Raw genomic sequence first — 576716 nt, 5'->3', positions numbered from 1 at the left:
AGTTTTGCACACCGTCCATTGTTGCTTTGATCAGTCTGAAAAGCCGTTCTCGTCCATGATTTTCCATAGCTCTGTGCGGTCGATACTGTCGTATGCCGCCTTAAAGTCGATGAACAAATGATACGTTGGGACCTGGTATTCACGGCATTTCTGGAGGATTTGCCGCACGGTGAAGATCTGGTCCGTTGTCGATCGGCCGTCCATGAAGCCGGCTTGATAACTTCCCACGAACTCGGTCATTTTATGTGATAGACGACGGAAGATGATCTGGGATAGCACTTTGTAGGCGGCATTCAAAATGGTGATCGCTCTGAAGTTCTCACATTCCACTCGGACGTAGATCAGCCACCCTTAACATGGGGAACAGACGCTGTTGTGAGCCGCTCCTCCTGGAGAACAGACGCTCAGGATTGCCTTCCCTGTCAGGCTATGCCAAATTTCGCACCGGGGTTGGTTACCCGATCTTCCCTAAGGTTGCTCACAGTTCCCGGCTGGTACCACGGGGAGGTAGGGATAGGAGTTGCTGGGAAGAGGCTAGTGATCTCAATGGGATCTGTATTGCGCATTACCCAGCATTTACCGATCACGGATATCTACTACCTTAAATCGTTGTACTGCTCCTTGTCTCGCTCCATATTATAATACTGCTCGGTTATCTGGACTCCTCGCTACAACAACGGTGTCAAAAGAGTTGAGTCTATTTAGCGACGGTTCCTGACAAGCGAGCTACGTGAACTGCCGTGGATTGATCCCTTCCGATTTCCTAGCTACGAAAGTTGTCCGAAGAGATACAGCAAGGGCATTGCTAATTGCGGATACTTTGCAAGGACGTACCGATTGCCCTGTTCTCTTTGAGCAAGTTGACATCAATGTTCAACCCCGAGCCCTACGGAATAATTCAATGCTGCGTCTGCCTATACAGCGAACTAATTATAGCATGCTCAGCGCAGTCGATGATTTACAGAGACTCTTCAATAATGTCTCCGCACTGTTTGACTTTGACCTAACTCGCCAATTGCTTCGCCGGAGGTTTAGTTCGTTTGTTTTTCAAGATCAGTTTAGTTTGTCTAGTAATGTTCCTTTTTTTACGAGATGACTATCTATGTACTTATTGATGTCTAGTTTTAGTACTTTTCATGTTTAGTTAAGGTTACATCATTGAGGCCAATGATGCCTGTTGATGTTTAATTATAAATAAATAAATGAGTAGTTGAATTCCCATGACAAAATCCAAACTGCTCATCTGCATATATTGAGATTGTATATCACTTTTAAGCATCATTCTATTCAATATTATTATTTCTATAAGTTTACTTATAAAATAAAGCAAAGTTATTGGCTTGAAAATTGGAAGAACTTTATCATTTTTCGCTTTTTTTTCCTTTGGTTTGTTTTCCGTCGATCTTGTTTTCCGTGCTGAGCACCAATGCTACCGACGCCAGGGAGGCAGCCTCCACACCTGGACCCTACATATCGACCCTATATATCGAGCTGGGGTACCTTCAACTTTGTAGTTAGGGGTGTTTCAATAAACACTTGTGTTTCGGATACTCTGAAAAACGTGATTTCATGGAAACATCGATGGGCTTTTTGAAAAAGTCCTATTTCCATAGCCATTTCCGATAAAACATACATCTATGTAATAAAATTTAGTGAAACTAATGCTATTTTTACAAATTTCTTTGAGTTCAAAAAAAGATAAGAGAAACTTGTCACGGTATGCTAGATGCGTCTTTTTTTTCGAGACTATTTAGGAAATTACAGGATATAATTAATGTTTGGCAATAAAAGCATTTATTGATAAAAAAGGGGTATCAAAACATGTCCCGAAATCGATTTATTTCCGGAAAAAGATAGAAAACTTTATGATGAACACATTTACTGAGAAGAGTACGTTTCTATCGTGGATGACTCATATGATTGAAGTACGTGTTTGTTTTTAATTAGACACCATCATGCATTTTGAGTTAGCTGTAAATTGCAATGAGTTTGATGTTAATATTGATAGCTAGATGCACCACCTATAATTTAAATACGAAAAATGCTAGAGAAAGTGTAACAATCGCTTTTGTTCTCTGGGTCGGCTTCTTTTCGCCAAGGTCTGCGAGATTAGAGGAAAAACCACAAGACAATTAATTTGATTATTGACGGCGATTTATTGAATTTTTGCCCTAACGGTCCCTAACAGCCCTATCTCTTCCTATCTGTAACTACTTACGGTTTCTTTTTGTGTGTGGTGTCATTGTCGGGCCCGTCGATGAATGCTCGCTGATTAGTTCCGCAACGGATTGCACGATGTCTCCGTGCCTAGTCGAATCCTTGGCCTCCTTCCTTGCCGTTCGCGCCGATCTGGCCTCCCCGATATCTGGTGATGATCGTTCGTGACAATCGTGCCGACGGCCCCGATTCCACCGTGTGCGTCGATTACGCTGATTGTACGGATCACACTGGTCTCGTTCTCTTGGATTCGCAGGTTTAAAGTCTCGCTTCGTCCACTTATGTCAGCTTACCGTTTTTTGTATGGCAGTGACGACTCTGGTGGTTTCGTAGAACCTTTCCACCGCTTTATGGAGAATAAATTCCTTCACCAACTTTTTCTTCGTGAGCTAACGTGTGGGCGCTTTCCTGGTGCTCAAACAAGTGACCGAGCCAATATATTTGCAATCCTCAGGAACGGGCGAATAGGCCTTTTTCTGTGGTTGTTGTAGGTAGCATCCACCCATTAGGCAGTACTGCTACCAAAAATACCAGCGTTTAGGGGTGTATTGTGGATGTGTCGTGTTGTTGAGGCTGCGTATAAAACCTTCACAGTGTGTTGTGTTTTTTTTTTTTAGTCGTTAGCCGTCTTTTGCCTCCTAGATTAATTTTGCATGATACCTAGTTTAATTTATTTCTTTGCATGAATTTTATTATTTATATAGCTTTTATATTTATTTTTTTAGTCTGAATTAGGTCCCTATCTAGCTAGTTAATATTTTTGATGATTTTTCCTCTATACACATAAACAAATCCCCATTTGTGGTAAGAAAACTATGGACTGAGTGCACGAACGGAATGACTTGTCACAAAAGCTATGATTTAAACTAGGCGGAGGTGACTCTGCGTGTAAATCAAATGAAGAGTCACCTCACTCGCTGTGACTATTGTCACCTCACTTGTGATAGCGAGTCACCTCACCCCACTCGCAGCGCAGAATAGACCTCATAGTTTCATCACGTTTCCCATACATTTTCAAGTCCTCCCGCAAATCCAGATCCAAATTTAACCAAATTTTGCACAGCTCCGAGCTGATTCCAGATTAGGTTTCAAACCGGCGATTGAAGTCATTGTTTACAAAAGCAGTTGCACCAAAATCTCAAATCCCTTTGGAGTTGTTTAGGACCTCAATGTAAATCGAAATAGCTGGTGTAACAGGGGGTTGTGAAAATGATCCACCCTAATAGTCAGTATTTCTAAAAACATACCAAATGTGTGAAGAAATGTTAATGTTAACAATAGGATACGGCAGCGAGAAGTATTTGAAATAATAGGTACTACTGGGATATCGGTATATCATTTATGGATGAATTATGATTTTATGATATCGTTGAAATCTGAGGATACGCATTCCGGAAAGGACGCATCAATTAATTAAACATACAGATCAGGGTAAAAGGGCAAAGAATCATTCTGTGTACCATTTTATTTACCATTCAAACTTTCTTTAACATCGCCAACGCCACAATCACCAAAACACTGGAAACTTTTACCAACGAAGCATTGCTGCAAAACTCCTCTCCCTGTTTCGTTACTCGGAGGGACTCTGGCTGCAAATAGGTGCTGACGATACTATCCACAAGTGTTTCTGCTGATTGGTCGAGCACAGGATTCCGGGATAGAACCCAAGCTGATTCTAAATGAAAAGTAAAGAGCTGTCATTAATACAATTTGTTGGCCAAAGTCACCAAAGCTGCATCACGAACCAGATGAATCATCTCCGTTTGGTCGACAGGACCAAACGACGGCATAGTGCTGATAATTGGTTCCCAGCACCCAATAGTCGGAATCGGGGACGTTTGCCGGAGTGCTATCAAATCGCACCTTCAATTTGGCTTCACCACTAGTGGCGCTGGCCAGCACTGCTCGACCTCGTGCTACCAGCGTTTGCTGACTGGGTAGCAGTTTCATCGTGTTTTCGACGGTCACTTCCATGACGGATGCGTTGAGCGTGTAACGGGCTGTGACACAGTCACCGTTTGGTTGGTCTGCGTTCTCGTAGCGCTTTATCTCGTACCAGGTGCCCATGTACTGGTTGGAGGCAAAAGGGAAAAACGATAGCATGAATGACCTGGGCCATGTCACTGACAATGGTTTGTTATTTATCAGTGCATGAAAAAGTGGCAATTCAAGAATTGAGACCTGCTGTCACTGCAGGAAGTGTATTGATAAATCAGTCATGAAATCGTATGTAGATGTCATTAGAGCTTTTCGATCATGCTTATCCTCTTATCACTTAAGTTATTATATGACATGTGCTGAGACAATTTGTTGGACTAAATTAGATTGATTGATAGCGTTGCAAGATGACTCAAGGGGAAGCTTACCACTTTGCTAAGAAATAATTAAGTTTAAAAAAAAAAAAAAATTGGAGAAGATACAAATCAGCCTTCATTATTTTATTTAGAGTTCATTTTTCTTAGATTAAAAAAATACGGGAAAAACTGATATTCTTGGATTTTTGATATATTTACTAATATGTTTAGCAAACTCAAAGCGTGTCAGAGAAAATATGTTTTTTTGGGCTGTAAGCTGGCCCTTCGGTATTGTTTTTTAAATAAAGGGTATCCACGATAAAAAATGGGCCTCACAAAATTATTCACCAAAAATAAAATATTGAATGTTTTAAATTTTTAGTGTTAGGAAATGAAGTTAGCATATTGGTAAATAAAGAAATCAAGAACAACATGTGAAAAGGGCATACAAACTTTTTGTAAACAAAACTTCTTATGCCTTTTTCTCGCCAATCATATGACACCAACGCAAACCATTAGCATTAGCGGGTAGAGTAAGCTTTCCCCTTCCCAATGATGTTGTTGGTTTGCGTGGGCGACCGTCGGTTGGCGAGAAAAGGGCCTACAAAGGTTTGTTTACAAAAAGCTTGTATGCCCTTTTTACATGTGGCTCTTGAAATGTATTGTTCATTTTCATTACAAGGTAAACGATAAGTGATGTCATGGTTAATATGAAACTGCCCGCAAACAAACCCTAAAGGGATCCGTGAACAACAGTTCACGGTGTACATTTCATATTAGACGTGGTCCATAAACGGCTCCTGTTTACTAATATGGGATCAGATTTTTTTCCGAATGGATACTAGAGATATGCGAACGCTCACGAGCTGCTTATCTGACCCAGTTCAGTCAAAAAAAGTGAACGAGCGACGGCTCTCAAGTGAACGTTGGTTTTCAAAATTGAATGGTGGCTCACTACACGGTAAGAAAAAAGTACCCAAGGCCAGTTGACTTTTACCTATTTTACTAGTTTGTCTCCTTTTCTCCTTCTAATGATGTCAAAAACGCGTTACTTTTGGGTAGAATGTTAGTGGAAAATTCCAGCCCAGTGGCAGGCGCGTAGGCAACTTGTTATACCGTGACCGCGGGCCCAGCACAAAAAAATAAACGATTTGAGACCAGGACATGCTGCCTACTGTCAAACGCTGCTTTTGGTATAGGCCTTGTCACTGGCCTGGAAAATTCAATACGAATTGCACAAATTAAATGAAAACTACTATGACCCGCTTTACCTACTTTTGGGTTCCTGCACTGTAGTGCCGACATGAGTGAAAAGAACTTACTTTTGGGAACTTTTTTCTTACCGTGCACCACTACGGAATGACGCATAAACATGAACCACGAACAGCTTCAGCAAATTAACTCACTGCTGCTGTCAAATTTTCGAATGTTTCCTGTTCATTAGCGTTCGCTCGTTCGCTCTTTTCTTCTCTCCCTTATGGGGTGTTTACACTTGTGCTGCTTCACCTATGTGTAAACTCATGCGCTTGTGCTCATATGGGAGACGACTTGCCTAAAGGGCAGACGAATTAGTTCCTTTACCTACTTTGAGCGCTGCTTATATGCCTTTAACCTTAACAGGCCTGATGATCACAAAGTTCATGGTTAGAGTCCCGGTCTGCAGCGTTTTTTGTTATTTTATAATTTTGCTCCGTGCACAAACCCATGTACAATAGACTCATGTGCAAACATCTGCAAATACACTTATGTACATCAAAACACCAAAGTGTATTGTATGAATTATACCTGTGTACAAAATAGCGTGTAAATTCAAGCTGAACATTAGCTTTGATTTTTGTGCATAAGCTCAAAATGGTACATGTTTTCGTGAAGACTGCTTCTGACATTACAATCACAGACAAACAGACATAACACTCGAAAGTTGTTCATCGAACAAGCATTTAACAGTCAATTTAAAAGTATCGTAGTTGGTAGTACCGCCACCTGTGGCGCACATAGTCAATTCCCTTGCGATTGACGTTTACACACTACCGCCATCTGTTCAGCGTACTACCCAGTGCTGAGTTGCATCACGGTACTGACAGCCTTTAGATTGACAAAAGAGATTCCTACGGTTAACAATCAAAACAACTGAGAACCTTCTCTTCGTAAAACTTCTCACCAGTATGACACAACAACCGTGATATATCGTTGTTTTGCTTTTCTCACTCATTCGCAATATCACTCATATCTGCCATGTGTTACCATCATATCACCGAGGAAATATAAACAGACATATAAATTGACCGTCATCTCATTTCGAGCATAAATACGGTTATGACGGTCATTCCCCTTCCAAAATCACGGATGAGGCGATAGCTGTGATGCATCAAGGAAAAAGTCTTATCCTGCGTTATACAATCGTATCATAACCAATCATTATTATTGTAAGAAATCATATCTGCATGAACACGTACTACCTGCAGTCACGAATGCTTATTCTGCACATTGTAGACGAAATATGCGTATCTGTCAATGATAAGCAAATAAGGTAGTGGAATTAAATGGAAATTACTAATCCTTCTCTCTCTCATTATACAGGTATTTCACTAAGACGCCCACATTCATCAGGTGTTATGTCTGTTTGTCTGTGTTTCAATGTTATAAAATGGCTCAAATAAACCGTACGTGCCGATTTATTTCAATGTTGCCAGTGCTGCAGCAACTCAACTTCAGTCATAACGCTCGATTGGGTAGCCAGTTAGCGTCAGACGGTGGGAATAAGAGCGAGATAGGTGCACGAAATAAGAAGGCCAGAACTGGCTTTGCGGGTATACTCAAATCTGTACTGTTATACGACAGCAAGACACTGCTCGTATCAGTAGAGAACACTCAAAAGCTGCAGGTGTTCATCAACCGTTGTTGTTTACGGTATATAATTCTCCCAAGCAACCTAAACTTCGGATATTACTTGAGTAACGAACTCAAAAGTTCACGTCTGGTTCAAATTTAGTTCCGTGGAACTTTCTTGCTGATTAACAAAGCACTACACGTACAAACAGAACTTAATGCTCTTTTAAGTACCGCCAATATTTATTGGAATCTTGAAAGTTCAACAGAAGTTTCTTGTTCCCGTTCATTTGAACTGTGAAGTTCACAAAAAGTGAATAAAGAACTTGTTTCGAACCTCTAACACAAAGTTCAATCTTAGTACTAACCGTACTTTTAAGCAACGCGTAAGTTCACAATTAATCTATGTTGAACTTCTTTCAGACTTTAAAGTACACGTAAAGTTCTAGATAAGTTCGTAGGAAGTTCGACTTGAACCTTGACTTGAACTTGTAAGCAACTTTAGAAATGTCAATTTCTAGCAGCTTTTTTCGTCACGGATCACTATTTGCGTTTGGGCAGAATAACATGTGTCCACTTTTTTATTTCCGCAGCCATTGATCTGGAAGGACCGAAAGCTTCTTACAGCCTCGAGCATGTTTCTACTACGGCGAATGGCATTTCTGTTAGTAAAACCCGAATTTATCCACCTATGGTGTGATCAGACCCTTCTTACTTATTCAAGTTTATTTATTTTATTGTCATTATCAGTGACCAAGCCCCCCACCCCCGTGTCATCCAGTGACGCTACGCCACTGCCTGGGGGTACCCGGAATATATCCGGGTGTAGTCTATTTGGTGAGGCTACCAATCACCTTATCATCGTATTTTAATGTGATTTAATGGGTTTTAATTCAATTCATATTCAAGCAACTTCCCCGGGGTACCCGGAACATGTCCAAGTGTGTCCAATGTGGTCTGAAACACTTAACACGACTTGCATTGATCTTATTTTTGAATTCTGTAGTAATTTGATGTGCCGCATGATGGTTTTAATACGTTTTCCGTTAAATCCAGGGTGAAGGCCCATATTCACCGGATCTTATTCCGGCCATTTCTCCGGAACCGGTTCACCGATTCCAAAACCGTTCAATAGCGTTCAATGGGACCCCAAGACCTATCATTTGGCGCCGAGTTTGTCCAAATCGGTTGAGCGGTTGCTGAGAAACGTGAGCGCATTCATTTCGTTACATACACACACACACACACACACACATACATGTTCCGATCTCGTCGAGCTGAGTCGAATGGTATATGACACTCGGCCCTCCGGGCCTCGGATCGATAGTCGGTTTTTCAAGTGATATCTATACCCTTCTTTGTAAGAAGGGTAAAAATACATTATATTTTCATAAATTTCATTGAGGTTTGCATTCCACTATCATACCTTGCTGATTATCTGAATAAAACAAGTCTCAAAACAGGTAAATTTACTTAAATTGTTTCGTACTTTTCGAGGTTACTGAAAACTTCTGCGGAAAACAAAAAAAAAATCTGTCAAATGTCAAACGTTGCAAGTTCACAGTAAGTTCCGTATGAACTTTTTAGCAACTTTCAAGTTCAGATAAGGTTCTACATGAACTAATCAGAGACTTTGAAGTTCAAAAATAGTTCTTACGGAACTTGAAAGCAGATTTGGCTACTCTGAAAATAATTTTTATGAATGAAATCAACACATCGAGTAAAATCATATGACATTCCAGTTCATTCACAAAGAGCAGTGGTATGCATCTCGGTTTCAAAGAGGAGGACTCGAGTTCGAGACTTGCGGTAAATAATTAAAAAAAACATGTAATTTAAATTAAATATTTGACCATATTTCAAACATTTATCTTTCAACGACGCAGCAGTTCATAATAAATTAGAAGAGAACGTGGTAAGCAGCAAAATGATAGATATATTTGTTTTCTATGTTGGTTTATTGATTTCATTCAAGTTTTCTTTTTGGGCTGAATAGCATTCCCTCCAACGGTTAAACGAACCTTTTGTGAACTTTTAAGTTCTTTTTAAAAGTGAAACAGCATTCTGTTAGAAGCTTAAACATCGAATGTGAACTTGTAAGTTCGGTTAATTACTTAAAAAGTAAGCTGAATAGAATTCTCTTCAAAATCCTTCGATTGGCTGATTAAGCCAAAAGAGGGCTTTTATCCGAACTTTTGGTTGCTTGGGATGGCTTCTCAACTGTATCTCACATGCTGAGATAAATGGGAATGGGAAATGACAGGTGGGCAGGAACTCACGGTCTCCCAGTGTTGGTGAGTTCTTTGCCGTTAATGTTCACGAAAAGTTCACTATTTTGCCATACAGAAATTCAAAACAAAAAATTTTATCTGCGGATTTGGACAGTTTTTTACCTGTTTCATACGACCGGAAGCTGTATGCTGGTCACAAATGCCGTGCCAAACTGATTTCCTACGCAATTAATCAATCTTTGATGTGAATTTCGCTCTTATAGCAAAACTCGCCATAACAAAATGGGTGGTTCATTTTAGTAAACAAAATAACACTTGTTCCGACTGTGTCACCTTTCTTACTCACCTAGGGGTTGACCACACACTACAGGGACTGCAATCTGCTAGCAAGCACTGGATTAGAACCCAGTAGGAGCTCATGAAAGCGGACCCTCAACAAGGAAATCAAACAAGTCGATTGGAATTTAATCTGCGCCTAGGTTAAAGCAAAAGCGAGCAGCTGCACAGGAATGATTCGTGTTGACGCTTTGCACCACATAAGTGAGAATGAGTTTGCTTGGTCGAAACATCGAAAGGCCTAGATCTGAATCACATTACCTATAACGACATTCAACAAGAACTGTGCAGCATCCTATATGTTATTCCATGAGTAGCCATGGGTAACCACCATGGCGGGACTGGATCGGACAGCTGACAGCACATAATCTTGGAGTTCCGGCAAGGATTCATGAAAAAGCACTCAACGATCTCCAACTTGATCGATCACTGGTAGCATCGAGAAGAATCAGTAAACAGACTTCGTGTGTACTTGTCTAAACATTTCAACAAAGTCCTTAACCATCTCGCTATCATAAAGCCGCCTTGGTCAAACACCGCGGTCCGTTCGCTGGTTAAAATAATATTTATCATCCATGAAGGAGCTGTAATTTTCGTTTTATTTATTAACCACGTATGTGATCACTTATATTTCTGTTTGGTAGTAGCCAAGATGCAGATTATTCGAACATTTACCATGTGATCAAAATGACCTGTGCACTTAAAACTGACATTGAGTTATATAGCCAAGACTTTCAAATGCAAATTCATTAACTTTACCCGTGGTCATTCACTGATCACCGATTCACAGATGAATCAAAAGAAAAGAATAAATCCGTTAAAAATCTTGAACTCATCTTAGATCGAAAATTAATGTTCAACCAGCACTTATCTTTGTTTATTGCTAAGGCAAATTCCATGCTTGGAATTTTGCGTCGCAATTTGACGATGTGCACGCCTCGAAAACGTTAGCTGTACTAGGCCTCATATCACACGTCGAAACGACAAACTGTTTCATACAAGCGTTCATACAAAAAAATGCTTCGTTTCGACATGCGTAATGAGGCCCCTGTTCTTTGGTGGTGTTCTGAATATTCAGTAAAGTTTTTGGCTCCGTAGGGGAAACGCTCCTATAGTTGCGGTACGTTAGAAGCGTTAGGTTCCTATAATTGTGTATGGAGACTCAATACACAACTATAGGAACCTAACGCTTCTAACGTACCGCAACTATAGGAGCGTTAACCCTAGTCCTTTTGAAAAAATCCAAAACCGAATTGTCAGTTTTGCATTACTGCGGCTTCCATGGACCAATCCCAATAATCTACCACCGTATAAGGTATAGGCACTTTTTATCTAATCATCATGTTTCCTCGGCAAATCATTCCTCCATAGCTCACTTACTTTTTACATCTTTTTTATAACTTATAAGAAATATGTGCAACTGCAAACCTACTCACCTCAGTTGCATTGAACTGGCCTTCCACAGGTAAGATTCTGCATGGCCCCGATACATCAAGGCACTCACTACCGCCAAACAAAATCGAACTAATCAAGAAGAAAGCTACAACCAAATTCGAGTTGACCGGCATGTTGAGTATCGTTTCAGTGAATGAGATCTCCAAATATAGGTTCTATAGCTCCCAAACGACCTTATCCTTATCAACGCAAACCAAATACTGACATCGTTCTGCAATTGTGGCCTAAAGATATATGCTGCCGAAGGTTGAGCTGGTGAGTCATGTCTGCTGATAAAGGAAGTACAAACAAGTGATGTCTTCTTCGGCGGCGATAGGGTTGAATTGCTCAGACATTTGGCTGCAGGTGGAGTACAATTAGACAGTCAAAATATGGATTTATGATCCATCGGATTGCGGTGAATCAACAGTAACAAGTTAAGTAATGCAAGTCTGGAATTTTAACTTTATGATCGAGCCAGTGGTGTCACGGTAAATTGAGAGCTGGTTACTCGCTGAATTATGTGTGCCACAACTACTTTAAATTCATGCGCCCCCTTTCACAAGAGCCCATTATTGTAATACATGTAAGCACAATTTAGTTCCCTCTAGACACTGAGGTATGGGTATAGTCATAAAACTTATAGGGAAGAGTGTCATGCATACAATCTAATCAATTCGTTTTGATAGCTATTGATTGTTGAGGCGTAAAAAAAATTCGTGAATCCAGATCCTATCCTTGATTAGCCCTCAAACACTGTTCAATCCCATGCCAATTGGTGAGAATTTTCCTAAAGTTTTCAAAACTTCCTGTAAGTTACCAAAATCTTCCAGATGTTCATGGATCGCACATAATGATCCCGTAATATTCCTGAAATTCTTGGAACTTCCCTGAACTTCACAAAGCTTCTGTAAAGATTTTTAAGCTTTTGTGAACTGGAAAATTCCCTGAAGTTCTCTGGACTTGCCAAAAATTCTCTGAGCAGAACTTCTTAAACTTTTTGTTTTTCATGATTTGTTTCCCGTCTATCTTGTTTTTCGTACTGAGCACCAATGCTACCGACACCGATCCACCCATCATTTCATGAACCGAGGATCAATGGCTCTACTGCTCAGAGATTTTATGCCTCAGAAATTCCCGGAGGCGCTGACTAGGATTGAATCCAGGCCCTTTGGGGAGAACTTCTCCGTTGCCGCGATTTTCGTAATATTCATGATTTTTTTTCTGACTCTTCCGTTATTTTTCATGAAGAGCTTCTCAGTAGGGTAGAGCGCTACTTGGTCGTAATCGCCCATTTCCGTTCTATCGATCAAAAAAGATCAATAATATCAATGACTACAACATGCACAAATCAATAATATGTTTGTTCCGATGCGTTAATTTATCTACAGCTACAACATAAATCCTATTAGAGCACATTGTATGAATATTTATGCGCATTGTTCTCAAAACAAAAGAAGCCCTTCTAGTGAATCCCCTTTTTCTACGTTTATCCGTAGGACGAAGAAAATCTAATGGCGTTTTAATGCATAAGGACGGAATTGAAACTCGTAGAACGAATTTAGAATCAAGAAGCTGTATTAGATTTTAAACAATATCTCAACAATTTGTGACTATTTATCAAATCTAACGGTACGTATGGAAAAGTGAATAAATTTAGAAGTAATGTTTGACAGAAATGTTCCATTTTTTGTTTAAACTCGTTCAGAAAAGCGAGTTGTGCTTAGTAGGACGGAAATTAGATCAAAAACCCAAGTTCCCGTAATTTTACTGGAATTCTCGTAGCATCTTTGAAGTTCGCTATACTGCTGTGATGTTCCCTAATCATCTTTGAAGTTTTCTTGACTTATTTGGAGTTCTTTAGGCTTCCTTGCAATAATCAGAACTTCTATAGGGTTAGTCTTCCTGAAATTCTCGGAGCTTCTCCGAACATCACGTAGCATCTGTAATGATTTTGAGGCCTTTGTAAATAACGATTTCCCTGAAGTTCTTTAAACTTCCCTGATGTTCTCTGCACTTCCCAGAAATTCTTTAGATTTTCAGAAATTCCTTGAACTTCCCTGAATTCCAAAATCTCCAAACTTCTGTGGATTTAAATGAAGTTTCACAAATATACAAGATATTTTCAGAACTTCTCCTAAGTTGGCGCAAATTTCCTAATACTCATGATTTTTTTCTGACACTCTCGTATTTTTCTGGAATTCTCTCTTCTTTCTCCTAATCTTTAATGAAGTGTTCTTAATTTATTTGAAAACCTTTGGACTCTTGTTAATTAGTATAGACTTGTCCATGCTCTTTGGATTTCTCTAAAGTTCTCTGCACTTTCCCGAAATTCTCTGGCCTTTCAAAAATTCTCTGGACTTCCCTGAACCCCACAGAATTTCTTAACAGTATCCACAGTTAACCTGAGGTTATGAATTCTCGAAACTTCGAAAGTTTATATAGCGTCTTTTGAGTTTTTTGGACTTCCCTAAAATAATCAGGACTTAACTATTTTCTCTGAGCTTTGATGAAGGCTGAAGTTATCGGAATTGCCTTAAAAATCTGTGAGCTTCCTTAAGCTCTTAAAACTTTCTGTTTTTAATGTTCCCTTCATGTTCTCTGGACTTCCGTGCAGTATTCCGTACTTCCTTAAAATCTCTAGATTATCTAGTTTTCAGAAGGTTTTGAAAGTTCCTACATCTTCTCTGCAGTTAATGAAGCCACCTGGAGCATTGCTACTCAAGTGCCTACAATATTGTGGTCAACGTCACCGATTTCAACCAAACTTTGCAAAAATGGCTTATTTTAATAGTTTTAGAGAAAGCCTTTTAGGATTTTGCTCGAAAGAAAGTTCCACAAGCTTCCATGATTTTTGAATATAGCATAAGTTTTCACAATCCTCCTGCTGTTGTTCTTGGAACTGTCCCTAAATGAATGGAATTATAATAAAGATTTCTGAAGCTCTCTGACTTCCGTGAATTTATTAAAACGTCTACGATGTTTTCGAAATTTTTATGAAGTTCTCTAAACTTTTCTAAACTCCTATAGGCTTTGCTGAAATTTTCTAGTCTTTCTGAAGGTTTTCTCTATTTTTATAAAATTAGTGGAACTGTCCCAAAAATTGTTGAATTTCCTTGGCCTCACCTAAATTTCTAGGAACTTCCTGCAATTTTCCTGAAGTTATTGGAATTTCCCCTACAACTCTTCTTAAGTGTCACAGGATGGCTGGACGTTTGTCAGTAGAAATGATAAGCCATAAAGCTTGAGTCATTTAATATCTGGACGCACTGTGTATTTTACTGCAGTGTTCCAAGTGGTCGGATCTGGAATGTTTTGACAACAGTTCGTTTTGCAGTGTGTCACGGTTCATTTTGTTTACAAGAAGTTACACTTGATGGAAGCTGCGAACAGAAAATTCATTGGAGAATCCGACATGGTCAGGTTCAAAAATCGCGAAGCCGTTGAAATTGACCACTTTGTCAAGCACAGGGTTGCTTCCACTCACTTGCTATAAAAAAATATTTTTCGGAATTATGCAATCATTAGATGTTATAATGATATGTTGTACTGGTAAGTAACAAGAAGAGGGTGTAAAGTATGTGTTTGACTGATAAAACCTATCAATTCCGCTTTCAGAGCGTCACATTACAAAACTATGGCGTACAAAGTAGTGTTTTTGTTGAGTTGTGCTGTGAAAATAAATTCATAATTTCGTGTGAAATAGTGGTGTGTGCCGCGAAAGGATTATTCCAACGCGTGCCCGTGGTGTTTTTCTAACAGGATAAGTAGAGGAAAGGTTGCCTAGCAACTAGTTTTTGTTTAATTTTGTATTTTTCCCCCGGCGCGCTATTGCTTTTGTATAGTAAGCTGTGGCGGTAAAATTTGATTTTGTGTTCTCCTCCCCTGTATATGTCTGCTGCTAACAGTGTTAGCGTTTAATTTGGTAGAATGGATGTGTGTAATGTATGCGAGCAGTCTATTGCTATGAGTGGGCTCCCAGTTACGTGTGTAGGTCCGTGCAATGGAACGTTCCATTTCGCTTGTGTGGCACTCACTAAGACTGCGGCCAGGCTTATAGCAGATAATGCAAATGTTCTGTTCAAGTGTGATAGTTGTCTATCAGATCAGAGTTGTGACGAGCAGAATGATCTGATCTCGCGCGTCAAAAGGATAGAGGAAGAGATGAAAAAGGTTTTTCAACTCTCGGACTCGATCACTGACATGCGAGATGACATTGCTGCTCAGGTGGACATCGCGGTTAAAAGCGGGATGGCAGATATTAGAATAAATGTAAATGGTCTTGAAAATTTGATTTGTGAGAAATTGGATAATATGAAAAGTTCATTTTTTAAAATTGATGCGGAAAACCAATTAGCTGTAAAGAATGATCAGTGCAGTTCATCTAGGACGATTCAGTCGGAATCGGACAAAAATACTAGACGCAAAAAACGTAAATTAGTAATTAGTAATAGTGATCATGATGATGATGTTGTTTTTCAAGAAAATGCGAGTTTTGCGGATGTTGTAAAAAGACATAGTCGTATTAGTCAAAGTAAAACTAATAGTAACAGTAATAGTAAAAGTAACAAACCAGAAAATCGTAAGACTCGTCCAGTCATTGTGATTAAACCGAAAGAGTCCAAACAACCTTGCGAAGATACTCGTGAGTTTTTGAAAAGTCAGTTGGATCCAAAAACACACAAAATCAGTAATTTTAGGAATGGTAAAGATGGCTCCATTATTGTTGAGTGTGCAACAGGAGCAAACGTAAGTGATGTGAAAAATGGTATTGAAAGCAATCTGGGTGAAAAATATAGTGCTGTTGTTCCCACTTCGGTGCCAAGATTGAAAATAGAGCATGGATTGCAAAAATTGTGATAGATGCTCTAGGTGCAGCCAACAACACAAAACGTCGGAGTGTACGTCAACTGTACTGAAATGTATTAATTGTTTGAAAATGAATAAAGAACGAAAAATGAACTTGGACGTCAACCATGCCGCATTTAGCTCGGAATGTTTGCTCTATAAAAGACTTTGTGATCAGAAGAAAAGCAGCTTGCGTTTCAATAAATAGCAGCCAAGTTCCAGGAATGTGAATCAATTCGATTTTTTATATTTGAATATTGCGGGGTTGTCAACAAACTACGTAGCATTACGTCAGATTGTTGAGGAAAAACGTCCTCTTTTAGTTTTATTATCTGAAACTCATATTGTAGAAACTGAAGCTTTTGATCAGTATAGTATTCCGGGATATATTGTTGCTGCTTGTTTATCACATTCTAGACACACTGGCGGTGTTGCTATTTATGTCAAAGAATCAGTTCAATTCAACCTTCGTACCAACGAAGTTATTGATGGCAACTGGTTCTTGGGCATTACAGTTGTACGTGGCATAAAGATGGGTAATTATGGTTTTTTGTATCATTCTCCCAGTTCTAGTGACCAGCGTTTTGTTGAAGTTTTAGAGATCTGGCTCGAGACATTCCTTGATTCTAGTAAATTAAATATATTGGCTGGTGATTTTAATATTAATTGGCGTGATAACCATAATTCGAATCATTTGAAGCGTTTAGCTGAGTTTTTTAATTTAAAGCAAACGGTAAATGAATATACGCGTATTTCCAGGCACAGTAGAACTTTAATTGACCACGTTTATTCCAATTTTGATTCCATTTGTTCAGTTACGGATACTGATTTGAAAATAACCGATCATGAGACTTTAGTGATTAATGTCTTAGACCATGTTAACGATAACGATAATTTTGTAAAATTGAAGTGCTGGAGGAAATATTCGATGCAAGCTGTTTCGAATCTTGTTGAGAGAAGCCTGGATTTTCCATTCGCGGCCGGTAACTTAGATGAATCTACAGCTATTCTTAATAACGCTTTGAAAACGTGTACCAATCAACTAGTTGAGCAAAAGTTTGTTTCTTTGAAAAACTCGAACAGCTGGTACAATTTGGATCTTTTGCGTCTTAAACGGAAAAGGGACAAATGGTACAAAAAGTTTTGTAGATCTAATAATGACAATCATTGAACTAGGTACACAATCGCGCGTAATAAGTATTCACAATCGATAAAGAAAACTCGTTGTGAATATGTTCAAAGGAAGATTGATCAGCATCAAAACAACAGCAAAAAGTTATGGAAAATTTTGAAATCTTTATTAAAACCTAGTAATTGCAAACCGCGGTCCATAACTTTTAATGGCACATTAGAACAGTCAGAACAAGTAATTGCAGCTAAGTTTAATGATTATTTCGTAGACAGCGTTTCATTGATTAATCAATCTATTGAATTGGTCGATGAACCTGACGAAATAAAACAGCCAGTTAATAGTAGTTGCAGATTTGAAGTTTTTCACCCAATTACATTAGATGAACTTAGAGTTATTTGTTTTTCATTAGGAAAATCGGCTGGAGTAGATAATGTTAATGCTAGAGTTATTCAAGATTGCTTTCATGTCATTGGCCACATCTTTCTGGACCTTATTAATGAATCATTGCAGAATGGACATGTGCCACAAATTTGGAAGGAATCCTTAGTGATTCCTATTCAAAAAGTTGCTGGAACGATTAAAGCCGAAGAGTTTCGTCCCATCAACATGTTGCACACTTTAGAGAAAATCTTAGAACTTGTTGTTAAAGGCCAGCTGTTGGAGTATTTGAATAGCAACTCTTTTTTGATACCAGAACAATCGGGATATTGGGAAGGTCATTCTTGTGAAACTGCATTGAATTTGGTGTTAGCAAAGTGGAAAGACAACTTGGAGCGTAAAGATACGATTGTTGCTGTTTTTTTTGGATCTGAAACGCGCTTTTGAAACAATTTCTAGGCCCTTACTGTTAAGTACAATCAAGCGCTTTGGAATTACGAGTACTGCATATAAATGGTTTGAAAGCTATTTGTCTGACAGAACTCAACGGACTGTTTTTAATGATTCTGTTTCCAGTCCCGTGGGGAACAACCTTGGAGTGCCCCAGGGAAGTGTATTAGGGCCCCTTTTATTTATTATGTATATTAATGACTTGCGACGTGTTTTACGGTTTTGCGACATTAACCTTTTTGCAGATGATACTGTGTTATTCATTGCAGCTAAGGATTTAGAAGTTGCCGTCTCACACTTGAATGAAGATTTGCAGTATCTAAGTAGATGGTTGAAGTGTAAGCAGTTAAAATTGAATACAAGTAAAACTAAATTTATGGTAATTTCGCGGAATCGATTAAATGAGAACGTCTCTGTTGTAATTGATGATGAGACTATTGATCGCGTTCAGGAGATTAAATATCTTGGCGTGATTATTGATGACAAACTTAAGTTCAACTCTCACATTGACAATGTCATCAAGAAAATTGCCAAGAAGTATGGAATTCTATGTCGATTGAAAAACGATTTAACTATTGCCAGTAAAATACAGCTATACAAATCAATCATCTCTCCTCATCTAGACTTTTGCCCTTCCATTTTATTTCTGTCCAATGCAACACAAATATCGAGATTACAGCGCTTGCAGAATAAAATAATGCGTTTGATTTTGAGATGTAATAGATTCACTTCCTCAACTTTGATGCTAGACGCCTTACAATGGTTGTCGGTGAAGCAAAGAATTGTATATTTGACTATGGTGTTCATTTTTAAAGTAGTTAACGGTTTGCTGCCTCGATATTTGTGTGATCGAATTGAAAGAGGAAGTGACTATCATAGATATAATACTAGAAACGCGGATGAAATAAGAACACCACATTTCTTGACTTGTGCTTCACAGAATTCATTATTTTTTAAAGGAATAAATGTTTTCAATTCGATGCCTAGACACATTAAACGTTCAACAACATTAGCAGAATTTAAGAGACATTGCATTTCACACGTTAAAACTGTCTTTTGAACGGTTATCCAGTGATTTTTTTTTATGAATTGACAAATTATGTATCTTGACGAAGTTATTTTTAACGGATTATTTTGTATGGATAGCTGTTATAACGACTTTTTAATCATTATTGTAGCACTGCAAAAACTATTTTGTTCGCCACGATGGTGATGATGGATTTTTGATATTTGATTTAATAGTAGTAGTAAAAAAAAAATAGTAGTTTACAAAAGTTTGAGCCTCGCGCGCGTATTACGGATATAGAGGACTGAATTTAACATTCGATAAAAAAAAATGCAATTTTGAAGCTTATTTGGAAGATACCTTGAGTTAGTAGTAAGTTTTCTGGCAAATGTTGGGGGTTCGTGAGCATTCCTGACATTGCTGAAAATTATGATAGCATCAGATTGCGGGGTTACTAGTGTAATAGGATGCTTTGTTGATTGTTCATATACTCTTGATTGCTTGTAATACTTATGAATATTTTAGGTGGACAAAAAGGCGAACTAAGAGGTGGACGCCTGAGCTTTTCCACATTTATATCGCTGTGAAGCAACTGTAAACTTTAGAGGGAATCTATATCTGTAACTGAAACCAGTTCGATTTTGTTTGCCAACCTGGTTAAAATGTCATATTTAATTATCTTAAAGATAAATCGTCCAGCTCAAACCTTTGTAGGGGTAAGAGGTGGGACCATCATCATCATCACAATCAGCAATCTTATGATTCGTGAGTGTTCACTCAGAGTGAGCGCTCACGAGTCGTAAAATCGCTGATTGTGACGCACTGAAAGCGATATTGACAGATTTTATGTGTCAAACATATACTTCATCACCTCTTCTTGTAACTTACAAGCACTAATTAGCATTAGTCTATTTCATGATTTCATAATTCCGAAAAACTTTTTTTTATAGCAAGTGAGTGGAAGTAACCCTGGTCAAGCAGTTTTGGCGTGACTTTCTACCAGCGATTTCACTAAACTTGGCCAAATAATTTATATTTTTTTATGAAACGCACAAATGTTGGCTACTTTTCTCGAGGTTCTAGAAGAAAAATCTCAAAACAATGTTTTATTTCAAAGTTCGAGTGGTAGTAAACGTCATTTTAAGTGCTCGAATAAAGTGGTTAATTGGCTAGATCAAGTACATGCAGTGTTCTAAAACGTTCCCGTGAGCGGCTCACTATCGATTGGCAGGATTATAGCAAGTGTGGTAGTGGAACTAAATATCGGAAGTTGCATTTGAAGGTGTTAGGAACGGTTAGAGCAAACCTTGGGCTGTCGGATTACGATATCGCCAAGAAATTTAATGCCAGCCAAAGCACCGCCAGCTGTAAAAGCCCAATTTAAAGAGATACGTTTCTGAATTTTTGGCTGCTGAATCATCATACATCATACATCATCAATAATTGGTACAGTATTGGGCTTGTCTGGTTACGTTTATTAAGGGGGGAGTACACTTCGATGCATGCTTAAAATGTTCCTTGGGATGTATACATTAATTTAGAAAAGACTTCAAGTCCGCCAGAATATTTCTTACCGCTTTACGAAGCGATTTTCTAAACATGTACCGGCGCGCTGAGAGAGCAATTTAATCTTTAAACGCGTTTATCTCGAAACGAGGTTTTTCAAACTGGCGTGGGAAATAACTCTAACCAGTTATCATCAAATTTGGATATCGCCTAGGTTTTCTTGTTCAGAATTAAATTCTGCTTAGAAATACGTATCCACATTTTCGATTTTGTCAAAAATGGATTTTTAATCCACGATTTTGTAAGCATTTTTAGGGTGAAAAAATGGACTTTTTTTTCCTAAGGCCACAACTTTTGAAAAAATTAACGGCGCCGGTGGTGTAGTGGTAAGCAGGCCTGGGTTCAATACCAGTCGGCGCCGCCAGGATGTTCTGAGGCATAACATCTCTGATCACGCCTTCCTTCGGATGGGAAGTAAAGCCGTTGGTCCCCGGTTCATGAGTTGATGGGTCGATAGGTAGGGTCCAGGTGTGGGAGCTACCTTCCTGGCACGTCGGTAGCATTGGTGCTCAGCACGGAAAACAAGATCGACGGAAAAAACAAACCAAAGGAAAAAAAAAAAAAAACTTTTGAAAAATTTAATTAAAAAAAATCGGAATACGTATTTCCAACCCAAATTTCATTACTAATCAGAATTTTTGTTCGATGTATGTTCCAGGATCACATGGAAAGGAGTATTTTCCCACGCCGTTTTCCGACTCCCGCGCGAGGACGCCCGCGCGACCTGGTGCACTGGCCACGGGGAGACGCCAATCGAGTTCAAAAAAATACAAATTGTAGTTCGAAGGATGACTAATAAATGGGTTATAACATATTTGCCCTCCCTGAGTGTTTTATTGCTTAAAAAATTAACGAAAATGCCTTACTTTTTGGACGTTCAAAGTGTACTACCCTCTAAGTAAGAGCTTTTTGAGAAAACCGCTTTTTTCTTGAAATACCTCAATATCTTGAAATGCAATGAAGTAAACTTTTTGAAATTTTGCTCATTTTTAGTAATGATAAAGATCATTAATATTTCACTAATTTTTTCTAAAATTCCTCCACTAGGTAAAAAGTTGAAAATCGAGTTTTTGACTTAAATAATTTTAACTTCATACAGGTTCTTCAAATTAAGTCCACAAATATAGCGAAAAATCAATAAATATCTGTTTAACCACCAGCCAAAATTAAAAAAAAAATATTTCTATTAACAATGTCTCAAAAAAAAAATCCATAAGGGTGTACGCTTAATTTAGCGATACACTGTAAATGTGGAAAAACTCAGACGTCCACCTCTTAGTTTGCCTTTTTGTCCACCTATAATATTCATAAGTACTTTCGTAAATCCAGATCCTATCCTTGATTAACCCTCAACTGTTCAATCCAATGCCAATTGGTGAGAATTTTCCTAAAGTTTTCAAAACTTCCCGAAAGTTCCCAAAATCTTCCAGATGTTCATGGATCGCACATAATGATCCCGTAATATTCCTGAAATTCTCGGAACTTCCCTGAACTTCACAAAGCTTCTGTAAAGATTTTTAAGCTTTTGTTAATTTACAAATGCCCTGAAGTTCTATGGACTTTCCAAAAATTCTCTGAGCAGAACTTTTTAAACTTTTTGATTTTCTTGATTTGTTTTCCGTCGATCTTGTTTTTCTGAGCACCAATGCTACCGACACCTGGTAAGCAGCTCTCACACCAGGGACCCTACCTATCGACCCATCATTTCATGAACCGGGGATCAATGGCTTTACTGCTCACAGATTTTATGAAATTCTATTAGAAATTTATTTCTATTTAAATTTTATTTTTTTCTTTAAATTTTAAAATTTCTATTTAAATTTTATTAGAAATTCCCGGAAGCGCTGACTGGGATTGAATCCAGGCCATTTGGGGAGAACTTCTCCGTTGCCGCGATTTTCCTAATGTTCATGATTTTTTTCCTGACGCTCCTGTTATTTTTCATGAATTATCAGAGCTTCTCAGTAGTTCCCGTAATTTTACTGTAATTCTCGTAACATCTTTGAAGTTCGCTATACTGCTGTGATGTTCCCTAATCATTTTTGAAGCTTTCTTGACTTATTTGGAGTTCTTTAGGCTTTCTTGAAATTATCAGCACTTCTATAAGGTTAATTCTCCTGAAATTCTCGGAGCTTCTCCGAACATCACGTAGCTTCTGTAATGATTTTGAGGCTTTTGTAAATTTGAATTTCCCTGAAGTTCTTTCAACTTCCCTGATGTTCTCTGCACTTCCCAGAAATTCTTTAACTTTCAGAAATTCCTTGAACTTCCCTGAATTCCACAGAGCTTTATAAAAGATCCCACAATTTTTCTGAGGTTAATTAAACTGTCCTTGAATTTTAATGGCTAAATTTCCCTTAAAATCTCCAAACTTCTGCGGATTGTAATGATGTTTCATAAATATACAAGATATTCTCAGAACTTCTCCTAGGTTGGCCCGAGTTTCCTAATATTCATGATTTTTTCTGACACTCCCGCGATTTTTCTGGAATTCTCGGAGGTTCTCTGTAGTTCCCGTAATTTTACTGGAATTATCAGAACTTGTTTGAAGTTCACTGGACTTCTGTGAAGTTCCCTAATATTTAATGAAGTGTTCTTAATTTATTTGACAATCTTTGGACTTCCCTGAAATTATCAAAACTTCACTATGGTTAATTTTACTGTAATTCTCGGAACATTCCATATCGTCACGCTGCTTCTGTAAAGATTTTTAGGCTTTTGTTAATTAGTATCGATCTGTCGATGCTCTTTGGATTTCTCTAAAGTTCTCTGCACTTCCCAGAAATTCTCTGGACTTCCCTGAACCCCATAGAATTTCTCAACAGTATCCACAGTTTTCCGGAGGTTAATTGAACTATCTTGAAGTTCCTTGATCTTCCCTGAAGTATGCTAACATAAATTCTCTTAAAATCTGCAATCTTCTTTGGATTTTCCTTAAGTTTCCATAATTCACTACATGCTATCAGAACTTCTCCAATAACTCGAAACTTCTGTGTATTTGGAGTTCTTTGAAATCCCTTAAAATTATCAGGACTTCACTAAGACTATTTTACCTGAAATTCTCGGAACTTCCCAGAACTTCACGTAGCTTCTGTAAAGATTTTAAAGCTTTTGTGAATGTTAAACGACTATTAGATGCTTTTTTGAATTTCCATGACATTTATTCAACTTCCCCGAAGTTCTCTGGATTTCCCAGAAATTATTTGGTCTTTTGGAAATTTGCTGGACTTTCCTGAGTTCCAAAGAACTTCTTAAAGGTACCCACATATTTCCTTGGGTTAAAAGAACTGTCTTGAAGTTCCTTGATCTTCCCTGAAGTATGTTCACAGAATTTCCCTTGAAATCTCCAAACTTCTTCGGATTTTTCTGAATATTCCAAAAATTTACAAGATGTTCTCTAATATTCATGAATATTTTCTGTCGTGCCCGTTATTTTTCGGGATTCAGAATTTGGAATTCTCGGAATTCCTTTGAAGTTCGCTGGTCTTCTGCAAAGATATCTAACATTTTTTAAGTTTCCTTAACTTACCTTATATTATCATGGCTTCTCTAAGGTTTCTTGTAGTTTTTATCCAAACAGGTTTCAAGATTGTCACTGAAGTTCTAAAAAATTCATTGAAATTCGTAGAACTACCCTGAATTTATAGGACCTGATTCAAGATATTTGAACTTCCTAAAAAAATAGATCTACAAAAAAATCGGAGCTTCCCTAAAGTTATTGTAGCTACACTAAAGATCTGAACCACTCTTCATTCTTCAAAATCTCGGAACTTCCCTTAATTTCTCTAAACTTGCCTAATGTCCCGGGAATCATCCTGGAATTTTATTAAAATTTGATTAAATCTTACAATTTTCGGGAATTTCTATAGCTCTTCGGATTTTTTTTTTGCAAGTTTCTGCATCCTGATGAATGTAGGCGTTTTATTGGACTACCTGTATAAAGAGAGAGAGAGAGAGAATGATTAGTAATTTTCATTTAATACCAAAACCTTATTTACTTATCCTTGACAGATAAGCGTAGTTCGTCTACAATGTGCAGGCTTCTTCAGTGTCTTGTACTGAAACTCGACTATCAGTACAAGACACTGAACAAGTCTGCACATTGAAGACAAAATACGCGTATCTGTCAAAGATTAGCAAATCAGGTAGTGAAATTAAATGGAAATTACTAAAGTTTCTGCATTTTTTTGAAATCACTGAAACTGCTATAAAATTATCTGATCTTCCCCAAAGTACTCTATTCTTTTCTAAGTAAGTAAGTAAGTAAAGGGTACAATACCTTAATTCATTGAACCTTCCTAGGAGTTGCCTGAACTACCCTCGGAACTTTTTGACATGTTCTCTGATCTTTGATGAAAACTTGCATTTTCTGCTTAAGTGTTCAAAATTTCTCTGAAGTTTACGGAACCTTTCTCAATATGTCCCCATATTCTCTTGATGTTCCGCTAATTTCCTGATGCCCTCTGCACTGTTTTTTTTCCTTGATTTGTTTTCCATCGATCTTGTTTTCCGTTCTGAGTACCAATGCTACCGACGCCAGAGAGGCAGCTCCCACACCTGGACCCTACCTATCGACCCATCGTCCCCGGTTTTACTTCCCTTACGATGGAAGACGTGATCAGAGATTTTACGCCTCAGAAAATCCTGATGGCGCCGACTAGGATTGAACCCAGGCCCTTTGGAGTGAGAGGCAATCACTCTTACCAATACACCAGCGCTACTGCCCTCGACATTTTGCCGAAGTTTTCGAAAATTTGTTGAGGTTCTCGTAGCTACTTTATATTTGTTTATGTTCAACTTCTATGAGCGCACAGTAATCTAGATGGGCGTCCAAAAATTCTGTTATGCATGTTGGTGCAGCCTGGATTAGAGTAGCGCATGTTGATCCAAATGACTGCACCTAAAAATCATTCTGCGTAGCTGGTTACTCATGGAGTAACCATGAGTAAGCACCATGACAGGTCTGGAACCAACTATGCGGAATACAGTGAAGGGTCTAACTTTGGATTTGTAACTTCAGATAGAGAGAACTGAAATCATTTTTACTGTTGCACAATCATGTCATCATACCAACATTAAACCTCCTAGAGACAATCTGATCCAAATTTCACCATCCGAGCTCAATATAAAAACCCTCAATCCATCCTTTATTAGCAGTTCTTAAACTTATTCCCTTTATATCGCACAAATTTAATGAAAATTTTACGAAAGTTATACGGTTCCTTTTTGCCAGCCATGGAAAATGGGAACGGATGAGTTCTTGTCTCCCGCCATCCTTCCGTCTTCGACCCGTCATCGAATCGTTCGAATCATCTCCATTCCCACTGAAACTTATCCACTCCTACGACAGGCGAACGAAACGCCTGCAGGCGAGTGATGTTTTTCTACTGCCGATGATGAGCTGCGGTGGTAAGTTTCTTCAACGAGTAAAACTTTTTCTGGTCAATTAAGACTAGTTCTGCTGCCCGGCGTCTACGTATTTGCATCTGACGGATAAAATTACAAGATGGTTGAATGAGGAGAAAAATCCAGAGAGTAGGAAAATTGAAGATATTTCATTTAAAATTAGTTTGTCGTATGCAATTTTGAAGAGGACTCACTTTGATTGGCTTTGCTCCGTCACTCGCATATCGGCTCGGAAGAGATATCGATCCACAAGTTGATCGACCTTGGCGAGAACCTCTGGGCGGATGCTTCGCTGTTTGGATAGTACCCAGGCAGCTTCGGCCGACTTATTCTCGGAGAGATTTTTGCACGAGTAGATGATGGCATAGTTGTCGTAGTCCGTATCCATGATCCAATAATTGGAATTTTTGGGAGCTTGAACGAAATCAGGTTGATTGTAAGTACCAAAATGAGTTTTTTTTTTCAGAGCTGGGCATACTTACGGCCTCCGAAAGTAACATTCAGTTTGCCTTCCAGGGGAATGGAGTCCGGAAAACTAACGACCGCTTTCCCGATGGAGCAGCTTATGTTAGTATTAGGCAGACGTTCGCAGCAGTTCTCTACCTTTAGGGTATTTTTTTTCTTGAGAGTGTAGGTAGCGTAGCCACAGTCGCAGTCTTTCTCGAAGTACTGATCGTAGCGTAGGATTTCGTACCATTTTCCATTGATGTACTGTGTTCCGGGAATAAAATGCATCAGTTGTAGAATTCAGTTAGTTTCTATATTGGTACTTTGTTTGTTCAATATCCATCAATATTTTCATGCCAATATTATCAACAATATTTTTGGGTGGGGGTCATCAATACGCTCCCCACTAGCATTGCTGTATCCAATGAAATATTCAGAGTCAAATTACCATTAATAATATTGACAATACTTTTGAGTATTAACAATATTTTGGATCGTGTGATGGCTGCTTTGAGAATAACTTAATTGTAATGATGTGTTTAATCTAACCTCCGGCATCGAGCTCTACCCGATTTGAAATTTATCAGTTGTTATAGCAAATATCTCTCGTCGCTCTTTAGAGACAAATAACAAAAGATTTATTTTTTTTTTTTTAATAATTCGTTTATTTTTCCAGGCTCATTACAACAAAAGATTTAGTAGCAAGTCAATTAATTTTTTTTTGTTGCATTTGTTGATCGATGTTGTTTTATGTAGTCTTGGTATAATAGTGTTCTGTTTTCATTTTCTAAAGCTGCAGTATTGTATTGTATTGTATTGTATTGTATTGAAATTGTCGATAGTCTGGTTATTCGATAGCAACTATTTGTTTATTTATTTATATCGTCCATCAGTCTAGACAACATATTAGAGCACCCGCACCAATGCGTTGCTATTCGGGCTGCTAGTTTGACAACTTTAGCCATTGCTATTTTAGTTAGCAACTTGTTTACGCACCGGTCGTTGCTATCACGATTGTGAATTTACGTTTCGGCTTTCGCACCGATAGTTGCTAAACTCATCGTCAAACTTCGAACTGAAATTGATCACAGAGTTTCGTGATTGTTTTTTTTTTTCGGCAATATTGATATACATAACCACAAAGACTGAAGATTGAAGGTTAAGATCCAACTACAGACCCAGGTACTCAAGATAGGTCCTCCGGAAGATCTGAATAGCCCAGCGATTCTTTAATCACTTTTTGTGATGCTACATGAATGAATTTGAATCTGGGGCAAACATGCGCACACTGGTGGTCAAGAAAGTGTTCTCTGGGAGATTCGGAATATCCATAAAAGCGGTCAATTCGTAAAATGATCGATATATGGATCTTCGTATGCTCATCTTATAAAAGTTGCACACCAAAAGGCATAAAGGCTAGGGGAAATTGATGTAATGTCGGCCTAAGTGTCCTTAATTTGGGCCCATACATAAATTCAGAAATCGACTAAATTTTCAATTGCCACAAAAAATAACCATTAGTACCGTGCCAATGACGCGTTCATCTAGATAAAATTGATAAATAGCAGATTTTTACCGATGGGCCCAATCTTAGATCCATAGGCCAACATTAGAGCCATTTCCGCTAGATTACATATTTTAGCTTGTGAATTTATCAAAAAGTGTTGAAACCTTTAAGAAGTTATGATTGATAGAAATGTGGGGAAGTTAAAAGATCTTTAAGTAAAACAATCTAATAGCTTTCAGGAAAATTTACTTCAGCGAACATCAAGAGCTTCAGGGCAATTCCTTTATATTCAGGAACATTTAAACTTAAAGACCTATGAGTATGTGACGTGAACTTCGGGTAAGTTCTGAAATAATTAGAGCAGTTCCATGAATATCAGGAAAACTGTGAGAACCTGACGGACGTTCCTAAAACTTTAGGTTCGTTTCGAGAACTTTATGTCAATTCAATTTATTTCAGTAAAATAAAGGAAACTATCAACAAGTTCCAAAAATTTAAGGATAATAAAAAAAAAATCAGAAAATGAACTTAAAAACATTAATAAAGCTACTCAGAAGATCCATGTTTAAAGGGAAGTTTAAAAATCTTCTGGGCAGTTCCATTGATTGCAGAACAATTCCAGGAACATCATCAGGAGAACATAAGGAAATTTCCGTAAACTTCAGGAAACAATAGAGATCTTCCGGAGCGTCTGAGAATTTCAGGAAGTTTTACAGGCAAACTGTGGGAACAAAAGGTAAGTTCCGAAAACTTTTTGAAATTTTGGTGAACTTTAGGCAAACTTTAGGATTTTCACAGTGGTTCCAAAAACATCTGAAAACTGCAGGAATAGTTAGACAATTTGATAAATTCAGGGATATCCAGAGAACTTTAAAGACGTCAAAATAATTTCAGAGATGTGGAGATAACTTGAGGAAAATTGACATTTTAAAAAACTTGCAAGTACTTCAAACAAGTTAGACTAGAGAGCTTTAGGGAATTTCAGAGATATTAACGGCACTTTCAATAACTTCATAACTTCATGAAATTCAAGAAATTCCAGACTTTCAGGGAAGTTCGAATGTTTGTATGGGTAAGGTCCGATAAATTCCGGTCAACTTCATCAACTTCAGAAAAACTTCGAGAATTTTTTTACAGTTCTATTTAGTTCAGGGTAATATCAAGAACTTCAATAGAATTGAGAGCACTACAGGAATGTGTCAAGAGCAGAAGGACTGATCAGATGGACTAAGAACAGTCAGCCCAGGCTGAAGTCTCCTTAATAAAGATATTATAAAAAAAAAAACTAAGAAGAGTTCAACTAATTTCAAGGAAATTGAAGAATTTTCAAGAAACTCAGGGAATTTCCGAATCTTCATCAAAGTACCAAGACCTTTACTTAAATTTCAGAAACATAAGAGATGTTACATGAGCATCAGGAAAATGTGAGATCATTTTAAGGGAGTTCCATGGTTTTCAGTGCAGTTTGAAGAACTGCAAAAAATGCAGGAACTTTAGCAACGATCAGATTATGTTCAAGAAAATCGCAAGATCTTTTAAAATGTTCAGAAGTCTTCAAGAACGTCTAGAGACCTTCAGAGAAGTATATAGATTTTTTGGTTACTTACCTTACCAATTAGGCTAAGGCCTTGTTGTCCTCTGCTGTCCGAAGAAGTCGTCTCCACTCTTCTCGATCCATGGCCACAGTTCGCCAGCCTCGTAGTCTGCGAAGGGTCCGCAGGTCACCTTCTACTTGGTCGATCCTCCTTGCCCGTTGCGCGCCTCTTCTTCTTGTTCCTGTTGGGTCGCTTTCTAGAACCATTTTCACTGGGTCGTCGTGCGGCATTCTTACGACGTGCCCAGCCCACCGTAGTCGCCCAATTTTTGCAATGTGGACGATGGATGGTTCTCCCAGCAGCTGGTTCAATTCGTGGTTCATTCGCCTCCTCCACGTTCCGTCATCCATCTGCACTCCACCGTAGATGGTACGCAGCACCTTCCGTTCGAAAACACCAAGGGCGCGTTGGTCCTCCACGAGCATAGTCCAGGTCTCGTGGCCGTAGAGGACCACCGGTCTATTCAGCGTCTTGTAGACAGTCAACTTCGTGCGGCGGCGAATTTTATTCGACCGGATCGTCCTCCGGAGTCCAAAGTAGGCACGATTCCCTGCCATAATGCGTCTTTGAATTTCTCTGTTGGTATCATTTTCGGCGGTCACCAGTGAGCCCAAATACATGAACTCATCGACCACCTCGATTTCCTCCCCGTCAATCTGAACTCGGGGTGGGAGGCTAACATTGTCTTCCCTAGAACCTCTTCCTTTCATGTATTTTGTCTTCGATGCGTTGATGGCAAGTCCAATCCGCCTAGCTTCAGCCTTTAGTCTGATGTACGTTTCCGCCATCATCTCAAAGTTCCGTGCCATAATGTCAATGTCATCGGAGAATCCAAGGAGCTGCATGGACTTCCTGAATATCGAGCCACTCGTGTCTATCCCAGCTCTTCTGATCACACCTTCTAACGCGATGTTGAACAGCAGACACGAAAGTCCATCACCTTGCCGTAACCCCCTTCGAGATTCAAAGGGACTCGAGAGTGTCCCCGATACTCGAATAACGCACATCACTCGATCCATCGTCGCCTTGACCAATCGCGTCAGTTTGTCCTGGGCAACTCCGGCGTCCCGTAGTTGCTCAATGTTGGGTCGCGGCGTTCGACTTCGACGTGTGTTATGCACCGTTGAGAGTTTTGAGCGCATGCATACTGCAACTAGGTAGTGGTCCGAATCTATGTTCGCACTGCGGTACGTGCGGACGTTGATAATGTCGGAGAAGAATTTCCCGTCGATTAGAACGTGATCGATTTGGTATTCTGTGTGTTGGTCAGGTGATCTCCAGGTGGCTTTGTGGATATCCTTGCGGGGGGAAAAGGTACTTCGAACTACCATACCCCGAGAGGCTGCAAAGTTCACGCATCGTTGGCCGTTGTCGTTCGATACGGCATGCAGGCTGTTTGGCCCGATTGCCGGTCTATACATTGCCTCCCGTCCTATCTGAGCGTTCATGTCGCCCATGACGATTTTGACGTCCCGTTGCGAACAGCCGTCGTACACCTGCTCCAGGTGCGCATAGATCGTCGGGTCTCCCTTCGTGTGGGCAGTGCACGTTGATGATACTGTAGTTGAAGAAACGGCCCTTAATCCTCAACTTGCACATCCTCGCGTTGATCAGCTGCCAACCAATCACGCGTTGGCGCATCTTACCCAGCACTAAAAAGCCGGTTCCCAGCTCGTTGGTGGTGCCACAGCTCTGGTAGAAAGTAGCCGCTCGATGCCCGCTTTTCCATACCTTTTGTCCCGTCCAGCAAAGTTCCTGCAGTGCTTCGACTTCGAAGTTGCGTGGTTGAAGTTCGTCATAGATTAACCTATCGCAACCCGGGAAGCCGAGCGATTTACAGTTCCATGTTCCGAGTTTCCAATCGTAGTCCTTATTTCGTCGCGTAGGTCTGTGCCGATTGTTCCGATCCGTATTTCTTTCTTCAGTATTTGCAATTTTGTTTTTTTTTCCAGGGCGGCTTGTTGGGCCTGCCCCAACCCCCTGTCTCGCTGGGGGACCATCGTGCACAGCTCTGTTTAGAGTCCCACGCTGGCACTAGGACGGTGATCAGCCGCTCCTAACACGGAGAACAGACGCCGTTTCGAGCCGCACCTCCATGATGAACAGACGCTCAGGTTTGGTGAAGCATTTCCTCTATCACCGTACTATGGTTACCGCGCCAGTGTTCACGTCGCACCTCTTCACTTTGCTATTGCCGGTCTGGAAACATTGCCCAGGCTACGCCACCCAGCTGTGTCCATGTTTCAGCTTGTAGTCTTTTGTTATCATATGACTCGAGGAGGCGTGAAGTAGGATCTAGTGAGGACCAGGGCTAGGTATTCCACTCCTTCCAGGTAGTCAACTCACCATTTTGTAGATTTTTTGGTGGGATCATTATATTTTGGGAAGTTCTCGGAACTTCGTAGATGATTAGAGATCTCCATATCAATTTCATTTATTTAAGGAAAATTGCAGGATATTTCAAGAATTTCATGAATTTTTCGATGTTGCAGAAAAAATGCGAGGTCTTAAGGAAATTTTATATATATGATTACAATTTCCGGAACAATAGAAAAATTAATGAACTCCAGGAAAGATACAAAACCTCACGAAAGTCCAAATAAAACTAGGATTTTTACGCGAATTATCTACTTTTGTGGATGTTCAAAATCTTCAAGAGAACCACACCGCTACCTGATTGCATATGCTAGTCCTACCCGCTACCTGATTGCAGAATAAGTGAATCGTGAAGCTTTTGAATCTTTTTTATGAATTGATCATTTTTACGCATGGTCCGGACCTCCCGAATCACCGGGTTGTGGCCAGCAGAGTTCGCATGCAGATCCAAATTCATTAATGTAGCATCAAAATAAGTGACTTAAAAAATACGGAGCTCTAGGATCTTTTCTATGAATTGGCCCCCTTTATATTTCGAAGGACCTTCAGAGTGCACATACTGGTTTCAAATCCAAATTCATTCATGCAGCATTACAACAAGTTGATTTAAAAATCTAGATCCTTTTTAACTAATTTTCCGCATTTATGGATGTTCCGAGACTTCCAGAGGAATGCTTTGCTGTCCCTTGGGTCCACATTTTTGTCCCAGATCCAAATTCATTTATATATCACAATGTTCAAATGAAAAACAAAACAAACATTTCATAGATAGCAACGCTTGGGCCGGTTGCTATCGTGCTGCTATATTTGTCAACCCGCTGTTCACCGAGAGACAGATTGTTATCTCCCACACTTGAATAGCAACCCCCAGTGCGGTTACTGCGTTATGGTGGAGGTTGCTAAAATAGCTTTAGCAACGCATTGGTGCGGGTGCTCTTAGGGTACCAATGAAATCAAGCTGAACATTGCATTAGGTCCTAAGTAACATTGATAGATTCTCTTCGTAGACTTTCTCTTTCGTTAATAACTTGAGCACATAAGCATTTCTTGTTGTGTATTAGATGCTAGATAAAATACCTGGAAATGTCTTTACATGGCCGTGGGAATACAAAGAAAAAGTCGACGAAGACCTAATGCAATGTTCAGCTTGAAATGTATGAGAAAAAATAAACCATCGTTTTTTAAACGACCCATGTACAACATGTTCACTGTCTCGAAAAAAGAGCTTATGCAAAATTTGGGCTCAGTGCGACATGATTTAGGGGTTAAGTTAAACCTTATTTCATCTGAAAAATATCCCAAGGTACATGACATTTCAGAAATCGAAAACTTTTTTTTTATGCCAAGTCTTGTATGAAATGTCAAGATCTAGTGTCAACTCGATTTTTTGTGCGTCTTTTGGCAACATATTAGGGAGTGCAATTAAAAAAAAAAGCAAAATCGACCGCGTTACGAAAATTTGTCAGATTTTGACCACTTATAACTCTGTCAATAGCGGATGGATTTTAATTTTAAACAAGCCAATCTATTGGGAAATTTTCTATGAATCTGCTGAAATGAACACTTTATCAATCACAAATCAATTTCGCAAATGTCCAACCGTTTCAATGGTGATCAAAATTATTGCCGATTGTCTGCAACAATTTCTTTCCCTAACACAGATTTCAAAATCGAATTCCATCCATTCTCGCAAAATAACATACAGCTCGCCAACCTCATACGTGTTGAACATCCTAATAGCTCAACATTACTCAACCATCACGACAAAACGGTCCTTTTCAGGGCCACCATAAATTGGTGTTGTTTAAAAGTTAATTTGCTTTGAACGCTCGCTTGCCTGGCTGCCAGCCACATCACCCCCAAAGCTCTTCAATAATGTACCCAGCAACAAAACGTTTTGTCACGCAGTGAGAGGTAGAGCCATGACAAACAACAATCACCAGTAATGGTCACTGCTCACATGCAAAACATAACACTCGCTGCTAGAGATGTAAAGCACAACGAAAATAGTGAAAACTTCCGCAGTACGATGATGAGAAAAAGCGAAAAACAGAAGAAAATAAAACAATGCCTACGCATTCCAAGTTCGTTTCGGCACGCGTGACTGTGTTAGTTACAAACAAAGCTGGAAAAATTAAACGGAAGCTCACCAACACACTCACATAAGACGACATTCACCAGTTGCTTTTTACTTCTTTCATGGTTATGGATGGTTATGGAGAGTGCTTCGACAAGCACATTGATAGGAATGTACCAAGCGTTACTACCATCAGCTGTTTGACGATTGTGATTATGATAGGTTGCAACTCTGATGTCTAGTAAATGTTGTACAGTCACAATTTTGAAATCAGCGGTAATGCAAGGGAATTTTTCGGTCATTGTAGCTGTTTAAGCTTGAAACAGAACCATTTTTTTTGCGTAATATTATAATTCAAAACATTGCACAGTTAATCAGAAATTTCGCTTCAGAAATTTGGTTCATTTTCCTAAACAAATCAAAACCTTTTTAAACAAATAAAAAATCATTCCTTTTACGCCAAACAAAATCAGTTTTTTTTTTCTGTCACACATTGAAGATTCATAATCAGTGAATAAATTGAACAAGAGGTTGATTAAATAAGTAAAAATAAACAAATTGTAGTTTTTTGCCTCTGTACACATTTTTAAGACAACATTTTGATTTCTTGATATCAAGTCAATGCTCATAATTAAATCATGCCATTTGTTTACTTATTTCAATTAAGATAAACCATCATTCTTGAAAATTGTATGTCATTTGGTATAATAGTTAAATAGTTACAGCTGTTTATGTGTGTGTCATTTTCCACGAATACACCCTTTAGAACAGCAGATTAACACGCAGATCAAATTGGAAGGTTTCCGAAGAAAAAGGGGCAGTCGATAATTGTCAAACTCATTTGAGAAGTTTGGAGCGTTGTAAAAATATTTTAGAACAGTTTTTGACAATTCTATCGATTGGAATGTGTAGAGCAGCATACACTGTATAAGTGTACATTGCAGCGAGAAAGGCTGCTAAAAATACTACAAATTCACTACTCAGGATTTCAATTTATATTAATCCTCTTTTTAATTCCGTGCATTTCGATATTTATGTTAACTCACATCCCGGGATCAATTCCACACTGTTGAGGATCAAATCTTCCCTAAGGTTTGATCAAATGATAGCAAATTCTGAAGCCTTCCCAAACTGAGTTTTCAAATTTAATTCAATATGAATATTAGTTCCATTCCACGTGAAGTGGCACGCGGATGTTTGGTTTGTGATTACTATTTTCGTTTAAAATTTGTAAAAAACATCTTAATATGGCAATGTTATGTGCATTATTTACTATGTTTCCCAATCAATAGTTGTGAATATAGTCACAAATAAATGTTACTAGAAGTAAAATACTTCGTTACGTGACAACGCGATCTACAAATAGCGAAGAACATCCATGAGTCAAATAAATTGTGGTAATTTGGTTATTATTTGGTTCTACACATAACAACTTGTTAAACATTTTCCTGCTGGTTAATGTAAAGTTCAAGATAGTAAAGACTGGTGGAAAAAAAACTGATATAAATGTAACTTTATGTTTATCATCAACCTAGGCGAATTTCCCATAAATTACCGATACAAAATCTTTCAGGTTTTTAAAGGTGATGCGTGGATTACCGTCGTTCGAGACGACTGCGGTGACATCCGAGCTGGAGCGGCTTGGGCTCAAGCCTGAGGCAGTGTACCCGATGAACCGGCGTTCCAACCACAACACCAGCTTCCGTGATCAGTTGTTCCTGGTGCATTTCACGAAGGGATCCACCAGTCGTGCAGCTCTGAGATCCAAAATCCGGGACCTGTTTCAGGTCATCGTCAGTTGGGAGCATTACAAACCCCAACAACTGCGTCCTGTGAGCAAGATGATGACATCAAGCCAACGTGTGTCAACTGCGGTGGAAACCACCAAGCCTCCAATCGCGGATGTCCAAAGCGAGTGCAGTTTATGAATATCCGTCAGAAGGCTACAATCAACAATCAGCCCGGTCACCTTCGTAATAATCGTTCGCCTCCTGTGCTCACCGAAGTCCAGTACCCAGCTCTCCAGCCCCGTCAACATGTTCCAAACCTAGCCCCGCTTCCGCTCAACAACCAACATGCCCATCCTGCGAGTATCCAAATAGTTTCCAACAGTCGGACAGTTCAGCATCGTCTCGCTGCTGCTGCTGCTGCTGCTGCTGCGGCCCAGCCAATTCCAGGTTCATCCACCGCCCCTGGTTTATCATACGCTGGTGCTGTCTCAGGTGACCTGTCGACGATTCCCCGTTCACCTCGGAGGAACTTGTGACGCTCGTGGCCAAGTACATCATTATCATGCGCACCTGCAAGACTCGATCTGAACAGCTACATGCTGCCCTGTCCCTTGTCACTAAGTATGGACCGTGAAGCCATCAAGATCGTAAATTGGAATGCTTGCTCCTTGAAGAGCAAAAGCATCGAGTTTGTTGACTTTCTCAACGAAAGGCACATCGACATAGCCGTCATCACCGAGACTCAGCCCGAGCTGAACGTCTTCCTTCCCGACTATCGGCTCGTAAGCTTCCAGCTGAAAACTATCGAAGCCATCGGAGTTGTGGTGAGCACATCGCTTGGTCCAATCACCATCATCGCGGTCTACTGCCCCAAGCTAACCAACATTAGAGACTAAAAACATGAAGGCTGCGGGTATGGATGGTGTAGTCAACCTCAAGTTGAAAAACTTGAGCATTGACTTCTTCAACCATCTTACCGTTATCTTCAACAAATGTTTGGAGCTTGGTTACTTCCCTGCATGCTGGAAGTTAGCCAAAGTGATTCCAATACGCAAGCCTGGTAAAGATCCGACCAGTGCCAAAATCTATCGCCCCATCAGCCTCTTGTCCTCCATCTCGAAGCTATTCGAAAAGTTGATACCTACTCAGCCGTCTGCTTGTGTTTTCTAATGATAATAACATCTTTCTCAAAGAGCAATTCGGGCTTAGGAAAGGCCACTCTACAATCCACCAACGCGCACGGGTTACTAACATCATCAAGCGGAACAAGTCCGTTTCCAATACATCTGCCATGGCATTGTTGGACGTCAAGAAGGCGTTCGACACTGTCTGACAAGCTGCATCGATACAACTTTCCGATCTACCTCGTGAAGATCACCAATAACTACTTGTCGGGAAGATCATTCCATGTCTACTTGAACAAAGTCCTCTCTGATACATTCAATGTTGATGCAGGGGTTCCTCAGGGTAGCCTGCTTGGGCATATCCTATTCAACATTTTCACGTCAGACGTTCCTCCCGGGTGGTGGTATCAACAATCAATACGAAACTAACGATTTTAAATTGGCTCACTACTTGACTAGCCTATTGGTCCCAAGAAAATCGATTAATGTACCCCATTCTAGTCAACATTCTAGTACTACACTAAGTTTGTTTTTTCATTCCGTCTCGCACGCTGAGCCGGTCAAGTCGCATCGGTCTCGTTGTACGACACTAGTATTTGAGTTTTTGAGTTTTTCCCCACGCGAGGGTTTTTTCTCGCCAAAGTTAGTTGGCATAGTGTTAAGACAACTAGTGCGCAAGTGAGGAAGCCGTTAATCATACGCCGAGCGCTTTGATTACGGTCCAGCTTTAACATCAACATCTGTAAAATCATCACCACTATCGGCTTATTGATAGCAACAACGAAAGCACGTTAAATTGCCTACCGTGGCGAAAGAGGCATACCAGCTGCAAGGTTATCGACCCAACAGCCGTTGGGGAATACAATAGCATCGCACCAGTCATCTGCCGCCTCAGTGCAATAGGTATACCGTGTCGCTTTGTTTTCACCAGTATCGCATCTCCCCGCATGGTCCAGTATTAGATTAGGTTGGGTCATAATTAGGGTGATCCAAAATCTTGTAAATAGTATATATCTATAATTTTTTTTTCTTGATTTTTTTCTTGATTTTTTTTTCTCGTTCTATTTTTAAATAGAGTATAGTTAGGGTGATCCATTTTTTTTTCAGTTTATTTTTTTTTCTTGATATTTTTTTTTTCTTTCGTATTACTTTTTAGTAGAGTAAAACTATATCAATTTATTTTTTTTGCATTTTTTTTTCTTCTATTTTTGATATTATTTGAAATTACTGTAATTATTTGTAAAATATTTATCAAAAACACCATTGCGGCGATATTTAACCGCAATGGATGAAAATGATAAAGGCGGGGGATGGCCGTTTTCCATCTCAGACGACGAAACTCTTAATTCCACCTCACACGAAAGTCTCGAGGAAGTTGTGGAAATGGAAACCCTTGACGTTCCAGTTGACTCGCTCTCCAGCAAAAATACTCGAGCATATCCCAAGAAAAGGTATCGCCCACAACCCTCTCCCCCACCATCTCCTCCTCGTCCACCTGCACCCCCCACACCATTGCCTCCAAAAACCTCTGCGCTCCCCCGCCTAAAAGCTTACCCAGAAGCCTCGAAAGGCCCATGGGTTGTTTTTTTCCGGCCCAAACAAAAACCTTTGAACATTCCGAGGATCTCTAAGGATCTAACAACACATTTTTCGGCCGTTACCGATTTTCTGGTATTGTGGATAGCTTCTTCAGTATATTTAATATCTCTGACTCAACGAGGAGCATTATTAATTTAGTGCTGCCAATGGTGAAAAATCTTTTGAAGCAACTAGCTTCTAGGTGGTCCTTTCTTGCATCGATCATATCCTTTGATGGATAATTCTCCAAATGAGGTCGGGGATATGATCTCTGTTCTTCAGTGGAACTGTAGAAGTCTTATGCCAAAACTTGATACATTTAAATTTTTAGTTAACAACTCACTTTCTGATGCATTTGCCCTTTGCGAAACATGGCTCTCTTCAGACAACGATCTTGCTTTCCACGATTTCAACATTATTCGCCTTGACCGCGCAGATACGTATGGAGGGGTGCTTCTGGGGATCAATAAGCTCCATTCCTTCTACAGAATCGATCTGCCTTCGGTGACAGGCATTGAAGTTGTTGCATGTCAGGTTAACATTCGAGGTAAATGCCTCAGTATTGCCTCAGTATATCACCCACCGAGAACTGCGATTTCTCGTCAAAGTTTCTCGGATATCTGCACGGCTATGCCGGAGCCACGGTTGATCTTGGGAGATTTTAACTCTCACGGTACAGGCTGGGGGGAACTGTACGACGACAACCGCTCAACCTTGATATATGACATGTGCGACTTCTTCAAAATGACAATTCTGAACACCGGGGAAGCAACACGAGTAGCCAAACCTCCAGCAAAAATAAGCAGATTAGACCTCTCACTTTGTTCGAGTTCACTATCGTTGGATTGCTCGTGGAAAGTAATTCAAGATCCCTACGGTAGTGACCATTTGCCAATCAAAATTTCTATTACCAATGGTTCATCTTCTACTATTGGGCTACAAAATGGTGAGTTGACAACCTGGAAGGAGCGCAATACCTAGCCCTGGTCCTCACAAGTTCCTACTTCACGCCTCCTCGAGTCATATGATAACAAAAGACTACCAGCTGAAACATGGACACAGCTGGTTGGCGTAGCCTGGGCAATGTTGCCAGTCCGGCAATAGCAAAGTGAAGAGGTGCGACGCGAACACTGGCGCGGTAACCATAGTACGGTGATAGAGGAAATGCTTCACCAAACCTGAGCGTCTGCTCACCATGGAGGTGCGGCTCAAAACGGCGTCTGTTCTCCATGTTAGGAGCGGCTGATCACCGTCCTAGTGCCAGCGTGGGACTTTAAACAGAGCTGTGCACGATGGTCCCCCGGCGAGACAGGGGGTTGGGGCAGGCCCAACAAGCCGCCCTGGAAAAAAACAAAGTTGCAAATACCGAAGAAAGAAATACGGATCGGAACAATCGGCACAGACCTACGCGACGAAATAAGGACTACGATTGGAAACTCGGAACATGGAACTGCAAATCGCTCGGCTTCCCGGGTTGCGATAGGTTAATCTATGACGAACTTCAACCACGCAACTTCGAAGTCGTAGCACTGCAGGAACTTTGCTGGACGGGACAAAAGGTATGGAAAAGCGGGCATCGAGCGGCTACTTTCTACCAGAGCTGTGGCACCACCAACGAGCTGGGAACCGGCTTTGTAGTGCTGGGTAAGATGCGCCAACGCGTGACTGGTTGGCAACCGATCAACGCGAGGATGTGCAAGTTGAGGATTAAGGGCCGTTTCTTCAACTACAGCATCATCAACGTGCACTGCCCACACGAAGGGAGACCCGACGACGAGAAAGAAGCGTTCTATGCGCAGCTGGAGCAGGTGTACGACGGCTGTTCGCAACGGGACGTCAAAATCGTCATCGGCGACATGAACGCTCAGGTAGGACGGGAGGCAATGTATAGACCGGCAATCGGGCCAAACAGCCTGCATGCCGTATCGAACGACAACGGCCAACGATGCGTGAACTTTGCAGCCTCCCGGGGTATGGTAGTTCGAAGTACCTTTTTCCCCCGCAAGGATATCCACAAAGCCACCTGGAGATCACCTGACCAACACACAGAAAACCAAATCGATCACGTTCTAATCGACGGGAAATTCTTCTCCGACATTATCAACGTCCGCACGTACCGCAGTGCGAACATAGATTCGGACCACTACCTAGTTGCAGTATGCATGCGCTCAAAACTCTCGACGGTGCATAACACACGTCGAAGTCGAACGCCACGACCCAACATTGAGCAACTACGGGACACCGGAGTTGCCCAGGACTACGCGCAGCAGCTGGAAGTTGCACTACCCACGGAAGAGCAGCTTGGCGCAGCTTCTCTTGAAGATGGCTGGAGGGACATCCGTTCAGCCATAGGTAGTACTGCTGTAGCGGCACTAGGTACTGCAATCCCGGACCGAAGAAATGACTGGTTTGACGGCGAATGCAAACTGTTAGTAGAGGAGAAGAATGCAGCACGGGCGAGAATGCTGCAACACCGCACGAGATTGAATGTGGAGCGATACAGACAAGCGCGGAACAGACAAAACTCGGTTTTCCGAAGGAAGAAGCGTCAGCAGGAAGATCGAGATCGCGAGGCGATGGAAAATCTGTACCGCGTAAACGACACACGGAAGTTCTACGAGAAGCTAAATAGTTCGCGCAAAGGCTACGTGCCGCAAGCCGATATGTGCAAGGACTTGGACGGTAACCTTCTCACGAACGAGTGTGAGGTGATTGAGAGGTGGAAGCAGTACTATGACGAGCACCTCAACGGTGAAGCAGCAGAAAACGAAGGTGGCACGGCAACAGACCTTGGAGCACGCGCAGAAGACGACAGGCTACCGGCCCCTGATCTTCAAGAAGTTGAGGAGGAGATCGGTCGGCTGAAGAACAACAAAGCAACTGGTGTAGATCAACTACCAAGTGAGCTATTGAAATACGGTGGTGAAGCACTGGCTAGAGCGCTGCACTGGGTAATTGCCAAGATTTGGGAGGAGGAGATATTACCGGAGGAGTGGATGGAAGGTGTCGTATGCCCAATCTACAAAAAGGGCGACAAGTTGGATTGCTGCAACTACCGCGCGATCACACTGCTGAGCGCCGCCTACAAGGTACTCTCCCAAATTCTATGCCGCCGTCTGTCACCATATGCAAGAGAGTTCGTGGGGCAATACCAGGCGGGATTCATGGGTGCCCGCGCTACCACGGACCAAATTTTCGCGATTCGGCAGGTTCAGCAGAAATGCCGCGAATACAACGTGCCCACACATCATTTGTTCATCGATTTCAAATCCGCATACGACACAATCGATCGAGATCAGCTATGGCAGATTATGCACGAGTACGGATTTCCGGATAAACTGACGCGATTGGTCAAGGCGACGATGGATCGAGTGACGTGCGTTGTTCGAGTATCGGGGACACTCTCGAGTCCCTTTGAATCTCGAAGGGGGTTACGGCAGGGTGATGGACTTTCGTGTCTGCTGTTCAACATCGCGTTAGAAGGTGTGATCAGAAGAGCTGGGATAGACACGAGTGGCACGATATTCAGGAAGTCCATCCAGCTCCTTGGTTTCGCCGATGACATTGACATTATGGCACGGAACTTTGAGATGATGGCGGAAACGTACATCAGACTGAAGGCTAAAGCTAGACGGATTGGACTTGCCATCAACGCATCAAAGACAAAATATATGAAAGCAAGAGGTTCTAGGGAAGACAATGTTAGCCTCCCACCCCGAGTTCAGATTGACGGTGACGAAATCGAGGTGGTCGATGAGTTCGTGTATTTGGGCTCACTGGTGACCGCCGAAAATGATACCAGCAGAGAAATTCAAAGACGCATTATGGCAGGGAATCGTGCCTACTTTGGACTCCGGAGGACGCTCCGGTCGAATAAAGGGTGATACGGTCAAAATTTGGTCAAGGGAAAACGCGTGTAAATCGGTGAAATCGTTTATTTAAAAAATCAAATTAAATTTCTTTTTCAAGTTCAATTAGTATAAAATTCAGGAAAAATATTCAGTTAGGCTTCCGCTTTTCCAAATCCGAATTGCCGGGCCTTACGCTTGACCCCTGCCATCAGATTTTGTACAGCCACCTTGTCCACCTTCTTCGCCGCAGAAAGCCAGTTTGCCTTGAACTGCTGCTCGCCCTTAGCAGTTTTGTTGGTCTTCTTATGGTTCCGCTTGACAATAGCCCAGTATTTCTCAATTGGGCGGAGCTCTGGCGTGTTGGGAGGGTTCTTGTCCTTGGGAACCACCTGCACGTTGTTGGTGGCGTACCACTCCATGGCCTTTTTACCGTAATGGCAAGATGCCAAATCCGGCCAAAACAGTACGGAACAACCGTGTTTCTTCAGGAAAGGCAGCAGACGTTTATTCAAACACTCTTTCACGTAAATTTCTTAGTTGACAGTCCCGGAAGCTACGAAAATGCTGCTTTTCAAGCCACAGGTACAGATGGCTTGCCAAACCAGATATTTCTTTGCGAACTTTGACAGTTTCATGTGCTTGAAAACATCTGCTACCTTTCCCCTTCCTTTTGCCGTATAAAACTCCTGTCCCGGAAGCTGCTTGTAGTCGGCTTTGACGTAGGTTTCGTCGTCCATTACCACGCAGTCAAACTTCGTCAGCATCGTCGTGTACAGCCTCCGGGATCGCGCTTTGGCCGTCGTATTTTGTTTATCATCGCGATTTGGAGTCACTACCTTCTTGTAAGTCGATAGTCCGGCTCGTTTTTTGGCTCGATGCACGGTTGTAGACGATACACCCAGCTTATTTGCGGCATCTCGGAGAGAGAGGTTAGGGTTTCGCTTGAAACTACCGGCAACTCTCTTTGTCGTCTCAGCGGCTTCCGGTTTTGATTTCCCCCCGATCCAGACTTCCTGGCTGTCGACAAACGTTCCCCAAACACTTTAATTACATTTGTAACGGTTGATTTGGCAACTTTTAGCGATTTTGCCAACTTTGCGTGCGAGTAGCTCGGATTTTCGCGATGCGCGAGCAAAATTTTGATACGCTGCTCTTCTTGCTTGGACGGCATTTTGACAACTGAAGAGTGAATTCCAAAATCAAAATAGGAGCAACATTCTACACACACACACCTTCAAAATGAGGGGTGTTCAGGTTTTTTAAATGCAAAATTGAAAGAAATACGTCAAGTTGATATTGACCAAATTTTGACCGTATCACCCTTTAAAATTCGCCGCCGCACGAAGTTGACTGTCTACAAGACGCTGATTAGACCGGTGGTCCTTTACGGCCACGAGACCTGGACTATGCTCGTGGAGGACCAACGCGCCCTTGGTGTTTTCGAACGGAAGGTGTTGCGTACCATCTACGGTGGAGTGCAGATGGATGACGGAACGTGGAGGAGGCGAATGAACCACGAATTGAACCAGCTGCTGGGAGAACCATCCATCGTCCACATTGCAAAAATTGGGCGACTACGGTGGGCTGGGCACGTCGTAAGAATGCCGCACGACGACCCAGTGAAAATGGTTCTAGAAAGCGACCCAACAGGAACAAGAAGAAGAGGCGCGCAGTGGGCAAGGTGGATCGACCAAGTAGAAGGTGACCTGCGGACCCTTCGCAGACTACGAGGCTGGCGAACTGTGGCCATGGATCGAGTAGAGTGGAGACGACTTCTTCGGACAGCAGAGGACGACAAGGCCTTAGCCTGATTGACAACGACAACTCATCTTCTACTCGCTCGGTCGACATCGCGTACGATCTTACGAAAAACATTGACTGGCAAAAATTCGCGACCGCGGTTACTGGCATCGGTTGACGTACTTCCTCCGCTGGACGAGTACTCCTTTCTCGCGCGTGTCATAATCGATTGTGCGCTGCAAGCACAGACGAAACGTGTTCCGGGTTTTTCTGTCCGCAAGCGACCTCCCACCCCGTGGTGGGATAAGGATTGCACCGACACGAACAGCGAGAAGTCCGCCGCGTTTAAACGCTTCCGCAAACACGGTAAGGTCAGGGATTTCGAGCGGTACACCGACCTCGAGAAAACCTTTAAGGACTTAATTAAAGCAAAAAAAAATGCGGATACTGGCGTCGGTTCGTCGATGGTTTGTCGCGAGAGACTTCCATGAGAACACTCTGGAATGTCGGCAGGAGAATGCGAAACGCGTCATCACCGATTAATGAAGACAAGGAGTACTCGGACAGATGGATTTTCAGCTTCGCGCGGAAAGTTTGCCCGGATTCGGTACCGGTTCAAACCAACGTTCGTGATCGTCCGTCGGGTAATAGCGAAATAGATTCCCCGTTTTCGATGGTGGAATTCTCACTTGCTCTCCTTTCATGTAACAACTCAGCTCCAGGAATGGATAGAATCAAGTTCAACTTGCTCAAAAAATTTCCCAGACGTCACGAAGAGACGCTTGTTGAACTTATTCAATCAAATTCTGGAGCACAACATTGTTCCGGATGATTGGAGGCAAGTAAGAGTTATCGCCATTCGAAAACCCGTTGAACCCGCGTCGGATTATAACTCGTACCGTCCCATCGCGATGCTGTCCTGTATACGGAAATTATTGGAGAAAATGATTCTTTTTCGTCTAGACAAATGGGTCGAGTCGAATGGTTTACTTTCAGATACGCAATTTGGATTTCGGAGAGGCAAAGGAACGAGCGACTGTCTTGCGTTGCTTTCAACTGAAATTCAACTGGCCTATGCGCAAAAACAGCAAATGGGTTCAGTTTTCTTGGACATTAAGGGGGCTTTTGATTCTGTTTGTATCGATGTCCTTTCGGATAAACTCCACGATAGTGGGCTTTCACAAATTATGAACAACTATTTGAGCAACTTGTTGTCTGAGAAATATATGAGCTTCTCTCATGGAAACTCGACAACTTCACGAATTAGTTACATGGGTCTCCCCCAGGGCTCATGTTTAAGCCCCCTTCTTTATAATTTTTATGTAAAAGACATTGATGGTTGTCTTGATGAAAATTGCTCGCTAAGGCAGCTTGCAGATGACGGGGTTGTGTCCGTTATAGGGCCAAGTGCACCGGACCTGCAAGGACCATTGCAAGATACCTTAGACAATTTGTCTACTTGGGCTATGAAGCTGGGTATCGAATTCTCTCCGGAGAAAACTGAGTTGGTTGTTTTTTCTAGGAAGCATCATCCTGCACAGTTACAGCTTCAACTAAAGGGTAGAACAATCACTCAAAGTATATCTTTCAAGTATTTAGGTGTCTGGTTCGATTCCAAAAGCACGTGGGGAAAACATATTGCGTATGTGAAACAAAAATGCCAACAAAGAACCAATTTTCTTCGTACAATTACCGGAACTTGGTGGGGAGCACACCCGGAAGATCTGATCAGGTTGTATCGAACAACCATCTTGTCGGTTCTAGAGTACGGTAGCTTCTGCTTTCAATCCGCGGCGAAAACACACATCTTGAAGCTGCAACGAGTTCAATACCGAATCGCGCTTGGCTGTATGCACTCGACGCATACGATGAGCCTCGAAGTACTCGCGGGTGTTCTCCCCCTGACAGATCGTTTCGTGGAACTGTCCTTTCGGTTTCTTATCCGTTGTGAAGTAATGAACCCATTGGTAATAGAAAATTTTGAGAAGCTACTCGACAGAAATCCTCAAACAAGATTCATGAGTCTCTATTACGAGTACATGACGCTGGAGATTGGCCCTTCTTCATTCAATTCCTCTCGTGTTTGCCTCCAAGACTTTTATAGTTCCTCTGTAAATTTTGATCTGACCATGTTGCAAGAAATCCGTGGAATACCAGATCACCATCGGTCGATGGTTGTTCCCTTAATTTTTGCAAACAAGTACCACCATGTCAGTAACAATAAGAGTTTTTTCACAGATGGGTCAACTATAAACGCTTCCACTGGATTTGGAGTATTCAACGAATTACATAGCGCCTCATATCAACTGCAAAAACCCTGTTCCGTATACGTTGCGGAACTAGCAGCCATATTTTACGCAGTAGAGCAAATTGCCTCACTACCATCTGATCACTATTTTATTTTTACTGATAGCCTTAGCTCGTTGGAGGCTATTCGATCAATGAGGCCGATGAAGCACTCCTCGTATTTCCTGACCGAAATCCGAGCTAAATTGAGTACTTTATCTAGCTGCTCTTATACTATCACCTTAGTTTGGGTCCCATCTCATTCCTCGATTCCGGGTAATGAGAAAGCGGACTCGCTAGCTGAGGTGGGCGCTATGGAAGGCGATATTTTTGATCGACAAATCGCCTTTGCAGAATTTTTTTCAATTACCCGTCAGCACGTCCTCACCAACTGGCAACAAAAATGGAATGAGAGTGATCTGGGAAGATGGTTACATTCTATTCTCCCACAGGTATCGAACAAGCCATGGTTCAAAGGATTGGACATGAGCCGTGACTTTATACGTGTAATATCAAGGCTCATGTCCAATCACTACTCGTTAGACTCGCATTTCTTCCGAATCGGGCTCGCAGGCAGCAATTTGTGCACTTGTGGTAGTGGCTATCACGATATCGACCACGTGCTTTGGTCATGCACCCTACATTGTGTTGCTAGATCCGAGTTATCCGCATCCCTCAGGGTCCGAGGAAAACAACCTATACGTCCCGTTAGAGACATCTTGGCGAGCCGAGATCTCGAATATTTTAATTTAATTTATGTGTTTTTAAAACGGATCGATCTGAGGATATAGTAGTTAGTGTCATCTTGTGTTCTCTCAAGTTGCTAGGTTTCCATCGGTGTACCCCCATGTTTGTCTTTTTCTCCAGTATGTCGCTTAGTTCTAGATCAAGAGCACATTGCTCTAAAAAACCTTGTGTTCTCAATCCCTACCCTGCCACCCGTTTGTTACAATTTGTTACCCCTAACCTCGAGAAAGCCGCGAGTAATCGGCCCCCGCTTTACTAACGTTAGTTTTAGGTAATTTTGTACCCAAACGATGAATATCGGCTCCGCAAAGCTACGGCAAATGAGCCTGGAAAAATAAAGGCATTTAAATAAAAAAAAAAAAAAAGTTTGTTTTGATTCGCTATGAAAGTTTGACAGATAAAATGAGGGGTTAGTGGATTTTCCTATGTTTCGAGGGGTGAATCGATTAGCTTGGGACCGAAGATAGTACCAGAGCTGAGCCTAAAAGTTGAGCACGTTTCTTCGGGACCTACTAGTCTTAGAGTTATCTCTATGGTGGTATCCTGTCTAGGTTCGCAGATGACACCTCCATCATCTATAAGGGTCGAGTGATCCGTGATCTGACGAGTAAACTACAAGCAGGCCTGGATGTTCTGTCCGACTATTTCAAGAGCTGGAAGATTTTTATCAATGCAGCTAAAACACAAACCATTCTGTTTTCACACTCGAATTCTCCTCGGCTTGTTCCGCCTGCTAACGTCATGATCCATCAAGTTATCTACCTTGGACTCACCATCGATAGCAAATTGCTATTCCGATCCCATGTGGACAAGACATCCACCAAGTGTAACATCTTGATCAGGTCGCTCTACAAACAAGCTTGCTGTCCACAAGCAGATCATTCTGCCGGCTATTGAGTATGGTATGCCAATCTGGGAGCGTTGTGCTAAGTGCCACCACCTAAAGCTTCAGAGGATCCAAAACAAGATCCTCAGAATGACCCTTAACAGTCCACCGCGAACTCGTAATTCTGAGATTCATCACCTGGTCGGTCTTCAAAAACACTCGAGGAGCGAAAGACGTCCACGCTGGAAAGGTTCAGAGTCGCCTGTCTGCGATCAAACCACCAGATCATTCGTGATTTGGCAACCTAGTTCAAGTAGTTAGGTAGGTTCCTGTGCTCAAGTAGGTAGGTTATCAAATTTTTAAATTCAAATGAAAACAAGCCCTTAAAAGGGTATCCTGTAAATTAGCGCTAAACGCAATCATCGCATTAGAAGAATTAATTAACTAGAACAAAGATGAAGAGCCAAAGGCTAACCAATTGAAATGTTAAACCAAATGTTTAAACTTAAAAAACCAGCAAATAAACGTAAATTTTACTACTGCTGAATTGCAGTAAAATAAAAATGATAAATTCCTCCATAAAAAAAAGTGAAATCAAAATTTAACCTGGCGTCACGAGAAAGCTGTCTAGTGATAATTGGTTAATCGGGTAAAGGGTGAGTAAGCACCTTTCAAGTTTACACACAACTAAACGGCAGGATAACAGCTGTATAGAAGCGTAAATAGATATGCAATAAGAGCTTGTCCCAACCGTCACAAAAGCCATAAGAAGCTGACTAAGTTCGCCAGATTTGCTTGAGGCTGAATAAATGAAATGAGTAAAGCGTTTACATTGCGAAAATTGTTAGTTGGTAGAGCTTCCTTAACTGTTTTGCTCTTACTGTTGGTATTCATTGCATTTCGTATAATGATTCCCCAACTAACATTTTTCGCAATGTAAACACTTTACGTATTTCATTTAAAGGGTGATACGGTCAAAATTTGGTCAAGGGAAAACGCGTGTAAATCGGTGAAATCGTTTATTTAAAAAATCAAATTAAATTTCTTTTTCAAGTTCAATTAGTATAAAATTCAGGAAAAATATTCAGTTAGGCTTCCGCTTTTCCAAATCCGAATTGCCGGGCCTTACGCTTGACTCCTGCCATCAGATTTTGTACAGCCACCTTGTCCACCTTCTTCGCCGCAGAAAGCCAGTTTGCCTTGAACTGCTGCTCGCCCTTAGCAGTTTTTTTGGTCTTCTTTAGGTTCCGCTTGACAATAGCCCAGTATTTCTCAATTGGGCGGAGCTCTGGCGTGTTGGGAGGGTTCTTGTCCTTGGGAACCACCTGCACGTTGTTGGCGGCGTACCACTCCATGGCCTTTTTACCGTAATGGCAAGATGCCAAATCCGGCCAAAACAGTACGGAACAACCGTGTTTCTTCAGGAAAGGCAGCAGACGTTTATTCAAACACTCTTTCACGTAAATTTCTTGGTTGACAGTCCCGGAAGCTATGAAAATGCTGCTTTTCAAGCCACAGGTACAGATGGCTTGCCAAACCAGATATTTCTTTGCGAACTTTGACAGTTTCATGTGCTTGAAAACATCTGCTACTTTTCCCCTTCCTTTTGCCGTATAAAACTCCTGTCCCGGAAGCTGCTTGTAGTCGGCTTTGACGTAAGTTTCGTCGTCCATTACCACGCAGTCAAACTTCGTCAGCATCGTCGTGTACAGCCTCCGGGATCGCGCTTTGGCCGTCGTATTTTGTTTATCATCGCGATTTGGAGTCACTACCTTCTTGTAAGTCGATAGTCCGGCTCGTTTTTTGGCTCGATGCACGGTTGTAGACGATACACCCAGCTTATTTGCGGCATCTCGGAGAGAGAGGTTAGGGTTTCGCTTGAAACTACCGGCAACTCTCTTTGTCGTCTCAGCGGCTTCCGGTTTTCGATTTCCCCCCGATCCAGACTTCCTGGCTGTCGACAAACGTTCCCCAAACACTTTAATTACATTTGTAACGGTTGATTTGGCAACTTTTAACGATTTTGCCAACTTTGCGTGCGAGTAGCTCGGATTTTCGCGATGCGCGAGCAAAATTTTGATACGCTGCTCTTCTTGCTTGGACGGCATTTTGACAACTGAAGAGTGAATTCCAAAATCAAAATAGGAGCAACATTCTACACGCACACACCTTCAAAATGAGGGGTGTTCAGGTTTTTTAAATGCAAAATTGAAAGAAATACGTCAAGTTGATATTGACCAAATTTTGACCGTACAGCTTCAAGCTGTATTCAAATGTTATACGATATGCGGAAACCTTTACTCAACCTCTATAAAAGCAAATCTGGCGAACTTAGTCAGCTACCTATGGCTGTTGGGAGTGTTGGGACAAGCTCTTATTGCATATCTAGCTACGCTTCTATACAGCTGTAATCCTGCTGTTTAGTTGTGTGTGAACTTGAAAGGTGCTTACTAGACTGATGCAAAATTTGAAATTTTCGCTCCACAGTGCTCAAACGGTTTCAAATCAGGTCCTGATTAGCATACCAAAATTTAAACTCATTTGGTAAGAAACTGACTTGGCACAAACTATTCGAAGTTTATATGGAAATTACTATGGGAAAACCAAACTTTTTGTTCATTGTCTACTACCCATTTTCCATATTGCTTTTTCGAAAAGTTCAATATTTATTCTTATGGGAATTTTTCTAAGCTACAACTTTGCGGAATATCGTTTTTCAGCCAAATGTCAAATTAAATAGTAATTAATTGTTTAAGATATTGATAATCTTATGGCATAATCAAGCAGCTGTTCTGTAAGCAACACTGTATTCTGCAGTGTGACATAGTAGCCATGATATTTGTGCTCTATTCTTCTCACCAGAAACACCAATGTTGCCTGCTGAACAGTTGAATGAGCATAATCATAAGACATCAGTGACTTGAATCATTAATAACTTTTGTTCCTTACATTTGATTGAAAAGTGGGTTTCAACAAAGTTGTAGCTGGGAAAATTTTCTAAAATCACTGCTATCATTTTCAAAAGCATAGTGATGTGGTGAATTGTTAGATACATATGAATAAATACATAAGTTTTCCCATAGTAATTCCCATATAAACTTGAAATGGTTTGTGCGAAGTCAGTTTCTTACTAAAGTAGTTCAAATTTTGGGAGGCTAAGCAGGACCCAATTTGGAACCGTTTAAGCACTGTGGAGCAAAAATTTCAAATTTTGCATCAGTCTAGTGCTTACTCAACCTTTACCCGATCATCTCTAAACAGCTCTCTATTGAAGCCAGGTTAAATATTGTTTGCGCTTTTTTTTTGTTGGAGGAATTTATCATGTTTATTTTACTGCAGATCAAGTCAATCGAAATTAGTTATAAGCAACACCACCAAATTTTATTTACAATGTACCGGAACCTGGAATTGAACTCTAGACGACCGCATTATTGGTGAACCTTGATACTACCAACTTTGTTACGCCAACACTTTGAACTGACGTTAACAAATTTACATGCCCTTCTACAACAAGATCGCTGCGTAGCGGCACATGAATCACTTTTCTCGACTAGTTAATTCAGCTTTGTAAAGAAGCAGAGTAAAAACTGTAAAACTGCACACGTCTAAAAATAAACCTAGTTGACTGTAAAATAGCTTCCAAAGTTGCGCAAACACAGTTTATTAGTTGAGTACAGGTTGTTTAGTTGTTGAAAAAGCACTTTTGATGTTTATGTTATTCAGCAAGAGTGGTTGGTTGTGTATAAGCCATCAAATAAGTAATATATTCGGTTTATTAGCTTTGTTTTGAAGCTAACAGTTTAAAGTTGATTAATATTTGCATAGAAGTTACATTAGCGTTTGTTGGGTGATGTTATTCAGTGCAAATGACAAATTGAATAATGGTTGTGAAAAAGTTGAGTAAACGCTCTTCAAAACTATTTTGCTAGCTTCTGCTCGTAGCTGTATCTGCAGCTTTATTTCAGCTACTTTACAGCGCAACGCTGGAAAAGTTGGCTTATAAAGCTGAACATTTTAGTTGGGTCGGTCCTTTTGCACACGACCGGCCACAATTTGCAATATTTAAAGAGTTTTAAGTTAATAAATTTTAATCAACTAAAACAACTAAGCGCAAAAACAATTGTACCGACCAACCGTGGTCCTACGTCAACCTTCCGTTCGTGCCCCTAGGCACAGATTCTTCTACTATTTTATAGCACATGCCTTAAGAGGTTTGATACAATCAAGTTTAAGGCTGTTTTATAAACTGTTGAATGTATTCCTAATTTTGTGGGTTTTTGAGTTATACATTCATTATTTCTCCACGGCACAGATTTGGCATCCTGGCGCAGATGACCAATTTTCGTGGAGCGGATTTTGTGGATTTGAAATAGGAGTTTCTATAACATCCCTGTAAATTATGATTCGACAACTTCTTCATGCATGGTAGCGATGTCACTTAAGATTACTTATCGATTTAAACTAAACTGAGATGAAAATTTACCATTTTATAATACCTGAACAGATACCCCTGATTAATTTTGACATTGGCGTATACCTACGTTATTTTTATGTCACAGTGCAAGGGTATTAACGTATATGTGATACCGACAACTCTTGCCGTATCCCATTCGATATTGCGTCGATTTAGGTTTCAAACTTACCCGCTCCAGATCAAAGTTGCTCACAACCGGTCGACTTTCCGGGTCAGGGCAGGGCTGTTGGATGATTCGCTGACTTACGATTCCCGTCGAGGTCGTCAACAGTATGGCAACAACCACCGTCAACAACGTCATCACGTTCATCTTTCCCTCCCACCAATCGTGTTCACCGTGACCACCAAATAAATCCTATACCGCAGTATAAGGGCGAATAGGCAGCGCTGATGGCACAAGATTACCGCTTGACTTGCACAATGCGAATGAGGTATCCGCGGATGACCACCAGAATCGGTCAAGTTCGGAATGATACTGAAACATCAACCGCGCACATTGCACCAGTTGAACTCACTCGTCGTCGTAACAGCCGGGCGGTTTGTTTATAGTTTTTTTTTTAATCAGATGAATTAATTTACATAACATTAACTTATCGCCTAGAGTGGTGCCCGTGATGAAGTGGTAAGCGTGACTGCCTCTCACTCCAAAGGGCCTGGGTTCAATCCCAGTCGGCGCCGTCGGGATTTTCTGAGGCATAAAACTCTGATCACCACGTCTTCCTTCAGAACGGAAGTAAAGCCGTTGGTCCCCGGTCCATGATGGGTCGATAGGTAGGGTCCAGGTGTGGGAGCTGCCTCCCTAGCGTCGGTAGTATTGGTACTCAGTAAGGAAAACAAATCAAAGGAAACAAAAAACTTATCGCCTAGGTATAATGTATGGATGTCGAAAGAAAAGAAGATTAAAGAGAATCACACTCAGTGGCCGGCCGGTTAGTCTTGTTGTTGAGTGGTTGAAAGTAAAAGTGTCGAAGATGGCTTGGTTAATACTGTGTGCTTATGATGGCACCACTGTCGATGTCTGAAATAGTCGACCGGATTTGACAAATTTGAGACGAAGGCAGTTAAATTTACGACCAATTTCATGGCAACGGTGGCAGAACGGTCTCTGCTGGAACCGGTGGTATTTCAGGCTCTTTTCGGCATCTGAAAGAAAATGGAGAGATGATGTCAAATTAAGAAGACTTATGTATGTTATATGACCAATTAAGAAACTTACAATGATTCGCTTTGGTTGGTAGCTCTGACGTGCGAAGGTACGAAATAATTCGTTTGTAGATATTGTAGCTTGTCCATTAGCTGCGGCTCTTCAGCGAGGGCTGGTGTTCGGGAGAGAAGCCAATATCCTTCGATGATGGATTCGGAATCGGCAATTGGTGTGCAGGAATAAACTACTGCATAGTTTACGTAGTCGGTGTCCACGATCCAATAGTTGGAAATTCCACTAGCTGATTGCAGTACATAGATAAGTTGTTTAAACATGTTGATCAATTTTGTTTCAAAGATATACCTCTGATCCCATAGCTAACGTTCAATTTTCCAACGGTAGGATTCGCCTGAGGATCGGACATTACAGCTATTCCGGCAAATGAAGCGTATGCATCCTTGGTTGCTAGGAATCCCTTGCTCTTGACATCTACCGATGCATCCTGGCTATTTCGGATGTACTCTGCCGTTACGCACTCCAGATTCCGCTGGTAGTCCTGTTCGTATCGTTCGATTTCATACCATTTGCCAAGATACTGGGGAAGAAATTGAAATTATCAATTTCACGCCAAATCATTCAAACTCGTTTCTCATCAACATTGCACCATTTAAAACATCATCAAGCTCGGATTGCATGACACATACATACATGTCTACTGTTTAACCCCCAGGCATTTCAGCGCACAAGCATTTTTGAGTTCATATTATGTCATTTCCTTTTCTCAAAACAAAACCCTAAAGACAACACGAAATGAAAACAAATCACCAAAAAAGCTTGGTTGACTTCCAAGTGATAAACATACACCGCATCCGTCCCTCCTTAGGTGGATAATTATGTAAGTTAAGACTTTTTGCTTTCGATTTCATCACATTTTGATGCCGTCTTGATATGAATTCGCCATTTGACTTAATTTGACTTAAATGCCAAGTTGATGAAATAAAATTTTTTCTCCATGCAATGACTTTTCTACTGATACTGATGATGCTTTTTACATCAAAGTCACTTAACTGTTGCGTCATATTATGGTAGCGCATTCAAAATCATTAGCATTTGAAAAGCTCTAAGGCTCCGCTGATTGCATCTCAGATGTTTATGATGCTGCTACTGATCCGGTCAAGGGCAATTTCAAAGTGATAGATTTACAAACCACCCTACCAACCTATCTGCCAAGATTTGTGACAGTGCAAGCGTGTGTGTTGTTGAACAACTAGTTAATACCTAGGAGCCTATTTGTATTAATGAACTTGTCGCTTGGAATTCTTCGCGATAGCGGCAGAGGAGACTAAATCGAATCGCATTGCTCACGGCTTTGTGCATGTTGCACATCTTGGCTGAATGTGTAATGCTAGCGGCTCCGGTGGTGTAGTGGTAAGCGTGAACGCCTCTTACTTGAAAGGGCCTGGGATCAATCCCAGTCGGCACCGTCGGGATTTTCTGAGGCAGGAAATCTCTGATCACGGGAACTAAACCGGTGTCCTCAAGTAGGTGTTCTTTCTCCTCTTTTATGGTCTTTAATAGTTGACGAACTTCTCAAAAACGCAAAGGGTTTCGAGATAATTGGCTGTGGTGCTGATGACATAGTCATAATAGTACGAGGAAAATTTGATAATGTCATTTCAAATAGAATGCAAACTGCTTTCAATTATGTTTCGTCGTGGTGCACTAAAGAAGGGTTGAATATAAACCTTTCTAAGACCACTATTGTACCGTTCACACGAAAAAGGAAATTTTCCATAAATAACTTAAAATTGAAAGAAATTTCTTTAGAACTTTCACGAACAGTCAAGTATCTGGGAGTCATTCTTGACTGTAAACTTAACTGGAATTCCCTTATAGAGTAGGTTGTTAATAAGGCAATAAATGCTCTTTGGATAAATAAGAAAACTTTTGGTAGGAAATGGGGCCTAAATGATCCACTGGATTTATTTGACGATTGTAAGACCCAGAATATTTAGCCTATGCATCATTGGTTTGGTGGCCGAAAACTAATGAAAAATCGGCTCAGAAGACTTGCTACTCTCTCAATAACTGGTGCAATGAACAGCACACCGAGTATGTCACTAGATGCTCTACTTTATCTGCGTCCTTTGCATAAATTTATCCAATTAGAAGCTGAAAGCAGTACGGAAAACAAGATCGACGGAAAACAAATCAAGAAAAAAAATGTGTAATGCCATAAAATAGACCGTGCTGGGGGCGAGGAGTTGGTTACTTTATTAGGGAGACTTTCAGTCAATGGCTGGTTCGTCTCTGGGGATCTCCGAAGGGGTCTCGGAAAGGAGGAATGGGGCTCCAGAAGGGGTCCCCCTAATACAGAGTTGTTTAAAACAGAGTGTTGTATGCTGTCTAGTTTGCTGTCAGGAAGGGTCAATGGTTCTTTGCGGGTGGGTTCTGGTTGTACCGTAGGTCTGTAGGGGTCAGTAGTCCGTTTGCTGCCGGCAGCGAGCACCGAAGTGGTAGTTGTCAAACTAGGTGGAGGAGTTCTGCCTCTTTAAGAAAACCTAGTAGGGTAGCGGTCCGGCTTGCATCATTGCCAGTGGTGTAAGCGGTCACCGTAGTCGACGTATTTTCTTCCGATATTTGCAAAACATGCTACAGTACCAAACATAAATGTCATACGACAGTCTCTGTCATACGACATGGTCGTCGAAGACCGGCATGTATTTGTGTATTTTAGTTTTTCTCATAATAAGAGCTGCTATTGTTGTACTTGTGTGAATTCTGAAATTAGCAAGCCGTGATGTTCTAGTAATAATATTTCTAATCAGAAATGGTTTAATTGCCATAAAATTGAGGAATTAGAACAAATTAACACATTGTCATATGGTCGTTATTTGATAATATTCATTTTGCTCGAATGTTGTCTACCGTTTGTGTTGTGTGAGAAAGACGACGGTAGAGCATGAATGTACGAATACAAAGAGACTGTCGCGCACGACAACGAAGTAGTAAAAAACGTCAACTGTTTCAACCCCTGGTTGGTGAGACGATTCCGTAGGTCAGCAGCAGGAACATGGAAATCGAAGATCTCAGATATTTCGTTGATTAACGGCACCGGTGGTGTAGTGGTAAGCGTGATTACCTCTCACCCCAGCAGGCCTGGGTTCAATCCTAGTCGGCGCCGCCGGGATGTTCTGAGGCATAACATCTCTGATCACGCCTTCCTTCGGATGGGAAGTAAAGCCGTTGGTCCCCGGTTCATGAAGTTGATGGGTCGATAGGTAGGTTCCAGGTGTGGGAGCTGCCTTCCTGGGACGTCGATAGCATTGGTGCTCAGCACGGAAAACAAGATCGACGGAAAACACAAACCAAAGGAAAAAAAAAGAAAAGATATTTCGTTGAACCGCGTGAAGCCATGAACCGTATCATAAATATCAGAAGTATCAACCTCGTTGGTCAGGACCATAGCGAAAACTGCTTGCTAGTTAGACCTACGTTTCTCCAGTATCTCAATAGCTAACAGCATACAGCGATGTTTGTATGGTGGCAAGCAGGCTTGCAATTGCTCAATACAGCTAAAATGCATTTTTTCGGTATTATGAAACAATGGGATACTATAATGACAATTTTTATTTGTAAGATGCAAGAAGAGGTGGTAAAGTTTGTATATGACATATAAAATTTGTCAATTTTTCTTTCAGAAGGTCATTTCCACGAAATCAAACTTCGTCAGCATCGTCGTGTATAGCTTTCAGGATCGCGTTTTGGCCAAATCATGGAACGTAAGCAAACATTTCATGTTAAATTAAGTGTTCTCAAACCGAAACATAAGCAACTCGACGAAGAAAACGTTTGATTGAATTGATTTTCTAGTTTCTTTCAACTGTTTCTTATGTCAAAGGGGCCGCTTGCATGTGTCGGTCTCAGGGAACCGAAATTTTCACGATTTTTTTTGTAGTGTGTAACTTTACGTTGCCCGTATTTCGCGTAAACCTTCTGAGAATATCGGCTGATGAGATGATAGCAGCTGTTAGAAGCACTAAAAACATAAAGGCCACGGGTATGGATGGTGTAGTCAACCTCGAGTTGAAAAACTTGAGTATTGACTTCTTCAACCGTTATCTTCAACAAATGTTTGGAGCTTGGCTACTTCCCTGCATGCTGGAAGTTAGCCAAAGTGATTCCAATACGCAAGCCTGGTAAAGATCCGACCAGTGCCAAAATCTATTGCCCCATCAGCCTCTTGTCCTCCATCTCGAAGCTATTCGAAAAGTTGATACTCAGCCGTCTACTTGTGTTTTCTAATGATAATAACATCTTTCTCAAAGAGCAATTCGGGCTTAGGAAAGGCCACTCTACAATCCACCAACGCGCACGGGTTACTAACATCATCAAGCGGAACAAGTCCGTTTCCAATACATCTGCCATGGCATTGTTGGACGTCGAGAAGGCCCCTCCAGAATTATATAGGCCCCCTCCAGAACTATCGAGGCCCCCTCCAAAATTATCTAGCTCCTCTCCAGAATTATCTAGGCCCCCTCCAGATAAATTGTCTACCTACGCCAGACATTCTAGCGAGGCAGATCATTCCAGGTCTACTTGAACAACGTCCCCTCTGATACGTTCAACGTTGATGCTGGGGTCTCTCAGGGTAGACTGCTTGGGCCTATCCTTTTCAACATTTTCACGTCAGACGCTCCTCCCCTGCCGGGTGGTGGTATCCTGTCAATGTTCGCATTTGAAACTTCCATAATCTATCTATAAGGGTCGAGTGATCCGTGCTCTACAATCAGGCCTGGATGTTCTGTCCGACTATTTCAAGAGCTGGAAGATTTGTATCAATGCAGCTAAAACACAAACCATTCTGTTTCCACACTCGAATTCACCTCGGCTTGTTCCGCCTGCTAACGTCATGATCCATCTTGATAGCACTCCCATTGAATGGTCGAGTGAAGTAGTCTACCTTGGTCTCACCCTCGATAGCAAATTGCTATTCCGATCCCATGTGGACAAGAGATCCACCAAGTGTAACATCTTGATTAGGTCACTCTACCCTCTGATAAACAGGAAGTCCAGCCTGTCCCTCAAAAACAAGCTTGCTGTTCACAAGCAGATCAATCTGCCGGCTATTGAGTATGGTATGCCAAACTGGGAGCGTTGTGCTAAGTGCCACCACCTAAAGATTCAGAGGATCCAAAACAAGATCCTCAGAATGACCCTTAACAGTCCACCGTGAACTCGTAATTCTGAGATTCACCACCTGGCCGGTCTTCAAACACTCGAGGAGCGAAAGACGTCCACGCTGGAAAGGTACAGGGTCACCTTTTGCGATCAAACCACCAGATCATTCGTGATTTGGCAACCTAGTTCAAGTAGTTAGGTAGGTTCCTGTGCTCAGGTAGGTAGGTTATCAAATTTTTAAATTCAAATGAAAACAAGCCCTTAAAAGGGTATCCTGTAAATTAGCGCTAAGCGCAATCATCACATTAGAATAAGTAATTAACTAGAACAAAGATGAAGAGCCATAGGCTAACCAATTGAAATGTAAAACCAAATGTTGAAACTTAAAAAATCTGAAAATAAACGTAAATTTTTCTACTTTCACTACGTAAACCTTCTGGACGTGTTCAGTGTAGCTGTCAGGAAGCAAAAAAAATCAACCAAAATTCACAATCTAAACTAATAGGGACAAAATTACACGATCTTTCGCAAAATTACGCGATGATGGTTTTTAATTGTACATGACTCGAAAAAAGCAGCATGTTAATTTCTGAACTCGTGTAAAATTTTGCTAAGGGCACGTTAATTTTATGTGCGCTATATAGCAAAAATTTGAATGTTTTTTTTTCTGGTCAAATATCAAAAATATATTGCTTTTTGAACGAATTTGCATAAAATTGAACTGATTGTCAAGTACGCGGAATTATCACCCACGCGGAAAAACCCGCCTTCACGGTACAGTACATACCCTACACTTCCACGACTGCATCAACACGATCAGTCAGGAGGAGAAAATTGGTGGGGTTGTGTACAAGACACGACCGCATGGTTGACGTAGACTACGTTAAGCTGTGTAATGAAATTCTCGTGCGTTTTTCTAGATATTGATTTAAAATACAGTAGAAGTAACCTATGATTTCGGTCCTATGTATTTATTTTGGATTTCCTACTTAGTAAAACTTGGTTAATTTCAGGACCTCATAAAAATGCGAATACATATTCTATTTCATTTGGTTCCTAAATTACAATCAGATATGAGAAAGGCTTTCTTCAGGTGATTCATTGAAGTGTCCAACAATGACCGTCATGATGTCTGATATTCTCTAGCACTTCAAGATTTCAAGGACACAAATCTTGGACGGTTGTGACATCGCTCATGAAATTGAAACTCCTTGTGTACTGGACTGCAACAAACGCGAAGTTCCAGTTTCTTTGTTATAAGTTTTGTGAGAACTGATATCTGTACTCTTGACATTTTTATGTGGCAATGAGATTGATCAGAAATAAGGTTTCCTCAGCGATTCAACTTCAAAACCCTAAACGGAGTGCACAATTTTGCACCAATGTTATGCAAAATTTCATAGTTGATCGGGAATCAATTAGCCATAAATCCCTCCAATAAGTTCTCGGTACATCTTTTATCTACCGATTGAAGAAATAAAAAAATACTAAGGCTGTGTTCCATTTGGAAAATCTTCACTTAGATTTGACACTTCGAAAATAAATTAAGATGTTCGAAAATCCCTGTTGTTGATCGCCGATTTTCGAGAAAGCGTAAACATTCACCAAATGGAACACAGTCTTAATAACTTGAGCACAGCATCGTTTCTTGTTGTGTTTGTTGTATTAGATGCGAGATAAAAACTTCATTTATCGATATGTGTGCTGAAAATACCTGGGCCGAGTGGATTCAAGGAGAAAGTCGACGAAGATAATCAGTCTTACTTAGCACCTAGTGCAATGTTCAAATTGAATTGTTTTGCTTAGCTGTAGCAATGTAAACAGAAAATCGATGAAGAGAATCGAACATTACAAGTAGGCCCTTTTGAACGCTCACTTTCGAATTTCAGAACCTAGCACTGAAAAAACTTGACGGTACCTCTATTTATGCTAAGAGATAAGCATTGCAAGTCCCTCCTACTTGAAGAATTGTGCAATCGAACGGCTGGCTATGCCTCGCCCCCATCAGCAAAAAAAAAAAACTGGGGTTGTATAAACCGTTCTCTAGCATAATTTTCCAAGAAGGAGGGACTTTCATAGCTAATCTAAAAGCATAAATAGAGGTACCGTCTGATAATTCCAGTGCTTGGAACAGAAAATTGCAATCTGTGTAGGAAAATCCTTCTTATCACCACAGAAACACCCCGTTGCCGTTTTCTTATGCAAAATAATGAATGTGCGTTCACAAAACGCACGAAATCTTAAAAAACCATATTAAGAATTTTTTAATTCAATCAATGGATTAAAGATGTACCGATAATTAAATGGAGGGATTTCAAGTTAAAATGTTCTGATCGCGAAATATTGATGATCAATACCGAAATTATCCAACCCGTTTTGTGTGGTGTGCTGCTGATTTTCAGTGTTGCTCAGTGGGAGCTTTCATGAATAACGTAGTAGTTGAGGGAAGAGAGGGGTTTCAGAAGTTGGGACCGGCCATGTATTAGGTGTATTGCAAAACACGCTCCGAGGGGGAAAGGGGGTTAATTGGTCAAACATATATACGTAATTTATGGATGGCCCTAATTTTACTTCCAAGGCTGTGTCGCAATGGGCGAGTTAAATTTATCTCGTGGTTAAAAGTGACAGATGAGTTATCGAATAACGAGCGTGGTTATTTCGGACTGAGTAGAAGTTAAATTTTGGTAACCGTGGCTGAGCTCTGTTTGAAAACTGATCAATTTCCGGCATTTTCAAACATTGAAAATAACTTTCGAAATGTCACGATAAAAAACTCGGCAATTGGTACACAGCCCACGAAGTATTTCTCGATTACTTTTTCGAAGGAATGTATCAGCTTGTTTAAACAACGCATTTGATCGTCGATTTGGCGTAACTGCACGGGAAAAAATCCGATCTCCGAAATGAGAAAAATGACTCATGATTTCATGAACAAAGCGTATTTTCATGTTATGAAAATACACCATGAATAATATTCATGATATCATGAGCAACTTTTGCGTAACGCAGCAAACATTCCCAAAATGATGAATCATCCGATTTCAAATCATGATCTAAAATTCATGGGTTTAACTTTTACCAAAAAAATGTAAAAAGAATAGAATAAAGCATCAGACTGGATTCGAACCAAAAACCTTGAGATAATTAAACCCATTCTTTGACCACTAGACTATCAGTACTTGTATAAGACGGAAGACAAAAGGCGTATAAGAGATACCTATGTAGTGCGGTTTATGAATACGGTTTGCCAAGTACGTGTAACGCTTGTAGCGGCCTTGATTCCACTGCATTATGAAATCATGAATTTCCATGACGAAATCATGAATCATTGTTATGATTTCATGGGATGGCAAGTTTTTCCATTTCATGATTTCTTATTCATGAAAATGGAATCGGATTTGTTTCCGTGTGGTAGCTCACCCACGCATGCTAACACTACCATGAGATAGAGGAAATTTTCCCCTACCTGATTTAGTGGTGTGCCAGTGATCTCGACGGGAACGACGCGCAAAGTTCGAGGTGCAAAACTCGAACGCTGCGCACTTGACAGGAACCGCCTTCCTGCTGCTGCTGCTGCTACCTGCTTACCCGCCGTCCGAAGCGAAAATGAGTTGAGGCATATTAGCAGCGCTGTTTTATAGCTTTTCAGATTCAAGGAGGACTGGTTTTGGTGAGAACGTTTATTTCATGAAACCAGTGATTAAATTATCACTTTTTATTTGTCCATTTTTAAAACAGCTTTTTTTTTATAAAAAAAAAATAATTGAAAAAGCGTTTATTGCAACCGCTTACGAAAGATGTTTCCTATCGATTGGTGTATTTGGATTTTAATTTCATCTATAAATGACAAAGTTATAAGTGTTCAAAATCTTACACCTTTACGTGGTTGTCGCAATTTTAGATTTTCGATTTACCCCTTGTACCTTCCCGTAAGACGTAGTCTACGTCAAAAAGGAACCACGAACGCATTTTTGAATGTTTTTCTTTTTTTTCCATTTCAATTTTTTTTCTGAACGAACTAAAAGTGATCTCGGTATGAAACCGCTTTAATCAATATTGTGTCTGTCATTATTTTTTTTTCCACTAAAAACGTGACTGATCGAATAATCGGTCCGTCCGCCGTATAAGCTTTCTCAATGTTTGTTGTTTATAGGTTTTATCGTTGAAAATTCGATGTTCTTCGATAAGTTTTTTCATCGTGTGGAGAAGAACACAATGCAGGAGAAAACTAATCGAATATACTTGTAGTTTTATGAGTTTTATCATGCTCTTTTAATGTGCATGATTTTTAATGTAAAATCAAATTAAAACGTAGTTTAAAACGATGTTATTTTAAAATGGTTTTGGTTTACATGTCATGTAAAATTCCTTCTCTTTGCTGTGATCGGCCAGGTACTTCACTAGTTTAAACATTCTAGTTTATAAAAACTATTATCCATTTTGTTCTAGGATTACCTCCGACTGCAAATCGTTTCCGCCCGCAAACCGCTTCACGCCGGGGATGCCATCACTTAGACGACTACAGCGCCACCTCCCTGCACATTTCAAGAATCAAAATGTGGGAACATTATATATAATATTTTCAACAAAATACTGAAAACCGCATTTTTTTAGAGTGTTTCTTTTCGCAAAAAAAAAATTACGATTGACCCTTTTTTTCGGCTTCTACACTGGTCTAACACCTTAAGAGTGTTCAATCTAGTTAGAAGAAAACGTTACTGAACTTCCGAAATACTTGCACACTTTCAAGTTTTTATTTTTATCAAGTGCAGTGATTGTATTGACAATTATTACTATTTACAAACTTTAAATATACTATCACTGAAACATTTTTTTGGCGATTGACTAACCTCAGTTACCAGATTGTTATAGCACATAAAACGACAATAATTGATAAAGTCTGCAATCAGAGAGGTTTGAGCAGCAATCGAACCCTCACTCTATGGCACACACAGTACGCTACACCGACGAGCGACGAGTGATGACGGTTAATCATATAGACACGAACCCCACACTTCGCTTTCTTGTTCCGTGATATAATACAAACCTTTTCCAGCTCAAAATTGGTCACCACAGGCATGCTACTGGAAACCAGAGAGCAATTTCCATCCTTGACGATGTATCCATAACCACTATTCACCAACAGCATCAGCACAACCACAACCAGCAGAACAACGTATCGAAACATCGTTTGTTGCGTTAAGATTATTTTTAGCACTGCAAATGTATTCCGAATATCGAACCGCACCGTACAAGCGATCACCTAAAACTGATCGCCGCAAGGGTGGATCTGCCGAAGATAAAGCCTATCCAGCTTCGCGAATGTGTTGTGGAAGCACGTGCAAGCAGCTTCTGTTGCTTACCATACCGCAGTGGCTCTCAACCTGGTGTACGAGTACCCCTCGTATTATTTTATTTTATTTTAATTGGATGAAATTTGCAGAAACGTTCTTTTGCCCAAGAAAGGAAAGACATCTTCAATTCACAATTTTGAATCACGCCTTATTTTTGAAAAGGGTCTATAGAAAACATTAAGTTTATCTTCGGAAACTGTTACTCGAAAATAGTTTGTCCGCTCGCTTTGATGCCTTAGACTATTTGACAAAAAAAAACAACACTTTAAAAAAAATTGCACCATTTTAAAATGAAAGTTAAAATATTGCACCATATTAAAATGAAATATTTTTTCTCAAAACTGATTTTTTATATATCTTTGTTTTAGGGGATAACAAATGCCGTCTTTTGCGCTAAAGGTCATGATGTAAAAATGATGGACAAAAAATTTACGATTTTTTGAAGAACTGAATGAAACTTGAATGAATATTATAATGTTCAAACAATTAGAGATCCACAGACCTTGATCAACCAAAAGTCTTGGAAAATTGTCCAGAGAACTTTACTAATATCTTCGTCTATATACAGAACTTTTGAATGTTTTCTTCTGTCAAGAAAGGTTGTCTGAAAGAATATCCTGTGACTCCTGCAACGTTTCTTCAAAGCCCCTTAAGTTTTACAAAATTTTCTCAACTTCTATGAAGTTCCATGAATTTATTCCGAATTCCATATTTTTTATAACTCTCTTAATTCTACGAAGACCTCTAAATTCCTTACATGTTTTTTGAACTTCTTAGGAGTCCATGAAGTTTTACGAAGGTCCCAGAAGTTAAAGAAAAATCTTTGGGCTCATGGGCAACTTGTGAAGCCTGAAGACATCTTGTTTTGCTGTCGATTAAGTATAGGTATAATATAATTTCTTTACACTGCGGGAAAGACACCTATCATCTACAAATATTCTTGAACATCTGGAAAATTCCTTGAAATTTAATGAAATTCACAAAACCTCTAAGAAGCTCAAGGAACTTTTTTTGAAGTAATATCCAGGGATGGAAAATCATTTACATTCATTTCGTGCATTAATTTACATTCATTTGCCTCTAACTTTTTTCATCAACAGAATACCGTTAAATAATGTATAAAGTTTTTGTAGCTTTTGATATTAACTACAACTTTTGTTTATAACTAAAATATGAATCTCTTATGCATGATGAAATAGAGCTGGCAGAACATGTTATTGTTTTTCAGTGAATGCAATTTACATTCACTGAAAAAACAATGGTGGATTCTAATCGCTCTGATTCATCATACATAAGAGATACAGATTTCAGTTACTTACAAAAAATGTAGTTAATATAAAAGCCTACAAAAGCTTCAAACACTATTTTACGGAATTTTGCTGATTAAAAAAGTTAGAGGCAAATGAATGTAAATGAATGCACGAAATGAATGTAAATGATTTTCCATCCCTGGTAATATCTCTGACAAACTGCAACGAAGTTCTCTAAAGTGAAGCGAGGATCCCTTAGCATTCTTAGAAGTTAATTGAACTGTTTTTAGATCCATATGCAGTCCGATGGAATCTTGAGAGTAGTAAGGATGATTGCCGCAACATCCTTTGAGGAACACGGAAGTTTAATTGTGAAAGCCACATCGTAATTAAAAAGTTTCGCTACAAATAATGCTTGTTGCATTTTTCTCCTGTGTTCCAATGTATCCAGGTTCAATAGCATGCATCGGTCTGCTAAGGTGGTAAATTCATTGGATCGCGCCACGGCAGGTTGCGGAAAGCCTTTGAGGTTGGCTTCCCGCAACCTGAACACGTTCTATTCGGAGATTCCACACTAGCTCATATGGAGACCAGACCACAGATGCATTCTCAAGTATGGGCCAAACTAAAGAGAAATATTGTGCCTTCAAGCAGTGAGGGTCTTTGAAAACTCGTGCAATCTCTGAAATAAATCCCAATTGACGATTCACCTTAGAAATGATCAAGGAAAAAATTAGCTCCTCAAACCGCTACGAAAAACTTCTACTTCTTCTGCATTTCTACGGTTCTAGTTGATTTTCCGCGAAGTTCCACGAACGAAATTTCTTGAAGTTGTACGTGATTTCCACAACTATTCCAAATCCATGAGGCTTGAAAAAGTGCTCTGAAATTATATAGAGTTTCCCGATCAATAATGAGGTTCCCTGAAATAAAATAATGTTCCCTTTACAAAGATGCTCAAACATAAATAAATTTTCCACTTCCACGCAGTTCCTTATGTCTACGAATTTTTCTGAAGATCTATGAAATTTCTAGAATTTCTGCTAAGTTTCCTCAATTTCAACGATGTTCTCTAAACTTCTCAGAAGTCCTTGAAGTTTTACGAAGGTCCCAGAAGTTAAAGAAAAATCCTTGGGTTCATGGCCAACTTGTGGAGCTAGAAGACGTCTTGTTTTGCCGTCGATTAAGTATCGTTATAATATAATTTCTAAAAATTGCTTATTATAGTTCAAAACATAAGAAAAATAGTCAACAAAGATTTAAAAAAATCTTTGTGTGTGGTCTAATTTTATTAATCGCTGTTAAATAGTAACATCGAACTTGACAAGCTTGATAAGATACCGTTGAGTCAAATAAACATCAAACATTCTGGGGGGCTGGATAGTTCTGGAGAGGGCCTGGCACCCTTGCACCCTCATTAGCTACGCCAATGCCCACTTGGGGGCAAATAAAGAACTACCCAATTAATCCGAACCAAGGCGAAATGAAGAGCTTTGAGTGTGTAGGTTTATTTTCATTTAATTCCGTTGTAATTACTTATCTTTGACAGATACGCGTATTTCGTCTACTACTTGCAAGTACTCAACACCACTGAAGAATGCACCTTTTATTAACGATTTATATACCAATCAATAGGTAAAGCCCGATTCAAAGTAAATTTGGACGCATTCAAGTGTCCATTACTCAAGAATTAAACAACATACACGGTTGATCAAAACGTCAAACAAAAGGGTATTTATTCAGCTTTCAAACGATACATAACAAGTTATTACATTTTACCGTTTCGAACGAACTGTCGCACTTTACTTGTGATCGATGCCATCTGCACAGACGCTGGTAACGCATTTGTTGTGCATTTGTCACTTCTTTATCGCGTCCTCGAAGTTTTTGCTTGACAATTGTCCAATATTTTTCGATCGGTCTGAACTCGGGGCAATTCGGAGGATTAATCTCTTTGGTGACGAAATTAAAATAGTTTGCAGCATACCATTCTAGTACCTTCTTAGAGTAGTTGCAGCTGGCTAGATCCGACCAAAACATAACGTTGGTCTTGTGTTGCCAAATGAAGGGTAAAATTCGCTTTTTCAGACACTCTTTAATGTAAACCTTCGACGTCATTGTGTGAGATGTGATGAAAACCTTGGTTTTGAGGTCACAACTGCAGATTCCTTGCCAAATCATTAGTTTCCGAGCAAGCTCATCAGCAAAAACAAATTTATACATGGAAGGGATTTCCTCACGACCAGCTGCCAGGTAAAATTTTCGTCCGGGGATTTGTTTATAATCCATTTTGACATATGTTTCGTCATCCATTAAAATACAGCCATCAAATTTCGTCAAAACTCGTTCGTATAGTAATCGTGCTCGCTTTTTGGCCACTAAATTTTGTTTCAGGGAGCGATTCGGATGTTTACTGGCACAAAAATACTTATATCGTTCTCTTGAAAGGATGTTACGCACAGTGGAAAAGTTCGAATCGTATTTCTTTGCCAAATCACGTATGGAGACACCTGGGTTGCTTTTTATGTACCTCAACACCTTTCTCCTCAGCTCTTTGTCCCCAGTGCCACTTTTATGATAGATGCGCTGTGCTCTATCCACTCTCAGAGCATCCTTGTAACGTTTGATCACAAGACTCACCGTTGACTTTGGGAATTTTAACACTTTTGCTATTTTTGAGGCAGACCACGAAGGGTTATCTAGATGTTTGTGCACAATTAATTTTCTTTTCTCAACTTCCATGATCCGTAATCTCGGGATGCGTCGATCAATTCACCAATTTCTTCGCCAATGAAACATTAACAAATGCCTGCCAAACGTTTTTTGTTCCAACCACAAGGGGCGCGGTGATGTATTAAACCGTGCGTCCAGATTTACTCTGAATCGAGCTTTACTAAAAATCAGCAGGTATCCAACTGCCATGTCATATTTACCTAAACAGGTACCTGCAGAATTTAATACAGTCTCCAAGGCGCAATATTCAGCTTCGGTTGGCTGAAGGTGAAAGGACGATGAAAGGGACGAAGAGAACATTCGGAGATCTGGAGAATGACGAGGATTTGGACCCAGAACCTCCTAATCTACACGTGCCCGAGATCGAACACCCATGCTCAGCTATAAGCGAGGTCCATCCGAGAGTTCTACCAACAAACAATACGAAACTAACGATTTTAAATTGGCTCACTACTTGACTAGCCTATTGGTCCCAAGCAAACGATTGACGTACCCCATTCTAGTCGAAATTCTAGTACTACGCAATGTTTGTTTTGATTCGCTATGAAAGTTTGACAGATAAAATGAGGGGTTAATGGATTTACCTATGTTTCGAGGGGTGAATCGATTAGCTTGGGACCGAAGATAGTACCAGAGCCGAGCCAAAAAGTTGAGCACGTTTCTTCGGAAACTACTAGAGTTACCTCTATGTTTGTACTTCCGACGTTGTCGAACGAATCACGCCTACGCCAATTTTGTACCAAGAAGGTCCAGTAGAAAGATAAAACTTAAAGAAGATTTTTTTTATTATGATTAGATACGTTTAGCAATTAACTGTGTTCGAGTTATGTACGTAATTGAAGTTTTGGCAAAATATCTTTGCTTTCGGATTGAAAGTTAAATTAATTGATTTAGATTTAACTGAAATTATGGGTATTCAAGATATTCGATTTTCAAAATGATAGAGTTCAGAACTCTTAAGGGATGATAAGTGTTATATCCGTTCTAAATGAATATTATAGTTTACCCTAAAGAGACTAAATTGGGTAAAGAGGTGACAGGTCTTCTGCTCGATTGGAATATTTCCAATGACTTTGACGGATAATCGATTGTTCCAATTTTGACATTTCATCTCTTTATAAATTTACCCAAGTGTAGTCGACATAGCATTAGTCGGTTGGTGACTTTTGGAAACGATAACAAACGACAGGTTGTCGTGTTCTCAGGTAGAGGTGTTGAGCAGCAATAAACTGAAGAGCTCTGTCTCTTTACTTTGTGACATCAAACGAATACGATGTGTGTGATTTTTACACCAAATCTAGTAATTCATTTTTGAAAACCAGTTCTGGTTAAAATTATACAGGGGTCACTCAAAATAACTAGGATAGGCAAATTTTTGGTCAACTTTGGAGTGTTGTATCTTCGTCAAATATGGTCCGATTTTAAATCTTCCAAGAGCATTTGACTGGAAAACTAATATTGTTCTACGGTGTAGCCACGAAAATATTCCTGGTCACCGGATACCGGAGATATTCCGAGTTTCCAGAGGGCTTGTCTAACTTGCTAAATTTTGGTGAAATTTTATATATGATGCTGGTTAAATATATATATTTTGAGTAAATACAACGAAAGAAGAACTATTTCTAAAGCGAATCATATGCCAAGAACTTAAATCGGCTTATAATCAACCGAGATATGGCCATTTCCCTGGAATCGGTTCTGGTGAAGGGTTCTGAATGCGGACAGATCATTTAATCACTCAGAACATGCCGTGCGACAGCTCTTTCTTCATCTTTCCCATCTTTCCCATCCCCGGGGGAACTTGGAGCAGGGGACAATTGCGTTTTTACACCAAAACATACCGTGCGACAGCTCATTCTTCATGGTTTTTTTTTTAAGAATAGGCTTTCCATAAACTTCAAATGAATCATTGACCACATTGGCTGCTCTTGGAATAACGGGATACCCCCGAGGGATCCTGTAGCAGCGGTCAATTGCGTTTTTACACCAATGCATGCCGTGCGACAGCTCTTTCTGCAAGCTTTTTCATGAATATTCTTTCTGTAGACTTAAAGTGATGCATTGGCGGCTCTCGGGACCTCCGGTATAGCCCCGGGGGAACCTGTAATAGGGGGTAATTGCTATTTTACTCAAAAACATGCCGTGCGACAGCTCTTTCTTCATGGATTTTCATGAATATGCTTTCTATAGAATTGAAGTGGATCATTGACCACATTGACCTTTCCAGAGTCACTGGAATGCCCTGGGGGGAACTTGTAGTAGGATGCAATCACATTTTTACACAAAACAATGCCATTGGGGAGCTCATTCTGGAACCAGCAGATGCCCCAGGATAACATGTAAAAAGAAAATTGTATCTTCACTTCACAATGCCGTTCGACAGCTCGAACCATCTGAAGTCTTGAAATGGACCATTGACTATTAGCAGTGGATAGGGAGATTATTCTTTAAACTCTGGTTGTAGACCAATAAAAGTCTCTCTCTTGTATTAATGTCAGGTGTAGCAACAACAACTCTTTAATGAACAAAATGACTGTCGACGTCAGCTATGGAGATGTTCGCCAGCACTTTTGTGCTCGCTAGTGATCATCAGTTAGTGCCATTTCCTGCATTTCAAATAAACAATAGTGACAGTACGAATAAAACATTCTTATTTGAAATGTTGCGCTTTTAATCTGGGTTCCAAAGCTATTTGCTATTTGCAAAGCTTTGTATTATTAATGAATTATTATTTATAATTTAAGAATGCAATTTAAAATTGTAGGAAAATGTTATAATGGAACCGTCTTATATGATGTTAGACCACCATTTGCTTAAATAACAGCTTGGATTTGTCTGGGAATTGATTTATAAAGTTTTTGGATGGCTTCTAGTGGAATGTTGTACCATTCTTGGATCAAAAGATGTTCAAGCGTTTTCAACGACGATGGAGGAGGAAAAAATCGAATACGAGCTTAAAACGAGCTCAATTATATTTAAATCCGGCGACTGTGCTGGCCATGGCAGGTGTGTAAAGTCCTCGTCGTGTTCCGCACTACAGTTTCCCCCCCAGAGCATTCCAGTCAATGTGGTCATCCTAGGAAAAGTCAATGTGGTCAATGATCCACTTAAATTCTATAGAAAGCATATTCATGAAAATCCATGAAGAAAGAGCTGTCACACGGCACGTTTTTGAGTTAAAACGAAATTGTCCCCTGCTACAGGTTCTATCGGGGCATCCCAGTGGTTCCGAGAGCGGCCAATGTGGCCATGAAAATCCATGAAGAAAGAGCTGTCGCACGGCATGTTTTTGAGTCAAAACGCAATTTCCCCCTACCACAGGATCTCTCGGGGGTATCCCGTGATTCCAAGAGCGGCCAATGTGGTCAATGATTCATTTGAAGTTTATGGAAAGCCTATTCTTGAAAAACCATGAAGAATGAGCTGTCACACGGCATGTTTTGGTGCAAAAATGCAATTGTCCCCTGCTCCAGGTTCCCCCGGGGGCATACTGGATGTTCCGAGAGTGGCCAATGTGGTCAATGATGCTTATCGAAAGTCTATTGACGAGAAACCATGAAGAAAGAGCTGTCGCACGGCATGTTTTGAGTGATTAAATGATCTGCCCGCATTCAGAACCCTTCACCAGAACCGATTCCAGGGAAATGGCCATATCTCGGTTGATTATAAGCCGATTTAAGTTCTTGGCATATGATTCGCTTTAGAAATACTTCTTTTTTCGTTGTATTTACTAAAAATATATATATTTAACCAGCATCATATATAAAATTTCACCAAAAATTGAGCAAGTTAGACAAAACCTCCGAAAACCCGGAATATCTCCGGTATCCGGTGACCAGGATTATTTTCGTGGCTACACCGTAGAACAATATTAGTTTTCCAGTCAAATGCTCTTGGAATATTTAAAATCGGATAATATTTGACGAAGTTACAACACTCCAAAGTTGACCAAAAATTTGCCTATCCTAGTTATTTTGAGTAACCCCTATCTTAATATAAAATAAATATATTTGATCGCGCACGGTAGGACCCGATTTTCTACGTTGTGTGATAATTAATTTAAAGAGACAGATTTATTGGCCATCCTGCTGCAATGGAGGCATTAAACTATATAGATTTATTGTTTGTTGTTACATACAAGATCAGCACATTGCAGTAGATAAATAAGAACAGTGACAATTAAAGATGGATAAGTGGTGACATCTATGGACTGGTTTAATAACTATGTTTTGCTTAGGGTAAAGGCGGTAATCGTCGCTTGCACGAACAATATTATATTTCACTATCATTGATGATCGTTGCTGTTGTCCTGTCTACACCTTTCTCAATCATCCCGTTCTTTGGGATAACCCTCCAGTAAAAAATAACCATACAATTACCATAAAATAAAATACAGTTGCAATGAAATCTTTTGTCAACAATCTATCTAATTGTACGTATATTGCACAAGAGATTTTAACATATTGTTATTATAATAGATGTACAATACGTCCCATATTGTAAGGATTTTTAATAATAGAACAACATTACAATTAACGGTAAATGGTTCAAGTTTGTTCGGGAAAAAGTGATTTTTCGTATGATTAAGATACATAACAACCCCCGTGTTCTATTGTAGATTTCCCCATTCCCCATAGATTCTCTTGTGGAAATAATAAATTCTATGGTTATTTTATTGTTGTAGACAGTACGATTTTTTGTGAATACAATAAATTCTATTGTATGGTTACAATACATTTCATTGCACCTCTATGGTTATTTTTTACGGATTGTTCTTTAAAAATTGATATTTGTGCTAACGTCCACTTGTGCACTTACTAGCTACAACAACAAGCAGGTGCTGGAATAAATGTACCGTCTTCTGTCTACAATACATCCCTATCCACAATCAATAAAAGCAATAGTTCGTATGCCTCCGCCATGGCAGGATGGCCATATTATCGGTCGTGGTTTATTTTCTTCATTTATCACACAACGAAGGAAAAGTTCTGCCGTGTGTGATCAATCTACCTTAAACATTTGGATGGTTCTTTACCAACGGGTACGCCACTTAAAAATGTTGAGAACCACTGCATGCACGGTAAGAAAAAAGTACCCAAAATTGAGTTCCTTTCACTCATCACGTGGCTTCCGTGGGGCTAGGTAAAATTAAGTTAAATAAGAAAACTCAATTTTGAGTAATCCTGAAGTTGACAAAAAACTAATAAAACGGAGCAGACTGGAACCGAACCATGGACGTTGAGATTACAGGGCCCGTGTGTTGACCACTCGTTTATCAACGCTTGTGAAAATGAAATGGTTAAAGTCGCATAAGAGCAACCTCAATTAAAATAAACTTATATTTGAGTTTATTTATTTTTACTCAATAGTTGAGTAAATTTTAACCAACGCCGCTTTTCTGATTTACTCAACGGCGGACCTCAAATGATAGAACCCAACGTTGAGTTTTTTTTAACTTAATTTTGAGTATTTTTTTCTTGCCGTGTGCACTGTTGACCGGATGGGTGAGCTCTTGAGAGGAGCGCCCAGTGCTTAAGGTACGCGTGTTGCCTAGCTAACGGGCTCAGAATGAAAGATTATAAGCGTGGCACATGGCTTCTCACCGAATAAACTTTATTTTCCACTCAGAAATCAGGACACCGCTCATCCAATTGATTCGTTATTCTAACCTGTCCCCGGTCGATATATTTTCTGATGAGATAGTTAACTTTTTCGTTGATTTGTTGATCATCGGTAAACTGCCGAGTTCTCGACAGCAGCCAATAGCTCTCCCGTGAGGTGTCTTCCGGCATCAGTTCGCACGACCACACTATCGAGTAGTTTTCGTAATCCGTATCAACTACCCAGTAGTTGGAACGATCGTTGGCTGAAATGTTACATAATTCTCAATAATCCTCGACGGAATAGAACTGACACTTCTTCAACTTACGAGCACCGAAGAACGACACATTCAGCTTCGCCTGTAGGATTTCATTCTCCGGGAACGACAACTTGGCGCTGCCGATTGCAACCACTGTGGTATCGTTATGCAGATTGTAAGCCGAATTCGTGACGGACACCGTTGATTCGTCTATCAAGCCATACTGGGCCTGAACGCAGTCGTAGTTGGTTTGAAAATCCTGCTCGTAGCGCTGCATTTCGAACCACCTGCCCAGGTATCGATCCAAACAGAAGCCCTCTACGACTTCTACATTCGTCCGGCAGGGCCTATCGTAGTAGATATCTGCAGAGACGGTCACCATCAAAATGGTGGCTAGACTGATGATTCGGAGCACTTTCAAACGATCCATCCTGGAGAGAAGACACATAAACTGACTGATGGTGGAGATGTAATGCAAAGGTAATTGAAAGATGATATTCTTTTTATAGAAGCAGCATCGAACCGTGGAAGATAAATTTTGAATCATTTTTAATGATAAGGCGGTGCACCACATGATGTGATTTGGTGGGGCAGATTGCGTGACAGTTCGTTGTGGACGCTATTGATGATATGCATATTTTCGGCATCTTGAACGTTCGGCAACAGAATGCTTTCAGAGTTGGCTAATCATTTAGGGTAGATGTACCAAATATGGCTATAGTTTGTCATCCGGAAATATGGTTATGTTTGGTTAAATCATTTGCGTGAATTCATAAGACTACATATATTAGACCAATTACTGAAATTTAAAGTCTCATTATTGAGATAAACTTATCAAATGTGAAGGATTGATGGATGAAACTGACTTATAATAAAGATAATTAGGCTTATTCAGGACACCCATTATAGCCATATGGTTCCTTTGTTCACCTCATGTGTATTCCTATTATGCTTAAACTGAGGTTGTTCATTGAAAATAGTTATACTGAATAGTAAACGAAGCTGATTTATTGCCAACACTTCGAATTCGTTTGTTTGTATGATAATTTGTATACATTTCATAAAAATTGGTGACTCATAGTCAAAATGCATTCCCTAATAAAAAATTTCCATAAACGAACGATAACCCAAATGATTGAATTATTACATAAATTGTTTGGATGATACCCCGAACACGTCGTTAAGCAAATGAACAATAACATTTTTATTAGGGTTTGAATATTGTTCTAAAGAATACCGAAAGTAGCAGTTTTAATCAATTAAATGTACACATCTTAAAATACAATATTGTTGTACTATAAACAAACAGTAATGACCCGATTTTGCCAACCACTAAAAGGAACTAGAGGTTGACAAAACAGCACATCTGTCTGAGCGGAATAGACCCGTCCAGCTCACTAAAGGGAAGTCGATTCTTCTGAGCAGCTCTTTAGCTCACATTAAAATTATAGAAATTCTGACACAAATTCTAAATCGTAAAAGAAATAAGTGGTTTTGAATACCCTTCACCAAAATTATATATAAATTATAAAAGTAGTCTAAATTAATAAATCCGAAGCTCTACTTCCAAAATGCGCGCAAAATGTGCCAACACCATTAGGGCCTAAGTAACATTGACAGATTCAGTTCGTTGACTTTCTCTTTGTAGCCCCACGGCCATGTAAAGACATTCCCAGGTATTGTCAGCACACATATCGATAAAAGAAGCTTTTATCTAGCATCTAATACGACAAACGCAACAAGAAACGGTTATGTCCTCAAGTTGTTAACGAAAAAGAATGTCGACGAAGAGAATCGATCAATGTCACTTAGGACCTAATGCATTGTTCAGCTTAATATGTCTCTCTTTCCCATACAGCCGCTTGGATGTTTGCTTTTACCGTTGATGCTATCGATCAGTAGGCACATGTTACGCGGGCAACTTGATTTACACGGTGGCTGTGCAATGTGTAAGCGGAGTAATGAGTCCTTTTTTGAAAATAAGTGACGGATTGAATGGTTTAGATGTGATATGTGATATCAGTGAGCTGATGAGCTGCGGTTCCTAAAAATGAACTGTGGGTCATCAGCTCACTTTAGTGAATCAGGTCTTTAGAACAGCTCGGGAGCGGATCACTCATCTCTATAAAGAACTGGTGCATACAAACACCTAAGCATGCCGATCGACAGCTCAAACATGAAACAAAATTAAATGTCTGCTAATAATAAATGGCTCCACAGAATTTCAAATCACTATAGTTCAAATTGAAGACATCACTGCCTATGTGATACGATGATTTGAATGGTTAGCAAACACAGGTACATAATTGCAATTTATTTGGAACGAAATGAGAAATGACTAACAACGATTTCGACTTAACTCTTATTCTTCTTCCTCGCTTTTCAAGCTTATTGCGTATGGCATATTAGCTTTTTGCGTGCTCTCAACTTAGTGTTCTAGATGCACTTCCACAGTTATTAATTGAGAGTTTTCGATGCCTGTACCATTTTTGCATTAGTATAATTGTGTGGCAAGTACAATCATACTCTATGCCCAGGGAAGTCGAGAAAATTTCCAACCCGAAAAATTCCTAGACCGAACCGGGAATCGAACCCAGCCACCTCCAGCATGGTTTTGCTTCGACTTAACTCCCAGTGTGTAAAATGCATGGTATTAATCATGTAACAAACCCGTATGCATGAGAATGAAAAGAGTGTTCTCAAAACGCTTGCTTTAAATGTGTTGTTAATCCTCTGATTTTATTTTCATTGCGAACAAATTAAGTTAACTATATAATTAACTCAATAAATAATTTTGTATATTGACATTTACCGATATCAACAACACTAAAAAAACGACGTTCATTACACGCGACGTCGGCTCATAACCTGATTTCCGCAGGTTGGATGGGTTTCCACTTCCGGTTCGATCGAGCAGCAACTGCGAATATACAAATCGTTAAGTCAACACTTATGTTCCTTTGCTAGCATAAACTGTACCATCCTAATACTCACAATTCATCATCCTGAATTGTCCTTCGTAGTTGCTCTTCGTCCAGGTACTTCTCGATCGATTCCTGAACTCGTCGCGTAACGTCCTCATTAAGCTTTGGCTCACGTGACAGAATCCATGCATTCTCGGCTCGCAAAGTGCTTCCGATCTGGAAGCAACCCCAGACGACGGCAAAGTTGTCATAGTCGGTATCCAGCACCCAGTAGTTTGCCGTGATTTCCGCCGGGGCTGCAATTTCAAACCCATACATACTCATCTAGTTGTTTCAAGAGTATGATCTTCAACCGTACTTACCACTGTCAAAGGTAACGTTAAGCTTCGCTTGCAGTGGGTTCTCGTCCGGGAAGGCAACAACAGCGCGTCCAATATCGGAGACCCGCTCCTGACTGGGTGGAACCATCATACTGTTGAACACACGAACGCTGCCGTCCTCGTTCACCGAATACTGTGCCGTTACACATTCTCCGCCAAGCTGGAACTGCTGTTCGTAGCGGCGATATTCGTACCAAAGCCCCAAATATCGCGGAACGTCAAAGTTCTGATGGACGGGATGCACTGGACATGTTCCGGGTGAGACAATTTGTGCTGTCGTCAGTTGTCCCATGCACAGGACTACAGCGATGGACGATACTATGGTGATGAGTTTCATTATTTGCGCCTGTTCGGTTCGAATCTAACTAATTTATGAATTTATCTTCCTAGCCAAACGATGTTTTATATGGTTTCGTTCAAACCCAGTCGGAAACCGATAGCTAATCAGTCATAATCCACGTGCTAATACGCATTCTTTTTATTGTCATGATACATCAAATTGCGGCGGGATTAACGGTCTTTTAGACAATTTAGACGATATTTTTCGTGAGGACTTATAACTGCATAGTCGCGCATTTTACAAGCTGTTGTTTAGGAAAAAGAAAAACTGCAGAAGGAATAGGCTTTTCGACAACGCAAACTACACATTGAATTTGTTTTTTTTTCTTGATTTATTTTCCGTCGATCTTGTTTTCCGTACCAATGCTAATGACGCCAGTGAGGCAGGTCCCACACGACTCATGGACCGGGGACCAACGGCTTTACTGCCCTTCCGAGGAATGCGTGCCTCAGAAAATCCCGGCGGGGCCAAGTGGGATTGAACCCAGGCCTTTTGGGTTGAGAGGCAATCACGCTTACCATTACATCACCGGCACCGTTACATTGAAGTTGTTGTGTTTGGTTCTTATCTACATGAGAAAAATAATACCATTCCATGACCACGACTGATGCGAATGGTAGGCACACGGGAATTTTAAATGTTTATATTTCTACAAAGTTAAAGTAAATACATATCGATAAGATATGAACTGTTAAGGTCATACGCGGGAAGGGATTGTCCCAAATGCAATAGCGAATTGCATTCAATCAAGTTAAAAATGTCTCAATCCGTAGAATGAGAATAGAGGAATTCAGTATCGATCACCTGTTGGTTACAGTCGGACGATTTTCATTTGCATGAGATTTATTCGTCTTATTATATTATATTAATTCTACCTTTTTTGTTCCATGCCCCTCTTTTCGAAAAATAATCGCCACCTTACCCTCTCCAACAAAACGTTAGATAGAAAAATTAGATTACAATACATATTTGCAAATCAATCAATCTACAAAGCCAACTCGTTCTCCAACACCTTAGGTGTTTAATGAAGTCTGGACTTCATGATGGCCCAAAACTTCTCAATCGGGCGAAGTTCCGACGAGTTCGGTAGGTTGACGTCTTTTGGTACAAAACTAACATTGTTGTCTCTGTACCAGTCTAACTCCGGTCGCGCGTACTGGCAGGATGCCAAATCCGGCCAAAACAGCGTCTCGCCTCCGTGAGACTCCTACCCCGGCAACTCCTTTGTGTCCGCCTTGATGTAAGTCTCGTCGGTACAGCTTCCTGGTGCGGGTTTTGGCCACCGTGTTTTATTTATCAAGAGCTCAGCCTTCAAGGAGCTCGTCGAAAAGTCTCTTGGTGAAGGGGCGAACGTAAGAGCTTTATCCCATGAGACAGTGGTCGAGTGCAGAGATCTGGACAAGACCACTACAGAAGAGGAGATAAGAAATGCGTTAAGCGTGCACTGCGATTTGGGAGATGTCCTGATTTCAATCAGGATAAGAGAGGCGTGCGGCGGCATGCAAACGGCGGTGATACGGCTTTCGTCAGTAGCAGCGAATAAGCTGTTGGAGACGGATAAGGTAAAGGTTGGGTGGTCAGTGTGCTCGCTGAAAGCCACTCCTCGGGCTACGAAGCAACAGGAGCGATGCTTCAAGTGCATGGGTTTCGGTCACCAGACGAGGAACGATCATATGACGGGAGGATTCTAATGCCTAGCATACAAAAAGGCGATGGCCGGCCAACAGTAATGGAGGTAACCCCAATAAACCTTAATCATTGCGACACTGCACAGCAACTGTTGTGACAGTCTACAACAGAAACAAAGATCGACGTTGCAATCATTGCGTGGATACCATACTGATACCATATTTTGCGCCAGTTGCTAATACTTGCACACTCGGTAAACTCTCGATTTTAGCAATATATATTTAAAACCATGGGACCATGGGAAGTACTGTTTGCAATAGTAACATTTAATAATATGATTTTGAAACATATTAGAATGTGACTGAGTGAACAGAGTTAGAAACCACGCAAAAGTACGTCCACTATGCACTGCACTGCGCTGTGTTAGTAGAGTAAGGTGGGGCAAGACCCTTAAACCACAGACAAACAGACGTAACTCTTCATTGTGTATCTTCGTTCATGCATTTAACGGTTGATTTGAATATTATCAGTTCCGCGAACTACTCGCAGCAGCGCTGGCATCGGATCACTTTGACGTTTCTATATATTCTATAGAAATTTTATGCAATATTGTTTACGAATTAGCGAGCAAGCTTGTTTTCCGCGAGAAGCCAGATAGATGTCGTTACTGAGGTTATATGTTTTGAGATACTATGTTTTCAAGAACAAGTTTTTCAAAGAGTTACGTCTGTTTGTCTGTGCTTAAACATTCACCTAGAAGATGAAAAGAAATGCTTTTTATTACGGTTATTTGAAACTAATGAAAGGCAAATATCTAATGCATCACAAAGATTTTGTTTCTTGTTATGGCGAGAAAGTATGTCAACTGACTATATCTACTAACATATCATACCTTATGATCCATTAAAGACTGACATTTTCTATCCACAGATTAGCGCATTTGTTGGTTATGTTCCGGTGAAAACATGCTCATTTAGAGATGCAAAATCATTCGTCAAAAACTTCGAGTTCGGTTTCGCTTATCGTGCAGAAAATAATCCCGAAAAGGGCGATATGCGGTACTATCGTTGCTCACGCATTAAATACAGATCACGGCCGCAGTGCGAGAGGAAAGTGTTGATATTCACTCCATACAGAGATGCGGAATCTACGGTTTGTGCCAAAGGGGAACACAGCTGCATAAACGCTCCACCGGAAAACCTGGCACGCCCGCAGCTTTCGGTAGAGCAAGTAGATATCATCCAAAAGCTACTCAAGTCTGGCGTACCGAAAAAGGATGTAAAAAATCACGCCAAGATGCTAGGAGCAAATGTTTCTAAACACCAGTTGGACTACGCCGTAAGGAATGTGTCAAAGCAACTTTACGGATCTGGCAGTTTATCTCTAGGTAAGGGCATTATGTTACCCATTTTTTTATTTCAAAGCATTAGAAAAGATACCAAATAAGGAACGTTTGAATGTGTTCCAGTTTTTCATCTATCTGTACTCTCTAAACCTTTAACTTCAAATAGAGTTACAAAGTAGGTAGCCTTTGAACATACCGAAAATAGAAAGATATTATAGGCAATAGCTTTCCCGATTCACGCGAACAAGTAAGTAGGGGTAAGTGGGACAGTTTGGCCACCCTAAGAAAATCATCACAAAGTACAAAAACACTCAAAAATTCGAGTGAGTTTCAATGAAATTTATATTTCCAAGCCTAATATGCATACATCATGTACATTTTGGGTTGTGTTGATGAGTTGGTATGGGATCACCATCCCCTACCACCTCATCTTCAGAAATAGTGTAATTTAGCATCGAATGGATCTGTGCTGTTTCTTGATTAAATTATTCAATTGTAGGAAATAATTTTCTTTCTTCTGGTGTCGATAAGCTAACTTTTCCCACGCTACCAGTAATACATTGTTTTTTTAGCCATATGGCTAGTTCATCCCTTAAATTGAAGTTGAACGAGTAATTTGGTATGACTGCAATCATTTTACGCTGAGTTTTGGGTAAAACTGTTCCCCTAGGTTGGTAGCCACATGCTGGTACAGTTCCGGTGAGACATTAGATTCTGCTTAGCGTAAGTTTACCTTTTCAAGGTGATTCGTCATCCACGATTGGGCGCTAGCACCAGTGGACTAAAAATGCTTCGCTCAGATGGCATAGTTCCGTTGACGAATAGAGCATTACCACTATGGTGTTCATGGTAAGCTAAGGTCAGTTATCTGACTGGTGGAGCACGGAGCTATATGGCAGTAATCATTTTGTAGCATCATACATCTGTATCAGTGGTCTGTGGCTCCCCTGGGGTTGAGCGGTACCTTTGCTCAAAGCTAGTAGTAGATGTTTGTAGCGCATACCAAATTTCATTCCATGATTTTATTAAATATTTTTCAATAACTACCATAACTACTACGCTACTTAAATAATGAAAATTTGTTTCTACTATTTTATTCAGGCCCTTGGGCTGCAAACATTTGAAATCAGACATATAGGGAAAATGGCTCTAATGTTGGCCTATGGATCTAATATTGGGCCCATCGCTAAACATCTGCTATTTATCAATTTTATCTAGATGAACGCGTCATTGGAACGGTATTTATGGATATTTTTTGTCACTATTGAAAATTTAGTTGATTGCTGAATTTATGTATGGGCCAAAATTATGTGCATTTAGGCCGACATTACATTAATTTCCCCTATGACTAATTTTGAGAATGGATGAAAATCATGTACGTTTCCAATCTATTTCCGGTGTAGAATACTATCATAGAGGTAACTCTAAGACTAGAAAGTCCCGAAGAAACGTGCTTAACTGTTTGGCTCAGCTCTGATACTATCCTCTTTCCCAAGCTAATCGATGCACCCCTCGAAAGATAGGAAAATCCCAACCCAACCCCTAATTTTATCTCTCAAACTTTCATAGCGAAGCAAAACAAACATAGTGTAATACTAGAATTTTGCCTAGAATGGGGTAAGTTAATCAATTTACTTGGGACGAATAGGCTAGTCAAGTAGTGATCCAATTTAAAATCGTAAGTTTCCACCGGTTGATACTATTGATTGTATTTTTTCCTACAGAAAAATGTTTATTACAAAAAAAAAGTAGCAAATTGAACCATATGGCATATAGTTTTATCCTCAAAGCAATCGTTTGGATGTCAATTCAAGCCTGTATTTTTTTTTTTCAATTATGCCTTGCATTTATTTGAGTCTTTGCAATAACATATTTTTTTAGCAAACCAATCTGAGGTCTGTGGAGCAGTTCAATTATTATAAATAAGCAATGCTTACATTTCCCTACATGTTACAAATTATTCTCAAATGTTGCAAACGATTATGTTGGTTCATTGGCCTTTCAAATTTTCGTCGAGAAAACCTCAGATTACCTGGTTGTAAAAACTATGCGTTTATAAGTTTTCTCTAGCTACTACAGGCTTCGTTGTAAAGTGTGTTATACAACTTCCCCGGAAGATGTTTCCAATTATTTCTTATATGTTTCACCGTCTCTTCCCAGAAAACGACTTGTCGATTTATTGGTTTAATAAAAAGCTTTCGTTCTAATTCTCACATAGGCGAGTTGGAACAATGGGCCGCGAGAAAAACAGCCATTCCATACGACGAAAGAGGAGCATTCGTCCTTAATAAAGATATTGACCATGAGAACAACAAATTTCGATTTATTGTATCTTCCAAACGGCTGCTCTCTGTGATTGGTAAGCTACGTATCTTGGCGGCGGATTGCACTTTTAAAACGACCCTAGAGGGCTACCCACTACTGGTCATCTGCATGGTGGACGAGATGCGCCACGCACACCCTGTGGCATTCGCTACTATCTCAAATCAAACCCACCATGATTATGCCTTCGCTTTCCAAGCATTGAAAGACACCTGCGTACGAATGGGTGTATCCATGCATATTGAGTACTTTATCAGTGATGGTGAGATAGCTCTAAAGTCGGCGGCAATATCGGTGTTCGCAACATGCACACCCATCAACTGTTACTTCCACTTGCGGGAAAACTTAAAAAAGAACTTGAGGAAGTCGTCGTTAGAAGAGTTTGAAAAGTCCTGTATCGAAAAGGAGATAAGCCAAATACAGGTTGCTCCTACTCAAGAGCATTATATGAAAGCTGTCGAGCTATTTTTCGAAAAGTACAGCAACAATAAGGAATTGCTAGTATTTTTCCGTAAGTACGTTGATAATTCTTACTTTTCCGGATGGCACGAGGCACATTCTCCAGGTGTACCGTCGACGAACAACGCTGTAGAAGCAATAAACAAGTCGATAAAGTACAACTATCTTCACCGAAAGAAGGAGCCACTCGGTACCTTCAAGGAGAAGATTTGTGATATAATAGAGGCATATGGCGATCCGGCGAGACAGATAAGTGAAGCCCGCATTTTCACGATTCAAGAGGAACGAAAAGCATTCCAATATATTAATAGCGGAGGAACCGTTCGAACTGTACAAGATGGATCAACGACATACGTATTTTTGCCGGGCAGAGGACGCACGGATCTGACCGCACAAGATATTGCTAGATTCTGCAATCCCAAATTCACGTCCATTGAGCAGTTTGCGAAAGAAATCGGAACAGTTTTCCGCGTTCAAATCACGGATGAAAGCCACCTAAAATGGAACTGCACATGCATCGAATTCTTCAAAGCAAACGTGTGCCACCATATATTGGTCGCTGCTGTGAAGCAAAGAGTCTACCACCTTCGGCCGGAGGCGAACACAACAATAGTCAGCTCTAAGAAACCAACGGGTCGTCCAAAATTCGTCTCAAAAGCACTGGTTAGAGATTGAACGAAGCAGGGTATGGTAATTTTTTAGATGTTACGTGAGTTAAGAGGTCTGCTTCAGGACTTGTTTTTTTTTACGTTTGCTGTAAATTGCTGTAAGAAAATCATGTATTGCAGCAGGGTTGCTTCAACTCACTTGCTAGAAACATTGTTTTTCGGAATAATGAAATCATTAGATAATATAATGGTATGTTGTACTTGTCGGTCAAGAAGAGGGTCTAAAGTATGTGTTTCACTCAGAAAACCTGTCAATTTTGGTTTCAGAGCATCATAATCAGCGATCCTATGATTCGTAAGCATTAACTCAGAGTGAGCGCTCACGAATCGTAAAATCGCTGATTGTGACGCACTGAAAGCAATATTGACAGATTGTATGTGTCAAACACATACTTCACGACCTGTTCTGGTAACTTACAAGTAATAATTATCATTATAACATCTAATGATTTCATCATTCTGAAAAACAATTTTTTATAGCAAGTGAGTGGAAGTAACCCTGTAATTACAGAAAACACAAGTGCAGACCTAATATTTAACAAGAAAATCTTAAATATTTGACATTCCTCCTTTTCTGAAAATCGTGTGACTCTTCTTCACTAAATGCGATGATAAAAGCTACGACATGTGACGTGTCTCTTCATTTTCATGAAGAAGAATGACTAGTGAAAGAGATTGGCTCGACGCGCAGAAAAGACAGGAGTATCTTGTGAGAAGAATATTTGTTCTAATGACTAAATTTACATTTCAGGTTTCCAATTTTCACTCCATCTTTTCCTTCGTTACTTAGGTATTGCACTCATACCAGTTATGGTATACGTTCCTATTAAGGTGTATTCTAGACACATACTATTATGTGGAAGTTTTATAGACCACACACCATAACAGCACATTCATTACTGGTGCGTCTATCCCGCTAAACTTCGGCGTGCTAATAAGTTCCATCGAAAATACAATCAAAAGTTGTTAATGTTTTTTTTTTGCTTTCTTCATATTGTTTAAATAAAAGCGCCAGAACTGGCACCCAGGCTGGTGAAACAACCAATACAACACATTTTTTGTTGGTCAGTTAAACACCATTTTTTATTATAAAATTACACCCTTTTTAATAGTCAATTAAATGAGTAAAAAAAAAAAAACCTTCACAATAGTCTCACCACAGATGAATGAAAGTATGTTCTCTTAGATGCATCGTAAAAAGCCATTTACACAATTTTAACTATATATATATATATACTATATATTGTTTATATTTTGTTTGGAAACACAAATTTTATAATGTCAGTCATTTTTTACTTAACTAAAAAATGTACATTTTGAACTCATCAACCGTAAGAACCACCTTAACCATATCACTGAACCTGTTTTCCATAGACACCACACGATTTGAACAGAAACAATTAATTCCATCTACACTTTGGCTTCTGAACTACTGTGCACGTGACTGAAATTCAATAATCTGTTATAATGTTACAATCTGCTAGACTACTTTGCAAAATGAATTTGTATCAAATCAACAGCGCAACATGGATTTAATCACATGATATATGCAGGTATAAATAAATTTTTAATTTTCAAACAGTTCAAACTTTGTCTTAATGTGAACACCGACATTTGTACAAGGGACCGTTAAATAATAACGTAGGCATATTTTTTACCCTCCCTTATAAGACAACGTTAGATTTTTTGATACTACCACACCCTACCCTGGAAGAGATATTTATTTGAATAGCTTCGTCCATAATAATTTCCCTAACGTACGAAATTTATGAAGGTATAAATAAATTATGCATTTTCAAACTATACAAACTTTGTCTTCTTTTGAACACCGATAGTGTATAAACAGTTATATTAAATAGAAAAACCAATCAGTTCCATGTATATTTTTGCAAATCGATCAATTGTAAACATCTTGTATTGGCTTTGTTCTCGTTATTTTATGTCTATGGAAGACATAATTGTAGCAGTGCTGTATTTTTAATTAAACAGTGCTACAACCATCGTTTTTAATTAAGTAAATCTTGTAACAAGCGATTGCATCAGGAAAAATATGAGCAAGCAAGAAGAACAATTCAATCGCTGCTACGAAACCCATGCACTTTTCTGTAGTATTATTGCCCATAAATATACCTTAATCATCCACCTCGAAGATGAATGAGAAAGATTTGGAATTACTGTTATGTGAATTTATTGAAATATAAAAGTCTGATGCGCAGAGGGGCTGACGAAATCGGGTCATTACTGTATTTGCATTGCTGAATTCCACTCATCGCTCTTAATTCTGGATGACCAGCCCATGTTAAAAAATAGCAAAGTTGCATTCTTCTTGGATTTAGGGAGCATTTCCCGTAAAAACAGCCACATAAAAATAGTGTACTTAGCTGAATTGATTGAGCCTTTCTAAAACATATTGGAGCATTTACGCTTTAAAATGGTAGAAAATGTGGCTGCTAGCTTTGAGTAATTAATGGAGCATTTGTATTTACAAGGGATAATGACTCTCTCTTTGGGTTGTATTTTTTTATTTTATGAAGGAGCATTTGCAGCACAATAGTGTGATTATTTGTTTTTGGTTGTTACAATTGATCGCGATTGAAAACGAATAGGGTGACCATTATCCACGATTTATTATGTTACCGAGGGGTGCATTGGTGGTAGCTTTTATTTGCATCCTTCATAGTCTTCCGAGTGATATAGTCTATTATTTCCAAAGGACAATATACAGCAAATAAGGAGCAATAACTTATCCTACATATGTTTTTTGCGGTCTTTTTAATTAGCCAGCATGTATTTTTACGGTGCACTGTCCTTGCCATATGGTGAAAATACCTACAGTTTAGGAAGCAATGTTTCTTCTTGTATGGAAATTTTACTTTAATATAGTGATTAGAGCTACATTTAAAAGGTATCATTCCTGAACAGAACATGACGAACATCACTTTTCTAATGGAGCATTTTCATGATTTAAAGTGTGCCTTATTTCAATATCTACGGAAATTTCTCATGCCTATATGAACATTTCTTACACATCGTGAAGATCACGGTATCAAATTTAATGGAGCGTTTATTTTATTTTGGGGGAACATTTGCGCTGCTTTATTGATGCAAAACATAGCTGCCGTTGAAGTATGGCCTTCATGATGGCCCAAAACTTCTCAATCAGGCGAATGTCCGGCGAGTTCAGTGGGTTGACGTCTTTTGGTACAAAACCAACATTGTTGTCTCTGTACCAGTCTAACACCGGCCGCGCGTACTGGCAGGATGTCAAATCCGAGCAAAACAGCGTTTCACCTCCGTAAGATCGCAGGAAGGGTAGGAGGTGCTTCTGGAGGCACTCGTCCCAAAAGATTTGCCCGTTGATGGTATTCGTCGTGACGTACGGCTGGCTCATCTCGCCGCACCCGCAGATGGCCTGCCAAAACAAAAACTCCAGCTTTTTCTCCTTTACCTCCTCAGGATCGGCCAACCGTGATGTGGCAACGTATAACTCCTACCCCGGCAACTCCTTTGTATCCGCCTTGATGTAAGTCTCGTCGGTACAGCTTCCTGGTGCGGGTTTTGGCCACCGTTTTTTTATTTATCAAGAGTTGAAGGCTGAGCTCGTCGAAAAGTCTCTTGGCGAAGGGACGAACTTAAGAGCTCTATCCCATGAGACAGTGGTCGAGTGCAGAGATCTGGAGGAGATCACTACAAAAGACGAGCTGAGAAGTGCGAAGAACGTGCACTGCGATTTGGGAGATGTCCTGATGGCAATCCGGATGAGGAAGGCGTTCGGCGGCATGCAAACGACAGTTGCAGAGACGACCAAGGTCAAGGTTGGGAGGCCAGTGTGCTCGCTGAACGCCACTCCTCGAGTTACCAAGCAACTGGAGCGATGCTTCAAGTGCATTGGTTTAAGAGGTGACATTTTAGTGCTACCATTTATTGAAAATGACAAAGATGCCATTTTGAAGAGAAAAATACAAGATCCAATTCGCCCGAATTTTTGCAAAAATGTCAATGCTTACCCATAACACTTAATTATGCAAAGTTTCAGGCAAATCGGAGGAGGTCGAGTCATAAATTTATATTTTCTCAGTTTAGTTTTTGTTTTGTTTCTATTTTAATACGAAGAACTTAAAATAACTAGAAACAATAAATAACTCCAAACATCGACAATGTCGTCAGTTGCAATATACGCAACTAGACATGACGTCCGCTCATCATATTCAACCCACAGGCAGGATGGGTTTGCACCTCCGGTTCGACCGAGCAGCAGCTGGAAATACAAATTGTTATGTCAGTTTACTCCTGCTAGGTAGCCTACCTATATCACCCAACTACTTACAAATCATCATCCTGAATCGTCCTTCGCAACAAATCTTCGTCCAGGTACTTCTCGATCGTTTCCTGAACTCGTCGCACAATGGTATCCTTTAGTTTAGGTTCACGTGACAGAATCCATGCACTCTCAGCACGGATGAGAGTTCCCGGCTGGAAACAACCCCACACGACGGCAAAGTTGTCATAGTCCGTATCCAGCACCCAATAGTCACCGAACACGTCTCCTGGTGCTGTATTTAAACATAATAGCCGTTCATAAATGCACTTTGCAAATTAAATGCTCAACACCACACTTACCACTTTCAAAGGTAACATTCAACTTCGCCTGCAGAGGATCCTCCTCCGGGAAGGCCACAATAGCGCGTCCAATGTCGACAACTCGCTCCTGGACGGGAGGAACCATCATGCTGTTGAACACCCGAACACTACCATCCTCGTTCAACGAATACTGGGCCGTTACGCATTCTCCGTCGCGTTGGAAGCGTTGTTCGTAGCGGCGATATTCGTACCACAGTCCCAGATACCGTGCAACGTCGAAGTTCTGATGAACGGGATGCACTGGGCATAGTCCCGTGGAGATAACTTGTCCTGCTGTTAGTTGTCCCAAGCAGAGGACTACAGCGATGCACAATGCTATGACGAGGAATTTCATGTTTGCTTCTGCTTTGTCTGGAGACTTACAAACTGATTAATTAATCCGCAAAGCAAACAGATCTTTTTATACGGCTTCGTTGTGACCCAATATCAACTGCTAATCAAGCGTTATCTACGGTTCCCATGCTAACATATTTCCCGGTGTTCCCAAGATATCACATGTGTTTAACAAAACACACAGATAGATTAACGCTCTTTCGGATTATTCGGCATTTTCGGATTTTTTTTAAATTTTTTGCAATAAAGGTGACTTCTTATCGTTAAATGTGCTCTATCATTATGTACCGCACGCGAATTGGCTGTTATCTACCGAAAAAGAATTGTCGTAACATCGTGACCACGAGTGTTACGAATGATATGTACACGAGAATGTGGAAATGACTTGACACCAATGTGGATGGTCCTGCACCCAGAAGGTGAAAGCTACCATCGATTAGATATGAGTTGTTTGTGGTTCTACGCAGTGGGTTGAAAGTGCGTGATGTAACTGTCGCTTGCACTCGAACAAGTCTCGATAGTGGAGGGGCAACATTTGTTTAAGCTTTATTATAGAGATTTTTAGCCGAAGGCTAGTTCATCTCTTAGGAGGGATAGCAGACAGCTGTGTTGTTTGAAATGTTCAAGGTATTTTTTTATCCATGAATTAACAGTTCCCCGCCCTTTTCAATTTGGACACTAAAAACTGAACAACAATAATAGAACAACATCTTTTGGTCAAAATTTTGAATTTTTTGTTATTACAATTTTTTTGAGAATTGTTGCACTGAAAACGATTTTGAAAGTCCAAATAATAGTTTTATGAGCAAAATGTGTATATGTGTCTGCATCGCAATTTGCCACCTAAAGATAACATCCATAACAGATTTGAAAGAATTGCGCATGCGTTGACGCAAGCTAAACATATTCCCGTTTTCTTGATCCGGCCGAATATTTGTCTCACTTCTGACATAGAAGGGATATGAAAATAGGGAATTGCAAAGTTGTTCGACAAAGTACACTCCATTTCGCCTTATTCTGGCACGTTCCGTGATTATAAAACAAACTTAGATACTTCATCATTTCTCTCGCGAAATGACACAAATCTGAGAGTGAAGATTTGAATTCCCATCCTAATTTGAGGATCTAAGGACTTGATTTAAGCAATTCGTTCTGGCCTGAGTGATCAAATTCTTAGTCTCACGCAGTGATTTTGGAGGCGAACCCCGTTTAATATGTAGTGCATTGAATGTAATGCTCACTATGGTTTGTTCTTCCTATTTTAGTTGAGCGTCAGCATTAGATAGTACAGCAGTTCCATTTCAAATGACGATTTTTTTTTTAAATTTAGCGATCGACCTTCTACGATTATGTTGAAACTTTGCACAGTTGTTTGTTATTGTCCAACAAGCTATTTCACATATTTGGTTCCCTAGTTTTGTACACGACTAACACTTGAAAAGGGCATATTTTCGAGATACTCGTAGGTTAAAATTCACTTGTCGCATAATTTGAACAATTTTCACTCTTTTGAGATGTTATTCGTGAGTGTTCAATCTCGAAAGTATTTTTAGCAAAAAGCCCAATTAATTTCCTTAAACTTTGCTCTTCACAGTATTTCAATCATACGCACGAGTTTAGATATAATTAATTATGAGTAAGAGACGGTATGGGAAAAGTTTTCTGTTTGGCCCCATATACGGCTAGCTAGTTTAGCTAATTAATTATATCTTAACTCATACGTATGATTAAAAAACTGTGAACAGCAAAGTTTAAGGAAATTAATTGGGCTTTTTATAAAAATAGTTATACTGAATTCCAGCAAAAACGTATTTTACTGAACCCATTTCAGCAATTTTTTTTTTGCTGAAACTCAAAATCGAAATTTGATGTGTAACATATCACTTGGAAACACCTCTACCTCACTAGACCGTCTTTCTCCCTGTTGGTCCATATTTATAAACCGTCTTCATAAAAGCCATCCATGACAGATTAATTGACAAGGAGAGAGTAGCAAAATCAGTCACTTACTAATCATCTCTGTTGGGCATTTATAAGTGGGAAGTGACAATAATGCTCCCTCATTTTCCTGTTCTTGTCAAAAGTTGTTAAGTTTATAACATACGAAACATTTGGAAGAAAACGTAACAAATAAATATGTGGGAGCTGTTACGTTACAATGTAGAAAAATATTCGTTTATCTTCAAAAATGCCATTTCTGAACATGCACATTAAAGCCACTTTCACTTTTTTTTTATGTTCCATCGGCAATATCAATTTTCTTTTACGTACGCGTCATTGTGTACGATGCTTAATAAATCTCAAAACTGACACAACTCACAATTGACAAACCCACGAGAATTTTATTGTCAAAACAAATATCTTCCCAGTTGGAGGCGAACCAGCCTAAGGCTGAAAGCCTCCTAAATAAAGCTAAATTAATTAATTAATATCTTCCCAACTAACAATTTTCGCAATGTAAACGCTTTACTCATTTCATTTATACAGCCTCAAGCTGTATTCAAATGTTTTACTTTTACTCAACCACTATTAAGCAGCAAATCTGGCGAACTTTGTCAGCTATGGCAAGTTGTGACGGTTGGGATAAGCTCTTATTGCATATCTATATACGCTTCTATACAGCTGTTATCCTGCTGTTTAGTTGTGTGTGAACTTGAAAGGCGCTTACTCAACCTTTACCCGATAATTCAATAAACACTACACAGCTTTCTCTTGACGCCAGGTTAAATATTGTTTACGTTTTTTTTTTGTTGTTGAAGGAATATCTTGTTTATTTTACTGCGAATCAAAGTAATCGAAATTAGTTATAAGCAACACCACCAAATTATTTACACTGTACCGGAACCTGGAATCGAACTCGAGACGGCCGCATTGGCGAACCTTAATACTATCAACTTCGCTACGCCAACACTTTGAACAGACGTAAACAAATTTACATGCCGTTCTACAACAAGATCGCTGAGTAGAGGTTTTATTATAGTGCACATGAATCACTTTTCTCGACTAATTAATTCAGCTTTGTAAAGAAGCAGAGTAAAAGCTGTAAAACTACACAAGTCCAAAAATAAACCTAGTTGACTGTAACATAGCTTCCAAAGTAGCTCTACAACAATTTATTAGTTGAATACAGGTTGTTTAGCTGTTGAAAAAGCACTTTTTATGTTTATGTTATTGAGCAAGAGTGGTTGGTTGTATAGAAGCCACCAAATGAGTAATATATTCACTTGATTAGCTTTGTTTTGCAGCTACAAGTTGAAAGTTGATTAATATTGACATTAGCGTTCATTGGGTGATGTTATCCAGTATTTTACGATCGCTTATAGCCAGATTGTGGCGGCCATAAGCGCTTGTAAAATGCTGGATTCAGTGCGACTGACAAATTGAATAATGGTTGTGAAAAAGTTGAGTAAACGCTCTCCAAAACTATTTTGCTAGCTTCTGCTTATAGCTGTATCTGCAGCTTTGTTTCAGCTACTTTACAGCAGAACGCTGGAAAAGTTGGCTTATAAAGCTGAAAATGTTAGTTGGCTTTTCAACGTGGTTTTGTCTGGGGGGGACGTGCTGTCAAATCAGCCTACTGATCATTCTTGTATGAAATTGGTTGCAAACGTAAACAAACCCTGTAGGTTTCTTATGGCTTGTTTACGTTTGGAGCCAGTTATGCAAGGTAGACGACGATTTTTCGTATTTGACAGCCCCTCCCCCCCTTAGGTTTTGTTTCGTGCAAAAAGTGTGAATTGCTCCGAAAAATTACAAGGACCAACTGCTGGACCTTCGACAAAATAAGTGCTAATCTAAATTTTTTGTCAGTGTGACCCTCAACCTGATATGCGTTTAAAGCAAATGAACAAACTGACGTTTGTCAGAAAACAAGCAGATCCAATCTTGATACCCGATCCAGGTTGGAACTGAATAATAAACGAATTCACTATTAATTTTAACGAAGATTTATTGAAATACACTGCGTTTCCTTACGGGCTTCCAAGTAACGATTTGAAGTTTTCTTTGTTGATGGATACCAATGGTTGCATTGATTGTTGAAACCTCATTTGAAGAAAATGTGTATTTATAATGCACCGTGCAATAATTCAAGACCAACAATTGCAAAGGCCTCAATTCCATTTTGTAAACAAACCTTGTAAAGCTAATTTGTCGCAAAATTAACAGGTCGGAGAAACTCTGCTCTTCCCGATTGTGTTTCAGCGAAGACAACAAATCAAAAAGACTGGTAACACTTCCATTTTCTCATACGAACGCTATGAGACAGGTACAATCGCGTCATCTGCCGCTCAAAGGTAAATGCTTCGAACAAATTTGATAGTAAAGATCTGAGTGGTGCGGAGAAACACGAAATGGTTGTCAAAAAGAATCCAACTGGTGCTGTCAAAAAGAATCCAACGATCTAGAGCTGCTAAAAGTGATACTTTTCTCATACAATCCCCGTCGGCAGATAAAGTATTGTGGTCAATGTTGAAAATATAGTCATTTCGGCATTTTTTTACTAATATTCTTCAACAAAAAAACTTGCTCAAATACTCGGATGTAAACAATGTAACGAACGAACAAACCTGTACGAACTGCTGAAGGAAGAATGCAAACAAACTTTATAAGAGTCATGTGGGTAGGTGCACTCCCAACACCATGTACACGTTATTTATGGAGCAAATGGTGAACTTTCGACAGCATGTATATGCAAATTGTGAGCAGTGCATTAGCAAAACAATTTGTGATATCGGAAAATTTTCAAGTTGTTTCCTGCTGACTTGCAAAACAAAAACGGTTGTGTTCGCAGTACCCAGGTAAAGATTACATCCACAGAAGAAAGGTTTATGTATTTGATCTTTTTTCGATGCATTGCTTCTACCTTCACTCAAGCGCAGCGACATTGTATCTGTTGCTTGGATTCTGGAAAAGTTGCCAGTCTTCTTGATATGATGTCTTTGGTTTCAGGCTAGGTTTCAGGTTTGTGAATGTAGGTTTCGATTCGCGAGAAAATGGCCTTACGTGGTTTGTTTGCAAAATGGAGTTGAGGCTTTCTCAATTATTGGTCTTGAATTGTGTAAGCATAAATTGAAAAATCCCGAGAAACAGCTTAAGTTATTGTATGACCCTTGTATTTCAAGCTTGTCAACTTTTTTTCCTGAACTAATCCTGAACTGTGGTAAAGCAAGCAAATATTGCATTGTGTTTAACCTAAAGATATATAATGACTTTTTCAACACTTCAATGTTTGATCACTCAACAATAACACCTCTAGCTACAATTCCAATATTATGAGGTTAATTCGTATTTATGCAAGGATTATTTATTGGTTTTACGTTTACGGATCCCTTGATACTTGGACTTCGGTAATGTAGATACGATATGCGGTCAGCTACCTTATTATTGGAGCTCAAGCGTCACGGTATCCGGAAAAATAAATAGCTACAAAATCTTCATGAATTCTCACAATAATAATTTCTGGTTAAATCAAGCTGAACATTGCATTAGGTCTTAAGTAACATTGATCGATTCTCTTCGTCGACTTTCTCTTTCGTTAATAACATGAGCACATAACCGTTTCTTGTTTTGTTTGTAATATTACACAAATAAAAATTCTGAATTTTAACAGTGATGTAAACATTCATTCAAGCAAACTTGTATTTCATTTCACGCAACCGAGCAACTTGTAAACAATGTTGTTTACAACAATGGGCTTTTTGCAAAAATTGCATGAAATGTCTCAGAACTTTACATTTTTTTTTTTCCTTTGGTTTGTTTTATCCGTCGATCTTGTTTTCCGTGCTGAGCACCAATGCTACCGACGTGCCAGGAAGGCAGCTCCCACACCTGGACCCTACCTATCGACCCATCAACTCATGAACCGGGGACCAACGGCTTTACTTCCCATCCGAAGGAAGGCGTGATCAGAGATGTTATGCCTCAGAACATCCCGGCGGCGCCGACTGGGATTGAACCCAGGCCTGCTGGGGTGAGAGGTAATCACGCTTACCACTACACCACCGGCGCCGTTTAGAACTTTACATGATATATAAGATAAACTTATATGATATGTGACGCTCCTTATATGTGCATCACATTGAACAGAAATTTATACTACTTTTTCGAACTGTGATGGTACCACATGACAGATGTTAGTGATATTGCGAATGAGTGAGAAAAGCAAAACAACGATATCTCACGGTTGTTGTGTCATACTGGTGAGAAGTTTTACGGAGAAAGGGGTTTTCAGTTGTTTTGATTGTTAACCGTAGGAATCTCTTCTGCCAATCTAAAGGCTGTCAGTACCGTGATGCAACTCAGCACTGGGTTTGTGGCCATCATCGCATTACACAACCAGATCGTTTATGACTCCACTTGTCGGCTACGGAAATTTCCCGGCACACCGGAAGAGGGCTTGCGCTCGTTAATTCCACACCCTGGCAGGGTTAGTAGCACGCGCTTCATCATCGTTGGCGCCAAAACCACACCAGTCATCGTTGTGCATCGTCGGACACGTTTTCGGCATGAAGACATTATCGCAGACGTTAACGGCATTAACGTAAGGGTTGATGCATATATTATGTCACGCTCTAAGGGGGGAGAGGGGTTCTAATATTTTGTGACAAGCAATGCATTAGGTATAGGAAAAACGTCACGATAGGGGGGAGGGGTAATTTTTTGCTCGATTTAGCGTGACATAATTAATGCATGGGCCCTAATTAACTGGCAAAACCCCAAGGCTGCAAACAGCGTGTCGATGCATGTCAGCATGGCTGGTTCTAGGCAATGCGTTATGATTCAAAAGGTATGACTTTTATTTAAACAGGTAGAAACCCGATTGGACTTGTGTTGGCCAGTCAGAACGAAAACACCCGGAAGAGTCCCGAACAAAATGCGTGTCGATTCAAGTTGACATTTGATTACCAACTTTTAAGATTCAGCCACTATTTGAAAGGTATGACTATCTACTTTCGAACGGAACAGACGGAAACGAATGGACCGGTAATTGGTCTGTCAGAACGGGAAAACCAGTGAGAGGTTGCTCTGCGAAAAATCACATTCACAGGGAAATAATCAATTCATGAAATTAGTCATAAAGATCCGCGATTTTGTTCTAAATTGCATATAATCATAAACATGCAGCTGGGTGGCTAGAAAATGGTCCTCTGGAGATCCGGAATCACCGGGAAAATGGTCAATTACTGAAAGTAGACCTGGAGATCCATAACCCAACTAACAATTTTCACAATGTAAACGCTTTACTCATTTCATTTATACAGTCTCAAGCTGTATTCAAACGTTATACGATATGAAGAAACCTTTACTCAACCTCTATACAAGCAAATCTGGCGAACTTACTCAGCTACTTATGGCTGTTGGAACGGTCGGGAGAAGCTCTTATTGCATATCCATTAACGCTTCTATACAGCTGTTATCCTGCTGTTTAGTTGTGTGTGAACTTGAAAGGCGCTTATTCAACCTTTTCCCGGTTATCCAATAATCACTACACAGCTTTCTCTTGAAGCCGGGTTAAATATTGTTTACGCTTTTTTATGAAGGAAGTTATTGAGTTTATTTTGCTGTAAATCAAATTAATCGAAATTAGTTACAAATCATCACCAAATTATTTACCCTGCACCGGAACCTGGAATCGAACTCGAGACGACCTCATTGGCAAACCTTGACACTACCAACTGTGCTACGCCAACACTTTGAACTTATGTAAACAAATCAACATTCCCTTCTACAACAAAATTGCTGAGTAGAGGCTTTATAATAGAGCACAAGAATCACTTTTCTCGACTAGTTATAATAGATCAGAGTAAAAGCTGTAAAACTGCACACGTCTAAAAATAAACCTAGTTAACTGTGAAAATGCTTCCGAAGTTGCTCTAACACAGCTTATAAGCTGAGTACAGGTTGTTTAGTGTCTAGAATAGTGTTCTAGTTGGTTCTAGAATAGTTGGCTGATGTTATTCAGTGCGACTGACAAATTGAATAATGGTTGTGAGAAAGTTGAGTAAACGCTCTCCAAAACTATTTTGCTAGCTTTTGCTTGTATCTGTATATGTAGCTTCTTTTCAGCTACTTTACAGCACAATGCTGGAAAAGTTGGCTTACTAAGCTGAAAATGTTAGTTGGGAAGTTTATCTAAACTGCATACGATCCTGAGCATAGATGAAAAATATGTCATCAATACATTCTACTACCGCTGGCCAGAAAACGGTCCTGTGGATATCCGGAAACAGCAGCAAAATGATCAATTCCTGAAATTAGTCCTAGAGATCCGCGATTTTTTTTTTAATTGCATACAATTTAGTTCAAGAAATATGAATCGTTGAATGAGTATATAATCAGAAGCATCATAAGCAATAAGAAGACAACATTAAATTTGTGATGGCTATTTCGGAGATACATATAATAAGTGATTGTTAGAGTGCCTTTATTTATTTTTTAAGATATTTGGAAAATATGTAACACATACTGAGAAATTACACCGAGAACCAATAGACGTTGCTTGGGACTAGCATTCATCCTCAATGTGTAAATACTGGTGATCTAAAATTACAAAGGAATGGGTAGGAATATGTCGACGTAATACTCGCTTTAATGAAAGCCGAGAATACCTCTGCACTTACACGAGAAATCAACGAGATGTTGGATAAAAGGGTTGCGGCAGGATTAGTTTTGGTAAACGATATGCTGAATTCATGTCCTAACGATTCAATAGCGCGAAAGAGCTTGGGTTTGAACCAGAATCGGTCACCACCAGTTTCCGTTCAATTTGTTGTTACTATGTTTATATTCCGGCGACGCCCTTACCGACGATGACAACAATTGCCCTTGAAAATAATTTCATATTGATTTCCAATCAACAGTTCTTTCCTAAAACTCAAATATTATTTTTTTTTACGTACCCGTCCTATTAACCGAATTCCATTACGGTCAATAGTTTCAGGTACTTGGGTCCTAACCCATGATCTTCTGCTCAGTAAACAAAAACGATCGCTCTTAAGCCACCGTGCCCTTTGCATCACAACAAGCTACGACCGACAATCGTTCATTATCGGTTACAAGAAGCTATTACAATGAAATGAAATCCCTTAAAGTAGCTAACAATGTCTTCCGAACCAGATCAGGCTTACGTCACTTTTGCCTAATTATAAATATTACTTTTCCTAATCATTAAACCGATTTATATGATTAACGATTTTCTACAATAGAGGCCTGCTTAGATCAACTCAGTAATGTAACGAGGTTTGGAATTTCACACATGATCTTTTAACCAATTAGGGCATCTTTAGCGGCGATCCAATTGGTTGGTTTGGTCTAAAATTTTGGAACAGACCCAGACCGAGCCTTTGAACTGGTGGTCTATATTTTGATTTAGGCTAGTTCTAAAATGTATTTTTTTAAGACAGTATAATTCTCGATCTATTTTGAACTGAATTTGGATCAAGGCAAGCACAGTTTGACAGCTGTCGCACTCGAGATTTTGTGTTGTTTTGTTTCGTTGTTGGGGTTTTTTTCTGCAAAATAAACCGATTTAGTTCCTCGATTTTCTAAGAAATGTGAGCGGAACCAATCGACTGCTGTTGACATTGGTGTAGTTCCAGCTAGAGCGATAGCTCGCGCTATCGGTGCTGCTGTTGCTGCCGGCCCTGTCGTCGCAGCTGCGAAAGGATCACAAAGGAAACATCCGGACGCTTCTGTTCTGCTGGATTTTTTATGTTGTTTTTGAAGGGTATATACCGCTTGGGAAACCAACTTTCGATCCGAGGCTCGGAGGGCCGAGTTTTTCATACCAATCGACTCAGCTCAACGACATCGGAAAATGTATATGTGTGTTCATGTGTGTAACGAAATGAATACGCCCATGCTTCTCAGCAACCGCTGCACAACAAGCGCCAAATGAAAGGTACTGTCAAAGATGAATACTAAAATGAAACAGTCGGAAGAAAAACTTTCGATTTTAGTGTCCTCTTTCACGGTCCCTTTCATCCAATGAATACCCCCCGTATTCAAGGTAATTTTGTGGTTTTGCTGCCCCCTCGGTAGAGATAAAATTTTGCGCTCATTTTGATCAAAACAATCACACCAAAATCAGAGATGTCCCATTTTTTAATTACTCGATTAACAACTAATCGATTATTTTTTGTTCACTGTGCTGCCATTTTTCCACCAATGAGAGTGCAGCACATGTTTGAACGATCAGTGATGATCCTCTGGAGATAGTTGAAGATGCTAATTTCAAATAACAGACTGTAGTGGTAATTTTTATACGATAGATGGAGTAGATGAAAGTATAGAGTTGATAGTTCCGTTAGAGTACGGCAGTGTGAAAATTGCATATAGATAGTAGAATAGCGAGCTAGGACATCTTTTAAGGAAGGTACAAATCGGTTTTTTCATCTCTCTTTACCAAACTCCCCCTTTGGAGAGGGGTGGTGAGGGGTGTCCCCCCCTCCCCGCCACCACTGGAGATGTTAATGCTTATATCGGCATGATATAACCGATTACAAATATTTTACTTTTCGGTTCGCTAATCGATTAATCGATTATTCGAATGAAAATCGGCTATCACCAGATGAATGTGAAACGTCATTTCAAATATAAGGACCGTACATAAATAATGATACAATTTGAAAGGGACTGGGCTAATCACAAATTACGTCCCCACGGTAACTGAAATAAACACGAGTGTTCACCGGTTGGTCCTGTGGTCCCATTGAACGCTATTGAATACTTTTGGATTCCGTCAACCGGTTCTGGAGGTTGCAAACCTATTATGCGACACATCAAATCACATGCGAATTCAAAAACAAAATCATTGGTAATCAAATAAAGTACCCAGGACCACCTTGGTCACTTCCGGGCATGTTCTGGAAACTCCCAGGGAAGTGGCCAATTTCTGGCTTGGTTCAAAACTCATCATGCGCCACATAGCAAATCACATTAGATTTCAAAACCAAGATCAATGGAAGTCAAATAATGTGGCCAGGATCACCTTTCTTACTTCCAGGCATCTTTCAGGAACCCCTAAGGAAGTGACTAGTTTCTGATATGGTCCAAACCCTGTTATTTGACACATAAAATATCACAGAAATTGAAAAACAAGATCAGTTTAAGTCAAATATAGTGCTTGGATCCACATTGGCCACATTCTGGTATGTTCCAGGTACCCCCCAGGGAATTGTCCAGTTTCTGACTTGGGCTAAAACCCAACACGCAACAACATACCAGACAAATTTCAATAAATACAGGTTTTTATTATTATTTCACTGGGAAGCACGAGGAGCAGGAGGACGAGCAGTTCAAGGTTTTTTGCTAAAGCCGCACATCAATCCCGGAGACAGCCATCGGAGGTCAATTGCACGGTAATTGCCGGATAAAAACCGTGTACGAATGCGCAGGAGATTAAAAAATGGCTCCCCACGAAATCAGGGTGTGAGTTGGTTTTGATTCGGGTTTTGACGTTTGAAATAGAACGGCCAAAAATATACCAACTGGTGCGTACGCACACAATTTGATCTATTTTGGCTTGATCTTTTTAATTTTAGCTGCTTCAAATGTGACATAAATTTGGATCTAGATCAGACCACCGCTAAAGATGCCCTAAGCAACAACGGTTGCTCTATAGCAGCGCTCACGTCCGGGTCACTCTGGATCTCAGCAATAATATCATTCTAGTCCAATTTTATTCATAATTATGAACTATAGCCCAGAATGAATGTGAAATAAACTAAATACAACTTGAAATGTGTTAATCGAGCATAGATACAGCCATTTAAAAAGCACGATTGGAAAGGTTGGACAGGCCTGCTCTATAGCCACCGTGCCTCTTACATTACCACAATCTACGACCGACTTAACAAAAAGCTATTCAAATGGAGCGACGCCCCCGAAAGCAGCCTACAATGTCTTTCAAACTGGATAACGCATACACCCTTTCCGAAATTCATGGTTTGAACAATTCAACTTTTGGTCATTAACTGCGCTTTATGCTCTCGGATTCCAGCGATGGTGGTTTATTCTGTTGTGGGAGAGCTTGGGATTAAACCTATGATATTCTGCTCATTTAGCAAAAACGATCCCTCCAAGGTCATCGAGCATTTTAAAATCACAACACTCCACGACAAAATATGGTTAAATTTTCGCTTGGTATGTAATGAACAACAGAAATACGTGATAATTCATATAGTTTCAGCGGTTGATGTTTAATTTTTATTATACGAATGGTTCAACCTACGTCGACTACAACGGCGAATATGACGACGACGGCAACAGCGGATTTGGAACTTACCATTTGTCTAGGATATAACACCTTTGCCCGGCACCTGTTTACAAAAATATCTAATAGCAATTACCTTCGTCGTAATACTTCCTTGAACAAAAACAAACTGTTTTGTATTACCATGGTCATCTGGGAGGAGGTTCGTGTCTAGTGCATCCTTCAGAGTGCTCGCAATCGCCGACACTGGCGAGAGACCAGCAACCGGGCACTTTCGCAAGCGGAAAACTTGCTGTTTTACGACAACGTCGGCCACCGAATCACCACCAAAACTCCGATTGTAGCCACACAATAATTAGATATGATATACGATACGATATAACATGTAATACCCTAAACAACAAAATGGATCCAATGCTTCCAATTGGTAAAAAGTGCAGAATGAAAATTTAATCATTATATTCTATTATCAAAGATACCCCGTTATACAGTACATATTTGTCAAAATCTGTACTCAGGCGAGGCAAAATCAAGTATTCATTCGACCAGTTGGGAAGGGCGCGAAAACAGTATATATTTGACGACTAGTGCTGTTTATTCAACATTTACGGTTTTTGATTGGCAAAACATTTGTATTGCTTTTTTAAATAGACTAGTTTAATTGCCAGTGGTTGGCTGCTTTTCAATATGTTGCTAAGCAAGTAATTTAAATCCACTTAACTGGAAGAGCCATTGATAACCCACGTATCTGCAGGTATAAAATTGGCCCTTTTGTGGTCCTTAGCCTATTGTCCAGTAACCTCCTCGCGGTGCATACCAAAAAATAAATTTTAATATTACATCCAAGAGGATGCACTTCAATCATGTCGAAAATCTCATGTATTTTTTATAACCACAAAAATAAACAAATGCAGTAAAAGCAGCGTAATGTCAGTTCATGCACTGTATTAATGATAATTTTGTCCTTTTTGGCAAGTCATATTACACCATATTTTTGACACGATTGAAGTGCATCCACTTTGGTGTGATATCAAAATTAATTTTTTGCTGTGACTGGCTGGATACGAGAACCATAGGAAAGATCGGGTAACCAACCCCGGTGGGACCTATGCTGACAAGGAAGGGGAGGGGGGTCTTCTCTCTCCGAGCGTAGCCTAACCGAGCGTCTGTTCTCCATGTTTGGGGCGGCTCAAAACGGTGTCTGTTCTCCACACAGCAAAACATTAATTTTTTTTTTGGTCGGAGGCGAACCAGCCTAAGGCTGAAAGCCTCCTAAATAAAGCTAAATTAATTAATTAATTAACATTAATTTTGATATCACATCAAAGTGGATGCACTTCAACCGTGTTAAAAATATTGTGTAATATTACTTTCAAAAAAGGACAAAATTATCATTAATACACAGCATGAACTGACATAACGCTGCTGTTACTGCAATTGTTAATTTTTGTGGCCATTAAAATTACAATGAGATTCTCGACATGATTGAAGTGCATCTTCTGGGATGTAATATTAAAATTAATTTTTTGCTGTGCATTTTAGGAGCGGCTAATCACCGTCCTAGTGACAGCTTAGGACTCTAAACAGAGCTGTGCACGATGGTCCTCCGGTGAGACAGGGGGTTGGTGCAGGCCCTACAAGCCAACCGTAAAGCTCAAAAAGCAAACAATGTAAATACAAACCGGAACAATTGAACACTCGGAATATGGAACTGTAAGTCTCTCAATTTCTTGGGAAGTAACCGCATTCTATCCGACTTATTGAGGGTCCACAAGTTCGACATTGTAGTGCTGCGGGAGGTTTGCTGGAAGGGATCATCGGTACATACGTATAAGGATGGTTACCAGAGCTGCGGCAACACACATAAGCTGGGTACAGCTTTTATCGTGATGGGTGAAATGCAAAAGCGCATGATTGGGTGGTAGCCAATCGACAACAGAATGTGCAAGTGTAGGATCAAAGGTCGTTTCTTCAATGTCATCGTAATCGACGTACATAGCCAACACCTAAGAAGTGACGATGATGATAAAGACGCTTTTTACGCGCAGCTGGAACGAGTATACGACAGCTGCCCAAACCATGTCGTCAACATCGTTATCGTAGATCTAAACGCTCGGGTTGGCCAGGAGGAAGAATTTAGACCGGCTGTCGGAATGTTCAGCGCTCACCAGTTTACGAACGACAACGGCCTCCAAGAATATGGCCTTACGTAGTACCTTTTAACAGCAAAGCCTCCCTCATTGGTACACCTAGAGATCACCACTACAGACAGAATCACAAACCGACCATTTTTGATTGATGGAAGGCACTACTCGGATATCAACGACGTCAGGACCTGCCGCGGTGCAAACATCGATTCGTACCTTGTAATGGTAAAAGTGCGCCAAAGACTTTCCGTTATCAACAACATTTGGTACCGACGCCCGCCACGGTACAATCTGGAACGACTCAAGTTACCCGAAGTCGCAACTCACTACGCGCAAAACCTTGAAACAGCGCTGCCGGATGAGGGAGAGCTGACCGAAGCCCCTCTTGAGGACTGCTGGGATAGTGTCAAAGCAGCCATCTACGAAACGATTGGTTTGACGAGGAGTTTCAGATGATTTTCAGACGAGAAGAATGCAGCGCGGGTGATGATGCTGCAGCAAGGTCAAAATGTGGAGCGATATAAACAGAAGCGAAGACAGCAAACTCCGGGATAAGAAGCGTCGCCTGGAAGAGGCAAAGCGCGAAGAAATGGAAAAGCTGTATCGTTCACAACAGACCCGCAAGTTCTACAAGAAACTCAACGGATCCCGGAAATGTGTCGGGAGGTATCTTGACGGACGACCGTGAGGTGATCGAAAGGTGGAAGCAGCACTACGATGAACACCTTAATAGCACATAGGCGGATAGCCAAGACAGCAGAGGAACCGGCTTCATCGGTGCGGCGGACGAAGTACAAGAAACAACTCCCACGATAAGTGAAGTTAAGGATGCTATCAACCAGCTAAAAAACAACAAGGCAGCTGGGAAGGATGGTACCGGAGCGGAACTTATCAAAATGGGCCAGGAGAAGTTGGCAACTTGTCTGCACCAACTGATAGTCAGGATCTGGGAAACAGAACAGCCACCGGAGGCAGTAGCGTGCACAGGAATCTTGTGAAGGAGGGACAATTGTTTTTTTCTATGGTGCATTTAATATGGGTATGGGGAGTACTCCAAAGTGCGTGGGAGATAGTTCTGTCCACCCACCACTGTTTCCCTACAGTTCAATTTTGCTAATTTTATTTATTTTTTACTCCGGTGGTGGTTCATGTTCTTCAATGGAAACTGCTTTCAGACAGCCAATGGAATTGGCAATTTAATCCCATCGACAATGTCGATGATGATCGGTTCGTCAAATGGTTGCAATAGTAGGGCTTTAACCAAAATGACACATTTGCTGCAATGTTGTTGCCTTGGTGGTTGGATTCAGCTGAAGTCACTTCAGATGGTGGTGATAGCACCGACAAACCGACATGAATGACCAATAAGAATCGCATTCTCCTTTCGCATGCACACTGCGTCGACAAGTACAAGGTTCAAACAGTGCGCATAGCAGTGAACAAACAGTATATTGCTCTTGATCAATCCAATCTTGATCAGTGGTGTTGAGTACTTGGCACTGATAAAATCTGCCAATAGTAGACGAAATACGCATATCTGTCAAAAGAAAATAAACCAACACACTCAAAGCTCTTCATAAAAGTATATTGCTGTTTTCGTCATTGCACTTGGCTTGTACTCCAGCAGTGCTGCCAGCCATTGGACTGGCACCGTCAAAATATACTGCCAACACCTGCTCCCAAGAAATCTGCATCTCTGTCAGGACCTCAGCAATAGTATCGAAGATGGTCGTGGCGTCTGTTTTCAACGCCCGTCTCACACCCACGAATGTTTCCGTCGGTCGATCATTATCAATATACCTGATGTATCAATGGCGTATCAATGCGTTAGGCTGAGTTTAGAATCCGTAGGCCGAGTTTCGGGGTCAAGAAGCAGTGTTAGACTTTTGACAATAACTCAACGATTGGTTTCTCTTTATCAAATCTTACCGTACCGTGCGGAAAGGTAAATAAATTTGGAAGCCATCAGTAATAATAACATTCCGTTTGGTGCTAAACTGCGCTAGATTAAGAAAGACTAAATGCGAAATTAGAATTCCTTGAAGAACCTCGAAATGTTTAGAACTCTATGAGCTTTTTTGAAATTCTTCTCAGAAGTCCTCTGGAATTATTTTTAGAACTCTTCTTGACTTCTACTCAGAACACCTTGGAACTAAAATTCAATTGGAGTTTCAGAAGAATTTCTTCAGTATTATCCAGAAGTTATTCTCGGAATGAGCTAGAAATTGGCGGTACTGTCTTGAAATTTTCCTCAAAATCCCTTCAGAATTTCACTCAAAATTTAATTTTCTCGCTATTCTTTTCGGAATTATGTTGGAACTATCTGCAGAATTCACTAGAAATTATTCGCAGAGTTTTCTTGGAATACTCCCCAGAAATGCTTTGGAAATGTCCTCAGAATTCAATATCCTTGAGTTTTTTTTTGCGGATTTTTGATATTCTTCTCAGAAGTCCACTGGAATTATGCTTAGAACTCTTCATGATTTTTTCATAAAACACCTTGGAACTCAAATTCCTTTAGAGTTTCACAATTTTTTAACGGAATGAACTACAAATTATCCTCGGAATTCGCTTGAAATTTTGTTTAAAATCCCTTTGGAGTTTCACTCAAAATCTGATTTTCTCGGTATTCTTTTCGAAATTATCTTGGAACTATTTGCAGGATGCACTAGAAATTATCCGTAGAATTTTATTGGAACTCTCCCCAGAAATATTTTGGAACAGGGCTAAGAATTCAATATCTTTGACGTTCTTCTCAGAATATTTTAGAACTTTTTATTTTCTCAGAACACTTTGGAACTGAAATTCCCCTAAAGTTTCAGAAGAATTTCTTCTGTATTCTCCAGAAATTCTTCCTAGAATTAGCTTGAAATTATCCTCGGAATTCCCTTGAAATTTTTCTGAACATCCCTTTGGAATTTCATTCAAAATTTGATTCTCTCGGTATTCTTTTCGAAATTATCTTGGAACTATCTGCAGGATTTACTAGAAATTATTCGCAGTATTTTCATGAAATCATCCCCAGAAATCTTTTCTTTTGGAACTGTCCTCAGAATTCAATACCCTTGAGGTTCTTCTCGGAAATCAAGTTTAATTTGTCCGTCCATTCACCAAAACGTTGTAGTTTTTCTACCAGAAATGTGCAATAAAGCTTGCCCCTCCATTAACCAGAACTGTGCAATTTTTAGATCAGGAATTTTCAATTCAGCTTGCCCCTCCATGCAGCAGAATGTTGCAAATCACACACCAGAAATTTTCAATACAAACTTGCCCCCAGAAAATTTAACACCAGAAAATTTGAATTGACCAGAACGATGCAAAAAATTTCCACCGTTAACCTTCAATTAAAATTGCTTCTCCAATCTTCTGAATGGTGCCGATTTCCTTTTTCCATTTTCCACTATTGTCCCTATTTTCATATTTTTCATCATACATTTTCAGTAAAGCAGCTTCCCTCCAATCATCAGAATGGTGCAAATTTTACACCAGAAATTATTATTAAAATTTGTTTCTCTATTCAGCAAATTTAAGACCAAAAATTTTCCGAAAGCTTGCCCATCCGTTCACCAGAACGGTGCAGATTTTCCACCAGAAATTTTAAATTTAGCTTAATTTTAAATAAATCTTGCGCCTTCATTTACCAGACTAGTGTAAGTGTTCCACCAGAAATTTTCTGTTCATTTCATTTATCAAAGCGATGCAAATTTCGCACCAGAAATTTTCAATAGAGCATGCTCCTCCATTCACCAGAACGGTGCACCAAAAATTGTGAGTGAAGTTTGTTTCACCATGCACCTTTGTGGTACAATTTTCAGGCTTTGCCTCTTCATGCAGAATGGTGCAAATTTTCCACCATAAATTTTCAATGAAGCTTGCAGTCATCAGAACGATGCAAATTATGCACCAGAAAAAGTAATAAACCTTGCTTTTACATTCACAACAGTGTTTCCACCAGAAATTTTCAGTTAAATGTGATTCACGATTCAATTTTAGAACTAGAGTTATTCATTTTGATAAGTCCCTCTTGATGATATTGTTACACCAGAAAAATTCAATAAAAAGATTTTTCTTCGATTTACCACCACGAAGGTGAATTTTTTAACCTTATATTTACCCTTTTCTTTTAACCCTCCATGAACAACCTTGAAAAAAAAATTACACCGGAAATGTTTTGTATTCACCAATGTGGTGCAATTTTTTGACCAAACAATTTAATTGAAGTTTGTCCCTTCATGCACCTTTGTGGTGCAATTTTCAGGCACCATCTCAAAGGAATTGGCGCAATTAAAGGGTTTCTATTTACCTGCAAATCAAGTTATCAAGAAATCTAGATATTTTTTATCCTTACTTTGTAAATGTGGAAATAACAACCTTATTTATAAAAGGTGGGGCAATTGTACCACCTTGCCCCACCCTGTGTACGCCAGTGCGGAGCTGTGGAAAGAGGGAGTAATATGTCTGGAGATTGTACGGAGATTAGTTCGAGGTGGTGGATGCATTTGTGTACCTTGGATCATTGGTGATGTCAAATAACAACTGCAGGATAGAAATTTGGAGACGAATTATCGCCGGAAGTCGTGCCTACTACGGACTCCACAAGACCCTAAGGTCGGGTAAACTTCAAGCATCTCCGCACTAAGTGTACCATGTACAAAACGCTGATAAGACCGGTAGTACTCTAGGGGCATGAAACATGGACGATGCTCGAGGAGTTTTCGAACGACGCGTGCTTAGGACCATCTTTGGCGGGGAATATGAAAACAGTGTTAGGAGTAGAAGAATGATCCACGAACTGGCGCAACTCTATGGTGAACCCAGTATCCAGAAAGCCGAATAATAATCCAGCAAAAATGGTGTTTACCTCAAATCCGGCTGGAACAAGACGCAGAGGAGCGCAACGTGCTAGGTGGTTGGACCAAGTACAGCAAGATCTAGGAGGTGTGGGACGCTCGAGGAATTGGAGACAAGCAGCCAGGGATCGAGTTGGTTGGCGCAACATTGTTATGCAGGTCAAATCCTGAGGGACGTCGGACCAGCAAAAGAAGGTAAGTTACAAAATAATACATTGATATACTTGTCAAAATGACGTCTATATTAATATCAAAACAAAACACTCTCATTGACGCTGGATGGTTAATGTTCAGATGAGTAATTGGATGAATTTCATTGAAGGCTACATGCATACTGTAAATTTAGGTACTCTGAGACCGATATATACGAGGGTCAAATTGAATCATAACAGACGCGATGGTCAGCTCAATCAAACGTACGTCGAGTAACGAACATTCCAGTCTCGGAGCACTTAATTTTACATGACATGTTTCTTTACGTCTTATTCTTTATATAATTGCTTTTGCTTCTATGAACTGGCAAATTCCAAACTCTGAGTGAGTGAGATTCATGAAGCTCGACCTAATGGCCAGTAAGGCCATCCCTGCAATCATCACCGGTTGTTGCCATCTTCAATAGGTGGAGAACACAATTGTAACGATATCTCCTAGATAAATTTCAAAAACCGTTCGGTGAATCCGTTTAATTTCCATTGATTTGCATTCCATCGATTTTGTTTTCCTAACTGAGTACCAACGCTACCGACACCAGGGAGGCAGCTCCCACACCTGGACCCTACCCATTAGACTGATGCAAAATATGAAATTTTCACTCCACAGTGTTCAAACTGTTTCAAATCAGCCTCCGATAGTTTAAACTCATTTGATAAGAAACTGACTTGGCACAAACCATTCGAAGTTTATATGGAAATTACTATGGAAAAGCAGAACTTTTTGTTCATTGTCTTTTATCCTTTTTACATATTGTACTGTTAACAATTCTAATGCTATTCTTATGGGAATTTTTATCAGCTACAACTTTGCAGAAAATCGTTTTTCAGCCAAACGTCAAATTAAATAGTTATTAATTGTTTAAGGGATTGAAAATCTTATGGCATGATTAAGCAACTGTATTGTGGGCAACACTGTATTCTGCAGTGTGACTTAGTAGCCATGATTTTTATCCTCTATTCTACGCGCCATAAACACCAATGTTGCCTGCTGAACAGTTGATTGAGCATAATCATAAGACATCAATGACTTGAATCATTAATAATTTTTGTTCCTTACATTTGATCGAAAAGTGGTCTTAAACAAAGTTGTAGCAGAAAAAAAATACAACAAGCTCAGCTATGATTTTCTAAAGTAGAGTGAACTGATGAATTTTAAGATAGATATGAACCGAAATTATGGTTTCTCCATAGTAATTCCCATATAAACTTCAATTGGTTTGTGCCAACCCAGTTTCTCACTAAATTAGTTTAAATTTTTGGAGGCTAATCAGGGCCCAATTTCAAATTTTGCATCAGTCTACTACCCATAGATTGATCAGCTCATGGACCGGGAACCAATGGCTTTACTTCCCATGATCAGAGATTTTATACCTCTGTAAAAAAAATTATCCAGATTGGAACCAGTTCCAACCCAGTGCGAAACCGAACTTTTTGTCAGTGCGAATCTCAACTTGAGGTAGGTTTTAAAAACAAACTGACGTTAGTCATAAAACAGGCATACCCGATCAAGGTTGTAATTGAATCAAATACAAATTCCGTAATTGTTTAGGACATCAGCTATGCATCCCATGAAAAACGCTCAATAACTGCGTTGTCACTCGGATTTACTGCCAGTATTTTTTTTTTTTTTAGAGGAAAGGAGCGGTGAGCAAACTTCTAGAATAAGCATCTGTTAGAAACTATGAAAACACGAGCAGGACAGTAAATCTGAGTAGCTACGCAGTATATATTTTGCGCTTTTCAGGTTTATGGAAAACTTCATGGTTTTAAGGGTATGATCACCATTTTCACGTTAACAACCACTGCATGGATGCAGTTCTCGGCTGTCAGTTACTCGATTTTGCTATCGATGGAGCTGTGTAAGCTCAGTAAAAAAATATTTTTTGCTGAACTAATCTGGCAATCAACCTCTAAAGGTGACGCTCAGCTTTACCAATTTAATTTTGATGCGGCCATGGTGAGTTATGAGATAAATCAATCAGCTTGTAGTAGAAAATGCCTTACGTTCCATTCATTTGTTGCTGTACCGATGAACCGTCCTGTTGCAATTTTGTCTATCGAGTAAACAAATGCGTGTTGACCTTCAGCCGAACAACACTCGTTAGTAATCGTGGCACTCATTATGCCGGCTAATTTCCTGAGCATTACAGGTGGGATAGGTTTGCACATCCCGTTCGATTGAACAACAGCTAAAAACAGAACATCATTGCTAGGCATTTCCATGCAAACGAACCACTTTCATATACTTACAACTTATCATCCTGCACCGTCTTTCGCAGGTGACTCTCTTTCAAGTATTTATCAATCGTTTCTTGAACTCTCGGTGCAACTCCCTCGTTCATCTTTGGCTGCCGCGACAGAATCCAAGCACCTTCTGTATGAATGATGCTACCTATCTGGAAACAGCTCCACACAACAGCAAAATTGTCGTAATCCGTGTCCAACACCCAATAGTTTGAAGCTACCGGTACTGAATTTAAGCACAAATCAAACACATACATTTTTTCATAACCTTACTTGCCCCTTGCGTCCAACTTACCACCATTGAAGGTAACTTGCAATTTTGCTGGCACGGCATCCTTATTCGGGTAGGACAGAACAGCACGGCCCACAATGGAAACGCGCTTCTGACGGGGAGGAACAATCATACTGTTGAATACCCGAACGGTTCCATCTTTGTTCAACGAGTACTGGGCTGTGGAGCATTCTCCACCGAGTTGAAAGGGCTGTTCGTAGCGGCTGATTTCGTACCACAACCCAACATATCGCGCAGCGTCAAAATTCTGCTGAACGGGCCGTTTCGGGCATCTTCCTGAGGCGATAATTAGTGCTACTGCAAGCCGCCCCAAACTGAGAACAACGATCACTGATGTTGCAATGTAGACGAATTTCATTGTTCTGTTATGAAACTTCAGGCGTGTGTACGATCCGAGTGTAGTAAACTTAATGATTCACCCTCCGGTTCTTCAAGATCATTTATACGCCTCACCGAGAAGGTGAGAAACCTTCTCGATTCTTTCAAGACAGCGCGTGTGTAGTGGAAAACCAGTGGAATGAGATTGAAGTTCTTTCGGAAAAGATTTTGTTTTTGCTACCACGATGACTCGTTATTTGCTCTCTCATTGCGTCGAGCGCGCGATGCTGGGGACGAACATGGCAATCTGTTTACGATTGTTATTTGCAAGAATGTTCAAACCATGACCACGACCGGTGGCGGTGTGCGGATGATACACGCGCAGGTAGAAATAATTATCCAATCATTTTGCTTGTATAGTTCAATGCTCAGAAAGTGAAAGCCGGCTAACGTCACTAACATTAACGTTGTATGCTTAAAAACATCCGGAATATTACAATTTCATGAACTCGTCACTGGCAACTGTTTTGACAAATGTTCATGACGTTACAACCGGGTCTCGAGAGTAACCGACCATAGAGTTGAACAATTTTCTTCATACTTTATCTATTTAATGAAGGGACTGGGAAAAGTCAGTTTGAAATACCGGCGTAACAACCCTGTTTAACAAAAATCAAAAACTATTTAGCACAAAAAAGTGAAGCAAACATTACAAAGTCCAAAATTTTCAAATATTGCAGAATCTCAGTTGAAGCATCAAGGTTGATCACATCATGTTAGGGAGGTTCCATAAATTATGTCACGCAAATTTGGCCCATTTTCAACTCCCCCCTTTGTCACATTTTTTGTATGAACATGAACCTTAATTTTTTTTTGTATGGCTCGTCACAGTTTTCAAGCCACCCCCCCCCCCTCCCCGCTAAATGTGTGACATAATTAATGGACGACCCCTTAGTAGATGATCTTAGGAGTGCTGATTGAACCAGCGAGCGAAGCGGATGTGTTTTATTTCTTCTCCTGTGTTATTGTAGACCGGTGATCGCATTTTGTTAGTTATAAATCCGGTGCACTATAATTGGATTTGATCGAAAAGGTTTTTGCAAATTATACTTTCTCGTATTGCTGATGCAAAAGTGCTTCGTGTGCTGTCGCGTTTTTCTCTGTTGCCCAGTATAACCTCTACCGCGCTGATCTATTTCTCTGTTGCTGCGATGAGCAATGCCTTTGTGTAAAATAAGCAAATTCGGAAAACGTTCGATCATACTGTGTTTGAGCTTGGCATTTGGCTGAGCGGAGTGAATGACCAAGTGTCATATGTAGCTAAAATCATTTACGCCACTGCTGTTGAGTATGTTTCGAATGTCAGTTATTGCATTTCTGGCTGCTTTCGCTAGAAATGTTAATTCCGAACTTGATAGAAAGTCTTCCTCTTCTATCAGTGTAGAGTCGATTTGATTATACAACGCATTTGCGTAGTTTAATTTAGCTTGGAGTGTTTCAAGTTTGAACCTTTGGTTTATATATTTTTTAAATTCTTTTGTAGCGTTAAAATGGAATACTTATAACGCTACAAAAGAATTAAAAAAAAATCTACAAGTAAAATTGAGGATTATATGTAAGAAAAGTAAATCATATCTAGTTATTGTGTGGCTGGAATCACTGAAGGAGGCTTTGCGGTGAATGATGGTCATGCATGTCAGTTTGTCGGTGAAAAAAGGTATGGAGGACAGACTGGCCTCCATTCGATGAGCGAAAAAATCGTCGTATTAACCAGCAAAAAATAGCTGACAAAGCGAAAAAACGGAGGAAGCTTAATAAGTCCAGAAATAATACCAACAACAACGATAGAAACAACAACAGTAATTACTCACATCCCAACTAACAATTTTCGCAATGTAAACGCTTTGCTCATTTCATTTATACAGCCTCAAGCTGTATTCAAATGTTATACGATATGAGGAAACCTTTACTCAACCTCTTAACAAGCAAATCTGTCGAACTTAGTCAGCTACTTATGGCTGTTGTGACGGTTGGGACAAGCTCTTATTGTATATCAATTTACGCTTCTATACAGCTGTTATCCTGCTGTTTAGTTGTGTGTGAACTTGAAAGGCGCTTACTCAACCTTTACCCGATTATCCAATAATAACTACACAGCTTTCTCTTGACGCCAGGTAAAATATTGTTTACGCTTTTGACGTAGGACTACGTCTTTCGGGACGATGGGAGTACACTTTATGAAAACCGACAAATGAAATTATGAAAGATTTTTAACGTTAATAACTTAGCTGCCCCTGAACCAATTTCAAATAAATTATCACCAATCGATCAGAAACATTTCTACGCAGCGATTACAATACTTTTGACTGTTATTTATCGAATTAAAACTATTGAAAAAGTAGTGAATTTCAAGCATTGTCCAAAAGCTTCGACATAACTAGCAAATCCACCAATTACGTACATGCATATGCTGCTTCCCCAACACAGTCATCAGAGAATGGTTCCTAGATGAAACAAATCGAAGTGACATTCGCCTCCGATCTTCGGGCGTGTACGAATAGCAAGGATGCCATTGCGGAACATTTTGCTGCCAATTCAGAACCACACGCCCCCAACGACCACTCTCCGTTTTTTTCCTTGTATTTGTTTTCCGTGCAGAGCACTAATGCTACCCACATGAACCCTACCTATCGACCCATCAACTCAAGAACCGAGGACCAACGGCTTTACTTCCCTTCCGAAGGAAGGCGTGATCAGAGATGTTATGCCTCAGAACATCCTGGTGGCGCCGACTGGGATTGAACCCAGGTAATTACGCTTACCTGAATGAGAGGTAATTACGCTTACCACTACACCACCGGCGCCGCTGCTCTCCAGAGTTGTAATTCTATAACCAAACTTGGAAGCAGGGGATACTCTATATAAATTCTATTCTAACTCTTTTCTGAAATGGCTTCTAACTTTTCAGGGCCACCAATGTTACGTTGGTGATAAGTTTTAACCTCCGAAACCATACAGAGTGGGCCCCTGTTGCTTCAGAGCGTAGACGACATCCATGGCCGTGGTGGTTTTGCGCTTGGCGTGTTCAGTACAGGTGACGGCATCACGGATCATTATTTTAAGGAACACCTTCAGAACACCTCGGGTTTCCTCGTAGATCAGACCGGAGATACGCTTGACACCACCACGACGACGGATGGGAGGCCCTGGATGTTATCACGCAGAATTTCCCAATATCGACAAAGCTGCATCATCATGACTGTATGTAGGAAGCGAGAAAATATGGTACCGGCAGAGCTGGTTGTCTATATAACTACGCTTTTAGCTAAGTTTCGATTCAACTGAACGTATTCCTTCCCGACTTCCGGCTCGTCAGACTTGATCGCACCTGCTCTGGAGGTGGAGGAGTGGCCATCGCTGCAAGACGGAACATCAGTTGCCGGCTGCTACCAAACTTCCAGCTGAAAACAATTGAAGCAATTGGAGTGGAGGTGAGCACATCACTTGGCCCAATCACCATTATCGCGGCCTATTGCCCCAAGCAAACCAACATCAGGGACGGGTCGTCAGTGGCCCTCCGCAAAGACATCATCAAACTCACCCGGAGGAGCGGGAACTTTATCATCGCTGGCGATCTGAACGCAAAACTTCAAGCTTGGGGCAACGGTCGGAGTAATAGAAACGGCATCATCCTCAATGAAGACCTGCAAGAGGGCCACTATACCATCTTGGCCCCGGACTCTCCCACCCGGTTGAGTTTGTCTGGGGTCCATGCGACCATCGACATCTTTGTAAGCAACATGGGACACAACGTCTCGCAACCTGTGGCATTCCAGGAGCTGAGCTCGGACCACTACCCGGTGGTGCCCGAAGTTGGATCCTTGGTAAACCGATTCGAAGCTTCCCGGCGCAACTACCATCGAGTCAACTGGGCGCAATATCAACACTGCGTCGACACAACCATCGACTACGATGTCCAACCGGGGACGTCGGAAGATGTTGACCGGTGTCTACAAACCATCGAGGAGGCGATTTCCCGGGCCAGGGAATAACACGTGCCAGTATCCAGACAGGTGAGTAACACCCTGAACCTTGACAGCCCTACCAAAGATCTCATTAGACTCCGTAACACCACTCGTAGGCAGTACCAGCGTACTGGCCTGCCTAACTTGAAGACCAATTGTAATCGATTAACAAAGATCATTCAGGCCAGGTTGGTGGATCTCAGAAATAACGATTTTGCTAGTAAGATCCGCTCTCTCCCAGATTGTGCTAAGCCCTTCTGGAAACTTACAAAAAAATTTAAAAACAAGCCTAGGCCCATTCCCCCCACTGACCCCACTGGATCGTCCTGGCAACCCAGTGGTTCATCTGATAACTCCTGAACAGAAGGCTGCCGCGATAGGTCAACACTTCGTCAGCTCCCATAATCTCGGACAAAACATCGTCAGCCCTCATGAATCTGAGGTTTCTGAAAATGCAACCAATCTTCTTCAGATTCCTAACATTTTTCCAGAGGAATCCAAGATTACGGCTGACAAACTGTTGGCCTATATCAAATCATCTAAAAACATGAAGGCCCCAGGTTTCGACAACATCCTGAATCTGGAACTCAAACACTTGAGTTCCAGATTCTACAACCATCTGGCACTAATTTTTAATCAGTGCCTCAGACTTGGCTACTTCCCCTCGTGTTGGAAGTCAGCTAAAGTCATACCCATCCGGAAACCTGGGAAGGATCCGTCCTCTCCTTCAAGTTATCGACCAATCATTATTATTTAGCTTTATTAAGGAGGCTTTCAGCCTTGGGCTGGTTCGCCTCCAATATATCGACCAATCAGCCTTCTCTCAGGGTTATCAAAACTGTTCGAAAGAGCACTGTACCACCGGCTCCTAACATCTGCCGATGAAAACAACTTGTTACTCGAGGAACAGTTTGGTTTTCGGAAAGGTCGTTCGACCACCAGCTGACTCGAGTAACAAACATTCTCAGACGGATCAAGTCTGTTTCGAAAACATCTGCCATGGCGTTGTTGGACGTTGAAAAAGCGTTCGACAATGTCTGGCATGATGGCCTGGTGTTCAAATTGCAGCAGTACGGTCTTCCAATCTTCCTAGTGAAGATCATAAACAACTATCTATCAGACAGGACGTTCCGAGTCTCTCTGAATGGCATCACATCGGATGCTTTCAACATCGGTGCCGGGGGTTCCACAAGGAAGCATCCTTGGCCCCATCCTATTCAACCTGTTCACCTCCGATATGCCGGCTCTCCCTGATGGTGGATCGTTGTCTCTGTTCGCAGATAACACATCCATTGTCTACAAGGGTAGGGTCATCGGAGCTATGACTGCCAAACTTCAGAGAGACCTGGACGTCCTGTCTGAATATTTCAACAACTGGAAGATCCGTATCAACGCCGCAAAGACCCAGGTCATTATCTTTCCACACTCTAAATCTCCTAGACTTGTTCCGTCGGAGAATAACAAGATCTGCCTGAACGGCACAGTGGTGGAATGGTCCAAAGAGGTCGTGTGCCTCGGGCTAACACTAGACAGCAAGCTTCTTTTCAGGGAGCACGTTGACAAAACGAAAACCAAGTGCAATATCTTGATAAGATCGTTGTATCCACTTATCAACAGGAAGTCAACCCTGTCCTTGAAAATTAAGCTTGCTGTCTACAAACAAATCATCCTTCCTGTAATCGAGTACGGTATGCCAATCTGGGAGAATGCCATCACCTTAAATTCCAAAGGATCCAGAACAAGATCCTTAGGATGGTCCTAAACAGTCCCCCGCGGACTAGAAATTCTGAGATCCACCTCCTGGCTGGAATTCAGACATTAGAAGAACGGAGAGTATTCATCCTGGAAAGGTTCAGATACACCTGTCTGAGATCAAATCATCAGATCATACGTGATCCAGCACGTTAGGTTAAGTTTACTCGTAGTTAGGTAGGTTATCCCTTTTTTCATTTCAAATAAAACTCATCTCCAAAGGGATATTCTGTAAACTAGTTGAAAAACGCAAATATTAAATAAGAATATCAAATTAAACAAAGATGAAGAGCCAAGTAGGCTAATCAATTAAAATGATAAATCAATGTACTACCATAATCAACAGAAATAAACATAATTTTACTACTACTAGTTTCGATTCACCCGTTCAAAGACAAACATCAAGCAGCAATGACTGGTCGTGGCAAGGGAGACAAAGCTTTTGGAAAAGAAGGCGCCAAGCGTCATCGGAAGGTTCTGCGTGATAACATCCAGGGTATTATCAAGCCTGCCATCCGTCGTCTGGCTCAACGTGGTGGTGTCAAGCGTATTTCCGGTCTGATCTACGAAGAAACCCGAGGTGTGCTGAAGGTGTTCCTAGAAAAATCCGTGATGCCGTCACCTACACTGAACACGCCAAGCGCAAAACCGTCACGGCCATGGATGTCGTCTACACTCTGAAGCGACAGGGACGCACTCTGTACGGGTTCGGAGGTTAAAACTTATCACCGACGTAACAAAACGGGCCTTTTCAGGGCCATCAAGTTGATTTCAGAAAAGAGTTAGAATAGAATTTATCTAGAGTAACCCATGCTTCACCTATTCAATTTGTCACTAAATACATCAAAATGATACAAAAATCAAATAGTTTGTTAGGGAAATAAATTATGTTCTATTTGTAGTCTTATCGGCGGGTTAAATTTATTCCGTTCCACTTTCAAAAACTGAAAAACCCTCATCGTATGCATTCTCCTTCTGCTCGACATCTTCGAAATCGTCCGAACCGAATAATAAAGAGTACAGAGAATATAGACTTAAAGTACAGAGAGTACAAAAGGAGAGGAGCCAGCGTCGCTACTTGATAGCAAACTACTTGATGATGGGAGGAGTCTGTGTACTTTACCGGCGTGTTCAAAAAGAAAGGCAATCAAAATTTCATTTGTTACATGCATGAGGCATGTAACAAAAAGTGTGTTGGTGAGTTCTTTGGCGTGAATGTTCCCGAAAAGTTCAGTATTTTGCTATAAGAAAATGCAAAACAAACAAATTTATTGACAGATTTGGGCAAATTTTGACCTGTTTCATGCTACTGGAAGGTATGCTGGCCACAAATGCCGTGCCAAACTGATTTCCTGCGCAAGTTATATGTATAAACGCGAATAAACACGAGGTCCAGTGATTACAGTAAAGCTTGCCATAAAGAAACCATCACAGTTCAGGGCCACCACAACTTTCTACAAAAGAGTTGAGTTATGAAATTCACTTAATTCCAAAATAATATCCAAAACAACAAACTAGAAAATCGAACAAATATTTCGTAGTCCTACGTCAACAATGCGGTCGTGTATTGTACACCACCCTCTAACTTTTTCGGTTATAATGGGAATTGAAACAAGTTGGAATGATTCCATTAAAAGTGATGAAATTTTTGGCAGTAATTATAATGTTTTCAGAGATAACCGCGATTTAGTTTTAACTCAAAGAATGTCAGGTGGTAGAGTTCTTATCGCAATCTCATCAACATTTAATTCGGAAATCATTGTGTCATCGAAATCTAAAGAATTTGAGCATGTGTGGGTGAAAACAAAAATAGCTGGGTAAAAGGTGCAGTTGGATATTCTTGATGAATTGAAGTACATTTCTGCTAATGTAGCACATTTTCATAACGGACCTTTGATTACGTAAGCTAACTCGTGCCCGAGCTTGGAAATCGAAACGAATGTTAGAAATTGACCTTGCAGGCTATGTAATGGTTTTTGGTCTTTTTTTCGTGTTCTATCTACGCTTTCGACTATACCAGTAAGCTTGTATAACGACGCACATTGCAGAACATTGAAGAACGACGCACACACTTGCCTCGAATCTCTCCAGCAGAAAAAGCATACGAAGTCGAATATGCGAGAAAATGAACGCTTCGTGTTTGCTTTTAGGCTATCCATATTAAGAAGCATGGAGAGAGCAGTGGTTTGAGTCCAGACGGCAACCTGGGTACTACTTTTTTCGCCATAATTAATTTCACTCACTAATACACTCTACATTTTTCGGTCTCAAATTTTCTTGCATTTGACCGCATCCTCGGTTCATTTGGTCTCCTCCACTAACATCCTCTGATGATGAATCCCACATAATTGTAAGCGAATCTTACATGCCCCGGTTGGGTGTGAAAATGTCGCTTTTTAGACCACACGTGCATATGGCCTGCCAGACGAGATATTTTTTCGGGAACTTCGATAGTTTGATGGTTTTGAATATTTAAGCCACCTTCCCTATTCCTGATGCGGTAAAAAACTCCTGTCCCGGAAGATGCTTGAAATCCGCCTTGACATAAGTTTCGTCGTCCATGACGACACAGTCGAACTTTGTGAGCAGATTCGTATACAGCTCTCGGGATTGCTGCTTGGCCGACGTGTTTTGTTTGTAATCTCGGTTCGCCACCTTCAAATCTTCTTAAACGTCGACAACCCGCCTCGTTTGTTGGCCCGCTGCACTGTAGTATGGGAGACATTAAGCTTGCCAGCGACGTCCCGGACGGAGAGGTTAGGATTCCGCTTATATTTCACCACCACCTATTTCGTCGTCGCTGCCACGTCCGGATTACGATTGCCGCCGATTCCAGGCTTCCTGGCGGTCGACAGACAGACATTTAAAACGTTTGTCACCGTCGATTTGGCCACATCCAGCCATTTTGCCAACTTGGCGTGTGAGAACGGCGGATTCTCTTGCTGCGCGAGCAAAATTTTGACACGCTGCTCCTCTTGCTGCAGAGTAAACGGTGAAAACTCATCATATCATCCATTGTATATACACTCAACTTCCAAATGCAGCATTTCAGGTTTTTTTATGCATTTTTAACAGAAATACACCAATTTGAAGTTGACCAATTTTTGCGCGATCCAGACTTTACATCAACAGACAGAATGAAAACAACCGTCTTCCTCACGATAGAGGCCTTCTTGCGGCAGCGAAAGATCGGTTTTCAAGGCCACCGTATAATTATGGGTCGATAAGTAGGGTCCAGGTGTGAGAGCTGCCTGAAAGTGCCAATAAAAGAATCATATGAATTGTTTTTTAGTATTGCTGATACTATTACTTCTAAATGTGAGCCTGAAGCAAATGTTCATATTTAAGGTGACTTTAATCAACGAGCAGCAAATTTTATTGTTGACGACGAAAATGAATCGATCTTTCGCTGCCGCAAGAAGGCCTCTATCGTGAGGAAGACGGTTGTTTTCATTCTGTCTGTTGATGTAAAGTCTGGATCGCGCAAAAATTGGTCAACTTCAAATTGGTGTATTTCTGTTAAAAATGACGATGATCTTCAGCTCTTGATCCGTCTTAAAAATGTCCGTAGGAGACAATTTCAAAGAACACGCGATCCTGCCATGAAAGTTATCTGGCGGGATTTGCAAAAACAAATTAAAAAGCGATTCTCTGCCCTGAGGAACAAAACTTTTGAAAATATTGTTTCTAAATTAGACCCGAGTTCCAAACCCTTTTGGAAACTCACAAAAATTTTGAAAAAACCTCAAAAGCCAATTCCAGCGCTTAAAGAAGGTGGTAAAATTTTAATCACAAATTTGGAAAAAGTTCAGAAACTTGCTAAGAAATTCGAGAGTTCCCATAATTTCAGTTTGGGTCTTACTAGTCCTATTGAGAATCAGGTTGCTCGGGATTTTCTGAATATTTTCTATCGGGAAAATATTTTTGATGATTCCTGGGGGACTGATTTGGACGAAGTAAGGTCTATAACTAAAAAGTTTTAAAATATGAAAGCTCCAGGTGATGATGGAATTTTCTATACCCTCATCAAAAAACTCTCAGAGAGTTTCCATTTGGCATACTTTCCTGATAAATGGAAAAATGCAAAAGTTTTTCCAATTTTGAAGCCGGATAAAAATCCAGCTGAAGCTTCTAGCTACCGCCCAATAAGTTTGTTTTCTTCAATAAGTAAACTTTTGAAAAGATAATTTGAATATAATGATGCTTCACATCAATGCGAACTCCATTTTTGCAGATGAGCAGTTTGGATTTCGCCATGGGCATTCAACTACTCATCAACTCTTAAGAGTTACCAATTTAATTCGTTCAAACAAATCTGAAGGCCACTCAACTGGAGTTGCTCTTCTAGACATAGAAAAAGCATTCGACAGTGTTTGGCATGAAGGTTTGATTGCTAAATTGAAAAAGTTTAATTTTCCACTTTATATTATGAAATTAGTTCAAAATTATTTAACTGACAGAACTCTGCAGGTAAATTATCAAAATTCCAAATCAAATCGACTACCTGTTAGAGCTGGAGTTCCTACGGGTAGCATTCTAGGGCCTATATTGTATAACATTTTTACTTCGGACCTCCCTGATTTGCCTCAGGGTTGCCACAAATCTTTGTTCGCTGATGACACAAGCATTTCCGCTAAAGGAAGAAGTCTTCGTGTTATTTGCAGCAGACTGCAGAAAAGTTTAGATATTTTCTCTTCTTATTTACAAAAATGGAAGATTTGTCCCAACTCTTCCAAAACTCAACTTATAATATTTCCACATAAGCCTAGAGCTTCGTTTTTGAAACTATGAACAGAGTTCCAATTTCCTGGTCAAACCAAGTGAAATATCTTGGATTAATACTTGACCAAAAATTAACTTTTAAAGATCACATTGAGGGCATTCAAGCCAAATGTAACAAATATATAAAATGTTTGTATCGTCTTATAAACAGGAAATTCAAACTTTGCCTGACGAATAAACTTCTAATATTTAAACAAGTTTTTAGACCGGCCATGCTTTACGCTGTGCCAATATGGTCTTGTTGTTGCACTACCAGGAAAAAAGCACTTCAAAGGATTCAGAACAAAGTTGTGAGATGATTTTGAAGTTGCCTCCCTGGTACAGTACTACCGAAGTTCATAGAATTTCGAATGTTGAGACTTTAGAACATATGTCCAACAAAATAATTAAGGCAAAAATCGTTGCAATCCTCAATTGCAACGATTAATTCTCTTTATACTTAGATAAGATTTAGTTTTAGTTTTTCGTTTTAAGATATCAATTGTTATACTGATATGCAGGTTTAGAAAACCTATTTAAAATACTGAATTGCCAAGACAGGAACAATGTAAAAACACTTAGCTATATATCATAACAATTAAGGCTGGTAAGTTACTGTAGTAACTGGAGCACCTAGGTTAAAATGAATTGTAATTTATTTTGAATTTGAAACAAATAAAGAGTTTAAAAAAAGCGCATACGAACGGTATAACACTCAGGTTGAAGACAACACTAAATCAGACCCACAATCATTTTTTAACTTTGTAAAAGACAAACAGAAGTCAAGTAATTATCCTTCGAAAATTTACCTAGACAACAAAACAGGAAAAACGACTAGCGTTATCAATAATTTATTTGCTGAGTTTTTTCAGGATATTTACACAAATCATCATTGGCGTAGCTAATGGGGGTGCCCCTCCAGAATTATCTAGGCCCCCTCCAGAATTATCTAGGCTCCCTCCAGAATTATCGCGGTCCCCCTCCAGAATTATCTAGGCCTCCTCCAGATAAATTGTCTAGCTACGCCAATGCAAATCATGATGACCAAGACCGGGATTACCCGTATTTCTCATACCTTCCTGAGCCAATGAAAGATATTGTAGTTAATAATGTTACCCTCAACGAAATCTTACATTCTCTAAATACATTGGATGCATCAAAGGGTGCAGGACCAGATGGATTTTCACCAGTATTCTTTAAATCAGTATCGCAGGAGATAGTAAAGCCATTGTTGTGGCTGTTCAACTCTTCTCTCGAATCCTATTTTCTATCAATTTGGAAGGAATCGTATTTGATTCCAATTTTCAAAAGTGGAAAAAAATCAGGCGCAAAAAATTACCGTGGAGTTGCTATATGGTCCTGCATTCCTAAACTCTTAGAATCAATAATAAATCAAACTGTTTTTGCACAAGTTAAACATTTAATTACAGGCCAACAGCATGGTTTTGTTAAATGACGTTCAACGGCTACTAATCTGTTGAATTTTGTAACATTTTTTATTAACGCATTGGATAAGGGACATCATGTTGAGGCATTATATACTGACTTCAGTAAAGCGTTTGATAGAGTTGATATCCCTCTTTTGTTATTCAAATTATCTAAGTCAGGTTTTAGTCAACATTTATTAAAGTGGATTCAGTCATACTTGACCGGTAGGACACAAAGAGTTAGATTTGAAGTAGATTTGTCGTCAGTAGTCAATGTAACATCTGGTGTTCATTGATGTTCACATCACAAGGTTCCCATCTTGGACCATTACTGTTTATTATATTTGTTAATGATGTAGAACACATATTGAATATTCTGAATGGCTCAATATATGCAGACGACATGAAACTTTTCCTGGAAATTCGTGAAACGTCTGACCTTGTAGAATTTCAACAAGAAATTGATAGCTTTTACACTTGGTGCACAAAAATTTTATTAAATGTAATTCCATTTCATTTACAAGAAAGAAAATTATTAGGCAAAAACATGTAACAATAGGACAAAACAGAGTTGAAAGGTGCAATCAAGTTAGAGATTTAGGTGCTAAACTAGATTCAAAATTAAGCTTTGTTGAACATTATAATAACATTATCTACAAAGCAAGCAACAAGCTAAGGTTTATTACAAGGTTTAGCTTTCATTTCAATGATCCATACACAATCAAAACATTAGACATTGAGTACTGTAGTATAGTCTGGGCTCCATATCAAGAGACTCATATAAACCGCATTAAATCAGCTCAAAAACGGTTTCTATTGCTCTAAGAAAGTTAGGCTAGACGAGTTTACCCTTATCATCTTATGAGTCTCAACGTATGTTGATCAATTTGGATGCACTTGACATACTTCAGCTTGAAATTTTTGATGATGCCTTGTTCAAAGGGTTGAATCAAATACGTGATCTTTGGTGGCATGTATAGAAGCATTATGGTGGGATTGCTTATGGTGGGCGGATGCAACGGAGCGTTATCAAGGAGCAGCAAAGCCTTGAAGCTAATGTTATTGGCTGCGCAAAACTTCTCCGTCGTCCCCTACACGCCATTTTCTTTCCGAAAATACCCATATTTTAGAGTATTTGACAGTTTTTCTCGAACCGATTGTTGCCATCTTGAATTACAAAATGGCGTCTGGTATCGATTTACAGTCTCTACACGTCATCCCCTATCCAGAAATACCGATATTGTAGAGTATTTGACAGTTTTTTTTGAACTGGTGGTCGACATCTTGGATTCCAAAATGCCGTCTGGCATCGATTTCTGGTCTCTACACGAAAATACGCATATTGTAGGGTATTTGACAGTTTTTCTTGAATCGATGACCGCCAGCTTGGATTTTAAAACGCCGTCCGAAACCGATTAACAGCCTCTTTATACGTCATCCCCCGTTCCGAAAATACCCATATTGTAAGGTATTTGACAGTTTTTCTTGAAGCGTTGGCCTCCATCTTGGATTTCAAAATGGCATTCGGCATCGATTTACGGCCTCTACACGTCGTCCCCTTTCGGGAAATACCCATATTGTATGATATTTGATAGTTTTTCTTGAACCGATGGCCACCATCTTGGATTCCAAAATGACATCTGGCATCGATTTCCAGCCTCTACACGTCATCCCTTTTCCGAAAATACCCAACTGATGGCCGCCATCTTGGATTCCAAAATGACATCTGGCATCGATTTCCAGCCTCTACACGTCGTTCCCTTTCCGAAAGTACCCATATTGTAGGGTATTTGACAGTTTTTCTTGAATCGATGACCACCATCTTGGATTTTGAAATGGCGTCTGAAATCGATTTACAGCCTCTCTACACGTCATACCTATTTCGTTTTGTGTCCTCGCATTGCACAGCAACATCTTATATGGACAAGGTTTCCAGAAATAACATATTAAGGAAGTTCATGCGCACACTAGCGCCGCGAAGTGAGGGAGTTCTGAACTAATATGGCCACCATTCGAAAGGACTTGGTCACTTGATGAACTTTTCTCAAGATAGCAACTTTCTATATGGCCAGGATCACGAAATATTGTATGTTGGACTTAAGATCCAGCACCCATCATAAGTAACATAAAAGTGAAGCGTCCCTAGCGGCGAAGTTCCCATTCAAACCTGAATCTAATGATCAGTACAACAACTTTGTTGAAGACAGTATAGCTCTATATATTGTAACAAATGAGATAATCCACCACAGCCCCCATTAGTGAAAATCCCGTAAGCTGTGGGTATCCTTATTCGCGGTTCCTTATTCACGCCCCCGTTACCCCGGCAATAAGGATTCCTGACTGTAATTTTTATTTACAAGATGCAAGATCAGAAGGTAAAGTGTGTGTATTACACATAAAACATGTCAATTTAGCTTTCAGAGGGTCACAATAGCGACCGGTGGTGTAGTGGTAAGCGTGACTGCTTTCTAACACCTCAATGGGTCTGGGTTCAATCCCAGCCGAGGTCGGTGGGACTATTAGACATAAAAATCTCTGGTCACGTCTACCTTCGGAAGGGAAGTAAAGCCGTTGGTCCCGGCCCATGTGTTTTGTTGAATGGGTGCGATATCCTACACAGGTGTGGAAGCTGCCTTCCTGCACATTCGATTGCCGTCAATGGATAGCAATCGATGTCCGTCGGTGATTGGCACTAGATTGCGGAACAGAGACCGACGTTAAATAAAGGAAAGAAGAAAACAATAGCGATTAGCTGTAACGATGAGCAACGCGATGAGCGAGCAATCAGCGATCATAAAATCGCTAGTTGTGACCTTCTGAAAGCAAAATTGACAAATTTTATATGTCATATACAAACTTTACCACCTCTTCTTGCATCTTACAAACAAAAATTATCATTATAGTATCCCATTGTTTCATAATACGGAAAAATAGCATTTTAGCTGTAATGAGCAATTGCATGCCTGGGTACAGGAGGGTCCACCAGAGCATCAGCAATGGATGGGAGAGTGGAAATGCCAACTCTCTGTCTATAACTTTCTAGAAAAGAGGTTGGGCTCTTCTCCCCACTCACTAGGACATCCTCCTGTTGGATGGCCTGTTTTTTGTCCGGTTGTATGATCGTGTTGTTGGAAGGAGATTCTCATTTATCCCGTGGAATTCGAATTTTTTGGTGCATGATGTGTTAAGCACGATTCAGGTTACTCCTAGTCTCGGGACCCATATTCACCGGAACATATCTACGGAACCAGTAGACTGATTCAAAAAAATATTCATTCTATACAACCAGAAAGTACCTTCAGTTTAGCGGTTGTTGCGTCCAATTTAGAGTGAAGGTTGTCGAGATACGAAACTCTTAAAAATTCCCAACACGCACACACACAAGTATTGTCCGATCTCGTTGAGCTGAGTCGAATGGTAAACGACAATCAGCCCTACGGGCCTCGGATCAAAGGTTAGTTTCCCCTACTATATATATTCTTTGTTAGATGATTCGATGAACCTCTATTTATACCACTGACCGTATGCGTTTGAACTCCCAGATACTGGGATGAAAAAATTGATAAAAACCATTTAGTGTGTACTGCATCGGCTTGAAAGTCTAACTCCCATCAATCAAGAATTCTAATCTTATCATCCATGATGCGGCGATGGTCAGTTATCTTTATTTCCGAAAAATCATTTTATAGCTTCCATAATCGCCAATCCGTCCCTACGGAACCATAATTCTATATAATAGACACATCACACGACCCGCCTTGGTTATTACATATTTGTGCACCTCGGAAGAATCAATTTCACAGGAAATGAAGTCAGCGTTAGTAGCCACCGCGGTGGCATTTGTGCTCTGTCTGAGTGTGGAAACTTCCTTTGCTCAGATCATCAACATCGGCCAATGTCCCGAAGATGTGGAAGTAGTGCAGAATTTCGACGTGGAAGCCTATCTAGGTCAATGGTACGAAATTTCCCGCTACGAACAAACCTTCCAACGCAACGGCGAGTGCACCCAAGCACACTACTCCGTGAACGATGACGGATCCGTTAGAGTGCAGAATCGTCAGCTGGTTCCGCCTAGTTCACTGTTTGAACAGGAAATTGGACGGGCTGTGATTTCGTTCCCAGATGAGGATCCTCTGCAGGCCAAGCTGAACGTTAGTTTCGGTGGAATGCGTAAGTGGTTTTTGAGGGGTGTTTAAGTTAATGATTAATTAAATTTATGACTATTTCAATAGCTCCAATCAGCTCCAACTATTGGGTTCTGGACACGGACTACACAGGATTCGCATTCGTGTTCAGCTGTTTCCCCGTCAGCGATAACATCAAAGGAGGTAAGGAACCTTCTAGATAATTGAAGGATTCAGAGTTCAATTTTCAAACCATTTTAGAAAACTACTGGTTGCTTTCGAGAACCACTGAATTGCCGGCAAATGCGCAGGATCGCGTTGAAGAGCTTACCGAAAAGTTCCTGATTCGGCGCCATATCAGAGTTACCAAGCATGATCTTTATTTGTAAGTACTGTTGAACTTTTTATCCGAAAATCCATCGAAAATTTATTAAAATCAACTTTTTTTCAACAGCTGCGTTAACGAAGGAAGTACGGAATCTACGGAAACTACGGAAACCACGGAAGCTCCTGAAACTACGGATGCTATGGAACCCGGAGAAAGTCCTAACTCACATGCCAAGGTCGAAGATAAGCGAAGCAAGCGGGTCTACCCTTAAACACTGCCACGGAAATTAAACCAAGCTCTGTTCAATGATCAATAAATGTATCTTGACCGAAATCCTCCAGCCAAGCCTTCATTATCCTGCACGACGCGTACCGATAATCAGCGCGACACCCGTGTCCTCTGTGTAATTTTCTCCCATTCGCTATGCTTTTCCAGGGGCTGAAGAAGGGGTATCGCAATTATCGAGTTCGTGACTGCGGCACCAATTTCAACTTTATCTTACACACACACACACACGTGTGCATTCACTTGCTATAACGAAAAAAGAGGATTTTCTCTTTGCAGCTACTGAAAACCAACTCACGGTGGGAGAATACGTATTTTTGCAGGCTATATTTAGATGAAAGATTTAAACAAAGACAAACAGACGTTACTCTTTAAATAAATTTCCCTTTAATATACCGCCACAGAACTCACTAACGGCATGGCTTGTCAAGTCTCAAACAATGTTGCATTCAAGTTCGATATATTGTATAGAAACGTCAAAGTGATCCGATTACAGCGCTGGGGTGGGGTAATTATATTAAGATTGATCGTTCGATGCGTGTACGACGATTGCGAAGAAAGTATTACGTCTGTTTGTATGTGATTAAAAAGTGGTTTTAATTAGCTCAAATAACGTCGTTCGTTTGCATTAATGTTTAACACAAGACCAACAATTAAAATGACTTAACCTTGTAAGGTCATTTTCTCGCAAACCGAATAATGAACAGGTAGGGGAAATTCTCCTCTAGCCGATTGTGGTTTAGGTTTGCGAATGAAGGTTTCGGTTCGCGAGAAAATAGCCTTACGAGGTTTGTTTGCGAAATGGAGTTAAGGCCATTTCAATTGTTGGTCTTGAATTAAGCAAATAAGAATTTGTAAAACAATCAGAAAGTATGTGACGATGTGATGTGCGTGGCGAACAACACGGTGAAGTAAAAGAATCAAAACATTCTTAACGCACATAAGCGTTATGACGCATTTCGCGCTAAATCGTATTCGGAGCTGGCAGCACCCACTCAGATTTCAATGAAACTTTCTGGATGTGTGGACCTTGACTAAATATGCCACTTTGCATACTTAGTTTTTCCAAAATCTAACTAGACTAACATTTGTGAAATTTCTGTGTGCCAGATATTGTCTTTGTGCTATTATATAGTTCTTCGAGTTCTTCTGACATTTCGATGTACTGTTCAGTGGATATGTACTCGAAACGTAGTTTTGTGATATTTTTATCTGTTTGTTCAACTGCCCAGTTATATAGTTCTCGTGGAGTTGTCATGGTGTTTTCATAATCTCGAGCAAGACTAGTTCTCTTTGCCATTAGCTTGAGAGTGCCACCAATGGCATCACAGGGACCTTTTGCATGAGACGTTGCAAAAAATGCCATTCTGCTTCTAATCCATGCTTTGACTAAACACACTGACACTGACTTGACACACTAGCAAAGTTTTTTTTTTTTTTTTTTTGGATTTTGATGCTGCCCCATCTGACATAAAAATAATTTTAGAAAAATCTATCGATTGTTTAATAAAATCTGTCATTTTTGAGATGAACAACTGAACTGCAACTGTATCGTGAGTCATTACTTCTGATATGATAATGAAGCTAACATTTTCAAGTTTATTGTCTTTCTTATAATAAACTTCAAATGGATGTATTGTTGCTTGAGAATTATTCCAGTGATACCCTTGAGCAGCGTTTTGGATAATGAATGAAAATTTTTCAGAAAAATCACAAATTGCTAGCATTTCGCCTTCTATTAATGATTCTTTTTAATTTCTTAGAAAAGATGACTGTTGTTTGTAAATAAAGTCATGAGTTATAAGTTTGTTAATTTTATCAATGAGATACGGAACAAATTCATCAACAGGCTTGATAATCGTTTGCAAATTACAACGATCAGTATTCAGCCACTATTGAAACACAACATCTTGTTTGTCATTTGATTCTAATAGCAAAGTAAGTTCCTCTTCAATATGTTCATTGGAAGCACACTTTTCGCAAGCACGGAAAAAGCAATCAGTTGTTCTAGTAGAAATATTACAAAGCATTTTTTCTATTATTGCATCTTGTGACATAATTCTTAAACTGTTGATCATTATCAATTATCAAAAATGATCAATTGAGCGGCAAAAAGGTATTCTCATTCAGAAGATGAACCAAAAATATTTAACTTGATTGGAAAAAGGGAAAAATAGCATGTATGAAAATAGGTTTAAAACATAGAAAATATATAAATAAATGATATATGAAAAATCTTGTCTTTTCTCTCTCACATATTATCAAATTTTGCATCAGTAGTAGACAACAGAATAAGGGAATGATATTTTTTTGACAGGGTCTACATGTCCAAATAGTTTTATTGAACTCTGAGAGGGTGCTGCCAATTCCAAATACGATTTGGCGAGAAATGCATCATGAGCCCTTTTCATATGAAATTCTCGATTAATCAAAGTGAACTTAAGTGCTGATTAGACAAAATTGAATCGCAAATTGAGCTTCATTGGATTCTGAGATGATTTTGAGGTTCAATGGTTTAGTTTTGTGTGAAAATGGCAAACCAAAAAAAAAATCAGTTCAGAAATGAAAATGTTTTTGTAAGAAAAACTTTTTTTCCTTAAAAGTGCCCATCTCGCGATTTATGGACGGATGGTAGTAAACATAATTACCTATCTTGAGGCAAAGTTTCATCCAAATCAAACATGGCCATGCATCCCACTGCGTCCTAGCAAGAACTACGGTCGACTTGTTTCGCGCTCCGTTGTTTTGGAAGTTTTCTCGGTATTCGCTTGATATAAATTATCATTTTTTTTCTCACTAAGTGACTCCTGGCATAGTTCCCGGTAAATTGATCGAAAAGTGAGTTTTTTTGTAGTAGAAAGTGTCATTTTCGGAACGATTAATCCGTGCTATTGGTAATTCGCAAACCAATTTGGGCATCATCGTTGCGTGGTCACGCATACGCGCTCACGCATACCCGCTTACGTATCATCATCATCGAGTGTGAGCACCCGTTTCTACATCTACATCGTTCATCAATCATCGTGCGCCTGTGTGCGCTGAGTACCGAGCCTCGATCAAGTGCACCACAACGAAGGTCATCCACGCTGCGCGTCTCTTCCAGCCATCTGTGTAAACGCCTACACATATAACGCTCGGTGGTAGTAATATAGAATTATCAGATAAGTTTTTGTTTTTTTTTTGTTTCTTTTCCTCCCCCATTAGTTAAATTTTCATTTTGTATTTCTGTGTTTGTAGTGTTTTCTGTGTATTGTGTCTGTGCGTTCAGTGGGAGAGCGTTTTGCGCTCCCACTAGTTGAACAAAATGGATGTTTTGTCAGAAGACGACATGGATGACCATTCATCTCAGAAAAATGATGATGTCATCCATGGTTCGTCGTCTCAGTCTGACAATGAGCAGGCTGAGAAAAGCTCCAGATTGCGGGCCTACCCGAATGACTCGACTGGCCCATGGGTTGTCTATTTTCAGCCCAAAAACAAACCCTTGAATGTTGTTCAGATATCTGATGATCTGACAAAGCGATTCTCTGCCGTGACCGAAATAACGAAGGTTAGGCACAACAAACTTCGTGTGACCGTCGCTAACCTGAAACAAGCCAAATGAAATTGCTGTTTCCCAGTTTTTCACACTGGAATATAGGGTGTACATTCCAGCCTCTGATGTGGAGATCGAAGGCGTGGTCACTGAGGCGAGTCTGAACCCCGAGATACTGGAGAAGCAAGCGGTTGGCCGATTCAAGAACCCCTTCCTTCCTCCGGTAAAGATACTGGCCGTTCATAGAATGAAGTCAGTATCGCTCAGCGAGGGTAAAAAGAGTTTTACCCCCACAGACTCGTTTCGGGTGACCTTTTCTGGATCTGCCCTTCCTCAATACATCGAGCTGGGAAAACTTCGTCTTCCTGTGTGGTTGTTTGTACCTCGGGTCATGAACTGCCAGCATTGTAAGCGGTTTGGACATACGGCCTCCCACTGCGGCAACAAGGCACGCTGCTCCAAATGCGGGGAGAAGCATGAGGATGGCGCCTGCGCAGCTACTGCACCAAAATGCGTGTACTGCAACGGAACTCCTCCTCATGCTCTCTCGTCGTGCCCGGCGTACAAACAGCTCGGGGACAAAATGAAACGCTCCCTTAAGGAACGTTCCAGGCGGTCTTTTGCAGAAATGCTTAAGACAGCCACGCCATCGACCAATGACAAAAATCCCTTTTCTCTTTTGTCAGATGACGAGACTGACTTTGACTTGGCTGAGGAGGGAACTTCTTTCAGTTTTCCGGAAGGTTCTGCACGGAAACGAAAGCGCATCCGTTCGCGGATTGTTGCAAATAAAGAACCCCAAATCAGCTTGCCTAAATCAAGGAGTGGTGGAAAAAAGGAGACTTCTACTCCTCCTGGATTCCGCAGAACTGACTATACCCAGGATTTTCCACCTCTTCCGGGGACATCCAAAACCCCTGATGCCCCAATTTTAAGAACAGAAACCCCTTCTTCATCTGGGCTGTTCTCATTTGATGACATTGTGGACGGTATTCTCAAATACCTCAACATTTCTGATCCTCTGAAAAGCATTGTCCTCACATTGCTTCCCACTGTGAAATCCTTCTTGAAGCAATTGACTTCAAAATGGCCCCTTCTTGCAGCTATCATCTCCTTCGATGGATAATTTTCCAAACGAGGTCGGGGATTTGATCACTGTTCTACAGTGGAATTGTCGAAGTCTTATTCCGAAATTAGATTCGTTCAAGTATTTAGTCCATAACAATAATTGCGATGCATTTGCCCTCTGTGAAACATGGCTCTCTTCAGAAATTGATCTCCCTTTTTTTGATTTTAACATTATTCGATTGGATCGTGAGGATTCACGTGGAGGAGGGGTTCTTTTGGGGATCAAAAAGTGCCATTCCTTCTATATAGTGAATCTTCCCGAATTCCCCGGTATTGAAGTTGTCGCATGTCAGGCTACCATTAAAGGTAAGAGCCTTTGTATTGCTTCTGTATATATTGCTCCTAGAGTCTCTGTTAATCGCAAACAACTTTTCGACATATGTGCGGTACTTCCCACTCCATGGTTGATCATGGGAGATTTTAACTCCCACGGTACAGGCTGGGGGGAGCTGTACGATGATAACCGTTCTACTTTGATTTATGATCTCTGCGACAACTTCAACATGACAATACTTAACAATGGAGAAGTAACACGTTTGGCTGGTCCATCCTCGAATGGTAGCAGATTAGACCTCACTTTTTGCTACAATTCACTATCGTTGGATTGCACTTGGCATGTAATCCAGGATCCGCACGCTAGTGATCATCTGCCGATCAAAATTTCGATTGCCAGTGGGTTCGACTCGTCAGAATCCGTTAATGTCGCGTATGATCTAACCCGTAACATCGATTGGACTAAGTTCCAATCCGCGATAGACGATTCAGTATCGTCAGTGGAAGAGCTTCCGCCGTTGGAGGAATATAATTTCCTCTCTAATCTCATCGTCGACAGCGCACTTCAAGCTCAAACACGACCGGTACCGCGATCGTCAATCCGTAAGAAAACACCATCGCTCTGGTGGGATCAACAATGCACGGAATTTTACCGTAAAAAGTCCGACGCGTTTAAACTTTTTCGGAAACGCGGAACACGCGAGCATTTCGACGCATACACATCTCTTGAACGTGAACTCAAGAGCCTCATCAAGGCCAAAAAACGGGGTTACTGGCGGCAGTTTGTAGACGGATTGTCGCGCGAAACGTCTATGAATACGCTTTGGAGTACGGCGCGAAGAATGCGTAACCGGTCTACTAAAAACGAAAGCGAGGAATGCTCGGATCAATGGATTCTTAAATTCGCGCGAAAAGTGTGTCCGGATTCCGTGCCGTCGCAGTTGATTCCTCGCGAAACCGCGAATTCGGTAGACGAAATCAGTCAGCCTTTTTCAATGGTCGAACTTTCACTCGCTCTCCTTTCGTGTGGCAATTCTGCCCCGGGATCTGATAGAATCAAGTTCAACTTGCTGAAAAACCTCCCAGACGTCGCTAAGAGGCGCATGTTGAACTTGTACAATCAGTTCTTGGAGCTCAATATTGTTCCCGACGATTGGAGACGAGTAAGGGTGATAGCCATTAAAAAGCCTGATAAACCCGCGTCGGATCACAATTCGTATCGGCCCATCGCGATGCTGTCGTGTATTCGGAAATTGATGGAGAAAATGATCCTTTTTCGCCTCGACAAATGGGTTGAGACGAACCACCTTCTTTCAGATACTCAATTTGGTTTCCGTAGGGGTAAGGGAACGAACGACTGTCTCGGGTTGCTTTCCTCGGAAATTCAGTTGGCTTTTGCTAAGAAAGAGCAAATGGCTTCTGTGTTCTTGGATATCAAGGGGGCTTTTGATTCAGTATCCGTTGAAGTTCTTTCAGAGAAACTCCACACGGAAACAAATCCGATTCCATTTTCATGAATAAGAAATCATGAAATGCAAAAACTTGCCATCCCATGAAATCATAACAATGATTCATGATTTCGTCATGGAAATTCATGATTTCATAATGCAGTGGAATCAAGGCCGCTACAAGCGTTACACGTACTTGGCAAACCGTGTTAATAAACCGCACTACATAGGTATCTCTAATACGCTAATACGATAATCTCAAGGTTCTTGGTTCGAATCCAGTCTGATGCTTTATTCTATTCTTTTTACATTTTTTTTTATAAAAGTTAAACCCATGAATTTTAGATCATGATTTCAAATCGGATGATTCATGATTTTGGGTATATTTGCTGCGTTACGCAAAAGTTGCTCATGATATCATGAATATTATTCATGGTGTATTTTCATAACATGAAAATACGCTTTGTTCATGAAATCATGAGTCATTTTCCTCATTTCGGAGATCGGATTTTTTCCCGTGCACGCTTGTGGATTGTCTCCATTAATGAATAATTTTTTGTACAATTTGCTGTCAGAAAAACATATGAGCTTTTCTCATGGAAATTCTACAGCTTTTCGATTTAGCTACATGGGTCTCCCCCAAGGCTCATGTTTAAGCCCCCTTTTGTACAATTTCTACGTCAGAGAAATTGATGTCTGTCTTAGTGACAATTGCACGTTGAGACAACTTGCAGATGACGGCGTAGTGTCTATCACAGGGCCAAAAGAGGTTGACCTGCAAGGACCCTTACAGGATACCTTGGACAATTTGTCTACTTGGGCTATTCAGCTAGGTATCGAATTCTCCACGGAGAAAACTGAGTTGGTCGTTTTTTCTAGGAAGCATAGCCCAGCACAACCGAAGCTTCAACTTTTGGGTAAACCGATCACTCATTCCATGTCTTTTAAATATCTCGGGGTCTGGTTCGATTCCAAATGCACCTGGAGATCCCACATTGAGTATCTGAGACGAAAATGCCAACTAAGGATCAATTTCCTTCGATCAATTACCGGAACGTGGTGGGGAGCCCATCCACAAGATCTTCTGACGTTGTACCGGACAACGATTTTATCGGTTTTAGAGTACGGTAGTTTTTGCTTCCAGTCGGCAGCTAAAACGCACATCATCAAGCTGGAACGGATCCAGTATCGTTGTCTTCGTATCGCGTTAGGATGCATGCACTCGACTCATACTATGAGTTTCGAAGTACTGGCGGGCATGTTGCCACTATCCGTCCGTTTTTCAGAGTTATCTCTGAGGCTCCTCACCCGTTGCGAAGTAATGAACCCACTGGTGATCGAAAACTTTGAGAAGCTTTTGGAGCTAAATCCTCAAACATGTTTTATGACTTTGTACTACCTATATTTAACACAGGATGTCAGCCCTTCAAGAAATAATTTCATGCTTTAGGATTAATTAAATAGTTGTATCGTAAACCACATTTCAAACCTCCTTCTTCCCTTTTCCCATCCAATAAATTGTAAATCTCCACTAACCTCGAGACAACCGCGAGTACTCGGTCCATTTCCTTTAACTTTAAATTCAAGACAGTAATAATGTATAACGCAAAGGATAACTCGGCTCTGTAAAGTTTATTCGATTGAGCCTGTACAAATAAAGTAATTATAAAAAAAAACATGGCCATTTTTTTTTCAAATCGACTTTAAATTTAAGAAATCGATTTTTTTCAGTGTGGGTCTCAAATGAAATTTTTTCCAGTATTTTTTTCGATAATTTGGTCAATTTTCTAAAAGTTATCCATACAACATATTTTTGTTGGAGTTGTCATTTTTCCATAATATTTTTTTGAAAAAAATCGGCAGAAATAGTTTGGCCCTTCTCAAATGTTAGTCTAGATAAATTTTGGAAAAACTTAGTATGCAAAAGTGCTTATTTAGTCAAAATCTACATATCCAGAAAATTTTATTGAAATCTGAGAGGTTGCTGCCAGCTTCGATTCGATTTGGCGCGAAATGCGTCTTATGTTGGTTGAAAGAATCCATATGGCCGTTTTTTTTCCTTGATTTTTTTGTTTTCCGTCGATCTTAATTTCCGTGCTGAGCACCAATGCTACCGACGCCAGGGAGGCAGCTCCCACATCTGGACCCTTCCTATCGACCCATCAACTCATAAACCGGGGACCAATGGCTTTACTTCCCTTCCGAAGGAATGCGTGATCAGAGATCTCAGAACATCCCGGCGGCGCCGACTGGGATTGAACCCAGGACTGCTGGGGTGCGAGGTTATCACGCTGATTTGTTTTGTCATTTGTGGATTCTATCAAGCTTGTGCTTAAGTAAGCGCTTAGTGTAAAATTTTACTAGAGAAACATAGCCACCAACTAATGGGATTGAACCCACAGTACCGTGCAAGCTTCGGCTGGTCCCGCGACGGAGTTGCCGTTGATGACACGGGCAAAGGACGAAAACTACCCAAACCGAGTCGAGCGCAAGAGTTTGGCAATTTGCAATGCCACACATTTGCTCGGTATGACTTGGGTGGGAAATTAAATTTTCATTAAACTCTACTCTTTGTGGGTGCGGCGAAGAAAAGTCGGCTTTTCAGGCAGGAGGTGATTTCATGTGGGTTTTACGATTGGCGGAGCACTTAACTCGGTGCTGGGTTTCTGCTTGGTTGCTTTTATAGGAGACGCGGGTGTGGGTGTGTTTCTGCACGTGAGGTTACAAATAAGATTCGTTTTTGATGGCACCTTGAACGGCGATGATTACGACTGTTTGCTGGGTGGATTTTATGTGCCGGAGGAGATGAGTATTTAAATACACATAAAGCTTTGCAAAACTTGACGCTTAATGGCATTTGCTGGAATTTTACTGGCTTATATTTGCTAAAGAAAAAGTTCTAAGATGTATTGAGGATGAGAATGAATTGGGTGTTGCATTTTCTTGTAAACATTCTCAATTTTCGTTCTCAGGAAACGAAGACATGAAAATACGTTTCTTGCATATTGGCTGCAAATGTTTCAATAGATTAAGGTTGGGAAAAAGTTCGACCATAATTGAAAAAAATCTAATTTCTCAAAACTCCAAGCATTTGCAATCAAAGTAACTCTATACACCGGATCCCTCATTCAAGGTATATAACTTTCTCTCACAGAACTTTGATGAGTTTTTAGTCCATTCGTAGCTAAGTATAACGTTTTTTTTTTCGGAAGAGTTTTCAGTGCACAGTGGGCAACAATTGACAAAGCCGCAACTTGTATCGGCTGACAAACGGTTTCAATCAACATGTTGTACATATTTTAAAAGAAAAATCTCTGCTGCATTGATTGGTGGTGATTTTTGCCTGCTGAGATAGAGGGCCGGTATCAAGCCGAGTTCCCGGTTAAATATGAAATGCCACTTTCTATCGACATATGTTTGCATCTTACTTTAGGTATATAACAGGAAATTGATAGTATTTACTAAGAATACATGGTGTAACGACACCATACATGCCCTCAGGGAACCTCTACTGATCAAACGGAGGATCCGGAACGGCCATTAAAGTGTCCACATTATTAAAATTTTCCTAGAACGTTGCAGTTTATTCGATACTAGCTGAGTGTGCCCGGTCTTGCTCGGGATTCAATATTAGCTTGAGTTTATGCGCCGATTTAAAAAAAAGCATGCTATATTGTACGTAGCCCCCCCCCCCTATTATCTAAGGGGCTACCCCCTATGATTATCTCCTTATACCCCTACACTCGCCCCCACATGCCTAATTTGGTTCCATTTGCTTGATTAGTTCTCGAGTTATGCAGAAGTTTCTGTTTCATTTGTATGGGAGCCCCCCCTTACAGAAGGGGGAGGGGTCTCAACCATCATAAGAACCTTCCACGGCCCCAAAAACCCCTGTATACAAATTTTCACGCCAATCGGTTCAGTAGTTTCCGAGTCTATAAGGGTCAGACAGACAGACAGACAGACAGAAATTCATTTTTATATATATAGAAGATAGATTGATCAGAATCACAAGATCAAAGCGTATTTCATACGTATATACGGATGTCGAAACTGCACACTTAGAAATAACTCATTTTACACGTGATGGAATCCATCTTTGACATAAAAGATGATACGTAAACAAACATGTCATGTAATATTAAGTGCTCCTAGACTGAAAAGTTCGCTGCACGACGAAAAGAACGTTTGATTAAGCTATATTTCACGTCTGTTATGACTCAAGTTTATTTCAAAATTGACGCTCGTATATGTCACTCTCAGAGCACCTAAATTCACATGAGTTTTTCTAAGTGTGTGGCACCGGAGATAAACATTTCAAATTTAATAATAAGATTATTAAGATGCAAAATTAACATATTGCATACCGTTTTATTATTCAGAAAGTTTTTAACATTGTATGCTATGATTTTCATCCAAAAATAAGTTAAAAGTACCCAACGGTGAAAACATTACGGTTGAGTACTTTTGACTGAAAATTTAGTTCTTTGTTACCTTGAATCGCGGCGTGTTTTAGTTAAATGAAATATATTGATAAATATTTCAAGGTATTCTTCGATATTTTTTATGCAAAACAATTTATAAACATGTAACTTTTAAACAAATACGATAGTGACATATATCACATTTTGAGTTTAACAATGATCAACAGAAAATTAACTTAAATTTTATGTCATCTATTAATATGATTGAACCAATACTGCTTTGCTGATTCAGTCAACGGTGGACCACACATGATAGAACCCAACGTTGAGTTTTTTTTTAACTTAATTTTGAGAATTTTTTCTGACCGCATTAATGGATGGATTACTGTATGTCACAGCATTCAGTATACCTAGGTTGGGAATTCCTATTTTCGCGTTCGGGTGTTCACTTGTACACAATATGACATCGTTTCTTGGCTTGTGCGCAACATGATGGAAAAACATGATTCGCCCGTATAGGTATGCAACCCGCGGAACGCGTATTTTCCAATAAGAAGTTGCGCATGCGTGGTGAAAATTAAATCAAGAATTTTGATGATAAGCAGCGTTGCGATGTAGGTCCAGATTTAACAGGATTTTCCAGATGTTGATCCTCCTTCCTGATAAAATGATAAAAGCCTCATTTAGCCTTTGATTTAGTCTGATTATCTCTCAAACCATTAGAAAAATCCTCAGTGCTCCCTCTGGGCGGAATAAACATATTTAATACAATTTGGTAGCAGAGTTTAGTATGTAAATTTTCTTGCAACCCTTGCCAGAAGGTAGGGTTTCGCATGTGTTTTCTATTCGATTCGATGTACGTACAACATGATAGTTGAGTGTATCGCAGTATTTTGCTAGCGCATTTTATTTAAACTTGTCGTTGGGGTTGCCCTTTGAAATCCATCTTTTGCCCGTAATATTTTTATATCTAATAATTTCATGAAAACCATCTTCAAGAGACTAACGTCACTCGATTGAATATACACGGCTATAAACGACCCAGAATTATATATGCCCTTGGTGGCGAAAAACTAAGGAAAAGTGTGCAATAAACAAACTAGAAAAGTTACAAAGACTGGCTACGGTATCTACAACAGGTGCGATGCGTAGCACGCCTACGAAAGCTTTAGATGCGATACTAAATCTTCTTCCACAACACTAATTTGTGCAATTAGATGCTGAAAAGAGCGCACTAAGCCTTAAACCACAGACAAACAGACGTAACACTTCATGGTGTATCTTGTTCACACATTTAACGGTTGATTTGAATATTATCAATTCCGCGAACTACTCACCGCAGCGCTGGCATCGGATCACTGTGACGTTTCTATACATTCTATAGAACTTTTATGCAGGCTTGCAATTGCTCATTACAGCTAAAATGCTATTTTTCGTAATTATGAAACTATGAGATATTATAAGGGTAATTTTTACTTGTAAGAAGCAAGAATAGGTGGCAAAGTTTGTGTATGAGCCTCGGTTGATCTTAGGAGATTTTAACTCCCACGGTACAGGCTGGGGGGAACTGTACGATGACAACCGCTCAACGCTGATATACGACCTTTGCGATAACTTCAATATGACAATTCTAAACACTGGGGAAGTAACACGATTGGCCAAACCTCCAGCAAGAGAAAGTAGATTAGACCTATCCTCAGTTCGAGTTCACTATCGTTGGATTGCTCTTGGAAAGTAATTCAAGATCCCTACGGTAGTGACCACTTGTCAATCAAAATTTCTATTACCAATGGTTCATCTTCCACTCGCTCGGTTGACATCGCGTACGACCTCACGAAAAACATCGACTGGCAAATATTTGCGGCCACGGTTCTCGGTGGTATTGAATCGGTTGAGATACTCTCTCCGCTGGATGAGTACTCTTTTTTATAGCGATTTATCGTTGACTGCGCTCTTCAAGCACAGACGAAACGCGTTCCGGGTGCTTCCATTCGCAAACGACCTCTCACTCCGTAGTGGGATAAGGACTGCACCGACGCGAACAGTGAGAAGTCCGCCGCGTTTAAACGCTTCCGCAAACACGGTAACGTCGGGGATTTCGAGCGGTACACCGACCTCGAGAAAACTTCGTGGGAGACTTCCACTCTGGACACTCTGGAATGTCGGCAGGAGAATGCGGAAGGCGTCATCACTGGTTTTTGGGCTACAAAATGGTGAGTGACAATCTGGAAGGAGCGATATACCTAGCTCCGGTCCTCACAAGTTCCTACCTCACGCCTCCACGAGTCATATGATCACAAAAGACTGCCAGCTGAAACATGGACACAGCTGGTTGGCGCAGCCTGGGCAATGTTGTCAATCCGACAATAGCAGAGTGAGGAGGTGCGACGCGAACACTAGCGCGGTAACCATAGCACGGTGATAGAGGAAATGCTTCGCCAACCCGAGCGTCTGTTCACCATGGAGGTGCGGCTCAAACAGCGTCTGACTGGCATCCAGCGGCTGAATAAGAAATGCTCTTCCCCGGAAGCTACACCTAAGATGGCAGCCCCATCACGGCGGATAGGAGACCTTAGGCCAACCACCTACTGTCTCTGAAACCTTTACAATTGTTACAGAAACCAACAGAGAAAGACATCGAACTGATTTAACGGCAACGACTTTTAGCGCAAAACAAAGGACACGAATTGGATCATGGAATGTATTGACGGTAGCCCAGCAGGGTAAACTGGCACAACTCGCCAACGAGGCGCGACGCATGAAGCTAGAAATCCTGGGACTGAGTGAAGTTCGTTGGCCAAACTGTGGAGAGCACAAACTGCCGTCGGGACAGGTACTACTATACTTTGGTATTCGAGGTGAAAACGCTCCCCGCCATCGTGGAGTTGGGCTCCTACTTAGCGTCCAGGCAAGTGCTGCGCTCATCAAGTGGGAACCTGTTAATGACAGGATAATCGTTGCCAGATTTAGAACAAGGGTTCGTAACCTTACCATAATCCAATGTTATGCGCCAACCGATGCTGCCGAGCTACAGGACAAGGAGAATTTTTACAGTCAACTGAATGCCGTCGTGGATAAGTTTCCAAAGGGTGACATCAAGATCTACACTGGCAACTTCAATGCGAAGATCGGCTCCGACAACACGGACTATGAGCGTGTCATGGGATGCCATGGTCTCGGCGAAATGAGCGAGAATGGTGAGATGTTTGCAGAATGTTGTGGCAATAACGACATGGTGATCGGGGGCTCGCTCTTCCCCCATCGGCCAGTGCACAAAGTCACGTGGGTTTCCCGTGATGGACATACCGAAAATCAGATATACCACATCTGCATCAGCCGAAAATGGAGACGGAGCCTTCTTGATGTCCGGAATAAACGCAGCGCCGACATCGCGTCTGACCATCACCTTCTAATCGGCGAAATCCGCCTACGCATGGCGCGGATCCAGCGACGGGAGGAGATACTCGGGCGGCGGTTCAACACACGCCGACTTGAAGATCCAGCGGTAAAAAGGTCTTTTGTTGAAGAACCTAAGACTCGAGCTGCGGACGTTCCAGAAGGTGGCAGCGTAGAAGAACAATGGACGGCCATCAAGAATGCCTCTAACGGCGCCGGTGGTGTAGTGGTAAGCGTGATTACCTCTCACCCCAGCAGGCCTGGGTTCAATCCCAGTCGGCGCCGCCGGGATGTTCTGAGGCATAACATCTCTGATCACGCCTTCCTTCGGATGGGAAGTAAAGCCGTTGGTTCCCGGTTCATGAGTTGATGGGTCGATAGGTAGGGTCCAGGTGTAGGAGCTGCGTACCTGCCACGTCGGTAGCATTGGTGCTCAGCACGGAAAACAAGATCGCCGGAAAAAACAAACCAAAGGAAAAAAAAATTAAGAATGCCTCTATAGAAACAAGCGAGAACAACTTGGGTGAGCTGCGCAACCAGAGGAAAGAGTGGATCACAGATGAAACCTGGCGGAAGATTGAGGAACGTAGAGAAGCAAAAGCCGCGATAGAGCGGGCGAGAACCAGAGGAGCCAAGAACGAAGCCCGTCAACGATACTCGGCTCTAGAGAAGGAAGTCAAGCCCTCTTGCAGACGGGACAAGCGAGCGTGGGTGAACTCCCTGGCCGACGAAGGGGAGAAAGCCGCAAACACTGGCGATATACGCCTCCTCTACGATATCTCACGACGCCTGAGTGGAGCAAGGATGAACCCGAGGATGCCAGGGAAGGACACGACTGGACAATTGCTTACCACTGACCAGCTGAAACGCTGGTTTGAGCACTTCGAACAACTTCTTCAAGTTTTGACGGCCAACAAGCCATCAACATCTCGGCATGATCCGCCTAGGGTGCGGCGCATCACTCGAGACCCCATCACTGCAGGAGATTGAAGCAGCTATCCGAAGCATGACATCCAACAAGGTTCCAGGCAGTGATGGAAAAGTTCGCAAAAAATCACTATGACTCGCGAACTTTTCCCTTGGTGAACTTCGTGAAATATCGCGAACTTTTCCAACACTGGTTCCAGGGGTCGATCGCATATCAGCAGAGATGCTCAAAGCTGACCCCATGCTATCCGCACAAATGTTGCATCAACTATTCTGTAATATCTGGGACACCGCGACTTTTCCGGCCGACTGGATGCAGGGCATCTTAGTGAAGGTCCCAAAGAAGGGGGATCTGACTGTGTGCGAGAATTGGCGAGGCATCATGTTACTGTGTATTGTTCTCAAAGTTCTGTGCAAAGTTATCCTGAATCGGATACAGGAGAAGATCGACGCGACTCTCCGACGGCAGCAGGCAGGATTCCGTGCCGGAAGATCTTGTGTGGACCATATTGTCACGCTCCGCATCATCCTGGAGCAGGTCAATGAATTCCAAGAGTCCCTTTATTTGGTATTCATTGACTACGAAAAAGCTTTCGACCGTCTCAATCACGAGAATCTGTGGGGCACCTTGAGACGCAAGGGAGTCCCGTATAAAATCGTTAACCTCATCGAAGCGCAGTATGAGGCTTTCACGTGCAGAGTTCTGCATAACGGAGCCTTGTCCGACCCTATTCGAGATCATGGTAGGTACAATAAACCGTGTACCGAACCGTGGGCTGCTTTGGCAGCCTATCACCATGGAGCGTCTCAACGACTTCAATTTGGCTGATGATGTTGCTCTACTAGCACAACGGCGCTCTGATATGCAGAGTAAGCTCAATGACCTAGCCGAACGCTCCTCTGCGGCGGGTCTCACCATCAACGTCAACAAGACCAAATCGTTGGATATCAACACGGGCAACCCTGTAACGAGGTTACAAAAGTATCCCACCTATCCTTTATATAATCTGGCATCACTTATTTTAAAAAACCGTTCTTGGTCACTGAGTTCACTTGCGGTTCGTAACTCACGGTAGATCTGTCAAACAGATTAAAAATGGGAGTTTGTTTAGCCCACCGGAAAAATACGTCCGAGTCCGAGCCGAACCAACGAATGCCCGGGTATTGTAGCTCCCTAGAGGGTAGAGCCATGATTGTTCCAGATGTGTTCTTGAAAAGCTTTCCAACCACGAGACAGTGAACAAGGTGAACATAGGACATAGTAGATCAATAGTAAGGTGGCAAGTAGGGAAGGTATAAGTTAACGAATAAAATTAACGGTCAGACAGTGAGACATACTCCAGGTAATAACAGTCAGTAAAAAACACATAATATGTAACACTAACACGCTAAAATTCGCTTGAAGGAAAATCCTTCAAACGAAGGTCCTACCCTTAGGCCGTAAAACCCTACCGTCTACCCTCGGTGGAAAGTTGTGTGTTGCACGTGTCGACTTCCGACGTGCAACCCCGCTCGACAGCGCTCTGTCGGCATAGCTGGTCGAATCCCGTCGTGCACGAGCCTAAAACCCTGCCACCTCGTTGTCACCGCGCCAAGTCGGCATATTTAGAAAAAAAGCTCCCCGCTACGAGCCATCCATCGACTAACATCAGTCTCGCCATCTTGTGCTATCCCACAAATAAAAGCAAGTTGAAAAGGTATTTGCTACACCTACCTGTCACCATCATCGCAGACACCAACCAACATGCAACAACGCGCGCAACGAACATCACCCAGCAACATTGAACAGTGCCATATCCAGTAAGTGAAGCCCACTAACCCTAGCTAGGAAGCAATAAATAAATGTTGAAACGAATTCGTTAATTTAAACTGCATGTCCTTAGTAAACCGCGGAATCTGTGTAGTGCGAGGCTGGATTTGAGACACATTTGGAACAAATAGTTTTTTTCCGTTAGTAGATCCCTGTAGGTAATGTGGGGAAAACCATCATAGGAAACCCCGCTTACCGATGATTTTGTCTTCTCCCTGTAGGTAATTTATTCGTTTGTTGGGTTCAGTGCAATTCTTGCCGCCATTTGTAGGATTTTTGATAAACCTGCCCTGAGGTCTCTAGCCGGAACGGGGTTCGGTTTCTGAGAACTTGCCCCTTCACGGTAACCTAGTGTTACCTGGCGCTTAAGTGAAGGCCGTGATTTTCCTCTTTCGCTAAAACACTCCCGACCCGTTACAACCCTTCCAACTTTACGGTAGCGGGGCAAGCAGTGGAGAAGGTCGAAAGTTTCCAATATCTTGGCAGCCAAATAGCGTCAGACGGCGGGACCAAGAGCGACATAGGTGCACGAATCTAGAAGGCTAGGACTGCCTTTGCTAGTTTACGAAACGTATGGAGATCCAACCAGATAAGTCAACGCACCAACATCCGAATTTTCAACTCTAACGTGAAATCTGTGTTGTTATACTTCAGCGAGACGTTAGCGGAGAACACTCAAAAGCTTCAGGTCTTCATCAATCGATGCCTGCGGTATATAATTCGTGCCTGGTGGCCTCACAACTGGATCTTGAATGCCGAGCTCCATCGTCGATGTCATCAGAAGCCGGTAGCAACAGAAATTCGAGAACGAAAGTGGAGGTGGGTCGGCCACACACTTCGACGGGGCGGAAACGAAATCTGCAAGCAAGCGCTGGATTGGAATCCGGCAGGACATCGCAGCAGAGGCAGACCCAGGGGCTCATGGCGGCGGAGCCTCAATAAAAAAGTTAAGCAAGTCGATAGGAATCTGACCTGGGCCCATGTCAAGGCAAAAGCGAGCAGCCGCCCAGGATGGAAGTCTTTCACGTTGGCCCTTTGCACCACTGGTGGTGCACAGGACCCTTAAGTAAGCAAGTAAGTCATCAATGGTTAACGAAGGCAAGGAGTACTCAGAAAGTTGGATTTTTAGCTTCGCGCGGAAAGTTTGGCCGGATTCGGTGTCGGTTCAAACCAACGTTCGTGGTCGTCCGGCGGGTAGTAACGAAATAGATTCCCCGTTTTCGATGGTGGAATTCTCACTTGCTCTCCTCTCATGTAACAACTCAGCATCAGAATCAAGTTCAACTTGTTAAAAAATCTCCCAGACGTCGCGAAAAGACGCTTGTTGATCTTATTTAATCAATTTCTGGAGCACAACATTGTTCTGGATGACTGGAGGCTAGTAAGAGTCATAGCCATTCGAAAACCCGGTAAACCCGGGTCGGATTGTAACTCGTACCGTCCCATCGCGATGCTGTCCTGTATACAGAAATTATTGGAGAAAATTATTATTTTTCGTCTAGACAAATGGGCCGAGTCGAATGGTTTACTTTCTGATACGGAATTTCGGATTTTGGAGAGGCAAAGAAACGAGCGACTGTCTTGTGTTGCTTTCAACTGAAATTCAACTGGCCTATGCACAAAAACAGCAAATGGGTTCAGTTTTCTTGGACATTAAGGGGGCTTTTGATTCTGTTTGCATCGATGTCCTTTCGGATAAACTCCACGATAGTGGGCTTTCACCAATTATGAACAACTATTTGAGCAACTTGTTGTCTGAGAAATATATGAGCTTTTCTCATGGAAACTCGACAACTTCACGAATTAGTTACATGGGTCTAACCCAGGGTTCATGTTCAAGCCCCCTTCTTTAAAATTTTTATGTAAAAGACATTGATGGTTGTTTTGATGAAAATTGCTCGCTAAGGCAGCTTGCAGATAACGGCGTTATGTCCGTTATAGGGCCAAGTGCACCGGACCTGCAAGGACCATTGCAAGATACCTTAGACAATTTGTCTACTTGGGCTATGAAGCTGGGTATAGAATTCTCTCCGGAGAAAACTGAGTTGGTTGTTTTTTCTAGGAAGCATCATCCTGCACAGTTACAGCTTCAACTAAAGGGTAGAACAATCACTCAAAGTATATCTTTCATGTATTTGGGTGTCTGGTTCGATTCCAAATGCACGTGGGGAAAACATATTGCGTATCTGAAACAAAAATGCCGGCAAAGGATTAATTTTCTTCGTAAAATTACCGGAACTTGGTGGGGAGCACACCCGGAAGATCTGATCAGGTTGTACCGAACAACCATCCTTTCGGTTTTAGAGTACGGCAGCTTTTGCTTCCAATCCGCAGCAAAAACACACATCCTTAAGCTGCAACGGATTCAATACCGTTGCCTTCGTATTGCGCTAGGCTGTATGCACTCGACTCATACGATGAGCCTCGAAGTACTCGCAGGTGTTCTCCCACTGACAGATCGTTTCGCTGAGCTGTCTTTCCGGTTTCTCATCCGTTGTGAAGTGGTGAATCCTTTGGTAATAGAACACTTTGAGAAGCTGTTCGACCGAAATCCTCAAACAAGATTCATGAGTTTGTACTATGAGTACATGACGCTGGAGATTGGTCCTTCTTCATTAGTCTCCAATCGTGATTGCTTTCCTACCTTCTATAGTTCCTCTGTAAATTTTGATCTGACCATGATGCAAGAAATCCATGGAATACCAGATCACCATCGGAATGGTTGTTCTCTCAATGTTTGCAATCAAGAACCACCATGTAAGTAACTTTAAAAGATTTTTCACAGATGGGTCAACCATAAATGCTTCCACTGGATTTGGTGTTTTTAATCAATTTCATAGCGTCTCCTTTAAACTGCAGACACCATGCTCCGTATACGTTGCGGAACTCGCAGCTATATTTTACGCAGTAGAGTGAATTGCCTCACTACCTTCTGACCATTATTTCATTTTTACGGATAGTTTTAGCTCATTGGAGGATATTCGTTCAATGAGGCCGATGAAGCACTCCTCGTATTTCCTACCTGAACCTAACTGCTCCTATACTATTACCTTAGCTTGGGTCCCATCTCATTGCTCAATTCCGGGTAATGAGGAAGCGGACTCGTTGGCTAAGGTGTCACTATCAGTTCAGACTGTTAAAATATCAATATCATTTGCCTCAATGTCAGTGCGCACATGACATTGACATCATAAAGGAACCGTTGATATTCAAAGTTCTACCTTAAATTGTTCTTATATACGCCAGCTAATCGAGTACCGATGTTTAGAAAACTCATCAGTAATATTAAAACAAAGCACCGGCTACACAAAAAAAGTTGATTTATTGAGATAAAAGTTATATTTTCAACTTTTCCCTAGTGATATTTATATTTATATTTGATGATATAATATTATCAAAGCCGTACTGCCTGATATCATGCCTACTAGAAATATCAGTGTCGGAAGTGAAATTCAGTGCTCGACCAATATCTTACGTCAATGGACATTGCTGTCAACAGCACTGACTATGGAAGGCGATATTTTTGAGCGACAAATCGCCTTCAACGAATTGTTCCCCATTGCTTGTCAGCAAGTCCTCATTATTTTTGCAATGGTGGCAGTGGTTATCACGATATCGAGCATGTTGTTTGGTCATGTACCTTACACCGTGTTGCCAGATCAGAGTCATCCACATCCCTCAGGGCCCGAGGAAAACAACCCGCGATAAGCGTTAGAGATATCTTGGTGAGCCGAGATCTCGACCATTTGAATTTAATTTATGTGTTTTTAAAACGGATAGATTTAAGGATTTAGTAGTTAGTGTCATCTTGTGTTCTCCCAAGTTGTTAGCTGCCCATCGGTGTACCCCCATGTTTGTCTTTTTCATCAGAGTGTCGCTTAGTTCGAGATCAAGAGCACATTGCTCTCCAAACCTTGTGTCCACAATCCCTACCCTGCCATCCATTTGTTACAATTTTTTACCCCTAACCTCGAGATAGCCGCGAGTAATCGGCCCCCGCTTTACTAATTTTAGTTTTAAGTAATTTTGTAATTTAAAAAATGAATATTGGCTCCGCAAAGCTACAGCAAATGAGCCTGGAAAAATAAACGCATTATAAAAAAAAAATTGATTGAATGGTTGTATTGGTTGTTCTTCAATCGAATGATATGAAAATTTACAGCACTACAGCCTGCAGATTTCATTATATTTTTGAGTTATTAATCATGAATTCTCAAACATTATGCTGTGAATAATTTTTATTCTTACACTTTGCTGATAAGTGAATGTTAGGGGAAGCGAGAATAGAATGTGCATACGGGGTAAAATAAATAATTGACGATTTTAAATGCATTTTTATTCAAATACCAATAAATAAAACGTACAGGTCTTTCATCCAATGTACATCCAATTAATTTACATTTATTTATTATTCTACTACTAAGAATAATAGAATTATAATTTTCAAGAGATTTCGTCATCCCAAATTCTTGAATTCAACGGAGATAAACAACATCGTCAATTGAAAAGTACAATGTTTCAACCTAATCAGACCTATAAACTTTTGTTTTGGATTGTCGGAGAGGCAGTTTGGATTCCGGAATCAACGATGGATGCAATTTGACAATGGTCGAGAGAGCCGAGAAGTCGTCTAAACAGAAGCGACGTGGAGATATTTAGCCGTGATAACGATCGACGTCAAGAATGGGTGCAACAGCGCAGCTGGAAAGCCATTGCCAAAGCGCTGCTTAGAATGTGTAACTAGCTGTTTAGTCAGGGGCCAGATGGGCCCCTGGGATGAAAGGCCACCGGTTGCTGGTCTAGCCACGGCAACCAACTGGGGTGTGCACGACAAAGGCCTCTTTTGCAGCTAGTTGCCCTGGCTATCAGGGTCTTATGGTGGTCCGTCGGAGAATTTCTTTAGGGGTTACTTTATTCCCTATTCACACTTGGTCACTGGGCGAAGTTCAACACAATTAATAGTTAAATGGAACAATGAAGGACAAAACCCAGTCAACAATTTGGTCCGTATAATTAAATATATACATATGTATATACAACATACTAAAATCGTAAATAATGCATAGAAAGCCTATTTGCCCACCAAAGTGGAGGCCATATACGTACTTAACGAAATAAGGTGCATTGAACTGATATGATACATGATGACTTGTGATGTCAAAGCACATGAATTACGATTTAGTTTGTGATTGTTTATTTTTTTATATGATACTATGTGACATCGCTGTGATATTATTTACGACTAATGGTGGCGTAGAAAATTAAAAAAAAAAAATGACGTTAATACTCATGAATGGGATGTACACTATGTTATGTTTGTGTAAGATGAAGTTTTATTATTTGTAGCATATGTGAAACTTTATTTTTAATGACATATTATATAGAGATTGCTGACGTTTGTCGTACGTAGTGTGCGTCACGTATACGTATACGCAAAATGTTTTCATCGGGAAAAAAAAACTTCATAGCGGAAAATTTTCCCGATGAATACAAATCACTTACACAATCATACTTTAGCAATCTCTATAGCTTGAACATGGATTTGAATCCTCACCGTCATGAGTGTTGGGTCCGCACAATAACACCGCACCAAATCTGAAAGATGTTCAGATTAAAATTTTATTCATAGATGTACATGATTTCACTAGTTCTAAAAATAGACCATGATTTTCCTTATACGACATTTACCATATTCCCTTCAGCGTGAAATACAATATATCGACACATCATCCACTCTAACTTGGCAAATAACACATTTGCAATCGTATTTCTTTTCAAAGTATCTCTTTACCAATAATCTGATTTTGTTCACACATCCCTACGATATAATGTGATTCAAATTAAACGTAATTATGAATGTGTGTTCCATAACTAACAGTGATGCCGATTTTCATATAAACATGTTCACAATGGTTTCTGTATATAATGTTAAATTTGTGATGATTTAATTACATTATGAAAGCAGAACTCTGAATTTATTCAAATATATAATAAGTTTTGTGAAATGCATAAATAAATGCCTCTACAATCGTAAGACACATCCATTTAAAATAATTGATAAATTTACTCAACTGGAAATTACCATAAATAATACTGGCAGCTCTGACAAATCGAAGTAAACAAATTAAGTTGAATCGGCGCCGTTTTTTGCAGCAATGTTTCATCCTTGTTTGTTTCTGAGTGTGTTTTAATTTGATCAATCCCGAGAAGGTAAGCATCATTATCGAATCGTGAAAAAGTATAAATTTAAATCATTTTAATTGATTTCAGATGTATTCTGTTGTCCAGTTCATCGAAAACCAAAAATTCAAAGTGATGGCTGTGCCATCTGGATGGGTGAAGAAAAGTTTTCTGTTTTGGTCAAAACTCCCGAATGTGAAGATTGAAGCCCTGCGTGTCAGCGGACAGGAGTATAATGGACCCACAAAAAAGATTGCTGTTATTGTTTACAAAACATTCAAAGAACATCACCTGGCGGAAGGAGCAGCTGAGGAGCTCTCGAAGCGGGAAATATCCGATGTAGATAGCAAGCGGAAGCGCCTCAAACCGACCAAAAAGCCGAAGCCAGTAACCTCAAAAGATTACAACATGATGGTGCAAGGTAAGCTAGACGTTTTTACAGGTTTTTGGTAGTGCAAATGAATAAAAACAAATCCAACCTTTCAGATTGTAGTCGTAAGAAGCGGAAAGTTCTTTCGGACGCTAATGAAAATTCAGCAAAACATGGAAAACCAGCACTGCATCCTCAGGCCACTATACTCGTGCATGATGATGACGTTCCTGATGAGAATTTGGACACTGCTGAACTCTTACAACTAAATGCTGCTTTTGCAAAGATTCCAAGCACCCTGGCTCCTGGGCATCCTGGTACCATGTCATCCAGGTATCAAAACGTTTCTCCGTATCAACTCCCAACTGCTGCTGCGATTATGCAACGAAATGCTGGTACTGCTTCTGCGCTTTCCAATGTTGCTACTGCTCCTGATACTGTTGCTGAGCTTATGTATTCGGCTGAAAACTTGAACGCTGCTGCTCTTCTACATTCGACTGCTGCTACTATGCAATCCGTTCAACCTAATCCTGCTCTCGTTATGCAGTCGAATATCGCCTCCGGCGTGCTGCCAATTTCAGTTCAGTCAGTGCAACAAGTGGGGTCAAGCAGTCATGTTCCAATGGACCAGCTACCTATCACAACTAAGATGTTGACGGGTATTTTATGAAGATATTAGTTGTAAATAAGGATTGGACATCTACTTTTTCTTTTTCTTTTTACAGGATCGTCTCCGACACATCCGGTAGAATATGATTCTGAGCCCCTATACGTAGATCAGGATGGTGTCATGTATTTTACGCCTTCAGTTGAGAACGCCAACATGGCCAACCTTCAAATAGCAGGTAAATGCAGGGGCAGGGGTGTGAATTATTGCAACAATAACAGTGGTTAATTATTTTTCTTAAATTTAATAGGATCGATGAGCTACGAACAGATGAAGGCTGACTTGAAGGTGTTCATCGAAGCGACTGTTGAGAAAGTGGTTGAAACAAGCTTTCAAATCAACTTTGCCCGCTTTGCTGCCTTGTTGGAAATTCAAAGAAAGGATGATTCCAAAAAACTGAAACCTGGTGATTCGGTGGAGAGGCATTCCCGTATCAACACTGAAGACGAGCTAATCAAGTGGAACATAAAGCTAAACAACGAAGAGTTGTGTCGAAAATATGTAAGTACGTTTCTCTTTGAAAACAAAAAAAATATGTAAACGCATTTACAAATTATTCTTTTCAGTTGGAATACTTTCCGAAGATTATCATCGCCGATGCCTACAACGACAAAGGAGGCAACGTTTGCTACACCGTAGTCGATTGCCTGTTCACACGTGAATTTTGGACAAAGATGACATGGACTGGAATCAGCGGCAGCAATAAAGCGAAAAGGGGTTTCCGTGAATATGGAAATGTGACCCAACTTCTTTGCAGTATTGTACAGATTGGAGATCCATCGTATACTGCAAATAAACTGGAAATGTTTTGTCGAAATCGCTTATTTCGCTATTGCAAATCCCGGTCCACCAATCGTCAGCTTCGTAAGTCAGCATGTAGACAACGACACGGCCACAAGTCTAACGCACCTACTCTCGACACAGCAAACGAGGAGATTTCACAAAACTCGAATGACACTGATGTTTCCGAAAACGTCAAACAGGATGCTGGTGATAGTTCGGATGGTGAAAGCGAAGAGGATGAAGTAGAGTCAAACAGCGGAGGAAGTGAAACCGGAAGTAGCACTGAAGATGAATGATTTTATGATTGATTGTTGAAAATATGAGGAGGGAACAGAAGATTATTTTTTTCAATCCATTGTTATCTGTAACATAAAACAAATAAATAAAAATGAACAAGCAAAAGACACAACAAATACATTTTTAAATACTTTATTTGATACCAACGATTTCACAATTGAATCTTCGTTACTGAATAGTATGGATTAAAGGAATAAATACCACCCCTTCGTTTCTGATGAGTGGCACTAATTTGCAAAAAGGTTATTGCTTTTATAATAACTTGTTTTAGATAAGTTTCCTGAATTAAGCTTCGTAATATAAATATGAAGAAACGATGATTTGAACGGTTTTTGGAATAAATCGCATTTAAACTTAACTTTCTGACCTTCAATGAGCAATTCTGTTTCTTTATGTATACTTCCTGAAAAGCCTACTAGTTCAAATTGTTTTGTTAAAAACCATTTGTCTTTGAAATCATTGCAAAGCGTGAAATTTGAAAATATTAATTTATTTTTTGGTCCTTTTTGTTCGACTGTTACATGAAATGGTTTCTGATTTGTTGAAAACTTTGCATTTTTGGAGCTAGCAGCAATCATTGACTCTGATATTCTAGCTGCAACTTGTGCCAATGGATTAGGCCCTGTTTGAACTAACTTTTTTAAGGAATGCATGTAGTTTTCGAATGGATACGCAGAGAGACATGGTAACGGTCCAAAATGTTCAACTTCATCGACTATGTGACATAGGTTATGAACATTGCTAGTTAGGTATTCAACAACCGTATAATGATTTATAGTTTTCAATGAAATCCAGCAGTAATGATCTAGCTACTGGAATAAGATTCCCGTATTTGTGAGCGTAACAAATTCGAACTGCACAAAAAAGGAAAATAAAGTGGTCATAGCATAGAGGTATCTCTAAGACCACTGGGTCCCGAAGAAAATCATTATTATTTTTGGCTCACTCAGTACCAGAACAACGGTCCCAAGCAGTCGCAAGCTATTTCACTCACCCCTGCATGTTCTGCATGAATCCACACACCCCTGATGTTATCTGTCAAACTTTCATAGCGAATCAAAACAAACATAGTGTAGTAATAGAATTTCAACTAGAATAGGGTACGTTAATCGTTTGCTTGGGACCAATAGGCTACTAAAGTGGTGAGCCAATTTAAAATCGTTAGTTTCGTATTGATTGTTGGTCATAGTTTTTCTCATGGAGGTAATCTTTCAGCAAAACTATGCCAACATAGTTCAAAAAATGTCGGTACTCCAGTCCTTTCCAAAGAGCGACATAGTCTAGTGACCGCATTTGGCGATGAATTTCGATAGGAAATTTAATATTAACTAGAATATTGGATATTTCCTTCTTCTGAGCACAACTCCACTTTGTGTTCCTGGACATCGAACCCGTACGCCAACTAGTAAGAAGTTTTTTCATCACACCTAGTTCTAGCAAATGCAATGAATCTCCTACAATGACATCTCTAATCATATCAATTGGTAATTTTACCAATGGTGTGCTATTTCGCTGATGGTTTGGATATGCCATCGAACGGAATTCTTCGTCAGTTCTTTTTGGTGCATCTAATTGTGGATATGTCATGGTCCTTGAAATGTGGCTGTATCGGCCTTTTGTAGTACATTTTATACAACCATATTTTCCCATTGAAGTTTATTACTCCTTTGATGAATGATCTGGCTGGGGTGTCGCATATGAAGCAACGAATGTTAACTGTCATTTTGTGTCCATTTATGGCGATTCCGGATTCCAACAGCGGAAGGAGTTCGTCAATAAAGGGATTTAAGAATTCATTACGACGATTGGCTGAATGCTAGGAAACTCGTGGATATTGCATAAGATTGGCCAGAAATTCTTCGTTGTGCTTTTGTAGATGGGTAAACCGTCGATGTTCACATTAACCGAAACAGACATAGGAGTTGTTATATCACAGAATATCCTCTTGAAGCACATCTCGAACCCTTGGTGCCAATATTGACCATGTTCGCCCATTGCACGAATTCGCAAGTTTCTTGGTGTCCTCATGATTGAACGCGGATCTTTTGGAAGATCTAGTCCTAGGTTAGTATTGAGTACATCTATGAGTGATTTCAATGCTAACTGTGAAATTTGATGATCAGTTGACCACTTTCGAATATCTGAAACGATATCTCTTTCGACTACAAATTCATATTAGAAAAGAAGTTACAACTATAAAAGCATATTGTACGTTTACCTTCATGGTCATGTTCATGAGTAAACATATTTTCATCGTGCGTATAAATGTCTTCTGTGAGATTTTGAACAATTTCTGGTACACTAGTCTGGTAAGTGGTATTCACGACACTATCCTGATCGTTGGTATTGGCGAAATTAGTATTTAAGAAAGCTTCCTTATAAAGATCACAATGTTTTCTTAGCAAGCGACTGTAAGTACCACGTTTTCTTATTTTCTTCAATTTGTTTTTCGTAATTATGTTAAACATGTTAACGCCTCGTAGTTGTAACAGTTATGACGGTTACTTCTCATATACACAAATGAAATCAGCAACAACAAGTGTTGCGGCTAATAGTGCACTTAATTGTAGATGAAACTTTAATTCGAATTATATATGATGACTTGTCAACTTAGTTAAGATTATCGCTGTATCATAATATGATCTTGAGCACTTATTGTCCTATGACTATATATCATTCATTAAACGATTGTTTTAAGATTTTCTGAGTACATGTGCGGATTTCAAGTATACTTCAAAACGGATCCATATATAAAGTCGTTTTAAAATCAGTTATGATCGTTAGATTGATTTTTTTATTACAACAAATGTACTTTGTTTCGAAGGATATACAATTCTGATTTAATGTTTATTCATTTACGATTTGAAATATGGATTCATATACGATATCTGGTTATCTGGGAAGACTTCTTTAACAATAATGAACACAACTTAGATTTGAACTTTTGACCTTACATTTTATTTTTTTTTTTCAAATTTTGGGGTTAGTACTGTTACTTGCGGTACCGCTGCGGCCGTGATTTGCAGCCGGGCTGGCTTCGATGAGGCTGGCGGGCTGCTGGGAGCTCTTACGGTAGCTGTTCGGACAACAAAATGGCAACTCGGCCGTGGTAGTGGATGGCCTGCGTTCACAGGACCGGTTCAAAGAAGGAACTCACTGCTACTAAGGGCTACAGCCGGGAATTTTTACGTTGAAGTGCTTCCGGCTGACCCTACACGATCGATCGTTCACTTTTGTCACGAGCTTGAAAAACTTCTTGAATACTTGGTCGCGCTTGGACTTGCGACGACGCTGCCTACGCGCACTCCTACCGACACCGATCACTGTTTTATTGATAATCCTCTTGCCAATGTCTGCCCCCAGCCTTATATGTGCTCCCAACCGCCATAGTTTCCAATTTCCTGCGCATGTATGCAATAGACTTACTAACACGGACGAACAGCAAGGATGACAGGAACAGACAGCATTTTATAACAAATATATATATACAGGTTGGTGTCTTGGATAAACAAATTCACATATAGTACCTCAAAATGTATACTGGATTTAAATTTATTTAATGACATAGACAAAATGAAAGAAAAACTACTTGACACCAACCGACGGCTATTAAACATGAACTAACGAGTCTCTCAAACGTACACCAACGGAAAATTGACACATTATTTCACATTTAGACATTTACTGACAATATATACATTTTATTTACAATATTATCAGTGAAATCAAGCTGGCCCATTGACCAAGTGGTAATGTAACCAAATCCGGTGGTTACATTCTTCCCGGAGTCGGGGAAAATGTTGTCAAAATCGGGTTAATACTGTATTTCATCTTAATCTTTGAATCCTTCCGAAAAACCTAAATGTCAAAATCGCTTTTTGGCGTCAGAATAAACACGCATATGTAGCCAATATTCCAATCTCCGAACATGAAGCGCAATCCCAAACTACCGTTTAGACTGATTAAAAGTTGCTATCAACCTGGTTCCCTAACTTTGGTTAGGAAATAAAACTACCTTTTACTTTTTCTCCCAGAACAATTCCATCGCCATATCAAATATGCGAAAAAAAAAAAATAATTCGATAACATCATCTGTTCACTCATATCAGAGCGCAGAGAACAGAATTAATATTGTAGGCGAATCACTCGTCACGCATTTAACACTCCCTCGCTACTCGGGAGCAAAACATCGCAAAATGACGCAGAATAACATCCCTACAAAAAAGTGGCTGCGTACGTTCAGCTTTTTAAGCTCGTACACACCCCTATCAAAACAATGTTTACAAAATTATCAGTCAAACGGAAAGCGCATCACGATCAAGGGGGGGAGGTGGCTGTCAAATACGAACAATCGTCGCCTACCTCGCATAACTGGTTCTAAACGTAAACAAGCCATAAGAAACCTACAGGGCGAGATGGGCCGACGTCGGCCTCAGCCTGTCATCAATGACAACGTCAAACAAAAAAAAAAAGAAACCTACAGCGTTTGTTTACGTTTGGAACCAGTTTCATACAAGATGATCAGTAGGCTGATTTGACAGCACGCCCCCCCCCCCCAGATCACGATAGTGAAAGTGAAATCGGCGATGGTGCGGATTGATTTTAATTTGTGTTTTTTTTTTGTGTGTGAATTGCTGATTCGAACCGGTAAACATGGTGTCGCGATCTTTAGCTTCTCCCCGACAGTGGAAAGTGCACGGTGCAACGGAACTAGACACCGTTTCGGAAAAAGCTGTCCTCGGAAGTGGATGCGGTTGGAGGAGGTGTTTCGTTGACTGCCACGTTGACTGCCACGTTGACTGGAACCATTAAATTTTACTGGAGTGACGTTTGCAAAAGCTGGACTGGTCGGACGGAAGCGGAGAATAAATTCCATCAGCCATTTGTGCTGGCAATTGGAGATGTGCCCTTGAAGGAGGAAACAGAATGTTCTGACCGACCGTACTGAAGAAACCCGTCACGGGTCCGAAGGGACGTTGGATTCCGATTGCAGGTGAGTGTTAAGAAAACTTGCTAATTTTTCTGTTTGTTTTAGGTTAGGTATCTGATTAACGACTACAATGCAATGACTCTAAGGATTGATTCGAGTCTGGAATAGGGTTACCAAATCAAAAACTTGAAAAGGAGGACACTTCATTTGAGGTTTGGAGATAAAGAAGGACAATGCTTGCATTTCTTAACATTATAGGATGACAATGAGTGTTTATCAAACGGGTTATTAATATGTGCGCTTTCACAAAATTCATGATCTTCAAAGGTTCAATTGAGATTGTTAATAGGTAGTAGTCGTTATAAATTCAATTCATCTTCTCGTTATACTTTTGAAATATGCATCAAAAGGAACTTATAAGCTACTTATTAATTTTACCATTCATTCAGCATAGAACATTAAACCAAAACTTAAAATACCAAAGAACCAGAATGTCGAAATCGAACACATGTTGGATTTAATCTGTGTTCCATTTGGTGAATTTTCACTTGCATTTTAAAGATAGGAAATTTTCAAATAACCCTGGTCTTGCAGCAGACTTATTTCTGACAGACAAGTAGTCCATTTGGATAAACACCTTCTCGAAAATCAACCAATAAATATATTTTTTTCCTTTGGTTTTGTTTTTTCCGTCGATCTTGTTTTCCGTGCTGAGCACCAATGCTACCGACGTGCCAAGAAGGCAGCTCCCACACCCATCAACTCATGAACCGGGGACCAACGGCTTTACTTCCCATCCGAAGGAAGGCGTGATCAGAGATGTTATGCCTCAGAACATCCCGGCGGCGCCGACTGGTATTGAACCCAGACCTGCTGGGGTGAGAGGTAATCACGCTTACCCAATAAATTTTCGAACTGTAAAAATTAAGTTTAAATTCTCCAATTGGATAGCAGTCTAAGGCTTTGTTCCATTAGGCGAAATTTCCCTTAAATTTGACTCTTCGAAAATAAATTATAATGTTCGAAAATCCCTCTGTTGTTGATCGTCCAATTTTCGAGAAATAGTTTGTCAAAATTGAATCCTAGTATGTCAGAAATAAGACTGCTAGAATGGGAAGTATATTTAAAAAAATTACATCTGTCAAATTTAAGAGAAAATTCACCAAATATGCCAAAGCCTATATGTAGGGCTGTTGACAGCTATAGTATACTGATAATCCCACTATCGAATGGCATTTGCTAGATAAGACGAGGTTGCGACATAATTAAACAAATATGCCCTACAACAACGCTCTTTGAAAACAATTTTATAAATATGTTACTGGAAAAAATGCAAGGACTAAAAAGGAGGACATTTTCAGGAAAAAGGAGGATGCAGAAAAAATATTGAAAAAGGAGGACATGTCCTCCTTTAGGATACCATATGGTAACCATAGTCTGGAAGGAAGAAGAACGTTCTCTACTCGACGAGATGCATCCGGATTTTTGAGGCTGTGTTTGTAAGTTGTATGGAAATAAAGCTAGTAGTTATAAGTACTCACTTAGTATGTAAGACTCGATGTAATGTACCCTACTAACATCAGTTTTGAAAGAAAATTGGGACGCAAAGTGCATAGGCACTTTCCCCCCATCCTTTAACATATCCTCTTATAGGTCGTTTCCGACGCCAGGGTACTAGGACTGTTAGGAATACACTTACACACACATACACTCGTTTGCTTTGGAAAGCGGTTGTATTCCGCCAACGTTTTTTCTTTTTATTTTTTTTTTTATTTTACCAGGTGACTGCTAATTTTTCTAATTGAAGTTCCTTTTCCTGAATAGTGTGTTGCCCATTTGCTCGATTGACTTGATTGTGCTCAACATCGTCCTCTTCAATGAGTGACTTCTGAGGCTTACAGCGATCAGCATCTGAGTATCCCCATGCTCAGATTCACGCTTCATGACTTCCCAAAGCTGGTACTCCTCATCAACGTCCGTAAACTCCGAGTTTCCGGATTGAAGATCATCGTCTAGGTGGCTTCCACCGTAGACTCTCTCCGACTTCTGGTCGAGGGGATCGCAATAGTGAGACAACAAACTAATCAAGAGAAATTTCCTTCAATAGAAGAAATTTCCTGCAATAGAAGAAATCAGCCGTTACCTGTATTCATCATTGGAGTAAGACTTCTTCTTCCAAGGAGGCCCCCAGTAAATTCTTGTTGTTGTGGGGGCGCAACTGTCTAACTAGACAGTGCTAAGTCTTACCCAATGACGAATCAATTTTTGATTGACTAGAGCAAAAGCATCATGGTTCATAGTCCTTCGCAACTGGAGCTAGGAGATACATAGCTTGATTTTGGTTGGGAGGAAAGGTTCCCTAATAACTGGCTCAACCTGGTTTCAGCAATGCTGCTGGCCAGACTCCTAAATTTTTCCCAGTTAAATCCTCGAGTTCATAAGACGACGATCCTTTCTTGAATTTAACTCGACACGGAAGGAACTGTGGACCATATTTTGCGTTATAGTTGATAGCAGCATTTGATAACTTCATGTTCCGGCGATATACCAGCTGACCTGGTGAAAATGACTTAGCAAATTGTCGGTGACGAAGATTGTACCTTTGTTGCGAAGACTCGTGCGCTTTTGCCAAGTTCTTACTAACCAGTTCGTAGATTTTTGAAAATAGTTTCTTCCGTTGATCTACCTTTTGTTCTTCAGTGAGATGATCATCATGACGAACCAATTTATGATCGGGTCCTATTTCCGACACCTCGTGGCCATGGGTTATAAAATATCGAGTATACCCAGTGGACGAGTGGATGCTCGAATTTAGTACCGCCTCAATTTCGGGTACTTTCGTATCCCATTGGCGCTGATCCTCCTTAACGTACGATAGCAGCATTGATTGTTCTATTTACTCTCTACAGGATTTGGCTGTGAGTGGTATCGTGAGTTCAACCAGTGTGTTATTTTGAAGCGATCCAATAAAGACTTAAATTATTTCGATAGAAAGCTACTGCCATTGTCGGAAATGATTACCTCCGGCACAGAGTTTCGCAAGAACCATTGATCTTTTAGAATAGTACACAAAGATGAACTACTGATACTTCTCACAGGGTGGATCTGCACCCACTTAGAAAAGTAATCAGAAACAACCAATGTATGCTGGTTCCCATGACGACTCCGAGGAAGGGGGCCAATGTAATCCACGGCTATGATTTGCCATGGGCGCGAAACGGTACGCATTTTACCCATTTCGGGAACGACGGGAACTGAGGCGGGTTTCACCTCTTTACAGGTTGCACACTGCTGCACATACCGTCTAATTTCGGTCGACATTTTCGGCCAATAGAAGCGCTGGCGAATACGAGCGAGTGTCTTCTCGTATCCAGGGTGGAAGTTAGAATCGTGTTGTTGCTGAAGAATGAGAGGGATTTCAGCTGCTGTGGGGATCATTTTCCATTCGAAGCGTGAGTCCGAGACCTCGTTTAGACTCTTGACAAACTTATAAAGTTTTCCGTTTTCCACCTTAAAGTCGACGAAGTCATCGGGCTTACCTGCCACTTTGTGGAGCATGGACATATACCAAGGTGAAGGTGTGGTATCCTGGACTGCTGCGACACTTCGAGATAAGGCGTCAGGCACAACGTTGTCCTTTCCCTTACGATGAAGTACGTTCATATCGTACTGTTGCAAATCAAGGGCCCACCTACTACACCTTGATCCAACCTTCCACTTCGTGTGCAGAGTATGTGTGAGCGCCGATGAGTCGGTAATGAGGGTGAAATGATACCCTTCTATATATCCTCTGAACGCGTCGATTGCCAATATGGCTGCCAAGGCTTCTTTTTCCGCCGCATGATAGTTTTTTTTTGTGGTGTGGTCAATTTGTGGGAAAAGTACGCCAACGGAAAATTGACACATTATTTCACATTTAGACATTTACTGACAATATTTACATTTTATTTACAATATTTACAGAGAAATCAAGCTGGCCCATTGACCAAGTGGTAATGTAACCAAATCCGTTGGTTACAAATGAGGGTCCATGACTACCTGTGTAGGATTCTGAGGAGCTACCTCCAGAACCTGGTTCTGGTCTACGAGACAGACATGGGACAGAGACAGACATGGGGGGATTAGGATCACAGTGGGAGGTACGCAAGGCTCCATCTTTGGCCCAACGCACGCCTTTGCCTCGAAGCGTGTGTTGAAGTACCTTAAAGCTGGGTTTAGACAGGGCAAGTCAATTGATCAAGTCAGTTGAATTCAACTGACTTGAACGCGAATTTAACGTGTAAACCATGCCATTCAACTGACTTGATCAACTCACTTGAATTGGAAAAAGTTGAACCAGGCTTAACTTTTCAAGCCAATTGAATTCAACTGAGTTGATCATTTGACTTGCCTAGTCTAAACCCAGCTTAATGCTTCGAAGGCCATCAACACAATAGCTAGAATGGAGGTCCAGCCTGGTTTGCAGTACTGGAAACGAAGCAGACTCAAAGGAAACTGAGCAGTACGTTCGGCTCATGTGCATGAGAGTCGTGGAACACGGTGGATAACAGTAGATGGAGTTGTTACCGATTATGTCGACCTAGCTGAACATAGCTCACGGAGAAGTCAACCACCACCTGACGCAGTTCCTGTCTGGCCATGGCTGCCTCAGGAAATACCTGCATCGGTTCTGACACGCAGCGTCACCCCTCTGTCATCCGCAGTGTGGCAACGTGGATGAAACGCCGGAGCATGTAGTCTTTCACTGTCCAGAGTGCGAGACAGTGCGAAGGGAGATGCCTGTCCTTAAGGTGCAAATCAGATTGGATTTAGCCTTTGTATGTATAAGTATGCATAAATGATATGAACGTATGTATTGGTTTTGGTGCAGGAGTACAAATACATAATGTAAATCAGTGTTTCTCTTTATAAAGGGGGGATGTATTGTAATTTTGCAGTTTAAAGTTTAACTATATTTTTTTCTAAAAACTTCAGGGCAAGTGTAAACTTCAGATTGAAATAAATTCATACATGTAAGGGGTCATGTACTTATTACGTGAGGGTTTATTATTTATCGGGGGAATTGAGTTCAGCATTTTCTTATTTTTCAAAATTGCATTATTTACTGACTTTTTTTACTGACAATGCACCAACCGCTTCTATAGCTGGATAGCTGGATACTACCTATGGGGGGGGGGGGGTATGGAAATCTAACTCATGACCATCCACTTGAGAAGCAAACGTGTAGCCAACTACGCCACGGGACCCCCCTCTGTGTACTTATATCTCGGATTTGTTAGAGAAAAAAGAGTTGAAAAAAACTTAAAATAGAGTTGTTAATGGACGGGTCCTAACTAATAGGAATAAGTATTTAGTTTACAGTAATGCTAGTATAGACACACCGAACACCATAGCACAACTTCAAGTTTTCGGTTATGGTGTAATCTATAATTTGTGGATCCGAAGTCCGAAAGAAGCAGCAATTTCAATAATGCTCCTTCGACGATATTGATATGTTTGATGAGAGAACAGATAATAATGGCATTTTTGTGTATAAGCTTGTTCAATATGTGATTTTCAGATAATATTTACTCTTTATTTCAAAATCACTTAGATTGCATCTTATCCGGCCATAAAGTTTATACGGTAGTTTTTTTTATCAACTACAATAAATACATAGCTATCAATACACGGACCATCAAAAAAAAATATATATACACACACTTAAAACATTCGTAAATATCAGCATTTAATAAAAGTGTCATCTTCGACAACTTTTAGTGACAAAAATTGGTCAAAAAACTTAACGATTTTGTTCTCAACTTTTTCAGAAAAATAAGAGTCATCTTTAACCACTTCCTTGGTAAAAAAAAGTCGTGTAGATTATTCGAATTAACGAAAAGGCACACAGCCTTCCCAAGGTTACAAACATGCAGTGCGGTTTGTGCCTCGCAAAACGTTTTCCTATCCAAAACTACTTCACCGTCTTTGATTTTGCATCCGATTCCTCCTGTGGCTTTACTCGCGTGATCCTTGATCAATCCCTGAACAGCTTTTTTCTTTACTAATAGAATTTCTCCAGTGGTATCGGAAACAGCTGAAAAGCAGGATAATAATATAAAAATGTAATTCAAAACATTGATATTCTCTACCATCTGGTATGCAACACAAAAAGCTATGACACTTGTCAATGAAAATTCGGCTGCCTCCCATTTCGTATCCATGATACACTTTCAGATACTCTGTAATCGGTCCAATGATAGTCCTGTTTTGCTTAATGTAGTTCCAAGTATTCGTGGTCAACAAAATGTTATCACATTTTTTAGCCAAGGTCTGCGGTGTTGACCATAAAATGTCAGCAACAAATGCAGAAAGAATACGCCCTCTAGCGAATTCCTACAACTCAGGAATTGTGAGATCTCGATGAATTTTGTCTTGAGATTCAGAGGTGAGCTGTAAAAAAATACAAAATTTGATGATACATAAACAGAGTGGATGATCGGATCAATTGATAATTACCTGATACCTTAGAATCACATTAGTTCCCATGTTTTCAAAGTTCTGAACTCTCTCAGCTGCTTCAATCGCTTGTGGCCCATAATCTCGATCGACTTCATTCAGCTTGGCTGGTTTTCTAGCATACTCAGACCGGCTTTTTGATTTCGTGGTAGCTTCTTTCAGCTTCGCCTTATACACAATCAACTGGTTGAAAATTTTACCTGGAGAACATCCGGCGAATTTTTTCAAACCTTCATAATGCCAATTATATCCTTCATTATGATGCAACACGGTGATCCATACCTTCCCCTGGTATGATCCTCTGCTCATAATGTTCAGCCTTTTTCCCATATTGAACTTACACAGTCTGCTGAAGACATTTTAAGCCCTGAAATGTGTTTAATGTATGGATATTCATTGAATCAACACTAAGAATATACATAAAAACTTCTTTTTAAAAACTATATTTAAGTTAGGGCTAGTTAAAGATAACTCAATAAAACGCTAAAAAAAAAATTTATAGAAAGTTGTAGCAAAAATGGAACAAAAATGTTATATCAACAATTATAATTATCCTTCTAAAACCAAGTTGTGACACGCAAACCAGGAGGCAGAATATGCCACACAGCTTTTATATACTTACAGATTGCTGGTTTTATTATAGTTCAAAAATTCTGCTTTTGCGGCCACAGCATCAACTATCTTTTGAATTTTCGATAGCACATCACATTTGGTAAGCTGAGGAATGTAGTTTTCATCATCCAGTGTTTCTTTGACACAAAAATATTCACGACATTTGTTATGATTGCCAAAGACGTGAGCTGGTACGTTTCGGATATCAAATCTTAAGCTTTCTACATCTTGAGCATCGGTCTCATCAGCACAGTGCTTAATAGCACAGCGAATACCGAAGGTGATTCTATCCAACTTTTTTATGACAGTATCATTCACTTCCTTAGGGTATTTAATCTGAAGAGCAAATGGACATGCATTTATAATTGTCGATATTATCCCTATTCCATATATTTTCTTAAATGTTCTTATCATATTATGTGAACTAAAGATATCTTACCTGTCGAAGTTTTTTACCGCAATTCTTGGTGACGTGGTTACAATATAGCTGATGTTGAATAGATGCACCGTACTTGATAGCATTTTTTAATTTCGCCACGGTAGTCGAGTCCCCATCCGTTGTTATAGTGGTCAACCAAATACCATCCATCATCAACTTTTTAAATCCATCAATCATTATATCTGACTCCATGCCACCAGATGACCCTTTATAGTTTTTAAAGCAACGATGTTCGGGAGGATTGTCCTTATTGAGACGGGCTGCACGGTTGCATACAGAACATCGCTTATTTCTGCACCCCACATATAAAATCTTTTTCGATTTCTCACCGACTATTACTCCGCAGCCTGATGCCGAGGTGAATCGTTTTCCATAACTTCGTGTACTCCAACTGCCATCCAGAGCTACACTTAATTTCACCGGAACTTGCTGATCATTTGAAGTTATACCATACACAGCCTGTTTTTCGTCCTGTATGGAACGAACTAATGAACTCTCCATTGTTTCTTCCAATATGTAATCCATGTTCATCTCATCGGTGATGAACGTTTGAAAAGGCATAAAAGGGATGTTACATAGTGCCAATAGTTCCTTTGTTGAATTGTATGTGCCTCCAGAACACAGAGTTGCCCAAACCATGCTTCTTCTTAGCTGTGGCTTTTCTGACGGTTCTTCAGTTTGTACTTTGTACATGGCTTCAAAGGTATCACATTTGAAAATCATTACAGAAATCATCGACCTGTACTTTTCATTCAACATGCATAACAGACCTGGACATGTCTCGGAATGCATACGTTGAGCTTGCAACATGCACTTGCAAACATAGTTCCAATCAACAATTCTTCGACCATCTACGATAAACCAGTCCGATTTTACTTCTTGGCTGTATTGGTGTGTATCGATGACGTTTTGTTGATTTTGTGCTGTTCGAGGTTTCTTCGGCTTGTCATTGGTCGTATCAATGGACGGATTTTTTTTATTAACGGTCGCTTAATTGAGGAAGCTAACAGTTCTGCTGAAACAAGGACGTCATTCGTAACTACTTCGAAAGATTCGTTGATGCCACGAAACTCCGTTGTATGGCATTCAGCATACGCCACTGTTCCAGATGAACCTTCCAGTGGGTCAAGATCGCCAAAATAAGGAATACTTGGAATATGTACAGTAGACTCGCCACGATCGCTAGTCTAAACACAACCATTAAATTAATTTAAGAACCTAACTTTACAAAATAAAATCTACATACCAAACTCTCAAGAGAAGCACAGCATCCTTCCGTGCAAGGTAAGTTGTCATTTAAACCTGGAGTATACGATTTGAATTTAATTTCAACGAAAACAAAATTTTTTTCTAACTATATAAGTTTTGGTTTACGTTTTGGTCAAAATTAAGAGATTTTCAATGGAAATGACAACAATGTTCCCAAAAGTTTTGGAAGAAGTCCAATATTGATTGCCCCATTGAATAAGAAACAATGGTACAAAGAAAACTAAAGACGCGTTTCCTCAGCTTGCTGATTTCTGCTACAGAACGGACTTGCCATGAATCTTGGTAAAATATCAACGATGGCTTTTTCGCAATTTTGATTCAGCTACTTATTGTAGAGGAGTAAAATTATTAAAGAAATATAATTTTCAATCTCTGTTCTTGCGGAACAATATAGAAAAAGTATTTTGGAGAGTACTCGGGATTTTTTTTTCTTCCAAGGTTTTCAGGAAAACATATTATTTTGGAAAACGGCATTCATTGTGGTTTCTCCTTAATTGTAATTTGACAATACAGGGAAATCGGCATCAATAAAACTATAATTAAGAATTATGTATGACATACCTTCATCCTTTTCATTTCTGTCATCATCATGCACATGCCGTATATTTTCTTCATTCTCCTCGGCCATTTTAACACATTCAAAAGCACTGCCTATCGTTTCCATATTGTCAAACAAATCCATCTTTTCAATATCCCCGAGAGAGAAGTTCTGCAGCTCACTGCATGTGGAAGCATTAAAAGTTTCCCATACACTTCCGAAACCAAACGCGCAGGTCTCATTACCGATTTCGATCATCTGAACATCATCTTCCTCGACATTGGCATCTTTAAACTTAAAAAAACACTCAAATTCACTGCCCTCACTATTGACCGAATATGCTGAATCAGATTCAGAGAGAAAGTTCAGAATCTCTTCAAACTCCTCATCGCTTTCCGCTTCCGGTTCTGGATTATACATCGCCACGCTTTCACATACTGGATTCCTGTTTTTACGCTTTAAAGCTTCGCGTTTTAAAGCCGCCTTTTTTGCCTTCGTTAAATGCAGCATTTTTACCTCTGATTTAAAAACTGCACCCAGAACACGAAGAAGTTACGCACAAATTGAGCATAATTTTTGCATACATTCAGCTGGCAGTGCTGCCAAAAGCAAGTTTAGTATTTAGTCATAATTTCTGTTAGTACTCGACATTATCATTTACGAAGTAGAAATGCATTATTACGCGTAATAAGCCATCGCAAATTCAGTCCGCATCGTGCTCTCTTGCCGTGCGGATCTATTTGCTTTATGCTGAAGGAAGTGTTGCTACTACCTAAAGCTACAACAAATTTAAACAGCACTTTTCAGTGCTCAACCTGTAAAATTTCTACCTTGTTCAACTTTATTCCTCTTCGATCCTTGTTTGGACCCTACCCGAGGTAATCCTTCTTGGATATCGATTTGGAAATTTCCTCTTCGATCCTTCAGATTCTTATAGTAATCTGCTTGGAAGTCGATTTGGATAAAAATTTACTGCCGCCATGGCGCCTAAACGCAAAAGAAAGGGGCAAACTCTTGACCCCCCTTCTGAAGAAATTAATTTGAGTAATCAATTTGATTTGCTCACGGATGATGAGAATGATCCATCATCCAAGAAAAATTCTAGTAAACTTTCCCGGCTTAATGCCAAGAAGGAAAAGATTCCCCCTATTGTGATAACCACTACCGATTTCCATGCTCTTCGCATGGAACTTTTGAACTTCGTGAAAGTTAAGTTTTCTCTACAAATTGGACGTCGGGGTGAATGCCGTGTATTGGCTGAAACCTTGGACGGATTTAAATGTCTTCTCAAGTATCTTACTGAGAAGAAGCACAATTTTTTTACTTACGACACCAAAACTGAACGTGTGTTCAAGGTTGTCATGAAAGGACTACCCAGTATCCCTGGATCAGATCAAAGATGAATTGGCAAAATTACTTGGAGTTGTGCCACTCCAAGTAATCAAAATGAAAATGAAATCCCGTCCTGGCGATTCGCGCAACGGGATTTCTAATGATTTTTATTTAGTTCACTTCAAGTCTAGTGAACTAAACAACCTTAAGGCCTTACAAAAAGCTAGCCTTATGCTCCATGTCCGAGTGAAGTGGGAACACTTCAGGAAGACTGGAGGAAATTTCCAAAACCTCACTCAGTGCCGTAAGTGCCAGGGATGGGTTCCGCCAGAAGTGCGGAACTAAAAATTGTCACATGCACGCTAAATGCATGAATTGTGGTGATTCCTCTCACGCAAAGGACGACTGTCCTGTGAAGGAAGATCCTAAGAAATTTAAATGTTCAAATTGTGGTGAAAACCACAAATCCAATTTTTGGGAATGTAAGACTCGCAAAGCGATCCTACAATCTCGTTCTAACCGACAGGTAAGAAACGCTCCACGTTTCCGACCATGTACAACCTCTGCTGTTAACAACGGTCAGCAAGGAACAAATTCTACATTCGTACCCGTAGGTACAAATATCACCCCTACTTCAATTTTTTCATCTGTACCTACTCCCCTCGCTGCTAACAATGTTCAGCGAGTTAATGGAGCTACCTATGCTGCTATTGCAGCGGGTAGAAATCAAAATACTAACCAAAGGAATTCTAACGGAAATTTTGACAATTTTGACTTAGGAAGCATTACTGCCCCTAAAATGGAATTTTTACAGAAATCATTAATTGACATGATTTCTGATATGCTTAAATCTAACTCCATGTTTGATGCTATTCAAACTGGAGTAAAATTTGCAAATAATATTGTCATGACTTTAAAATTCAGTAATGGATTTTAAAGCATTAAATATTGTAAATTGGAATGCTCGATCTCTTAAAGAAAATGAAGACGAGCTATTTAATTTTTTGAGAGTTCATAACGTGCACATTGCCGTTATAACTGAAACGTTCCTTAAACCTGACCATAAGGTTAAGAAGGACGCAAATTACTTGATTTATAGAAATGATCGTCTTGATGGACCCTGTGGTGGCGTTGCCATCATTATTCATAGACGAATCAAACATAAAATTCTTTCTTCATTTGAAACCAAAGTTTTTGAAACTTTGGGAGTTTCTGTTGAAACAAAATTTGGACAACTTACGTTTATAGCTGCCTATTTGCCATTCCAATGCGTAGGCAAGCAAAAGAATTTTCTCAAGGGTGACCTCCAGAAACTTACCCGTCATAGGTCTAAATTCTTCATTATTGGTGATTTTAATGCAAAACACCGCTCATGGAATAATGCTCAAAGCAATTCCAATGGTAATATTCTGTTTGATGATTGTTCTGCAGGTTATTACACTATTCAATATCCAAACAGCCCAACATGCTTTTCTTCAGCAAGAAATCCCTCCACTATTGATTTGGTCTTAACTGATTCATGTCAACTTTGTAGCCAACTGGTTACCCATGCTGACTTCGGTTCTGATCACCTTCCAGTAACTTTTGAAATATCCCAAGAAATAATTTGTAATCCCAACAGCTCTACTTTCAATTACCATAGAGCTGATTGGGAGCAGTATCGAACATTTATGGAATATAACTTCGATCCAAACATTCCTTTGCAAACCAAAGATGAAATTAATTATGCTCTTGAATCTCTGACTACTCTGACTCTCAGTACCAAAATGCGAGGTTAAATTCGATTAAATTATAATAGACGACGATCTTCAGCTCTTGATCCGTCTTAAAAATCTCCGTAGGAGACAATATCAAAGAACACGCGATCCTGCCATGAAGGTTTTCTGGCGGGATTTTCAAAAACAAATTAAAAAGCGATTCTCTGCCCTGAGGAACAAAACTTTTGAAAATAATGTTTCTAAATTAGACCCGAGTTCCAAACCCTTTTGGAAACTCACAAAATTTTTGAAAAAACCTCAAAAGCCTATTCCAGCGCTTAAAGAAGGTGGTAAAATTTTGATCACAAATTTGGAAAAAGCTCAGAAACTTGCTAAGCAATTCGAGAGTTCCCATAAATTCAGTTTGGGTCTTACTAGTCCTATTGAGAATCATGTTGCTCGGAATTTTCTGAATATTTTCTCTCGGGAAAATATTTTTGATGATTCCTGGGGGACTGATTTGGACGAAGTAAGGTCTATAACTAAAAAGTTTCAAAATATGAAAGCTCCAGGGGATGATGGAATTTTCTATATCCTCATCAAAAAACTCCCAGAGAGTACCTTGTCTTTCTTGGTAAAATTATTTAACAGATGTTTCCATTTGGCATACTTTCCTGATAAATGGAAAAATGCAAAAGTTGTTCCAATTTTGAAGCCGGATAAAAATCCAGCTGAAGCTTCTAGCTACCGTCCAATAAGTTTGCTTTCTTCAATAAGTAAACTTTTTGAAAAGATAATTTTGAATCGAATGATGCTTCACATCAATACGAACTCAATTTTTGCAGATGAGCAGTTTGGATTACGCCATGGGCATTCAACTACTCATCAACTCTTAAGAGTTACCAATTTAATTCGTTCAAACAAATCGGAAGGCCACTCAACTGGAGTTGCTCTTCTAGACATAGAAAAAGCATTCGACAGTGTTTGGCATGAAGGTTTGATTGCTAAATTGAAAAAGTTTAATTTTCCACTTTATATTATGAAATTAGTTCAAAATTATTTAATTGACAGAACTCTGCAGGTAAATTATCAAAATTCCAAACCTAATCGACTACCTGTTAGAGCAGGAGTTCCTCAGGGTAGCATTCTTGGGCCTATATTGTATAACATTTTCACTTCGGACCTCCCTGATTTGCCTCAGGGTTGCCACAAATCTTTGTTCGCTGATGACACAGGCATTTCAGCTAAAGGAAGAAGTCTTCGTGTTATTTGCAGCAGACTGCAGAAAAGTTTAGATATTTTCTCTTCTTATTTACAAAAATGGAAGATTTCTCCCAACGCTTCCAAAACTCAACTTATAATATTTCCACATAAGCCTAGAGCTTCGTTTTTGAAACCTAGTAATAGTCACATAGTCACTATGAACGGAGTTGCAATTTCCTGGTCAAACCAAGTGAAATATATTGGATTAATACTTGACCCAAAATTAACTTTTAAAGATCACATTGAGGGCATTCAAGCTAAATGTAACAAATATATTAAATGTTTGTATCCCCTTATAAACAGGAAATCCAAACTTTGCCTGATGAATAAACTTCTAATATTTAAACAAGTTTTTAGACCGGCCATGCTTTACGCTGTGCCAATATGGTCTTGTTGTTGCACTACCAGGAAAAAAGCACTTCAAAGGATTCAGAACAAAGTTCTGAAGATGATTTTGAAGTTGCCTCCCTGGTACAGTACTACTGAGGTACATAGAATTTCGAATGTTGAGACTTTAGAACAAATGTCCAACAAAATAATTAATAATTTCAGGCAAAAAACAGTTTAGATTCACAATTGCAACGATTAATTCCCTTTATACTTAGATAAGATTTAGTTTTAGTTTTTAGTTTTAAGATATCAATTGTTATACTGACATGCAGGTTAAAAAACCTGTTTAAAATACTTAATTGCCAAGACATGAACAATGTAAAAACACTTAGATATATATCATAACAATTAAGGCTGGTACGCTACTGCAGTAACTGGAGCACCTAGGTTAAAAATGAAATGTAATTTATTTTGAATTTGGAACAAATAAAGAGTTAAAAAAAAAAAAAAAATTGCAATCAATATTTCTTTTAATTTTTACGCAATCCTCACGCAACATTCATATTGAGAATTGATGTTTTATTTTGAATTCGGTGAAATGATTCTAGCAACCTTGTGAATCAGCCCAACTGAAAATAAACACACACACCCTCTCCGACTGTGCCAACAAAACAAGACTGGTCATGTGTTTTTTTTGTCCGTTTCTCACTGATGTTTGGCAATGATGATGACGTAAAACATTTAGCATTTTAAGAGTGCGAGAGTAAAAGAAACAACAAGCCTGACAGCCAGACCAATGCATAGAGAATTGAACAACAGGAAAGTGCTAGTACGGCGCCGGGGGGAAGCGATCGACGTTTCCAAATTTTCGCAAAGTTCGTTTGGTGAAGTTTTCGCGATTTTGTGCTCGTCGCCGCAGATTTTTTAACGTTTTTATAATAGTTGAGTCATAGACCAACAAAGTGAAGCCGTGTACAAGAGCGGAAAATGTTGTGAAACATAAAAAAATAGCAATGAACCAAAACATTGCTTTTTTGGAGTGTGTTAGTGTAGTGTAGTGAGAGGGTGTGCGTTGGCGGCCCAAAATAAAATGAAAGCGCGCCTCAATTGAAATGGGCAGCTTTTTTAATCGAAAAAGGTCACTCAGAATCTTGTGAGCGGTATAACAAGGTAAATGTTTCAAGTTTTTGTTAATGGTATTCCCATTTTTCACTGTGAGTTGGAATCCACGTAAAAATGGGTAATTTCAGTAGTGTCTCTTAAACACACATACACTCGCAAGTATGAGTTTGTATGTAGTTGAATTTTTTTAACTGAATTCCACCTTAAGGAGACGTAGAGAATTTCGTCGATGAAATGTGTCCAGAGGAACACACTTGGAATGGAGAGGTGAGCAGTGATCTACACTGAGGAAACTGTCCCTTCAATTTTCATAAGCTGCATCGTATGAACACATAAAAATACGAGCTCCATCCAATTTCATAGGTATCTTATGAATTCATACTCCATCTATAGCATATATAGTTTTATGCAATAAACGGTGCACGAAATAAAATGAATTTCATAAACCCATCGTATGAATTGCTTTTACGCAAAATATGTCAAAAATTCATAAGACGATCGTATGAAAAGTACTAGGTCAATGTAAATTACAACAAAAACAACAAAGATGGCAGATCCAGTTATGCGACGTAGCACAAGACTTCGTGAATATGTAAGTATTAATTTATTATAGAATCAAAGCAGTAATTTATGTTTTAAAATCTTTAGTTTTACATTTCCAGATTAGCTTCTGATGCTTCTAGTTCTACATTGTACATAACCAGCTGACCGAAAAGATCCATTGCATGAAAATCGAACGCCAACGGAACGAGTTTTTCGATTCCATCGAACTTTGTTCAGTATTCTCAGCTGCTTCGTCTGATGCACACCAAAAGATCAAAGCATCATGATCAAAATTTAAACCAGAAAACGTTTTTAAAGAAATTGTAAGTCAATGTTACAATTTACTTATAAAATACTAATTCAAATACGAGTCAATATAAACTAAGAAAATAAAAAAAAATCTCGTTTATTTCCCACAAAACTAAATGACGTACAAATGTAAACGTAGTGTTCCATGATATCCATAATTAGTTTGGATTCAAATTCATAGTTGTATACGAGAAAATCATACGATAGCCGTATGAATCAATTTGACAGTTCTTCATAGTCCGACCGTATGGAATTCAACCTAAAATCTTGTCGCAAAAAATCATACGATATTACTATGGAATTTGATGGAATAACAATCTCAGTGTAGCAACGTCAGCTAGCACTGAGAGCAGTGATGCCACATATACAGATTTATCTGTAATAATACAGATTTTTGTCAAAATTTTGATACAGATATCTGTATATACAGATTACAGATTTTTCAAAAATACACAGATTTTTCAAATAAGGGAAAAATATGTTATACTAATTTTTATATTTTTAATTACAAACAGGCAATGATGATCCAGGTCCATCAAACCGTAGAAGAGCTAGGTAAGAACAGTCATAATGTCTGCGCTTATTTTTTTTTTATTTTTTTTTTCTTTCAGATACGGTACCATCGGTTTCATCATTCAATCAGCAGATAATCTACCCATACAATGTAGAGAAGTTTAATGGCGTTGAATTTATCTCCAATTTCATTGAGGAACATGAGGAACGTTCAAAAAATCTGTAGAAATTACACAAGCAGTGCGAAAAAAATATATTTGGCCTAGATACAGCAGACATTAACAAAGTAGAGGCATACGAAGAAATGATTGTGCAGTTTACGATTTTGACAATTTTCGGTTGGAAACTCAAGCGTTGATGAATATCAACAAACGCGTATTCTTCGATGGATAATGAACTCATTTGTTCATTTCAGTCGTACGTTGACAGCGAAGATTTTCAAAACAATCGCAATTCATATATAATGGGTAGAAGCGATATATGGTAAATGAGAAAAACAGGCACTGGTTGAGCGAACCTCTTTCCGTCCAAATCTATCAAATCCTGTAGCCTAACTTCTGCAATTGTTTCAGACACTGTGATTGCTTCTGATGGTGAGTATGCTTTTCTCTTGGCCTCTAGTATCAAACTAAATGCAGGGAAAATATCAGCATGGTGTGATTTACGCACAGACCTCAGCAAATTGTGTTGATTTTGACTAAGATCTGTCATAATTATTAATTAAACACCCTCACTTGGAATGGATGGTCTAGAATACGAGTCCGGACACGACACTTACTTTTTGAGGATTTTCGCCGCTTACTGCGAGCTGATGAGTCCTCGAAAGTCACAGATGGCCGACCTTTCTTCGTCTCCTTTTCCTTCGTTTCCACAGAAGTGCCATCGATATTAAAACAAATTTCTTTATCAAGCCACTTACAATACTTAGCTTCAGCAACATAAGTTTCCTGTGGCATTTGTCCCCTCGTTCATATAGTTTGTCTATTGCAGGTTGCTATTGTTAATCAAAACATAAATGATGAAATTTTGCTGTGAGCATAATATTTGCTTTCTTTTGAACAGCTTGACTTCAATCTGAGAATCAAGCCCAAATCGTCTTTTTCATTCAATAAATTTTCATTGTTTTAACTTCGAATGGACTTGGAATCTTTTAAATGGACTTCTGATGTTCAGATGCTCTGATTTCTCGTTGGAAGAAATAGTAGTTTCCCTGTCTATTTGTCGAAGAGTCAACTGGGTATATTGTGATTTGATAGTAAAATTTCAGAAATAAAGAATACTGCAAGGGGCAATCTAACCTGCCAACTGTGCCGAAACACAGCATGACACATTGTTCGGCACATTAAGGCACACTTTGACAAGGAAGACACAAACAATATAATATTAAACGGCACCACTGTTGAGAGTTGACATTTTGCCAATCGTTTCTGAGGTTTACTACTCGGGTCAATACTTTGTTTGCTCACAAACGAAACTAGTGAGAGAATGTCATACATAAAACTGGTGATACAAGAATTCAATCAAGAAATTGTTAACGACAAACGGATACCCACTGGTGTTGGGGATCATTCGAAAAAATCTGTAAGAATTGGCTGAATCGTGAATCTCTTCAAACCTAGCAAAACTAAGTCCTTCTCTTCCAAATCACAGCAAAAATCATCTAGAACAGCTTCTATCGGGGCCTCACTTCAGTCGAGCTCATCTATGTATACCATACGGCAGTCAAGACGGTTGAAACGGGTTTCGTCTAGAGACGATTCGTTTTCGATTGAGGATGAAATCATTGTGAAAAATGCCCGATGGTTGCCTTTGATGATAAATTCGAACGGCCACATCAACAATTTTATCAATATCAAGCAAATGGATCCCAACTATTCAACAGGGATGGCAGAACACCTACACTGTGCTGTTATTCATATGAAAATAATACTACCATGCATCCTGCGAAGATCGGATTTAATTGTGGAACGATGAGCATCGGGCATCTAGAGTATGATGAATCTTCATATTCACTATTGGAAAAGTTCACCAAAACGCACTAGGACTCACGAACTTTTTCCTTGATGAACTTCGTGAAATATCGTGAAATTTTTTCCAATGCTGCTCACATTCTAGTCCACATGCTGTCCCATTGGAGGATTTATTCCAGAACACACTTCTTATTTTTGAACATAACATTTGATACTGTCGTGTGTATCCAATCTCGAAGCGTACAACGAAGGATCAGCGCAATATCTTCTGCGAGAGTTGAGGTACATCAACAATTTTGGTATACATAATGAACAATAAAGAAGAAAACAAGCTTATCCTAGGGGCGGCCAGATTTGGCTCCCAGTCTTGCCGAGTATCTTTGGGACGGAAATATTCACATTTTCTCCTGCGGTTTTTCCTCGGATATTCTTGTCAGTCATTAGTCTTAATTGCTGTAGTCTTTGATAGGACAACCACAGGACTTTAAAGCGATGTCCATAGAATATTGAAAGGTGTATCTGTAATGCTATATGCTCTTGGATCACAATCGCCCACGTTTGTCATCTGTGTGGAGCTGACTGGATTGGGCGGAATCTTCTCGAGTTCTATACAGATCTAAGGCGCCTGATAAAGCGCTTCCGCTGAAGTCTGCGGTGGCTGACAATCCTATTTTCAACGTATGACAGTTCTGCAGGGGACGGCATCATAATCAGCGATACGATAGACTTGGGTTATATCTTTGAGGACACGCACTTCTGAGTCGATCAGATGATTTAAAACTGGTTCGACGATGTTGCTCCAAACGTGGGATTGAACCATGCTTGGTTTGATGGTTTGCAGTTCCTCTTCCACCTCCCGACCCGCTAACGATCTAATGAGAATGGAGGTAAATGTCTACCATGATCCATCAGAGAAATTGAGAATGTAAACAAAATTACAAAAGTCATAACTTTCAGGGTTGCCAAACACCTTGATAAGCATACTTTAATTGTCCATGATATGTACGTTCGGCAGAGCGCTTGGCACAGCTTTTGACACAACTAATAACTCGGCACGAATTAAGGTGTGCAGAGTTGAACACCCCTTGGAATATTGCATACAATTCGACAAAACTTTCAGTAAAAGTTTTGTGTTAAAACTTATTGAAAAATAACGGAGTTGAAAAAAAAAAACAAATGTCCAGATAAAGGTTTTTGTAATTAAAGATACACAAAAAATAAAATTCTAGAAATTGTGATAGTTACTTCATTAAGAAAATCTTCAGCCGAAAACAGGTTCGTCTCTCACAACTGGAACTTAATTTTTTATATTTTCAATCTATAAAAAAGATACACATCACTTAACAAAAATTTTGTAGGATTTGGGGATTTTTCAAATAGACAAATTCCTTAGAAAGCAACCATTAGTAATTTTTCAAGATTCTAAACATTGAACAAAGTCCTTCTGAACTATGAATTAACTCAATGGAGATTTATGTAAAGCTGCACTAAGACCATAATAAAGAAATTTTACAGATTTGTTTACAGATTTTTGTCAGTCAGATACAGATAAAAAAGATTTTTTGCAATGAAAATACAGATTGAAAATCGAAAAAAATGTGGCATCACTGACTGAGAGTAGTCGCTTCAGCGTGGTCCCAGGGGGATCATGGCAGAGTAGAGAGTAAGGAATGGGTTTTTGTGGAGCTGCACTAGGCAACTAGTGAATACCATCCCGTGCCAAATTCGATACAGGTCTGGTTTTTTTACCCCCCCCCCCCCCTCCTATCTCTGCTTTGAAAGTTGATACATATTTCATTATCGTCAAAGGAAACTTGATTCAATAATTCTAGTTATTTGATGGTTTAGAAGAGTTTTTATAAATAATAGCCATATATAGGACAAGAAGGGGTAAAACGCACCCCGGTGTTTTATTACCTACAGCGTTTTTTCTCGTACTAACGAGCCGCAGGCAATTAACAAAGCGCAAGAAAACAATACCGTGGTCAATACTGAGAGAAACAAGTGTTGCTGTGTCCACAGCAGAAAGCTGTGGCAATGTATGGCAATAATATCGATAGGACTCCACTTCACTTCTTACCACTATATGCGATATAGGTGTTCAGTGCTGTAAATATTGAATTTGTGTGAAAGTGTTTCATTATTGCATTAATTTTACACCTATCGAATTTAATTAATTCCTTTGAAGTTACGTAACACATCGTTCAAAAAATTCTTGCTATTTTTTGTGATTCATAGTGCACACGTAGGTAGTTAACGTGAGATTAAGTGTAAATTTACGCAATAATTTCGGAATCATTGCAAACAATCCTGTTAATTGTTTTTGCTCGAAATTCTACGGGGAAAAAGTTGCACGACGAATACAATATACCTACATTGCTTGTTCCGGGTTGTATTTGCAGTTTTTAAATCGAAGCCGATGAATTGAAATAATCAAACGAACAAAAGCGTAAAGAATCGAACATCATACAAATGCAGCGAATTCCTGAAGAACCATCCCATCGCGAAAAATATTCCGATACATTCCTCGGCAAGCGTCACTCCAATTCGACTGATGCACCCCGTTAGATGACATCGACAGGAGGAAGAAGGGTCAGGGACTCGTTTCGGCATTTAATTTAAATGCAATTATTGAATTGATAATACTCTTCTGTTCGATATTTTTTTTATTCCTTCTGATTTTTATTATTTTCAAAGTTTTTTCTTTCAATAATGTCCATTTACACAAAAATACAATTAAATCATTCATTGATTGTGTGCATCCGCCGCAGGCAGACACGTGGGCTGGTAGAGGTTTTTAATTGAAACAATTTTAATTTTACGCTGCCAATCGGAGGGAATTAAATAGGCTGTGGTGGTGGTGCGCGTGGAAGGATAAACCGATGACAGCGGGGGATATGTACAATTGATTTAATCAAGAATGCAAATTACGGTAGAATTAAAGGAAAGTTACAAAACTTATTCAAGCTTACCGCGAGTCAAACTGTACAAACAAACCTACTCGAAAGAGGAGAGGGGGCAGGGGATGGGGGTAAAACTTTAAAACCGACTAGTATGCATGTATTTTAAAAATGATATTCATCTGCTGCTTTCTCTTTATTTTTGCCATTTGTTATCCTACTGGGTGTGATATTTGGGCTTTTGTTTGCCCTAGATTTTAGTGTCAAGTTTTTTTTTATTTGCTAGTTCCTACTGATCCGAATAGTTTACAGATTATTGTACTGAAAGAGTTCTTATGTACAGAGTCTTTGCAAGGATTCGCTATTTACAACCGGGAGTTTTTTTTTTTTTTTTTTGGGAGTCTCTCTTATTCTGGTTTCACGTAATCGTAATGATATGACGTTTATCTTTTGCTAAGTAAAACGTTTTCCTATGTAGGATTTGGATGTGCCGAGGACGGCAGATAAACCTCCGCTTAGGTTATGTTATTTGGTGACACATTCACTCGAAGAGAAGGGATGGGACAGGTACAGTTGATAAGTTTTCGATTGCTCTCTGCTTTTGAAGAAGCTACTCGGCCGTTGCCTTTTTAGTGTTCCACTGGGGGGCGTGACGATCGTTCAAAAATTGACAGAAATTGCTACTACTTCGTGGACGTTACCGGTACACTCTTGTTCTTTCTTCATATTCTTTCACAGTGTATTTATATTTACATTGACCAAATGTACAGTTTGAGTGTTTTTACGCACTATTTGAAACGCTATTAAAAGTTATCGGTTAAAGCCACTATTGTTGATGAGAGAACTGTTTTATTTGATTTAGTTGAATGTATGTATGCTGGTAAACGATAACATGGCGGCAGGTTTTTGACAGCTCCACTTCATGTCGCCCCGTCGCTAGGGGCTGCGCACAAAGCGGGTCAAGAAGCGTACAGGCGAAAACAAAAGCAAGTCGCGAGGGAAAAGGCGTGGCCGCGGAGTAATTGCTCTGTTTAGTTTTCGCTCTTTGCATGGATTCCTTCGGCGCTTCTTCTCCCTCATTAATTCACCGAAAAAGGTGTAATGGAAGGCTTATAATGAGAGAGGATCGTAAACATGTTGTTTCGTTCGTTCGTTCGTTCGTTCGTTCGTCTCTATACAGTGTCAGCAGTGTGTAGAAAGGGGCCGAGCAATGGATTGTCTATATCGCATCGCAGCTGGATGATGACGACGATGTCCGTTTTTGTTTATGCAGTCGTCAATGTCATCGTCATAATCATAATGCGGATTCCGCTGAGTGTTTTCTCGTCGGTTATGGCTACGATATGCACAGTATTTGTTTTAGATAATATTCAAGTATTCGTTTGCATAGATAGGTAGGGGATGACGGAGTTAGACGCAGTGCTGTGATTGTGGGTAGTCGACGACTATTTAGCTCCAAACCGAAAAAAAAGCCTACAAAATAGGTATAATACAGCAATCCAATCTAATATACATGTTCAGGTGGAAATTGAAAAATCGGTAAATTTGAAATGGCAAGCGCCCCTGGTAGACAAGTTCAGGGAAAAGTCATCAAAATCCCGCACCCCTGGTAAAAGTATGTTTAAAATGATTAAAATTCTTCAATTTGAAGTGGCTATTTTCAGATTTTTTTTTTAAATTTGAGAAATCTGGGAAAATCTAAAAAAAATTATAAACTTTGAAATGGTAAGCGCGCCTGGGGAAAAATTGAAAAAAAAATTAAAATATGTAGTCTGGTAGACATGTTCGGGAAAAAATGATAAATTTCAAGTGGTTTACGTCCCTGGTAGACAAATTCGAGCTAAATTGAAAATAAAATAAGTTAACTTTGAAAGGGCTAGTGCACCTTGTAACATGTTTAAAATGGACAAAAATTTTAAATCATAAAAAAAAATAAAAAATTGAAATAGTCTGCGCCCTTGAAATACCTACATGATCATTGAATTTTGAAATGATTTGTGCCCTTGGAAGACAACTTCAGAAAAAAAAATTTTTAAATATGTAAAATTTGAAATGGCTTGTGCCCCCGGTAAACTAGTTCAGGTTAAAATTGATCAAACTATCTAAATTTGGAGTGGCTTGCGCCCCTGGTAAACATGATCAGGGGAACATTTAAAAATATATAAATTAGTAGGTAGCAGTGGCGTCGCTTGCCTCATTTGTTTACCCGTGCACCATAGTTTGTTCGTTATAGTTTATTACCACATAGGGTAAATGACGGCTTCGGCAATACATTATTCTATTATCGTCAGGGGGTAAACAACATCCTTGAGAGCTCAATTTTGGCATGTGGATACATTGCGTTTCAAAGCATCTATTGGCCAAATTTGAGTGCTCTAGGACTTTGTTTACCCCCTGACGGTAATAGGTTAAGGTATTGCCGGAGCCGATTCCACTATTAGTTTTTGTTTTTTTTTTCAATGCTCCATGAATTCGAGGGACATACCCAACAAACATTGGAAGCGGAATAAGAGCTTATTCAGGCAGGAATATGCTTCTTCAGCTAAAAAATAGCTTATTCAGCTCTTAATTAGCGCAAATTGTTTTTTGGGTATTTTCAATTACTATATTAATCATATTCTCTCTTTCGCTATATTAACGTAACATTTGAAGGGCCTATCACCTTGTGTAAACAAAACTAGGAATTTCAAAACTTAACTAGGGGAAACGCTCCTATAGTTGCGGTACGTTAGAAGCGTTAGGTTCCTATAGTTGTGCATGGAGACTCAATACACAACTATAGGAACCTAACGCTTCTAACGTACCGCAACTATAGGACCGTTTACCCTAATTCTCGTTTTTATCACAAGGCTAACTCTTTTGACTGAAGAATATCCGTCAAACACTTTCGAAAACATTTTTTGATACAAAACAGTGTCAAAATCTAGAGAAAATTCATGAAGTCCCCTGGGTATAGCAAACTTTAATTAATCAACTCTTTATTCATCAAAACAACACTATCAGAATGAACCAGAGGAAGCTCATAAGTTTTGACAACAGGACTGCAACGCCTCTCATCTGCGAACAACTCGAGATAAGCCAAATTTATCTGGTGCTCTGGTGCTAATTTGACAGCTCCTCCTTTTCCTCTATGATTAAGCTTGGTACATGTCGCGCCGCGTTGCGGAAAATAGATAGAGTTTTCTAGATAACGTTATAGGAAAGCATGATTCACGCAAACTGTGCTCGTCAATTCGAAAACAACTAAATCATTTTTTAATTTTCCAACGGCGCCGGTGGTGTAGTGGTAAGCGTGATAACCTCTCACCCCAGCAGGCCTGGGTTCAATACCAGTCGGCGCCGCGGGATGTTCTGAGGCATAACATCTCTGATCACGCCTTCCTTCGGATGGGAAGTAAAGCCGTTGGTCCCCGGTTCATGAGTTGATGGGTCGATAGGTAGGGTCCAGGTGTGGGAGCTGCCTTGCTGGCACGTCGGTAGCATTGGTGCTCAGCACGGAAAACAAGATCGACGGAAAAAACAAACCGAAGAAAAAAAAACATTTTTTTTAATTGTCCATTGCGGGAAAGCAAGAATGGGTTTGAAGCATTACATTTGTTGCCACCTTGCCGCATTTAATGTTACATGGTTGGAGCTTAAATATGTTATGGATCACCAGCGCTGCTGATGTTTTCGGCAGTTTCAAGAACTGGATCGCATTGCAGGGGGTTGCTTTTGAAAGGGCGCTCCGGCGCAACTATCGGTAATTGAGAGATTTACAACTGACAAGAGAGTGCGAGCGAGCTTTTGCGCTCTCTTTCGCTATTACTGTCTTTGCCTGCAATCAGATATCCAAGTGCACAGCGAGAAATGCACGCTTTAGGCCCCCATAGATCACAAATGTTCTTCTAATTTAAACTCACACATTCAAACCGGTCTGCAAGTATCATGCACGTCCAAAGTGTACCAGACTGCTGTTTCCGTGTTGCTCCCATTTGACGCGTTTCAATTACAACTAGTGGTGTAAACCGCCATGTATTGTGGAAAATTTGTGGTATGTTTCAAGAGGTGATACAAAGTCTGTTTGGCTTACATCAAACATTTGACCATTCACAAACTTGTAACCCGCCACTCAAAAAAGCTCGCTTTTAGGTGCACTATTTGCACAGTTTTGTCATGGTAGTGATATCGACTTGCTTAGAAATCAATGTATTAGGGATTAGGCAGACCATTCGAACTGAATTTAATCCTTTTTGAAGCAAACCAAGCTCAAAGATTTAATTGAGCCACACTATAAAATAGTGTATTCATGGTCACTTGTAGTATGGAGTAAAGAAGAACAGCTATAATGTGACCATGAAATCTATGAAAATCTAAACGCATTTTTATAATTATTCACACCTGTGTCGTGCACAGGTTGCACATGTGGACGCGACGCCACTGGTAGGCAGACAAGTTTTAGGAAAAAATTAAAAACAAATTAAATTTAAAATGTCTTGTAGTAAAAATTTATAAATAATATACAATTTTAAATAGTTGCAGCCCTGGAAAACATGACCAGTGAAAATTAAAAAAAAAAATTAAAATGCTAGCGCCCCTGGTAAACCTTTTCAGGTTAAAATTGATAAAAATCTTAAAATTTGAAGTGTCTGATGTACACGGTCAGGGAAAAATTAAAAATATATATTTTTAGTTTAAATGGCTACCATTCCTGGTAGAAAAGTCCAAGGAAAAATGAAAAAAAAATATGTTTCATTTGAAATGATTATAATCGTAAAATTTGAAGTGGCTAACGTTCCTTATATAAGAGTTCAGGAAGAAAGGAGAAAGGCACGAATCGGGTTCATGATCTCCAGAGATACCCCTCACCATCCCTCCCCAACAGGGGAGTTTGGTAAAGTAGATGATCAACCCGATTCGTGCCTTCCTTGACCTTTACTCGCTTTCTACTCTCTATATACAATTTCCACACTGCCGTACTCTAACGAAACTAGCAACTCTATACATTCATCTCCTCATCTATCTTATAAAACGACAAGTTTAAGTCTTATATTTGACGTTCAGCATCTCCAACTATTAAAACAAAAGTTAAATAGTACCACTGAGCTGTTTAGAAGTTCATCCAGTTGAGGTTAACCACTAACGGGCAAATCCTTATTGACGGTAAGATATGAATTTTGACATGATGATGCTTTCAAAATTCTTTCACGGTGAGGTATAAGAGAGAAGTTTAGAATCATATCAAAAAGCTCGAGATCACTTCGGAAAAAAACTGAATCACTTGAGAATCATTCGGAATCACTTTGGAAAATAGTTAATCACTTCATAAAAGTTTGGAATCACTTCGAAAAATACTAAATCATTTCAGAGAGCACTGAATAGCTTATGGAAAGTTCAAAATCACTTCAGAAAGAACTGAATCACTTCAGAAATGTTTGGAATCACTCCGAAAAGTACTGAATTATTCCACATAGTTTGTAATCACTTCCAAATGTACTAAAAATCACTTCGAAAGAACAGAAACACTGTTAAAAAGTTTGAAATCATTTTTTAAAATACTGAATCACTTCAGAAAAGCTCGAAAATTCTTCAGAAAGTATAGAAAATTTCTGAATCTCTTTGTAAAATACATAACCTATCTAGACAATTTGTAATCGCTTCCATGATTCCACATGATGTTTTATGATAAATAAAAAAAAAAACAGACTAAATAACAAAAAAAAAAAAAAAAAAAAAAAAAAAAAAAAAAAAAAAAAAAAAAAAAAATCATACGGGGTAAGACTGGCCATTACTAGGGATAAGACGGCCACATGGAATGGCCAACGATCCTGGCCATGTAAAAGTTTACTGTCTTCGGCAAAATTGCACAGTAGGTAAGGGCGGATTGGTTAGTAAAACATTATTTTCTCACTATGCGACGGTACTGTGCAAGTAAATTTCCTGTTTAAAATGTATCTTGAGATCTTTACTATTTAGAAATTTTTCGTCTTCCAAAAAGTTATCCAGGTATCCAATTCTTCTAATATGTGGGCTGGTTAGTTCAGAATTTTCTCACTACGCTAATAGATACAGGAAGATAATATGTATCCTAGCGCCACTTAGTGAGATAATTCCAAATTTACCTATGCACCATAACCATTTGGAATGCCTTGGTCATCTTACTTATAATACCGGAAATAGAAGCTTCTTATAGGGTGTCCCAGAAAGTTTATGCACACTTTCAACTCGCTGCCATTTCTACCCCGATGAAGTTTATCAGTTGTTCATCAATGTGTGTTGTTGTTTACTTATTGCTCAATAAGGCTGTGTGCGCAAAGTGCATTTTTTTTTTAACAAAATCATCAATCATCCTGGAAAAGTGCAAACAGATCATCGTACCCCAATGGTACACCATTCCCAACCTATCAGTAAGGAAGTTTGCGAATATGAACGAAGTAAGTATGGGAGTTTGTTGAAGAAGTTACCTGGGAGGGCACATCGAAATGTGGCCCTAAACTGGAACCGGTGGACCGAAAACTGGACCGGGAGATCACCATGCTTTCGTCAGTAAGAAAAGTGCCTCTGTTCGAGATTTTGCCAAAAAACTGAGAACATCGAAGAGTAACGTTTAACGTGCTAAGGCAATCAACGGGGTTAAAACGTTCAAGAAGCAGAAGAAGCCGAAACGGAGCCAGAAACAAGCTACATCAGTCAAACCGAGGGCTCGGAAGCTATATGATAGCCTGTAGTGTGTTATCATGGACGATGAAACATACGTTAAATTTGACAATATACAAGACGATTCCGGAAGACCAATGCTCACTTACATCGGCACTATAGTACAGGAACCCAAAAGTAGGTAAAGTGGGTCAAAGTAGTTTCCATTTACTTGTGTGTTTTTACCCAAGGATAAGTTAGTTGTACCCAAAAGTAGGCAAATATGATTATACCCAATGTTTGGTTTCCACACTTTACTACACCTGTTGGGTGATTTTTACTCCTCCGTTTTTGACAACATTAGAAGAAGGAAAGGAGACAAATTAGTCAAAGGTAGGTTAAAGTGCACCGTTGGGTACTTTTTTCTTACCGTACAGATCTTGCCAACAGTGGGAAAAGTTTCCGAAGAAGATGCCAGGCATATCTGACGAAAATTTCACACGCTCCCGACTGCGATTCGGGATGTATAAGCGGTTCCAGATGGGTATTCCAACCGCTCTCGAGTATAATTCCCGACGAACATTGCGGCGGGGATTCCAACAGCGTACGATGGAGATTACAGCGCGAAATGATTTCAGTTCTAGGAGTTTCTCGTCGTTTCCCGGGCTGCGAGCTATGGTACGACCTTTATTTTAAATCGGCCCTCTCAGAGCGTGACCTCACTAAAAAATTTAAAATTGTCTACTCTTTGATGATGATGTGGTTTCGTTCCTAGATAGTTTTTACGTCTACAGTCCGAGCTTAAGTTTGCTAGGACCCTTATACCAACCGGTGGAAACTAACGATTTTAAATTGGCTCACTACTTGACTAGCCTATTGGTTCCAAGCAAATCGATTAACGTACCCCATTCTAGTCAAAATTCTAGTACTACGCTATGTTTGTTTTGATTCGCTATGAAAGTTTGACAGATAAAATGAGGGGTTCGTGGATTTTCTTATGTTTCGAGGGGTGCATCGATTAGCTTGGGACCGAAGAGAGTACCAGAGCTGAGCCAAAAAGTTGAACACGGTTCTGAGGGACCTTCTGGTCTTAGAGTTACTATGATTATAAATGGAAGCCAGTGAAAAACCACACTAAGTCATTTTGTCCCACATACAAATAAAACATGTATTACATTGAATGTTAGTTGCATTTCCTATCATCCTCCGCAGCCAATACCACAGCGAATGTTAAAAATTGACCTTGCAGATGATGTTATGATGTTTCATCGTTTTATTTCGTGTTCTATCTACAATTTCGACTATTGTAGAACGACGCACACACTTACCACGATTCTCTACAATTCCCCGTCAGCGCAAAAAGCATGCGAAATTGAGTAGGAGAGGAAACAAGCGCTTCTCATTCGCTTTTAGCCTATCCTTGTTTCGAAACATGGAGAGAATAGTGCAGAAAGCACAGGTCTGTTAATCGCGCAACATTCGTGGTTTCTCAAATTTCTTACCAGTTTGGCAAATCAGAAATCAATTGATATTTTTCCGCTCTTATGCGCTCTCAATATCACGCGTGATATTGGAACAAAATATCATGCATGATATTGATTTTACAAGCTCCTTTGATATTGCGAGACTATTCACAACGTGCAAAAATCAAGCTGAGAGTTGAATCAAAACAGAAATGATTCCATTGCACATCGCTTTCAGAAAGCATAGTTTCCTATCTCTTTTTAATCTTCACCGATGGCAGACGCAAAAGGACTGCTGCACTTCAAGCCATTATGGAAGTTTCGGTTGCATTTGGGTGTAAAGCAAAAATCATTAAACTCAATCTCACCACAGTTTGGTGAGATTTACAGTTGGTGAGTTTTGTTAGCTTGATATTCCGAGCTGCGATATCACAGCTTGCCAAATCAACCGCAGTTGTTTGCTTGTTGATTTTTGTCTACGAAAATCAAGCGTGATCTTGGGCGTTGGTGAGATTTAATTTTTTGATATTTTCCCAACACTGGATCTAGTTATTCAAGTTATTCAAACCTTGCTGGAGTTTAGATCTTGAAATTCTATAAGCCATGCAACATTTTGAAGAATACAAATATATGTTACCAAAATACTTATCACACATAAAAAAATTCTGAAGATATTTTACAGGCTAATCGAAATCTTGTTTGATGTCCACTCAGAATTGTTGAGCATTTTGTGAGTCACGGAGATTCATAACATAATTTTAAATGTGTAATTGTGTTTAAAAATAACATTGTTGCACTATTCCAATCATCCCGGATATCTTATCTTGAAGTTCTGCAGGCTCAACAAGGCATACGATGATTTGACTTAATGATAGAATGAGTAAACCTTTGTGAAGATCTTTATGTTTTACAGACTAACCACAGGCTTTATGTTTTATGTAATGTTTTACAGATGTTTTTTTTTTTTATTTTTAGTTCGTTGATTGTGTCCGGTGTAGCTTCGTAACAAGATATGTCTCGCTCAGGCTTGATACTAGAACTACTGCACTAGGAAAATCGTAGCAAAATAATTCAAACACTTTTCTTCCAATGACACCAAAATAAATCCTTAAAATTTACTCTGTTAGCTATCGTGGTCGGAAAAACGGCGAAATCGTCGTTTTCCTCGTGCGCGAACAGATTGCGAGTAAAGAAAAAGTATAGAGTTGTTGTAATTTTGAGGATTTTTGATACTTTACCGCAGTGAAAGTTTTCCCGGTTGGATGGACACCCTGCATATTGTTAATGGGCTGGAGCAATGCAATAATTATTCGTGGTATTGCGGATGTTTTCGGCCAGTGTAGGTATCAGCGTTGCCAGATATACCGATTTATCGGCATTTCCGAGCTAGATACAGATATACAGATAAGGTTCCCCAGAATACCGATTTTTGATATGTTATACCGAATCATACCGATTTTTTTTTTAAATAATCAAAATTATTATTGCCTACCCACACTCGAATTTTGGAAAAAAAATTTGTGAAAGATTTGTATCTTTTTGAATACCTCATTTTTTTTTAAGTTTTCAAAATTCTAAACAATGATCTTTATGCTTGATACTCTTGCGACTAATGTTTGCAATCGAGAAATAGTGGATGGCTCTTCCTGGTAATTCCTAGGTAATCGAGAAATATTTTTTAAACATTATTTAACTTCCGAAAGTTTTAACGCATTTTTAAACTTCCTGAACTTTCATCCAATGGAATTTTCCTCCACCTTACCTTGGAGGCTTCTTCAACCTTCGCTCGAATGATTCTTTTATCTTCTCTCGCCAGTTTGTTCACCTTTCCCGGAACTTCAAGAATGCTATCAGATTTTTATTGCGGATCCACACTAGCTGCAGGAACATTTAAGAAGTTCTGAAACTTCAGAAAAGTCCAGACTTTTGTGTAAGTTTCGATAAATTTAAGACAGTTTCATTAGCTTCTGTTAAAAATCCAGTGAACTTCAGTGAACTTAAGGAACATCATAAATATTTTGGGAACTTCACAAGTCCAATGAACTTCAGGGAAATTGAATGGTTTTCAGGAACTTTAGTGAAGCTCAGAGAACATCAGGACAGATCAAAACTTCAGCAATGTCCTGAGGGGCTCATGCAAATTGAGGAAACGTAAAGGAAGTTACATGAACATTAGAACATTGTGAGAACATTTTATGGGAAGTTCTATGCTTTTAATGGCAGTGTCGGTAACTTTTAAAAATTATCGGGGATATCAGAGAACTTCAATTCTGATTTTACAATAAATTCTACAAAATTGTGAGAGCATTTAAGAGATTTCGTAATCTTCAAGAAAGTCCAGAGACCTTCAAAGATGATTAGAGATATTCCGGTAGTCTCATTATAATCAGGAAAATACCGAGCGCTTCGAGGATCACCAGAGAACTCCAGGAACTTCAGGAAAATTACAATAACTTTTAAAGAATTTCGAGGAATTAGGTAAATGCACATAAGATATTCATTAAAATACCTTTTGAAATTTAGCCACAAGCAATTCTCATGATGTTCAATACGATACATTATGAAATCAAATTTATTGGGAAAATCAATTCGTAGGAATTTCTTAAGGATTTGGTAATGAAATCATCATAATGCATAGTTTAGTTCATAATTACGCATTAAGAATTTTGAAAATTGAAGCATACACTTTCAATTCACTACATTATGAATTGTGACACCAAGCGAATGAAAATTGAAATGCATTATTTCAGAATTTATACATCAGTGAGAGATGCCGAAAAACTGTATTTACAGAATCCATTGCTGAATAAATCATGCATTGGATCCACAGTAGAATTCTTAATTACATGAAAAGACGGCGTCCTCACTAATGAGTCTGTTGACCCCTGCCTTATTAATGGTGACTTTTCGAATAATTCTCACTACAAAAAAATTTGACATAGCTTCGACTTGTATGCGTCCAGTACCGTCTTCAATAGCCACTTCCATCTTGAGTTTTGGCTCTAAATATTATAACGTTCCTTATGATTTTTTTCAAATAAACACTCTTCTAACTTTCATAATGCGCATAATGAAATTCAAACATGTGGTGCATGAATGGTTTATGTCCAAATAATGAAAACTGAGATGTCTTATATGCAACGCATAAGTGACGTATGAAAGTTTGTTTTGCTTTATTTTTGAGTTTACATAATGTTTGAATTTTGGTTTTCTTATACTCATTTCCCTGCGTGTATCGTCAACATCGTCATCGTCGTCGTCGTTATCGTAAAACAATGCTGATGAGGAACCACAAATAATGATCCGAGACTGGGCGACGGAGATCGAGAGAGCCGTGGGCCACGCAAGCAACGGCGACATCTCGCGGGAGCTGTCAAAGACTTCAGTTGCACTTTCTTACCTATAACAGTTGTAGTAGGCGCCACCACCGGTGGACTTGGAGAAATGTTGATCTTCTTCTTCTTCTGCTCTTTCTGCTTTACAATTCAGGATTTTATGTTTGTTTTCGTTTAAGGATTAATTACAACCACTAGAGTATGGATTTCCCTTTTTGCATTTGAACATGATTTGCGATCGCCTATTAAGTACTAGTTTAGCTTCGATTGTTTTGCGTTAAAATTCATCTGGCTTTTGCTAATATGGTTCATATATAATTTACTCATTACTGTATTCGTGAAGAGAGTACTTGGGGAGAAGGGGGGAGGGGCTCTTTTCAGTTACTCTATGAAGAAGATGTATCTTAAAAATTATGGTACTGTAAAATCTGCGTTGGTAGCTCGATCGGTTCTTATTTCCGCGTATTATACCGGGAGAAGAAGTTTGAAGTAAAACCTAGCTTAGTTAAACAGTCTTTTTCCTTGGGGGCATGCCTGTGTGTGTGTTGGTGTGCTTCAGTCGAACTGTCGACGCTCAAGTATATAACCTAAAAACGAGTTCAGTTTGTTTACACGGGAAAGGGGTAAGTGGTTTCTTAAGTTTTCGTTTAAAATTAAAATCACATTTCATTTCGACTAAACCTACTTCTTAAGACCTTACTTATCCGGGAGATTTTACTTGAGTCCCGGATCTCAACACCTCAGATGAAAACCTTGCCGTACACGAGCTGCGAAATGAGAGTCGCTGCCGGGGGGGAAACTTTTTCTCAAGAATCCGTCACGGCCGGTTGGGGTTGTTCAGTTTGGAGCTGCTGCTGCTGTTGCTGTTGTGGCATTGGTTGTGGAGGTCGATTCCTGCTCCAGCCTACGCTACGGTTCGATGCCTGCGTGTGCTGACTGTAGCCCGAATCGGACCCAAAACTGCTGTCCCGCGAGTAGATGGCGTGCCCGTGGCCCGGTCCGGAACCGTGGTGATTCCGAAAGGTGGTAAACTGCGGCAGGATGTAGGGATACGGAGGGCCGGCACTGCTTCCACTACTTCGATCACTGTACGACAGGCAGGCATCGTATATGAGTCCCTCGTGAAAAACCGGTTCGTGGTAGATGTACTGGGAGGGATCTTGCGTGGATATAACCGCCAGATTGTTGCCGGCGGTGGTGTTGTTGTTGATGTTATTGATCAGAAAGCGCCGTCGATCCAGCGACCGGGGATTCGTTCGCGATCGACTGCTCGCATTCGTTGTGTGATGATTGTGGTTGATGTTGTTGTTGGGGTGGGGTGGTCGGCCATTGCGGAAAATGGTGGACACTCCTGGGCCTCCATTGTTGATTGCCACAGCCGATGCAGACAGTTGGGCGTTGATTCGGTTCCGTCGCTCGACCGGATCGCAGTCGTCGTCTATTGTACTATAGTAATTGCCTCGACTGCTATTGTTGTTGTTCAAACTATTGCTATTCACAAAGCTATTATTGTTGATACTATTCAAATTATTAGGACTGGTTCTAGCCGTACTGGCTACTGCCGCTGCCGCCGCCTGGTAGGACGGGGGCAGTGTCATCATGGCTCGTTCGTCGTATCCCGCCGGCAGTGTGTGAGTCACCTCACAGGGAGGCTCACCCAACGAGTTGAGATTGTTCACGTGCTTGTTGCCCCTACCACTTCCGAGTGTCGATGGTTGCTGCTTTCTAGAACGAAACAGTCCACCACCGGTGCTATTGTTATTGGTTCCACTACTATTGCTATTATTGTTGTTGCTGCTGCTGCCACCACTGCTGCAGCCATTAGGATTGTTGTTGTTCCCACTTGCACTGCTAGTACACTCACTGCTGGAGTTGGAGTTTCTATTGTTGCTGACGCCACTAGCACCGCCGGCACCACCATTGCTAGTGCCAGCTGCCGCACCCTGCCTCAGGTTATTGTCATTTCCGGATGACGATGACGAGAGCAGCGAATTACGCTCGGTCCTGTTCCGCTCCATGTACTGGTCGGTATTGCTGCCGCTGTTTGTTCCCCCGTTGCTGCTGGCGCTACGGTCGTGATAGATTGTGGCCACCGTCGTTCCACCGTCCGAAGATGATTTATGAAACGACCGGTCACCGGGTAGGCTCAGCTCGTCTTCAGCAAAGTCGTCATCGGACTGCACCGGTGGCTCCGAGTCCGTGTCGCGGGGATGCTCCAGCTCTTCGTACACATTGTCATGCGATCGGTACGGGTCCGGACCGGGCGATGAGCAAATGAATAGCGGTGGCGACCGTGGCATCGGATAGCCACTCGGATAGTGCAGCTGCTTCGGGTGGTGGAGCTAGGGAAGAGATAGGGACAGAAAACACAAACATTAGAATAATGCAGTTTTTCGCTCGCAAGAGCTGTTCGGTCTGATTTCTGGCAAAACAATAACAGCACTCAACGTAAGCGATTTTCACACCCCTTGAATGGATAGATGGATGGATGGCTGGCTGGCTAGAGTGGCTGCCTGCCTGTTTGCATTCATATTACCAGGACGTTCTGTTCAGTTCAGTATGCTCTCAAGCTTTCCCCCTCCATTCATCCATGTGTACTCTATAGAGGTGGTACGTAAAAGCACACTGTGGCTACGGCACAAAAGAAGAGCGCTCTTCAAAAGTGTGACAAGCAATATCTGATATGAAAGCGGCTCAAGGAGCGAGCATTTTTTTCCCTCTTGCTGCCTCAGCCACTTGCTTCTGGTCTTGTGTGTGAATAGCGAAAAAAATAAAATGATAACATCTCCTTCCAGTACGCCTTACCGGGCTCTCGAGGATGTTCTTCAATCAGTTTAAAAAAAAACCCGTCAGTTTTACATACTCTGGTCCTACATACTCTTAGCTTAGCTGATGCAAATTTAATTTTTATTTTATGTCCCAAAAAATCACAAAATATTCAAGGGGCATCAACAATTAAGCCCTATTCAACATTGCCATTCTCTCTGCGCTTTTTCCTAACACAAATTATTTTTATTTTTATTAATGAAAAGTTCATTATTAATCAATTAATACAATACTTAATTTTTGTTTTTCCCTTGTCATTTATGTTTTGCCCCATGTTTGACCTATTTGAGTGATGTCGGGTATTAAATGAAAGTAATACTTGTATTAGTCTTTGAAGCATTTTTATAAATCAGAAACCTGATATTAATTTCGAAGATCTGCCTTTCAAAATATAAAAATACCTTAGAACTTAAAAACAAATTCTAAATCCATGACGAGTTTTTAAGATCACGGACTTCGAAATAACGTCAAATTCCCAAAAAAAAACAAATGCAAAATCTCGAGTTTGAGGTAATTTTAAATATCTAGGTAGGGGAAATGGCTCTAATGTTGGCCTTTGGATCTAAGATTTGGCCCATCGCTAAAAATCTGCTATTTATAAATGTTGTGTAGATTAACACGTCATTAGGACGGTATTCATGGATATTTTTGGTCGCTTTTGAAAATTTAGTCGATTGCTGAATTTATGTATGGGCCCAAATTAGGGACATTTAGGCTGACATTACATCCATTTCCCCTATCAGACAAATAATAAATACCCTGTGTTTTTAAGGTGAAAGTGGATCGGCTTAGAATGACTCACTTCATCGATTTTTTTTAACAAAATAACGCAGCGCGCAATCGAAAAAACACTTCAGTGCAAAATTAAAGAACTAAAATTGACATCTCTTGCAAATGTTACAAGATTGATTCATTGTTTAAATTTTCTGTAAACCATTTTCTAAGTTCAATTTTAGGACCACAATCATAGTGGTCGCTAACTTTGCTCGTTAATTACACAAGTATTTCGGATGAAAGGTCATATTTCACTCCCGTAGATCGTTTCAAAATATTGTTAGGATCCATGAATGAATTAGCAAGAAAAACCATCAGCACCGTCAGCAGGATCAAGCTCGAGCGTGACGCTTTTCATTCGCAATAATTGATGTATACTGTAAGATAACTATTGGTATTTCAATTGGAAATATATTGCGAAAATTATCGATAGTTTAAAACGGATGTTATTCGGCAATGTCATCTATGCGTTATCGTAAGAACTCCATTATGAAAGTGCTTGAAAATAAATAGTAAAAATATTTCTAAATTGAGAGTCGTGTTGAAAACGCGTGTATTTGTGAAATAATAAAAACTATTCAAGTGTGTGTGTATGTGTAAGCTAATTTAAGGATACTCTGTGAATGTTAGAGCCTATTTGATGGAGTTTTTCTGATATATCTGGATATTTTTAAAGATGAGTGCAGTTTCGAACGCCTTTGGATACGGTTGTGTTCTCTGTTTTGTGCGTGCGTTCGCGTTCATAGTTTTCGGCTGCATTTGCCGGATTAGCGCTGGCGCTCTGCCTCCCGGACGTTTATACGTGTGTGATTGGTAGTTTTCTCGCTTTCCGGGAAGTTTTAGAATAGAGAAAGAAAACGTGATTCAACATGTTTGCAAGCATCAGAAGAGATGTCGCAATCTGCGTTATTTGATTTTCTCCCGGACCAGAAATTAGTGGCATCGCGAGTGAATTTTTTTAATTTCAGTTTATTTACGCGCTGCAAGGTGCGTGAAAGAGTTCGGCACAATCGGTGTTGACTCGGGTGTTGATGTTGGCTCACTTGCAACTTTTTTTTTGTGTTTTCGAAAGAAATTGATCGAAAGTGTACCAAAAGTGCTTCTGAACGTGTTTCGCGGTTGGGAGTGGTGAAATTCGTAAATTCGCGGTTTATGTTCAGTGAAAATTCCGTACCACAAAATTGCTCACCGAGTTCCTTTTGTTTTGCCGTTCGACGACGACGGGCATGCGAGAGAAAAATAAGCATCGGAAATGTGCTCCCGGATGTATTGATTTGGTGAGTACGTTCCAGTTGAAGATTGTTCTTATACATATCTCGATTGAATTTTCGAGGGGACGTCCGGAGAGCTTTGAGATTTAGGCGTTGTTGCTTTTGCGGGCAGACGAGTTGATCGCCGGTAAGGGCCAGTAAGTGCTGCCAGCAGATGAATCAAGAGGTATTCGAAAAAAAATTGGTAAGAAATGTTCATTCAAATCGATTTAATACAGTTGAACAAATTTCAAAACTATATACGTGCCAGATTTGGAAATAATATTTTTTGTCGTCTTGCTTAGATAGCACATTCTAGTTAGGACCTTACGAGGTTCAGTAGGCAGTCAGGGAATTGCAGTCTTAGTTCAATCGTGTAACAGTGAACTTCGCGAATAAAGCTGTCCTCTAGGACTAAGTGAATCTTTTTTTAAAAAGTGACTTATGTGAAAATACTTCTACATCCAAATATTGTAGAAATCAACCACCTTTGCCATTGATCAATAAAATATTTTTTAAACCAATTTGATCTTCAAATTTATCAAGTTGCATCGCAAGTATTTGAGGATATTCTGCAAAAATTTCAGCCATTTGATGAAGGTATTATATCTTGGTATTTTAAAAGATAATTAGATAATTCCACGAACTTCGGCAGCACTTCCCTGAGCTTCGGCAGAACTTCTTTGAACTTTGGCAGGACTTCGCTGAACTTCAGCAGGAGTTCCCTGAGCTTTGACAGGCCTTCCCTGAACTACCGCAGAACTTCCCTGAGGTTCGGCAGGCCTTCCCTGAACTTCGGCATGAGTTCCCTGACTTTCATCAGGACTTCCCTGATTTCCGAGAATTGAAATGAAAGGACTTCCCTGAACTTCGGTAGAACTTCTCTGAACTTCGGCAGGAGTTCTCTGAACATTGGTAGGACTTCCCTATAGTTCGGAAAAACTTCCCTGAACATCAGCAGAACTTTCCTGAACTTGAACAGAACTTCTCTGAATTTCCGCAGAACTTCCCTGAACTTCAGCAAGACTTCCCTGAACTTCGGCAAGGCTTCCCTGAACTTTGCTGATCTTCGGCAGGACTTTCGGCAGGGCTTCCCTGAGCTTCATCAGGACTTCGCTGAAGTTCGGCAGGCCTTCCCTGAACTACGGCAAGACTTCTCTGAGCATTAGTTGGACTACCTTGAACTTGGAATCTTAGAATTGAAGTTTTCTAATTTGCAATGCTTTTTGGTATTGAGGCATTTCGAATTTGGGTGTGGTTTGAACGGGTGTGGATTCAGCATCAACGGAAAAGCATTAACTTTCACCTTAATCTATCAAAAATTACCCAAAATTCAATATCTCAAAAGGACGCTGCAGTTCCAGCCATAATCACTTACTTTTCCGAAGAGAAAAAGTCTAGGGTATCGATTGCACGATTGCAAATGCCGCAGAGCCTTAGAAATGTGTGTTTTGAGCCATTTCGCCCAATTTTTACCATTTTTTGAAAAAAACATTATTTTTTCGTAAAACGATAGCTATGTGTTATAGCCCGAAATTACGTAATGTATAAAGTACCGGGCTAAATGAGCAGTATTGCCTGAAATTTTATAGTGGATTGAATATCAGCAAAATATATAAACATCAAATTCGTGGAATATGCGAAATCTTTAAAATTGAATAAAATACAAATTTTAAATGATTTTTCCCCAAAATACCACATAATTCCTTAAATTGAGGTCTGACATCACTGGATAGAAGCTGGTCGCGTTGTTTTTCGCATGGAATTGTTTAGCTTATTTTCATGTGTTTTCGGCTGATTTACTGAAAATGCTTAGTTAATCACCCGTATTAGTGATCAGTGCATTTGAAACGGATGAAATTGCTGAAGAAAAGATGCATTTTGGTGTGAAATTCGATGATTTTGTTTGACCCTTGTAAACCATTTTTGTTTGCTTAACATTCAAATCATCATTCCGTATCGAGCGGTGAGCCAGTTAACAGCGTCCTGGTCTCTTCATACGACACTCGTTTTTTACCGCGTTTCCATCGCTATCGTTGTTGAAAAAAAGTGTTCAGGTGAATCGCGCACGGTTTTCGGAAGCAGCTATCGTAAGCTGAGTCTTACGTATAGACTGTTCACCTTTACCCCAGTGATCGATCATCATCAAATCATCACCATCATCATCGAATCATCTCCGTCAATAGCCGCAGCGTAGCAGCAGCTAACGGAATACCTAGCTGCACCGGCTGATAGGTTGTTTACACAACCGGCATAAGTATAGTACAATACATTTTGCAAGTCCATTGCCTCCCTAATGTAGTTTTGTTTTGCCTCGTGGCGCGTGGTTCTGTCTCTCACCCCTGGTAAGGGAGTATGGTTCATAGTGAGACAACTTGTTGCAACTAGATAAAAGTTTTTTTTTCGATTTTTTTTTCGCTTTAATTTGCTTGTACGCCGTGCAAAAAATTTAATTACTAGTAATTAAAATTAATAAATTGGAGAAGGTTTTTATTTTTTTTCCTTCTTAAGCGGTTGCGCACCGCTTTTGCGCAACACTTATGGCATCTTCCGATGCCAACGTTGCGCGAACCAGGTATTACCAACCACTTTCGAAAGGACCATGGGTTGTCTTTTTTCGGCCTAAAAATAAACCCTTGAAAACTCTCGATATTTCGAGAGACTTGCTGCGTAAGTATCCGGGAATCTTGGTACATAAGGAGAGATTCAACAAACTGCGTGTAGAAGCACCGAATTATGATGTAGCAAATAAAATTGCTGATCACGAGTTGTTTAGTGTTGAGTACAACATCTACATCCCTTCTCGAGATGTGGAGATAGAAGGCGTGGTCTCCGACGCGAGTCTGTCTGTCGAGGACTTGAAACGTGCCTCGGGTTGTTTTAAAAACAGAAAAGTCACAAGCGAGCTTGTAAAGATATTGGATGTTAGGCAACTGCATTCAGTGTCTTTACAAGATGGCAAGAAAGTCTATCAGCATTCAGACTCGTTTCGGGTGACTTTCGCTGGTTCTGTTCTCCCAAAATTTGTCAAAGTTGATGGTGCTTTTTTTCCGGTGCGGTTGTTTGTACAGACTGTACCAACTGCAAAAGACTAGGACACTCGGCCAGCCATTGCGGCAACAAAACTCGTTGTGGCAAATGTGGTGAAAACCACAAAGAGGATTCTTGCCACAAAGAATCAGTAAAATGCGCGTACTGTGGCGAGAATCCTCACCCCTTGCAGGAGTGCCCGATGTACAAGCAGCACTCCGATAAAGTGCAGCGTTCAATCTCAGGACGCTCCAAGCAGACATATGCTCAAATGGTGAAGGCTGCATCAGCCGTCCAAGATGCAAACCAATTTTCGATTTTGTCAGCTGAAGAATCGGACTCTGACTCATCCGATGAAGGTGATTCTACGGTGGTACACGCACCTTCAAAAATGGACGGATCCTCAAAAAGAAAATGCCCCTCCCCGAAAGTGCGCCGTAAGACAACTAAAGTCACCTCCAGAAGATTGGCAAATTCCCAGGGTAATGGGGATGAAAAAACGAAACCGAAGGCTCCTGCTGAACTAATCCCTGGATGCAGCAGGAATTTTCCACCATTGCCCAAAAAAGATAAGAAAAATAATAAAGCTGCTCCTCAAACTTCTCAAAAGAAATCCAAGTCCGAGCGAGGTTTGCTAGCATTTTCGGACATTGTGGAATTCATATTAAATATGTTCAACATACAAGACCCTCTTAGAAGCTTAGTTTCTGCCTTGCTTCCAACATTAGAATCATATCTTAAGCAATTGACTGTTTCATGGCCCCTCCTTGCATCAATCATATCTTTCGATGGATAATTCGTCGAACGAGGTTGAAGATATGATCACTGTGCTACAATGGAACTGCCGTAGTCTAGTGCCTAAACTAGACTCGTTCAAATTTTTACTTCACAATTCTGATTGTGATATATTTGCTCTCTGTGAAACATGGCTTTCTTCCGATGAAGAACTCAACTTCCACGATTTTAACATTATACGCCTGGATAGAGACGATTCTTATGGAGGAGTACTTTTAGGGATCAAAAAGTGCTACCCTTTCTACAAAATTTCTCTTCCTGCTCTATCAGGCGTCGAAATCGTCGCTTGCCAAATAAATGTGAAGAACAAAGACCTTTGCATAGCTTCAGTTTATGTTCCACCAAGAACCTCCATTAGCCGTAGTCAACTCTGGAATCTAGTTTTGATTCTTCCATCCCCAGTATTAATTCTGGGTGATATGAACTCCCATGGTACTGGGTGGGGCGATCTATATGATGACAATAGAGCGGCTATTTTTTACGATTTATGCGACGATTTCAACTTGACTATTTTGAACACTGGTGAAGTGACACGTATAGCAAAACCTCCGGCTCGAGAAAGCCGACTCGACATATCTTTGTGTTCAAGATCGCTATCATTGGATTGTCTGTGGAAGGTTATCAATGATCCTCATGGTAGCGATCATTTGCCAATCATCATTTCAATTAAGTGTGCCCCTCACTCTGCAGAACCATCTCGAGTTCCATTTGATCTTACAAGGAACATAGATTGGCATAAATATGCAACGGCGGTGACAATCGGTGCCGAATCAATAGATACGCTTCCACCATTGGAAGAATATCGATTCCTCGCCGATTTGATTTACAAAAGTTCACTGGAAGCACAAAAAAGAAAAGTTCCAAGTGCGCCCTTCAAAAGGAGACCAGCCACACCTGGATGGGACGAAGAATGCACAAAACTGTATGTAGAAAAATCTGATGCTTTCAAAGCTTTTCGTAGACACAAAACCTCCACATACTTCGAGGAATATTCAAAGCTTGAGACAAAGCTGAAACAATTAATCAAAGCAAAAAAAACGCGGTTATTGGCGCAATTTCGTCGAGGGACTCTCACGAGAAACCTCAATGACCACCTTGTGGAGGGTGGCTCGCAACATGCGTAACCGTTCATCTTTCAATGAGAGTGAAGAATACTCCAACCGATGGATATTCGATTTCGCTAAAAAGGTCTGTCCGGACTCAGTTCCAGCAAAACACATTCTTCTAGAAGCGTCTCCGAGCGGCAGCTCTCTGGATAGACCATTCACAATGCTGGAATTCTCTATGGCTCTTCTTTCATCGAACAACTCCTCACCGGGAAGCGATATGATTAAATTCAATCTTCTGAAAAATCTCCCAGATATTGCTAAAAGACGCTTGCTAGATTTATTCAATTCCTTGCTAGAAAACAACATTGTACCGCCTGAATGGAGACAGGTCAAAGTAATAGCCATTAAAAAACCTGGCAAATCAGCGTCTGACCATAACTCATACCGTCCGATTGCTATGCTTTCGTGCATTAGGAAATTGTTGGAGAAAATGATCCTTCGGAGACTCGATCAGTGGGTCGAAACAAATAACTTGCTATCAAATACACAGTTTGGGTTCCGCAAGAGCAAAGGAACAAACGATTGTCTAGCGCTGCTTTCCACAGATATTCAACTGGCCTTTGCGCACAAGGAGCAATTGGCTTCAGTATTCTTGGACATTAAGGGGGCTTTTGATTCAGTTTCCATTGAAATTCTGTCAGACAATCTGCACAGATGTGGACTTTCGGGAATTTTAAATAATTTCTTATACAATTTGTTGTCAGAAAAGCAAATGAATTTCTCCCTTGGACAACTGACAACTTCCAGAATTAGCTACATGGGCCTGCCCCAAGGCTCATGTCTCAGCCCTCTTCTTTATAACTTTTATGTCAAAGATATCGACAACTGTTTGGCAGAACAATGCACGCTAAGACAACTTGCAGATGACGGTGTGGTTTCCATAAGAGGTCCACATGCCGTGGACTTGCAAGGACCATTGCAAAGTTCCTTAGATAACTTGTCTTCTTGGGCTAGGAATCTAGGGATCGAATTCTCGCCGCAGAAAACTGAACTGGTAGTGTTTACTCGAAAGCGGTACCCAGCCCAAATGCATCTTAATCTTTTGGGCAGAAACATTACTCAATCATTGTTTTTCAAGTACCTTGGGGTCTGGTTTGATTCAAAGTGCACTTGGAATACCCATATTACGTATTTGAAGCAAAAATGTCAGCAGAGGATCAACTTTCTCCGTTCAATTTGCGGCACATGGTGGGGTTCTCATCCGGGAGACCTCATAACGCTTTATAAAACAACTATTCTCTCTGTTCTAGAGTACGGCTCTTTCTGCTTTCTCTCGGCAAGAAAATGTCACCAAATAAAATTGGAACGAATTCAATATCGTTGTCTGCGTATTGCTCTTGGCTGTATGCACTCAACGCATAACATGAGTCTTGAGGTTCTGGCAGGAGTAACCCCCCCCAGAACCGTTTCTGGGAGCTCTCTCTCTCAGAATACTAATCAAATGCGGAGTGACGAACACACTTATAATTGCAAATTTTGAAGAAATTCTTGGGTTGAATTCACAATCTCGATTTATGAGAATCTACCACCACTACATATCGTCGGATATGTGTCTTCCTTGTTATACTCCAGACCGTGCTCACTTCACCAATCGCAGTTCCTCAATTGAATATGATCTGTCCATGAAACAAGTGATTAACGGGATTCCAGATCAATTTCGAACTATTATTATCCCGCGTATTTTTACTGAAAAGTACCAACACGTCAATTGCGTAAACAGATATTTTACAGACGGGTCTCGTCTCAGTGGATCCACTGGCTTCGGTGTCTTCAATGAAAACTCTAGCGCCTTCCGCAAACTCCAGGAACCTTGTTCCGTTTTTGTTGCTGAGCTGGCAGCAATCAACTTCGCATTGGGGATGATTTCCAACATGCCCGCAGACCATTACTTCATCTTCACGGATAGTCTCAGTTCGATTGAGGCTATTCGGTCGATGAAACCAAGTAGGCACTCATCTTATTTCCTTTCAAAGGTAAGGGAGCAGATGAGTGTACTGGTCGAAAGATCATATATGATTACCTTTGTATGGGTCCCTTCACATTGCTCAATCCCAGGCAATGAGAAGGCGGACTCGCTCGCAAAGGTGGGCGCGCAGGAAGGCGAATTTTATGACAGGCAAATTTCACACGATGAATTTTACCATTTAGTGCGTCAGAGTACCCTTTCGAGTTGGCAAACCGATTGGGACAATGGAAATCTTGGACGGTGGTTACATTCAATTATTCCTAATGTTTCTTCGAGAGCGTGGTTTAAAGGCTTGGACTTAAGTCGTGACTTCATTCGCGTGATGAGTAGACTTATGTCCAACCACTACTCGCTAGATGCTCATCTCAATAGAATAAACCTCGTAGACAGCAACATCTGTCGGTGTGGAAACGGTTACGATGACATCGATCACGCAGTTTGGCAATGTACGGATAATGACGCCGCCAGAGAGCGACTTTTGAATACCCTTGAGGCCCAAGGAAGACAACCCTATGTTCCTATCAGAGACGTGTTGGGAACTCGCGATATCTGCTATATGCAGTCGGTTTATGTGTTTCTTCAAATGTCTAGTATAAGAATTTAATTCCTTTGTCTTTTGTCTCTCTTTAATAGTTTTTGTTTGTCTTGTCCCCCCGTTTCGATGAGTCTCATCGTCGCCCACTGGTCACCATAGCCGGTCGAACTCCAGACGAAACTAGAACCGCACTACCATTCATACTGGCGACAACGCTCTGATGAGACAACGAAACCTTACCCCCAAACTCCTCCCCTGATCCTATCCTTCGACAATGTACCTCTCTAACCTCGAGTAAGCCGCGAGTATTCGGCCCAACTCCTACTAGACATAGAATTAAGTGAATTTTGTTACAAACAAAGAACAATGAACTATCGGCTCCGTAAAGCTAACGCGATTGAGCCTCCCAAATAAACGAACTAGTTAAAAAAAAAAATTCAAATCATCGATTAATTCTGAAATACCATGGGATTTAAACAGCGATACTTCATACAACTTGCTGGTAAAGTTTGCTAAGAATTACGCTGTTTGTGCCAAGTACTCACAAAATTACGTGAGATCATCGCTTAAAATACATATCTTTTTCTGTTAGTAGTAGCGATGGCCCTCACCGGAAGCTATCTTTTTGGAGAGCTGCGCCGCATCAATAATTCTATTCGGAATTCAAAAAGAAATCACTAAAATGCATGTTTCTGATATTATTCTACAGGCTCTTGTAAAACAAAACCGAAAAGTTGAAAGGAAGCACGGTGGAACGTAAACTTCCCTATTGGTTGGTACATACAGGAAACCACTTCAGTTTCAACGAGCTTTTTCAAACGATACAATATTTGGCTTCGGACTCGCGATCGAGTGCGCGGTATTCTAGGTAGGTAAATATACACTCGATGGATTAAACCTGCCGGTGAATATGGTCGTGGACCGTGGTCACCCTGCGCTAGGTAAATTGAATGACCAAGCAAACGATGGATAGATGGGGAAGCACTCCGAATGAAGAAGGTGTGGGAAACCATACCGCGCGCGAGTGAACGAATGACTCGAGAGAACCAAACTATTTGGGTGGTATTTCCCCTTCCCCTGCGGTTGGTCGGGAGCCCCCGCCAACCACCACACCTGTTTGCCTTCACATTGTTTATGCTACGGTGTATCTTTACATATATTTATTTTGTTACTTTGATACGTTTGTTATTCAAATAGGATACGAAAGACGAAGGTGTGTGCTTTCGACTCAAGAGTGTGATGTTCGATCATAATAGTTTTGCTTTTCTTCTTATTTTTTTTTTCTCTCGAGAAGAAATCTCTCACTGTCTATTTGTGCCCCATCCCTCTCCCTCCCGCGCCTAGACAGAGTGAGTGTACTTGACCGTTCCCATCGTTCCCATTGTTCGAGTCCTGGACGAACGGTGCTACGTCTACGCTTCGGTGATGGTTATGAAGTGCTTGTTATTTCATTGTTAAAACTCTCGGGATGGGCATGGGTTATTGTCTGTTTTATGTTGAATCACGTCGAATGCCGTGAAGCGATATTCACAACATATCCTCGCAAACAAAACCAACAACCAACGACCGGCTAAAGAACCGCTCTCGAGTCACACGAGAGCTTCTCTTTCTATTCAGCATAAATAATGCAGTGATAAGTGCTGTAGAATGGTGCACAACGCATGGCAAGCCAAACACACATAGCTTGAGCACACACTATGAGGCGTTGGGCACTTGATTTTGATGTAGAACGTGGATTTTCCTTGCTATGTAGAAATTTCGAGTTACCGGATCAATTGTTGTTCGTACTCGTAAGTTACTAACTTGTTTTTTTTTAATGCAGTTCAGTGCATTAAACAATCACATTTACGCTACATTTTTATCGGATGTAAACATATAAGTACCATATTTGATACTGTTGCTAAATCACACATGAACACATCGAATCACAAGCCATGTCCTATAATCCGCCTTTTATAAACACATCACTTGTGGATCGATTTGGGATGTGAGTATTTTTTTTTTTTTCTCAAGGAATAAAGCGAGTAAATTTCATTTTCTATTGATAGCACATGTATGGAATGTAAAACTAGGTAGGGGAAATGGATGTAATGTCGGCCTAAATGTCCCTAATTTGGGCCCATACACAAATTCAGCAATCGACTAAATTTTCAATAGCGACCAAAAATATCCATTAGTAGCGTATAGGCCAACATTAGAGCCATTTCCCCTATATATTATTTTTACCTGCAATGTACGGACGTGCGACTCGCTACTGGTGGATTGAATCATTTTACAGATCCTATTTTTTTTTATTCCCAACAAAGGAAAAGATGCGCTCATGTGTGGACTACGATCACACATGCAACGAAACCAACACAATGCACACAATGGAGAGAAGAGTGATATTTTCACAGAAATAGTCACTTCCATTCATGGCTGTTACGGCTGGATGCACATACGATATTACCATCGCAACACAATACTGTACTGATGCCCCTTTAGCCAACACCACTATGGGGAAAAGGGTGGCCATTAATTTATAAAAATAATATTTATAATTTCACATATTTATATGTCTTGCAGAAGCTTCAGGGCAGCTTCTAGAGTTGGGGTAACCTTAAAGGAAGATGATTGCAGTTCTATTAATTTTAGGAAAATATCGGGAAATTTTGAGATGCTCCCAAATTTTCAAGATGTCCATAACACTGCAGAGATGTGATTTTTAAAGTCCAAAATATTTTGAAGTATACCTAGCCTTTGTTGATGCTCCTTAATTTCTTTGGAGGAGCCTAATTTATACCATACACACTTAGAAATCCCAAGTAACAATCTAAATGCTTGGAAGATTTATTCTTATTTTATCATTGTTTTATCTTAGCATCCCTTGCAGCCTGTGGTTGTATTACGGTTTTGTGTGCTTATCATAAAATCAGGACGTCAAGTCTTCTATAAAACTGTCTTATGACTACTAAATTAAAACTCAGACTTCATAGTTTTAACGGTAGCTGTAAGGTGGTTCTGTATCACTACTTATAACTGCAGAATAAAACCAAAACAAAACATACAATTATGTTTTATGGCATACTTTTTATGGCCGATACAAAACTTGAAGCAGTCTTAGACCTTCATTAAAGCCTCATTATAACTATCATCTTTATCAGAGGCCTAAGATTCACAGATAAGAAATATACTACAACAATAACAAAAAATACTCTGAAAATTGTTACCAAATTAAAAAAAAAAAAAAACAAATCTATTCAGATACATGAAATGAAAACCCCTTCAGTGCTTTTGAACACGATGCAGATGAGACGATCGCCAATATGAAACTCCTGGAGGCTCTACAGCTATGGGCATAACCCAAGCAACACAATTTGTCATAAACGGGTTTGCATAACTTATTTATGACAATATCAGCGGCAAACATTTACGTCTAGTCACTTATATACAACTTATGTATACCGAAAAAGCGCAAGAGGTGGGATCTATATATAACATATGCTTAACATATGCTTGAAAACTTATTTATGACTATAACGCAACCTACTGTATTGGACATGTTGTAAATTAATTTCATCCTTCCTACGAATGGAATTTGTTTATCATCAATTTACACAACTCAAGACCAACAATTGAAATGGCCTTAACTCCATTTTGTAAACAAACCTTGTAAGGCCATTCTCTCGCGAACCAAAACCTTCATTCGCAAACCTAAACCACAATTGGCTACCTGTTCATTATGTTGGTTTGTCTTTGTGGACTTTGGTTCGCGAGAAAATGGCCTACAAGGTTTGTTTACAAAATGGAGTTAAGGCCATTTCAATTGTTGGTCTTGAACTTATTCTTCTGAGGAATTTTATCGTGCGAATAAAGTGCCTAAACTGAGATTCCGTACTGCAAACATTTATGCGGTTACAAATTTATGGTAAATCTATACATTATACTTCTAAAAAAAACTCGTTGGCTCTTAGAAAAAGCTTCATATAATAAATTGAATTGCATAAAAAATCCTGGATAAAATTCCCCAACTTTGCAAAAAACAAAAACAAATAGAATATCAACTTTATTTTTTAATTATCTTACTTTTCTCTTTTACAAAACGTACATGTGATATTGAAAGCACAAATTAAATGCTTTTTCATTCTATACATTGCTTCATTGGTCAGCTATATTGTAATGCAGTTTGTAGAATGCATTGAGAAATTTCATAATTGTTATCAAAACAAAAACACGAAAAACCAGAACATTACTTGTATCGTATATTGAAGTTATAATTAGGTATGGCAACTCTCAATTGCCTATTTATAACACTTTTATAACTGATTGTTTTTGATGAAAACTTGCTAGCCTTATATACAACATGTTTTCATATGTCATTTTTGGAAACATGAGTACAACTGAAATATGACTTAATAAAAACATGTTATCAATAAGTTATATCTCAGATGTATTCATGTTTCTAATAATGACATATGAAAACATGTTGTACATAAGGCTTGCCAGTTTTCACCAAATACAAGCAGTTATAAATGTGTTATAAACTGGTAATTGAGACATGCAATATCGAATTATAACATCAAGATAACAAGTGCTTGCCAGAAACAACAATACAACGCGTCTAAAACAGGATGTTTTCAAAGCAATTAATATATAACTTATTTACAACTGGAATTTTATTAATATTTCATGCAAGATGTTGCAAGTGTTACTTGGGAAGGCACAGTGCGGTGAAGGAGCTCTTAACAATATTGAACAATTGTCGTCTTCACTTAAGCGGCTTTCCGATACACTTCGGGAAGATCTACGAACCCTTCTTAAAACAACGCAGACAGTTTCATTAAATCCGGTTGGAGATGGCCAGTATTGGCATCACGGCTTTAAACCTTGTATTGAAAAAGCTTTTAGTGGACCCAATAAGCATATTTTACATCTTGATTACAAGACAAAATAAGAGGATCGCTTAGAATGTTGACTTTTTGACAGGTTGCCATGGTTTTTGTTTTGTGTTGATTCGCTGTACCGAATAAAACCAGCAAGCTAGTTATGGAGCTTAAATATAACTTAATGCTCTCAATTTGGACTGCGAAATGCTAAGATACAACCATTAGGTTTCTGCTATGCTATAGAATTCCAATCTAGGAGAATATGTTATATTCGAGGGGGGCGACACATCTGAATCTCAATTCTAGATGCTCAACAAATCTCACACTAGCGAATCAATCTTCGAAAAATCATCTTTCATTTCTCGCATCTACTTGCATCGCGCTTCATCTTTTTGCAAGAAATCTTCAGAATAGACATAAATCTTCCTTCTATCTACTTAGCGTGCGTGCAGCTAGCCACAGCTAAACACAATCTTTCTGCATCGTAGATAGAGTCGTCCCCTCGGTTATATTGAGGTATTTATAAGAAGTAGCAAGTTATAGCGAAAAAAATGTCGTCGTACGAACAAATTTCACACAGTATGAATAATTACGCTTTAATCGATAGGCGATAAAACACTTCCATACATCTATGCAAAATTAAATAATATTTGACTAGTTATTGCTCAACAGTAGCAACAGTTATGTACAAAATAGATAATCTTTTAATGACTCTTTAATGCATGGTTCTAATGCAGACAAATTAAAAATATCCCCATATTGTAGTATTCGTATGGCGCACTATATGTATGCTCCTATTTGGTATAATAATCACCATAAATATTGTACGGCATGCTGTGAAGCATTTAAGATTGGTGAAAAATTGTAATAAGGTCGTCTTATTTTCAATATACAATAATATCAGCTATTATTATCAACTGACAAGGATCATGATTTCACATCAAACATCCAAAGAATAAAACCACAATAAAATATTTCTCAATATTAACTATCATTCAAAAACTCCAACTTAAAACCCTCAAGGTTGTCAAAATGTTTTGCGTATCATGTTTTATCAACTTCTTCAGGAGCGATTTATGCGGTTGTAATATAGTTTGATGGTAGTCATCAAAAGGATGTTAAAACTTTCTGACCTGGAGGAGGTTTTATGTTTTCATTTTTAACAACCACGTGTAGAGAGCAGGCATGGAAAATCATTTGCATTCATTTAGTGCAATCATTTACATTCATTTGCCCCTAACTTTATTCATCAACAGAATTCCGCAAAATGATGTATGGAACTTTTGTAGTAATACATCATTTTGCGGAATTCTGTCGATGAAAAAAGTTAGGGGCAAATGAATGTAAATGAATGCACTAAATGAATGCAAATGATTTTCCATGCCTGGTAGAGGGTGATAAAACTGACATCTATGACTGACACTATGCTTCTAAGGTAGTTCGCATATCAAGTTTTAATGATTGCATTAAAACTGGGCCAATTGGCCATGACATGACTGTATAGCGGTTCTCAGGAGGTTGTTAAAGCAATGTGGTCGTCAGTGAAGGTTTTATAACTTGGTTATATCAACTGCTATAAAACTTCAATAATACAAAAATTGTTGCTTGGGATACCTAATCTTACACGTGACGGAATCCATCTTTGACATAAAGGATGAGACGTAAAAAATTAAGTGGTCCAAGACTGAAAAGTTCGAAAGTACGTTTCATTGAGCTGAATTTCGCGTCTATAATGACTCAATGTAAAAATTGACGCTCGTATATGTCAATCTCAGACCACCTAAATTTACATCATTTTTTCTAAGTGTGTAGTTGATTTGAACTTCCCCAAAGACCAGCTCCAGGCCAAACAAAACAATATTCGACCTTCTCCGATTTACATGAAACTTTGCATAATTATCTTTTGCCTTTATTAAACGTCGGTCTCTGTTGCGCAATCAAGTACCAATCACCGACGGATATTGATTGCCATCCATTGACGGCAATCGAATGTGCAGAAAGGCAGCATCCACACCTGCGTAGGATATCACACCCATTCAACACACACATGAGCCGGGACCAACGGCTTTACTTCCCTTCCGAAGGAAGATGTGACCAGAGATTTTATGCCTCAGAAAAATCACACCGACCTCGGCTGGGATTGAACCCAGACCCATTGGGGTGAGATAGCAGACACGTTTACCACTACACCATCGGTGCCGGCTTTGCATTTGCATAATTATGTGCTACGGACAATCATTCACATTTTTGCAAAAAATCGGCCATCGGGATAGCTCAAGCAATTCCTAACTTAATTTCAATTGAATTCCTTATTATATCCCGCAATTATTCCGTACAGAATTCCATAGGATATTCCAATAACAGCTACAGTACTTGTGAATACCTTTCAAAAGCAGAAATAACACTTCGAACCGACCCTCAAAGTTAATGTAAAGAATGAAAAAAGAAAACAACAACAGCAGGAAATGAAATTGTCAAACCGGGACGTTGAAATTGGATCTAGAGCCCATCCAACCAACTAACCAACTTTTTGTTCTGCTTCGCTTTTGTTGGTCCTGTTCGTCGTCGTTGTCGTCCTTCTTCGCTCCGAATGGCCATCAGGCTGCTTCTGCTGCTGTGGTGGTACGACTCTGTTGCCGCTGCTGCTGCTGCTGGTGACGTTATGATTATGTTTATTGTTATTACGATTATATCTGGAATCTTGATTTAGAGTCAGTATTTTTTTTGTACTGTTGGTGGCGTTGCTTCGGTCGTCATTCCCTTTGGACCAACCGACTACTATATACATAATTTCAAACGGTTTGTATTATTGCTGAAGGTTGTTCTGGTTTCGGGTGGCCGAAGGGGGTGGGGACAGATTTTAGAGAAAGTTGACACAAGAGTTTTATAGCTCTCCTGTCTACGCGAGACTGCTGACTGTCAGAATGTTGACATCCGCAATTATGAAGCGCGGAGATTTCCCTTTGGTTTTGTTTCGGGATTTCTGGTTGGCGAGATGTGTAAAGGCTCTCGTGTTGTCGCACTCATCGCCTCGACAGATTGCCCAGGGTTCACAATCAGGCGGAGGGAGATGGTTTGAACAGAATGTGTCACTTTGAATTATTCAATTTAATTTGATTTAACGTAAGCTGACGAAGCAAATTAATTTTGACAACGCGTTTGACCGGCCGAGTGGAGGCCCAAGACGTTTAGTCGAAATTGGTAGCTTTCTTCTTTCTGGGGCACTGGCACGGTCAATTGAAAGTTGGGAATGAAGCGGAACGAAAGCGATTGATGTGCGTCTCAGTTGGTTCATGATTCTGAATCAACCTGTCAAAATACATTTATGCTGAATGCCACTGCACGGTGGGGTTACTCCATACCAAAACCGGTCGCAATAATTTTTTTTTAATTCAAAGCATATCCCACCTACTGTGTAAGTAATTTGATGCTCTTGTATTAACATTTTGCCTTAAGATGAATCGCAGTGGAATCCCTGTTTCAGATTAGTCAAATTATCACATCGAAACTTCTTATGCACAAATATTAGCTATCACTAAACACACAACAATGAAACTGGTACTCCACGTTTGCTGCAGTGCAGTAAACAAGGAGTAGTAATTTCATGAGCGTCGTAGCAACGGTGTGTGAGATTTGAGCGCTGGAAACTTGGAGTGATAGGACATATCAGTCATCATGACGGCCATTTTTGGACTCATCAGGGAATCACTTTAAAGATAATGTATTGAACAAAATCATATTATAGGCTGGTTTTAAAATGAATTTTTATTACAAATATCATGTTTATTTGAAAACAATAATAACATCTTTTCTAATTCATTGTCTAGTTTTCTTTTTTTTTTCTTTTTTCCTTGATTTGTTTTCCGTCGATTTTGTTTTCCGTGCTGAGCACCAATGCTACTGACGCCAGGGAGACAGCTCCCACACCTGGACCCTACCTATCGGTCCATCAACTCATGAACCGGGGAACAACGGCTTTACTTCCCTTCCGAAGGAAGGCGTGATCAGCACTAGCGTGCACAGGAATCTTGTTAAGGTGGGGCAATTTTTTTTTCTATGGTGCATTTAATCTGGGGATGGGGAGTACTCCAAAGTGCGTGGGAGATGGTGCTGTCCACCCAACACTATTTCGCTACTGTTTAATTTAGCTAATTTTATTTATATTTGCTCCGGTGGTGGTTCATCTGCTTCAATGCAAACTGCTTTCAGACAGCCAATGGAATTTGGCAATTTAATCCCATCCGTCGTGAACCGTCCCAAAGTACCGCCAGTCGGGGTGACAGATTCCGAGCATTCAAAGATGATATAAAGGACAAACCCGAATTTATTGCAACGCACATAAACAGGTGTAACTTTTTAACTACGGTAAAAATGACTTGAAATTTTCAGAGAAGATTCTTAAATGATTTTTTCCAAGGTTCAATGGCAAACTAATACCTACTTTTCAAGGGTGTTTCAAGGGAATCCAAAAGCTGTCTTTAAACTTTGTACAGTTACAAAAAAGTCCATCATCAGAATTCCTTGAGGTTCTTTTCGAAATTTTTAGAACTCTGTGATCTCTTTTGAAATTCTTCTCAGAAGTCTTCTGGAATTATTTTTAGATCTCTTCTTGACTTTTACTCAGAACACCTTGCAACTGAAATTCCCTTAAAGTTTCAGAAGAATTTCATCAAAAAAATTATTCCCGGCTAGAGCTAGAAATTATCAGTGCCTCCTTGAAATTTTCCTAAAAATTCTTTTGGAATTTCACTCAAAATTTAATTTTCTATGTATTCTTTTCGGAATCATCTTGAAACTATCTGCAGGATTCACTAGAAATTATACGCAAAATTTTCTTGGAATACTCCCCAGAAATCCTTTGGAACTGTCCTCAGGATTCAGTATCCTTCATGAGGTTCTTCTCGGATTTTTTTTTAGAACTCTCCTAAGAGCCCTTTTGAAATTCTTCTCAGAAGTCCTCTGGAATTATATTTAGAAATCTTCATGATTTTTTCTCAGAACTCATTGGAACTGAATGAGCTAGAAATTATCCTCGGAATTTGCTTGAAATTTTGCTTAAAATCCCTTTGGAATGTCACTCAAAATTCAGTGTTAACTTTTCAAAGGGGCGTAATTGCATTTGTAAACCATGGCTTTAGCCGTCGATTTCTCGTGAATTAAAGCTCACTCATGAAAAATAAAAACACCAACAGGTAGAGAAATATTTCCTCTACCAGCTAGCATTGTTATTTTGGAGGGGTGAGATTTCATTCGCGAGAAATTGACAGCTTAAGCCATTGTTTACAAAAGCAACTACGCCCCTTTGAAATGTTGGCACTGAATTTGATTTTCTCGGTTCTCTTTTCGAAATAATCTTGGAACTATCTGCAAGATGCACTTAAAATTATCCGCAGAATTTTCTTTGAATTCTCCCCAGAGATATTTTGGAACTGTCATAAGAATTCAATATCCTTGAGGTTCTTCTCAGAATATTTTTGAACTTTTTTTTTCAGAACACCTTGGAACTGATATTCCCCTAAAGTTTCAGAAAAATTTCCTCTGTATTCTCTAGAAATTCTTCCCAAAATGCGCTTGAAGTTATCCTCGGAACTCCCTTGAAATTTTTCTCAACATCCCTTTGGAATTTCATTCAAAATTTGATTCTTTCGGTATTCTTATCTTGGAACTATCTGCAGGATACACTAGAAATTATTCGCAGATTTTTAATGGACTCATCCCCAGAAATCTTTTTTTTAGAACTGTCGTCATAATTCAATACCCGTGGGGTTCTTCTCGGAAGTCAAGTTTAAGTTGTCCGTCCATTCACCAAAACGTTGTAGTTTTTTTTTACCAGAAATGTTGTTGCCCCTCCATTCACCAGAACTGTGCAATTTTTACATCAGGAATTTTTAATTCAGTTTGCCTCCCATGCACCAGATTGTTGCAAATCTCACACCAAAATTTTTTAATTTAGCTTGCCTCCCATGCAGCAGATTGCTGCAAATCTTACACCAGACATTTTCAACACAAACTTGCCCCCATAAACTTTTCCGTCAGAAAATTTCAATTGATCAGAACGATGCAAATTTTTCACCGTTAATGTTCAATGAAGATTGCTTCTGCAGTCTTCTGATTGGTGCAGAATTTCTCATAGCTTGCTTCTCCTATCATTAGAATGTTGCAGGTTTTCCTCCAAATAAAGCTTGCCCCTATTTTCAGACTTTTCATCATAAATTGTCAGTAAAACAGCTTCCCTCCAATCATCAGAATTGTGCAAATTTTAGACGAGAAATTATTATTAAAGTTTGTTTCTCTATTCAGCAGAAGGATGCAAATTTAAGGACAAAAAATATCCAAAAAGCTTGCCCATCCGTTCACTACAATGGTGCAGATTTTCTACCAGAAATTTTCAATATTGCTTAATTTTAAATAAAGCTTGTGCCATCATTTATCAGACCAGTGCAAGTTTCCACCAGAAATATTCCGTTCATTTCATTTATCAGAGCAATGCAAATTTTGCACCAAAAATTTTCAATAAAGCATGCTCCTCCATTCACCAAAAATTGTCAGTGAAGTTTGTTTCACCATGCACCTTTTTATGGTGCAATTTTCAAGCTTTGTCTCTTCATGTACCAGAATGGTGCAAATTTTCCACCATACATTTTCAATGAAGCTTGCATTCATCAGAACGATGCAAATTATGCACCAGAAAAATTAATAAACCTTGCTTCTACATTCACCACAGTGTTGCGAACTTTCCACCAGCAATTTTCAGTAAAATGTGCTCCTCCAACTTTTTAGCGTGTTTCAATTTTTACACCAGAGTTATTCATTTTGATTAGTCCCTCCATGCCCCACCTCGATGATATTTTTGCACCGGAAATATTAAATAAAAAGCTTTTTCTTCGATTTACCACCACGAAGGTGATTTTTTTCAATCTTAAATTTACCCTCTTTTTTTAACCCTCCATGAATCACACTGAAAAAAAAAATTACACAAGAATTTGTTTGTATGCACCACTGGGGTGCAATTTTTTGACCCAATTGAAGTTTGTCATTTCATGCACCTTTTGGTGCAATTTTCAGGCACCATCTCAAAGAAATTGACGCAATAAAAGGATTTCAGTGGACTAATTTTATGAAATGAAGTTATTTTACCTTCAATCCAAGTTATCAAGAAATCAAGTTATTTTATATCATAGTTTTGTAAATGTGAAAATAAAAATCTTATTTATAAAAGGAGGGGCAATTGCCCAAACTTACCCCACCCTGTGCACGTCAGTGGTGATCAGAGATGTTATGCCTCAGAACATCCCGGCGGCGCCGACTGGGATTGAACCCAGGCTTGCTGGGGTGAGAGGTAATTACGCTTATCACTACACTACCGGCGCCGGTATTGTCTAGGTTTGTTTTAATAGTTATAAACCGTTTCAGCGCTCATAAATCAAGATAAAATCAATTCCCTAGGGTGGCTCCTATATATATCCGAAAAAATCGGTCTTCAAGAAAATAATAATAACAGAAGCACAAACTTGAGCAAAATGTAGTGTTTTGAAAGGCCTGAAAAATCCAGATACCGTCAAATTTCGCTCGTTGGGCTATGTTTAGGTGGGCTACGTTTTAGTTGGGCTCCCGTTAGTTGGGCTGTGCCCACCTAAATCGAAGTCAAACGTCATTTTTGACAGTGCTATTTCTTTTTCGAGGGGCTCATGTATGAACAGTTTGGATAGTTGCTGAAGGATTGGGATGATAATAAACAATCGGTGTATCCCTCAACCAATTTTCAGCTTGACAGCTCAGCCCAACTAACGAAAGTCTTTCACTAAGTGGGCTACAAGTTTAGCCCAACGAGCGAAAGTTGACTGTTGTACAAAACCCGAATCGGGTGCATTTTACTTATCGATGTCTATACATTATTTTCAATGTGAAATAGTGATTTTTAATATAATAGCTTAGGTAAACAAAGCATAATACGGATTCTAGATCATTTTATTTTTATTTTTAATAGCAGAAAAATTCTGCTATTGAAATTAACAATTCATATTTATTGAATTTTTCGGAAAATCAATGTGCCATGCCTTGTACATGTACAGTGTACTGTTTTTCAACGAATCTTCAGCTACACCACCCTGCAAAAAATAAATTTATTTTTGGATTATCCTCAAATCTTGCATTTGGCGTTAAAACCTATTAGAGAATTAAAAAAAATATTATAAAAATAATATTTAATGACACAAAATTGCATTAACAAACAGCTTCACCCCACTGCACAGTGGTCCAGAATGCAGATTTATGTGGAATTATATGTTTTGAGCTTGAAATTGAAGCTTTAGACTAAAAGTCTCTTCTACAAAGTTGTTCCTTATAGTTAGGTCCTCATTTTTATGACAATGAATTCTAGGTTGGTTCTTATTATCATTAGAATCAGAAATCTAACTTTTTTGTTTGAATAAATTAAGGTATACATTCAAACACAAAGTTACAGCTGAGCTGATTGTAAATTTGCGCCTTTTAAAGATCTAAACGTTATTTGAAGACACCTTTGCTGAGAAATTTGAGATAAGAAAATTAGAGCAAAGCAACTGTTTTTTTTAGAGATACACGGAGAACAAATTCGTTAAGTTAAGATAACAATCCTAATAGTTACTTTCACATGGAAAAATATTGTTGTTTGAAAGAAACCTATAGTTATTCCAACATTAATTTGACTGTCAACTCAATCATATCTACCTAATAGATTCAACTGTTCATCTTATACTCAATTCAACTATAACTTTGACCAATTATAGCAAACGTCAAATGTAATTTATTTGTATAGTTTCGTTTCAAGTGATCATCAAAAATCCACATACTTTTAACTAGTGATGCGTAGAGCAGGAAATAAGATAGTTGGCTCTCACGCAGATGAACACGGTTCAAATCTCAGTTTTTTTTTATGATTTTGCAGTTCTGTTTTTGAGATCGATAAAGAAGCAAAACAAACTTCCATAATATGTCGATAATGAAGAGCAGTTCGATTAATAAACATTGTAAAATTTTGCTTTTCTAACAATAGTTTTCTTGAATCAACTAAAGCATAGTTGTATTTTGAAGTTGGACGTTTGTTCATCTACTGAAAAATATAGTTGAGCCAACCGGGGAGCCAACTATGGACTATAGTTGTTGCCCTCTATATATATATTCAAAGCAACTATAGTTTCGGGTTATCACTAAAACAATTGAACAATATAGTTATTTTGACCGGAAAAATAATTGCGTCGGCTATAATTTGTTCTCCGTGTACCCTAACTCAATTCAAGAAAATAGCTCTAAATCGGTCAATTTAAGAGATACAAAAAAGTTGTTTTGAACAAAGTTGCTTGAAATTTGCTCAGCTATAACTTTGCCCTTAATTTATTCAAACAAAAAAGTTAGATTTCTGATTTTAATGATAATAAGAACCACCTTAGAATTCATTGTCATAAAAATGAGGGCCTAACTATAAGGAACAACATTGTAGAAGAGACTTTTAGTCTAAAGCTTCAATTTCAAGCTCAAAACATATCATTCCACCTAAATCTGCATTCTTGACCACTGTGCACTGTGCACGGCTTCGTCCGGAACAAATTACGAATTGTTCTAAACAAACGATAGTCCGATAAAGTTGAGCGATATTTATTTCAATCCAATATGGCAGCACATGACCAATGGCTGCCTCAAGGTAGCAGAATTCCGTTTGCCTTAATTAGTTTTGGCGCATTTCGGGAACAGCAGGACACACCTTGAGCCCCGCGTGCGTGCCAAGGTCCAGTTGGTGGGATTTAAGCACGTGATGGGCGTCCATCATGGCCACCGTTCCCTTACCGCATAGCCAACCAGCCTACAACAATGGTAGTGGGAAGACTGGGCATGCCTACCTGGAAATAAACATGTTTGACAGCATTATTACACAGACACGAAATTTGATCATCACACGCCAATCATAATTCGCTTCACACGCCCGGGTCGAGCCCGTCCTGGTGGTGGCGGTGGCGGTGGTGTTCGTTCGCGTCTCACACTTTGGTTGGTGGTCAAAGTCTTTCCCTCCCTTGTTCTTTTGCGGGCCCAACCCTCGGTTTAGGTATTGCTGTAATCGAATCCCTTTTGCGTGTCTGGTTGTCAGTCTGCGGTTGGCTTTGGAGTGCGATGGGAAGTTACCACACCGTTTGACCATCAATCGATAAAGAAAAGCGAGCGACCGGGTGCTTGATGTATGTTGTTGGTAAACTATTTTCAAGATATGAACGATACTTAATCCCAACATGTTGAGAATCACGTTGCGTCTAATGATTAAAGCCCTTGGTCTCGCCTGTTTCTGGATGGGAATACTATTTGTTCTGAAAATACGTATCCTGCAGGTTTAACCATTATGTGGGTTACGGGGTACCCGGGTACCCATTTTGATGTTTGAACTGAATGTTACGTGATGTTTATCGCTATGAAGCTTTCTGACATCTTGTAAAATGCTAACACAAACGATCTGGTGAAATTTCAAGAAATGTGGGTGAAGGAGGAGCTTATCAGGGGCCATGTAATATCGGTACCCCTTAAACGGGTGACGGGGTTAAACTAGTTATGCGGCATATTTAAAATTTTCAGAATTTGATGGTCATGTCATCTATAGACCACAACGGCGCCGGTGGTGTAGTGGTAAGCGTGATTACCTTTCACCCCAGCAGGCCTGGGTTCAATCCCAGTCGGCGCCACCGGGATTTTCTGAGGCATAACCAGGCATGGAAAATCATTTGCATTCATTTCGTACATTCATTTACATTCATTTACATTCATTTGCCCCTAACTTTTTTCATCAACAGACGCAAAATGGTGCATGAAACTTTTGTAGGTTTTTTTTTATTAGCTACAAATTTTTTTAACAACTTAAATCCGTATCTCTTATGTATGACGAATCAGAGCGAACAGAAGCCACTACTGTTTTTCAGTGAATGTATTTTACATTCACTGAAAAACAGTAACAAGTTCTGCTCGCTCTAATTCGTGATGCATAAGAGATACAGATTTGAGTTACGGGCAAAAGTTGTAGCCAATAACAAAATCTACTAAAGCTCTATACGTCATTTTGCGGATTGCTGTTGATAACAAAAGTTAGAGGCAAATGAATGTAAATGAATGCACGAAATGAATGCAAATGATTTTCCATGCCTGGACATAACATCTCTGATCACGCCTTCCTTCGGAAGGGAAGTAAAGCCGTTGGTCCCAGGTTCATGAGTTTGATGGGTCGATAGGTAGGGTCCAGGTGTGGGAGCTGGCTTCCTGGCGCGTCGGTAGCATTGGTGCTCAGCACGGAAAACATGATCGACGGAAAACAAACAAAAGGGAAAATAATCTATAGACCATGCCAATTGACAAGAGTGACAATGACCCAATGTCCCTGGAACAGGTTCCGGAAGCCCTGAAGGATGTGGCCAACATCTAATTTCAACAAAAGCTGGTGATGCGACATATCAACATATATATTGTCGCGCTTATGTCAAATTCTCATAAGGATTATACACAGGTGTGTAACTTAGATAGCATTTTATGGCAGCGGCTTGATGAGCGAATCCTGGATAAAGAGCCGCCGTGTGTTAAATCAATGGGCGCAGTCGTACGGCCATAAACAGCAAACGGATGGTATAATCCCATTTTGAGATATTATCCTGCCACACACAATACGTGATGTGACCTCTTAAATCTTGAGGATTGTGTTTTAGAAATTGTGAAGTGTGACATGATGTAGCCTTCTTACAACCAAATGGATCTTATTGTCACGCTTATGTTAAATTCTCATTTGGTGACGGTCAAAGCGCGCTGCAACTCAACCCATTATACACAGGTGTATAACTTGGATAGTATTTTATGGCAGCGGCTTGAGGAGCGAATCCTGGATAAAGAGCCGCCGTGTGTTAAATCAATGGGCGCTGCCGTACGGCTATAAACAGCTTTTTTCATTTTTTTGAAAACACACTATCCATTCATGAATGTAACTGTCATGTATCGTCACCAAACCAATAGTTCAAAATCAGTTTGTATACCATTATATACCATGATTTTACTACCATCTCTATCCACCTACCGTTATTTATGTCTTTTGGCACATCAAACTAGTTTCTTTACTAGTGCTAAAGTGCTCTAAATTAGTCATCTACAATTAATCTGTTCGATTGGTTAGATGACAACTGAAAATAGATCCCTTCTTATGTCCCAGAAGAATTTTGTCTTCTGAGCACAAACACAACTTACTACTTGTTTTGTTTTTTTATTTCTCTACATGAACACGTATCAGAGCAGGTTAGTATGCATGCAAGCCTAAAAATCTATACTAATATTTAGACATAAATATAAGTCTGCAAGTTCTTCCTGTGCGTAGCTTCAAATGCGTAGAAGAAGAACATGACAGTTACGTTCAGGCGTGTTTTCAAAAAATTGAAAATAAAGGTTTTCATAACTTTAATAAAAAAAAAGCATTCTTGCTCGTGAGATTGTATCTAAATAAATAAATTAATTACTCAAATATGAGTATTATTAATCCACAACTGAAATTTTCAATACCTGCTAATCTATCTGATTTCATCGTACTTCTAAAGCACAAACTTTTGGCTGTATCCCACAGGAACGTATTTTTCACTTTTAGGACCACTATTAAATTATAGACAGAAGTAAATAAATGAGCTTAGGATTTCATATAATGAGAATCCTGCCCAGAACATGTAAGAAAGAATTCAGAAAGAATTAAAAAAAAATTAAATAGCATTGATTTTCCACCAGAAAAGCTAAAATCTCATCTGGTCATATCTCAAAAACTATCTGTCCAAATCATTTGCCCTTGGAAACACATCAGGTAGAAGAATTTTCTAAAGTGTGGTGAAAATTTAAGCCCAAAATATTAAAAAATAAAAAATCCCGCCCATGGTGAAAATAGGCCATTTTTTAACAATTTGGTTACCTGCCGGTAATCAGCCTGCTTACTGTACCGTATGCGTGATAATTTTTGCACCATTGAGCAATGTCAAAATTAAAAAAAAAATCTCAAAAATTTCGTTTTCGAGTTTTTTATTTATTCAAAGGAGGATGTTTCTCAGAGTCTTAAACTATGTTAATCATCGATCGAGTTTCCACTTGCTGCAAATACGGCCTCCACACGCTTCCGGAATGCACGGCAGGTTCTAATAATGTAGTCTGGATCCATTTCTCTCCAGGTACGGGTCAATGTTTGTCTGAGGCTTGCTGTACTCGGGTGGCGTTTAGAACAGGCCTTGGCCTTCATGACGCGCCATATTGAGTAATCCAGCGGATTAAGATCGGGGCTGGATGGCGGCCACATATCCTTCGCCCAGAACGGAAGATGTTCCTGCAACCACTTCTGAGTGCGGTTCGAGGTGTGGCACGGAGCCCCATCTTGTTGAAATACAACATTTGGCTTCGGACCGTCTTGTTCTTTGATCCATGGAAGAACATACTTACTTAAAATCACGATGTAGACCTCCGTGTTGACCTTGTCGCCTTCTGGACTGAACACTTGGTCCATTTTTTTTGCAATCGGAAGCCACCAATCCAAACTCCATAAAGCTAGCAGGATGCTTGGTCAGATACAAATTCTTGTGCTCGTCGGCCAAGTCTTTTACCGGAAGGGAACTAATATACCGGTCGGTTCTGGAATTTGATACGGGATCGACGGTAAACATGCTCTCGTCGGTGAACAGGATTACCGGATTTTTTCGCTTAAGGAAGTTCAAAATTTTCTTGCATCGTTCGACTGGCAGCTCCCGGATGCGGTTGGTAATCATGTGAGTTTTTTTTTTCCGTGCCCTCGACTTCGCCTCGCAATCTTCCTTTACGATCTTCCGTGCCGTAAAGTCACTGATTACGTATTCCTTTGCCATTTTCCTTATTGAACGCACTGGATTCACCCGAATCTTTCTTTTGATAGCAGCGATAGCCTCGGACGACCTGTGGTCAGCTTCGCGGATAGTTGTCCTTTCTTTTCTCGATCTAAAACCCTTTTGACGGTCCACCGGGACACTCCCACGGTGATTGAAATGTCTTTTTGCGACATTTGCGCGTGGGACAAATGACGAATACGCTGCCACTTCGTCATGGTGCAACTGTCAAACTAAGTAAATCATTTTCTTTTGTACTCAGCCTACTACGGTATGAGCTATAGGTTACGTGCATGCAAGGAAAACCAAGGCATTGTATGCACAGGTGAAACGGGAACCTTATTTGTACGATGGTGCAAACATTATCACGAATACGGTAGTTACTACAACAAAATCAAAATGTGGGTACAACTATAAGAAATTACATTAAAAAACCTTCACATTGACGTTCTAAGATCACGAATAGCTTATTTGGTTGTAGAGTAATCTCTTCTGAAAGATGATATTTTTTTTAAATCTCGAAAATCCAGGGTTGTAGCCGGTCTAGGTACTTCAGAGCAAAATCAAAAAAAGGCGTTAATACAGAATGCCAAAATAAGCGTTTTGACCAAGTTTGGCTCAAATCGGTGACATCGACCACAGGTGGTGTACCCACTTGAGCTGGAATTGTGATCACAACATGAACCCAATTTGGATCCTTAAACTATAATACGTATAAAAGCAACCTTAAATATTTTTAAATATTTTTTTTAAAGCTAACAACTTTTTTGAAACTTTGAAACTGTTAACTACAATCAAAGTGTATCGCAAAATTGAGCGTGAACCCTAGTGGATTTTTAAAGCATTGTAAATAGATTTTTTTTTAATCTTGGCTGGTGATTGGTTAGTTTAGTTCATTGAAGCTGCCAGTCGAACGATGCAAGAAAATTTTGAACTTCATTAAGCGAAAAAATCCGGTAATCCTGTTCACCGACGAGAGCATGTTTACCGTCGATCCCGTATAAAATTATTAGAACCTGCCGTGCATTCCGGAAGCGTGTGGAGGCCGTATTTGCAGCAAGTACTTTTAATAAACGCAACCAAATAAGCCCAATACTGTACCAATAATGTATAAATGCATGATGATTCAGCAACCATAAATTCAGAAACGTTTCTGTTTAAACTGGGCGTCTACAGCTGGTTTTTCTAAAATTTAAGTATTTCTTCAACGCTAAAGATACACTGTAAATTTTTGCGAAAAAACTCGAATTTTATTATCTTTGCCGAAATTGTTGAAATTTTTCGTAGAAAACTCATGCTTGTAAATTCGGGTGACAATTGTGGTGCTGAGACTGGCCATTTCCACGGAGCTTCCGGAATTTGTTCCGGCCTTTGTCACTCTTGTCAGTTGACATGGTCTCTAATGACATGTTCATAACATTATGAATTAATCATAAATAAGCAACTTCCCCGGGGGCTTCTGGAACCTGTTATGGGGTCATCGCGATGCCATTGTATTCTGCTAGCTTAGTTAATATGGTCTTTAATGATTTGTCTATGAAATGATGAAAATTTTGATATGTCGCACGACTGGTTTCTTTTACAATAAGAGACTGGCCTCTTCCCCGGGGCTCCCAGAATCTGTTCCAGAGCCATCGGATGGTTTTTGTTACTGTTGTCAGATGACAAGTCCATGAAATTATGAAAATTTGAATATACTGCATGACTAGTTAATGTTAAAATCAGAGATTGACGTCTCCCTTGGGGGTGCCGGAATCTGTTCCAGAGCCATAGGGTAGCCTTTGTCACTCTTGTTAGTTGACATGGTATCTAATGACATGTCCATGACATTCTGAACATTTTGAAATGTCGCATTATTAGTTTATGCTGGAATCAGAAATTGGCCACTTCCCCAAGGGCTTCTGAAAGCTGTTCCGTGGTCATCGCGTGGCCTTTGTCAATCTGCTTAGTTGGTATGATCTCTAAAGCATATTCTATGAAATTCTGAAAGTTTTGATATGTCGTACGACTGTTTTCTGTTGCAATATGAGACTGGTCACTTCCTCGGGGCTTCCGGAATCTGTTCCAGGGTCATCGGGTAGCCTTTATCACTTTTGTCTTTTGATATGGGCTTTAATGACATGTCCATGAAATTCTGAAAATCTTGATATGCCGCATGACTAGATTTTGTTAAAATCAGAGTTTAACCCCTCCCCGGGGCTTCCGAAACCTGTTCTGGGGACAATGAGCGGTCCATCCTAAAATTTATGTGTGTCATATTTTAGTTCTCATCTAAACCTATAACTTTACAGAACATTCTCTGAGCTTCGCAATAAGCTTGGGTACCCGGGTACCCCATCACCCTTTTACGGGCGGGAAAATCGTCACGCACATAAGGGTTAATAGATTCGTCAATTCAGTTCCCTTACTGAAACAACTACAAAACAAAATATCGAAAGTGTATTAAGTGCACCCCACACGACAGAAGTTTTGTCAATATTTCCATCAACATGTTCATGTCAATATTATCAAAAAATATGTTCGGGGGGTCATCAATACAGAGTCGCTCCTCACTAACATTGTTGTAGCTGCTGGCATATTACGAGTCAAACCACAACTACTTTGGCAAAATATGCCGAAGAACAGGCCCCCTCTGCTACTGTAGTCAAACAGAAGGGGAAAATGAGGGGACTTATTGAAAAATGAAATTAAACTTTTTTGATTTTGGATCAATATGCTCATCAATATATTCGTCGTCAATATTTGCATCAATATGCTTGTCAATACTTTTGAGCATTGACAATATTTTTGCCCGTGGGGTGCTTGATTTAGAGAGACAAGATTTCAAAGCCATAATTCGCTCTTTAAGTCCTTCGGCCCTTCGGTCTTACCCTGTTGTCCACATTAAAATAGGCCTCCTCTTTTCTTTATAACTACGGTATAAGTTAAAACATCAGTTAAAATTCATAACTTAGTAAATTTATGATAAACCTTTACCGAATTTGGTACGTTAATCCCAGTAATGGCAAAAAATGCAAATTGTCGATTTTATTGATTGCTCACTTAAATTTTGCCGACTTTTTCAGCCGTTCAAAAACCTGTTAAAATTGTACTGAATTCAGGTGCGTCTTCCGAAGTTTCCCTCGATTTTTTTGTTCCTGAAGCTCCATTCCAGCCGTAGTCCCAGAATTATGAGAACTCTCATGAAAATCATGTTTTCTTTAAACTTACTTTAATTCAATAGGCAAACCTCCCCAGAAAAAATGCCTCTTCAAATGCCTGCTTTCCTTCTTCTGTAACCTAACAAACCACACACACGACGTCGCTTCCTCTCTGTCGCCGGGACGACACAAACAATTTCCGCCAGATCGATCGCATTCATGTCATATTCAAGCTAGGTACCTACGCCGTTGAATGACAGACGCATCCCACAAAGGACCAAAATCGGTGGGAGGGTAAAATCCCCCCCCCCCCCCCCCTCATTCCATTCTCCATTCCCTTTGCCCGCACATTTTTGTTCCACTTGGGGAGAAATCGAGCGCAATTGAATGCGATTAATTTCCTGCCGTCGTCGTCGTCTGATGACGCAGTATCCTCTGCGTGTGTAATCCAATTTCAGGTGGAAGTCTTTTGGCCTCTCTCACGGACTGAATGGAAGCCGGGGTCGATCGGGATGGAGCAGGATGGTGTCAAAGATAACAAAACCCTCGGAGACGCACGCACATACATACACACATACAAAGGATCTTCCATTCATTTAAACTCCGCGCGCTCTATAGGCAGATTCTTGCCTAAATACCTGTAACAGAGAGCGTTGTCAAAATGTTTGGACAAGCGTGTCAAAACACATCACGGGGACAATCTATTCTATTCAGGATGATTTTTTTTTAGTTGTGGTTCATGCACATACTCCTGCTGAAGTCTCGACGGATGTCGTTTGCTAGCAAGAGCGATTATGATTCAAAGAATGTTCAAACCACAACAGACCTGTGGATAATGAAGCGTTGAAATAACAGCCTGTGATATAAGATTCTGATGCAGGAAAACGAGTGCGCTGTTCATTCATGATGTTTTCAACTCAGCTATGCACCGAATGAGACGAGGATGTTCTCTGGGACTTTCGGGGGGATGCAGATGACGGAAGAATTCATGCTATCATATTACACTTTACTTTCAAAGTGACGAAACATCTCAAATCTTTTTCGGAATGTGTACATATGATGGACGGGGAACAACTGTGACCGTTAAGAAGGAATTCACCTTAAACTTACGAATTCAGCTTATATACATGGTATAACTAATAGATGCGGTTTAATTACATTAAATTCAATCCAAAAATGACTCAAATTTTGTTTAAATGCATCCAAATCAAATGCTCCACTAAATGACTCATTCGGATTTCATGCCCTAATTTAGACCCAGGGACGCCAGATTTCCAGACATGTATTCATTTGGAAGACATTTGAAATTTTGTGAACACTTTTCTGCAGACATTTTGAAATTAAAGCAGATTTTGGAGCACACAAGTGATCCTCAAAAAAACCTTTGTCAAAATCTCATTCATTTTTCGTCAATGACAAAGATTCACCTAGCAACAAAACGTTTAATTTCGTGCATTCCATGTCGCATTATTGTTATCCAAGCAGTTCAGGAAGTAGAAGCTTGTTCACTTTAACGGCTCCATGTAAGTTTTTTGCTCAAGTCATTTAATTTCGTAACAAATTTAGCTAATTAAAAAATCTGCACATGTTCGTCACTGACAGCATTGTCACTGACATTTGACATGGTTTGCCTTGGCGATGACTGTTAGCTCAAATGAGTGACCAAAGCAGAATTTTGAATATCACCGTGTATTGTCAAGATTTTGCAGCACTGGTACTCAGTAAGGAAAACATGGTCGGTCGGAAAACCAGCCAGACCAAGGTTGAGCCTTTATTCGCAAGAAATCGGTGATTTATGTATTTGCTTACCAAAGAAATTACGACCAAATCTCGAATTGCTCGGCATACAAGAAACATCATGAAAAAATAGCCGGCAAATGGCTTGTTTTGGTGAAAAATTGAAATTGTCCTCTACTAATGGTTCCATCGGAAGCATCCCGGTGGATTCAGAACGTCCGATATGATCAGTGGTCTATTTAAAGACTATAAATAGCCTATTCACGAAAAGCCATGAATATAGAGCCGTCGCAACTGGTGGTGTAGTGGTAAGCGTGATTGCCTCCTACCCCAAAATGCCTGGGTTCAATCCCAGTCGGCGCCGCCGGGATTTTCTGAGGCATAAAATCTCTGATCACGCCTTCCTTCGAAAGGGAAGTAAAGCCGTTGGTTCTCTATCCATGAGTTATAATGGGTCCATAGGTAGGGACCAGGTGTGGGAGCTGCCTCCCTGGCGTCGATAGCACTGGTACTCAGTACGGAAAACAAGATCAACGTTGTTTTCCGTTCAAAGAAGAAAAAAAAAAGAGTCGTTGCAAGACATGCATCGGTGAAATCTGCAATAGTGCAAAGAATATAAATAGGCTATGCATGAAAAACTATGAAGATAGAGCCATCGTAAGCCATGTTTTGGTGAAAAACTACAATTGTGCTCTACTACAGGTTCCTTTGAAGATATCCCGATGGACTCGCACTGCAGTGGCCAGTCAGTAGGCTGTTTCAAGTCTTTAAATAGCCTATTCATGAAAAACCATAAAGAGCGAACCGTCGAGAGGCATGCTTCGGTGAAAACTGCAATTGTCCTTGAAATATCATGAAGATAGAGTCGTCGAAAGGCATATTTTGGTGAAAGACTGCAATGATCCCATGCTACAGGCTCCACTGGGATATTCAGGTGGTCCTGGAACGGCCATTATGCCCATAGAAAGGGTCCATTTCTAGTATATACTTAGCCTATTCATGAAAACTCATGAATATAGTGCCGTCAAAAGGCATGTTTTGGTGAAAAACTACAATTTCCCCCTACTGCTGGTTCCCCTGGGTGCATCCCGGTGATCCCGGACCGGCCAATATGGTCAATGGTCCATTTAAAGCCTGTTCATGAAAAACCATGAAGATATAGCTGCACGCTATGTCTGAAGACACTTTTTTTTGCAACATTCATGTACCTCAGATTTTTGCTGACAGGATGTTAGTATTGATTCTAACAATCAAATCTGTGATGGTTTTAAAACATTTCATCTTGGGTTTTTTTGAGAACAAGTGTTTTGAAGTTTACAAAGCTGATTATGAAGGCGTATATGGATTATTGACCATACAACATTGTATGCTGTTGCAGTCAAATAAGGTTCAAAAGTTGATTGCATTAATCCAAATGGCATTCAAGAAGTTTTCTTTAACTCCCAAGTAAGATCCATATTGATTTTGTCGACTTTGTGATAAATCAATTAATATTTGTTCGTAGCACAATATCTTGTTTAATTTCTCTTCCCTCATAATAGTAAAGGAGAAAAAAGCGAGTCCGAGACAGCCACGTTATCATAGTAGGCGTTGATTTTCGTCCTATTTCAAGTGTTTTTTTTATGGATGTATCGTGTAAAAATTCTGGAAAAATTAAAAAATCTCATGGAGAAAATAGATAGCTCGCTTGTCGTGCTTCGAAAAGCGACTCTGTAAAAAAAAATTAGGCCACTTTAATAGCGACGATCATTGAAAGATTTTTACCGGAGTTAAATAAAGGAGATAGTAGGTATCCGAAAGTTTTGTGTCTTGTACTCAGCTGCTGACGAAGGTGGCATTTACCACTAAATCATCCTGAGGGGCGGAAAATTTGCTTGGATTTTTAAAAATAAATAGATATGTTTGACTCAACGGCGAGATCGAAAATAAATTCTGGCAACCATGACAAAATCTTTAAAAATCGTTTGACCGATAATGCCGAAAATACAGGAATGAACCTCACATGAGATTAGTTACTCTTGCCCAGTGAGTTTAGGTAGCCCTCACCTTGAATTACTACAGAGTTGCTAGAGCTTCATTGCAGCTCCCATATTTTGTCCATGGAAATTTTCAGGAAGGTTCAGCGACCTTCTAGGAAATTCTGTGAACTATAGGGAACTGTGATGAATTTGAGGAAAGTACTGCAAACTTTAAATAATTTCCTCAAATAAAGCAGAGAAATTCAACAACTTTCAGATAAGTTCATTGAACTTAAGGGAAGTTCTACAAACTTCAGGAAAATTATTAAAACTTTAAAGGTGTGTTTCGATCTTCAGAGAAGCTCTATAAACTTCAGGAAAATTCTGCCGACTTCAGGGACGTTTTGTGGGCTTCTGGGGAGTTCAATGTCGTTCTGGTAAGTTCTACGAACTTCAAGAGAGTTCTGTGAACTATAGCAACATTATATGAATTTCAATGATGCTCTGCAAAAAGTTCTTTAAACGTGAAGAAATTTTGGCAAACTTTAGGATGGTATGTGAACCACAAGTAAAATTTAATAACATTAGGAAAGTACTGTGAACTTTAAGAAATATCTGAGAATTTCAGGAAAAAAAAAGCAAAACTCAGAGACGGTCAAAGAACATCAAGAAAGTTCGAAGAATTTCATCGAAGTTCAAGGAAATCAAGGAAAAACAGGGCTTTGAATTTGAATGTAACTTCTGTTTCATCGGGTAGTTGGTTGAATAACTCCTACTTTATGTCTTAGAAAACAGGTATAGTACAAATAATTTCTTGTGATATCTCTTTTTCTTTTACGCTTCCCTTATGAAATGTGATCGAGGGAATGAGCAGGGTAAAAATGAGAGTTCACCACCCAAACAAATATCGTGAATTAGACTCACGTTACATTGCCGTTTACCGGTATAGAAAAGGGAGCAGTTTATGAAAATTGAGGTTCACAAATATCCAGTAGAAAGATGTTAACAAGAAGTTCAAACGAAACTCAACAGTCAAAGATGTGCGGGTTTGTAGATATTTGTTAGAAAAAATCATCGCAGAAAAAAAGAAATTCATAAAAATTTGCAAATTATGTCTGACGCAGCTTTCTCCTATGAAACGTCTTGCAACAACTTTGTCGCCAAAAGCAGGCAAAAAACTAGCCGAGGTTATTTTTGTAAACGTCGCAGGAAGACCAGGAATCAATGTTTTATAATATAAAATCCCAATTTTTTAATAAAAACTTTACACGAATTTTTAATTACCATTCAATTAATATTTTGATCTTTGAAATCAGCTTCAAAGTTAAAAAGTTATACACATAAAAAAGAGGAATATAAAAAATAAAATAAAAAAATAAACGATTTTTTGGACTACTCTAACGTTGAAATGGTCACCCTAATGACACAAAATAAAATAAAAATATTTTTCGATAAGGAATAAAATTACAATTTTTTACCGAATTCTAAGAACCACTATATCGTTTTGCAATGGAATGGCTGAATAATAGTAAATTTAGAGACTTCACAATTGTTTAATTATTTTATTAATGTAAACATTATGGGATCATGACAAAGCTACGATATCTTACGGTACCAATAAGGGAATCTTACTTTACTAGTATTTTGACAACTTTAGTCCCATTTTGAATCATTTTCAGCTGAATTTGTTACGATCCGTAACAGTTTTGTATCATCAATAGTTCGTATACGTCTTTGTAAACGACTAAGTATACTTCAAAACACTTTTTCTCTAAAAACCCAAGATGAAATATTTTAAAACCATCACTGATTTGATTGTTAGGATCAATGCTAACATCTTGTGAAGAAAAATATGAGGTACATGAATGTTGCAAAAAAGTGCCTTCAGACATAGCGTGAGCTGTCGAAAGGGAAAAAAAAAACTGCAATTGTGCTCTACTACAGGTTCCCCATGGGGCATCTCGGTGGTCCCGGAACGACCAATATGGTCAATGATCCATGGCGAGACTATGCATAATCTATGCAAGAGAAACCATAAAGAAAGAGCTGGCGTTCGGCATGCTTACACTGTTCCAAAACATCAGCCCCTGTTCGAAACCTCAGACATCAAAACATCGAAGTCGCTTTTTCGAATGATAGCTGAAGCAGGTTATTTGGAAGACAGCCATATGGATACTTATCAGCTGATGACGAATTCAACCATAAGGCAATCATCCGAAATTCGAAAGCATATTACAGGGTATCCCATCAAAAACATTTTTTCAATTCCCGGTTTTTCCCGGCTTTTTAAAAAAATCCAACCCTAACATCACCCCTGCCCTAAACAAAAATGGCCGGTTGGAGATAATCATATGATGTTTTGAGCAGAATTTCTCTACAATACGTCTGCCTTGTGCAAAAAATATAAAATGAGATTTACATTGACGTGTCGATGATCTAGGCAGTGTTGGAAAAATCAGCAATCAATTGATATTTTTCCGCTCTCATGCGCTCGCAATATCACGCGCGATATTAGAACAAAATATGATGCTTGATATTGATTTAACAAGCTCCTTTGATATTGCGAGACTATTCACAACGTGCAAAAATCAAGCTGAGAGTTGACTCGACACAAAAATGATTCCGTTACATATCATTTTCTTAGAAAGAGAATGTATACTTTGCTATCTTTTTTTACTCTTCACCGATGGCAGACACGAAGTGACTGCTGCCAGCCGATATGGAAGTTTCGGTTGCATTCGGGTGTAAAGCAAAAATTATGAAACTCAATCTCACCACAGTTTGTTGAGATTTCCAGCTGGTGAGTTTTGTTAGCTTGATATTCCGAGCTGCGATATCACAGCTTGCAAAATCAACCGCAGTTGTTTGCTAGTTGATTTTTGTCTACGAAAATCAAGCGTGATCTTGGGCGTTGGTGAGATTTGATTTTTTTTTATATTTTCCCAACACTGGATCTAGGTCTCCAAAATCTCATGGAAACAATAATTCGTATAAATACAAAGAGTCTTACTGCAAAAAATGAGCATAAACGTTGTTTTGGTATGTCGGAAAAAGCATATATCAATACACTGAAACCTCCGTTTACGAAGTCTTTTTTTACGCAGTATTCAATTTACGTCCCTCTTTTTACGAAGTAAATTCCAAATAACGAGTTTTTTTTTGTGATTTTGGGAAACTGGGATATACTGTGAAATACCCCACAATATGGGTATTGTTGGAATCGGAGTGACGTGTAGGGACCGAAAATCGATGTCTGTCGCCATTTTGAAATCCAAGATGGCGGCTTCCGGTAACATAATAATTTCGAATTTCTGTCAAATACCCCACAATATGGGTATTTTTGGAATCGGAGTGACGTGTAGGGACCGGAAATCACTGTCTGACGCCATTTTGAAATCCAAGATGGCGGCTTCCGGTAGCATAAAAACATGGAAATTCTGTCATATACCCCACAATATGGGTATTTTTGGAATCGGAGTGACGTGTAGGGACCGGAAATCAATGTCTGACGCCATTTTGAAATCCAAGATGGCGGCTTCCGGTAGCATAAAAACATGGAAATTATGTCATATACCCCACAATATGGGTATTTTTGGAATCAGGGTGACGTGTAGGGACCGGAAATCAATATCTGACGCCATTTTGAAATCCAATATGGCGGCTTCCGGTAACATAATAATTTCGAAATTCTGTCAAATACCCCTCAATATGGGTATTTTTGGAATCGGAGTGATGTGTAGGGACCGGAAATCAATGTCTGACGCCATTTTGAAATACAAGATGGCGGCTTCCGGTTACAGAAAAACTTGGACATTCTGCCAAATACCCCACAATATGGGTATTTTTGGAATCGGAGTGACGTGTAGGGACCGGAAATCGATGTCTGACGCCATTTTGAAATCCAAGATGGCGGCTTCCGGTATCATAATAACTTGGAAATTCTGTCAAATACCTCACAATATGGGTATTTTTGGAATCGGAGTGATGTGTAGGGACCGAAAATCGATGTCTGAAGCCATTTTGAATTCCAAGATGGCAGCTTCCGGTAACATAAAAACCTGGAAATTCTGTCATATACCCCACAATATGGGTATTTTGGAATCAGGATGACGTGTAGAGACCGGAAATCAATATCTGACGCCTACACTTTTGAAAAGATGGGGAAAAGTTCGCGAGTCATAGTGATTTTTTGCGAACTTTTCCATCACTGCTTACACGTCACTCCAATTAAAAAAACACATATTGTGGGGCATATGACAGAATTTCCAAGCTTTTATTTTACCGGAAGCCACCATCTTGGATTTTAAAATGGCGTCAGACATTGATTTTCGGTCTCTACACTTCACTCCGATTCCAAAAATACCCATATTGTGGGGTTATTTAACATTATTTTTCTGTTTTTATGTAACCGGAAGCCGCCATCTTGGATTTAAAAATGGCGTCAGACATTGATTTCCGGTCTCTACACGTCACTCCGATTCCAAAAATACCCATATTGTGGGGTATCTGGCAGAATGTCCAAGTTTTTCTGTAACCGGAAGCCGCCATCTTGGATTTTAAAATGGCGACAGACATCGATTTCCGGTCCCTACACGTCACTCCGATTCCAAAAATACCCATATTGCGGGGTATTTGGCAGAATTTCCTAGTTTTTCTTTAACCGGAAGCCGCCATCTTGGATTTCAAAATGGCGTCAGACAACGATTTCCGGTCTCTACACGTCACCCTGATTCCAAAAATACCCATATTGTGGGGTTATTTAACATTATTTTTCTGTTTTTATGTAACCGGAAGCCGCCATCTTGGATTTCAAAATGGCGTCAGACATCGATTTCCGGTCCCTACACGTCACTCCGATTCCAAAAATACCCATATTGCGGGGTATTTGGCAGAATTTCCAAGTTTTTCTGTAACCGAAAGCCGCCATCTTGGTTTTCAAAATGGCGTCAGACATCGATTTCAGGTCCCTACACATCACTCTGATTCCAAAAATACCCATATTGTGGGGTATTTGACAATATTTTGAAAAACCTCTTTTTACGAAGTAAATCCCAAATAACGAGTTTTCTTTTTACAAAGTAAATCCCAAATAACGAGTTTTCTTTTTACGAAGTAAATCCCAAATAACGAGGTTTTTTTTTACGCACTAATTCGATTTACGAACCCCCGTTTTGGTTCGTAAATGGAGGTTTCAGTGTACAAGAGACCTGAGCAGGAGAAACTCAGTATCAAAAGTTATTCAAACCTTGCTGGAGTTTAGATCTTGAAATTCTATAAGCCATGCAACATTTTGAAGAATACAAATATATGTTACCAAAATACTTATCACACTTAAAAAAATTCTGAAGATATTTTACAGGCTAATCGAAATCTTGAGAATTTTTGAGCATTTTGTGAGTCACGGAGATTCATAACATAATTTTAAATGTGTAATTGTGTTTAAAAATAACATTGTTGCACTATTCCAATCATCCCGGATATCTTATCTTGAAGTTCTGCAGGGTCAACAAGACATACGATTATTTGACTTAACGATAGAATGAGTAAACCTTCGTGAAGATCTTTATGTTTTACAGACTAACCACAGGCTTTATGTTGTATGTAATGTTTTACAAATGTTTTAATTTTTAGTTCGTTGATTGTGTCCGGTGTAGCTTCGTAACAAGATATGTCTCGCTCAGGCTTGATACTAGAACTACTGCACTAGGAAAATCGTAGCAAAATAATTCAAACACTTTTCTTCCAATGACACCAAAATAAATCCTTAAAATTTACTCTGTTAGCTATCGTGGTTGGAAAAACAGCGAAATCGTCGTTTTCCTCGTGCGCGAACAGATTGCGAGTAAAGAAAAAGTATAGAGTTGTTGTAATTTTGAGGATTTATGATACTTTACCGCAGTGAAAGTTTTCCCGGTTGGCTGGACACCCTGCATATTGTTAATGGGCTAGAGCAATGCAATAATCATTCGTAGTATTGCGGATGTTTTCGGCCAGTGTAGGTATCAGCGTTGCCAGATATACCGATTTATCGGCATTTATACCGATTTCCGAACTAGATACCGATATACAGATAAGGTTCCCCAGAATACCGATTTTTGATATGTTATACCGAATCATACCGATTTTTTTTAAATAATCAAAATTATTATTGCCTACCCACACTCGAATTTTGGAAAAAAAATTTGTGAAAGACTTGTATCTTTTTGAATACCTCATTTTTTTAAGTTTTCAAAATTCTAAACAATGATCTTTATGCTTGATACTCTTGCGACTAATTTTTGCAATCGAGAAATAGTCGATGGCTGTTCCCGGTAATTCCTAGGTAATCGAGAAATACTTTTTAAACATTATTTAACTTCCGAAAGTTTTAACGCATTTTTTAACTTCCTGAACTTTCATCCAATGGAATTTTCCTCCACCTTACCTTGGAGGCTTCTTCAACCTTCGCTCGAATGATTCTTTTACCTTTTCCCGCCAGTTTTTTCACCTTTCCCGGAGCTTCAAGGATGCTATCAGATTTTTATTGCGGATCCACTTTAGCTGTAGGAACATTTAAGAAGTTCTCAATCTTCAGAGAAGTCCAGACTTTTGTGTAAGTTTCGGTAAATTTAAGACAGTTTCATTAACATCTGTTGAAATTCAAAAACTCGTAAGTAATTTCACAAGTCCAATGAACTTCAGGGAAACTTAATGGTTTTCAGGAACTTTAGTGAAGCTCAAATAACATCAGGACAAATCAATTAATTTCAATGTAATTGCTGAAATTATAAAGAAGTTCCGAGAAACTCGGGAAATTTCCATAAACTTCAGCAATGTCCTGAGGGCGTCATGAAAATTTAGGAAACGTAAGGGAAGTTACATGAACATTAGAACATTGTGAGAACATTTTATGGGAAGTTCTATGCTTTTTAATGGCAGTGTCGATAACTTTTAAAAATAGAAAAAATCGGGGATACCAGAGAACTTCAATTCTGATTTTTAAATAAATTCAAGAAAATTATGAGAGCACTAAAGAGATTTCGTAATCTTCAAGAAAGTTCAGAGACCTTCAAAGATGATTAGAGATATTCCGGTAGTCTCATTATAATCTGAGAAATACCGAGCGCTACGAGGATCACCCAGTCCCTAATTTCAGGGAAATTACAAGAACTTTTAAAGAATTTCGGGGAGTTATGGGAATATTCCTTAGTGCATTTCAGAACATGTTCGAGTGTTAAGTAAGCGCTCTGGCTACCGACTTTCTTCAGATGTTTCTTCCAATCTACCTTAGGAAGCTTCTGCCAGCGTCTCTAGGAAGTTTCTTTCGATTTCTCCAGGAAGTTCAATTAATTCTCCTTTAAATTTCTTTCGTCTTCTTCTGGAAGTTTGACCATAAGCGAAAGGTTTTTTCGTTCGACTTCTTTTGGAAGGTATTTCTGAGCTTATTTTGGCTTTCCCTGGAAATGGCTACTTCTAGAAATTTGCTCCCGATTTCCGAAACTTTCCGGGTTCCTTTGGATGTGACATCCGTTTTTTTTTCGATAATTTATTTAAATTTTCGCCGCATGTTTCATAATTTGTGTCTTGGAAGTTTCTCGGATGTTTTTCCAACTGTTCTTAGAACTTTCCTCGAGCTTCATCTAAGAGAGCTTCTTTCGTCTTTCTCTGGATGTTTTTTCAGCTTCGTTCAAAAGCTAATTCAAACATTCCCCTTAAAACACTGCAACGTCTACCATGTAATCTGCTCGACATTTCGGCCATGGGTTGTGGAAAAATATTGTTTGTCGTTATTGTCAATAGTTCAGTCGTTGTTGTGGCTGATTTTCCATATTTTGGTTTCATTTAATGATATTAATTGAAAAACAACTTGGTCACAATTTTGATCACCACTTGAGGACAACGATAGTTTTTAAAATTAAATTTAAAAAATAGTGTTTTTTTTTTTGCAATTCCCCTCAAGTTCCAGTCGTCACCATCGTTAAAATTTTTGCTATAAAAAACGGCAAATATATAAAATTAATTTAATAGTAAATACCGATAAATTCCGATTTTTCAATACCTTTAAAACCGAAAAGCTTTAAAACAATCTGACAACACTGGTAGGTATGCTAGGTAGCTTGTATTAATTAGTTCTTTATAGTGCGAGGTCTCATACAGCATTCTATGGATGTTCAAAAACTGCATTTTCTTAAAAATCGGGTCCGCACGCCATAGCAAAGTTTATAGAAAAACTGTGGAGCTAAATGACGACTTCAGTTAAATTAGGCATACCTACACGGTTCATAAAAGTAGTGTAAATTTCTGTTTAATATCATGCACATAAAAGGAGCGTCACATCTCATCTAAGTTTACATTATAAATCGTGTAAAGTTCTGAGACATTTCATGAAATGTTGCAAATATTTTATACAAAAGCCCATATTTGTAAACAACGTAAAGCGTACAAGTTGCTCGTTTGTGTGAAATGAAATACAAGTTTACGTGAATGAATGTTTACATCACAATTATAATTCAGATTTTGTTGCTGTGTATTATATTTCTAATATGTAGTTATATTTAGTACTTGTCGCACTCACAGCACTTAAGAGGAAAGTGTGGGTGTTCACATAAAGACACAAAAATTAAGTAACTAGATGAGATGGGTTAGACATTGGTGAAAGAATTTTGAAAATTGGTTGTGAAACCATCGAAATCCAGCATTTAGAACCGAGTGATTCGTGAACCGGGTATTTGGAGTATTAATACGTTTTACGTTGAAGTATTAGGTACTCTGCGACGTGGACTCCTCACTATCTCAACCGTGTTAATAGGATTAAGACAGTTCAACGAAGTTTTGTGCGGTTCGTTGCCGTCTGTGTAACGCTACGAGAGTATTGTACAATTCATTGACCTCGACATACTACACTTAGTGGCTGTCCACATACCACGTGGACATGTTTTGAGTGGTTTTAGACCCTAAAACCTTTTATGAAAAAAGAAAAACATTTTCGTTATCGCGTGAGTGCTGCATTAATTGTAACCAGCAAATCTTCGGAAAACTCATGCCCAATATATGCCACACCTACCTCCATGTTGTGATGGTGATGATGGTGGTGGTGCCGCATGACCAGCGGGTGGTGTCCGAGGTGCACGTCCGGATCCTCGTACGTCACTGAGTGGGCCGCTGACACACCTGTTGCGTCCAGATGATGCGGTGGTCCCCGGGTTGGCGTTTTGCAGGGTAGGAAGTTTTGAACTTTCCGCTTGTGTCTGTTGAAAGAGAAAGAGAAAAGAAATAATATTAATTGCCTCATTGAAATATAATACACATATGTATAGCACACGTCTCAATGCGGCTGCATCGCCGCTGTCGCAGTGAAATGGGAAAAGCCGTCCCGGTACGACGGGAGGACTCGACAACTAATTAATGCCGTCGGGACAAGTCGAGCCGAGTCGAGTTCTTTAAAGTTGGGATCTAATTTATCAACAGCGTTTGTCTCCCGTTTCGTTCGGGAGAAGCGTAGGTAAGATATATGACTGTCTCATGGTTGTGATAGATGAAATTAGAGTGGAGAAAATGAATTTCATACTAGGATGGCTCTAAATTTAGTGTGCCTGTGGAAACCGTTTTGGGAAAAGGTTAGTGGAGGTCCCACGGGGATTACTAATCACGTTCGGTTGACAGAAATCAATTAAGTGTGTGCTTCGGGAGATTGCAGCGCAACGAGGGGTGTGCACCGGAGGATCGCGTTGCGGTATTTGAGTGGAATTTCAATTTCAAATAAACACTCATGATGGAAGGTTCTGTTTGCTGGTCGATGACGATTTCATGGAAAGGGAGCAAAACCAATTTTGAAATCGCTGTTGATGTATTGGAGGTATTCATATGGTAATACATTTGCTTTGGGAAATTATTATTAGTTGGTTGACTATTCACGTCATCAAAATTAGTTCATTCGAATCGTGCGCATTTTACAAGCATAAAAAAAATGTTGAAATCACCATTGAACTAAAATTATGACTTATGGGATTCTATGATAGAACATGTAACTATCTAAGGGTCTATTCATAAACTACGTAGCCCAATTTTGAGAGGTTTTAGACCCCATCCTTCCCCCGCGTAGACCATTGTTTGGAAATTTGTGTGGACCGTAGACAGTAGCCATCCCCCTCCCCCTGCATAAAGTGTCCACGTAGTTTATGAACAGCCCAAAAAGCACTAGCTTCCGAATGCACCTTTCCATCAAATCTTATGTATGTATTTAGGTAAATCTGACGCATCCTTCTCGGGAAGACCCATTTACTCCGCCCGAATTCCTAATCTCCGACCTTTCACCTGCTCACCTGTAACCTTTCCCGTCAGGATCAGCACTCGGCCAAAGATAGCACAGCACGGCGTTAGCAGAAAATACCATCGATATTTGTGGACCAACTTTTCCTCGCACGTCGTCCCCGGCTTTTGTTGGACGCTTGAACCCCCTCATCATATTGTTTACATTGTCAGCCACAAAACTGCCATTTGTATATGTGTAGCACCACTCGAAGCGGGTGAAGTGACATCCCGTCTCCTGCTAAGCAAACTTTTCCGCCCCTCTGCCCATCCTTAGAGCCAGCGTTCGGCTAACGATAACGAGCTAACTTTCATCTTATTTGCCGCATGACGGAATCCCTTCGGTGGATAGATATCCCTCCAACCTACGCTCTCAGACCTTCCCCCGGTGCCTAGTATGTATGTGAGTGTGGATGTCGTTCGATCGATGGTCCTTTCCCGAACCAACTCCAGATGCCTTATTTTCGTCGTCCAACTCCCCTGCGGCACAGTAACTGTGGAGCGGAAAATTGTGCAAAGAAGCGCATAAAATCAAAATCATATCAAAGCGATATCGGAAACGAGATAGAGAAGTATGTTTGTGTGACCGAACCTCCTCCATCATCAGTCCCCCCTCCTCCTATCCCCTATCCGGAGCTTCAGAAGAAAAGTGATTTGATAAAAGTCAATCCATAAAAGAAAGCTTCGATCTAAGGGAGAGGGATTTGTGGGAGCTGAGGCAAGAAAAGGGTACACCGGTACCGGAGACTATAAATATATCCTGAAGCCAGGCGGCAAGCAGAGAGTCAACCGTCCCAGCGTCGTTGTCATCGGTAAGCTTGGTCGTCCGGTCAGCCAAAGCTGGGGAAAACTTTTTGCGAGATCTCTTAGCTCGACCGGGGTTCATCCGGGTATGTGTCGTTTTGATTAGCCTTTGATTGAATGGCTTTCGGAGGAGAAATTAGTTTTCTATGAGTCGAAAAAAAGAACCTGAGTTTATCCACCTACGGTGAGATCTGATCCTTCTTACGTATTGATTTGTACCCAGAACATGTTCGGATGTTTCTAATGTGAGTCTTGGCTCTTGATTTACCCACCACTTGTTTTTCTTTTGAATTCTCATGTGATTTGAGGTACCGCATGATGGGTTTTGGTCCAAGTCAGAGACTGACCAATTCCCCTGGGGGTATGTACATGGAAGATGTCCGGATGTAGACCATTGATTTTTTTTTTTTTTTGAATGCTCATGTTATTTGAGATGCCACGTGATGGGCTTAAAACGATTAAGGCCGATTATTGGATCACGACCCGTATTCACCGGAACATATCTCCGGAACTGGGGACCCGATTCCAAAAACACCCAAATGCGTTCTATGAGACCATACCATTCCTTCCATTTGGCGGTTTATGCGTCCAAATCGGTTCAGTGGTGGCCACGACTTAGTTTCCTAAATCCGTGTATTTTGGATTTTGTTCCGTCCATATCTCCATAACCAGATGACCGATTTCAAAACTAGTTATCTGAGACCACAATACCTTCCATTGGGCGGTTTATGCGGCTAATTCGGTTCAGTAGTTGCCGAGAAACAGGACTTAGGAAAAAAAATCGGTGCACACACAGAAATGTTCCAATCTCGTCGAGCTGAGTTGATTGGCAACACTCGGCCCTTCATGCCTCCGATCGAAACTCCGTTTTCCAAGCGATATGCATACCCTTCTTTGTAGGACGGGTAAAAAGACAGACCACAGCGGATGCCGGGTGCAGCAATTTGTGAGGATCACTTTGGTCACTTTTCGGTTGGATATCCCACTGGGTAAGTCCAAAGAGCTCGTTCGGACGAAAGGAAATTGATACGTATCTGGTTGGAAAAGGATTTCGCTTCAACTCTTTTCTTCATTTCCGTTCAATTGTGTGTGTGGCTTTTCACCAGCAAGAAAGGTTCGACGTTTTTTTTTGCAAAGGAGACGACGTTTATCTATTGGAAAATAGATTTCAAACACCACACTGACTGACATGGGATACGGGTCGTCGTGGTACGGAGATGGCGGTTGTCGGTAAACATCGAATTCAATCTAATTACCAGTGACAATGTGGGCGACCGGGGTGACGTTGCTAAACGCTTGATTGGAAGCAGAATTTGCAGTGTCGGTCTGGATGGTGCTGGTGTGGAATATCAAATGTCAAGCGTAACTTTCAGACGAACGACGTAGGATATATAAGGCAAATAATTGATTCCCGCATGCTGTCGGTGTCTGTCAATGGTGTGGGTTCTACGTGCATAATTCAAGCTGAACAATTCATTAGGTCCTATCATTGACAGATGCTATTTGTTGACTTTCTCTTTTTTCCTCACGGCAATGTTAAGACATTTCCAGTTAATTCCAGCACACAGATCGATGCAACAACCCAAGCAACCAAAACGCACCGATGCGTACTCTTAGCAACTTGAAGTTAAACAAATGTTCCAAAAAGCAGCCTAAGCACACTTTAGGAATTTCAGGTAAGGCAGCAAACATGGCCGCAACAAAATTCAGAACAAGTGCCCTGCTGCCACTTTAAAGTATGTAAAAAGTTCCCACATGAAACAATACGCACAAGCCTTTTTTGTAACATTATTTGATACGTATGTCAATACGGAAGGCTCAAATAAAGCATAATTCTTATATCTATTATTAAATCCAAATATGAATAAAAGAACATTTCCTGGATTCGAACGTTTGTATTCTACACGAACGCTAACCACTACGCCACAAGTGTGTTACCATGCGTAAAATCTGCCTTTTCGTCGTGCTGGATTCCGGCACTATCCGCATTGATGCTCAAACCTGGGAACATCCCGGACAGTGATCGCGTTTCCACAAGCCATACGTTGCCATTCCGCATCGTGCTCTCTTGCCGTGTGCGTATCTATTTGCTTTATGCTGAAGGAAGTGTTACTGCTACCTAAAGCTACAAAAAATTTAAACAGCACTTTTCAGTGCTCAATAAACCTGTAAATTGTCTACCTTTTCGACTCTTATTTCTATTCGATCCTTGTTTGGACCCTGCCCGAGGTAATCCTGCTTGTATATCAATTTGGAAAACGTTGACGTAGAACTCGAAGCAGTTCATGGTAAAGATCCATCATCCACTGAAAGTCGGGCCTTGTTTCAGAACCTGTACTATCGTTTTAAAGGTTCGATCACGAGTAAACTCCCAGCTCCAGCTCCTACAAATCCACCTGCTCCCGAAGCACAACATCATATCAACCTCACTCCATCTGATGTTCACCTCCCAGAGATGAAAATTCCCGAATTCGATGGGAGCCCTGAAGATTGGGCTGGTTTCCACGATCTATTCAAGTCCTTGATCAAGCAGCACATTAATGTGCTCTTCTAGGTTCCGCCACTTTGGGATGAGTCTGGTCTTTCCGAACTTGCTGATGAATTCGAGAAACACGTCAAGATATTATACAATTTGGAAACCAAGTCACAGCATTGGGATTCTGTGTTGGTGGAGCTCCGTTTTTTGCCGAATGGATGCCACCTCGCAGAAACAGTGGGAAAGTAATCGTGACAAGTCCAGACGTTCAAGCTCATTCATGAGAAATCACGTGCTTTACAGTCTTTGAAGCTCTCCCAATCAGTTTGTCTAACACCGTCGGGGGTTGACCCACCAATATCTCGGCCTGTTTCGAATCATTCGGCCTCGGAACAAGCTACAAAATGTGCTGCTTGTATTTAAGCAACCGCATTTTCTTTTCCAATGTGAGATATTTCGTGAACTCCACATCAACGTTTCGATTTGGTTAAGAAACACAATCCATGAGTCAATTACATTAAAGCATCCTATCATGCAAAGTACTGCATAAGTGGATACTGCAAGTACTGTCAAAAGAAGTATCACACGTTGCTTCATTTTCCGTCGTCTATATTCATGATTGTGACTGGAGCTCCACCACACACCCAAACCACTGAAGCTGCAAGTCCAATGCTGCAACAGCTGCTTGCATCAAATTCCAAGCTTCATAGCGACTCCGCTGTCGCTAAGGTTGCTCGTTCGTTTCTGTTTCTGTCGCCGTCGGAAGTTGCATCCCACCTGCCTTCTTCGGTTACAGTCATACCTCCATCTACCTCCAGTCAAACCGTCACACCAATCAACGTTGGTAAATGCACAGTAATCTTGTTCACCGCTCTAGTGAATGTCCACGACAATCTTGGAAATTGTTATGTTGCTCGTGTTCTTATGAATAGTAGCTCACAATCAAGCTTCATATCCGAGTCATTGTCCCAACGTTTATCAATCAACCGAACAATGGTCAACATAATTGTGACTGGCGTCGGTCAAACTGTTGTCAACGTACGCTAAACAGTTTCGATGAACATCTCTTCTCTATTTGGTTCAAGAGCATTCCCGCTGGATCTTCCAACAAAGACGGTTGACATTAGGACATGTAAGATTCCTTAATACTTGCCACTAGCCGTCCACAGTTCTATCATAGTCATGGTATCGATTTGATCATTGGCGCTAAGCTTTTTCCATTCATTCTGCTACCCGAGCAGATACTGTTCAACGATAAACAACCACCGCTCCAAAAGACCAGTTTCGGATACGTTTTCTTGGGTATGGTTTCTGCTAGAACAGTAACTTCAATCACCACTTGTTTGTTTTCCACACTCGACTGTCCTTTCACGCAGGTAAATCTCACATCCGAAGAACAGCAGTGTGAAGAAAACTTTACAGTTCCTTCCAGTCGCCGTTCCGATGATTAATACACAGTGCGTCTATCAGCTAAACCAGAGAGCGTAGCAGCTGATCGATTTGCCACCGTCGAATTACCATTGCGCTCAGATGTGGCCCATTGCGCTTGTGCTATGTAGAATCCAAGGAGAAATATAAACGTCTCTGTCGTAGGGATGTAGGGAATACCACCTCAGCCACGGTGAAGCGGTCCAAAAAGAGGAAGAAAAATCAAGGCCAGTCCAATGGTGCGAGTGGACGGGACGATGCCACCTCGACGAACGTCAGCGTCATTGGTGATTTCGGCGACACCGTCGACAACGAAACTGCTGCCAGCCCGAGTGCACCAAAAATGAAGCTTCCTCCATTGGTGGTGAAGCAAGCTCCACTCAACACGCTGATTGGCGATCTCTCATCGCTGGGCGTTGCAGCTGAGTTTAAGCTCGGCAGGATCGGCACCAAGGTGATGCTCCGAACAAAAGCGGATTACGAAGGTGCCTTGAAATATCTGAAAGATTCCAAGGCGGAATTCTTCACGCACGACATCCCCGGTGAGAAGCCCTTCAAGGTAGTCATCAGGGGTCTACCAAACTTCGACCCCAAGATGGTCTAAGCTGAAATCAACCAGTAAAAGCTAACCCAAATCGCTGTCTTCCGAATGACAAGGAGAGATGAGAACGTGAAGACGTACCCGGATTGTCTTTTCCTGGTGCACTTCCAGAAAGGGACGGTGACGCTCAATGCGCTACAAGCCATCCGATCGATCTACTCCATCATCGTACGGTGGGAGCCATACCGTGGCGGTCATCGTGACGTAACGCAGTGTCAGAGGTGCCTTAATTTTGGACACGGTACCCGCAACTGCAACATCAAGCCACGCTGCAGCAACTGCGCTCAAGAACACGCCACTTCCAACTGCCCTGCGGATGGAGCCGTGGCGTTAAAATGCGGCAACTGTGGTGGTGCATTCAGGACGGAGGATTTCCCGCCTCTTCGTGCTCTCCAGCAAAGGCAAGCGAATTCGCGGGTGCAACCCGCCTCCCCTCAAGAAGCTTCCGGTGATTCTGCTGGCCAAAGCTCTTTATGTCCCCCTGGATTCTGGAGAAAACCAACAGCGCAAAACAACAACTCCGATCTGTTCTCAGCGGACGAACTGATGGAAATTTTCGTCAACATGTCCGGTGCTCTTCGTAAGTGCCGGAATAAGCCCGAACAGATCCAAGTGCTCGGTAAATTCATCATCCAGTATTGGCGTCTAAACCGCTAACTAAAGTCACCTGGAATGCTTGCTCTGTAAGAGCAAAAGAGATTGAGCTTGCCGACTTCCTCCGCAAGCACAGCATCGACGTGGGCCTTCTAACCGAAACCCATCTAAAGTCCGGTGACAGCTTCTGGTTGCCTAACCACAACATTATTCGGCTTGATCGCACCAGCTCCAGGGGTGGTGGTGTTACGGTCGTTGTCAAGAAAGGAATAAAATACCACACTCTGTCCCATATCCACTCCTCTATCATCGAGGCCCTTGGTGTGGAGGTGGAGTCGTCGACTGGATACGTCCAGTTCATCGCCGTCTACTGCCCTCGACAGTGTGCCGACAGCAGTGGACTAGCGGCTAAATTCAAGAAGGACCTGTCCACCATCACCCGTACCGGTTCCCGCTTCGTAGTTGGAGGAGATCTAAATGCTCGCCATGAGGCCTGGCGGAACTACCAGCAGAACCAGAACGGTCGTCTGCTGTTCGACCATTCGCAGCATGGGCTGTACTCCGTTGGGTTTTCTATTGAGCCAACATTCATCTCACCGGCGGGCAACCCATCGACGCTAGACCTGTTCCTGACAAATACCGGCTTGTCCAAGCCGGTAGCCTTGAACGATCTCAGCTCCGACCACCAACCGGTGGTGGCTGAACTGGGCTGCAACGTGGCCCCTGCTCCAAGTCTGCACAAGGACTACCACCGCGTAATCTGGGCCCAGCTTGGACGCGTGGTAAACAGGCACATCATCGACAACCTGCCCCTTGACACCGTGGAGGACAACGATCGAGCGTTGGAGGGACTCCACCAAGCCATAACCGTGGCTGACGAGGCGTGCATCCGACGAGTTCCTGTGAGGGGTAAGTTTATTGCCATCGATTCCCACACTCAACTCTTGATTCGCCTGAGAAATGTTCGTAGACGCCAGTTTCAGAGGACTGGACATCTGGGCAAAAAACGTGAAATGGTCGATCTGAACAGGCAGATTGCTTCCAGAATGGACTCACTCCGAAATGAAAGTTTCGGGCGTGTTGTCCAGAATCTGGACGACCGCTGCAGACCATTCTGGAAGGTATCCAAGGTCCTGAAAACTCATCCCAAACCCGTTCCACCTCTCAGAGTCAAAAATGATGACGATCGGCTTTTAATCACCCCACAAGAGAAAGCAAATGCGATCGGCGAGCATGTCGCTTCATCGCATTTGCTTGGCTCGAATATCCAAAGTCCGCTCGAAGATCAGGTTGCGCAATGCGTTCAAAACCTAGATGCCTCCCCATGTGTCGTGCCTCCGATATGATTACAGTACAACAGATTTGCTCAGCGCTGAAATGCACCAAGAACATGAAGGCTCCCGGGTTTGACGGTATTTTCAACTTGATCTTGAAGAGACTCAGCATGAAAGTGCAGTCTCTTCTAACAGCTATCTTCAACCGATGCTTGTAACTGCACTACTTTCCAAGCATCTGGAAAGTAGCTAAAATTATACCAATCCGCAAACCCGGTAAGGATCCAACATTGCCTTCAAGCTACAGACCAATCAGCCTCCTTTCAGCGCTGAGCAAATTGTTCGAGAAATTCATTCTCAATCGTTTGCTCAAGTTTGTCGAGGAAAACAATATTCTCCTACCGGAACAGTTTGGGTTCAGGAAGGGGCACTGCACCACTCATCAGCTAGTACGGGTGATAAACAACATTCGAAGTAACAAGGCTGTATCCAAGTCCACAGCCATGGCCTTGTTAGACGTTGAAAAGGCGTTTGACAATGTTTGACATGACGGACTTCAATTTTCCTTTACATCTGGTTAAAATCACCCGTAACTACCTACAGCAAAGGTCGTTTAAGGTATCGTTGAATGGTTGTCTTTCAGACACGTTTTCCATCCCAGCAGGAGTCCCGCAAGGCAGTCTGCTGGGCCCCTTGCTTGACAGCATCTACACTTCCGACATTCCTCCCCTCGGTGACGGTTGCGTGTTTTTCCTGTTCGCAGATGATACCACAATAGCCGTCAAAGGAAGGATGCCTCGCGAAATAACGAACAAACTTCAACGATGCCTTAACGCCTTTGCTGATTATGCCACCACGTGGAAAACCAAAATCAATGCCTCCAAAACACAAGCGATCAATTTCCTCCATCGGCAATCACCAAAAATGAAACCGGCTCCATGTTGTACTGGATGGCACAAGGGTTGAATGGTCTGCCAAAGTAACCTATCTCGGGGTGATGTTTGACGAAAAGCTCCTATTCCGCTCGCATGTGGAGAAAACCGTAATCAAGTGTTCCGCCTTGGTTAGGTGTCTGTATCCGCTGATTTGCCGCAGATCCCGCACTCAAGGGTGAACAAACTGGCTGTCTACAAACAAATCATAGCACCTGCGATCCTCTACGCAGCTCCGGTGTGGGAATCATGTGCAAAGACTCACAGGAACAAAATTCAGGTCGCTCAGAATAGAGGGCTGAGGATGATTCTTGATCGTCCTTTCGACACTAGAATAACAAATTTACACGAAGAGGCAGGCGTTGCCAAAATAGATTACAGAATTAACGAAATCAAGACTAAATTTGCACAAAAATGTATTTGCTTTGATAAGCAATTTTTATATAGTAGATTAAATGTATATAGTAGTTGTTGGTTAGTTGTAGTTGTAAACAGTAGTTATAAGTAGTCTCCTTTTTCAAATTTAAAACAAACCAATCCCACCAAGGTGGTCATTCTTAAAACAGGCCTGATAGGACTAGGAACTGTAATTAATAATAATTGAAATTCAAAATAACTAAAGTTGGAAAGACGCATCTGTGTCACTTGATATGTTATACATATGTAAACCAAACAAATTCAAGAAATAAAGATCATTTAAGTAGTAAAAAAAAACACAGGGTACTCAATACAATCTATGCACGAAATAAACAAGTGATCTACAACTATCCACACAGTAAGGACGTGTTTCGTTTTGATGCGAAAGAATTTGTCTCGGTTCGCTTTAGTCCATCGCAGTTTTTTCATCGTCGTGCTGGCCAGATTCCGGCACTATGCGCAACACATGTCTTACACCCACAAAGTGAAATTCGTCAGCAGTAGATTTACTGAGCCATGCGGACCATTTTCGAAGGTGCCTGACCTTTAGAGCCATAGCATTTAGTTTGGAGAAATTCGCCAAACACGTGAATTTTTCGACAACTTCGGAAAGACCACGGATATACAACACGCATGAACCGTTCGTCTTGTCAGACGAAGAATGACCTTATCTTATCGTTATCCTCGTGTGCACTGTGTCTCACATAAGTTTACATCATTTTTTCAAACGGTGTCGAGTATAATTCGTGCTTGATGACTGGATCTTGAATGCTGAGCTCGAAACAAACAGTGTTGCCCAAGATGAAAATCTCTCACGTTGGCCCTCTGCATCACTGGAGGTGCTTATGATACTTGAGCGTAGTAATGACCCGTTTGGTTTAAAGTTCAAACTCAATCGCCTTTGGTCAAATGACCTATTATTAAAAAACAACTGTTTGACACGCCTTCTTTTTTGAAATTCCGGGGTAGACGTTGAATTTGCACTACTTCTATCCATTACTGATTTTTTTTTCATAAATTTACTATATCTTTAAAAGTTCTGGCAATCCAATGAACGTTGATTTTCTTAATCGCTGCTAATGGGGCATTTACATCTATGCAGATTTGCTAGCGCTAGTGTACTAGCCAACTAGCACGAATTTCAGTTGCACCTAAAATCTCATGCTGGTAGACGCTGATGCCCTGTTTACATTATGCTAGTGAGCTATGAAATATCATAAGTGTAAACACCACTTAATGGGGACAAACATAATTTTGAATTCAATGTAGAGGAAGGCGAACGTAATCAAAGTACCAAAATTATTTAGCATGCAATAATCAAACCGTTTGCTCAACCCCAGAACCACAACAATACTTGCTCGTTCTCCAATTTGCACGAGTAAAAACTTTCTTGATTCGATGCTGCGATCGCTCGTTACGACTTTCCAACTCCGAATTAAGAAGCCGCTTCGCAAGAACACTGCTAAACATCTATAAATTATCAACCATTTTCCGATTCGCTCTGTTTAGCTTCGACTTCTCCGGAAGGTTATGTTACTCTCTTCCTGCAATCGGTTCACTCCCGAGCTGTCAAAAATAACGCCTTCAAGGAAAAATCCCCACACCGGAAGGCTACAAACGTTTTGATAAATACATTCAACCTGATTGCATTTGTTTATTTATCTCGACACGGTTACAGTTCTTTACCCTGCTACACCGTTTGCCACAATAATGGTCCGATTATGAATTATTTTGAACGAAAACACTTTCCACAAAGCCTGTAAACCCTTCCAGTAGCGCAAGATCGTTTCACTCAGACAATCGCATCTGACGCGTCTTGAAAGACGATGAACGACGACGACGATGATTGATGGTAGAATTCCGCTGAAATTGATTTCAAAATAATATTTATTTTAGATTCTTGGCTTCATTTCTTCACTCGTTCACTTACATTTGCCGGTTTTTGCTCTCCCTCCTCTCCGGTGTTAGGAGGTTCAAGATGTTGCCACGGTTGCTTTTGCTAGCCGGCTTGACTTCCAGTGTTTCAAATTCAAACCGACCGCCGGAGGAGGAGTGCAAAGTTTTCGCTGATGCGATGTTTATCTTGCGGATAAAGCGAGAATTTAAGCTGCAAATTGTTGTTTTTACCCGGGCGACGTGTCTCGGGAGCTCGACGACCGACCAACAACACGCCAATGTAAATTGAGATTCCCAGCAGGAAGTCTTTTATCTTCTTTGTCAAAGTGTAATTCCTGCGAGCAGCGCGTCTGTATGAATGGATTTTTGTCCAGTCTCGGACCAAGCGAACCAATGCAACGTGTTTGAGTGAGTGACTTGTTTGTTTACATTTGATCGCTCCCGGCGCATAAACAGACCATCGTCATCATCAGACGGTGGTCGGTCCGGCAGAGGAGAGCGATGGAAAACAAACTAGCTGTCAAAAAGCCATTAGTCGGTGGCCAAAGTGCATGGATCCCGCAGGTACCTTTACTGTATCTGTCTCCGGTGTGGTATCGTTTATTGGCGAATCGGGACGGGATCAGGTCAAGCGGCAGCAACGCCATCGGGGTGGGTTCGGTGTCTCGTCGGGGAATAAATATTCATAAAATTTTAATTTGCTTCCTAAACGACACCAAAACCGAAAAGGACGCATTTTTGCGCCCATTTAGGAAACCGTATTTCCCGGAAAAGCGGGTTCGGGTTGGTGGATCGTAAAAAATTAAACAGCTTCAAGGGACCATTTTCACGCTCGGTCCCTTGCTCTTTCTTTTTAAAGGGATAAAACCACCCGAATCGGTTTGCCTGTCATCGTCGTACGGATCCGTTTCCGTCCTGTTGACTGCGGCAGCCTAAAGTGCCTCTTTGACCAAACTAAATGGATTAAAGCTGAACACTTCTCTGGTACTCTGCAATCAAAAACTTCCGGGTAATGTTGTCGAATCGATTTAGCTCCATCGTATCCCACCGGACCGAGGCGCTTCTGTGGCCATCGGTCGTTAATCCGGCGAACAAATATTGTCCGGGAAAGGTAAATCCCAGCACCGAGCTTAAGGGACGGCAAAAACTATTAATTTTCACCTTATCTCTGTCCAGGGAAAACTGCTGGACATTGCTGCTGACCAAGCTGAAGGCCTCTGTCTGTATCTATGTCGTTGGGAGACAACGCAGAGGGAGTAAATTGACTGAATTTAACTTTACGCTCTCGTCCCTATCGTTTCCCCAGCATGGAGGGAAATTGACAAGACTTATGGCAAGTTTATGGGCGCGTTGTAAAAGGAAATGGACACTCTTTCAGTCAGAGGTGAGCTGCTGGGCGCTGCACTGTCGGAAGTCCTATCCAAACACAGCAGCCAGCGTTGACCTTTTCAAATTATCCGACCAGCAGGAATGAAGCGGGAAACTTTAATAACAGTGACACAAAGGAAAACGGAAAATATCGTAGACGAAAAGGAGCAAACTTCTTATCTGGCAGTCCCAATAAATTAGCTTTATTAAATTTCTTCCACCACCGACCGGTTCGGTTGGTGAGAAAACGTGCAAGCCAGGGTGTCAGGCACGACATGTAGCGGAAGAATTACTCTGCTAACCTGCTTTAACTTAGAGGGTTGAACCAGATAGAACACAGATCCATTTTTCTCGGTTCAACCTAACCAACACAACAATAGCTAAGTGCTGTGGGTGGAAAAGCAGGACCAACAAATAAACCCCTCTGCGGGAACCACAGTGTTCACACGTAAACATCAAGTAGGTAAACATCTTGGCTGGAGGTTAGGTTATGTTCATCAAAAGGATTACATGCTCCACAAACCACCGCCGTTCGGTGAGCGTTGACACACGCGCGTGCCCCCACGCACCGATCCCTCTCTACCACCGACAGCGTAGGTTTCTTTCGCAGGCAAATCCTCTTGTGGTGTTTTGCGGGAGTTTTAATCTTCTTAATTGAATCCTTTCTGGTCTGGTGTTGACGCGAGTATACACACCAGTCCAGTATGAGGTGTGTAGGTGTGGATTGTATGTGGGGTTTTTTTTTCTGGGAATGGATGGTATTTCTAGTGCATTTTCAGCGTTATCGCAGTTCAAGATCGATCGATTCGTTGAAATCTTTAAATATGCGAAACCGCAATCAACCGATGGCTGTAGGACGGATCTCTCTCTCTCTCTCTCTCTCTCTCTAGTTTTGTAGCCTTTCTATAGCCATAGGCTAGTTCATCTCGGTCAAGAGCAGAAAGGTACCTCTTCCCTCAACAGAGTTTTTTTTTGCGTAACAGAGTTTCATTTTGACGGGAAATCGATTCCGTTTGGCTAGAACAGTGCAGAGTGCGTAATCTGAACAACTTGGTATCACAAGAGTATATCTGAGAGACGTGATTTGTATTATGGGACAGTAGACAGAGATCTTTGGAAAAAATAGGAGTCATCTGGCTTCCTGAGAGAATATCTGAGAGACATTACTTGAATTGTTGGACAGTTTGGGATCTTCAGAATAGTACCTGATCAACCAGATGAAGACTTGAACAAATATCTCTGATCACATGAAGGGTTATGAAATAATGTCTGCGTCGCTTGGTATCATATGAGAGACCGCTAATCACCTAATAGTCTTTGAAACATCTTCTGAGCAACCTGGTATCGTGAGTGAATATCTGAGAGCCGTGATTGAAGATCTTCAGAATAATACTTGATCAACACGAAGACTTGAAAAATAACCTGAGAAGTTTTTGGAGATCTCTGATCATCTGAAGGTCTTTGGAAAATATACTGAGTCACCTGGTATCATGAGAGAATATCTGGGAGATGAAGTCTTGAACAAGTATCCAGATGATTTTATGGAAATCTTAAAACACATTAAGATCTCTGAGAGATATGATTCGGATTGTTGGATAGTTTAACATTTTCCGAATGATACCTGATCAATCTGAAGTTTTGAAAAAGTAACCTAAGGTTCTCCGAACTTCTATGAAATATTCCCAAACTTCACAGAAGCTCCCAAAACATCTGTAAAATTCTCAAATTTATATTAAATCCTCTCAACTGCTACATGATGTTCTCTCAACATTTTCGAGAAACATCTATAAATACATCCAAAGAAATTTGAAGCAGAGTTCGATTCGTGTTTCAAACCTGCTCAGAAATAAAACAAATTGTTGCAAAATAGTGCTTGAATAATGAATCTGCTACTCAGCATTATGAGCCCCAAGTAGCATTTCTTGTTTTATTGCACTCTATTAGTGGTTGTTGAGATCAATTTCATAAAACCGCCAATAAAATTAATAGCTCCAGCACAACCTTTTGATAACCGCTATAAGATCGTCATACAGCTTAGTGGACCACTCTTGATAAGGTTTATAAAGCATGTTTGAGAATCACAATAAAGCTGTCTTAAAACCTTTTGTCAGGAAGCCTCATACTCTACAAAAAGTTCTCATAGCCTCTATAAGAGTAATATTGTATCCAAGCAGTTTTATTACGCTTTGGTGAAAATCAGTTATAAAGCCAATTTAATTTGTATTGGCTTCAAAGCAACCGCCATAAATTAGCTTGTTGTTGTTCTGTTCTGCTGAAACTTTTTTTCCAAATGGAAATCTTTAGCGGTAAAAATAGGTTTGAGTGTTGGTGTCAAGATCACCATGCAATCAATTTTGTTTCATGGCGACATTAGTGAAAATCATAAAGAAAATATATTACTTTTTAGAAGTTCCAAAACATATGCGCTTGAAATGTTATCGTGTATATTGAGATAATATGAGCGTTAAATAAATGCGCCTCCAAAATAATTCAAGTTAACAAAAAAGATTGTTTCAGAAATCAAATGAATTTGATGGAATCACCTTAATTTTACAGAAAATAGATCTCAATACATAAATTCATAACCAATGCACACTGGAAATCATTTCGGATCTCTTATTTAGCCATTATTTTATTGAAATTTCTTGGATTTTATTCCAAGGCTAATGGCATTTTCATAATGACAATATGGCGACAGAGGACAGCAGGCAAGAAAAACACCAAGCGCAATTTCTTAAAATGTCTAATGCTTACATTGCACACTGGTTCAGGAATGCAACCTAGCGGGGCAAAATTAATAACTCCGAAACGAAGCATTTCCGCGACTTGGTGTCTTCGGCAAAATTTCTCGTCGTAATAAGGACCATCTATTGACATAAACAAATAGTTCAAAACTCTTCCGCAAAGATGGTGTCACAATCTAACTTCTTTCTCTGACGTTTTGGAGACTTGATGTCTTGGGCAAAGTTGTTTATCTTGACAAAATGAACAGCTCTTTAAAAGACGTTAAATTTCCACTGTCTACTGATTCCAAGTTATATGGAGTTGAAGAAAAAAATGTCGAAAATATGGTTTTTTTTTTCTGTTTCGGTTTTTTTGCTTACAGCTTTATAATGTTATATTTTTCTCTTATGCAAATACATTAAATAAATAGCTTTTGTGAAGAAACATACTGGATTAAGCTTCAAATTTCAAAGACATTGTTGAAAAAACGAGAAAAAACACAAAACGTCAGAGAAAGAAGTTAGATTGTGACACCATCTTTGCGGAAGAGTTTTGAACTATTTGTTTATGTCAATAGATGGTCCTTATTATGACGAGAAATTTTGCCGAAGACACCAAGTCGCGGAAATGCTTCGTTTCGGAGTTATTAATTTTGCTCCGCTAGGTTGCATTCCTGGCCCAGTGTGCATGGGATGAAAGCAGAACAGAAAAGCATAATGCATGATTTTATTACGAGAACTATTTTCTTTTTTCAAGAGCAATTCAAGCTGAACTTTGCATTAGGTCCTAAGTAACATTGATCGATTCTCTTCGTCGACTTTCTCTTTCGTTAATCACTTATTCACAGAACCGTTTCTTGATGTGTTTGTCGTATTGGATGCTAGATAAAAGCTTCTTTTATCGATTTATGTGCTGAAAATACCTGGGAAGGTCTTTGCATGACCGTGGGGATGCAAAGAGAAAGTTGACGAAGCGAATCTGTCAATATTACTTAGGACCTAATGCAATGTTCAGCTTGAATTCATTTTTTAATTTGAGGGCGAATGTATAAATGTATATTCCTATTCTACGGGTGCAACCGATGAATTTTACAAACATTTAGAAAAGTTTTGAATGGTACATTAAAATTTATGAAAAGTTATGCGTGATTTCAACCTTTTTGCCCTAGGACTGTCACCATTCCATGTATTTCGACCAAGATTCGACCGTGTCACCCCATGTATATGCGAGCGAGAACGGAAGAATCATGGAGATTGCTGACGTTTTTCTTACGCACACTACGTCGCGTATACGTAAACACGAAATGTTTTCATGCTCATGCTAACAATTTTGTTGATTTTCTTTGCGCTCCGCTTGGAAGTACCGGAAAGTTTTGATTCTTTTCTATGTTGTAAAAATAAACCACCTATTTACATTTCTGACAAGTTGCAACTGAATGCTTATAATTGTTTTAAAATAACTGTTTCATGGCCAACTAGTTTTATTGCGCTTACTTATAAAGCAACGAAAGGATTTATTTTTTGGTTTTATAAGGGCAATTCATATTACTTTTTTGTACACTTCAAAGCAATCATAAAACCTTTCATAAGTGAAAATAGCATAAGCATCAGTTGGTTTTTTAATTAGCTTTATAGGGGTTTTGTATATAGCTATAAGAATGTTTCATGATTTGCATTGTAAATGACCGTGATAAAGCTGTAGGTAATGGTTGCAGCTGCAATAAAACCTTTATAAATTTTGAATATAGCCAAGCAGCTCTAGATTTGTTACTTGGGAGGGGTGCGTTTGTGTTCTATTTTCAATTTGAAACAGTCCATATAAAATACAACAACATTGCAAACGGTCAAAAAACACGTAACTGTCTAGCTTAGTGAGATCCAAATCGGTCCCGAACAAGACAGACAACAAGAACAAAGAACAAGTGTGGTGCTAGATTCTGAAGAACAGCTTCGCGTTCTTCAGAAAGCCCAATACCGCTCCCTGTGTGGTTGAATCATCCCCTAGCACGTCCCGTATGCTGACTGGTAGTCCGTAGAAGCCACGAAGGAGCTCGTATTTTGCGCAGGCACACAGCACATGTTCCTCAGTCGGTTAGATTCTGCAGACGTCGCAAGTCTTCCGGAACGGTGCGCCACTGAAGTCTCGAGGTATCAGGGAGTGCCCCGTCCTGAGCTTCAAAAACATTCTTTGGTCGCAAAGCTTCTTGAGGTCCTTCCATTTTCGGTGCTTCCTTTGACCTTGTTGATGAACAACGATCTGGTACGGGACCATTCCGTCTCCCATGCTTTCCGTATGATGTTCGTTATCCATCTCCTGACGTCCTGTAGGGAAATACTGTCTGTATATCTACGGCCGGATGGGCCGTCCCCAGCTAGGTGGTTCACTTCGTAATTCCCTAGGATCCCACAGTGTCCGGGATTCCATGCGTAGGATGTGTTTCGAGGAGCCTTACGATGGGAGGGCTTGGACTGCACTGTGTGAATCTGTGAGAATGAGGATTGGTCGATCCGCGAGTGCCACGATCGCGTTGAAAAGGGCGGCTGAGCATTGCGAGATTTAGACTGGTCGGCGAGATGGTCTCTGCAATCCCCATTCCAACTCCAGCACTAGATAGCGGTGCGCATGGTTAGGCTACAACCCAATTAGCTCTGCTACCGATCTCCGTACCGCTACATAGTTTTCCCCAGGTCTGAATCTCTTCATGATCCAGTTATCCGGTTTGAGTCTCGGCTACTGGAAGAAGTTCTGTGTCGGCGCCTACAGGAAGGACTCTGTTCCCCTAGTTGAAGAGGCAGATTTAATCTTTTTCGGAGAGTTTTGCTGAGCATGCGGCTGCTTTGTTCGCGATGGGTGGGTAGCTACGATACCGGAACGAAAGAATACCAGCTTCTGCATAGGCAGCATCAGCTGGCGTCGAGGGTAGAAGGCCGAAGATAATGCGTACTTAGTTGTTGTACACCGGAGCGAGTACCTTCAGAATTTTATTTGTAGCGAGACAGGTTTGTTCCAGCCCGTTCAGGAGACGGCTATCAATGACGACTCGGGATACCCGAAATTGGACGTCCCGATTGTTGGAGCGGTAGGGACGGAAGATGGTACGAATTAAGTTTACTCTGCTACGAAAATTTTCTTTGATTTTCGTTACCCCTAACACTTTCACTTTCTTTTCTTAACGGTGCCTAGATGAGCAGACACTTTTTCCGGTGGAGAGCTAAAAACCACCTGTCTACGTTGGGTACGATCGTCCAGAAGCGACTATTAGAATATCGTCTGCACATACAAAAATGTAAATGTTGTTGCCCGAAAACGCTGTTCTTAGCCACCAGAAACAAAGTGACGGCAATAACCAAACCTTGAGGAACTCAAGTTTCCTCCCGGAAAGGATGAGAATTGGTGTTTCCTATGGATATTCGGAATAATCGGGTCCACCAGGAAGTTCTTCACAAACTGTTCACAGTTTTCGAGTGGTGTACAGGTACGATTGAAGGATTTCGAGATGTCTAATGAGACTATCTCCGTGTGGAGTTCGTTGTCTTTAACATCTCGCCGAGCGCCGCGAAGTACGTTGAAGTCCCGTAGCTTTTCCGAAAAGCATGCTGCCGATTAGTGGGAAGATTCCTGGTCTAAAGGAACTCATTCAGCCGGCGGTTTACCATCCGCTCAAGCACTTCAGCCATACAGCAAGTAAGCCCGATTGGTCGGAACGTTGTGATGTTCCGTATCGGTTCGTTCGCCTTGGGGATTGGAACCACCCAAGCTCGCCCTCCAAATGCGCTGGGTACGTATCGATTTTCCAGAGCTGGATAAAGATGTCTAGCGATCTCAGCTTACCAGAAAAAGGCGGGTTTTTGATTAGCGGATATTCAATTTAATCCGGGCCGACGAATTTGCTATTGCAGCAGCTAAGTGCTTGTAGAAACTCCTACCAGGAGAAGGACTGGTTAATGTCCAGATTACTCGTGTCCGAGAGAACACTGTAGTCACCAATAGAGGATGCTGAGGGCCAGATTTTGCTTTGAAATCTATTCTCATATTTGGCAATGGCTTACAGGTTGCCGAAGTATTCTCCGAGGTCGTCCGCAACTGCTACCGAGTCCGAAATGGTTGAGCTTTGCGGAGAGAGCTATAGATCGGTCGCAGACTGAGACGAGTTCATGTTATCTAGGAAATCCGCCCAGCTGTTCTGTTTTGCATCTCGGATTTCTTTCCGGCACTGATTATGCAATTCCCGAACGATAACGAACGATAGCGTTCTCCCGATCAGGATGTTCGACGGATAGCCGTTTAAGTCATCGGAGAGCCTTGTGTCAGGCCTTAACAGGCCTTTTTGGTGTTCTCGTTCCACCAGCACTGCTGGTCTTGGCAATGGATGCGGTCGCTGTGTCGAAAAAAAAATTGTGTGAACTCCTGAATGCTACCGGGATTGCGTTGTTCGTTGGGGGATCGTATGCTTCCCCGTAGCTTACCCAGTAAGCTTTTTCGTACCATCATCGGGGCCTTCGTGTAGCTGACGGAGCTGCAGCGTCAGAGAGCTGAACCTGTACGGGATAGTTGTCACTACCGTTTGCAATGCATTGTATTTTCCTGGAAATGGAGCGACTGTCAGTGGTAACGTCGATGACTTGTCCTCTCTCTTTCGAAAATATCAGCTAACGTGGAACCTCTAGGATCTGGGCGCAGGCTTCCCCAAGTATTTAGTGATGCCCGTTCAGATCTCTGACAAAAAGGCGTGGTTCGGGTAACTTACCCTAGGCGCTGCAAACTTGACTATCCAGGATTGGGATTCTCCCACATGGTAGGTAGACGCATGTCACTGCGATGTTGGCAGGTTCCTACAGCTGTACTCCGATGATGGAGAGTTCAAATCTTACGTCGATCTAGAGGAGGGCAATCTCCCGCAGTACACCGAAAGCAAATGGATTGGCTGATAACACGTTTAACAGTTCACCTGTATTTACCGCCTTGGGTTCGGTCAATCAGGTCTGCCGTTTGGGCAAAACCTGTGTTGGGTGCGAGTTGTTGGGATTCTCGTTGAAGGAGATGTCGGAAACTTCTTGACGAGTATTGCTGTTAATGCTAAGGTAGTAGTTGATGCACGGCACCGAATAAATCAGGGCCCCATCGTAAGCAGACAGAGACGTTCAGCCCAGCCAGGGCAGGGATGACCCAACGGAGGGAATAATGATCCGATGAAGCTGGTGTGTTCAACCAATGAAGAGTTCATATTGTTAGCGGAATAAGACAGAGCTACACCTAGAGCAGGTGGAAGTGGAGGCATTCCATCCACCCGAGGCAGAGATGGCCTAGCCTTTCCACCAACGGAAAATTAATTGCTCCAGGCTATGCAGCAATGAATTCTGCATTGATCTCTCCGGTTTGTTTTTTTGTTTATTAATTTATTTGATAAGGCTCAACCGAATTAACTTTACAGAGCCGAGGATTCTTGGTCACTATACAATACATTTTAAAACTATAGTCAAAAGGTACAACATAATAAACACTTTATCTTCCGCTATCCAAAAAGCCTCCTCCATCAGAACTGGAGCCGCTTCCAGTAGTTTCATTGTATGGCAAATTGTTGTACGCCAACGAGCAATGGACGTAAAACGTGGTCAGCACTCACACACTCATCACGAAACGGTTGCTTTCCAAAGTCGACGACGCATCGACCGAAAGAACTGCTGATGAAGAACAATGAGGAGGACCACACAATGGTTGCTGCCGAGAAAACAGACGATCGCGTAGCACACATCGAGAGTGGCCTGCTTTTGTCGACAGCCGAGTGAACACTCTCTCTCTCCGGTTTGAACTTAATGAAGATTTCTTTCTCCTCCGCAATCCGGTACGTTGTTTCTATTTCAACGAGATTTGGCAGTACTTATGTGGACAATTCCTCTAAAGTCCTTTTTTTGATTAATTCAATAGTTTATACACAATTCAATTAAGTTTGTGATTTAGCCATCTTTAACCGGTGGCGGTGGAATGGTGGCATCCATGCACCTTTCCTTTAAAAAGTTTTTTTTTTATAAATTGTCCTGGATTTCCTCTCGCAGAATAATGATATCCCTAAGTAGAACAAGAATACAAAATACGGTATTTTAACCTTTCGTTTTGTAATTCACGATAAATTTTCGATTCGAACTTTCTAATTCAATAGAACACCGTCGTTTAGACTTATTTAATGAACTAACCATAACTTGGATCTATATTGACAGATGTCATTAACACTTCGAACACGATGCCTTTGTTAAAATGTGTAGCGATACGGTACGGTACGGTGTTTGAAAAATCATTGCTCAGTAATTTATCAATAGATTTTGAACCTTTGGATGCCGAATTTTTTTTTAAGGCTGTAGTTTCCGATGGAACCAGATTTGAAAAGAGTCAATAAATGGCTGAGCTAAGATTTTCCAAACATTACAGTTTGCCGTTACATATTTTACCGGAGGCATCGTGTTCGGAGTGTTAATCGAGATTTTTGTCCAAATCGGTTGAGGTATAATGAAATGCAATGAATTTTGCACATATTTTCACTGCACACTGAACAACGTCAAACAATCACCACACGCTCAAAGCAAAACAGCAACATTTCATACTGCTATTTTGATTTAAATGTTCTTGTCAAATTAATTTCGTGCGTGCTTTCTGGGTCTCCCACCTAGCAATTGGCCCTTTATTGTTCGTACTAGGAGCTGTTTTGCATGAAAAACTACATTTTGACAGCTTTCAAACCTCCAAACTATCGAATGATGACTGTAATAACCAACGAAGACCATCGAAAAAAGTCATTGTTTACATAAGCTTAACTCCGCTCTTATTCCAGCTCTATCTAGGCTTGATCATATGAGCACCTTTCAAATCACATCACATCAATAACCAGAGAAGGCTTGATATATGTCCAGTCTATTTCCAGCCATTGCTTCTGTTTCGGGTCTATAACTAAAATTGAAGTTTGAAACCAATTCTGCATGAAATATCCACTCATAATCAAAAATGGTTAGTCAATTTTCCCACATTCATAGTACCTACACTCAATTCACATCTCAGTGATCTCTTTCTGTGCCCAAAAATGGCAACTCCACGTGTACACACTGTGTTGACACAACACACAAACTTTTCCTCCTCTTCACTCTTGAGAGCAAAAGAAACCGAAAATTTTACGCTCCATTCGGCATTGTCACACCGATTCTCGTCATACAACATCCAGCTTCTGGTCGTGCCACACATTGCTCAAGACTCCGAACGGTCCCTAGGCCACAGATAAATCCGTTGGGCCGTCGTCTGTTGTGTTCGTGTGCTGTGGAGCAAAACTCTGCTCGAAACATATGTCACCAAAGAGGATGAGAACTTTTTTTCTGTGCTGGCAGCTTCTATCTCTTGTGTTCTGTCATCTGTTTGGAAATATTTTTTGCTCTGTACACCCGTTTTTTTTTGTGCCAGCTTATTTGTCCTACTCCCACACATTCCTGCGGAATCCTCTACAAATGCCGACGACACATGGTTTTGATTTGTATGGGAAGAGAAGTGCGGCTTTAAAATTGTCATCATCACAAGCACACTTGAGCATTTTGAGAATTCGATCTGTCGTCGCCGTTGTCATTGTCGTCGTCTTAAAAATTTTCGGTTTAACATTTCCTTTTCATAGACGAATAATTTCGGGTCCTCTGTCTACGTCTGTGCCTTCAAGCAGGATATAAATCATCATCTTTATCCGATGAAAGCTCCCCGGCGAATTTTTCAACAAGTTGAAACCAGATTAGCTCCGTCTGAGCTGCCTATTTCGTTGACGCAGGAAGTGAAGGACCTGTGGAAAGCCCTGATTGCTTTCGCTACCGCCGCGGCAGGGGCAGTTTATCGACCTTATTTATTAATTTGAACCGTGCCAACGTCCCCATCACTAGTTCAGGCAGTTTGGGCAGTTTAGTCACGTTTCCACTCTCGGGAGAAGGGAATCCAGCCGGCGCTCGGCTGTCGTCAATGATGCGCTCGCGTCGAAGCAAAACTGGGGCACGACGACGAGTCCTCAATTTCCGGAATTGACGGCTCATAAAAATTACTGTGATACTAGATAAGGCACGAACTGCCGAAAAAACTTATGCTTTCCAAACACTCACACACGCGCGCAGGGCACGTGCTCCATTGCTGGGACGAGACGCGACGGAAGATGTGACCATGCGGATCGACAGCTAGCGCTTTGTTGACAGATGCGGAACTGGTCGATTCCCGGGGTGCTCGGTGGTAGAGCGAAGGGTATAAAGTGGAAGGAGTGAAATTTTCCTGCCAATACTTCCGGAATGTTTGTGGTTTATTAACTTTTTGGTAGTGTTGTCACATTTTCATTTTGTTACCGTGGGGAATGGGGGGTACAAATGGGCGTTTGGAAACAATTGGGGGAAAAATAATTCATTGTTGGAATTTTGATGACGAATTTCCTTGAAATTTCTGGAATTCATGTAGAATTATTGGACAGAGCTCCTGAACGAAATTCGTAGTGTTAGTTGACGGAATTTGTAGAGTTTCACGACGGATTTTGTTAAATGAATGGAAAATCTAGAATTCCTGGATTGAATTTGTACATTTTTTGGATGTTATTAATATAATATTTGGACGGAATTCGGAGAACTCCAGGATGGAATTTATAAAATTCCTGGGTGGAATTTGCAGAATTCCTGGATGGAGTTCACAGAATCCCTAGACGGAATTTGCAGAATTCCTGGACGGGATTTGTAGAATTCCTGGACGGGATTCGCAGAATTCCTAGAAGGAATTCACAGAGTTCCTGGATGGAATTCACTAATTTCCTGGTCAGAATTCGCAGAATTCCTTGATGGAATTCTAAGAATTCCTGGACGACCAAATCCGATCTTGTAATTCTAACTCAAGGATATATTGTACGAAGAGTCGATTGAATAATTGATTCCAAATGCTTCATGCAGCTCCATACTATAATGTGAGATGTATAGTTGAAGTGATAAAACATTCCGGGTCATCAACGTTATCCTGGAGTAAATATCTTGATATTCTTCATGCTTAACATTTGAGACATAATAAGTATTATTGGTTCACAAAGCTTCTCTGAGATCAAATCAGCGTGGTATTCATCCTTCATACTAAGGCCTTGTTGTCCTCTGCTGTCTGAAGAAGTCGTCTCCACTCTACTCAATCCATGGCAACACTTCGTCAGCCTCGTAGTCTGCGAAGGGTCCGCTGGTCGCCTTCTACTGGGTCGATCCTCATTGCCCGCTGCGCGCCTCTTCTTCTTGTTCCTGTTGGGTCGCTTTCGAGAACCATTATCACTAGATCATCGTGTGGCATTGTTACGACGTGCCCAGCCCACCGTAGTCGCCCAATTTTCGCAATGTGGACGATTGATGGTTCTCCCAGCAGCTGGTGCAATTCGTGGTTCATTCGCCTCCTCCACGTTCCGTCATCCATCTGCACTCCACCGTAGATGGTACGCGACACCTTCCGTTCGAAAACACCAAGGGCGCGTTGGTCCTCCACGAGCATGGTCCAGGTCTCGTGGCCGTAGAGGACCACGGATCTTATCAGCGTCTTGCGTCAACTTCGTGCGGCGGCGAATTTTATTCGACCGGAGCGTCCTCCGGAGTCCAAAGTAGGCACGATTCCCTGTCATAATGCGTCTTTGAATTTCTTTGCTTTTTGTAGATTGGGCATACGACACATTCCATCCACTCCTTCGGTATTATATCCTCCTCCCAAATCTTGGCAATTACCCAGTGCAGCGCTCTAGCCAGTGCTTCACCACCGTATTTTACTAGCTCACTTGGTAGTTGATCTACACCAGTTGCTTTGTTATTCTTCAGCCGACCGATCTCCTCCTCAACTTCTTGAAGATCAGGGGGCCGGTAGCCTGTCGTCTTCTGCGCGTGCTCCAAGGTCTGTTGCCGTGCCACCTTCGTTTTCTGCTACATCACCGTTGAGGTGCTCGTCATAGTACTGCTTACACCTCTCAATCACCTCACACTCGTTCGTGAGAAGGTTGCCGTCCAAGTCCTTGCACATATCGGCTTGCGGCATGTAGCCTTTGCGCGAACTATTTAGCTTCTCGTAGAGCTTCCGTGTGTCGTTTACGTGGTGCAGATTTTCCATCGCCTCGCGATATTGGTTCTCCCTGCTGACGCTTTTTCCTTTGGAAAACCGAGTTTTGTCTGTCAGCGCTTGTCTGTATCGCTCCACATTCAATCTCTTGCGGTGTTCCAGAATTCTCACCCGTGCTGCATTCTTCTCCTCTACTAACAGTTTGCATTCGTTGTCAAACCAGTCATTTCTTCGGTCCGGGATCGCAGTACCTAGTGCCGATGCAGCAATACTACCTATGGTGGAAGGGATGTTCCTCCAGCCATCTTCAAGAGTAGCTGCGCCAAGCTGTTGGGTCACAGCGTTCGACTACGACGGGTGTTATGAACCGTCGAGAGTACATACGTACTGAAACTAGGTCCGAATCTATGTTCGCAATGCGGTACGTGAGGACGTTGATAATGTCGTAGAAGAGTTTCACGTTGATAAGAACGTAATCGATTTGGTTTTCTATGTGTTGGTCAGGTGATCTCCAGGTGGCTTTGTGGATACCCCGAGAGGAGAGACTGCAAAGTTCACGCTTCGTTGGCCGTTGTCGTTCGATACGGCATGCAGGCTGTTTGGCCCGATTGCCGGTCTGTACATTGCCTCCCGACCTACCTGAATGTTCATGTCGCCGGTGACGATTTTGACGTCCCATTGCGAACACCCCTCACCATCCCTCTCACACTGAGGAGTTTGGTAAAAAGAGTTGATCAACCCGATTCGTACCCTACTCAAAGTTGTCCTTGCTCGCTTTCTACTATCTATATACAATTTTCACACTGCCATACTCTAACGAAACTATCGTTTCTATACTTTCATCCACCACTTTAAATCTGTTCAACTAAATGATTCCTAATCTTCTATTCGTTGATCCCTAGTTTGAAGTGGTTAAGACTAGGGTTCTGATGCATTGCTTTATTTTTTTAGCCAAGGAATCCATTTTTGGCAGACAACGGGGCGCGCTTTTGGAGGGTTTTCACACTCTTCGAAGGGTACAAATAGCGGGTCCTTTCAATTAGAATAGATTCCTTGCGATGAAGGCAAGAATGATAACTATATCAAAACCAAATACTTAATCATTTCTCATTTCAAATAGTGATGAAGTAATAAGACGTGCACTAAACAAAGGACATCGGATATTCTACAATAGATCAAATTACTGGTCGCAATGACTTTATGTCCCGAACAGAGGGAAAAAATGGCATCACATATAATGAAGGATGCTTAGTTCATTGAACCTTGGACCTTGGTTTTATATTTTGAAGTACTACAGAATATATCAAATCATTACGGATCCCGTTAGCTGAGCATAAGCATCTTGACGATTATATTCCACTTGAACCGTGCACATTGCGACTTCCAATGTTGACTTTAATTTAGCATCCAATTGACCCTGCATCCCCTCGCTCAAAAGCACCAGCCCAGCCAGCGTGATCCAAGTGAGATGACAACGCCATTCCTTCACCCAACCGCTGTGTTCTACCACTTTCCCAGAAGAAAACTTTTCTGAATTTTCTCTCCGGCATCCGTTTACTTTTTCGAGCCGAAAGCATTGTCTCATGGAATGAAACATTTTTCCAACCACCTCAACCTCCTGCTCTAACACCCTAATTTATGACGGCGGTAGGACACGGCACAAGACGACCACCATCCCAGCTCAACTTCCGCTTCTTTCTCTATCTCTCTGTCGTAGTCTACACACGTCTGGATCGTTCGTTCCTTTCACCCGGGCGGTGGTGGAAAACTTTTTGATGGCATTTCTTGTACACCCCTTTCCTCCGCGTAGACGCCGTCGGTCGTCACACGTACCCTGCAACATAAAGGAGGCGCCGGAGCGGAACCCACCGAAAGAGACATGGGTGCAAAAATGTATCGGTAATTAAAATTATCTCGAATAAAAACAGAGTTGCTTCCCGGTTCCCGGCGATGCACAGCAGTTCCGCGAAAAGTTCGCCGGAACTACGCCTGGCTGCGACCAAAAACCCAAGGAACGGTGGCGCCTTCAGGCGTCCCTCGTCGTCGGCGACGGTGGTTAGCCAAATGTTGCCAAAAATTGTCTTCCTCTTTCACGCCTTTTGTTTCGCTTCGTGACAGAGACGACGACGACGACGTCTCGGAGAAATACTAATTTGGCCCAACTGTGGCATTTTTTGTGGCAAGACGGTTGTTGGTGCGAAACCTGGCAAAGCGTGACAAATTTATGAAGGCACTTGTTCTCAGGAGCTTTAGAGCGCGGTTTCATCAAGCAATTTACGAGTTCACTGCAGCCGCTGGATGGGTTCGCTCTAGAAATAATTAGGAAAACAGGTGGTTGATGTTTCACCATTTAACCTTCCCGAGTTTCCCCCTACCGCAGATAAACCTCTAGTCCACTAGGCTCGACGTTCCTGCTTTCCCCCTCGAGGCTGCGCAAAAAGGGGCTTGATTGGCGATAACGCGTGATTGGATATATCGGCTCGACAGCAGCAGCAGGAGCATCGGTCGCAGCTGTTGATAATATCCTCCAAGGGTGGGGTGATCTAATGGTCCGGATCCCACGAACCTTCTGGGTGCCTGCTCAGCTTTGTCTTCATCCTTTGATGGCACGGGGTGATAGCTGCGGAGAACGGTTTCATGCTGTTATACACACATACGCGACACGGTGGGGATTGAAAATTTACATAATTTCCAAGCTGCTGCTTGTCGTAATCGGTTGTTATTGATCTCTATGCAGCTCTATCTCTTTCCCTTTCCCTTTTCGAAAAGCTCGTTGCCGTTGCCGGGTTTGGATTTTCTGAGAGCAACGTGTTTGGTGAATGGGGACCATTTTTTTGGGGCGACGCGCATAACGCGCCCACGACGATGACCATTTGCTTGCTTGGGCTCTCCGAGGGTTGTTGATGTAATTTATGCTTCGACTAAGCGATTATCTTGTTGTGATTAATTTATTGAGCTATTGATGTTTTGTTAGGTATTGGAGGTAGTGGTGGGGGAAGGGGTGAGAGAGGTCTCGTTCCGTCACGATGGCCATGTCGTTTTTTGTTGCTGTTGCTGTGCCTAATGGGTCACTTTGAAAAACGATATTTAGAGAGTCGTTCGGTGGGGTTAATTACGCGTGGCTTTGATCGACAGGTGTGACGGCTGTGACCTACTATTTCCATCCGATGGCCAGCTGAAAGCGTTCGACGTTTCAAATGAGCTTAGTGATGAGAGTCGTTTATGAAGGAATTTATAATTTGACCACACATGGTATTTCCAGGTGATGCGGGGAACTTGGGAACAGTATTGATGAATTATGAAATTCCGTAAATCGTGCTATGTTAAATTCCAATTGAATTTCAGCCAAGGATGCCAGGTTTGAAGACATGTCTTTATTTTGAAGATTTTTGGAATGTGTGAGAAGACATTTTGTCATCAAAGATATTTTCAAGACATTTCATGTTTTGTGAAGACTTTTGAAGACATATATTGTTTTATATTAATTTATTTGATTAGGCTCAACCGAATTAACTTTACAGAGCCGAGGATTCTTGTTCACTATACAATACATCTATACAAACTATAGTCAAAAACACAATAAACATTTTATCTTCCGCTATCCAATAAGCCTCCTCTACCAGAACGGGAGCCGCTTCCAGTGGTTAACTTGTATGGCAGATTCGCCATCGAGGGTCAGAGCGCTTCCATTGTAGCAATGGACGCAAAACGTGGTCAGCACTCACACATTCATGACGAAACGGTTGCTTTACAAAGTCGACGACGCATCGACTGAAAGAACTGCTGATGAAGAACAATGACGAGGACCACACAATGGTTGCTGCCGAGTAAACAGACGATCGCGTGACACACATTGAGAGTGGTCTGCTTCTGTCGACAGCCGAGTGAACACTCTGAAGACATAATTGATATTTGAAATTTAAAGTATATTTTGGTGCACACAATTTTTTTTTTTACAAGCTAACATTTTTACTTTATATTTTCGAATAGTTTCTTGGTTGTTAACTGGAACAAGTCAGTGTGTCTGAAAGCGGTTTGTGCTTTGCGCTGTATATATTCCTTTAGATCGTAGTCGGGACGCAGGTGTTCTTGATACGCATTTATCTACTCTTCGTGAATAACGCAACGCAATGCCTGATGGAGACATTTTGCTTGCTTGTGGTGACTTCAATCAACCATACATAGCATGGGCTTGATGATGAAATCTTAAACCTTGATCCTTACAGGATGACTGCTGCCAGCGCTACTCTGGTGGACGGTACGAACTTCCTGAATTTCCGGCAACACAACTCTATTCGCAACCACCTGGAGCGTCTCCTGGATCTGGTTTTCTGTGATTCCGATAGCAATATTGTAGTTAATGAAACTGTGTCCCCATTGCTGGCTATTGATTTGCATCATCCTCCGCTTCTATTTTCCTTAAAAACTCAATCAGATTGTGATGTCCGTGTGCAATCTCTTGATTCTGGTCAGCAACCGCTCGATTACTCAAAAATCGATTTCGTCATGCACAACGAGTTCCTGTTAAACTGTGATTGGAACAGTCTTCTGACAACAAATGATATTAACGATATGGCAGCACAATTCGCAACTGGCTCACCGATAACACTCCAAGACAAAAACCTCCTGTATCTCCTGTTTGAAGTTCTCCTTTCCTGCGGCTTTTGAAACGCGATAAAAATTCCAGCCCGCGTAAACTTCGTCGGCATCGAACCTCTGAAACGAAACGCAATTTTCACCGCACTTGCAATGCCTATCGTAAGCTTAATTTGACCCTATACAAGTCGTATGACTTCTGAACCCAGACCAATTTACGTAGAAATCCCAAGAGCTTCTGGAACTTTGTGAACTCCAAGCGAAAATCGTAGAATATTCCATCATCCCTATTTCTTGGCGATTCGGAATCTACCTCTATGCTCGAATCTTGTGATCTCTTTTCTCGCCATTTCAGTTCTGCTTTTTTTTCGGATTCAATCAAAAATAAAAATAAGAAGTTGTTGAAGTCCATCGCAATGAAAATCAAGAAAAAACATTTGTAACGTATTTTTTTCATACAAAGTCAAATATCTCTCAGTGTTTCACATTTTTTCTTAAAACTACATTAAAACATCTTTTATTTGAAGGGTCAACCGTAAAAGTCGAATTTTTGAAAAAAAAGGCATTTAAAAAAAATAGATTTTTCGGACCACCCTAACACGGAAATGGTCACTCTAATGGCGGAATAAAAAAATACGAGTCTAATATTTTTTGATAAGGAAGAACTAAACCAATTTTCATGAAATTCTGAGACTCACTATAACTTTTTTCTATGGAATTGCTATATATAGGGGAAATGTATGTAATGTCGGCCTAAGTGTCCCTAATTTGGGCCCATACATAAATTCAGCAATCGACTAAATTTTCAATAGCAACCAAAAATATCCATTAGTACCGTCCCAATGACACGTTCATCTAGATATAATTGATAAATAGCAGATTTTTAGCGATGGGCCCAATCTTATACCCCGTTCACATTACAGCGTATATCACGTGATATACGCTGTTTTGCAATGAACACTTATACATCTAGTTTTCACTGGAAATCCCATGTATGAGTGTTCATTGCAAGACAGTCTATATTACGTGATATAGGCTATAATGTGAACGGGGTATTAGAGCCGTAACCCCCTTCTTCAAGTATTCGGCCAAGTGCCATTCGGCTAAATGGGGTTCGGTCAAACGTCAGTCTGCCAAATGCCCGGACACCCTTTCCACCGACGAAGTGACAGACGACTAACTGGCGTAGAAATTAATTAAAACGATGTGGTTCGATGTACTAGAATTTTCTTAGAAGCTTGTTCCATCAGCCGCCAGATATGTTAGTATTATTGTTTTTATTTGATCAAAGTTGGTTTTGTGTGTGATGATTTTTCACAGTGTGTGAAGAGTAAATAATGTTGTAATTTGTTATATGCATTTTGGTTTTGATTAGTGTGGAAGAGTGCATTTGAAGAAAATGCTACTGTGTTACCTGACTTATAACGAATATACGTTGTATACGAGTACCCCGAATACAACGTATAGTTCGTCTAATTTTACATTGCAAATGCTATGCAAAATTAGACGAGTCATACGTTGTATTCGGGGTACTCGTATACAATGTATATTGGTTATAAGCCATGTGGTGAAAACTTGCAATAGCAGGTTCATCACCAAAGTTTTCGAGCCACTTTGTATTTTTTTGTTTGCCCCTGCGTCTAGTGGGGAGCTGTTGGGAGCAAACCGGTTTCACCCCAAAAACATGCATGTAGATATCGCCACTTTGACAGCTGCTGTCTCAACCAGTCTTGTAAGCAGTCACCGTTTTCGACATATTTTCTGTGACAATCGACTGCCTTTGCTTCCGACACTTGCAATACGAAGACCGTCAAGAATGTATGTATTTTAGTTTTTCTCATAAAAAGAGCTGCTGATGTTGTGCTTGGTGGATTCTGAAAATAGCAAGCAACGATGTCCTAGTAATAACATTTTTTTATCAAAAATGGTTTAATTTACACCAAATTAAGGAATTGGAACGAAATCACATATGTCATATGATAGTAATTTGATATATTTTTTTTTCTCGAATGTTGTTATACCGTTTTTGTTGTGTAAGAGAAACGACGGTAGAGCATGAGTATACGAATAAAATCAGACTGCCACACACGACAACGAAGCGAGTATAGTAAAAACCCCTGGTCTCAACTGTAAGCCATTTTATTCGACGTGGTACATTTACTTACCAAACGAAGGTACGTATAAATCCATTCTTCGAAGAAGAACCAAACAAAACATGGAAGTAAGAATTCAAGCTGAACTTTGCATTAGCTCCTAAGTAACATTGGCAGATTCTCTTGGTCGACTTTCTCTTTCTATTCCCACGGCCACGTAAAAACATAACACAGACGGACAGACGGAGCTGCTCGAAAATTTTCGTGACGAACTTGCTATTGCAATTTTTCAGTGTACCACATGACAACACTACTACTGGATTGTACTAGCATTTTCACCAAATGTACTATAATGTTTTGGTTCTATCATTTTCACTCTACTCATGATACAAAATGATACACTCTTTGCACACTGTCAAAGATCATTGCACACAAAATCAACTTTGTTCAAATCAAAACAAAAATACTAGCCCATCTGGTGGCTGATGACACAAGCTTCTAGGAAAATTCTATTACAGCGAACCACATTATTTTAATTGATTTCTTCGCCAGTTAGGGGCTGTTCAGTAACGTAGACAGTTTTTTTTGGGATTATTGACCCCCCCTAAGCTGTCTGCGTAGTTTATGAACAGCCCCTTAGTCGTCTGTCACTTCGTTTGTGGTTATGTGCTCAAGTTAGTAACAAAAGAGAAAGTCGACGAAGAGAATCTTTCATTATTACTTAGGACCTAATGCAATGTTCACCTTGAATTTTCCATTGCTTATAAATTAAGTGCTTCGTTTGACAGAATAAAACGACGAAAATTAGGAAGAAACTGCTTTTGTAAAAAATTACTTCCATCTTCGCAAATAAAAGCTTACGCCTGCAAATTAACGATTCCTTCTGGTAGTGGAAACATGCCTCTACCTAGTGGTGTTGTTACTTTGCATGTGTGAGCTTTTATTCGCGAGAAATCGACGGTTAAAGTCATTGTTTACAAAAGCATTTTCACCCTTTTGAAATGTTGGCACCGAATTGCTACATTTTGCTCTCTCTGTTTCGTGTCTCTCCGGTCGGTGGCTCTACCTAATGAGTGAACGGTGTGAAATTTGATCGTTACGGAATCCAAAAAAAAGTCTGGATGACCTCTCGCACATTAAAGGCTGGCGCACAATGCATAAGTTTCCGGGTTTTTTGACAGAAAGCCGGCCTTAAGGTGGATTCCATCCTGAGCGATATTTCACGCGCGGGGCGAGATTTTGCGAAGGTACGAGAAGGCGAGAAGTACTAGTTGTCTCTCATTTGAACGCAAATTTTGCTCCGCTCCGCTAATGCACGCTCAGATCTGAATACACCGTTACAGGATCAACACCGACCGTTTGTATTTATGTTTTCTCACTTGGCAAGCAGTGTTCGTATCTTCTCGGGCGCATATTTCCTTTCTATCTGGAGCACCCGAAACGGAAACGGTTCAACACTTTTGCACTGTTTGTTTATTTTGTTCTTTCAACACCCCGCCACCGAAGGCAGCACGGAAACCGGATGGCAGCGAGCAAAAAACTAAATAAACCAAATCCGTTCAGTTACTGTTCAACGCCACTTTTTTTTCCCCGCTGAATTTCGCGCGTGTTTCAAAAGAATAAAAAGCAACGCTTTGTTTCACATTGTAAAGCAAAGCGCTACTGCTGCGGTGTGTTGGCTGCTCATTTGGGTATGTTTTCTGTTTTGCTAAATACACTGAAATTCACACGCTTTCTGTGGAACTTTCTATTGTTCTTCAGACAGACCTACATGAAACCGTGCGCGGCGGTATTTGCTGACAGAAGCACACATGCCTGACTGATGCTGCCAACTAAGTGTCAAAATGATGAACGCGTAGGGAAATTTGTTCTTTTGTTTTCGTTGCACCCGGCAGACTGATAGCTGATGCACTGGGAGGAGGGGAAGTGTACTTTGAGTGACGTGTTGCGCCATCCAGCGTGACTCCTCTTTTGGAAGCAAGGTGCCGAAAGAAAGCCATCGTACTGGAAATGTGATTTAAGCAGTAATTTTTCTTCTTCCTCAAACTCCTACATCGACATCCTGTTTCAGTAGAAGCACAAAGTGACAGAAAATTTTGGTGACGAATCTGCTATTGTAATTTTTCAGTGTACCACAATATTCAATACTCAATATTTCAATATGCCGCTGAATATTATGGGATGTTTAGACATGAAAATACATTTTCTTGTAATGGACCGCAGCTCGGAATATCTCATCTCCCGTTCATGCAGTATCCACCAACATCCTGCGATGACGAATACCAGGAGATTCTGCAAACTATAGACAAGATGAGGGAACTACTGACCTCCCTTAGTTCAGGCAGTAATGGCGCAGCTATAAAGCAATACCATGCTGAGTTCAATTCACGGTACGGTCTACACGCTATTTCAAAACCATCCAAATTTAGGTAGAATCCACCCAGATCTGTCAAAACAGAACCTACCCAAAAATGGGTAAACTGTGTTGGGAGTTACAAGTTGACAAATGAAGATACCAGGGCCGAATTGGTCGAAAGGGGAAAATTTAAAGAGGAAATCAGGAGATGCTAGCGCCACGTAACGGTAACGCTCCCACTTATATTTACCCAAGTTTTTGGTGGAAGTTGGACGTCTGGTCTCTGTGACTGAAGCAAGAAGAACCGGAAGAACCAAACGAACCGTCAAACGCTGAACCAAACCTGGGACGGGACTTGACAATCGGGTAGTGATTTAGAGCCAATTTGCTGTCAAATTCGAGTCAGTTGCTGATTGGTCGATTTGACAGTATGTCTGTTTACACGCGACATATCAACAAACGTCAAAAACCGTTAAAAGCAACTCCAATAAAATATACATGATTATCTTATAAGATACATCTTTTAGTGAGCAATATTCATCATGAAAACAGGTATAATTTACTGAATTTTCTCATAGTTTTCCCATATTTTCCCACCCATTACATATCACCAGTTTTTCACCATGAAATATATCAGACAATATTAATATACATCTTACCTATCGCTAACCACGTTCGAAGCAAAGTTTTATCAAGTACTAAGTATATGAAACTACGATAGAAATCATTCCAAATCGCAGTCATTGTTTTTAAGTGAAAATCCGATGGAATCTATCAATCATCACAATGAATGAATAAATCTGCTGACATTGCTATGTTAAAAGATGGATCCAATAAACGGTACATGTCGATTAGTTTCAGTGTAGGTATAGATTATGTGACTATGTTAGCTATGTATCAATGGAGACCCATGGTAGTCTAGTTGTCTAGGGATATTGAGCGAAATCCCAAAACTTGATAACTTAAAAATAATATAACTCAAAAACGAAAAAAAAAACACATCGCTGATTTTTTTATATGTTGTGTGGAAAAACTGAAATTTTCAATGAAAAATAGGAAAACGTAATGTACCTTCTGTCTACAAACCATGAAAACCATAAAAAAAACAAATACAATCAATGTTTTTCAATACAAAATCCCATTTTTTTAATATCATTATATATTTCCTAAAATAATTTGATTACCTTCAGTCCGCATCGTGCTCTCTTGCCATGCGGATCTATTTGCTTTTTGCCGAAGGAAGTGTTACTACTACCTAAAGCTACAACAAATTTAAACAGTACTTTTCAGTGCTCAACCTGTAAAATTTTTCTACCTTGTTCAACTCTTATTCCTCTTCGATCCGTGTTTGGACCCTACCCGAGGTAATCCTTCTTGGATATCGATTTGGAAAAGTCCTCTTCGATCCTTCAGATTCTTATAGTAATCTGCTTGGAAGTCGATTTGGATGAAAATTTACTGCCGCCATGGCGCCTAAACGCAAAAGAAAGGGGCAAGCTCTTGACCCCCCTTCTGATGAAGTTAATTTGAGTAATCAATTTGATTTGCTCACGGATGATGAGAATGATCCATCATCCAAGAAAAATTTTAGTAAACATTCCCGGCTTAATGCCAAGAAGGAAAAGATTCCCCCTATTGTGATAACCACTTCCGATTTCCATGCTCTTCGCATGGAACTTTTGAATTTCGTGAAAGTTAAGTTTTCACTACAAATTGGACGTTGGGGTGAATGCTGTGTATTGGCTGAAACCTAGGACGGATTTAAATGTCTTCTCAAGTATCTTACGGAGAAGCATCACAAATTTTTTACTTACGACACCAAAACTGAACGTGTGTTCAAGGTTGTCATGAAAGGACTGCTCAGTGGTGAATCCCTGGATCAGATCAAAGATGAACTGGCAAAATTACTTGGAGTTGTGCCACTCCAAGTAATCAAAATGAAAATGAAATCCCGTCCTGGCGATTCGCGCAACGGGATTTCTAATGATTTTTATTTAGTTCACTTCAAGTCTAGTGAACTAAACAACCTTAAGGCCTTAGAAAAAGCTAGCCTTATGCTCCATGTCCGAGTGAAGTGGGAACACTTCAGGAAGACTGGAGGAAATTTCCAAAACCTCACTCAGTGCCGTAACTGCCAGGGATGGGGTCACGGAACTAAAAATTGCTACATGCCAGCTAAATGCATGAATTGTGGTGATTCCTCTCACGCAAAGGACGACTGTCCTGTGAAGGAAGATTCTAAAAAAATTTAAATGTTCAAATTGTGGTGAAAACCACAAATCCAATTTTTGGGAATGTAAGACTCGCAAAGCGATCCTACAACCTCGTTCTAACCGACAGGTAGGAAACGCTCCACGTTTCCGACCAGGTACAAATTCCTCTGCTGTTAACAACGGTCAGCGAGGAACAAATTCTACATTCGTACCCGTAGGTACAAATATCACCCCTGCTTCAAATTTGTCATCAGTATCTACTCCCCTAGCTGCTAACAATGTTCAGCGAGTTAATGGAGCTACCTATGCTGCTATTGCAGCGGGTAGAAATCAAAATACTAACCAACGTTCTAACGGAAATTTTGACAATTTTGACTTAGGAAGCATTACTGCCCCTAAAATGGAATTTTTACAGAAATCATTAATTGACATGATTTCTGATATGCCTAAATCTAACTCCATGTTTGATGCTATTCAAACTGGAGTAAAATTTGCAAATAATATTGTCATGACTTTAAAATTCAGTAATGGATTTTAAAGCATTAAACATTTAAAATTGGAATGCTCGATCTCTTAAAGATAATGAAGACGAGCTATTTAACTTTTTGAGAGTTCATAACGTGCATATTGCCGTTATAACTGAAACGTTCCTAAAACCTGACCGCAAGGTTAAGAAGGACGCAAATTATTTGATTTATAGAAATGATCTTCTTGATGGACCCTGTGGTGGCGTTGCCATTATTATTCATAGACGAATCAAACATAAAATTCTTTCTTCATTTGAAACCAAAGTTTTTGAAACTTTGGGAGTTTCTGTTGAAACAAAATTTGGACAACTTACGTTTATAGCTGCCTATTTGCCATTCCAATGCGTAGGCCAGCAAAAGAATTTTCTCAAGGGTGAGCTTCAGAAACTTACCCGTCATAGGTCTAAATTCTTCATTATTGGTGATTTTAATGCAAAACATCGCTCATGGAATAATGCTCACAGCAATTCCAATTGTAATATTCTATTTGATGATTGTTCTGCAGGTAATTACACTATTCAATATCCAAACAGCCCAACATGCTTTTCTTCAGCAAGAAATCCCTCCACTATTGATTTGGTCTTAACTGATTCATGTCAACTTTGTAACCAATTGGTTACCCATGCTGACTTCGGTTCTGATCACCTTCCAGTAACTTTTGAAATATCCCAAGAAATAATTTCTAATCCCAACAGCTCTACTTTCAATTACCATAGAGCTGATTGGGAGCAGTATCGAACATTTATGGAACATAACTTCGATCCAAACATTCCTTTGCAAACCAAAGATGAATTTAATTATGCTCTTGAATCTCTGACTACTTCTATAGTTGCAGCAAGAGCTGCCTCAGTACCAAAATGCGAGGTTAAATTCGATTCAATTATAAAAGACGATGATCTTCAGCTCTTGATCCGTCTTAAAAATGTCCGTAGGAGACAATTTCAAAGAACACGCGATCCTGCCATGAAAGTTATCTGGCGGGATTTGCAAAAACAAATTAAAAAGCGATTCTCTGCCCTGAGGAACAAAAGTTTTGAAAATAATGTTTCTAAATTAGACCCGAGTTCCAAACCCTTTTGGAAACTCACAAAAATTTTGAAAAAACCTCAAAAGCCAATTCCATCGCTTAAAGAAGGTGGTAAAATTTTGATCACAAATTTGGAAAAAGCTCAGAAACTTGCTAAGCAATTCGAGAGTTCCCATAATTTCAGTTTGGGTCTTACTAGTCCTATTGAGAATCAGGTTGCTCGGAATTTTCTGAATATTTTCTCTCGGGAAAATATTTTTGATGATTCCTGGGGGACTGATTTGGACGAAGTAAGGTCTATAGCTAAAAAGTTTCAAAATATGAAAGCTCCAGGTGATGATGGAATTTTCTAAATCCTCATCAAAAAACTCCCAGAGAGTACCTTGTCTTTCTTGTTAAAATTATTTAACAGATGTTTCCATTTGGCATACTTGCCTGATAAATGGAAAAATGCAAAAGCTGTTCAAATTTTGAAGCCGGATAAAAATCCAGCTGAAGCTTCTAGCTACCGCCCAATAAGTTTGCTTTCTTCAATAAGTAAACTTTTTGAAAAGATAATTTTGAATAGAATGATGCTTCACATCAATACGAACTCAATTTTTGCAGATGAGCAGTTTGGATTTCGCCATGGGCATTCAACTACTCATCAACGCTTAAGAGTTACCAATTTAATTCGTTCAAACAAATCTGAAGGCCACTCAACTGTAGTTGCTCTTCTAGACATAGAAAAAGCATTCGACAGTGTTTGGCATGAAGGTTTGATTGCTAAATGGAAAAAGTTTAATTTTCCACTTTATATTATGAAATTAGTTCAAAATTATTTAACTGACAGAACTCTGCAGGTAAATTATCAAAATTCCAAATCTAAGCGACTACCTGTTAGAGCAGGAGTTCCTCAAGGTAGCATTCTTGGGCCTATATTGTATAACATTTTCACTTCGGACCTCCCTGATTTGCCTCAGGGTTGCCACAAATCTTTGTTCGCTGATGACACAGGTATTTCCGCTAAAGGAAGAAGTCTTCGTGTTATTTGCAGCAGACTGCAGAAAAGTTTAGACATTTTCTCTTCTTATTTACAAAAATGGAAGATTTCTCCCAACGCTTCCAAAACTCAACTTATAATATTTCCACATAAGCCTAGAGCTTCCTTTTTGAAACCTAGTAGTAGTCACATAGTCACTATGAACGGAGTTCCAATTTCCTGGTCAAACCAAGTGAAATATCTTGGATTAATACTTGACCAAAAATTAACTTTTAAAGATCACATTGAGGGCATTCAAGCCAAATGTAACAAATATATAAAATGTTTGTATCCTTTTAGAAACAGGAAATCCAAACTTTGCCTGACGAACAAACTTCTAATATTTAAACAAGTTTTTAGACCGGCCATGCTTTACGCTGTGCCGCTGTGTGTTGTTGCACTACCAGGAAAAAAGCACTTCAAAGGATTCAGAACAAAGTTGAAAGCTGAAAATGATTTTGAAGTTGCCTCCCTGGTACAGTACTACTGAAGTACATTGAATGTCGAACGTTGAGACTTTAGAACAAATGTCCAACAAAATAATTAATAATTTCAGGCAAAAATCGTTGCAATCCTCAATTGCAACGATTAATTCCCTATATACTAAGATAAGATTTAGTTTTAGTTTTTAGTTTTAGGATATCAATTGTTATACTGACATGCAGGTTTAAAAAACCTGTTTAAAATACTGAATTGCCAAGACAGGAACAATGTAAAAGCACTTAGCAATATATCATTACAATTAAGGCTGGTAAGTTACTGCAGTAACTGGAGCACCTAGGTTAAAAATGAAATGTAATTTATTTTGAATTTGAAACAAATAAAGAGTAAAAAAAAAAATGATTACCTTTTATTTGATATTTTGATCCTTGAAATCGGCCAATTGGTTCAAATGTTTTCAATTTTTGAAAAAAAAACTATTTTTTTGGACCACCATGGTCACCCGAATGACGAAATAAAAAATACGGGATTTTGGATAAGAAACAAAACCACCCATTTTCGCGCAATTCTGAGAACCACTATATCGTTTTGCTATGGAATGGCTGTATATGTAGGGTAAATGACGGCTTCGGCAATACCATAATCAATTATCGTCAGGAGAGTAAACAACGTTCTGGAGAGCTAAATTTTGGCATGTGGATACATTGTGTTTCAGAGCATCTATAGGCTAAATTTGAGTGCTCTAGGACTTTGTTTACCCCTGACAATAATAGGTATTGCGGAAGCCGACATTTCCCCTATCCTAATTTGCAGCGACATGCATAGTAACTATTTGTTATCTAAATTGTCCAAAGAATTGCTCATGATGTGAAGAAGGAAAAATATTTGAGAGTTAGTCACCCATTTTATCCTCCAATAATTTGACCATTTTATCCCTTTCGACTTTTTGTTCATTCGACATGTTGCCCAGTCGACATTTTGTTTTCCATTCGACCTTTTGTCCCTCTATGTTCAATTCGATCTAATGTCCATGGACCCTTTGTCCTACATCCCCCTGACATCTGTTAAGCAAACCCCACACGCATCAATATATTGACGCGAAGGGGAATTATTGACAATAATATTGATGATGTGAATTCAGAAATATTGTCAATCTCGATATATTGACGTCAATATAGAATGTATTGACAATACGATTATTGTCAATAAAAGTAATCGTGTAGGGTCCACTTAAGAAATAAAACTCTGAACAGCTACGAGAGAACCTGTTCAATAGTTTCAAAAGTTTCGAATAGTTTCGGGGGAAATTCTACTACGTTTTAAGAAATCTCTGCAAGCTTCAAGAGAAATTCCACTAGCACTTGTGGGAAGCTTCATGGGCGCTTTAGAGAAGTTCCTTGGGAATTTCCTGAAAGCTTCAGGAGAACTTTTTGGAAAATCTGAGGGATCTATAATTTGCCTCCGGAATTGATCACAAAGAAATCTGGCACCACTGATTGTTGGAGTAAGACAGTTGCACTGCATCACCTCAGCGACAATCAACGAGGCGTCATGAAGAGATCACCATCATTCGCTGTTGCTACTGAGCATTTCCAGCCCAAAACGCAAACCGGTTGGTCATGAGTGTTTCCGATTTGAATGAAACATTTCTCACGTGTTCGCTGCTACTAATGGTTGCATTTTTCATTTAAATATGATTTTTTCCTCCCGAGTAACTTTTGAAAAGGGCGTATAAAAAAATGGATTATTTTTTTTTCAAAAAATCATAACTTGAAAACTATTGATCTGATCAAAATGGCATATGAGAAGAAGTTTTAGGTAGTTAAATTATCTTTGCGGAAAGAAATACACTGAAAGAAAAACTTAGTAAATTAGTATTTAAAAAACGTAAAACGATGATTATCTCAAAACACCCCCCCTTCGATCTTTATAATTTTTTTTTTCAAGAAAACTGAAAAAATGCCCCAATATTTGGTGAAGAGTGTATACTGGTTACTTTCTTAAAAAAAAATTTATAATTTTTGAAATTTTTGTTGGTTTTTACAAGTTGGTGAAATTGCATATTTTTTAGTAAAATAGTAATTTATTTGGATTCTACGCATAGTTTTCAAAAACATTGCACATAGAAACTTTTTTCCTAAGTCCAGCCGTTCTCAAGTTAATGCAATTTAAAAAAAAATAATTATAATAATTTTCTACATTTTGGGCCATTTTCAAATGTTAGTCGTGATGTCCAGCAACGAGATGTTTTTCCATGAATATATATTAAAAAACAGACAATTCATTCTCAAATATGGTAGCTGTCAGACTTACCCGTTTCTATTTAGACGCAGCGGAAAAGAAACAAGTTTATAAGTAAATACTCTCAAATATACCCAAATAATCAACAAACCCACTCATGTGCCTTTTTTCTGTCCTCTATTAGTTGTATACCTGGATAGAATTGTGTATGTCATAACAGAGGCTCAAAACATAAACAGGTAAACAAATATGTTATTAAACCTGTAATTGAGATAAATTCTCTAGGTACTTCTCTGACGTATACCATATTGTGCCTTAAGAGCTCATCCCGCGATATCACAACTACATAAAAAGGCACTCCGTGGAGGCTTCTTACACTCACACTTAAAAAAGTTTGCTGTAATCAATTGTACCTAATGAAGATAGGTATAATGTCAACATTGTAATTATTCTGCTACATATATATATATATATATATATATATATATATATATATATATATATATATATATATATATATATATATATATATCTATTGGGACGATCTTCACCTGTTCCATTCAGTTCATCTCTCTTAGCGTTTCAAGTTAAAAAGCAAGTAGTTTTTTACGATGGATAACAATTTCAAGTGTTGTAAACCTCCACCTAAATCAATTTCAAAGCATGACACAGTAGCAGTTCAGTTGTTTATCTCAAAATTATTAGAATTTTTAAAGTTGCAAATTACAGTCCAAAAGTGTATTTTTATGTCAGATGGAGCAGCATCACAATACAAAAACATAAAAAAAATTCTAGCATTTGTGGATTTAAAGATAAGCATAATGTAGAAATTGAATGGCATTTTTTTGCAACTTCACACGGCAAAGGTCATTGTGATGCGATTGGCGGTACCCTTAAGAGAATGGCAACCAGAGCAAGTTTAGCTAAGCAACACGAGCACCCTATAACGAACCCTTAACAACTGTACGACTGGGCAAATAGTCGTAAAGAAGATCTTCAAACAAAAATGTCATTTTGTTATGTTTCTACGGAAGAATACAAAAAGGCTGACACGGAATTTGATCCAATTTTTAAGAAAGTGAAACCAATTCCTGGAACTCGAAAATATCATTGCTATATTCCAGTTTCAAACAACCAAATTGCAGTAAAAATATTCTCTAATTCAAACGATACACCCAAATTATTCAATGTATTCAAATAATATGAGTTGTAAAATAAAATAATAAATATATACTGTTTCTTATCTCAACAAATCTTTCATTTGACCACATCAACGTGCTTCTCTTCCGCTGCCTTTAGATAGAAACGGGTAAGTCTGACAGCTACCATATCTGAGAATGAATTGTTTGTTTTTTAATATACAATCATGAAAAAAAATCTCGTTGCTGGACATCTCGACGAACATTTGAAAATGGCCTAAAATGTTGAAAATTGTTATAATTATATTTTTTTAATTTGCATTAACTTGAGAACGGCTGGACTTAGGAAAAAAGTTTCTATATGCAAAGGTATCGAAAATTATGCGTAGAATCCAAATAAATTGTTATTTTTCAAAAAAATATGCATTTTCATCAACTTGTAAAAATCAACAAAAATTTAAAAAATTATAGATTTCTTTTTAAGGAAGTTACCAGCATACATTTTTCACGAAATTCAAGGGTATTCCATCAATTTTTTTGAAAAAAAAAATTATAAAGATCGAAGGGGGGGTGTTTTGAGATAATCATCGTTTTACGTTTTTTAAATACTAATTTACGAAGTTTTTTCTTTCAGTGTATTTTTTCCGCAAAGATAATTTAATTACCTAAAACTTCTTCTCATATGCCGTTTTGATCAGATCAATAGTTTTCAAGTTATGATTTTTTGAATAAAAAATAATCAATTTTTTTATACGCCCTTTTCAAAAGTTACTCTGGAGGAAAAAATCATATTTAAATGAAAAATGCAACCATTAGTAGCAGCGAACACGTGAGCAATGTTTCATTCAAATCAGAAGGGGTCGAGACAAAATTGACATTTTTTTTAACGATTTGAGCTAGAAATGCTCTACTGGTAGTTGTTGCAGGAGGTGGTCATGAATATTTATTCCCAGGAACTGCTCGGTCCCGGCAAAACGGATTACTACCTACTATATAGTTGGCTCACAAACAAGTGCTAAACGTACGTACAATATACGCGATAACTACAATCCAACCCGCACAACCGTGCACGTCGCTCGTCGTCGTTTCTTCGGTCGGTTGGATGGCGGTGGAAATTGTCTAATTGAAGTATCTCAAATATCTTAATTCGTTTTAATAAACATGTTAAAAGATTTAATTAAATCCTACACACTGCTGAGCGTCTCGGTCGTTGTCGGTTGTTGCTGCGGCTGGTTGACTTGCGATGTCTTGTCTTGAGTTGCTAGAAACCGGGATCGTCGAGGAATGGCGAATTGCAGATTTTTGTTATTGGTGTGGCGAGGAATGCGCGCGCGAGTCTTTGCGAAGTGAGCGAGCGGATGCGAGAAAAGATTTATGAAATCGTAAAGTATTGGTTCATTTAAATAATTGAATATGTAAATTATTCATGTTGCACCCGGACGGGCGGGGATCCAAGGGGAACAGAAATGGGAAAAATGACATTTGAAATAAATCTACCTTCTGTCTGCGGGGATGGAGCTCGGACTGGACCACGAACTGTGAAGCGGGGTAAAGGTGAGTGTCCCGGCTATCTCTCATCCATCATTGACAGTAGTACACAGGGCCGACCGATTGCGACGTGACGCAAGAAGGCAACACAGAGTTGCTTCCGATTGCATAGGTTCGCGCGCGTGGAGCTATTAATCAAATTTGGACATAGCGGGAATGCTGTTTGCAGTGGAATTTAAAACACTATTGGTATGTACCACAAGTCCAAAGACGACGACGCGACGCACGGAGTGAAAGTCTTTAGGGTTGTTCCAACGAGAAGGGAGCGACGCTAGAATATCTTGTTTCATTACATCAGTTTTATTCGCCTGTAAATCCCGGGACGCTCCGGCGAGCCTGGGTTGGTCGATCGTCGGTCGGTGAATAAGAGTGGCAAGGGGGTAGGGGAGGGGATCCGTGCGCAAAAGTCGTAGATATTAAATTTATATCCCGCTTTTATCTTTCATATTTTAATGCGGTTTCCCCCTGACTCGTCGTCGTCTTCGTCGTCGTCGGATTCTCGTCGTGTGCTATCGTTTGCTTCTTATGGATATTGTTGATGTTGTGATGCACAGTTCTTGTAAAACTGAGGAAGGGCCCCAAGATCGAGAGGGGGATTGAAACAAAGAGATGAAAATGTTTCGTTAAGCTAGTTCCATTGCGGCAGGATGGATGGATTCGTTCGGTAGATGACGGGCACCGTTTACGTCTCTCTTCGGAACGAGTCAAACCTGGCCAGACCTGAGTTGGGACCAGCAGCATTCATGAAATATGAATCACAAGGAAACACAACAAGAATGTATGCTTTATTAATGCATATTTAATATTGATATATTATTCGGTAATGACTTTTAAGCAAAAGGGTTGCATCCCTGGGGACGAGTGGATAAGATCTTAGAATGGACAGAGAGTGTGCTCTTGTAGGTGAGTGATTTTCAATTAAGGTAGATTAAAAAATCTGCTTGCACCAATGGTGATGGTTGCCTTTTTGCGCCGTGAATATGTCTAATGTACCAGGAAAGGGTTTTTATTCATGCCAAGAAACATATATTCGAGAAAATGGTTGTTGCAATATTAAAACGATGAAATGCTTCTTGAACCTTGTAAAAATGCTCTTTTCCTGCGTAGCCTCTCAGATATACCAACCGGTCAGCACTCTTGTTTTTTCAGTTACCGTGGAGACGTAATTTGTGATTAGCCCCGGTCCCTTTCAAATTGTATCATTATTTCTGAACCGCCCTTACATTACGTGTGACATTCATCTAGTAGTGTCCGATTTATATTCGAATAATCCATTAATCGATTAACAACCCGAAATATCAATTATTTTTAATCGGTTATATCATGCCAACTTTTCCAGATGGTCATCACCCATTTCAAACACGTTCTGCACTCTCATTGGTGGAAAAATTACAGCACAGCGAACACAAAATAATCGATTAGTTGTTAATCGAGTAGTTAAAAATCACTGATTTTTAGTGAGGTTTCCCGATGAACAGAGGCGTAACTAGCATGTTGGGCTTGGGGGGGGGGGGGGTGACTTCATGCAAAACTGCTGACTAAAAGTTGACCCCTTTTTTGTGTTTCCTCAGTGGTATAGCTGGTACAGTTGGACATCGATCTGTCAAAATTAAATTTTCGTGATTCGACACTGAGTCTTTATATGGGCCAATGTCGGAAACGTAAACAATGGCTTCTTTCGTAAATATCTTGTAATTCAAAGTAAATACATGGATTTACCAGCAATTCTATCAGCTATGGGGACTTTCTCTACACACAAACATCGTGGTGGCTTACTTGAGCGAGTTTTCATTCTCAAGAAATTCGTGGAAAAGTCAATGTTTACGTTTGTGACATTGGCCCTTATGAAAGAAAATCAGATATTTGGTTGCATGCTCAGTACATGCTATTTGAAAACTACACAAATTTGAGTAAAATCCACCATGATAGATTCAAAAAATGGGTAAACTATGTTGGGAGTGACAGTTTAACAATTGAACAACGTCGGTCAGATCCATGTCAATATTGCTCATGTGTCAGCTTGTCACTCCCAACATAGTTTACCCACGCTAGTTCCGCTAACAACCGGTAAGGTTGACACCGAGGAGGCAGCATAACCACAAAACACCTTGCATACGAAGGGTATTCATTGGATGAAAGGGACACTAAAATAAAAAGTTTTTTTCATCAGACTGTTTCACCTCAGTACATATTCTTCTTTGGATATACTATCCTTCCCACGTTTTCGACTTATTTTGACGTAGACTACGTCTTACGGGAAGATACAAGGGATAAATCGAAAATCTAAAATTGCAACCGTCACGAAAAGGTGTTAGATTTCGAACGCTTATAACTTTGTTAATGAAATTTAGTTTCAAATATACCAATCGATAGGAAACAACTCTACAAATCTGCTGCAATAAATACTTTTCCAATAATTTTATCAATGTATTCATAAAAAAAAACGTTTTCCCTAACCCAGTCGTCATAATCGAGTACCACTTGGTTGTGCATCGTTCTGCTTGCACATATTTTGTGTGGCAAGATAATTTCTCAAAATGGGTTTGTACCATCTGTTTTCTGTTTATGGCCGTACGACTGCGTCCATTGATTTAACACACGGTGGCTTTTTGTTCAGGATTTGCTCCTCAAGCCGCTGCCATAAAATACTATCAAAGTTACACACCTGTGTATGCTCCTTATGGGCGGAGTTGCATCGCGCTTATGAGCGGCGCGATGCAACCGTCACCAAATGAGAATTTAACATAAGCGCGACAATATATATAGTTATAAAACAGCGCTGCTTCCGCTCATTTTCGCAATCATTCTTTGCTCGACTGTTGAGTTGTTCAGTCCGTATTTTTGCTCGTGTTCTCGTTTATATTTTGTTTCATTTTGTGCTGTCGCGTTGCACCGTGGAAGTGTCGCCACCTTCCTGCGTTCTGGCAAGTTTACTTGAATTTGTAAACACGAAACAAATGGTGCGTAAACGTGCCAATGAGACAGCAGCGGGCCCTTCAAAGAAAGTGCTAATCAAGCCTAGCGCGTCGCAGGATGACGCCGCAAAATGGGTACTGCAAGTCAACCAGTATGCAGTACTCCCGGAAGAAAATGGCGATGATGACGCTGTTCCCATTGCAAGAAGAGAGCGGATTCCCCCGCTTTTCATGCCGGTGAAGGTTGTTGCCAAGCTGAGTGCCGAACTGGCAAAACACAAGCTGCTGTCTCGCTTCAAGCTACGAAAATTATGTGCTCCAGCCTAGAGAAGTACAAAAAAATAGGATGTTTCCTGAAGGACAACAACGTGGACTTCTTCCCGTATGATTTGCCATCGAGCAAGCCACTGAAGGTGGTTTTGCGTGGATTAACGTCATTCGAGGCGGCAGCGCTGAAATCCGAGCTGGAGAGGCTTGGGCTCAAACCTGAGGCAGTGTACCCGATGAACCGGCGTTCCAACCACCAGCTTCCGTGATCAGTTGTTCCTGGTGCATTTCACGAAGGGATCCACCAGTCTTGCGACTCTGAGATCCAAAATCCGGGACCTGTTTCAGGTCATCGTCAGTTGGGAGCATTACAAACCCCAACATCGTGATGTTACGCAGTGTATGAACTGCCTCTCATATGGCCATGGCACCAAAAACTGCCACATGAAGACAAACTGCGGCAAGTGTGCTGGAACTCACTCAAATGCGTTCTGTGAGCAAGATGATGACATCGAGCCAACGTGTGTCAACTGCGGTGGAAACCACCAAGCCTCCAATCGCGGTTGTCCCAACCGGATGTCCCAAGCGAGCGATCATGAATATCCGGCGGAAGGCTACAATCAACAATCAGCCCGGTCGCCTCCGTAATAATCGTTCGCCTCCTGTACTCACGGAAGTCCAGTACCCAGCTCTCCAGCACCGTCGACATGTTTCGAACCTAGCCCCGCTTCCGCTCAATCGTCTCGCTGCTGCTGGGGCCCAGCCAATTCCAGGTTCATCCACCGCCCCTGGTTTATCATACGCTGGTGCTGTCTCAGGTGAACCTGTCGACGATTCTCCGTTCACCTCGGAGGAACTTGTGGCGCTCGTGACTGAGATCACCATCATCATGCGCACCTACAATACTCGATCTGAACAGATACATGCTGCCCTGTACCTTGTTACTAAGTATGGACCATGAAGCCATCAAGATCGTAAATTGGAATGCTTACTCTTTGAAGAGCAAAAACATCGAGTTTGTTGACGAACGGCCGTCATCACTGAGACTCACTTGAAGCCCGAGTTTAAGTTCTTCCTTCCCAACTATCGACTCGTAAGGCTTGACCGCACCAGCTCCGGGGGAGGGAGAGTGGCCATCGCTGCGAAACGGAACATCAGCTGCCGGCTACTACCAAGTTCCAGCTGAAAATTATCGAAGCCATCGGAGTTGAGGTGAGCACAACGCTTGGTCCAATTACCATGATCACGGTCTAATGCCCCAAGCAAACCAACATTAGGGACGGCTCGGCCGCAGTCCTCCGAAGAGACATCATCAAGCCAACACGACGGCGGCAAAATTTCATCATCGCTGGCGACCTGAATGCCAAGCACCAAGTCTGGGGCAATAGTCGGCGAAACCAGAACGGCACAATCTTGTACAACGATCTGCTGGAAGCCCACTACAACATCCTGGGTCCAGAAACTCCCACTCGGTGCTCCGGAGCTCATTTTTCCATCGACATCTTCATCAGCAACATTGGGGATAACATCTCTCAACCTATCGCCTATCAGGATCTGAGCTCAGACCACTACCCGACGGTGGCCGAAGTAGGTTCCTCGGCCAATAGGTTTCAAATTTCCCGGCGAAATTACCATCGTGTTAACTGGCAGCAGTACCAGCGCTGTGTGGACACAGCAATCGACTAAAACGTCCTACCGGAGTCGTTCGAAGAAGTCGATCAGTGTCTGCAAACCATCGAAGAGCCTATATCCTGTGCCAGGGAGCAACATGTATCAGCATCCATACAGGTGAGTCATACTCTGAATCTTGACAGCCCAACCAAAGATCTTATCAGGCTCCGTAATACCATTCGTAGGCAGTTCCAGCGTTCTGTGCTGCCCCATTTGAAGTCCAATGTCAATAGGCTAACCAAAATTATCCAGGCCAGGATGGTGGAACTCAGAAATAACGATTTTGCCAACAATATTCGCTCTCTCCCAGATTGTGCAAAACCATTTTGGAAGATGTTGACCAGAACTCGGACCCATCCCTACTCATAACCCCAGTTGAAAAGGCCAATGCTCTTGGCCAACATTTTGTGATTTCACATAATCTTGACCAAACCGTGGTGGCAATGTCTAGAGTCGCTGACACCCCCGTAGTAGTTCATGATGATAGTAGAATATCGGCTGATGAGGTGATAGTAGCTGTTAGAAGCACTAAAAACATGGATGCCATTGACTTCTTCAACCATCTTACCCTTATCTTCAACAAATGTTTGAAGCTTGGTTACTTCCCTGTATGCTGGAAGTTAGCCAAAGTGATTCTAATACACAAGCCTGGCAAAGATCCTACCTGTGCCAAAAGCTGTCGCCCATCAGCCTCTTGTCCTCCATCTCGAAGCTATTCAAAAAGTTGATGCTCTGCCGTCTGCTGGTGTTTTCAATTGATAGTAATATCTTTCTCAAAGAGCAATCCGGGGTTAGGAAAGGCCACTCTACCATCCACCAACTCGCGTTCGACAATGTATGGCATGATGGCCTAGTGTACAAGCTGCATCGATACAACTTTCCGATCTACCTCGTGAAGATGATCAAAAACTACTTGTCGGGCAGATCATTCCAGGTCTACTTGAACAAAGGTCCCCTCTGATACGTTTAACGTTGATGCAGGGATCTCTCAGGGTAGACTGCTTGGGCCTATCCTATTCAACATTTTCACGGCAGACGTTCCTCCCCTGGCGGGTGGTGGTATCCTGTCTATGTTCGCATTTGAAACTACCATAATCTATCTATAAGGGTCGAGTGATCCGTGCTATACAATCAGGCCTGGATGTTCTGTCCGACTATTTCAAGAGCTGGAAGATTTGTATCAATGCAGCTAAAACACAAACCATTCTGTTTCCACACTCGAATTCACCTCGGCTTGTTCCGCCTGCTAACGTCAAGATCCATGTTGATAGGACTCCCATTGAATGGTCGAGTGAAGTAGTCTACCTTGGTCTCACCCTCCATGGCAAATTGCTATTCCGATCCCATGCGGAAGGGACATCCACCAAGTGTAACATCTTGATCATGCCACTCTACCCTTTGATAAACAGGAAGACCACCCTGTTCCTCAAAAACAAGCGAGCTGTCTACAAACAGATCATTCTGCCGGCTATTGAGTACGGTATGCCAATCTGGGAGAGTTGTGCTAAGTGCCACCACCTATAGCTTCAGAGGATCAAAAACAAAAACCTCAGAATGATCCTTAATAGTCCTTCAAATACACTTGCCGCCTTGCAAAACAACTTCCTTGTAGCGGACGACGTGATAAATGATATCACATTGATATCCAGCGGGGTGGGGTGGAAGCATCTCTTCAGTGAGCTGTATTTTTGCTTTAAACTCAATTTGCATCTAGCTGAACTAGCCATAGGCAAAAAATCTCCTTAATTAAAAAAAAAATGCATCTACTATTTTTATATCTCGCTCTCTCATTTGTGGAAAGCCGATCGGATGATATCGGGCAGCTGTGGGATGAGCAGGGTGACCAGTGAACCGGGAAATACGGAAAAAGCCGAAGTCATCGGGATAAACCGATGACAAAAAAAAACTTAATCTATTATCCAAGGAAACATAAGTCAGGCTCAAAGCATTTGAAAGATTTTTGCGATTCTTGGACCAGGCAAGGCTTTAAATTTACGAAGGAATTTTGAGAATACTTCACAATTTAGAATGAATGACATGGACAGCACTAAGGTATTTCAGAGGAAATTTAACGTAAATTTCGGATTTTTTTTAACGCAAAGTCACACAATGTGAGTCCAGATTCAGAGTAGATTTTTTAAGTACCTCTGTGGCAAATTTCAAGTGCAAGGTAATCGAATATTGAGGGTAGAATTGAGTTCTGAATTAGGAAATTTCAAAGGCAACGAATTTCTAGATATTTTTAAGAAAATTTCTTAGCAAGTGATTTTAAATCGAATTATAGAAGAAAGCTTGGGAGAAAATCCTAAGGATGAATTTTATGCTTTTTTGCATCGATCTGCAGAGAATTTTTAGACTGTTATAAATATGTTTTTAGGGACACCCCGAGAGAATCTCAAACTTATTTTAGTATTCAGAAATAATCTCTGTAAAGGGAAATGATTCCAAAGGAAATGCATGCAAATATTCTAATAACATCTTGTATAGAGTTTTGCGTAAATTTTCAAGGTAGTTAAGTTAAGGCTTTCTTCAAAACGAAAAAAAAAACACACACACACACATAACAAAACCGGATGCACACTTGTGCACCTATTTTGTGCGAAATTTCTTCGTAATTGATCGCAAATATCTAACGATCAAAACATTTTATGGCTTGAAATCCCTCCAATCAAATATTCAAATATCTTTTATGTACCGATTGAATCAACAATTTTCACTAAATTTTTCTTTTTTAAAGATTTCGTGCGCTTTATCAACACATTTCCATTATTTTGCATAAAAAACGGGGTGTTTCTGTGGTGGGAAAAAAAGTGATTTCCCTATCACAGATTACAGAATTCAGTGCGAAGCACTTAAATTATTAGACGATACCTCTATTTTTGCTTTTATAATGTAATTGTAAGTCCCTCCTACTTAGAGAATTATCATAAGGAACGGCTTGCTATGTCACACCCGGATTTTTTGCTGACGTGGCGGGGCATACCAAGTCGGTCTAGACGCTGGAGAAGGTCCTTCAACTCGAGGTAGGAAATTTAATTTAATTATTAACAAGCCTTTGGATTTGAGAAAGTCATGGTATTCTATAGATATGAGAGGAAGTTATACAACGAGTATACGGGGTTAATTGAGCACCCTTATCCTTAATAAACAGAAGCCATATTCTACATATATGTTGCATGCTACTGCGAACACACTGTATGATGATGCATGATATTTTTTTATTAGGGTTGTCCTCCAAATTTGAGAACAAAGGGATGCTTATATTACACCGTAAAATCGTTATACCTCTTCCTCCCCTACTTCGCTGACATATAAACCAACATTTTGTTCAATATTGAAAGCACTGTGCCGGTGCCGGTGGTGTAGTGGTAAGCGTGACTGCTTTCTAACCCCAATGGGTCTGGGTTCAATCCCAGCCGAGGCCAGTGAGATATTTCTGAGGCATAAAAATCTCTGGTCACGTCTTCCTTCGGAAGGGAAATAAAGCCGTTGGTCCCATGTGTATTTGAATGGGTGCGATATCCTATGCAGGTGTGGAAGCTGGCACTTGATTGCGGAACAGAGACCGACGTTAAATGAAGGAAAGAATATTGAAAGCACCGTCTTCTGGTACTGGAAAAAAATTAACGTATTTTTGGGATTTGTTTTATTCCACAACATTCATGGCGGAGAGGTTCACTTGTTTGAGAGAAATATTTTTGTTTTAGTAATTTCCATGAAAAACCCTCCAGAAATACAGTGGTACAGTGAAACTAACGTCACAGTGGTTCCCAAGGAGATGAATCTGGCCAATACTCGGGAACTAAGGCCAATTGAGGATTACTGATTAAATGTGATGTACATACTTAAGAAAAAGGGAGGAACTGCAATTGACCTGAATGGTTTTAAGCGGAAATGGACTTTGGTAGCCAAACAAGTGGGAACAGGACTCGGGTAAAAGATGACGGGCTCTGTACGAATAAAAATTTGAGCAATGGCGTATGGTAAGAATGAAGACTGAAACAATGATCTTACTATAAGCATAATACCTGCTACCTGTGTTCAACCTTTAGGCAGCATCTCATAGTTTGAATATTACCACAGACGTTATTCTTTGACCGCATTTGTCGTACATGCATTTAACGTTCAATTTGAAGATTATTTGTTTCGTGAATATCCCACCACAGCGCTGGAAGCGGATCACTTTGACGGTTCTAACTATCGAACTTCTATACAACATTGCTTGAGGCTTGGAAAGCAAGCCACAATTGTGTATTCAGATCTGAGCGTGCATTAGCCGAGCGGAGCAAAATTCGCTATGGAATTAGAGAGACAAGTAGTACTTTTCTTTCTCTCGTACCCTCGCAAAATCTTGCGTTAAACCACCTTAAACCTTTGCCAGTGCAGTCGTTCAGTCCTAATGTTTTGACGCACTCATACACACAAATTCCACCAAAAAGGGTGTGAGTTGATGTATGCTTTTCTATTGAATTAAGATGAAAATAATACGCCTCGGTTCGCCCACAGACCGAAACTCGCAACTCGATAGGGTTGTCACCGATATGGAACGCCTGTTAGATCTGTGGATGGGAAGGATCGGGATTATGGCTCGAGGACCACACCACGCGTTCCATTTGCTAACTTCATCCCCTTGATGAAACGCAACCGCAGCAGTGTGTTTCACACATTATAATGAATCCCTGAATCCTGTCTGCAGGGTAAAACAAAAGGGGTGACTTTTGATTTGGAGGTGGCTGCAACTCACTTAGCTAAACAATTTTTTTTTCGGGATTATGAAATCATTGGATGTTATAATGATATTTTGAACTTGTAAGTTACAAAAAGAGGTTAAAAGTATGTGTTAGACTCATAAAAACTGTCAATTTCGCTTTCAGAGTGTCACAATAAGCTATTTTTAGAATTCGCGAACGTTAAAATTTGTTATAGCAAACTGAGTCGAATCAACCTTGGCCCGAACCGTTCGCTTAGGGGTAAAACAACCTGCTGCGATTTTCGTTGATTAAAATAATTAAATTTTTTTTGTAATTGTGTGTTGGAATGTGCAATTCTATCCCGCTGTGCCCGTCGCGAGAGTGAGTGAGTGAGCGTGCTTTCTGGGTGATTTCAAGTGTTAGGTTTCTGTATAATGGGTATGCTGTTTATACAGCAAATTGCAACCCTTTCGCAGCGCAAGACTGAATGCCTATGCTATCCCTGTGCATTATACTGCGTCTTCAACCAGAGATTGCACAGACTGAGTATTTAACACACCCCCTAACTACTTGACAGCTCCCATACAAGTGAAGTGTAGCTGAACATTCGTTGCTCCTGGTTCCACTATGGTGGCTGTTTTAATGGTGTAAATAAAAAAAAGGGTAACATAATATAACATAATCAACAAAAAAATAAAAGATATTTTTAATAAAACCTAAAACATTTTTTTTATTTATTAGGGGAATTGACGTATCAATCTAAGCAGTGTCCGCGCTTGAATAAGCATTTTCGCAGTGTCAGGCACACATATGACGTGTTTGTTTGTTTACATCTATCTGCTGCTTACTTCTCTTTCCATTTCAATTGTCCAAAACTGTTTGAATGCGTTTTTGCAACGCTCCAAACTTCTCAGGTGAGTGTGACTATTGTCGGCAGTTTCTTTTTTGGACAACCTTTCCATTTGAACTGCGTGTTGAGCAGCTGTTCTATTATCGGCCACTCTAAATCAGCTGAATTTCATTTAATGAGAATATGGCATAACAGGAATCCTCAGTCGTAAACATGAAATCAGATTGAAGGAAGACTAAGGAATCGTGTGAATACATTCAACGGAGTTGTGTGATGGGAAAATACAGTGAAACCAACGTTTAAATTTTGGTTGCCGAAAACATTTACCCTATTGAATTTATTTTAATTTTCTCATTCAATGTTTCTTAATGTTAAGTTGTGAACCAGCTAAATATCCCCAGGTAACAGCGATCAAATAAGTACCATTTCGTAGCAAAACATTATTACTTCCTCTGGTTACATTATAGACGCATATTGCGTTCCGCAAAGATGATGCCTTGATCGTCGGCCTTTATTTGGTGACATTATTGTAGTTAATAATTTTGATACTTGGGCAGCACTGTTGCTTACCTGCATGTCTGCTATTTTTCGACCTAACAAGTTTAAATTGCTGCTTTGTGGTCTGTTGTCATCGAATTTTGATAAAACAACTTTCTATCGATCACAAGTTGGCTCTTGTATAAAAGATTGTAAAAAAATCGTACATTTATTCATCCTGGAACGGTCATGAAAATTAGGTCTGTCTGTTTTCTGAAAAACGTCAGTCTGATTTTGAGTTTTTAAATCCTACCTCAGTCAGGTCATCCTATTCAAGTATGGGTATGCACTGAAATCGCACGGATCATTAAAAATTCGTTACTATTCTTGTATTCGTTACACTTGAGAAAATCAAGAAGAGATGGTTCCAGCTGTTATGTTTTAAAGCTCACTTTAATGAAATCCCATGATAGGTTACAGCCGTCATCGACAATATATTCTAGCGTCAATTACAGTGTTACAACATTTAACCTCTAATTTCTCGTGTGATAATTTGATGCATGTCATCCTTGCAGACAAGTCTGCAAATTTGACAAAATCTACAAATTCTCATGCCACTATCTATGATTGAGTAAATTTGTTTGTATTCGCGAGAATTAAGTAAATTTAATTTTTATGCGTAATAACATCACGAAAAGATAAACTAATTATTTAAAAACATTTGTGTGATTACAAACATAAATTTAATGGTAATTTCAAAGTCACAAGCAAACAATGTGCTCCAATTAAAGATTCAACGGACATACGTAATAAGCATGCAGTTTTAAATCCTTAATTTCGTTGATAAATTACTTTCGTCCGGTTGAAAGTTAACATTAGATCAGTTTTTGCACTCACGGCAAACATAATGAAAATAATTTTTCTCATATAACATTTTTGTAACGGAATGTGTCAATGCGTCACAAAACCAAAACAAAGTAACTGAAGCACCATCTACCAGCAGCTACGGTAAGTTGCCCTTATCCGTAAAGATATAAGGGGGCTGATTTAACACTAGACAACGGACAACACACAAAACCCAGCCGACCAGCAGGGGAATTTTCGGGTTGCGAAAATTTCCCCGGATGCAGCGGGAATTGAACCCTCACTTACGCCTGAACGATGGGCGACGCCGCTAGCCACATGGCCACGAAACCCGCCTCACACATTTAAGAGGGTTGCCGGCGCCGTTGGTCCCGGCCCATGTGTGTTGAATCAGTTAGCACTCGGACTTTGTTGAGACTACACGCGTTGTGATCAGTGCTCTTCAAACTGAACGTCTGGGTTATTCTTCACACTTCGTGTGATCATAACCTTCAATCGGAATCTATTCACTGAATAGTTTAAAAATGGACAAAACCAGGAAGAACACTTTGAAAATCGTTTTTGGAAATGCGGCCAAAACACCAGTTCATTTGGATGTATTTACTACGGTTCACAGCAAGAATTTTGAAGATACCAGCGGCAAATGTACACTCCAGTGATGGAAAAGTTCGCGAAAAATCACTATGACTCACGAACTTTTCCCATGGTGAACTTCGATAAATATCGCGAACTTTTCCAACACTGGTACACTCCATTTACAAAGATGAAAATGATCGTTGCTTCTACATCAAGTTTCTGGACGACGAGGGATTTAGCCAATTTGTGCGCAATATGGAGGAGCAGTACCGGTTCGAATATAGCGATGGACAATGCATCTACGTCAAGCTGGAAGTGGCAAGCAGACTATTCAGGTACGTGAGAATCTTTAATCTGCCACCGGAAACAGAGGACAAGGACATAGCTGCAGTACTGGGACAGTTCGGCGCAATCCGACAACATGTTCGTGAGCGTTACCCTGCTGACTATGGATATAGCGTTTACAGTGGTATTCGTGGTGTCCATATGGAGATAGCGAAGGATATACCAGCCAACCTGTACATTGCGCATTTCAAAGTTCGGATCTATTTCGATGGCCTGAAAAATAAGTGTTTTTTTCTGCAAAGCGGAAGGACATATCAAGGCTGACTGCTCCAAGCTGGCGGCCATGAAACCAGCGGATAACAATGTATCGTACAGCGGGATTGTGTCCGGTGCAAAAGCGAACAATGCTCGAACGGATGCCGAGCTAACTGCAACACTAGAGATGACCTCGTTGCCCTTGAAAACCAAGGAAATTTCTTCGAAACCGGATGGGAAGGAGGTACGATTCGTAACACGACCGAATGAGTCAATCGATGCAAACCAACAACACGGTGAAGCGGGTGCGAGTAAGATGGATGGTATCCAAAGCTCGACGAAACGGTCAACGCAGATATCCACAGACAACGAGAGCTCGGGATGTGATGAAACAGCGAAGAGAGGCCGATCGAGAACCAAGCAGGGAAGGGTGGAGGAGAAGCAATTGCCGGTGCTTGACGCATTGGAGACTCGATCGAGATCACGAAGTGAAATGAAGGGCGGAGGTAAGAAAGGTGGAGAACGGAAGTAGTCTGGTGACTGGATGAAAATAGTGTGAGCGATGATTTGTTAGTGTGCTTGAGAGTTCGGATGAGATTTTCCTATTCGCTCCCTCCTTAAACGACTAGTCATCGATGTCATTTATTCGAAACATTGCCACGGTTAATTTGAACGCTATTAACTCAGACGTTAAAAAAGCATTGTTAAGGGATTTCATATGGAATAATGATTTAGACATTGTTTTTGTTCAGGAGCTATCTTTTGAGAACTTTTGTTTTTTAAAAAGCCATATGGCTATCGTCAATATCAGTGAAGATGGTAAGGGTACGGGAATTCTAGTGAGGAACAGCGTCGAATACTCGGATATCATACTTAATTGTAATGGTCGTTTGACGTCAATATGTATTGATTCAATTAACTACATCAACATCTACGCACACTCAGGGAGCAATTTCAGAAAAGAGAGGGATAAGCTGTTCAAAGAAGAAATTTAGGTTCATTTGGCTCATGGGAAAGAAAATGTTCTAGTTGGTGACTTCAACAGTGTGCTCGAGGCATCTGATACAAAAGGTTCAAGCAACATTTGTCATGGTCTTAGACAACTCACAAGTAGTCTTGATTTAAAAGGTGTTGAAATATGTCTTTTAAACAATCGAATTAATTTCACTTTTTATAGAGGCTCTTCGAAATCACGTTAAGATCGGTTTTATGGTTCCGAAAACTTTATAAAACTAGTTAAAAATATCAGAACACTACCATTGTCCTTCTCGGACCATCATGGAGTGATGATTAAACTGAATGTCCCAGATGTGAGCCATGTCAGTTATATTGGCAGAGGATACTGGAAATTGAACTCTTACTATTTAAAAAATGACGACATGAAAACTCGTTTTACATCAATGTACGATTCTCTCAAAAGAAGGAATTCTTTTCTGAACTTGAGTTTTTGGTGGAATAATGATTTCAAATCGAGCACCAAACGGTTTTTCAACGCTGAAAGTTTCACTATAAACCAGCAAATTGGTAGAGAAAAAAGTTTCTACTATCCATGTATGAATGAGTTGTTTCAAAAGCAAAAAGAAGGAGAAACCGTTTTGGATGAAATGAAAATCGTTAAGTCTAAACTCATGACGATAGAACAAAATAAATTATCTTTTTATTCTCATACGATCAAAGAGTGTAACATTCTCGAAAATGAAAAAATGGGCTTATGCCAAACAACATCTAGTCTTTTAAAGTCAACTCCATCAAAAATATTAAGTCTGCGAGTTGATGGTAGGGTAACTTCTCATGCACCTACACTAAAGAAAACTATCTTCGATCATTTCTCGCAGATCTTCTGAAAACAACCTAACACCGATACTAACTACCACAATGTATTAAGGTTCATAACCAAAACGCTCACAGATGAAGAAAGAGAAAGACTTATTCGTCCGATTGATTCTTCTGAATTAGAATACGTCTTAAGAAATGTTTCCAAGAAGTCCTCACCAGGACCGGATGGATTAGGATATGAGTTTTATGAGACCTATCTCGATACTATCAAAAATGATATGTTAGCAGTATTCAATGCATACCTGTGCGAAGGTGAATATCCTCCTGGTTTGTTTTCATCTGGAATTATAACTTTGTTACCTAAGAAAGGTGACAAGCATGACTTGAATAACCGGCGTCCAATCAGCATGCTCAACACGGACTGCAAACTGTTCACAAAGATTTTGTGGGTGAGATTACAGACTTTGTTGAAAGGGCTTATCGGTCCGGGTCAGTCTGCCTGCCTTGAAAATCAATCCTGTATCAACAATCTTAGAATTCTCCGTAACACCTTGTTGAAATCAAAACAATCGCGTAATTTCAAAGGAATCCTTTTAAGCATAGATCTTGAGAAAGCTTTCGATCGCGTCGATCACGATACCAGTATTTATTGACTGCTTGAAAAGATTATATAAAAATGCAACTTCAAAGGTTCTGTTTAACGGATTTCTCACGAACGCGTTTGCGATCAATACTTCAGTTCGTCAAGGTTGTCCTCTGAGTATGGCATTATTTTGTTTATATATTGAACCGTTCATTCGAATGATTAACTCGAATGTCGATGGTTGTTTGATTGGTAATTATTTCGTAAGGATAATTGCGTATGCAGATGATATCAACATTCTCATCCGTAACAATCACGAGTTTGATCGAGTGCTGGAACTAGTCAACTATTTTAGCATTTATGCTAAGATTAGAATGAATTTCGTTAAATCTCAATTTTTGCGGCTTAACAACTGTCGTTCTGGACCTCATCTGATCCAAGAAGTCAATTATCTGACAATTTTGGGAGTCGATTTATTTAAGAATTTCGATCAAACTGTAGAACAGAACTACAAGCAATTGATCAGAAAGTTAAATTATACGATATCTCTTCACTCGCGTAGAAGACTCAATCTCCTACAAAAAGTGTTTATTCTGAACGTTTACATCTTTTCGAAGCTGTGGTACGTTGCACAAATTTTTCCACCAGCAAATAAACATATCGCGGAAATAAAACAATTAAGCAACAGATTTCTGTGGAAAGGTTACTTCTATTCTTCAGCAAAAAATGAAACTGTTCTTCCTACGTTCAAAGGTGGTTTGGCACTCGAGGATGTAGAGATCAAAGCCAAAAGTCTTTTTATAAAAAAAACATACTTTATGCGCAAAACGATTCTGATCAGCAAATCGATGGATTTTGCGTGACATAATAAATGAACGTTCCCGTGACCAACAATCATTAACCATAATGGTTTTTTAATTATTATTAAGAAGCAATGTAAAATGTACATTGGAGTCGCTTTTTACGCGGGTGATACGTCCCGCGTAAAAAAAACCGCGTAAATTCTGGAATCCGCGTAAAAAAAAACCGCGTGAAAAAAGACCGTGTAAAAAAACCGCGTAAAAAGCGATATACCGCGTCAATTTTGAAATCCGCGTGAAAAAAACCGCGTAAAAAAAACCGTGTAAAAAAAACGCGTTAAAAGCGACTCCAGTGTACTTCAGTAAGTCAGCTTGCAAGGACATAGTTTTTAATTACTGTGGTTTTCGTTTTTGTTTGATTGAATTGTAACGCCTTCTATTCACCACAAATTTCTAAAGGTTGTAGTATTTTAAAGACATTTGTCTTACCCTGCTTGCGTGTATTTCATTAGTTGGGTCAACAGTGGTGCATTATTTTCTATGTATGGATCAATGTTAAAAATTTAGTGTCCAAAACATGAAGAATATGTGTCTAATGTATGGATCATACTTATATTCTTATTGCGCAATCATGATTCTCATGTTTGAGAAATTTTCATTCACACTTTTAAAAGGTTTTCACCGGGGTCTTATGGGTCATTTGGATGATATGTTATAAGTATGTACAAGGGATGGACAAAATGATCAGGACAGGCAACATTTTGTCAAAATTCAAATGGCATTAACTTCACGAGAAATAAACCAATTTGGATGCAACCAGATGCATTTGATGGGAAATTTATAGCCTCAGTTTAAGTAAATAATGGGACCTCCCTTAGCTCAGTCGGTAAAGGCGCAGCTACAAAGCAAGACCATGCTGGAGGTGGCTGGGTTCGATTCCCGGTCCGGTCTAGGAATTTTTCGGGTTGGAAAATTTCTCGACTTCCCTGGGCATAGAGTATGATTGTACCTGCCACACAATTATACTAATGCAAAAATGGTACAGGTATCGAAAGCTCTCAATTAATAACTGTGGAAGTGCATCTAGAACACTAAGTTGAGAGCACGCAATAAGCTAATAATGCCATACGCAATAAGCTTGAAATGCGAAGAAGAAGAAGAAGTTAAGTAAATAATCTGAAAAGATGATCCGGATTTTTGCATTTTTTTTCAGGTATGAAAATTTATTTGAATTCATCTTTTTCCTGATACTAGAATCATTTCTGAATTCAATGCTGACCACAGATTCAAGATCTGTTGGAAAAATAACCGAGATCTAGCCATTTCCTTGAAATCGGTTCAGGTAAAGTCTCCATAATAATTTTCAGCAACACAAATTGCAATGGCCTTCCTGGAGCAGGTTCTGAGTCCCCCGTAGAAAGTGGCCAATTTGGGACGTGACCGAAACCATTAATGTTAAACTTAAAAATTTTGCAAGTCAATGCCAACGGTAGCTTTTTCAGGTCCACAGATTGCCCGGTTTCCTTGGAGCAGGTTCTGGATGAAGAAAATGGCCACTTCCCCCGGGGTACGCAAAAACTTCCCAGACTAACTGGAACAAGCTGTAGACATGAAAAATCTACCATTAGTTTGCAAAATCTTGAAGTTTTATACCTATATTCGTCACTTTCCCTGGATCATCCAGAACCTGATTCAGGGTTACCATGGCAAGCTGTGGACATGCCAATACTTCCATTTGCATCGGCTTGGAAAATCTTCAAGTTTGACGCCCATATTTATATAGTTCCGGTCATGTCCCAAATTGCTCACTTCCTTCGGGGCACCTAGAACCTGTTCCAAGGAAACCAGGGCAAGCTGTGGATTTGAAAAAGCTTCCATTGACATTGGCTTGCAAAATCTTGAAGTTTAACACCCATATTGATATGGTTCTGGTCATGTTCCAAAATGGCCACTACCCCGAGGCATCCAGAACCTACTACTGAGCAGCAATGGCAAGTTGTTTGCCTGATAAAACTGCCACTGGTGTTGGCTTGTAAAATCTTAAAGTTTGACACCCATATTAACATGGTTCCGGTCATGTCTCAAAATGGTCACTTACCCGGGGCATCTAGAACCTGCTCCAGGGTAACCATGGCAAGCTGAAGACATGAAAAAACTTCCATTGGCATTGGCTTGCAAAATGTTGAAGTTTGACACCCATGTTGATATGGATCCGGTCATGTCCCAAATTTGCCACTCCCCCCGGTGAACCCAAAGGCTGCTCCAGGATGGCTATCGTAGCTTTTGACGCTGAAAACTATTCTGGAGAAATCGCGCTGAAAAATCATGAGGATTGATACCCATGATTCAGAAGATTAACATTACTTGGCCACTTTTCCACTTTACCTGAACCGATTTCAAAGAAATTGCCAGATCTCAGTTGTTTCTCAAAAGATCTTGGATCAGTAGCCAGCATTGTTTTTAGTATTGCTTCTTGTATCAGGGAAAAATTTGATTGCAAATAAATTTTCATACCAGAAAAAAAAAGCCTTGGAAAAATCAGTTTTTAACACACTCCTCAAAAGTCCGTATCTTCTCCGGTGGCCACTGCCAAGCACAAATTTTCAAATGGTTTATCAAAATTGTTATAATTGTCCCCTCAAATGTATCCCGCTACATCAAAATTGGTTTATTTTTTGAAAAGTAAATGCTATTTGAATTTTGATAAAATGGCCAAAGTTTAGCTCAAATTTGAATGATTGCTCATTGCTTCATGCAAATTGGAGAAGGTCGAGCCGACATTTTTTTTTATTATTTGGCCTGGAACTGCTTCTATCCGCATTAATATGTATTCGATAAAAATGGCACACACAAAAACAGCTGCACCCAGGGCCCTGTGTTTAATTCCAGTCGCCGCTGTCGGGATTTTATGAGGTATAAAATCTCTGATCACGCCTTCCTTCGGTAGGGAAGTAAAGGCGTTGGTCCCCGGTCCATGAGTTGAAGGGTCGATAGTTAGGGAGCTGGCTCCCTGGTGTCGGTAGCAGATTGGGGTGTTCAAAGTGATTTTTTTATGGCAATAATATTGTTCATTATTTTCGGAGGATTATCAACAAAAAAATCAAACCTTTCTCATCAATCTTTTTTTTTTTTTGTAAATGGATACGTACCTGGAAAGAGATAAAACAAGACAATCGATTAGTACGTAAGCCATGAGCATCCGTCTTTGAATAAAATACATAATTTCAAATGATGTTTTTTCAACAAGAAAAGTTCACAACACAACCTTAGCGATTCAAGAAAGTAATTACATACTAAGCTTAATCTGACCCACCACCAGTGTTCAACAAATCATTCTCAAATTTCATTTATTGATTACTCCTGTGACAAGTAACTCGCTTACGAATCTACAATCCAAAAGTAATGCTACACACTAAGAAATAACAATATTTTTCCTTGATTTGTTTTCCGTCGATTTTTTTTTCCAATAAGGCAGCTCCCACACCTGGACTCACCTATCGACCCATCAACTCATGGACCGGGGACCAATGGCTTTACTTCCTTTCCTAAGGAATGGATGGAAGGGAATCCATCTCTTACATAATTAATGAGACGTAAACAATGTAAAATTAAGTGTTCCGACACTTAAAATTACGTTTGATTGCGTTTCATTTCGTGTCTATAATGGCTCAATTTTATCAAAATCATTAAGCATTTAAAAGTAATGTTGCTTTAAGGATTACACCATTTTTTCGATGTATGTACAGTGAAAAAGAGAAGCTTTTCTTTAAATTATGAGGTATTACAGAAGATGTGACAGCTTGGCTTGTATTGGAGAGTAAGCCACTTTTTGATGGGATGTGTTATTCCACAAGGATGGAACTGAATGCAGTGAACAGCAATGTTTCGTTTCTGAAATACATCAGGCTTTTTCGAAAACATTATTATTATTATTTAGCTTTATTTAGGAGGCTTTCAGCCTTAGGCTGGTTCGCCTCCAATTTTCGAAAACATGTGCAGATTTATTACCAGAATGAATTCAAATCACCGGATGATCCGGAATATCCGGTAAAGGGGTCAATTCATGAAACTAGGTTCTGGCTGTTTACGAAGCTTTTAGCAAAAAATAAAATGACTTGACCTTTTCCGATTTTCATGAAATTTTGCATAAAAGTTTGTTTTGGACAATTATTTACATTTAAGCTAAAATTGATCTTGTATTTATTTCATGATTTTTTTTTTATCAAAATAGCATATTTTACATTACATCTTAGCATGAAAACATCTAAATGACGTATGAGACAAAGTTGTAGAGAAAATCTATTGACTGATTCGTGATTTGGCGTGTAACTGCTCTCATTTCCCAAGTAACATTTTAAGTTTTATGAAATACTACAAAGCAACTATAAACCAACATTCATAAAACCCTGGTCAAAACTATTTTGTCATTAATGCATCCGCTAAAACCTCATTAAGACACGAATATGTCTAGTTGGCCCACCCTGGATTTGGTTCTGAAGGGTGAAGGGTGAAGCTCTACAAAATGGATTTACTGCAAAAGGTTATATAAGAACGATTTGAAAGCTACAATAAAAGCTATTTAGCAACAATAAAAACCCTTTCCGAGTCATTTTCCCTAGCCACTTGCTAAATCCACTAGGAAAGCATCAATCAAGAGAGAAAATAATTTATGAATCCGAGCTTATCAAAATTTTTAGAATACAAACTTATGGTATAAAAATCTTGTTGAATATCCAAATTTATTACAATAGTTTTCATTAAGTGGCCTAGTTTTAAGTGCCTTATCAAATTTGTGAAACGTACGTGAAAACATCGAAAAAAATAAGTCCGCCCTCGTAAATCGTCGATTTGACTAATTATTTTACATACAAAAAAAAAATTCTTCAGATCGAGCTGGGCCAAGATTTTTTTCTATGATTTTCGCATTTAAATGTTTGCTCATTGCTAAATTTACCAAAATATAGTTATATCCAAAGAAATATAGATTGAGAATCGAAGATTGTAAAAAACAAACAAACTAATCGTAACATGGCGGTGGCATAAAAAAATGATGGATTGTGAGCAGTTACTCAGATAGTTTGCGATACTGTTTTACACCATTTCGCATTTAAAACAGCTGGAAGCGCAATCGTTCCCGAAAAAGATCCCCGGCTTACAGAAGTCCACCATCCAACGATGCAAGGCCATGTAGGCAGTTTCTGTTATCGGAAAACTTGTTCACAATTTTCTCACTTTCACAATGTGAACTTTTAGTAGAGGAAATGGATGTAGTGTCGGCCTAAATGCCTCTAATTTAGGCCAATTCATAAGTTCAGCAATCGGCTAAATTTTCAATAGCGACCAAAATATCCATTAGTACCGTCCCAATTACGCGTTCATCTAGATAAAATTGATAAATAGCAAATTTTTAGCGATGAGCCCAATCTACGATCCATAGGCCAACATTAGAGCCATTTCCCTTATATGCTATATCTTGAATGTCTGACCATCTACAGTGGTGGCCTTTAAATTAGCACAATAGGCCGATTTTCATACAAACTAGGCAACTTTGGCATGTTGCAACAATGATTTGGTACAATTAAAAAAAAAATATTCGAAAAACAGATCAAATCAGCGCCAGCGTAAACAAAACCAACCGTTCGTGGCAGAGCCTACTGCGTTATTTTCTTGCATTCTTGCTCGTGAGATTGTATCTTAAAAATAATTTAATTACTCAAATAAGGGTATTATCCAAGTAGCAGCTGTCATCCACAACTGAAATTTTACATTCCTTGCTAATCTATCTGATTTCATCATGCTTCTAAAGCACAACGTTTTGGCTGTATCCCATTGGAACGTATTTTCACTTTTAGAACCACAAGTAAATTATGGACGGAAGTATATTTATGAGCTTGGTATGATTTCATTTCATGAGAATCCTGCCCAGAACGTGTAAAAATAACATAACAATATTATTGTTCCATCGGGAAGGAATTCATGCAAAAAAAAAAAAAATATTAAATAGCATTGATTTTCCACCAGAAAAGCTCACAACGACCAGTCACTCATCTGGTCATATCTCAAAAAATATTTTTCCAAATAATTCAACCTTGTAAACACATAAATTAAAAGAGCTTCCCAAAGTGAGGTGAAAATTTGAGCCCAAAATATAAAGAAATTTAAAAAAATCCCGCCCATGATGAAAATAGGCCATTTTTTGACCATTTGGATACCTGCCGGTAATCAGCCTGTTTGCTGTAGTTACTATAACAAAAATAAAATGTAAATACACTCATAAGAATCTTTATTAAAACACCATCAAATTGACGTTCTAAGATCACGAATAGCTTATATGGTTGTGGAGTAATCGCTTCTGAGAGATGAAATTTTTAAAAAAATCTCGAAAATCCAGGGGAGAGGAATCCAGGCAGTTCAGAGCAAAATCAAAAAAGACATTTGTTCAGAATTTCAAAATAAGCGTTTTGGCCAAGACCACAGGTGGTGTACCCACTTGAGCTGGAATAACCCACATTTCATTAAATATTCCAAATATTGTATGAAATCGGCCTTCTTTGCAAGCAACTTTTCGAACAATTAGCTAGTTTACGTGAAAGGACGTTTACATGCATGAATTTTTGCATGCATGGATCTTTACACCACCAGTAGAATTCATATTTTTTTCGGTGTGGTTGTATCTATATTCGATGAACACACACTACAAAAAAAGTCGATAAAATTTTGGTTCCTTGAGACCGACACATGTAAGCGACCTTTTTGACATAATAATCACACTATCAAAAAGTCATGTAAATGTCCGTGCCCTGAGACTGACACATGTAAGCGGCCCAAATGACATAAGAATCAGTTGAAAGAAACGAGAAAATTTATTCAATCAAACGTTCTCTTCGTCGAGTTGCTTATGTTACGGTTTGAGAACACTTAATTTTACATGCAATGTTGGTTTACGTTCCATGATTTACGTCCAATATGAATTACGTCTCGTGTAAATGTAGTTATTTCTAAGTGTGCAGGCCACACGTTGGTCAGCGCTGATCTACACACTTAGAACAATTTATGTAAATTTAGGTGCTCTGGGAGTGACATAAACGAGCGTCAATTCTGACATAAAATTGAGTAATAATAGACGCGAAATTCAGCTCAATCGAGCGTACTTTTCGTCGAGTAACAAACTTTTCAGTCTCGGAGCACTTAATTTTACATGACATGTTTGTTTACGTCTCATCCTTTATGTCAAAGATGGATTCCTTCACTTGTAAAATTAGGTATTTTTAATTGTGTAGCTCAATCAAACGTCGATTGATAGTTGCTGTTTTCGGCAAAGTTGGTCGATGACTAAGGCTTTCCTGATGATAGACATACAAAATTGTGAACAAATCTGTCTGCCATCCAGAAGGTTTCAATCACCTGTACAAATTGTTCAAAGACAACAACATCTTAGATCACTATGCACAGCAAAAAAATAATTTTGATATCACATCAAAGTGGATGCACTACAATCATGTCGAAAATTTCATGTAATTTTTATGACCCCATAAATAAACAAATGCAGTAAAAGCAGCGTAATGTCAGTTCATGCACTGTATTTTATTTATATTATTTTTGTATAATTTTGTCCTTTTTAGCAAGTAATATTACACCATATTTTCGACATGATTGTAGTGCATCCACTTTGACGTGATATCAAAATTATTTTTTTGCTGTGTGGTATTAAAGAGATGTTCAGCCTCGGGAAGCTTTTAAGATTATCAGGACATAACCGTGTGATATTCCTTGTGACAGTCTTACTCCTAGGGGTGACCAACCTTACTCCGCATGATTGTTTTCTTGCAAAATTTAGACATGTGTTTCGTTCGTGATAAAACATCTTTAAATGGAAAGGAAATTTTATGAAAATTAATATTTGGCTAAGAGATCAATATTCACTAAATTTATCGCGGAAATTTCATATAGTTTTTAATAAATTTTACTTTAAGTCTCTGGTCACGTCTTCCTTCGGAAGGTTGGTCCCGGTCCGATATGCTACGCAGGTGTGGAAACTGCCTTCCTGCACATTCGATTGCCGTCAATGGGCACTAGACTGCGGAACAGAAACCGACGTTAAATAAAGGAAAAAAGACACCACTGGATCAACAAAAAAGCATACATGGCGTTTGAATCAAATTTGGCCTTGATAATCTATTTTTAAAAGTGTTCGAATTTCGATTCATAACGTGAAAAAAAAAATCGTGACTTAGTGATGGCTTAAAATGGAAAACTAATCCACTTGATTTATAATAGGTACACAAACACAAAAACGCACGCATACACACGCACACACACGCACTCGTGAGTATAAACAGAATGGAAAAGCTATCCACTTGAACATGCTAAAAACACGCAAACTACGCTGAAAGCATTAAGCTGGGTTTAGATTAGGCAAGTCAAATGATCAACTCAGTTGAATTCAATTGACTTGAAAAGTTGAGCCTGGTTCAACTTTTTTCAATTGGTTTACACATTCAATTTGCGTTCAAGTCAGTTGAATTCAACTGACTTGATCAATTGACTTGCCCTATCTAAGCCCAGCTTTACAGCTATACCCTGAGCTCAATAACCACAAACGCTGCCCATTTTGGTTCAAATTGATATTGCTCTGCACTTCCCAGCCCCTCTCGTTTTGCAGCACATCCTGTTCGAGTGGAGTCGAATCGGAGTGGCTGAAAGAGTTTCAGGCCCGTATCATCCGCACCGGAGAGGCGATGCGCGAAAAACTTGATGGATTCCCATTAAAGTCATTGCGTGAAGGAAGTAAATTGGACAATAAAATTTATACGATGTTTCCTTTCTGCCTTTCAGCGCTGCAGCTCGTAGCTACAACAGTTGCCTCTTAATAACCTTTTCCTCTCGCTTTTTTTTTTTGCTTTTTTCCCGACTTGGTCCTTTCTTTATTTGCCTTTGAAAGCGAAAACTGCCACGCTATCACTGTGTCCCGTGGAAGGAAACTGCTGACGTTACAAATTTCCCCATATATTTTACGAATTTTTAAGTACCGCTCCTTTCTGCCAAAAATGTATAAGAAAAAAAAAATCGCTAATGTCTTCCGCTGGCTGTCGGTTTGAGCGAGAATTTCTCAAGTGTCTGCACTTCACTGACTAGGAGGCGAATTCCGAGAGAAGAATGAAATTCCCCGTTGAGTTGTGGGGGTCCTCACCGAAGGATAGCAACATCACGAGATTTGATCCTGCCTATTTCTTTCGGCACTTTTGTGTCTATGTGTGTGTGTAAACATTTATTCTCCATTTCGCGAGTTGGAGTTCAGTTACTTGCCCAGCAGTATGAGGAGAGAGGGCGCAAGATTTACCGATGTTTTTCGATGCCGGTGCTTTTGCTCCAAGAGGGATGATTTAAAATCGCTTGTAATCCGCTACTGCCGGCGCTGCTGAGGGAAAATACGGATTCCATCTCTCCCAAGGGGTTTGTGCTAGAGACCTTATCCGAGATACGGAGAGCTGGTTCATACCCGGGCACTTGTGCGGTAAGTACTTTCCAATTCCACCATTATCCCTATAGCTACGGATGGGAATTATCGGACAAAGAGCATCGATGACGACGTGGGTGGAGGTAAAAAAAAAATCAAAATATTAGCCATCTATCTGTTGAACTAATCCTACTAATACAAGATTGCTGATGGCGTGCCGGTTGCTGTATTGTCGATGTCACTGTCATCGGCAGCTGTCGGTCGTCGTCGTCGCCGGCGTCGTCCTCGTCAAGTGGATCCGATTAGGATCTTGTAGCCGTCGTCGACGTTCGGGTATATGAGCTTATGTTCGAAACGAACGTATGGCACGTGGACGTACTTATTTAGAGAAAGGTAATGAAAACGGATCCATGATCCTTGTACCATGTCGTTCCTATTGCTGGTAGAATGCTAGAAAGGAGTGCAACCCTTTAAATGCGTGGCGAAAACGGCAAATCCGGAGCAAACATTAAATTATCTGGAGCCTTGATGTATGAAGATTTACTTGACATGTAAACTAACATAGTGTTGCCAATTGAGTAGTTCCAGGCCAAATAGCGAAAAAATAAACAATTTTTAGATTTTCCTGTCAGAATTCCATGAAACATCGTATAACTGTTCGCTAGAGACTAAAAGCTATCCACGTAGTTTTTACACCACTGACATTTGCCCATAACTCATCCTGCATACGATGGAAATGACCAAATATTGTTGAAATATACTTTAACGTGTATTGTATACATGTTTAAAACTTGATAAGATTATGTTGTGTAGATTTCAAAATGTGTGTGTGTGTGTGTGTGTGTGTGTGTGTGTGTGTGTGTGTGTGTGTGTGTGTGTGTGTGTGTGTGTGTGTGTGTGTGTGTGTGTGTGTGTGTATATATGTGTGTGTGTGTGTGTGCGTGTGTGTGTGTGTGTGTGTGTGTGTGTGTGTGTGTGTGTGCGTGTGTGTGCGTGTGTGTGTGTGTGTGTGTGCGTGTGTGTGTGTGTGTGTGTGTGTGTGTGTGTGAGTGTGTGTGTGTCTGTCTGTGTGTGTGTGTGTGTGTGTGTGTGTGTGTGTGTGTGTGTGTGTGTGTGTGTGTGTGTGTGTGTGTGTGTGTATGTGTGTGTGTGTGTGTGTGTGTGTATGTGTGTGTGTGTGTGTGTGTGTGTGTGTGTGTGTGTGTGTGTGTGTGTGTGTGCGTGTATTCCATCAAACCTCCACTGGCCGGTAGTGTTATTATGGAAGAAATCTCTCTAGTATGTCGCATTTATGGTCATTGTAAACAGCATTAGTCCGGGAGTTAGAAGGTGATAGCTCTATTGCAGATCCAGCAACTCATTTCAGAATGTCTAGAGAGTCACGCCCATTCAGAGGTTCCTTTCACTTTCAATAAGCCCCGCATTAGTATAACACACACACACTTCCACACTTCACTCAAACAGTTTTTTTGAATCCTGGTACGTATTAAGTTTTTTTTTTGACGTTGGACTCCGTCTGTGATTTCTATATGAGGGTACATTTTTGTGAAAACCAAAAATGGAACTTGTAACAAAATCATGAAAGATTTTGAACGTTAATAACTCACCTGCTCCTGTACCAATTTCAATCATTTTATCACCAATCGATCAGAAATATTTCAACGCATCTGCTTAATTTAAAACTTTATCATTTTTCAAAACTTTACTATTGAAAATTGCACGAAAGTGCAACTTTTACTATAATAATTAAAATTATCACCGATTGCCTGCTAAAAAAGATTTCCCTAACACAGATTTCAAAGTTGAATTTCATGCGGTCTCACCAAACGGTGTTCATTCAATCACCGCGTGGTGAGTGGTGATGTTTTCCAGTACACAACCAAAGGCTCCCCACAAGCAGCTAGCTATCAAGACTGCCCGCAACCGCTGATCGGATTCAGTTCCAATCACCGTGTGTGGTGGTGTCCGGTTATCAACAGTGCTTTCTACGCGTGGCGTTCAACATTGTTCTCCAGTACACAACGAAAGGCTGCCTGCAAGCAACGAGCTGCAACCCACATGAGCATCCATAGAAGAAGGAATAATCCGCAACGCTATTGATCGGAATCAGTAGCTCTTCGTGAGTCGCTGTGGACCATCTATGCCGAGTGCGTCACCCTCATTCCAAACACCATTCAGCCCACCAGCCTCATATGTGTTTAACACTCTAATAGCTCAGCATTACTCACCCATCACGACAAAACGGTCTTTTTCAGGGCCACCATAAATTTATTTGTTGAACATTTGTCAAGGTCATCAATCGGATGTCAGTTCCCATATCAAGATAGAGCTGGAATTAGTGCGTAGCACCTTTTGTAAACAATTACTTCTTTCGATGATGTCTTGCAAGTCGAGACTCACTCACAACGGCGCCGGTGGTGTAGTGGTAAGCGTGATTACCTCTCACCCCAGCAGGCCTGGGTTCAATCCCAGTCGGCGCCGCCGGCATGTGCTGAGGCATAACATCTCTGATCACGCCTTCCTTCGGATGGGAAGTAAAGCCGTTGGTCCCCGGTTCATGAGTTGATGGGTCGATAGGTAGGGTCCAGGTGTAGGAGCTGCCTTCCTGGCACGTCGGTAGCATTGGTGCTCAGCACGGAAAACAAGATCGACGGAAAAAACAAACCAAAGGAAAAAACAAAATAAAAAAGAATACTCACTCACGGAAATGGTACCACCATCAGGTAGGGTAAGACTTCCTCTACCCGACGGTAATGTTGGTTTGCGTGTGCATGCCGTAAAATCCTACAAATTATCGAGAGAAGTCATTGTTTACAAAAGCTGTTACGCCTAATGCCAGCTCTATCTAGATATGATTAAATCTAACATACTATGTTCTTGAAGGCAACATTGGGGGTGCAATTTCAAAAACCAAAGTCGGTTGCGCGGTATGAAAGTGGTCTGATTTTGATCCAGAGATGATGGATTTTAATTCATAATACGGAATATTTTCTACGAATCTGTTAAAATTAAGACTTTATCATTTTTCAAAACGTCACTATTGAAAATTGCACGAATGTGCAACTGTTGCTATGATAGTTAAAATTATCACCGATTGCCTGCTAAAAGTGATTTGCCTATCACAGATTTCGAATCAGTAGTTCTTCGTGAGTCGCTGTGGGTCATCTATGTCAAGTGCGTATTACTAAAGAGTAAAAACAGAGAGAGAACCCCGCTCAACTTCCTATTCCTACACAAAACACAAGCTCCTGCTGCAGTTAACAAATAAGATTTATTATATAAGACCACGCAGTCCTACGTTACCATTGCGTACAACCCCATAGGACTGTCCCTTGTATTCTTTAATTGTAAAAAGTAGAAGGGTCTGTGCCTAGGAGCACGAACGGAAGCTTGACGTAGGACCGCTAGTGGACGAAATAAATGTGAAGAGCATTTAGTTCTTTTAATTGATCAATTCTCTATTATCTCAACTCTTTCCGTTTTAAAATTGTAGGCGTACCAAATTTGTTGTAATTTTTTTTTTTTTTTTAAAGAGAAAGTTGAGAGAATTAATCAAAATCACTTGCACCCCTGCTTCAAAGTTTGGTTACAAGATTACAACTCTGGAGAGCATTTTGTGTGGTCGTTGGGGGCTTGTGGTTCTGAATATGGACAAACAGGCACAGATAAATTCTATTCCAACCCTTTACTGATGTAAGCTTGATGGCCCTGAAAAGGGCCGTTTTATTGAAGAGAACATCCATGGCCACTTACACTTGGCGTGTTTATTGTAGGTGACAGCATCACGGTCCTCATTTTCCAGGAACACCTTCAGCACACCTCGTAGATCAGACCGGAGATACGTTTGACACCACCACGGCGAGCCAGACGACCGATGGCGGTTATCTCGAAGAACTTTGCGATGACGCTTGGCGCCTCCTTGACCAGACCTTTTCCTCCTTTGCCACGACCAGTCAATTGTTGCTTGTTAGGTGTGAAGGAGTGGACTAGCCACCACCTTCCTACTGCTGCTATTGTTGTTCTCCACGCCATCCGAAGCGAAAATGAGCTAATGCCATACAGCAGCGCTCTTTTATATCTTTTCAGGTTAAAGCAGAATGATGCGCAACCAAGTGGTATAAAAGCTACAAAGACTCCTCCCATTATGAGTAGTTTGCTATCAAGTAGCGACACTGGCTCTTTTCCTTTTGCGTACACGGCGAATGAGAACGACCCAAATTTGAGTTTAGTTCACTCATAATCGCCAAAAGTGCAGGAACTCAGCGATGAGTAAATTTGTCTCATGGTTTCCTGTGGAAAACCTACAAAATCTGCCAGAAAATGAGGAAATTGACGAAAATTTTATTCAGTCTCGGAGTAGTACCAATAGACTGAGTGAATCCAATCTTTACTTCTCAAATTCGGGATTTTTTCCCTGGAAAATCCTGGGAAAACATGAGGCAAATTTACTCATCGCTGAGTTCCTGCACTTTATTTCTTATTTCTGAGATAACTAAGCTCAAATTTGGGACGATCTCATTCGCCGTGATATCACCTTGAAAGATATCGGCGCCGGTGGTTAGCGTGATTACCTCTCACCCCAGCAGACCTGGGTCCAATTTCAGTCGGCGCCACCGGCATGTTCTAAGGCATAACATCTCTGATCACGCCTTCCTTCGGGAAGTAAAGCCGTTGCTCCCCGGTTGAGTTGATGGGTCGATTGGTAGGGTCCAGGTGTGGGAGCTGCCTCCCTGGCGTCGGTAGCATTGGAGCTCAGTACGGAAAACAAATTTCGCGTCACTTTTCAATAGGTCCTATCTACATTGATCGATTCTCTTTATCGACACTCTCTTTCGTAAATAACTCGGCTTCACAAATGTTTCCTGCCGTCTTCGTCGAATTAGATGCTAGATTGTTGCTTCTTCCATCGAAAATATGCGGCCGTGGCGATTCAAAGTTGATCAAAATCATTTTTACCCTGCTTCCAGTTTGATTACATGAGCATTTTGTGTGATCGTTGGTTCTGAATATGGACAAACAGGCAGATGAATTCTATTCCTACTCTTTACTGTAATAAGCTTGGTGGCCCTGAAAAGAGCCGTTTTGTTGCCAAATTTGGTGATGATTTAACCTCCGAAACCAAACAGAGTGCGTTTCTGTTACTTCAAAACGTAGATGACATCCATGGCCGCTTACGCTTGGCGTGTTTAGTGTAGGTGACAGCATCACGGAACTCATTTTTCAGGAACACCTTCAGCACACCTCGTAAATCAGACCGGAGATACGTCAGACACCGCCACGGCGAGCCAGACGACGGATGGTGGTTATCTCGAAGAATTTGCGTTTGGTTGCGATGAGTGTGCAAAATATTACGCAATTCCATCCTCTCTATTCGCACGCGCCCGAGGATCGAAGGCGAATGCCACTTCGACTTTTATCGTCTAATTACTACTCTCTGACGACTGTGCTGGGGAAGCAGCATATGCATGTAGGTGATTGGTGGATTTGTTAGTTAATTCGACGCTTTTGGACAATGCTGGACATTTACCATTTTTTCAATAGTTTCTTGTTAAAAAATTAACATTCAGAAGGATTGTTATCGATGCGTAGCCATATTTCTGGTCGATTGGTGATAACATTATTGAAATTGGACCAGGGGAAGTTGAGTTATTAACATTTAAAATCTTTCTTAATTTGTTACATGTTCCATTTTCGGTTTTCACAAAGTGTACCCTCGTATAGAAATCAAAGACGTAGTCCTACGTCAAAAGCATTTGGACTGGTCTCGCCATGTTAATTTGATCCTCCAATCCATGGGTTCCGTAGTTTTGTTTTTCTCAACGATTTACATCTCATTTCGTGATTCACATTTGTCGTAATCCTTCCTTCAACGAACACAAAATTTCTTGCATTGCCATGGTCATCTGGGAGGAGGATCGCGTCTAGTGCTTTCTCCTGGAACCACTCGTCCAGTCTTGGGTGTATCCAGCAAGGCATCTTTCAGACTGCTCGCAATCTCCGACACCAGCGAGAGACCAGCAGCCGAGCACTTTTGCATGCGGAAAACTTACTGATTCACGGCAACGTTGGCCACCGAATCACTACCAAAATTAACGACGGACACATTATCAGCACGCTCCCGGGCTAATTCACCAACCGGACCGTATTCAAACTCGCGCACGGTGACGAATCTCTCAATAGAACTACACGCCGAAAGTGTGGTATCCGAACTCGGAGAACCGGGCGCCCGGGAGGCAATGAAAACCGACACCGAACAATGGAACTGCATCCTAGATTTTGGAGGTTAGATTCAAGATCAACCAAGTAACTCAAAGCAAACACAGGCAAAACACGATATATCACTAAATGATAACAAATTTAAAGCAAAAAATGTTTTTTGCAATGTTTAATTCGGTGACGAAAAATACACAGCGAAAGAAAAACACGCTAGCTTTCGAGCGCGGCCTACTGTGATCTTTATGGTTTTTGAGATTTCTCAATGGATCCGAAACAGCAAAGCAACCGTGCAAAGATTTTGCTCTCGGAAAACGACTCGGGATAGTGCAGACTTCTGTTGCAAGAGTGCTAAAACGATTTGATGAACATTTGACCATCGAACACAACCCGTAAAAAAAGAACCATAGAGGTATGGTAAATGAAGAAATATACAATAGAACAAGGGGGTCCCATGTGTCTTAACTATACGAAAAATAACTTTTTCCCGAACAAACTTGAGCCATTGACCATTAATTGTATTGTTGTTCTATTGTTGAAAACTCTTACTGTACTGTACTGTACTGTACATCTTTTGTTATAACAATATGTTAAAATTTCTTGTACAATATACGCACAATAAGATCGATTGTTGGCAATAGATTTAGACGTAATTGTATTTCATTTTATGGTAATTGTATGGTTATTTTTTTTTCCGGGAAGCGCAGGTCGAAAACCAGGTGCGGTGAGCAAAAACTTCCGACAGAAGGTGGTGCGTGCATTCAAAAGTAATCCGAATGCTTCGGTAAGAGATGTGACTAAAAAGTTGGATGTTTCATAAAATTTATGTTAATAAAGTGAAAGGTCGGTCTGAATTACAAATGTACAAGGTCCAAAAGTTCCCCAATCGCGATGAACGGCAAAATTTGGTGGCAAAAAGTATGTATCTGGAAATTCTAACAAAATTTGATTCCGGTGTAATGGATGACGAAACAAACGTCAAGGACGACTTGCAACTGCCCGTGATAAATTTGATGTGGCAGATAAATTTAAGCAGAAAATAATTCCGAAGTTTGCCAATAAAAATTTAGATTTGGAAAGCAATGCATATTTGCTTTAAACTAAAAGAGATTTTTTTTTCAACCGGAACTGTGAATCAAACAATTTATCTAAATGAGTGCCTCCAAAAATGCCGACTTCCATCTTTGAAGCAACACGGTGGTTCAACAGTGTTGTGGAGAGATTTAGCCTCGTGCCACTATGCAAAATCGGTAGTGGAATGGTATCGGATGAACAATGTCAATATTTTGCCCAAAGAGAACAATCCGCCAAATTGCCCAGAACTACAATCGATCGAAAAATACTAAGCAATTATGAGGCAGCAGCTGAGAAACAACCCTGGTATTGCAAAAAAAAAAAGAAGTGGATATGAATAAAAGTGGAAAAAAGCTGAGAAAGAAGTGGCAGATGCCACTGTTCAAAAGTTAATTAAGGTATTAAGAGTTCATGTATTTGCTAATGGTAAATAAATGAGACCCAAGTAAACGTTAAAAAATTTCTAAGCATTTCCAGCCCAAAACGCAAACCGGTTGGTCATGAGTGTTTCCGATTTGAATGAAACATTTCTCACGTGTTCGCTGCTACTAATGGTTGCATTTTTCATTTAAATATGATTTTTTCCTCCAGAGTAACTTTTGAAAAGGGCGTATAAAAAAATGGATTATTTTTTTTTCAAAAAATCATAACTTGAAAACTATTGATCTGATCAAAATGGCATATGAGAAGAAGTTTTAGGTAGTTAAATTATCTTTGCGGAAAAAAATACACTAAAAGAAAAACTTAGTAAATTAGTATCTAAAAAACGTAAAACGATGATTATCTCAAAACACCCCCCCTTCGATCTTTATAATTTTTTTTTTCAAGAAAACTGAAAAAATGCCCTAATATTTGGTGAAGATTGTATACTGGTAACTTTCTTTAAAAAAAATTTATAATTTTTGAAATTTTTGTTGGTTTTTACAAGTTGGTGAAATTGCATATTTTTTAGTAAAATAGTAATTTATTTGGATTCTACGCATAATTTTCAAAAACATTGCACATAGAAACTTTTTTTCTAAATCCAGCCGTTCTCAAGTTAGTGCAATTAAAAAAAATAATTATAATAATTTTCTACATTTTGGGCCATTTTCAAATGTTAGTCGTGATGTCCAGCAACGAGATGTTTTTCCATGAATATATATTAAAAAACAGACAATTCATTCTCAAATATGGTAGCTGTCAGACTTACCCGTTTCTATTTAGACGCAGCGGAAAAGAAACAAGTTTATAAGTAAATACTCTCAAATATACCCAAATAATCAACAAACCCACTCATGTGCCTTTTTTCTGTCCTCTATTAGTTGTATACCTGGATAGAATTGTGTATGTCATAACAGAGGCTCAAAACATAAACAGGTAAACAAATATGTTATTAAACCTGTAATTGAGATAAATTCTCTAGGTACTTCTCTGACGTATACCATATTGTGCCTTAAGAGCTCATCCCGCGATATCACAACTACATAAAAAGGCACTCCGTGGAGGCTTCTTACACTCACACTTAAAAAAGTTTGCTATAATCAATTGTACCTAATGAAGATAGGTATAATGTCAACATTGTAATTATTCTGCTACATATATATATATATTGGGACGATCTTCACCTGTTCCATTCAGTTCATCTCTCTTAGCGTTTCAAGTTAAAAAGCAAGTAGTTTTTTACGATGGATAACAATTTCAAGTGTTGTAAACCTCCACCTAAATCAATTTCAAAGCATGACACAGTAGCAGTTCAGTTGTTTATCTCAAAATTATTAGAATTTTTAAAGTTGCAAATAACAGTCCAAAAGTGTATTTTTATGTCAGATGGAGCAGCATCACAATACAAAAACATAAAAATTTTTGCTAGCATTTGTGGATTTAAAGATAAGCATAATGTAGAAATTGAATGGCATTTTTTTGCAACTTCACACGGCAAAGGTCATTGTTATGTGATTGGCGGTACCCTTAAGAGAATGGCAACCAGAGCAAGTTTAGCTAAGCAACACGAGCACCCTATAACGAACCATTAACAACTGTACGACTGGGCAAATAGTCGTAAAGAAGATCTTCAAACAAAAATGTCATTTTGTTATGTTTCTACGGAAGAATACAAAAAGGCTGACACGGAATTTGATCCAATTTTTAAGAAAGTGAAACCAATTCCTGGAACTCGAAAATATCATTGCTATATTCCAGTTTCAAACAACCAAATTTCAGTAAAAATATTCTCTAATTCAAACGATACACCCAAATTATTCAATGTATTCAAATAATATGAGTTGTAAAATAAAATAATAAATATATACTGTTTTTTATCTCAACAAATCTTTCATTTGACCATATCAACGTGCTTCTCTTCCGCTGCCTCTAGATAGAAACGGGTAAGTCTGACAGCTACCATATCTGAGAATGAATTGTTTGTTTTTTAATATACAATCAAGAAATAAAATCTCGTTGCTGGACATCTCGACAAACATTTGAAAATGGCCAATAATGTTGAAAATTGTTATAATTATATTTTTTTTAATTTGCATTAACTTGAGAACGGCTGGACTAAGGAAAAAAATTTCTATATGCAAAGTTATCGAAAATTATGCGTAGAATCCAAATAAATTGTTATTTTTCAAAAAAATATGCATTTTCATCAACTTGTAAAAATCAACAAAAATTTAAAAAATTATAGATTTCTTTTTAAGGAAGTTACCAGCATACACTTTTCACGAAATTCAAGGGTATTCCATCAATTTTCTTGAAAAAAAATTTTATAAAGATCGAAGGGGGGGTGTTTTGAGATAATCATCGTTTTACGTTTTTAAATACTAATTTACGAAGTTTTTTCTTTCAGTGTATTTTTTCCGCAAAAATAATTTAACTACCTAAAACTTCTTCTCATATGCCGTTTTGATCAGATCAATAGTTTTCAAGTTATGATTTTTTGAATAAAAAATAATCCATTTTTTTATACGCCCTTTTCAAAAGTTACTCTGGAGGAAAAAATGATATTTAAATGAAAAATGCAACCATTAGTAGCAGCGAACACGTGAGCAATGTTTCATTCAAATCAGAAGGGGTCGAGACAAAATTGACATTTTTTTTAACGATTTGAGCTAGAAATGCTCTAATATCAAAGATCACACTCTGAAATGTTTTCTAAATTCTGATAAATGGCTTTTGTTTGACGTACACAGCAAGAAATTAATTTCAATATCACATCAAAGTGGATGCACTTCAATCGTGTCGAAAATATGGTGTAATATTACTCGCTAAAAAGGACAAAATTATCATTAATACAGTGCATGAACTGACATTACGCTGCTTTTACTGCATTTGTTTATTGTTATGGCCATGAAAATTACATGTGATTTTCGACATGATTGAAGTGCACCCTCTTGGATGTAATATTAAAATTTATTTTTTGCTCTGTAGGATTACGTCTTTCGGCACATAATTGGGGGTGCAATTTCAAAAAACCAAAATCGACCTTGTTACGAAAAGTGGTCAGGTTTTGACCACTTATAACTGTCAATAGCGGATGGAATTTAATTCTAAGCAAGCCAATCGATTGGAAATTTTTTCTATAAAACTGCTAATACGAATACCTTATCAGTTTTCAATAGGTCAGTATTTAAAAGTACACAAATGTCCATCTGTTGCAATGGTGATCAAAATTAACACAGATTTCAAAATCGAACTCCATCCAGTCTCACCGAACGGTACTTATTCAATCACCGTATGTGATGGTGTCCGGTCGGTCGCCATCAGCAGTAGCAGCAGCCGTGCTTTCGGCGCGTGGCGTTGAACAATGTTCTCCAGTACACAGCAGCAGCAATCCACATGAGTGTCCATTTATCGAAGAAGGAGGAAGAAACCACACCGCTACTGATAGGATTCAGTAGCTCTTCGTGAGTCGCTGTGGGCCAACATACATCAATACAACATACAGCTCGACAGCCTCATCTGTGTTGAGCAACCTTATATCTCAGCATTACTCAACCATCACGACTAAACGGTCCTTTTCAGGACCACCAGACATTTATTGAAGAGTATTTTTTGGCCATTTGTCAAGGTCATCAATCGGATGTCAGTTCCCATAAGTTTGAGTCTAACATATCATGCATTTGGCGCCGCCGGGATGTTCGGAAGGGAAGTAAAGCCGTTGGTCCCCGGTTCATGAGTTTGATGGGTCGATAGGTAGGTCCAGGTGTGGGAGCTGCCTTCCTGGCGACGCGGTAGCATTGGTGCTCAGCACGGAAAACAAGATCGACGGAAAACAAACCAAAGGAAAAAAATAGAAAAATATCTTGTATTTTTAAGGCAACATGTGGGGTGCAATTTCGAAAACCAAATTCGGTTGCGGAATGAAAGTGGTCTTTGATCCAGATATGATGGATTTTAATTCTTAATACGCCAATCGATAGGAAATTTTTCTACGAATCTGTTAAAATTATGACTTTATCAATTTTCAAAGGTCACTAGAGATAGATAGGTAGATAGAGACAGTACGAACACAAGTAAAGTAATAGAGTAAAGAGGAGTAGAATATACAAGGAAACACAAATTTGTAAAAGCATGCTTTAATTCGAATACACCTTAACTTACCGTTTTTTCATTGCTACAATTAATTTCTGATTTGATTTCGTAAAATAATAATGTTGATCAGTACTATTATTGAGAGGAAGATAGTGTTTTCACGTTGTTCCGGGTCCGTTTCGTAATTCTGTTGTTGCCTTCCGCGTGTTCTGAATTTGACTTTTATCTTGCGTATCTCTTTTGCTGTAGCTGCGCCTCTGATGGAAAACAGGTGGAACTGCCGATGAGGAGAACTTGACGTGTAGCGTCGATTTAGGATTGTATGCTCTCTTAAGGGAACCCACACGTATCAATATATTGACGGGTATTATTGACAATAATATTCGAGATGTGAATACAGAAATATTGTCAATATCGATGTTTTGACGTCAATCTAGAATGATTATTATCAATAAAAGCAATCGTGTAGGGTCCACTTTACCCTGAGCTTTGGATAAATATTTCGTTGATGTGATAGATTATGCTGCTTTGCAATAGGGGTTTCTACCCGATCAATTTCGGTGGTGGACCAGCTGGCTCGATCTCTTCACTTTAGGAAGATTTATACTTGGACTCGCCCTGAGGCAGTCTCATCCGAGCAAACTTAACTTGGCATCGGGTCTCCTTTACCGGAGTGGCGCTTAAACTGCATGTTTACACGAGATCGGCCAGTGTTGATTACACAATCTCGAATTTATATGATTGATCGCGAATATCTCTCGATTGGAAAATTTTAGCAAGAAATTCCTCCAATCAATTATTACTTTTTTTTATTATCTACTGAAACAACCAACAATTCGGTGCGTTTTGTGCACGAAAATGCGTAGTTTTGTCTCCGTGATGAAAAAATGGTTTACCCAATACAGTAGCCGATTATTGATACCGAGCACGTCAAATCTACGGATGGGTCTAGGATACAAACTCTTACTTTTTCGTGTGGTACAATAATTTCGACAGCCTTTATGATGAACCAAGTGCGTGCTGGAGTTCGGTCAGGTTGGCTTTTACCTGATTTTTCAAAATAGCTCATTCGATATTTATAAAAAACAAATTGCATGAAAACGTTTCTCCTAATAGAAATGACGTCTGACGCAAAGTTATACGAAACTGGTTGCCTTTTAACACAAAAAATAAGTGCGTCAAATTTATGTTTTGAAATATTAAAAATGTGCTTTTTTATATTAAAGTTTTACACAAGTTTTTTTTTTAATTTTCTGCAAAATTTTGTGCTTTGTTTCAGTGCAAGCTTCTCAATAAAGGAGGAGTGATCTATGGCCGCGGTATTGCCGAATAACCGGAAGTTCCAGAAATCATGTTTTTACACAACCCAAAACTTTAAACGCGTTTTTCTCGAAACGGTGTTTTCCAAATTGGCGGGAAAGATAACTCATCCAAATTACTTGAAACCTGGCGCATCTTAAAGGAAATAGATTTTTACTCTATGTGAACCGCTGGTATCATGAAAAAATTAACAATAAATAATTTTCAGGTCTGCCTAAAGTGGGAAAAAACAGTGGAAAATCAGCTTTTTCTTCAGATATTTTTTTCTAAATTTTTAAATCGTTTTTTTTTTGGGCTCTAGCGGTTCACATAGAACAAAAATCTTTTCTGAATAAGGTCCAATTGATAATAGTAAGTTTTGTCCATTTTCAGGTCTCTAGAACGCCTGCCAATTACCGATCCCCAAACAGTTAAAGTTATTTTGTAATTTTACACGAATTTCCATGCACATAAAACGAGCATGCATATTCATGTATAATTAAATTGGTTTTTAAATTTACACGACTTGAAATGTACATGCATGTAAAATTAAACGTCTCTTGAATTTTACATGGATAGCTTTAGATGGGCTCAGTTTGTAATTCTACAGGACTTTAGAATAACACGCATTTGGCTTTTTGAACGAATTTGCATAAAATCGAACTGATTGTCAAGTACGTGGAATTATCACCCACGTGAAATAACCCGCCTTTACGGCGCAGTACATACCCTACACTTCCACCGCTGCATCAAAACGATCAGTCAGGAGAAAAAGGAACCACGAGCGCATTTTTGAATGTTTTTCTATTTTTCCATATCCATATTTTTTATATTCTGTAAAAGTGCTCTCTGTATAAAACCGCTGTAATCACAATTTTGTCTGTCATCCATTTTCTATTTGTGGACGCGCGTAAGCACGATAAATCGTTCCACATAACCAAAACAGAGCGCACAAAACAAAACAAACCGAGCGGAGAAAAAAACTGATGGAATAATCGGTCCGTCCGCCACACACTAAGAAATTCCCAATTTTACACGTGACGGAATCTGTCTTTGACATAAAGAAAGAGACGTAAACAAACATGTCATGTAAAATTAAGTGCTCCGAGACTGAAAAGTTTAAAGTTACGTTTGATTGAGCTGAATTTTGCGTCTATTATGACTCAATTTTATGTCAAAATTGACGCTCGTATATGTCAGTCTCAGAGCACCTAAATTTACATGAATTTTTCTAAGTGTGCATATTAGCTTTCTCAATGTTTGTTGATTTAAATTTACACGAGCATGTAAATTTATAGGTTTTATCCTTGAAAATCCGATGTTCTTCGATAAGCTTTTACATCACGTGGTTATATTACACTGCAAGAGAAAATTAATCGAATAAACGTGTAATTTTATGAGTTTCATCATGTTAAAAACATGCATGATTGTGTGTGCATGATTTTTAATGTAAAAATAAATTAAAACATAGTTTAAAGCTATGTAATTTTAAAATGGTTTTGGTTTACACGTCATGTAATATTCATTATTTTTTGCTGTGCACCGGAGAAAAAATTCTCAACTGTAGAGGAAGATTTAAACAATTTTATGCAAAAAACCCCAAACTTGTTACTTGTTTTTTCCCCCTTAAACTAACGAACGAAAAAGTACGTAAGAGAAACCAAGGCGATAAATCATCAAAGCACACTTTTAATTTTTTGTATGAATGATAATTTTGTCCTTTTTGGCAAGTAATATTACACCATATTTTTGACACGATTGATGTGCATCCACTTTGATGTGATATCAAAATAGAATATTGGAATGCACTTTTGCTGCATATTCAGGTCGAAAAAAGTTGACTACAACCTAAAGAAACCATTCATGGACTTTGACGAACGATATTTTCAAGAAATTAGTGTTGAACAATCTAAAATTAAATAAAAAAAAAAGGATTTACCAATACATTTTAAATAATGTTTCAGTATCAGTCCCCAGAGAGCCAAAAAAAAAATTAAATTTGTGAGCGAATATTTTCTCTTACAAGCTCAATCTCAGCCCGAGCTCAGGGGTCAGGGGTGGGGCTTAGAAAGTATTTTTTGTGCAAAATATGTAAAAATGGAGGGACTTTGGATGTTAATCTTAAAGGCAAAAATAGAGGTACCAGACGTATTTTGCACTGCACTGTGCTCTGTGAACAATTAACGGAAATCAGATTATGAGTAGTTTCCGATAGATGTCACCGGAAACAACAGCAGTGACATCTAATGGTAAATGAATTCAGAAGTTTGACAAAATGGTTAATTAAAAGAAGATTTTAATGAAAACTCTTGTGAATTTCTGAGGAATACAACACCAGTGAACTTCAGAGGAAAATTCAAACGACATTCTGAGGATGGTTTCATAAAGTTTGTTGGAGAAAACAAATCCGGAGCATAAATCCTTTGAATTTTTTTGAAAATACTAAAAGGAGAAATACAATCAAATTTCAATTGGAACGTACAAATCGGGTCGAGCATCCTCTTTACCAAACTCATCTGTTGATGAGGGGTGGTGAGAGGTATAAAGGTATAAAGAGGCATAGTGAAAAAAAAAATTCAAGACCCAAAATGGCCGAATTTGAGCAAAAATGTGAATGATAAGCACTTATGCAAAGTTTCATGCAAATCGGAGAAGGCCGAGTCAAAAATTCAATGTTCTTATGCTATTTGGCCTGTAACTGCCCAAAACTCTCAGGAACCACCTAATTCAGTAGCGAAGTAGCTATTTACTTGTGATTTTTGCCATGCTGATGTTGAGGACGAGTAATCGTTATTAGTTTACATGCAAAGGAGCTTAATTCTGCTCTTCCATTTCAAGTAAGCACAAATGACCCGGTCCCAGGCCGGTGACATCTTACTCGAATTAAGACTCTTCATAAAAACTACCGGGTCTTTGGGTCCGTCTACGGTAGTCGGAAGCATTCTGTCACCGAGCCACATCCAGAGCTAAACTGCCGTGCACTTTCTCCAATTTGCACCTAGTACACAGAAAAACACTCTAAAAGCTCTCGAGTTGCCCTTCTGATATCTCCGGCGTCGTTGACAGCGAATAAGGATCCATTTGCTCCTCTCACACTCTACAGCTGTCAGCAAGAGGCAAACCATGCTTGCAGTGAACTTTCGACCCGGTCGGTGACGGTGACGATCCCGTTGGACCCTGCCAAGAACTTTCCAAACTGAAAATGGCGCAACCACTAAGAGATGGGTCAGAAAGATGCCGCTCCTCACACTTACTGCAGCCGACCTAAATGATTTATAATGGGTAATGGTTTTAGAGCCCATTAGGAGAAGGAAAAATGTTTTTAATGTTCACTCCACACTCTGCACGTTCTCCGGAAGAAGATGCACGGACACTTGTGCTTTCTGCTGATGTCACTTTCGTTCTGTTGGCACATGGCACCGCTAGATGCCGTCGTCGTTAGCTCGGTCGCTGCTGGTTGCTGCTCTCTCCCCGGTGTGCCTGGTCCGATGATTGCATCCTCATCCTTCCGTGTGCCATTTTTTCACTCATGAAAAAAATCTAAGCCCAGGCAAGTATTTAACGATCATTCTGTGCCGTCAGCAGTAGTTTGTACGTTTCCAGCGAAATCTATCGATCCTGATAAAAACCACTTACGTCATCCATTTCGGCGCCAACCCACATCAAACGGGTTCCTTTTTCTATGTGTACCGCTGGTTGACAAACAAAAAAAAAAAAGGTAGAGTAGGATGCATAACGAACCCATATTGGCCCGGCGGGGATGTGCGCTGCAGAAAAACGTTCGAAAAGTGCATACCACCACACCGGTAGGGCAACAGCAGCAGAAGCATCAGTAGCAGCCACACTTTGTCATCTCGTGCATACGACGACGCCCTTCGGAAGATTGCTTCGGCAGTTTGTTTTACAGTTTTGCCCAGCTAAGCGACAAATGGTGCAAAATTCATTTGGCAGAACTTAGAATTCTAGAAGATAGCTTCCTTCGCATTGCTAGGTGGATTCATTATTCGATTTTACACTTTCCCATCTTCCGGTTGACCCTTTTTCTTTCTCCCGTCGAGGCTAACTAAATTAAAAATGCCTTCCTCGGTTGCTTCTTCCTTCCGGCTACAGCTGCTGCTCTGACACCAAAGGGGACACCCACGTTCTGCTTCCGGTGACCTGTCAAAGCGGTGAAAAATGCATAGCTGGGCAAAGACGCTTCCCTCCGGGGTATTCAACATAAAAGAATGCGCTTCCTCCTTGGGCTCCATTCCCATCAGAAGATGGCACCGACGATCTCATCAATCCCGAGCAGAATGTCGCCAGTCAGCACCCAAGAAGGGAGAAAAACGGCTGATAAAATGCTTCGTCAAATTGAATTCAATTCACCCCCGACAAACCCCTCTCGAAATCACCTCCCACGTTGTTAGATAGATCCGTTTTTCACGCCCGGCTAATGAAACGGTTCTTGATGACAAACGGCAGCCTTCAGTCAGCAGTCAACAGGCAATGGCAGTCGATCCCGATTTCCGCGGGTAGGGTGCCATTTCGTCCTTCCAAACATCTCGGTCCTCACAAGAGGCAATCAGTGCGATAAAATCAAGCTAGCTTTCAATGGATCGGCTGCAGACGACACGGGCAGAGCTAAAATCGGGTCCGGGCCGAAGGACTGTTTACTGTTCTAATTTACATCAATCAAATTACATCAATCACCTTCGTGTCTTTTTCGCGGTGCCGGCTACGGCTGCGGGAATGAGAATCGATTCGAGTGGAATGGATCGAATTTGGTGGGATGCGGCACCGTTTCTACTTTTCTGTTTAGATTGAATGTGACCATGAAGTCGGAGACACCACAGAGGATGATTTATTTAAGATTTTGAGCAAATTTCAAGGAAAACGAAACTGAGAGCAGTTTAATGATGTTGAAGTAGGCCTTGAAAAATCAGAATCTGAACCAGTGTCAGTGTTGGCATCTACAGAAGATCAAGTTTCGAAGGTTTCACACAGTTATGACTCTGACTGCAGTACGACCATATTCTTCACCGAAAAATGACTAAATTAGAAATTGCGTTTTTACAGAAAATTACCAATCAAATGTTGATTAATTTGAACATCTTAATTTTTTTCAGATTATAATCGCATGACCACATTGTTTTTTAATATAATTTGCAAAGGATGTCCTAAAAATTATAAGCACAGTATATTATTGGAATAACACAACGTTATGTTAATGAACTCAGATATTTATTTCATATATTCTACTGTATTCTCTTTCAATTGAATGAAAATAATCCACAGTTCCTTGATTCGTATGCCAAGAAACAAACTTATGATCTGATGCTGCCCATTATCTTCAGCACCGATTCTTTGGTAATAATTTCGGCCAATTTTGTCCAGTCTTTTTCAAATTATTTGATTGAACTCGCTGTCTTAAAGTGATTCCGTGGATATCCCAAAACAGTTTCGATTGACCGGGCTTCCAGACAATTCGGAGGATTCATCTCTTTTGGCACGTATTGCACATTGTTTGCTTTGTACCAAGCTACCGTGTCTTTCGAGTTTCTTTCACTTATTGATGCCAAATCGTGCCAAAATAGTACTGGGCCATCATGTTGACGGATCATGGACCATAGTGCTCATTAGTGCTCATCATCTCCTGATCGTCACAAATGGCTTTGACAACTTGCCGCACATATCGCCTGCCAAACCATGACCTTCCTACGTAGCTCCAGTGTTGGCAGTTCAATGTGTAAGCAAGTATCAGGGAGTATGATGTTTTCTGCTCAATTTCAAGGCAAAGAACACTTTTTTTGTTTTAAATGATGCATCATATTAGATTACACTGTTTATTTTTTTTTATTTATTTGTGGTCAATCAGTGTAGCATGATTTAAAATTTCTACTCAAATGCTATTTGTTACAATTTTACTTCAAGTACTTGCATAACATTTATATTTTATTATTGATGCCTAGCTAACCTCGCGAAGAAAGTTTTTTAAGCGTAAATTTATTCATTGTTATGTCAATAGATTCACAGTATGTATTATAGCAAGACATCATTCCATTAAATGGGCTATTTTTGGCATTGTCTGTTCTTTGATTGGTGAGCCAGTGGGAGCATAAAACTTAATAAATTCCAAAATCTATGGGCTGTTAACTCTTTGCGACATCACATCGTTTATAAAAGCAATCATTGAGAACTCTCTTCGCTTTTCGAGCTCATCTAAATTAATTAGCATACAACGCGATTCATAAGATGGAAGTGGAAAACTCGCCTAACCCAACTTTCTTAGAGCAAACAACAAGAACTGCTTTTGAAATGATTCAATGTGGTTTACATGGGCTCCATATCATCATACCCCAAACTATGCTACAATATTCGAGAAGAGGCCTCACATATGCTACGTAAAGTGTTTTGATTGTGTAGGTATCATTGAAGTGCAAACTAAATCTTTTAATGAACCAGTGCATGTTGCTTGCTGTGTAGATAATGTTATTGTAGTGATCAGCAGAGGTTAACTTGGAGTCGAGGATAACACCTGAGTCTCTGACTTGATAGGATCTTTGGATTGTTTTCTGGCCAAGAGTTATTGTGTTGTGTATTAAAGGGTGTCCACGATGAAATTGCCACACTATGAAATTGCTCTAACTTTTTAACCGTTGGGTAGAATTTAATGAAAATTTGGGTGGATTTAGTTCATAGTGCATTATTTACATCCTGCAAGTTTTAAAGTCCTGTGATCAAAACTCGCGGAAATGGAGTCGAAAGAACAGCTCGTGCGTGATAAAATCTTGCGCATTCATCACGAGAACAAGGATCTCTCGCATCGTTCCACGGTGTCGCGAGTGATTAAGCGGTTCGAGGAACGGTTGACCACCGATCGGAAGCCCAGAAGTGAAGGAAAAAGTATTCCGTACAACACCAAAAATCACAACCGCGTAGTTGGGGCCTTCAACCGAAATCCGAACGCCTCCGTTAGGGATGTGGCTAAGAAGCTGCACCTAAGCCGAAGTTTTGTCCAGAAGGCCAAAACTAAGGCTGGGCTTCGAACGTTCAAGGTACAAAAGGCCCCTAATCGCGACGAGAAGCAGAACAAGTCCGCCAAAACCCGTGCCAGGAAGTTGTACCTCAACATGCTGACGAAAGTTGAATGCTGCATCATGGACGACGAAACATATGTGAAGGCCGACTTCAAACAGATTCCCGGCAACCTGTTTTTCACGGCCAAGGATAAGTTCAGCGTTCCGGAGCATGTCCGCACTCAGAAGATGTCCAAATTTACGAAGAAATTCCTGGTTTGGCAAGCCATCTGCACGTGCGGGAAGCGGAGTGCACCTTTCGTGACCCAGGACACGATGAACGGACAGGTGTACATAAAAGAGTGCCTCCAGAAGCGGCTGCTTCCTCTCCTGAAGGCCCACAACGTCCCAACAATCTTCTGGCCGGATTTGGCCTCATGCCACTACTCCAAGGACGTGCTGAAGTGGTATGCGGACAATAAGGTCAATTTCGTGCCGAAAATGTTCAACCCTCCCAACACTCCGGAGCTCCGCCCCGTCGAGAAGTACTGGGCGATTATGAAGCAGCACCTTCTTAAACGACCTAAGGTAGTGAAGACAGTCGAGAAACTGAAGAAAGTATGGGTTTACATGCAAAAAACGGTTGATTCACAGGTTGTGCAGAATCTTATGGCCGGGGTTAAGGCCAAGGTGCGGGCATTTGCGTATGGACTGTAAATAAAATACGAGTAAAATGGTAAAATGAAGTTTAATAGTTATTTCTCAATCCCTGAAAATTTGATGGCAATCGGATGAAAACTCGAATTTTGCGAATAAATTTTGTGTGTGGCAATTTCATCGTGGACACCCTTTACAACGTACTTTCTTGTGAAAAATATATAATTACGTTTATTAACATTTAGTTCTTACACATTTTTCTTACACCAAAAAAAAAACGTCAATTTTAAAAACTTGAAGATCAGGTGCTTTAGATATCTATTAACTACATACTTTGAAATACCTAATCTTACACGTGACGGAATCCATCTTTGACAGTAAGGATGAGACGTAAACAAACATGTCATGTAAAATTAAGTGCTCCGAGACTGAAAAGATCGAAAGTACGTTGATTGAGCTGAATTTCGCATCTATTATGACTCAAGTTTATGTCAAATATGACGATCGTATATGTCAGCCTCCGAGCACGTAAATTTACATAAATTTTTCTAAGTGTGTATATATCAAACTAATAAAATCATCCAAATACTGGGATCAATTGTTATGTCATCAAAATTCGGAAGCGATTTATTGATAGGGGAATTTTAGAATTTTTTTAAAACGGTCTGAAAACGTTTTTACAACGGTCCATACTTCTCAGGTGATTGTGACTAGAGAGGGTCTAGTATAAGAAAGGAGCGGACTGGCTGGTTTTGAGCCAAGCAAACTGTCAAAGCCAATCGAGCAGCGCTTATCTTGATTGCATTGGCAGTGTTGCTAGAAATCGCCTAGGCATGGGTTGCAAAGGTAGTTTGTTTTGAATCCGCTCCTCTCTTATCTCAGACCCTCTCTAATTGTGACTATTATCGGCAGTCTATTTTTCTTCGGCAACCTTTCCATTAGAACTGAGTGTTAACCAGCTGTTCTATTATCGGCAACTCAAAATCAACCGTATTTTGTAGTGCCCATATTTTTTTAAAAGAAAAAGGGCTTGCTCAGTCATAAAAATGTAATCAGATTGAAGCTAAAAGACAAGGGAATCGTTTAAATACATTCAGCGATGTGTTTTGGTGAGAAAGTACAGCGAAATCAACGATTAAGTTTTGGATGCCGCAAACAGCCAATGGTTGCCGAAGCCATAATTAACCAATGAATTTTATATAAGGCCAAAGGGCTTATTGGTGTTAGTGAAATGTGCAAATGTTTAGTGATGTTCGAAATTTATTGCAATGTTTATCTTTTTACACGAAACAGCTGTTAGCAGTTACGTATTTCCATCTGTTCTCAGTATGTTGGCCGTGACGTATTTCTATCTGTTCGCAGATATTCAGCAATATTTACACCATTTTTGCTTCTAACACATTAGCCGATAGGTGAATCCATTAGAAACTAAGCGATCGTTGCCCTGTAACTTGGGTAGATCACCTTTTCGTGGTACGTTACGGGATGTAAGATCTACCACCGATTCCTAGTCCTGACTACTTCAAACTTGGGGAACAGGATTTTTCAGTAATCCAAGGAACACATCTTAGTCCTTGTTACTGTTTATGCCTTGTTGATAGTGACAAGACTCGGCTGAGTTAGTTAGTCTTCATCTATGTGATTCCTAATCTTCTAATCGCTGTTTAGTTTGAAGTGGTTAAGACTAGGGTTCTGATGCATGGTCATTATCGGTGTCATTCTTTAATTTTGTTGCTAAGGAATCCAATTTTGACTGACAAAGGGGCGCGCCTTTGGAGGGTGTTTCAACACTCCGAAGGGTATAAATAGCGGGACATTTCAATTAGAGTCGGATCCTTGCGATAAATCCAAGAATAACAACTGTAAAAAAATCGAATACTTCATCATTTCTCAATAGTGTTGGAGTAATACGACATGCACTAAACTAAAGACACGGGCGGTCGTGTATTTCTACAATACAAACAAACGGCGGAGATAGAGAAAAGGAAAAATGTCGTAGCGCATTATTTTTCAAACAGTTTATTGGAATTCCATTTTAGCTGCAAGCTTTCGTGTCACAGTAAATCATAACTCCCTTATTTACGCATAATTTAAACATCCAAGCTTATGAGTGGTTAGTATTCGTTCTTAATTTATAATTCCATGCAGTAAACATCAAATCAATGCTATAATTAGCCAGAAATCAGCAAAATTCTACATGACATAAATTTATGTCGCACGCGCCGCTGGTCTTGTCTGCTTCATTGTACGCAAATGTTCTGTCACCTGCAGAAAACAGTTAAGAAATGTCATGACATTTTTCCGCTTGCCAGTTTGTGTTTGTGCGTCTTCTGTATGGTCATTGCGCAAAGTATCAAATGTTAAGGAAAAAACGGTGAACTCCAATGCCCGTGCCACCACTGGGTGTTAGGTCCCGAACAGAGAAAAAAAAGCGATCGTTTCAGCCTCTGGTGGTGAATAGGGGAACCATCAAAAGAGTGATAAGGACTGACATTTTCGCCATGAAGCATAGGAAGAGGAAAATATTTTTACCTTTTCTGATAAATTTGTCCATCGCATGTGCTTCAAACCATCATCCACATGGAATATTTTGTTTTCTGTAACAATTTTACAGTGATCCGGCTGGGGCTTCCACATAAGTGAAGATTTATAAAACTGCCCCAGCGGTTATGACCTTCCGGGTTTTTAATGTGGTGTTATTTGAGCTGTACATCTGTTCAAATATGTAAAAAATAATAAAATAAGACCCCTCCCGATGGAAATATGCAAGATATGCATTCGAATGTGCATGAATTTGAGATGTAAAAAATGATGTAAACAAACGGTTTGGTTGACGATTCCTCTCGTAATCCCCTAGCGCCTCTACATTGGTGGTGGATAGAAACAGTTTATTGGTAAGCTTCAGGATTTTTTGTCAGCCTACTAGCAGTTCAATTTTGTATGGAATTCAGGTCCCATAATGGGGCCTCCATTAGCTCAGTCGGTAAAGACGCAGCTACAAAGCAAGACCATGCTGGAGGTGGCTGAGATCGATTCCCGGTCCGGCCTAGGAATTTTTTTGGTTGGAAAATTGTTCGACTTCCCTGGGCAATAGAGTATGATTGTACTTGCCACACAATTGTACTAATGCGCACCTCTATGAGCAACAAAAGGACGAGAGCGAAAGGTTTCTGATTTGGAATACCTACACTTTGATTACTCTATGCGATACCCATTCAAGTGTCAATGCACCTCAACAAACAAGCACTATCACCGGAGAAAGCTTGCGGCTTTGACTAATTTTCGGCTTCATCCTACAACTTGATCCTGTGTGAGAAGCACCGATCCGGAGAAGAGCGGAAGTCAACACAGCGCTTCAGTGTTGGCACAGAAAAGTAGTTTGTTCCCTCGTGGTGCTTAGTGGTGGATTACGACGATCCTTGTCATTTGACGTAATGATATTTGCAACCGTGTTCATCGTTAGACAATTCGCGACGACGACGACGACGACGATGAGGATGATGGCAACATCCTACCCGAGCTGGGCAAAACATGACGCTTCATCCTTCCTCATTTAATTACATATTGTCTGCCGTCGTTAGAGCCTTGTGTCGCTTCCGTGATGAAGCAGCGGTGCTTGAAACATAGGATTTTTCATTAAAAAAAAAGAAAAGCTGGAATGCTCAAAGATATCCAACATGATAGAAGTTATAAGCAGAAGCACTCCTCGACATCCACCCATCATAAAACATAACACTTGTCGTTCGCATAATAATGATGACACACCGGTGAAAGCTTCTCTCGCCTTCCGTGTCCCGAGTGCCGGGCAAGTTCCTCGCAACAGGAACTTTCCATTTTATTTACTTTAATTTCATCATCATACTCATCACCATCATCGTCATGAGCTTCTTTACCGAGTAACAAGAACTGAACAGAGAGAGTGTACGAGCCCTCATGCTACTCATAAAGCTCCGAAAGACACACACGCACACACACGCACACACACATTCGCTCCTGGTTGTTCTTATCAGCCGGTTGTCATCGGCAGTAGCTAGGGAGTATTGTTCTGCAGTCATTAACGTCATCATAAATATCACTCTTTTGAGTGACTCTGCGCGGGCTGCTCTTCTCGTCGTCACCGCCATCCGAAATCGAAAGATCACATCTCATCTTTCCAAGCCAGTGCCTTTGATGACGCTTCGCTGGCAACGGCGACGACGACAGTAGCTCTTGGCAGCTTCATGATACAAGAACGGGGAGGAGATTAATAATATTATTTCCTCACTTTTGCCATCCATTCATTAATTTTCTATGGAATAATAAGGTTTTCATATTTACGTAACTGGGCAGTTCCAGCTACGTCGTCCATAGATGCGGCGCTGGATCATTCTTAGCCTTTGCCGGAGAATGCAGAGCCAGATGTGACTTGACTCATTAAAGGTCCATTTTATTGAAATAGGTCACATGCAGCGGCGATAAAGTGTGCTGACGTATAATGGGAAGAGTAGCGGCGTTCTGTCGAAAGGTTGAGATCTACCGGGCCTGATGAGCATGCAACGACCGGTGAAGTATATAGGGTAGGATGGTGCAAAACGCACCCTTTAAGCAAAATCGTCAATGGCTGGCGAATGGAAGCTAAAATCAAGAAGAAAGTAATGGCGTTTGGTTCATTACCATGTTTTCTACAAAGATCGAGTGATTTAGAACTACAAAAGGATGATTTTCCATGACTTTCAAGGTATTTTCTAAATTGCTTCCAAAATGATAGCGGGGCAAAACGCCTGATTCATGATGCAATATGCACCACAACATTGGGACAAGACGCACGACAACAATGGCCAAAACGCACCACAACATTGGGGTAAAATGCACCCCATGGTAAACAAACCATAACCCCTGCAAGTAGATAATGCAAAGGGATGCGGTATTTCAAATGATTATTTCTTTATGTTACATCAGAAATAAGGTCTCAAAATCTCAATAGAATGTTAAACTGTGATTCATCAAGTAAAATATCTAAAAAATATACGAAACGTAAATTTTTTAATTTTTTTTTGCGATACATGATGATAAAAGCTTAATTTACAGTCGATGATTTTAACAACTGTGTCCTGTTTTGCACAAAATGCAATTTTTTTAAGGAATCAGTAGGTCAATACATGATTTTATGATCAAGAATTATTTGTTAAACCTCCAGTTGAAAACAATCACAAACCGTTACCCGGAAAATGCATCTGAGGAAAAGTTATCGCTGTTTTTCTATAAGTGGGCATTTTACCCCAGGGGTGCATTATGGGCTGTTCTCCCTTACCAGGGTTCATATGAGCCAATGTCGGGTGTCAATGGCTACGTGTTTCCGAGTGGTGAAGACTAAATGTATAGATTTTGTGAAATGAGAATTTCCCAGTATGCGTTTGAAACTGAAGCGGATTTTGCTTTGTTTGAAACATTACTAAGAACAGTGGAGTGGACTTCTCAAATGGAAAAGTCATCACTACCCGACCAAGAACCGGGAACTAACCGATAACATATGAACATCTTAATTAGTATAATACGTTATTTTGGTATACTTGTAGTCATGCTATACAGTTTTGGTCACGAACTGCTCATTTGAAAATAACTTTGCCCACAGTTGACGAAACATAGTTCTTTCCATGATTTCAGTTTGGGTCTTACTAGTCCTATTGAGAATCAGGTTGCTCGGGATTATCTGAACATTTTCTCTCGGGAAAATATTTTTGATGATTCCTGGGGGACTGTTTTGGACGAAGTAAGATCTATAAGTAAAAAGTTTCATAATATGAAAGCTCCAGGTGATGATGGAATTTTCTATATCCTCATCGAAAAACTCCCAGAGAGTACCTTGTCTTTCTTGTTAAATTATTTAACAGATGTTTCCATTTGGCATACTTTCCTGATAAATGGAAAAATGCTAAAGTTGTTCCAATTTTGAAGCCGGATAACAATCCAGCTGAAGCTTCTAGCTACCGTCCAATAAGTTTACTTTCTTCAATAAGGCCGGAACAAATCACAAGTTTTTCTTTTGTCACTAGATGCTCGCACCAGTCGAGAGGGGGAAGATAAAAAATAAACCAAAAAAAAAAAAAATAAAACATTTAAAATTCGTTTTACATTATATCTAAACAGTATATTTCAAACGCTCACATTTTTCTTAGCCTCCGCTTTAGCTTTGAAGCCGGGATTACTTCTTTGAAGCCGTGATTTTTGACAATAATGTAACAAATGTTAACTTTATTATGTGTAACACTCGAGTCATCAACAAGACATTTCGCGCATTAGTTTTTATCTCCTTTCAAGGAAGAACATTGGTAATAATGTAGTTGGCAGAACCGAAAAACCAAATTTCTATGAAAATACGGATGGATTCAGCAATTCGGTAAAACCAAAGGAAGGAGCCGAAATTCAACTTGGCAGAACAGAAAATCAAAGTTTTTTTTTTAATGAAAAAAGGGACTTTTGTGAATTAAAACTCGGTATTCTCAAAAATTGAAGAAATTCAACCCTCACGTATGGATTCAGCAACTTCTAATAAAATACAAGCCAAGTTTTCAAAGATAGAAGCCAAAATTCAGTTCGGAAAAACAGAAAAATTAATTTTCTATGAAAATAAATTCTTTTGTGAATATTAACCAGGTTCGTCCTTCCGGTATTCAGCAAGTTCCATTCTATAAAATCCAAGCACAAATTTCAAAAGATTGAACCGAAATCTAAGTTGGCTTCAAAAAAATTTACCATCACGTATGAACTCACAAAGGTCTATTCCATAACATCCAAGCCTGTTTTTCAAAAGACGGAGCCAAAATCCAACTTGGCTGATCAAGAAACCCAAATTTCTATAAAAATACGTACTTTTGTGGATGTAAACCCAGTTTTCTCAACAATTGTACTTGCTTTAAAAATAATCTACCATCAGAAGATTGGGTCTCTCTAATCTACCATCAGTAGATTGGGGGTCTCATAGCCTAGTCAGTAAAGGCACGGTATTACCAAGCCGGAGGCGGCGTGTTCGATTCCCGGTCCGGTCGAGGGAATCTTTCGGGTTGGAAATTTTCTCGACTTCCCTGGGCATAGAGTATCATTGTGCTTGCCACACAATATGCAAATTCATGCATTGGCATTGGCATCGAAAGCTCTTAATTAATAACTGTGGAAGTGCATTTAGAACACTAAGTTGAGAGCATGCAAAAAGCTAATATGCACTAAGCAATAAGCTTGAAATGCGAATAAGAAGAAGAAGAAGAAGAAGAAGAACCATCAGGTAGAACACACGAAGGTCCATTCTTTAAAATCTAACCCTAATTTTCAAAGGATGTGAATCTCACAAGCACGAGGAAGGGATCTAAGGGAGCGGAATCTACGTTAAAAGTTAGGTAAATCACTTCAGGAAAGCTCAGACTAACATTCAATATAATTCAATCACTCAAAAGAAAAGTTTGGACTCCCTAAGGAAGGTTTTGAACCACTTCAGAAAAGGTTGGACACCATTTGGAAAATTTAAACTAAAAAAATCACTTCGGAAAACTTTCTACACTTTCACTAAGCAAGGTTGTGTTCTTGCCAAATGCCAAAGCAGTTAACAAAAATCTGGAGATCACTTAGGAAAATATCTAACCCGTTTGACTAGTTTGGTTTCAGTTCGGAAAACGATGAATCAGAAAATGCGAAACCAATTCTTTAAAGATTGGATTTGGAATATGTTGAATCACTTCAGGAAAGTTTTGAAAACTTTAAAAAGGATTGAATAACATAACAGAAAAGTTTAGACTCAGTTAGAAAAGTATTGATGACTTATTCGAAAGTTTGAACTCACTTCAAAAAAGTTCAGACTCAGTTTTTAATCTGCTTTGAAAAGTGTCACCTCAGTTAGGAATTTCCTGAATCGTTTCTGATTTGGTCTCACTTCTAAACATTTTAAACCGATTTGAAAAGATTGGATTTAGCTCGAAAATTGTTGAATCACTGTAGAAAAGAAGTGAATCATTAAGTATCATTGCAGAAGGTTTGTAAGTTAAGAAATGTAGATCGAATGCAAAAAATCTGGCGACTACGGTGGGCTGAGCACATCGTAATAATGTCGGATAACGACCCACTGAAAATGGTTCTTTGAAGTGATCCGACTGGAACAAGACGAAGATGTGCGCAACGAACAAGAGGGATCGATCAGATTGAAGGTGGCTTACCTAGTGAGTTGCCAAACAAGATTAGGAATGATGTTCGATAAAATCCGTTTTCAACAACTGAAACCGGCTGATCCGACTTCAAGCACCTGTCATGCCGTACTGGTCAAGTACCAATTTATGTGAAAATTCTTTAAAAGAACAAGGTGATACAACCACCACAACAACAACATAATAAAATCTAGCAAAGCTAGTATGCATACCCAAATGAATTTGCGAAAAATCAATATACACTGAAAGTTTTATTTTATTTCCCCCTTGATGATATTCCAAAATTTTGAAGGGGGGGGGGGGGGGTGACAAAAGAAAAACTTGATATTTGTTCCAGCCTAAGTAAACTTTTTGAAAAGAAAATTTTAAATAGAATGATGCTTCACATCAATACGAACTCAATTTTTGCAGATGAGCAGTTTGGATTTCGCCATGGGCATTCAACTACTCATCAACGCTTAAGAGTTACCATTTTAATTCGTTCAAACAAATGTGAAGGCCACTCAACTGGAGTTGCAATGTCCAACAACATAATTAATAATTTCAGGCAAAATCGTTGCATTCCTCAATTGCAACAATTAATTCCCTTTACACTTAGATAAGATTTAGTATTAGTTTTTAGTTTTAAGATTTCAATTGTTATACTGACATGCAGGTTTAAAAAACCTTTTTAAAATACTGAATTGCCAAGGCAGGAACAATGTAAAAACAATTAGATATAAATCATAACAATTAAGACTGGTAAGTTACTGTAGTAACTGGTTCACCTAGTTTAAAATGAAATGTAATTTATTTTGAATATGGAACAAATAAAGAGTTAAAAAAACATATTTCATTTTTGAAGCAGTCGATAGAATCGGGTTTAAGCTTGTTATAGATACGTAAAAAAGTAGATTTTAATTCTTGTTATAAGCTGTATTTGATTATGCGTTGTAAAAATGAAGTGAGAAATGCTCGCTGCACATTTCGGACTTTAAGTGTAAGAAAATCATTGGTGTTGATTCAAATGTTAAGATTTACCTACACTTTTTGCATATCTATAGTAAACTGTGATCCTAATCTATCAATTATTTTAAATAAAGACAAATTTCCACAATTGATTGAAAACTTATCAACAATGAGTAGTTGGTATGTACAACTGTGCATGCTTGTGGTATACAACCTTGTTTTGATCGAAATATTTTGTAAAATATCAAATAAATATCAATACAACAAAATATGATCTTTCAGCTGGCGCCGGTGGTGTAGTGGTAAGCGTGACTGCTTTCTAACACCCCAATGGGTCTGGGTTCAATCCCAGCCGAGGTCGGTGGGATTTTTCTGAGGCATAAAAATCTCTGGTCACGTCTTCCTTCGGAAGGGGGAAGTAAGCCGTTGGTCCCCGGCCCATGTGTGTTGAATGGGTGCGATATCCTACGCAGGTGTGGAAGCTGCCTTCCTGCACATTCGATTGCCGTCAATGGATGGCAATCGATGTCCGTCGGTGATTGGCACTAGATTGCGGAACAGAGACCGACGTTAAATAAAGGAAAGAAGAAAATATGATCTTTCAGATTTTAGACAATAATAGACAAGAAAATAACACTTAAATTATTTACTTTCATTTTCATTTTCATAATGCAGCGCAGGGTGGGGCAGTAAGAGCACAAGTCAATCCAAGGCCGATAGTAAAGGAGGGGTAATGGCTGACTCGTCACATGCAGGCTACATGATCGCCATGGGAGGGGATGATGATTAGATTTAAGTGGGTGGTTGGATTTTTTTTTGATTGAGTTGGCCACGACCCTACAAAATGATATGGAATGTGTAAGCTGGAAATCATTTGAAATCTGAATGAGTTATTTAATTATGTATGAATCCATTATTGAGAGTACTGCTCTGCTTTGAATCAAATTTAAGAATTATATAATGATGCTTTCATATCGTTAGCGTTGTTACGGTAAACATCGTAGATTGGATCTAGTGTTTGTGCATTTTAAAGTTTATGGTTTATTGAGAGGTAAGGAATATTTAGTTCCAATGTGATAACGGTTTGAACATTTCAACTCTTGGTTATTACAGCGCTTTATGATATCGAATCCCAGCGATGGTGGTTTATTCTGTTTTGGTAGAGCTTGGGATTAAGCCCATAATTTTAGGCTCAGTAAACATCAGAGCATCTCAAACCACAACACTCCACAACAAAACATGATTAGGTTTTCGTTTGGTATGTAATGAACAAGAGAGATACGCGATAATTCTTATACTTTCTGCGGTTGATGATCAATAAGCTAATACCAGTGTGCATAGCAATCCGAACTCCCACTATAAACAATCAACACATTCTTAACCATTCTCATTCTATCATTTCTTTTTAAATTTTCTTTCTTCCCTGAAATTCACTTGTTAGCAAACAAATGAGCGAAAATCTGATTACTATTTGTTTTGGTTGAAATAACAACTTCCACTGTTGCCTTTATCTACAAATAAACAAAAATGGGAGATTTATTCTACATATCCGTTGATCCACTAAATTTATCTTGTGTTATTCCGTCTTAAGTAACACTTTTCTGTGATACAATGCTTCATTCCGAGATTAGTAGTCCTATCTAAAGTATATTTTGTTTAGGGTCGGTACTTCCACCATGGCCACCTGACTCCATCCTAACGCACCATGTCATGGTAAATGGTATTCCCAAAGGCCACAACCGAACACATAACAGTACACACAGCCATAACGGAAGTATTCACCCTTTTCGAAAATGAAGCAATACATAAATTATGTATGATACCAACTGCAATATAATATTTTTTGGTTATTTATTCAATGATAATTATTGAATGAAAAACAATTAAAGTACATCGCGCAATTAAAAAAAGCATTTTTTAGTCGTTTTCCTAAAATTTACATTATTTAATCTAACTGGTATCGTCCAGTTTAAAAGTGATTTGCGGCAAAATCCTCTGGTATCACACCTGATATCAGTGCCTTTTTGTAAACGTTTACGACGTGGCTTAAAAAATGAATGAAAAGAAGGTGTGATACCATCACTTCGGGCCACTGTCTTGGATTCCCATGCAGGTCTACAGAATGAGATTAAGCTCTCCCACCTTCGGCAAGGTGCTTAAGAATGGCCTACGGGAGGGAATAACACTTAAATTGTGTATTAGTTCTTTATTAGTAGAACATTTTTGATGAAATATTTTTGGTATTTTACCTCTTATGTCAGGCTCGTCAATACCATATTCAGATTTTTTTCCTCTGTTCGGGACCTAACACTACTGCGACCAGTAAATTGATCTATTGTAGTATATCCCATGTCCTTAGTTTAGTGCATGTCGTATTACTCCATCACTATTGAGAAATGATGAAGTATTCGATTTTTTTACAGTTGCCACTCTTGAATAATTTGATAAATTTACTGGAAAAAGTCTCAGAAATCTAATGAAACTGTGCAAGATAGTTCAAGTTGGGATGAATGGTGTTTTTCAAATAGACTAGGCCATGTTTATATGGCCGATCACTACCTTTTTTTCTTTGGTTTGTTTTCCGTCGATCTTGTTTTCCGTGCTGAGCACCAATGCTACCGACAACAGCGAGGCAGCTCCCACACCTGGACCCTACATATCGAGCCATCACATCAACCCATGAACCGGGGACCAACGGTTTAACTTCCCTTTTAAGGCGTGATCAGAGATGTTATGCCACACAACATCCCGGCGGTGCCGACTGGGATTGAACCCAGGCCTGCTGGGCTGAGAGGTAATCACGCTTACCACTACACCACCGACGCCGCTATCACTACCCCTTGATTCCCACTATTTTTTCGTTACCAACAACTGTACCAAATTTGAACGTATATGGTTATGATCTGATACTGGGGGAGAGCTTTAAATTTTTCTATGCGAAAATGTATGGGTAACGGAGCAAAGCTTTTCATTTGCATGTCATAAAATTCCAAAAAATTAAATATTTTTACCGAACCTGTGAATTGGATTGTGAAAACAACTTTGTCAGAGACTGGAAATCGATTCAGTTTCAATGCAAGCAATTTAATAGTTTTGTTCCATTCCCCATACATTTTCCCATACAAATTTTAAAGTTGTCTTGTAGTTCCAGATCGTAATCAAATTTGTTGATGACCTCGATACACATCGAAAAAATAATGGGGATCAGAAAGTTGTGATCCGCCATATATACATGACCCACCCTAATGTACATTAAAGAAAAATATTATTGTTTTAATAACATATAGGGGAAAAGTTGGCTTCGGCAATACCTTAACCTATTATCGTCAGGGGGTAAACAAAGTCCTAAAGCACTCAAATTTGGCCAATAGTTGCTCTGAAACACAATGTATCCACATGCCAAAATTGAGCTCTCAAGGACGTTGTTTACCCCCCCCCCCCCGACGATAATAGGTTAAGGTATTGCCGAAGCCAACTTTTCCCCTATTGTTTGACTCAATTACAAATATCTCAAACAAATCTCAATAGACAACTGATATTAAAAAAAATTCATTTGATGTACATTTTGAATAACTTATAACAGTTTGCGCACACTTGCGCTTTTCGAAAAAAAAAACATTCATTTTTTCGTGCTCTAAAAAAAGGAGTTTTTTTTTCTTGAAACATTTGACTGGACCAAAAGCGATTGATGAAAAACGATGGACGTATTCGTTTGAACGATTTTACAAAACTTAATACTAGAAAAGTAAACTTCAGGCAAATTTTACAAAACATCATATATATCTGTTGTTTGTAGATAAACAGCGCTTAAGTCTTCAAAAACGGTTTATAAAATTTAACGTTAATTACTTCCACTGAACTGGTTTTAGAATTCTCATGTCATTTGATGGGTCATATGAGAGGTTTTATTCGTTTAAGGTCGGCTTAAGGTGGTTAAGCTTAATAACGGGATTACCTTACGGCCATATCTTTGGAACCAGATGATTGATTCAACAATATTCAAAATAATTCTAGGAGCCTATTGTACGTTTCATTTGGTGGTTATTGCATCCTATTCAGTTAAGTGATTGCCGACAGAAACACGACTTACTGCCCAAACTTTGTATTCACCGGAACTGATTCTTGTCATATCTCCGGAACAAGATGATCGATTCTATACATGTTCCGATATCGTCGAGCGGAGTCGTTTGAAGATGCTTCCGGAGGAAGTCGAAAGACACTTACGAGGCAAGCCAGTATGACTCCCGGGAGTAGCCAGAAGAAGCTTCCAGGCAGAGTTGCGACCTATCACAATCACGATCGTCAAACAGCTGATGGTAGTAACGCTTGGTACATTTCTAGTAATGTGCTTGTCGAAGCACACTCCATTGAGCATCCATCAAGTTGACGAAAGAAGTAAAAATGCGACTGGTTAATGTCATCTTCGATGGTGATCCATCACCGATTTGGTTATTCCCGACAATCACGCCGCTCATCTCTGCTCGTTTTGAAGCAGTTGCTGCTTTGCTTACTTATTCCAGTGTATTGGTGAGTGAGCCCAACAGCTTCGTTTAACTTTGCCAGCTTTGTTTGTAACTCACACAGTTGCGCGTGCCGAAATCAACTTGGAATGCGTAGGCATTGTTTTCATTTTCTTCTGTCGTTTCGCTTTTTCTCATCATCGTACTGCAGAAGTCTTCACTCCTTTTGCTGTGTTTTACATCATCAGCAACGAGTGTTACGTTTTGCCTGTGAGCAGCAACCATTACTGGTGATTGTTGTTTACCATGGCTTTACCTCTCACTGTGTGACAAAACGTTCTGTCAGCGATAGTCGGTTGATGCGTTGACGAGTGTCGTGTGAGTGTCATGATATTTTGCATCATTGCTTCCAGGATAAATTGCAAGACTCTCCCGGTAGCAGTCAGGATAAACTTCTGGAGGAAGCACGAAAAATCCTCACAGATGGTGTCAGAAGAAGCTTCCAGAGGAAACCCTTCAGAAATATCCAGCAGAATGTGGAAGAATCTTCCGGAGGATCTTAATAAAACTGGAACTAGCTATCGCGGAAAGATGGAAGAAATTTCCGGAGAAAATTGGAAGAGCAATCTTGAAAAAATCAGAACAAACTTCCGGGAGTAGTCAAAAGGCATTATCTAAGGAGGTCAGGAAAAAAATCCTGACAAGTCTGAAGAATCTTTCAAATGAAATCGAAAGAAACTTGCAAAGGTATTGATTTACGGTTTAGCGACTTGCAGTTAATTTAATTGTCTTGTAAGAAAGTTTTATATATATCAGCGAATATCTGTGAAAAATTACAGGAAATCTGTCAAAAATTACTAAACTGTTTACCGAACGTTCAGCTGTTGAGATTTCGGTAAAATTTAACAGTTTTCGGTGAATAATCTTAGTGTGTACATTTTGAGAAAATTTCAGGGTTTTTTTTTATTATTTGAGGGCTCTTGAACAAAGAGTTTATGTTTAGATATTTTTATACACAAGAATTAAATGAAAAATGAACCATAGAAACATGCGTTGGCTCAAATGTTGCACAAACAACACTACCGTTCTTGATATTTAAGGGACCATCCAGTTAAGGAGGATATGGAGTAACGGAATTTGTTTGCGATAAATTCTCGATTATCCTGGATTTCCATCGAGTTAGGGAGAATATCGAGTAAGAGAGAGTAGACTGTATGAAAAGTGCAAAAGTAAACTCTTGGGGGGGGGGGGGGAATTTGATTGAACCCTACCCCCACTTCCTATCCCTTCGCTGCGCCAATGGTGCTGATAATTTGTTAATCAAGCTTATATCTAGTAGATATGTTGCTGCTATCAAAACATCAAAACTCTCGCGGATCCATGTTTTTCTGAAATGCTGCTCAGAAGTATCACTTTGAATAATCCAAGCTAATGACATCGAATCAAGTGCCCTTTCATCCACTCCCGAGGGCCAGCATAAGTGTCGGTGCCGAGCCGAGGGGCGTTGCCAGCCGCTGTCAAACCAACAACCGTCAAGCTGTCACTCATTGCAGAAGATGAGCGAAGGGAACGGGGGCGAGCAGCGCTAAATTAAGAGCCCATCAAAGAGCAACATTGATTGCAGCAGACGATTCCCGCGGGACTTGTTCATTCAGTTCCATCTCCATCGCCACCGTGTTGTTGTCGAATGTGCAAAGATATAGAGCACCGGAGAAATCAAATGTCAACCCTATGAAAATTTGCGCCATTAATCTTCCCCCTATTAGAGTGCAGCCGCTCGCTCGCTGCTCTTCATCAGTCGTAGAAAATAGCAACATGTGCGCACCGTATACCAAATTATTAATTGGATTTGCGTGTCTTTTTTCCCTCTTCTTGTTACAGACTGACTGAGTGAGGGAGTTCAATGGTACAGAGGCAGTACAATACTGGAGAAAAAAAAGGATTTCCAAGTTCGAGTGCGTAGAGGGATGCGCTGATGAATATTTGAGAGGTAGCGGAACGTTGAATTTTACATCACATCGGGTAGTGCACCGAAGCCTGAGCCGCCCGTCTAGACCCCGGCCGGTAGACAAGTAGCACTCGTGTGAGCACTAAATTAAGTACAACAAACTACGATCGGAGCGGTTCGTGCATGAAAAAAAAATGAAACAGGGAACTTTCTGCGTTATGAATAAATGAATACGTTTCATTTGGAAATTCATACATGAACCAGAAAAACAACTAGGTATACTCCTTCCGTCGTTCGATGCCTTCGATGCTGAATGAAACATGGTGCCAGGTAGATTTGACCATTATTGCCTGTAGGTACACCTCTATGCTTCTCTCTACGGTCGACGCGTTTGTGCGTTTGTATATTTGAGCAGAATTGGCGAGTTTATTAAATATTGAAATAGGCGATATTATTCACTGCGTGAAATGCGAGCGATTCACGGTGAAACAAAAAACCGTCGATGAGGTGCTCGAACTTCCCGCTGTAGAGTTGCTCTGTCCCTTTCATACGTGTGTGTACGCACATGATGCATTAATTCATATTAATGACCAAATAAATCATGGGATATTTATTTGCAAAGGTTCGAAGTGCATGAAATATGGAACTAGTTCTACTAGAATGCTCCGTGGACTCGGACAGGTACGTACCAAGTCCAGGTAATTCTCGCCGGGCCGATCATGAAAATGGATGCTCGATTGAATCCCGCAGGAGGAGGTGCGAAAAAACCCGAAGCCCCGAGAAAAAGCAAACAAAATTCCGCCGCACTTGAAATCTGTATATTTTTATATTTAATGATATGCTGCTCTGGGGTCCACAATGAACGGGGGAAGCGTTGCGCCCCAAACCATCCCCGTCGCCCACGAGGGGACGGTTGGTGGTGGCGTGAACAGAGAGCGAGAGAGACAGATCTAATTGTAACTCAATAGCAGTACACGGTCAAACGAAGCTAAACAACACTTATTATATGCAAATTCCGGCAATGGCAAGTGGCTTGGTAAAGCACACGCCCGACGGAGCCTATCACGATTGGGGGAACTGGATCGCTATCAGGACCGTAGCAAGGGGGGAATGGCTTGGGAAATAACCATAACCAAAAATCGCAGTTTCGGTGAAAACACCATTTACTTAAGTAATGTAAAGTGCGTTTTCTCAATCTTGGGTTGCCATCGTTTCCGATGAGAAGAGAAGGCCATATTTATATAAGGACTGTTCAGGTTATAAAACTGACACACAAATTCAGTCAGAACATTTCTGTTTGTCTACTCCACTTGATGCTTTATTGGGCAAGTATGAAGCTTGATCCTCAACAGTGTGGACTTAATCCCGGGATGTGAGTTAAAATAAATATCGGAATGCACGTCATTAAACAGAAGATTGCAATTGATGAATCTACGCGAAACTGCATCAGTGCATGCGACACCTAGGTTTGAAATCCAAAACCACGAAAGTGATGATGTACTAAAAAATATTCCATACGATTTGACAGCTAGCAAAACGTCATTATCATTTTCACATCATTTCCATCTGCTGGAAGACCGTAACGTAGATTCATCAATTTGCATTTTGAAATATTGCGTTCACGGGGTCGGTCGTCTTCGCTTTTCTTCCGCTGTCTGCTCGCCGCTGGGCCGTGTGGGTCTCCTCGAACGATTTTACCACATGGTACATGGCCGAATTGTCGATTCCAAACTGTTTCGCGATCCACCTGTGGAAGCGGCCTGGATTTTCCACGAACGCTCCCATAATGTTTTGTCGAAGCACTTCTTGCTTGAAAGACATCTCGATAACCGCTTGCCAGATTGTGACGAGATTTTGTACATGTAAACATTACCCTCGAAACTAGTTTTACTCAAAATTTCATAAATTTTTACCCATACAATAAAAAATTATACACAAAAGAAAGTGTTTAATTTTTTTCGAGTACAATCTTTACGTGAGAAAGTGAAGGAGAGAAGAATGTTTGTTTTTTTTTTGTTCGAGCCGTCGACACACACGTAAATGAGAAACACCGTTAGTGTCAAAGACAGTTGTCAACGTCAATTTGGCAGAAGCATTTTGGAATGACGAAGAGCTCTTCTCATTACATCTTGCAGTGTCCAATGGGTAAACTAGTTATAGTTGCCTCTTTCTTTCCAACGCTAGAGTCAGTGTTTAACGAGTCACGCCGTGAGTAAAGCCATAGAGGCAACTCTAAGAGCAGAAGGTCCCGAAGAAACGTGCTCAACTTTTTGGCTCAGCTCAGGTACTATCTCCGGTCCCAAACTAATCGATGCACCCCTCGAAACATAGGAAAATCCACGAACCCCTCATTTTATCTGTCAAACATTCATAGCGAATAAAAAAAAAACAAAGTGTAGTACTAGACTTTCGACTAGAATGGGGTACGTTAATCGATTTGCTTGGGACCAATAGGCTAGTCATGTAGTGAACCAATTTAAAATCGTTAGCTTCCAACCGGTGGTAAAGCCAAGCCTACCTATTGGACTGCCAAACCGGCTACCTATCGTGCAAAGTAAATTAATGTTTCAATGCTTTGAGAGCTTCACGAAAGGTATTGCAATAATATATAAAATGTATTCGTATTGTATATGATCATATCCATAAACACGCTTATCGACGTTATCTGCTAGCTCCAACCAGCTCGACTATCTGGCAGCATGGTGGAAGCGATTTGGCAGACCCTTTTGTGGACGAGCATTTCGGCTGCTCTTCCTCTTCCACTATTCTTGCGTAATCAGTTTTCACTTAGCTGCGATCAGATTGACCGTCTTGCCAGAAAGCGCTGTGGAAGGCAAATTTTCGCACGAGCTGGAAAGTGATGTCCATGCGAGACAATATATATTCATCCCATCTGTCCACTCTTCTGATTAGTTCACGAAATATTACTCTTTTGTTAGACATATTTATTAATTGCTTAACTATTTTCACTATTTTTACCAACCACCAAAAAATTACTGGATAAGTTCTCCGTTGAATGCAATATTGCATGACATATGTCCCATTAATGGTTTGAGGAATATGAGTTTGAAAACACCCCCCATTTTCGTTACAAGCCTCATTTTCGATTTCTTAATGTGACCCCCAGTATAGCTAAGAAAGACGTAGTCCTACGTCAAAAAAATGAAAGGAAAAACAACGTAATAAGCTGGGTACTGCGGACTCACTCAATATACTTGTTGCTTGGGAGCCAGTAAGAACTGTCAAACGGGAGCCAAATATTCAGAAGCAACAAATGCAGTTACTGTTCTTATCGATCGTCAAGCATTGCAATCTTGTAAAAATAATCCATACTTTTGCATAACACGGCGATTTAAAAAATGGACCAGCAACTTCAGGTGAGTCAAAGGTTCAGGTAAAATAAGAGATTTCACGGGAAGTTCCATGAGTTTAAAAGAAGTTTTCAAACTTCAGGAAAATGAGGGGAAACTGCAGGAACTTTTAAAAATACTGGGAAATTTAGGAAAGTGTGGAGAACATAGCAAAGTTTAGATATAGTTTTGGCAATTCTAATAACATCAGAAAGCACGTTAAACATCAAGAACGCCTTGAATGTTAAGGAAGTTTTATGATCATAAAGAATCAATTTCGATAAATTAAGTGCAATTCCATGAATTTTGGAAAAAAAATCGAGAACTTCATTGAAAATCTTAAAATTACATACATTATTTCGTTCTAATTCCAGTGAAAACCTTCAGAAGGATCCAAAAATTTCAAACAGGAAAACGTCACAGAAGTCCAGAAAACTTCCAGAAAACTTCCAGAAAACTTCCAGAAAACTAAGAGATTTTCAGGAAATTTTAGTGAACTCTAGGAAAGTGCGAAAGCATTTCCTTTTATCAATCCAAGATAATTTTAGCAGAGATGCAAAATATCATGACACACACTCGACACTTGTCAACGCATCAACTGACTATCGTTGACAGAACGTTTTGTTAAGCATTGAGAGGTAGATCCATGGCAAACAACAATCACGAGTAATGGTCGCTGCTCACAGGCAAAACGTAACATTCGCTGCTGATGATGTTAAGCAAAACAAACACAGTGAAGACTTCTGCAGTACGATGATGAAAAAAAGAGAAACGACAGAAGAAAATGAAAACAATGCCTACGCATTCCAAGTTTGACTCGGCACGCGTCGCAAAGCTAGTAAAATTAAATGGAAGCTGTTGGGGTCACTCACCAACACAGTCACATAAGCTCCAAAATGAGCACAAATGTGTTTCGTGATTGTCGGGAATGACCAGATCGGTGATGGATCACCACCGAAGACGACATTCACCAGTTGCTTTTTACTTCTTTCGTCAACTTGATGGATGGTCATGGAGAGTGCTTCGACGAGCACATTGATAGGAATGTACCAAGCGTTACTCCCATCAGCTGTTTGACGATCGTGATAGTGATAGCTTGCAACTCGGAAAATTACGAAAACAAATTTAAAGGTTCCCAAATTTTCAGGAAATCTAGAGAAATTAAGGAATTCTTAGGACAGTTCTATTAAATTTAAGACAGTACCGAGAGCTTAAGGAGAGTTGAACAATTTTAGAGAAGTTCCGAGTACTTCAGGGAAGATCAGAAAACCCAAGAGCAGTTCCATTAACTTCAGTAAAATTACAAACTATTTGAAGAAGTTCCGAGAACTTCTGGGAATTTGTCAAGCTTTAGAAACTTCCTGGAATTTCATAAAAAAAAAATCGGAGACTTTAGAGAAAATCCATGATTATTAGGAAAAATTATTTAACTTTTGGCTAGAACAGAGAAGTTCACAGAAGTACAACGATTTTAATAAAGTTCCGTGAGCAACAGGGCAGTTTTGAAAACTTCGAAAGAACTTTGCATTTGACTAAAATGTCGAGAAGAGTCCAGTTTCAGAGAAGTCCAGAGAACTTCTAGAGAAATTCACGAAAGTTTAGAGGTGTTTAAGGAAATTACGTTCAGAGTAGTTCCAAAAACTTACAGAGGAGGGAATTTACATGAAATTTTCCTTAAAACTTTTTTCAAATACTCCTTCTTAGATTACTTTTGGAAGTATCCTCAGAATTTTCAGTGAATTCTTTTCAGATTTTCCTATTGATTATCCTTCTTTTTTTTTAATTATACCGTTCCGATTCAAATTTCGGACGATTCAAATTTCGGACACTTTCATTTTTAATTAAATATTACATCCAGTTAGAAACAAAGTAATAATGTTAGATGATCGTGGAGGGCACTAGTCAAAAAAATTTAATATTTACAAGACATGTGGATCATATTCGACCGAGATAATCAACTTTTAAAAGTGTCCGAAATTCGAGTTTAAGTGTCCGAAATTTGAATCGGCACGGTACTAACAAGTAACTTGAAATCCTTCTCAGAACTAAATTGACAGGAATCTTCAAATTCCACTTTCTCTCGTTTGAAATTTTCTTTTGAATGCCCTTGAAATCATTCCTAGAGATCCTTGGAAATTATCATCCAATGTATACCTTAAAGTTCAAAACCGTTGGAACTTTTGCAAAACCCTTAATTTAATTAAGGAATTGTGGAATTTATTCTATGTCCATCGACTTGATTATTTCTACAAGTTTGATTTCATTAGACCCAATACTACAAGTAAATAGTTTTAGATTAAAATAAGCCTTAGAATTTATGTTGTTACTGAAGATAAATACACTCTAGTTTTTTATGTTTCCTGAATAGTTTTCAGGCGTAGTTCAATATATTATATTCTAAAAAATTTACTTGATGAAGGAATTTAAGAATTCCATGATAATTTAAGGTTTTCCAGCTAAAATATAACTCCTTGAAGAGAATCAAAGGTCAGCCGGCGCCGGTGGTGTAGTGGTAAACGTGACTGCTTTCTAACACCCCAATGGGTCTGGGTTCAATCCCAGCCGAGGTCGGTGGGATTTTTCTGAGGCATAAAAATCTCTGGTCACGTCTTCCTTCGGAAGGGAAGTAAAGCCGTTGGTCCCGGCCCATGTGTGTTGAATGGGTGCGATATCCTACGCAGGTGTGGAAGCTGCCTTCCTGCACATTCGATTGCCATCAATGGATGGCAATCGATGTCCGTCGGTGATTGGCACTAGATTGCGGAACAGAGACCAACGGTAAATAAAGGAAAGAAAAAGAGAATCAAAGGTGAAACATGAAATTTATTTATGTTTACTTTCATTGTAATTTAGTGCTTGAAATTAGCTGCAGGAGTTGTTATAATTCAAAACTAGGATTCCAAAATGAGGGTTATTTGCAAAAGCTAAAATATTTAACTATTCAGTATGGTAAATTTAAGCTATATGATTTCCTGCTATTGCTCGTCATTCCCAGCGATACATATCCTGATACCTCTTTCTTTCTGTTTTCCTACCAGTTCTCTCAATACATGAAAGGAGGACATCACATCTTATGATCGTTCTGATGAGCTCTTTTAGGGTTCGTTTAATGAGTATTGGATTGCACTTAAACATTGGGCTTCCCGACCCGATCCTGAGCGGACGTTCATCCTTGTTGCACCACACTTACTCGCTCTGTTGAGAAAATAAATCAAGCATCAATCTTCTCGGTTTCTCACTACACCACTGACTGGTCATGTTCCATTTTTAGGCTATTCCCTCTTGAACCGATTTAAATAAACAAACATGTACATTCGACAACGCGATTCCGAGCAAGTTTCAGCTTCGGTCCCAAAGGACTGGTAGCTTTTGTCGATTGTTGTCGATTTGCCATCGTCGCCATTTCCCGGGTACCGCACGGGCCAGGCAGGTGTCCTCACACCTTCGTCACAAAGCGACAAAACATGAATTATTGATGTAATCTTCGAAATGAACACACACACATTCGAATGGAATGATTCGGTATGGCGCAAAATGACTTTCTGATTGTGCCGTTCTTCTTATTTTTTTCTGCTCTCTGCTGCCCCACTCATCCAATTCGGAAAAGCTAATTTCGATCCACCCCCGCCCGAGGTAAACAAACTCCTGACTGGCTGAAAGCGAACTGGGGCGCTCCTCAGTCAAAAGTCAAATGTTTACCTTTTCCGCTGTCAAATTAAAGAGCTTTTCCCCATCCTACAGGCGCACAGACATAAAAAAAAGCATCCGATCCTAAATTAGATTTGTTGCGAAATGTGTAGGTAGGTACTTCGCTGCTGCCATCCGGAACGATGGGATGCGATGATGACGGAAGAAGGGAGGCATTCTCGGAACACTTGAAATACACGTCTCTCAGAATGCCGGCCGGCCTGAGAGTCGAGTCTTCGAGCAATAAAAGCGAACCATAAATCGAACCGAACCAGACAAAGCTAGATGGATTCCGGCCCTGAAATGACGATGACGTTGAAGTTGTTACTATGAAAGGAGGCAAGTTGGCTTTTCCTACCTGTCCCAGGGTGGACCACTGACTGGGAGAGGTGAAGTGAGAACGAGATCAAAAGCCCTAACCTGCAAGAGTCTAGCCCTAGGAGATGTGTTGTTGTATGTATGCCACCCCTACTCCCTGCTATACTATCAATCACCAGCGAGCGAGGAAAATCGAATCGAGTCTGACAGAGGGACTCGGTCGGAATGATGAAGCAATATAAGCGACGGAGAGCCTCGGTCCGGTGTTCGATCAATCAAGTGGCTCATCGACGTCTTGGTGGGGTCGGATGTTGGGAGCTTGTTAGGAGACTTTGCTGGACTTGTTTTTGTGGAGTACGGTTGAAAGATTTCCCGGACTTTGCGTTGTTTTGTAAGCTAATTTGATTTCTGTTAGCGAGTTGCTTAGCGGAGTGTTTGATTTTCCGGGTAAACAGGGCTGATGTAAAACTGGTCCGTCTAATTAAGTATTTTTTTTTTTTTTTGTTATTTTTTTTTATGAAGAACGCGTTACCTACTGAGTTCTAAACACCGCATTGTCTCGGCGGGTTTTCAACCAATCCTAACACGTCCTAATTTTGTGGTACCGCCCTCTCTATGAAATTTGGTATGTTTTCCCGAATGGTTGTACTGTGAATTTATATGGATATAATATTTTTGAGAGTGGGTGCCCAATTTTAAAAATCACCCAAACGAGGGGTAAGACGGCGAAATATCGTTTTTAAATATTCTAGAAAAATGTTCCGCAAATCGTTTCTAACAAAAAAAACTCTCAGGCAGCAATATCGTAACATGCTTAAGTTAGGTACACACCAAAAAATTATGAATTTTAATGGTGATGTAAATATCCATGCATGCTAAAATTGAAGCATGTAAACTTCCTTTTCACGTAAACTAGCAACTTGCAAGAAATATTGCTTACAAAAATGGATGGTTGCATACAATATTTACAATATTTCATTGAATGACTCATAAATTTACACGATCTGTAATGTGAATTTGTATGATATGTGACGGTCCACTTATGTGCATCATAGTGACAGAAATTTACACTACTTTTTCGAACTGTGTAGCATACGACCATCATCGGGACAACATACCAAAATTCATATAGAGGGTGGTACCAAAAAAATAGGACGTGTTACGGTATAATTATGTTCTAGACTTTTAGTCAGAGGACAACAAGAAAGTCGAGTATGGTCAATTTGTCAATTGGTCAGTCCTAGAAAGTCGTGTTCTTCTCATAATCAGGCAAGACCGGTAACATTATTAAAATGAATAAAATAACAATAAAGTATGATTAAGATCATCGGATTTAGAGTGTTTTCATTCTTTTGAGTTGTTAAAATAATTACTTTAAGGAAATCTCAACATACCAGCACATACTATGGTTTTCATAGTGAATTTCCATGAGTTCTAGATTTTAGGGGGGTGCACAATTTGAAAAATCACCGAAACGAGTCTGCCTTATGCTCGAGTTTATCTCTTTGCAAGCCATTTTGAACCAGAAAAAAAAACGAACGAATTTTAGGTTTCATGACTATCACAAACCCAACATAACTGTCAATATTTGCGGGTGAGGAAAGAAGATGGGGATATGTAGGTTAGGTTTCGCGTAGTGATCTCTATGAAATCTGACTTGTGCCAAATGTGTTCAGATGCCATTTTTATTTTTTAATGTATCGCACGACGGGTTTTAATTCTAATTGCGAATTGACCACTTAACCGAGGGCCCCGGAACATATTCTGGAGGGTCATTTTGGCCGTGGACTCTCAATAAGGTCATTCCCAGCATTCAGTGGAAGCAGAATAAGAATTTATTCAACCTAAAATATTGCTTTTCAGCAGCTTATTGTTTGTTTGTTGGGTTACCTGCCATGTTTTGTAAACTCATGAAGTTTGAAATGTCGCACGACGGGTTTCAATCCTTGTTCAGAATTGACCAAATATGACCTTGGACCGTGGGGAGGGCGCATGTGACCGTCGACTGTAGAAGAAAGTCATTACCGGCCAAGTTTAAAACAAAAATCACGAAGTTTGATATATCGCACGACGGGTTTTGGTTCTTGTTGAAGATTGGGCACTTCCCCGGGACCCCAGATTTTTTCCGGGATGTCCAATGTGCTCATGGACCATCGGTATAGCCACCATATTGGTCCAAGTACATCATTTGAGTGAGAAAATATTATGTTCACCGTGTGTATAATTATTACAGAACAGTAAAGCCGAATGCCGTCCCAGAGTGACTCGAACGGAAACCGGAATAATTTCGGAACCATGTATTGATTCCATTGTTTAAAAAATTGTGAATAGATTCCCAACAAAGTGCAACTTAAATTGCAGAAAAAGATTGGGAAGTTATGTTTTTAGAGTTAATTGAATTTCGAAATCTATGCAAATTTAGACGTTAGGCACGCAAAGGTTAAAGTAATTGAACTTCGGGAAAAGTGAAGTAATTGAAATAACATTTTCCTTGCAGTTATTTTTTATTCATAACTCTGAAACGAATTGGGGCACCCCTTTGAAATTTTCACCAGTTAAAGATTTTTTTTTTCTAAGCATGAAACAAAAAGTTGAAAAAAACGTTTATCACTCAGGAAATAATTTGTTCTGCTTTTCTATGCGATTCTCCTACACCGTTTGAAAAATTCATGTAATTTTCTTCAAGATATAGCGCACATAAAATTAACGCTATATTTGACGTAAATTTACACTATATTTCGTGTAAAATTAAGCGCAATATCGCATAAATTAGCAATATTGTATGCAAGCTTGTAAACGATTTCGTTGTTTATGCCAAGTACAGCTCAAAATTAAACGAAGAGAGACTTGACGCGATAGTTAAAATTCAGAATTTTTTTTTCTGTGTACAGCGTGACAATTTTCGTAGGAAACATTTTTTCAAATTATATTTAATGTTAGGTTCATTAGGTTCTGTACAACATCTGGCTGCAGCTTCTTCTGTACTGAAACCCACTTTTTCTTCATGTCTTCCTCAGATTTGACCTCTTTGGGATGCTTCCGTAGTGCCTGCTTCATAATAGCCCAGTATTTGACGATGGGCCTCAGTTTCGGTGCGTTGGGGAGTTCATGTCCTTGGGTACGAAAGCGACCCCGTTGGCTTCGTACCACTCCAGGACAAAATTTGAATAGTGGCACGAAGCTAGATCCGGCCAGAAGATCATAGGGCCCTCGTGTTGCTTCAACAGAGGAAGCAGACGCTTCAGTAGACACTCCTAGAGGTAGATCTCCCGTTACAGTCCCAGTGTCAGGAACGGCACACTCCATTTGCCACATGAGAAAATCGCTTGCCAAATCATGTATTTCTTGGAAAACTTTGAAAGTTTCTGCATCCTTACTTCCTCCAGAACAACAAACTTGTGCTGGGCGGTGAAGAACAGTAGTCCCGAAAGCTGCCGGAAGTCCGCCTTGACGTAAGTCTCATCTCATCATCCATGGTGAGACAATGAGGCAATGGGTGTACAGTTTCCGGGCCCGTGACTTTCCCACCGTATTTGTACGCATGCAGTCCCTCCCGGTCCTTGGTTCTCTGAACGAAAAACTTGGACAGATTCAACTTTGGCCACATCCCTGAACGAAGCATTGGAATTCCGCTTAAACGCTTTCACGACACGCTTGTTATCCTGATCACTAATAGAACATCCATTCTGACCGCATTTCTCCTTCCGTTCGATGCTCAGCTTTTCGTAGTAACGTTTAATCACACGACTCACCATTGACTGCACGATTCCGAGTTGTTTTCCCATGTCTCAATGAGAGAGTTGAGGATTTTCCAGGTGCTTGCGCAAAATCAATTCGCGACGTTGCTTTTCAGGTGACGCCATTTTTTTTCCAACTTTCGGAAAACTGACAGCGATAAAAATACAGTGTAAACAATGCACTCTAAACTACTTCTACTCAAATTTTCAAGAGAAAATACCCAATGGGTCAATAGGGGGACCTTTCAATTAGAATCGATTCTTTGCGATGAAAGCAAGAATGACAACTGTATTAAAACCAAATACTTCATCATTTCTCAATAGTGATGAAGTAATATGACATTCACTAAACAAATAACATGGGATATGCTACAATAGATCAAATTACTGGTCGCAGTGGTTTTATGTCCCGAGCAGAGGAGAAAGATAACCGATCTTAAATCTTGAAAGTTACGTGTTTATTTATAAACAGCGGATGGAGTAAAGCAGGGAATTTATTTGTTTTCTGTTCCATTGTATACCGTTAAAATTCACGCGTGATTTGCACTTAAATAGGAGTCTTCCTTAAGGACAGGTACTCCATGCCATAGGCACGGGAAATTCAGAAATACATGGAAATTAGGGACTGTGCATAAACTTTGCAGACATTTTTTGAGAGATAAAAACCCACTCCCGTAAATATTGGTTCGTTTAAAAATACACACTTTAGACCCAGACCTACACAGTTTCTGAACAGCCACTCACTGCAAAAGATCTCTTTCCAGTGATAGGCATACACATTATTATTGATCATAATTAAGTGTAATTTTATTTTACATAAGCGCAAGAGAAAATATTTTGAAATATATCGAGCCTTATAACAAGAAAGTTGTCTGTCAGCTATTGTCTGTCGTCAACAGTAAAAATTGCTCTTACTTTGAGTGTTTATGGGTGGTGAGTGCCGATAACCCATTGGATTTGGATTGGTTAACTATTGAAATGGCATTGGATTCGACATCATTGAATAGCCCTGTGAAGGAAGACTTGGCAGTCTGACATTCATTATTCCACTTATCACAACTTTGGTAAGTCCTTCAATGTTCTCATGAGTGCTATAAAAACGTTCAGTTCTTCGCCTTTTCTGAAATACTTTGACTATCCCCTCGCTTCTCCCGGCCGTTTGAAAACTGTTCTAAATGATTTGACAAATCGATGTCCGTGTATAACTCATCACATTTCCAAAAACTTCAACTTTCGAAAATGTTTGAATGCCAAAGCTTCATATCCAGAACACCAATACTAATCTAAAAGCTTATTTCAAACTTGAAAACTCGCTTTAAGTAATTCAAAGCGCTGGAACCGCAAAAGAAGAACCTGTTGAAATTTACGACAGTATGACACTTTTAAGTGCTCGGATGACACTCTCGCCCCTAGCACCGGTATAGTGCAACCGTATGGTATACCATCATACATGCAAGGTAGGTATCACAACGCAAAGCGAGGTGCTGCGCTGCTGGGGCACTGCCGTGACAAATGTAAATAATTTATTTTGACAGCTCAGAGATGTTCCAGCACATAAAAAAGGACCAAGTTGATTCATAACTTTTATTCCTCCCAAGATGTAGCATTGTCCCCCCAGTGCCAGTGAATCGTAATCGTTGGCTAGTACTTTTCTTACTTTGCTCCTCGCTGAACGCTTAAGGGCCATGCTTCTTCCTCGACGACGACGGTGGCCAGCAACCGGCGGCACGTGCAGCATCCAGGATAAACTGTCATAAAACTCGCCATGGTCGGAGAGCAAAAAAAAGCGAACCGAAACGTGAGCAGATGAATAAAAACCAACCATGAATCTGTCGGGGATGGATGCGCGAAAAGGAAAGGAGTCAACTTGATACTTACAGCCTCAAACCGATCGGCGGCGGGGGCTTCCTTGGGGAAGACCTTGATAAACGCAGTTAGTGACATTCACACTTTATGGCACCTAGGGCTAGGGCAGTGCCACTGCGCTTGGGCCAACAGCATCATCAGCACTACCAATTCCTATTCGTAATCCAATGCAAGAATCAAATATAATAACTTCGCATATGCTTCAGCCAGAGTTGGTCAGTCGTCATTCCTGCCGCCAAATGGTACCGAGAGTTAAAGATCCAGAAAAACGTTCAATTTTTTTTCATCCAGCACTCAGCAGTGACTACGAGCACAACCGACGGAGTCGAATCGACACGGCTTCTGGCAGTGCGCCACTACACATTCAGTCAACTCGCTTCGGAGGGCACAGAAAAAAATGGCAAAGACATTCATAAATCAAAAGATGAAATATTATATTGCAGTGCAACATATTTTTATGCTCTCATTCGTGGCTTTACCCCTCCGTGATTGCTCTCTCCCTCTCTCTTTGTGATGCGGGAGCAGCGTATGTGAATGATTTCCATTTCTGAACGGTTTTCCCTGACGTTGCTGTCGTTTGGATTTGATTCGGATTTTTGCCAATGGAAGCAGGGAAACCACCACCACCACCGACGATGACTGCCCTAGTGGATTCTGATATGTACGGAGCGGTACCGCTGTTTGCGGATGGAGTTTTAGCCGGTGTTCCTTTTTCACAATTCTTAGTTGTCTAATCTTTGGTAGATAGAATACTGACCACAAATGCTGTATTTATAATAAAAAAAAAACCAGATATTAAGGAATTCAGAAAAACGAATACCGGTTGGAACTACATCCGCAAACAGCGGTACCTTTCTGTAGTTAGCTACACTCAGGGTAATGTAGGAAAAATTTAATGTAGTGACGCGGATGAACTCGCTCAATGTTAGTACCTTGCACTCGACTGCTAAAAGGGTGAGCAATTTTGTTCAAGCACTGTTTGAATGGCAGATTATGAACTTAGTGCATTCTTCTTTGCAATATTACAAAGACTGCTCTGGAAATTTGCTGTGAATTTGAAATGCATTTCTCGTCGTAGGAGTAGACTAGACAGTAGAGTGATGCAAATTTTGAATACTTAAACGATTCCAAATCAGATCCTTACTAATCTCTCAAAATTTGAACCCATTTGGTGAGAAACTGAGATGGCACAAACCATTTGAAGTTTGTATAGGAATTACTATGGTAAAACCAAGATTTTTGTTCATGTCTATCTAATAATTCACCATATCGGTCTGCTTCAAAAACTTTCAGCTGTACTTGTAGGAAAGTTTCCCAGCTACAACTTTGCTGAAGACCACATTTTGATTAAATGCAAGGATCAAAAGTTATCAATGGTTCAATGCGCTGATGTCTTATGATCATGCTCAATCAACTGCTCAGCAGGCAACATTGGTGTTTCTGGGGCGTTGAATAGGACACAAAAATCATGGCTACTATGTCACACTGCAAAATACAGTGTTGCCTACAGAGCAGCTGCTTGATCATGTCATAAGTTTACCAATCTCTTAAATAATTAATAACTTTTTCCTGTCTCGTTTTACATAGAAACGGTCTTCAGCAAAGTTATAGCTGAGAAAATTTTAATTCTATAAGAATGGCTATCGAACTGTTTCGCAGCTTAATATGGAAAAAGACTAGATTTGTTGAGATTTCCTATAGTAATTTACAAGTAAACTTCAAATGGCTTGTGCGAAGTCTGTTTCTAACCAAATGAGTTGTAACTTTGGGAGGCTAATCAGGACCCGATTTGAAACCATTTCCGGAGTGATTTCAGATTTGGGCGTAATTGCATTTGTAAACAGACACGTCAATCATTGATTTTGCACGAATTAATGCTCAATCTCGAAAACTATTAACACTATCAAGTAGAGGAATGATTCCTCTATCATTTGGTACATTTTGTTTGAACTTTTGTTCGCGAGAAATTGACGATTTACGTGTTTGTTTACAAAAGCAGTTACGCCCAAATCTCAAATCACTCTGGATTTAAGCACTGTGGAGCGAAAAAGTCAAATTTTGCATCAGTCTTGTGAATGCTGTGGACAACTGTGAAATTCAGTATGAAAAGATGGGTGCAATTTGAGACAATCGTTTATTTAACTTTAATAGGAGTTTGAAAAAGGAATGCAAAGACTCATCTGTGGTTTTGCTAATGATGATATGGAACTACCACTCACTGTAGCAAGACAACTGTTGGTAGACTGTGGACTATCCTCGCTGTTCTACTTGATCAAGCTTAATAACCTCCAATTGAACTCAACCTGCCATTGTATGAAGGGTCAAAAGCGGTTTGGGTGAATGCGTGGGCATCGTGCATCCACATGTTAAATGAGAATATCCATCAAACAACAGGATCTTACAACCGGTAAAAAAACAGGTCATCCAGCAGCAGGATGCCCCAATGAGTGGGGAAAGAGCCTGCCCTCTATTTACGAAATGTTTAAGACAGAGAGTTGGCATTTCCACTCTCCCCAGCCATTGTACCCAGCATATAATGTTTCATATAATAATGGAATGAGAATTATGAGAAAAATAAGGGAAAGATCTCACCCGATTAGTTGCAAAGAAATCCATGACATCACGACGATTTCGAAGAGCTCCTATAGATATGCTGCCGCTACTTCTTCAATCGGTACTCTCGCCTTTCCTTCCTCAAATAGCAGCGTAAACCCCCATCCACCACGAAACATATTCAAACACTACTACCCCTGATCTTATAGTTGACGTAACCACCACCACGTAACCACTGATGGAAAAACGTTTTTGTTGTTTTCAGCCGAAAAGCAATATTTATTAACAATTTCAACCGAGTAATCTGTACATTTGATAAAAATTAACAGTCAGAAGTGGGCCGCTGGGCCTTTCATGATTTAGAGCATATTTATTTCATCTCAAAAACGCATACACCAGGTTATGCGAACAAACATACGTTTTACTGAACGTTTATTCGCATAGGCTACTTTGTTCGAAGTAGTATCAAGATTCACGGTAACGTTCACAGATGTTATCCGAAGCTCGTTAGATTCAGTGATAGTGGAAAGGAATTCAATTTGGAAGAACTAAAATGTCCGGAAGAGGTGCCCTGGATTTACTGCTGACCACGGTAGTTCTGACTCGGAAGGTGAGAATGATCCGGATTTGCCGACTGCGATTACAGGCGACATACAATTGCAGCCAGCCGTAGCAGTCGCACCGAGACCAAGGCCACCAACAAAGCGAACCTCGGGGAAAACAAAGCGCCGGGAAAAAAGGTTATCCGACCGGAGGCCCATTTTGAAAGACTGTGGGTGCAAAGCAGTGTGCAGAAGAAGCAGAAGATCTGCCATCAATTCATGGTTTTGGGGATTGTCGGGAACGCAACAACAGTCGTTCGTTTTGCAGTTCAGCAAGTGTAGCCCTGTAAAACGACGGCGCGGCCAGGTGAATTTTACTACCCAGAATCTTGCGCTACGATATCAAAAGCAGGTTTCATATTTTCTTAATAATAATAAATATCTAATAAAGGTAATCTTCTATCCATGCTAACTTTGGCAACATAATTTATTTATTTATTTAATTAAATCTTCAACATACTGTTGTACAGATATTTTCTAGGCTAGGTGTCGAACTCTATGTCTGTAAGTAGACTTACTAATTAAAATCATATACATCAAACGTTTCATTAAACACACGACAGCACAAAGTCCACGGTTCGTTGAATCCATAGTTGGTCCGATGGGTAGGTTGCCACAGAAGCGTGTAACTACGTAGAACTCTTTGAGGAGCATTGATGTAGATTTCGCTCCTTGCTGCCAACGTGTCCAGGTCAATCAGCCTGCACCGTTCTTAGTAAGGCGGCAAATTTACCGAATAGTTCCAGGGCAGAACACGTAAAGCGTATCTTACGAAGTTTCGCTGAATGGCTTCGATTCTGCTAGCTTGAATAGCGTAAAAGGGTGCCCACACAACAACAGCATACTCTAGAAGACTGCGGACGAGAGCACAGTATAGTGATTTCAGCGCGTAGATGTCCTGGAATGCGTTTGTGTTTCGTTTCAAGAAACCTAATGTGGCGAATGCTTTAGCAGTTATCATGGAGATGTGCTCATTGAATCTGACTTTAGAGTCGATGATAACACCCAAATCCTTAACTGAAGAAACGAAGAGCAAACTACTGAGTCCTATCCTATAGTCATGTCGTAAGGGCTCGCGTGAACGGCTGAAAGATATTGCGCAGCATTTTGTGACATTAACCTGCATACCGTTCAATGTACACCAGCGCAAAAGGAAATCAATATACTTCTGGAGTGCGCAACAGTCAAGTCTTGACTTAATTGTACGAAAGATCTTTAAGTCATCGGTGAACAAGAACACAGTTTCGAAGAACACAGTCGACTACACAGATCGTTCACGAACAGGATGAAAATTAAAGGCCCCAAATGGCTACCTTGGGGAACACCACAGGGTATCTCGAAACTAGGCGAATTAACACCGTTAATGCTCACATAGGCTGAGCGGTCAGTTAAGTAAGACTGTAGCCACTTCGTGGCCCAATTAAGTAATCCCATACACCTCATTTTGTCCACTGCAAACACATGTGGAACCCTATCGAACGCCTTACTGAAGTCCACGTAGATCACATCAACTTGTCGTCGTTTTGCAATGGAGTTGATCAACGAGATGACAAACACCATTAAGTTGGTTGTTGTAGAGCGTTTCCTCACGAAGCCGTGCTGATGTTCGGTAATTATTGGCCTAACCGCTTGATATACGACCTCATATAATATATACGACCTCCAGAGCTTTTGAGAGGCAACTTAGAATCGAAATTAAGCGATAATTTTCAACGTTGTGGATGTTTCCAGCTTTGTGAATAGGTGTGATGGACGCAACCTTCCACATTATGGGGAAAACACCACTAACTAGCGAACGCTTGAAGATAATCGACACAGGTGAAGCGAGAGATGCAGAAAATTTCTTAATGAACGATGGCGACAAACAGTCTGGACCAGGGCCTTTAGAAGGATCTACAGATGAAACTTTCATCACCTCTTCGACAGATACATCCAACTGCGGCAAATGTTGTAATGAGCTATGCTGCTCATCCAGTCACGACGATCATCCGGAGAATGAGCGGGAGGGGTAGTCGAAAAAACATCCTTGAAGAATTTTGCGCAGATATCAGAAGCTTTTTCCGCGGAGTCAGCACGAGCTTCTTTATAGGACACATCGAGTGGTATACCGCCCTTCCGCCTAAGTTTCTTCACGAAGGTCCAAAGCGATGGATCCCGCTTTGCCTCCGACTCATGGAAAACTGTGTTCAACCGGCTGGTGTAGTGCTCCTCCATGTCGTGAAGTAATCGCCTGCTTTCCTCAGTCCGTTGTTTGAAAAGACGTTTCCTTGCTTTCCGTAACCTGTTTCGGAGGTTCCTAAATTCCGTGGTCCACCATGGTTGATTGTAGTGAACACGGAGGCAATGTCGTCGAATAGGAGTATATTCGTGGATGATATCGAAAATCAACCGATACCAAGACCATGCGCATAAAGATGGTGCACCGGTAGATAAACGTGGAAAATATACCCGGCCGAAAACTCTTCAGGATACCGTCAAACAAGACATTCACCGACAAACTCGCATTATCGCCGAGAGCACGCACCGCACGCGCTTTATCTGCCATCCGACCTTTCGGCCCAGAAAAAGTGCGATTCATTTAACGAGCGCCAGTTGGATGAAAGGAAGACACTTTCACTAACATTTGAAAAGGGCGTAGCTCCAAAATGACCGCTTCCTTATTTTGATGACCTAAAAATTAATCCTATTACACGACTTTCCATTTTCTGAATGATTTTGATAAGCTTGACACATAATTTATAGTGTAATCTACCATCATGCATTACTAAAAACTCGAAAAAAGTTTTCTTTGTCGTAACTTTGAGAATAAAACATCATACGCCCTGATAATTTCTTATATCTTGTTACCCCCCCGGATCTTCCATTCTTTGAACTGCCAACACGGTGATGCGCCGTGAAAATTCGGGATTTTTGATTGTTGTTCCACCTTGGTTCTTTGTTCGCAAATTTTGTGAGAGTGGAATTGCGCCCGGACATTTTTTTGGTCTTCTTTTTGTTCGTTGTTTACACGTGAAACAATCGGATGCATTTCAAATGAATCGGGCGTGACTACAGACTTAGAAATTATTATTTTTACACGAGACGTAATTCAGCTTTGACGTTAATCATGGAACGTAAACACACATGGCATGTAAAATTAAGTGTCCTGAAACTGAAACACATGCAACTCGACGAAAAGTGCGTGTGATTGAATTGATTTCTCGTCCTTTTCAACTGATTCTTATGTCAAAAGGGCCGCTTGCATGTGTCGGTCTCAGGGCACTGAAATTCACATGTCTTTTTCGTAGTGTGTAGATACTACAGAATCAGTACGTTTGGCTTATTAAAACAATATAATTCGTAGTTCTGCTGCAAGGCGTAACAACTAGATGCATCATAGAGTTGAAAGTTGAAAATACGCCATGTAAAGAGAAACGTTTTTGATGAATTGAAGTGATATTTTCTTCTACACGAAAACCAAAAATTTATTACAATGAATGTTAGTTCCACTTCCTATCATCCGAATGTTAGAAGTTGACCTTACAGACGATGTAATGGTTTTTTGGTCTTTTTTATTTCGTGTTCTATCTACGCTTTCGACTATACCAGTAAGCTTTTTATGTATATCATTGTAGAGCGACACACACACTTGCCTCGAATCTCTCCAGCAGAAAAAAGCATACGAAACCGAGTATGAGAGGAAATGAGCGCTTCGTGTTTGCTTTTAGGCTATCCTTATTCAGAAGCATGGAGAAAGCACAGGATTGATAATCGCAACGTTCGTGTTTCGAGTCCAGACGGCAACCTTTTTCCATTTTTTCGATATAATTCATTCCACTCACTAATACACTCTGCATTTTTCGGTCTCCAAATTTCTTGCATTGGACCGCAGCTAGGTATATTGCATCCTCGGTTCATGCGGTCTCCACTAACATCCTCTGATGATGAATCCTACATAATTGTAAGCGAATCTTACATCCCCCGGTTGGGTGTATTTTTTCGTGATGGTCGAGTAGTTTGTGAACTAACAAAATATGGTTTGTTTACATTTTGGAGCTACGCCCTTTTCAAATGTAAGTCTAGAAATACACTCCACTAGCTCATGAAGAATATGAACGGTGCGTTGTTCATCACATCTATGAAAATCAAACTGTAACTGTAACTACTGTGACTGTAACTACTAAGCCAGACAACAACGAGCTAGAAGAATGATATTCTACAAACCAGTCCGCATGGGCAATTTTGGGGCAAGAGGAGTACGACAGCGATCGGTCGAATGTGACTCTCGGTCGATCTTGAAAAGGTAACTCATTCTTACTCGTTACATTTATGCAGGTGGCTCAGCTTTCATGAATCCTTTAAAGAAGGTCATTTTTGTAAAAGAATCGTTGCTTACAATGAAACTTTTGCTCCACTGGGTGACTCTCGGAACGGTCTCGTTCATGCTTTTTTGAGGAACGATGTGATTGCAGGACGAAAAGTTAACCACATTGTCAGTGTGTTTTACAATTTTGTCTTGCCTCAAAGTTCGTTATCACTTTGCTTGATAATTGCTCGGCGTAGAACAAGAACTGAGGATGTGATTGTCTTGCTAGCCTTGCTTATCAACTCTCCGGCAATTTAAACCCATCAAATTAATTTGAAGTATCTCGAGCCTGGACATACTTATATGTCAGCGGATTCATTTCATGCAGCGATTGAGCGCACGATGAAGCGTGTCCCTCGTGGAGAAGTTAACAGTTTTCCTGATTTCGTTGACTGCGTGGGAAAATTTGGAAGTGACATTAAGCCACAAGTTTTTGAAAACACTACAGACTCTGACAAAAAAACAGTTGAACGAGCTTTCCAAACCGTCATTTAATTTGACTGATCAGCTTCAACGCCAAACAGAAGCAAGTTGAATCAAAAATTTTCAGAACGATTGTATTAGTAAAATCAAGTGGTGGTCACTCTACACACTTATTTTGCTCAGTGTGCCTCAAGTGTGCCACGCTGTACCTAGAGTGCCATGTCATCGGACTGATATTTTTTTGTGATTGTATGTTTGGCCTGTCACGTCAACACCGGATCAACAGAATGTGCAGCCCATCAAGAATACTGCTGCTGCGCTGCACTCTGATCGGCCCAGTTCCGTCTCCCGTATGTCGCAGTGCGATGAAGATTTGATCCACGGAGGGGACAGCAAACATTACACGCTGGTGAGGAACATTGGGAATGCACTCATTGAACATTCTGCACCGGGACATCAAAGATGAGGACGTTATCATTGATCACCATTTCCATATCAAGCTGATTAACTTCGGATCGGCGTCGTTCGTACAGGAAGAGCAACTTTTTTCTAACTTCTACGGCACGACCTAGTACTGCAGTCTGGAAGTGTTGGTAGGCTACCGCTACTCCTGTCCTGAACTGGAAATGTGCGCTCTCTGTGTGAAACTGTACGTGTTGTTGTTCTTCGAGAACCCATTCGTGGACGTTGAGGAAATCCGTTGACAAGAATCCCAAAACTCGGCTCACCATCCCGGAGCTACTGGAGGCGGAATGGATGACGCAGGAAATCAATTCGTCACAGTTCAATTTTCCCAAAATCGTAACCTGCTAACCGTACGAAATCAATCCGTAGAAGTGCTACGTAGATGCCAATATCTGCTCCAGCCAGACGAGACTGTCCACGTCGCCGCACAGCCTCTCGATATTGGATGATGTTGATGGTGAAGATTAGGATGAGCATGTCCAATGTCGAGTAAGTTCGAAAATGTATTTAAAAAAAATGATTTACTGTTATTTAATTAATATAATTTGGGATTCATTTTTTATGATTTTTATTCGGGGACTGCGGTTAAATTTTTTAGTGCCGGAGTAGCAGTGATTCTATTTTAATTAATCCTGAACTCTTCCAGGTTGAGCGTTAAATGCTTCCTGGAGATTCGGCCGGTTGGTGGTTCTGTTGGTGTGCCGGATAGCATATCTAACTATGTCTGGAGCTTTTGCTTCAAAATCCGTTTGCTTCAAAATCCGTGAAACATGTGGAAGTCTATACAGATGTGCATAAGCTTCCCAATTCCGTGGCAGTTTCTGTAGTCCTGCGTTTGATTTTCAAAGATTCATATTAAATCCCCGCGGTCATCGTCGTGATGTCGGCATCTTCCGTTGCTCCAGTTGCGGATCATAGCAGTAAGGCTGAGTTGGAGGCGGAGATGCGGATACCGAAAATTGTTTGTGTCAACAATCAAATTTATGCTGGCGCCGGTGATGTAGTGGTAAGCGTGACTGCTTTCTCACCCCAATGGGTCTGGGTTCAATCCCAGCCGAGGTCGGTGGGATTTTTATGAGGCTTAAAAATGTCTGGTCACGTCTTCCTTCGGAAGGGAAGTAAAGCCGTTGGTCCCGGCCCATGTGCGTGTTGAATGGGTGCGATAAGCTACGCAGGTGTGGAAGCTGCCTTCCTGCACATTAGATTGCCGTCAATGGATGGCAATCGATGTCCGTCGGTGATTGGCACTAGATTGCGGAACAGAGACCGACGTTAAATAAAGGAAAGAAGAACAATCAAATTTTGACACATCTTCACTGCACATGCGCAGAAATAATACAGTGATGCCAGTTACTTTAGCGATCACAAAAAATATGCACCATGGGTGCCAAATGAGTGAGCCATGGTGTGTTCTACTGTGTTTATGGCACACTGTGCTGAGTGGCCTACCCCTTGATTGAAATGCTTTTGCCGTTAATGCCGGAGGAGAAACGTGAGTATTGGATAAATTTTCCAGAGACTGGATCAGGTGAAGATGTTTAGAATAGCGGCGTTGAATTAATCGATGTAAATATGGACTTAAATATATCATGTGTAGAACTGGAGTTATCGATGTAGTGATTTAATAAATTTGAAGAAAATATCTTATAAAAAATTTTCCAAATCGTGCAATACTATAAAAAACAGATAAATACAAAAAGGAGCATATCTGAAGAGCGCAAGCGCCATGAACGCAATAGGAAAAGGTTCAGTACGTTGAACGGCTTGATGACGTGTTTGACGAACCACGTAAAAAGCTAGTATGTATGCTTATTATTGAAAATGCATTTTTAAAAGCGTGTAAAAGCAGCTTTAATTATACGATTTCAAGAGTAAATGTAGCAAATAGCAGGAAAGATTGCAAGTTGTATGGATGGACGTCGTTTTTTGATTATTGCTCTCATTTCAATTCACACTACATCAGAGTAAATCCAGTATAGTAAATGAAGCTTTTGAAGGGCTCGAGGTTCTGATAACCAGCATAAAAAATGAGCTAGCAATAAACAAAAACAGCAGTTTAGCTGGCAGTGTAGTTGTTACCATAAAAACCACGTTACGTTTATATTCGACTCTGTAATACGGCAACCAATGACAGAATTTCAAAGTCGTTGGAGTCTGTGACGACTGAACTGGCCGGTAGAACAAAATTTAATTTTCTTGCATGAAGATGTCAGATAGAGTTAAAATTATCGATTGAAGTCAAACTGCGATGGAAACTGTACCTTTTTATAATGACTGAACAGGAAAAAAAAGCTTCTCCTGAACAATTTTGATTTTGGCAATTGAGTGACATTGCTGTAACACGGCAGAATGGGCAATTTTTTTTAAACCTTATTTTAATGTTATAAATAAAATAATCCTACAGATAAAGCATTCTGCACAAACCTTCGTAGTGACGATAGCATCATCACTTGCACCAAAGTTGATTCACATCAAATGCATTTAAATCTGAACACGCATCTCCACACTCAACACATTCACACTTTCAACTATACCAAAACTTCACTCCCTCGAGAAAAAGCGCCAGAACCATCCACGGGAGTACCCTCTCCATACGAGTGATGATTATAGGCTTGGGCGTGTTGTAAGTAGGCACTTACCTCCACTCCATTCAACCGCAATCCTGAGAAGCCTCCGTAGCGCACGTTGTTGGTTCTTTCCCTTCTACGCACTTGACGCTCCTTCGCAGAGCCGCCCAACCATTTGCTTATGTTTCTATGCGCTTATGCCCGGATAAGAACAAACTAAGAACCTGTAATACACCATTTATGTCAAAAGCAAACGTCGAACGAATCGACTCTGCCGGCGGCCTTCCCGGAATCAGTACGTATCGTATCGTAGCTGGAAAGTTGGGATTAGGTACTGACGCAGTGTGGCACACGTTCCACGTAGAAATAGGTCGCCAAGTCAAGCCAAGCCCACAAACTGCAACTGCCCCACTCTCAAGTCTCCCACCACTCAATTGCTCGAAACAGTCGAAGACGTGACTAACGTACGGAACAGCGAGCGGGAATCCTTAGCAGCACAACAGTGCTCTTCCCGAACGAGCAAATAAACGGGACATTGGAATTGAATTGGTTTCGTTTTCGGTTTCGCTGGTACTAGGTGCATACTAATATGAATCTTGCTTTTTCTCTCATCCAATTTACCTCGTTTCCCAAAGAAAACTTTTCCATGAACTCCACCTGAATGAGAATAAGGAGGGAAAAGGAAGGTGGGGGTGCAAATTATCGTTTCATTAACTCGCAACACTACAGTGGACACACCATGGTGTCCGAGAAAAGGAAACCAAGGGTTGGTGTCTGTTCTAATTATCCGGAACCAAGAGAATAGTGGTAATGCAGAGGGGGAGGGGGGCAATCAAGTTCTTTATTAATTAAAACTTTGCTGCAAAGTTTTATCCCAGGTCAGGCGCAAAACAGGACATGGGTTCCATCAAAGTTCTAAAACGTTAAATTGGGATGAAGAATGACGAAAATCCCGACAAGGGGAACCTTTTTTTTCAGGATTCTTCTATCGAAGCTGATTGTCACGTTTCAGGTGCCATAAAAATAAAAGGTTCGCAGCACTTGTCGTTTCGTTGGGTAAGCGTCACTTTTCAGGGTAGGATTGTTTAGCCGGAATTACAGGATGCAATACCGAAACACCGGTTTTGACGTTCTGAAAAAGCGGTAATTTTTATATCGAAAATGTGGCAGTTTTCAAATCATTATTAGGAAATATGTCATGCAATATGTAGTAGTGAAACTACGTTTATTTCTGTTGATTATGATTGAACATTGATTAGCCTACCTGGCTATGCATCTTTGTTTAATGGGATAGTTTAATTTAATATTGATTAGCCTACACACTTAAAAATACCTAATGTTACACGTGACGGAATCCATATTTGACATAAAGTATGACACGTAAACAAACATGTCATGTAAAATTAAGTGCTCCGAGACTGAAAAGTTCGAAGGTACGTTTGATTAAGCTGAATTTCGCGTCTATTATGACTGAATTTTATGTAAAAAATGACGCTCGTATATGTCAGTCTCAGAGCACCTAAATTTACATCAATTTTTCCAAGTGTGTACCTGGGTCTGCATTTTAATTTAATATCTGCGTTTTTCATCTAGTTTACAGCATACATGGGTTTGTGTCGTTTTTATTGAATAATGTGATAACCTACCTATAACTACGAATATAACATAGCCTAACGTGCTAGATCGCGTATGATCTGATGATCTGATCTCAGACAGGTGTCTCTGAACGTTTCCAAGAAGACCGTTCTTCACTCTTCCAGAGACTGCAGACCACCCAGGCGGTGGACCTCAGAATTTTGCGTTCGTGGAGGACTGTTTAGGATCAACCTAAGGATGTTGTTCTGGATCCTTTGGAGTTTAAGGTGATGGCATTTGGCGCAGCTCCCCAAGATTGGCATACCGTACTGGATTACGGGAAGAATGGTTTGCTTGTAGACAGCAAGCTTATCTTTCAGGAACAGTTTGGACTTCCTGTTGATAAGTGGATACAATGATCTTATCAAGATATTGCACGTAAAGCCCACTGCCAAGAGTCAGTCCGAGGTAGACTAACTCTTTGGACCATTCCACCACTGTGCCGTATAGGCAGATTTTGTTTTTCTCAGACGGAACAAGTCTGGGAGATTTTTAGTGTGGCAAATTATGGTCCAGCTGTTGAAATAATCAAACAGGGCATCGAAGCCTCTCTGGAGTTTGGTAGTGTCGTAAGAGTAAGATGCTGTTTTCTTCGGCAGATGTTGGAAGCCGGCTGTAAACTGCCCTTTCGAACAGCTTGGATAACCCTGAGAGAAGGCTGATGGGTCGGTAACTTGAAGGGTTTCCGGGGAGAAGTAGCCAAGTCGGAGTGCTGGATGGTTGAAGAATCTGGAACTCAAATGTTTGAGTTCCAGATTGATGATGTTGTCGAAACCTATGACCTTCATCACTAGCGTGCACAGGAACCTTGTTAAGGAGGGGCAATTTTTTTTCTATGGTGCATTTAATCTGGGGATGGGGAGTACTCCAAAGTGCGTGGGAGATGGTGCTGTCTACCCACCACTATTTCGCTGCTGTTTAATTTAGCTAATTTTATTTACATTTGCTCCGGTGGTGGTTCATCTGCTTCAATGCAAACTGCTTTCAGACAGACAATGGAATTTGGCAATTTAATCCCATCCGTCGTGAACCGTCTCAAAGTACCGCCAGTCGGGGTGATAGATTCCGAGCATTCAAAGATGATATAAAGGACAAACCCGAATTTATTGCAACGCACATAAACAGGTGTAACTTTTTAACTACGGTAAAAATTACTTGAAATTTTCAGAGAAGATTCTTAGACGATTTTTTCCAAGGTTCAATGGCAAACAAATACCTACTTTTCAAGGGTGTTTCAAGGGAATCCAAAAGCTGTCTTTAAACTTTGTACAGTTACAAAAAAGTCCATCATCAGAATTCCTTGAGGTTCTTTTCGAAATTTTTAGAACTCTGTGATCTCTTTTGAAATTCTTCTCAGAAGTCTTCTGGAATTATTTTTAGATCTCTTCTTGACTTTTACTCAGAACACCTTGCAACTGAAATTCCCTTAAAGTTTCAGAAGAATTTCATCAAAAAAATTATTCCCGGCTAGAGCTAGAAATTATCAGTACCTCCTTGAAATTTTCCTAAAAATTCTTTTGGAATTTCACTCAAAATTTAATTTTCTATGTATTCTTTTCGGAATCATCTTGGAACTATCTGCAGGATTCACTAGAAATTATACGCAAAATTTTCTTGGAATACTCCCCAGAAATCCTTTGGAAATGTCCTCAGGATTCAGTATCCTTCATGAGGTTCTTCTCGGATTTTTTTTTTAGAACTCTCCTAAGAGCTCTTTTGAAATTCTTCTCAGAAGTCCACTGGAATTATATTTAGAAATCTTCATGATTTTTTCTCAGAACACATTGGAACTGAATGAGCTAAAAATTATCCTCGGAATTTGCTTGAAATTTTGCTAAAAATCCCTTTGGAATTTCACTCAAAATTCAGTGTTAACTTTTCAAAGGGGCGTAATTGCATTTGTAAACAATGGCTTTAGCCGTCGATTTCCCGTGAATTAAAGCTCACTCATGAAAAATAATGACACCAACAGGTAGAGAAATATTTCCTCTACCAGCTAGCATTGTTATTTTTGTGGGGTGAGATTTCATTCGCGAGAGATTGATGGCTTAAGCCATTGTTTACAAAAGCAACTACGCCCCTTTGAAATGTTGGCACTGAATTTGATTTTCTCGGTTCTCTTTTCGAAATAATCTTGGAACTATCTGCAAGATGCACTTAAAATTATCCGCAGAATTTTCTTTGAATTCTCCCCAGAGATATTTTGGAACTGTCATAAGAATTCATTATCCTTGAGGTTCTTCTCGGAATATTTTTGAACTTTTTTTTTCAGAACACCTTGGAACTGATATTCCCCTAAAGTTTCAGAAAAATTTCCTCTGTATTCTCTAGAAATTCTTCCCAAAATGCGCTTGAAGTTATCCCCGGAACTACCTTGAAATTTTTCTCAACATCCCTTTGGAATTTCATTCAAAATTTGATTTTTTCGGTATTCTTATCTTGGAACTATCTGCAGGATACACTAGAAATTATTCGCAGATTTTTCATGGACTCATCCCCAGAAATCTTTTCTTTTAGAACTGTCGTCATAATTCAATACCCGTGGGGTTCTTCTCGGAAGTCAAGTTTAAGTTGTCCGTCCATTCACCAAAACGTTGTAGTTGTTTTTACCAGAAATGTTGTTGCCCCTCCATTCACCAGAACTGTGCAATTTTTACATCAGGAATTTTTAATTCAGCTTGTCTCCAATGCACCAGATTGTTGCAAATCTTACACCAGAAATTTTTAATTTAGCTTGCCTCCCATGCAGCAGATTGCTGCAAATCTTACACCAGACATTTTCAACACAAACTTGCCCCCATAAACTTTTCCGCCAGAAAATTTCAATTGATCAGAACTATGCAAATTTTTCACCGTTAATGTTCAATGAAGATTGCTTCTGCAGTCTTCTGATTGGTGCAGAATTCCTCATAGCTTGCTTCTCCTATCATTAGAATGTTGCAGGTTTGCCTCCAAATAAAGCTTGCCCCTATTTTCAGACTTTTCATCATAAATTGTCAGTAAAACAACTTCCCTCCAATCATCAGAATTGTGCAAATTTTAGACCAGAAATTATTATTAAAGTTTGTTTCTCTATTCAGCAGAAGGATGCAAATTTAAGGACAAAAATTTTCCAAAAAGCTTGCCCATCCGTTCACTACAATGGTGCAGATTTTCTACCAGAAATTTTCAATATTGCTTAATTTTAAATAAAGCTTGTGCCATCATTTATCAGACCAGTGCAAGTTTCCACCAGAAATATTCCGTTCATTTCATTTATCAGAGCAATGCAAATTTTGCACCAAAAATTTTCAATAAAGCATGCTCCTCCATTCACCAGAACGGTGCACCAAAAATTTTCAGTGAAGTTTGTTTCACCATGCACCTTTTTATGGTGCAATTTTCAAGCTTTGTCTCTTCATGTACCAGAATGGTGCAAATTTTCCACCATACATTTTCAATGAAGCTTGCATTCATCAGAACGATGCAAATTATGCACCAGAAAAATTAATAAACCTTGCTTCTACATTCACCACAGTGTTGCGAACTTTCCACCAGAAATTTTCAGTAAAATGTGCTCCTCCAACTTTTTAGCGTGTTTCAATTTTTACACCAGAGTTATTCATTTTGATTAGTCCCTCCATGCCCCACCTCGATGATATTTTTGCACCGGAAATATTAAATAAAAAGCTTTTTCTTCGATTTACCACCACGAAGGTGATTTTTTTCAATCTTAAATTTACCCTCTTTTTTTAACCCTCCATGAATCACACTGAAAAAAAAAATTACACAAGAATTTGTTTGTATGCACCACTGGGGTGCAATTTTTTGACCCAATTGAAGTTTGTCATTTCATGCACCTTTTGGTGCAATTTTCAGGCACCATCTCAAAGAAATTGACGCAATAAAAGGATTTCAGTGGCCTTATTTTATGAAATGAAGTTATTTTACCTTCAATCCAAGTTATCAAGAAATCAAGTTATTTTATATCATAGTTTTGTAAATCTATCTATCTATCTATATATATAAAAATGAATTTCTGTCTGTCTGTCTGTCTGTCTGTCTGACCCTTATAGACTCGGAAACTACTGAACCGATTGGCGTGAAAATTTGTATACAGGGGTTTTTGGGGCCGTGGAAGGTTCTTATGATGGTTCGAGACCCCTCCCCCTTCTGTAAGGGGGGGCTCCCATACAAATGAAACAGAAATTTCTGCACAACTCGAGAACCAATCAAGCAAATGGAACCAAATTAGGCATGTGGGGGCGTGTGTGGGGGTATAAGGAGATAATCATTGGGGGTAGCCCCTTAGATAATAGGGGGGGGGGGGCGCTACGTACAATATAGCATGCTTTTTTTTTAAATCGGCGCATAAACTCAAGCTAATATTGAATCCCGAGCAAGACCGGGCACACTCAGCTAGTGTGAAAATAAAAATCTTATTTATAAAAGGAGGGGCAATTGCCCCACCTTGCCACACCCTGTGCACGCCAGTGACCTTCATATTTTTTAATTATTTGATACAGGCCATCAGTACGTCAGCTGTGATCTTGGATTCCTCAGGCAAGATGTTGGGAATCTAATGGAGGTTAGCTGCATTATCAGCAACCGCAGCCTCGTGTGAACTTATGCTGTTCTGTCTAATATTGCGGGAACTGACGAAGTGTTGACCCATCACTGCAGTCTTTTATCAGGTTATCAGATGAACCACTGAATCGTCGGAACGATTCAGCAGTCTCAGTGGTGGAATGGGACTAGGCTTGTTTTGAGGATTTTTTCTTATTTTCCAGAACGGTTTAGCACAATCTGGAAGAGAGCGGATCTTACTAGCAAAGTCCTAATTTCTGAGATCCACCATCCTGGCTTGGATTTTTTTGATAAGGCGATTGGTCTTACGGACAGGCAGACCAGAGCGTTGGTACTGCTTTTGGATGGCGTTACAGAGTCTTATAAGGTCTTTGGTAGTTCTGTCAAGGTTCAGATTATTGTTCACCTGTCTGGATACTGGCACGTGTTGTAACATGGCCCGGGATATTGCCTCCTCGATGGATTGCAGGTACCGGTCAACATGTTCGGACGTCTCCGGTTGGATCGAAGAGGAATTTTCCAAATCGATATCCAAGGCTCGGGTGGGTTCACACAAGGATCAAAGAGGAATAAGAATCGAACAAGGTAGATAATTTTCAGGTATATCTAGCACTGAGAAGTGCTGTTTAAGCGTGTTGTAGCTTTAGGTAGCAGTAACACTTCCTTCAGCTAAAAGCAAATAAATCAGTACGGCGAGAGAGCACGATGTGGACTGGCGCAACGTTTAAATGCTAATCGATTATGATTCATTCCCGGACCTTTCCATGTTGCAAATCCCGAAGTCCCCGGGCACCATGAACAAATGAAAAAAATGTCATTACACTTGAAAGCTCAAAACTCAAATCAAACTGTAGAAATGGCCAAGAAGAACTAAGTTGGACGCATTTCTTATCTCTCCCGCTGCGTTGAAGAAGCCGTGCCGAAAAAAAGAAAATTGTCCCCCTTTTGAAGCCTTCTACGACATTCTGTGGAAACGTTTAAATTATCAACTGAAAAAGGAACAAGTTCGACCCATTTCTCAACATTCGTCCCCTTTTTCTACGAAGAAAGCTGAATAAAATTCGTCAAAAGTTGACGAGCGAATTTCGTGACAAGCTGACAAAACACGTTTTTCGACCTCTCACGCCTTTTTTCATTCCCGGAATTTAGCACGTGCGCTGCCGATCCCACTCATTCTATGCAGGGTTCCATCTCACCGAAATTCCGAGTTTTAGCTTTTCAAGCTCAATTTCATTCATCCTTCCTTCACTGCTGCTGCTGTTGCTGACGTAGCGTCGATCCGGACCGGAAAACACAAACAAAACCCCAAAAATGTTCCTTCTCAAATGTACTCGAACCGTTTCGACCTTTTTACTTGGCCCGAGGGAGTTTTTCCATCCACAGTACTGACTCGTTGTTATCATCGTCAGGAAACTATAATCATCAGCATAAAAATTCGCCTGTTCCACTGACAGCACCCTCCAAAGAGAAATCAAATCATCCTCCCGGAAGAGAGAGTGAGATGCTTTTGTCGTCCTAATCAAAGTTTAATGGCCTCAGACGTCGACGGTCCTCTTCCACACGGAAGGAAGTTTCTACTTCCAGGAATCGGTCAGAATAAAATTACCGTAAATATGATTCCACATTCATTCAAGGTAATGGCAGATTCTGGCTAATCGCTTTCCGCTCGGCCAGCCTGGCCATGTTTGAGTGGTAAATCTGGGCCATCGGCAATCTTGGCACCGACGGAAAGTCACGATACGTATTCTGTGTATGTCCTCGTATGCCTCGAGGAATGAATGCTGCCTGTTTGGCTGATCATGTCGAAGGCAACCAAAGCAGGAGGGGAACAGATTGTCACGTTAAACTAATAAAATTATACAATCTTAATTACGATCGCATATTGTAAGCTTAATTTAAGTTTTCCATCTTCCACTTGACTCCCGCGCGGGCACGCTCGCAGTAAGGCCTGAACAAGGAGGTGACTCGACCTCTGCCCGGTGCGCATTCCACTTGATACATGTTTGCTTAAGATGCAAACATGAATTCCTTCCCTCGGAGCTCGGATTGCCACCTTCGTTTAGTTCCCTCGGGGGATCGGATATCAAACACACCACACAGCCCTAGGATTTCCCATCGACGACGACGAGGAGCAAGAAATAAATCCAATCACAGAGCGAAGCGTACTCTTATTATATGCGCTTAGTGCCATTATCACAGTCATTATCTCGTCGGTTACTAGGCAACAACACAGCCTCGGGACGCAACCGGAGAATCCTCTTACTTTCTTCCTCTCCACCGGTGCAACTGCACTGCAACTGCAAAACATGGAAACCAGAACATCAAAGCCACTTCATCTCGTGATGGTAACAAGTTTCAAGCAGTAGGACCCGAGCATCAACGGCATCATGTACCTACTTACGGCGTCGTCGTCGTCGTCGTCGTAGCTGAGAAGAATAGGAGGAGATAGTCAACGACACAACATGGTAGTCGTCGCTCTGCACAAAAGCCAAGCTGCTCTTACTGGCTCATTATATGGCACATTTAATTAATGTAATTAGCTGTAACATTAATTTAAATTCATCGGACAAAATTGAAACGAGAAGCTTTACACTGACTATGGCTTCCCGGCGGAGATGATGGTGAATGGATGCTTTGATGTACTGCTATCTGCCCTGGCTGGGTCGGCTGCAGGTAGGTTGAAAGCGCGTTCCGCTCGCTCAAGGATAATTGACACGCCCATGTGGGACATGTGATTTGCGTGGTTTTGTCACTGCCACTGCTGTTGCCAGAGAACAGGTAGTCATTTGATCATGTGGTGTGACTGGCAAGCTCACGCCCACAGCGGGTTGCATGGTTGCACATTGAGCAATTGAATATTACACAATTGATAATTGGACAGACGAAAATTTAGCAATTGCATAGTGGACATTTGAATCAGTTGAAAATTGGTCACTTGGAAATTGGACGATTGGAAATTGAAATATTAATATTTACAATGATCAGTGGAACACTTGCAAATAGATTAATTGAAAATTGGACGGTGGGTAATTGTAAAATTTAACATATTCTTTTTCTTTTTGTTCTTCGCATTTCAAGTTTATAGCTTATCGCATAAAAGCTTAATGTGTGCCTTGTGTTCTAGATGCAACTCCACAGTTATTGATTGAGAGATTTCGATGCCTGTACCATTTTTGCATTAGCATAATTGTGTGGCAAGTACAATCATACTCTATGCTCAGGTAAGCCGAGAAATTTTCCAACCCATAAAATTCCTAGACCGGACCGGGAATCGAACCCTGTCACCTCCAGCATGGTCTTGCTTTGTAGCTGCGCCGTTTCCGAAGTAGTCCCTGGTGGTTTCTTTGTAGATTAGTAGTTTCTTTTGGAAGTAGAACGCCAATCGTCTCTGCACAATTTTGGGCGTGGCACACCTTAAGGTCGAAAATGTGGTTCATTTTAAGACATCTTCACTTGTTCCTGAGATATATGGCAAAGCGATGTTCCCGCAGCACATGAACTTACGATTACATATTGATATATCTAGATAGAGCTGGAATTAGGGCCTAACAGCTTTTGTAAACAATGACTTCTATCGATGATTTCTAGAAATTCAAGGCTCGCCCACGCAAACCAACATCCTCATCGAGTAGGTAAAGACTTCCCTTATCCGATGGTTATGTTGGTCTCCGTGGGCGTTCCTTGAGTTCCTAGAAATCATCGATAGAAGTCATTGTTTACAAAAGCTAAGCCCTAATTTCAGCTCTATTTAGAATATCAAAATCAGCATTCTTGCAGTTCTATAAGCAGCGTGAGTAAGTATGAGAATGATAGAAAAAAGAGAATGGTAGAGAAAAAAAGAGAGGAATCGAGAAAAGTGAGGTGAAAAGGTAGACTCTCTCTAAATAGATATTCAAGCGAAGAAAGAGTTAGAAAATGATTTCGAGTTACGGTAGTAAATGTGCATGGGAAATGTGGTCGAAGTCGCCTACGGAGAAGAAGAGATGACTGTATTTGAAATGTGATCTGATTTCAACGTTAAGTATTAGGAATCTTTATCAAGAATTGTTCTTTTCTTCATGTTGGGAAGATTTTGAAGATATACATTTACAACTAGGTTTTGGAAATAATCCTTGTTTGGACTTATGCTACCATTGCCATTTTTCAATCATGATGTCACTTTTAGCATGATCGTTTACGACCTCCTAATTAATTATTACCAAGCACTAGGAAAGCTGCAATTTATACCACATTTATATAAATAAAAAAGTACTTTGTTGTTGATATTGAGGTGCTCATCATATCTCTTCATCACTTTCATATCACTTTCTCCCTGTTAACTGGAGCCACAGTATGGAACCAAGTCGAAACGGCTGCTTTCATATATGCGTTCATACAACAAAACGCTTTTTTTTCGACTTCCCCAATGAGGCCGTTGATCTAAAGATTGGAGAGTGGAGGTGACTTTGTCGTTCCATATCGTGATGGTTTCCATTGATATTGGCAAAACCAGTTAGTTCTTCGGAGAAACCTTTGAGTTTAAACAAAATATCTGAAGATCTCCAGATGTTCCCGTTCAGACGCGAAGATTAAATGATTACAATGGTAACATAAGTCGAAACAAGAATAATTAACAATAATAATGGTAAATATACATATATATATATATATATATATATATAAATATCCATAAGCAAGCAGGTGATATTCTGCTGAACTCGGTGGAAATCCTGGCCACTTCAACCACATTTCACATGCAAGATTTCAAAATTTACCACCATAACTTGAAATTCTTTCCTAACTCGTTGATCGTAAATAGGGTTAACTACCCCTTTTCCGGCCTATTAAGCACTACTCGCACTTAGTCTTTCTTAATCTAGCGCAGTTTAGCACCAAACGAAATGTTATTATCACTGATGGCTTCCAAATTTATTTACCTTTCCGTACGTACCGTAAGATTTGATAAAGAGAAACCAGTCGTTGAGATATTGTCAAAAGTCTAACACTGCTTCTTGACGCCAAACTCGGCCTACGGATTCTAAACTTGGCCTAACGCATTTAAACGCCATTTAAACGCCAATGAATTCACTTCGGCCTATCGGATGAAGATAAAAATTGATTCCGTCGGAGCGCTTCTTTTGTTTTTTGGGAATAATGGATGCAAACCTTCATACCACACGTTCTCATTGACTTCGTTCGGTAGCTTATTAACTAAAGTATCGTACCAAACGCATAATTGACTTGTTAACTTTGAAATCATGAATTTATTTGAAGTTTTCTGCTCGATAGGCCCAAAATGGGCGATTAGGCCGAAGTAGTTCTCTACCCTATCTATTTTGAACGAGCTTGCTGTAATAAGTTTTACCTTTATTTCGCTCTCTCGCTTTCTTCCTCTTTCCCTTTCTCTCTCAATATCTCTTATTCTCATATTTACTCATGCTGCCATCCATCACCGCAAGGAACTGATTTCGATATATCAATGAGTAAGCGTAAGTCCCTATGCGGGAAAACATGTCCCCGTACGGTTTTTCAAAATAAGCCCCACCCTACTCCCCCAAGCGTTGTTATGGAATAAATATAATACAATTTTATGTTTCACAACTAAAATAATAGTTAACCTCGCCATAATAGGTATATTATTGCACGAACTGGAAATGCATCGAAAAATAAAATATCAATTAGCCTTGACGACTTTTGATTGAATAGCGTAGTTTAACATAACAAAACAAAACGCTACAGACCTAAGCCCTCTCCAGTAAAATTTTCTAGCTACGTCAATGATATTTGGCCATTTCTCTCCGAGTGGTTGACAACATTTTGAAACTGCAAAGTGTTAAGCGAATCCCACACGTATCAATATATTGACGCGAAGGGGAATTATTGACAATAATATTGATGATTTGAATTCAGAAATATTTCCAATCTCGATATGTATTGACGTCAATATAGAATGTATTGACGTCAATATAGAATGTATTGACAATACGATTATTGTCAATAAAAGCAATCGTGTAGGGTCCAATTTAGGATCAATCTGATCACTTCCAGTTGAGTGCGTAATTGTATTACCTGAATTCATATATCTACACTCATTGAACTAATTTGACTACTTGAATTTTACGGTATAATAAATACTTCTAAACTGTACGTCAAACTAAACTAACGTGTTTCTGTTTGTGCTCCGATCGTATCCCTTGCTCGCATCTTCTCAGGTTATGGGCCCAGCGCTACGCCATAACCTGCAAACGTGATCATTGGAAAAGAACGTGCTTTGTCCGGTCGAGTGAAAGGGATTTGGTTGTGGTTTGTTCGGTGGTCGAGTCACAGTGTTTTATTTGTTCCACGATGGAAGATGACAGAAAAGTGTACCTCTTTGACGGGAGCAAGTTCGCCAATTGGAGCTTCAGGATGGATATCCATTTGGAGGAGCTACTCACTTAATTTTTTTTTGCGCATCTTGGCAATTTTTGCCGAGATTCGCACAGCCGAGTGCTCGACAATCTGTTTTACTGAGATCTCAGCAAAAGTGACGTTTGGTTGCTGAGTCTCGGAAAATGTTTTGCTGAATCTCAGCAAACAAACGACATGTTTACTGAGATCTCAGTAAAACTGATTGCCGAGCGCTCGGCTGTGAAAATCTCGGTAAAAAAATTACCGAGCTGGCGAAAAAAAAAACTAATTGTTTAGGGCTCCTTTCGAGTATCGAAAAGGCGGCAGAGGATGTGCCATAATATCGTGTTCTTGCAACAGATGCAGCTGAGGATAAGTTGCAGAAGGAGAAATTGCTGACCAAAAGAAGAGTGAATGATGTGAAGTACAAGTCGCTTTCGTCTGTAAATCATTAGGAAAAGAGGCAATCGGGAAAAGAGCAAGCTGAAATGTTTTTCTTGCGGGAAAGTCGGACACAAACGTGCGGAGTGCCCTAATCGGAAAGAAGAAGTGTCGGAAAAAGAAAACAAGAAAAGTTTGCATAAGGGAAAAGCTCACGTCAGCGAAAAAGAAGAGGCTTTCGTTAGCAGCCCGGTTAATGGCAGTGCAAACGATTCGCAGAACAATGTTATGACATGGATTCTGGACTCGGGCACAGGAGTGGAACTTCGAATCAGAAAGTGGCTCCACTGGTCATTTGCGAACACTAGCGCACCTAGCGGTAGAAGGCATCTTCGGCCTGCAGTTAAGATAGGCAGCATGCTATGATAGTGTGAGTGCACATAGAAAGCCCATGTGGAACGCTACCACATCACATCGCTCGTTGAGCAGAAAAACGAGCACTTTTTGATTCACCGATTTGTTTGCACTTCCCCTTCTGTTCTGTGACTCGGGGGTGTCCGACCATATGGTCGGGACGATGGAATGGTTGCGTGATGGAAAGCAACTAGACAAGTCAGTGGTTATAACAGTTGCGTCCGGGCAAGGGCTTGAGTGGGACAGTCGATATGACGTCAAACGTTGTCAAGAAGCAACAAAAGTGCGTTGTCCATGATGTTTTTACGACCCGGGACTGAAACCAACTTGTTCTCGATAAGACGAGTTTGTCTGGTGGGAATGGAAGTTGTGTTCGGGAAGAACAGTGCAGTGATAAAGTAAGATGGCATAGATGTGCGCTGCCAAATGGAAGGACTGCCTATATGAACTGGACGCGAACGTGTGTAAAGGGAAAGGGCAGAAAGCCCTATTAAGTGAAAAGACGATGAGTGATGAAGAGCTGTGGCATAACCGATATGGCCTCATAGAAAGAAGTGGACTGATGAAGTTGGTGAATGATAATATGGTCAAAGGCTTAGTGATGAAGAAAAGTGAAATTCCAGAAGCAAACTGTGTGGACTTTGCTTGAAGGGAAATCAGACACGGCAACCCTTCATCGACATGCCTTTGCCTAGGAGTGCAGCCTGTCGCTCATGGCAAGTCCGTCCCATAGCGTAAATCAGCAAGCCGAAAAAAACGCGTTTATGTAATGGGACAACCCGTTTGGCTATTTTTCCAAAATTTTCCAGAACATGTTGACATGTTGACGCCTAGTTCATCTAGTAATTGAAAAATCAGTTTTGACAAAAACGCAAATGGGACCGACTGGCGATGATGAGATTGCTTTCGTAACGTTTGCGGCCATGGCAGAGAATATGTGGTGCGAGGCGCTTGTGTGTTCATCATCAATCGGAGCCCGACAGTACCATTGCCAATCGGAAAGACGCCGTATGAGACGTGGTACGGCCACAAACCCGATAACTTTTGGTCACTTTTTTATTGTTTTAAAGTTACTATTTTTGGTATTTTAGTCACTAGAGTCACTACCTACATCCAGCCGAGCGTCGGGACAGGTACTGTTGAGCTCTGGTATTAGAGGCGGAAAGGCTCCCCGACATCGTGGAGCTAGTCTCCCACTTAGCGTTCAGCAAGTGGCAAGTATGATCGTGTCATGATCAGTCCCGCTCCTGGTTCGTCCATTGGTTCTAGCGCTTTACCAACCATCAACCATGCATCGCCCACCTGTCACCTGAACAGTCTGGGACGCATTGAAGTTAGCACTACGGAAGCCCCTTCTTCTCCCGCCACAGTCGAGTTAATCCAGTCATCGTCCTGCAGTCGTCCTGGACCTGTGTGTGGACTTGAGGAAGGGGTCTTCCGACCCGCAACTCAAGGCAAGTATGTTCGTGTCATCACCAGTTCCGCTCCTGATTCGTCCGTTACTTCCAGCGCCTCACCGCCTCAAGGGTAACAACCGGCTGGTTCGACCAAAATGTACGAGGTATTCGGACAAAAATTGACGATCTATTCCTGGCTGCTGCTGATTGCGAGTATGAAGTAATCATCTTGATTGAAACCGAACTTGACGATAGCATCAATTCGACTCAGATTTTTGGACCTGGCTACAACGTGTTTCGCTGTGATCGCAACTTACGCAACAGCGATAAAACATGCTTTGGTGGCGTGCTGATAGCTGTGACGCAACATTATGTCAGCTCATACTAGACTGGAACAAGTCTGTGTATCTCTGGACTTACATGGCTATAGACTAAATTTATGCGCTGTGTACATCCCACCCGACCGAAGTCGTGACGTCGTAGTTATGGAAGCGCATATTGCCTTAGTCAAAGAGTTGTGCGACAAGGCATCTTGTAGTGATAAGATTCTTGTTTGTGGCGATTATAATCAGCCTCGTCTTCAGTGGGGAATCGATTACAACAAGGTCTACCTCACCGAAACATCTTCACTGACCGCTGCAAGTATTGCTCTCGTTGATGGAATGGATTTCGTTAATCTCAGTCAACACAATACAGTCCGAAATGAACTTGGCCGTACGTTGGATTTGGTATTTTGCAACGGTGAAAATGATTTCGATATCGACGAATCCGCTGTGCCGCTTTTACCTATTGATGCTCACCATCCTTCCTTAATTCTGTCGCTACCTGTTACACTTCACTGGCCATCTCACCCAGCTTGCAACGTGGATGATAGAGCAGGGCTTCTAGACTTCAAGAAAATTGATTATGTCTCATTACTGCAGAATCTTTTTGATCAAGACTGATGAGATGACTGTGCGTTTCTGTAGCATTATTCAACATTGGTTGGAATCAAAAGTTCTTCTCAAAAGACGACCAATTTCCCCAGCTTGGAGTACTCCTCAGCTGACACGAAGCGTGACTTCAAGCGTTCCAGTATCGCTTACATTAAACTTAACAGTGCCTTGTACAAATCACACGTCCTCAGAATCCAGTGGAATTTGCGGCGTAACCCTTGAAATTTGTGGAGCTTTGTCAATAGCAAAAGGAAAGATTCGAGTAAACCGTCCAACATGCTACTCGATGTGAAAGAGTTCACTTCTCTTAGCGAAGCGTGTGAGATGTTTGCTAAACACTTTGCATCTGTCTTCGATAAAAATATGACATGTGACGTTGAAGTTGAATCTGCTGCCTCTGATACGTCCAGTCCAACTGAGCACATTCGAAGTAACTCGGGATATGGTACTTTCAGCAGCAAGGAGACTGAAAACCTCACTCACTCCTGGTCCAGATGGAATCCCGGGAGTGGTGTTCTGCCGTTCCTCAGCTGCCTTAGCAGAACCTTTGGCAGCTATATTTAATGTATCCTTTGAGCAAGGAAAATTCCCAACATCGTGGAAGCAGTCGTACATGTTTTCTGGCAATAAACGGGATATTAAGAACTAACGAGGTATCACCAGTCTTTCGGCAGCGTCCAAACTGTTGGAGATCATCTTGAGCGAGTTTGTCCTGAATTGCTCGAGGAACTACATTTCAACTGACCAGCATTGATTTATTCCCGGTATATCGGTAGCTACTAACATTTTGGATGTCACCAGTACATGCATCATCGCACAAGTCGACGTCATATCGTCGACGTCATATATTCGACAAAATCGACTAGAAGGTTTTGTTATGCAAGCTTTTCCGACTAGGAGCGTCTGAGCAACTTAGGTCGTGGTTACATTCCTACTTGACTGGACGAACTCTTCGAGTACGACTACGATCTTGTGTCTCTTCTACGTTTACCAGCACCTCTGGAGTACCTCAGGGAAGTAACCTGGCTCCATTTTTGTTTATTTTATTCTTCTACGATGTAGCAGCTTTGTTGGGAGTGAAATGCAAGCTCATTTATGCAGATAATCTAAAGCTATTCGTCATAGTTCACTCGATTGAGGATTGTCATCGTCTTCAAGCTCTGCTAGATTTGTTTGTGGATTAGTGCCGTCGCAACAAGCTCATCATCAGCGTTCCAAAGTGTGCAGTAATGACATTTCACCGCTCTAAGAGTTCAACCACTACTGCATTGACAATGTAACGCTTCGCAGAGTAGAACGTATGACTGATCTTGGTGTTCTTATGGGCCCAAAGTTGACCTTCAATTTTCACTATTCATCGATCATCTCTAAGGCGAGTCGTCAACTGGGGTTTATTTCGAAGGTTGCACGAGATTTCAAAGACCCTCACTGCTTGAAGGCACATTACTCTTTAGTTCAGCCCATACTTGAGAATGTATCTGTGGTCTGAGCTATGAGCTAATGTGGAATCTCCGAATAGAACGTGTTCAGAAAAGATGCTAGAGGTTGGCTTTGCGCAGCCTGCCGTGGCGAGATCCAATGAATTTACCACCTTATGCAGACCGATGCATGCTATTGGACCTGGACACACTGGAGCACAGAAGAAAAATGCAACAAGCCTTATATGTAGCGAAACTTTTAAATGGCCATGTGGACTGCCCTCAACTGCTTTCACAATTAAACTTCCGTGTTCCTCAAAGGATGTTGCGGCAATTATTCTTACTACAGCCAAGATTCCATCGGACTGCATATGGATACTGTGAGCCAATGTCTGCGATGATTCGGGCATTCTCCGCTGTGGAAGAATTAATCTGTTTATCTGTTGCTTTTTTGTGTATTATCTAAGTTTTATTCATTATGACAACTACTGTCAGATATATTACAATAAATAAATAAATAAATGAATAAATAAATGGCGCCTATTAATGACAAGATAATCATTGCCAGATTTAGAGCACGGGTTCGAAACGTCACCATTATCCAATGTCATGCACCAACCGATGCGACCGAAATACAGGACAACGAGAATTTCCAACTGAATGCCATCGTGGTAGCACTGCGTCTTGGAATCTCGAGATCAATTTCGTTACCGTGAGAGCTTTAGCAAATTCCAGGAACTTGATAACTAGAAGAGCATTCATAAGTCCATCATTACCCCTGAAGATTTGTCCTTCAATTCGCTGGGGTGATTGGCAAGCTCGCCCTTGCCGCAGAACTTGATGGATTCAATAAACTCAATAGCTTCACTGAATTTCTGAAAACTGAGCAATTGAAACTTGAACAATTCAGAATTGAGATATTTACATAAACAAACGCATAACCTTGATCAAGCTCTGGCTCTAACCAGTGACAACTCTTCAAACACATTTTTCACATCCATTATAGATGCACCATTGCTTACCTTATCTGTGAGATAGAACCATTTAACCAAACCAAAACTTCCATCTGCATGAATGATTAATCAAAAACGCTCATGGAGGAACTGCCCTAGAAACGATTCCTTTGAAACGGCATGAGTATCCTTGACTGAAACCGTCCTTCTTCCATTCACAGCAAACTGAAGTGAAAACATTCTCAAGTCAACAACATTTCGCAATCAGAAAAGCTGTATCTATTTACTCTATCATGCAACTAACCCATATATTCAAATTGTTCTTTTTTCCTCTCGTTCTATTTTCAGGTAAGTGTCTTTTGAATCCAACATGCCACACTGGAGGAGATAACCTTGCTGACTGCTGACAGCTTTCGGTCGGTGTTCATCGGGACGAAAGATTCGTCAGCAAATAGGTTTTCCTTGGGCGAGTGCTTATCTCTCATTCCTTGCTTTTGGTTTAGTTTTTGCAATGCTCTATTATTCAACCATTAGCATTGCTACAGCTCTTCGGTACGGTTTAGTTGCAGCGGGTGGAATATGCCAAAAGTGTTAACGCTAGGCAGGTTCAAATTTGAATTGGTTTAAATTCCTGTTTCATAACATTTCAGAAGATAATTGAAAACCTAAGAGTTCTAACATTTTTGAAAAACTGTCCATTGACTCCAAGAGCAATTGCTAGAATTTTTGATATAATTCCCAAAAGTTCTCATGGGATCCAGAGCCCGTCTAAGCTTGTGGAAGTCCAACCGGGGGTTTCAACTGTTTCCCATCGTCCCAAATTTGAATATTCCTCCGATAGCTCATTGGTAAAACCTCACGATCCGTTGCCTCACTAAAAACGCTCTCGCCGCAGCTGTCGAAGCAGCATATGTGCCGGCTGTATGTGTGCCTCGTATTGTAGAGTTGTAAGCAAACACAGCCACAGAAGGGCGACACAAAAAAAACACAGAACCTAAAGCTAAAAGCGTGAATCCTAATGCATATTGGAAAACTTTGCCCGTCCCGAATGGGAAATTGAGTGGTCGTAAAAAATCGAATTTTTCCCACCCCCGCCCACCGGATGGAGCCAGTCAGCAGCTCTGCATCAGTCAGTACGTAGTCGAGGTGTCGCTGGATTGGGGGATGGTTCCGAAAATCCCGGACTAGGATTGACGCAGAATGTATCACATGCAAATGACTGCCGAATGTGCAGCAGTAGTATGGTCACACATGTGGGAATCTACCCATACGTGATTGTGGGACGAAGGGAGGGGAGAAGGGGGTTGCTGCTCAGTTAGGTTAACAGAGTGAAAAGCGGGAGTTTTTCAGTGCAAGGACCCGGGTAACCGAAACTGCTGTGAATAAGGGATGGAATCGATTGGAAGTGTTAGTCAGTGTGAATGGTATATGTGCTAGAAGGGCTCGTTTTCATTTGGCAAATATTATGGAGAGGTATCCATGGCTGCCGCAACGGCCGGTGAGCGGTGTAGATGGAAAGGTATAAAATTTTCACTTGAATGTGGCCGAGAATTGACACATTTGACAGGGTAGTTACCGTGGCCGCGGAATGGTTAAGCTGTGTTTTTGCTGGTTTCATAGTTTGAATAAAATTCGCTTGCAATGGGACAAGTGGACTGAACGAAGTTGGGTGATGACCATATATGTGATCCTTTTTTCAGTCCGCGACCCACCGATATTGTATGGCCTAGAACCAACTGAATGGCATTTACACCGTTAAGACCATGTTAACGACAACCATAAACAAGGTTAATAATCGTCAACATATCTTTCAACCCAACCAAATCTGCATAAATCATAAAAAATGGCGTCGCATACACGAAAATATATAATATAATTGTCAAAAATTACCAATAAGCAGCTGTTTGAGCAGCCTAAATGACCCAAAAAACGCCAAAAATGTCCTAGCAAGATCAAACAGAAAGACTTTATAATCGACCTAATTTTATTGAAAGCATCGAAATGGCTTTTAAATTGCCAGATTCACCAATATAATCATTAAAATATCAACCAAGACCACACAAACAAGATGACTTTGAAAATACTAAGAAGGCCTTAGAATCGCCAAACTAGCATAAGATAGTAAAATAATCTTAAACAAGTTCAAAAGGACCTTTGGATCGCCAAAATAGCATAAAAATTAAAAAAAAAATTGGTCATGGAACCGCCGGAATCAACCAGAAATGCCCAAATTACCCTAAAAACTCCAAAATTCACCTAGATTTAACCAAATATCCTCTAAAACGTAAAAATGCCATCAACAACGTAAAATAACCATAACAATGGAACCATAGAAACGCCAAAATTTAAAATGGCCATACATGCGTCAAAATTATCCAAAAAATTTAATAATAACCTAGAATCGCCAAAATAACTATTGCCAAAAAAGATGTTGCTGGCATTGCCGTCCACGCTAATGTTCTCCGTTACTGGGAAAGGAAGGATATTGTTGATGTAACATGTACTTAATGGGAGGCCAACGACTGACCGACGCACACTGGGGCAGATCAGTGATTTTCTCGGGAAAAATTAATAGCTTTTGAACGAAGCATCCAATCCGGAATACTGTTTCCAATTCAGTTGTTTGTATTAGTTAAGCACTCCTTTTGAATAACTTAATTAGTTCGCAACTTGGTCGTAGAGATGGCGCGCAAATCTAACTTTTGAATAAAGCACTCTAGTTGTATGGGATTTTCAACAAAGTTTTTTATCTATTAAAATAAAGGATAGTTGCAGAAGACATGAAACTTCCATAACCTTTAGTTTTGAAGATTTAGGGTGTATTAAAAAATATGAAGCCAAAATTCTTATTTGTTAACTTTTTTATATATTTTCATATGTTTGCTCTGGTTTCTGCATTTATGCCAACGGAAACAAACTAGGTGCGAATTTTCATTGAACTATTTGTGGAATTTATAGTGTCTTTAGTGAAATATTCTCGAAAAACATGATATTTTGCATGTATTTTAGGTGGGTGGGATTCTCATAAGGGCAGCTAAGGGCATCTGGACTTTAGCTCATGTCATCGTCTAACATATACCAGAAAATTGAGGACATGATATTCGATGATTTTTTTTTTAATTTCACTTTATATATACCGATAAAAACATCTTTTACATTGAAATGAACTGTTTCAAAAAATGGATAACATTATATAAATTTTTGACATGTCACCATTTTTAAATGCTGTGCTGAATTTTGAAATTGTTTACTTAATCATGAGCTGCCAATGAACCAAGGGCCTGGCTGGCGGCCATGTTTTTGATGCTATCATCTGCTTTTGTCTCTCTGCTTACAACACGATTATCCGTCCCTTTCCACCATGTATACGTCAGCTCAATCAGCTGCATTACCCAGGTAAAGTTGTATGTGTGACATCATCGTACAAGCTGTGTGCTGCCGTGCCAACGTGATCGTGTACAACGTACAATTTTCGATTACTTTTTCGAAGAGACGTATCAGCTGTTGTAAATAATGCATTTGATCATCGGTTTGGCGTAACTGGTAGCTCGTCCACCCGTGGTACGTGAGCGAGCTACCAGTTACGCCAAACCGACGATCAAATGCATTGTTTACAAAAGCTAATACGTCTCTTCGAAAAAGTAATCGAGCATTATTTATGTCCGTCAATGTTTCAGTAGTTGGTATCCATAAGCATTACTACAACCACCGGATTTATTTGACGATAGTGACAATTAAGGAAATGATTCAACCTATTTCTGAATGCTTTAACTTAAGAGATAATTTAATCTTTAAACCATTACTGTTTCTGTGATTTAAAAAGTTTAACGAATAAAAATTATACAAACTGGCAGGTTTCCTTAATAGTAGAGATACTTGTAACGGTTTACAAAAAGTGAAATTAAAAAAAATCATCGAATATCATGCCTTCAGTTTTCTGGTATATGTTAAAGGATGACATGAGCTAACAAATGATACAAAGTCCAGCTGCCCTTAGCTGCCTTTATGAGAATCCCACCCACCTAAAATACAGGCAAAATATCATGTTCTTCGAGAATATTTCATTAAAGTCACTATAAATTCCACATATAGTTCAATGAAAATTCGCACCTAGTTTGTTTCCGTTGGAATAAATGCAGAAACCAGAGCAAACATGTGAAAATATATAAAAAAGTTAACAAATAAGAATTTTTGCTTCATATTTTTTAATATACCTTATATCTCCAAAACTAAAGGTTATGAAACTTTCATGTCTTGTGCAACTTTCCTTCTTTTTAATAGATAAAAAACTTTGTTGAAAACCCCATACGTCTAGGATGCTTTATTCAAAAGTTAGATTTGCGCACCATCTCTACGAACAAGTTGCGAACTAATTAAGTTATTCAAAAGAAGCGCTTAACTAATACATACACCTTTATTGAAAACAGTATTCTGATTGGATGCTTCGTTCAAAAGTTATTATTTTTTTCCGAGAAAATCACTGATCTGCCCCAGTGTGCGACACCCCCATAGATGCTACGGAGTTGGATGGTAGGGAAGGATATGGGTCAGGATTCACTTAAGCAGGCGATGTGACCAATGTAATGATTTTATTTAGAAAGAGCTTGGGAGTAAACCCACGATCTTCTACTCAGTGAGCAAAAGCTAGCCGAGCTCCTCAATTAAATTTTCCGAGCCCTCAGCAACAGGCATGTTTGAACTGATGCCACAACGCGGTCAGTTTAGAAAAAGAAATAATGAGTACAGGGCATTGTTACCCTACCTCTGAAGTACATATACAATGCATGCATTCAAAATCTGTTTTTGCTTATTTTGAGAAATCGACTTTTGGTCAGCTAGCGTTGAACAAATAACCCTCCGTGCGACGGCAGTCCCAAAACAGCAGAAATTAAATGAAAGTTGAAGGCAATAGCAAAGTTCCAAGACGTAATAGCAACGAATAATAAGAAGAAATTATCAAAATTTCGATTTAAATGCTTATTATTTCATAGACACCTACACTTCCCTTGTGACAGAATTCTGAACTAAACTGTGCACCATCCAATAGGTCTTGTGCATCTGAATAGCTCGGAAAAAAGGTAGCAAGTCAGTTCGTACACTAAAGGACGAACACGAAATTATTGCGACACCGAAAATGTCATGCCAATTTTCTTATAATGTTTAGAATCAAACCAAAATTTTAGGGTAGTTTTATACATATATTTACTTCAAAAATCAAAAGAAAAGTTAATCGATGGAGCCTTGAGTGTAAAATTGAACGCATTTTCGCTTGATGCCCTCCATCAAAGTCTTTACAGTGTCATCCGGTACCAGTTTCTCAGTTTTTTTTCCATTTTCTTAACATGTCCTTCTCGTCTTTGACTGTCTTCTTGCTCTTCCGAAGTTCCCGCTTCATTATTGCCCAGTACTGCTCCACCGGGCGCAGCTCCGGACAGTTTGGCGGATTCATGTCCTTTGGAACAAAATGGACAGAATTGGCCTCATACCGCTTCAGGACACTTTTAGAATAGTGGCATGATGCCAAATCTGGCCAAAATAGCGGAGCTTCGTCGTGCTGCTGCAAGAACGGCAAAAGGCGCTTCTCGAGGCACTCAGATTTGTAGATCTCGCCATTTACTGTGCCCTTTGTCACGAAAGGCTCACTCCTCAGTCCGCAAGAGCAGATGGCTTGCCAAATGAGATATTTGGAGGCGAACTTCGACATTTTCTTCTTCTTAAATTTGTCGTCCACATCGAACTTGCTCTTGCCGGTGAAAAACTCCAACCCCGGAATTTGCTTAAAATCGGCTTTTATATACGTTTCGTCGTCCATCACACAGCAGCCATATTTTGTTAGCATCTTCTCATAGAGCTTCCGTGCCCGAGTTTTAGCCGTCGATTGTTGCCGCTCATCGCGGTTTGGGAAGTTCTGTACCTTGCATGTATGTAGTCCAGCTCTCTTCTGTGCATTCTGGACGTAGCTCTGCGACATGCCGATCTTTTTAGCCAAATCACGGCTTGAGACGTTGGGATTTGCTTTAATCATCCGCTTCACCTTTCCCTCCGTCTTTTTGTTCTCCGGTCCTGGTTTTCTTCCAGCTCCTTTGCCGTGGTCCAACGTCAACCGCTCCTGGAACCGCTTCAACACTCTGGAGACGGTTGAATGGTGAATGTTCAACATTTTTCCCAACTGCCGGTGCGACAGGTCAGGAAATTCCAGGTGTTTGGAAAGAATTTGTTCTCTCAACTCGCGTTGGTTCACCTCCATTTTCGTTGAATCGAAAAACACGACTTCGAGTTTGACAGCATGTACACAATACACATCAATGAGAAAGTGTGCAAAATTTGGTTGATTTTTACCCAATGGTAAAAAAGTTATGCCCTGTTGAATGTGTCGCAATAATTTCGTGTTCGCCCTTTAGTGTAGAAATTTTCAACTTTACTGGCCACCATACAATAGGTCTTATAAATCTGATCAACTTTGTCGAAAACTGCAACCATCTATCTAGAGCTTTCAAGTTAAAGCAATTAATTATAAGTCAAATCGTATACTGCCCGACCTGGTGTGAGAATTTAGAACTGAGCTGTCCACTTTACAATAGGTCGTGTTGACAGCAACCTTTTATCTAGTCGAGATGTACTTTTTTCGAGTGAGATACGATAGGTCTTATCATTCAGAACTGAAAACAAGTCGTACTGTCAAGTTAAAGCAAGCAATATGATATCAAATTGAACACTAGCGTCACATGGTGAGTGAATCCTGAGTCTTATTCATCAGAACAATTTTATCCAAGACCGCTACCTTCTGTCTAGTCGACGTCGCAAGTTAAAGCAATAAGAAGTGAAATGGTACACTTGCAATGAGAAGTTAAAAAGTATATTGGTGTGATTTTTTTTTTTTTTTTTTTTTTTTTTTTTTTGTATATTAATTTATTTGATAAGGCTCAACCGAATTAACTTAACAGAGCCGAGGATTCATGGTCACTATACAATACATCTTAAAGCTAAAGTCAAAAGGTACAACACAATAAACACTTTATCTTCCGCTATCCAAAAAGCCTCCTCCATCAGAACTGGAGCCGCTTCCAGTAGTTTCATTGTATGGCAAATTGTTGTACGCCAACGAGGGTCAGAGCGCGTCCATTGCAGCAATGGACGCAAAACGTGGTCAGCACTCACACACTCATCACGAAACGGTTGCTTTCCAAAGTCGACGACGCATCGACCGAAAGAACTGCTAATGAAGAACAATGAGGAGGACCACACAATGGTTGCTGCCGAGTAAACAGACGATCGCGTAGCACACATCGAGAGTGGCCTGCTTTTGTCGACAGCCGAGTGAACACTCATATTGGTGTGATGTACACCATCTCTTTCACTTTAAAAAAGCTTTCCCAAAGACAGAAACTTTCTATCTAGTCAAGATGTCAAGTTAAGTAAATAATTTATTAGTGCCACTTGGAAGACGAATGCTGAACACGACCTTCCAATAGGCCTTATTCAGCTGATGAAGACCGCAACCCAGTGATGTCATGGTAAATTTGGAACTGGTTACTCATTTAGAATTACCCTTGTAGGAAATAAAGATATTTTTTCAGTAACTGGTTACCCTGGAGGGGCACCAGTTCTAACCACCATGCTATCACTGAACATTTCACTTAAAATCGTGAAAGTAGGGGTAATCACTGAGTGAGTCAAATTTTTCTCTCAAAAATCTGTTCGAATATGAGGACAAAAATTGCCCAGTCTACACGGCCGATAAAATTAACTGAATGCCTGAGTCGAATTCAATTCACAATTGCATTGCATAGCACAGCGCCATTTTGCACTGTAGGGATACCCGTTGAACAAATTCAAAGTGAAGAGAACAAAAACTGTGAAAACTGATCATCTGGTCTCCCTCACATGTGTTGCTGTTTGGTGCAGTAAATATGAAAACTCAAAAAAGTTAAAATTAGCCATACTGGCGCATACGTCACTTTCATGTCAGACGGTAGCATTGTAGATAAATCTGTGTAAGGTATGTATCCACATTAATTCGGACACCTTCAAGTCACTGTAACTTTTGAAATATTGCACATAAGAGTGAAACATTTCGCTGAGGTATAGCTGGGAGTCATTGATGAAAAAGACTATCATTGGTGTTTACATTGAATTCTTAGTGTTTAAGAAGGCGACGTGCGCGAGTGGATTTTGTACGGACGTAATGCCAATCCTGACTTGCCAATACGGGAACATGCAAAAAATGGATTTACCTAAATCCACTGTTCACGGTGTGCTCAAATCATTTTCGGAACGTTTGGCGGTCGAGTGGAAACCGAGAAGTGATAAAAACATTGAACGTGCTGATCCTGTCGTGAACCGAAAGGTGAAGAGGATATTGAAGGAAAACTCGAATTTCTCTGTTCGAACGGTGGCTCGTAAAAAAGGAATGTCACCTGATTTTGTTCAAAAATCAAAACAGCGTTTGGTACTGAAGTCGTACAAAGTAAAAACAGTTTCAAAACGCAACGACAAACATAATTTGATAGCAAAGTGCTATGGCCAAAAATGCTACAGCTAAGTATTTCAGGACGAAGGAGACAAAAAACTTATTTGGCAAGCAATTTGTACGTGTTTCCGAAAGAGTAAATTTTTCGTCACTACAGGTACCTAAAATCAACAAGGAGATTTACCAGAAAGAGTGCCTGCAGAAGCGATTACTACCGTTGAGTTTATTGAGGTTCGAATGGAATCTTGGAATCCATTTTGTTTGAATCAACGGTTACGAATTTCTATCTGCGGTAAACCAAGTGGATTGAGAATTGAATCAGCGGTAAGGAACGTTTAGGCCAAATCCTACCATGCTTTATATCCGTCTGTCTTTGCACAAAGCGCCGCCACCACCGCCATATATACGTCATGTCATGCGCACGCTGTCTATCTTAATTACTTAATTGACCGTGGAGAACCGTGCTCGGGAAGAGTGAACGCTCTCGCTCTATCCACCTTCTTCGTTACTCCGTTGCTATCTTCCAACCCCCTCCCCTCCCGGAAAGCTTCACCTACAGTGGGTGTTGGAACCGAACGGTTATTAAAAAGCAATAAGTAACCATAAATGACAAACTTGTGCGAGTTTGACCCGCAGCCCGGCCGTCGCCGTGACGAAGTCACGTTTTCGATTATGATTTCCACCTAAAGGGGATCCGGTTTTAATGGTGCTCATTTGGCGTTCTGATTAGGCAAAAACATTTTCGATTAACTTGGGTATTTCCAAAAAAAAAACTCGTTTCTCCACAGGAGACTCCATGATTCCCGGTGTCGGGCAGTGAAGATATAGAGTCATCTGGTTAATGATCGGAACAATGAGTTTCAGAAAAAATCGACACCAGCCCGGAGACAGCCAACGTGGTCAACTCTATCATCTCTGACGAAAGATCACCTACGAACCACGGTTCAGGTGGGCAATTTGATAGCCTTATTAACAGCGCGTGAGTCGAGTTTAATTGACTTCTTTCACATGGGCCATCATTGCCGAGGCGGCGGCGTCACCAAAAAAAAGGGGGCGTGGACCCGAGAGCTACTTTTGGCACGCTCCAGTTTCGGTTGCGGTGGTTAATTAGCTCGGTTCACATGGTACCAAGATCCGACTGTAGCACTTTCTCGAGATAGATCCAATCTGAAACTACCTGCAAAGGTGAGCTGTGCTCGACCGAAATCCAAATGACCTAAGGCTTAGCGCAACAATTCGAGCTAATTCAGTTATAAAACCGATTGAACGATCACGACTTCGTTCCATGAACTACCCATTTGTAGAACAGGGCCGCAAGGCCTGAGTAATTTATCTACGCTGCACTGCTGACTTTCTTGAAGGCAATTTCAAAGCCCAATAAAATGCTCAAACCTATGCCAGTCGATAAATTTACAGAATTTTAGACACACCGTAAGGGTCCGGGGTAAGTGATGACTAACAAGATAAGATCCCTCCGTTTCAGAAAGAGGCGCGCAACATCAGATAAATCAAGTGTGTTATCCCTTCTCGGGATCTTTTCCCCGCAGTGAAGCCTTCACATTTCTAAACGGTGACCGATTTTCCTCGAAACAACAACAACAGAAAAAAATATTCACATATTCAAAGTCGAGAGGAAACTTTGAAAAGGATGTCGAAGCCGGTGACGAGAAGCCTTATCGACTTGACGAAAGGAAATCCTCACTCCTCAATCAACCGAGTGCAAAAGGACGGTAGGGGAGGTACCAGAAAGGTCAAGGAAACGTAACGAAAGATAAATAAATCGAATATAATTATGGATTAGATTCATGCCTTGCCCTTGTCTTCCTTTTGTTTCTCCGAGTGAGCCTTCTCGCTCAAACAAAACCTTCTCAAGCGTCATCGTTCGCCGTCGTCGGAGTGGAAAGATAGCGCGCGGCAGTCGCGGGGCTTAGCCGAAGGCCCTCGACAAAAGAAGAAAAGAAGACCAGAATCGTTTATGTAATTCTTGTTTTATCTTTCCTTCCGCATCGCCCGTTTCTCCACCAACCGAGCTTCCTCCTCGTCCATCCACCGGGCTCAGCAGCGCTATAGTCTGCTACATGATAAGCTTGTGAGCCCGAGAGGGTCACACCTCGCACCTCTCTACACTCGAGTTGTAGTTGGAGGGTCTTATTTGCCCAATCTCCAACACAAGAACGACTACACCGACACGGTTCGGTATGGAGTGGATGTTCTCGGTAGTCTTCGAACTTGGCGGTGTGTTTGGAATGGTTAAACAATCTGTTGGACTGATGATTTTCGATTGTTAATTTTTCATGAATCAAGTGTTTGAAAGGGGGTTGATGATTGTCATAAAGTGGACAAAAGGGAGGAGGGAGGGGTTCTAAAACCTCTCTGATAGTTTTTAATCGTCCAATTCATCTGTCCAATTTCCAATGGTCCATTAATGCTGTGCAACACAAATTTCTAGGACAGAAATTGTTTACCATATTTGACTGTCTTATGGTGTTACGAGTTAACTTTGAATAGTTTTTCTAAATATCTCACTCACTTGAATTCCACACAAACACCGATTTTAAAATCGCTCCTGTTCCACTTTTCTGTTCATTCCTTCCACCACTTATTTATGTTCTCCGTCCTTCTGCTTTAATTTGTCTTCTACACTAGATTTTTATTATACAACCCATTGGGTTGTGACAAATTTTAGTTGCACTTTTTTTGTGGCTAAACCTACGTGTTTACAACAACAATGATGGCAAATAACTACCATGCGGGACACATTTCTTAGCTGTACAATTCCGGAGTAAATTATGATTTTTTTCCAATGCAATTCAATTGATCATCCATTTTTATTTGCGTTGAGTGTAAAATCCCCGTTTCGTTAATTTTCTCTTGAAAACTCGTCATTTTTATAATTTCACCCGTAAATGCGGAACGTTAAGAATACGCCCTCATTATATGGCCCCAAACATGTATGATAACAATAATTTGCCCAATACAAACAATGCGCTTTGTTTTGATTTCCTTAAAAGTTCCGCCCTTAACTATTTGCCGTGTTTACGTTTCAGTTAAAGATGAGCCTTAAACTATTTTCACTTCTGTTCGTTAACAACATTGGTTTCGTCCTGGGACGGGACTTGACAATAGGGAAGTGATTTCGAGTCAATTTGCTGTCACATCCGCAGAGATGCCAGATTGTTTTCTATGCAATTCCGTAAACTTATTCAAATCTACGGATTTCCTCGGATTTTTTTTAGTTGAAGGTGATATTTATTTAGTTCTATGGTGATATTTTACGTTAAATGAAAAATCGATGCAAGAACTTTTGAAAAATTACTAGGGACAGCCCTCTGGGGTTGTACGCAATGGTAACATCGGACTACGTGGTCTTATATAACTGCAGCAGGACTTGTGTTTTGTGTAGGAATAGGAATTTGAGCGGGGTTCTCTCTGTTTATACTTTTTAGTATGACTATGATTGCCCTGAAAAGAAGCTTTTGATATGAATTTTAGTTGGGACATGTTCAGAAATTTAACTCTTTTAGAAAATCTTGGTGGTCCTGAAAAGGGCCGATGGTAGTACAGGCATGAATACCATGATACTGTTGCACCTGTAGTTTTTGGCATACTTTCCCTGATTGCTTCCCGGGGATAAATGTTCAGCCATAGCAAGATGTGCGCGTGAGGACTTCCACGATGATTAAAACTCAATCGTATGAACCAGCTTGTTGAAGTACACACAGTACGTGACTGGATCATCATTGACCAGAGTTGCTCTTTGTAGTGCAGTCAATTCCTGTATAGGATCTGTTAAGTCATTGCCATTGCGTTCTTCTGACAATGTAGGAGATTCAACAAATGGGACCACTTCATCTCATTTGCACTAAGTGTGTGGAGCATCGTAGGCTTTCCTAATTGTCGCATCATGGTGAAAAAATTTATCTTCCTTTGTTACCAATACTGTACTGAATTCGGTATTGATTTGAGGAAGGATAGATTTCGCTAAATGTACTGCTTGTCCCCGTGCACTTAAAAGTGCATTGCAAGCCTTCGGAAACTCTAAAGCGTAGAACTTTCATTGTCATATACAACAAATGTTGTGGTTTGCCCACACGCCTGTCTTGACGACGAGTTTCACTGGATGCCATCATGAAATATGTCATCCGAATCCCTGGCTTGAATTTCCGTAGATGGTCAAAACATATGGCAGGAAAAGCTATCTCTTCGCCGTGCTCGTCATACATTAATGACAGATGAACCCTGTTTTGCGCGGGAGCGATCTCCAGGCATTTGTCCTTATTCCAAAGGAGCGTTTCCTGTTGCCCAAGGAGCAATTCTGTCTCATTATCCACGGTAATGGTTTGCAGCTCATTTTGAGGATTCACTGCAGGGGTTTCAAGACCATCTATAGCGATCTGATCAATTGTGATCCCGTAGCGGTGGTACAGTGGTGTCGTAATCTAATAAGAAAGCCACGTTTTAACCGTAGTTTCCTTTATAAAGCCGGACAAGTACGACGACTTATGGATTACGTGTTTTTTGATGAACACGTTGAAGGCCTGATCATCATCGAGCTGACGGAGAAGAGAGTGGCGTCTCTCTTACACAACGCAAACAGTAGAACAACATTCGAGCAAAAAGAAAATTATCAAATAACTATAATATGACACATGTGATTTCGTTCTAATTCCTCAATTAGATTTACAGTATATTATGGGAACTTTCTCCGGAGTGAAGAGTTTCACGCGCAGCCTGACGTTTGCTAACATGATATTTCATAGGAGAGCTACAGAGTCGCCGTCAACGCCAATTCTATTAAAAAGCGGATAAGTGATCAAGAAAACGGTTGTATTTTACTTTATGCTTCTTTCCCTTCAGAATCAGATTATACTCTAGATTGTAAAATTCGATTCTGAAGGCAGACGTGTGCTGATCTTCCGTGGATCTGGCATCTCTGCATCCGAGCCGGTTTCTGATTGGTCGATTTGACAGTAGCAATCGTGGAATAAAAATGACAAAAGGATCGCATTAATATGGCAGGCAGTGATGCCGGAATCAATGTTGACGTTCAAGTCACGAATGACCCAAGAGCGTTAAAGTGACTATAACTCACAAAAAAAAAATGTTGACGTCAATGGCGTTCTTAATTGTTTACACGGAAGCGAAAAATTACTCAAAATTAAGTTCTTTTCACTCATCTCCCATGTTCCGTTCAATAAGCTAATTTTCAACAAACCGCTTATAGTAGCTTACATTTGACTACGGCAAAAATAATTACTTACTGGTGAGTATTTTCTATCCAAAATTATGTTGAATTGACTCAAATTTGAGAATATCTCATATACTCACTAGTAGCTTATTGAACGATAGTCATGAGAAAGTCGAATCTCTCGTTCCGTTTTTGACAACAACACAAAGTGAGAGTGGGATGTAAAACTCAAAATAACCCAAAATAGAGTAAAAAGAACTTATATTCAGGGCAGGCATGGACAATCATTTGCATTCATTTACATTCATTTGCCGCTAACTTTTTTCATCAACAGCATTCCGCAAAATAATGAATAGAGCTTAAGTAGGCGATGTTATTAGCTACAACTTTTGGTCATAACTCAAATCTGTATCTCTTATGCATCACGAACTATAGCGAGCAGAACTTGGTACTGTTTTTCAGTGAATGTAAAATACATTCACTGAAAAACAGTAGTGGTTTCTGTTCGCTCTGGTTCGTCATGCATAAGAGATACGGATTTGACTTGTTAACAAAAGTTGTAGTTAATAACAAAACCTACAAAAGTTTTATACATCATTTTGCGGAATGCTGTTGAATAAAAAAGTTAGAGGCAAATGAATGTAAATGAATGCACGAAATGAATGTAAATGATTTTCCATGCCTGATTCAGGGTATTTTTTTTCTCTGTGTATATTTGCGAAAAGAAAGTTGAAAAATTGAGTGCACTGCGTGTTTTAAGCGATGGATATTGTTTTTTGTTTATGGTTGTTTCTATTGTGTTGAGCAAAAATGATGTACAAGCTGCTAAACTGCGGTAGAAACTCCGAATAAAATCCAAATTAAAATAGTAAAAATTATTTACCATCCTTGCATCATTGGTCAACTCCGTCAAATATCACGCACAACTTTCCGAAGCAGCGCTGCCATTTATACAGATTTATCTGTATTATACAGATTTTTTAATCTTAATACAGACCCGATACAGAATACAGATTTATCACAGATTTTTAAATTACAATACAGATTTATACAGATTTTTATAAAATGCTTGAGAAAAAAAATTCAAAATTTATAAAAACAAAATAACTTGCTCGATTTTATCAGCGTACCCCCTTCTCTCCAAAATTAATTGTTGTGCTAAAAACCATATTTGGTTGAGTGGTAGTTTTATCAAATATCCGAGAGTTTTTGCCTCTCCAGTGGTTGGAAAACTGTTTTTGCAGTATGGAGAATATCACAAAATTCGCGACTCTCTACTAAATATAACTTCACAGAAGGAAAGAGGCGAACATGAAAGAAAACGAAATCCAATTTGGCTCAAAAGACTAGAAGAAGCTTACTCGTCGCTATGCTCCTCTAACATAAAAAAAAAATTAAAAAGTTTATGGAACATTTAATCGATTCCACTGTGCGTTTATATAGCTGCCTTTTAATAACTCATGATGACATCAAAATTTGATGTATTTTTATTTTGTTTTTTCGGCATGCATGCAATAACATGTTGATAACTAAATTTGTAATCTAAATAAAATATCTATATCAAAATAAGTTATCAAGCAGTTCTCACTAATATCAATATATGTTATAATTTTGATATTCTTCGCATATCTTTTAGCTCTCATTTTTGTTCTGTTAGCCATCAACTCCATTAGTTGGCGGCGAACCAGCCTAAGGCTGAAAGCCTCCTAAATAAAGCTAAATAATAATAATAATCAACTCCATCAAAATGAAATCAATTTGAGTTATTAGGAATAATGAAAACAACATAATTCTTGTTTTCATTTTGTTCTCACCCTCTGCTCGGGAACCTATCAAATTTCCAACGACAATTAATCATGTTATGGTGTTTTTGACAGCATTCACAACCAGAGGACCAACCGCTTTCGGATGCATATGGAGCTGGTAGTAAACGATTTGAGATTGTATGGGGATTTACAGTATTAATTGAATATTTCCAATATAAGCATGTATGTTAAATACAAGAAAAGTGCCAGAGCACATTAAAATGGTACAAATACAAGTACTCGTAAACATTTTACTTGTATTGAAAATGTATTTCGTAAGAAATTGCGGATTTTCTGATATTCTCCATACTGCAAAAATGATTTTACCAGCACTGGCGGGGCGATATCTCTCGACTTTTCGGTGTAACTACCACACAAATGATGTAATTAATTGTATTCATCATATTAAAAATATCAAATAGTAATGAACTCGTGCACTTTTTTGCATTTAAAACTGCTTATCAGGAAGATAATGAATAGAAACTAAAATCTCCATACATTTTCAAACGGCTTCATATCACTCTTATAAATAAGTACGGACGATATCACAAATGGCGCAATTATATCCCGTATGGTTAGTACGATAGCCCGAGTAGGTGGTTAAGCACTTTTTATGGTTATTTGGAATGCACTGTATTTGTAAAACAACAAAACATGATTAATTAAGAAAAAAATCGTCAATACAGAAAATACAGATTTTTTAATAGAGTGGATACAGATTTTTTATAAAACCACCTGGCAGCTCTGTTCCGAAGGGCATTCTTCAAAAACAATAAGAAGAATGAGAAGCTCGATTGTCAAATCCCGTATCGGAACGAAAGTAGCGCTCGTAGCGCACCCTAGAAGTTGATTGCTACTTGAGTACCTCATTTGAAATGACGGTTATATAAATTCAAGCTTGAATGTATGTCTGCGGTTTAGGTTTTGGATTATATTGAGGATATTTTACTGAAACACTGAGGAAAGTTCAGAAATGAAAATCATGGGAATTCTGAACACACTGTCAAAGCAATCGTATTTTAAGCATTAATCTGAAAGTCACCGAACAATTATAACAAAATCCAACAGAGCGTTCCTAGGGGTATCTGAGGAACATTTCGAAGGATTTGTGATGAGAGTTTTGAATTCGATGAAAATTGGATCTTTAAGAAGGATTATAAGGAAATGCTTAGGAGTGTTTCAAAGGAATTCCAAAGAAAGTTCTAAGAAGACTTCCAAGATAATTTTTTAGAAAGTTCAAGGAGAATTCCATGATAATTCTTAAAGGGTGTACCACATCAAATTTTATCACGGAAAAAAAACGCTGTAGTAAAATACCCATTCAGTTCTCCAAGCAGGATCTCACGAACACTAAACTAATAATATAATTTTACACACACTAGCGTATACTGTCATGTGTACGGTAAGAATCAAACATCCATTTATGAGTAAAAGTGAAAAAAAAGTGAGTATTTTTACTTTAGAATGACAGTTCTTACAGCAAACAAAAAATTTCTCACAGCTAACAGAAAATTTCATCTCACTAACACACGCAAATCGCATCAATACGAACCCGCCTGGAGAGGACTATTGGGTATTCTCTTTTGAAACTTTGGGTAGAAGTAGTTTAGAGTGTATTGTTTACGCTGTATTTTTATCGCTGTCAGTTTTTCGAAAGTTGGAAAAAATGGCGTCACCCAAAAAGCAACGTCGCGAATTGATTTTGCGCAAGCACCTGGAAAATCCCCAACTCTCTCATCGGGAAATCGGAAAACAACTCGGAATCGTGCAGTCAATGGTGAGCCGTGTGATTAAACGTTACTTCGAAACTCTAAGCATCGAACCGAAGAAAAAATGCGATCAGAATGGACGGACTATTAGTGATCAGGATCACAAGCGTGTCGTGAAAGCGTTTATGCGGAATCCCAATGATTCGGTCAGGGATGTGGCCAAAATGTTGAATCTGTCCAAGTCTTTCGTTCAAAGAGCCAAGGACCGGGAGGGACTGCATACGAACAAAGTGCAGAAGGCTCCAAATCGTGACGAACGGCAAAATAAGGTGGGAAAGTCACGGGCCCGGAAACTGTACACCCAGATGCTGACGAAGCGTCATTGTCTCATCATGGATGATGAGACTTACGTCAAGGCGGACTTCCGGCAGCTTCCGGGGCTACTGTTCTTCATCGCCCAGCACAAGTTTGTTGTTCCGGAGGAAGTAAGGAAGCAGAAACTTTCAAAGTTTGCCAAGAAAGACATGATTTGGCAAGCGATCTGCTCATGTGGCAAACGGAGTGCGCCGTTCGTGACTACCGGGACTGTAAACGGGGAGATCTATCTCAAGGAGTGTCTACAGAAGTGTCTGCTTCCTCTGTTGAAGCAACACGAGGGCCGTACGATCTTCTGGCTGGATCTAGCTTCGTGCCACTATTCAAATGTTGTCCTTGAGTGGTACGAAGCCAACGGGGTCACTTTCGTTCCCAATTTAACATGTCATGGGAAAAAAAAAGCAGTTACTCTTCGCAATGATGAAGAGCATGACACGGATAAAAAAATTTGTTGTGGTTATTATGGAGATTTTCAGCCCACTAATAAACTAATAAACTAATAAACTTCAAGTTTATTATTAAAACTAGTAAACATCGATGCCATGTTTAGTATAAAGGGTTGTACAGTATTTTAATGGCAGTTCGTGAAACAAGAACAATGTTTCCAATTGTTCTTAAATCTTGTCTTATAATATGTTACAACTCCCTTGTTCAAACAAAGCCTTAAAGTTACCGGAAATTAATCTAATTTTCAATTAGATTTTTTAAATTTTTTCGGGATTGGTTAATATTGATAAGATATGAACTGTTATGGTCATACGCGGGAAGGGATTGTTCCAAATGCAAAAGTGAATTGCATTCAATCAAGTTTTGTTTGTTTGTTTTGTTTTCCGTCGATCTTGTTTTCCGTACTGAGAACCGCTACCGACGACAGGAAGGTAATTCCCACACCTGGACCTTACTTATCGACCCATCAACTCATGGACCGGGGACTTCCGGGGGCGTGGTCATAGATTTTATGCCTCAGAAAATCCCGGCGGCGCCGACTGGGACTGAGCCCAGGCCTTTTGGGGTGAGTGGCAATCACGCTTACCACTACACCATCAGCGCCGCTAAGTTTATGATATGTTTGTGTTGAAAAAAAAATTAAATTTTAATCATAATAAACTTTTTTTACAAGTTCATTTATTTTCAAGGCTCAGTCGTTTGTGACAATTTGCGGAGCCGAAAATCAGTAATTTTTAAATATACATTTTAAACAGCAGTAAATCTAAGTTAGTATTGGGTGCCAGTGCCAGTGGCGGGCTCGAGGTTAATGGGTAACAATTTCGATTGGAATGATCTAGATAGGGAACTGGGTTTCAAAGCCTCCTTCAGTTGATTGCTACCAGCTCAGCAAACATAAACGGAACAAGGTTCCTATTCATAATAAACTTGTTTCTCTACAAACAAATAAAATAACAGCTTTAATTAAACTGAACTCATTAGGTTTATTTATTTTACCGGTTCTCCAATCAAATTTCCGGGGTTTCTATGGTTTTCCGGCTCATTTTTAAAATTCCTGTTTATTTCTTGGTTTACTAGGTTTTCCCGGTTTGTTGGCCACCCTGTTCCGTTCAAATAATCGCCTAACAGTACCACATGGATAGGAAATCAAGCAAAGATGAAACTGATACGCGATTATGGGCAGTGCATGGGTGTGCCATTTTATACATTCTTTAATTTTCCAATATCTGCGAAGATCTTCACGCAATATGAAGTGCATTCCAAATATCTGCGAAACTGTTTTAACTGAAATTCAAATGTTTTCAAATCTGGCATCGCTGGTAAGAACATCCATACTTTTTGAAAATACAAAGAGGGACAATACGGCTGTGCTATTCGGCAATTTCTTTATCAATTTGGACACTGACAGGCGGAAAACCATTTGTCTAAAGTATGATACCATTGTAGTAAATGCAAAATCGCAAAATCTGAGTATGATTGATGTATTGAAATTCCTTTTCCACACGAAAGAAAAAGCAAATCAGATGGAAATTGAATAATGATCAGCACATCTCACTCTAACGCCAGTGCATTCTTCTTCTCCCTCATTAACATCGCGTTGCATTGACCTTGATGAAGAAATTTATGTTCATAATCTAGCGTCCTGCTTCCACCCAATGCCCCCACCTCGATGGTGATGCACTCAGTGTTCTCGTCAGCAATGCTGTTTCACCGCCGCCGGGCGTCGCCGCAGAAGATCTTCATCAGATTTGCAAGACTGCAATCCACTCGTACTCGTATGCAAGATGTAATATGTGAGTAGCAATATAAAAAAAACCCCGAAGAATCACCTACCACGCCACGAAGAGACGGACGACGACGACGGGCAAAAAATATTCCACAAAACGAGGCATTTCTGACGAATCGTGACGAAGTAATGAAGACGTTTAGTCTTAACTCGCGTGACCTGCTGTAAATTACTACCCATCCTGATGCCGATTACTCTTTCCGCATTCAATCGGACCCGGCTTGGATCTATCTCGATGGTGATGTCCATCGAAGAGAACATCCACCTGGGAAAAGGGGCGGCCGCACCGGCATATCGTGATGAATCTCCCACTTTGCTGATTTGTGTGTAGCACGACGATGATGACGATGAGGATGATGATGATTGTCGGGTTGGGTAATGATTCCGGTCTCGCCTTCCTCTTCCCTCGAAGATTTTATGATACACCTTCGCGATGCTCCACTGCCGACTTTGGGGAAGTTTGCCCGGTGGAATGCATAAACATCCTTGGAGCTTCAGGAATTGTTGTTTATTCTTCCTGAGCTCCGGCATGCGCTTCAGTGGGTTCGTGAGCAGCCCGCCGGCTGGACGTTCAGAGGCGGGCTCCAGTGAGGTGGAAAAAACCGCACAAACTCCTTCAAGTCTTGAACCGTGGTTGAAGGTGAACCTATGCGAAAGAGCAGGGTTGTACCGTTGCATGGGCCATCCCGCGCACAGGAGTGATTGATACGGAAATTCGGAAACCTGCAGGTACAATCCCTGTGTATGGGTACCATAGTAATGTCTCAATTTAGAACGGGAACATCGTCGTCGTCGTTGTGATCGTTGCAAGTTCAAGCAAGCGAAAAAGTGAACTTCTCAGCTCGTTTAAAGTTCAAGCACGAGGAAAATCCCACCCAACCAAAACGACGACGACGTCTTGAGACGTTGGTGCGGTGGAGGGAAAACAAAATAAAAAGTATGCAGCTTCTTTAGAAGCATGCTCCAAGACTTAGCATTTTCCTCTCATTGCTGGACAGTGACGTTGGTAGGTTTGTGTGGATGAAGGACAATTTTTCCTGGTAGTTTACAAATGGGTATTCATCTACTGATGCCTGCGGTGTATAGTTTTTGCTTGATCGCCTCTATTCTGAGCTTTATAGAGACCAATATAGACAGAAATTGGAGGGTGTAAGTGGAGAGGAGTCAGCCACCCGGAAGGACATCGCAGGGATTGGAAAATGCTTCCTGAAGAAGTCTGGACGAAACATCTGGAGAAAGTCGCACGAATCTGCTGAAAGGAAGACTGAAGGAAGTTGGAATATACTTCCGGAGGACTTTTGCCAGAAGAGTCTTTCGGGGGCTATCGGGAAAAAAAAAATACCAGGAAAAGACAGCAGTAAGTTCTCAAAAAATTTGAAAGAAACTTCCAGGATAATTCGGAAGGATCTTCTAGGGGAAGTCAGAACAACTTTTCGGGGAATGTTTTCAAATCAGGGGGAATTTGAATTGAATTTACCGGACAAATATTCTAGAAGTAGGAAGAAACTTCTAGATGAAGCTTAAGGGGTAAGTTTGAAGAAGCTTCTGGGAATGTTAGCAAAATCTTCTAAGAGCGTCTTCCAGATATTGGTAGAGATAGATACAGTTCTGACTCGATTCTCCGGAAATGACTTTTTCACTTTCATCGTCGGTTTCCTGAAATCACGTAAAGATAGTGTAGGCAATCCTCCATCTATGTAAATGTTTATTTACATGATTGAGTTGTTGTTTGAAAGATATCGACGATGAAAGTGAGATGAGTTTATTACTGATCATCATGCCCGACTTTTGCATTTGGTTCTATAAATTCACTAAATTGAAGGATATCCATATTCCCGGGAAGAGCTATCCTGCTTCCCCTATGGCTTTACTACGTCCCTACTGGAACTTTACGCTGGTTCTCAACTTAGTGTTCTTTGAGCACTTCCAAAGTTGTTGATTGAGCGCTTTCTAAGCCAGTACCATTATTATGCATTAGTATTATTGTGTGCCACGTACAATCATACTTTAAGATCAGGGAAATCGAGAAATTTGTCGACCCGAAAGATTCCTAGACCGAACTGGGAATCGATCCCAGCCGCCTTTAGCATGGTTTTGCGTTAAAGCTGCACCTTTACTGACTGAGCTATGGGAGCTTTCAAATTCCCGGATAACCTTAAATGCTGGTAAATGGACCTACTGCCTGACACCAAGTTGTAGAAAAAAAATACCTAAATCACAAAAAAAAAACTACCTAGAAACACCTATGCATTCTACGAGCCCTTAGCTGCAACTACGAAATGGAAACCTTAAAGCTTAAGTATTTCTTCACCCAAGCTGCACTCCTTGAGTTTGTACTATGCAACTTAGCCATACTTTCGTCGTGTTTCTGCCCTGGAAAATTCTGGAATTCCGTACCGGAAAAACTCACCCTCAGTTTGGCACCTTTCCATGATAAAGCACAGCGATGATGGTGCCGCCATGATAAACACCATCGTCTTTAATCTCTTTACTTGAATGTTTTCCCACACGGGAATGGGACCTGAAGTCTGTGAAGATGAACGAAAAGCAAATTACGAGCGACAGTCGACGCCCGTCGTGTTTTGAATTATGCCCAAACTTTTCTGACAGCATTATTTTGATCGTACTTATAGCCCTCCAGTGAGTGGTGAGGATTTCACTTGCCAACTCTACCCAGCAGAGTCATTCACCCTGCAGGGTATGGCCTGCACTCTGAACTTTGAAGAAGGCCACCGGCCGGTAGCAACAATGATAAGGTAGTAATAAAAATTTGAATAAAATGCTCCACCAGAAGCCAAACTTGCTCCCAAAATTAAAATTGTACATTTTTGAAGGTTCACGGTATGCAGCATCTGCGCTGCCGCCGGCCGGCTCGAGAAACTTTCACCTCGCTACCCTCTCGTGGCGCACTCGTGGTCGGCCAGCCCCGTGTGAGTCCGTGTGAAGGAAACTCGCCGAGAAAAACGCTCTCACAGCATAATAAGCATAATAATCTCATTATCATAAATATGCTAATGATGTTCCCATTGGCAGGCAGCAACTTGCAAGGGACGAGCCAAGAGCCAAAAAAAAAGGATGAGCTCTGGCACACTGTCTTTGCCGCGGACCCACTAGATAGGCAAAGTGTGAAAGTTCCGTCTTGGCAGCTGGCCACCACCAGGCAGCCGGTGGTGCTACCCCGGAGTTCCGCTTGGGAAGCCCATTCGGAGATCCAATTTGAGCAGCATCTGAATAAAGGCGAAAGCGCGGTGAATTTTCTTATCGCCCCATCGCGCACCACTCGGTGGTGGCCAGAACAAGTAGTAGCAGCGCCAGTTTCGGTACGTGATCCAATCACAAAAATTTTCGCCCTCCAACTACGCGTGGTTGAATGCGGAAGCAGACGGGAGAAGTGTTCGTGGTACCGGGAAGTGAGAAATATAACCGACTGGAGGTTCGATTCTTAACTCCTCGTTGAGCTCCTGGAAAGGAGTTCTCTGAACTTCTGTGAGGAATATCCATTACCTAGCTGCCTGGAAGGAGTTTGATGAGCTCCTGGTAGGAGATTTCCTTAATTTTGTAAGGGATATCTATAATCCTCTTGAAGGAGTTTGCTGAACTGGAAGAAGTTTCCTGAACTTCTGGAAGAAGATTCCCGAACTTCTGGAAGAAGTTTCCTGAATTTTTGAATTGTCCATATTTTTAAGAAGAAGATTCCAGATCTATTGGAAGATATTTCCAGAACTGCACGATGCAGTTACCATATTTTCTGAAAGATGCCTCCAGATCTTCTGAAAGAAGATTCCAGATCTTCTGGAAGAAGATTCCAGATCTTCTGGAAGAAGATTCCAGATCTTCTGGAAGAAGATTCCAGATCTTCTGGAAGAAGATTCCAGATCTTCAGGAAGAAGATTCCAGATCTTCTGGAAGAAGATTCCAGATCTTCTGGAAGAGATTCCAGATCTTCTGGAAGAAGATTCCAGATCTTCTGGAAGAAGATTCCAGATCTTCTGTAAGAAGATTCCAGATCTTCTGGAAGAAGATTCCAGATCTTCTGGAAGAAGATTCTAGATCTTCTGGAAGAAGATTCCAGATCTTCTGGACGAAGCTTCCCTGTCTACTGGATAAAGTTTCCTGATCTTCTGAACGAAGATTTCAGATTTTCTCGAAGAAGCTTCCCTGTCTACTGGATAAAGTTTCCAGATCATCTGGAAGAAGATTCCAGATCTTCTGAAAGAAGTTTTCAGATCTTCTGGAAGAAGTTTTCAGATCTTCTGGAGGAAGTTTTTAGATCTTTTGGAAGAAGCTTATAAATCTTCTGGAAGAAGTTTTAAAATCTTCTGGAAGAAGTTTCCAGATCCTCTGAAGGCAGCTTTTAGATCTTCTGGATGAAGATTCCAGATCTTCTGGAAGAAGTTTTTAGATATTTTGGATGCAGTTTCCAGATCATCTGGAAAAAATTTCCAGATATTCCGGAAAAAGATTCCAGATCTTCTTGAAGAAGTTTCCAGATCTTCTGTTAGATGTTTGCAGATTGTCGGGAAGACATATCTCCTGGAAGGGGTTTCCAGAACTAGTGGAAGGAGTTTTCATAACTCTTAACAGCAGATTCCTGAAAGGGTAGGTTTATTTTGCTGACAGCTCAAGAACTGCAAGCAGTTTCCTAAATTTCTGGAATAAGCTTTCAAAATTCTTCGAACGAGCTTTTATAATTTGTGAGACGTGCACCTGAAAGTAGTGAAATTATTCAAAACAAGCTTATGTTTAGCGGCGCCGGTGGTGTAGTGGTAAGCGTTATTACCTTTAACCCCAGCAGGCCTGGGTTCAATCCCAGTCGGCGCCACCGGGATGTTCTGAGGCATAACATCTCTGATCCCGCCTTCCTTCGGAAGGGAAGTAAACCCGTTGGTCCCCGGTTCATGAGTTGATGTGTCGATAGGTAGGGTCCAGGTGTGTGGGAGCTGCCTCCCTGGCGTCGGTAGCATTGGTGCTTAGCACGGAAAACAAGATCGACGGAAAACAAATCAAGGAAAAAAAAAGCTTATGTTTACTGGAAACCATTTCCGGGAAATTTGCTTTAAATCTTGGGAATGTCGAAAAAAAAAATACAATTAGGGGATGTGGAAATAATCATGCGTAAGATGCAAGCACCACTTGGTGAATAATTTTTTGAAAAAGGTTAGTGTGAGGGTCAATTCTTGCACTGATGATGTCAAACATAATTTTGTCAATATTGCGTGAAATCTTTCAACGACAATGACAAATCTCACCACTGCTCCCAGAGGTTTCATAGAGTCAATTGAAAGAATTTTCCAAGAGGAGCCGAGTGATGCCAGGAGAATCTTCTTCGAGAATCTATTGGTATTATCTTGCAGGTCTATGGACTTTCTTGAAATGGAAACACTACCTGTAAGGAATCTCCTAAAAATATGGAAGGAGTTTTCATAACATCTGAAAGTACACACTACGAAAAAGACATGTTAATTTCAGTGCCCTGAGACCAACTCGGGGGCAACTTGACAGCTCCAGTATATTGCCAGTGTACCCCGACAATTTGGTGCTGGCGGTTCTGTCAAACTAACAAATTTCAGAAGTGTTATCTGAAAAGGGCGAATGCTGAAATGATGTACAGTAAACAAAATTAAAGTTTAAAATTCATCTTATTGCCGCGCGCTCACCAAACCAGACACGCGACTATAGCGACACAGGAGCTCCTGTGATGCCAGCTAAATGTTTCGTTTTGATTCTCAGTAGTATGCACAATACATAATCAGTTTATGAAACTTTTTTTTTACATTGAGTAACATATGTATTTGAGCAGTACAAAACCAAAAGCTTAAACATATGATTTGTAAAACGAAAATATATGATTGTCATCGAATTAATTGGAACAAATAAGAATTGAACAAAGATACTTTCAGTGTTTTTAACGCTATTGCTATTATCGTCGATAATCAACTAAGAAAGAATGGTTTGCAGTGAGTAAGAGTTTACTAATTATACGCAGCTAGTACTGCAAAATGTACAATTTGAGGTACTAGCATACAAGAGTACAACGTTAGAGTGTGATTTGTTATTCAATTTGACTGAATTTTAAATATCTTGCAACAACGGATCTGTGACCATTACTCATGTGCAAAAATCGTCAGAGCTCAGTTTTAGCTGATATTCTAGAAAACACTACATTTTTCAGAGTTCTTCATGGTATTTGTGTTGTCATTGTCACTTTGCCCATAACTGTGTAACTAAATAATATAACATACAAATTTATGGACTCATCTGTTTCTTGAGGCTTCAAGTTTGGTGAGGAATAACGTTAATGATAGGACGGGTGTTACATAAGATTATCACTTTAATTTATTCGTTTTAGAAGCTCAATATTATTTTTTTTGAGACCGTTATTTGATTTAGTTCATTTAATTGTATGTATATCTTCAATTTTAAATGGATCTACAAAATGTTCCTCATCACGCAGCAAAGCTGCTACTCATCGCGAAATATAATAAAATTTGTAAGTTTTTGCGGATAGAATTCTTCATTCTTCCAAAGTTTTTGGCATATTCCTCTAGCCGGATGTTGCAGATGCTCATAAGGATTCTATTTTCAAGCCGTTCGTAATATCTTCCAACGATGAAATATTTGTGGTGATTAATGAGTATTTACAGTTTAGTTTCAGAAGTCTTGCATGTTAGAAGAATATACAAGAACACAAGAATAGAGAAACACAGGAAAGTAAATGTTTTGTTTATTCATACAGCCCATGGCAAGCCTTTATCGCACCACTATAATAAAAACAAATCTTTAGGCTGATAATATTCAAGAGCAAAGTAAAATAGAAGACAGCAAAGTATTTTATTGTTATTTGATTATTTAAGAAAATGAACCTTCTTCAATCGGTTTCAATTTGTTTGGATTATTTCATTTCACCACGAACAAAATAAATTCGCTCTTATCATATACCATTCTTGCCTGTTGTTTGACATCCACACATGGAGAAACAAAAAGTTGTATTCCCATAGAGAAATGCCATTACGGCGGTGAAGGACAATCCCTTTGTTTATGTTGTGTGGCGACATCTACTATTTGCAAGTGGGTACGTGAAACTAAGGTTATCTGTCACCTTGCCGGGGACTTGCCTGAGACCGACACGTGCAAGCGACCCTTTTGACATAAGAATCAGTTGAAAAGGACGGGAAAATCAATTCAATCAAACGCACATTTCGTCGAGTTGCATATGTTTCAGTTTCAGGACACTTAATTTTACATGCTCTGATTTACGTCAAAGCAGAATTACGTCTCGTGTAAAAATAATAATTTCGAAGTGTGTAGGTCCCAAAGCTTTTGGAAGGGTTTTTTTTTTATTGAATTCCTGGAAGGAGTTTTCTGAATTCCTGAAAGATTTTTTTTTTCGAGTTTCCTGATCTACTGAATGGTGCTTCCTGGTATTCTGTTTTCATAATAATTTCGCAACATCACAAACGAGTTTGATAAATCTTCGAACGGATTTTGCAAACCTCAAAGAGTGCAGCTCATGCAACTCTAATTTTATAATTTTTTAACCACGTGTTTCGACTTTCCACGATCCAACTCCACCTCTCCAAGAAAATCATCTCAAAGCAGCTTAGTTTAAAATGCTCATCCTCCGTCTGTGATGAGAACCTCTGTTGGTCCGAAATTCACACCGCATGCCTCCAGCATTCCCGCAACTCCGTCTTTCATTCCACCCAAAACCCAGTCACGATTATTATTTTTATTGTTCTGTGATTCTGATGTGGCCTCGCGTAGTGGCCGGACACGAACAGCTACTCTGGGAAAATTGTCACGTCAGATTATTCGCGCGGCTGCTTCGGTCGACTTCGCTGTTTCCGTCAGGTTGGAATCGGAAGAAATTGAATTTTTTTTCCTCCTCGCTGGTTGTCCTGTTTTGAAATAACGAGCAAAATTGACAGTTTCCGCCAGATGGGGCTTCGATAAAATTGAGCCGAACCGAATGTTGATGCAGGCAGGGGGAGAAAACAGGGCGGGAGGGGGATTAGGAGTCGATAATTGCGAATTTGCATTTGCTGCTGCTTCTACTGCTGTGGATCGTGACCTGCTGGAATTGAGGAAATTTTTAAGAATAGGGGTTTTGGGGAAAGGCATCCTATTAAGAGGAAATGTTGACGCAGCAGCTGGGGTTTGGATTTCTAGGAAATATGGGCAGTACCTGACTTCGTGCTTAGGAGGGTCGAAATTTTCGAAGGGTGCAGTTGTCAGAATCTTTTCGAAAACAAAAATTCTAATATTTTTCATGTATCTATGAAAATCACGTAAAAGCCAAGTTAAATGAAATTGCGTTAAACCATAATCCAGTGCACTTCCAAAGCAAACCTTAAAATGAATTCTTCAACATGTCACTCCAGTGACCAAACGAATACGTACCTGAAAAAGAAGGAAAAGGAAAACTTATTAGAATCTTCATTGATGACACATTTCCACATAATTGTAACGTTTGGCAGTCAATTCCCCATTTCATTCAGAATTTAATTCTCCGCTTTCTACAAAGCTTCGATGAAATGAAGCTGATTTTGTTTATCCACTGCTGCTCAAAGGCATTCATTTGTTCAAGTTAGGCATGTGGCATGTGACCCGGAAATAGAAGATAAAAATCCAAACAAATTCCCCTGGTAAAAGTTCGGGTGCACCATTGAAATCAGACAAAATCCTAACCTTGCTGGATTGCATGCACTACAACATGAGACTACCCAACCATTGCTGGTGTGTGATATTTGGCCAGGATTGCCTCTGCCCCGAATAGCATGGTTTGCAGGACTCATTTTATCATTTAATTAAACTCCTAAATTTTTAGTGCATATACACCTACACCTACAGAGTCTAGATGGCAGGCTGGGTTCTCCCGCCGGTTGAATCCAAAAAAGAGGGAAAGATTTAGCAGCTTCTGTTGTGACATGCTGCAAACGTTGATCGAGAGGGACGAGGAATGCCAGGGAAGAGGAAGGCGGGTTATTTACGGTCCCTTATCTCCGAGCTGCTATGGTGTTTGCTTTGCCTTGCTTTGAAATAGTCGGGTCAAAGTTGGAGCTTGGATCCTGCACTTGCAAACAGCAAGGCAAGCAAGAGGTTCGGTATCGTTTTTACTATTGTTAATTGAATTTATTCGCCGTCGGATGGAGATGAGACTCGGCAGCGTTCCGTAGGATAGGGTTGCATGCTTTTCCCAGGGACATCAGATTTCAAGAAGAGTGTCAACATTAGCAAATATGGATGCCAGTTCGGTCATATTCGTGCTCTTCTGGACAACCCTAGAAGCAAGAAATATATGTATACCGTACAAAAACGAGATAATTTGGAATAGATTAAACGAATTGAATGCACAAACTGCTGCATCTCGCCAAACTCTGGAGTACTCGAGAGCATCACAACTACAGAGATTTCCCGAGCTAAAAGGAGTAGAAAATCTTTGCCCGACGAATACTCTCTTTATCAATCTTCCTTGCAGAGAACAAACTTGGCGCATGGCCCAAGCAAGGACCCAAACTGACGATCGGTTTGTGGAAGGGGATTTGTTTTCATTTGCAGACGAAAGTCATTAAACTAATTATTTTAGCGTTTTCCTTTGCGGCGGTGGCGCAACGGGATCGCTTCGCTGGACAGCTGCCGGACCGGGACTAGGAGGGGAGAAGCGGGAGTGAAAAGCTTTCTACTTTTTTTTTGCAAACCCAACAACGAAAAAAAAAAGCAGCATTCAGACTATCAACAAAACAAATACACTGTTTTCCCATTGGATCGGTCGGTTCTCGACGAGGGAAATCCGCTTTCAGCTTCAACATCGCAACAGCAAAGAAGTCTCGGGGCGGATGGGACAGGGGTTGAGAAGCTTAATTTTAAATTTATTACAGTTTTATACCAGTTATTTTTACTTTTAATTATGGACCGAGTTTTTCTCGCTTGCTGTCATTGCACTTGGGAAACTTTTTCGTCTTTGATCACTTTGTTCGCAGCAGCAGAAAGGATTGCACAAACTTATGGAAGCAGTAACGGATGCATAGTTGTAGCATTGCAGCTACTGATTGCAGAAAGATTGAATCCCAGTGAAAACCTCCTACGCCATCTGGACGTTGCGATTTGGAACTTCAGGAGAACTTTTTAATATTCAAGGACTCGAAGGATTTTTTCATGGACGCGTGGCTTCATTTGCATTACTTTGAAGCTTGTTTGCGCATTATAAACAAATTCCAGTCGTAACATATGAATCCACGGTCTGGGTAATCGTATAAAATCTTTATCAAGAGTGATAAAGGATATGGATATTTTTGGAACGGGGATGACGTGTAGAGGCCGGAAACTGATGTTCGACTCAATTTTGGAATCCTAAATGGCAACTTCCGGCTCTAAAAAGCTATTAGGTACCCTACAATGTTTTTGGAACTGGGATAACGTTTAGAGGTTGGAAATCGTTGTGTGACTACATTTTGAAATCCAATATGGTGGTTCTGGCAAAACTGAAGTAGATTGAATCTTTGGACGTGATCAGCTAATCATTTTTTCTACCATTAAAACTTGTGGAAGACTAAAAAGGCAAAATATATGTGTTGATAAAAACGGAACCATGCTAAGAACCAAGAATTAATATTTGATTTATACGAAAAGTGATTTGATCGAAAATACATATCAAACCCTTCTCAAGGGCAATAACACTGTGCAACAAATCGGAACTTTTTTTTTCTAGGACTTTTCTCTTGTGGTCCGCTGAGTAAAATCCTAGAAACATATTTATATCCTAACACGTCCTAGTTTTTTGGTACTGCCCTCTTTATGAATTTTGGTATGTTGTCCCGATGTCGGTCGTATGCTGCATGTTACGATATTGTAGGAAACAATTTGAAGAACATTTTTCTAGAATATTTGAAAACGATATCTTGCCGTCTTACCCCTCGTTTGGGTGATTTCTCAAATTAAGCACCCCCTCCTCAAAAATTTAAAATCCATATAAATTCACAGTGCAACCATTACGCATACTATTATTCCTCATTTTGGTGATTTTGCTTATAAAGTACTCACTCAAAGATCTAGAGTTATGGGAAATGCTCAATAGTTTATTAGGATGCGCTCAGATTTCTGGTTACTGGCAATTTCTTTATCTTTAAGAAATGAAAAGATAAGTGGCCTTTCATGCTTTTTTGTTTTTATTACGAGATAAACCAAAATAGCAGCTATTAATTACTCGGCTTCAAATAAGTTCCAGCATATAGTTATTTACTTGTTACCTTCTTGAAGTTTTGCTGGACTTAATTTCGGGAACACGTCACGCAAACATAGAAACGCTGGCATTTCCTTGTCCAATGACTTAATAAAGTTTTTAACTATCCCTAGCTTGATATGAAGGAAAGGAAGTAAGATTGAGTCTCTGGAAAAGAGTGGTGGATGGATTACATTAGATTTCCTTAGCTGGTGTTGTTCACGTATTTTCCAATCAGTTTTCAAGGACTGGTTCTGCTTATAGCGTGTGTCCCACAAGCACAAGTAACACATGTTTTTCGTATATCCAGTTTGCAGACCGCATAATAACGTGACAACATTAAGGTCTGCACAAATACGCCACTGATGATCCGTGTACTTAACTGCATCTCAAATCTGTTTAAGACTATCGTAGGTTTCTTTTGTGTTTACGTAGGTTGCAATTGGCACAGGATTTTTCGAGTTATCAACAGCTTTAAGTGAGGTTTTACAACCATCGATAAAAAGGCGCCAATCATCTGCCCGGTATTCATTTCCCATTTCAGTCTTTAATCCATTGATGTCTATACAGTAAGCGAACGTATTTTCTCTGTTGCTCGTAAAAAATGGAACAAATGATTTCTGTCGATGTCGGAAGGATGTAGTATCCCAAGTAACTAACAAGCCCGTTAATCGCCCTTTTTGCTACATAAGGCTGCTATACGACTGATATAAAGTTTGGAAACCCTATATTTGTCTTATATCGCAAAAAGGGCGATTATCGGGTAGTTAGCGGGCTTGGTGGTTACTTGGGATTAACACCGGTAGCCAGGATATTAACTGATTTCAAATGACCTGTCAATAATTCCGCTTTGCGCTGCGACAGATTCAGATTTGGAACAGGAATAGCTTCCGAATTCGGCATTGAAATTTGAGCTGATGATACTTCTTTATAGGTGATATTATCTCTCGAATGATTTTTGTGGCACAAACACTTTGTTTACGCATACATAGTTCTCTGCATTGTGGATGTCCGGGTCGCTCCATATCATCGGAACTCCAAATGATAAATGCACAGCTCTCCCGCATTCCCATTATCTCAAGCTATTGTCACACGAAGTACATAAAACGTTAGGAGCCCAACGTACACCCGAAATTACAGGCATGTCGAAATACTGCTGGTATCTTTCGGCAAACCGTGGTGAAATTGATCTTCTGCTGGGCGCTATTATAAACTTGCGTAGCAAAATATGTTAATATTATTCGCTTGAATTGCAAAACAGATCACGATACTCCGGTACACACTTATTTGACGTTTTACATATGTGGATTTGATGCTATGTGATATATAGGAGGTGAATAGATATTAGTGATATGGTTATGAGCAGAGCAAGGTGTAGTGACATCATAAATTTTCATCATTACAGAGTCCTTCTTTTAGTTCCAGAACTTTAGTGAAATATTTTATTTGGAAAATCATCAAAATGAGTTATAAAACGTTAAGATAACATTTCCAAATGTTCATGAAAAATGTTATCGCAGAAATTTTCTACAAAATATACTTTTCAACAACAGCACAATTATAATCTTAACATCTCATCGCATCCCAAAGTTGTTCACTGTAAATTTCCATGGATTTTAGATTTTAACGGGGGTATCCATATTGAAAAATCACCCTCATTCGGGTGATTTTTCAATATGGATACCCCCGTAAAAATCTAAAATAAGATGGCGAAATATCGATTTCAAATGTTCTAGGACAGTGTTTCTCTAGTCACTTCCTACAATACACTTTCAGACGACAATGTCATAACATACTCTAGTTAGGCAGTATACGACCATCATCGGGACAACATACCAAAATTCATAAAGAGGGCGGTACCAAAAAGTTAGGACGTGTTAGGATATAAGTTTGTTCGAGACTTTTACTCAGGGGACCACGAGAAAGTCAAATAAAGTTAATTTTCTCAGTCCTAGAAAGTCTTGTTGCACAGTGTAATTGTCGGAGCCATCAGGACTGAAAAATAGTGCCAGCAAGTTGAGCGGGAGCTTAATCGTAATTATTATTTTCTGAAATCTGAAAATGAGATAAAACGATTTGACATTCGGTTGGAGGAACGAGCACGCAAAAGAAACAATGTTCAAGTTTTACCGATACCCGTGTTGATCGCAAATTCATATCAAATCCTTCTCAATAGTAGTTGTTGTTGTCGTCGGTGAGGTCGCCGTCAGGATCGAAATCTAAAAACAGCAAGGTTAACGGGAACTTGATCGTAATTTTTTTATGGCATAAGGAGCTCGGTGGCCTTGAAGCGACCGATTTTACTTACTGAGCAGAAAATTTTGGGTTCAGTCTAAAGCTCCTTCACATTATAGAGTTAAGTATAAATCGTTTTTCCTTAATCTGAGATAAATCGTATTGAATTTAGGTTGGAGGAACGAGTACGTAAAACCAATAATAATCAAGTTTTAGGAAAGACCTATTTATCGGGAATCTATAACAAATCCTTGTCATGATTAGTTGTGATCGTCGTCGGTGAGGTCACCGCCGGGACCGAAATTTAGTAACAACAAGTTGAACGGAAACTTCATCGTAATTGTTTTGTGAAAAGGAGGAGCTCGGTGGCCTAGTGGCGATCGATTTTGCTTACGGAGCAGAAAACCGTGGGTTCAAACCCAAACTCCTTCGTGCTGTTTAATCTTTAGGACATCAGTTCAGCATTCGTTTACCAAAGCGAATCATGCTGCAATCCCAACCCTTTTATCCAACATCCCAGTGATTGATACTGGAACCGCAAAGGTGTACTCGGCTTTAATTAAAGTGAGTATTACGTCAACATATTCCTACCCATTTCTTTCATGACCAGCTTTCGGACGTGACCGTGCAGCGCGCTGATATTGCCGAGTTTTATATCATCAGTATTTACACAATGATGATGATTGCAGGTCCCAAGCAACGTCTATTGGTTATCTGTGTAATTAAAGCTGATCTGGCAATAACAGAGTTGCATCTTCGGGCGGTCAATCATGCTCATGCTAATAGGCTGGTTCGTCTCTTTCGGGTAATGGAGATGGAATTAGTATTAGTTGAACGGAAACTTCATCGTAATTGTTTTGTGAAAAGGAGGAGCTCGGTGGCCTAGTGGCGATCGATTTTGCTTACGGAGCAGAAAACCGTGGGTTCAAACCCAAACTCCTTCGTGCTGTTTAATCTTTAGGACATCAGTTCAGCATTCGTTTACCAAAGCGAATCATGCTGCAATCCCAACCCTTTTATCCAACATCCCAGTGATTGATACTGGAACCGCAAAGGTGTACTCGGCTTTAATTAAAGTGAGTATTACGTCAACATATTCCTACCCATTTCTTTCATGACCAGCTTTCGGACGTGACCGTGCAGCGCGCTGATATTGCCGAGTTTTATATCATCAGTATTTACACAATGATGATGATTGCAGGTCCCAAGCAACGTCTATTGGTTATCTGTGTAATTAAAGCTGATCTGGCAATAACAAAGTTGCATCTTCGGGCGGTCAATCATGCTCATGCTCATACGCTGGTTCGTCTCTTTCGGGTAATGGAGATAGAATTAGTATCTCGGTTATAAATCATGGTCAAGACAATCATTCCATGTGAATGGCTCGTTTACTACCGTATTGCTGTTTGCTGATTTGTGGACAGTTTTCATCATCATCATCGTTGCCGGATTTGATTGAAAATACCAACAACTCGACCATTAGTGGAGTGATGTGGAATGAGCGGCTTGGTGTCCTATTGGCGACCACTTTTGCTTACTGAGCAAGAAAGAGGTTCAATCCCAGGTTCCAATTTGTCGTTAGCAGTGCTGTCATTTTAAATTTAGAGCTGGTTACTGACTGATACAGACAAGCGCGGAACAGACAAAACTCGGTTTTCCGAAGGAAGAAGCGTCAGCAGGAAGACCTAGATTGCGAGGCGATGGAAAATCTGTACCGCGTAAACGACACACGGAAGTTCTACGAGAAGCTAAGTAGTTCACGGAAAGGCTACGTGCCGCAAGCCGATATGTGCATGGACTTGGACGGTAACCTTCTCACGAACGAGTGTGAGGTGATTGAGAGGTGGAAGCAGTACTATGACGAGCACCTCAACGGTGAAGCAGCAGAAAACGAAGGTGACACGGCAACAGACCTTGGAGCACGCGCAGAAGACGACAAGCTACCGGCCCCTGATCTTCAAGAAGTTGAGGAGGAGATCGGTCGACTGAGGAACAACAAAGCAACTCCTGTAGATTAACTACCAAATGAGCTATTAAAATACGGTGGTGAAGCACTGGCTAGAGCGCTGCACTGCGTAATTGCCAAGATTTGGGAGGAGGAGATATTTCCTGGAGGAGTGGATGTTAGGTGTCGTACGCCCAATCCACAAAATGGCGACAAGTTGGATTGCTGCAACTACCGAGCGATCACACTGCTGAGCGCCGCCTACAAGCTACTCTCCCAAATTCTATGACGCCGCCTGTCACCATTTGTAAGAGAGTTCGTGGGGCAATACCAGGCGGGATTCATGGGTGCCCGCGCTACCACGGACCAAATTTTCGCGATTCGGCAGGTTCTGCAGAAATGCCACGAATACAACGTGCCCACACATCATTTGTTCATCGATTTCAAATCCTATGGCAGATTATGCACGGGTACGGATTTCCGGATAAACTGACAATGGATCAAGTGATGTGCGTTGTTCGAGTATCGGGGACACTCTCGAGTCCCTTTGAATCTCGAATGGGGATTACGGAAAGGTGATGGACTTTCGTGTCTGCTATTCAACATCGCGTTAGAAGGTGTGATCAGAAGAGCTGGGATAGACACTAGTGGCACGATCTTCAGAAAGTCCATCCAGTTTCTTGGCTTCGCCGATGACATCGACATCATGGCACGGAACTTTGCGACCATGGCGGAAACGTACATCAGACTGAAATCTGAAACTAGGCGGATTGGACTTGCCATCAACGCATCAAAGACACAATACATGAAAGGAAGAGGTTCAAGGGAAGACAATGTTATTCTCCCAGCCCAAGATCAAATTGACAGTGACAAAATCGAGGTGGTCGATAAGTTCATACCCGTGTCCGCTGTGCACTCCTGGCTAGCAAATAATTTTTATCTGCAACGGCTAATCAGTAACACATAAACGCATGCAATTAGCAATCTGTGTAAGATTCTTCGGCTAATCTCCCATTCACATATTTTTTGTTTTGTTATTTAACTAAATGGCGACCATACGAAAAAAAAACTACAAGAGACAGCCCTATTGGCGTTGACGGCGACTCTGTAGCTCTTCACTGGCTCACAGCGACTCACGAAAAGCAACTGATTCCGATCAATAGTGGTGCGGCTTCTTCCTCCTTCTATGGATGCTCATGTTGGCTGCAGCTCGCTGCTTGCAGGCAGCCTTTTGTTGTATGCTGGAGAACACCACCACTCACCACGCAGTGATTGAATAAACACTGTTTGGTGAGACCGGATGGAATTCAACTTTGAAATCTGTGTTAGGGAAATCGCTTTTCGCAGACAATCGGTGACAATTTCAATTATCATAGCAACAGTTGCACATTCGTGCAATTTTCAATAGTGACATTTAGAAAATGATAAAGTCTTAATTTAACAGATTCGTAGAAAAATACCTATCGATTGGCGTATTAAGAATGAAAATCCTTCATTTCTGGATCAAATCAGACCACCTTCATGCCACGACCGACTTTGGTTTTTGAAATTTCACCCCCAATGTAGCCTTCAAGAAGATGGTATGTTAGATATAAATATATCCAGATACAGCTGGAATTAGGCGTAGCAGCTTTTGTTAAAAAATACTTCTTTCTTTCGGCTGGTGAGCTGTGTGTTGTTTGGAATTATTGTGAACGGCTTGACATAGATGGCCCACAGTGACTCACGAAGAGCTACTGATTCCGATCAATAGCGGTGCGGCTTCATCCTCCTTCTATGAATGCTCATGTGGGCTGCAGCTCGCTGCTTGCAGGCAGCCTTTCGTTGTGTACTGGAGACCAAGGTTCAACGCCACGCGCCGAAAGCACTGCTGCTGCTGCTGATGCCGACCACCAGACACCACCACACACGGTGATTGGAACTGAATCCAATCAGCGCAGCGGTTGAGGTCAGCCTTGATAGCTAGCTGCTTGCGGGGAGCATTTCGTTGTATTCATTGGCGTTTCAATGCGTTAGACCGAGTTTAGAATCCGTAGGCCGAGTTTGGCGTCAAGAAGCAGTGTTAGACTTTTGACAATATCTCAACGATTGGTTTCTTTTTACCAAATCTTACGGTACGTACGGAAAGGTAAATAAATTTGGAAGCCATCAGTTATAATAACATTCCGTTTGGAGCTCAACTGCGCTAGATTAAGAAAGAGTAAGTGTGGGTTGTGCTTAATAGGCCGGCAATGAGGTAGTTGACCCAATAGATAATACTGGCTTAGATTCGAGGTTGTGGCTACTTGAGGAACAGAGATTCAGAATTGGATTTAAGATTCAGGATTGCGGTAAAGCGGTAAAGAAAATCCCGACTTGATATTTAAAGAACTCCGGATAAAGGTTTAAAAATCCCTGCCAAGGATTCACAGAGCCTTGACGTACGATTCGGAGAATCTAGACTTGGGATTTAGAGAATCCCAAAACGAAATTCTGAGAAACCTAAAATTAGGTTAGGAGGATTCTACAATAAGATTCATGGAATACCGGAATGAGATCCAGCTAATCTTGAAATGAGGTTTATCTCTTAAGAGAATCCTGAAATTTGATTCATAATGGGATTCAGAGAATCCCATCAATCTTATATTGGAACAGATTTTTGAGGAAAAAGGAGAAAAGATTTACGCAGTCGTAGTCGTAAGTACGTAGTGACCTACGTTTTTGCGATTTTGAGTGAAAAACTACTGAGTTTTGAGTAGATCTCATCAACCGTGTAACTACTTTCCTGAAATTCCAATGATTCTAAACGTCCTTCCCTCTTGGCAGGCCAAATTTGCGAACTGAATTTCGATTCTTCCCTCAATGACTGCGATCGAAAAACCACGCGTCACTCACACAGCGAACTCGAGCAAAAATCCAAAAAACCACATCACGGAAAGCGGCCAGCAAAACAAAAATGTACCACCGCCGTGCGCCAAAAATTTATTATCAAAGTGGGGCAATAAATTTTGCGATCCATCCATTCATGGAGGAGATTTTTCGCTCCGCGTTTTCCACCCCCCACCCGTTCCACCTTGCTGGCAATGTGTGGATGCAATTTTCGCTTCAGGACACGAGTTTCTAATGAGTGTGCTGCTGCTGCTGCAGCCGAGGAATCTTAATGGGTGGCTGTTTGAAATTTTCGCTGCTCTTTCGATGGTTCTGTCGGGGACTTAGTTTCTTGAGAGAGACAGCGAAAAAAAAATATGATTTACTGCTGTCGATGCGAGGCACTTTGTCCGGGTGTTCTTTCATAAGCGATCTTCCCCTGTGTGCAGTGCACTAATAAACTTCGAAGCGGTGTGCTACCGGGCTTAACGCGGCCCTCACGAACCGCTGCCACGAGACGCTGGGAGTCAATAAAATCAAAATCACGTGTAATTTGTTAGGCAAGTGTCGCATTAGAGGCCCGTAATCCGATTAGTGGGAATGAGAGTGGTATCAAAATGAAACCCATGACTCCAAGGAGAGAAGAGCTCTGGTTGTGACACCTTTCGTTCCCGGCTGTTTGGGATTTGACGCTAAATCTTATGACACCTTCATGAGTCATCCCGAGTTTGCGAGTTTTCTCGAGTGAGAAATGGTTTGCATCTTAAGCGGATTCAATGTTTCCTTACTAAATGTTCCTTAATTCAAAGCAATTCGAGACTCGATGAAAATCCTTCAACGTAAGACACCGAGATTCTTGGCAGCGTTCGCAGAAGTACGAAAACAACCGCGGCGTTGGAATCCCACAGCATTGGAAGTTAATTTCGAAGAATTCGTAAACAACAAAGCTTGGCTTGCTTTTTGCCTTTGTTCATCAGCTTTGCTGCAGATCCTGCCCTCCTTCGGTGTACGATGAGGACGTCCTTTGTGACGAAGAATGCACATTCTTTGCTGCTGCTGCTGCTGCTGCTGCTGCTGCTGCTACTGCTTCAATAGAGTTGCATTGAAGGGAACCACCAGATAGGTAAAACATGCAAAGTTTAATTAAAAGTGTCGTATGTGCGAACTCCTCAAGCGCGTTGGTTTCAAGCACCCGACGGTGGTGATGGTGGGAGTTTGTTTTTCCGTCGGTTAGACACGGGGAGTATTGAAAATTGACGTTGAAACTCACTGCTGTGAGTGGTGGTGTAACGTTGGTGCGCTTTTTGGGATAAGAGACTTACAAAAAGTTCCGTGAAATTATGGAATATTCCTAGAATTCTATGAATGATCTGAAAACTAACCTTTAGGGAATCATGGATGCTTAGGAAACTTCAGAGAAGCATTGACAATCTCAGAGATGTTCAGCAAAGTTCAGGGAAAATTAGTAATTAAAGGCAAAGTTCCGTGAGTGTTTATAAAGTTTTCAAAACTGTAGAAAAATTATGCAATATTTGTGGTAATTCAATTAACTTCAGTAAAATTGCGGGTTCTTGTCCAGAATGGAGAAATTAAAAAACAAAAAATTGATATCTTTTCGACGGTTATAATAACATCAGAAAAGTCTAGACTATGAACAAGTGTCGATAATTTCAAGACACTTTCGAGAACATCAGTGAAAATCTTTGATTGATTTTCATTTTGCGAGACAGAAGTTCTTATGAAGGCCAACTCTCAAGTGCACCGGCCACTTTCCAGAAAGCGAAAGTAATATGGTGATCGATATGAGAAACTGGTTGAAATTTTAGATCTATATTAATCATTTCGTTTTGATTCCAGAAAAATTAAGGGAACCTAAAAAGTTTCAAAAATTTCAGGGAACTAAAGACATTTCAGATAAACTTCAAAAGAAGTCCAGAGATCTTCAGAAAAACTTCGAGAACTTCATAGAAGTTCCATCGAACTTTAGGGAAGATCCTAGAACTTCACGAATGTTTTATGAACATTAGGAAAATGTGAGAACATTTAAAAGAAGTTTCGTAAGCTTCAAAAGTTGTGGAGCTCCAGAAAAGTTCCATGAATTTGATAAAATAAGCGGGACATTTTGAGAAGTTCTCTTAAATGCTCATAGCACTTCAGAGATGATATGACATTGAATGAGTCCTTCACGGAAGCTTAGCCGTTTTAGGACAGTTTAATTAAATGTATGGCAGTACAGATTCACGATAACTGCAAAAACGTTAGAGTTTCGTTGTGGAATGAACAGAGAGTCTCATGGCAGTTCCATAAACTTTAGAGAAATAACATAAATTTAAAACAAAGTTTAGAGAACTAAAGCAAATTGTTTGAAAATTAGGATTTTCTAAGAATTTCAGAAAAAATTGTTAAATTTTCTCTTTTCATCATATTCGAGATCTGCAATAGGTCCAGTAATAATTTTGATAGCGGCGCCGGTGGTGTAGCAGCAGGCCTGGGTTCAATCCCAGTCGGCGTCGCCGGGATGTTCTGAGGCATAACATCTCTGATCACGGGGGAATCAAGGGAAGTAAAGCCGTTGGTAACCGGTTCATGAGTTGATGGGTCGATACGTAGGGTCCAGGTGTGGGAGCTGCCTCCCTGGGTGCATGGAAAACAGGATCGACGGAAAACAAACCGAAGGAAAAAAAATTTCAAGAAGTTATGTTCATTTCATTTCAAGAAAATTAGGTTTTTCAAGAAAAAGACGTTTTCCTAAAATTGCTCAAACTTTTTGTAAACTCAACCAAATATGCACAAAACTGAGCCAATACATTCAGAGACGTATGTTTTTATCTTGTGCTTTTAGAGCCGTTAAAATAAAGGTACTGCTTTACGATTAATTTAGATATTTTTAGATTGTTTCATTATATTCAGTTAAGTTCCGAGTATTTCGAGGACGACGAGATAACATCAGAGAAAATCCTGTTAACTTAACGAAATTTTTAGTGACTTACAAGGAGTTCATTGGAATTATAGGATATTCCGAAAATTCTATGCTTGATCTGAAAACTTTAGAAGTTTCAGGGAATTATAAATATATATCAGAAAATTTACCGGAACAGTTGATCAATTTAAAGAAATTAAGGTCAGTATAGAAAACTTCAAGGCTGAATTTTCCAGGGAAATTTAGTGATTTAAAGCAAAGTTCCATGAGCGTTTATAAACCTACGGAAAATTGTAGAACCTAAAGGCAATTCAAGAAGTTCCAGTAAAATGATGGGATCTTTTAAAAAAATACTAAGATATTGGGCAGTTTTAAAAACATCAGGAAACTCTAGACTGTTGAAGAAGTTATGAATTAGTTTCGATAATTTGAACTTCAGACAAATCTTGAGAACTTCAGTGAACTGAACAGTAGAAATATAATTATTATTTCGTTACGGGAGCTGATCGTCAGATATCGTAATACATATTTCGAGAACTCCATAAAAGTCAATGAAACTTAAAAGAAGATCCGAGAACTTAGGAATTTATATGGACATTTCGGGAGTAAAACTCTAAAAACAAGGCGAATTTTAGAGGAGTTCTGTTTCATTAGTTTCATTTTCAAGAAGTTCCCAGATTTTCAGAGAACTTTAGAGATGTTAACTTTAGAAAATTGATGAGGTTTTTACATAAGTCCAGAGTTCACGGAAGCTTAAACATGTTTAGAACAGTTCAATTAAATTCAGGGTAGTACAACAAGTTTCATGAGAACTGCAAAAACTTTAGAAAAGTTACGAGAACTTCAAAAAAGATATTGATCTCTCTAATAAAGCTCTACAAAAAATTAATAAAAAGGAAAACTTCAAGAAAGAACAGATATCCTCAGAGCAGAGATATTCCAAAGCACCGGAATTACATAAATTTTAAAAAAGTTTCGAGAAATTCAGTGAACTGTTAAAACTTTGGAGAAGATTCATGATCGTTAGGAAAATTGTGAAAACTTTAGGAAATTGAAAACATTGATGAGAAGTATTGCGAGCATCAGGCTAGTTTCTCAACAAAAGAACTTCAAGGCAGTTTCATTAACTTCAGTAATATTTTGGGAACATTCCAGCTGTTCTGAAGACCTAAGAATAGTCCATTACATATTCAACGAAGATTTCTCATGAAAATTTGCTTGAAGTTCCCTAATCTTACGCTCGTATTCTTCCGAAACTTTCAAGGAATTATTTCAGAAATTCACTTGGAACACTTATCTGAATTCTCTAAAAAAAAAAATTAACCCAAAAATAGTTAGAATACTTCTCGTAATTCCATTGACATATTCCTCTAAATGTCGTTGAAATTATCCTCCGAATTCAATGTTCTTTTAATTTTCCAAGGAATCGCCTTGAAATTCTCCTCAGTAAGAAATCTTTTGGAAAGATTCTCAGATTTTTCATTGAGTTCATTTCAGATTTCCATTTTAATCTCACTCCTTCCCTTGGAATTCTAGTCACTTTGGAAGTCTCCTAAGAATTCATTTTCATGTCTCCTCACAAATTCCTTAGATGTCTCCCCTTAATTTGTTTGGCAATCTCTCCTGGAATAATTTTCCGAATTTCTGCGAAGATCTCTAGAGTTATTCTTAGATTTAATTGTTATCCTCCTATTAGCATCCCCTTTACCACCTAAGTGTTCACCAAAAAAATACGAGGACTTATGCTCCGATTTCATTGTCTTTCACAAACTTCATGTAATTATCCTCAGAAGACCCTCTGAAGTTCAGAGGAGGAGAAATTCCTATGAATTTTCATTAAAATTTACATTTAATTCAATTCCGGGTTTTCTTGAAGTTCCATTCAAAACTATCTCAAGCTTCACATGAAATCTAAAATTCTTCGAACTACCATGAAAGCAGATTGCACTTGATATTTTTCTCTTGGTTTTTTGTCCCGAACACCCGTGAAATGAGGTCTTTAGAAATTATAATAAAATTCCATGAGCCTTAAAACTGTGCGAGGAATTGAATGTGCAGTGAATGAAAATAACCAGGAATATTAAATGCTTTTGCTGACTATTGATAAGATTCCCTGAGACTTCCAGATATTTTCCAGAGAAATAAAATTCCCTGAGAATTTCTGGTTTTTTCAGGTTTAGTCATAAACTTTCTATTGGAACGTTCGCTTTAAAGGTTCCTATCATACATATTTAAGTGTTTATGAGATTCTAATTGAATAAGTTTAAAACATCAAACATTTATTTGGTATGCCATCAGAACGACTGATTGTCTTCCCTTAGGTCACTTTTTAGTCACATTTACAACTATAAGTCACTACTTGGACACTTATTTCTTCAACATGGTCACTAAAATCACTATTTTTGACAGCATTGATCGCTATCAGCCCTGGAATAAGAAAGTTTTCGTCAATTTTCCCTTGAATAAGTTGTCAAGCTGCTACTGGCAAAACAAATTTCTCTTACATCCAATATAAGGATGTTTCATGCTACAAATGTTTTGTCAGTTCTTATAATAATCTGCAGCAATTTTTCCAGAGTGCATATTTGTGTATAAAACCTTCATGAGATACTTTTCTAGCGATCTAAACTTTGTTCGAAAAATAAGCTAACATACACATTACAAAATTATTTTGAAAATCTTCCGGCGATCACATAACATAATCTGCTCATGATAACGAAATCACGACATAAAATCATCCAGCCGATTCATCTTCTGCTAATCAATGAATTACTTACACTAATTCTGTTATCCAATCAAAGCGCAATTCAGACCATTCGCTGATTCCAGACACCGTTTCTCCCACCTTTCTCGAAACCACGTTCACAGCCGTTTCCGGCACACTTGTCCAAAACTGAACCAGACTAATTAAAAGCCACTGTAGGTATCGGAAACTGGGCACAAACAATCTATCGGCGTAGTCATTTTCCAGTTCAACAGTTCCTCTGCTCCAAATGGAGCTCAATAATTGACGGTTCAGTTTACTGCCATCGTCGTCGGCGACAGGGCCGCCCACTCAGAACGGGTGGAGGAGGTGGGCGGTACCGAAACAAATCGCCTGTCATCGTGCGGCAGTCACTGAAATCTCGTCCCAACCCAAGCATCTCGAGCCAGTCCGATAACTTTTGCAAAAGCGTCGACGCTGCTGATTCGATTAGTCGTCGTCGGTCGTGCTGGACTGGCAGGGAAGGAGGAGATGGCAGGGAGTATCCTCAGTGATTACACGATGGAAGTAAGAACTTAATCGCCGCCTGTTTCCCTGTCGATTTCTGCTACTTATAGAACTAGATCGGAGCCCGGCTGCTGGGGAGTGGGAGCCATCAAATGATGGTAGATTTTGCGATAGACCATGTCAATAAGTGATACTGAACGATTGTGAGTGCGATTTAATGGATTAGAGCGTAGGAGGTCACCGGTCGGGCGGGAGGGCGGTTGGAGTAGCTTCTGAATCGATCGTTGGAGTTGAGCGGATTACGCGCTAATAAAAGTAAATGGATTGGAAGAAATTGGCAAGACGCGCTCTCGCCTAATGGTACCCTCGAGAGAGAGGAATACCGTTCTGCTACTGGGAAGGGGTCTCCGATGATAAACATTACGAAGTACGAAGCGAGTAAGCTTACTGTTTCGTTTTGAAAAATCCTTTCCGATTAGTTTCCCCTACTGGGACGGTGAAAAGTGACTGCACGTTTGGGTCTGTATTTGTTCAGTGCGAGCGCGAAATTGCAACTCGTTCGAATAGTTCATCAATCGTGACACCCGGAGGGAGCAAATTGAACTTTAAACGAATCGATTTCCATACCTTTTGTGTGCCATTTATCTGACGGGAACTTTTCTTAGTTCGGCTAGGGTGGTAAGAACTTTAAATGTTGCAGCAACATACACCAAGATGGATTATCATATTGACTGTAGGGACATCTAAAGCACTTCCACCTGGTAACCCTATCAGTAAAACTTGAATCCATCAATCACACTGAAAGATTTAACGTTCTTCTCTAATGTTCCGCTTGGGATCGAAATGCATTCAGCAGTAGCTGGAGGAAGTCGATAGGTGAGTGAAATATTCGTTTAAATGGGATGTCAATCTTTTTGGGATACGTAGAAAAATCGCGGCGAAAAGCTATGACCATTGATTGTATACAAGCATCAGCGCCATCCGTGAAAGTTTCTCAAAGCCAGGGGAAGCGTTCAGAGTAGCAATGGGCGATCTTGATTATTTTGGTTCGATTAATCGATTTTTTTAATCGATCTCAAACACTTAAAAAATCGACTGGATCGATCCTTTGATTCGATTTTTGTTTGGATAAAAAAAAACAGTGCATTTGCATTTGCAATTTTATATTGGTTTTCTTTTCTTCACCTTTGCACATCAATTACTTTGAACATGGATTCTGCAAACAATTAGTGTGTCAGTTCAGTAGAAATATTCACTTCTTATGACATATTTCAGGTTAATCAGTCCTCTACTATGTCAGAATTGGATCGCCATGGGGGCATATCGGCAGAATTATCAAATTTCTTGCATCAGCCTGTTTTCCATCGTTCTGTCGATCCTTTTCAAACATGGGAAAAAATCCGTAGTGAATATCCCCATGTATACCCCATTGCTCGAGACTATTTATCAGGAATGGTGACAAGTGTTCCGTCAGGGAGGCTATTCTCTAAAACTGGTGAAACCACACAGAATCGATATCGGCTCAATGCAAAACGCATCCCATGTAGCATTTCTTGTTTTATTGCACTCTATTAGTGGTTTTTTAGATCAATTTTATAAACCGTCAATAAAATTAACAGCTCCAGCACAACCTTTTGATAACCGCTATAAGATCGTCTTCCAGCTTAGTGGACCAAGCATGTTTGAGAATCACAATAAAGCTGTCTTAAAACCTTTTGTAAGAAAGCCCAAAAGCTACAAAAGGTTATCATAGCCTCTTTAAGAGTAATATTGTATCCAAGCAGTTTTATTACGCTTTGGTGAACATCAGTTATAAATCCAACTCAATTTTTATTGCATCAAAGCAACCGCCATAAATTAGCTTGTTGTTGTTCTGTTCTGCTGAAACTTTTTTTTTCCATAGGGTAATCTTTAGCTGTAAAAATAGGTTTGAGTGTTGGTGTCAAGATCACCTTGTTTCTTGACGACATTAGTGAAAATCTTAAAGAAAATATATGCCTTTTTAGAAGTTCCAAAACATATGCACTTGAAATTTTATCGTGTTTATTGGGATAATATGAGCTTTAAATAAATGCGCCTCAAAAATAATTCAAGTTAACAAAAAAGATTGTTTTAGAAATCAAATTCATTTGATGGAATCATCTTAATTTTACATAAAATAGATCTCAATAAATAAATTCATACCAATGCACACTGGAAATCAGTTCGGATCTCTAATTAGCCATTATTTTATTGAAATTACTTGGATTTTATTCCAAGGCTAATGGGATTTTCATAATGACAATATGGCGACAGAGAACAACAGGCAAGAAAAACACCAAGCGCAATTTCTTAAAATGTCTAATGCTTTTTTTTTGCTTTATTAGAGAGATTTTCCCTAATGCTTAAATTGGATGGAAGCAGAACAGAAAAACATAATGCATGATTTTATTTCGAGCACTATTTTCTTTTTACAAGAGCAATTCATTTTTTTTATTTGAGGATAAACGTATATTCCTATTCTACGGGTGCAACCGATGAATTTTACAAACATTTGGAAAAGTTTTGAATGTTACATTAACCTTTATGAAATGCTATGCGTGATTTCAACTTTTTGTCCTAGAACTGTCACCATTCTATGTATTTCGACCAAGATTCGACAGTGTCACCCCATGAAAAAAAGAAAAGAAAAGGAAAGAAAATTTTCAATGCTGATTGTTGAATTGTTGTGACCATCCACGACTGTAAATCTGATAAGAGACACAAGGTGGCATAGGTATCATCCTCCGACTCCAGATAATTATATATTTCCTCTTCATGAGTCATTTTTGGTGTAGCAATGTGTCCATTCGAAGTGAAGATGGTTCATAATGGTGAGGAGGCACACTCTTTACAGCTTCCTTTGTGACATCCGCAGAAAATGCAGTGGCATTTTTTTCTTGGTTGGAGTAATTCACGAAGGTCTGCGGCTGACTGTAGCAAATAAACGGGCTCATGCTAAAAAAATTGTTAATTTTCTTTGCGCTCCGCTTGGAAGTACCGGAAAGTTTTGATTCTTTCTATGAGCTTGAGCTTGAGCTTGATTGACCGCCCACGGTTGCTACTCTGTTACTGCCAGATCAGCTGTAATTACACAGAGAACCAATAGACGATGCTTGGGACTAGCAATCATCCTCAATGTGTAAAAACTGGTGATCTTAAGTTAGGCAATACCAGTGCCGGCCGCGCCCGAACACAGGTCAAGAAAGGAATGGGAAGGATTGTGTTGACATGACACTCGCTTTGATGGAAGCCGAGAACACCTCTGCACTTCCACGAGGAATCACTGGGATGTTGGATAAGAGGGTTGGGTTTGCAGCAGGGTTCGTTTTGGTAAACGATAAGCTGAATTGATGTCCTAACGATCATATAACGCGAAGGAGCTTGGGATTGAACCCACGGTCTTCTGCTCAGTAAGCAAAAACGTTTGCCACTAGGCAGACGAGCACCTTTTTAATCACCGAGTTGCTGTTATTACCATGTAGTCATATTAACAAATAAAACGTTTTGATTCTTTCTATGTTGTAAAAATAAACCACCCATTTACACTTCTGATAAGTTACAACTGAATGCTTATAATTGTTTTTAAATAACTGTTTCATGGCCAACTAGTTTTGTTGCGCTTACTTAAATAGCAATAAAAGGATTTATTTTTGGGTTTTATAAGGGCAATTCATATTGCTTTTTTTTATACTTCAAGGCAATCATAAAACCTGTCATAAGTGAAAATAGCATAAGCATCAGTTGGTTTTTTTTATTAGCTTTATAGGGGTTTTGTAGATAGCTATGAGAATGTTCCATGACTTGCATTATATATGACCGTCATAAAGCTGTAGGTTATGGTTGCAGCTGCAATAAAACCTTTATAAATTTTGAATATAGCCAAGCAGCTCTAGATTTGTTACTTGGGCATGGCTCAATTAGCTTTCTTGGGATCCCTCTCGGATGAGTTTTGGGATATCTGAATTAAGTACTTTCCGTACTTAGGGTTGATGCATATATTATGTCACGCTCTAAGGGGCGAGGGGGAGTGTCTGAGATTTTGTTATAGGTATAGGAAAAACGTCACGATAGTTTTTTGCTAGATTTTGCGTGACATAATTAATGCATTGGCCGTTACCTGCATTTAAACTCCGATCATCTAATCGTTTTGTTTCATACGTCAATTTTTCGTTTTTTAAATCGTTCATTTAATACCAATAAAACGAATATTATAACCTATTAAATCAAACTCACTCACCTAATCAAGTATCCTGAGCAAAAACTTCCACGTATGTCAAATGAAATCAAATTAGTATTTTAGTAAATTCTCATCACATACGTATGTTACACTCACAACTTAAAACTGCGTACGTGCTAAGCAATTTATTTCTTAATTGCATCAAATGACTATTATAAGTACTATAACAATATAGTACATAAGCTATATTGTCGTCAAGGTTGCAAATACTCATTTCAGCTAAAATAATGTTTTTTGGAATAATAAAACCAAAAGATGGTATGATGTTGTCGTGACATTTTTTTAATATCAACTTTAGACTAAACTTGGCGTTAATCTGCACCAACTATCCAATGATCCGTTGTACTTGAAACATTTTTGTGCCATTTTGAAAAATGAAAAAAAGATCGATTCAAAATGATTGATTATTTTCAAAAAAAAAAAAATAACAATTCACTAAGATCGATTCATACCTCAAGATCGCGCAATGCTAGTTCAGAGTACCAGAACTGTACCAGACAGAGATGATCGTATCGAAGTACTTAGATTCGCTGAGCAAGACTCAATGACCTGGTCACCTACCCCATACGGCGAGGCAGACGGAGACAACCTTAATACTCCGGATACTTCAACTTTGAAAACAGCAATACAGGCGTTCCCAAACATGTAAAGGGTGAAGAGCTTTGGGTGGGTTGGTTTATTTCCTTTAAATTCCGTTATAATTGCTTATCTTTTGACAGATACGCGTATTTCGTCTACTACTTGCAGACTTCATCAGTGCCAAGTACCCAACACCACTGAAGAATCCATCTTTTATCTACGAGTTATATACTAATCAATAGGTACTAAAAATCAGCAGGTATCCACTGCCATGTCAAAATTTACCTAACCAGGTACCTAAATTCAGTCTCCAACAGGTAGATGCATGCTACGATGTGTTGTTTTAGGTAGCATGCTAAAGAGTTTCGAGTATCCGTTTCCTTGATCTCTATTAAGGGCCTGTTCATAAACTACGTAGACAGTTTTTTGGGATTCTTGACCCCCCCCCCCTCCCCCTGCGTAGACAATTGCCCATACAAAAAAATTTAAAATTTGTATGGACCGTGGATAATTGTCAACCCCCCCCCCCCTCCCCCTAAACTGTCTACGTAGTTTATGGACAGCCCCTAAGAAATGTTGATGGATTATGTTTAAATATTTCTAAACTTCAGCTACGTCTAAGGGTGGTCTGAATGAAGGTCACTTCCCAGACAGATGAAAGATATTGAAATAAGTATTGTTTTCCGACTCCAGGAAAGTATCCAGCACATTCTATAAGCCTACAGTATATCGGAAAATCTCTGGAATTTCTTGAAAAAATCGGTGCTTGCTAAAAGTTATGTATTTTTTTTTTAAATTAATGGAATTTCGTTGATGTTCTCTTATCAACTTGGCTAAATTTTCGAATTTTTTTAGATCTTGAAATTTCCATGATATAACACCTTTGAAATATTTTCACATTTTCCGGATGTTCATATCATTTTTTTTGCGTTCCAAAAATTTTTGTGAGCAAACCGAAGTTTCCAGCAAATCCCGGAATTTTTTTTTTTTAAACTTATTTAAGGTTTCTGCAATTTCATTGATTTTTTTTTAAATTATATGACCTGTCTTGATGTTCTCGGAGCTTCCCTAAAGCTCTGAATTCTAATGAAGATCTCGGTTCTGCTTTAAAATAAATGAAATTCTCGTGAACACTTTTAAACTTCCCAGGAACTTTCTGGATTTCTGTGAAGTGCCTAAAATATTTCCGGATTTTTTTTAATTTTATTTCCTGAAGGTCTCTGTACTGAATCTCTCGGAACATATTAATGGTTCTCGATTTAATTTAAGCACATCATGGAACTATCCTGAATTTGTCCAAACTAACGCTTATAGATTTTCAAACCAATCCAATAGTCTGAGATAAAGTTTCGGGGACTTCCCATTAACATCTCTGGAATTCTTGAAAAAGATCTCTAGATCTAGCTTCTCTGAGATAACTAGAACTTCTTAGAAGTTTTCTCTATTTCACTAGTATAAAAATTCAAGACATTAAAAATGTTGTGATCTTAGACTTACTAAAATGAAGTACAGCTGTTTCTTTAAAACTGATTGTCATGTCCTAAAAACGTTTGCGTTAATTGTTGTTGTTGCTGTTTTACAAAAAAAAAAAACATATTTTTAACGCATTACATATAAAACTTCTTATAATAAACCTTGAAATTATCCGCCAAAGATATGGAAAAACCTGGAAAACTCAAGGAACTTTATTTAAATAGAGAAAAACGATTAAACGTAAAAAAACTCCATTCAAGGTCGACAACTTCAAATTGTTCAAAAATTAGAACAAAATGCAGGCCTATCCTACACACTGCAAGAAGAATGATCATTCTTGAAATAAATTCACGTTTAAAAAAGTTTAAAAAAGTGACTGATTACAGGAAAAAGTGACTTTAGTGACATGGCTTAAAAAAGGAGACTTTTTAGTGACTAGCTTGAAAAAAGTGACCAAGTCACTGAAAAATGACTCGCTACCAGCATGTTATTCAGCTTTCAAGAAGCTTACATCTTAATTGGGAAGGCCTTCCTGAACGGCGCCGGTGGTGTAGTGGTAAGCGTGATTACCTCTCTCCCCAGCAGGCCTGGGTTCAATACCAGTCGGCGCCGCCGGGATGTTCTGAGGCATAACATCTCTGATCACGCCTTCCTTCGGATGGGATGTAAAGCCGTTGGTCTCCGGTTCATGAGTTGATGGGTCGATAGGTAGGGTCCAGGTGTGGGAACTGCCTTCCTAGCACGTCGGTAGCATTGGTGCTCAGCACGGAAAACAAGATCGACGGAAAAAAAACAAACCAAAGGAAAAAAAAAGGCCTTCCTGAGCATAGTCAGGAATACTAGAAATCATTTATAGATTGATAGGAGTTTCTCAATTCCGGAACCCTTTAAATGAAACAATTTTTATTTGTAAAGTAAAAAAACCATCAATGTCATCAAAAATAGCAACAGTTAGTCTGACGCTCCCAAGCGTACGTCATTTGTTCACCGTCATACATGACGTTTGCTTTGACAATCATAAATTACACTGTATATTGCCATGCAAAAAATAAAATAAACCGCAAAGAGAGCAAAACTCATTAAACGGTACGCAAAATGACGTCGCGACATCAGAACACATGTTCACCGCAAAGAACACACGACGACGACGTGACTAATGTTGTACATCATCATTGTCCGACCGCCGTAGCCGCCACCGAATGCGGGAACCTTAATGATCATACCAACCAGCGGCGTCATTCGACGACGACGACGACGACGACTCTGGCAATAATTAGGTGCTTGAAGCGAATTTTCCTTTTGCTCCTAATTCCTGAAACATCTCTATCAAAAAAAAAAAGAAAAAAAAACAAGCTCGGATGCACTCCGCGCGCAGTACGTCGTCCGTCGAACGTGATATATTTTTGCCGTAATAAATAAAACGATAACATCAATCTCAATTGGCTGGTTGTTCTTCTGGCGGGCAGCCCACAGTTTCCAGCGATGCAAACAATATGAACAAAAAAATAAATCGATCCACCTACAGTGTTATTCAGGTTTTCTTATATTCTCAAAAGCTTGATTGGGCGGGTATCCGGAATGACAACGATATTTGTGTGTATATATTTTTTTTTTAACTAGTTCGTTTATTTACTAGGCTCAGTCGTGTGTGACACTTTGCGGAGCCAAAATCAGTAATGTTTGATTTACATTTTAAATAGCAGTATTTCTAGGTTAGTATTGGGTACCAATTACTCGTGGCGGGCTCGAGGTTAATGGGTAACAATTTCAATTGGAAGGATCTAGGTAGGAAACTGGTTTCTGAAGCCTCCTTCAGATACTACTCTCGGACGGTTGACCAAATCCTGACTGGGCAGGGGCAAGTAGCACAGGAACAGGAGGATAATAAGACTGGGACACAATGGCGGGAAATTGTTTGGAAAGGAGAGGATAGTCACATCAAACTCTAACATCAGACAAACAAAGGAATTCGTAGATCGCTTGCATGTAGGGAAGATCACGTGTTCCCAATACATCTCTTACTTCACGGAAGGGTTGTCTACCTCGGGCCACTAGGGTATCCAATAGTCGTGCTCTGGAGGCGTCATTACCCGGGCAATACCAAACTGCGTGATCGATGTCATCATAACCGGTTCTGCACCTACATATATTGCTTTCAACGAGGTTTATTCTATAGAGATGTGCGTCTAGCGAGTAGTGGTATATATATTCCGGGTCATCATGATACTTTTTTCAGAACAATGTTTTTTTGGTTCCATTTGGAGTCCCAAACAACTATTCCAAATTTAGGGACGATTGGTTGTAGCCCGGCTTTTCGCATTGTGTTTGAAATGTATATGGGAAAACCTACTTTTTATGCATTTTCATTCCTAGGGACCACAATTTTGCTTGAACCATGCAACTTATCATGTCACAGTATAGTCTAAGAACTATAACTATGCGCAAGGATTTACAGTACTATATTGTCTCTAAGCATAGTTATAGCTGTTCCAAAGAGCAATGCTTCGAATTGAATGTCAAAAATCGCTTTTTGCCGGTGTAAATGATGAACTAGTATGTGATGTAATACTAGTGACTTTAGTGACTAAAATTACGAAAACAGTGACCAAATAGTGACATTTATTGATCGGAAAGATATGGTTTACACATAAATTTGTTATAGAAAAATAAGTATGAATTGAATAAGCAAGAGCACGTTCCAATTCTAACCTCCATTTCCTCACTCTGCAGACCACGAATTTGTCTAATCTAATCTAATCTAATCTAATCTAATCTAATCTAACACCAACACAGCCAGTTCATGAAAGCATCCTGGAAAATGATAGATATACCTCCATCCTTTTTCTTGTCTATTTGGTATATTTTGTACATCAGAGATGCGCAAAATGTATCAAAACGGCCAGGCCTACTGTGCAGCATTTAAGGGGCAAGATGATTCAAAAACATCGGGCCTGTTTAAATCAAAGATTTAAACACGATGGTTCAGAATCCGAATAAATGGATGAAACGTGGACATCTCGTACCGTACGTTCCGTTGATATAAATGATTGGTCGTTGGGAGAATCTAATCTAAAAAAGTTAAATGATGCTCCATTTTCCTCGAGTGGTTGGGACATGAGCACTAGCTCTTGTCTTAGCCCTATATGGCTTATGGTTATAGAGCCATGACTCGCTTTCTGGAAAGAAAAAAAAAATTGAATAAAAGGCCGTAGGAGAAAGGAAAAGGAGGAAGGAACCCTAGTTCTATCTTCTCTTGTTTAAACTGAAAAAACGGGTATCTAATCAATCTACAGGAAAAGTTCGCGAAACTCACAATGACTCGCGAACTTTTTCTTTTGTGTGCCTATATTCTATATTTACCGTAACTAGGGATATGAAAGGAAATGTTGATGTAGTACATATTCAACGAGAGGTCACCACATTAGTGACACCCTCATAAGTACTACGGAGTTGGAGTATTCGGTACGGTATTAAGTCAGGATACGCCTCAAACAGACGAAACAACCAAAAGCATATGATTGATTTTTTTTGTGAGGAATTTGATAATAAACCCACGATCTTATGCACAGTAAGCAAACGCAGCAGTCGCTAAGCTAGCCGAATTCCTCAATTTGTTTTCTTAGTACTGTATTAGTGAAATTTATATGGAACATAATGTTACGAACTAAATAAATAAAAAGGAAGGATCTCACCCGAATAATCCTTGAAGCTCCCGAATACAGTTCAAAAATGTTCCTTGGATCTTGATTAAGGAAAACCGCTACTCGTTGCCAGCTCTCGGAAAGGGATGCATCAAATGCAACAGTCCGGTATCTCTCGGTACCACTATAAGCCTGCTGGATTCACACCATCGTGATCATCTTGGGATCTTCGTTGCCCATCAGCTAAGACAGCTCCCAACAAACACCGCTCCTGGATCTTCCTTTTTTTCTTTTTTTTTCACTTGTCATCCACCATGGTCTGATCTATTTCGATCCCGTCCGTGAGATTTTGAACAATTGAACAATCGGAAGTTTGTTTAAACATGATTAAAATGGTTAAAATCACTAAATGAAAATCAGCAGCAAAATTAAAAACGTGTCAACTTTCCAGCGCGACCTACTTCGATCTCTCTCACTCTGCAGATCACGAATATGTTGGCCCTTATAACGGGGGTGTCACTTCACGGTGAACACGAAGTGAAGTGACAAATTGTCACTCAAGGTGAAGTGATTGCCGTGTAAATCAAATGGGAGTCACTTCACCGTGAAGTGACATCGGTAATAAGGACCGTTATTAGATCGCGAAGTTGAGGCACAGAGAAAAATGTTCAAAGTACCGATTTTAGACAAATTTTTTTCAATTTAAGACAGCATTTTTTGAAGATTTAGGATATAAAGGATAGAGAACTACTTTGGCCTAATCGCCCATTTTGGGCCTATCGAGCAGAAAACTTCAAATAAATCCATGATTTCAGAGTTAACAAGTCAATTATGCGTTTGGTACGACTTTAGTTAATAAGCTACCGAACGAAGTCAATGAGAACGCGTGGTATGAAGGTTTGCACGCATTATTCCCAAAAATAAAAGAAGCGCTCCAACCGAATCAATTTTTATCTTCATCCGACAGGCCGAAGTGAATCCATTGGCGTTTCAATTGCGTTTCAATGTGTTAGGCCGAGTTTAAAATCCGTAGGCCGAGTTTGGCGTCAAAAAGCAGTGTTAGACTTTTGACAATATCTCAACGATTGGTTTCTCGTTTTCAAATTTTACGGTACGTACGGAAAGGTAAATAAATTTAGAAGCCATCAGTAATAATTGGTGCTAAACTGAACTAGATTAACAAAGACTAACTGCGGGTTATTATTAATAGGCCGGACATCGGGTAGTTAACGCTATGAAGCGATACATTTATCAACATGAAGAATTGCAGATCCTTCTCTTCTTTGTAGTCGCTATAACGAACTGGTCGTCTTTTTACTTTACTAATTTCTCCCAAGAATATAATCTTCTGTAACATCTCAAACATAGAAAAAGAATCATAACACTGGGATCTAGACAAGTTTTCTAGACCGCAGTTTAAGAAAAAGTAGAAGGGTCTGTGCCTAGGGGCACGAACGGAAGCTTGATGTAGGACCGCTAGTGGACGGAATAAATGTGAAGAGCATTTAGTTCTTTTAATTGATCAATTATCTATTATCTCAACTCTTTCCGTTTTTGAATTGTAGGCGTACCCAATTTGTAGTAATTTTTTTCAAAGAGAAAGTTGATTTAGAGAATCAATCAAAATCACTTGCACCCCTGCTTCCAAGTTTGGTTACAAGATTACAACTCTGGAGAGCATTTTGTGTGGTCGTTGGGGGCTTGTGGTTCTGAACAAACAAGCACAGCTAAATTCTATTCCAACTCTTTAATGATGTAAGCTTGATGGCCCTGAAAAGGGCCGTTTTATTGAAGAGGACATCCATGGCCACTAACGCTTGGCGTGTTTAGTGTAGGTGAAAGCATCACGGACCTCATTTTCCAGGAACACCTTCAGCACACCTCGTAGATCAGACCGGAGATACGTTTGACACCACCACGGCGAGCCAGACGACCGATGGCGGTTATCTCGAAGAGCTTTGCGATGACGCTTGGCGCCTCCTTTACCAGACTTTTTCCTCCTTTGCCACAACCAGTCAATTGGATTCTTTAAGGGTATTGAGGTAAATGCATATTCGTAATCTGCATTAAAAATGGAACCCAAACCCAAAATTTCATCAATTTTGGTACACTGGAACTATTTTAAATAAGTACGATTACATTTACAAAAATTACCTAATTAGCGCCCCTCGGTGTCACTTTGTATGGGAGCGAGCTGTCAGTTTGTTAGTTTAGTGTCAAACAGTGAAGTTATTATTTTGCTTTAAATCTTGATTTAAAAATCGAGATGAAAGTGTGTGGGTTCGAAAAAATATCGCTGTGCTCCAAAAACGAAGCTCTTTCAGATGATGTATAAAAAGCGATACATTTTTAAAAATTAAAGAACCCAATTGTTGCTTGTTAGGTGTGAAGGAGTGGACTAGCTACCACCTTCCTACTGCTGCTATTGCTGTTCACCACGCCGTCCGAAGCAAAAATGAGCTAATGCCATACAGCAGCGCTCTTTTATAACTTTTCAGGTTAAAGCAGAATGATGTGCAACCAAGTGGTATAAAAGCTACAAAGACTCCTCCCATTATGAGTAGTTTGCTATCAAGTAGCGACACTGGCTCTTTTCCTTTTGCGTACACGGCGAATGAGAACGACCAAAATGTGAGTTTAGTTCACTCATAATCGCCAAAAGTGCAGGAACTCAGCGATGAGTAAATTTGTCTCATGTCTCCTGTGGAAAACCTAAAAAATCTGTCAGAAAATGAGGAAATTGAAGAAAATTTTATTAAATCTCGAAGTAGTACCAATAGACTGAGTGAATCCAATCTTTACTTTTCTCAAATTCGGGAATTTTTCCCTGGGTAAACCGAGGGGTAAACATGAGGCAAATTTACTCATCGCTGAGTTCCTTCACTTTATTTCTTATTTCTGAGATAACTAAACTCAAATTTAGGTCGATCTCATTCGCCGTGATATCACCTTGAAAGATATCGGCGCCGGTGGTTAGCGTGATTACCTCTCACTCCAGCAGGCCTGGGTCCAATCTCAGTCGGCGCCACCGGCATGTTCTAAGGCATAACATCTCTGATCACGCCTTCCTTCGGGAAGTAAAGCCGTCGGTCCCCGGTTGAGTTGATGGGTCGATTGGTAGGGTCCAGGTATGGGAGCTGCCTCCCTGGCGTCGCTAGCATTGGAGCTCAGTACGGAAAACAAATCTCGCGTCACTTTTCAATAGGTCCTATCTACATTTATCGATTCCCTTCATCGACACTCTCTTTCGTAAATAACTCGGCGTCACAAATGTTTCCTGCCGTCTTCGTCAAATTAGATGCTAGATTGTTGCTTCTTCCATCGAAAATATCCGGCCGTGTCTATTCAAAGTTGATCAAGGTTGATCAAAATAATTTGTACCCCTGCTTCCAGTTTGATTACATGAGCATTTTGTGTGATCGTTGGTTCTGAATATGGACAAACAGGCAGATGAATTTCTATTCCTACTCTTTACTGTAATAAGCTTGGTGGCCTTGAAAAGAGCCGTTTAGTTGCCAAAGTTGATGACCTCCGAAACCAAACAGAGTGCGTCTCTGTCACTTCAAAACGTAGATGACATCCATGGCCGCTTACGCTTGGCGTGTTTAGTGTAGGTGATAGCATCACGGATCTCATTTTTCAGGAACACCTTCAGCACACCTCGTAAATCAAACCGGAGATACGTCAGACACCGCCTCGGCGAGCCAGACGACGGATGGGGGTTATCTCGAATAATTTGCGTTTGGTTCTGAATATGGCGATGAGTGTGCAACATATTACGCAATTCCATCTTCCCTATTCGCACGCGCCCGAGGATCGGAGGCGAATGCCACTTCGACTTGTTTCGTCTACTTACTACTCTCTGACGACTGTGCTGGGGAAGCAGCATATGCATGTAGGTAATTGGTGGATTTGTTAGTTAATTCGACGCTTTTGGACAATGCTGGACATTTACCAGTTTTTCAACAGTTTCTTGTTGAAAATCAACATTTGGAAGCATTGTTATCGATGCGTAGCCATATATCTGATCGATTGGTGATAAAATTATTGATATTGAACCAGGGGCAGCTGAGTTATTAACGTTCAAAATCTTTCTCAATTTGTTACATGTTCCATTTTCGGTTTTCACAAAGTGTACCCCCATATAGAAATCAAAGACGTAGTCCTACGTCAAAAATCTCATTACATGACACGAGGAAAATATTCCCAGATTGAATGATCACGGACATAAAACAAAATTGAAGGCGTCTAGGACTTAAAATCTCGATCGTGAAAAATTAGAGATTTAGGAATACATTTTAGAGTTTGTTTTTATTTATTTTTTCTAAGACTTGGACCTGGAATTTTTGTTTTTGTATTACCGAAATTTTAGTATGTAAAAAAATACTATACAATTTAATGGACTTAATAAGGAACCCAAGCATCTGTGACATGATTTTTTTCTCGATGCTTGGACAAATACTAAAGCTACCGGGGGTTAAAGTTTATTCAATTTTCTGACCTTTGAACAAATGTCGAGAGTTTGAAAATTTGCCTAGACCATTTTTTGACATTAAACATTGAACCAACGGGAAAGGTATTTTTTACCTGAAAATTCAGGTAACCTCTTCAAAATAGGAATCCACGTAGGTTCACGTGCCACACGAAAAATTCAATGACATGGTGATGAATTCCACTGGATTTACTGGTCCAGTCACATGTCATACTGGTGGAGGTTAAGTGAAATTTACGTAAGTTCTTCGTGATTTCATGGTATGAAAATTTTAGTTATAAATTGGCGATAGAAGAAAGTGTGCATTTGTCGATGATGGACGAGTTGGAATTCCCAGGCTTCTACATGTTTTCAAGCGCAAGTTTTATATGGAAATGGATTTTTCGAGGTGCTATCAATCAACAATTGACAAACTATAAGGGTGCTTCTATACGGTTAATATACTTCAACTTCGAGATCATCAGTGCCAATTATTGAATAATGTAAACTTGTGAATTTTCCTAGCATGCAATCCTTTAATGACTAAAATAAATCGAAATATATATCTATAGTATATCATCAATTCACTTTATCATTTCTACACAATCAAGTAACATTTACTTGCTGATTCCCGTAATTTTTAGGTGATGCCAATTTGAAAATCATCGGAAAGTCCAATAAAACTTACGTGAAAATCAATTGATTTCTATGTGAATCACTCAAATGTAATCTCTCCCCCAAAACACGTAATATTCACCTGAAAAGTATGATGAAAAATATTTACGTGCCTATTCAGGTGAATTTTACGTAGCTTTTTGTTGCAGTGAAGGCTTGGACAACTTGTAGGATCTCAATGTAAAATAACCGGAAAATTAGGTCTTTTTTCGAAATCTCTGAAAATTTATGATAGGTCTATGACAATTTCAAGATAAAAAAAATCAAAATATTAGATTCCGTTAACAGTTCGCATCTCTTCTTGTCAGACTTTACTCTGAGTTTTTAAAGTAAAATTCTTTACCTCTCAACATAGGCCATACAAAAGTGACTTTAGTGACTAAGTTTTAAGGAATAGTGACTTTAGTGACTTTTTGGTGAAAAAGGTGACTTTTTAGTGACTGACTTGAAAATAGTGACCAAGTCACTAAAAAAGTGACCTGCTACCAGCCCTGTGATAGGCAATTCGACTTTTCATTTCCTTGCCACAGTTAAGAATGTCTTTCCAACAACTTGAACAGGCAATTAGTCGGAAAACGAGCCATCCAACAGAAAGATGCTCAAGTAAATGGGGAGAAGAGCCCACCCTTTATCCACGAAACGTTAGCAACAGGGAAATTACATCTTCACTCACCGCATTCAAATCGCTTCAATTGGGATGATCCCTCCTCATCTCCATTTTTTTATATATATTAATATGTAATATAATAATCAGATAATCAGAAGCAGAGTCGATTGAAATATGCTGAAAATAAATGAGGGCTAAGTTGATTCTTAACATAGAATCGTAGATATATAGGTGAAGGATAAAAGAAAGGAGAGTCAAAGGTGTTGACATGTGGAATTAGTGGTCGTAGAGATCGAATGCGCATGTTTAAATATCGTTGATCCAGTTTCCTATCATATAAATTTGCATTTCAGAAAGTTATGATTATTGTCAATAACACTTTTTTTTTCTTCGTTCTGAAGATAAATCCACTGCGACCGGTACTTTGATCTATTGTAGTACACCCCGTGTCCTTAGTTTAGTGCATGTCGTATGACTCCATCACTATTGAGAAATGATGAAGTATTCGATTTTGATACAGTCAATCACGCTTACCACTACACCACCGGTGGCGCTGTCATTCTTGCATTCAGTGAGAGCACCCTCCAAATGCACGCCCCTTTGTCAGTCAAAATTTGATTCTTTATATGTATGTATGTATGTATGTATGTATGTATGTATGTATGTATGTATGTATGTATGTATGTATGTATGTATGTATGTATGTATGTATGTATGTATGTATGTATATATGTATGTATGTTTGTATGTATGTATGTATGTTTGTATGTATGTATGTACAATCCAAGTCCCACTGTCCGGCAGTGTTTTTATGTATGAAAAATGTCTGCAATATAAAAGGTTTATCATCTTATACCGATGCATTCGCAAACATGTTTAGCCCGGAAGTTGAACGGTGATAGCTCTGTTGAGTTTCAGTGACCCATTTCAGAATGTCTGATCACTCACGTCCATTCCGAGGTCACTTTCACTTACAACCAGCTCCGCATACGCATAGTACAAACATCAAGTGGATATTGGCATTATGTGTACAATTCCATCATCAAAGCTATTTATGCTTTGTATATGGCACGTTTTTATTGGTTTGCATTTTAAATTTTTATATTTCGTTGTAATCAGTTAGATCTCACCACTGATGTATTATGTATCCTTGCTGCTGAATCTTCGTCATCTGAATCTAACATTAGCGGTTCTGCATGCTCTGTGAAATTTTGTTTTCTCTTACATTGGAAAAACACAAAAACGCTACGGACGGAACTCGTTCACTTCTGGTATTTGGGAAATTATTTGGCTGCCATTAATTAACAATACTCAATTGCATAAAAATTGCCGAAACAAGCGAAGTAAAATGACAGCGAAAAAATAAACACGCCTTCTTGCAACCAGAGCCTACTTCATGTTTATACCTTCAGCCATGCTTGGCATACACAGTTTTGGTCACAAACTGCTCATTTGCTAATAACTTTGCACACAGTTGACAAAAAATAGTTTTGTTTAAAGCAGTAGATAGAATCAAGTTTGAGCTTGTAATAGGTACGTTAGAAAAAGAAGATTTTAATTCTAGTAATAAACTGTATTTGGTTTTTGCGTTGTAAAAATCAAGTGAGAAATGCTCGCTGCACGTCTCAGACTTTATGTGTAAAAATTCATTGGTGTTGATTCAAATGTTAAGATTTACCTACTCTTTGCATATCTATAGTAAGCTATGATCCTTATCTATCAATTACTTTAAAGAAAATCAATTTTTAATAACTCAGTGAAAAGTTATTAACAAATAAGCAGTTGGTGTGTGCATGCCCTCAGCATTGGTGTTCATGCCACACTTTTAAGACCATACGTGGCGATCAATTGTGATGTGCGCGCTGCATACAGATGTCAACAGTAACACACGATGGGGTTGAATTCATGTTCTATGCAACCGTTAATTAACAAGGGGTGAGACAGGTTTTCTTCTGAGTTGCTTTTTTTCCAGCGAGTAGCTCGCGAGTAACTCAATGTACCTCAATATTTAATCGACGTTCATGGACGTTCTCTGCTTACTCCGTTTACACACTTTATGAATATGCTTCTCATATTAGACGTCAGTTTTGTTTGTAAACAAAGTAAGCCCAAGTGTATCCCGATGCTTTTGAATAGCTTGAATATTATTCAAGAATCTGTGTTGGTGCCGGCTTACTACCAGCAAGAACTTTCAGTTCCAGCCAGCTTTAAGCAGTTGTTCTTCCTCCTCAGCAGCCAGTCCCAGTAGTCACTTCAAAAGCTCTTCTTGTTAATTACAAGTACAACATAGCATTATTGCATCTAATCCATTTTTTAATTATTCGTTATTTTTCGTGTCTTATCTAGTCAAAAATATTTATTTCTTGACCAAGTTTTTCGTTTTAATCATCCGGACATTATTGTTATAAAATTGTGCTCGTAAAGTAGTTATTCGAAGTACAATTTAACTGTTTTTGTCCGCGCTGTGCTGTGCTATAGAGTTGTTTTTGTTCATTCTTCACCTACGTGCTATTGTTGAAACAATCATCCTGAGCTTGTTTGTCATCACCGTCCTACCGCCAACTTTTGTTCCTGCAAGAAGTCTAATTAAAGGCGTTTGACCGTTCAGCTGCCAGCATGGAGACAAATTGTGCCAAGTGCTCGTTGGAAATTACTGGCATTGAGTATGTGACCTGCCGAGGATACTGTGGCAGTGTGTTTCACATGACGTGTTCCGGAGTGTCTCGTGCCCTGTCTGGTTACTTCACATCCCATCGGAAAAAAAACCTCTTTTGGATGTGCGATAAATGTGCGGAACTTTTTGAGAATTCGCACCTCCGATCCATCACCAATTTGGCAGTTGAAAAATCACCGCTGCTTTCTCTCACGGAAGCTATCACGAATTTGCAGACGGAAATTAAACAGTTGTCATCAAAGCCTGTCCCGTCAATTCTGCCACCTGCTGTCAACCGATGGCCAACACTTGAAGCAACTCGACCATCAAAACGATTTCGTGGATCCGACTCTGTGGTGCCTAAAACATCTGAGTGTCAGTCTGGTTCAAAACTGTTGGGTCAGAACGTCATCTCTGTACCTACATGTGAAAAACCAGCGGCAAAATTCTGGCTCTACTTGTCCCGTATCCAACGTGATGTGAGCAACGAAGCAATCTCTGAAATGGTGAAAGCCAACCTGGAACTCGAAAATGAACCTGATGTTGTGAAATTGGTCGCCAAAGGAACCGACACCAGTAACATGACCTTTATTTCATTCAAAGTCGGTCTAGACCCAGCTTTGAAGAAGAGAGCTTTGGATCCGTCATCTTGGCCCGAAGAAGTTCTATTCCGTGAATTCGAAGATCACTCGGCTCAAAAATTTCGGAGACCATCTGGTGTGAATCTAACACCCACGCCAGTGACACCGCAGACGACGTTTGCAGCAAATCAACCGATGGATGGACCCCGGGACGCGCAAAAATAAGCATTTTGGAAGCCTCTTATCCACTCAGCACAGTCGCGCCGATAAATGGTGAATGCAGTCGAAGTCGTCCCGGCCCTGTGTCTGATGTGCGAGAAGAGGTCTTCCAGCTTGCTTGTCTAGGCAAGTATCAACATAATTTTCATAATTTCCTGCCTGATGATGATTCCCTCCTCAGATCACCAACTTGTTCTGCCGGGAGTACCTCCAGCCAACATGGACAACGCCTTGAACGTCCCCTACCTATGTCGGGACGCGCCGAAAATTCCTACACGCCGGCATCTCGTGACAACAGTTGTGGAATTGCTGGTGACAACGATGTTTGGCTTTACTTCCAAAACGTACGTGGTCTAAGAACCAAAATTGACGACCTGGTTGTAGCGGTATGTGATTGCAACTACGATGTCATCATATTGATAGAAACGGGCCTTGACGACAGCATCAACTCACTGCAACTTTTTGGTACTGACTTTAATGTATTTCGCTGCGATCGCAGTGCTCGTAATAGCCAGAAAGCGAAGTTTGGAGGAGTGCTTATTGCCGTGGCCAGCGTTTACAAGTCTGTTGAGATAAAGACTATTAATGGTAGTAACCTGGAACAAGTAAGTGTGTCTGCCTGTATTCGCGGAAAGCGGTTCGTGCTTTGCGCTGTATATATTCCTCCAGATCGTAGTCGGGACGTAGGTGTTATCGATGCCCATTTAGCTACTCTTCGTGAATTACGTGATGCAACTCCAGATGGTGACCTTTTGCTTGCTTGTGGTGACTACAATCAACCACACATAGTATGGGATTGTCTTGATGATGGAATCTTAAACCTTGATCCTTCCACGACGTCTGCTGCCAGTGCTGCTCTGATGGATGGAACGAGCTTCCTGAATATCCGGCAATACAACTCTATTCGCAATCACCTGGGGCGCATCCTAGATTTGGTTTTCTGTGATTCCGATTGCAACATTGTAGTTAACGAAGCGGTGTCCCCATTGCTGGCTATTGATTTGCATCATCCACCGATTTTATTCTCCTTACCAACTCAATCCGATTGTGTTGACCGTGTGGAATCCCTTGATGCTGGTGAACATACGCTCGACTACTCAAAAATCGACTTCGTCATGCTCAACGAGTTCCTGATGAGCTGTGATTGGAGCAGTATTCTGGCAACAAATGACGTCAACGATATGGCAGCACAATTTTGCAACATAATTTGCAATTGGCTCACCGATAACACTCCAAGACGAAAACCTCCTATATCTCCTGCTTGGAGTTCTCCTCTCCTGCGGCTTTTGAAACGCGATAAAAATTCCTGGCAGCGTAAACTTCGCCGACATCGAACTTCTGAAACGAAACGCAACTTTCATCGCGCTTGCAACGCCTATCGTAAGCTTAATTCAACCCTATACAAGTCATATGTCTTGCGTGTCCAGACCAATTTACGTAGAAATCCCAAGAGCTTCTGGAAGTTTGTGAACTCCAAGCGAAAATCGTCGAATATTCCTTCATCCGTATTTTTTGGCGATTTGGAGTCTACTTCTATGCTCGAATCGTGTGATCTATTTTCCCGCCACTTCAGTTCTATTTTTTCGGATTCAGCCGCCAACGCAGTTGAAGTAGAAAGAGCGGCTTGCAATGTTCCTGAGGGTCTCATCGATTTGCGTACATTTGTGGTTAGCAATATGTATGTCGTTAAAGCTGTTAGGAAGTTGAAGAAATCTGTTTCACCGGGTCCTGATGGTGTACCTGCAATCATTTTTTGCCGCTGTGTTGCTGTTTTAGCTGATCCCCTAGCTCGCATCTTTACCGCTTCGTTGCACCAAGGAGTTTTCCCCGAAATATGGAGACATTCCTTTATGTTCCCTGTCCATAAGAAGGGCGACAAACGTGACGTGACAAATTATCGTGGCATAACAAGTCTATCTGCAGCTTCAAAATTATTCGAGATCATTGTGAACGATGCTATCTTCTTTCATGTCAAGAGCTACATTTCAGCAACGCAACACGGATTTATGCCAGGACGCTCAGTTATATCAAATTTGCTGGAGTTCACCTCAACATGTATAAATCACTTGGAAAATAGGGCTCAAGTAGATACCGTTTATACCGATCTGAAAGCGGCATTCGATTGCATCGATCATGGTATTCTTCTTCGGAAAATGTCTCGCCTGGGAATTTCGGATGGTTTGGTTGATTGGCTGAAATCATATCTTTCCAACAGAACACTTCGTGTCAAGCTGGGTTCGTGCACTTCATCACCATTTGCTGCAACCTCCGGTGTTCCCCAGGGCAGCACTTTAGGACCATTGCTGTTCACAATCTTCTTCAACGATGTGACGCTCCTCTTGCCGAGTGGTTGTGTGCTCATATACGCCGATGATCTCAAACTATACATTGTTGTCAAGAACGTCGAGGATTGCCGTCAGCTCCAAGCAATGTTAGACCAATTTGTTGATTGGTGCCGCTTAAACAAGCTTTCCGTCAGTATATCAAAATGTGTGGTCATGACATTTAATCGCACAAGAACGCCAATCGTATTCGATTACTCAATTGATGGATTTGTACTAGAAAGAGTAGAACAAGTAAGCGACCTAGGTGTAATGCTGGACCCTAAACTTACGTTTGACTTACACCGTTCAATGGTAATCACTAAGGCTAATCGTCAGCTTGGTTTTATATCAAGAATCTCAAGAGATTTTTCGGATCCGTACTGTTTAAAAGCACTGTACTGTTCACTCGTTCGTCCGATTATCGAGACTGCATCTGTTGTTTGGACTCCCTACCAACTTTCCTGGAACATCAGAATAGAACGTATCCAAAAAATATTCATTCGTCGAGCATTAAGACAACTTCCTTGGAGAGATCCACTAAACTTACCTCCGTATGCTGAGAGATGTCGCTTGCTAAGCATGGACACGTTACAACGACGGCGACAAATTCAACAGGCAACATTCGTCGCGAAGTTATTAAGTGGTGAAATTGACTCTACCCACTTACTCTCTTGCTTGAACTTTCGTGCGCCAAGCAGATTTCTACGCTCAACGTTCCTATTGCGTCAAGACTCACACCGCTCTTCTTTTGGACAACATGAACCTGTTACGAGTATGATTCGCACGTTTTCTACAGTTGAAGAGTTGTTCGAGTTTGGGGAACCTGCTGCTCAATTCCAGAGACGTATTATTAACTCCAGATACATTTAGTATTTGTTATGGCTTCTGGTTCATTAAGACTTATTGTCAGATGGATGTATTAAATAAAAATAAAAAATAAAATAAAAAATAAAAATAAAAGGATCATTGCTGATCAAACAAGCTCTCCAAACAGCTATTCTTCAAAACATCTAGAATTTCACCTATAATGCAACGATCCCATCAGCATCGATTGATCCAGTAGTCGTAACAGCAGTCCCATTGAAAATGGTAATAACTAACTCAAATCCCCTTCTCATTAGCACCATGCAAGTTAGCTACAGCGTGAAGATTCCATCACAACACATCAAACATAGTGTGGTGAGCAATATTACAACCGTGGCCCCTCCAATAAAATCCACCGCTACAGTTTCCGATTTAGAAAACATCTCCCTGGTGGGGCAACAACCGATCAACACCCAATTTTAGCTCCGACGGCAACGCTACCAACTATTACCCCCGCAGAATGTTCAGCCAGAGCAGCCGCCGTCATTTCCGAAACCGAAGAGGAGGAGGACGTTCAAGTAACCGCAACCAATGTTTTCGGTGAGTGTGATCCTCTTCCGGGGGGCCTCCCTTAGCTCAGTCGATAAAGGCGCAGCTACAAAGCAAGACCATGCTGGAGGTGGCTGGGTTCAATTCCCGGTCCGGTCCAGGAATTTTTCGGGTTGGAAAATTTCTCGACTTCCCTGGGCATATAGAAGTATGATTGGACTTGCCACACAATCATACCAATGCAAAAATGGTACAGGCATCGAAAGCTCTCAATTAATAACTGTGGAAGTGCATCTAGAACACTAAGTTGAGAGCACGCAATAAGTTAATATGCGATATGCAATAAGCTTGAAATGCGAAGAAGAAGAAGAAGAAGAAGAAGAAGAAGAAGAGATCCTCGTCCGGACTTCAAACCCATCAACGATCAACCGGACGAAAATCGAAGTGAAAACCGGTCAGGAAGACGAAGAACAAATCAAGCTGACAGATTACCTTCGTCAACTTTCTCTTTGCATTCCCACGGCCATGTTAAGACCAAGTACAGGATCGTCATGAGTCGTCAGCGCTGTTCATAAAATAGATGGAGACGAACAATAAATTCCACACCTGAAACCGAAGAGCACACGTATGTAGTGATGTTCTACTTTAAAGGAGACTGCCGTCGACGGCCGCAGCAAAATCACGGTGGTGTATCGCAGAGACGGAAGGCACAGCAGAAGCACCAAAAGAGGAAGGGTGGATGTCCACCGTCAGTAGAACGGCACATTGGTAATTCAGAGCTCAGTTCGCAGTTTCATCCAGCGGCAGTTTGCGATTGCTTCGACGAGTATTGTAGTACGTGCGGGGTACGTAATTTGCCGTAATTTGAGTATTTGGTCTGGCAGATCGAGTTCCACCATATCAAGCCGGACAAGCATTCGCCCTTGGTAAGTGTAAGGCAGCTATGCAGCAATAGACTCCGTTCACGTTCACAGTTGGTAAGGGTTGAGCGAAGGTTATTAAGCAGAGATGATGTAGGATAATCAAATCAATCAATTTAAGTGTCTCCGAGTTTTGCTGAGCTATTGAGTTGAGGTGCACCTTCATATGTTGCTGTGATGCGAAAAGTGAGAAAGCAAATGACAGTGAGTTACTCGAGGTGCATCAAAAGCAACTCAGAAATTGCTCATGATTAGGAGCTGTCTTGCCCCTAGTTAATTAACGATCCAACATGATGTGTTTAGAACAAAATTTCAACAAAACTAAACGAGATTGAAAGTTGATGTCAAATAGAGAGTTTTAGAGCGCTTTGAGAGAACGGCACCGCCGTGATTTTCTGAGGCATAACATCTCTGACCACACCAAAGTAAAAAGTCGTTGGTCTCCGGTTCATGGGTTGATCGGTCGATAGGTAAGGTCCAGGTGTGGGAGCTGCCTCCCTGGCGTCGATAGCATTGGTACTCAGTACGGAAAACAAGATCGATTGAAAACAAATCAAGGAAAATAAAAATAACAACACGTAGAAAAACACAAATTCTAGACATGTTTATCACTAAAATGTAACTAATTGAAGCTTACTTGAAATGGACACTATTAAATAGATAAATATTAAAAAAAAATCTAAGCTATCCAATGAAGGTGATAATGTTATGCTAGGTAGCTGTTAGAGCCAATTGATGGCAAGCATAGACCAAAACAAAACAAAAAAAAATCATAAGCTCAGTAATGGTTGAGATTTGATCATATGCGTAGAATCTTTAGGTTTCATCAAATATGATCTTCTATCACCCTTTAACCCCGTACGTCATAATCTTCGTCAAAAAAAAACATTACTTTGCATAATGCTACAAAAGGAAGGAGTAGTTTTCAACAAATTTCGAGCGTGTTCTGGAAGTGGACACAGGATTCCCAGGAATCCAAAGCATGGTGTAGGGTAGAGCGCTACTTCGTCGTAATCGCCCATTTCCGTTCTATCAATAAGAAAAGATCGATAATATCAATGATTTCACCGTGCAGAAATCAATGATAGGTTTGTTCCGATGCGTTAGTTTATTAGCTACCCTGTTAGAGCGCATTGTATGAATATTTACGCTCATTGTTCTCAAAACAAAAGATGCGCTCCTAGCGAATCCTCATTTTCTACGTTTATCCGTAGGACGAAGAAAATCTAATGGCGTTTCAATGCATTAGGACGGAATTGAAACTCGTAGAACGAATTTAGAATCAAGAAGTAGTGTTAGATTTTAAACAATATCTCAACAATTTGTGACTCTTTATCAAATCCAACGGTACGTATGGAAAGGTGAATAAAAGAAGTCATCTTTGACATAAATATCCCATTTTTTTGTTTAAACTCGTTCAGAAAAGAGAGTTAAAGCTCGGGTTGTGCTTAGTAGGACAGAAATTAGATCAAAAACCCTACTCTAAAACAGAAATTTGTTAAGTCTGTAGTAGAAATCTGATTACTTGGGACCCGCTGAAATCGGAAGCAGAAACCGCTTAAATTCGAATCAACCTTCCTCAAATTTTCGTCCTGGACCATAGCAGCTTCGGCAGTTAATAACCAAATTCACTGTAGATAGTAACTTTTGAAATCATTTTAATTGCATCCCTCTGGTAATTTGTATCACCGTCTGTAAGCATTTTCATATGCAGTGTGAAGCTCATCCTGTTGCATTAATTGTTTGCACTTCTTCAGTTGCATGTTCCGGCAAACGAATTCATCAAACAACATCGTAAAAAAGCAAACATTCCCGCTTTAAATCGCACCGCACAGGAGCACATTTATTTATAAACACGCGCATCCGAACAGGAATTTGCGCCAAACCCCGTACAAGGTACACCTACCCAGCTCTATCAGCCGGTAGGCAACGGGATTGTAGGTACGAGCATTTGCTTACCGAAGAGGGGCGTGGTCGAAAACGATGTCAACCGATGTCTGCCGTGGAGAACTGTCAACTGAGTAAAATAAAAGTATGAAAACTTGTGCCTGACAGCATCGTCCCAACAGAGCACCCAAGATTTAAGACAAATTTAGCAGCAACAACAACAAATCCGGTCCCTAAATCACAGACAAAATAGTTTCTTACTGCGAGCGAAAGTCTGGCACAAAGACTAAGACGCGGACACGCCCCATTCGAGTTGACTGCAAACTATTTTTAGGGAAATCGTCTCCGGTACCTTTCTTTGCGAGTGCCGGCATTCCACCACACCGACACGCTCCGAAAGGGTTTAAATCTAAATGTCAAATAATGCACTTCACTGCGCGGTCGATCGATTTGAAAGCAAATCGGTCGGTGACAGTTCCAAAACGACGACGGCCAGATGATAGATTGACGATGTTTATCTCCCCAAGGAGAATCGGGGAGTGTTTCGGAGTTGCGAACGGGATTGTAATGCATACTACCCTCGCCGGTCGTGGTTTTACGTCTGTCTGGGAAATTCGAACGCTTCGCCGTGACATCGCCGATCGAGTACGATATACGATGCGGTTCGAGTTGGTCAACAGATGTTAAACCATAGTTTCGTATCGTGTGGCGGAGGTTGGATTAATATTGAGACACTGTCGTCGGTTTTCGCGGTTTTTCCCCCGTTCGTTCGTTCTAAGTCAAGGGATGTACCGCCAAAGACCACCCACGGGTGGTCACGAAATGGGTATCACACTTTCGTGCGGCGCGGTTCGATAGGAAACTGAGATTGATTGATTCCGATGGGATGGCAGCAAGGAAGTGCTGAAGTGCAACTCCACCTCGTAAATCAGTGTCTTTGTCAAAAGTTTCCCTCGTTACGAATCCCTCCATAAACAACGTCATTAGCAGTAGCAACACTTAGCGATAATTAAGCGAGAATCGCTTTGTTACGACAAAGACAACCACCATTACTACTTCCAGTGCCACCACCGCACACTGGGGCAGATCAGTGATTTTTTCGGAAAAAATTAATAACTTTTGAACGAAGCATCCAATCAGAATACTGTCTTCGGTAAAGTTGTTTGTATTAGTTAAGCGCTTCTTCTGAATAAATTAATTAGTTCGCAACTTGGTCGTAGAGATGGCGCGCGAATCTAACTTTTGAATAAAGCATCCTAGACGTATGGTGTTTTCAACAAAGTTTTTCATCTATTAAAATGAAGGAAAGTTGCAGAAGACATAAAACTTCCATAACCTTTAGTTTCGGAGATATAGGGTATATTGAAAAATATGATGTCAAAATTCGTATTTCTTAACTTTTTTGTATATTTTCATATGTTTGCTCTGGTTTCTGCATTTATTCCAACGAAAACAAACTAGGTGCGAATTTTCATTGAACTGTTTGTGGAATTTATAGTGGTTTTAGTGAAATATTCTCGAAAAACATGATATTTTGCCTCTATTTTAGGTGGGTGGGATTCTCGAAAGGGCAGCTAAGGGCAGCTGGACTTTGTCTCTTTTGCTAGCTCATGTCATTGTCTAACATACACCAGAAAACTGAAGACATGATATTCGATGATTTTTTTTAATTTCATTTTATATATACCGATAAAAACATCCTTTACATTGAAATGAACTGTTTCACATAATGAAAAACATTATATAAATTTTTGACATGTCACCATTTTTAAATGCTGTGCTGAATTTTGAGATTGTTTACTTATTATGAGCTGCCAGCGAACCAGGGGCCTGGCTGGTGGCCATGTTTTTGATGCTATCATCTGTTTTTGACTCTCTGCTTAATACACGATTATCCGTCCCTTTCCACCATGTATACGTCAGCTCAATCAGCTGCATTACCCAGGTAAAGTTGTGTATGTGACATCATCGTACAAGCTGTGTGCTGCCGTGCCAACGTGATCGTGTACAACGTACAATTATCGATTACTTTTTCGAAGAGACGTATCAGCTTTTGTAAACAATGCATTTGATCGTCGGTTTGGTGTAACTGGTAGCTCATCCACGCATACGAACACCATTATCATGCAGGAGAAAATTTCCCCTATCTGATAGTAGTGTTAGTATACGTGAGCGAACTACCAGTTACGCCAAAACGACGATCAAATGCATTGTTTACAAAGCTGATACATCTCTCGAAAAAGTAATCGAGAATTATTAATGTGCGTCAATGTTTCAGTAGTTGGTATCCATAAGCGTGAATTTTTTTTCTCGTCTCAGTTCAGTGATCAATTTCCGGTGTTGAGCAATAATCCACAAAGTTGCTATAATGGATTCACCTTCAATGTAAATTTTCAACAGTTGTTTATTCTATGCCATATGCTCAACATGCATTTCGTTTAGTGGTGTCTCAAAATTAATTTTAGTAAAGATAATAGATCACACAAGCACATCAAACTATTTTTACAACCAGATCCATTAATTACAAGTCTGCGAAAAAGACCGAAGAAAAATTCAGCCCAATTAATAAAAAAAATAGCGAGGTATTGGCATTATTACAACCACCGGATTCATTTGACAAATAGTGACAATTAAGGACAACTGATTTCTAAATACTTCAACTTAAGAGATAGTTTAATCTTTAAACCATTACTGCTTCTGCAATTTAAAAAGTTTAACGAATAAAAATTATACATAACTGACAGGTTTCCTTATTAGTAGAGATACTTGTAACGGTTTACAAAAGGTGAAATTAAAAAAAATCATCGAATATCATGTCTTCAGTTTTCTGGTATATGTTAGACAATGACATGAGCTAGCAAAAGAGACAAAGTCCAGCTGCCCTTAGCTGCCCCTACGAGAATCCCATCCACCTAAAATAGAGGCAAAATATCATGTTTTTCGAGAATATTTCACTAAAACCACTATAAATTCCACAAATAGTGCAATGAAAATTTGCATCTAGTTTGTTTTCGTTGGAATAAATGCAGAAACCAGAGCAAACATATGAAAATATACAAAAAAGTTAAGAAATACGAATTTTGACATCATATTTTTCAATATACCCTATATCTCCGAAACTAAAGGTTATGGAAGTTTTATGTCTTCTGCAACTTTCCTTCATTTTAATAGATGAAAAACTTTGTTGAAAACACTATACGTCTAGGATGCTTTATTCAAAAGTTAGATTCGCGCGCCATCTCTACGACCAAGTTGCGAACTAATTAATTTATTCAGAAGAAGCGCTTAACTAATACAAACAACTTTACACAAGACAGTATTCTGATTGGATGCTTTGTTCAAAAGTTATTAATTTTTTCCGAGAAAATCACTGATCTGCCCCAGTGTGCACCGACCGCAACTGTACAAGCGATGAAAGGCAAAAAACTCCCTCCGGAGCATGGAACTATGTAGCTTCAAATTGCTTTCTTTTCACTCCCTGTCGATCGGAGGAAAACACTACGCAGTGTAAATTTAGTTTTCCTTCGGCCATTGCTCGCTCGCTGCGGAGCCGGAGGGGGGACTCGGTCATCAACTTACCAGCTTGTTCAATCCCTTTTCAGGAAGGAAACTTTGTAAATATGCTTCAATTAATTTAATTAGTTGTATACAATGAGTGTCTGCGAGAGAAGCCCCCATTGACAGTATCACTTCCCACTCTCTTCCGGTGGCTGCCATGGATTCGTTCCGTGGCAGGAAGAATCCTAGGGGTTATTCAAATATGACGTAAACAAATCGAAAAATTGTGAATTTCATATTTGAATCTCTCTTTAGGAGATTTTCTTTTTATGGCTTGATTGAAACGAACTGAAAACCTAATTTAAAGGGTGGTTTGAAATTTAGCAAGTGTGCTCATTTCTTTCCTAAATTTAGATTTTTATCGAGCCTGACCAAGAAGTAAGAATTGAAATGGATTAACAACTTTAGCAGAAACTTAGAAGCATCTCGAAAACCTATGAGACATCCCATCAGTTTAAGGCAATATTTGACAGAGCCGACAGAGGGCTCCTGAATCGCATCGATATATTCTGAATATCTGTAGACGCTGCTACGTTTCGCTTGCGGAAAGGATATAAAACTGACGGAAAATCTGGCAATTTCCAAGGTGAAGTAGTCGTTGTAATTGTGTGGTCAGGAAACATCCGACAAAAACGTTCCGAGTGCCACGGCTGCAGCAAAAGATCACGTTGGAGATGTCGCAAGTGATCCACTACTGTTGATGAAGTTCGTAAAAGTTCAGGGAAAGTTTTAAAATTTTAAAGAACTTCATAGATCATTGCGGAACTTAAAGTAAATTCGTGGAAGCTCATATAATTTGGTTAAAGTTCAGAAAACTTTCTTGGAGTGAAGCAAATTCTGAAGAAGTTCTGCAAATTTTGTAGACGTTTATTGAACTTTATAGAATTGAAGAATTTTTTGTTAAAGTTTCAGTTGTAGTGTAGAATTTCAGTGAACTAGATAGGAGTGGTGATAACTGAATAGAAGCTCAGTGATGTTTGTAAAGCTTCAGTAGACTTCAGAGAATTTAGTAAAACTTCAGGGACAGAGAGGTTCAGGAAACATAATTGCTTCAAAGCTCTAAGTATACATTCAGTGAACTTAAAAAATGCCCACAGCTGAACGTCTGGAGTAAATATTTAAAACTTTACTGCGAATAAGTGGAATCTTTGTACAAATTTAAGAAGCTTCATACGAGTTCAGGGAACATTATTGAATTTCACGAAACCTCACAAGTGTTCAGAGATTATTTACAAGTTCAGGGAATTTCATTTCATTTAAATGTATTAGTACCACCGACAAACCAACATGAATGACCATAGCAACAATAAAATTTCTGACCAAAGCACACTACTGACATCTGGCTCCGTGTTGGCGGGAAATATTTAGCTAAGCCATGAACCCGCATGAAAATGTTATGAATTGGTTCGTGTCTGATCTATTCTGCATAAAATATTTTTATCTAGATCATAAACTTCTATGGTTTTGACAGTTCGGATCACTGCATATTTAAATCGGCCGTTTACGATTTTCGGAAGTTAGAACTAAGTGTCATGTCGGTTTGTCGGTGTTACTACTACTTCAGGAAAATCCAAGTTCAATAAACTGCCGCTCATGGCAAGCCCGTTCTATAGCCTAAACCAGCAAGCAGAGATGAACGCGTCTCAGTTTTGACTAAAACCGAAGACAACACATCAAGAAGACTGACAAATCTTCCATTTTCTCATACGAACGCTATGAGACAGGTACAATCGCGTCATTTGCCGCTCAAATGTAAATGCTTCGAACGAATTTGATAGCAAAGCTAACATCCTCAGAAGAAAGGTTTGTGTATTTGCTCATTTTTCTATGCGTTGCTTCCACCTTCACTCAAGCGTAGCGCTATTGTATTTGTCGCTTGGATTCTGGCAAAGTTGCCAGTCTTCTTGATATGAAGTCTTCGCTAAAACGCAAATGGACCCGACTTGCGATGAGCGGCAGTAATCATCGTGGAACTTCAGGAAAGAAAATCAACACAAATTGTAGAAGTACAGTGAACTTTATAGTAGTGCAGCGATCTTAGTAGCAGTTCGAGAAACTATATAAAATATCAAAATAGTGCAAGGAATTTTGTAAACGTTCATCTAACTTCGTACAAGTTCGTCATACTAATCAGTAAACGTCATAGACGCTCTGAAATTGTTGGAATTGTTCAAGTAACTTCATAGGACTTCAGGGAACTTCGTATCAATTTTTCAGAGATCTTACTCTTTCTGAACCTTCTGGAAGGGTATTAAGTTTTCTCAATTTTTTATAAGTTTTGGAAAATTCCGTTTAATTTCAGGGATCTACCCAGATGATCAGGAATATTCGTAAACAATGTTTAGGGACTTCCCGTACGTTTGAAGAAGTTCACAGATGTTCTAAAATATTGCTTAAATAAAGTTTAGCAATTGGATTAAGTTGTGGAAGTAAAATATCTTCACAGAATTCCGAAAGTCTTCTAAGTGAAGACATATCTTCAAATTTGGCATCCCAGGTGCGGGTAGCATAATGAAACTAAAAAAAATAGACCTTGTAGTTCATATTTGAAAGGCATTGACCCACAAGTTAAAAGTTCTTGTTGCCATTATGCCTCAGGTTCCTGATTGTGCCAAAACATGGAATAAGCTTGATAAGGGCCCCATATTTTTGAACTATTATCAGGCTAGACCTAAATTTTCAGGATGTTACCCAGAGTGATGACTCAGCAAAAACGTTTCCTTGGTAACGAATAAAATATTACTGTGTGACCAGTAATGAAGTGTTTGTTCTTTTTGCGTGCCTTCGTTAAAACCATAAAACAATTTGGTGAGTTGTTTTTTTTTTTTAATTATTTGCCAAACCCCCACCCCCCTTGCGTTCTGATCCAACATGAGGACAAACACTTTGAACCATATTTGCAATGGCCAATAATCAATTTATAGAGTGTTCACTCGGCTTTCGATAGAAACAGGCCACTCTCGATGTGTGTCACGCAATCGTCTGTTTACTCGGCAGCAACCATTGTGTGGTCCTCCTCATTGTTCTTCATGACCAGTTCTTTCAACTTTAGAAAGCAACCGTTTCGTGATGAGTGTGTGAGACCACGTTTTGCGTCCATTGCTGTAATGGAAGCACTCTGCGATACTTGGCGATACTGCCATACAATGAAACAACTGGAAGCGGCTTCCGTTCCGATGGAAGAGGCTTATTGGATAGCGGAAGATAAAGTGTTTATTGTGTTGTACCTTTTGTATAGTGAACAGGAATCATCGGCTCTGTAATGTTATTTCAATTGAGCCTTATGAGATAAATCAATAAACAAACAAAAAACGACCAATTAAAAACAAAATTACAGTTTATTAATAATGTTTTAATGAATTAATAAATTAAAAAACACTAGAACTGTATCACAAATAAAGATTTTTGAATAAATTATTACATTTATAATAAATAATAAATTATTTCATTAATTCATTAATAAAAAAATATAAGAAAATTATAATAAATTTTTAAATTTCAAAATTTATAAATTTATAATAATAATCGAAAATCATAGTGATAATAACAGTTTAAGTCTACAGAGCCTACATAATTGACAAAAAAAAAGCCAGAAACTTGTCAGAGTTGTCTTGACAGCTTAGAACGACTTGAAATGGCAAAATGGCGCTGAAACACCAAATCAGACCAAAAAAAGAGTTTAAAAGTGTGAAAATTGTCACCTCATAACACCTGCTTGCAAAATGGAAAGATCGAAATTCAGTTTGGGCGCTCTTGCGTTCTCTTCCGACAATTTCGCGCTTTTGACCCATTTCGGCATTGTGTTTTGTAAAAGACAAAATATCTGACTTTCCGATTTGTATGCATTTTTTCATAGACACATTTCCAAATAGAGGAGACGGGGAGGGAACAAAATTTAATTGATGATGAGTAATTATGCCGAATGGCAGCCCAGCTTACTCTGAAATTCATTCAATGTTTTTATGCATCGAAATGCCGATTCGGCCATAAATAGGACGCGAACTTCAACAGCTGTCCAAATTCGATCTCGGTGTCAGCGTGTTGAATCAATTCATTACGCAATCCAAATGACCCCGGCTCGCCCCAATAATTCCGGGTACCGAGAAATCCAATTATTCATTGCCGATTTCCGCTCCCGAAAAACCAACTCTCATTCGCACACTCGCTCGTTTTTCGATATGCTTCCAAATTGAAACTACCTCACGCCGATTGTCCATCAGCTCACAGGACAAAGTGTCAATTAAAATTTAATTTAAATGGCACAAATTTATCATAATTGGCCATACACTGGAACTGGCTGAATGCTGCGACGTACTTGCGTGGAAGGGTGCAGCAGGAAGCTCTGACCTATCTCAATGTCACCGATATCTCCTGCGACTTTTGCACTCACGAGGCACTGCCAGCGCTCGCGAACCCAATTAATTGAAATAAATGAATTTTCGCGTTCCAATGAGAGCCGGATTTAGAGTTTCACAGGCTGGAGTCAATCAATTGAAAAGTTTTTCTTTTTTTCAGTCCCAGTCGCAGTTTGTCAGGTCATCTGGGCGGCGTAGGCTGCGTGGCTCAATTGAGGCGAGAATTTGGTTCCAGTTGAGTGTTTTTTTTGTTCTAGATGGGATAAGCTTCCGAACCGGTAATCTCCACGTGGAGCGGTGTGAAAATACTGAAAATCGATTAGATCTCGATTAGAACACTCCCACATGGTGGTGAACATGATTGAATTGTGGGGATTTTGAATGAAAGCTCTAAAGTTGAAGGATTTCCGTTATTCCTACTTGGGTTGAGATGGTGCGTTTAACAGGAATTTAAGGCAAGGATGATCAGTTAATGTGTTAATATCGGTGACGTGGAGAGACTGTTTTTCAATGTTGGCAGCGCTGAAATAATCGGTTCATCGCCATCACACAAAAAGGATTAAAACAGGCTGCCGCTGAAATACCAGAAATGATACACTGAGGGGGGAGCCTGTTAATGAGAGGATAATCGTTGCCAGATTTAGAACACGGGTTCGTAACCTTACCATAATCCAATGTTATGCGCCAACCGATGCTGCCGAGCTACAGGACAAGGAGAATTTTTACACTCAACTGAATGCCGTCGTGGATAAGGTTCCAAAGGGTGACATCAAGATCTACACTGGCGACTTCAATGCGAACATCGGCTCCGACAACACGGACTACGAGCGTGTCATGGGACGCCATGGTCTCGGCGAAATGAGCGAGAACGGTGAGCTGTTTGCAGAATTTTGTGGCAATAACGACATGGTGATCGGGGGCTCGCTCTTCCCCCATCGGCCAGTGCACAAAGTCACGTGGGTTTCCCGTGATGGACATACCGAGAATCAGATCGACCACATCTGCATCAGCCGAAAATGGAGACGGAGCCTTCTTGATGTCCGGAATAAACGCAGCGCCGACATCGCGTCTGACCATCACCTTCTAATCGGTGAAATCCGCCTATGCATGGCGCGGATCCAGCGACGGGAGGAGAGACTCGGGCGGCGGTTCAACACACGCCGACTTGAAGATCCAGCGGTAAAAGGTCTTTTGTTCATGAACTTGAGACTCAAGCTGCGGACGTTCCAGAAGGTGGCAGCGTAGAAGAACAATGGACGGCCATCAAGAATGCCTTTATAGAAACAAGCGAGAACAACTTGGGTGAGCTGCGCACCCAGAGGAAAGAGTGGATCACAGATGAAACCTGGCTCAAGATTGAGGAGCGTAGAGAAGCAAAAGCCGCGATAGAGCGGGCGAGAACCAGAGGAGCCAAGAACGAAGCCCGTCAACGGTACTCGGCTCTAGAGAAGGAAGTCAAGCGCTCTTGCAGACGGGACAAGCGAGCGTGGCTGAACTCCCTGGCCGACGAAGGGGAGAAAGCCGCAAACACTGGCGATATACGCCTCCTCTACGATATCTCACGACGCCTGAGTGGAGCAAGGATGAACCCGAGGATGCCAGTGAAGGACACGACTGGACAATTGCTTACCGACCCCACTGACCAGCTGAAACGCTGGTTTGAGCACTTCGAACAACTTCTTCAAGTTTCGACGGCCAACCAGCCATCAACATCTCGGCATGATCCGCCTAGGGTGCGGCAATTCCGAATACCCCTTCACTGCAGGAGATTGAAGCAGCTATCCGAAGCATGAAATCCAACAAGGCTCCAGGGGTCGATCGCATATCAGCAGAGATGTTCAAAGCTGACCCCATGCTATCCGCACAAATGTTGCATCAACTATTCTGTAATACCTGGGACACCGCGACTTTTCCGGCCGACTGGATGCAGGGCATCTTAGTGAAGGTCCCAAAGAAGGGGGATCTGACTGTGTGCGACAATTGGCGAGGCATCATGTTACTGTGTATTGTTCTCAAAGTTCTGTGCAAAGTTATCCTGAATCGGATACAGGAGAAGATCGACGCGACTCTCCGACGGCAGCAGGCAGGATTCCGTGCCGGAAGATCTTGTGTGGACCATATTGTCACGCTCCGCATCATCCTGGAGCAGGTCAATGAATTCCAAGAGTCCCTTTATTTGGTATTCATTGACTACGAAAAAGCTTTCGACCGCCTCAATCACGAGAATCTGTGGGACGCCCTGAGACGCAAGGGAGTCCCGGATAAAATCGTCAACCTCAACGAAGCGCAGTATGAGGCTTTCACGTGCAGAGTTCTGCATAACGGAGCCTTGTCCAACCCTATCCGGGTAATCGGTGGTGTGAGACAAGGATGTATACTATCACCGCTACTGTTTCTCATCGTAATCGACGAGATCATGGTAGGTGCAATTGACCGTGTACCGAACCGTGGGCTGCTTTGGCAGCCTATCACCATGGAGCATCTCAACGACTTCGATTTGGCTGATGATGTTGCTCTACTAGCAAAACGGCGCTCTGATATGCAGAGTAAGCTCAATGACCTAGCCGAACGCTCCTCTGCGGCGGGTCTCACCATCAACGTCAACAAGACCAAATCATTGGATATCAACACGGGCAACCCTTCCAACTTTACGGTAGCGGGGCAAGCAGTGGAGAAGGTCGAAAGTTTCCAATATCTTGGCAGCCAAATAGCGTCGGACGGCGGGACCAAGAGCGACATAGGTGCACGAATCAAGAAGGCTAGGGCTGCCTATGCGCGTTTACGAAACGCACCAAAATCCGAATTTTCAACTCGAACGTGAAATCTGTGTTGTTATACGCCAGCGAGACGTGGTGTGTATCAGCGGAGAACACTCAAAAGCTGCAGGTCTTCATCAACCGATGCCTGTGGTATATAATTCGTGCCTGGTGGCCTCACAACTAGATCTCGAATGCCGAGCTCCATCGTCGATGTGATCAGAAGCCGATAGCAACAGAAATTCGAAAGCGAAAGTGGAGGTGGGTCGGCCACACACTTCGACGGGGCGGAAACGAAATCTGCAAGCAAGCGCTGGATTGGAATCCGGCAGGACATCGCAACAGAAGCAGACCCAGGGGCTCATGGCGGCGGAGCCTCAATAAGGAAATTAAGCAAGTCGATAGAAATCTGACCTGGGCCCAGGTCAAGGCAAAAGCGAGCAGCCGCCCAGGATGGAAGTCTTTCACGTTGGCCCTTTGCACCGCTGGTGGTGCACAGGACCCTTAAGTAAGTAAGTATACACTGAGGAAAATAGACTTAAGAATTTCATAAGGCTCAACTTATGAACAACACATATGAATGTCATAACTTTTCGTCTAACATGAGGTTGCTTGTATACGCTTTTCAGGGTTGCTTCCAATCACTCGCTATAAAAAATTGTTTTTCGGAATTATGAAATCATGTTATATCATGTCATGTTATAATCACTTTTTCCCATCACAGGAACGTTTTCTGATAACAAAATTAAGCATTTTCGTGCACACAACGCACAAAACGCTTGGTTTATTCAATAGATAATAAAAAAGCGTAAATTGATAGGAGGAATGTCTTGCTAAAATTTTCCAATTCGAGATATTCGTGATCAATCAATATATATTTTTTTTTGCTTTTTTCTAGAGTCCTGGAGAAAACATTACCTTAATTCAAAGTTTTTCTGGTTAATTGACAAGTGGTATTCGGTCATTGCGAGAATTTTTATGTACCACCTCAATACTGTAACGCATTTGACCACAAAAGTTCTGTTGCTGGGTACATTATCGAAGAGCTTTTGGGGGTGATGTGGCTGGCAGCAAGCCGAGCGAACGTTCAGTGAAAATTAACTCTTAAACAACAATAATTGATGGTGATCCTGAAAAGAACCGTTTTGTCGTGATGGTTGAGTAATGCTGAGCTATTAGGGTGTTCAACACGGATGAGGCTGGCGAGCTGTATGTTGTTTAGAACGAGGGTGATGCGCTTGGCAAAGATGGTCCACACCGGCTCACGAAGAGCTACTGAATTCGATCAGTAGCGGCGCGGTTTCTTCCTCTTCTTCGGTGAATGGACGCTCATGTGGGCTGCAACATGCTGCGCGTGAGAAGCGTTGTGTACTAAAGAACAATCTTCAACGCCACGCGCCGAAAGCACTGCTGCTGCTGCTGCTGGTGACGACCGACTGGACACCATGCTTGGCATACACAGTTTTGGTCACGAACTGCTCATTTGCTAATAACTTTGCACACCGTTGACGAAACATAATTCTTTTTGAAGCAGTAGATAGAATAGAGTTTAAGCTTGTTATAGATGCGTTACAAAAAGTAGATTTAAATTCTAATAATAAACTGTATTTGATTTTGCTTTGTAAAAATGAAGTGAGAAATGCTCGATGCACATCTAGGACTTTAAGTGTAAAAATTCATTGATGTTGATTCAAATATTAAGATTTACTCTTACTCTTTGCATGTCTATAGTAAACTATGATCCTAATCTATCAATTACTTTGAAGAAAAACAAATTTCAACAACTGCGTGAAAAGTTATTAACAAATGAGCAGTTGGTGTGTACAACTGTGCATGCCAAGCATGCCGAACACCACCACACACGGTGAGCGCTTTTTGCAGGCAATAGGTGATAATTTTGATCAACAGTTGGACGTTTGTGTAATTTTGACCAATTGAAAATTGATAAAGTGTTCATTTTAACAGATTCTTAGCAAAATTTCTTATAAACGGTCAAAACCTGACCACTTTTCGTAACGCGGTCGATCTTGCGATTGTTTTTTTTTAATTGCACCCCCAATATTTTTTCCGAAAGACGTTATCCTACGTCAAAAGGTGCTAGATTTAGCTATGCTTATTTTTTTTTTGTTATAAAGTTGCTCCATATACACACCGTGATACACGTTTTGTACCGGTGACGCGTGGATGTACGGATACTCATCTCTGATACACTTAATTCTGTTTTCATGCGATTTTCATTTTCCGATTTTGCCCTCATGCAGAGTAAGCTTTTTTACTACTACTATATATTTCTTTGATTTATTTGTAATTTTTTGAAAGAAGTCAAACCAACAATTAGAAGCGTAAAACAGAATTTAAGGTGATACGATACGTCACGCTTTTTTTGATTTTTTTCTCTCCTTTCTATATGTCAGTGAATTGATTATCATCGATGCTGTAGTGGTGTAAGTGTACATCATGCACTACCGCAACGACCGTAAACATAGCTGCTAGAGTTCGTTATTATTAGGTCGAAGGTGTAACAGAGACTATCACTACATTTCTATTCCATTTGCCAATATTATCGACCTACCACCTCCCAGGACACCCATTCCTATAAAGAAAATAATTATACGCCTTGCCACCAACACCAACATGTCAAGTCATCATAATAGTTAATTGATTCAACATCACATTTTGTACACTTTGGTTACATACGACCTGTCCAAAAGTGATTCCAGATCTTCAACTTCCAGGTACACGGTAAGAAAAAAGATCCCAAAGGACTCAATTTTACAAATCTCGGCATTATATTGCAGGCCAAAAGTAGGTAATGTGGATCGAAGACTTTTCATTTGATTGTATTCAATTAGTATGGAATTGACAATTCGCTTCTACCCAAAAATAGTTAGTTGTACCCAAAAGTAGGTGAATATGATTATACTCAACGTGATTATACTCAAAGTCAAAAGTAGGCAAAAATGAACGGGTCGGTGGATATTTTTTCTTATCGTGTGTGTTTGTTTTTGAATCATCCTTTTGCCGCCTTTTGCATATCAGCTGATGGCTTCGAGCAGTGCAATCATTTTTTTTTTCTTTTTTTTTTCTTTATTAGAGAGATTTTTAGCCATAGGCTAGTTCATCTCTTAGCAGTGCAATCAGAACGACACATATGTTTTCTTTAGAGGAATACTAGGATCATTTACTTTAATTTTTTGTCTTGAGAAACAAAATAAGAAATTGTTTTAAACATTTATTTGTAATGGGTTCTACATTGAACACAGTTTAAGCACTTTAAAAAGCAATAAAAGCATTGTTTGTTCACACTTTGTTTCAATTAAATCGACAACCCTGGATCAAGGTTGCAAATACTCTTTTCAGCTAAAACAATGTTTTTCTAAATTATGAAATAATTAGATGCCATGATCAAATTTTGAATTGGTAGGATACAAGAAGAGGTTGCAAAAAATGTGTTTGACATATTACACCTGTTTATTTCACTTCATGAGAGTCACAATCAGCGATTTTTCACAAACTCACTCACTCACTCACTCACTCACTCACTCAGCGATCAGCAAATCGCTGATTGTGACTCATAGAAAGCAAAATTTGCAGGTTTTATGTTTCCAACGCATACTTTGTAACCTCCTCTTGTAAGTTACAAGTAAAACATGCCATCATACCATCTTTTGGTTTTATTATTCCGAAAAACATTATTTTAGCTGAAATGAGTCTTTGCAACCTTGCCCTGGATACGATGATAAATGATTCGTACGCACACCTTCGTAATGCGGTGTGTAGAAAAAAGGTAAACAAAACAGTTTCAGCTTGCAAAATTATTCGTGGCTCGCGTTTTTAACGATGCAAATGATATTATTTAAGTAAATATCGTTTTTAAAATGAATTAACTTGAAAGTGCTTGTAGAAGCACGTGTCGTAATTGTTTTTAGTGCGGTTCTGAGAAGTGAAAGCTAGTGAAAACAGTTATTGAAATTTCATGCCCTAGGCAGAACAAATTCGGCTGATCGTACTTTTTAATGCAAATATTACCAATGTGTGAATTAATTAAAATATGTATCCAGATCTTATTCATACTATTCGGGCCCATTTTTTAAGGTATGTAATTAGTAATTTACTGTTTTGTAGGAAGATGCCTTTCGTACGCATACCAAAACACGTTTATTTAATGATTGTAGGACAGCCATTGTTGCATGACGTGCCGTATCACCGTAAGAGGAAGTTTACCGGCCCGAAAATAAAAATTTGGGTTTGGCACGTTTTTATTTTTCTAAAAATAATGGAAAAAATTATCAAAGATCCAAGAAAATCAGTTTCTTCCTTAAATTCCTGACAAAAACTACATTTAAACATATTGCTTCTATCTCATCATGAAAAAAAATTGGACTCTCAACAAAACCAAAAAGTCGATATTTTGTGGTTTTTTGAGTCCAACTTTATGCCGTGATGACTTAAAAAAATATTTTTTTACCTGAATTTTCTTTGGAAAATTACAAAAAAATGTGTTTAGATTTTTAATATCTTTTTCCAAAATTTAAAAGAAAATCTAAACGCAATTTTTTTTTCGGAGCAGTACACTTCCCTTTAAAGCAATTCCATGTTTTCTCAGGTGTTAATTTTATTTAGATAACGTTATGCCATTTCGTAGCTTTTCTCTGTCCTAAAGATGATAACTGATCACGCCAAGAGTAGAACAAACTGTGTCTGATCCTTATCCAGTTAAATGATTATCTTAACTCAGAGCAGCACAAGTCCCATACAATCTTCCTATACTCGAATTTAGGTAGCGCTATATCCGCTTGTTTCGGAACACTTCAGGCGACGTCATTAAAAGTGTAAAAACTCATAAAGAGAACACCAAGTTTCACCTTAGAAATAAAACCAAAAAAAAAAATTAAACTATAATCTATTCAAGGTCTACTTACTTCCACACTAGTAACGACGATATAAAAATGACTAACAATAGTAGCACTGAACACAGCACAATCATGGCGGATGTTTGGAATGATGGACTGCTATGATAGCTGGCATCGAGGATCTGAAACGAGAGAAATAAAGAGAGAAACAATTAATACTCGCGCACTCCCACAAACACATGCACATGAACGAGAAACGATTAGCTCACGAAGGCCCGAGGAAAACAAAACCAAAAACGATCATCGTTAGCAGAGATCTGAAATGGGTCCGGGAATTGGTACCTCAAGATCATAAAAGAGGCAGATCGCAGAAGCAATTAAAAGCAAACATTTCGTTAATAACTTAATTAAGGAACCCTTTGCGGGTGAGAAGTTGTGATGTCGGCAAATGTATTCACGTATTTAAATATTTGTTTGGAACCGACTCCAACACGGAAGCCACTGAATTTAATTGCTGTTCTTGGCAAATCTAACATCAAAGTGGCAAATTCCAGCTTGTTCAACTAATTGAAAAACCTTGAACCGTCGTGCCCTGGGTTGGTCCGGGACTGGTAGTAAGTTGAAATTCAATTTGAAATCCGATTTCGTCCTCCTATTGGAGAAAGGAACTCGATTTCAACAAAAGCGAAAAACCAATCTCGCACCATCATATCGTGTGTCATTAAATTACGTTCCCAAGTGATCAACTGGGCTCCGGTCAGTTGCTGCTATCTCTCTTTGATTGACCTTTTGGATCGCCGACCGGCGAGTCAAGCGATGTTTCGGATTAAATGTAATTGAAAGCGACGAAAGCCTTTCTCCGAGTTCTCAGCACACTTGCGCTTGGCGTTAGGTATAGAAAGCCACGACCGTCGTCGTCGTCGTCCGGTAATTGAAAATTGCTCATACTTCGCGAACACAATGGGAAATTGGTTTTGCTCCTGGCCCCAGCCCACTCGTTTGCTCAATCCTTTCGCGCCCGCCCACGCCCACGTAGATACCTGGACATTGTTTGTAGTTCACCATACTCGAGTCTTCGAAGCCAGCAGTGGAAGAACTGACCAACCGTCGTCGGATAATGGGATTGAATCTACTCTCAGAAAGAGTAAAGTATTTTTGCTCCTTTTGTTCGCTCTTATCGAGAAGGATGGAAATGGAAACACGTCGGTATTTATCTTCCCATACTGTGCAGCAGTGTTTGTTCTAAGAACGGACAATCGAGACCTTCATAGTGCATCATATAGTTGCATTAATGGCCATCAGTCTGCAGTCCTTCTATTTATGACTTGCGGTAGGCAAGTCTGCTGGTGTATGGTATTGAATTGACTCCAACGTGAAACAGGGTCATCATCATATCCATGAGTGTATGCGCGCGTGTGTGTATATGTATGAGTACACTCTTGGTTTGGACAATGGCCCTCTGTTGTTTATCGTGTTCATCATTGGATGGCTTCTCTTGGAAAAGGATATTTTCTTCAGCAGAGCGTCAGACGGAGACCTTTGTTCCAACTGCCATTTGATACTTTTCGTGTTTATCGTTTTTCTCAAAACGACTCAATTACAAATTCCGAACATCTTAATGTTGAACAATTCTGTTTTGAAATGTAATTATTATGGAGTCAAATGGAGAGCTTCTTGCAGACAGTTCTATCAGTTGTGTAAAAATGGATTTCGTTATTATATTACAGTCTGAAAATTGCATATAGAAAGTAGAATGCGAGCAAAGGAATATTTTGAGGAAGGTACGAATCGGACCGAGCATTCCCTTTACGAAACTCATCCGTTGATGAGGGGCGGTAAGGGGGGCTTCCCTCAAGTCACTATCTGACGTAAGCATGTAGTCGGTGGTTTTGAAACACCCTTTAACGTCCCTCATCAGCGAATGAGTTTGATAAAGGGAGTGATTGATTCGATTCGCATCTTCCTCAAAATTGTCCTTTGCTCGCTTTCTACTTTCTTTGTGCAATTTTCACGCTGCTGTCCTATAACGGAACTAACAATTCTATACTTCCATCTCTGTATGAAATGTTCACTTTAAGTCTGATATTGATGATAAGTATCTCCAAATATTTTATTTTTAGTTTCAGGTTGAAACAGCTGTTTAGATAATGAACTTTAAAATCATATTAACTTTGATTCCATAATAAGATATTTTGTTAAATTTCAAGCGATAACAATTTGATTAACATTATGCTGATCGTAGAAATACAACCAATCTTATAAAGCAAGAGATTACTAAAGTAGCGAAAAAGCATATATGTTTATAGATCGTAAAGATCGCAACAAATGGTATACAAAGCGAGAGATTGTAAGGAAAGTGAGAGATCGTCAAAAGTCGAGAGATCATGGAACAGCCTATATATTGTGGAGAACTGAGAGATCGTATTCAGCGAGAGATTGTAGACAGTGAGAGATCGTAGTGTACCCCACACGACAGAAGTTTCGTCCAAATTTCCGTCGATATTTTCAACAATATATTCCAGGCATTGCGGCAACGAAACTCGTTGTGGCAAAAGTGGTGAAAACCTCAAAGAGGATTCTTGCCACAAAGAATCAGTAAAATGCGCTTACTGTGGCGAGAATCGTCACCCCTTGCAGGAGTGCCCGATGTACAAGCAGCTCTCCAATAAAGTGTAGCGTTCAATCTCTGGACGCTCCAAGCAGTCATATGCACAAATGGTAAAGGTTGCATCAGCCGTCCAAGATGAAAACCAATTTTTGATTTTGTCAGCTGAAGAATTGGACTCTGACTTATCCGATGAGGGTGATTCTACGGCGGTACACGCACCTTCAAAAAAGAAAATTCCCTCCCCGAAAGTGTGCCGTAAGTAAACTAAAGTCACCACTAAAGTCCAAAAGATTGCCAAATCCCCAGGGTAATGGGGTTGAAAAAAACAAAACCGAAGGCTCCTGCTGATCTAATCCCTGGCTGCAGCAAGAATGTGTTACCCTTTTAACAAAATTTCACTTCCTGCTCTATCAGGCGTCGAAATCGTCGCTTGCCAAATAAATGTGAAGAATAAAAATCGCTGCTTAGCTTAGGTATACGTTCCACCAAGAACCTCCATTAGCCGTAGTCAACTCTGGAATCTAGTTTCGATTCTTTCATCCCCAGTTTTAATTCTGGGTGATATGAACCACCATGGTACTGGATGGGGCGATCTATACGATGACAATAGAGTGGTTTTTTTTACGATTTATGAGACGATTTCAACTTTACTATTTTAAACGCTGTTGAAGCGATACGTATAGCAAAACCTCCGGCACGAGAAAGCCGACTCGACCTAGCCTTCCCAAGTAATAATTTAGCAGCCTTTTGGCTTTCACACTGATTTATTGTTGATTTATAATGGCAATAAGCAATCTTTTAAGTTTAAATACAGCATTTAAAAGTGCAACACATCTTGGTCAGTAGTTCAGCATTTTTCTGTTTTAAAACCTTTTAAAATCAAAACGGGTCTGGTTAAAAATGAATTTAAAGCAGCCCTCTATCCCTGAATAAAACTATTCAGTTAGTCAATCATAAACCTGCTCGGTATATTTTCATTGATGCCACGACAAAATACTCTATAAAGGTATTTTATCATTATAAAAGCAATTATAAAACCGTTCGGTTTCAAACGGAAACAAAAATAATATATTGCTGCTTTTTGGTGTCAATAAAGTATATCACAAAACTCCCTACTGTTTACAAACTAAATTAAAAATATGGATCCGCCGACAGCAAAAAAAAATCGAATGGAGCTTTTAAAGGAAGAATCACTAGGAAATGCCAAGGGATAGTCGAATAATAATACTAGCGATAGTAGGAGGAATAATTATAGCGCTGCTGTCCACGGAAAGGAAAAGGACTCCAATAACAGAACTTCCTGGGAGGTCCAGCAGCTCTGACTAACCCGGTCAACAATGACAGAACAGCCGACTGAGGAAAGTGAGTGAATGCGGTTCAAGTTAGACGCTTAAAATTGATGGGAATACCCAAAATGTTGCCAATGGCGTTTGCGTTACGATCTGAATAAACACAGACCAACCTTCTCTAGAAATCGCGTTTCGATGATGATTCGAATAACATGCATCAGTGCCAAACTGGGATTGCGGAAAACTGGCGATAGGAAACTTCAGAAGCTGTCAGTCAGCTGGAAACTGACTTCCCTCCCAAACCATAGCAGTGGCTTGATTCGGCGAAAGGGTCAACTGTGCCAACAAATCCCAGCCAGCTTGAGCTTGAGCTTGATTGACCGCCCACGGTTGCTACTCTGTTACTGCCAGATCAGCTGTAATTACACAGAGAACCAATAGACGATGCTTGGGACTAGCAATCATCCTCAATGTGTAAAAACTGGTGATCTTAAATTAGGCAATACCAGCGCCGGCCGCGCCCGAACACAGGTCAAGAAAGGAATGGGAAGGATTGTGTTGACATGACACTCGCTTTGATGGAAGCCGAGAACACCTCTGCACTTCCACGAGGAATCACTGGGATGCTGGATAAGAGGGTTGGGTTTGCAGCAGGGTTCGTTTTGGTAAACGATAAGCTGAATTGATGTCCTAACGATCATATAACGCGAAGGAGCTTGGGACTAAACCCACGGTCTTCTGTTCAGTAAGGAAAAACGTTAGCCACTAGGCAGACGAGCACCTTTTTAATCACCGAGTTGCTGTTATTACGATGTAGTCATATTAACAAATAAAACGATTGACGAATCTTGAATGTGGATGGGCCTGAGATTAGACTCATAATGTTCTGCTAAGTAAGCAAAAACGGTTGCTCTAAGGCCACCGAGCCCCTCATATCACATAATACCGTTGCTCAAATTTGTGTATCCATTCAAACCCGGAACCTACGACAACAACGAGTTTCGCAAAATACACGATACACAAGCGATTTTACCATAAATCTCTTTGATATGTAAGGACCTGGGACCGCATTTTTCTGCTCAGTAAGCAGGCCACTGTAACCGACGATCTTTCAAATCCGAAAACTAAAAACTACGAAAAAGTACTTAGGCCTTCATTAAGTTCCACTTTAACGCGACGTTCAATGACAGGGTCCTATCCAGGATTACATCTGAAAAATCCAAATCTGGCCAACGCCCACCCTAAACCTAAACCTGTTCTAATCCACCTGAAATGACTAACGAATGGAAGACTTTGACTACCCAGCCATGCAATAGTCTCATTCCGTGCCTTATGGCAACTTGATGATTATATTGCGCTCATCTTTTGGCACCACCCAGGGGAGACTTGGTCCTGTACCCAATGCTTAACTTATCTCCATTCCACTCAGCTACTCGCAATTTCTTGTGATATAGTGGGCGGAATATTATTATATGAGACAATTCAATGCAGACGTCTTTCCAAATTTGGCAGATAGACAGGTAATCGGAGAGTTACCACGATAGTTGCTATTCAACAACTCGACAACGTCCCATCATCAACGCCTGCTATGAGAATTTCCCATTGCAGACGTCAACGAAATGACGTCATCGAGCTATCGATCAACTACCCTGGTTATCGCCTGGTACCTTATAGCACGATGCTAGGAGGCGAACCGGAAGAATCGATGAGCTACCTCTCCCCCTGTGTCAACAAATCCCAGCCAGCGCACAACTTTTTGGGAACGATTGAGCCTCCACCTGTTCCAAGTTATACATGTACACTTCCTGATTAACTGCTTCCAATGGATGATAATCATCCTTATTGAGGATGTCAAGCAACTTGTTGATCCAATGCAGGAGTAGAAGCTCGGTGCAATGATCACGCAACAAAACTATCGAAATGTTTACAGATTTTGACGTTTAACTTTTTCCAGGCACTATTAATGCCTTCATTAAACTAAACGGAATAGGATCAAGCAGATAAATACAATTCAGTCTCCAAATTATCTTCATTAAAGCTAAATTGAAACATTTTGCATTTTTGACGCAATGATTGACACAACTTTACGTTGTTTCCTAAATTAAAAATAATAAGTAAAATCAACGATTTCTGAAGGCGGACTCATTTTTTTCGATCTTTCGAAGCCCATTTCACATTAGATTTAATCGGTCACCTAAAAATAGACCACAAAATGAGAACTGCTTTGATAATTTTGGTAATTCTCTCACATTAGATGAGGAAATTTATGAAGATTTTTGAAATATTCCTTTTTGAACAATGAATTTGGCGAGATCTCATGATATTTATGTATCCCTTTTTATCTTGATTGATGCTTTATTTTCAGTGCGGTTAGCAAGCGTCAAAGGCAAAGCGCACAGCTATTGATACCAAATGGCTTTTATTGTATTTTTTTCTTCCTTGGTTTGTTTTCCGTCGATCTTGTTTTCCGTGCTGAGCACCAATGCTACCGTCGCCAGGGAGGCAGCTTCCACAACTGAACCCTACCTATCGACTCATCAACTCATGAACCGGGGACCACCCAAGCAACACGGCTTGTCATAAAGAAGTTGAAAATACTTTTTAATGATTTACGTAAAGAATCAATAATACTTTAATATACGTCATTTAATACATTTATATAACCTAAAAAGCGCAAGACGCGGAGCTTATACAACTAAATACTGGTCTTATAACATGTTTTGGAAACATCATAAAAAGCAGCGGCAAAAAAAAACAATAACAAAAAAAAAACTGAGCATGGGACTCGATCACCAACTAGACCAACTTTGCTTGATGAGAGGTTTTTTATAAGTATCTATCATGTTCTTGCCAATGGCATAAAAATTATATTCTCGTGCAGCACGCTTTCGAACCGTCATAAAGATGTTTTGTTAGCAGCACATCTAATTGCCAGAGTGTTATTTAAAAAAAATTTCAACTCCTTATAAGACAACCTGCACATTTTCAGTTGTATTAATTTATGAGATGTCATAAAAAAGTGTTTTCAACTTTCTTTATAACAAACCTCCAAATACCTCATAAGAAACTGTCAATCACTGCGTGAAGAGACAGTCCAGCTCAATGGCGCCGTCAATGTTTACATAAATCTGGAAAGTTCAGAATCTCTTCAAGAACTTTATAAATTCAACTAAGATTGATTTTGTATACGACAAGTTTTATAGTGGTATTATAACAGTAAGATGCACGTTTAAATAACATTTAAAGATGAAAGCAAAATAAAACTCTTTTGGAAAATGTTGAATCGAGGAAGTATGAAGAAAACATATATAAACCTCATATATAACGTGGGATGTTTTTTGCATCACTTATAATACATTTATATAACAAGCCGTTCCAATTATTTTTCAAAAAGATGTTTTATGTGTTACTTGGTACGGCTTTACTTTCCGAAGGTGATCAGAGATGTTATGCCTCAGAACATTCCGGCGGCGCCGACTGGGATTGCACCCAGGCCTGCTGGGGTGAGAGGTAATCACGCTTACCACTACACCACCGACGCCGCTAGCTTTTATTGTAGTTTTGATAAGGATTTCAAATGGTTTTCAATGCTTTCGTCGTATAACCTTTTTGCAGCAAATCAATCTTGAAGTGCCTCGAAAATATGCCCTTCAAAACCTTCTTCGGGGTGGGCCAACTAGGCAGAATCTAGTCTTAATGAGGTGTTGGTGGATGTAATAAAAGCAAAACCGTCTTGACCAGGGTTTTATGAATGTTGTTTTATATAAGCCTTGTAGTATTTCATAAAACGTAAAATGTTACTTGGGTTGTGTTCAAGATCGCTATCATTGTCTGAGGAAGGTTAGCAATGATCCCCATGGTAGTGATCATTTGCCAATCATCATTTCAATTAAGTATGATCCTCACTCTGCAGAACCATCTCGAGTTCCATTTGATCTTACTAGGAACATCGACAGGCATAAATATGCAACGGCGGTGACAATCGGTGTTGAATCGATAGATACACTTCCACCATTGGAAGAATATCGATTCCTCGCCGATTTGATGTACAAAAGATCACTGGAAGCACAAAAAAGAAAATTTCCAAGTGCACCCTTCAAAAGGAGACCAGCCACGAAGACGGGACGAAGAATGCACAAAATTGAATGTAGAAAAATCTGATGCTTTCAAAGCTTTTCGTAGACACAAAACCTCCACATACTTCGAGGAATATTCAAAGCTTGAGGCAAAGCTGAAACAATTAATCAAAGCAAAAAAAAAAACCCGCGGTTATTTGCGCAATTTCGTTTGGGGACTCTCACGAGAAACCTCATTGAACACCTTGTGAAACGTGACTCGTAACATGCGTAACCGCTCATCTTCTAATGTGAGTGAAGAATACTCCTATCGATGGATATTCGATTTCGCTAGAAAGGTCTGTCCGGAGACCTTTCACGATGCTGGAATTCTCTATGGCTCTTCTTTGATCGAACAACTCCTCGCCCAGCTCCTCCCAGCTACCGCAAAACGACGCTTGCTAGACTTATTCAATTTGTATTGCCTGAATGGAGACAGATCAAAGTAATACCCATTCGGAAACCTGGCAAACCAGCGTCTGACCATATTTCATACCGTCCGATTGTTATGCTTTCGTGCATTAGGAAATTGTAGGAAAATGATCGTTTGGAGACTCGATCACTAGGTCGATTCAAATAACTAATTATCAAATACACAGTTCGGTTTCCGCAAAAGCAAAGGAACAAACGATTGTCTAGCGCTGCTTTCAACAGATATTCAATTGACCTTTGCGCATAAGAAGCAATAGGCTTCAGTATTCTTGGACATTAAAGGGGCTTTTGATTCAGTTTCCATTGAAATTCTGTCAGACTATCTGCACAGACGTGGACTTTCTGAAATTTGAAATGGTTTCTTGCATAATTTGTTGTCAGAAAAGCAAATGAACTTTTCTCTTGGACAACTGACAACTTCCAGAATTAGTTACAAGGACCTGCAACAAAGCTTCTCGTCTCAGGCCTCTTCTTTATAATTTTTTTGTTGAAGATATCGACAACTGTTTGGCAGAACAATGCACGCTAAGACAACTTGTAGATGATGGTGTGGTTTCCATATCAGATCCACATGCCGTGGTTCTTTAGATAACTTGTCTTATTGGACTAGGAATTAAGGGATTGAATTCTCGCCGCCGAAAACTGAACTGGTAGTATTAAATCGAAAACGGTACCCAGCCCAAATGCAGCTCTGTTGGGCAAAAACATTACTCAATCATACCCATATTAAGAATTTGAAGCAAAAATGTCAACAGAGGATCATCTTTCTCCGTTCAATTTACGGCACATGGTGGGGTGCTCATCCGGGAGACGTCATAACGCTTTATAAAACAACAATCCTCTATGTTCTCGAGTACAGCTCTTTCGGCTTTCTCTCGGAAAGAAAATGCCATCTAATAAAATTGGAACTAATTCAATATCGTTGTCTGCGTATTGCTCTCGGCTGTATTCACTCCACGCATAACATGAGTTTCGAGGTTCTGGCAGGAGTAACACCTCTCCAGAACCGTTTCTGGAAGCCCTCTCAGAATACTAATCAAATGCGGAGTGACAAACATACTTATAATTGCAAATTTTGGAGAAATTCTTGGGCTCGATTTATGAGAATCTACTCGGTCGTTCAAACCATCGTATTTCCTTTCAAAAGTAAGGGTGCAAATGAGTGTGCTGGTCGAAAGATCATATATCAAGCTGAACATTGCATTAGGTCCTAAATAACATTGACAGATTCTCTTCGTCGACTTTCTCTTTGTATCCCCACGGCCATGTTTAGACATTCCCAGGTATTTTCAGCACACAGATCGATAAAACAAGCAACTAATATCACAAACACAGCAAGAAACGGTTATGAGAAAGTCGACGAAGAGAATCGATCAATGTTACTCAAGACCCAATGCAATGTTCAGCTTGATATGGTTACCTTTGTATGGGTCACCTCACATGGCTCATCCCAGGCAATGAGAAGGCGGACTCTCTCGCAAAGGTGGGCGCGCAGGAAGGCGACTTTTATGACAGGCAAATTTCACACGATGAATTCTACCATTTAGTGCGTCAGAAATCCATTTCGAGTTGGCAAACCGATTGGGACACTGGAAATCGTGGACGGTGGTTATATTCAATTATTCCTAATGTTTCTTCGAGAGCGTGGTTTAAAGGCTTGAACTTGAGTCGTGACTTCATTCGCGTGAGGAGTAGACTTATGCCCAACCACTAATCCCTCGATGTGCATCTCCATAGAATAAACCTCGTGGACAGCAACATCTGTCGATGTGGAAACGGTAACGATGATATCGATCACGCAGTTTGGCAATGTACGGATAATGACGCCGCCAGAGAACGACTATTGAATATCCTCGAGGCCCAAGGAAGACAACCCTGTATCCCTATCAGAGACGGGCACCCGTGATATCTGCTATATGTCCCACCGTCTCAATGAGTCTCATAGCTGGTCGAACTCCAGACGAAACTAGAACCGCACTACAGTTCATACTGACGACAACGCTCAGATGAAACTACAATACCACAGACCCAAGCTCCTCCCCTGATCCTATCCTTCGATAATGTACCCCTCTAACCTCGGGTAACCCGCGAGTATTCGGCCCAACTCCTACTAGAGATAAAATTAAGTGAATTTTGTAGAACAATGAACAATGAATTATTGGCTCCGTAAAGCTGACGCGATTGAGCCATCCAAATAAACGAACTAGATAAAAAAAAAAGGTGAGCAGATAGAGACAGGCAATATTCAGTAGAGTTTTTAATATTAAAATATCCTAAAACTTTGCTGCAAACACCACACCTCTATCTAGTCAAAATAAAAATTTAGATTTTGCACCTGTGGTGAAGTTCTGAACTGAAACTGAACTTCATTCAATGGGTCCCTTACAAAAACTCTCATTGATGAAATCACTGTCACAGGTGCCAATGAAAAAAGTTCATGCAGGTGGATTAATTCAGTTTTTGGTTTTACAAACTATGATGGACAATTAACGAGACGTACATAGCATGCGATCAATTAAAGTATGAGCATACAGCATTCCCTCCATATATGCGGTGGGTGGTACCGTCCACCCACCGCTATTTCTCGGTTGTCCATCAACCAATTACGTTGATTTTCTGTATGTGATTAATGTCAACCATAAACTACTCATCTACAGAAATCAGCTCAATTAGTTGAAGGACAGCGGAGAAATAGCGTGAGGAGAGGAAAAGATACGGTACCACCCACCGCAGGTATGGAGGGAAGATTGTATTTCATGAGTTCATGGATTAAAATGAATGCCTGACGTTGTAAGTGTTAGTTCGTGGAAATGCATGATTATTTCAAGCGTGAGATTGGTGTGTAGTTTCGCATGTGAGTTTGTTCTCTCAGGATGACGCAATTTTTAAGATTTAAAGGATGATTTGTCGAACACTGTCCGCCTAGTCCTGAAATTAACGCGAAAGTCCTCTGGTGTTTACACATAACCGCACATGTAGTTTACCACTGAGACCTCTAGACCTAACTTGGAAATCAAGCGCCAGCTGGGAGGCCATCGCCGAAGCACTGCATGGAATGAGGGTTCCTGATTACCTGTGTAGCATTATAAGGAGTTACTTCCAGAACCGGGTTCTAGTCTACGAGACGGACATGGGAGAGAAATCAATCCGGATCACGGCGGGTGTTCCACAAGGCTCCATCCTTGGCCCAACGCTCTGGAACGTGATGTACAACGGCGTGCTAACGCTGAAGTTGCCCAAAGGAGTTGAGATCGTAGGATTTGCGGACGACGTCGTGTTGGCGGTAGTAGGTGAGACGTTGGAAGAGGTGGAAATGCTGGCAACCGAGGCGATCGACACGGTTTCCAACTGGATGCAAGGAGCGAAGCTGCAGATAGCCCACCACAAAACGGAAGTGCTATTTGTCAGTAACTGCAAAGCTGTTCAGCGAGCAGAAATTACCGTCGGGGAGAAGGCCATAGCATCAAAGCGCGTGCTGAAGTATCTTGGAGTGATGATCGATGACCGGCTAAACTTCAATAGCCACGTCGGTTACGCATGTGAGAAGGCGGCGAAGGCCATCAATGCGATAGCCAGAATCATGCCTAACAATTCTGGACCAAGTAGCAGCAAGAAGCGTCTTCTGGCTAGTGTATCGTCGTCGATACTGAGGTATGGAGGTCCAGCCTGGGATGCAGCGCTGAAAACGAAGAAGAACCAAAGAAAATTGAACAGTACGTTCCGCCTCATGGCCATGCGAGTCGTGAGTGCGTACAGAACAATTTCGACGGAAGCAGTATGCGTTATCGCCGGTATGATACCCATCGTCATCACCTTGGCGGAGGACACCGAATGCTATATGCGAAGAGATACCAGAGGAGTTCGAAAAATGGTGATAACGGAGTCGATGGTTAAATGGCAACAGGAGTGGGACGCAGCGGAGAACGGTAGATGGACACACAGGCTAATACCGATTCTTTCGACCTGGGTGAACAGGAAGCATGGAGAAGTCAACTTCCACTTGACGCAGTTCCTGTCTGGTCATGGCTGCTTCAGGAAGTACCTGCATCGCTTTGGACACACAACGTCACCCCTCTGTCCGGAGTGTGGCAACGTAGACGAAACGCCGGAGCACGTGGTTTTCTACTGCCCAAGATTTGAGGCAGTGCGAATGGAGATGCCGGCCCTTAGCGCGAGAAATGTCGTCAGTGAAATGTGCCGGGTTGAGAGGACGTGGAGCGTCGTCAGCAGGGCAGTGACGCAAATTTTGTCGGAGCTGCAGCGAAAATGGAGAGATGATCAGCGAGTTAGCAACGCCGGCTAGCTGAGCTAAAGAGAAGTGCTTGAGCACACGCCCCCCCCCCCCCCCACGAAATACTCTAGGCAACAGCGGAGAAATAGCGTGAGGAGATGAAAGGAGACGGTTCCACCCACCGCAGGTATGGAGAGAAGGCTGTATTTCATGAGTTCATGGATTAAAATGAATGCCTGGCATTGTAGGTGTAAGTGCGTGGAAATGCATGATTATTTCAAGCGTGAGATTGGTGTGTAGTTTCGCATGTGAGTTTGTTCTCTCAGGATGACGCAATTTTTAAGATTTAAAGGATGATTTGTCGAACACTGTCCGCCTAGTCCTGAAATTAACGCGAAAGTCCTCTGGTGTTTACACATAAGCGCACATGTAGTTTACCACTGAGACCTCTAGACCTAACTTGGAAATCAAGGAAATGAAAAAAAAAGAATCACTCCCCACATAAGGAAACGCCATTTCCATCCCCACCGAGTTCGATTTCGGGAAAACTCCTCAATCTCTACCCAGGCGCCAAGCAGAAGCCATTACCAGCGTGTTCCAAGTAGTGCTCATCCCAAAAAGGACAACCGTATACACTATTGGTTTTTACTAGACACTACAAGAGCCGTGACCATCGAGCCAGACCGGGAAAATCTTTTCCTATTATCTCAGAGCAGCCACCGTCGTCGTCGTCGTTGTCGTCACTGTGGACGTTGGACGTCCGCTACTCTAACAGCGCAGTCTGTGCAAGAGCAATGCAAACAGAACGAATCCGAAAAGCGTCCGTGGATGAAAAAAAAATCCGCCGCGCCGTCATCACACTTTCCGGGTTCCGGGGGCTTTCGAATCCATTAACTGCACTATAAATGTCGAATAAAATTAAGTTTTATTCGTGCAGAGAGAAATTTTTTGCTCGACTTTATGGGATTTGGCGCTTTTTCACCCTGCGCTTGCATGGGCGGGAAAAATCGAACGAGCTTTTGCTCTTTCGCCACGCTACCAATTCGCGTCGTGATTTTGGATTCGATTGTTTTTCTCGTTGGCATTGTCATTGGCTTTGTTGATATTGTAGTTTAGTTGCTGAAAAGTTGGTTGTAGGCGACAGCGAAATTTGAAGTTGCTTTTTATGTGGGCTTTAACGTCGTTTAGTGGAAAAGGAGTGCTATTAGCTTGTTGAGTTTAACGTTATCGAGTGTACCTGTAGCAGACTTTTGAAATGTTTTGTGATCCAAACCATGAACAACAGGTTTCAACGAGCGAGATTTAGTGAGAGAGAGAGAGAGAGAGCCAAACGGATCCATTCACGTTCGGAGTCTGAGCACAACTTATTTAAATTGTTCAAATTTATGGCTGCTACTATACCAACTTTCTCGATAAAAGAATCGTAGTTTTTACGCTCGAAAGTTACTCTTCACATTGCCAGCAGCTGGAAAAGATAAAACTTCGGCCCAGACGGGCGGTGATTTTTCACACGATACTCGACGTCCGCTGCACGCTCTCTCCAGAGAATGGTTAATGGCAGGAGGTAGGATCTTTAATTAAAAGAAATTCATTTCCCTCCGGTTTCTCTCAACCCCAACCTTACCCCTTCCAGCTCTCAGCATCTGCAAGGCAGCAAGCAGTTGACAAATCGAAGAACAGAGAAAAGGAAAAAAACCGATCCTGTCTCCGAACAACGAAAGGAATTTTTATTTACTTTTGCACAGGACGTTTGGCAAATTTTCCAAATTGTTCGGACCGAAAGTGAAAACGAAAACGGCCAGCCTTGAACCGGAGCGTAACGGTGTGCTCGCTGAACTTTTCTCATCACATTTCCAAGGGTTTACAAAAAAACGGAAATTAATCCCATCGTGCTGAGATTCGGTTCCAGTGCTTCTGGATTTTCATTCGATTTCAAGACCCTTCCCAAGCGTAAGAAGTGTAACATCTTCAGAACTGGTCGTCTGAATGCATCTAAAGAAAGGGACTGCCTTACGATTGCTCGCTTCGCGTGGTGGTTTTAGGTATTTAATTTTGACCAACAAGCGTCACGCGAGAGCCAAGTTTTACTTTGAAACGGAGCGAGGGAGTGGAACGGTATTCAATCCTTCCGTTGTTGGTTGGCGGAGGCGTCCATTGAAACTTTTCCGCTGCCATTCCTCCGTACCGCCCGGAGAAAAGGAGCCACGTGCTTTTGGCTCCAAGTGAAAGTGAAATCTGTTGAAGTTTGTTGCAAAAGTTCTATTTGCCACGATGGAATCTTGATTACAGATGCGACGAAGTTGTGTTCGGTCAATATTTGCGTCCATTCGACGACGGGGCGTTCTAGGTAATTGTAGAAAAAAATAACTGAAAACAGCAGACGCAGTTTATGTAGAAACATCGTTGCTGATTTTCTGTTTTCCGAGAAGGTTGGTAAGTGCCTAACGAATTTTTGTTTCTTCTAAAAAGTGAACACAAATTGACGTTTTGGGTGGAAACCTATTTTGCTAGGATGGTTCGTTTTATTTGTTTGCTGATTTTATGTTCCCAAAAGTAAAGAATATCCTACAGGGTGTCCATTCAAATTCCATTTTTCAATTCCCGGTTTTCCCGGTTATTTAAATAAAAACTCTATCTTAAACAAAAAAGTGTTCAAAATAACCCTTTAGAGATAATGATTAAATTGCAGGGCTGGTAGTGGGATATACAATAGTTTTGATGAAAAATGTGACCAAATAGTGACTTTAAAACAATAAAAAGTGACCAATAGTGACAATTATTGATCGGAAAGATATTAAAGATATGAATCTAATCTGTCGTTGAATGCGATCCACTTTGAAAAATATTATAAATTCTTAAACCACCATGAGCATTTTAAAAGCTTTTTTTTTTTAAATAAAACAGTATTAATTGGATAATAAAAAGGTTAATATGGAACCTTCAGAATGAAATAAATGTTTTTAACAGATGGTGTAGTAAAAGTCTATTGAAATTAAATATAAAAAAATGTAATCTTATAACGTACAGTAGAAAACTAAACAAACAAAATCTTTGTTTAACATTAGGTAATGAAAATGTACAAAAATGTGAAAATGTAAGAGATTTCGGTGTTATTCTAGATTCTAAATTGACATTTGTGGACCATTATAACACAATAATACATAGAGCAGGCAATATGCTAAATTTTATAAAACGTTTCGGTCTCCACTTTAAAGATCCTTATACAATAAAATCACTTTACGTTGCTTATGTGAGGTCAATTTTAGAATATTGTAGCGTTGTTTGGTCACCCAATATGAAAAAGCATGAAGAACGAATAGAGTCAATCCAAAAGCAATTTTTATTATATGCACTACGTAAGTTAGGTTGGACGGCTTTTCCTCTCCCGTCATATGAAGCACGTTGCTTACTGGTCAGCATTCAAACATTGAAAGAACATCGGGATTACGCAAAGATTTCTTTATTAAACAATATCATTTCGCAACGCATTGACTCAGCTGATCTATTGTTAAGGTTAAATTTGTATGCACCTTCCCGACAATTACGCAATCGACAGTTGTTCGCAGTAGATCGCCATCGGACCAATTACGCTAAATTTAGACCAGTAAATCAGATGATGACTGTTTATAATCATCATTGTGAAATGATTGACCTAAATATGCCCTCAACAGAATTAAAAATATATTTCAGAACCCTGCGAAGTCATAGAACATAAGTCCTAATGTTAATATGTAGTCTACGATTTGATTAATTGACGAATAAATAAATAAAATCAACTAATCAATCAGATAATCCCTCATATGTTTCTTCACTATGTCAGCTGAATCAGAGATTATTCAAATAACCGTATGTATTCATGACGATTAGCTAGTTTTATGATCTCCAGCTGATTGAAAGTGCAAGAGACGACTCTCGAATATGATGCCTTCAAGTAGATCAAGTAAGCGGTGCCGGTGGTGTAGTGGTAAGCGTGCTTACCTCTCACCCCAGCAGGCCTGGGTTCAATCCCAGTCGGCGCCGCCGGGATTTTCTGAGGCATAACATATCTGATCACGCTTTCCTTCGAAACGGTAATCCGTTGGTCCTCGGTTCATGAGTTGATGGGTCGATAGGTAGGGTCCAGGTGTGAGAGCTGCCTCCCTAGCGTCGGTAGCATTGGTGCTCAGCACGGAAAACAAGATCGACGGAAACAACCCAAAGGAACAAAAAAGGAGAGCAAGCATTATTCTGAAGTGCTTGGACTGATAATAAATCAATGCCGTCTCGTAAGCATTCTTTTAAGATGCAAGCTAGATCAAGGATGCTCAAGAATTCTATTCTTTTGTTTATTTTTAATTCTTCTGGGGAATTCAGGTAACTGAAACAAAAAATCAAATTACGTTCTTTAGATAGGTATTCGCATATGAATTTTAATTTCGTCACAAATATTTTCATATACATAATATTGTTCGTGTTACACACCATCAGTGTTGGTAAAATCAGAAATCAATTGATATGTTTCCGCTCTTATGCGCTCTCAATATCACGCGTGATATTGGTACAAAATATCATGCTTGATATTGATTTTACAAGCTCCTTTGATATTGCGAGACTATTCACAACGTGCAAAAATCAAGCTGAGAGTTGAATCAAAACAGAAATGATTCCATTGCATATCGCTTTCTTAGAAAGAGAAAGCATAGTTTCCTATCTCTTTTTAATCTTCACCGATGGCAGACGGAAAGGGACTGCTGTAAGCAATTATGGAAGTTTCGGTTGCATTCGGGTGTAAAGCAAAAATCATTAAAACCAATCTCACCACAGTTTGGTGAGATTTGCAGTTGGTGAGTTTTGTTAGCTTGATATTCCGAGCTGCGATATCACAGCTTGATAAATCAACCGCAGTTGTTTACTAGTTGATTTTTGTCTACGAAAATCAAGCGTGATCTTGGGCGTTGGTGAGATTTGATTTTTTCCATATTTTCCCAACACTGCACACCATAGTCCAACTGTTTGAAAGTTTTGATTCCATTCAGTCTTGTCAACGAAAGGAGTATACACACTACCGTCACCAATAAGCTTGTCCACCAAAAGTATACCCAACTGAGGATCATGTTCGTGACACCAGAGTTGGACTCAATCTGATTGAACAAATTATTCTAAAATTGAACATCTCTTGATCGCGACGACCTAGAATGTCTGAGTCTTCAGAAAAGTTGTTAAGAAGTTCATGGCTGAGCGGATAGTGCTTCGTTCGTTTCGAAATTAAAGGGTGTCCATAGTAAAATTGTATCACTTTAAAAAAAGCTGTGACTTTAGCTAGGTTAATTTTAATGATATTTTGGGTGAGATTGCCTCAGGGTGTATTGTTTACCCTGCCTAAGTTTCATTGTGAAATTTCTAGTGGTTTTTAAAATAGAGTCGAAGGAAAAGCGCGTGCGCGAGAAAAATGTATACACTCACCTCAACAACCCACATTTTTCGCACCGAGCCATCGGAAAGATGTTGGGATTCCAACAATCTACTGTTTCTCGTGTCATAAAACGTTTCGGAAAACGCTTAACTGTCGATCGGAAGCAAGTGAGTGCAAGAAAAAGTGTTCAGTACTGCGTTGAACCCAAACCCAACTATTCGGTTCGGGATGTCATGTCGCGAAAAGAATGCACCTGGCAAAAAGTTTCGTGCAGAAAGCCAAGGAACAAGCAGGACTACGTACATTCAAGGTTCAGAAAGCACCAAACCGCAATGAACGCCAGAATATGACAGCTTAAACGCGGGCACGTAAGCTGTACACACAAATATTGACAAAACCACACTGCGGACTTCAAACAAATTCCGGGAAACCAGTATGTGTTTGTTCGTGCAGAAAACGGAGTAAGTCTTAAGTAACTACTACAACCGTAAATGGCCAATGCTAATAAAAGAAAAAAAAAACACAAACGAACGATAACTCAAATAACAGAACTATTCCACAATTGGTTTGGATGTTATATGCGACAGTTAGAAGATACTGAGAGGTTAGCACATATCATCGACAAGAGAAGTGCGGGTGAGAAAATTTGCGAAAAAATCTAAGGGCACCGGTGGGATTCGAACCCACAATTCCCATTCAGTACACGGGTGCATTGCCAATTATACAACGGTGGACCTATGGTCTACGGATGTATTTGGCTAATGACATATGAGTTTCGAATCCGTTTCCCTCCCTTAGTCTTTTTGCACAAGCGTTCTCAATACACAACAATCGTCTATTACCGACGATATGTGCTTGTACCGCAGCCACTCAGTATCGGTCGATGTGAACAAACACAACTCGTCTCTGTTCTACATCACAACGCTTGCGCAAAAAGACTAGGGAGGGAAACGGATTCGAAACTCATATGTCATTAGCCAAATACATCCGTAGACCATAGGTCCACCGTTGTATAATTGGCAATGCACCCGTGTACTGAATGGGAATTGTGGGTTCGAATCCCACCGGTGCCCTTAGATTTTTTCGCAAATTTTCTCACACGCACGTCTCTTGCCGATGATATGTGCTAACCTCTCAGTATCTTCTAACTGTCGCATATAACAAATAAAAATTGACTTTCAGTCGCTAACCTAAATTGGTTTGGATGATACCCTTAACATGTCGTTGAGCAAAATAACCGAAACAATTTTATTAGGAAAGCCTACATGAATGAGTGCCTGAAAGACGACTGCTTCGGTTTCTCAAATCAAACAACGTTCCTAAATTTTTTTGGCTGGATCTACCCTCTTGTCAAGGACGTTCTGGAGTGGTAGATACAAAACGAATGGGGTCAATTTAGTGTCGAAGGATCTCAATCCCCCAAACACACCGCAGTTGCAGCCGATCGAAAGATACTGGGCTATAATGAAGCAAGAACTCCGTAAGCATCCTAAAGTTGTCACTACGGAGCAGGAAATGTTGAAATCATGGTTGAAAGCAGAAAAAAAGTTTATTCAACCGTTGTACAAAACCTTATGGGTGGAATTAGGAAGACATTTTGGGCATTTGAATTTGGTCAAAAAATAGAGCAAAATAATGATACGGTGGAAAGACTTATTTTTGGCGAGTACTTCTAATACCCCGTTCACATTACAGCCTATATCACGTAATATAGGCTGTCTTGCAATGAACACTCATACAAAGGATTTCCAGTGAAAACTAGATGTATGAGTGCTCATTGCAAGACAGCGTATATCACGTGATATACGTTGTAATGTGAACGGGGTATAAGTGATGTTATTTGACTGTGGACACCCTTTATGTCCCTACGTGCATGCAAAAATGTGAAATGTATCGGAACTGAGAAGTTTGAAATCGCTTGAATATGAAGAGAATCAGTCCTGAACATTTTCAAACCGTTTGTATATGAAGTAAATCAGACCTGAAGCACATAAATATGAAGTAAATCATACCTGAAATGCTTGGAATCACTTGAATGTGAAGTGGATCAGACAGCTAAAACATTTGGAAACACTGGAGTATGTAGTGAATTCGAACAGAAAAGTTTGGAATCACTTGAATATGAAGTGAACCAGACCTGAAAAGTTAGGAATCACTTGAAAACACTACCAGTTATACGTATGGAATCGCGTGGAAAAGTATTGCCACACAGACTAGCATGAACCAATTCAATAAAGTTTAAAACTACTTTGGAAAGTACTGAATTACTTCAGGATAGTTCTGAATCACTTCGGAACTGGTATGGAAAATCATTTACATTAATTTCCTGCATTCATTTAGATTCTTTTGCCTCTAACTTTTTTCATGAACAGAATTCCGTAAAATAATGTATGAAACATTTGTAGGTTTTTTGATTAACTATAACTTTTGTTGATTTCCATAAATCTGTATCTCTTATGCATGACGAACTAGAGCGGGCAGAACATGTTATTGTTTTTCAGAGAACGTAATTAACATTCACTGAAAAATAATGGAGGGTTCTATTTGCTCTGGTTCATCATGCGTGAGAGATACAAATTCAAATTATTTAAAAGATGTAGGTAAAAATTTAGAGGCAAATGAATGTAATTGATTTTCCATGCCTGAGTACCAAATCACTTCTGGATAGTTTGGAATAACTACATAAAGTACTGAATCACTTCAGATTACAATCATTTCGGAAAGCACTGATTCACCTCAGAAGAGTTTTGAATCACTTCGGGAAGTATTCTGACTCTCTTAATAAATGTTAGGAGTCACATTGGAAAGTACAGAACTACACTTTGAATAGAAATGAATCACTTAACAAAAGTGTGGAATCACTTTAGAAAAGTTCGGAATTACCTACCAAACTTCCTACTTCAACTAGCATTTTCCGGGTAGCTTAACAACCCCGAATTTTTGAAATTTTGTTTTCGTTCATATAATTATAAACTGTGCCTGTGGGCAAAATTTCATAAAATTCTGTGACCGTTTGGCTTAAATCTGTCCGATAATGAAATAATTATGTTAATTATCCGGCAAAAAGCTCATAATAAATGTCACTTTCGAGAAGTCATAGAAGTTTTTCTATGGTTGTATAGTTGTGTAAGCATTCAAAATCGTCGGCAAGCACGTAGAAACCATAGTTTCCCTATCAAAATATACAGTTTGCCTAGTACCAAACAGTTCCATGCCACATTTTTTCCAACGTCAAAAAAAAAACAACTTTACTACGAAAAAGCATGTCACTCTATTATTGCGACGTTAGTTTTTTTGCCACCTAAAACCGGTGGAAAGTTGAACGAGTGCAGTTTCGTCGGTAGCAAATGCCAGCAAGGTATTCAGTCAGGGCGTTACGCTTTCAAAACTGTTTTAAACCACTCTGACTGCATACTGCGCATTCCGGAGCACAATTTGTTCACCAGGAATAATTAAAAAGTTTGCCCCTTACCAAAGTTTTAATTAGCAAAAGTGAGTGTGTCGTTGCTGGTTGCACTTACCGGTATCGCTTCGCAGATGTCCCCGTCGGTGGAGAAGGAGGTGGCGGCCGAACCACCCGGTCCAAGCATGGCTGCCACCGAGCCACCGCCGGCACCGTCTTCGTTGCAGTTGCTAAGTTCGGCCAGGAAGGGAGGCCGCGGCGGTGGCGGAATCCGAAACTCCGGAGGTGGTCCCGGGCCGCCACATTCGTTGCCACACTCAAGATCCGGATCCAACATTTCCCACATTAATGTCGTCGGATCACTGGACGCTCGACCCCCGACGCTGCGATCGATGTCCTCCGCCGGTGTGCAGCCACGGTGCTGCCGGGGTCCGAACGAGACAGGTAGGTTTGTATAGAATTTGAAACACACTAACACACGCGAGCACGTCGGCACTGGCGACCGCGGTTGGGAGCACTGTTGGATCCTTAATGGTGGCAATCCGGGTTGGATGGCTGTAGTACTCTGAAATGATGGGAAAAGACAAACAAAATTGGAAAGTTAGGTTTGAGGCTTAATTTGAGCTTATGATGGAGGATGCAAAATTGTAAACATATTAATATGCTGACGAATAGTTGTTTGAGTGGAGCAAATTAAATCAGCAAATCAGCAGAATTTCCTTTTAACGTTAAATAGGGTTTTAACGTTTCGTTTTTGCCCCCAGAAAATCAGACCTCAATAAGAATTGGCCCCTTCTGGACTAAACTTAAACTTTAAACTTAAACTTTAAACTTAAACTTTAAACTTAAACTTTAAACTTAAACTTTAAACTTAAACTTTAAACTTAAACTTTAAACTTAAACTTTAAACTTAAACTTTAAACTTAAACTTTAAACTTAAACTTTAAACTTAAACTTTAAACTTAAACTTTAAACTTAAACTTTAAACTTAAACTTTAAACTTAAACTTTAAACTTAAACTTTAAACTTAAACTTTAAACTTAAACTTTAAACTTAAACTTTAAACTTAAACTTTAAACTTAAACTTTAAACTTAAACTTTAAACTTAAACTTTAAACTTAAACTTTAAACTTAAACTTTAAACTTAAACTTTAAACTTAAACTTTAAACTTAAACTTTAAACTTAAACTTTAAACTTAAACTTTAAACTTAAACTTTAAACTTAAAGTTTAAACTTAAACTTTAAACTTACTACTCCTCTGAACCTGGAAGGACCAGAACCACAAATTAGGCTAGTTAACCCATAAAGCAAAAGCAGCGCCGGTGGTTTAGTGGTAAGCGTGATTACCTCTCATCCCAGCAGACCTGGGATCAATCCCAGTCGGCGCCGCCGGGATGTTCTGAGCCAGAACATCTCTGATCACGCCTTCCTTCGAAAGGGAAGTAAAGCCGTTGGTCCCCGGCTCATGAGTTGATGGGTCGATAGAGTTAGCACAGCACTGTATCATACATACAGTACTGTACGTTTTATCACTGCTAAGCACAGGCAGTGATGTCAGTACAGCATGCAACGTTGACAGTCGGCGGAAGCACAATTAGGTCTGTGCGCTCTCTAAAACTCTTGGGGGTCATGCTCGACGATAAGCTCAGCTTCGGCTGCCACGTCGAGTACGCCTGCAAGAGAGCGTCTATGGCTGTGGGGGCATTATCCCGTATGATGTCAAACAGCTCGGCAGTGAATGCCAGTAAGCGCAGGCTCCTCGCTGGGGTCGTAGTATCTATCCTCAGATACGGCGGCCCTGCGTGGGCTGCGGTACTGGATATTGACTGCCACAGGCAGAAATTAGAGAGTACACACAGGCTAATGTGCTTAAGGGTGGCCAGTGCATACCGCACTATCTCGAGAGAGGCCGTCTGTGTCATAGCAGGGATGATGCCAATCAGCCTTATCATTAAGGAGGATGTGGCGTGTTATGACGCGAGGACCGTTCGAGGGGTGCGCAACAACGCGCGAGTTGTGTCGACCGCGAGATGGCAATTGGAGTGGGAAAACTCCACAAAGGGGAGGTGGACTTACCGCTTGATACCTTCCGTATCAAGCTGGGTCAACAGGCGCCATGGGGAAGTAAACTTCCACCTGACACAGTTCCTGTCAGGCCATGGCTGCTTTAGGAGCTACCTGCATAGGTTCGGACATGCAAGTACTCCCACCTGCCCCACATGTGCTGGTGTCGAGGAGACCGCCGAACACGTCGTGTTTGCCTGTCCACGTTTCGAGCCAGTATCGAGCGCTATGCTAGCGATATGCGGAGCGGATACCAGTCCGGACAACATCGTTAATAGGATGTGTGGTACCACCGAGAACTGGAGCGCGGTGGTGACTGCGGTCACCCACATAGTTTCGGTATTATAACGACAGTGGCGAGCCGAGCAGCAGTTACCTACTGCCCGACCAGATCGTTAGAGTATTGCTAGAGAGGCGCCATAGCGCTACAGCGGCCCCTCCCACGAAGTAATGCCTTCGGGCGGTTCCGGGGAGGCCAAGGGCCAAGCGCACAGGGTAAGGTTTAGTGGGTCGGGAGTGAAATTCTCCCATCCCCACACCCTGAGTTCCTTCTCAGGTGTCTGTGAGCAGATTCCCCCCTGTATAAAAAAAAAAAAAAAAAAAAAAAAAAAAAAAAAAAAAAAAAGCACAGGCAGTGTATAAAAAGAGGCAATAACCAGCTAGGGTAGATTTTTAGGTAGATTGAGGTAGAAAAATAAACTATAAATATTTCCCATGCCGACAGAAGCAGGCAGATTCATTTCGACAGTCAAAAGGAGTGGTTCCCTCATTAAGAAAGAAAAAAACCATAACTATAGATGTGGGAGCTGCCTCCCTGGCATCGGTAGCATTGGTGCTCAGCACGGAAAACAAGGTCGATGGAAAACAAATCAAGGAAAAAAACCATATAGCATTATTCCTTTGGAGTTGACCAATAAGTTCTCTACAGAACTTTCACCCATACGGCTCCTTGACTTAACACATAATGCCTATCAAGTCAATCTGTAAGGCCACCGACAGTATTTCATAGAGGCTCTGGGGTTCACAAACTGGATTAGGTGAAATGAACTTTGTTAATAATAGACACAATTGCTCTGGTTGTTTAACTCATAAGACATCTAGGTGTTAATCAGTTTTCAAAAGTTCATAAGTAAGGCCATAAGACTTTTAAACTTTACCCGTAAGCTCTCCAATATGATTTCGGGGGAATTATGCCCTGTATAGCTAAAAATATGCAGAGCATTGCCTCTGAATTTTTTTCAGAACTAAACTCACAAGACTCCTGAAGATAGTTTAATCAAGTCCTATGAAATTATCTGGCGACTTCTCAAAACTTCACACAAATCTCGATATTTGATGTGATTGGCATCCATTCTGTGTGGAATAGTCCTTTTCCTTCAAAAGCTGAATTGTAGAGTCGTGTTATATCTCTTAATCTAAGAATCTTGGTATCAAGCGGCGCCTGTGGTGTAGTGGTAAGCGTGACAGTCTCTCACTCCAAAGGGCCTGGGTCTTGCTTTGTAGCTGCGCCTTTACCGACTGAGCTAAGGGAAGTTCAATAGCATTCTGTGCGATACATAGTATGGTTGACAAAATATCTATGGTCCTACAAATCATCCTAAAGTTTACCTCATCAAGTTCTACAGGCTCAACGGTGTCTTGTACGATGTACCAACAGATTTGTTTAACCGAACCCGCATCATAGAGCATGTGCATGTGAGGTGTTAACAAAATATGTTCCATTCTCCAAATTGTCCTGGAGTTCAGATCTTGATGATCTACAGATTCAACGAGGTATTGTACGATGTCTCGACTAAAGTGGAGCCCCATATTGTCATGTGGGATATATAGTTGTAATAACAAAACATGTTGGGTTGTACAAATTTTCCTCAGGATTGAGTCTTGTTGTTCTTCGGTATCAGCAAAGTATTGTATGATGTTCAAATTTATTATATGAATTCATGCAGCTCCGTGAAATCTCATCACATCAAGTGAGATAAGAAGTTGTATTAACAAAATGTGTTCCATACTTTAAACTGTCTTGGAGTTTAGATCTTGATGTTCTACAGATAAAGCGAGGTTTCATACGATGTTTCGTCTAAATTTGTGAACCCAAAAAGCTTCATGGGTGCCATATTATCATGCAAGATATGTAGTTGTAATGACAAAACATGTTGAGAGGCAAAATTTATCGAGGGGTTTGGGTTTTGATCAGGGTTTTTAATTGTTAAAGTCACCGTTAACATCTCCACTGGAAATTTGCATTGAAGACGCTAACGGACGTTAACCTCATTAACAACCCTGGTCTTGAGGTTCTTCAGGCTAAACAAAGTCTTGTATGATGTTCAGATTTATTATACGAATCCATGCAGTACTATGAGACCTCATCACATCAAGTGAAATAAGAAGTTGTATTAACATAATGTGTTCCATGCTCCAAACTGTCTTGGAGTTCCATGCTCCAAACTGTCTTGGATTTTGATGTTCTACAGTTACAACGAAGTTGTAGATATCTCGTAAAAATGTATGTACCCAAAATGCTTCGTGGAGCTCCATATTATCATACGGGATATGTAGTTTTAATGAAAAAACCTGTTGGAGTGTACAATAGATTGATGCAAAATTTGAAATTTTCGCTCCACAGTGCTCAAACGGTTCCAAATTTGGTCCTGATTATCCTCCCAAAATTTGAACTCATTTAGTAAGAACCTAACTTGGCACAAACTATTTGAAGTATATATGGAAATTAGTATGGGAAAACCATAATTTCGGTTCATATCTATCTCAAAATTCACCAGTTCACTCTTTTTTTAGAAAATAATAGCTGAGCTTGTTGAAAATTTTCTCAGCCACAATATTAATCAAGACCAGTTTTCGATCAAATGTAAGAAACAAAAATTATTAATGATTTAAGTCACTGATGTCTTATAATTATGCTCAATCATCTGTTCAGCAGGCAACATTGGTGTTTATGGCGCGTAGAATAGAGGACAAAAATCATGGCTACTTTGTCACACTGCAGAATACAGTGTTGCCCACAATACAGTTGCTTAAACTTGCTAAAAGATTATCAATCTCTTAAACAGTTAATAACTATTTAATTTGACGTTTGGCTGAAAAAAGATTTTCTGCAAAGTTGTAGTAGATAAAAATTCCCATGAGAATAGCAATAGAACTTGTTAACAGTACAATATGGAAAAGGCAAGAAAAAAAATGAACAACAAGTTTGGTTTTCCTGTAGTAATTTTCATATAAATTTCAAATGGTTTGTGCCAAGTCAGTTTCTTATTCAATGAGTTTAAACTTTCGGAGGCTAATCTGGACCCGATTTGAAACCATTTGAACACTGTGGAGCGAAAATGTCAAATTTTGCATCAGTCTAGTGTACAAGCTATCCTTAGGATTGAGTCTTGATGTTCTTCTGGCTCAACAAAGTAGTATATTATGTCTAGATTTATTATACGAGTCCCTGAAGCTCAATCGGACCTCATCACATCAAGTGAGATAAGTGGTTGTATTAGCAAAACATGTTCCAGACATTCAGATTACTTCAGAGAACTTCAGAGAAGTTTGGAGGTTTTAGAGGTGGTTTTATTAATTTTAACGAAGTTTCGAGTACTTTGGGAAGATCAGATAACTCAAGAGCGGTTACATTAATTGTAAGATATTTTCCATAACTTGTCTAAAGTTCCGAGGAATTATGGAAAATTCCAATAATTTCAGAGATGTTCTAAGAACTTCAGAAAATTGCTTGGTCTTCAGGAAAGTCCAATAAATTTCAGGATGATTTCCGGGACATTAGGCAAAAACATACTTCAGAAAAGTTTCGAGATGTACAGGAACTAAAAAAAAAGATCCGTACAAAGGAAAGTCTAGATCCTTAAGTGGTTTAAAGATTTTGAAAAATTAGTTCCGATAAATTCAGAGTAGTTTCATGAAATAAAACCAAATTTAGAAAATTTCTTGGATTAAATTATTTGATTATAATTTTTAAAAAATTACCCTAGAGAAGACGCGATGATTTCAGGGAAGCCCAAAAAACTCCAATTAAGACATCTTCAGAAAAGATGGGGTTGCTTAACGGATGTGAAGAGAGCTTCAATGATGTTTCTAGTATTCCAGAAAAATAACGGGAATGTAAGAGAAGATTCATGAACACCAGGAAAATCACGGTGATTTACGAAAAGTTCTGAGAGCTTCCAGTAAATATTGGGAACCTCAGCCATTTCCATAGAAGTTCATTTTTCGTAGATTTTATAGGAAATTCCGATAGCATAATTCAGGCACGATCAATGAACTTTAAGATCATCCCATTAACCTCAGAAAACATTCTGGGATCTTCTGAATTCTGAGGGCTTCATCGAAGTCCTGAATTTTTTTGGAAGTACCGTGAATTTTTGAGAAGTCCAGTGAATTTCTGGGAAGTCCAGAGAACTTTGGGTAGGTTTAAATAATTTCAGGGCAGTCCAGGGGAATTTTCGGGAAGTCCAGTGAATTATGAGCAAGTCTAGATAATTACCGGGAAGAGTAAACCATTTCAGAGTTGTCCAAAGAGCATCGAAAAGCCCAAAGAAATTCACAGAAGCTTAAAGATCTTTAAAGGTAAGTTACGTGAAGTTCTAGGAAGTTCTGAGGATTTCTGGAAAACTACGGGATGTATATGTATTAGACTGATGCAAAATTTGAAATTTTCGCTCCACAGTGCTCAAACGGTTTCAAATCAGGTCCTGATTAGCCTCCCAAAATTTAAACTCATTTGGAAAGAAACTGACTTGGCACAAACTATTCGAAGTTAATATGGAAATTACTATGGTAAAACAAAACTTTTTTTCATTGTCTTCTACCTATTTTACATATTGCTTTTTTAAAAATTTCAATAACTATTCTTAGGGAAATTTTCTAAACTACAACTTTGCGGAATATCGTTTTTCAGTCAAATGTCAAATTAAATTGTTATTAATTGCTCTGTGGGTCAGTCCGCATCGTGCTCTCTTGCCGTGCGGATCTATTTGCTTTTTGCTGAAGGAAGTGTTACTACTACCTAAAGCTACAACAAATTTAAACAGCACTTTTCAGTGCCCAACCTGTAAAATTTTTTCTACCTTATTCCTCTTCGATCCTTGTTTGAACCCTACCCGAGGTAATCCTTCTTGGATATCGATTTGGAAAAGTCCTCTTCGATCCTTCAGATTCTTATAGTAATCTGCTTGGAAGTCGATTTGGATAAAAATTTACTGCCGCCATGGCGCCTAAACGCAAAAGAAAGGGGCAAGCTCTTGACCCCCCTTCTGATGAAGTTAATTTGAGTAATCAATTTGATTTGCTCACGGATGATGAGAATGATCCATCATCCAAGAAAAATTCTAGTAAACTTTCCCGGCTTAATGCCAAGAAGGAAAAGATTCCCTCTATTGTGATAACCACTTCCGATTTCCATGCTCTTCGCATGGAACTTTTAAACTTCGTGAAAGTTAAGTTTTCTCTACAAATTGGACGTCGGGGTGAATGCCGTGTATTGGCTGAAACCTTGGACGGATTTAAATGTCTGCTCAAGTATCTTACTGAGAAGCATCACAAATTTTTTACTTACGACACCAAACTGAACGTGTGTTCAAGGTTGTCATGAAAGGACTGCCCAGTTGTGTATCTCTGCATCAGATCAAAGATAAACTGGCAAAGTTACTTGGAGTTGTGCCACTCCAAGTAATCAAAATGAAAATGAAATCCCGTCCTGGCGATTCGCGCAACGGGATTTCTATTGATTTTTATTTAGTTCACTTCAAGTCTAGTGAACTAAACAACATTAAGGCCTTAGAAAAAGCTAGCCTTATGTTCCATGTCCGAGTGAAGTGGGAACACTTCAGGAAGACTGGAGGAAATTTACAAAACCTCACTCAGTGCCGTAAGTGCCAGGGATGGGGTCACGGAACTAAAAATTACTACATGCCAACTAAATGCATAAATTATGATGATTCCTCTCACGTACGACTGTCCTGTGAAGGAAGATCCTAAGAAATTCAAATGTTCAAATTGTGGTGAAAATCGCAAATCCAATTTTTGGGAATGTAAGACTCGCAAAGCGATCCTACAATCTCGTTCTAACCGACAGGTAGGAAACGCTCCACGTTTTCAATATCCAAACAGCCCAACATGCTTTTCTTCTGCAAGAAATCCCTTCACTATTGATTTGGTCTTAACTGATGCATGTCAACTTTGTAACCAATTGGTTACCCATGCTGACTTCGGTTCTGATCACCTTCCAGTAACTTTTGAAATATCCCAAGAAATAATTTGTAATCCCAACAGCTCTACTTTCAATTACCATAGAGCTGATTGGGAGCAGTATCGAACATTTATGGAATATAACTTCGATCCAAACATTCCTTTGCAAACCAAAGATGAAATGAATTATGCTCTTGAATCTCTGACTACTTCTATAGTTGCAGCAAGAGCTGCCTCAGTACCAAAATGCGAGGTTAAATTCGATTCAATTATAACAGACGACGATCTTCAGCTCTTGATCCGTCTTAAAAATGTCCGTAGGAGACAATATCAAAGAACACGCGATCCTGCCATGAAGGTTATCTGGTGGGATTTGCAAAAACAAATTAAAAAGCGATTCTCTGCCCTGAGGAACAAAACTTTTGAAAATAATATTTCTCAATTAGACCCGAGTTCCAAACCCTTTTAGAAACTCACAAAAATTTTGAAATAACCTTAAAGAAGGTGGTAAAATTTTGATCACAAATTCTGAGAAAAGCTCAGATACTTGCTAAGCAATTCGAGAGTTCCCATAATTTCAGTTTGGGTCTTACTAGTCCTATTGAGAATCAGGTTGCTCGGGATTTTCTGAATATTTTCTCTCGGGGAAATATTTTTGATGATTCCTGGGGGACTGATTTGGACGAAGTAAGGTCTATAACTAAAAAGTTTCAAAATATGAAAGCTCCAGGTGATGATGGAATTTTCTATATCCTCATCAAAAAACTCCCAGAGAGTACCTTGGCTTTCTTGGTAAAATTATTTAACAGATGTTTCCATTTGGCATACTTTCCTGATAAATGGAAAAATGCAAAAGTTGTTCCAATTTTGAAGCCGGATAAAAATCCAGCTGAAGCTTCTAGCTACCGCCCAATAAGTTTGCTTTCTTCAATAAGTAAACTTTTTGAAAAGATAATTTTAAATAGAATGATGCTTCACATCAATACGAACTCAATTTTTGCAGATGAGCAGTTTGGATTTCGCCATGGGCATTCAACTACTCATCAACTCTTAAGAGTTACCAATTTAATTCGTTCAAACAAATCTGAAGGTCACTCAACTGGAGTTACTCTTCTAGACATAGAAAAAGCATTTGACAGTATTTGGCATGAAGGTTTGATTGCTAAATTGAAAAAGTTTAATTTTCCACTTTATAGTATAAAATTAGTTCAAAATTATTTAACTGACAGAACTCTGCAGGTAAATTATCAAAATTCCAAATCTAATCGACTACCTGTTAGAGCAGGAGTTCCTCAGGGTAGCATTCTTGGGCCTATATTGTATAACATTTTCACTTCGGACCTCCCTGATTTGCTTCAGGGTTGCCACAAATCTTTGTTCGCTGATGACACAGGCATTTCCGCTAAAGGAAGAAGTCTTCGTGTTATTTGCAGCAGACTGCAGAAAAGTTTAGATATTTTCATATTCGAATAGAGATATTTTTAGAAGTGTAGGTTAATCCCCGGAGGAAGAGACGAACTTCCGCTTAAATAAATTAGTCGTGCGGGAGATCAATGTTCTCTGAATAACACAGATAATTCATTAGAGACCATGAAAATGACAACAGTGATAATGTCCAGCCGATACCCATGGGTGGAGAGACCAATCTTGGATTGCAACAACAGAACAAATTAGCGGAATTTCAACATGTTCATAATTGTATGAACAATGACGATGGTCGATAGCTTAAGCATACGTTCCGAAGACTCGGAAAAAAGTGACCAGCAGGACTCAGTGTCTGGTTTCAGCAGAAAGAAGTCGTAAAGCGCATTCAAATTTTTAGGATTTTCTAAGCGCCAATGCTGACTGACTAGATTGACAACGGCCACCCAATGTTCCCAGAACATGTTCCGGAAACCCTTCAGATTTGTATTAACAATTGTGATTTGTATTCTGATGGCTCCGAGTGGGGCGGCCAAGCTCTGGTTACAACAAAAGACACCGGCATTTCATAATTTTATGAACATTAATCGTACCCACCGGAATATCGGCGAATTCTGCTGAAAACGGTGAGACACTGGTTTCAATTCACAGCCCGATTTCCAACCCGTACAACCGTCAAACGATAGGACAAAGTGCTTACACCGATAATTACATCCATCGTCGAACGGTCGATGCCCGCCTGAACCGTGGCGAAATTGACAGCTGCTTCAGGCTCGATCGAACCCGGTGCCAATAATCTGCATGTTCAGCTTGATGGATCCGAAAGTGCATGTTTTACGCGAACAATCCTTTTTTGCGTCCTGTCTGGGTTTGTTTTTTGTGCCTATTAGGATCACCATACTCTTGTCGTCGTAGAGATGGATGAAACCAGTAACATGTTCAATAAATTTCGATTGAAGACCAACCACTGGGCTGGAATTTATCGGCTTGCAACAAACGCGAAACGCGGATGCTGATGAAGCGGAGTTGGAAGGCAGAAATGCGCTGGAGTAACTCAATCAGGCTGGTGTTTTTGTGAGTTTCAGTTTTACCTATCGGGACGTCCGACTAGGCGCTGTTGTTACTAGGCGAAACGGCGTGTAATATCGGTGCAGCGCTGCCGGCGGCTTCGTCGTCGTCCTATGAAAAGAGCCAAGCTTTGTGCGATGGCCATTATAGGAAATTGATTGAAAATTTATATGGGAAATTTTGCGTTATCGGACCGGGGGTTGTATTGTTACACCGGATCGGCGATGGCGAGCCATGCAATACTGGCTTCCCGATAGCCAGGTACATACTTCTATATGTACCATCACTCGGTGGTTTTGATATTACACTCGCGGTGAACGCAAGCTATCGAACGAAGCCCGATGTGCAACTGCACACCGGAACGGATGGATTTCGGCAGGATGCATGTCAAAGGAAATCTATAGGTTGAGGTAACGGTCAGGAAACAAGTTCAATTACGACAATGAGCGCAAATGGATGGTCATCAATGCACTTGTGGCCCAGCATATATTTTCGAACCTTGCTGATGGGAACCTAGTTTATGTGCTACCATGAAAGAGAGCTGTGGTTTCCCACGAAATTTGCTACCAATCAAGTGCATCTTTTGAGATGAATCGGATCCTGATGAAAGCTGACTCTTACTCCAAGAATTGTGCAAATCAACGCTGGAATCATCCAATCAAACCAGCTCATGCAGAACTTCAATCTAGAGCTTGCAAAACATCACGCATTCGCTGTTGTTGTCGCCGTCGACGACTTTACCGGTGGCTTTTAATTTTCGCTATCACGTTCCACGGAGAATCACGCTTGAGCTACTTTCCGGTGGTGACGATGACGAGCGACGACCAACTAACGATGGTACAGTATCATCTGTGTACAATAACCGACCAACCAGAACTTTCACTACGGCGTCACAGAGCAGTTCGTTATAACGTAGAACTGGAACTGAAGTAGTTTTTTTTGTCCTCAGAGAAACATTATGGATTCGCAGGGTTGACACCGGTACCGGTCTACTTATCGATTATTTGCTTAAATGGAATTTTAAAAGCATATTAAATAATGAGAGAGAGAAGGATTAGTATTTTCCATTTAATTCCACTACTTTATTTGCTTATCCTTGACAAATACGCGTATTTCGTCTACAATGTGCAGACTTCTTCAGTGTCTTGTATTAATACTCGACTGATTATTAAAGTTTGCTTTTAATTTGGACTGAAGATTTCAAACCAGAACGACCAATGAAGCATCATCAACCGGCCCTCCTCAGGTGTTACCAGAACCACGTCCACAGCCAGTCACTAGCATAGCAGTTTCCAAATTAATCTGCAACCAACGAAGACCATGGTGCTAACAACAACCATTAGACCGCAAATCAACTTACTGATGAAAGCCACTGCCAATCGCTTTCCCATCAAAAAAAGCTCTGCCCAAGAAAAATTGCAAGTTTTATCAAGGTTTTAGAGCATTATAAGGGTCTAAATCATGATCTACAGAACTCTCATAAAGCCAAATTGTTATTCGCGCGGTGATGTGTCCATTATTGACATTGAAGGATCCAAGAAAAATTGCAAGTTTTATCAAGGTTTTAGAGCATTATAAGAGTCTAAATCATGATCTTCAGAACTCTCATAAAGCCAAATTGTTATTCGCGCAGTGATGTGTCCATTATTGACATTGAAGGATCCAAGGCATACACCCGAAGGGAAGTTGATGGTAGTGTTCGAGTTGAGGCATACTGACTGCACTGTCAAGATTTATGTTGTGGGAAGTGGAGGACCTCACAGACCAGTGATCGAACTGAACCGAACAGGGTGAATGTAGGGAACCAGTTCGTCTTTAGAAGCGACTACTGAGACGTCCTGACTAGAGGTTCAAGTACTGATCTTCCTTCCAGTTGCAGCACACCACGTATCTTCTCCGGTGCCATTCCCAACGACAAAGTCATCGAGACACATAGGCAACACCAAGAAATGTCCACGAGCTGAGATGATAGTCCAAAATAGGTTGGAATAGGTTTATAGGTGACTGGTGCGTGTCCGTAGTGTTCGATTTTATAACGACACAACATTGGTTTGAGTCTATGATAAAGAGGAAATCTTGGGGAAACAAATAAAACGGAAACGGATTAAAAGGTGACATTTTGAATGGTGAACTTGACGGAAGTTCTATGAACACCTCGAAAGTTCTATTAACACCTCGGACGTTTTATGAACTGTTCAGAAGCTCTTAGCACTGCTCGGAAGTTATATTAAACTTTCGGCAGTTCGATGAACTGCTCGGAAGTTCTATGATCATCTCAGAAGTTACATACTCATCTTGGAAGTTCCATGAACATCTCGGAAGTTCTATGAGAGAGAGTTTTCAAGAGGTTATAGAATAAACTTCTTGGAAATTCTATGATCATCTCGGAAGTCCTATGAACAGTTCTATAAGAATCGCTGAAGATCTTTGAACGACTCGGAAGTTCTTTGAACGACTCGGAAGTTCTTTGAACTACTCGCAAGTTCTTTGAAATACTCGAAAGTTCTATGATCATCTAGGAAGTTTTGTAAACTGCTCGCAAGTTCTGTGGATATCTCGAAAGTTCTAAAAACATCTAGAAAATGCAATGAATTTCTTGAAAGTCATGTTAACTGCACGGAAATTCTATGATTATCTCAAAAGTTCCATGCTCATCTTTGAAGTTCCATGAACATCTCGGAAGTTCTATGAGAAAGAGAAAGTTTTGGAAGTTATACAATAAACTTCTCGGAAATTCTATGATCATCTCGGATGTCCTATGAACATCTCGGAAGTTCTATTAGAATCTCTGAAGTTATATGAACTACTCGATAGTTCTATGATCATCTCGGAGGTTCTGTGAACATTTCGCAACTTCTGTGAACATTTCGGGAGTTCTTCAAACATCGCGAATATTCTATGAATGTCTCGAAATTCCTGTCAACAGCACGGAAGTTTTGCGAACTGTTCGGAAGTTATAGGTGGACTGGGAAACGACATATGTTTAGGGTATGGGACACGACAGCTTTGGTAAACCACGCAGCAAGACCGGAGCACAGTTTCAAGCTGGAGGAAACCAAAATGGTGTACACTACATACTAGACCAGAAATCTTCCCATTATACACAAAACACATTAAATAAACGAACAGCTACGGATAATCTACACGCCACGCCATCTTCTTCTTCTTCTTCTTCTTCTTCTTCTTCTTCTTCTTCTTCTTCTTCTTCTTATTCTTTCCTTTATTTAACGTCGGACTCTGTTCCGCAATCTAGTGCCAATCACCGACGGACATCGATTGCCATCCATTGACGGCAATCGAATGTGCAGGAAGGCAGCTTCCACACCTGCGTAGGATATCGCACCCATTCAACACACATGGGCCGGGACCAAAGACTTTACTTCCCTTCCGAAGGAAGACGTGACCAGAGATTTTTATGCCTCAGAAAAATCCCACCGACCTCCACGCCATCTTGCATGGGCTGAAAATCAAGAGAAGCAAAACAGATGATTCAAATAAACAAGAAATTATAAAACACACGTACACATACACTATAAGCAGGTTTCAAAATAAACTCACACATATGAATAGACAAAAATGATCACACAAACACCACAAACGAGGGAGAAAAGCAATGATGATCGTACCGGTACCACCGGGTACAAAATTGCAGAGTGTGAATCTTTGAGAGGGTTTTCTATAATATAAACTAAAGTATAAAACTATCCGAACCATTAACGTTTATGCGGGAGTAAGTAACGAAAACATGCAGTGTGGGAGGAATTTAAAATATTATTCCAAATATCAATAATACTGAAACTCAGACCTCACGACAGTTACACGTTCTACAAAACTACACTGGTTGTCGTCCAACTGTTGCTATTAGAAAAATGCAAGTGGGACGAAAGTAATCCATTCTACATTGCTTTTAACAGATTTAAATAAAATTTGTTTAATAATTCAAATTTTTGGGATAAATTCGATTCATAATGAATAATAACACACGAATGCCACTATCTATAGTGCTAATCTTGGATGAGTCAGAATTATCTATCTGTTTACTCTAATAAGTTTTAGTGTGCTTATATTTACTGTCACTTTCTTGATCGTGCGGTTTTAGCACTCGGTCAATGTCATTGAAGAAGAAAATCGCAAATCGAACTGAAAATTATTTTAGACCACTATACTCTTCCCCGGTGCAACAACAACAACCGCCTTCAGCAATCATTTTTTCAGCCAAGCAATCATCAGTTGATGCAGTCTTGGACCCTAAGCAGTGACAGTTTAACCGGATACTGGCAAAGGATTCAGTATATGGTCTGGAAGAACTCCTCAGCCAATCCGAACTTCTTGTACTCCAAAAGGAATCCGGCTTAAATAACCGTCCCCTTCCTCCTCTATCCCTGGTCTATGACCCCAGTCCCATTTTATCTAATATAATCTCGCAAATCCCGCTCCCAACCAACAACCTCCCTCGCAAGATCCAGACGTCGCCTCAGCCTCCCATCCGGAAGATGCTCAATTTTATGATTCAGTATCCAAGCAAGTACCGCAAATCTACTGCTGCTCGGTCAGACGTCGGTTGCATCTATTCGGACAGAACTCGTTACCCAGGTTGTGGTTGGTGATCTCGAAGCACCCACATTCCTCATCGATCTCTGACGAAATCCTGAGCGTTCATAAGGGCCAATGTCACAAACGTAAACATTTTTTTCGAGATTTCATCTTCACGGCATTCGCGGAAGAAATAATTGTTTACGTTTGAGACATTGGTGCTAACGAAAAAAAAAAAAACAGAAGAGAGTTGTTATACTGTACCAAAACATCATCCTCTGTGCAAATGAAACCTCAGACCATTAAAATCGAAACATCGAAATCGCTTCATCGAATGATGGCTGCAACCGGATGATGGTTGCTGTGTAATCATATGATGCTCCTCTCGAATACAGGATGAACATTGATACGAGAAGTGCAATACCTCAGTTGAAATACCTTATACTTTCTGTAGAATGATTGTCATCCCAAATTGAAATGCATATATCATTCGAAACGATGATGTAAATAATTTCATCGAACGTCATTTGCTAGTCTGAGCTGACAAACGAGGTGGAAACATATGTCATCGCTATCATAGGTGATATGAACATTGGTGAAGCGTGGAAACTGAAGATTGTATATTTCGTGATGGAGAAAGTTTCCTTTACCAACAAACGATTTTTGTATCCACGATGGAATGGCTGTTCATGGCTATTCAATATAGAAATGTAAACAATTGTGTAATTGTAATTGTGTAATGTAGTTTTAATCGTTTGCAAGTCATCCTATTCATAAACTGTTGACTCTGAGCACTGTATGTTTAACAGTAAATTGTCAACTAAATATCATCCTTTATTTGGATGACAGTCATTTGGATGCTCATCAGCTGATGAGGAATTCAAACAAAAGGCAATCATCCGAAATTCGATCGCATATTGTTAAAGGGCTCGAGCAATGCAATCATTCAAAGTATTCCGGATGTTTTAGTTCAGTGTGGTTATGTATGGTAGATAATCTGTCATGTGATAGATATAGATGGGTCCCGATATGTTAGAGATGTGATCGATAAAAAATATATCATTTTTAAGATTAAACGCGATTATATCGGATAAAATCAATTTGCTTGAATATACATAAACTCATTAAACTAAAAAGGTATTTTTGGATAAAATGTTAATAAATGTGGGACTTTTGTTCCCCTCGGTAAACTGAAGAATAATTGTGATCAAAGATCAAATTTATTCAAAATTACAAATCAAATCGACAGACACGTCGTACAAAATTAAATAACAGGATTTTTATTTTGTCGAGACTGAAAAAAGTTCTAGAGACATTTCAGAAGTTCTATGAACATCTCGGAAGTTCTATTAACAGCTCGGAAGTTGTATGAACCCCTCCGAACTTTAATGAGAGATGTGTTTTTAATAAAGACAATAATAATAATACATCTTTGAAGTTCTATGAGCACCTTGGAAGTTTTATGAACTGTTGAGAAGCTCAATGAACTACTCGGAAGTAATATGAACTGCACGGAAGTTCTATGAACATCTCGGAAATAATATTAGAGTTTTGGAAGTCTATGAACATCCCAAGAGTCCTAAGAACTGCTTGGAAGATCTATGAACTACACGGAAGTTCTATGAACTACTCGGAAGTTTTACGTACTTCTCGGTAGTTCTATGAACTGCTCTAAAATTCTAGAACCTCTCAAAAGTTCCATGAATATTTCGGAAGTTCTATGAAAATCTCGAAAGTTCTATGAACATCGCAAAGTTCTATGAACACCTGGAAGTTCTACGAATTGTTCGGAAGCTCTATTAACCAATCGGAAGATCTATGAACTGCTCGGAAGCTCTATGAACATCTCGGAAATTGTATGAGAGTTTTGGAAGTTCTATGAACATCTTGAAAGTCCTATGAACTGCTTGGAAGATCTATGGACTGTTCGGAAGTTCTATGAACATCTGCGAAGTTCCATGCACATCTCGGAAGTTCTATTACTTTTCGAAAGTTCAGTGAACTACTCAGAAGATCTATGAACATCTCGGGAGTTCTATGAAGATCTAGAAAATTCTATGAAAATTCTAAAGTCCTGTGAACTGTAGGAAAGTTGTATGAACTGGTGAAGGGGATGCAGAAATGAAATAATACAAAGAAAGCGGAAAAGAAAATAATGATTCTTAATAGTGCTGGAAATCTGTGAACTTGTCGGAAGTTTTATGAATATGTATGAAGTTCAGGAAACCTATAGGAAATTCTGTAAACTTTTAGTTAGTTATGTGAACTTGTCGGAAGTTCAGAGAAATTGTAGGAAGATAAGTGAACTTGGCGTAGGTTTTATGAACTTGTACGAAGATCTATGAACTTGCCGGACATTATGTGAACTTGCCGGAAGTTCTGTGAACTTTTCGGAGTTTTAGAGGACCTGTTGGAAATTCTGAGAACCTGTCAAAAGATCTGTGAAAGAAGTTCTAATAATTTTGGATACTTGACGAAAGATCTGTAAGCTTGTCGGAAGGTCTGTGAACTTGTTGGATGTTCTGGGAAGTTATCTGAAGTATTGAGAAATTGACGGTATTTTTGTAAACTATGAAGTCCTATAAACATGTCGGAGTTCAGTGAGCCTATCGGAAGTTCCATTAACCGTTTGGAAATGCAGAGAACCTGTCGAAAATTGTCGGAAGTTGAAAGTTTAGTGGTGAACCTGACGCAAGGTCTGTGAGCTTGTCGGAAGGTTAAGTGTACTTATTGGAAGTTCTTTAAACATGACGGAAGTTCTGTGAACTTGTCGGAAGATCTATGAAAAAGTCAGAAGCTCCATAAACTTGGTGAAAAATCTGCGAACTTGTCGAAAGTTCTGGAAACTTGTCGGAAATGTTGCGGAATTGCAGGAAGCTCCGTGAGTTTCCTTGAAGTTACGTAAAGTTCCCACATGTTCTGCGAACTTCTTTGAAGTTCAGTGAACCTCCCTGAAGTTTGTTTTTATTCTTAAGATTTTCGACTGTTCAATAATTCAAATCATGACTCGCACTCAGATTTTCTCTCAAATTGTCTGGTTGATCAAAAATTATTTCAAAAACCTTCATTTGATCATAAATTTCCATAAAATCCTTTGAATATTTTTTCAAGACATCAGGTTGATCAGGTATTAGTCCGAAGATCAACAACCAACTAATGTCTCTCAGATTCAGGTTATCACCTCTTCTTATTCGTCTTCTTCTTGTTTTATTATTCTTCTTCATATTCTTCTTTTTATTCGCACTTCAAGCTTATTGCTTATCGCATATTAACTTATTGCGTGCTCTAAACTTAGTGCTCTAGATGAACTTCAATACTAAGTAATTAAGAGCTTTTGATGCCTGTACCATTTTTGCATTAAAATAATTGTAAAGTAAATACAATCGACTCTATGCCCAGGGAAGTCGAGACATTTTGCAACCCGATAAAAAAAAACCTAGGCCAAACCGGGCATAAAACCCGGTCACCTAGAGCATGGTCTTGCTTTGTAGTTGCGCCTTTATCGACTGAGCTTAGAGAGGCCCTTCAGGTTGAGCAGTTATTGTTCAGAAGTTCTTCAACTGTTCAACAATTCAAGTCACATTTATTATATATTTTTTGAAAGATATCAAGTTTAGTATGAGCATTCTCAAAGAACTTCAGCAGATACAAGATCTCCATAAAGTATTTAAATATGTTTTCAAGACTTCAGGTTGGTCTTGTATTATTCTGCAGATCATCAACTGTCGAAAAATTCAAGTCACGTTTCTCAGATAGTTTGTTTTAAAAATATTGATCAGGAATTATTTCAAAGACCTTCAGTTCGCCTCCGGGATTTTCTGAAGCATAAAATCTCTAATCACGCCGTTGCTGTCCGGTCCGTGAGTTGATGGGTCAATAGGTAAGATCCAGGTGTGGGAGCTGTTTCCCTGGCGTCCGCAGTATTGGTACTCAGTACGAAAAACAAGATCGACGGAAAACAAAAAATCATGGAAAAAAGACCTTCATTTGATAATAGATTTCCATAAAGTACATTGGATATTTTCCATAGACTTCAGGTTGATCATGTATTGTCCCGAGATCTCCAACAATCCATCATTACATATTTCGTCTCTCGGACATTCCTCAAGATATCAGGCTCATCTTAAATTATTTCAAAGACCTTCATTGATCGAAGATCTTCAGAAAGTCCTTTGGATACTTTTTGATTACGGTTAAGGTGATTCCTTGTTGAGTCCACAAATGGCCGCTACGTAGGCTATACATGCACTTCCACTTCGAATTTTCGATTACACAGATCTCAAAAATCAGTGCCCCATTTCATTTGAAATTGAAACTTCATGTATGCTGCAGTACAGCAAACCTGGAGTAACAATTTTAATGTTACACGTGTCGTAGAAGCTATTATTTGTGCACTTAATGTTTCGAAGTGGTTCCGAGAATAAGGATGTCACAGTGATTCACCTTAACGACTTTTCAGTCAGTACACAAGTTATTTCGTCTTTGTGGCTATATACAGCTGAACAACAGCTATAGCAGCGATTGAAGTTTCTGATGAGGCCCGTATATAGCCAAAAAGGCGAAATAACGTGCCTATGGTTACTTGGATTTAAATTGTTTTTATGGAAAAGTTGGAAGCTACTGAGATATTCTGAGGGACATCAACATTTATTTCAAAGACCTACAGTTGATCCAAGATCTTCATAAAGTCCTTTGGATATTGTTGTTCAAGACTACAGGTTCTTTTTTCCTTGGTTTGTTTTATGTCGATCGAAGGAAGGCGTTATCAGAGATTTGATTTGGATTGAACCCATGCGCTTTGGAGTGAGAGGCAGTCACGCTTACCACTACACTGCTGGCTCTACTGAAGACTACAGGTTGATCAGGAATTATGCTTCAGATCTCCAGATAGCATAGCATAGCATAGCATAAGCGATTGCACAAATCGTGGGGGACTATATAATGGTCAACCAATAAATTTTGTAGAAAATACCGTGTGTTGCCGTGAAAAAAAAAACACTTGGGACTTCCCACACATTAAAATCAATAAATCAAGCATCGCATTATACACCTGGCCACATCCTTACAATCGCAAGGGATAGGAAGGAAAATTAGTTCAACATCTACTTAAGAAGGTGCAGGGAACCCATACTACCTTCATAGATGCCACGGGAGGGAACATTTGTGTTAGTTGGAAATTGAATATATTTAGGAATCTCTATTCGGCAATATAAAGTAAAGGTTATGTGAAAATGTAAACAAATTTAAATAAATACAAAAAGAAAGATCTCACAAAAATTATCTGCTATTAACCTGTCTTTCCATGTTTTCGAAGCTGTTTCATGCATTATCCTTGCCAATACTCTCCAGCAATCGTTTTCTTTTCACACCGAAGCATTGAGACCATTCATCACTCTTTCGCCTGCACTACTGTATTGGAAGCAAACCGCAGGATTCACAGCAGAATGCGCAGGCCTTTCAGTGTTTGGAGTACATCTGATCACCAACACCATCATAGAACGATTAGAAAACCCAACACTTTCGACACAGGCATCGATTCCTTCACTATGCCACACATTTTTGGTCCGGGAGCACCCTCGAAGGAAGTAAAACAAGCATGCAGATAGCGACATCTCTTCTGATTCTTGCAATCACGATGAATCACGTTTCCTTCTCGATTCGAAAGCTTCCCAGAATGCGAGAAAAACACCACAATCACACACGCATAACCGTCGGGGAGGCAGAGTGCTAGCGCTTATGCAACCGAAAACAATCAAAGCGAACGCACGCACAAAACAGAGAGCAAACTTAAAACAGAACCGTATCCGACGGGTTTCAAAAATCGAATCCAATTATGCTTAAGATCTCCAGATGTCCAGCAATTCAAAGTCTTTCGGATTTGCTCTCAAGATTCAGAAGTTATTCCAAAGATCTTCAGTTGATCTTCATAAAATCCTTTGAATATTTCGACAGTGAGCATGCATAAGGGCGAATACGCGATGATCGATTCTCTTCATCGATTTTCTCTTTGCATTGCTACAGCTAAGCGAAACAATTTTCTAGAATTTGTTCAATGCAGAGTAGTAACAGGTTGTATTGGCTATCAAAAGCAAAAGCAAACGCACCGAGAAACGTTAAATCTAGCGAGTTATTAACAAAAGAGAAAATCGACGAAGAGAATCGATCATCGCGTATAGGCCCTTATGCATGCTCACTGTCGATTTGTTTTCAAGACCATCGATTGATCAGAAATTATGCTTAAGATCTCCAGCTGTTCTACAATTTAAAGTATTCCGAAATATCTCTTAAGATTGAATATCAAAAATTATTCCAAAGATCTTCAAATAAAAGTGTTCTTTCAAAGAAAGGTCCCAAGTAACCAACAAGCCCGCTAATTCTTCTTTTGCAATATACATTAGCCGCATATTAGCCTTAAATTGCAAAAAGGCGAATTAGCGGGCTTGGTGGTTACTTGGGGTTTTCATAAAATACTATGGATATTGTTTAGTACTTCAAGTTGAACAGGATCATCATAAAATCCTTTAGATATTTTGTTAAGACTTAAAGGTATCTGAAGATCTCCAATTGTTCAATAACTCATATCATGTCACTCGAATATTCTCCCAGGATATCAGGGTGATAAAAAATTCTTCCAAAGACTATCAGTTGATCAAAGATCTTCACAAAGTTCTGTGGAATTTGTACAATACTTTAGATTCTTCTTCTGTTTCGCATTACAAGTTTATTGCTTATCGCTAATAAGCTTACTGCGTGCTCCCAATTTCGTGTTCTAGATGCACCTCCACAGTTATTAATTGAGGGTTTTCGATGCCTGTACCATTTTTGCATTAATATAATTGTGTGGCAAGCCCAGAGAAGTCGAGAAATTTTCCAACCCGAAAAATTCCCAGACTGGACTGGGAATCGAACCCATCCACATTCATCACTTTGTAGCTGCGTCTTGACCGACTAAGCTAAGATCAGCTATTTTTCTGAAGATCTACAACTGTCCAACAATTTAAATCATGTTTCCCGGATATTCTCTCAAGATGACAGCTTTATCAGAAATTATTCTACAGACCTTCAGTTAATAGAAGATCTCCATTAAATTGTTTGGATACTTTTAGAAACTTCAGGTATCATTCTCTACAACTGTCTAATTATTCGAATCACGTCTTTAAGATATTCTCGCAAGATAGCAAGTTGACCCTGAATTATTCCAAAGAGCTTTAAGTGATGAAAGATTCAATGAAGTTTACAGAACTTCAGAGAATCTATAAGTTGTGCTATAAGAGAATATGAATTTATTCCCAAGCGAATACTAATTAGTGGATCAAGAGAATACCAAGATAGTTCCAAGAGATTCTATTAAGAAGATTTTGAGTAGAATTCAGAGGTGCAGTACAAGGAAGTTTTGGAAAAATACATTTCTTAATTTTAAATGGTATACCTAGAGATTTCCGTGGAATATCCTAAGTGAATTCTTAAAAAAAATGGAGAGAAAATAAACAAATTCTCGCGATATAAATAATGTATTCTAATGAAACAATTTAATAAATTCAAACGTCGAAAAGTTGGCACAGAAATTTAAGATCCAGGATTAACAAAAAACCTTAAGATTCTGAAACTTCGATTATAAGAGTTGGTTGAAAATGCTACACTAATATCAACACGAAGCTTTAGTGCAATAATTTATTAGCTAGAGAATGTTCTGAAGAGGATAGCATGATAGTTTCGCTAGAGTACGGTAGAGTGAAAAAAAAAATTCTCTAGCAAAACTACCAACCTATCCTCTTCAAAACTTTCTCTAGCTGATAAATTATCGCACTAAAGCTTCATGTTGATATTAGTGTAGCATTTTCAACCAACTCTTAAAATCGTAAACTTCACATATGAAGCAACATACATCACAATGAATGTTTGATTGAGAACAAATTTCAATATTCAAAACTGTTTAAGATTATGGAGCTAGAAATTTCAGAAAATTTAAATAGTAATGTAGGGGAAATGGATGTAATGTCGGCCTAAATGCCTAGGCCCATACATAAATTCAACAATGGACTAAATTTTCAATAGTGACCAGAAATATCCATTAGTACCGTCCCAATGACGCGTTCATCTAGATAAAATTGATAAATAGCAAATTTAAGCGATGGGCCCAATCTTAGATCCATACGCCAACATTAGAGCCATTTCCCCTATGTGACAAAAATTCTCTATGGACGTGCATTAAATATCCCAGAAATGATGCAATTTGTGACATGACAAGGTCTATGGTTCTAAAATTCTATTAAATATTCAGACTTTTTTAAGATAATCTCAGACTTACTTTTTGGTGTCCTGTGCTATGGAAAAAAAAAAACCGGGTAAAACCAAATATTGTAATACTTCAATAACATTCCCAGATATTTCCCGGTTGTTTTCGATTCTCGGTTAATTCCCGGATCATCTGGTTATCCTGGTTCAGTGGCCACTCTAGGATTGGCCATCAGTGGCAGGAGAACCAAGAAAAACAATATCGTCATCGCTGAACCAATGCACTTTTTACGCTTGATAATCGCAACGCCTGGACGCCTTAGCTTTTCCACATTTATATCACTGTGAAGCAACTGTAAACTCTAGGGGGAAATCATATCTGTAATTGAAACCAGTTCGATTTTGTTTGCTAACCTGGTTAAAATGTCATATTTAATTATCTTAAAGATGAATCGTCCAGCTCAAACCTTTGTAGGGGTAAGAGGTGGAACCATCATCATCAAATCAAAACAAACCCCTACAACAGCAAGCCAAGGCAAGCACCGCTATAAAAAAGTAACTCCCAAATATTCATCGTGAATATTTGACGAGCAACACAAGCGATTTGTTTCTATTGTCGCCGATAATTGTCGTTCATGTAAACAGATAGGAAGGATCTCTTATTGAATATTTTCGCCTGTCAAAAGTTCGTCGTAAAAATCGCCTTGTGTGTTCAGCGCTTCATAGTTGAAACTAAGCGACAACGACGAGGACGACGACTGTCACGTCTCGTTTATCTCTACATTTTTGGGGCCTCTTGTTCTTCGCAGCATAGGCAGACCCAAGAGCTCTATAGGAATTTGATCTGGGCCCAGGTTAAAGCAAAAGCAAGCGGTAGCCCATTATGAAAGTCTATCACGTTTGTCCTTTTCACAACCCCAGGTGCCCAGGTCACATTTGTAGTTAGTAGTTGGACAATAGAGTCACTGGGTCCCAGCCACAGGCATAGTGAGCCCATATTGAATTTACAAGACTGCGCCACGTGAAATTAAACATAAGCTAGATTTCTTTTTGCAAAACAATATCGTATCAAACAAAAGCTATGCAATGCTATCGACTTTATAATGTGAAGGAACCAGGGTTTAAACCCAAACTATTCTGCTCAGTAAGCAAAAACGATAACCATTAGGCCACCGAGCCCTTAATATTGTAACAAACCACACTTGCAATCGTTGGACATCAAGAACGGCGACATGTAGCAATTAACGTGAAATGAGGCCGTCTATGAGAGCATGAGCATTGTCGACCATACTTTTCAGTAGTTGCTACTCCATGATTGACCAGATTCAGCGAAATTTGCACAAAGATCACGTGGAATGAAGCCCCCTAAAAGTCAACTAACTAGATCTGGCTTTCGAAATATTTTACCGAGAATAACACTTCGCACCGTTTCGGTAAAACATGACTGGTACCGGAATCTCCGAGAGAATCACCTATTTATTTAGTTTTTTTTTCGTTCCGGAAAACTTACAAATTTATCCAAACTTGGAATCGTGAATCTTTTCGTAGTCCGTTCTAAGTATACATCTTTACCTATAGTTCAATCAACTATCCATTCGAAAAAACGGCACTCTGGACAAATTTTCAGTCCACTTAAGTTTCTTGGTGCAGCAAGACAATGAATTTTATCTAACACTTAGCAGGTCCAGAAATTCCTGGAGGAGTTTTCAATTTTTTACGAATGAAGAAAATATTAGCTGTTATAAGATCAGAACGTGAAGACCGAGCCTGAATAATTATTAGAATAATTCTCAAACCTCTTCATCTTTCCCAAACTCAAATACAGCAATGACTCGATATTGTCGGCCTACTTTTTGAAAATCTTTTCTAATGTTCTACGCAACCCATGCGCTTTTTCAGTGGTCTTTTTGCACCAAAAGATGCCTTTAATTGCCATCTTAAAGATGAATGAGAAAGATTTGGAATTACTGTTATGTGAAATTATTGAGATATAAAAATCTGATGTGTTAAGGGGCTGACTAAATCGGGTCATTACTGTAATGCTTTCTTTAACAGAATGTGAGAATCCATACATTTCATTTATATACAACATCCAAACATTTCATTTATATACAACACAAATATATACATCACACATGAATGACTACCAGCTAAAAAACGGTACAACTTTGTATCACCTGAAGAAGTTCAAAGGTCAAAACATTGAACATAAAACATAACATGCGTTTTGATCCATCGATGTACTGAAAAGCCAATACACCATAACAAAATTAGTTTCAGTTCCAGTCGTTTTCCAATTTTACAGTTGTCCTAAAATTATTCCTTTTTGAAGTTCTCTGATCTACATCTAAATTTCAAAGTATTGTGGATTCACCATTCCAGACGATAATTGAACCGACTCCACAAGTGATTTGGGTTGCTAGTAAATTTATAATCTACATAAGTAATATTATCCCGGAAATTCAAAGAGACCGCCCATTCCCAGCTCGGTTGCATTCCGATCAGCTCAAAACTAGAATTCACCCCTGAATCATTAGCACTCGCATCGCAAGCTACGCCGCGATACGATAAAACGTGAAAGCGGAACGTGAGCAGAATACAGAACAGCGGATCAAGCGGCGTCGACGACGACGGCCGTCGCCGTCGCCAACGCCGGCTTGACCGAATGGATGCAAGTTGCTGTCAATGCGACTTCCCCTACGCAGATAAACCACCACCGGCCAGTCGGAACACAGAGTAAGTATGCGTTACAAAACTCCAGAACGCTCATCATTCAATCCAATCCACGGTACGGTGGTGTCAAATTAGGACCAATGTTGCCGAAATCTGACCGGCCGGGACGCATCCGGAATCCACATAATTGAAAATTTAATGCTGTTTACCCAGCGGGGACCCACTAGACCAGCCCCACGGACGCCGGAAAAATACCAAACGAAAGCTCCAAAAATCGCCTAATGTATACGCTGCTATCCGCTAGGGTTCGCGCTCCTCGGGGGCAGGAAACAATCTGCGGAATCATCCATTTTAAGGGATTATCATATGATTTATTTCCATCACGCTCCGATTACGCGTTTCTTGCCGATGAGCCCGAGTAAAAAATTGTTGTCAATTTTAAGTTGAATTATCTGCATCGAACGGAAACGTCGGGTAAAATCGAACATTTTTCGCCGGTGGAAATTAGATTTTAAAAAGAACGAATTTTTGAAACTTGCTTCGATGTTCGTGTAGTCTTTCGAGTTATTTTTAAGGTACTTTGCTTAGGAAAAAAATCGAGTAACAAGGTTAACATTTTTACTCGGGAACAGCTGCTTAGGGTAGGTTTACATTTTGCGAACATTTTTCAACCGGGGAGTGGATTGTCACTCTTCATCGGAGATTTCCGCACTGCTCCAGGACTATGGCACACTCCAAGCTCACCGCTGGTTCGGAAACAAAAACCGGCAAAAAATAATAACCTGAAACCGCATCTTCTGCTTCGTAATCAAGCCGTAAAATTTCCAATTATCACTCAGTGGTAATTAATCGAAAAATGGTCGCCCGCGCTGCTGCTGAGAACCAAGGCCAGGAAAGTTGATCCCGCGTGGTAGAAATTTTAATTTCCGTCAATCCAGTGCCACGGAAGCGAAGCAACAGCTGCAGCAGCCAACATTCAACGACGGCGACGACGATCTAGGCTGAAGAGCGAGTGCTGTCAGTTGGTCGAGGAGATGAAAGTGATTGGTAGGTTTCCCCACTACCGGGAACCGCACCGCTGGCGCTGGCTGCCAACGACCACACCGATTGCGGTTACCGGGATTGCGGCGGTGGGCGGTGCCGATTCCACACACCCAAGGGAATGGTAAGCTGTAGCAACTGAAATCTTGTCAAAATGTAACGCAAATTGATAGCAACATTCCATAGGCATTTCTGGGGCTAGCTAGTTGCTCATAGGGATGGCGTGATTCTGACTCAGGGATGCCAGATTTTTAAGATATATCTTCATTTTGAAGGCATTTGTGATTCTGCGACGAATTTGTTTTCCTGCATTTCGAAGCCATTTCATGTTTTGTGGAGATTTTTTAAGACACGTTAAAATTGAAGAAGTATAGTTAGGATTTCTTTATTGTCGCCGTAGGTCGAGAAATTGAAGAAGACTTCCGAAAGCCTTTTGAATTTCAACCAAACAAGTGAAGATGTTTGCTATGGAAATAAAGATTTGGACTTCGAATTTAAAGCTCCTTCTTGATGTTGGTTGTGAGTAGTTCCAGGTCTTCTTCGATTGGTAATAAACTATGCATAATTGTTTGTTATGATCAATGATTAACATTTTTGATTAAATCCGTCAATTTTGGATCTTGTAAAATTTTCAAAATGGCGTCCTTGAAATTAAAAAGTAAGAGGTTGTATCCAAAACACAACCGTAGGTTTGACGCAGGATTACGATTAGAATTAGGACTACAGTAGTTTTGGTTACACACCGAAAGTATAGTAAATATTAAATTGATTCCTTAATTCGTTATCAGTGAAAAAGTTCGATAGGTTAAAATTCGTAAGCAATTTGAGACTTTTCTGTTTTTGAGGTGCTCTGTCGGTGTCCTGGACGATATGTCTTGGATACAAGCTCTTACTTGAACTTTTTAGTTAACTCTTTTATCAGTCATTTGAAAGGACCGATAGGTTGGATGCTTGGAAGCCAGTTAAGAACAATGCTGTGGAATTTTTTTTTCTCGATGTCCTTGGAGATGATAGCGGTGCGGAAACTAAATATGTACTAGGGAAAACCCATCAATCGCAGAAACTGAACAAACTAGACGGTACCTACGTTTATGCTCTTTGATACAAATTTTAAGCCCCTTCGATTTAGAGAACTCGACAAGGTTTGTTTAGCATAATTCTCTTAATAGGAGAGGTTTGAAATTTGCATCAACAGGCATAAACATAGGTACCGTCTGGCATGTTCAGTGCTCGGTAGCATTATTCGGTGACTGTGTTAGGGAAACCACTTTTCCCATCACCGATCAGCGGTTGAGGGCAGCCTTGTTAGCTAGTTGCTTGCGGGGAGCCTTTCGTTGTGTACCGGAGAGCACCACCACTCACCACACGCGGTGATTGAATGAACACCGTTCGATGAGACCAGATGGAATTCAATTTTGAAATCTGTGTTAGGGAAAGCGCTTTTCGCAGGCAATCGGCGATAATTTTAAGTATCATAGCAACAGTTGCACATTCGTGCAATTTTCAATAGACATTTTGAAAAGTGATAAAGTCTAAATTTTAACAAATTAGTTGACAAATTTCCTATCGATTGGCGCTTTAAGAATTAAAATCAGATCAGACCACTTTCATGCCGCGACCGACTATGAATTTGTGAAATTGCAATGGTATGTTAAATTTAAACTTATGGGAACTGACATCCGATTAAAGAACTTAATAAGACTCGCGTCACTTTTCAAATAGACCAGTCTACATTGATCGATTCTCTTCATCAACTCTCTTTTTCGTTGATAACTTGACTGCATTCATATTTAGGACTGTTTTTTTTTTTACATAGTTTATTAACAGAAACTATTATTAAGCGTATTAGACGATAATAACAGCTGATCATCTTTTTGGAACCGAGTTATAAACGAAAGAGAGAGTCGATGAAGAGAATCGATCAAGCTAAGAGTAATGCTGAGCTATTAAGGTGAAAGTTAATGCTTTTCCGTTGATACTGAATCCACACCCAAATTTAAAATGCACCAATACAAACAAGCATTGCAAATTAGGAAAATGAGAAGTCTCGAAATTTCGACCGTATTCGTAAAAACAATATTCTTGTATAATTATAATAATTCTACTACTGAAATGACAACTTAAATTCAAAGATTACATGTTCAGGGAAGTCCTACTAATGCTCAGGGAAGTCTTGCCATATTTCAAGGAAGGCCTGCCGAACTTCAGCTAAGTCCTGGTGAAGTTCAGGGAAGCCCTGTCGAAAGTCCTTCCGAAGTTCAGGGAAGTCTTGCTGAAGTTCAGGGAAGTTCTGTGGAAATTCAGAGAAGCTTTGCCGAAGTTCAGGAAAGTCCTTCCGAAGTTTGTAAGAAAGTTTGAACATACTGAGATGTAAGCACATATCCTCGGTAAGAGATTTCAAAAAAAAAAAAAATACTTGAAAACTGTTTACCCAATCGGTTTGGTGGTAAAATTGCAGACAATAGATGAGACTATTTGAAAAAAAATATGCACTTTAAAAAATTTACCCAACTTAATTTTTAAATTTCAAATAAAATCTTAAAAACAATTTTTCTCAAAAAAGGATTTTTTGTATTTTTTTTTTTTTGTTGATATTGTTTAGGGGACAAAAAATGCTATCTTTTGCACTAAAGGTCAAGATGGAGAAATGATGGACAAAAAAGTTTTTGTCCCCTAAAATATATCAACAAATACACCAAAAAAATTTTTTTTTTTTAAGAAAAATTGTTTTTAAGATTTTTTTTTAAATTAAAAACGTTGGGTGATTTGTTTTAGAGTGCATATTTTTTTCAAATAGTCTCATTCATTATCTGCAATATTGCCGAAGACACCAAACCGATCGGGCACAGTTTTTTCGAGAAAAAAATTCTGAAGATAAGCTTGATGTTTTTCTATATGCCCTTTTCAAAAATAAGGCTGGATTCAAAATGGCAATATGAAGCTGCAAAATGGCATTGTCAGTCATAAGAAACGTTTCTGCTAATTTTCAACCAAATCAAAAATACAAAATTAAACCGATTTGCGAATTCGTAGGGAATTGCTCTAAACCGTAAATCAAAAAGTCCTTCCGAAGTTCAGGGAAGTTCTGCCGAAGTTCAGGGAAGGGCTACTGAAGATCAGGGAAGTCCTTTCATTTCAATTTTGGAAATCAGGGAACTCATACCGACGTTCCGGGAAGGCCTGCCGAACCTCAGGGAAGTCCTGCTGTAGTTCAGGAAAGGCCTGTCAAAGTTCAGGGAACTTCTGCTGAACTTCAGCGAGGTCCTGTCGAAGTTCAGGAAAGTTCTGCCGAAGTTCAGGGAAGTTTTGCCAAACTTCATGGAATTATGTAATTATTTTTAAAAATACCAAGATATATCAGAATACCTTCATCAAAAAGACTGATTTTTTACAAAATATACTCAAATACTTCTGAAACAACTTGTTAAATTTAAAGATCAAATTGGTTTGAAAACTATTTCATTGATCAATGGCAAAGGTGGATGATTTCTACCATATTTGAAGATATAGTTCAATTTATCTAGTTATCTTTAAAAATACGAAGATGTAACAGAATACTTTCATCGAATAGGCTGAAATTTTCGCAGAATATCATCAAATACTTGTGAAACAACATGTGAAAATTCAGGAACCTTTTGATTTGAAAAATATTTCATTTTCTTCAGGTGGCAACAAATGTAATGCCTTCAAAATCATTCTTATTTTACCTCAATGGACAGTTAAAAAATGATTAAGTTGTTTTCGAATTGACGAGCACAATTTGCGTGAATCATGCTTTCCTCTAACGTTACCTAGAAAATTCTATATATTTTCCGCAACGCGGCGCGACATGTACCAAGCTTAACCATAGAGGAAAAGAAGGAGCTGTCAAATTAGCACTAGAGCACCAGAGAAATTTCTCTTCACTCGAGTTGTTCGTAGATGACAGAAGTTGCAGTCCTGTGGTAATCCTACGTCAAAAACGCTCCATAGCTTTATTGTGTGAATCGATAGAGGATTGATGTCTTCAAAAAAGTTGTTTTTATTCACAGCAAAAAAATAATTTTGATATCACGTCAAAGTGGATGCACTAAAATCATGTCGAAAATATGGTGTAATATTACTTGCTAAAAAGGACAAAATTATCATTAATACAATGCATGAACTGACATTACGCTGCTTTTACTGCATTTGTTTATTTATGTGGTCATAAAAATTACATGAAATTTTCGACATGTTTGTAGTGCATCCACTTTGATGTGATATCAAAATTATTTTTTTGCTGTGTTGTCATGGACAGCAGCTTTGCCAAAGACACCAACCCTCCATCTCCATTAAAAAAATGAGTCTCACTTTTAGGGGGATTAATCAACCAATGGGTATTGTCGACCGATAGGGCTTTGCATGCCCAGAAACTTCTCCGAAGACACTATATACCTAAAATTAAAGGGTTTGGAGTAATTCCATGCGATCTCGTTTTTCTCCGTTTGGACCACTGTGCACTATTACGGTTAGTTTTGTTTTTGTTGAGCAGGTTCTCCAAGCTGTTATGTTATGTTTTCAAGACTTTACCCACTTGAATAAATGTTGCTTCTATCTCTAATAATACAGCAGAACGATTAACCTATGTTGGCAGCTTGAACACTGGATTCTGTGTGTATTGTTTCAAGGTAGTTATAGAAAAAAATTCTGTGACGTGTGCGCGTAGATACATCCGTGTAGTAATCCGATTGAATAAGTAAATCCGTTTCGAACGAAATATCTAAATTATGAAAGCTACGATAGCCGCGCGAATTCCGAACGCCAAGCGATTCAACCAAAGCGAGAAAAAAGGCTTATTATCATTTAAAGTGTGCCACCAAAATCAATGTGATGTTTACTATTACTATGTTTACCACTGAGCTTTGTATCAACATAGATAATTTAACAGACGAATCAATCATTTCAAGATTTCGCGACCGTACCGAACAAATTCTATACTACATAAGCTCAAAAGTCAGTGTTCACTCGGCTATCGACAAAAGCAGGCCACTCTCGATGTGTGCATCGCGATCGTCTGTTTTCTCGGCAGCAACCATTGTGTGGTCCTCCTCATTGTTCTTCATCAGCAGTTCTTTCGGTCGATGCGTCGTCGACTTTGGAAAGCAACCGTTTCGTGATGAGTGTGTGAGTGCTGACCACGTTTTGCGTCCATTGCTGCAATGGAAGCGCTGTGCCCATCGTTGGCGATATCACTATACAATAAAACTACTGGAAGCGGCTCCCGTTCTGATGGAGGAGACTTTTTGGGTAGCGGAAGATATAGTGTTTATTGTATTGTACCTTTTGACTATAGTTTTAAGATGTATTGTATAGTGACAAATTATCATCGGCTCTGTAAAGTTAATTCGTTTCAGCCTTATCAAATAAATCAATAAACAAAAAATAAGCTCAACAGTGTTTGACAAGCTCTACCGATTTGCGTATCATTTTTGCGTAAGCTCCGTAGACGTAGGCGCGTTGAATCCGACAGCCGCCAAAGGATTAACATGCACCAAAACCGCTTAAGGAACGACCTCGAATCAGTAAAACCGTTTATAGCTAAACATCTAAATTACGTGAGCGCCGCGCGAAACAACCCTTAGAGAAGAGCTTATTATCACTTAAAGAGTGCCGCCAAAATAAATGTGAAATTTTGGTTTCCTCCCTAGATATTCTTCTTATTTTATTATGGAGCTTTGTTTCAAATAAGTTATTTTACCGCATGTATCAATGATTTCAAAACTTTTCAAAACTTTCTGAACTACATAAGCTCAAAAACCTTTTGGCAAGCTCTACCGAATTGCGAGTTACTTCTGCGTAAGCTTCGTAGACGTAGGCGCGTTGAATCAGGCACCCGCGAAAAGTTAAACATGCATCAATACCACATAAGGAAAGATCGATTTCACAGTCACGTTGAGTTTAGTTCATAGATTAACGTTGACTACTATTTACAAATGTAAGTACTTGAATAAAAAGAAAAAAAATTATCTCAAATGCTTTAACCGCATATATCAGAGATATCCCGTATTGAGAGAATAATAAAGTTATCGAGTACAATAAACTCAGGGGAAAACAATACCTACAAAAGATTAAAAGTTATCAATTATCACATAACTCTACTTTTACTTATTTCCTAAACTATTTCCCTCCTTGTTAATTTGCTAAATGCTATTGGTTTGCTTGCGTTTTCTTATTGAAGTTCAAGACTAAATAGGAAGATTTATTCTACAACTTTAAAGGTTAGTTGCCTCCCTAAGCGGACCCCCCGCATCCTAATTATTTTGTTCATCTACATAATGTTATTAGACTTTTTGAAGAATCTTCTTAAAGTGCATTTGATGATTGTGATATCTCATTAGTCTAATTTAATAAATAATTGAAATCTCTTATTCATCTATTTAATCATAACCAATGCGTTACCTGCACTTGTGCTTGTAATCTAAAGTTAAACGTGTTTCAAGTACTTTTGATTTTGACCTATACCTATTTATTATATCTTAGTTCGACCCAAGGTTGCAAATACTCATTTCAGCTAAAACATTGTTTTTTTTTTTTAATTATGAAATAATTAGATGCCATGATCATATTTTGAGTTCGTAGGATACAAGAAGAGGTTGCAAAGAATGTGTTTGACATATTAAACCTGTTTATTTCACTTCATGAGAGTCACAATCAGCGATTTTTCACAAACTCACTCACTCACTCACTCAGCGATCAGCAAATCGCTGATTGTGACTCATAGAAAGCAAAATTTACAGGTTTTATGTTTCAAACGCATACTTTGTAACCTCTTCTTGTAAGTTACAAGTAAAACATGACACCATACCATCTTTTGGTTTTATTATTCCGAAAAACATTATTTTAGCTGAAATGAGTATTTGCAACCTTGGTTCGACCCAGGTCACACCTTCAAGTGACTAAAACGCTTCATTTTGAAGTTAGTTTCCTATCTGATTTTTAAATTATACAGGGTATATGCTCCAACTATGCTCACACGCTTCCACTATGTCACACCACAATAGTACGTATGGGTATGTCACAATAGAAACACGCCACAGTCGAAATCCCGAGCCATAGTTCAAACACTTATCCCAAATCAAAATGAAGCACATATAAAATTAGTTACAATACCATGTACAAAAATGATGTTTAACATTGTTTCCTGAGTAATACTTCAATAAAAACAACAATGAAAGCTTGTCAAGGAAATAGAAGGAGCACCGTTGGGCACTTTCTGAAATATTTCAATAGTATAATTCCCTTGCAAACCCAAATAAATCTATCAGTGTTTCAAACTTAGTAATTCCCATCGCCTGCCCATGGCGCCATTCTATCGCGGCATGAGCCAGCAACGCTGGCCATAAACCTACCGTCTCCAACTCTACACTATAAGGCATAACATTAAGCCCACCCACTAGCAACAAGGTGCAAAATCTAGCCAAGGGAAGGGACAAAAGTGCAGCGCTCCTTGTTGAGGCTATATTTGCTGACAGTGACTTCAGCTCGTCAAATATATCAAGTTCCAGCACAGAGTTAGAACTCATTGACTCATTAACGCACACACATATATTTTTTTGGTCTCTTCTTGCTAGTCGAATGGTATATGGAAACGTCGGTTGTAGGAAGCGTAAAAAAAAGTCATAGCAAAAAGAATTCATTCAGCTAGTAAAACTTACAAATATCATAAACAGTTCACTTCTTGGGCCTACCATTTCCGAGAAAGTCAACAAACCATTACGACGAACTCCCACGCGACGGAGTTTTCAAGGAACAAAACATCCAACTGCATTAACTTTGGCTTCCAGTGAAACCGGAGCTGCTGTTTTAATCGCACTTCTGCGGTCAAAACATTGGAGGTCCATTAAAATCCAATTCCAACCAGACGCTGCTCTCTGAAACATTGCTACTACAACTGGTTGCTGGATGCTGCTTAATGGAAGATGTGCACAGAGACAGCGTGTTTCGGGGGTATATCCCCACCATGTGAGTTCCGTATAGTTTTGGGTGTGTGCGTGCGTGTTGAAAGAGTTATTTAACATTCATAGTTTTTGATGGCGCATCCATGCCGAAAATAGATCTACGTGAGGGAGAACAACACCGAAATTCAATAAAAACGAGTAAATTGTAAACAAAGATGCCGTTTAACCGTGCGTGGCCACACTATGTATGTATCTCCCGTAATGCGGGATGGCTGTGGTTGACGACGGGCACAAACCAGACCCAGAAGGGCAGCCGGATAATGAACTGACAAACCGGAGAACTCGAGAAAATATCATATTCGTACCGACAAACATGTGCTGACAACGAGACGAGTCGGGTAACTTGGTTAGGATGAATCCCCTGAGAGGGAGTTAGTTTCTGAAGTGATGGCGCTCTTCTTGTGAACCAGACAACTAGATTCGACCAATGACGACGACGACGAGAACCTAACAACCATCGTCGTATCCGGGGCACCGGTGCATAAATATTTGAGTGAGAAAATACTGTAAACAAGCGGATCGTTCTCAAGAGGTTTGCGTTTTTTTTCTGAGAGGATTTTAAATTGAAACTTTGGTGCTTGTCATTCTGTTCAACTCTACGTCATTTTTAAAGCTGACCTCAGTTCAGAACTTTCCCGCACAAATTTTCCTCGGTAGACTAAACAAATGCAAAACAAGAACCCTTCACTGATGGGAAACTAGTTTTCGCCAATGCTTTTTTCCGAGCGAAACTTTCATCACAACCACACAGCTCTCGCAAATGTTTGAAGGCCCAACACGACCGAGGGCTTTTATGTTGAAATCACCAAACCATTTTAGGCGGGCTATTGATTGTTGACCGAGCAGAACAAACTTTATTGTGGCCTATGTCGTACAAAGTTGGCCCCGTCGAAACAAAAGCACAGCAAGCAGCGCCGGTCAATTTGGAGCGCGAGCAAACAACAATAGCAAAAACAATGGCAATAAGCAATTGGCTCGGGGCAGTCATTCATTCTATAAATTGCATTGGCCTTTCCGCCTCTCTCGCTCTATCGATGGCCCTTTCGGTTTAGGAGAGGTGCAATTTCACCTGATAACAGGTGATGGGTGGGGTCGATGATGCCCTTTTTGCGAATGTGCCGAGTTCTGGCAGCATTAGAGCACTACACCGAGGGTCAAATTGCAGAGGAAATGTTCAACCAATCGGCTCACAGTTCTAACCCGGGTACAGGAAAAATGGGTCGAAGCTAATAAAACTTTATTTGGCATTGTTTTTCCTCCCTCAAATAGGCATTGATTTCATTCATTCCGGCTCCCATCGAGGTAAGCACGTTTTTGTCGGTATACCGGCTGGGGTCATCGTGTGGTCAACTCCCGACAATTCAATGAGTAGAAACAAAACTCGACACTGCTGATGGCTATGTCGATTCTAGTGCCCGGTATTTTTTCACATACACCTACACACATTGACCCCTTCTCCCACCCTCACCCCAGTTCACCAGCGGTGGGGTCATACTATTGAGACCCGGGTGTCAACAACCTTCACCCCCTGGGATTTCAGTAAACGACGTGGAATAATTTGAAAGCGTTGTAATCAACTTGTTTTTCGGCAAACCCTCCGGCTCAATGAGGAAGGGGTTTTGCGGGTGGTACATTATAAAGCTTGTTCTCCATTGGAAATCGATAATTTTGTGCAACAACTGCCGCGATTGCTGAGTGCGTACGCAGCTGACCATTTGCCGGTGTGCCTAGGGGTTTTTTTTAAATGTTTACACGCCCGCAGAGCGCGACTCCAACTCCAGCAACAAGGACCAACGACGACAACGTCGAGAACGACTCGGAGGAAAAATTATTTGTTAATGTTTTTGTTTGTTAATACCATTTTCCCAACATGAGAGCAACATTTAAATGCATTTTACGTGTTTGCGTCTGTTTGGCTAACTGTGATGATTGTCGGGGGCCAACGGGGGAAGGGTGACCAATGCACCACAGAGTCGGAGTCAGTCATTGGTGTTGACCGCAGTTGCAAGCGACGATAGAGGGCTGGAAACAGGTGAGAGGTAAAAATGTGTAAAAACTTTACATTATCTCTGAATGGTTGGGGCCCACTATTTGTACCGAACACGCACAGAGTCTGGTGAATGGCAGCGACAGGGAATCGCTTTTTGTCCCCAGTGCGCATTTGCTGCGGAGGAGCGGACTGGGAGAGCCATAGGGGCAACATATGTTGATAGTTGGCATGAAGAGACGACAGGCTGGAGTACTCGTTTTGTGGTTATGCTGACCAAAAGGTTGTGTGTTTTTATTTTTACATAAACATTTTCTGATAATGGGCATTCAAGTTTGTCAGCACTTGGCAAACGAAGGGTATTGATTCGGGTATTTGATGATGTCCTGTTTCCTGTTCATATGCTAGTGAAGGATGATGTTAAAATTTACAAACATGCACAGCAAACAAATTATAAATTAATGTGTATTTTAAAACCTAGACATACATGAATCAAATTTTAATTTTAAATGAAAGCATTTTTCCCCGATCAATTCAAAACATAGAGCGGAGATGAACCAAACTACGGCTGGAAATCTCCTGAATAAAGAAAATTAATCAATCAATATAAACATTAACTTTAAGCACTTGTGAATTTCAGCCTTCATAAATCAGGAAGCGGTTTGTGCTGAAGAAAATAGTGGCTTAGTGACCAAATAATTTTAAAAGAGTGACTGAACCAGTGATAAACCAGAATTTAAATAAAACAGTGCAAATGTAACTTATGGATATTGAAAAAATAGTAGTAGTTGTGATTATGTTTCATTTATTTAACCTTCCTAGAGCATTGGGGTAATTTTTGGCCCGGAAAGACTGTGTAAATGTTTCCTATTACATTAGGAAGGTCAAAAGGATTTTATCTGCACATGCAGTCATTTATTCCTGGTTAAAGCAAATTTGTTCTTTGTTCTTTAATGTATTTGGAGATTGCACTCCGAAAAAATGCAACACTTTCTTTTGTATATAAATTTTTACTGCATGGGTAAAAAATTATGAAATTTTGAGTAAAACAAGTTTACAGTGCAATGTTAACATGTTCAAAATTTCGTCACAATCTGTCAAGTGAGACATCGAGATGGCTTCCAAGCAAGAAGTGCTTCGTCAAAAAACTATGGGAGCGGTCGTGAAAAATCCTGGCCAGTCTCACAGGTGGATCTCGAAACAGTTTGGAATTCGACCGTGTCCCGTATGGTAAGATCGTTCAAAGAGACCCAAGCGACCCAGCGGCGAGCTGGCAGCGGAAAAAAGCAAAGACGACCGACCTCATGAACGCAACGAAGATGAGGGATTACTTCAAGCGCAATCCAAACCTTTCGATTCGGGACGTGGCCAAGAAGGTCAATTCTATCGTCTGGTTCGTCCAGCAGATAATGAAGCGGGACGGAAATTATGTCTTCGAGGTAAGGCACCTAACCGAACCGATAAACAGAATACGGTGGCCAAATCCCGCGCTAGGAAGCTGTACCGAGTGGTTGGTGCAGCCGAAATGCATCGTAATGACGAGACGTATATTAAAGTGGACGTCAAGCAGATCCCCGGCCTCGAGTATTCCATCGGCAAGTCCCGCCTGGATGTTCCGGAGGAAGAAGGTTGACAAATTTGCCAAGAAGTACTTAGTATGGCAGGCGATCTGTGGGTGCGGAAAATTCAGCAAGCCGTACATAGCGACCGGCTCTATCAACGGCCAAATATATAAAGAAAAATGCCTCCAGAAGCGTCTGCTGTCCTTCCTTTGGTCCCACGAAGGTGACACTCTCTTTTGGTCGGATCTGGCATCGTGCTATTACGCGAAACCAGTGTTGGAGTGGTACGAAGCCAACGATGTTGTTTTTGTGCCGAAGGAGGCAAATCCGCCAAACTCGCCAGAACTTCGCCCAGTAGCAAAATTCTGGGCGATAATGAAGGGCAATAGCCGGCGCCGGTGGTGTAGTGGTAAGCGTGACTGCTTTTCTCACCCCAATGGGTCTGGGTTCAATCCCAGCCGAGGTCGGTGGGATTTTTCTGAGGCATAAAAAACCATGTGTGTTGAATGGGTGCGATATCCTACGCAGGTGTGGAAGCTGCCTTCCTGCACATTCGATTGCCGTCAATGGATGGCAACCGATGTCCGTCGGTGATTGGCACTTGATTGTGGAACAGAGACCGACGTTAAATAAAGGAAAAAAGAATGAAGGGCAAGCTCCAGAAAACAGGGAAGGTCTTCAAAAACGACGAGGATTTGAAGAAAGAGTGGATGAAAGTGAGTAAGAAAGATGGCGCAAGTGTTGCACAGGATTTTATGGGTAGCGTTAAGTCCAAGGGGCAACTTTGCAACAACATAGCTAATATGTGTTTATTTATTCCCTGAGAGTTTCAAAAATATCCGAATTAAAATGAATTTTTGGTGATCATTTTTGTCCGCTGCATTTTTTTTTTTCGAGTACAGTCTTTAACAAAAATGTACAGCATTCCCCCGAGGAACACGTACCCACTGAGTTATACCCATCACTTTGTCTCGGTGGGTTTTCAACCAAGCGATCTGATTTTCTGCGAGTAATTGATTGATTGATTGATTGATTAATCTTTATTTAGGAGGCTCTCAGCCTGAGGCTGGTTTGCCTCCAATAACTGCGAGTAACTAGTTCTCCATGTGCACTACTCACATGCAAAAAATTAAACCAAGTGGTTGAAACCCCGCCGAGAAAAAGGCGTGAGTGCAACTCAGTGGGTAACGCGTTCTTCGGGAGATAGCTGTATGACATATCTAAGTGTACACGAACTTAAAATCCTTGCACAAAATCACATGAAAATTATGAGGCCAATGAAATTTGTATGACTAATTATATAACATTCATGCGATCATATAAGTTCCCGCTCTTTATACCCTTCGGAGTGTTGGAACACCCTCCAAAGGTGCGCTCTTTTGTCAGTCAAAAACGGATTCTTTCGCAACAAAATCAAGCAATAACACCGATAATGACTATGCATCAGAACGCTCCCCCTCATCTTAACGACTTCAAACTAGGGAACAACGGTTAGAAGATTAGGAATCACATAGCTGAAGACTAACTAACTAAATTCTTGCATATGCAATTGATTCAAATAAATCATATTTTTTCATAAATTCGGCCTCCTTTTTATTTCATTTCATTTTCATTTTCATTTTGCAGCGTTTGGTGGGGCAATGGGAGCGCAAGTCAATCCAAAGCCGAGGATAGGAAAGGTAATGGCTGAATAGTCTATGCGGACCACTTGAACGCCATGGGAAAAGGAAGGAATTGAAGAGGTAGGTTATTGGGGGTTTTTGAGGAAATGACACATAGTACTAGATTTGTGTTGCAAAATGTAAAGAAACCGAAAATCCATCTCCCACTGATTCATCCTTTCACCTATATACCAAATCGATATTTTAAAGCAACCGTCAATATAAACAGACAATATATGAATAGGCTAGTTGCCTCCCTAAGCGGTCTTTTGTTAATCTACCTAATGTCATTAGGCTGTCTAAATTTTCTTATTTAAGTTCTTTTGATGATTATGATATCTCATTAGCATAATTTAATAAATAATTGAAATCTCTAATTTACCTAATCAATCATAACTCATGCTTTATTAAGTACCTAAACTGCTATGTAATCTAAAATTTAACGTATTTAAAGTAATTTTGACTTTGATCTATATTTATTATATCTTAGATCGACCCAGGTGACACCTTCAAGTGACTAAAATGCTTCACTTTGAAATTAGTTTCCTAGCTGATTTTTAAATTATATAAGGTATATGCTCCAACTACACTCACACGTTTCCACTATGTCGTTCCACAAAATTACGTATGGATATGTCACAATAGAAGCACGCCACAGTGGAAATCCCGAGCCATAGTTCAAACACTTATCCCAAACCAAAATGAAGCATATATAAGATTAGTTACAATACCATGGTGGTGTTTAATATTGTTCCCTGAGTAATGCTTCAATGAAAACAACAATGAAAGCTTGTCACGCAAATAGAAGGAGCACCGTTGGGAACTTTCTGAAATATTTCAATAGTATAATTCCCTTGCAAACCCAAATAAATCTATCTGCGTAACAATAAATAAAATAAGAGTGATTTGCGGCAAAACCCGCCAGTATCGCACCCAACGTCAGTGTCTATACGTAAGCGTACTACAACGCGGCTTTAAAATAAATGAGTAACAAGTGTGATACTATCACTTCAGGCTAGAACTTTGGTTCTCTTATGCAATGGTTCATCAGAGAGGGGGAGCTCAGTAATCCTCATCGCATGCTCATGACGCCATGAGCCAACGATGCCGGACCTAAACCAACCGTCTCCAACGCTCCACTATCAAGCACAAGATTAGGCCCGCCCACCAACGTCCAGGTTAAAAACTAGCCAAGGGGAGGGTCATAAATTCGGCCTCCTTTTTATTACTAAAATAAACCTACACCGGATAATGTTTTCACATTGCAGACGCACATGATTTTCATCCATTATCATAATTAATTAAATTTATCTTAATTTCACATAACATTTGTATGGGCTACCACACGGTGTAGAACAAGACAATCCTAACGGTCATAAGGGTTAAAAGTCTGCTAATAATAATTATGTATCAGTTAGCCCAGTGTGCTAGCCATAGCAAAGACATCATATCATGAAGACTGGCAACTTCATCAGAATTCTAGGAACAGATACAGTAGCGCTGCGCTTGAGCTAAGATGGAACCAATGCATAGCAAAATGAGCATATAATCAAAGCTCTCTTCAGAGGTTGGATTTTTTGTTATAAATTCGTTTGTAGAATTTACCTTTAAGCAGTAAATGACGTTATTATGTCTATCTCATAGTGGTTGAATGAGAAAACTAGAGAGTTGTCAGTCTTCTTGATAGGTTGTCTTCGATCAAAAATGCAAAAAGTAAATGTTATTTTCGGGAAATTTTTAAAAATCTTTTTGAATGACTTTTATTTTAAACTCTAGATCAAATATTTAAACAAAATAAAGACTTGTTTCCACAGAATTGTGCCGAAAGTATTTACGGAATTTTGAGGATAACTTAAAAGGAATAAAAAAAAATATTCCAAAGAAATTATGAAGGAGATTTCTAAAAAACCAGTGAAAATTTTTAAGGGAGTTCTGTGGAGAAGAATGGAAGTTCTGAATTAAAGCCCTCGGGGAATCGAGATAGAGAATTTGAAGGAGGATTTCAACAGAATGATCATGAGAGTTCGAAAACAATTATAAACATAATTTACATGGAAGCCCCCAGTCCTTCCGACGCAGTCGCGCCCCCCGAGAGGGGGTCTTCCGAATCTCCCAATCTGGCGAGTATAAGTCAAGATCTGTCTTGGAACATCCCCTGCCTGATGGCGTTGCCAATTCTAGATCGCAATGCAGCCCCCGCCAGGCTACTTATCGTCACAGTCAGGCCATCTGCATGTATTACCAGAACGCTGGTGGGATGAATTCCAACATCGATGATTATCGCTTAGCGGTTTCGGATCGTTGCTTCAACGTCATCGCTCTCTCTGAGACTTGGCTCGATACTCGCACATTGTCAAATCAAGTGTTTGGTTCCGAATACGAGGTTTTTCGATGCGATCGGAATCCGCACAACAGCCGCAAATCTACTGGTGGAGGTGTTCTCATAGCGGTCGGCTCTGGATTGAAGGCAAAAGTTATCGAAAAAGATTCATGGAATTGTGTGGAACAAGTTTGGATTGCCATTTAGCTCGCTGACCGCACTTTGTTTTTGTGTGCAGATTACAGTCTATTCAAGCTATAATGGAGATCGCTACAGCTACTGACGAGATGATAATCATTGGCAACTTCAATCATTTGTCTATGTTGTTCCCGATCATTTGATAAAGACTGTTCCACACCATCCTCCTTTAGTTATTGCACTTGAAGGCAACCAAATTCCTGAGGTCATTCTACTCCCCTAGAGGTCTCCTACGATTTCCGAAATGCTGACCACGACAGTTTCGAGGAACTCCTTTCGAATTTGGACTGGCACAGGTTACTCGTCCCTGCCGATGTCAATGCAGCTGCCCAAACGCTCTCGCATATTTTGGCTTACGTCATTGAGCGACACGTTCCGAAAAAAGGTCCTAAGCAAGGTAATCATCATCCTTGGCAAACAAGTGAACTCCGTATGTTAAAGTCTTCCAAAAGAGCCGCGCTAAGAAAATACACCAAGTACCACACCCTGCAACTCAAGGACCATTATGCGAGGATCAATCATGCGTATCAACGAACCAGTCGCCAATGTTATCGGCGTTATCAACGAGATGTTCAACGGAAGCTTCGATCTCACCCGAAAACTTTTTGAAAATATGTGTATGAGCAACGAAAGGAGTCTGGCCTTCCATCGACTATGGTACTGAATGGCAAAGAAACTTCATCCCCTCAGGACATTTGCCGTCTGTTCTCAACCAAGTTTGCGAGTGTATTGTCGGATGGGAACCTACCTGACGAGCAAGTTTCTCTAGCAGCCAGTAATGTTCCAATGTCTGATCAATCTTTGGCAGCTATCAACATCGACCTCGCTATGATAACTAGGGCGGCTTCGCAACTGAAGTCTTCATTTAAGTTTGGACCTAACGGAGTTCCTTCCGTCTTTCTCAAGCTACACATCGATAGCCTGGTGGCTCCTCTCTGCCTTCTGTTCGAAATGTCCCTCTTCAGTGGGGTGTTTCCTTTCTGCTGGAAATCAGCTGAGATGTTTCCAGTGCATAAGAAGGGATGCAAAAGAATCATCGACAACTATCGCGACATCACATCGTTGTGTGCCATATCTAAACTGTTCGAGTTGGTCGTTATGGAACCATTAGTCTCTCACTTCAAACAGCACTTGAGCGAAGACCAGCATGGTTTTATGGCAGGGCGGTTGACTACTTCCAACCTTCCGTGTCTCACCTCGTACATTACGGAGAGTATGACAGACCATATGCAAACAGATGTCATCTACACTGACCTATCAAGTATAAACGGAAGTCTCCTACGATGGTTCGCATCCTATCTATCTGATCGTCAGTTGGAAGTTGCAATGGACGAATGCCTTCGTTCCCTGCCACTTCGGGTATCCCGCAAGGTAGCCACCGAGCCATCGCTGACTGCCATCTTCTCGAACTCCAACAAAATGTTCAATAATCACGTTCTCACGGAAGAAACATCCAATTACATTCAGTTAAATCCTAGAAGGCGTTGACGTACATCGTGTGAATCACATTAAGGATCTGGGAGTCATCTTGGATTGTCAACTCACATACAGCCAGCATATCTCGTACGCGATCGACAAGGCATCCAGAACGCTCGGCTTCATTTTCAGGATAGCTAAAAGTTTCACGGACATTTACTGTTTGAAGTCGCTTTACTGCTCCCTCGTCTGGTCGGTGTTAGAATACTGCTGCCCTGTATGGAATTCCAATTACCAAAACAGTGTACAAAGAGTAGAGTCTATTCAACGAATATTCATCTGGTTTGCCCTTCGACGATTGCCTTGGAGGGATCCTCATCGCCTTCCAAGCTACGAAAGTCGGTGCCAGTTAATTCCCCTGGATCCTTTGTGGAGTCGAAGAGACACGACAAGGGCCCTGTTTGTGGCAGACATTCTACAGGGCGGAATCGATTGTCCTTCTATTCTACAACAAATCGACGTTAACGTTCAACCACGAGCACTCCGTAACAACGCAATGTTGAGGATACCTTTTCGTCGTTCAAACTATAGTTCGTATGGTGCTATCGGCTATAAAGGGTTTTCAATCGTGTTGCTTCCTTATTATTATTATTTAGCTTTATTAAGGAGGCTTTCAGCCTTAGGCTGGTTCGCCTCCAAGGTTGCTTCCTTATTTGATTTGCACTTGGCACGCGAGACGCTGCGTTAGAGATTCCGAGATATATTTTTAAGAATTAGGAATTAAGTGGAACTTCACGGCCTTTGCAGCTTGTTACTTCTTGATTCTTGACTATATTGTATTTCCTAGTATTCCTAGCTTAATCCATCATTAGGACTAAACCCAGTCTGTTGATGTAGCACCAAATAAACAAATAAACAAAGGGTGTTGTGAGGATAATTTTAAAAGAATACTGGAAAAGATTCAGAAAGGAATTTGCAGGGAATTATGGGAAAAAAATATCGAAGCAATCGTTTTCTGAGGATAATTTCAAAAAAACAAAAAGGAGGAGAATAAGGGGAATGAATGTTCAGAAGAGAATTTCAAGGGATCTCTGAGGAAAGCTGTGAATTCTAAGAATATTGTGAGAAGATTTTTTATCTCACAAAGGTTTCTAAGGATTTTCCAGAAGGATTCCTAAGAGATATAAGGTACTAAGATAAGATACTAAGGAGAAGTCAAAATGAATTCCAAAGTTAAAATAATTTCATAGTTTGTGCTTCTTGTCAGGGATTTTTATGTATTTGAATTTCGATAAAAATAGTTTTGACTTTTTTTCTTTGAGTGTGTAATGATTGTTTGACGTTGTTCTATTTGTACCGAACACGCACAGAGTCTGGTGAATGGCAGCGACAGGGAATCGCTATTTGTCCCCAGTGCGCATTTGCTGCGGAGGAGCGGACTGGGAGAGCCATAGGGGCAACATATGTTGATAGTTGGCATGAAGAGACGACAGGCTGGAGTACTCGTTTTGTGGTTATGCTGACCAAAAGGTTGTGTGTTTTTATTTTTACATAAACATTTTCTGATAATGGGCATTCAAGTTTGTCAGCACTTGGCAAACGAAGGGTATTGATTCGGGTATTTGATGATGTCCTGTTTCCTGTTCATATGCTAGTGAAGGATGATGTTAAAATTTACAAACATGCACAGCAAACAAATTATAAATTAATGTGTATTTTAAAACCTAGACATACATGAATCAAATTTTAATTTTAAATGAAAGCATTTTTCCCCGATCAATTCAAAACATAGAGCGGAGATGAACCAAACTACGGCTGGAAATCTCCTGAATAAAGAAAATTAATCAATCAATATAAACATTAACTTTAAGCACTTGTGAATTTCAGCCTTCATAAATCAGGAAGCGGTTTGTGCTGAAGAAAATAGTGGCTTAGTGACCAAATAATTTTAAAAGAGTGACTGAACCAGTGATAAACCAGAATTTAAATAAAACAGTGCAAATGTAACTTATGGATATTGAAAAAATAGTAGTAGTTGTGATTATGTTTCATTTATTTAACCTTCCTAGAGCATTTAGGTAATTTTTGGCCCGGAAAGACTGTGTAAATGTTTCCTATTACATTAGGAAGGTCAAAAGGATTTTATCTGCACATGCAGTCATTTATTCCTGGTTAAAGCAAATTTGTTCTTTGTTCTTTAATGTATTTGGAGATTGCACTCGAAAAAAATGCAACACTTTCTTTTGTATATAATTTTTTACTGCATGGGTAAAAAATTATGAAATTTTGAGTAAAACAAGTTTACAGTGCAATGTTAACATGTTCAAAATTTCGTCACAATCTGTCAAGTGAGACATCGAGATGGCTTCCAAGCAAGAAGTGCTTCGTCAAAAACTAAAAATCCTGGCCAGTCTCACAGATGGATCTCGAAACAGTTTGGAATTCGACCGTGTCCCGTGTGGTAAAATCGTTCAATGAGACCCAAGCGACCCAGCGGCGAGCTGGCAGCGGAAAAAAAGCAAAGACGACCGACCTCATGAACGCAACGAAGATGAGGGATTACTTCAAGCGCAATCCAAACCTTTCGATTCGGGACGTGGCCAAGAAGGTCAATTCTATCGTCTGGTTCGTCCAGCAGATAATGAAGCGGGACGGAAATCATGTCTTCAAGGTAAGGCACCTAACCGAACCGATAAACAGAATACGGTGGCCAAATCCCGCGCTAGGAAGCTGTACCGAGTGGTTGGTGCAGCCGAAATGCATCGTAATGACGAGACGTATATTAAAGTGGACGTCAAGCAGATCCCCGGCCTGGAGTATTCCATCGGCAAGTCCCGCCTGGATGATCCGGAGGAAGAAGGTTGACAAATTTGCCAATAAGTACTTAGTATGGCAGGCGATCTGTGTACATAGCGACCGGCTCTATCAACGGCCAAATATATAAAGAAAAATGCCTCCAGAAGCGCCTGCTGTCCTTTCTTTGATCCCACGAAGGTGATACTCTCTTTTGGTCGGATCTGGCATCGTGCTATTACGCGAAACCAGTGTTGGAGTGGTACGAAGTCCACGATGTTGTTTTTGTGCCGAAGGAGGCAAATCCGCCAAACTCGCCAGAACTTCGCCCAGTAGCAAAATTCTGGGCGATAATGAAGGGCAATAGCCGGCGCCGGTGGTGTAGTGGTAAGCGTGATTGCTTTTCTCACCCCAATGGGTCTGGGTTCAATGGTCCCACCTCTTACCCAAACAAAGGTTTGAGCTGGACGACTTATCTTTAAGATAATTAAATATGGCTTTTTAAGCAGGTTAGCAAACAAAATCGAACTGGTTACAGTTACTGATATAAATTCCCTCTCAGTTTACAGTTGCTTCACAGCGATATGAATGTGGAGAAGCTCAGCAGAGGTGGCTCTTAGTTTGCCTTTTTGTCCACCTAAAGTATACTTACAAGCAATCAGAGTTAATGAAAAATCAACAAAGCATCCTATTACACTAGCAACCCTGCAATCTGATGCAATCATAATTTTCAGCAATGTCAGGAATGCTCACGAGCCCCCAACATTTGCCAGAAAACCTACTACTAACTCGAGGTATCTTCCAAATACCTATCGACCCATAGTATCCCTATAGTAGACCCTAGTACCCCAATAATAATACGGACGAACGATTAATCATGTAGGAATTGAAGATTCCAACTTCATCTTTTGGTGCTTCACTATGCATGACCGATGTGACTGGCTCAGAGAGAGAGAGTGATTTACTTCTACTCAGATGATAGAGACATTTATAAAAATGCGCTGAGTGAACTGCTTGTTTAGAAATTTGTCTATCATCTTAGAAGAAGTGATTCTCTGTCTCCGAGTTAGCCTCATCGGCCGTGTGGATTCACTGCACAATTCCAAAAATTCCACACCCACAAAAACCATAACCCAACCGTACCGTCGTCTACGTTCGCTTCTGGACACAAATAATTCTTTAGTAACGAAGCACGGCCACCGGTAAGTCCGCTGCCCTCCACCGCCACTTGAGTGTTATTTTAATACGCAACACTTCCGAAAAGCCAATTCCCGGAAGCTTAGTGTAATTGGAATTTTCCTCAAATCCAAATGACATAACAACATCGGATTAACGCGCGGGGGGGTGGCGCACTTGTTATTTTTTCCGCTCCACGCTTTGCCAGCGACCATCTGAGCTGGACGAAAGAGCTCACAAAAAAGGAGAAAAAGAAAGAAAAAAACTGAATCCAATTAGGTGCCAAGGAAAAATTGTCCACCTGCGTCCAGTTGGAGCAAAACAAGAAAGAAAGAAAGGCGACAGCCCCCAAACGACACTCACGCCGTAGTGTGGAAGAAAGCCAACCAAGAAAAACGTGTAAGCATGTCAAAATTTGTGTAGAAAACGCATTAAAACTGTACATTTAGGCAAATAAACATAATTTAGTATTATCTACTTTGGACCCTTCGGTTTTACGTGTTTGTTTTCCGGTGAGCTGTTCAGCTTCTGCTGCTGCATAATCCAATTGCAGTACTGACGTTGCCACAATATTTGGTGCTTGGCTCAAGTGTTATTTTTTTTGTTCTGGTGAGGTGCTGCCAATGCACAGTGGTCCAGAAAGGGGGGTTAGGCCGGAATAGTAGAGTCCTAGTAGAGCTTTTTCTGTATTATTTGGACGTTTGGTGTATGTGGTAAAGTTTTTGAGCTTGGAAAGTCCCTTCTTTAGGTGATTGTAAACATTAGGGTGGCTTTTCAAATAATTTATTTGCAAATACTAACTTTTTTATTTTCGAAAATAAAGACATATGTTGTTGAACAAAATTGTAGCTGAATTAATTTGAAGCATTTCTGTGAAGATTTTTTTTCCACCTCTTAGCGTTCTCATTTAGAGAATTTGAGTGCGCTTGAGTTATTTTTTTATATCGAAATTTATTGTTTAAAATTTATCGTGAAAGTCATTTCGAAAAACTTTTAGAAGCTACACATTTTTGACGAATAAAGCGAATTGATATATTTTAAAAATCATGCAGTTGTAACGATTTTCTCTGTACAATACGCCCTTTTTTAATGTTAATCACTCAGCACCGGGAAAATACGCATAGTTATAATTTAAAAGGGCTCAACTTGAGTTACCTTAATTTTAGTAGTAAAATTACTTTTATTTTCTATTGATTGATTTAATTCATGCATTCCAATTGATTAGTCTGAAGGGCTCTTCATCTTTTTATTTTAATTTGTTATTGTTTAATTTGTTATTCTAGTTAACATGTTTACGTTTTTTAACTAGTTTACAAAATACGCCTTTGGGGTGTGTTTTGCTTGAATTTAAAAATAAATTGATAATCTACCTAACTACTAATAACTTAACCTTATTAGCATGATTGCGTATGATCTCGTGATTTGATCTCAGACAGTCGTCTCTGAACCTTTCGAGGAGGAGCGTACTCCGCTCCTCCAGTGTCTGAAGACCAGCCAGGCGGTGGATCTCAAAATTTCGAGTCCGCGGTGGACTCTTGAGGATCATTCTGAGGATCTTATTCTGGATCTTTTGGAGTTTGAGGTGATGTCACTTAGCACAGCTTTCCCATATTGGCGTTCCGTACTCAATGGCGGAGCAGAAAATTTGCTTGTGGACGGCAAGCTTGTTTTTAATGGAAAGGGTGGACTTTCTGTTGATAAGTGGATAGAGCGACCAAATCAAGATGTTACACTTGATGGATGATTTGTCCACATGAGAACGGAACAGTAGCTTGCTATCAAGGGTAAGACCAAGGTAGATGACTTCATGTGACCATTCAAAGGGATTTCTATCAGGGTGGACTATTAAGTAACCAGCCGGGACAAGCCGAGGTGAATTGGAGTGCGGAATTAGTATTGTCTGTGTTTTAGCTGCATTGATGCAAATCTTCCAGCTTTTGAAATGGTCGGGCAGAACATCCAGGACTGATTGGAGTTTTCTCGCCAGAGCACGGATCACTCGACCCTTATAGATGATGGCAGTGTCATCCGCAAACATTGAAAAAATACCACCACCCGGAAGGGGAGGAACATCTGACGTGAAGATGTTGAAGACGATAGGACCAAGGAGGCTACCCTGGGGAACCTCAGCATCAACGTTGAACGTATCAGAAGGTGAATTGTTTAAGAAAACCTGTAGTAGTTTTTCTTAACAAGGAAGATCAAAAAGTTGTATCGATGTAGCTTGTACACTAGGTCATCATGCCAGACATTATCGAACCTCTTCTCGACGACCAACAATGCCATGGCAGATGTATTAGAAACGGACTTTTTCCGCTTGATGATGTTAGTAACCCGTGCGAGTTGGTGGACGGTAGAGTGGCCTTTCCTAAACCCGAATTGCTCTTTGAGAAAGATGTTATTATCATTTGAAAACACCAGCAGACGGCTGAGTATCAACTTTTCGAATAGCTTGGAGATAGAGGATAAGAGGCTGATGCACAGTGGTTCAAAACCCCCTAAAACGTGCGTTTTTTTTATTTTTCGGTATGAAAACGACATTTTAGAAGGATGGTGTCTTCAGAAGAGTTGCAGAGTTTTCAAAGGGCTATCGTTTGGTGCTGAGATATTGCTGATCTATCCACCTAGAAGGGCAGGGCAACATTACAATTTTACAAACTTGCTCAAATCATGTTGGTGTCTTCAGCAAAGTTGTAGATTATGTCAAATGAAGCAACTTTGCTGAGGACACCAACTTCGTAAAACGATTGCGTAACGAGAGTTCATTCCGAGGTGTCTAAAATTACAGAAGTACTGTGCAAACAATTCAAGCGTCTTTGGATTAAACAACATCGGTAAACATTGTGTATTATATAAAGATGTGAATGTGTTAGTAGGATGGCAAACTGAAGACCAAAGGTAAAACCGGAATGCTGTATGAGGAAAATACGCTCCTCTTTGAATGAGTATAAATCAATAGAAGAACATTACAGAACAAAATGAAACCTATGGTGTTTTGTAATTTGAAAGCGTATCTTTTGAATGGAAACTGTTTGGTTTGCCGGTTTTTGCCGGTTTTTATGGTGTGTCGACGTGAAAAATGCGTATTTTGACTATAATATTGTTTATAACTTTGACAGTTATGGTCAGAGAGGAAAAGTGTCTTCGTGTGTGTTTTGTGATTGCAAATAACTTTCTTGTACAAACCTTGTTGATAAAATCGCGTCCAAAAAAGTTATGTAAAAAAACTGTTTTTGGGGGGTCATTTAAAGAAAACGTTTGTTAACTCGTTACGCAATCGTTTTACGAAGTTGGCGTCTTGAGCAAAGTTGTTTCATTTGACATAATCTACAACTTTGTTCAAGACACCAACATGATTTGAGCAATTTTGTAACATTTTAATGTTGCCCTGCCCTTCTAGGTGGATAGATCAGCAATATCTCAGCACCAAACGATAGCCCTTTGAAAACTCTGCAACTCTTCTCAAGACACCATCCTTCTAAAATGTTGTTTTCATACCGAAAAATAAAAAAAACGCACGTTTTGGGGGGTTTTGAACCACTGTGTGATGGGGCGATAGCTTTTGGCACTGGTAGGATCTTTGCCAGGCTTGAGGATTGGAATGACTTTGGCTAACTTCCAACATGCAGGGAAGTAGCCAAGCTCCAAACACCGCTGCAAGGTGCTCGAAGAAGTCAACACTCAAGTTTTTCAACTCGAGGTTGACCTGAGTTACATTATACGAATCAATTAGGGACATGTAGTTTTTAAATTCATAGAAAATCAATTTGGCTTTATTAATGGTTTTTTTTTTAATACTGTAGTGACCCAATATTTCCAGCCGATCCGCGAATCAGATATTTATCTTTCAAATTTTTGACTTAATAATAATTCCAAATTAATCTAATTCATCGTCAATCCATCTTATGATTATGGCATACTTTGGTTCATTAAGACCACTGAAAAAGCGTGTGGGCTTTGTAGAATATTAAAAATGGTGCTGACAAAATTGGGCATAATTTTTATATTAAAACAGCTACAGGCAATTTTTTGCACAACATACCTCTTGAACAGATTAAGTCGCTCCAAAATGACTTTTATGAGAAAGTTTAAACAAACTATTTTTTTTTTCAGATACATCCTAAGTCAATTCTGAAAAAAAAAATACTCTTAAACGAGAATTTTGAGAGACAGAAGAAATGTTTCTCAAAGAAAGTTGCATACAATTAACTCATCTATAACTTTTCTGAAGAATGCACATACTTAGAAATGATTACCGATTCCAGTCATTTTACCGAACTTTCAACAGGTCGGTAAAATTGAGCATTTGAATTCGTTGGTTTTAAAGCCTTGTTTTGAAAACTTCGCCACAATGGCAAGACTCGATTATTTAAACAAGGCTGACAGCACAATTCTGTTATGTGTAGTGGCTTGCTGAGTTTGAAATACCTGCAAAGAGAGAAGGTAAAAGAGTGTGTAAGTTAAAGGCCATCTGAAGAATTTAATAATAATAATAATATGTTTAGTATATAATACGTTCGACTTAGTGAGGTTATTGTTATTCGTAGACATCGACTGTTTGACAGGTCCCATACGGCTTGGTTGTATGGAAGTGACAAATTGGGCACATTTACGGTGCTTCTGGAACCTGTTCCGGGACCTATGAAAATTATTAATCTGCCACCTTTACAGGGTTCCCGGAACCTGTTTTAAGACCACCACATGGCCAATGATGACCGGACATGTTGGCATGGCCTCTGATGAATTCATCATGACTTAATGCGAATTTTGAGGTCTCGTACGAATTGATTCTATGAAAATTATAAATTGGACACCTTTCCGGGGTTCCAGGAGCCTGTTCTGAGTCAACCGGATGGCCAATGTTGATATGGCTTCTGATGAATTCTGAAAATTTTGAGGTGCCACATGGCTTGGTTCTATGTTCTATGGAAGTGTTATGTCGTTTTCGTTTTTGCGGTGTAGCACTGGTGTAGTGTAAGCAGGAATAAGCGCGAGTCTTTGACAGCTCAACATCATTTGTTTGTAAACAAAGGTGCATCCTATATCTACACCCTAAAATATTTCGGTGTACGGCAGTGTAGCACCGGTGTAGCTACACCGCAAAAACGAAAACGACATTAAATTGGCCACATTTACGACTGTTCCGGAGCCACCAGGTGCCCAATGTGGCTTTAGACACAGCCTATGATGAATTCTCCATGAAATTAATCGAATTTTGAGGTGTCGCTCGACTAGGATTTATAAAAATTATAAATTGATCAATGTTCCTCCGGAGATGTTGGCATGAACTCTGATGAAATCTTCATGTTATTCTACGAATTTTGAGGTGTCACATGAATTGTTTCTATAAAAAATGATAAAATGGGCACCTTTAAGGCGTTCACGAAACCTGTTCTGAGACTACTGTATGGCTTATGTTGCCCCGGACATGTGTACTACGTCTCCCTCTGGTCAATAAATTAGTGGAGTAAAACCGCATTCATATTTCAATTTACAAAACACACCGTTAACCTACATTTCACTCGAGTCATATGCATGCCGTAACGCAACAGATAAAGGATAGTCAGGAATGCATGCATGCTGCGATTGCGTATTATGCCTTCCTTTTTCTAGCGTTGGTGCACCGCAGAGGTCTCGCAAGGACATAAAGGAAAACATAAAGTGTCAAATATCAGCACTTATATCGGCACTTATAAGGCAAAACAGCCAAATTGTTCAATGTTTGTCAACACCTTCCCAGGAGTCTCGTTCTATCTCTTTTTTACACATTAGACCTAAGGCAAAGCAAATTGTAAGAACTTTGTAAAACTGAAGCCGTTCTGGGTATATAAACGATGTAACTTGAATGAAATACAGAATTCGTTATTTAGACTTCAAACTGAATTTTCAATGGTTTCCTCCGGGACAACACATACCGATTGTCCACCCAAGCTTTAGTGCTCTGGTACAACCGTCTAGTTCCCAGATACCACTATTGGTGGAGCTGGCTAAGTCGTTTAGCCAAATGTCTATTTGCAGATAGTTGACATGTAATACATGAGAACATGGCCTCTAATGAATTATTCATAAAATGCTACAAATTTTGAGGTGCCACACGACTTGGTTCTATGAAAATGATAAACTGGCCACATCTACGGTGCCTCCGGCACCTGTTCTGAACCACCAGGTGGCTAATGTGCACATAGTATCTGATAATTTTTCCATAAAATTCTGTGAATTTTTAGATGTCCTACGAATTGGTTCTATGAAGCTGGGGCCATCTGCCGGATCTTGTTCCGTGGTCACCCGTGTTTTCCTGGACAGACACATCGACAGTGGTGTACATTCAGCCTGTAAGTTACAACACATTCAGCCTTTTGAAATGCCATGCAGATGCATTTTACGACAACTATGGTGAAAAACACACCCGTATAAAAATGGCCAAATATTGGTCAATCCGATTCTGAGTGGTCAATTCCAGCCAATTCTAGACTTGTGGCCAGATTCACAAAATTTAAGCCCTAAAGATTACTTTAACTTCATCCGTGAAGTTAACGATTTGCATAGTTGGAGATGCTAAAAGTGGATACTTTATACGATAGATGAGGCGATGTAAAGGGTGTCCACGATGAAATTGCCACACACAAAATTGATTCGCAAAATTCGAGTTTTCATCCGATTGCCATCAAATTTTCAGGGATTGAGAAATAACTATTAAACTTCATTTTACCATTTTACTCGTATTTTATTTACAGTCCATACGCAAATGCCCGCACCTTGGCCTTAACCCCGGCCATAAGATTCTGCACAACCTGTGAATCAACCGTTTTTTGCATGTAAACCCATACTTTCTTCAGTTCCTCGACTGTCTTCACTACCTTAGGTCGTTTAAGAAGGTGCTGCTTCATAATCGCCCAGTACTTCTCGATGGGGCGGAGCTCCGGAGTGTTGGGAGGGTTGAACATTTTCGGCACGAAATTGACCTTATTGTCCGCATACCACTTCAGCACGTCCTTGGAGTAGTGGCATGAGGCCAAATCCGGCCAGAAGATTGTTGGGACGTTGTGGGCCTTCAGGAGAGGAAGCAGCCGCTTCTGGAGGCACTCTTTTATGTACACCTGTCCGTTCATCGTGTCCTGGGTCACGAAAGGTGCACTCCGCTTCCCGCACGTGCAGATGGCTTGCCAAACCAGGAATTTCTTCGCAAATTTGGACATCTTCTGAGTGCGGACATGCTCCGGAACGCTGAACTTATCCTTGGCCGTGAAAAACAGGTTGCCGGGGATCTGTTTGAAGTCGGCCTTCACATATGTTTCGTCGTCCATAATGCAGCATTCAACTTTCGTCAGCATGTTGAGGTACAACTTCCTGGCACGGGTTTTGGCGGACTTGTTCTGCTTCTCGTCGCGATTAGGAGCCTTTTGTACCTTGAACGTTTGAAGCCCAGCCTTAGTTTTGGCCTTCTGGACAAAACTTCGGCTTAGGTGCAGCTTCTTAGCCACATCCCTAACGGAGGCGTTCGGATTTCGGTTGAAGGCCCCAACTACGCGGTTGTGATTTTTGGTGTTGTACGGAATACTTTTTCCTTCACTTCTGGGCTTCCGATCGGTGGTCAACCGTTCCTCGAACCGCTTAATCACTCGCGACACCGTAGAATTCGCGATTCCCAACGTTTTAGCGATGGAACGATGCGAGAGATCCTTGTTCTCGTGATGAATGCGCAAGATTTTATCACGCACGAGCTGTTCTTTCGACTCCATTTCCGCGAGTTTTGATCACAGGACTTTAAAACTTGCAGGATGTAAATAATCCACTATGAACTAAATCCACCCAAATTTTCATTAACTTCTACCCAACGGTTAAAAAGTTAGAGCAATTTCATAGTGTGGCAATTTCATCGTGGACACCCTTTAAGTATAGAGTTGATAGTTCCGTTAGAGTATGGCAGTGACAAAATTGTGTATAGAAAGTAGAAAGCGTGCAAATGATGATGATGATGATGATGATGGTCCCACCTCTTACCCCTACAAAGGTTTGAGCTGGACGATTTATCTTTAAGATAATTGAATATGACATTTTAACCAGGTTGGCAAACAAAATCGAACTGGTTTCAGTTACGGATATAGATTCCCTCTAAAGTTTACAGTTGCTTCACAGCGATATAAATGTGGAAAAGCTCAGGCGTCCACCTCTTAGTTCGCCTTTTGTCCACCTAAAATATTCATAAGTATTACAAGCAATCAAGAGTTAATGAACAATCAACAAAGCATCCTATTACACTAGTAACCCCGCAATCTGATGCTATCATAATTTTCAGCAATGCCAGGAATGCTCACGAACCCCCAATATTTGCCAGAAAACTTACTACTAACTCAAGGTATCTTCCAAATAAGCTTCAAAATTGCATTTTTTTTTATCAAATGTTAAATTCAGTCCTCTATATCCGTAATACGCGCGCGAGGCTCAAACCTTTGTAGACTACTTTTTTTTTTTTAATTAATCTACTATAAAATCATATATTAAAAATCCATCATCACCCTCGTGGCGAACAGAAATAGTTTTTGCAGTGCTACAATAATTATTAAAAAGTCGTTATGACAGCTATCCATATAAAATAATCCGTTAGAGATAACTTCGTCAAGATACAAATGAAAATGACAATTTGGAGGAAGGTACAAATCGGGTTGATCATCCTCTTGACCAAACTCCTCATAAACGAGAGATTTGGTAAAGAGGATGATCAACCCGTTTCGTACCTTTCTCAAAATTGTCCTTTGCTCGCTTTCTACTTTCAATATACAATTTTCACACTGCCGTACTCTTATGAAACTATCAAATCTATATGTTTATCTCCCTATATATCGTATAAATTATCCACTTAAAGTCCGATATTTGACGTTAAGCATCTCCCACTACCAAGTGAAGGAGGGAAGAGTTTTTGCTTTATTTTTTTCCACACACACGTAAATGAGAAACACCGTTGGAGTAAATATAGTGTCACGCCCAGAGGTGGCAACAGTACATTTTTTGAAAAATCATCGTCCAGAGCGAAACAAAACAGCCAGCACACGGGCGGCCGTTTATAACTACATTCCAAGCGAACAGCGGAGATAGAGAATAAATAAAATCTCGCAGCCTGATTTTTCCAAACAGTTTATTGTAATGAAATTTTAGCTGCAGGCTTGCGTGTGACAGTAAATTACCAACTCCCTTATTTACGCATAATTTTAACATCAATGCATCAATGGTCAGTCTTCATTCTTATCTTTTAATTCCATGCAATAAACATCAAATAAATGCAGTAATTAGCCAGAAATCAGCAAAATTCTACACGACATAAATTTATGTCGCGCGCGCCGCCGGTCTTGTCTGCTTCTTTGTGCGAAAATGTTCTGTCGCTGGCAGAAAACAGTTTAGAAATGTTATGACATTTTTGCCGCTTGCCAGTTTGTTTTTGTGTGTCGTCACAATGGTTATCGCAAAAAGTATCAAATGTTAAGGAAAAAATGTTAAACTCCAGGGCTCTAATTACTATTTATCAAATTCAAATACATAGAGCGAACTATATACATAATCAGCGCACTGATCAAATATTTAAACTAGCATCAATCATTTAAACAAATTAATCGATCCAGCAACGCTGTGCTAATAATTCGGTCGCTATCTGAAAGGTTGGCATTCAAGTTATTTGAAAGCGTGCAGACAAATTTGGACATCAACCTACTTACTGATTACCCAATTCATAGTTCCAACCAGGCATGGAAAATCATTTGCATTCATTTCGTGCATTCATTTACATTCATTTGCCTCTAACTTTTTTCCTCAACAGCATTCCGCAAAATGATGTATAGAGTTTTTGTAGGTTTTGTTATTAACTACAACTTTTGTTAACAAGTAAAATCCGTATCTCTTATGCATGACGAACCAGAGCGAACAGAAGCCACTACTGTTCTTCAGTGAATGTATTTTACATTCACTGAAAAACAGTAAAAAGTTCTGCCCGCTCTAATTCGTGATGCATAAGAGATACATGTTTCAATTATGATCAAAAGTTGTAGCTAATAACAAAACCTATAAAAGCACTTTACATCATTTTGCGGAATGCTGTTGATGAAAAGAGTTAGAGGCAAATGAATGTAAATGAATGTATCAAATGAATGCAAATGATTTTCCATGCCTGGTTCCAACAAGTAGAACGTCGAATACAACGGTACGCAAAGAAATCACGAGCGGTTCGTTGACACCGTGCCGTACGGTGCTGAACCGAAGCCCATCGCACCGCGTTCGGGTTTCTCTTTTGGTTCGGTGGCGTGCCAACATGCTGCACCGACACCGGGTGCTTTAACAAAGAAACCCAGTGCCGTGCATACATCAGTAGGTTGCCACGGAGCCGCACCGAGAGGTGTTTTTACCAAGTCTGCTTTAAAACAAAAATATTTGAACATATCAAGTTGGCGGACTTCTGTTCGGTGGATTGCTGAAATGAATTCTTTATCATTTACTACACAATGAGTTCTCATATTTATAGGAGAAATAGCTCTAATGTTGGCCTATGGATCTAAAATTGGGCCTATCGCTAAAAATCTGCTAATTATCAATTTTATCTAGATAAACGCGTCATTGGGACGGTACTAATGGATATTTTTGGTCGCTATTGAAAATTTAGTTGATTGCTGAATTTATGTATGGGCCCAAATTAGGGGTATTTAAGCCGACATTACATCCATTTCCCCTAATATGATTTGTTGCACGACGAATTCAGGTCCGTTCTAGTCTCATGACCCGTACTCACTGAAACATGTTCCTGTCATATCTCCGGAACCAGTTCAGGGCTGGTAGGGATCACTGCTGTCAGAAATGGTGATTTTAGTGACCATGTTGAATAAATAAGTGACCAAATAGTTATTCAATTATTATCTCATAAACACCTGTGTACGATATGAACCTTTAAAACGAAATATTCAATAGAACGTTTATAACCAAACCCACGGTATTAGTCTACTAACTTCAAAAATCTGGAAAATCAGGAATCATCAGAATTTTTTTTTGTTTCCTTAAAATACCTGGAAGTCTCAAAGAATTTAAAAAAATCTCACTAAGTTTAATTTAAAGAAAATAATGAATTTAAAAAATAACAACAATTTAATTTATTTCGTTATCCTCATTCACACTTTGAACTTTAAAGATTCACAAAGGATTAATCTTCAGTAGGAAATATTTTTTTGGTTTCTGAAAACCACTGTACTTTTGTGAAGTTTCCGAAGTTTTTCTAAATATTTGGAACTTTTATGCTCCCTCAATTTTCATGGAATTAGAACAAAATAATTAATATAGTCTGATTTTGACTGAAGTTCTCAAGTTTTTTTCTGAAGTTCATAAAACTTCCCTTAAATTATCGGCACTAATTTAAAACTTCTTCAATAGTCTAAACTTTCCTGGTTGGGAACCGATTACTGAATTTCTTAAAAGTTCTCTAGACTACCCTGAGAGTATTTTTAAAGAACCAGCAACTTTACTGAAATTAATTAATTTTCATTGAAGTTTCGAAAATGTTCCTCAAGTATTAAAACCATTATTAACACTCGCTTTTCCCTAAACTTATCTATGCTTACCTGAAGTTCCCTAAATTTGTTTAATAATTTAGCAAATTTTCTGATATATATGCATAATTCTATGACGCTTCTGACGTTTTAGGATCAATCATAGAATTCTTGGAATACCCTATAATTCCACGGAAATCCTTGTAAATCGCTGCAAATTTGCTTAAGTTAATGGGATTATTCTGAAGCAATTTGATCGTCCTCGAAGTACTCGGAACTTTGCTGAATATCATTAAACTATATGAAAATATCTAAATTAAGCTCTCTAGAATATCTTGAACATATCGCTGCTTGCTAAAAGTTCTCGCTTTTTTTAATAATGGCACTTCGTTGATGTTGATGTTTTTTTTAAGTTCTTGAAATCTCCATGATAAAACACCCTTAAAGTACTCTCGCGTTTTCTGGATGTTCATAAAATTTCCAAGATTTCTCTCGGAGTTTTGCTGAAGTTTTCGGAAATTCACTGAGTTTCTCGAAACTTCTTTGAGGTTTTATATATTTCCTTGCAAATATTTAAACTGCCCTTTGATTCTCTGACCTGTCTTTATGTTCTCGAAGCTTCCATAAAGCTCTTAGTTCTATTGAAGACCTCGGTTCTGCTCGAAAATAAATAGAATTCCCGTAAACACCTTCAAATTTCCCTGAAATTCTGCTATGAAGTTTTTGAAATATTTCTGAAGTTTTCATAAATTCTCTGAAGGTCTGTGTTCTTCCCTGAAATTTGCGGAACATCTTAAGGGCTCTCGAATTGTTTTTCAGCACATCATGGAACTATCATGAATTCATCTAAATTTACGATTATGGATTTTTAATATATCTACATTTTCTTTGGTGCTTAGAACTTCTTAAAAATTAGCAAAACACCCCTAAAGTTTTCTAAATCTGTCAAGTTCGCTTGACACCTGTGAAGTTCTCTGAAATTCTAGAAACTTCATAAAAATTCCTGAAAAGTCTCGGATGCTAAAAGAATCGCTTTGAGGTTCTTATAGCTTCCAGTAAGTTTCCCATATTTTCAGCGTGTAAACTCCCCTAATGTTCTTGCAGTTTATTTATAGAGCTTCACTGAAATTCTCAGCAGTTCCTGTCATTTCTCAGAACTTCTACAAAATCCCTACAATTGTTGTAAAGGAAATGGGACTGCATTGAGGATCTCTAATCTATCATTAAGTTAATAACGAACTTGAAATAAATCTTTTTTTTTTATTTAATTCAGACACTTTGAATATTTTCAAAATCTTGAACTTGTGCATGAACTTGTGCAATCTTGAAATAAATTCACGCTAAAAAAGTTGAAAATAGTGACTTATTACAAGAAAAAGTTACTTTAGTGACTTGGCCTTAAAAAAAAGAGAGTTTTTAGTGACTGGCTTGAAAAAAGTGACCAAGTCACTAAAAAGTGACTCGCTACCAGCCCTGCCAGTTGTTTTTCCCTTAATTTGTTTTCCGTCGATCTTGTTTTCCCTACTGAGTACCAATGCTACCGACGCCAGGGAGGCAGCACCCACACCTGGAACCTTCCTATCAACCCATCATCTCAAGATTTTAAGCCTCAGAAAATCCCGACTGGGATTGAACCCAGGCCCTTTGGGGTGAGATGCAATCACACTTACCACTAAACCATCGGTGCCGCTATCCGGAACCAGTTGACCCATTACATAAATATTCACATATTAAAGAAAAGAATACGATTCAGGAAGCCATTTAGAACCAGAATACTCGTAACGATACACTTTCAAAAGGAGCCGTTGGAATCATTTCGATAGAATCAGTTTACGGCTCTTCCATAAGTTTGACTATTCTAAAGGTACTCGATGGCTCTCACAAGCTACACATTGAAATCAACTGCCAAAACCCACTTTCCATTCATTCTGAGCCAGTCTACCGCCAACCAGATGAGGTAGACGCTCAAGTTGTGCGATACCGCTTTCGGTTGTTTCACACTCGGTGGGGTTCTCTGCCGTTCTAACCAGATGATGCTGATGATGATGACGATGGTAGACTAATCGCTCATTAAAAAGCAACATGAAGGAAGAGAAAAATTACGCCATTATTCAGGTGCCATTATCGCACCTTTGTATGGCCATTTTTCTCCATCCACTCCTACCGTTCCGTTGGTAACGCAAACGAGCATCCTCAGCCTCAGCCTTCGCAGCAGTTTGGATGGAAGCATCTCTCGGCGGGTTTGTTTTTCGCGATCCGGTACAAACTGGGAGACCGAGTTTTATTTTTGTTCTAATCAATGGGAATTGCATTCCCACTGCGCGCCTTGCATGGCAATAATAACGAGAACTGAAAGCACTGTGCCTGCCGCCTCCGGTGGGGGAATGTGGAAAATGTTTACTGCTGATGCCTGAGTGGGTATTTTCGCTTACTGCTCTGTCAGTTGCCCAAGATATGATCTGAATGTCCCGTCCTAAGCTCTGAATGTAGCACTCCAGCGCAACGTTGGACACTTTCGATTGTAAACATAAACATCCCAGGCGATTCCGGGTACGAAGCAGAGCTTAGCATAAATATATGTATGATACGAACGGGGCAGAAGCTCTCGGTGAACCGAAGCATGCATAAGCATTAAAAATATAGAAATATTTTTCGAGCATGGTATCATCTTCCTCCTCCCGGGGGCCATGGCGACGGCAATGGTCCTCGTCCGAGGAAAGTTTCAAATGCTCTCGACGACGACGACATGTACACTTGTACGGTCCGGTCCGTTGGTCTCCGGGAACCGGTATAAATTTCACCTTTATTGCTCATCGGTGCAGGTTGGCTGGTGCTCTTTTGTTTTTGCTCTCCGGCGGTCATGTGGCCTGCCCCACACCGTTTTCCAAAACCGACGTAAGGACGTTGATCCGGAATGGGCGCAGCATACTCGTAATGGGTGAAAAAAAAATGTATTATAATATTCCTTTTCCCCATTTCGCCTGCCTATGTCCTGATCCCAGAGCATAACGTGGTACATTTTTATCATAAAATATGTATGGATTATTATGAAAAATGCAGCTTAGCATAAGCGATTACAATGCCAGACGGGAGAGCATGCCACATCGTTAGGAACCCTAGGAGCGTTCGGGAGCAAGCTTTGGCCAAAGATGGTGGCCTTAAATATTTATAAGATAAATTTAAATCGAACGACGTTAAACGAACCGAGCACAGGACAAAAATCATATTTACATTGTCCAAGCGCTCGGAGGAAGAACGGCAATGCGCCGGGCCTGGGAACTGAAAGCCGTACCCTAATATGTTACGATGAAGAATTTATAGTTCTAGAATGTCACACTGTCGCATTAAAGGCTATTATGCATGTGAATCTCGATCAAGAATATTACGTTTTGTTCACAACTAAATGAAATCATTTCTAGTTGAGGAAAATATTATAATTATATTCGCATTGATTAAACGAAAATATTGTAGCCAATACAACATTTATAAAACGTTTTTGTTCCGTAGAACAAGGCCAGTTTTCAAGTGGCCATGGTTTTGAACATTCCTAAAGTTTGAATTTTTCATAGGATTTTTTTTTAACAAAATTTGAAAATCAGTTAGATTATAAGATGTTTGTTGTTTCATATTTTTGTTAAATGTTTACCTAAATTAAATAAACAAACATATTTTGTTTATTTTTCCCACAAAAAAAAAACATTAATTTTCTCTACAACTTTATCTAAGACGTCATTTCGATCAGAATTGCCTTTTTGGTGTTATATACAGGGTGTTTGGTTCCGAGTTTTACATATTTTTAGGGTAGATAGCTATCCTAAAGTTATGAAAAAATCCCCATGAAACATAGGGCGGAAATGACTGCTAAGTGAGTTATTCAACATTTTATGTTTTTTTGTATTGCCAACTTTGGTTAGCTATATTTTTTTAATCTTAATGTGGTTTTATGATTTTAACATACCAAATGAAAGATTTAAGTCTTAGCTTTTAATGCTCTTTGTAAAAGAATTCGATTAAAGTTTATTATCATACATTAAAATTGAAAAGTATGTTGAAAGTACCAAAAAAACTGGTGAAATTTCATACATTTTAGTGTTTTAAGTTGAAAATTTTCATTTCTGTTTATTTAGTTGTCCTACAAAACATTTTCCATGCAGTTCCCAAGATTTGTGCCTTTAGTAGTAACCTTGTAGGCTTTATGGTTTCTTCGTAATTATTTATTTAAAACAGCCATAAAAACTTGTGACGTTTTCATAAAATGCGCTATAGTCACCCTATTCGTTCGTACGTTCGGCTGTTGCAGTGGACTACGCACATGACAATTTGGTAGAATGTTATTGTAAATGTTTAGCTACATTCTTAACTTTTGATTACCGCACATCTCCTGCGCCGAAAAAAAACATAACTGCGGAGATGTTTCGCGGTATCGAATATTGCTCAGTCTCAGCAGAAAACACAATGAGAGACACCGAATCAGCGAATTCAGAGAGCGGAAGGGAGAGAAGTAGGTAGTGGTAATAAGTCGATGTCCTTTTTATTTCATAGCACTCGCAGCTCAGCTGCGGTGCTGATTCGAAGGAGGAGTATGCAACTCCGCTGCATCTGTATACACACTTAGATTTTTTACAGGAGTTAGTATTTTTACTGGATTTTTGAACAACTGACTCGGTTAAAATTCAAATGACTGTTATTCGTAAAGATTGGATAAAATCGAAATTTTTTATTTTTCTTCATTACACGGGGTTAACATAAGTTAGTCTTTAAATTTTCGTAACACATTATCTCAACTTTGAATTTTTCACAGATTTTTTAAATTTTACCGAAGAGTTCCGCAATTCAAAAACTCGGTAAAAATTACTGACTCGATAAGTGTGTACAATAATTACGAAGAAACCATAAAGCCTACAATGTTACTACCAAATGCACAAATCTAGCGAGCTGAATGGAAAATGTTTTGTAGAACAACTAAATAAACAGAAATGAAAATTTTAAACTTAAAAATACTAAAATGTATGAAATTTTACCAGTTTTTTTGGTACTTTCAACATACTTTTCAATTTTAATGTATGATAATTAACTTATATCGAATTCTTTTACAAAAACCATTAAAAGCTAAGACTTAAATCTTTCATTTGGCATGTTAAAATCATAAAACCACATTAAGATTAAAAAAATATAGCTAACCAAATTTGGCAATACAAAAAAACATAAAATGTTGAATAACTGACTTAGCAGTCCTTTCCGCCCTATGTTTCATGGGGATTTTTTCATAACTTTAGGAGCCCTATCTACCCTAAAAATATGTAAAACCCGGAACCAAACACCCTGTATTTTTTTAAATTTAAAGACGCCATCAAACAACAAAATGTACACTGAAGCAAATCTTCATGCCATTGGCGAAATCCTTTCAATTTCATTAGATGTTCAATGAAGATATCGCTTTGAAAATTCCAATGAAAGTTATGTGTCTATGATATCCATATGACCATCAGCTACGGACACATGTTTCGGAGAACGGTAGCCACCTGATAAAAAGTTACGTTTTGTAGGTTGTTACGTGTCATTTTCGTTCCGTGTAGGCATCGATTGGACTACCAGATCCTACACACTGCAAGAAGAACGGTCAATCCGTACATAAATTGACGTTAAAAAAGTGATTGATCTTAAGAAAAAGTGATTTAATTAAATTCGCCTTAAAAAAGGAGACTTGATAGTGACTGGCTTCAACCAAATGACCAAGTCACTAAAAAGTGACACGCTAGCAGCCCTTAAGGCTGAATAAGCAATTTTATAGTTGAAGAAGCATATTTTTCCAAGAATAAGCACTTATTCCTCCTCCAATGTTTGCTGAGCCCATACCAAATGCACGGCTGTTACAAGATTTTCTAAATATGATCATCGAAATCCGCGATTTCTCAAAAGAAATCCGTGACTTCAAATACTAATCCCCGACAAAAAAAAAACTGTTTTCATTGTCTAAAAATAAAGGCGTCTCTGACGTATTTTGCTGTCCTAAATGTAGTAGGGTAAATGTTGGCTTCGGCACCCATTGACTGTTTTCGGCAACCAAAATTTAAACGTTAATTTCACTATGTTTTCCCATCAACGCACTTCCCTGAATGTGTCCAAACGATTGTTTAGCCTTTCAGCTTCAATCTGATTATATTTGAACGATCGAGCAATCCAGTAATGCTACATTTTTCTTCAAATAAAGCATACGCACTACAAAATGAGGTTGATTTCGAGTTGCCGATAATAGAACAGCTGGTTAACACGCAGTTCTAATGGGAAGGTTGCCGAAGAAAAAGAGACTGCCGACAATAGTCACACTCACCTGAGAAGTTTGGAGCGTTGTAAAAACGCTTTCAAAACGTTTTGAAAAATTCTGTCGATTGGAATGGATAGAGAAGCAAGCAGCAGATGAATGTAAACAAACAGACACATCATATATGTGCGTGTGGCTGAGAAAATGCTAGTAGAAGTGCAGACGCTGCTTAGATTGACGAGAATACGTAAATTCCCCTAGTTAATTTGGCTCTAGTTTTCTCAATTTTTTACCGATTCAAACCAAACATACTGCACATAATCAAGAAATTATCAGAGTTTCATAAATCACACTTGTTGGTCACGTCGCGGTTCTGTATTTACATTGGAGGCGAACCAGCCCAAGGCTGAAAGCCTCCCTAATAAAGTTAAATTAATTAATTCTGTATTTACACGGATATTCCTTGGGGTCTGACCAATGCATTGGTGAGACATTTTCATATTTTTATTTTTTTTTTATTTCTAATATGAACCTTTTTGTTGTTAAATCATAACTGAATCGTATAAATGTGACTTTGTGGATCACGCACGACTTATTACTATGTATACCGGAGATTATAGGGTTTTTAGATCTTCCAGGGCATCAGATGATTTGTTCTACTAGATCAACCAAGACTGCAATAATGTCTGTAGTATTGCAAAATGTCCAATCAGATTTAGAGTGTCTATGTGGATCATGCATGATCTATTTCCGAGTAATCAATATGGTGTAGGTTCTTCAAATCGTCCTGGAGTTCAGATAATTTGATCTACTAGATCAACCGAGATTGGGACAATGTCTTTAGTATCGAAATATTTCCAGACAGATGCACAGTGTCTATGTGGATCATGCATGAACTATTGCCAGGTATACCAGATGTTTTAAGTCATCCAAGTCGTTCTGGAGTTCAGATGATTTATTCTACTAGATCAACCATGACTGGGATAAAGTATGTAGTATCAAAATATGTCCAAACAGATTCATAGTGTCTTTATGGATAATGTTTAATTATTTCCACGTATACCTGATGATTTAAGGTTCTCCAAATCGTCCTGCACTTCAGATTTTTTGTTTTACTATGTTGATCTAGTAAGTAAGACTGGTCTAATATCTGTAGTATCGAAAATAGGTTGGCACGATCCACATAGACACTTTGAATCTGTTTGGACATATTTCGATACTATAGACATTATTGCAGTCTTGGTTGATATAGTAGAACAAATCAACTGAACTCCAGGACGATTTGGAGAACCTAGAATATCCGGTATACATGGCAATAACTCGCATATATTCGATTCGTTTATGATTTGACAACGTAAAATGCTCTGTTCATATTGGAAATTTAAAAACTACAAGGGACAGCCTAATGGGGTTGTACGCAATGATGACGTAGGACTACGTGGTATGATATTATAAATATTTTTTGTTAACTGCAGCATGAGCTTGTATTTTGTGTAGGAATAGGAATGTTAGCGTGGTTCTCTCTGTTTATACTCTTTAGTATGAGTATGGCTGCCCTGAAAAGAACCTTTTGATATGAATTTTAGTTGGGACATGTTCAGAAAATTAACTCTTTTGGAAAATGTTGGTGGCCCTGAAAAGGGCCGATGGTAGTACAAGTTTAAAGCCTTTGGAAGACATTTTCTCGTACATCAGACCGGAGATGAGCTTGACACCACCACGTCGAGCCACACGACGAATGGCAGGCCCTGGATGTTATCACATGATGACACCGACACCGATGTTTACCGTTGAACGGATGAATCGCAACTAATGCGAAGGCGCAGTTAGCTACCTGTTATATAGACAACCAGCTCTGCCGGTACCATATTTTCTCGCTTCCTGTTAGCTATACACAGTAACCAATGAGAAGTGAAAAAATATGGTTCCGGCAAAACTGCTTGTCTGTAGAACAGGTAGCAAACTGCGCGTTCGCATTAGTTGCGATCAGGCATGGAAAATCATTTGCATTCATTTCGTGCATTCTTTCATCAACAGCATTCTGCAAAATTATGTACGAGGTTTTTGTAGGTTTTGTTATTAGCTACAACTTTTGCTGATAATTCAAATCTGCATCTCTTATGCATCACGAACTAGGGCGGGCAGAACTTGTTACTGTTTTTCAATGAATGTAAAATACATTCACTGAAAAACAGTAGTAGCTGCTGCTCGCTCTGTTTCGTCGTGCATAAGAGATACGGATTTGACTTATTAACAAAAGTTTTAGCTAATGACAAAACCTACAAAAACCTTATACATCATTTTGCGAAATGTTGCTAAAGAAAAAAGTTAGAGGCAAATAGATGTAAATGAATACACGAAATGAATGCAAATGATTTTCCATGCCTGGTTGCGATGCACCAGTATATGGTGATAAGTGTGCAAAATATTACGCAATTCCATCCTTCCTATTCGCACGCGCCCGAGGATCGGAGGCGAATTCCACTTTAATTAGTTTCGTCTACTTACTACTCTATGACGACTGTGCTGGGTAAGCAGCATATGCATGTAGGTATTTGGTGGTTTTGTTAGTTAATTCGACGTTTTTGGACAATGCTGAACATTTACCAGTTTTCTATAGTTTCTTGTTGAAAACCAACATTCGAAAGCATTGATATCGATGCGTAGCCATATTTCTGATCGATTGGCGATAAAATTATTGAAATTAAACCAGGGGCAGCTGAGTTATTAACGTTCAAAATCTTTCTTAATTTGTTACATGTTCCATTTTCGGTTTTCACAAAGTGTACCCCCATATAGAAATGAAAGACGTAGTCCTACGTCAAAAAAACATGAAAATGTCTCACATTGGATAGACCCAGAGAGTTTCCATGTAAATTTGGTGTGACTTATGGAATTGAGATCATTTCTTGATTATTTGCAGGGTGTTTGGTAAAAAAAATGGAGAGCCAAATGAACATCAAAATTGATGACAGCAAAATAATCCGGGACGGAATGGTTACAATGAATTCCACAATTCAGTCCCATCGTGATTCTAGCGACATCATTTTATGTTTCCGCGATTTTTGCGACTGAAAGTTCAAATCCGTGACAAATCCGCGAAAATCACGAAATCCGTGAAATTCGCAAAATTCGCGCCTGTTGTAACAGGCCTGCAAATGACGAATCGGAAACACTAGACTATCTCCGATGTACATAAAACTTTGTTTAATAGGCCAGGCTCGAATTTTCAAGCCAATTGAATTCAACTGAGTTGATCAAATGACTTGCCTAGTCAAAATCCAGCTTAAGAAAATCAGCAGAAATATCCGCCAGAAACGCTTTGACATCGCATCTCATAGGCGTAGCGCATCCAGTGTGTTAGTTTCCGAGTGAGGAAATGGAGATAAAATGGTAGATAAAGCGTTTCATCTCCGCAGTTCAGCCGAGGCTATCGACTCTCCTGCAACACGGAACTCTCAGTGAGGAACGCTTTGGCCCGTATCATACTTGCGTAGTGGTTTCAATGTAATACTTTCCGAAAGAAGAAAATCGTTGCTGTATAGGTAGCCAATGCATCTCATTATCATAGTGCATCGAAAGCTTTTACACCAACGATAAGCATTCCACGAGGTCTTCCTCCTGGTGGTTTGAAGTAAAATATCGTTCTTCTCTCTTTCGCTCAAGAGTTTTGCTGTCGAGCATCTCTGTTGTTGAGAGTAGCAAACGTCAAATCGTATGAGCATCTATGTTGTTGTTGTTCTTTTTTTTTGAGGTAGGACTACGTCTGTGATTTTTATATGGGGGTACACTTTGTGGAAACCGAAAATAGAACATGTAACAAAATTTTGAAAGATTTTGAACGTTAATAACTCAGCTGCCCCTGGACAAATTTCAATAATTTTATCACCAATCGATCAGATATATTTCTACGATTCTATTACATTTAAGACTTTATCATTTTCAAAATGTTGAATTCCATCCGGTCTCACCAAACGGTGTTTATTCAATCACCGTGTGGTGAGTGGTGGCGTTCTCCAGTACACAACGAAAGGATCCCCGCAAGCCACTAGCTACCAAGGCTGGCCTCAACCGCTAATCGGATTCAGTTCCAATCACCGTGTGTGGTTATGTTCGGTCGTCGGAATCAGCTGCAGCAGCAGCAGTGCTTTCGGCGCGTGGCGTTGAACATTGTTCTCCAGTACGCAATGAAAGACTGCCTGCAATCAGCGAGCTGCAGCCCACATGAGCATCCATAGAAGGAGGAAGAAGCTGCACAGCTATTGATCGGAATAGCTCTTCGTGAGTCGCTGTGGACCATCTAGACCAAACGCGTTACCCTCATTCCAAACAACATACAGCTCGCCAGCCTCATCTGTGTTTAACACCCTAATTGCTCAGCATTACTCAACCATCACGATAAAACGTTTGTTTCAAGGCAACCTTAAATTTTTAAAAGATTATTTTTTGGACATTTGTCAAGGTCATCAATCGGATGTCAGTTCCCATATCAAGATAGAGCTGGAATTAGGGCGTAACAGCTTTTGTAAACAATGACTTCTTTTGATAATGTCTTGAAAATCAAGGCTCGCCCACACAACAAACCAGGTAGGATAAGACTTCCTCTACCCGAAAGTGGTCTGATTTTGATCCAGAGATGATGGATTTTAATTCTTAATACGCCAATCGATAGGAATTGTTTTATTTAATCACCGCAGGGTGAGTAGTGGTGTTCTCCAGTACATAACAAAAGACTGCCTGCAAGCAGCGAGCTGCAGCCCACATGATCATCCATAGAAAGAGGAAGAAGCCGCACCGCTATTGATCGGAATCAGTAGCTCTTCGTGAGTCGCTTTGGGCCATCTATGTCAAGCGCGTCATACTAAAGAGTATAAACAGAGAGATCCCCGCTTATATTCCTATTCCTACACAAAACACAAGCTCCTGCTGCAGTTAACAAATAAGATTTATTACCTATGTAAGACTACGTAGTCCTACGTAACCTTTGCGCACAACCCCATAGGGCTGTCCCTTGAAGTTTTTCAATGAAGATTTCGTAATGAAGAAAGTGAATGAAAAGTGAAAAAAATATTTGGGCTAAGAGCTCTAAAAGACAAAATGGTATTGCCGGCAGAAAATCAGCTGGACTTGATCGAAGATATACCTTTTATTCCGTCGCATTGTTGAAAAGAACTTACAGCTGGTAACCTTGCAACAGGAAGGAGAAAACCATCACCAGGAACTTCAATCCGAGTTCGTATGAAACTAAATGGCTTTGCGGATCCAAAAAATTGCAGAAGTTATTCTGCTGGCCATGTCTGCTGTTTCGGAAGTCTGGTAACAAAGGCGTATGGAGTGAAACAGAATACAATGATCTCAGTCATTTATCAACGGAAATCAAAGTTCACGCTTCGAGAGACAATATTGATAACGCGATGGCTTTGCAGACGTTTGGGAAGATTCGAATTGACGAAGCAATATACCATGGCCGAGAGGTATGTACAGCGGAACAATCATTCATCTATGACACCGGTTTGTAAGATGTATTTTCAGTAGTGTTCAAACTTGGAAATCACATATTGTGTCTTCGAAGCACCATTGTATCTGTAGAAAGAAGTTACGTCTAAAATAAATTTGAAGTTCTCTCTGGAAATCCCTTGTTTTTTTTTATAATAGAACAGAAATTCTCCGTAGAACACTTCAAAAAATTCTTAAAATTCATCCTTTTTTCGAGTTTTAAACTCTTTCTAAGAATTCACTGAAGCTTATTTTTTTTTAATTTGCATGAAATTCTCCGTAGAATTCACCTCAGACCAACAATTGAAAAGGGCCTATTAGCTTTTGAGAGCAAAACTTGAAATCCCCTTTCCCTGTAAACACCATCTGGCAGAGGAAATTCTCCCGCCGAGAATTGTCTGCAAATTTTGATCAGAAATATCTTGCAGTTCTCCTCTAAATTCGTCTGAAGATTGAATGGAATTCACATTAACATTCAATAGAAATTCCTTTCAAAATGCGCTTGGAATTATACTCGGGATAGCCTTATAGATCTTCACCTAATTATTTTGGAATTGAACCCTCAAAATTCGCGTTCCTTGGTATTTTTCAAGAATACTGGATTTCTTTTCACTCTTGGGAGATCTAGTAAAATCTCTCCTAGAGATTTTCGTATAGCTCCCTAGAAAATATTCTCTGAAATACCTAGGTGTTATCTCTTGAATTCATTCTAAAATCTGCTCAAATTTGTTTTGGAAAAAAAATCTAAAATTCTCTTGATAGTTCTTTAACGTGACTGTAGTTATCCTGAAAATCTTGACCAGTCTAAGGGTCTTGAAATCTTATTGTTTTCGAAGAGAGGACGAGGTATATTTTTTCAGATTTAAACTCAATTCATGGGATTTTCCAGTCAACTTCAAATTCCAGCTTTTTCCCGGTTTTCCCGGTTCACTGATCACTCTGCATTTCACACATTTTTTTTTTATATTTATTTATTTGTACAGGCTCAATCGAATAAACATTACAGAGCCGAGTTATCATTTGCATTATACATGATTAATGTTTTAAATCTAGAGTTAAAGGAATTGAACCGATTACTCGCGGTCGTCTCGAGGTTAGTGGAGATTTACAATTTTTTGGATGGGGAAAGGGAGAAGGAGGTTTGAAATATGATTTATTATACAAATATTTAATTAATCCTAAAACATGAACTTATTTCTATTCATCTTGAAAACAAACATTAAAAAAAAATTACACGCACAATACACAAACTAAACAAAGGTTAATCAAACTTACAATCTAAGGTTAGTATTCTTAAAGTAAACATATATGAGTTTCATAAACTCCAGATCACGTCTAGCCAAAATATCCTGAACTGGAACATTAGGTTGTCTACCTCGAGCCCGAAGGGAATCGCACAGCTCAGATCTGACTCCACGATGCTCAGCACAAGACCAAAGGATGTGATCGGCGTCTTGGTAACCTTGTCCACATTCACAGAGATTGCTGTCTCCCAGCCCAACACGAAACAAGTGAGCGTTTAACGAATAATGATTGGACATTTTCACATATGAAACACTTGTTTTTAATCCCATTATATTTGTTTTGCCTTGAGCACATTTTGAGACCCAGCTCCGAAAGAAAATTATTCCGGGTAATATGCTTAACCAAACTCTTATTCGCGGGCGGATTCCTCTGGTGGAAAATAGTAAAAACAACGCTTTCATCTCCAAAATTCTGTAAGGTAATTCCATCTAAATTGCAATAGCAGCAACATTCCCATACTAAAACTTTACTGTGAAGCTAATTTAACGAGCTAACCAGGTTTACGATGAAGAACTAGAATACTTAATACGCTCTATGCTGTCAAAGCAATGCTTGTCTACGTGTCTTTGAATCATTATTCAATCATAAAAGTGCTACTCCAAGCAAAAAAAAAAACTCTCAAGCAAGACCATTATCCTAAATTCTCATTTTGTTAGTTCTCTGAGCTAATCAAGCTGTGATGAACACAAGAAGGAACAAGAACTAGAAGACTAGAAGAAAGTCATTAGCTTCTCTTAAAGCTGGGTTTAGACAAAGCAAGTCAATTGATCAACTCAGTTGAATTCAATTTACTTGAACGTGTAAACTATGCCATTAAACTGAATTAAATTGAAAAAAAAGTTGAACCAAACAGAACTTTGCAAGCCAATTGAATTCAACTGAGTTGATCGATGACTTGCCTTGTCTAAGCCCAGCTTAACTCTTAACCATTCTTGCATTTACTCAAAAGCGCTCCAATGCGCTCAAGGGAATTATTTTTGTTGGACACAGCTGGATCGAGCAAATGCAGAATCTACTTAAAGGTTAAATTTTGTCAGACGCAAATAAGTATAAAATCTATTAAATGAGCATAAGGAGCTTAATCTTGCACTGAATTTTTATCTCGGTTCAACGCAGGAATGTGACAACACCCAATGGGAGCTGAATTTATAGTAGGCTCAAAATCATCGTAATACCCTTTTATTTGAGTAGCTGGACATCACGCTAAGGGGTTAGGTTTTGATAAGTTTTTTAGTGGGAATGACACTGATGAAGACTGCACATTGTAGCCGAAATACGTAGCTGTCATGGATACCAAAATTAATTAAGTGGAATTAAATGGAATGTAACCTTTTTTGCAGCTTTATTTACTCTGTTATTGTCAGATGATCTCAAATTCTTGTCAATTTTCAAGTGTCCATGGTTTTTAATACTCCTTGCATTTTATAGGAGCTTTAATTAGAAAATAAATTGTTAATGTTGAAGACATACGTTTTTAAACATTTAAATTTTTAACAATATTTAAATTTTTACTCAAAATTACCAACGAAAATTTCTGGGTATATTTTGCCAGATTTTTTTTCTTAACAACTTTATCTCAGTCGTCATTTCGATCAGACGCGACGTTTTCGTGTCACAATTTATTTAAAAATGTCAAAGACGCCATTTTGAAAAAAAAATAGAAGCTCCAAAAAGGCCATACATTATAATTATGCAAAAAAATTATCCTATTTGGCCTGGAACTGGTCTGTTCGGTTTTGATCATACCAAATTAGTTAATTCACTAAAATCCAAAGTTTCAATTTATGTCATTGGAGAGCTCTTCAAAACAATAGAGTTCTCCAGATGCACAAAAGTGTGCGTGAGACCGCGCGCTACCTTTTTAAGTAGTTGTGATACCGCGATACCTTTTCGTTTCTTCTCCTTCTTTTTTCATTTTTATATATGGATGTTGGATTTTAGTGTTCGTGAGATTGCACTTGGAGATCTCTATGCTGCTAAAAATCATTTCTTCTACACTCAACTTAGCTGAAACTGAAGACAAACTCAACAGATAGACCAACTACCTGCATGAATTTGAATTTTGACATAACAACATTCTTTTTATTAAAGCAACCTGTGAGTATCGACGACATCATTTCTAGATAGAGCTGGAATTAGGGCGTAACAGCTTTTGTAAACAATGACTTCTCTCGATGATTTCTCGTAAGCCATGGCTTTCCCTGACAAATCGGAAGACTTCCTCTACCCGATGGTTATGTTGGTTTGTGTAGGCGTGCCTTGAATTCCGAGAAATCAATGAAAGAAGTCATTGTTTACAAAGGCTGTTACGCCCTAATTCCAGCTCTATCTTGATTTGTTACTTCATTCGTGGCAAGATATTCATTATCGCTTGTGTTGTTGTCAATATTAAAGATCGCCTTCATCTTGGTGGGGATGATTTGATCCTCAACAAATTCAAAATATATATTTTAATTTTAAACATAAATAGCACTAAAGAACGTGTTGTTCTGGTTTTTACACACAGATCGATGGAAAATTATTGCCCCATGCTGGATTGATGATAATAGTGAGGTCGACAATATTCAAAATAATAATAATTTTGCCCAATACGAAATTGATTATTTTGCTTTTGTTTATGAAAATTTTGGGTTGGATAATCAAGCACTAGTGAATATCAACAAACGCGAAATTTAATGTAAAATGAGATCATTTGTTCATTTCTCTCGTAGGGGAAATGACGGCTTCGGTATGACAGACTTTTCTCGGCAACCTAAATTAAAATTCTAATTCACAATTTACGAAAACACTTCGCTGAATGCATTCAAACGATTATTAAGGTTTTCAGCTTCAATGGATTATGTTTTTTCCACTGAAAAAAGCAGGGAATGGAATTTAGCAGGGTTTTCTTGAAATGAAACACATGCACTAAAAAATGCTGCTGATTTCAAGTTGCCGATGAAAGCACATCTGTTAAACACGCAGCTCAAACAGAAAGGATGCCGAATAAAAAGATGTTGCCCACAATAGTCGCTCTCACTAGAGAAAATTGGAGCTTTGTAAAAGCGTTTCAAAACAGTGTTTGACAATTCATTCGACTGAAATTGTTAGAGCAGCTGACAGCAAAAGATTGTAAACAAACCAGTACTGCATATGTGTGAGTTCCTTAGAGAAAAAGGCTATAGAAAGCTGGTCGCTGCTTAGGATGCCGAGAATACGTAAATTCCCCTACGTGACAATTTTTTGCAAAACTGCTTCAAAGCTACAGATGTTCATCACCCGAAGCGTAGTTTTGGTTGCCTCATAAACTGGTTCTCAATAGCTGAGCTCCACCGCCAATGTCATCAGAAGTCGATTTGAATTGAAATTCTAGACGGTGGTAATTTTCTGTAAATTCTTCAACCACCAAACCAAAACTTCGTGAAGCACAGTTTCAATCATGTAGCGACCACAAAGCACAAACACAATGCTTACAAGAGCTTGAAATTTAACGGAAGATGGATCAAAGAGAGGAACCAAAAACAAAAACAGATAAATAAGTGATAATTAGAGGAAAATAAATATCTCCTTCCCCTTGTCCCCATCCCATCACCATCTGCCTTCGGTGTTTGAGCATTCAGAACTCACACTAGAACCGACGCTTCGGACTGATTCCGGATTGTATATGGTTCCATTGTTGTACCGGACCAAACCTTGCGCAGGCTAAGAAAATAATGGAATTTATTATATTTTTTTATTTATAGCCGAGCGGATTTGAACGAGTCCCTGCTAAGAAAAAACCAAACAAATTCAGACCTTGGCGCTTTGTATGGCATGCCTCTCACAGACTTGGAAAACGGCGACGCGTCGGTGTGGTTTAGGTGTAAATTAATTGCTTTTTTAAAGGTGCTAGCACACAGAGTTCAGCAGTCCGGGTCGTATGGCGTTCCCGGGGCGAATGCTAATGGATTTCGGATTCTACGAGCCGTATGATTGCTGAAGTCGAGAAATGGGTTTTCGTAAGTTTTTCACGTTCACGGTGTGTGAAACGACGTCCCCTTGGAGCAGTAAAACTATATTTTTTTATAATCTAACAAATATTTAGTACGCGCAACTGAAACAAAATTGTGGTCTAACTGTTCGGCGATGGTTGTGTTTGCCCATTTCCAGCGGTAACCTAGAGGCCTCAAAAGACAGCTCCCAGGAAAATTTCCGACAAAGGTCGAAGTTGCAGCATCGGGGATGAATGACTTAATTCAATAAGGAAAAGACCGGACCTGTAATTTACTCCATGTGAAGCGAAAGCCAAACTTGCACGGTAGCAAGCCAGAGAGAAAGATTGTTCCAAAACAGCGATGCCAGATTGTTTCGGAGTAATGGTCGATGTTTTCACAGTTATTCATATTTTTACGCTTTTACATTTTCAAGTGTATTTTTTAACATTTTATTCCATAAATTTATGCCCCAACAACTGGCATCCCTGCTGCGGTGGGCCAACGGAGGATGGAAAGCAACCCAGTAGAAGACACGAGGAACTTTATCTCAACTTAATTTAGATGCCTCTTCCTTTTGGATCAGCTACAACTCTCTTTATTGCTGTGTCTGCAAACGTGTGTTGTGATGCCTTGTTCGACAGATTTCCGTTTTGCCCAAGCTTTCGCTGCATATTCCAAACGTCCTAAGTAACCAGTCGCAATCGCCGCGCGTCCAACCGAAACCAACAACTGCTTCGGGTGATGGATAATTGTATAAATTACCGCGGGTTGATCCTTTGGGACCTGTTCCCTGAAGTCCGCAAAAGAGTTGTCTCGAAGTGGAGCAGCGAAAAACATGACCATTTGGGTGTTGAAGTTTCGAATTTCATCCTGCGCTGAACCCCGAAGACGAACGGTGGAGCTGTTCAATATTCAGCATTGCTTAATTTGTGCCACACTATTCCCCCAACTGATGCTGGGATGCATCTCGTGACAACTCTGGACGACGACGAGAGATCAATCGAGTCGATCTTCGATCTGTGCGCTGATGAACCCCGAAAAAGGCGACCTGCTTCGCGATTCTGACTGATTTCCCCTGGCTACCCCTCCATAGCTGCTTGACACGGCAGCAGCGGCAGTGTTGACAACTGCACTTGTCCAAAGTTGGCAGTTTTTCGGTTTTGGAACTCGGGAAAGCAAGCAGGCAAGCAAACGAGAGCTGTGGTCATGAATATTTATGCACGAACCGCATCGTTGGGTCTGGGTGCCTCTTTTTGTGCCTTCTCGACAGGTTCCCTCGCGCAGCACAGCAGGTAAATTGGACCACTCCGCTTGTTTGGGGGTCGACTCTCGGCGCGCTCGGTTTTCGGCAATTTAATTAATGTCAACCTGGGAAAACGACTGCGGCAGCGACGACGACGACGACGAGTGGAACCTGCTGATTTGTTTGAGTCTGTCTGAGCTGGCAAAAAAAAACGGGGATCCAACTAGTGCAACCTGCTGGGACTGGGAGAGAGAGAGGCACTCCGACAAGTCCCGGTCGACAAACGTTGCGAGCAAGTTATTAAAAATTCCGAATGTTTGGAATTGTTTTGCGGGACTTGATTGCGGTCCCGCGACCGGAATAGCATCTGTCGTTCTCGTTGGCCCGGGAAGCGTGATTCGCATTGATAATCACCAACGGTAAGCAACGTCAGCAATTGTCACCATAGCAGCGTTTTTTTTTCAGCCTAGCAAAACATCCCCAAACCCGATCCTTTCAATTCAATTCAATCACTTAGCCATCAAGTCGGAAATTTTCCCACACAAAAGTTCGGGAATTAGTTGCATAATTTGCTCCGGTGGCGCACTACAGTCTCCACATCCAATTTGGAACTAATTCTCCACATCCTCCGCCCGGTATGGAGCTACGAGTTCGTTGCCACACGCCGGGCGGAGACAGGGGACCATCAATCTCCAACGAGCTTTCCCCTGACACCACTATCTTGGCTTGGCTTATTATCATCATTAAAACCTCCAGCTGAGATTCATTTCTCGCTACCACTCACCAGAGAGTGACTCCGGTGAAGTCAGTGTGGTTGCGAGAGTGGCCGACCGTCTACGGCGGACGTGTGTTAGGCTAGATGTAAATTGTTGCAATTTCAACAATCATCGCCCAGCAGTAGCAGATGGGAACAAGAACCGCGACGGACCACAAAGACCGACGAGGGAATTTCAGCTAAACAAGACCCGGAAGACGTGCAGTAGACTGGTTCACACAGAGGGAAATGGATGGGTTGTAAAATAATGATTCAAAATTTTCTTTTATGTCGTGCTGCATTCTATAGAACCTTTTCATCAAGAATAATCAACTTGGGCTGTTCGCAATGCTGAGTTTCAAAAATGATTCAAACTACTACTACTGCGTTGCGCTCAACGGCGCCGGTGGTGTAGTGGTAAGCGTGATTAGCTCTCACCCCAGCAGGACTGGGTTCAATACCAGTCGGCGCCGCCGGGATGTTCTGAGGCATAACATCTCTGATCACGCCTTCCTTCGGATGGGAAGTAAAGCCGTTGGTCCCCGGTTCATGAGTTGATGGGTCGATAGGTAGGGTCCAGGTGTGGGAGCTGCCTTCCTGGCACGTCGGTAGCATTGGTGCTCAGCATGGAAAACAAGATCGACGGAAAAAAAAACAAACCAAAAGGAAAAAGGTACTGCGTTGCGCTGATCGCACAGTTTTAAAAGGTGAATGGTATTTATTCCAACATATGTGTGCGTGTGCAAGTTTTGTTTGCTTCGGTGATTTCTAATCTAATCTAACACCAACACAGCCAGTTCATGAAAGCATCCTGGAAAATGATAGATATACCTCCATCCTTTTTCTAGTCTATTTGGTATAATTTGAACAACAGAGATGCGCAAAATATATCAAAACGGCCATGCCTACTGTGCAGCATTTAAGGGGCAAGATGATTCAGAAACATCGGGCCTGTTAAAATCAAAGATTTAAACACGATGCTTCAGAATCTAATTTATGGATGAAACGTAGACATCTCGTACCGTACGTTCCGCTGTATTGTTATTTATAAATGATTGGTGGTTGGGAGCATCTAATCTAAAAAAGATAAGTGATGCTCAATTTTCCTCGAGTGGTTGGGACATGAGCACTAACTCTTGTCCTAGCCTATATGGCTACTCGCTTTCTGAAATGAGAAAAAATGGAATAAAAGGCCGTAGGAAAATGGAAATGGAGGAAGGAACCCTAGTTCTATCTTCCCTTGAGAAAAAGCGGGTCTCTAATCAATCTACAGGAAAAGCTCGCTAAAAGTCACCGTGAAGTGATATCGGTAATAAGGGCCAATGACTCGTGAACTTTTCCTTTTGTGTGCTTCAGAAAACCTCGCAAAATTTTCCAACGCTGAACACGAACAGGTGAGAACTCGATTTCAGTAGAGAGTAATAGAATGAAAATATATTAAAAAATATAAGAACATATACCTATATGAGCATAAAGGGAAGCCAGTTTCAAAATTTTGTATTCTTACTGTTCTGCTGCACTACTGTTGAATCAAGGCACTTCAAAGACTTTTCGGGGTTATTTCCAAACTAGTTCCAAAATTCTTCAGGCAAATCATGAGCACATGAACTTTCAAGTACAAAACATCAAACGTCTAAAACCAGAAAAAAGGGTTAGGACGACTATCTTGCCGAATGAATAAATTGGAAAATCTGTGTTGGAACTTGGCCATACCCACTCGTTCCCAACCTTTGACAATAGCATGCTCGACATTTGATTTTTCATCAAAATACAGCACGAAAGCGGCTCGTCGAAATGATGTCTAAGACAAAGTTGCAGAGACCGAAACAGCTGAATATATAAACAGGAAGGTTTGTTTGCTTTGGTGATTTAAGCACATACGTAGAAAGTGATTCTGTTTCCTGGTACAAGATGATTACAGCAACGTAATCCAGTGCCAGATAACGAGTTTGAAGAGGTCCCGGACGATTCTTCTGTCGAAAAATGAAGAGCAAGTACTAAAGGGTGTCCACGATGAAATTGCCACACACAAAATTGATTCGCAAAATTCGAGTTTTCATCCGATTGCCATCAAATTTTCAGGGATTGAGAAATAACTATTAAACTTCATTTTACCATTTTACTCGTATTTTATTTACAGTCCATACGCAAATGCCCGCACCTTGGCCTTAACCCCGGCCATAAGATTCTGCACAACCTGTGAATCAACCGTTTTTTGCATGTAAACCCATACTTTCTTCAGTTCCTCGACTGTCTTCACTACCTTAGGTCGTTTAAGAAGGTGCTGCTTCACAATCGCCCAGTACTTCTCGATGGGGCGGAGCTCCGGAGTGTTGGGAGGGTTGAACATTTTCGGCACGAAATTAACCTTATTGTCCGCATACCGTGGCATGATGCCAAATCCGGCCAGAAGATTGTTGGGACGTTGTGGGCCTTCAGGAGAGGAAGCAGCCGCTTCTGGAGGCACTCTTTTATGTACACCTGTCCGTTCATCGTGTCCTGGGTCACGAAAGGTGCACTCCGCTTCCCGCACGTGCAGATGGCTTGCCAAACCAGGAATTTCTTCGCAAATTTGGACATCTTCTGAGTGCGGACATGCTCCGGAACGCTGAACTTATCCTTGGCCGTGAAAAACAGGTTGCCGGGGATCTGTTTGAAGTCGGCCTTCACATATGTTTCGTCGTCCATGATGCAGCATTCAACTTTCGTCAGCATGTTGAGGTACAACTTCCTGGCACGGGTTTTGGCGGACTTGTTCTGCTTCTCGTCACGATTAGGGGCCTTTTGTACCTTGAACGTTCGAAGCCCAGCCTTAGTTTTGGCCTTCTGGACAAAACTTCGGCTTAGGTGCAGCTTCTTAGCCACATCCCTAACGGAGGCGTTCGGATTTCGGTTGAAGGCCCCAACTACGCGGTTGTGATTTTTGGTGTTGTACGGAATACTTTTTCCTTCACTTCTGGGCTTCCGATCGGTGGTCAACCGTTCCTCGAACCGCTTAATCACTCGCAACACCGTGGAATTCGCGATTCCCAACGTTTTAGCGATGGAACGATGCGAGAGATCCATGTTCTCGTGATGAATGCGCAAGATTTTATCACGCACGAGCTGTTCTTTCGACTCCATTTCCGCGAGTTTTGATCACAGGACTTTAAAACTTGCAGGATGTAAATAATGCACTATGAACTAAATCCACCCAAATTTTCATTAAATTCTACCCAACGGTTAAAAAGTTAGAGCAATTTCATAGTGTGGCAATTTCATCGTGGACACCCTTTATGCGAAGTGCAATTTGATGAAGGAGGAGATTATTTTATGGAGATCTCTTATCACCTGATGGTCTTTGAAATAATTTCTGAGCACCCTGGTATCGAGGGTGAATATATGAGAGACGTGATTTAAATTGGTAGACAGTTGAAGATCTTCAGAATTTTACTTGATCAACTGGAAGATTTGAAAACATATCATGAGTAGTTTTTCTCAGATCACCTGATGGTCTTTGGAATACTTTCTGGCTCTCCTGGTATCATGATGGAATATTTGCGAGATGTGATTTTAATTGTTGGACGTTATGAGATCTTCCAAATAATACTTTACCAACCTGAAGTATTGAAAAAGTATCCAGATATGGAAATCTTAAAAGACATGAAGGTCTTAGGAATAATGTCTGAGCTGCCTGGTTTCATATGAGAGATGTGATTGGATTGTTAGATATTTCAGAATTAAACCTGAGGTTATCACGGGAACCTCTCATTACCTGGGGTCTTCTGAATAATTTCTGAGCAACCTGGTATCATGAGAAAACACCTAATAATCGTGATTTTATTTTTTGGATAGTTGAAGATCTGTAGGATAATATCTGATCAACCTGAAGTCTTGAAAAAAAAAATAGCAATCGGACTTCATGGAGATCTTAGAATATCTCAAGATCTTTGGAATAATTTCTGAGCAGCCTGGTATCATAATGAGAGAATATCTGTTTGCTGAAAAAGACGCTAGTGCTTTCATGAAATCCTCCATGCATTTCAATGAAGTTCTATAATATACTGATGTGATGTGATGTGAATGGAACCCACCATCAGTGCAAGGATTACCAATGTCTGCAGATACTTTACCGGTTATAAAGTTCTGTCTGATGGTTTGTTGCAGCTGGTTGAATCAGCTTCATTGAAGACCTTGGGAAGACAAAACGACCAGATAGCCATCTGTAATCACGTGACAAGGGACTGGTAAATCCACGAACTCTCGTCCAGTCAACAAATCCTTTGATTCCCCTATGCTACCCCTCCCCAACCCAATATATAATATAATGTTTTAAAATATATGATTGACAGTAATGTTCCAATTTTGTCAACCCCTCTGCATCCGAATTTTAATTATTTAAGATAATAGGAATTGTTATTTTAACTCTCTTTCTTTGATAAGATAAATTTTAATTGTTTTGTTTGAGTGCTTTAAGGTCTTGTTTTC

General features: G+C 40.0%; 6 protein-coding genes across 6 annotated transcripts; 2 read left to right on the top strand and 4 right to left on the bottom strand.

The window, feature by feature from the left end:
- Positions 1-3656: 3656 nt before the first annotated feature.
- LOC135702302 (lazarillo protein-like) lies at positions 3657-11536 on the bottom strand. The gene is made up of 3 exons (XM_065223333.1): positions 11344-11536; positions 3963-4287; positions 3657-3892 (listed from the first exon to the last, which is right to left on the bottom strand). Exons 1-3 carry the CDS (start codon positions 11473-11475, stop codon positions 3693-3695), a joined length of 657 nt encoding a protein of 218 aa, XP_065079405.1. The 5' UTR covers positions 11476-11536; the 3' UTR covers positions 3657-3692.
- A 14564-nt stretch (positions 11537-26100) lies between these two features.
- LOC135702319 (uncharacterized) lies at positions 26101-111416 on the bottom strand. The gene is made up of 14 exons (XM_065223347.1): positions 110989-111416; positions 98614-98704; positions 88695-88938; positions 88402-88627; positions 88292-88332; positions 77294-77629; positions 77002-77227; positions 76856-76927; positions 74077-74462; positions 73775-74013; positions 52655-52840; positions 26610-26838; positions 26322-26541; positions 26101-26207 (listed from the first exon to the last, which is right to left on the bottom strand). The coding sequence occupies exons 1-14, from the start codon at positions 111363-111365 to the stop codon at positions 26174-26176; spliced, it is 2907 nt and encodes a 968-aa protein (XP_065079419.1). The 5' UTR covers positions 111366-111416; the 3' UTR covers positions 26101-26173.
- On the bottom strand, positions 53076-64053 carry LOC135702301 (apolipoprotein D-like). Its single transcript, XM_065223332.1, has 4 exons — positions 63858-64053; positions 53993-54224; positions 53702-53930; positions 53076-53628 (listed from the first exon to the last, which is right to left on the bottom strand). The coding sequence occupies exons 1-4, from the start codon at positions 63996-63998 to the stop codon at positions 53565-53567; spliced, it is 666 nt and encodes a 221-aa protein (XP_065079404.1). The 5' UTR covers positions 63999-64053; the 3' UTR covers positions 53076-53564.
- A 15626-nt stretch (positions 111417-127042) lies between the features above and the next one.
- Positions 127043-128038, top strand: LOC135702293 (apolipoprotein D-like). Its single transcript, XM_065223320.1, has 4 exons — positions 127043-127460; positions 127523-127618; positions 127676-127799; positions 127869-128038. Exons 1-4 carry the CDS (start codon positions 127097-127099, stop codon positions 128011-128013), a joined length of 729 nt encoding a protein of 242 aa, XP_065079392.1. The 5' UTR covers positions 127043-127096; the 3' UTR covers positions 128014-128038.
- Positions 128039-151283: 23245 nt separating this feature from the next.
- On the top strand, positions 151284-153264 carry LOC135702318 (uncharacterized). The gene is made up of 4 exons (XM_065223346.1): positions 151284-151569; positions 152244-152363; positions 152436-152686; positions 152752-153264. The coding sequence occupies exons 1-4, from the start codon at positions 151284-151286 to the stop codon at positions 153262-153264; spliced, it is 1170 nt and encodes a 389-aa protein (XP_065079418.1).
- A 37629-nt stretch (positions 153265-190893) lies between these two features.
- On the bottom strand, positions 190894-506067 carry pxb. Its single transcript, XM_065223345.1, has 5 exons — positions 506002-506067; positions 493506-493952; positions 471987-472099; positions 237849-238032; positions 190894-193285 (listed from the first exon to the last, which is right to left on the bottom strand). The coding sequence occupies exons 1-5, from the start codon at positions 506065-506067 to the stop codon at positions 191750-191752; spliced, it is 2346 nt and encodes a 781-aa protein (XP_065079417.1). The 3' UTR covers positions 190894-191749.
- Positions 506068-576716: the final 70649 nt, after the last annotated feature.

The sequence above is a fragment of the Ochlerotatus camptorhynchus genome, unplaced genomic scaffold (genome assembly GCF_037179485.1).
Source record: "Ochlerotatus camptorhynchus isolate MF236.1 unplaced genomic scaffold, CSIRO-AGI_Acam_v1.1 ptg000191l, whole genome shotgun sequence".
NCBI classification, from domain to species: domain Eukaryota; kingdom Metazoa; phylum Arthropoda; class Insecta; order Diptera; family Culicidae; genus Ochlerotatus; species Ochlerotatus camptorhynchus.
The sequence above is the reverse complement of the archived record's forward strand: the minus strand, read 5'-3'. Positions and strand labels throughout refer to the sequence as shown.

What these genes read in the sequence shown, in the direction of transcription:
- pxb (XM_065223345.1), bottom strand. Translation starts at nt 506,067, where the DNA reads ATGACTTTGTCGTTGGGAATGGCACCGGAGAAGATACGTGGTGTGCTG. An exon ending in TGCAACTGGAAGGAAGATCA is followed by an intron (nt 493,953 to 506,001) that starts GTACTTGAACCT and finishes CCATCATTTCAG; the next exon opens with AGTACTACAGCCATCCAACC. An exon ending in ACATCTGCGAAGCGATACCG is followed by an intron (nt 472,100 to 493,505) that starts GTAAGTGCAACC and finishes CTCTCGTTTCAG; the next exon opens with ATCCTCGATGCCAGCTATCA.
- LOC135702301 (XM_065223332.1), bottom strand. Translation starts at nt 63,998, where the DNA reads ATGTTTCGATACGTTGTTCTGCTGGTTGTGGTTGTGCTGATGCTGTTG. An exon ending in CGTTAGCTATGGGATCAGAG is followed by an intron (nt 53,931 to 53,992) that starts GTATATCTTTGA and finishes TACTGCAATCAG; the next exon opens with CTAGTGGAATTTCCAACTAT. An exon ending in ACCAACCAAAGCGAATCATT is followed by an intron (nt 53,629 to 53,701) that starts GTAAGTTTCTTA and finishes ATTTTCTTTCAG; the next exon opens with ATGCCGAAAAGAGCCTGAAA.
- LOC135702318 (XM_065223346.1), top strand. Translation starts at nt 151,284, where the DNA reads ATGGCTGTGCCATCTGGATGGGTGAAGAAAAGTTTTCTGTTTTGGTCA. An exon ending in TTACAACATGATGGTGCAAG is followed by an intron (nt 151,570 to 152,243) that starts GTAAGCTAGACG and finishes TTCTTTTTACAG; the next exon opens with GATCGTCTCCGACACATCCG. An exon ending in AAGAGTTGTGTCGAAAATAT is followed by an intron (nt 152,687 to 152,751) that starts GTAAGTACGTTT and finishes TATTCTTTTCAG; the next exon opens with TTGGAATACTTTCCGAAGAT.
- LOC135702293 (XM_065223320.1), top strand. Translation starts at nt 127,097, where the DNA reads ATGAAGTCAGCGTTAGTAGCCACCGCGGTGGCATTTGTGCTCTGTCTG. An exon ending in CGTTAGTTTCGGTGGAATGC is followed by an intron (nt 127,461 to 127,522) that starts GTAAGTGGTTTT and finishes CTATTTCAATAG; the next exon opens with CTCCAATCAGCTCCAACTAT. An exon ending in CAGCGATAACATCAAAGGAG is followed by an intron (nt 127,619 to 127,675) that starts GTAAGGAACCTT and finishes AAACCATTTTAG; the next exon opens with AAAACTACTGGTTGCTTTCG.
- LOC135702302 (XM_065223333.1), bottom strand. Translation starts at nt 11,475, where the DNA reads ATGCCGGTCAACTCGAATTTGGTTGTAGCTTTCTTCTTGATTAGTTCG. An exon ending in GCCAGTTCAATGCAACTGAG is followed by an intron (nt 4,288 to 11,343) that starts GTGAGTAGGTTT and finishes GCCTCCAACCAG; the next exon opens with TACATGGGCACCTGGTACGA. An exon ending in AAACGGAGATGATTCATCTG is followed by an intron (nt 3,893 to 3,962) that starts GTTCGTGATGCA and finishes CTTTTCATTTAG; the next exon opens with AATCAGCTTGGGTTCTATCC.
- LOC135702319 (XM_065223347.1), bottom strand. Translation starts at nt 111,365, where the DNA reads ATGAAATTCGTCTACATTGCAACATCAGTGATCGTTGTTCTCAGTTTG. An exon ending in ACGATTCAGGATGATGATTT is followed by an intron (nt 88,333 to 88,401) that starts GTAAGTAGTTGG and finishes TTGTATTTCCAG; the next exon opens with CTGCTGCTCGGTCGAACCGG. An exon ending in GGTGCAAACCCATCCTGCCT is followed by an intron (nt 77,630 to 88,291) that starts GTGGGTTGAATA and finishes TCATCACCATAG; the next exon opens with TATCGTCCATCGCTGTAGTC.